The sequence below is a fragment of the Haemaphysalis longicornis genome, unplaced genomic scaffold (assembly GCF_048455015.1).
Source record: "Haemaphysalis longicornis isolate Haplotype H1 unplaced genomic scaffold, Haemaphysalis longicornis Haplotype H1 scaffold_10, whole genome shotgun sequence".
Lineage (NCBI taxonomy): Eukaryota > Metazoa > Arthropoda > Arachnida > Ixodida > Ixodidae > Haemaphysalis > Haemaphysalis longicornis.
In genome coordinates, this window is record NW_027526204.1 from 76,045,975 (window position 1) to 76,600,942 (window position 554,968).

The window sequence follows — 554,968 nt, forward strand, 5'->3', positions numbered from 1 at the left end:
GCGGGGTGAAGTGATGAATTACTGATAACGTTTTGTGCACCAGAGTAAGTGTAGGAACGTGTCGATAAAGCCGTAAGGGACGTAGCCCAGTAATTTGACAGATGAATTAGCTTCGTGCAAAGCGGCAACCGAAGGTTTTGGGTCAAGCATGTTAATGAATTGATTTAAGGCACCTGCTTTCTGCGTGTGTCCGCGGGAGTTCCAACGAAGGATGGTCATAATACCAGACTGGGCCCGGCCATCTGAAGGGATGCGGTGATGAAGCTGTAGGGAGTGCGATAGTAGGGGAAGCTTCGGGTGTGGGCTCTAATGGGCCCTTTACAAGACGCTTCTTGACGTGTCGTTCCTAGTTCGTAGATTGCTGTGGTGTATTTTTCGGCCGTGTTGTTTTCCTGTCGGAGCAAAGTGCGATTCGAACGTAGTGACTAGAATTATTGCTGTAGAAACTGATTTTCTTGGCGTATGTTTTGAAGTTCTTGGGTGATGGAAGTCGACCAACTAGCTAGTTAAGGAAACATGGCTTGAATCTGAGGTAGGGGTAGTGTTTGTGTTCCCGTCATTGGAGGAGAGAGAGAGAGGCGCCTGTATTGTGAGTGGATTTGGTTTCTTGCATTTTTATTGGCTGTTGCTTGTGTTTGCTCAAGTATATATAAGTGAGCCCGGAATGACCCGAATAACGTCTTTTGTGGCTCAAGTAGTTGAGACAGATGTTTTCACTCCAGAGAAGAACTGCGGTTTTTGGGTATAGTTGGGGGCGCCGGAGGGGCAGTTTGGGCATGAGCTGTGGGAGAGAGCCGTTGGGCCCAGATTACTTGTTTGGGCTCGTTCTGGTCTTGTGGGGGGTTTGTCGACTTGCTTCGGGGCTGGTTTCGATTATCTTCAGCTGCGTCGACTCTCAGGCTTGATCTTGATTGTCTCTGCTTCCGGCTCTACACTACACGTTGGGATAGCTGGAGCTCCTTCTCCCACCCCTGCTTGGAATTGCCGACCGGTCCCGCCGCCCACGGCTTGGAGTCTGGTCTCGAATGTACTCCGTCTGTAGCTGCCGCTGTCTGCCTGATGACGTACGGCATCGTGTAAATGTTCGTTTTACAAACGCTCCGAGCGGAATAACTTTACCGGACAAGCCCTTGCTCGAACCTGAAAGTTATAGACAAAATTATTGATACATTTAGATGGGACAGAAAACAGCACTAGTCCAGAACTTTGTGAATAACTATAGAAATATACATTATACAAAAACTAGGCGGCACTGTCCCGTTCTTTTTAGAGGAGGTGACAGGAAACCGAGCTCTTAAGAAGGCTGGGTTCTAGAAGAGGGTACAGCAGGCTCGGAGTTCTTGTTTGATACGTTTGGAGAGTGCTGTCTGTTGACTTTAAATATCAAAGTTACACTCCGCAGTTTTCAATGGTTCAGGCATCCCTCTGCCGATTCTGAGGACACGGGAGCAACACGGCCAGCGTCGGAAGGTTTTTTGTAGGATTGGGAAAACGAAAACGTCTATGTGTCGATATTTCGACGCACTGTAAATGTTGTTTGGTGCTGCAAAATATTTCGAAGCCGCCTACTAAGGGGTGCCTCGTAGGTCACATTTATACGTAGTGTCTTTAACACCAACATATGATTCAATGTTATTAAATGGAGCTTCACCGTTGTAGCCCTTACTGGGAGCGCAAATACCGCGACACGTGCTATCCTTGAGGGTGCCCTCACCTTTATAATAAAAAAAGAACAACTGAATTCGTTTCACGTCTATGTTGCTTGGAATGTTGCGTTATATATATATATATATATATATAGGGAGTAGTAGAACTTTGAAGATGGTAGAGAACACAAGAGAAGAAAAACTTCGAACAAGGTAAAAGCACGATTGTGGCCTACGTTTCAGCAAAGAGAACTTGCTTTCCTCAGGGCGCTGAGGAAAGCAAGTTCTCTTTGCTGAAACGTAGGCCACAATCGTGCTTTTACCTTGTTCGAAGTTTTTCTTCTCTTATATATATATATATATATATATATATATATATATATATATATACGCAACAAAAAAGTTGGTCTGCAGTTTTTATACTACTCTATCCCACATTTTCGCGGAGTGCCGACAATGGTTCGCGCTGCGGGCATGCAGTCACAGCAGTCAGTATATTTTCAGCCCCAATCTGAACCCACCAATTCTAGAAATCTTGCGGTCGTTGCCAACTCACGAAGAGTGCTGGGGGAAAGATTAGCACAAGTGTCCGATAGCTGGAGGGGCAAAAAGTGGAACATCGTGCCTTATATCTACTATTTGCGCTGATAACGCGATAGCAATAAAGATAAACACAACTGTCCGACAGCTGAAGGGGCGAAATTGGAACATGGTGCCTTATATTTACCATTTGCACTGATAACGCGATAGCAATAGCGAGACAGGAATGTTTCGTGTCTGAAAACATGTACGGGTACCAAAAACGCCCATTAAAAAACATGCCTCAAATAGTGAGATATTCTTACAAAAAGATATTCCTACAAGGAAAATGACGGAGTCATGTCCATCAGGGGTCGAGCTGTACATTTTGCACATACCCACAGGTGTGCTGGTAACGTATTGGAAATAAATATCTTGTTGCGGCCCCGGGAGTGACCAGAAAACTAATGCAACTTTCCGCAGCATCCAAAATTTTTCGACATCTTGCTGTCAACCTCTCAGGAAACGACTGCTCCACAACTATTCTGCTGTGAAGGGGTATGGTTATTGGGAAACAGCGCGTTAAAAATAGTACCCCGAAGAAAAGAACCAGATAGGACGAGTAATGACTATCAACTGAGACTTATTCGAATGAAGAAACATTTACACATAAAAATTCAATTATGCGCATGCGCTATGGTAAGAATGCTTGAGCGGGCGAGGAATAGCAAGCTTACAGGGTGCCTCGGCCTTCTTAAAGACTCGTTGTGTTGCCGAACAATTCGTAAAGCCCATTACCTAGCCTTCGTCGTGTATTTTCAAGAAATCCTCCACATTCCCTTGAGGCACAAGCAAGAACCCATTGTCTGACACGTATTGCAAATCAAGACAACTCCAACTTTCCACAAGCTGTAACGACTAATATGGCCTGAATCACAAATGAAGCACCGCAGATATTGCCGCTAGGATTCCCACCCTGGACTCTGTCGCTGCCGCGAATAAAAATAATTTCCCTCTCAATGAATGGAATAAAAAAGAGCATGCCTTACGATGGCCTACATATGATTCGTTCATATATTACCACATTTTACTGTGGAACGAGTGACATTTTTACATAAGAATCGGCAGCATCTTCGGATGGTTTGAGCAATTTTTGCAATCAGCTGACAAAGCACGGTCATATCGGCTGATGCGACCAACTTCGTCGAATTCGGCTGTGTTTTGTGAAATCAAAGAAGGCATCCAATCAATTCTTCGACTGCTGCTGACATGGGGGACCATGTTCCCCGCTTCAAAAGTAGCTCTTCAAAGCCTGAAGTGCACTAGTAGCTTCAGTTTTCACAATCATGTCCACCAAACGTTAATTATCCGGTTCATCTCGCGTACTTCACTTGCCGTCGTGTGACACTTCAGTGACTCCCAGGCCACACGAGTATCATGGGAAACCATGGGTAACGTCTCTTCCATAAACAACTGCTTCTTTCTCATTTGCGTACCAGTATAAAATAAGGCACCCGATATCCAACTAAAATATACTGCATTGAAATACACAACCTTATGTAAATATCAGACTTAGCGTACTTTCCGCTTTAAGTTATACATAATTTTTCTTAACTGCTGTTTCCTTGTGCCAATTATTTTCCTCCATGTTTAGAATTAGGTATTCTTTTTTCCTTAAATTCTGTTGCTTTCTTAATTGCACCTTGCACCGTTCCTATTAACTAATGGCTTCATGCCTTAAATGTTGAAGAAACTGATGACATGACGCTACAAAATCTGGGGCCATATATACGAGCATAACTGAATTGCGTTAAGAAGATGTCGATACACAAGCTGTGCCCCCCTAAAAAATTCTCCGAAAGATTCGGCATACGACCAATGTGTCCATATTATTTGTTGGGACAGAAACGCGTTTTTCAAAGGCAGTTGAAACCAATTTCGATAAAGACGCAACATGCTGCTTTACCTCATGGTAACGAACTCAGCTCCGATTCTAGAGAACCGGGTTCGCTGTTTATACGAACTCTAATGTACGCCGTGTTCTTCTGCAGCTAGTTGAATTACCATATCGTCGTAATTCTTCATACGCACCCGCCGTGGAGGATCAGTGGGTATGCCGGAGTGCGGCTGAACCCAAGGAGGCGGGCTCGATGGCAGCTGCTTTTCTGATGGAGACGAAAAGCAAAACCGCGCGTGTGTTCGTGATTGCGGCGGACGTTTAAGATTTCGAGGTAGTCAGTTTTAATGCCGAGCGCTCCACTGCGGAGCGCCTCATCGCCTGTGTAGCTTTGGCGCGTTAAACCCATCAGTCAATCAATCAATCAATCAATCAATCAATCAATCAATCAATCAATCAATGAATCAATGAATGAATCAATCAATAAACCAACCAAAAAATTCGGCATGCGCACTTTTGGTAAATGCTGATATTTTGTTTGTAGTTATTATTGGGTAAAACCACCTGTAACTCAGACGAATACGAAGAAAGTGTACCACAAGGACAGCCACTGGTTTGTACCACAAGGACAGCCGCTGGGTTTTTTTTGTACCACAAGGACAGCTGCTGGTTTTTTTTTGTACCACAAGGAGAACCCCTGGTTTTTTGTACCACAAGGACAGCCGCTGTTTACGGCACACTTTCTTCGTCTTCGTCTGCGTTAGCGCTGGTTTTATCCAAGAATGACTTTCCAACTATCCCAGCTTGCAAATCATCTTGCAGTTATTACTCTAGTTTAGATACATCGTTTTTGCGAACAATGGGGCACCTATTCGCCACGCGTTAAAATACGCTGTAGCGGACGGAGCCTCCATGAATTTAATTAACAGAGATCACAGCTTATTTGAACTAAATAACAGTATACCCACTTTGGAGGTGCCCTCAAAGAAGTAATCAAAGGTGGCAAGACAATAGCATTGAAATGTAGCAGTGATCTTGGTGCCTAAAGCGCTTTCCTGTTTGTAATATCTGATCAACAAAATATCCTCTTGTAATCCCGCTTTTAACATTAAGCCTAATTCTATTGCGCCAAAGGAATTGGCTGTCTTTCAGCATTCCCAAAAAGACTGCGCTCGACGTCTGCGGCCGTACTGGACAATACTGCGGCCCAGTGTTCGGTTGTTGATGTCGGATTCCAGGGGAGTGTCTGCGGAACGGATATCAGCATGCGACATTGTGTGGGTAGCTTTTCTTGTCTTGGCAGCATATAAGGAATATCGTGCGTGTATGGATACACATCCAGGGGACAGTGTGTATGATGATATGAGGAGCCTGTCTCCAGTAGACTACATTTTACTACATCCTCTTTGGTTAGGTTTGTTTGCTAAGGCTTTAAGAGCGGGGTGAGACACTGGCGTTACAGTGCAGGCTTGCCAAAAGCGGCATGCTAATCAGTACGTGGACTGCGCAGTTGGAGTGGTCTACCGCATTCCTCTGACATGCGGCAAAGAGTACATCGGTCAGACGGGAAGATGCGTAAATGACCGTGCAAGGGAACATTATCTTTCGCTAACAAACGCAAAGGGGGCACACTTGCCAACCCACTGTAGTGAGTGTAGTAACAAAAAAAAATGCACCTTATTGTTTCAGGAGACTAAGATTGTAGGCAGAAGCCGTGATAAGAAAGCACGAGAAATAATGGAGGCTTATCATATCGGAAGAATGGGTGACAAGTGTGGTAGCGACACTTCGGTATGTTTGCGTGGCAAAGAGCAAGCGTTTTTAGATCTTTTAAAAACGTGATAATGGGCTTCGTTGACTCTTATACTTCGATGCTTTCTGCAAAATAAACACAGTTGTAAGTGAGCGGTAGTCCCGTCTGGTCTTTCTGTGTCTTTGTCGAATTTTCGCGCTCAAATTTCCACTTGAAAACATGAACCAACTAGCCCAACAGCAAGTTTTACTAAGTTACAGTACATCCTCGCAAGTAAGAGGGACTCCGACTAAAACTGCAGACTTTTCTCCTGCAGTGTAAGGCCCGAATAGTCATAGCGCGAAGTGACGCCCGCATTGGCCCTTTCCGCCCCGAACGCTGTGCCCTGTTGTCCAGGTAACCGACCGTGTGGGGAGTTGTCTGGGTGAGGGTTTTCGCACAATTTGAGGAAGTGTTTTCGACACAGGGGATTTGCTGAAGCTGGTAAAAGCAGGCTGCATGAGATTTGTGCACAATTGTTAAGTGTCTGCCGCTCGTGCTTTGCCTGATAAGGATGGGTATTTATTTTTCCACCGCTTCTGACTTGTTTTCCGCGTACTGTCTCGTGTCCTCACAGGTAGCGTTCATGACCACGACTTTACGCTGAAGTACCTGTCGGTTCCGGTTTATTGGAGCTTTAAGGATTCTAGCATGTTGTTTGAGAGAGAAGTTCAAGTAGAGCGACGGGTATCTGAAATGACATATTGATATGGGGGCATTTCGTGCACCCGCGCTACACCAGGGCTACGCGCTCGCCGGTATTGGGGGTCTACGGGGGAATTTAGGCATACCGGGAAACTTTGCATGCACCGAAGTCCCAACGGACAGATATTTGTGTTCTCTTGTTTTTGGCTTCGTCAGAAAAATTGCCTCCGCGACTGAAATCGACAGTACGCCCTCTGATTCAGAAGTCAACCGCCTTAGCCACTAAACATGTTTCTCTTCTCTCTTATACACCGTTCTGGGAACAGTGCTTCATTTGCTCAAAGAAAACTCGAAGAAAATATAAAATATTTTAAATATTTGTTTCAAAAATATTTTTAAATATTTACTACAATATAAGTTTAGAAATACACAGAAAAGACGGCAGCTTTAGAGAAGGTTGTCCGTGTTGTAGAAGTTTACAGGTTAGTTTTATTCATTCTGAAAACTGCATGTTATCCTACGCAAAAATACGCTGTTCCTGTAAAGGCATCGATGCCCACATTAGGTTTGCAGACAGGCTGGTCGTGGCACCATAATCCCACAATAGGGGTTGCGTTGTAAATACTCACTTAAGATAGTTTTCCGACATTTGTAATGCACCTACACGGGTTCTTGAGCCCTCCCGTAGGCACCAAAGCACACCCAAAAACCATACTACCCCGGCCTGTCATTCGTCGCATGTTGTGTGCCTCAGCTTCCTGACGTAGCGACATACTTTGTTGTCCCTTTTCTTGTCTACATTGCCCAGGCTTATTCAATAACTTGGCAGTACCACTTTATCAAAGTAGGGCCTATATTGTCCGTGTCTATACTTCCAAGCAATGTGTAGCATTCCGTGGGTGCAGTTAGTAAATAGGGGTCTTCGGAAAACGGGACGGCCGCACAGGGCCCGGTCAAACGAGTCATAAAGGGAGGACCGATGCAAATATTGACCAAGTACAACCCAACGTCGGTGGTGGCCAAGCGTATTGGCACGTCGATGCAGTCATTGTTACCTTATAAACCGAAAAGGTACAAAGGTACGTGAGGTACGGGTCAACGCTCTACCAGTGTAGCAGGTACAGAAAACAAATCGAGGTTTGCAGACGCCGCTGCAAGGTGGGCCATCGTAGTGACGTATGTCGGACACCGAACGCAAGAGTCTGCCTGGCGTCCGGCGCCAGTAACCCAAGAGACGATCAGAAATGTGTCTCCAAGTGCAAGCTATGCAACAAGAGCAACTCCACGGGAGACAACCTGTAGAGCAAGATTAAAGATCCCGTTCGTGTTTCGAAGGCGATAATGGGACAGAAGAAACCACGCCACGCATCGCGAAGCGCATCACTCCAAGCGTCGCGAAGTGCATCCCGCCGCCGTGCATGACGAAGTGCGTGACGACGACCGACGTTACATCCCCGTGAATTCTCCCGGAGCGCGGTCAAAAACCACGAGAAGGAGTGGGCTGCGCTGACGCCACGAAGGGAGAGAACAAGATCGCTATGAACGTGTCCAAGTACGCCGGCATCCAATGCTGCAATAAATGAGAGTATCCACTTGACTAAAGCTTGGGATTGGGCTAGTTGGTTTGACATCTCAGTGGGAAAAAACTGAGAGTATCCAAGGAGGAAATGTCGAAAAAACTGGCAGAAATGGAAAAGAAGCCGTGGAGCCTACAAATGCAGTTATAGCAGCAGGACCAGCAGCAACAACAGCAGAAACATAAAACGTGGTCAAACACCGTGACGGTAGAAACCACTTCGGCAGCATAGCAGCCACCTTACGCACCAGTAGCAACCAAGTCAGCAGAAGGAGCAACTGCAGCAAAAACAAGTAGACCAGCATCCATAGCAACAAGCAACGGCAATGGCAATCGCTAGAAAGAAAAATGATGAAGAAGCACAAAAGAAGGTAGAGAGAGAGATGAAACTTTATTTAAAGCGACCCATGTCCAGGATGCCCTAAAATGGGGTTCTGGTGGGCCTGGAATGCGTTCAGGCGGGTATTCCGAAGGTGTCAGGGCCCCGCACGTGGGCCTAGCTAGGCGAGACGAGGCAAAAGGATGGGGCGAAGATCAGGTGGTGGAGGAGGTATTCTACGACTATAGAATGTGGGATGGTAAAGGGTGTTGATGAAGAAATGAGGTGATCGCCTAGCGCAAGGACAAGTCCACTAAGTGTGTGTAACGTCTGGATAGACACCAGACACCCGACAGTGGGGCGTGACATCTCCGGTCATTATATAGTGAAGAATTCAGTCACAAGGGAGGGAGAGAGAGAGAGAGAGAGAGACAACCTTTAATAGAAAAGGATGACCACTGGTCACGATGGGGAAAGGAATGGGGAGGGAGGGTAAGATAAAATAAACAAATTAGAGTCTCAGCCTGGCGGATGTAAGTGGTTTCGCAGCGCGTAAGATCAGAAATGGGAGGAGGAAGATTGCGGGCGGAACTGCGAAGTACCTTCGGCTATTGCCTCCGAGCCTTGCGATGGGTGGTGCGTTCTTCTTTAGGGCTGTAGACCTAGGGCCAGGGTTGACGGTCGGTCGAGTTGCGATTCGCACTAGCAAGGGCACGAGCCCTTTCACTCCCTACAAATCCGTGGTTTCCGGGGGCCTATTATTCAAAGACGTGCAGGTGACTGTGGGCTGCCATATAGCATGTCAGCTCGCGATGAATGGCCAAGGTAAAGTGTTAATAGTGAATTTCCTGAGTGCACCTGGACTATCTGTTCGGGTGGTAATTTCTATTAAAACAAGTAGGGTTGCCGCGGGAACTTTTTGAGAGAATTCGGAAGCGTAAAGCATTGAGTTATAGAACGCATCAGACGCACCACCCAGGTTAAGCGATTCTTCAACCACACTCCGATTCAACTGGTTCTAGCGTGTTTATACCGGTCGATGCTCGGTCATCAGTTGTTTGGGTACACTTGTTGTACCCGCGAGAGCGAAGGCCACTGGCTTGATCTGTATGCGTGGCTACACGGATAATATCCACATCCGCGAAGTTAAGTTCGCATACCTAGAAAAAATATTACCTCCAATAAGCAAAGCATTCGGTGATTGTCATACGAAAGTGCGGCTTGGGAGCCGCACGTGCACGTGTATCCTCTTGATATAAAAGCGCCATTCTATACCAAAATGAAAAGAAAAGCTTACCCTGGAATTATCGGTTAGGCTTTCTCGCGGCACCGCGTGTATCCATGCATTCATCAGTTTTTCTTCCCTCGGGAACGTGAACACATGTACCTTCGTGCCCGCGGTGTAGCCGCTGCGGCATCGTCGTACACCGCACTTGCGCGGCATCTAAGCGTACTTACTTTGACATTGCCAAAATTTGCAGACGCGGAAACACTCACAGAAACACACAGAAAACAAGCGACTCGACGGCGAAGAGGCGCACGTGGAAAAAGACACGCTGGGGAATGCCGAATAGGCTGTACATGGGGGCACCCTGCAGCCTGACGTGTGATTCCGAGAAGTCGCGGTGACAAGAGGGGTGGAAAGGGCGCACCCGCACGGAGCCTTTCTTCCTTCCTAATCGGTATTCCTATGAACCCACCCTGAGCTGCCGAAAGAAAAAAAAAGAAAAACGTGCAAGGCTAGACACCATAGCCACTCCCGAGGCAGAAAGCTGAGGAGTGCCCCTTTGTTTATTTTGTGGGAGACGCCTTGCTTCTAAGACGTGTGTTTTAATTTATTTTTATGACCTCATATGAAACCTCCCAAGGCACGATGTGCCTTTGAAAATGAATTACGAAGTCATAGACGTTTTACAACCCGCGTTTTATCGATAGCAGGATCTTCAAAAAGGGACCGGCCGCGGCGCAGGTTATAGGAGACAGATCGATCGAAGGCAATCGAAACGTAAGGGGAAAGCGGATAGCCAAACAGTGTCAAGCGGCAAGATTACTAAGCTCTCAGAGAACACGATGTGGAAGAAAGCGTGTCACTGAATGAAGTAGAGAATAATGCCTTCGCATTACAGCCCTTAACAGAGGCCTAGGTTCTCTCGGGCTTTCGTGGGACCGTGCGTTGGTGGCGATGGCACTACGCTGAGGTCGTAATCGGTGATTTCATTGCAGATATTCCCGGGCTGAAAAGGGAAAGGGGCTAGGTGTTTCGTGTTGGATGAATTTGGACTTGTATGCTACACCGCTCCGGTCCAAACGCCCACACAGCGGCATTCCTGAATAGAGTCCATTTTATCCAGGGATTTGTGTAAAGTTGCGAGGATGGTGATTAATGTGCGTCACAGCGATAACAAAGGCAATGTGACCTTTGTTACCAAGTGACAAGAATATTTCAGTGCCTCTGTTTATCTACAATCGCATTGCGGGAATGCCTCAAATTTTGTTCCACGAAAGCATTGCATAGCTGAGTTAGCTAAAGCTCGCACCCAGCTGGCGTACACAAAAGTGCGCACACAGCTTGCGTCATTAACATCCGTGTCTGGAGAACACATGTCCCCTGCCAGCAGAACAGACCAGGCGCTGCCAACTCCTATTTGCTGCGGTGTGTTTCATTGCGCGCCCGCCACAAATCAAGCACGAAAGGCGTATGCATAAAAAGAAAACTAAGAATAACTGATACAGATCAATACCAAGCCATTAGAACCTTAGCACAACCCGAAAAATCTTTGTCTCGAGGGAGAGAGAGAGAGAAGCTCTTTCTTAATGGAGGAAAGGCAGAGAGGTTTGCCAACATGGATACGTCGACATGCTACTCTGCAGGAAGGGGAACGGGGAAAAGACAGATGAGTAGTAAAAAGAAGAGTAGTAGGTGAAAGAGGGGAACAAAAGAGAGGGTCATATAAAGGGACATGCGGCGTAGCATAGACTGACCGCTTAAGGGGGGCTATAAAGTCTCGGTGTCGCCAATATCTTCAAGATACCCAAATAAAGCATCCAGGACTTTCCGTTGAGATGACGGAGAATGCCATGGTCCAAGTAGCAGGCTCAGCGTAATTGGTCCAGGGTGAAGACATGTGATCCTTTGCTCTAACCGACTCCTTGCGTCAATGTAGGCGGAACACTCTAGCAGGACATGCTCGACGGTTTCGGGGGCGCCACAGTTGTGCGCAATGTGGGCTTGTACTTTGGCCTATGCGATGTAAGTAGGCATTAGTGAACGCCACATTAAGTCGCAGTCTATGAAACAGTGTTTCCCGCCGGCGAGGTAGTCGTTCTGGCAGCCTCAGTCTTATGTGTGGGTCAATTGAGTACAGAAAATCATGATGATGTTCCGGAAGGGTCCATAAGCGGTCTCTTTCTGCTAGAGCTAGGGCCTTGGTCATAGTTGAGGCATCATTTTTTGTAAAGAAAATCTTTCTTTTGTTTTTCATTTCTAGGCCCCTGCGTGCAGCCTCATCTGCTCTCTGATTTCCTAGGACACCACAGTGTCCAGGGAGCCACTGAAAGGTTACGCGATGGCCAGCAGCGTAAGCGAGATGGTGCAGGTATTTTACTTCGCGCTGGATGTGGTCGTGGATGCTGAAGCAGCTAGCACGTCGGAGGCTTTGTAGGGCGGCTTTCGAGTCTGTGAATATGGTCCAGTGTGTCGGTGGCTGAGGAAGTATGTACCGCATGGCTTCTTCAATTTCATAAAGTTCAGCTAGCGTGGACGAAGTCGCTCGCTCAAGCCGGCATGACAGTGATTTGTTAGCTGACGGAATAAAAACTCCTGAAGAACTGCGCTCAGATGTTGCCGATCCATCTGTAAAAATATGGGTCGTTGCGGAGTAAAATGTTTGAATATGGGCAAGTGTAACCTGAAGTAGGACAGTTTGGGACATGCGCTTTTTTGAATCAATTCCAGGTATAGAATGTTTTATGGTAACAGGTGACAAAGTCCATGGCGGAAAACCCAGTGGCATGGTCTGCGGTGCTTGATTTGGCACGGAAGCATCAATTGCCCTTATTGTTCGTCCAAAGCTTGAAGCGTCTTGATCCGCACTGCGAGTCAGCTAATACACTAATGCGTATAAGCTGTTTAGCAGTCCTTAGTAGCTGCCGAACACTGCATAGCTGTGAAGCCAATGACTCCACTTTGTCTATTCCCTTGAGACAATGGTACATTCCACCGAAGTTGCACCTGATATCCACGAACCGAAAGAAATCAATCAGGAACACCGTAACTGTGTCAACAAGTTCGTAGCATGAACGGATGTCTCCTTCAATAAACGGCGCTGATAATACGAGAACAAAAGTGTTTATCGTGTCCATGTCTGGATAGCGGCTCTACCGAATTTGGACATGTCTTCGTCACGCTGAAAGAAATCCACTATAAAAGTAAGTTTGCAGGAATTCGCTGCAAACACACATGGTTTAGAACTTCATAGTCGACATGCGTCCCGTCGGCTTGAAAGGGGTTTTATTTCGGTGCGCAGCAGTACTATCGTTGTACGTATGGCTCGGACCACACACGATTGCTTCATCGGGAACTCTACCTGGTAAGCAAATGCATCTTCTTCGTAAGCTTTCCGCAAAAATGCTTTTATGGTGACAGTTATGAATGCCTTAATAGACGCAAAGCTTTTTAGCTCTACCAACGAACGGTTCTTTTGTGGCATGCGGGACAACAATCTCCCAACGCGGCGGAGGCGGCGGCGGCGGGGGGGGGGGGGGGGGGGCAGTGGGGGGGGGTGGAGGGTTTTACTCACAGAGCACACTGTAGATGGCACGGCGAATTTACCCAGCGTTCCCCGCGCGGAAGTGCCTGCTCGCTGGCACTGGTGCCGGTGGTACGGCTTTGTCGTCTACTTCAGCGACAGTTGTTTTGGGCCTGTTTTGTGCGGCGTCGCGTCCATTGCGCGCTGCCTTCGCTCGGCTTCATTAACTTCTTCGACAGCAACTCCAGGGTAACCCGGACCCGATGAAATTACGGGGTCGTACTGAGAAACATGCGATAAAGATTGGGTTGCAGGGCGGGAAAACAAAATGTACAAACCACATACAGACATCTAAGCGCTAGAGAAGCGCTACCTTTAGCGTACTGCTTCCCACAAATGGGACTTCATTTTCTAAATTTCTGTATACCGATTCGGTTGTGTTTTAAGACGTAATACAAAAGGCGAAAGTAGCAACTGGTCCTGATAAATAGCGACTATAAAAGTTCCCACAGCTTTCACGCAACTCCTAATATTAGAAAAATAACTAGTTTAGATAGGTATAAATATGAATCACTAAGCTCACATGCAGAATTGCTTCACTGTCTGCACTTGTGTCGCGTGGTGGTGTAGGGCCCAGCTTGCACATGAGGGTGGCTAGGTTCCGCTGTCTCACCCTTCGAAAGAAGCTCCTCTCCGTTTTCTTTCTCCCGAGTCACGACAGGGGTACCACTGTGGACGCCGAAGCCGCTGCTGTGTTCGGGATGCCTCCCCCGCGTTTTCCATTTAACGGGCGGCTGAATTTATGGTTTCACTCTTTGTAGAGCCACGTGTGTGAATTCGAGTGACGTCACGTGGGCAATTGTTGTGGGTTCCGTTTAAAGCTTTGCTTGCCAACCACCTTTACAGCGTGGATTGTAGCCATTTTTTTAGGTGCTACATTTCGTCGTCTGTGTCCCTCTCCTTGTGGGAGCCCCCAGTACCATAGCGCATGCGCAAACCAGCGCAGGTGTGGTAGGCAAAATGCTTCTCCAGTTTCTTTGTTCCGGGGATAAGATCCCGGCCACAGTGATTCTGGAGGTGAAATCATGACCCCTAAGGCAATACCAATTCCCTTTTCTCCCACACTTTATGGCCAACGCTGTCAATCACGGCACGCAGTCTTATTTCTATAAGATGAATAGAACAACTATGTACATACATATAAGGATGCCCTGCGCAGCAAATGAAAGTGGGAAGCTAAAGACAAAACTGAGCATCACGTACTGTTGCATGCCATAGGCAACAGAAGAAATTAGGGCCCCATCTGTGAATATTACGACTAGTCGAGTTTCTTTTCCTACACTTTTTACATTGCCCTGGCATTCTGGAGTCATGTTTTACGATTCAAGCTAATAATTGTTGCATTTTTATTTGCTATTCGCAGCGACTTCTCGGATTACAGGGGGATGCATACACAAACACGAAACCAACAAAAGACACACTCACGAGAAGTACTGTTAAGGCGGTAGGCCACTAAATTTTTTTCTTAAGAAAGGACCTAAGGTTGGTATTACTGTTTTTTCAGAAGAAGCATGGTTTAAATAAACTTACCTTACCCAGCTGATTAGAGCAAAAATATTGAATATTTATTCTTGGCAGTGAATTCTTTGTGGAAAAATGGCTAAAAGTGTTAGTGACGCCAGCGTTGATAACTTACTAATGAAATGCTTAATTGAGTAACACTATGGTATTGGTGTAGCTAAATATCGGGGCTGTGCAGTCAAACAGGATGAATATTATACAATAACTAATAATGAAGCAATGTTTAGAAAAACAAAAAAGAAGGAAAAAAATCGCAATTTTAAAAAACCTATTTGCAAAATGAGCTTCGAATTCAAACGCATTGCATCATTTCATCTTATTTTATTCCAGCGCAAAGGTATGTATGTTGCAAATGAGCAAATAATATTTCGAATGTAGCCCGAAACAACCCATTCCCGTTGAAACCCGTCCCGCTTGAACCCATTACTGAAACGCCCTTTCCGTTTGGCGGTCCGTCCGTGTGCGCCCGTTCCCAAAACGCCCTTCCAGTTTGGACACTTTCTGTTTCAACCCTTTCCCAAAAACCCCTTCCCGCTTCACCCCGCTCCCAACAGGCCCGCCTCATATAGTTCAGATAAGTTTCTGAGCTCGCAGTGCGCTTTTAGGCCTCCAAAATTGTGCTGGGCGAGGTAGTGTAGGCTACTGAGTAATGACTACAACATATTTTACTCATTTCTTGCCTAAATATTTAGCGCGGTGACAAATTTTATTTTACCTTGACTCAAATTCTACTCTGTAGACAGCGCCACCGATACGTTTTCTTTCGAAGCTTTACCGATTATGGCTGCAGTATTCTCAAAACTACACTTTTTCGAACGTTTCATCTCAAAAGTGAAATATTCAAGCTACTTTAAAGAAAAGCAATGCTTTAAAAGGCTGCATTATTGGTGATTTGCTTTAGGACTAAATCATCAGATGTGGCTACTTGCGCCACCCCTGCCGCAATACGCACCCCAAACGGTGTGCTAAAACATGTCCTACTGTTTTCAGCGGCAAACGGAAACTCCGCTCCCGGTAACACGGTAAACGGTAAAGCAAACACGGTACCGATATGCTAAAACTCTCTATGCTTTTTCTTTTCCGCGTACTCCGTGTCCGGCTATGTATTATCTACAAAAAGTATACGCAAGAGAATACAGCTAGGGGTGTTCTTAACGCCCGTATTCAAAATGTGTGCGAACTATTTCCTTCAAGCAAAAATTTCATCTTACTTAAATGGCCATTTTTTTACAGACATTTGCATATAAAGTGACCGTCAACCACAGATTAAAGTGGATCGTACCACTGGCTTAGCCCATAATAGTTACCGCTTTTATAAAATACGTTTTCTATTTTGTTCTATTTTGTTAATTATCGTCCTTTCTTTTTTGTGTGTGTGTTGCATATAAGTGCATGTGCATGCGTATATGCAACCGTAGGGACTGGAACCATCACCGCTTCCGCGAGTACGCATGCGCGAAAAACGTTCCAGACTTTTCGACCAACGCAGAAGCCCGCGGAAGGGTGTGGTTTTAGTAGTAGTTGACCAACGCTGCACCGGGTTGGATTAACACAGCAACCTACGTGTTGTTTTTTTAATTGGCGCCGCGTATCATAACACGGACCATTGCAAAAAGGTTGCAGGTAAATAGGACGTCTGCATACATTGTTTTGTTATGGTTAAATACGTTTGGCGTAACTTCAATTTATTTTCAACTTATGGCAGACGCAAGTAATTTTTTACTTTCTGGTGCGTTGGACGTAGCTCAAAACATCATGTTAATATACAGTCGGATTAATTTCAAAAATCGCACACCTCGGTCCGAGTTACCCGAGTCGAAATTGGGTTCGTTATTGCGGGAAGGGGATAAATGGGAAAATACAAAACCGGAAGGGCGTTTTGTACCGGGTTGAAGCGCAGGGAACAAACGAGAAGGTTCAATTGGGAACGGGTTCAAATGGGAACAAGCGAAATGGGAAAGAGCGAAAAGAGAAGGTCGTTTTGCGCCGGGTTGAAACGAGAGCAATGAAATGGAATTGGGTTTAAATGGTAAGCGCCCAAAATTTCAGTTCGAAATAAACAGCCGGAAAAAGGTTTTGAAAGATTCCGTCGCATGAGCTAAAGAAAAATCTTGTTTGAAAAAAGAAACGCAAACAGAGTTTTCAAACCCACCAAAACATGTGCAAAACACCAAAAAGAGACTTAAAATGCACAAGGTTCATAGCTGGAGCCCTAGCGAGACGCATTAGAGTCTCCTTTAACTCGTGTAGATTGATTGTAGGGTTTAACGCGCCGACGCAACGGAGGCGATGAGGCGCGCCGTAATGGAGGGCTCCGGATTAATTTTGACGACCTGGGGATCTTTAACGTGCGCGGAAATCTTGTACACACGAGCGTTTCTGCTTTTCGCCTCCATCAGAAAAGCGGCCGCCGCGGCCGCGAATCGCACCCGCGACCTCGTGCTCAGCAGCGCAACGCCTTAGCCACTGAGCCACCGTGGCGGGTCGTTAACAAGTGTAGCTGCTCGTCTTTCCTTCCTGGCCTGTTCTGTTTCGTCATTTGACTTGCGCTGCGCATTCTAGATGCGCTGCTGATATCTGGCGATGCAACCTTTTGTCATGTAGTACTGTGGTTCAAAGACAGCCTTCCTGAGGAGTTTCCGGGGACTAACAGTGCCATTATTAGTGTGCCACTGCATCATTCAAGGCAAATAATAGTGTAGGCAAGGTTACGCAGATCTCCTTGGGAGCACGCTGCCTTGTGGCCCTTTCCCGAGTTAAAAATAATTACAAGCGCAAAACTGTTTTAGGTCATCAATTAAGCTTTCAGTTTTAAGGAAGTTTCTAGGGTATTTTGAATAATAAAAATGTTTACGATCTTCAGAAATTATGGGTTCCGAAATTTGGTGTTCTTACACCAAATTTCTCAAGCCATGAAAAGTGGTTTTAGTTTTGGGTGCAGTTTTGGAATATAAGGGCGTGGCATAGAAAAAGTACGGTAACTGTAAACCTAATCACGATAAGACAATAGTTCGTGTTGAAACATACTCTTGAATGCTTGGGTACACAGAAACCACCAAAAGCAAAAATCGATCTCGTGCAAAAAATTTAATTTTTCTGAGTGGCCTACCACCTTACAGGCCAGGTTCTGGGGTACAAAAAATAAGAAAGCAAACATTATATTATAATATAATTTTTATTACACTATTTTTTTGTATTATAGCTTTCATTGCTAGAAATTGCCAAAGTTATTATTATTATTCTGTTATGACTACCATTAGAGAGTCAGTGGCGATAACCTCTCTCAGCGGCACACTTCAATATTCTGATGGCCTTCTCGTACACATGGGACCGGGGATACTCAGGATGCCCGAGACTGATACAAGATATGAGAATGAATGTTTGTCCCTATGCTACTTTGTGCTGCAAACGCATGTGTTATCACAATATCTGTTGTGTCCGCAGCCTTGGGTGATTCCCTTATCTCAACCTAGAATCCTTGGCATTTTTATCTTTTAACCTTCTTGCTTGCGTCGGGGACGGTAATCCTGCACAGCACTCACCTTCCATACTGCGACAGGCTCATAGCGTCCCCGGGCATCGTGTGGTCTGACAGTTCAAGCAGCCGCACTATCGGCCATTATGCTACATCGTACCGCATGCTCGTTGGCTACAATGGTACCATGTCACGCATGCCACCTTGTGTGCGCTCTTACCTCAACCTGGGTATCCTGACATTTTAATTGGTTAGACTGCTTTCTTTGGTGGGAACTCTTCATTGTTAAGCGTATACCTCACCCAGTGCTAACCTTCAATATTTTTACAGGTACAATACGCTCGAATGCCTTTTCCATCCCCGTTTACTGGCCATATAATCCCCTCCCCAATGCTGAGAGTTTCGCCGAGGTAATTAATGTCGCTTTAAGGCCTTGATGCTGCCATGCCAAACAGTGACAACTATATTGCCTGGAACATGGTATTTCTTGATGATGAGAGGTTCATAACTTGAGTAGAAGGAATGAATTGTCATAATCTTGGCCGGAAAGGCTCCGGAATCGTGGCCAACCGGTCTACTACCATGACTCAAGGGGATGCCTTGGTTAGAAAAGTTTACAAAGCAAACAAAGTGTGGGTAGGTTTGGAATTTGCAGCACAGCTTACTCGGGACAGTTATATAGCCTTCTGTCGAAAGCTTGGTCCTTCTAGAGGTTACGAAGCACGTAGAACCGCAGCCGCAGTTGCGCGAGGAGTTTTGTGCAGGGGTTCTCGATGAAGGGAGATGTGTATTAAACGAAGACTTCCCAACACCTCGAAAAGCCAGTATGATTTCTTTAAAGACTATCGCGACGTTACTAAGGAGCTAAATGAAAGGTAAAGATGGTTAAACCTATCAAGGCAGAGATGAGTGCCGGAAAATATATTATGCAGAAGCAGATTCTTGATCTTAAACAAATTCATGAAGAACAAAATGATGTTGGACAACGTAAGGGAAAGGCAAACCTGAAAAATAATTAATTACCTGCTGAGATAAAAAATACTTTCTTGATGTCGTGAATAACCTGATGGAAAAGCAGGAAATGCGTAGCTTCTTCAATACGGATGTCGCGCCTGTGCGTTGTTGCAACCACAGTTATTTCTGACTACACAATAAAATATAATATACTGATTGGTTAGTTGGCTTATGGAACCTTGCCTAAAACAAAGTGATACGTGCTCTAGTGCTCAAATACGACAGCAGAAACTAACAATTACAGTTTTGCTTGGGCTAAAAAGGGAAAACTTTATGTAAACCACATGAAACAACATCAGTCATTTGCGTGAACTGCCAAGCAGACGTTGGAAAGATCACGTTTTCTAACCGTACTTCCCGTTGCACATTTCCTCGCGCGTCCAAATTTTACATTTTTTAATACCTTACACAGGCAGACTTTGGAAATCATCGTCGGACTTCTCAGCATTAACTCTGGAAACTTCAGGAAACATTGCAATGAATTCACAATAATAGCAGAAATGTTGCGTACCTTCGAAGCTGCTTTTTTAATTAAAGAAACTGACATGCCAGAGGTGCGCGCTGACATGTCAGTTCGTTCCTGCTAGTGCCCTCAATTCGCATGCAGATAGACAGGCCCAGATGGGGGAAGCGGAATTGCAGTTCTTACGAGGGACACTCGCGGAAGTCGATTATGTAACTCGCCGTCAGCTCATGCGGACTGCGTGGATTGTAAGCTCAATGACTGAGACCTAATTTAGTAACAATTACTAAAGCAATGTGGCTTAGTAGAACGCCTTTTTGTCGTAGAGCATTATATATAAATACTTCGTGACTTTAAAAAACTATGCTGGGAACCTATTTGTCTATTTGTCTATACTAGCATCGTAATACGTAGAGTTTACAATAAAAGGTCTTGTAGGGGAGCTAAAAATGTCCTCAAACTTAAAGGGACCCTGCAACACTTGCCATCGACTACGAGTAATGTATTTTGGGATAAAGTCTATTGTCCCAGAAATCTCCTCCCGCAAGAATTAGGAAAATCCGCTCACAATTAACGAAACTACGCGCGATGAGAAATCGCGCATAATCGTTCCCTCTCAACTCGACCACGGGCAACGCCACGAAAGCTGCGCGCTCTCTCCCGGAGAGGGGGGCGGCTCGCGGCGTTCTCTTCGGCGGCCTTCGATATATCAAATGCCGGGTAGTTTTCTCCTTTTCTCCGCAACGCGGAGGGGCCTATTTCCGGTCTGGTGCCATAAAAAAGCAGGCATGGGTGCCTGCTCGCAAGTGCGCGCTCGGGCTCGTAGGGCGTTTTTGAAGCAATAAACGTTTGTAGTCGAGTGGTCCCGTTGAAAGGGAAGTATTGAGCTCATCACTCAAACTCCGCGCGCACTCAAAACACAAAAGAAACGGCAAAACTGTGCCTACAGGTTCAGGCATAGAAGAGGTTCGTACACAGCAATGACGACGACGGAAATGGGAGAATCTACCCGCGAAGTTGACCAGTGACAGCCGATCAGGCAGCCATGGCCTATGTGACGTCCCTCAGGCCATGCATAATGAGGACAACTGAAGAGAGAGCGGTTTGTTTTTCCGCGTCTTTCACATCGATTTGCGCGCTCACCGCTTCAGTGCACGTGTAATATGTGGCTCAGGTATTCCTGGCAGTGTAATCTAAACGCTGCGCAGGTTTACTTGCACTGCTCAAAGAGTGTTGCAGGGTCCCTTTAATTCAAATTTATGGTTATTGCAACGTAAATCGCAAAAGACTATATAATAGCCTCAGTGCAGGCTTCAATAAACGCCGTTAATCAGAACTAACACTTTCATAACCGTCTGCGAATAATTCCGTGAGAACGTACACATTTTTGCAAATAGCCTAACCGCAGCATAATAAAAATGACACATATTACTATGACACGTAGTTACATTTAAACATTTTACTTGGCATTGCACGCTAGAAAAACCACTGGAACCACTGCACACATGCTTCCAGACATGGCCTACGTCATTCACAATTTGAAGCCAGAAAAAATAAAATAATCACTTTATTTGGGCAGCTCATTGCCAACAGCGTTAAGGAGGTCTAAATATTCTCCCAAAAATTAAAATAAAACGTGGAGGTTAAAATGAGCGGTATCATTGACAAGCGCACCGACGCTCTTCAGAGATTGAATTACTGGAGCCTGGAGATTAAAAGTTTTTTCGAAACTTCACACATGCTTTTAAGTTAAATAAATTTTTGGGGGGACTGCAATGGAATTATAGGAGTTACAAAATGCTGGTTCCTTTAAATGGAACAATGTTGTGTGTTGTCTTCAAAGCCTTTTTTAAAAATTGAACAAAAGCTTCAAGTGTGCAGTATTGGTCTGACATGCTAATTAAAACCCAGAAAAACGCGGGACAAAGAGAAGTACACCGGACAAGCGTTTACTAACCACTTGTTTTGTGTAGTTGTTCCCTCTGTCCCGCGTTTTTCTGCGCTTTTAGTTCGCATGTCTCCATACCAACTTGCCCACGTGTCGGTGCTCCTAAGTATAGGTCTCAGTTTGATGTTCTACTCTACTGTAAAAATGCAACTGAGTACTAGCTACTACTTGTTGTACCATCTAAAACCAGATATACCAGACTTCAGAGCTGGAACTGCTGTATACCACGCTCAGTTTCGTCTTTCTGGTCCCGATATAATAAAAAGAAAAAAGACTCTTTGCTATGAAAGAAACACGACTAAGAAAGGGAAGTTTGGGTAGCGTAAACACTAAACTCACGCAACAGATTTGTATTTAGCCCATTTTGCTTACTGGAAACTTCTATTTGTTGTCCGATTTATTTCGCCTGCTTCGTTTGTTTTGAAGAGCCTGCGTGCACAGAAGAAATAACTCGAACGTGCATGAAAAAACTGGCGACTTGCAAGGAGCCCACAGGAGAATGCGTTTGCGCCAGTCCGAATCACGAAATGATCGGTGCCACATGCAAAGGTAAACCGTGTTTGGCATTCGCCTGGAGTCCTAGTATAGTTACCAAAAACAACGTGTCCTTGCACACACTTTTTCACAATTTTATTCCGCAGTGTTTCAAATCCAGCTGGAGTATCAAATGGTGATTACCACAAAAATGGTGATTACTATAGCCAATGGCAATAGTAAAAAACGAGCATAACAATCAGTCCTTCAGCCTCGTCTGTATTAAAATTCTTCTGGCCCCGCATATACCCTAACTGACCACTTAAAAACCACTTATTATTTGAACAAATATAGCAACGAGCAATGTGTATATCAGAATGTTCGGACCTGCTGAAAACTACGCGAGAATTTAAAATAAAGTACTTTTGGTTTTATACATGAGTTTATATATGCTTTCATAAACCTATATATATACTTATAGCCTTTCCTCATGTAGTCCTTAATTATTTCTGCAAATTTATAACTCGGCTTGTTCAACTTTACCTGAGATGTCGAGCACTTGCTGAAGACGGAAAAAGGGCCAGGGTAGAAATTCAGCCAATTTTACCTTCAACTGCATGCAATTCCGACAGTGGGGAGCTGGGGATAAAACAAGCTTTTTAGCCTTATTGATAACAGGATTCACGCGCTACTAGACTTGATGTGCATAAACACATCGTATTCCCCTTCTAAGCCTTTAAATGATATCTGGAAACCCGCAGTATAAGTACAGGTTTTAATTTCGAAGACTGCTGCACACTTTTATCCCGAAAAATGGAAACTCGCACACTACTTCAACTATTGCACAAAGTTGTCTAGCTAGCAATTCCTAAAACAAAGCTGCCTTTAGAATTTTGTATTACTGTCGATGTTGACAATATGAACAGTTTATTGCAATGTTACACACTAAACGGCTAGAGAATGTATCTACCACCCTCTTTAATTTGAGTGCTAGAGATAAATCTTTATATAGTCCTCTGTTCAATGCAAAATTTTACTGGCGTGTTTGATGCACTTCGCTTCCTTTTTTTAAAAAATAACCAGCCTGCACTGCAGCAAGGAGACTAGAGTGCCTTCATAAAGCAGCGACATGCGCTGAGCCCAAGGGAGAATGCGTCTGCAAAGAAGGACATCTCATGATCAACGACACTTGCAAAGGTGATCAGCCATTACTGAAGCTCTGTAAAACGTTATTCAGTACACGGACAAACGTACGAATTTCTGGAATTTCGGTTAGCAGTGCGTTAAAGGCAGCTGAGCCACCCAACATTCACAGAAGCGAACGGACGCCTTCCTAATGAAAGTGCTAGGTGTTAGTGCCAGTTAATGATAGTGCTAAGTCTTAGCACTATCTTCAATGGTCTAAGTAAAACACGAGCTATAAAATCAATTTTCCAGACTCTAATTACTTCACTTTTGCAATATTGTGTTCATTTCAACATAAAGCGGAATGCAGCTTTAAATACTTGTACGAAATCGTGAAACGTGGAGTGCCTGTATAAGTTTAAATTTCATTGTTTACTGTAACAAGTGTTTTGATAACTATAAGCATAAATACTTTAAATACAGGTAAACCTCGTTCACAGCTATAACTACATTATACCATGCTTAATGTCGCATTTGTGATCACAATATATAATAAAATACATAGGTAGCACTGGCGTTGAGAGAAAAATACGGCGGGAGAACGTAGCTATCCATGCCCACAATCTAAGCATTTCTAATCTATCTGTACATAGCTCATGCTTTGCACAGAAAGTTTAAATGCCGTTTCTGATTTTCTTCGCTCTACTTTTATGGTGAAGAACCCGCCTGCAAAGAAGCAATAAACCAAACGTGCGCTAGCAAAGGGGCGCGTTGCCTAGAGCCCACCGGAGAGTGCGTGTGCATCAGTTCATTGCACGAAATGATTGGCGGAACATGCAAAGGTAAGCACAACAATTACACTTCGACTGCACATCTCATCATGTTACAAAGAAGTGATGTTTTGTCCCATTCAATATTACTTGAAGTTTATACCCCAAAGCTTGTCGCACTACTTGGATGTCGAACGCCTGCTGGAGCGAAAGATAATCACAAATGCTAATGAAACCAAAATGAAACTTGACCGTCTTGTTTTTCGACGTTCAATGGTGAAGCTAACAAACAATCTATAAAACTAGTCTGCGAGCGCCATTTCTCGGTGTTTGACCTCCACCAGCAATATTCTAATACACGAGCTGAATAATTGCTTTGAAAATTAAAACTAAACCTTGGACGTACAACATGTACATGTATGCATACAATCACCCTCTGTAACATGGTTTCCATAGGTCTTGTTTTACGCAGAGATTGATCATTTTATTTATGTTCCATTTATGATAATTCTCCATACCCATTCTGAGTTTTGCATTCTTGTTTAGGGTGAAAAAGACGAAACTTCTACTGGAAATTACAGATAAAAATGGGTAGAGTGTGTGTCAACAAGCAACCTAGATACGTGTGCTCAGAGTCACTTATGATACAGTTCTAACACTGCAGCGAAATCTCGAACGCGTGCGTTTTGAGCCCTTCACTTGTCATTGTTTTTCATAATCAACCAGCTTGCACGGCAGCAAGGAGAACGGAGTGCATGGGAAAAGGAGCGGCGTGCGCTGAGCCAAACGGAGACTGCGTCTGCAAAGAAGGAGAGCAGATGGTCAACGCCACATGCAAAGGTGGTTCGAAAATAACGTACCTTCCAGGAAAATGTGTGCATGGCTCCAGCTGCAGCTCTCGCCATAGCAATGCAGATTTCCTTGTAAATATATAAGCAGTGTGTTTTACGAGGGCGGATCTGTCCAGTAGCTGCTGAAGAAAATGGAGACGCAGTAATAGAAATGGAGCAAGTTCTGTCGTTCAACTATCTTCCATGACATTTGTGAATAATATGACCTAAAATCATTTGACTCAGGAACGTCTTATTGCAATTATTCTGCTACATCATCATCCTTTCGGAATAAAAGATGACCATTACCTTAGATATTCAAACAAAATCCCCAAACGTTAGATACCTGTATAGGTCTAAATTTTGTCGTTCAATCGAATGACCATTCAGAACTCTACCATTTTTTGGGCATATTTTCAAGCACATTACACCACGTTTCAAACCTAGCACAGCTGCACACTACCATGCCTTTGCAATCGTCATCCCTATATATAGTTATAAATACAGGATATCACTACTATGCTTAGGGAAGCACCGCTGGAGAGGGTATTTTATACGACTGCAAAGTAAGCCGCATGAATATATCTGCACTTATCCCATTATTTTGAAAATAAATCTTAAAGGCGTGCCTTTAAAGCTTTTCTTTTATTCTTTTATAATCAAGAAATCGCCTGCACAGCGGAAGTGAATGAAACGTGCGCGAGCAAAGGTGCGACATGCAAGGAGCCCACCGGAGAGTGCGTCTGCATCAGCCCATCCCAGGGAATGAGCGGCGGCACATGCAAAGGTAAACAGCAGGAACGTCAGCTGGGTTGGACATGTAGTTACATCCCTATCCCAAAGCTGTTCCCCGTATTCAATATGTTGCGGATGTTCTACCCAGTGCGTTACGAAACGTTTCTGCAGCGTATGTTGAAGGTCGAGCTAAGAAATTCAGCCTGAGTGACTTTGAACTATCCTAAATGCTGATAGTAAAAAGCGGTCAATGAAGTAGCCCACCAGCCCCATTTCTTTCGCAACTCCTTTGCAACGAAACATACGCCGCTAGACACGATCCAATAAATGCTTTAAAAACTGGAACGACATCTGTGAAAGCAAAACGCAAAGTATCATGGCCTGCGGCAAACTTTTTCACCATAACTTGCCTCTTATACAGGAATGTCAAAACATTACACTAGGTTTCAGATTTGAAAATTATCCGCAAAAATGCGGAATCAGGCCTCTGATCCATGTCAGTACAGAAATATACCCAAATAGTACGGAGCTGTTAGTTTAACTATGGACAGAGAACCTAATAACTCGCCCCCTAAAACGGTGTGATAAAAGCAGAAAAGTGCTAAAAAGTGAAAAAGCGACAACAGGAATAAAAAGCCTGACAAATTTTGCTAATAAAAGTGATATTTGCTTGATAAAACTGAATAGAAAGAAGTGTTGCTTAAAACATCTTGAAGGCGTGTGCCTGGTGCCAATAAATTTTCTCTGTCTCTTTGTAATTGCCAACCAGGCTGCACACCTGCTAAAAAGAAGGAGTGCCTTAAAAAAGGAGCGACATGCAATGAGCCCAATGGGGACTGCGTCTGTGAAGCAGGAGAGATGATCAACGGGACATGCAAAGGTGATTTGCCACCACAGCAGCTTACTCGAAAAACTTATGAAAGCCACCAACAACGGGTCTTGCCCATACCATTAGCACTTCTGGAGGTTGGTCAGCAGTATGTTCGGCGAAAGCCGAACGTACGCCTGAGTGTTGGAAACCGCGGCATTGCTGACTGTGAAAAAAGGTAAAATCCGTTGGTCAACCCCTAAACATAATATTTATTGGGCATTTCATGATCCGTGTGTTGTGCAAGCGGACTAATTGTGTAAATATTGGGATGTAATACTGAAATGTGCAGGCTATGTGCAGGTGCCAGTTAAATGATTTCTGTAACCACAAAATATCAAGTTTTAATCGAAGCATTCCCTTTTATAGCTAAGAGCAACGTATACATTGTTGAGTGTTGCATTTACAGTCGAGTTCTGTAAAGAAGCTTATGGCACTGCTACGCAGAGACAAATTGTGCCAGAAAAACGCATTTATCCACGCCTTTAAGCTGCATGCTCTTAAACCATCTTTACAAAATCGGTATTTTTACAGGCGGTCCTGTAAATACTGTGAACTTTTACATTTTAAATGTTTACATATACTCATCATGAACAGTGACATCATGTTTTGCGTAGCGCTATATAAAATTGATATTTTATCATGTATATGGCCATCACTATTATGGAGTGTACTGCGACGTTCTACTCTTACTTCTCTATTTTGTTATTTTTTTCCATCTTTTTTGGTCTCTTAAATCACTGTATTCACCCCCATCTGAAGTAGCTACCCTACATCAGTGAGGCTGATCTCTTCAATTTTCATTAAAGTTTCTCCCTTTGTCCCTCTTTTCTTCTGCCACCATTTTGTACTAAAATTTTATAGCCGTGAGCTTGATGTAGTTCGCTTGCTTAGTTTTTATTCCGACTAAGCGGAAGATATTTATGGGACGTTTATGACACAGGGAAACCGAGAAATACGTTAACAGTCCACACTCGATATTTTTTGCTTTTTTAAAATGATGCGCTGCTCTATCCAATATTGTATGAAATTTGAAAAAATAAATTGCTGAATAATATGGAGCCAAAATTCATAATATTGGTTAATGCGAACTTATCTCGGATAAAGCCATCCAAGAGAACAATATTTTCAGATAGAATTCTAGAATTTATATTCCGAAAACAGCGCTGTGTTCTGTACTCATCTCGGCGCCAGCGCAACATCGGCGGTGCGCAGTTATAAGGTGGTCGGCCCGTCCAGACTCGCGCTAGCGTACGCGTCTCTCCCTATTTAAGTCCTCAACCACCAACCTTTTCGGTGGCGGATAGCGTCGTGTGAACAGTTTATGTGGTGGATGCTTCAGGCTTGGACTTCAGCGGTAGGTCTTTACTGTCATGGCAACACGTGCCGTACGCTCGAGTAGGTGACGAAGATGGTGAAGAAGGACGAAAGTCGTGATTGTGAAGAAAATCCAAAAGAGAGAGGTGGTGTGAACTAAGTTCGGTTATTTCGAAGTGTTTTGTGGTCCCTGTATACACCGTAATAATGGGAGTCCACTGTATTGAGTATGTGGTTTAGTGGTGCGAGGTAGCTTCTGGCTTCAAGAGCTGGGACGATGGCAGTACGACTGACCAGGAGTGTTTTGACTTCCTAGTCCAAGCTTCTCAACGGATCATTCTACGGCGCACCACTACATGAATATGGTAAGCGATCTCAGGGCACGCCCACATAGCGTGTATGAGACTGGTCCTGTCAGAATCAAGAAGTTCATTCAGTGAAGGATATTGAACGGAATAGATGTAGGAGACTATTACCCGGCAGATCAAGGTATCGGATTACATGAGACTACCTAGGTGTTCCAGATGACTGCTAATCCCTGAATAGGTGGGAGGATAATGGAGGCGAGCGAGGTGACACTGCCTGGCAATGTCATAACAGCTGATTATTCGGTTTCTAGTAATATCCCGGCTGCTGAGGTGTGAGACTAGAAGTGGAAGACGTAGTGAGTACTCCACCACAGTGGTGAGGAGGCTCATTCGCTCCCATGCCAGTCTGCACCTGCGCGCAAATGAGCTCTACCTGAGAGATCTGGGGAGTTTTGCAGAGGGTTTTACACGGCTCGAATGTCGAGAAAAAAATTAAAACCGCTGTTTTCGAATATATCACCGAAATTGCTGGGGCATGCCCGCTTCCTAGCGCGGTCGGTATGCAGCCCACTCTACAGCCTCTGGTAGGGTGGTCAGGACTCTAAGAGAGGTGACAGAGGCTATTCCACCCGTGAATTGTGGGGACCGCGTAGCCATTTCGGCAGGCAGGTTAAATCAGCTGCCCCTGTTTAATGGAGTACCGGTCGAATAACGACCTTCTTGTGTGAGAGTGCTCGCTTCTGCTTCTTGGGTGCGCTGTTGTTATCGCTGTGCATGCTCCGTGGGAGGGGACAAACCGGGAGATACCCATGGGTTTCCCCTGGGATGGGTTTCGTGGGTCGCAGATATATGCCGTTCATATGGCTGAACGAACCAGTGTATTCTCTCTAGAAAAATCACTGGAAATTCGGCGAAACTGGTCGACATTATGTTCATAAAATGGGGCCTAACCCGTATTGTGGGTGCCTATGGGGTCAACGTTTGCCGAGAGTGCGTTCAGGGGAATTTTCTGTGCAGCATATTCTGCTGTCCTTATAAGGCCATCTCCGCATTGGTGACCCGGTGTTATGGAAATAACTATGGGATCCAGCTGATCACAAATGTCCGTACGAATCGTATCTTCTCTTCTTCTTTGACTTTCTGATCATAGCTGCGAATTTGCTCGAGGATTATTTTTGTGTGATTGAAATAGATTCGTAATGGAGAAAGATATGCAGAGAGGTATGCTTCGCTTGCTTTTTATTAGCAGCCATTGCGCATTGAGTATAGGTGCCTCTAGTTTTGAGTACCGTCTATAGAAAATGCAAAGTCCTGGGCGATTTTTATCCCAATTCACGTGTTAGAATAAATAATTCTGATGTGGTCGGAGAGAACCGAAGGCATCCCAGAATAGCTTCGCGCGCCACGGTTTGCACGCCTCAATTGACAGCATTCTCCATGTGTTCGTCCTAACCACCAGTTCGATATAGCAGCGTGTTGTACGCAGATATCCTGCAGCGAAATGGGAAATCGTTTCCAATCCTCTGGGTACACTACCACTGCCCCGATAATGAGTAGGCCCAGTAGTATTCTACTTGCGGTATTCCGATAAAAAGGAACAGTGGAAGCTGATTTAACTGGTCAATTTGGAGAAGCACAGGGCGTGCCGTAACTGAATGCATGCACATAGTGTAATGCTGCATCCCAAGGGACGTCGGTTGTAGGCAGTGCATGTAGACGGCAAGCAAGACCTGGTCGAAGGTTTCGTTATGCTTCGAGCCAGTACTGCTTCTGTGTATGGTTTCAATGAAGGAATTCGTAGGTATTGAGGCGAATGGAGGAGACCTTCCTTTGTAAACTACCCTAGAATAAAGAAACTAATTAAATGCAAAGGAGAATTTAGGTATAAAGTAGCGTCTGATTCGTAATGCGATGATTCGCTTCATGACTTCCCCGTATGTTTAAAGATACCAAGTGTGGTCTGAGGTGCTCACTTGTAACAGTTTTTTTTACATAGAGATTGAGGTTGTTTCACCGCAATTTCACGCGAGGACTAGATAGTGGAACTTATAAGAGTAGTTATAATCGTTCGTGAGAGCTGAGATTTAGGGGTCTTGCACCATTGGAACACTGTGTTGGCCCGGCACTTCATTCCCTCCGGCGCTGTGTCGAGCAGAAAGAAGGAACAGAGTTGCAAAATTCTGGTTTCATGCAATTGCGGTACAGTGTTGTCCCTGTCGCAAAGGGAACATTTGGGTGTCATTATTGAAGACAGGGAGCACGCTTTACCTTCATGTATTGCTACCCGCGAATCTTGCGTGACCATTGCAAGCCAATGTCACAGCTCGTTCTTGGCAAAAGGGATGTCTAAAATTACTTGAAAGAGAGAGATAGAGAGAGAGCTAGAACGATCTCTGATGAAGTCTGCCATAATTAGCCCGGCTAACTTGCTGCGCCAGATGGGGACGGGAGAAAAATACCCGAGGTTCCTTTTAGTTGTTTACAGATTTGACGGCACTGACATTGGGCAGTGAGGGTGTAGTACCATTAAATCTGAAAATTTGGACAGTCTACGTAAAGCTTTGTTTTTATGGTGTTTTCGTTTTCCCCGTCTGCGTTTGATAAGCGGTAGGCAGGTCACAGAATGTCTAGGTGGGTCATTTGGTTATACAGTCGGGGAGCGTCTTGCGATGCTTTAGCCACGACGTGAACTAGCTTTACGATAAGCTATGAGACACAACATGTACACGACACAGGCCTGTATGTTGTGGGATCTTGTGAATCCTTGCTAGGCCAAAGGGCGACCGGAATACGAATTCATCCTGCTTTAGTCTGAAATATCGCTATTGTGGGAAATAGAAAACCAGCGGTATTACCAGTTTTACAGCCTTGTCTCCCGCGCAATTCCTCTGTCTTTACATAAACGCCACGGAACAACGTTGTAACATTGAAACGATGTCTGAGAATGCGTAATTGCTCCATTTGCTTGAGTTTAAGGGCCTGCTGTAACAACTATTTTGCCTCACCTGCTATATGTGAGTTTAACATACGTCATGGCTGTTCAATTCTTAAAATTCTCAATAACCACGCCAAATTTTCCATCTTTCATCAGGGTCTGTGTGGAAATGTACAAAAACTTTATGAATATGTAGAACCTCACGAACCCACAGGCAGATTTCTTGAGCCAACTATTGAAAGTAGTGTGAACGCCGCGTGCATGCCTACTTGTAATGTGTTGTCGAATGCTCCACAGAAATGTGTGCCCCTCTCTGCGCATGTTACATTTTTGCAGGCCTCAGGGTTTCGCAGCATTCATAGTACGGGCACAGATGCCTTGCGACTGACTAGCCTGGTATTCGAGTTCGAAGTAATCATTTGATTTATTTGTATACGTTTCTACAAGTCGCGGTGCACCGTCACACCTTCTGGTGAAGCGTAGGCCGATATAACTTCCGCGGAATGTTAGCATGTATCGCTTAGCTAAAATAGCGTTTCTCTGAGTTTTTCAACGGCAACTCAAATTGGCCACATGGCGTCAAGTAAGTAGTCTCTACTGCGTACTTGTTGACGACGTACATCATACCTTCAGGTTAAGTCTAACATTATCTGTTTACCAGTAACATTTTTTAGCCCTCTAGTTCACTCCTACAGCGGGCAAGCAACGTCGTACTCATCGTACGTCAACATGTGGGTAGCGACTGACGACGGTAGAGATAAAAACAGCGTCATGCCCAACACGTAGAACCGTCGAATGCCCGCGTCACCTGCGCACCTACTGCGCATTACCATTTTCCGAAGAATATTATAAACCGGAAAATACCGAAAGCTTCATAGAAGAAGCTTTACGAACACGCTTAGACTAATATCGACTGTGCAGATAGAGACGGGGTAGTCGTTATTTGACACTAGAGCGGCTGGAGGACGCAGCTCTAACCACACAAAATGTGGTGTCAGAGTCAGTGTGAACATACTCCAGTGTTAGACGCAATGTTTCAAGGGTGCGCGCTGCTTGAACTGCACTTCTATTTTTTTTCTAATAAACAACCAGCTTGTACGGAAGCAAAGAGGATGGCATGCCTCGAAAAAGGGGCGACCTGCGTCGAGCCCAACGCAGAGTGTGTTTGCAAAGCCGGAGAGCAGATGATCAACGACATTTGCCAAGGTAATCCGCTACAATGTCTCTTCTCAAAGTTTATGCATGCCACGAAACTACAACCTTGCTTTGAAGGCCAGAGTTTCTGGATATTCGGTAAGCAGCGCGTTAATTGTGCGCTGCCTGTCGAGCATTTGGTGACATGAGATGACACCTCAGAAATGGAAATCTGGCTGCGTAATATCTACGCTATGTTCGAGGCTAACTGCAGAAAAATGTTTCTGTTGTCTGGATACCTAGAAAACTCTTTTTTATAATATCCTGGTCACCTTTTTTTTGCTAAATAAAACGTTACCCCGCTAAGGCGCGCTTTTTGCCGCTTCGCCACAGGTGTATCTGTGCTAGCGCTTATTCAGTGAAACATGGCAAATGAAAACGAATAGACACGCGATCTCTTTTAGGTGCACCCCAAGGGTTAACAAGTACCTGGTGTGGCCGCAGAATGCCAGCAGTCACTTTCTGCTCAAAACGCGCAGCCAGAAAAGACGCCGGAGTAGCGGATCTCACGGCACGAAGACGCTCCTCGAACACAGGAGTTCATTAGCTTGTAACTTCGGTACAAAGAAGAAGATGCCACATGTTTTTCACCAGTATTCTTTACCCTCTTGAGAATTCTCTATTTTCAATTTTGGAGGAAATCGAGACCGGGCTTTATATTGATTTTTAAAGTTACGCATTTTTAGAAAAAGCCCAGTATTGAATCTTTTTGCCTATATTTACATTTTTTCTGTACAACCGATATTTTACCGATAGATTTACGAATATCTGGTTGACATTACCTATCGCTGAGAAGTTGGTCACAAGTACACGTATGGAGATAGGGGATTCGATGTTAGCGAGAACCTAGAGTCTGTCGTGGCTTCAGAATTTTTTTCAATTTTTATTGTTCACAGCAGAACGCAAAACGTGCCTTGACCTGTTTGTCATATCGGGGTTGTTTTTGTTTTGAAATAAATTTCAGTCACCCCTAAAGTTGGAAAAAACTGCAGCAGCCAAAAATCGCGCGTCACCTGCACCACATTTGCAAATTTTGTTCTCGCAAAGTATACGCAATAAAAACGGATTGGAGTTTTAAGGTATTATCTGGCTTGTGCATAACTAATATAAATGTGGAAAAAACAACAAAAAAATTGCGTGTACAGGCATGATCCTTCTCTCGTGGAATCACTCTGTACACCATGCTGATTTTCACTTTTCTGATAAGGATCTATATTTAAAATACAACATTACCGTTCTTCGCTCTGGACTGCCAAACATAAGACAATAAATTTCTCGCCGCCTGAAAGCTACGTACTCATATTCTATCAGCAAATAAAATGTTTAAGCCATAGCGCTGACGTACATCGTTTGCTCTTTTTGTAATCAAGCTCCGGCCTGCACCGAAGAAATGCAGAAAACGTGTATGAGGAAGTGGGCAACTTGCAAGGAGCCCACTGGAGAGTGCGTCTGCGTCAGCTCAATTCAACAAATGATTGGAGGCACATGCCGAGGTAAATAGCAATGAGAACTGCTAAAAGGGCGTCTTAAAATGTTACCAACAATCATTGTTCTACCACGTCCAATATATAAGAATTTTTATGGAGTGTCCTCTAGCACGGATAAAATATCCTAAATTTCTTGAGCGAAGATAATGTCCGGAATAATTAAGTGAACAGCACAACTCCACAATTTTTTAACTTCCCGAAGTAAACACCAGCGATAACACCTCTTCGTAAATTTCATGTGAATTTCATTTCCTCCGGAAGCGTACATAATGGGCATGACACTGTAAAAGAAACGTTTTCAAAGTCGGCATCAATTCTTGCAGACCGGTATGCAAGGGTGTAGTCTAAATTTCGGCCCCTCACGTGAGTCATCGCATAACTCCCTTCCAATGCACGAATTTAAAAGAATTCATGCCGCCTTTTGTAGCTCGGAATTCTCCATGGCCGTACTGACTTTCGCATTTATTGGTAATCTCGACGGTGTAAGACAAAGGTTGTACTGTAATGAAGAACCCAAATTTGGCTAGAGATTGCCTCTAAAACCCCGTAAAGCTACGCGCTCGAATTCATTAGCCATATAAAGGGCAGGTTGCTATGAGTTTTCAAAGGCCTGGGTATGTGGCACTTAGTTTTCCTTTTTTTTCTATAAATAACCAGCTTGCACGACGGAAAAAAGAATCGAGTGCCTTGAAAAGGGAGGGCTATGCATTGAGCCTAATGGAAAATGTTCCTGCAAAGAAGGAGAGCAGATGATCGACGACACATGCAAAGGTGATTATCCATTACGGCATCTCTTGTGGAAACTTGCGCACGCCAAATCCAATGGATCTTGCACTCTCTATCAGCTTTTATAGAAACTCTGCCAGTAGTCCCCTTAACGTGATTTGACTGCTCTAACAATTGCTGAAGCGAGTGGACATCTCTGCAATAAAAACCGCGTTGTTTCGTCCTTGTACTTCGCTTAAAGTTATTTCGAGAAACGAGCTGTATTACCTTTTGACTAGCTCTGTATTATTACAGCTTAATGGCCGTTTATTATGCTTTGAAGCATACGAGGGGAACAATGCTTACAGATTTGAAGAAAATCTTGAAACGTGCAGTCCCTCGATAGCGATACATTTGGGGCATAACTGGAACATTCATTCAGTAAATTTGCTTTGGAAGATTTATTGAAAGAAAACGTCACCCCGTTCGGCAGCTGAACCATCACCAATGTCATAATGAATTTGGCAATTCTTCTCCATGTCTAAACTAATTGACATTTTTCTGTTATGTATATGAAAACATGTCTAAAGGAAAATCTGTAACCATACATATTCTGCGCGTTCCTAATGTAACCTAATATATACCGAGGTTTGGACCTAATCTCCACAAACAAACTTCTTTTCTGTAATAAAGCGCCGGCTTGCACAGAAGAGTTCAATCAGACGTGCTTGAGCAAAGGGGCAAAATGCCAGGAGCCCTCAGGAGAATGTGTCTGCCTCAGTTCATTTCAGGAAATGATCGGCGGCATTTGCAAAGGTAAGCAACCTTGTTTCACATTGTGTTGGTAACTAGACATGTGTCCAACTCGTAATGTTTTTCTCACAATCAATATTTCTTGACAATCAATTTCACAATGCCTTAAATTCCTACGTAAACGTTGAACGTTTGCTGGAGGCAACGATAACTATCGGAATGGAAATCTAGCCTGTATTACTTGGTACTATCATCAATAGTGACTACGAAACAGAAGTGGCAAAGCCATTCTAGGCACTACTTCTCTCCTTCTTACGGCGCGAGTACAATTCACACCGTTGAATACATGTAAATTTGAGGGCATCCTGTAAAAGTTCCCTCCATACGTGTCCTCTTATATGGGAACCATAAAATACATTACACCTCCTTTCACGGCCAATATATTTTTTTCGGGATGAGAATCACAATCACTGGTCACGGTAAATGTCGAAATGAATTAAAATTCTACCGCAAAGTACTGTTTACAAATGGCAAAAAAAAGCATCGGCCACCGCGTTCAATCTGATATGTGGGAGTTTCTGTGTGTACAGTCCGCCGTTTGATGAGAAATTTAAGGGGGTGTAAATGTTGTGTTTCCCTTCTCTCTTTCCCAATCAACAAACAGCCTGCACGGCAGCGAAAAGAGTGGAATGTATTAAAAAAGGAGCGGCGTGCGTTGAGCCCGAAGGAGAGTGCGTCTGCATACCAGGAGAGCACATGGTTGAGGACACTTGCACAGGTGATTAGCCATTATGGCAGTTTTGTACAAAATTTATGCATGCCACGAGCTACCGTTTCTCTTACAATTCCAATCGTATTTTCGGGACATTCCAGCAGTAGCTAGCGTAATGATAGCTGACCTGTGGAGAATTTTTTGAAGCAAGTGTTGATGTCAGTAATAAACATTTAGCGGCTGCGGCGGCCACTTTTCTGATGGAGGCGAAAAGCAAAAACGCCCGTGTGTACGAGATTTCGGCGCACGTTAAAGATCCCCAGGTGGTCAAAATTAATCCGGAGCCCTCCACTACGGCGCGCCTCGTCGCCTGCGTTGCGTCGGCGCGTTAAACCCTAAAATCAACCAATAAACATTTAGCCCGTTCTAGCACTATCTTCCATCCTAACTGGAAAAACAAGCAAACAAGTGGGTCCGCTATCGTCCGCCGTACTTCTGCCATTTTGTATTTATAGCACCCTACATGCGGGTAATGTTTAATGGTTTCAAAGTTTGAAAGATAACTGACACATAAGTTGCTGGGCTGGTTCGTCATCCTGTTATTTTAAACCAAATTCAGTGACGTTTCAGAGCTGAAGCTACAGGCTCATATTTACACTGGTCGCATTTAAGAGCGGAATTCATAGTACAAAATACGTACACTCTACCACTCCGTAGAGTCGCTAACAGCTGCGTAATGTACGTACCAGCGCGTGATAGCCAGGGTATCCTAATCTATCGGTACACACAAGTTGTTTTATAGCGAAATCTCAAATGGGTGTATGTGATAGATTTCCATTACTTATTTTATATTCAAGAACTGGCCTGCACGGAAGACAAAACTCAACTGTGCGCCGAAAATGCTGTGACATGCCCAAAGCCTACCGGAGAACGCGTCTGACATAGTTCATTTCACAAAACCATCGGCGGGGCGTGCAAAAGTGCGCCGCTGGTTATGAGAACACTTCTGGAAATTTAGATATGTCTGAAGGGAGTAATTGTGCCCGTATATTCTTTTCTGCGGAGAATTCGTTACGCAGCGCATTTATCTCGAACCCAGCTAGCACAAAAACGTTACTAGGCGTATATGCTGCGTTTATCCCAGATGAAAAGTATGGCCACAAAACAACTCGGAAAAGACGCGCGTCGTCGCGAGAACATCTCATATCTCTGCTAATATCCTGGCCGGTTCAAGCTTATCTGGACCATCAAAATCCGGTTTAGCAAACGTCGAGAACAATATGCTTTCTAATGGGGATTATACAGGACATGGAAAATTTGTTTTCAATGAATTACTGCATCGGTGTATAAAACGGAGGAAAAATCCCGGTTTCAAAATTGTCGTAGGGATATCATTAAAATGCCTCATTCGCTTGTTATTGCTGCATGTAGGTAGCCTTATAAACCAGCATTCCGCATATTTTGCTCCCGCTGTACACGATATTGGCGAACAAATTAACGGAAACAGTGCAGTGTGCGACAAAACACAACGCACGGCACGCCATCCTTGCGTTACACAATCTTCTGAATAATAGAAATGCAATCATCGAAACATTTTATTAAATTCAGGGAAACGCACCTGCAAACACTAGAGTGTATGATTTACAGTTTGATTAGGATTCACTTCTGCTCATTCCGATTGTCTCGCATCGCTCGGTCGCTAGCCTGGCAACAGAGACAAATTCATTAGTGCGCGCCTCTGAGAAGCAGAAATGAAAAAAAAAGAGCAGATTCAGCACGCTGCGGATCGACAACACTAGAACTTACACCTGCATATTAACACCTTCGAAAAGCTTCCAAAACGTTCTGGAACCTCAGCCAGCAAACTTCAATGATGCATATATATATATATATATATATATATATATATATATATATATATATATATATATATATATATATATATATATATATATATATATATATATATATATATATATATATATATATATATATATATATATATATAATACATATCTATATATATATATATATATATATAACACATTAACACATGCACAAACATGCATACATACATACATACATGCTTCTAGGGCTCCTGTTCTCCTGTAATGAGGATTCCAAGAAAAAAATGGCACATATAAAAGTAAGCCGTCCACGTCCCCGCAATTGCAGTCTGCGATTCGTCACAGTAAAAGTTGAACTGAAAATGTTGAGGCAGCTCTAAACAAATGATAACTGGTAATGGCATTGCTAATGGAAATTCAGGGTGTGGGGGGCATGCAGCGATCAGTATCACCTCTGCCCCCCCTCCACGCCCCCCGGGAAACACACTAGGGGGTGCTCTGGCCCTCGAGAACCCCCCGCATCCTCCGCCTATGGCTGCACACGACACAGAAGGTGTGAAACCAAAGTGAAATAAAAATATACAAAGCAGCGCCGCTGGGCCCCAAAACATCGGATTTCCGACAAGCGCGCGCCGGAAGCGCATGCGCAGTATGTTATCCACCGACCTCCGCCAGTAGCCTCGTCCATTTTTGAATGTCTGTTGGCACCCCCCGTGTATATATGATGTGTAGCGCGGCAGTTCGCTCTTTCCTACCGTTACTTGTCGAGACAGGCCAACTGACGCGCCCCGCTGTGTATGAAATGTGAGGTGCCCACACTGCCTGCTAGCGCGAACCGGGCCCGCCGCCGCCGGTGAAACGTGGGCGTACGTTCTTCACCACCGGAGGCGTTTGCACGACAATAGGCACTCGTCATTTATATAACACGGTCTTATGAAGACGAGATGGTCGTGATATCCTTAAAAACTCCCTTGTCGCTCTAAGCTCGCATCGGTAAAGTTTACATCGAGGGTGCCACGTCTACGATTTTATTGCTAAGGCGCGACTCTTGCATAAGCGCCAGCCGCCCTATTTTTAAACGGGTCTCTAGAACCTCGCGCATAGCTCCACGTTGGAACAAAACTTCAAATGTCAACAAAGCACTTTTTTTAAACGTTTTCCAAACAATTTTTCCAAGCACTTTTTTCTCAAACGTCAGCCAAACACTTTTTTTAAGGAAGACCCGCACAAAGCCAGTGAATTGTGTAGCGTAAAGGAGAGAAAAAAGCTTGAAAGACACCGTTACTCGAAACAAAAAAAAATGCGCCTCACGTCAGAACAGCCGCGAAAAATGCCAGGATTAGTATCGATGACGCATATACCTTTCCCAAAAAGTCAGACAGCAAGCACGTCAAACACTGCAAGAAATGAGGCCTACTGATTTTGCTGCGAAGGAAAAGTAATGGCCAATGACGTTTCCCGACTTTTTCCCTCTGAAGGAACGCTTCCGACGGAAAAAGGCGGGAAAATGTGTGCGCAAAAAAACGAGCATGAAAATATAGAAGTCAACCCTGCAACAATTTTAAGCGTGAAATATTTTTCACCCACGACATTCCCGTGGAGCCGCTGGTTTTCCCTTGAGCGAAAACGCGCCAATTCAAAAAACGCCTTTTTGGCGAATCATCGGGACCGAAAAAATCCGCTCCGTTTCTTACGTCGAAAACGTGAATACAACAGCACTCAGACAATACAGGAATTGAAAAAGTGCGCTTATTGGACGAATTTCTATGCAGAAATTGATCTTTCACCCCGCAATCATATTAGGAGCCTCTAAGTTGGTCGAAAATCTGTTTCGCCCCATGCATCTGCCACATCGGCGTTTTAAAGATATTTTGGGCTACTTTCTTCGAACAATTTGTCGAAGCTTCCACTCTGTCGCGCAATGCTTGAACAATAGCGAAGCTGGGGGATTTCTTTCTATGTTAGAAACGAAAGACACACCACCACGCATTGCATTATGTTTGAAATTTACATATTTCGTCATCGCCTTTCACTACATGTGGAAGTAGTATTCATCGCTATATCCAGCTACATCGTCGTCTTCCTCATGCATGACTGTCGGAACAGGATCGTTTTGTCCGCTAGCTTTCACATTTCTCCCAATATGAAACGCGTCAGCAAGCACTAGAACAGGTGGCAACGGGCTTCGCGAACTGGGCATCTGTAGCGCAAGCTGTCATGTGCTCCACCCTTGACGCGCGAACGCACGTGAACTCTTTTCTTGGTATTTTGGTGAGTGCCACGCACAAGCCTGCTGCTCCCAGAAATACCTTAATAGCCTTACAATAGGTCCAGCAACAACAGGTACCAGCGAAGACACCTCGGCCTCGCCGGGGCATGTTGTGCGACCTCGAACCGACTGCCCGCACCTAGCGTTCGCACTTCGCAAAAAATCTTCTCGCCAACGACCCCACTGTCCGCCATTCCGGGGCCACGTTGGCCCTATTTTCCCGTGTTTTCCCTGCCTGGCTGACGTAGCCTTGGCGAAATAAATCTACCTTCGCGCGTTGGAATTCCTCGTCTCCACCACAATACCCCCTTTAGAGCCCCGAAGCACGCAAGAATGAGGCCCTTAAAAAAACGTGATGACTAATATTGGGGAGTTAAGGAAGGAGCGACCAAAAGTGGCGGTCTTTTGCGAATAAGCAACGATTTCGTCCCTCCAAACAAAGTGAGTGCCGCTCCAGTGTTTGTGACACTCTTCCCCCTTAAGGAATATTATACCATTAAACTCTAAACAAAACAAACGACAGGCCGCCACACAAACGAAACGCTCTGAACAGACTACTTTCCAGACAAACATCACGAAAAAAATCTGTGAGGAGAATTAATGTGTCTTTCACCGCAACGTCTGGCCGAATTGTTGAAACGCATGGTCTTACTAGCACCCTTTCCATCAGCTGTACTGCACAGGCTCACGCGCCATCACACTGCACACGCCATTGCGCGAGATTTTGGCTCGCCGTTAGTGCTTGCCAGTGACGCACACTAGATTTGCTGACATAAAAGCAACGCCAATCGAGAAACAAAACAACAGACTTCGTTCTCAAGGAAAACAAGAGAACAACGCGTCATACTCCAAATCCCGTTTTATGTTTTTAAAGGATAGACGCATCATTACACGCCCACAGACAGGACTCATCCTACACTAAATCTTTATTCGGGTACCTAAAGGATGCCCGCAGCATTACTCCCACAAGGAAAAGACCGTATAACCAATAATCCGGAGCCCTCCACTACGGCGCGCCTCATCGCCTGCGTTGCGTCGGCGCGTTAAACACTACAATCAATCAACCGTATAACCAATTATGCAAAATGTTTCCGACCATGAGAAACACTCTAGCCACGACCACCTGTCCCTACATGCTCACGCAAATTCTAGGCAAGCAGTTTGGTGACCAGTCCCTGGAGGGGCAAAAAGCGATAATCGCGTGGACGTTTCCCGAAGCTCATGTGTGGCGGCGTGGCAAGCACCAAAGGTCTACATAGCCGCTTTTCCCTTCCTCGCCCGGGGGAGTCTCAGCTACGAAAGCGCTGGCGTCGACGTACCTCGTGTGTAGCGAACATCGCTCTCTCACCGTCTCTAGCAACTGATCGTGCGAACCTTCGGTTGGCTGAATACCGCTGAAAACAATCACCTCGCCACTACGAGGAATGCTTAGGATCACAGCCCACTGCACTCGACGACCACCGAAAGCGAACTCAAAGTTCCGCGGACACGATTCCACGTCGTAGCGTTGCCGTGAAAACGCGGCATGAGCTAGAGTGGGCTCTTATCGCTCGTACCCACAGCTGAACACACCTCAGTTACTAGGCCTGAGTAATGAATCTCACGTGTGCGACGCTTCCACAATCATTATCTGTTTTCGAACTTCTTATCTGCGCGGCACGCCCTTTGCTCAGGAGCTTTGGCTGAAACACTTTCCAAATTTTCTGGGCCTCACGCGCGCTTCGTTCGTGCTTCGGCTCAAACTCTCTTTGACTTATCTTCTTTTCTCGGTCTCTTCCCTCGATCTGCCACTAAAAATCTCCTTGGCTGCTTATCTGTGCCTGCTGTTGTAAGTAGTTCTCTTCCTTTGGCTCTCTAGTTCTATCTCTGCCTTCTCCCTTTGTTTTTTTACTTTGATCTCTTCGGAAAGTTTTCGCAACTTATCTTCATATTCTCCTCTGTATATCTGCCTTTTCCATTTCCAGCACATGTATGTCACCCCTGACATCTCGCCCGAGCTCCTCTCCCCATTCTTCATATCTACTACCTTATTTTTGTCGCTGGCCTGTTGCCCCGCTTCCTCAAATTCATCATCCCTCCCCTGGCGACACCAACCACTTCGCTATCCTATCATAAGAGCAAGTGCGATCTCTTCAAGTCAAACGATCGTCCCACGGCGAGCAATCTGTCCACCTTCGCGTGTGCCATTCGGTCAAAACAAGCACGCGAATCGGTGGCTGCTCTCAGGCCCCTGCAACCCCAATAAATGGCCGACCAGTCCTGTCGTAGACGCCACTTATTGTCACAGTCCCTTGCTCGCTCTCGCGAAACAAAAGGTGTGACAGTAGTGATTTATGGTTTTATCAGGGTTGTCGTCCCTAGCACATGCTCGTATGCCGAAGTCGCTGGAGGTGGAGAGGCCCACACGTACCTCAAGTTCGGTTAAACAGGAGCACGTTTATATGAATACATAGGACCACACTACACGAGGGCCGGGCAGAATTATAGACCAAAAATGCACGCACACAAGCATTCGTGCGCGCAGGCAATAAAGCTGGGACACGATACAACTGGCGGACTTGCGCGGTGCGCAGCTCCCGCGGTGCGCACCTAACGCACGGCGTTAAATACAGTTACAACAGAAATACAACAAATACGGGAAGGGGGTACAATGAAAAAAAAAGTGCTCTATGAGGAAATCCACATGCTAAGCGTATCCGTGGCTAGCCTTAACCGCAAATCTAACAACAGGCCCCAGCGAAGAACGTCGGCCTTTCAGGGGCACATACCACGATCTGCAAACGACTGCCCAGAGCTACTTCTCGCGCTTCCTTAAAAGAGTACTGGCCGTAAATTTCTCGATTTAGCTTTTGATGCTGTAAGGAATGCCTATTGGCCCAGTAATTAGGCAAATCGAACCAGAAGAAGTCAGCCGACAGCATATATAAAATTATAATGCATTTATTCCAATCAGTTTCAAGCCCGGTCGCCGCACGCAAAATGGCCGTTCACAAGGAGGCCGAACGGCGTTACGTTACGGTGTTGTCGCCGCAAAAACTACTGTTGCGAATGGAAATTAAAAACCCGTGACTTCAGGCACGTTTGCCGCATCGTCTGTTAAGATTGCGCATGTTCCGCACTCGGCCGTCAGTCGATATGTCGTCGGAACCCTCAGACGCGGGTAAGTCACTGCCACTCGAGTTTTGTATTATAGCTTCGGCTCTAAATGGGGCAGACCACGGCCGCGACAGCTTGTCCCCGCTATTCCCAATCAATGTGATCGCAAAAAAGAAGTTCCACATGCGAGATAGTAGATGTTAGTGTGGCAAAAGATTGTGTTAGGTATTGTTAACAGCGCTGATTTTCAAAGCGGCGATCAGATATGCCGCAGTGGTAAGCCTACGCTCACCGGCGCGGAGATTCGACGGCGGCGTTGGACGGTCAGACCGGGCCTTGCGCCGAATGGTGTGGCGAGCGGCAGATGAATTCCGCTACCTGCGGGGAAAAACAAAATCTGGCCACGGCTGGTGTTTTGGTCACCAAATGCTCACATCCGAGATGGGCACAATAGTGTGGGGAAAAGTTGTGTTAGGAGTTGTCATTCCCAGTTGCACCCATAGCGGCAGTCACATATCTGCGCGATGCTAAGCCTACAGTTACCATCACCCGAGCCTACCCGAACAATACAAGATGGTTGCGGGCTGTTGGGGGACGCCCCTGTCCTAAAACTGGGAACACTTTGCGTTTGAGTTTTCCTAACTTTGGGAGGCCCCCAACGCCGGGCTTCCCTATTCTAAAACTGCCGAATCGTTTCCACTCCGCTTGTAGTGCAGCTCCTCCGTCAACTTCGGGCGCTGGAGGCCGCAGTCGTCAGAGTTGTGCAGCGAGCACATCTCTGATGACTGCATGAACTGCTCGCCGACTTCGGCGACCAGTTCATGCAGCCGCGGCCGCGCACGAACTCAGACCACGTTTTGCGCTGCACGTCGCCACGTGGAAAATATAGCATCTTGGCGCCGTCTGTTCATTTGCTCAGACAGGTTTCCACTGAGCAGTACTTCGCATTCCATGAGCTCGCCGCAGCAGAACCTTAGCGAGCACGGCGACGCGAACAGGCCGCTCAGCCAAGACAACACACAGTTTTTGGCATCAGTGCAGGGGAACACGATGCACCGGCCACAAACTGAAGAGCAAAGACGTAGAACACTCAAAGTGGGCGAAGTTTACAAGCTTTGCTCACAGACGCATCACGGTTATCCCACGCACGCCTCGTGCAGAAACTAGACCACCGACAACAGCAGCGCTGGCTATCATTTCAGGTTCCGAAAACAACTATATGACGTCACCCTTTACCGGCTAGAAAATGCGGAAGACATTTCGTCACACCGATAGCGATTTCCCTAGTGCTGCGAATTGGTGGTCGGGATAATGAACGTGACTTTTCCATGTGATTTCTGCCTCTATCTGCTGCAAAAAGTTGTGTGAAGCGTCTTTACAAATTAGTGAAGCCAATTATATCGTGTTTCGGCATATAATTTTGATGTGAGTATTCATTTGAAAAACCTCGCCCCGACGAGCGGCTGCGTGGACCCCAGTGGCGTGTTTTTCCTTGCCTTGCTGACGTCGCCTTCCCGAAACCAAGCTGTTTGTTTCGGGAAGGCGACTTGAAAGCGATGACAAAGAAAAAAAAAGAGACTCTGAAAAAGGCTGGATGTCTAATGTGTCGGAGGAGAGGAAGGAGTGGCCAAAAGTGGCCGTCTCCGCCTTGGAAGCCACGACAGCACCCAAGCAAAAAAAATAAACTAATGGACTGGCCAGTCTTTTGTGGTTATATTTGTGCTGTAACTTTCAAGTGACTTAAGAAATATTACGGCTTTTTGAGCGCTCGTTACCTCAATATTTCAATTCATGTGTAACGTTATTAGCCGCCTAACTTGGTGATGACTTTGTAGTGCCACTTATCGCAGATTCAGTTGTCTTGTTTTACATTGTCTATTTAAGGTGATCTGCGAACTAAATTTATGATGACTTCCCTCTTCCTTTCACCACAGATTCTGACGAGGACGACTGACCGAAAGGTGTTGCAAGAAGTTGGGTTCTCGAGGTCACGGCTCAATCAGCCGCAATAAAATTATATTTACTTGACTGGAGCACGGCAGATGACTGGAGCTTGCACTGGTTGCTGTAATGTCTGCGGTTCATAAAGGCGACTGATAATTATGAAGTGTGTTTTCGTGCTCTCAGTTTTTTTCAATACTGGGCATTGCTTTACTCTTCTCGCCGAATTCGTTGGAGTATCGTGAGAATTCTTTGACGTAGTGTTAACGGCTCATTTGTACAAATGCTGAACACTCGATATTTCGAATTGCAAGTAAAAGATTGTTAGAGTTCTTCCAGAATATTACCTTGCGGCGTTAAAACGATGCACGCACAGGCGTTCAAAACCTGAGCGCGTGTACTACGTCTTTCAGAAATCGTGGAATGGCAGTGCTACAGTGGCTAGAAGGGGAGGTATCGGCATCGGCTCGGTCGAGCCGTGTTCGGCGGCGCGTTGGTATTTCATGCCGTCGCGCATCGGTGATCTCTAGCCGCACCGAATATCGTAAAGCGAGAGATTTAAAATACTTTTATTTCCCGAATGTTTATGTATACAAACGGACCTCTGATTCACAGAGCTGGAAAGCAAGGGTTTTTTTTCAAAAATGTCATAACTCTCACTCTAATAAATTCTCTTAAAATCAAACTACATCACATTATAGTTGCAATATGCCACGAAAGCACGAAAGCATGAAAGCACGGAGGAACGAAAGCACGAAAGCACGAAACAACTTTACACACTGTTTTTGACATGAGGCAGGCCCAGCCCTGACCAAGCTTAATCGAGCGCTATTATTTAAAGACATTTTGCGGCAAGCAAGACTAGCAAACTGACATGCGGACTAGCGTATAAAAAACTCAGGATATTTTTAACATTAGCACGCTTTATGAACAAGCTTCCTGAGTCATGACATGAATCCTACAAATGAATATGCGAGGCTGGATGTACCCAGTCCATCTCTGTGTCCTTGCCCTCTTCGAATACTCCGAGGGGCGAGCTTCAACAAAAAACACTAGGTGAAGTTCTCGACTACATGTATTTTCTAGGGATCTTGTGTTTCCCATGCCAGTGGGTGGGTATCGTCAGGGTAGTGGTTTCTTTGTTAGTGGTGACATTAAACCGGTTTTTAAACACGGTTCGTGGAAGAAAAACCATAACACTTAATCCGCACTTCTCACAGTGTAGTCTATAGTAACTTGAAAATGTTACCTCAAGTGGAACAGTTGTTGCGTGTAGAATAAAATAACAGGGAAAATATTTCGACTAATACTGTCCTGAAAAAATAAGGCAGAGGTACCATTGCGGGCTATACCAAATTGCGTGCGGATGGCGATCAGTTGCAAGCTACAATGCATGCAGCGGTGGTTTGTCTTTGTGCCTTTTTCCGTTTGACGTACCTGTTTGTCCGCCAACTAGCGAGCCCTGGATACAGATTTCTTATATTTCCAGAACTGAGACCTAGTTAGCATGCTTACTGTGTTACAACTGCCTGGAAAAGTTTATTAAAAATTTTGCGTATGCGTATAGTGTTTTTGGCGTTCGTCACGCTGTCAACACAAATACCCAGTTTTAGTGGCTTTTGTGTCTAGCATAATTATGGAGGACGTACACACTCCACGAAAACGTTGTACCGTCATATGCGTATATATACATGTTCGAGAATTAGAACATGGGGCTGTAGTGTTCAGCTACAGGGTCCACACACAGCGAACGCCATACCCTCTGTCCTTAATTACTGGCTGGTGTAGAGAACCTCGGAAAAGGGTGTAATCAGGTAAGGACTATAGCAGAGGATGCAGGTAGTTTATGGTTCGTGAGAGACCACCCGTAAAACTTTAAGCTGTGAACGCCTAACATTCATTTTGAATACGAGTATGAACACACCCCGGATAACAGGAAAAGAGAGCTTCTAACTACATTTTCTGTGTATGTCTCTGGATGTTTCGGGTATTTTAGCACTTGTGTTCAAAATATAATCATAGCAACTAGCCGAACAGGGTTATTATGGCAACGGTTATTACTACATCTCTGCAAATTAAGAGCAGCTTGTGCGTGCGTTAGGTAAACTCTAGTGCATTCTACAGGATCGAGCATAGGAGTCCGTGAGGTTTGAAGCTGAAGGTTTCACGGGGTTTGATAGCAGGAATATTCTGTGGTCTTGGGTGCATCCAGAAAAAAAGTAGCCTGATTCAGTTTTCATATTTTGCCAAAAATGCCAAAGAACGAGGCAAAGAATTTGGCAGGATTGTTGACACGGCCGCGGCAATAGTGATCAAGATCATTTAGACGCGAAAGCTAAAGGTAGCGTAGTGTCACCAGATAAGATAAAGACTACCGTCACTGAAGCACGCCAGTGAGCAACGGTGGCCATTTTGGTGTTTAGTAGTGCTGCCATATTGCCGCGTGGCGGACTCACTGATAACTTTAACGAGGTCATTTGTAAACAACACTGCCGAAGACGCAGCAACACCGCATATTGAGACCCATACCTACAGCTGAAATCCTGCGAAGCGCGTTTTTTTAATCGCGTTCGGAATGATGCAAGTCGCGAAGAGCCGCACAGCTGGGAGGACAAGCTGAGCCAACCATGGTGGATCGACATCAAACGCAGAAACAAAATGGCGGTGCCCATTAACGGTCGCTGCATAAACAAACGTGAAATGAAGCGAACTGACCAATTATCCCCGCAGTTGAACGGGACAATAGGGGAAAAGAGTGGCGATACTATGTAACCCTGTCTAGTGAAACTGAGGTAAACCAAGCGTATGTACCAACTGGGGGCTGTCGACAACTTTTACGGGGGATGCCCTTTCTGAGATGTGTAAGGAAAGTACACAGTTTGCGGCCATGTTTGGAGAATTTAGCGGAACAGTGTGAGAGATGAAGTTCAATAAAAGTACAGTTGGAATCTTGGGAATATATTTTGGGATTTACCGAAGCGATTTACTAGTTGGATTTCCGGAAAACACAGGACTCCGTGAATGAATACGCTCTTCCGTAGAACACAAATACGAAATGATCATGGAAAAAGCCCAAAGGTGCAACAAATATAAACCACAATTATTAAGAATGCCCACCGAGGTGTTGTGCAAGATGTGTATGTGCTAACGCTGGTCAAAGCCCGCAATCACATCATGGCAACGTATCGACGAAGGCGTGATATGAAATTGAAAGAACGAAATTAGCTTAAAGACGACCAAATTATCGCCAGTTAGGAAAAGTGGCCGGAGCTTGACATAACGCTTCAGTTAAACCTTGTTGCATTCAGCGTAGAATATGAAGGTGTTGTTGTGACATTTACCTAGAGTATAAATATAATACCAGAGTCAGGTGCCGCCAGAGGAGGTCGAAAATAAAGAAACGAAGCTTGAAAGGTACCTGAAAGAACAAAAATTTGCGTAAAACCCGCAAATCTCAAGATCGGAAGGGTTAATCGACTTCGCAGAGTAGATGAAGTTGATTTTAAAAAGCCGGGTGGTGATATTGATGTTTAAATTGAGGCAAATACCCAGGAATCTTTAAAAATGAGAATAATTTGCAACAAAAAGACTCCAACTGGTAGACACTGTATTCGGAAGTGACAACGGGTTTAAATACAGCGATAGATACATTCAAAATTCGAAAAGGCACTAAGTTACACTGTAAGCTAGCAAGAGTAGGCGAAGTGCGGCTACACAAAATACTAGCTGATTTTTTATTTTTAACAATAACTATACAAGAGCTGGAAGTGATGCCTAATAGTATGAAGAGAGAGAGAGACTGCAGTAAGTGATAGAATAACCATTGGCCGTGAAAGGTGGAGATGTCGTTGCCCTATCAAAAATGGCACAATTATTCTTATGATACCCCCAACCAGATCTCGCTTGTCTCTCTTTACAAGTTTTAAAGGACGTTCTCCGTGATGGCATTGTCGATACCTGATACTTCTAACAACCGAGGGAACCGGCGGGTCTTGTGAAAGGCTACTGAACAATCCCTGAATGAAAGATATGTGCCCCTGTTACATTTATAATGAAGAACTACCAGGTGCAAAAAATAAATAAGTGATGCGTGCACTGCCGCTAACGTGACGTGAGGAGAGCGCGGAGACTACCATGGCTGCAAACAAGGGCTGCATTGGCTAAAGGAAACATGTAAAGGTAAGAAGCGATTACGTCAGCTCGTTTGTACAATTGCATGCCATGACTCACGCAAGAGACACACAGAAGTCGCCTTGGGTAGGCTGCGGATAGGGCACACCCATGCAACGCACTCGTATCTGCTAACGGGATCTTCTAGACCCTAGTGCAGCAGGTGCGGAGAGGCCCTATCCGTAGTGCACATACTAATCACATGCAAGGCACTTCACACAACACCACACAAACACTTCAGAGAACTCTACAGACAACATATTCCCCTACATCCATCGTTTTTTCTAGGTGACGAAGCCATTGTTTCCGTGAAACGTGTGTTTGAGTATTTGTCAGAAGTCAAGTTTTTAAACCTCATTTCTTATCGCGCATCATGAAATCTGGCCCTATACACCAGCCATGCTCATTGTCGTTTTGTGATTTTACATTTGTTTTTGCTGATTTTACTTAGTGTTTAAGGTATCACCTCTCATATACGACTATTGCTTTGGCGCTCTTTACCCCAGTTGGCCTTGCGCCATAACCATCAAACCATCATCATCATCATGAACGACTCCTCTTGCCTTGTTGACGTTTGCGAAAGGATAGGCTAGCGGGCACTGAGAAGTTGAGCATCTTGTGAAGAGAACGAAAAGATGATGATTTCAGGGTTTAACGCGCCGACGCAACGCAGGCGATGAGGCGCGCCGTAGTGGACGGCGACGGATTAATTTTGACCACCAGGGGATCTTTAACGTGCGCCGAAATTTCGCACACACGGGCGTTTTTGCTTTTCGCCTCCATCAGAAAAGCGGCCGCCGCGGCCAAGAGTCGAACTCGCGACCTGGTGCTCAGCAGCGAAGCGTCTTAGCCACTGAGCCACCACGGCGGGTTAGACGACGAAAGTCCTGGAACAGAAATCTCGACATTTCTTTTGCAGCATCTTCCAGGGTAATGCAGCAACCGAACAGCGATTTAGCTGTATGTGCAATGGAGTTTTAAAACACATCTCGATGTTTTCATTTTTCCTTGCTTTTGGTGAATCGCATGTGGTGCAATTGTGATAGCTAAAATAACAAAATTTTCAACTGAGTCTTGGTATGTAGACTAACTGTATAATCTCAACGGGAGCCTTTCCTCCACAATAAGCCTGATTGCTTTGCCGTCACCCATGTATAATAAATTAATTACAGCAGGTTTGAGACTTCGAACGGCTACAAAACAATACAACATTCTGCGTTTCTGGTTCTGACGAAGTTTGAGGGACAAATTATGAACGAATACATATACGGAATAAGAAAGCCTAGGCATCTGGAATTGGGGCTTACTGATTCGCATAGCAATAGCGTTGGAATACTTGTGAGACTGAACTTGGGAGCGATAATGCCCCTTCTGACTGCTTGTTATTCTTTGCGTGCAACAGCCAGCGGCGAAACGCCGAGTTTACGGGTACAGTCGGCTAAATGAAGTTCCGGCTATCTGGTGCCGTGGGAGAAAATTGCACGATAATTTGAACAGCTTTTTCCGAACCGCCAGAACCACCTTTGCAAAGTTCCTCAAATCGTTCGTAGCTGTTCACTCCTCCGTGTGGGTACCCTCAAATTATAATGGAGGTTAAACTTAACACAGCAATGGCAGCTTAAAACATTCATTTGCGAACAGATCGTCCTTTTCCGTCAAAGGAAACATGGAACGGTTTTTATTAGTGTTATCCCTCAGTTAAAGCGAGATATCAAGTAAACCTTCAGTGTCGTTGTCAAAATGTCTTGGTAGCTAATAATATTCTACAGTCTCCCGCTATGGCGCGCAACATTTAGCAGTTGTAGCTTGAGAGCACAAAGCTGAAGAATCTCGAAATTATTTGTTTTTTAGAAAACTATTACTGGCATTTTTACCCTATTATAAACAAACGTCCCGTTCGTGCACCAATATTCCTATGAGCTAGCAGAAGTGGCGCGGTTCATGCATGCCCACATCGTTTGTGCAGAAGAAACTTTGGGCCCAACTGAGGCAAAAATGAAAGGGAAGCATTGCTGCTCCAGTGAAAAGTGTTCATGAGCTTGCTCTTACATCCTGCAAGTTTAAAACGGCCGCATTCCGATTGAAAAAAGCAAAAGAGTGGCTGTCCGTACGAAAGTTTCTCGGTAAACCTCGTCTTGTTTAATTGGAAAAAAGAAGGGAAAAGTTGCTGCCACACCAAGAATTCCGTAGCCAGTCTTCTGGCCCCTTTTGCACGCACGGAATAAATTTTGATGCATGAGCCTTAACCTTTGCAGACGCAAAACTGTTGCCGTGTCAAAAAATAAATTGTACCAATAACACAAATTTTTTTCACCGCATCATTTCACTAGGCACCTAAATATACTAACCTTCCTTCTACTGTAGGAGGACGCGAATTAAACTAGGTACAAAAAAAACTGCCTCTCACTGCATGTCGCTTTTCACTTTAAAACGCGAACCTCGGCCAGAAACCACTAGCTTATTTGCAGTTAAACTCAAGTCCAAGAATGCATTCATGAACAGTGGGTTAAATGAGTGCCACCACGCGTGGAAGCTCTATTTGTATTTTCTGTACTCAAAGGCCGCCCTCACCATACGCAAGAACACCGGAGGTGCTTCAAATGCCTTCGCATACGAACTTCGTGACACACGCATACGACGAGGGGCCTTGGCATATGTCCAGTGATCGTATGCCCACGATTCGCGGTGGATTATTTCTTTCTTAGGTTTCCAACATAGTGCTACTCTTATCGCTGCAGCTAAATGAACAGTAACAAGTTGAGCTAGGGCGTAACTGTCCTTGAATGCAACAAATACAGCCATATTTTTTACGCTGGAAGTAAACCAAGATGCATGGAGATATCAGTTCTAAGAAGGGAGGAAAACCAAGTTAAGGCCTAAACTGATGCTTGGCTGGACACAACGCCGATGCAGTATAATAGAGATATGTGTACTCGAACTGCTCGCATTGATTTGTTGTCTACATGAACGTAACGATTTCAGTGAGCATCAAAAAGGCCCCAACACGTTGAAGGACAACACGGTAAAACCTGCCATTGTGTGGCCGAGAGTTGAAACCGACGTTAGAGAAAATATAAAAATTGGGTCTATAGTATTGAAAGTCAGCGTGGACGCTCGTAAAGACTAAAATATCTACACGGAGTTACCAACAATAAGAATCGCAGTGGTTAGGTCAATGTCTTGTGTCAAGAGGAGTTAAAATAAACTTTTATTTTGGGTAAATGGAATTTGTTGCAGTCGTTTACACACACGAGGCGTTAATTTTCCAGGATGTCCTGGATCCATGCAACCGGGCTCGTCCTGGAGATCAGCTGAACTAGATTTTCCGGCAGCAGCCGTAATGCTGGCCCTCCACTGCACTTGGCCGATAAGGAACGGTCCGATCCGGTCAGCTAGACAATGAACGTATTGTACGTCGGGTTGAAGATGAGTCGTAAAAATGGCGATGGCTGGCATTCTCAGAGGCGGTTGCAGGAGGTGTCAGGATATGAGCAGTAGGCACCTAATAATTTGTGCAGAATAGGGTATATTTGTAAAGGCTATTGTTGGCGGCTTTGTTGAAGTGATGGCTTCGTGCAGAGTGACACGAGACGTAAGCCGAGAGTATTTGCGGCGGCTGGAGGCTGGGCGTGAGCCTATAGTTAGGGGGCGAGAGGGTACTCTTACTAATAGGTTGCAGATCGCTGAATGCCTGGCATGTTTGTTTTGTTGCGTTAGCCTAGGAGTGCCCGAGGAAACAAGACGACACCACCGGCAGCGAAGCCGAAGACGCGCCGCATCCGCGCAGCGGCGTCGGGAGAGTGAAAGCTAACTTTGAGCGGCACAAGCGGGCCTCGCGCAACCATTCTTCGCCCTCTAGGCGAACACTCGCTGTACCCCGCTCGGAGTGGCAGCAATAAACCCATGTTTCTTCACATCTGGTGACTCAGAAAATGAACTTATCGCGCCGCAGTGGTCGATCACGAAGCCACCGCTCTTGGCCAGCAAGTTGAACAACTCTAACAGCAACTCCAAGGCCAGCAAGAACTGATCCGAACCCAAGAACACCAACATCAGAAACAACAGCAGTGCATCCAAAACAAGCTGCACTCGCCCGATGATTCTGCACGGCCCCGCTCTGTTCTCCAAACCTCGCTCCAGTGGCCGCTGTCAGCGCCTGTACCGCTACTCCTGCGGCTGGCGCTAATAAGGGCGTGTGTCGTGTCACCGTCAAACTTCCACCTTTTTGGCCAGACACAACTGAAGTTTGGTTCACACAAGTCGAGGCTCAGTTTTCCCCGATGCATAACACAGGACCGGAAGCGCTGCAATTATATCGTCGCCCACTTCGACCCACGCTACGCGACTGAGCTCCGTGACATAGTCGCTATTCTTCCGGCCGACAACAGTTACCTGCGTTTGGAGGCGGATCTTATTCGATGGCTTTCCCTTTCGGAAGACGAGAAATTGCGTCAACTCTTTGAGCACGAAGAGCTCGGTGAACGCAAGCCATCACAGTTTCTGCTCAATATGCACACTCTTGCGTAACAATGCGGGTCGATGACTCCATCCTCCGAAACCTGTGGATTTAGCGCCTACCATCGCACGCACAAGCCACCCTCCAGGTTCAGCCGACTCTACCGCTGGACCAACTCGCAGAGATCGCAGACCGGGTCGCCGAATTAAGTCTGCACATTCGCTGCAACTCTCCGTCCATACCGTCGACGCCCCACATCCCAGCCCCGAGCTCGTGCGTCGTATCGAAGACATCACCCGTCAGCTAAACTCTATTCAAAACACCTGGATCAACGGCCACAGTCGCACCCCCGCAGCCATTCATAAAGCCCTAAACGCAACGCCGACTCATCGCGGCCCATTGACAACGGCCGCTGGTACTACCATTGTTGCTTCGGCGATAGGGCCCGGAAATGTGAACTACCATGTTCAGAAAAACGGCACGAAAACAGCAACGGCAGCCAGTAGAGACTGCCACAAGCTGCCAAGACGGAGGCCGTCGCATTTTTGTCAACGACCAAGTGACGAAGCGGCGGTTCCTAATCGACTGCGGTTACGACATCTGCTGCTAACCGCCAGCCTTTCTTCGTGTCAAACGCCTGTTCACGTCCTTCGATCTTAGTGTCGTAAATAGTCGAGCATTAGGACCTGCGGCTCGCTCCGCTTAGCATCAAGCCTAAAAACCTACCGCACGAATTTCCTTGGAATTTCCTCATCGCCAACGTACCAGAGCCAATTCATGGATCGAACTTTCGGCGTACTACAATCCCCTACCGGGCTGTGTACACGACCGACTTATCGACGGCACAACAGGCCTCTCTTGACTAGGTTACCGTACGATCACAAAAACCTAGCATCAATGTGCTGGCCGTTAAAAAACAATCGCTGTACCACGACCTTCTCGCAGAATTTCCAAACCTGACACACTTCAGCGGACGTCCTGGAGAGGTACGCCACAGAACCGTAAACTACATTTGTACCATGGCCGGCCCTCCTGTTTCCTGCCGCACACGTCGCCTAGCTCCAGACCGCCTGCGAACTTCCCAGGAGGAGTTTGAAGCCATGCTCCGCGAAGGCACCGCCCGCCGGTCGTAGCGACCATACGCCTCACCGTATCATCTCGTACTCAAAAAAAGAACGACTGGCGCCCTTGTGGAGATTATCGCACCCTGAACGACCGTAGTATGCCTGACAGGTGCCCTGTTCGTCACATACAGGACTTTGCTCACCGCTTACACGCCAGTACCGTTTTCTCTGTCATTGACCTCGTAAAGGCTTACACGCAAATTTCTGGAAACCGGGATGACGTCCCGAATACCGCCATGATCACCCCCTTCGGATTGCTCGAGTTCTCTTTCATGTGTTTTGGCCTCCGGAACGCGGGACAAACCTTCCAACGCTTTATCGAGGAGGTTGCCCCTGGCCTATACTTCTGCTTCTTCTATCTAGACGAAATTCTCGTCTTCTTTCACAACGAAGAGGACCACTGCCAGCACCTCCGCCAATTTTTCCACCGCCAGGACGACCACGGCTTGCTCATCAACCTCCAGAAGAGCACTCTTGGCGCCCACGTCGTCACCGTACTCGGCCATCAAATCTCTTCGAATGGGAAAAGACCCCTCCCTGACCGTATCCTGGCCGTAAAAAACTACCCGCTGCTTAACATCGCAAAAGATTTCGGCATTTTTTTGGCATTCTCAACTTCTGCAGGCGTTTCGTGCCTAAAGCGGCAATATATCAGGCCCTCCTTCCCGACGCGTTGGCCGGCCTACGAGGACGTCAGTCTGTCACTTGGACCCCCACTTAAACAGTCTTTCGAATACTGCAAAGCTGCCATCTGTAACCTCAATTTGCTGTCTCATTCAAAGCCATATGCTCTCTTGCGACTGTTGCCTGACGCTTCTAGTACCGCGGTTGGTGCCTCCCTCAGGCACAGCTTGGACAACAACTGGTGCCCGCTGGCGTTATTTTCCAAGAAATTCTCCAGCCCAAAGACACCCTCGTCTTCTGGCAGCTCCGCCGATACTACTTCGGCCCCTGCGGGGACGAACACTGGGTGTGCAAAAAAAAGAAAAAGCAAACTTCCTGGTAGTGCATCCTTTGTGCATGCTTACAGAATATTTTCAATTTGTACACTAATAACTGTTTTTTTCCCATTGTACTCTAAAATTACATTTTTTTCAAGAACAAAACAGGGCAGCAGTGGCTACACCAAAACATGGGAGGCGAATGCGAAAACTGCAAACTGCCATGTAGACATGGTAAAGGCGCACTAGACGGGGACACAAAAAAAGGCAGTGACACGGGACAAGCGCTAATTTAACGCTCGGCCCGTGTCACTGTCTTTTCTTGTGTCCTCGTCTAGTGCGCCTTTTACCATGTCGAAGTCGTATCACCAACTAGCCCAAAATTCTCCGTTGAATAGTCTTCTTTCTAGTACAATGGGCCCTCTTCTTCCAAACTATATGTGTCACAACCCATCAGTAACGTCAGCGTCTTTGGTCAACCTGGTTGCCATGACTGCGTGTCGTGCTCATGCGGTAACCTTCTGCATCAAAAATTAAAAAAAAATAGCGCTCCTCCCGTGTCACTGTCTTTTCTTGTGTCCCCGTCTAGTGCGCATTTTACCATGTCGAAGTCGTATCACCAACTAGCCCAAATGTCTGCGTTGCAATCCAGAGTTGCCGTGTAGATCGGCGGAACGCCTTCCAGTACGAAGGGCATGTGAACTGGCAAAGGTCATTTGACCAAAAAGTCCTTTCATGCGGTCGTGTAGCACAAGTATAGCACCTGAATTTACTTTACACCAGATTTATGTAAACCTGATTATCTTGCGCGTGATTCGGGCATATCTTCACAAACTCACTCATGAGTGCACTCATACGGCTGCGCTCACCACTCACGAGGGAGAAGTGAGTGAGCCTCACCATCGCTTCGGCCCGGTGGGTGTGAGCGCCCCTCGCGACGGGCCCCGCTCGCCATTCTTGAGTGCGAGTTCCACTCCAGGCGAGCCTCGCTCAGCACTCGCGAGTGAGAGCGCCACTCGCGGTGAGCCCCGCTCAGCACTCGCGAGTGAGAGCGCCACTCGCGGTGAGCCCCGCTCAGCACTCGCGAGTGCAGGCGCCACTCGCGGAAAGCCCCACTAACCTCTCGAAAGTGCAAGTTCCACTAGTGGCGAGCTCCGCTCACCACTCATGAGTGGCGACTTCCACTCGCGGCGAGCTCCGCTCACCCGTCATGAGTGGCGAGTGTGCTCGCGCTTCCGCGATGTGCGGGGCTTACCGGGGTGACCAGCACTCGCTGTTGGCATTCGTCGCAGGAGCCGCTCGCTGTGGTAATTGCTGCTGGCCATTGCCTTAACCTCTGGAATATGTCGTCCCCGCACTACTGTTACGGGGAACCGTGGAATCAGCTCGCCGTTGTCGTATCGATTTAGTTATACGATTTGAATGGACGTGTGACGCCATTATGCACTGATACTCTTCACTGCCATGACTCATTTAAGCTTTTGTTCTCACTCTCGGCGAATGATGTTTATGGCTCGTAGCGGTTTGTGTTGTAATTGGCGTTGGTAACGTTGTCACAACAAAGCCAATGCCCTTTACTACCACTGAGTGCAGCGATGGAAGCATTAGGAAGCACTGCGGCATAGTTTCATAGATTCCTGGTGTACATAATTGTCGGGCTTGCTACAGCTGTGAATAGGCTGTTCTCGAGCTCAAATTGTGAGTGACCGTACTAGTTTGAAAAGGCTTTGCAAATTTTTAGGCGTTCGTGTATCATGATGGCGAAACGGTTTAGATGGGCGAATTGCGTGTAGTTGAAGAAGTTGCCCATTTTCGAGGCCTTGGCGGATAAACATATCAGTATTTGTCATTACTAGTTACGGGGTGTTCAGCTATGGTACTTCGCTTTAACGGGAACCTGGCATCACACATCCTTCTACGGCAGTTACAGTGCTTGCCTTCATGCATGTGATTTGCTGCTGTGCCTGTTTGACGCACCTCTGAGCTACACCGCTGCTGTTTCATTGCAAAATTCACCGAAAGTTTTACATTGTGTAATGTGCATGAATGTTGCACTGATTCATGTACGGTTATGTGCTTACATTTCGCAACGTGCAGCAAAAGAAGTAGCTCGCCTTCACAAGGTTCTAACATTGTACTTGCCATAGGACCCGCCGACCGCACCACTTCGTTCAGTTCCCTGTCTCTTGCCGAAGTTTGCGTATCCGTTCATGCAGGTTCACAAGAATCGTACGTTATGTATGACTCGACATTCGCCCTATCGAATCGCGGAGTTCGAATAGATACTGTTGCATGCACTTTGTGTAATATATATTTCATATCTTCAGATCTCGAAAGATCAAGACCCATTTTGGCGTTATAGGGACCAGAGAAGACAAAATAACTAATCTTTTGCGAAACAATTACCAGTCAACAAGGTATCTGGAACCACCAAGCTAGCTTACAAAGCCGCACAATTTGAAACTACTAATTTCTGCCTGCCCAAATCCGCTACACCCACTGAACTTCACTACAAAGCAGTGACACATTGAAATCCACTGATGAGCATTTCATAATCCGCTAAAAAATCCGCTAGCCGCTAGGCCCGCAATTTTCCCGCTAAACAAACTCAAAATACACCGTATTTAGAGGGAAAACCGCTAAAGCGGCAACGCTGCGAGGCTTACGGCTGGTGTGGCACATGCCAATCCCTCATTCATAATTTTATTTTTGCTGCCTTGGTTTTCATTTGCTGGAACCCCCGCGGCCCCGAAGCAACAGGTTGGTCGACAGGTTGGTGCCGCATTCCCGCGAGATGGCTCCCTTGTCGGCTTACAAGCTACAAGACGTGCCTGGTACGGAGGATCGGTGGAGAGGGCCAAGCAGAATTGTCGTTTCCTGTTTCATGCGCAAGCACTTTATAATCGTAGCTCCAAGGCTTCGCAGCATCATTTTGCGGTGAGAAACAGCGTGGCTTCGGATACGCGACGTTCGTATCTCAGCCGCCCCCTTTTTCCCCCCTGCTACTCGATGCTATTCCTCGCCTGCTAAGCCTAGCGCCTGCCACTGATACGGCGGTCTGCCATCGGCGCCTCAGACAGTTTTACAGAGAAAGCTATGCCTACAAAATCCTATCGAGGCAGGAAGAGCCGACGCAGGGGCGCAGCCGGCCAGACGCGCTTGCGCCACTAGAAGTTCACTTTTAGACGCGCTGCGGCAGGCTGGGTGGATTCAGTTACTCCAGATTCCTTGTATGCGTTCTATTTTTCGTCGCCGCTGCTCCCTTTGAAGGTATACCGACGAAGTCACCGCCACAGACTAATTAAAGAAACATGCCTCCGGAAAAAAACCTTTCCCGAGGTTGGAATCGAACCTGGGTAAACCGCGATATGAAGCCGACGTCTATTCGATTGTTACATTCCGACACTGTTGAATCAGTTTGGATTTTAAAATGTGACTTTGGCTCAGGTTGCATTGGAGAAAGCTTCGTGTTTTAATTCTCGCAATACAGCGGTTTTTCTTTTTTTGTTCAGTTGAATCAAGTTGTCTGGACTTAATGATTGCGGTGGGGGATGCCTCATATGTGAAGCTTCTGTCTTAAAAACACCGTTTTTTTCCGCTGCACGTAACGGTGTCATTGTGGTGTAGGTGTCAATAGGGCCGCATTTAAGGTCTCCACAAAATGGAACAATTCGTGTGGTTAACGAACGAAGTGAAGTTAAATTCCTCCGCTGTGAAGACACAAAGCGAGTTGGAATGCGAATTAGCAGTGGTTGTGAGTGAGCAATAGTAGGAGATGGGAGTAGCGAGTGCGTATCAGTGGTTGGATGTGAGTGGCGAGTGCGAGTGCCAGGGAGTGCAAGTGGCGAATGTGAGTGGTGAGCGTGAGCGTCAGTGAGTACGAGTGGTGGGGACGAGTGGTGAGCGTCAGCGGGAGTGATTGCGAGTACTGAGGCCCGGGTGGCGCGCATGAGTGCGAGTTAGTGCTAGTTGTGAGAGCGGAGTGGTGAGCGTGAGCGCGAGTGAGTGCGAGTGGTGGGGACAAGTGGCTAGCGTGAGCGCGATAGTGAGAGCGTAGTGTTGGGAGTGTGAGTGCGGGTGAGTGCGTTAGGAAAAATATACTTTTTTTAGTGTGTGTGAGTGAGTGGCACCCAGTTTTGCCGAGCTATAAATTCGTGTGCAATGCACTTCGGCGTATTGCACCCGCCGAAGGGGCCGGGAAAGCGATTTGAGGGATAAAGTGATCACCTTAGTGCTTAGCACTGAGGTGAGCACTGGGTGCTCACCTCAGGTGAATGCTCAGTTGTCTGAAAAAATAACAATTCCGCCAATCACCATACAACTCCAAAAATTATCACGCGCAAGGTACGCAAAAATTGGAGTTTCGCCTAACGTCGTTTTTGAGCTATGCCACCGGTCGAGTAAGAAAATATGGGAACGTAGAAGGTTGTGAAAATCTTGAAGCATTTATATAATACAATGCATTCACTGATTTATTGTCTTCAAACAGAGTCCGTGAATGCTGTTTTCCATATTGAGCGCTGTAGGGCCCATTGTTGTGGTACTTTTCTATCGTTTGAAAATACGTATTATTTCATAGCAGATCATGAGTGTCGATTTACAATGCTGCTCTGCAAGGGTCGATGTACTCAAAAGGCTGGAGTTTTGCTCCGAGCTTTGCATCGTGCAATTCATATAACGTTGGTCAAACGTCCATGTCGGGTTTTAAACTGGAAGTGTGGAAACTCTTGAGCAGAGCGCTACCTCAAGGTGGCTTCTCCATCCTTTCTGTCATTACAGATTACTTTCCTCGCGAGGTATGCTACCCACCATTTTTGGCGTAGTAAGGAACAGCTGTTAAACAAAAGAGGAATGCTCTCGTTAGCATCAACTCAGAGTTCACCATCCCAGGGCGGCTCTTTTGCGCTGAACCTACTGTAAAATTATTCCTCTTACGTATTGACTCCCGAGGATGACACGCGAGATTTAGAGAGGCCAAACTTGGGGCAACTGCTGCCACTTTTGCGGAATTGTAAAGAATTGAATAACGCCGAGAGAGCTGTGAGTTTCTTTAACTCTTATGCTGCCCTGGACATCCCACGCTGGATACAAGCAACAACGAGGCAGTGTGGTTTTAAGTTCCCGTCTCACTTTTTTTTCGCGCATTGTGGTCAAAGCTTCGGTGCCGGGTAGCAGTTACAGAAATATTTGTGCCCTTGTCTGCAGCTTCACATTAAAAGCCTTGCCCTTTTGCACCATGACACGCTCACGGTGTCGGTATGAGAATGCTACTCCTTAGTGCATTGACGCCTCGCAGATACCAGAATTGTGTGGGAAAAAGAAACGTTACAAAAATAGAGGCGCCGCTGGGAAAATACCTTTCTGAAGTGGTGTGCTTATCAGCTGACCCGGATTCAAACGTTGATAAAAGGAGTAAGGCGAATACTCCGCACGTCGGCACTTTTGTGCGTTTATTGACGGCAAACAGAGTGAGGGGAACCTTCGCTACTACAATTTGGTGCTTCTGATACGAGAGCGCGCATTCAAGCTTTAACAATAATATATGGTTGCCAAAAAGCACTACACACATTTGATTCCGCTGAAGGAACTTTTTCTATTGATGTGAAACGTATGTAACACGAGAAAGAGATAAAATATCAAGCGTTTGAACTTTATCCGCACGGCTGATAGCGTGAGTGGCCCCACATACTTGTTCGATGACCGGAATAAGTGCTCAAGAAAACACTTTATCTATATGGTCGATTTTAGGTTGAATACCTTCGTTACACACTGACGCAGTTTCTCGGGCGAGGCGCAAGTCGAGGGCATAAACAATGTTGCAAGAATCGAGTGGGTGAGCAGACGTCGTTCAGAACTTGACAAGACAGTATGATGTCTGCCGACCGCTGGAAACGCATTTTATTGCCCTGTGCTGTGGTGGTTGCAATAGTGTTGATGTATGCATGGCTTGGATTGAAGCTCTTGGCCGCGGATCGTCCACAACAGTTGTCGCCTTGCCGATCGACAGACGCGGGTAAGCACATAGAGCGTGTTTACAGGTTTTCCCAAGTTATATTTTTCTTTGAGTTTTATTCGACAATGCCCTGTCTCCCAACGACGGCAGTAAAATCCTGTAGCAGGAGACACACGCGAGCTACTTAAAGGCCAAACAACCTTTGCTTTTCTCTTCTGCGTAAGAATTGCTTTTACTTCACTCTTGCACTTCGGAAGAAATCGTTCAGGACGCACGTATGTTCTACCGTTCACTCGGGCGGTGACAAAAGCTGGTCAACTAGAGATAGGGGAAAAATGAGGTTGTGTGAATATCAAATTTTTCGAACACGAATCCAATACGAATATCTAGCTTCGAATATCGAATAATTAAGCGGGGACTTGGCTTTTGAAATCAACTTTTTATTTCTGTGTGGATTTTGATGAAAATTGGCATAGCAACTGGAAATGCTTCCGTGATACACCATAAAAACGCGAGAGAATTATTTTGTAAACTTTTTATTTGTGAATTTTTTTTTTCTGTTGAGCTTGCACCGACCTTGAGCTGCCTTTAAAGAATGATTGAAAACTTTTTCGAAAAACTTTGCATTCCGAAATGACTCAAGGAGGTCGTGAAAGTCTTAGATTTTTTTTTACAGCACAATGTTTTTTTAGTTTTCAGTTTTTCAGAGGTGAATGTACGACAGTCATATAGACCATGAACGACTATTTGAATAAAAAATTTACAATACGTGATGCTGAAAAACCAAGCGTTTCACGACCTGAACTGTTCATCAAGGAATGCAACGCAAGAATAGAGTCAAAATATTCCAAGTAGACAAGAAGAAACCCCTGGAGCAAGCGGCGCAGGTTGCAAAAAAACTGTTTTAAGAAAAAGGCTTCCTAAGTTCCTACATAGGTCTCATTCACCAAAAGTCGCTAAGGTTGTAGCCTTCCATGCTCTTTTAAACACGGGGCTTCTGGAATGCCTTGTGTTGAAATTGGAGTGCATTTTGCAACTTTTAAAACATCAGTTTCAACTTTTGCAACTCATAAAACATCAGTTTCAGCTCCTCTATGAAGAGTAAATAGCCCAGTCTGTGGACCAAACGGGGGGGGGGGGGAAGATGGCTTTCAATGCAAAGTAGGTTAGCTGGGTGCCTGTATTCCACTCGACAACTTCCCTCTGCAGTGTTGATAGCATGGCAACAAGTGAGGCACTCTTTTTATACTTAAATGTGAGAACTGAGTTTTGACTTCTTTTATACTTATACCCTTGCCTGTAGCAGCAACTTCATACTCGTACGTGCAGGAGTTCATTGCCAAAAGTTTCCATCCTACAAGGATACCAATGAGCTGGAAGCTTGGTATAATATTCTGCATAACTTGAACTCCAATACATGCACGTTTTTTTAGCGCTCTTGAAATACAAGGCATCCAATATTTCTTGCAGCACAGCCCATGTGCACCAAACTATAGATGTATGCATTGCTGTTATTATTTTTCCCTAAAAATTAAATTTGTTATTCCAAACTAAGACCTGTCTGCATGGTTACTCGAAGTGCACGCGAAACATTGCCCAAGAAAGCGATATGGCTTGCCCGCATCGCTGCGGACGTATATTCCAACATGTCATACTGTGATTATCCCTGACATGGCCAGTCAGGTCGCTCTTAAGACCAAATATAACGTCACAGGCATTAATTGCAACTACTGGCATTCAATCGTACCCGGTGGCGCAGTCAGGCGAGGCTCCAACGCGCAGCGGCTACGCCATGCGCACTGTAGGTTTTTACGTGTCGGCCATTTCTTTTCCAAGGCTAGCAAGCCAACTGTAAAACATAGCAATAACTAGGCGTGTAAGCATCGCAAATCAGAGTAAAAGTTCACTTCGCGAACCGCTATCACAAGCGCGCGCACCGCGTTTCACCCTCAGTGGTAAAGTCACGCGCACCACGAATCGTTCGATGGCCTCTGCCTTTCAAGCTTTCCGTAATCTTGTGTGTGACCTCAGGCGTTCCCATCGCGATAGTGTCCGTGTTGAATACCACAGACGATAAAATGACTGAACAGAAGCTTGGCCGAGCGAAGCATCGAAAATAAACCCAGACACGCGCACTAGGCATTTTAGCCAGTCGCAATCCTGCATTTTTCCGCAGCCATGCCCAATCAGGAGGCTCTTTCTTTGTCCGCCGTTTGTGAGTATGCGAATGAACAAGATAAAAGAGATAACCGGGGCCGCAAAGAGGATCGCTCCGCCGATCCAATGGTACCTAAATGACCGCGCCCGGTGGCACCTCTGCGGAGATACAGCGCTTTAAAAATTTGCGTTTTTGCGCTGACATTTTGTCCCCGCGGCTGCCAAAAGTATTTTTATTCCACTTTGTAGTGGTTTTCGATGGAAAACTTTGCAAACGCACAGGATAGAAAACGTAGAAGCTAAATACGTGGCTTTCAAAAAACAATCTCTTGGTCATTTGTCCGAAGTTGAAAGCCGCGCCCCTCCCTTAGACTAACCAATCCAAATATTTGATAATATCCAATTATTTGAACCTTTTTGAATATTTGAAATATTTCCAATACATAACTTTTGAAGCAAATACGAATATCACATAATTAATATTCAAGCATTATTTGACATTTTGCAATATTTGCACACCCCTAGGGAAAAACTAAGCAACAAAAACGTTATTTGCTCAAGCCTCACGTCATTGTCCCGCAGTGAGTTGCGAAAACCTCTATATAGCGTGAGTGCGGAATTTTTCAAAGAGAACGAAAAAATATTAATAACTGGAGGTATAGAAGACACCCGCCCTTCGCCAATGTTTTTTCGGCATCAACATTACGGCGAAAGTTCATCTGGCCAAGTTTTCTTCCGCAGTATTGCAACTACAAGATGTAATGCGGCCCGCAAAAACCTGTTTTTATTGACTGTGGGAATAAACCCACCGAAGCTACAGTGAAGCGATGAGGTGCCGTATGAGAGGACTCTGGATTAACTTTGACCACCTGGGGCTCTTAAAATGCGGCAAGATGTTGACACACAGTCGTCCTAGCGTATCTCCGTCATTATAAAAGTTGCCAGCGTGGCGTGGTCGAAGCTGCCTCCATCAGCTCAGCAGCACAACGCCATAGTCACTGAGCCGCTGTGATGGGTAACATTTGCACCAATAAAACGTTAGCTAGGCCCACAGTGAGTCACGCGGAGTCGGCCTCAGGCTGTTTTAACCATCTTTAACGACGTAAATGAAGGTGGTCCAATATCCCATGCACGCTTGCTGTTGGGACGAGGTTTAGGACCTTCACAGTGTTCTTAGCTGCTTAATTCCTCAACAAACTAGCTTACCAGCAGCGAATATTTTAGAGAGGAAAAAAATGATTTAAATCATTGTGGGCCCTCTTGTGCAAAAAACATTTGAGGGAGCCCAAAACAAGATCATCATATGCTAGGCCAAAGGCAGTCGTTTTAGTGAAGTAGGGAAACGTTGTTCTCGCAGGCAAAAAGCTCTAAAGGTGTATGTTTGAAAGATTCACACTTCCAGTTGGAAACAATTACTTTTACTCTAGAAACAGTTTGAAAAATGCGCATCAATCTTCGTACAATAAATCTTCAAACACACATAAATACCCTGCTCTTAATCGGCTCACTGCGCAAAAAATGGCATTTTATAACAAACGCTAAACTGATCACCCAGAGTGGAACAAAGAGGAATTACTTCTGAGGTCTCGCTGTGTGTTTTGATGGTGTTCGTTCATCCGTTCTCCATCTCCTTCAATCCGGTATTTATTTTGTCACATCCCTGTAGCGCTAATACAGATGTAAGAATCCAAACAGCAAAAAGAAACAAAGAATGTGGTCGAGTTACAAGTCCTGACTCACAAAGTCCGTCTCGGATTAGAAAAGACGTATAAAACACCGCTCAGGTGAGGACAAAGAATGAAAAAAATTCACAATATTGCTTTGCATCGTCACAGAAACAACAGATACACGGCACATACAAGGCACATGCATTGGACACTTCAAGCAGCATACTAAAATACGACAATACTCAAAGACAAAGTACAAAATACAAAAAGTGGGGCTTTGACACGTAAGAAAATTGCAGGTATTTTGTTAACATAACAACGCAGCCATATGACTAGTATCAGCCTATTGTCGCAATAGAAAAATACTGAACTTGAAGCAGTTATTGAAAGCTAGTGGGAGAAAAATGTGCGTATTATGGCGGAGGCGTGCTTATGCGGTCATGGAGGCTAGAAATAGTCATCTGTGTTATATGCACCTGGCTGTGAAAAACTTGAAAAAGGAATTTGAATAATCTAGTTCTCACCTCAAGTAGTGCTGCATCCGCTATATTACATAACTCTGTTTGGGAACAGATGTGGCGACACCTTTTCGATACAAACGTGGAAGCTACCGCTATATTAATCCAAGTTTATAAGAGCTCAGCAAGATTTCTTCACGGGCTAGTTGGTCTGATACTTGGATTGGTATTTGGCAGCAGCGATGCCGCGCGTGACATTATGACAGCCTTTTTGGTAAAGAGTGCGCACAGTTGCGTGAATGATACGTCCTTGGCTCTATATAAAAGGGAGTCAGATTTGTAAGTCGTGCTTCTAGGGTGCGATGATGGAACATGTTTTCTAGGCGTTTTGCATATGTATGTTCACCGCATCCGCAAATGTTTTGTATATGTGGGGGCGTAAGCCTTTGAATAAATCAATGGTTAGTTGAGTTCGTCCTGTTGTCTTCCCTATGTGTGGCGTCCTTCTGCGGAATCCTCATTGCTTTGCATTTATAAGAGCTGCAGCCTTTATGGGTGTATGCCACACAATTTTAGCATATTGAATATTTAGTGCAACAGATATTTTTTCAAGAAAGACATTTCATTCCAGCGGCTGTTTGGTTAGGTTCCGCCTCAAACACCCAGAGTGGTTTATGTGATATTGTGCCCAATATCGCTGTGTGCGTATGCTAATGTAAATCTCATTTTGAATTACATCCAATTATTTCTGCGATAAACGGCTTGAAGCTTCGTTTCAACAATTTATTAGAAGTATATCAGGGTGTGCTTTCAGGCCAGATTAGATACACTTACCAACTTTTTGGAATTTCGATTCATTTGTCAGTCCACTCTTTTTATGTTTTTGTAGACTTTGGCTATGCCTCCTTGTTCTTTTCTCTATTGCATGTTATCATATATGACTTAGGCATCGGCAAACAAGCGCGAAACACTTGTGATTTTGGTTTGCATATTCTTGATAAATACTAGAAATACAAACGCTTCTAGGGCCTTAGTCTGTGGTTGTCCAGACTATACCAGATAGGCTAAGAACCGAGAGTTTCAATCTGAACACGCAGATCTCCACTCTTAAATTAAGACAGGAATCAGGTTCTCAATGCAGCAGTTTTGTATCTGGTTCATTTGATTTAATAGCTACCAATGACATATTTTTACAAATGCCCTGACAAAGCCTAGGTACACTGCGTCAGACTGGGGACGTGAATTTAGCATTTAGGAATTTATTATCTCAAAGCATAGAGGGGAATATTGCCTAGGACAGTTACCACCTGTAACAGCAAAAAACGTTACACCATCTTCCCGTAGGGGAGCCCTGAGTAGTATGCGAAGCAGCCATAGTGTAGACTGAAGTTCCCATTAGTTTTCAGTTCGTCGTTTCCGTTCACGTTCAGCTTCCCGTGCCTTCGATGTATCAGAAGCTTCTTGACGTAGTTTGAATGAGTGAAGGACCTTAGGCGCGTTCGTAGCACATGCTCCCGTGTCGGTTTGTAACTCAATGGGAAGAGCGCCACGTACCTCCCATTGCAGCCAGAGAGTCGTGGGATCGAAACCGGGCGCCGTCTAACGATTTCTTTTGATAGTGGACTGCGCTGACGTCATCCCAAACGCTGAGGGGGCTGAATAGACGCGCATGCGCAGTATAGTGCGGACGGCGGACAACGACAACAAGAGAGGGAGGGACACAGCCCGAGCATGAGATGCTTCGTATCTAAAAGTATTTTGTGGCTAATAAGCTTTCTGTGCCTACCCCAAGCAGCGAAAATATTAAACCAAGTGTATAAAACAGGTATATTAGTCCTTTTTGGTAAAATGACAAGTCATGACCCCGCTACAAAGGGGAAACCAACAGCAATCATCATCATCGGGAAAGGTCACGCACAATTTCGAAAAGTTGAGTGCAGTTAAGCTAGCAGCATGAATGCACCCTTCTGAATGAAATAGCGCAGAACTTGTTTACTATCGCGTAGCGTTGTCAAGTAGGTTTTTTAAATGTGAGGTGTTTACAGCCAAATATGGCTACAGGTAGCAGAAGATGTTTGAATATTTTTTTTTCTAAGTTTTCGTTTGATTGTTTCCGCCGGTTATGTGAACGAATACCATTATAGGGATGAAGAGCCTTTGTCTTTTCAGAACTGTGGAAACAGGGCATTTAAATCAATCAAATTTCAAACTTTTAAGAATTGCCATATCAACACAGTTGAAATAAATTTTATTTTTGTTAGCACAAGAAAAATGAAGTGTCTGCTCTATCCATGGCTGTTGAAAAAACTAGCACAAATCTTTCTGAGAGCTCACGAACATTTACTGGTTAACGTTATACGGGGGTTAACAAGATTTACCCTCTGTGAATTAAGCTGTAAGCTAAAGATATAGGCACGCTATAATAAAATAACCTATAAGCAAAATCTTTAATTAGTGACAGGCTCTAAGTGTGGACCTTGCTTTTAGATGATTTTTGACCTGAATGGCAAACGAGATTCTCTAATCTTGGGCGCAGTTTGGAGAAAATCGACCTCAGCAGCTTGAGACCAATCGTTTAGAGCTTTTAAGCCTATTGCTGGTTCTTGTGAGAAGGTGTCTGTAATAAGTGTTCCTACAACGTTTCTTTGCATACTACTTGAAATCACAATATTCGTAAAAGCGCGAAGGTTACGGCTAGTTGGTAATTCACGATCTACAAAGCGCGAACAAAGCTGTCTGAATGACAGGCTGCAGGAGCATGATAATAATGTTCGGCGTGGTTTGGAGGTGAATGTCAGCCGGCATTGTCGTTCGTGTGACCAAGCAGGTTGCACGCCACTGTTTGACAAGGGTCGTGTTGTCAGCCGTCATGGTCACGTACTTACCCGAGAGGTTGTCGAGGCAGTTGGGATGATAAGCCAAGGAGATAAGTGCACAAGTGCCTCGTCCATTCTATTGTAAAAAATGAGATCACTAATTTGCGCACCCAGTCGTGACCTTTCCAAGGGATGATCGTTTTGCCTTTTTATTCCTTGTTACTTGTTTCGATGGCTGTCGACAGCGGGTTTTAATCTGTTTTGTACAGGTGGCTGTTTTGCAGCTGCGGTACCTGCCATGTCATTGCGCTGGAATGTATATTTATGTGTGTGTCTCCTTTGATTCAAATTAGTTGAAAGTCAGCGCTTGTTTGCCGTCCTCTTCTCGTCCCTGGGCTTTTTTCGCGCTGTCTAGCTCACAATTTTCTGTTTGTTAAACGTACCCTCATTGTGTCTCTGACGAGATATCTTGTCCTCGGCAGTGCCAATCTGAAATTGCAACTTCGAACAGAACGTATTAAAAATTGTGCGTATGAAACGTACCCAAACGTAAAGTTAAGCGCGAATCTACGCCACGTAAGAAAATGCGAAGGTTTCTGAAACATGCAGCTCCGAACTAGATTTTTTGTGTGTATTGGGTGTAAACTGCTAGCAATTCGAACCACATAGCATCAGGTCTACTGATCCATAAGCAAAAACTTATGTTACACGGAAACCTCATTGTAACAAAGTGAAAGGGGAGCCGTAACTGTTTCATTGTATTCATTATTTTATTCTATAAATTCTGACAGTTTACAGCTATAGATGTTCAGCTGAGAGCATACCTATAAGCATGCAAACAAAGAAACTGTATCACGGCCCACTGTACCGCTACACGATGACGCATGTGACGGAAATTGAATAGAAGACAAATGCTTTGCTTGCTATATGAGCACGCTGTATTATATTGTCCTCTAGACATAGCTAGCAAAAAGTTCATGATGCTCGTTTATATGGAGCATCCCTAGAACATCACTCCCTTTGCAGCGGCGGCCATAGCATTGATGCCAGTTTAATCGCCGCCATGGGCGCCTCAGAAATGACGTGCGAACATGTGTGCATGGGAGTCTACGGCGTCTTGGTCGTAGCTTGCGTTGGTTTGTCCGGTCGATCGGCATGGGCGTGCGCAGGGGGTTCAAAAGGGGCACTTGCTCCCAAACCACACCAGCACTTGCTCCCGGTGCCTTCCCTCCTTTCTCTCCTCACGAAGCTTGTCCCTCAAACTAACATCCTCCCGACGACCATGTCGTTTGGCTCGCCCGTAGTGACCGTGTTGACATCGGCGCTGTCGCTCTGCGCGGATGGTTGAGCGGGAGCATGGCTCGCTCGCCCGCACTGGCCTGGCTGCGCATGGCCGTGAGATAGACAGACGATTCTTGAAACAGTCGCGCCGAGCGAGTGTCGAACTCCGAAACATACTTTAAGTACCGTTGTCGCGGTTTCTTTGGAGGAGGGGAGACTAATGTAATTCGTTATATGCATTGACAGGTCAATTTTACTTTGTTACAACGTTGTTTAAAAAGCATGCTTGTCTACAGAAATTTTAATGTAAATTTTCTTTTCTCCGTTACTTACATTATTTCCATATATCCCGTTAAGCTATAACGAGGTTGGCATGTAGTTACTTTTTATTACGTACTCCTGGTTTAGAAAGTGGTGGTCTCTCTATCTCAGAATATGCACAACCCTAGCATTGCACAGGTCATGCACTCATGCACACTACAAGGAGCCACCGTGGGTTCAATCTAGCTCAGCGCGCTCACGATACTGTAACGCCATCGCACCAACTCAACCCCCCATCTATTGAGCAGGTGATGTAGGGGGAGATAAAGGAATATGGTCAGGTTACCGAGAGAAGACGTTTATTTCACGCCAACCTCCCAGCTACATGATTTACAGTACCGGGACGTATACGGCCCTTTTGGTGAAAGGGGCAATAAGGCGCACCGCGCAAGTGTGCGGGTAGTCGCTGCGCAGAGCCAGTGGGCTCTTCAGCCAGGGCAAATCCGGCATCGCCGTGCTGACATCGGCTCGCAACGGCGAGGAAGACGCGGTCCGCTCGCTCACGGGCGCGTATTGCACGGTGTAACCGTCATCGCCCATCCACGCCGTACAATTAGGCGTCCGGTGGGAGTAACAGGAGCAACCTAAGGCATGAGCCAGCAGCCAGATGGGCGGGCGGGCTTTCGCCGGCCTGAATTGCGGCAGGACGGTAGATAAAGCATAGCGTACGTCCGGAGCCCTGCTAGCGTCTCCCCGAACGGGCCCCCGCGCAAAGCACGCGTTCGCGTTCCGCCGGCGAGGGGTTTCAGAAATCGTTCAAGCAGGCCAGTGAGGTGAGGTTAGCCCCGCTACCAGGGCGGAGCGCCTGCTGCGGGACAGTGTTTTTGTCGCGCAACGGCCGCTGGCGCGTTCACCTCATCAAGGAATTTGAAACGTTTCGCTCGGCCTCACGCTGTGGCGCCGAGGCGAGCTGACCCTTCAGAAGGAGAGAGGGGAAAGCGCCGCGCTGACGGCACCAAACGAGCGTTCGCCCTACGGCAGGGGATCCAGGATCCCCACAAAGTCCGAGCAGGATTTTGCTTTTTTCCCGAAGAGTATTTTTTTTTTGCCTGGCTGTACAGCCTCAAGGTGCGATCTGCCGACGTTTGCTTCTGAGCTCCGCGAATGTTTCAATGTTTTGTGGTTTTGTACTGATGATTATTGATGATTGCTACTGGTCTCCCCTTTGTAGCGGGGTGATGACGTGTCATCTTATCAAAAAGGACTAATATACCTATGTTTTATACTCTTGGTTTAGCACTAGCGCTACTTTGGGCAGGCACAACGAAGGTATTAGGCACAAAATATTTTTTTCCTTTTACAGGTGGTAACTGTCCTATGTAATATTCCCCTATCTGCTTTTCGGCCTCAAGCATTGTAATCTTCTTTTCGTCGCCTCGACCGCCTTGAAGTTAACTTCCTCTGTGCTACCCTTAAATCCTAGGGCTTCTGGAAGCCAAATATGATCCTCATGTAGATTTGGATAGACACCCTCGCATTCTACCACTGTGTGCCGCATTAGTTCAGTTTCTTTTCCGCAGCCCACGCATACCCCATCATTTTGTGAATACTTCCCCACAAAGCTCTTAGTTCGCAAGCAACCTGCTCTAGCCTCAAAAAGCAAAGCACTGCTGTGGGAATTATCGTAGAAATTTTCCTTTCTGTTGTTTAATTTCTCAGCTCTGAACACCTCTTACGACGTTTTACTACCATTTTTTCTCTCCATTTATTCCTATCTATCTACCTTGTCTCGGTTTCAGTTACCTTGGCTGTTTTCGATTCTCCACTGTTCTTTCAGTATTTCATCGTTAGCCTTCTAGTCTTCCTTAACCACTGTGTGTCCACACCTTCCAAGTATAGGTACCTAAAAACCTTGGCTGCCCACCTACGTTGATCCATTGTTCTCAACCTCCTCTCAAAGCATATTTAACTCTGCGCTTCTCGAAGTTAAAACGATGCCTAGCCCTTATCTCCTTGCACTGGCTCCGTTAGTTGTTTTTCCATGGGCGCCTAAGGCCAAACGGCCTACCGTACTCCGGTTTACTTCAAGGCCTGATAGAACGTCCTATTTTAAGCAGACTACAGCATTCGCGAATTTGAGACCCGGGATCATTACTCGTTTCCACATTCCTGTCACTACTTCATATTTGTTAAACGCCCACAGAGCACTATGCTTCATTATAGCTGCGTTTCGCTTTCCCTTGCACTTAAGTTTCTCCTCGTGAGTTCCTAAGTATTTATCGCCTTCAATTATCTGCAATTCCAAATATTTATATTCCTTCACTCTGGGTTACTCGCAATGCTGGACAGGCAGTGCGTAAGGGGGACGCTAGTAGGTTTGCAAACAATAATTATCGATTTTTCGACGCTAAAATTTAACCCTAGGTCGGTGGCTTACTCGCCACTAATATTTATGAGCCGTTGGATATCGGCCTGGGTGTCAGCTAGAAGAACAATGTCGTCTGCGTATAACATTCCCGGAACGCTATGTTGTACCACTTCGCCTTGCAGCATATGCGTTAGCTTAAACCCTACTTGAATTTCTTCCAGTTTCTTTTCTAACGCTGCCATGTAAAGCATAAACAGCAGTGGGCTCAAAGGGCATCCAGGTTTCAGTCCCATATGGGTGTTGACCTGCTGGGCGCATTTCTCTCCTTCCCATGTCAGGTGCCCTCTATTATGCTTGTCGATGGCTATAAGTGACTGTATTAACTCATCATCTAATCTCTGGAGTTTCAGCAATCTCCACAGCAGTTCTCTGTTTACGTTGTCATATGCCCATTTCATGTCCTAGAAGGTAATCCATAATGGTCCATTCCGCGCTTTCGCAATTTCAATGCATTGCGTTATCACGAACAAATTATCATCCAATCGCCTGTCTTGTCTCAATCCTTTCAGCAGTTCCCCAAGGATTTCATTTTCTTCCATTCATGCTTGAATTTCGGATTTTATTGCCTGCATTACGAAATTATATACCACTGACGTTACCTCGAGTGGTCTGTGTGAACCAATACTGGACGTGTTGCCTCTGCCTTTATATATTAAATTCATCCTACTTCATAGCCAGTCCTCCGGTATTTGTTTGGTTTGTATCACCTTTTCGATTGCCCTCATAAACGATGCCTTACTTTGAGGTCCAAGCAGGTTTATCAGTTGTGTTGGTATTCAGTCCGTGTGCACAGCAGTCTGGGCGGGGGCAGTTGCTGTGAATGGGTTGCGTTTTGGGCTGCATTTCTGTGTCGATGGAGGGCTGCTCTTGTAAAATGTGGATATTACGAAACGTCTTCATGTGGTATGCACAACAGAACCAGGGGCCTATGCGTTGGCAGGTCTGTGCTAATCCAAAGGAGAGGAACGTCTGAGCCAACACGGAAGCGAAGACAAGCGTGCGAGAAAATAAATAACAGGGAGCGTCCTCGCTTTAGAAGCTGTACAAATTCCGCGCGTGGCTAAGGAGGAATGACAAATTATAAAACGATATGTGTAACCCGACATTTCGTTCTCTACAGTCTTTTCTTGTGAAAGTTTCAAACCATATTGGCGAATAAAAATTAAAAAAAAACGAACTACATTTGTATTGAAATGAACATTCTTTTGAAGTTACCGGCCAAGAACGCGGAGTGTTTGTGTTGAAACCGTTCGGTCGTCGAGCTACGGACGCCGGTGGGAATCTGGGTAGATGCAGCTACCTTGAAACGAATATGGTTCAGAAATTCCAAATTTGGGTCCAATTGATGACTTATTGTTTGAGTGCAAGGAGGTCAGGGACATGCTCTGGTAACAATATCTCGCAGCAAGTCACACCTGTGCCTTGTATATTCGCTGAGTTTCCGAGTCGAAAAGTAATGGCAAATTTTAGCTGCTTGTTTTAGCTCGAGGTAAGCAAAGTGTAATCCCATCGAAACAGTTAGTGTTTCTTGGGTTACCATGCTTTAGTTTGAATAATTGAAGCCTTACAAAAACGTTGCCGGTCCGGGCAAATTATATTTTGAGCTGGATAGTTCCTACCAAACCAGAAACCTCAATTCGCTGACATGGTGTGTTCTTTGCAGTGTTAGTTATTGTGGCCCAAAATTTATGAAACTACCAGTTACATATATGCGATATAACAGCTTGGCAAGCTCATTCTTGTCCCAGTACCATCGACACTTAACTTTTGCTGCACAAACAAGCAGGTTGTTGCCTTATAAACAAGCACAGAATGTTGTCGCGTGCCCAGCTTTTAATTTTCTGAATTTGTGTGTTGTGCAACAATCAACTCCATCACTAGGAGCGTATAAAGACACCCTAATGCAAAGTATAACTGTACTTACAAATGCTCAAACAACATGACCCAAAAGAGAAGAGGGCAGAAACACGGCGATGACCAAAAATTGATTTTTATTGCATTGACCAGCTGTTTTTGTAGAAAGCTATAAAATAAACGCAAAAAAATAAATAGAAGAAAACACAAATTCAGCAAATAATACATGAGAGATCAATGTATTGGCCATGTCGTTGAGAGGTCATTGTATTACCAGCGAAGTCATTGGTACAATGGACTTCGCTTGTACAGGCTTCCAAATTTTTAATAATATAGCGGGAGCGACGACCGATCGGCATGTCACCGCTTTATCACGGTGTTCACCGGCAAAATAGGCGAGGGTACGCGCACGCGCAAAGAACTATCTGTTGTGGGAGCGTCGTCTGCTCCGCTGTTCTTCTCAGGGCAACACACCCCCTGTTTTTCTGCTCTTACAAGGCCGTTTCACTACCGCCAAAGGTAGCTAAGCAGCTTGGGGCAAAAAGTCATTCAGATGCAGCGGCAGGGGGTGTAGAACTCGAAAGAAAACAGCATAGCAGACGACACTCATACAGCAGATATCCCTAAGCGCGTGTGCGTAATCTTGCCTATTTCGCTGCTGAGCATCGTGATAACGCGCTGACATGCCGGTCGGTCGTCGCTCCCGCTATATTAATAAACAATTGGGAGGCTGTACGTTGGGCGCAGAGCTAACCGACATTCGCAGCAAGAAGTACAATATGTACGGAGATTTTTCCATCTCAGATTGCGCAAGAGCTAATTAGTAACGACGAGCCTGACTTTCAAACGAGCAACGTAGCACGCCCTAGCATGAAATTGAACAGCGCAGGGACGGGACTAAGAGTAGAGGCGAAAAACACGGGCGCTGACTAACAACTGCTTATTTTTGGAAAGAAAGAACATTTATACGGGCACAAACATAGGCATGGTTATCAGCGAACGGATTACAGAACGCGGTAAGGCATGGCAAATAGACAGGGAAGCTCTTATCCAGCATGCGCGCGAAGATATGGGCGAAACGTGGGCTCCTCTTATCCGGCAAGACACGCCAGGTCCTTATCTAGCAAAGCCACCGACGGTAAGCTGACTCATGACGATCCTCTGCTGTGAATGAGGAATGCCTCGCATATTTCACGTATATTTCACGCATATTTCACGCACGGCGTAAGTCATAACCTGAAGAAGATCGTCGGCCGCTTTGGTGTGGATCTCCTTTTTTTCAGCGCCCAACAAGCTGCGAGGGCTTTGCAAGAGAGTCAACCAGGAGGAAGCACGCAAGCACTGCACTAAGAGCCACGCCACGCCCTTCGTCCAATGCGAAGAAGGGGTCGTCTATGAAATACCGCTGTCTCGTAAAAAGTCGCACATAGGCCAGACGGGACGGTGTCTCAATGACAGGCTGCGCGAACATGCCAACTCGCTGAAAACGGGAACAGGCAGCATGTTTGTCCAGCATGTGAAAACTTGCAAGTCGTGCATTCCTGATTTGGAAGCCTGCCATGTCCTGAAAAGGTATAGAGGCCAGCGCACACGTGAAATATGCGAGGCATTCCTCATTCACAGCAGATGATCGCCATGCGTCAGCACACCATCGGTGGCTTTGCTGGATAAGGAACTCGCATATCTTGCCGGATAAGAGGAGCCCATGTTTCGCCCATATCTTCGCGCGCATGCTGGATAAGAGCTTCCCTGCCTGTTTGTCGTGCCCTACCGCGTTCTGGAATCCGTTCTCTGATAACCATGCTAATTTTTGTACCCGTAAAAATGTTCTTTCTTTCCAAAAATAAACAGTCAGCGCCCGTGTTTGTCGCCTCTACTCTTAGTCCCGTCCCTGCACTGTTCAATTTTATGCAATGAACCAACTAGCCCAGTTACAAACCTTCCTACGCCCTAGCAGTCTTTCATTAACAGGGTGGGGATTTCAACGCCAAGAAAGAGGTAAACTGAAGGGGTGCTTCCGCATTGATCCCCTAGATTTTAGTGTGGTGTCCCCTATTATTTCCCGCTCAATTATGTTTCGTTCTGTTCGATCAAAGCACTCTGGTTTAGGAGTGGCTAACTTTTGCTATCGCAATCACCACAATGAAGGCCTAGATGACGCTTAACGTTTTCTAAACGTCGTAGGGGTACTTACTCAGTCTTACATAAAACGTGGACAACATTGGTTGACGTAATGCACACCACAGAATAGGAAGGCGGTATATACAACTTTTCCGGCGTGGGCAACAAACTTATTATGATGTTTTGTGGTACAAGTCCGCTGCGTCATTGAACCTTATTTCACTTTTTGGTGCCTTTGCGAGTTTTAGGGTGGTGAAAATACCTGCTTCACAATTATGCTAGCTTCTGCTGTTTTCACGCAATTAGAAATTCTTCGCAAGCATGCTATAGGTGCATCTATGACAGCCCAGCAATGCGCTCTGTTTTTTTGGTTGGTGTGCTTAGGCTCATCCTTATGCTTTTTTTTTTCGTTCGTTCATTCAACATTGACTCGTACCGCTTCCCGAACCCTGATCGGGTACGTCCCCGCAAATGGCTTTTTATTTGGACTTCAAAATTTGTGTGAACAAAATGGGGCAGGTATTACCTGCCCCATTGCCAAGACAAGTATTTTGGATTGATTTGATTGATTGATTGATTGTAGGGTTTAACGCGCCGACGCAACGCAGGCGGTGAGGCGCGCCGTAGTGGAGGGCTCCGGATTAATTTTGACGACCTTGGGATCTTTATCGTGCGCCGAAATCTCATACACACGGGCGTTTTTGCTTTTCGCCTCCATCAGAAAAGCGGCCGCCGCGGCCGGGAATCGAACCTTCGACCTCGTGCTCAGCAGCGCAACGCCTTAGCCACTGAGCCACCGCGGCGGGTATTCTTTTTTAGGGGCGAAGCTCCTTAAGGCGTGGGTCTGTCCATCCTTGACGTATGCATGTAGCCACCTCTAGTTTAGTTCTTGGATTGTTTACTAGATGGCGGTACTTGTATATGATGAAAAGATGCGCTTGGATTGTTTACTACATGGCGTGGCTACCTCTAGTTTAGTTCTTGGATTGTTTACTAGATGGCGGGGAGCGTTGTAATAAAATCCGTTCGCTGTTGGCGCGCGCTTGGAGTCGCCCGATGGATAAGGCTGCAGATGTGCGAGCCCGCGAGGCAGAAGCGCTCCGTGAAGCTGCGCGACGCCGCCGCCAAGATCCTGCCGTACGAGAGCGGGAGGCCGAAGCGTGTCGTCTGGCTGCACGACGACGCCGCCAAGATCCCAGCGTTCGAGAACTAGAGGCCCAAGCGTCACGGCAACGGCGCGAGGACACTGCGGTACGCGAAGCGGCACGGCTGCGGCGCGAAGAGGATCTCCAAAACGTCAGAGAACGGGAAGCGGCGAGAAAGCGCGCGTATCGGCAGGCAGACCCCGATGCAGTGAGAGCTCGTGAGGCGTCTGCAAAACGCATCAGGCGAGCTCAGCCCCAAGGTGCCGACGCGCTGTTTAAGCGAGACTTTCTAGACGTTACGTTCGGACACAGATGTAGTGGGCGAACTTTCACTGAAGAGTCACGGTTTTACCGATGATTTCCCTTCAGGAGCTTCGCCCACTCATCATCATTCACCCCGTGGATATGCTGTGAATTTTTTTTTTGATTGCTATTTCGGTAGTTTGTGTGAGCTCACGCGTGAGGTAAAACTGGGTTTCCTAGGAGCCGGTGGCTCAAATATATACACACTTTCCTGGCTTTTGAGGAGTCAAGAGCAGCGGAAACATGCACGCGTAAAACGTGCTCCTGACCTGAGCGATTACAAACAGGAAACCTAGCGTACTTTTTCCACCTCAAATGACAAAACATAATCGTAAATGAAACGGACTTTTTTTCCACGCGAGAACCACGTAGGCTGCTGTATTGATTCCTGTATCACACCGAACTTGAGCGACTCAATTTACAGCGGAACCGTTCAAATTTTTAGTTCCCCTGTAGAGCTTTACAAAAAAAACTATCATCATCGTCGAAGTGGAGAGGATTAAAATGACAGGCCAAGAAGGGTGAGGAAAGTGGCAAGCAGGAAAGAAGCCCACGACCAGGTGTTGAAAATTACCCCACCTTACCGCGAGGGGAACCCTGTGGAGGTGCGACGCATCTTGCGGGTTCACTTGGTGTTTCCGTTGGGTTGATTCTCTAATTGCGTGAAACGTGTGAGGAACGCGTATGATGTATTCTTTATTTAACACGCGGTGTAACGTTAACGATGACGGCCTTGTGGTCGCTGAAGCGTACGGGTAATGGATCGTGAAGTAACGGGACCACCGTGCAATTTGCCGCGAAGAACAAGTCTATGCACGTGCCCGAAATAGGAATGCCAGTGCTGGAACTACCGCGGCTAGGACGCAACGTGGCGCGGCTATGACGCAACACAACCCAACACAATCCCCTTTAATCCAATCCAAATCCAATCCAATCTAAGCCAAGCCAAGCCAACCCAATCGAATCCAATTCAATGCCCCTCACGAGAGAGTGTTCGCTATCGGGGAGGAGAGGGGGTGAGCGGCGGAGAGCGCAGCTCGCGCGGCGAGGACAATGGGGGAGGGGTGTGGACGGACAACAATAACGCCGTATGGAGGGACAGGGCCAGTGAATGAGATGCAGTCGCATCTAAAATGCGTACCTCAAGAACAAAAGGAGTTCCCAGGAATTGAAAGCGGGACATTTACGCTGTGAAATCGGCAGCCTATCCACTGCGCCAGCAAAAAGACTGAGCGGTATCGGGCTAGCAGCGGCGGGGAATAGTAATATGCGCAGCCAATGGAGAAGAAAAAAAAGGTTGCTTTGCCACGCCGTGCGGAACAATTACAAAAAACAAAAAGGCCAGTTTTCACTCCGCTCCGACCGAAGTCCACAAAGACGCGAGTGGCCACGGCATAGGTGCTCTACTGGTTCAGAAGCACGCTGGCGTTGAACGAGTAATAGTTAACGCCAGTTGCCTTTTATCAACCTCCGAGCGCAACTTTTCAATCACCGAACGCGAATTCCTGGGTCTTGTATGCACCGGGAGCGAATTCCGCCCATATATATACGGACGGCCTTTTTTCCGCGGTATCAGACCACAATGACCTATGCTGGCTGGCTTCCTTGAAAGATCCTACAGGCCATCTTGGCCACTGGGCTTTGCGCCTTCAGGAGTATGACAACTCCATGGCCTACAAATCTGGCATGCTCCACAGCAACGCCGACTGCCTCTCACGTCAAGCAGTCGACCAACCTGACAGCTGAACACGACATCGATTCTTGCGTCCTTGCACAATCTGACTTTATGAACATCGCCGACCACGAGCGCCGCAACCAACCATTGCGGTCGATCATTGACCGACTCACCAACATGCCGTCAGACCCGGCATTAAACGTATTTTTGCTCCGCGACGACATGCTATTCCGCCGGAACTTTCACCAGATGGCCCTGCCGAGCTTCTCGTTGTTCCTGAGCAACTCCGGCCTGACATCCTCAACCAGCTGCACGACGAGCTAACAGCTGGTCACCTTGGTAAAGCTCGAAGGTATGACCATGTCTGTAAGCGCTTTTATTGGCCTGGACTGTACCGATCAGTCCTTAGCTACGTCACGGCGTGTGACCTGTGCCAGCGCCGGAAAAGCCCTTCTTTTTGCCCAGCCGGATCGCTCCAACCAATATAGATTCCTTCCGAACCTTTCCTTCGTGTAGGTTTGGACCTACTCGGTCCTTTTCCTATGCCCCATTCAGGAAATCGCTGGATTGCCGTTGCGACCGACTACGCCACCCTTTACGCTATTACGCGTGCCCTTCCCTCCAGTTGTGCCACAAACATTGCTGCTTTCCTGCTTCACGACGTTTTCCTACACCACGGTGCTCCTCGTCAGGCCCTCACCGACTGTGGCCGGTATTTCCTGTCTCGGGTTGTTGAAGACCTCCTCCGCTATTGTTGCACAAAGCTAAAGCTAACCACCGCCTACCATCCTCAGACTAATGAATTGACTGAAAGATCGATCAAGACCATCACCGACTTGCTCGCAATGTACCTTTCGGTGGATCACCTGGATTGGGACGTCACTTTGCCTAATGTTACGTTCGCATATGATTCATCCCGCCATGACACCGCCGGCTATTTTGCATTTTCTCTTCTCTACGACCGTGAACCCACTCTTCCATTGGATACCCTCCTTCCTGATGCGACACCTCTGGCTACAGAATATGCACGTGATGCCGTCGCTCACGCTTATGTGGCCCGCCAGGTTGTCCGTGCCAACCTCTCGGCTTCCCAGTTCACTCAGAAGCACCGCTATGACCGGCGACATCGCACCGCCCATTTTACGCCCGGCTCCTTGGTCCTTGTCAGTACCCCATGCCGCCGAATTGGACTCTCGGAAAAACTTCTGCCTCCTTTCAAACGCCCCTATAACATTAAGCGCATGGTCACACCGGTCACCTACGAAATCGTTCTCGCTGCTTCGTCCTCACCATCACTGGACCCTGCAGCTTAACTAGTCCACGTCGGCCGCCTCAAGCCCTATTTGTCATCGGCGCCACCTGCTCCCTGAGCCTAATTTCAAATGTGCACCGAGACGGTGCTTACCCCGCTGGAGGGGGGTCATGCTACATAACCCCCGGAACACATCGCATTGGACTGGATTCCCTGGAGGTCAATCCATCGTACACTTCATATGAGGGTACATGCCTCATCAGTGGGCGCGCACGGCAAGCAGGAAGACGAGGAAGAGATCACCTAGAAACGGACTGGCACGAGCTGCATTGGATGCCTTCGCCTTAGTCTCTTGGCTTTCAGCTGTAAATATCTTTAAATAGATTGCTTATTCACATCTGCCTCGTAACAATATGTTTGTCCCTGCACTACATCAGGTGTCCAATGCCCAATTTTAAAAAAGCCTGTAAAAAAGCAGTGTGCAAATCTGTTGCCCCTGTGGGCACTGTGATAGGGGTGATGAAAACAATTCTGTTGTAAAAGGTGATTCTGATATGTGCCTTCATGGAAAATTTGTATTATGAAGCACCATTAGTTATGATTAATTTGCGTGTGGTCGCAGAGTTCAAATTGACAAAACACCGCTGATACTAAGTGACATTTTCTGAGGGGAACCAACGGCCGAAACTATTTTAGATGAGACTGTAACGAGGGAAGAAAAACATGAATGGTGGGTGTGTCGAAAAAAGGAAACAAAATGGCATCGCAGTTTGACACCACCTCCACCCAAAAAGGTGCGCTAGGTGTCAGCACTCAACCTGAAATCCTGAAATCCATACACGGAAAAATCCGGGTCTATCAAACGCGGGGGTATGTTATGTTGTGTTTGTGCTTCCCTATGCCAGAAGTACCGCGATCACATTGTGATAAACGATGTGAAAAAGCCTAGCACACATATTTGCTCACCTACCAAAGCTGCTATCGACACACAAAAGTCACCAAGAACAATTACCTCCACAGAGAGTGAACGCCTTTTCTTGAGTTAAAGCACAACAGCTGAAACTTTTTATACTGATAAGATTACAACGAGGGCGGAAACGCCAGCGTGGACGAGCGTATCCGGTACAAAACATAATAAGCGCAGATGTTTAGCACTACCACGGCCTCAAACGGTACGCTAGTTATCCGCATATAACCGGAATTCAAATCTCTTGGCAGAAATATTGCTATTTTTGTATACCGGGTGTATATACATGTTTTTCGCTACACCGCATCTACACCTTTGTGAAAAAAGGATGTCGAAACACAGTAGTGGGCCTACCTGCTGTCCTTACTGATGCTTCAGGGGCCTTGTGAGAGTGGTGTGGCTAGCAATCCTGACTAGATGATGTGACTCTTAAACGTGAGTTTGCCAAAACTAAGAATTTTGAGGCACAATTGGTTACAAACGAACTTGCGTTACGGTCGCATCAAATAAAGTGAGAAAGCCAAAGAAATAATTAGGAAAAATGCCAACCGCCGATTCTGGACACCATTTACGAAAGGGAAGCACAGCAGCGAAAACTGTTTACATTTAGAAAAAACGAGAGCGGGAACACCACACAGCGAAGCTTGTCCCGCATTGAACATAAAATCAGAGTCCAGTTTAACACTACCGCTGCACCGAAGCTATGGTAAGTTTCAGTATTCAGCCAGCATTCAATTCTGTAGACTGAGATATCCCCATTTCAGGTACATGAAGCATTTCATGTTGCGCTTGTGCCCCGCGCCACACGACCATACCCAACACCACATGGCTCTAAAAAGTTGGAGAAGGGGTGTGACTCAGAATGGCTTCGACTACAGATTCTGAGGTGCAATCTGTGATTGTAGAATGGCTGAGAATCCTGACGAGAAAATGTGAAGCCGATACGCGCTTTTGCAACAAATACAATTCCTTTCAGAGACACTGGACGCCGTTTTCTGAATGAAAGTGATGCCATTTGGAGTGAAACCATAACAAAAGAAACTTCTTTTGCAGATGAGACTACGATTAGGCTCGAAACGCCACCGTGCGCGAGCGTGGAAAGAAGAGCCGAAGCTGAGCCGTTTGACACTACTTCCACCACAAAAGGTACCCAAGGTATGAGTGTTCAACCTGAATTCTGTACACGGAAATATCCCGCCTTCTCATATGTGGGGCTATTTCATAATGTGTTTGTGCTTCCGCAAGTCAACAGCGTCACAATCTCATTATGACAAGGTTGTCCAGAAACGCTTGTGGACATACTTGTTCCCCTACGGACGGTGCTGTTGCTGTTGTGAGAGGGGTGTTTTGTACTCTGCTTAAAGACAATGTGAATCCAAGACATGCTTTTCCAGAAGCTGAGCTTATTGAGCCATAATTCTGAAGAATGTAATTTGAAGCTTGTAATTTGAATCGAAGAATGAAGCACTGCGAAAACAACGAAATTCACCAAGAATAATTTCTTCCACAGATAGTGTACGTCATTACTTGTGTGGAAGCACATCAGCTGAAATTTTCTTACTGGTGAGATTACAACGATTACGGAAACGCTTGAGTGGACGAGCGTCTCCAGGGAAGAACATAAAGAAACGTTGAAGTTTTACAACCCCTCCTTCCGAGAAGGCACGCTAGTTATCCGAATATCACCAGAATTTAGTTTTCTAGGCAGTATTATTGGTATTTTTGATACGTCGGGTATTTTTAAATGTGTTTCTCCGTACACATAATCAGCAGCCCAGCTACATCTTTAAGAAAAAAGGATGCGGAAAAGCCGTGCGCAGACTTGCTGAACCTAAATATGCGGCCGTGGGTCCTGTGAGAGTGGTCTGGCGAACAATCCTGACTAGAAAATGTGAATCTGAAACGCGATATTAAAAAACAAAGCTTTTTAAAGAACAATTACCTACACAGTTACTTGCTTAATGGTCGCATCAAATTGAACAGAGAAAACAAAAAAGTAATTAGGAAAAATGTCTCCCTCCGGTTCAGGACACCAGTTCCGAAGTGGAAGCATAATAGCGGAAAGTTTGTTTACAGTTCGGAAAAAACGAAGGCGGGAACACCACACAGAGAAGACTTTCCCGAAGATAACACAAAATCACAGAGCAATTTAGCACTACTGGTGCACCAAAAGACCCGATAGGTATCTGCTCTGCATTCAACCAAAAGTCAATTCGTAAGGCTCAAATATACTGAATTCCTGAGGCATTTCACACTGCGCTTGTGGCCCGCGCCACGTCACCAGACCCGACACCCCATTGCTTTGAAAATGTGGAGGAAGAGTGTGTCGCAGAATTGCTGCCACTAAAGATTTTGAGCTGGCCTCTTTGAGGATGGTGTTGCTGACAATTCTGACAGGAAAATCTTAATCTGCTCCGTCATTTTGCAGACAATGATTTACTTGAGGCACCAACAGTAAGAAAGTAACTTGGTGAACGCACGGAGCGATTAGTACTGAGAAAACAAAGGAATTCATCAAATACAATTGCTTTCGAAGACACCAAACGCCATTTTCTTTGTGATAGAATAACAGCTAAAACTGTTTTTATAGATGATACTGCAACTGGCGCGGAAATGCCAGCGTGGGAGAGTGTGTCCAGAAGACCAGAGCACTTTCACACTACCTCCACCCCGAAAGGTACGTTAGGAATCAGCATTCAATCAGAATTCTGTAGCCGCAAATATCATATATAATCACACGCCGCGATATTTCAATTTGTGTGTGCGCTTCCGCGACATCAGCATCGCCGCCATTCCATTGTGAAGAAGGATATGAAAAAGAGTAACATAGAAGATCGCTGCCCAGCAGGTGCTACCTTAGAGAATGGGGCAGTAGAGATACCTAAAATCCCCTTTTGACCATCTTAACTTGATAGGTGCTTTTGGAAAAACTAACTTTTTCAGGAATATTTTGTAAAAAGTAACGTGCGGGGTGCTTGTGTCCATTAGAACAAAAAATAGAAAGAAATTCATCAAAAGCAATGCTCGCTATTGATACTAGATGCAATTTCCTGAGTTGACGAATAACAGTTGAATCCTCTCCTTAAAGATCTGACTACCACGAAGGCGGAAACACCAGAGCGGAAGAGCGTGTCCAGAAAAGAACATAAAACATCCGAGCCGTTCGACACTACTTTCGCCCCTGAAGGTACCCTTCATATCAGCATTCAAGCAGAATTCAATTCTGTATCCAGATCTGCCTGGACTTCTGATACGCCGGGATATTTCGCATTGAGTTTGCGCCCCACGCCACATCCGCTGCTCCGCACCCAAATGATAATAATGAATGTGAAAAAGAGTAGAATATGGAATCGCCACCCCTTCGCAATCTGCAGTGGACGCTTTGAAAGTGATGTTGCTTGTCCTCCGCTTGTGGCTGAGTGATTATTACAAGTGCGTTTGGAGAACTGGATTTTTGAGACCGTAACATAACGATCTAAAATTCGGGACGCTCGCAGCGAAGATGACAGAGAAAACAAAGGAATGCAACAAGAACAACTTCTTTCATACATAATGGAACCGATTTTGTAAGTAAAATCTTAACAGCTAAAACTTTCGTTAGAGATCGCACTACAAGTGAAGCGGAAACACCAGAGTGGACGAGCGTGTTCAGAGTAGAAGTTCAAACACCCCAGCTGTTGGACAGTACTTCCGCCCTAAATGGTACGCTAGGTATCAGCATTCAGCAAGAATACTGTAGCCGAAAATACCATGACCTATATTACGCTGCGATATTTGACATTGTGGTTGCACTTAAACCACATCGGCAGCGCCACTACCCAATTGTGAAAAATCATGTGAAAAAAAGTAGCTCACAGATATGCTCCTCCTTCCAGAGGCGCAGTGGGCGTGGTAATAATTGCGTTTCTTACACTCCTCTTCAGACAATGTGAATCGGACACGTGCTTTCGGAGAAACTAAGTTTCGAGGCAAAAGGAGCGAAAAAGTAACTTCTGTGAAGCTTGCAGAGATTACCGCTGAGAAAAGAAAGGAATGCATCAAACGCAATTTCTGTGGAAGACTCTGACGCCATTTTCGAAGTGGAACCATAGCAGCTGAAAGTTATTTTACAGATGAGACTACAATTAGGCTGGAAACCCCAGAGTGGGCGAGTGTGCCCAGAATAGCTGAGCCGTTTCACACTACGTCCGCCCGAAAAGGTAGGCAAGGTATCGGCGCACAAGCGGTATTCTGTACACAGAAATTACCGACCTTCTTCTATGCAGGGCTCTTTCATTATGTGTTTGTTTTAATGCACGTCAACAGCGTGAAAATGTGAAAAAGTTGTGAAAAACGTTTTCGCACAATCTTGCACCCCTGCATATGCTGGTGTTTACGCTGTCAGAGGGGTGTTTTGTACTCCGCTTTAGACAATATAAATAGAATGCATGCTTTTCAGAAACTATGCTTATTGAGCCAAAATAAATTAGAATGCAACATGTGAGAAGCCAACATCGAGTATCACTGCGGAAAAAGCGAAATTCACCAGGAACAATTTCTTCCACATCTAGTGAACATCATTTCTTGAATGCAAGCACAACAGCTGAAGCTTTTATTACTGATGCGATCAGAACAAGGTCGCAGATGCTAAAAAACGTGCATCTACAGAACAGAACATAAACGGACCGAGATGTTTAACAACACCTCAGTCCGAAAAGGCGTGCTAGTTATCCACACAACAGCAGAATTCAATTTTCTAGGCAGAAATATCGGTATTTTTGTTGTCTCGGGTGTATTTAAACGTTTTTCTCCGTGCTTACCATCAGCAGCACAGCCACACCATTCTGAAAAAATGATGTATAAAAGTAGCAGCGCGCAGTCTTGGTACAGTTGCAGATGCTCCAATGGGATCTGTCAGAGTGGTCATGCTAACATAAGTGACTAGAAAATGCGAATCTGAAACGGGATATTGCTAAACCAGGACATTTTGAGGCACAATTAGCAATAAAGGAACAAGCGTGACGGTCGCACCAAATAAAACAGAGAACAAAATAAATGATCAGGAAAAATTTGTTCCGAGGATTCAAGACACCATTTTCGGAGTGTGAGCTTAACAGCTGAAATTTTGTTTACAGTTCTGAAAAAACTAGGGCGGCAACACCACATCTACAAGACTCTCCCGCCTATAGCATAAAATCACACACCACTTTACCAGTCCTGGTGCACCAAATTGTAGGTTAGGTTTCTGCTTTCAACTGAACCAGAAGACAATTCGGTAGAATGAAAAATACGGAATTCCAGAAGCATTTCACACTGCGCATGTGCCCTGCGCCAAGTCACCAGACCCGCCACCCCATTGCTTCAAAAAATGCAAAGAAAGGGTGTGACGCAGCATTCTTGGTGGTACAGAAGGTGAGGTGGACTGTGAGGATGGTGTTTCTGGCAATGCTAAGGGGAAAATGTTAATCTGAATAGTTAGTTTGCACAAAATGAGTTATTTCAGGCACAAATTCTGAGAAAGTAACTTGGGCGTTGCACGGAGCGATTAGCACTGAGAGAACAAAGGAATTCCTCAAATACAATTGTTTCCAAGATACGAAACGCCCTTTTCTAAATGAAAGTATAACAGCTAAAACTGTTTTTACAGATGATACTGCAACTGGGGCGGAAACTGCAGCGTGGGTGAGTGTGTCCAGAAGACCAGAGCGCTTTGACACTACCTTCACCCCGAAAGGTAAGTTAGGAATCAGCATTCAATCAGAATTCTGTAGCTGCAAATATCGTGTATAATCACACGCCACGGTATTTCAATTTGTGTGTGCGCTTCCGCGACTTCAGAATCGCAGCCATACTATTGTGAAGAGGTAATTGGAGAATAATGGGAGAGGCCTTTGCCCTGCAGTGGGCATAGATAGGCTGGTGATGATGATATTGTGAAGAAGGATGTGAAACAGAGTTGCACGGACAATCGCTGCCCCAGCAGGTGCAACCTTAGGGAATGGGGCAGTGGAGATTCTCAAAATCCGATTTTGACCATGTGAAGTTGATAGGTGCTTTTGCAGAAACTGCGTTTTTGTCTCTCAATTAGTAAAAAATACCTTGCGTGGTGCTTGTGTAAATAGGAAAAAAACTAGAAAGAAATCTAAGAGCAATGCTCGCTATTGATACTAGATGCGATTTCCTGAGTAGACGAATAACAGTTGAAACTCTCCTTATAGATCTGACTTCAACGAAGGCGGAAATAACAGAGCGGAAGAGCGTGTCCGCCAAAGAACATAAAACATCCGAGCCTTTCGAGACGACTACTTTCGCCCCTAAAGGTACGCCCTCATATCAGCATTGAAGCAGAAGTCAATCCTGTATCAAGAAGTCCCTAGACTTCTGATACATCGGGGTATTTCATATTGCGTTTTCGCCCCGAACCACATCACCAGCGTCGCACCCACGTTACAATAATGAATGTGGAAAGGAGTAAAACGTAGAACTACTGCCCCTATACACGCTGCAGTCGACGCTTCGAAAGTGATATTGCTTGTCTTCCGCTCGTTACTAAGTGATTCTTATACATGCGTTTGCAGAAATAGGTGTTTGAGGCAGTGACATTAAGAATGTAACATTCGGGATACTGGCAGAAAATAACACAAAGGAAACAAAGCAATGGAACAAAAGAAATTTCTTCGACAGATAATGGAACCCGTTTTGTAAGTATAAGCATAACAGCTAAAACTTTAGTTACAGATCACACTACAAGTAGGGCGGAAACACCACAGTGGACGAGCGTGTCCAGAGGAGAAGTACAAACAGCAAAGCTGTTTGACACTAATTCCGCCCCAAGAGGTATGCTAGGTACCGCCATTGAACCTTAAATATCCTAAAATATCCTACGCGGTGATATTTCATATTGTGATTGTGCCTAAACGCCATCGCAGTGTCACCAGACAATTGTGAAAAATGATGTGAAAACAAAAATTAGCACAGAGATAAGCTGCTGCTTCCGATGCTGCTGTGACGCGGTGGTCATGGCATTTCTTAAACTCCTCTTGAGGCAATGTGAATCCGATATATGTTTCTGAGAAACTAAGTTTTGAAGCACAAAGAGCGAGAAAGTAACTCTTTCGCGCTCGCAGAGAGAACCGCTGAGAAAACGCAGGATTGCATAAAGTACAGTTTCTTTTGCAGACCCTGGACGCCATTTTCAGAGTGGAACCCTAACAGCGCAAATTTCTTTGCAGATGAGACTAGAAGTAGGGTGGAAACGCCATCGTGGACGAGAGAATCCGGAAGAGCTGAGCCGTTTCACATTACTTCGGCCCCAAAAGGTACACAAGGTATGATGAGTGCTCCACCTGAATCCTGTAAACGGCCATATCCCGCCTTCTCATATGCGTGGCTACTTCATAATGTGTTTGTGCTTCCGCGCATAAGCAGTTCCACCATTACAGTGCCAAAAAGGTGTGAAAATAGTCGTGCGCACATACTTGCTCCTTTACTGATGATGCTGTTGATACTGTGAGAGGGGTGTTTTGTACTCTGCATGAGACCATGTGAAGCGAATACATGTGTTTGCAGAAACTTAGTTTATTGAGCCATGATTTTTAAGATGAAAATCTGTGTGAGCCTCACACCGATTAGCACTGCGAAAACAACGAAATTCACCAGGAATAATTTCTTCTGCAGATGTTGTACGTCATTACTTAGGTGGAAGCACATCAGCTGAACGTTTGTTACTGATGAAATTAGGACTACGGAAATGCTAGAGCAGACGAGCGTTTCGAGGAGAGAACAGAAACCAATCGAGATGTTTAAGAACACCACCGTACCAAAAGTCACGGTAGTTATACGCATATATTTAGAATTTTATTCTCTAGACAGAACATTCGGTATTTTTGATACTACGTGTATTTTTAAATGTGTTTCTTCGTGGACATCATCAGCAGCGCAGCTATACCATTGTGAAAGACAGATGTGAAAAGCTTTCAGAACGCAGTCTTTCGGTACCTGCAGATAAGGTCACGCGCCGTGTGAGATTGGTGGGGCGAACAATATCAGTAACATAGTAACTTGCGTGACGGTCGCATCAAATACAACGGAGAAAACCAAATAAATCATTAAGAAAAATGTCTTCCGCCAATACAAGACACCATTTCCGGAGTGTAAGCATAACAGCGGAAACTTCCTTTACTGTTCAGAAAAAAGGAAGGTGGGAACAGAACACGGGCAAGCCTTTCCGTTGTTAATAAAAAATCAGAGCAGTGCCGCTCTATTACTGCACCAAATGGTATGCTAATTATGTGTTCTTTATTCAACCATAACTCAATTCGGTAGCCTGAAATATCCGGGATTGCGGAAGCATTTCACATTGCGCTTGTGCACCCCGCCTGGTTACCCGACCCGACACAAAATTGCCTAAAAAATGTGGAGAAAGTGTGTGACTCAGAATCGCTCCCGCTAGAGATGGTGAGGCAGACTCTGTGCGAGTGATGTTGCTGACAATCCTGACTTCGCTATCTGAATTTGAGACGTGATTTTGCAGATAGTGAGATGTTTGAGGTACACATAGCGAGAATGTAACTTGCGTGATGCGCGGAGTGATTAGGACTGACGAAACAAAGGAATCTATGAAATACACTTGCTTTTGCAGATACTGGGCGCCAGTTTTGTAATAAAAGCATAATAGCTTAAACTGTCTATACAGATGATGCCACAACTAGGGCGGGAACGCCAGCGGGGGCCAGTGTGTCAAGAAGAGCAGAGCAGTTTGACAGTACCTCCGGCCCAAAAGGTATGCAACTGTCAGCATTGAAGCAGAATTTTGGAGCTGGAAATTGCCTAAACAAACACACTCCGGGGTATTTGACATTGTGTTCACTCATACGCCAAGTCCGCCTCTCCGCTATGCCATTGTAAAGAAGGATGTGAAAAAGTGGCACTGTGATCGCTGCCCCTACAGTCGCTGCCTTGAAGGCTAGGACAGTGGACATACTAAAAACATACTTCTCACAATACGAATTTGTAGGTGCTTATGCAGGAATTACTTTTTTGTGGAAGAAAGTAACTTCCGTGGTGCTCGTATCAATTAGAACAAAAAACAAAGTAATCCATGAAGAGCACTGCTTTCCATTGATACTACATGCGTTTCCTGAGTGGACGAATAACAGTGGAAATTCTTCTTATAGATCTGACTACAACAACGGAGGAAATACCAGAGCGCACGAGCTTGTCCACAAGAGAACATAAAACAGACGAACAGTTTGAGAGTACTTTCGCCAGTAAAGGTAAACTTCCTTTCATTATTCAAGTAGAATTCAATTCTGCATGAGGTGCTTAAAATTCTAATACGTCGGGGTATTTGACATTGGCTTTGCGGCCCACACCACATCACGGCTGCGCCACCCCAGCTTGCAAAAAGTGAAGTGGAAAAGAGTAGACGGCAGAATTGGGATTCTTTTTATGCTGCAGTGGATGCTATGAAAGCGATGTTGCTTACATTCCGCTTCTAACAAAAAGATTCCGATGTGTGTGTTTTCAGAAGCGACGTTTTTCAGGCCCGAAACGTCAGAAAGTAACAATCGCGACGCTCACAGCAATTACCACAAAAAACGAAGCATTGCAATAATAAATGGAACCCATTAAATGGAACCCATTTTGGGAGTGAAAGCGTAACCGCTAAAACTTTCGTTACAGGTAACACAATAAGTATGGCAGAAACAACAGAGTCTACGACTGCGCCCGGAAGAGAATTTAAAACAGAAGAGCCGTTTGACACCACTTCCATGCCAAAAGGTACGCTAGGTATCAGCATTTACTATAATACTGTAGCGTAAATATCCTAACTTAACCTACCCCGGGATGTTTCACATTGTGTTTGCGCTTAAGCCCCACGGCAGTGTCAGCAGCCACTTGTTAAAATGATATGAAACAAAGCACGCGCATATGTTGCTCCTTCCATTGCTGCAGTGGACACGGTGATAATGGTGTTTCTAACACTCCTCTAGAGACATTCTGAATCCCGTACGTGCTTTTGCAGAAACTATGTTTTTAGGCACAAAGAGTGAGAAAGTAACTTCTGTGAACCTCACAGTGATTACTGCTGAGAAAAACGAATGCATCAAACGCAATTTCTTTCGCATATCCGGGATGACATTTTCGGAGTCAAGCCATAACAGCAGTCTCTTTCTTTACAGATGCGACAACAATTACGGTGGAAATGCCAGCCTCGGCGAGCGTGTCAAGAGCTCAGCCGTTTCACACTAATTCCGCCCCACAAGGTCCGCAAGGTATCAGCGCTCTTCCTGAATTCTGTACACCAAAATATCCGCCCTCCACATATATGGGGCTATTTCATAATGTGCTTATGCTTCCGCATCTCGGCAGTGCCGGTATTCCATTCTGAAAAAGTTGTGGCAAAAGTCTTGCACACATACTTGCTCCCGTACCGATGCTGCCGTTGATGCTGTGAGAGGGGTGTTTCGTACTCGCTTGAGACAATGGTAGTCGAATACACGCTTTTCCAGAAACTAAGCTTATTGATCCATAATTAGTAACAATGTAATTTGCGGCAACCTCACACCGATTAGCACTGCGAAAAATACGACATTCTCCAAGAAAACTTTCTTTCAGAGATAGTAAACGTCATTTCTTGATTGGAAGGAGAACAGGGGAACTTTTCTTACTGATCAAATTACAATGACTACAGAAATTCTAGAGTGGACGAGCGTCTCCAGGGGAGAACACAAACCCATCGAGATGTTCCACAACACCTCGGTCCCAAAAGGCACGCTAGTTATCCGTACATGACCACATTTCAATTCTCTCTGCATAAATATTGGTATTTTTAAAACGTCAGGTATTTTTAAATGTGTTTCTCTGTGTATATCATCTGCAGCAAAGCAACAAAATTGTGAATAAAGGACGGGAAAAAGCAGAAGCGCGCAGTCTCGCTGTCCCTACAGGTGCTGCCATGGGCCATGTGAGAGTGCTGTGGCGTACAATCCTGATTAGAAAAGGCGAATATGAAACAAGATATTGCTAAAACTAAGCATTCTGAGACACAATTAGTAACAAAGTAACTTGCGTGAAGGTCGCACCAAATAAAACTGAGAAAACCAAACAAATCATTAGGAAAAATGTCTTCCGCCAATACGAGACACCATTTCCGGAATTGATGCATATAAGCGGAAACTTTGTTTTTTCTTCGCAAAATACGAAGACGGAAAACTCACTCACAAGCCTTTGCTTGTGGGTGCGTCACCACCCCTCATGTAAATCCCTACCCATTCAGGTCTTCGAGGTATTTGTAAATAAATAAAAAAATAAAATCAGAGTGCTGATTAAAACTACTGGTGCACCAAAATGTACGCTAGGTATCTGCTCTGCATTCAACCAGAAGTCAATTCGGTAGCCTGGAATATAAGGAATTCTTGAAGCAACTCCCACGGCGCTTGTGCCCCGCGCCACGTCACCTGACCCGACACCTTATTGCTTAAACAAGTACTGGCAAGGATTGTGACGCGGAATTTCTGCCGCTACAGATGGTGAGGTGGATTCTGCGAGAATATTCCTGACAATCCTGGCGTGAAAATAAGAATCTGATACGTGACTTTACAGAAAATGAGTTATGTGACGCAAAAATAATTAAAAAGTAAAGTGCGTGAGGCGCTAAGCGATTAGCACTGAGAACACAAAGTAATTTATCAAATACAACTGCTTTTGCATATACGAGACGCCATTTCCTGAGTGAAGGCATAACAGCTAAAACTGCTTCTACAGATAATACTGCAGCTGGGGCGGAAACGCCAGCGGGGGCGAGTTCATCAAGAGCAGAGACGTTTCACACTACCTCCATCCCAAAAGGTACGCTAGGTATCAGCATTCAACCGCAATTCCGTAGCCGCAAATATCCTGCCTAAATATACGCCGCAATATTTCACTTTGTGTGAGTGCTTCCGCAACGTCAGCATCGCCACCATACCATTGAGAAGACGCATGTCAAAAAGACGATTGTTGCGCCAACGATCGCTGACGGATGATGACTGCACAAACAGGTGCTGCCTTTGAGACTGTGACATTGGAGACACCTAAAATCGCCTTCTCACAATCTAAACTTGATAGGTGTTTTTGCAGAAACTAACTTTTAAAGCACAATTAGTAAAAAAGTAACTTGCGTGGTACTCGTATGAGTTAAAACAAAAACGAAGGAACCCAAGAAGAGCAATGCTTTCCATTGATACTAGATGCGATTGCCTCAGTGGACGAACAACAGTTGAAACTCTCCTTATAAATACGACTACTATGATGGCGGAAACACCAGAGGGGATGAACATGTCCAGAGAAGAACATTTAACTGGCGAGCCTTTTGAGACTACTTTCACATCTGAAGGCACGCCCTCGCATAAGCATTCAATAAGAATTCAATTCTGTGTCCCGAAGTGCCTGGACCTCTGACACGTCGGCGTATTTCATATTGGTTTGCGCCCCGCACCACATTACCACCTCCACCCACACATTACAAAAACGACTATGGAAAGGAGTAAAACGTAGCATCACCGCCCCTGTGCATGCTGCTGTCGACGCTTCGAAACTGATGTTGCTTGTCCTCCGCATGTGACAAAGTGATTGTTATACGTGCGTTGGCAGAAGTAGGTTTTTAAGGCACCAAAACTCAGAAAGTAACATTCGCGACGCTCGAACCGTATAACCCCGAGAATAAAAAGGAATGCAACAAGAACAATTTCTTTCACAGATACTGGAACTCGCCTTGTGAGTGAAAGCATAACAGCAAAAAATTGTTACAGATACCACTACAAGTACGGCAGAAACACCAGAGTGGAAGAGCGTTTCTGGAAGACAAGTTGAAGCAGCAGAGCAGTTTGACACTACTTCCACCCCAAATGGTATGCTATGTATCATCATTCTACCAAAATACTATAGCCGGAAATATCCTGACTTACTCAACGCTGGGATAGTTCACTTTGTCGTTGTACCTAAATCAGATCGCCAGCCCCAGAACAATACTGTGAAAAATTATGTGAAAAAAAACGAGCACACAGATACGCTGCTCCTTCCAATGCAGCAGTTGATGCCCTGATAATGACGTTTCTTACACTCCTCTTGAGACAATGTGAAATGTGAATCCGATACGTTTTTTTGTATAAACATTGTTTTGAGGCACAAAGCGTGAGAAGGTACCTTCTGTGAAGCTCGCAGGGAGAACCACTGAGAAAACAAAAGAATGCATCACATACAATTTTTTCGCATACCCGGGACGCCATTTTCGGAGTGTAACTATACCAGCAGAAACTTTCTAAAGATGAGACTACAAATAGGGTGAAAGCGCCAGCGTGGGCGAGTGTGTCCAAAACATCTAAGCCATTTCACACTACTTCCGCCCCATAATCTGTTTGTGCTTCTACACTTCAGCAGTGCCGGTATCCCATTGTAAAAAAAAGTTGTGGCAAAAGTCTTGCGCACATACGTGCTCCCGTACCGATGCTGCTGTTGATGCTGTCGGACGGGTGTTTTGTACTCGCTTGAGACAATGTGAATCGAATACATGCTTTTCCAGAAACTAAGTGTATTGATTCATAATTAGTAACAATGTAATTTCCGTTAGCCTCACCCCGATTAGCACTGCGAAAACAATGAAAATCACCAAGAACAATTTCTTCCATAGATAGTGAATGTCATTTTTACTGGAAGTTGAACACCTGAACTTTTCTTACTGATGAGATTACGACTACGGAAATGCTAGAGTGGGCGAGCGTCTCTAGGGGAGAACAAAAACCCACCGGGATGCTCAACAACACCTCCGTCCCAAAAGGCACGCTAGTTATCCCCATCTACCCGAATTGAAATCTCTGGGCAGAAGTATTAGTATTTTTGATACGTCGGGTATTTTAAATGTGTTTCTCCATACACAACATAAGCAGCCCAGCCACACCATTGTCAAAAAAGGATGTGGAAAAGCAGAAGCGCGCAGTCTCACTTTCCCTACAGATGTGGCCGTGGGCCCTGTGAGAGTGGTGGGGCGAACAATCCTCAGAAGATAACGAGAATCCGAAGCAGGATATTGCTAAAACTAAGCATTTTCAGACACAATTAGTAACAAAGTAACTTGCGTGAAGGTCGCACCAAATAAAACTGAGAAAACCAAACAAATCATTAGGAAAAGTGTCTTCCGCCGATACAAGACACCATTTCCGGAATTGAAGCATATAAGCGGAAACTTTGTTTACAGTTCAGAAAAAATGACGGCGGGAACTCCACAAGGGCAAGCCTTTGCCACAGAACCAACATAAAATCAGAGTGCTGTTTAAATATACTGGTGCACCAAATGGTACTCTAGGTATCTGCTCTGCATTCATTCAGAACTCAATTAGGTAGCGTGAAATATAGAAAATTTCTGAAGCGATTCACACGGTGCTTGTGCCCCACGCCAAGTCACCTAAACCGGCACCCCATTGCTTACAAAAACTACGGATAAAGGTTGTGATGAAGAATTTCTACTGCTACAGATGGTGAGGTGGACTCTGTGAGATTGGTGTTGCTGACACTCCTGGCGTGAAAATGTGAATCTGATGCGTGATTTTGCAGAAAATGAGTTTTTTGAGCAAACATAATGAGAACGTAACGTTCCTGGGGCACGGAGCGATTAGCACTGCGAAACCAGGAAAATTTATCAAATAAAATGGCTTTCATAGATACAGGACGCCGATTTGTTAGTGAAAGCATAACAGATAAACTGTTTTTACAGATGATACCGCAACCGGGACGCAAGCGCCAGCGGGAGCGAGTGTGTCAAGAAGAGCAGAGCTGTTTGACACCACCTCCAACACAAATGGTACTCTAGATATCAGCATTCAACCAGAATTTTGAAGTTTCAAATGACTTAAGTACTCATATTACGGGTAATTGACATTGTGTTGGCGCTTGAGCCAGTTACGGATCGCCGCCATGCCATTGTGAAGACGAATCTGAAAAAGTAGCAAGGAATACCGCTGCCCTGAAAGCTGGGACAGTGGAGATACTAAAAACTCGCTTTTGGACATGCGAATTGAGTAGGTGTTTCTGTAGAAACTACGTTTTTGAGGCACAAGTATTAAAGAAAAGGAAGATCAAACTAATGCGTACGACTTGAATGTAGCGAAGCTGTACGCCACAGTAGCGTTGTTACCCTGTTTCTGCCTCACGGCATTGTCTTAGCATCACCGCAAAACGACAACCCACAGATGGATGTTCGTCTTCCTCTATCGCACACGGTTCAGCGCCGCTCGTGGCCTTCGTTCGTGCTGCGCGCTTATCGTGGCGGCCTCTTCGGCTTCCTCCTCCACGTCCCGCGCACCCGTCTCTCGCACGTCTCCTTTCCCTCCTCTCGTAACTCCTTCCTGACGCCTATCTCACTCCGTTACCGGCCGTTGGTGCGAGCGGGCGCTTGCAGAAGGGAGTGTGGTCTGACCTCTAGCACTCAAGGGCAAAACTGGTCACCCCGCGAAGACTGCCATGGGTAGCGTTCTATAGTATGCGCTACAAAAGTGATTTGCGTCGTGCTCCTATCAATCAGAACAAAAATACAAAGGAATTCATCATGAGCAATGCTTGCAATTGGCAATAGATGGAATTTTGGGAGTAGACGAATAAAGTTCGAACTTTTTTCATAGATCTGACTACAACGACGGTGGAAACGCCAGAGGAAATGAGCGTGTCCAGAAAATAACAAAAAAACCCCGAGCCGTGTGAGACTACTTTCGCCCATTGAAGTACACTTCCTTTTAAAATTCAAGTAGAATTCAATTCTGTAGCCAGAAGTGAGTGAAAATTTGACACGTCGGGGTATTTCACATTGGCTTTGCGCCCCCACCACACATCATCGCTCCACCTCCCCACTTTGCAAAAAGGGATTTGGAAAAGTGTAGAACGCAGAATGGGGACCATTTCAATGCTCCAGTGGAAGCTTCGAAAGCAATGTTGCTTACACTCCGCTTCTGTCAAAATGATTCTGATACGCGTGTTTTCAGAAACAAAGTTTTTGAGGCCCACAAAGTCAGAAAGCAACATTCGGGACACTCCCAGCGATTATCACGAACACAAACTCAGTGCAAACACCTCAATCTCTTCCACACATAATGAAACCCATTTTGGAAGGGAAAGCATAGCCGCTAGAACTAACTTCCGTTACAGATCACACAACAAGTAGGGCCGAAACACTAGAGTGGACGAGCGCGTGCAGACGAGAATTTGGAACAGCAGAGCTGTTTGACACCAGTTCCACGCCACAAGGTAGGCTAGGTATAAGCATTTTACTATAGTACTGTAGCCTTAAATATCCTGAGTTAACCCACGCCGGGATAATTCACATTGTGTTTGCGCTTAAGCCCCATCGGCAGCGTCGCCACCCACTTGAGAAAAATGATGTGAAACAAAGTAGCACATACATATGCTGCTCCTTCCAATGCTGCAGTGGACAAGGTGATAATGGCGTTTCTTACACTCCTAAGAGACGATGTGAATCCCATACGTGATTTTGCATAAACTAAGTTTTGAGGCAAAAAGAGTGAGAAGGTAACTACTGTGAAGTTCACGGTGATTACCGCTGAGAAAAACGCATGCATCACATACAATTTCTTTCGCAGACCCGGGATGTCATTATCGGAGTCAACGCGTAACAGCAGTCTCTCGATGATGATGATGGTTGGATGTTTATGGCGCAAGGCCAACTGGGGCAAAGAGCGCAAAAACAATAGTCATATATGAGGGGTGAAACCTTAAAAACTAAGTAAAGTCAGCAAAAACAAAAGTGAAATTACATAAACGACAATGAGCATGGCTGGTGTATAGGGCCAGATTTCATGATGCGTGATAGAAAATGAGGTTTAAAAATTTGACGTCTAACAAATACTCAAACACACGTTTCACAGAAACAATGGCATCGTCACCTAGAAAAAACGATGGATGTAGGGGAATATGTTGTCTGTAGAGTTCTCTGAAGTGTTTGTGTCGTGTTGTGTGAAGTGCCTTGCATGTGATTAGTATGTGCACTACGGATAGGGCCTCTCCGCACCTGCTGCACTGGGGTCTAGAAGATCCCGTCAGCAGATACGAGTGCGTCGCATGGGTGTACCCTATCCGTAGCCTACCCAAGGCGACTTGATTGATTGATTGATTGATTGATTGTAGGGGTTAATGCGCCGACGCAACGCAGGCGATGAGGCGCGCCGTAGCGGAGGGCTCCGGATTAATTTTGACCACCTGGGGATCTTTAACGTGCGCCGAAATCTCGTACACACGGGCGTTTTTGCTTTTCGCCTCCATCAGAAAAGCGGCCGCCCCGACCCAAGGCGACTTCCGTGTGTCTGTTGTGTGAGTCAGCTGTGTACCATCCCAAGCGTGGCTTTATTACATGTAGTTTGTTGTCTGTCTGTTCGTCCCAGTGTGTTTGCCATGTTCTGCGCAGGTGTTGTCTTATGTGTGGCTTGAGGTCTGTGTAAGGTAGTGTTGTTATGTCTACTGTGTTTCGGAGTGCAGCATTGGCGGCCATTTCATCCGCCAGTTCATTTCCGCCGATGCCAGAGTGGCCTGGCACCCAACACACAGTCACCTCAAGGTTTGAAGAATATGCCAGCACAATTGATTTCACGACAAATTTAACTACATGGTTTTTCGAGGACTCTCCGGATGACAATGTACGGACGATACTCAGAACAGCAGTCTCTTTCTTTACAGATGAGACCACAAATAAGGTGAAAACGCCACCATGGGCGAGTGTGTCAAGAGCTGAGCCGCTTCACACTACTTCTGCCCCACAACGTTCGCAAGGTATCACCGCTCTTCTGAATTTTGTACGCTAAAATATCCGGCCCTCTCATAAGTGGAGCTATTTCATAAAGTTTCTGTTCTTCCGCACGTCAGCAGTGCCGACATCCGATTGTGAAAAAGTTGTGGCAAAAGTCTTGCTCACATACTTGCTCCCCTACCGATGCTGTTGTTGATGCTGCGAGAGGGGTGTTTTGTACTCGCTTAAGACATTGTGAATCGAATACACGCTTTTCCAGAAACTAAGCTTGTTCATCCCTAATTAGTAAGAATGTAATTTCCGTGAACCTGACACCGATTAGCGCTACTAGAGTGGACAACTTAGAATAGAAACGCTAGAGTGGACAAGCACCTATAGGTGAGAACATAAAGCGACAGAGATGTTTAACAACACCTCGTTCCCAAAAGGCGCGCAAGTTATCCGCATATAACCGCAATTCTATTCTCTAGGCAGAAATATTGGTATTTTTGATACGTCGGGTATTTGTAAATGTGTTTCATAATGCATATTATCAGCAGCCTAGCCATACCATTGTGAAAACAGGATGTGGAAAAGCAGAAGCACTCAGTCTTGCTGTCCCTTCAGATAAGGCCACGGGCCCTGTGAAAGTGGTGTGGCGAACAATACTGACTAGAAAATGCGAATCTGAAACAGGGTACTGCTAAAACTAAGCATTTTGAGACACAACTAGTAACAAAGTCACATGCGTGGCGGTCGCACCAAATAAAACTGAGAAAACCAAACAAATTATTGATAGAAAAGTCTTCCGCCAATACTAGACACCATTTCCCGAATTGAAGCATATAAGCGGAAAATTTGTTTACAGTTCAGAAAAAACGAAGGCGGGAACGCAACACGGACAAGCCTTTGCCGCAGAACCAATCTGAAATCAGAGTGCTGCTTAAACCTACTGGTGCACCAAATGTTACGCTAGGTATCTCCTCTCAATAGAACCAGAAGAAGATTCGGTAGCCTGGACAATCAGGAATTACTGAAGCCTTTCACACTGCGCTTGTGCCCCGCGCCATGTCACCAGACGTGGCAACCCGATGCTTCAAAAATGGGAACAAAGGGTGTGACGCAGAATTGCTGCCACTACAGATGGTGAGGTAAACTCTGAGGATGGTGTTTCTGACAATCCTGAGGGGAAAATGCTAATCTGATACGTGATTTCGCAGAAACTGAGTTATTTGAGCGACAAATAAAGAGAAAGTAACGTGGGTGAGGCTCGGAGCAATTAGCACTGAACACTAAAAGGAATTCATCAAATACAACTGCTTTGGCAGATACCAGACGCCATTTCCTGAGTGAAGGCATAACAGCCAAAACTGTTTCGACAGATGGTACTGCGTCTGGGGCGGAAGCACCTGCGGTGGCGAATTTGTCAAGAGCAGAGCCATTTGACTCTACTTCCACACTAAAAGGTAAACTACGTATCAGCATTCAACAACAATTCTGTAGCCACAAACATCCTGACTAATCATAGGCAGCAATATTTCACTTTGTGTGTGCGTTTCCGCGATGTCAGAATCGCCGCTACACCATTGAGAAGAAGCATGTCAAAAAGACGATCGTTGGTCCAATGATCGCTGACGGGCGATGGCTGCCGCAACACGTGCTGCCTTCAAGACTGTGACAATGGAGACGCTTATAATCACCGTTTGAAAATTTAAACTTGATACGTGCTTTTGTAGAAACTAACTTTTTGAGGCACAATTAGTAAAAAAAGTAACTTGCGTGGTGCTAGTAAGAATTAGAACAAAAAACAAAGACACCCATCAAGAGCAATACTTTCCATTGTTACTAGATGCGATTTTCTCAGTGGGAAAATAAGATTTGAAACTGTCCTTATAGATATGACTACAATGATGGCGCAGACACCTGAGCGGATGAGTGTGTCCAGAAAAGAACATAGAACAGCCTAGCCGTTTCAGACTACTTTTGCCTCTAAAGCTAAGCCCTCGTATAAGCATTCAAGGAGAATTCAGTTCTGTTTCCTGAAGTGCCTAGACCTCTGATACGTCGGGGTTTTTGACATTGTATTTTCGCCCCGCATGACATCCCCAGATTCTCAGCCACATTACAATAATGGCTGTGGAAAGGAGGGGAACATAGCATCACCGCTCCTATGCATGCTGCAGTTCAAGCTTTGAAAGTGATGTTGCTTGTCCTCCGCTTGTGACTAAGTGATTCTTATACGAGTGGTTGCAGAACTGGGTTTTTGAGGTACGAACACCCAGAAAGTAACATTCGGGTGCTATAACACTAAGCACAAACGAATGGAAGCAGAACAATTTCTTCCGCAGATAATGAAACCCATTTTGTAAGTGAAAGCGTAGCGGCTAAAACTTTCGTTACAGACCGGACTACAAGTGGGGCAGAAACACAACAGTGGACGAGCATTTCTAGAAGAGAAGTTGAAACAGCAGAACAGTTCGACAGTACTTCCTCCCCAAATGGTACGCTATGTACCATCATTTAACCATAGTACTGAAGCCGGAAATATTCTGACTTATACAACGCGGGGATAGCTCAGTTTATCGTTGTACTTAAACGAGACCTCCAGCGCGACCACCCAACTGTGAAAAAATTATGTGAAAAAAAAGGTGCACAAAGATATGCTAATCCTTCTAATGCTGCAGTTGATGCGCTGGTAATGGCGTTTCTTACACTCCTCTTGAGACAATGTGAATCCGATACATGCTTTTGTAGAAACAATGTTTTGTTGCACAAAGAGTGAGAAACTAACTTCTGTGAAGCTCGCAGGGATTAGCGCTGAAAAACCAAAGGAATGCATCAAATACAGTTTTTTTTGCCCACCCTCTACGCCATTTTCTTAGTGGAACCATAACCGCAGAAACTTTCTTTAAGGACGAAACTACAATTAGGGTGGAACCGCCAGCGTGGGCGAGTGTGTCCAGAACATCTGAGCCACTTCACACTACTTGCGCCCCAAAAAGTACGCAAGGTATCAACAGTCAACCTGAATTGTGTACACAGAAGGAACCGGCCTTGTCATATGCAGGGCTCTTTCATGGAGTGTTTGTGCTTCCCCACGTCAGCAGTTCCACCATCAGATTGTGAACAAGTTGTGGAAACAGTCTTGCGTACACACTTGCTCCCCTACCGATGCTGCTGTTGATGCCGGGAGAGGGTTTTTTTTGTGCTCTGATTAAGGCAATACGAATCGAGTGCATGCTTATGGAGACACTGTGTTTATTGAGCCAAAACTGGTAAGAACGTAATTTGCCTGAAGCGCACATTAATTAGCACTGAGACTAAACACGAAATTCACCAAGACCAATTTCTTCCAGACATTGTGAATGTGATTTCTTGAATTCAAGCATAACAGCTGAAACGTTCCTTACTGATGAGACTGAAACAAGTGCGGAAACGCCAGAGTAAACGAGCGTCTGCAGGAGAGAACATAAAACAACCACTCTATTTACCACTAACTCGAGCCCAAAAGACTTCCCAGTTGTCCGCAAGAAACCAGAATTCAATTATCCAGACAAAAACATCGGTAAATTATACATCAGTATTTTTAAATGTATTTCTTCCTGACGAACTTCAGTAGCCCAGCTACACCATTGCGAAAAAAGATGTGCAAACACAGTGGTGCGGAGACATTCTGCCCCTACAGAAATGGTGCAGTGATCGCTCTGATGGCGTATGGCTAACAATCCGGAGTAGAAATGTGAATATAAAACACGATTTCACTGACACCAATTATTTTAAGGCAAACTTGTTAACAAAGTAAGTTGAGTGATGGTCGCATAAAATAGAACTGAGAAAACCACAAAATTTATTAGGAGAAATGTCTTTTGTTAATACTAGACGCTATTTCCAGAGTGGAAACATAACAGCGGAAGCTTTGTCTACACTTCAGAAAAAACGAGGGCGGGAAAACCACATAGACAAGACTTTCTCGCAGATAACACAAAATCACAGAGCAGTTTACCACTACTGGTACGCCAAATGGTACGCTAGGTATTTGCTCTACATTCAACCAGATGTCAATCTGATAGCCTGAAATATCTGCAATTGTTGAAGCATTTCACATCGTACTTGTGCCCTGTACGACGTCACCAGACCCGAAACATATTGACTAAAAAAAATGTGGAGGAAGGGTGAACTGCAGAATTTCTGCCGCGAGAGGTGGTGAGGTAGATTCTGTGAGAGTGGTGTTGCTGACAATCATGACGTGAAAATGTGAATTTGATACGTATTTTGCAGAAAATTAGTTATTTGAGACACAAATTATGAGAAAGTAACTTGCGTAACGCGTGGAGTGATCACCACTGAGAAAACAAAGGGATGTAGCAAATATAAATTCTTCCTCAGATACAGGATCTCAATTTCTGAGTGAAACTATAACCGCTAAAACTTTCTTTACAGATGAGACTACAACGAGGATGGAAACGCTAGCATTGGCGGGTGTGTCCAGAAGAGCCGAGCGGATTCACACTACTTCCGCCCCAACAGGTACTGTAGGTATATGCATTCAACCAGAATACTTTACCCGGAAATATCCTGACTGGCCATACGTGGGATATTTTACATTGTGTTTGCGCTTCCGCCACACTATAGCAGCGCCACACCATTGTAAAAAAGGGTGTGAGACGGTGTACAACGAATGATCGCTCACCTACAGATCCTGCCTTGTAGGCTGCAAGAGGGGAGGGGCTTAGAGTCCCGTTTTGACTATGTAAAGTTCCTACGTGCTTTTGCAGAAGCTACGTTGTTAAGGCACAATCAGTAAAAAGCAAATTTCATGGTGCTGTTACTAGCTAGCACAGAGAACCAAAGATATCCACCAAGAGTTAAGCTTTCCATTGATACTGGAAACCATTTCCTGTGTGGACGAATAACAGTGGAAGCTTTCCTTCTAGATGTGAATACAATGACGGCAGAAACACCAGAGTTGGTGAGCGTGTCCAGAAGAGAATATAACACTGCCGAGCTGTTTGAGACTACTTTCACCCCTAAAGGTATGCTTGGTAATACCATTCAACCAGAATTCAACTATGTAGCCAAAGATGCGTGGAATTCGAATACTACGGGACATTTCACATGAGGCTTGCGCTCCAAAACCACATCACCAGGTCCGCCACCCACATTGAAGAAAGGAATGTGGAAAAGTGTAGAACGCGAATTGGTGCCGCTACCCATGCTGGTGTCGACGCTTTGAAAGTGATGTTGATCACACTTCTCTTGTGACAAGGGTGATTTGTAATTGTAAAGTAAAGTGACAAAACGTACGTTCGCATAAACGGAGTTATTTTGGCACTAAAAGTCAAAAAGTAACTTTTGGAACGCTCTCAGAGAGTAGCACTCAGAGAAAAAATGAATGGAACAAGAATACCTTCTTCCACAGATACTGGAACCCATTTTGTAAGTGGAAGCATAACAACTGAAACTTTCTTTACAGATCAGGCTTCAAGTAGGTCGGAAACACCAGAGGGTACGACCATTTCCAGGAGAGATCTTGCAGAGCTGTTCGCAACTACTTCTGCCCCAGAAGGTATGCTAGGCATCAGCATTCAGCTGTACTTCTGTGGCCGGAAATGTCCTGACAACTCAAATGCGGGGGTATTGCCCATTGGATTTCTGTTTCTGCCGTGTCGTAGCGCCGCAATGCCATTGTAAAAAAGGATGTGAAAAGTAGTAGCACGCAGGATCGCTGTCCCTACAGATTCTGCCTTGGAGGCTGCGGGAGTGCTGATGTTTAATATCTGGTTTTGACAATGTGAATATCATACGTGCTTTTGTTAAAAATATTTTAGGCACTTTTTGTTAAAAATAACTTCCGTGGCGCTCGCCTCAATTACAATAGAGACGGCAAAGGAATTCATCAAGAGCAATGCTTTCCACGAATTATCTATGCGAGTTCCTGAGTGTAAGAATAACAGTTGAAACCCTCCTTACTGATGGGACAACTAGGGCGGAAACAATAGAGCGGATGAGAGTGTTCGGAAAAGAACATAATACAACCGAGCTGATTTAGACTGCTTTCTTCCCTAAATGTGGTCTTGCTATCCGCATTTCACCAAAATTCCATTCTGTAGCAGGAAATACCTTGACTTCTGATACGTTGCTATATTTAAAATTGGGATTTCGCACCACACCCAGTCACCAGCTCCTCCCTCCCCCCACATTGCAGAGTGGAATGCGTAAAAGAGTAGAACACCGAATTTCGGCTCCTCTACATGCTGGAGTAGGCGCTATGAAAGCGAAAGTGATCTTGCCTAAACTCCGGTAGCGATAATTTGAATCTGATACTTTGATTTGCAGAAACAGAGTTAGTGAGGCACAAACTGTAATAACGTACCTTTCGGGATGCTCGGAGTGATTAGCACTGAGATAACGAAGAAATGCACAAAGAACAATTTTTTCCACAGAAAATGGAACACTTTTTCAAACTGGAAGCTTAACACCTGAAACATTCATTACAGCTCACACTACATGTAGGGCTTAAGCACCAGCATGGAAGAGCGTGTCTGGAAGAGAACTTAAAACAGCAGAACAATTTAACACTACTTCCACCCCAAAAGCTTCACTAGGTATCAGTATTCAATTATAGTACTGTAGCCGGAATATCTAGACTTATCATACGTAGCGATATTTCCCTTTGTATTTGCGCTTAAGCCACATCAGCAACGTCACCATCCTATTCCGAAATCTGATGTGGAAAAAAGTGGCACACATATAAGCTGCTGCTTCCGATTCTGCAGTCGACGCAGGGAGAGTGGAGTTTCTTACACTCTGCTTGATACAATGTGAAGCTGATAGGTGCCATAGCACAAACTAAGTTTTCAGTAGAAATAGTAAAAACGAAACTTGCGTGACGCTCGCAGCGATTACCACTGAAAAATATTTTTTCCTCAGATACTGGAGCCCATTTTCTGAGTAGAACCATAACAGCTGAAACTTTCTTTACAGATGAGAGTACAACAGGGGTCGAAACGCCAACACGGGCGAGTGTGTCCAGAAGATCCGAGCCGTTTGACTCTACTTCCGCGCCAACAGGTACGTTAGGTATCTGCATTCACCAGAATACTGTAGGCGGAAATATCATGACTCCCCATACGCAGGGACATCTCACCTTGTGTTTGCGCTTCCGCCACATCGCAGCGGCGCACACCATTGTTAAAATGTATGTGAAAAAGGGTAGCACACAGGATCGCAGCCCCTACAGATGCTTTAATGGAGGCTTGGAAAGTGGTCATACCTGAAATACGCTTTTGACAATGTGAATCTGATACATGTTTCTGCAGAAACTAGTGAAACAGCGCGATGGCTGGGTAGCGAGCGCCCAATGACAGTAGTAGTCGGAGTGCTTCGATTAAACCAAGTTTAACAATGCGCAGAATTGTTAAGGAAAGTAGGCAGTGTGTTCGGATGATGTGAAGGATTGTGTTATGGAATGAGCTTAGTGCAGTTTGTTCTTGTTATAGTTTTTTGGGGTGCGGAGGGAAGATGGATAATGAGAGAAGTATTTTTTATTGGTGAGATTTGCTCCTACCTAAAGAGAGCCTTGTTACTCCAACATTAGAGTATACTGAAGATACAGCGGCTGCCGTAATAACACGACGAAGTTAGAAGAATTATATTTGAAAAGGCAACGGCTGAGGGATTCTAAGTGCGCAAAGTAAACATCTTACTTCGGGCAATTGTCTGGGTGCGTTTTTCTATTGGCTGATGCTTTGAAAGGTGACCCCTAGAGTAGTATGTAAATTGTTCTTGGTAGACCGGGTCATAAAGGCGCAGGATTGTTGACGAGAATAGCTCCTGCCTGTCAGTGAGAAATAGCATGGACCGCCAAGGTTATACCAGTTGCCAGAAATAGGACAACTTACTTATCAGTTTCGTTGTAATACCTAACCTCGTAACCCAACGTTCTATTTTTATTGTATCCTAGATGAAGTAGTGTATCCAAGAACTTCGTCCGGAATGCTTTGGAAAAGTGAACGGAGTGGTGGAAACTGTTTGTGTAGGCGACCTCTTCAACTCAAAGTGTTAATAATTTCCAGAGTTTCAGATATACCAGCTGCAACTCATTTTAAAGGTTGTCAACCCGCGAAGAAAACGTCAAAGCTGCAAACTGATTCTACAAATGAACGTGCACCAACAGCGATACGTGTTACTATTGGTGCCCTGAGGGGTACGAAGTATTCAGTTTGGTTCCAGCTACTAAAAAGGCAGAAGCTTAGAATAGAGCGATAGGTTTTGACGTTAGCCCCATGAAAAGTGCAATTTTCCGAGATTTATTAAATCTCATCTGCTATTACTTCATTATGCACTCCAGTAGTTGCAAGAATTTTACCTTCCGCAAAGCATTATTTTCATACACCGCAGATATGATTAGCAAACTCTGAGAAGGCTAAACCTTCACAGTTAAGATTAAAACAGGACTGCCTCTAAGGCGGAGATGTCTCTCAGCCCTCCGCACCCGTACAAAACTACTCCCAACACACTGTTTTTGCTGACGCATCTCGTTTTAAATGCAGAGCATTTCAGTAACTCACGATGTCACCCGCGTTTACGTCCTTCGTAGTCCGCACCGTCGTTGTCCGCACCCCTCCCCCTACACTATATATAAAAAAATAGTATCCGGCGCCTGGTTTCGATCCCTCGACCCTGCGGGCGGAACGCAATGTACATGGTGCACTACCCACTGCGCCACAAAGCCGACACAGAATTGAACGCTACGAACGCGCCTTATATCCTTGACTCATTCAAACTACGTCAAGAAGCTGTTGATACAACGCATTCACTACCACCAACTCCTCAAACACTAAACGTTAACGCAATACACCCACCCCCTATGCGACGCATTTACTCGAGTCGCCCTCGCGGGGAGATTTTATTTTCTACTTCAACACTGCCAGTTCCTCCTTGTGTTCTTTGCTGTTGTCAATTGTACAAGCGTACTTTAACATCTGCTTTTTTCACATAAAATATGACCCGTATTGGAGTCCACTGGCTAAGGCATTTTGCTAGAGAGCCAAAGGATGCGAATTCAATCCCGGCCGCAATTTATGCTTTTCTGATGGAAGCAAAAAGCGAAAACACCCATGTGGCAAGATGTCTGCGCATGTTAGGCACCCCACGTGGCCAAAGTTGATTCGGAGTGTTCATCTACGGCGCGCCTTGGATCCAAGGTTCAGCTTCGCACTGTAAATGTGCACGGTAAAAATGTGCTTAGTTAAGGAGGCTGACTTCCCTGATTAGCAGAACTTCTCTTATTTCCGCGAGTACTGCCTTTGACAGTGTGTACTTTGGGCGTAGCCTGAGGTAAATGCGCTAGTGGCTTCTATATTCCAGATTAGCTTTTTGTGAGAATGCACACTTGAGGGGTTTTCTACTTGCAAGTGATCCTCACTGCGCAAGCGAAATGCATTGTTTACTATTCCTGCTAGGGTAGAGAACGCAGGAAACTGAAAATGTAGCAATAATGGGTTTTATATACCCAAAATTAGCTTCAGCGACCGGCAAGAAAATGACACAAAAATTATCCAGGCTACATATCCGGATGATCACCATACAAATTATGCCCACTTCTTCTACTTTTGTATATATTATGCCGATGGACTTGTTTGCCATTATTGGGGTAGCCAAAGTGAAGCCCATGAAACCAAATTGAAGCCGAAAAAAACCTGAAGCGAATCAGCTGCTCCTTGAGTGCTATGCAGACGAGCTCTTCGCGTATGGCAGCACAATAAGGTATTAGTTCTTTCTTGTGATCTGGCAACATGGTCGCACTGGTAATTCTGTACCCGTGATAATGAGAAGCAGGAAAGCAGGATGGAAATGGGGATCTTGCCGCAACACAATGCTCACAAAGAACAAGAAAAAATGCCAGAAAGCACACATTCTTCATAGGATGTCAGAAGAGTACCTTAGAATAATACAGCTAGTCGCCTGCATTCCACGTGACCGCTCCTCGCTTCATTACCCGTACATTCCTCGTTCTACCGCAACTTGGCAGCTGTTCACTGCAATATAGCATGGTTGCGTGAGTGGGAATGGCAGTTGTGATCCTGGCTGTGCCTTTCAAGCACCGTACCATAGAGGTGACATCGCTGATTCTCACAATAGCAAGCTGCCATGACAGTGTCATACAAAATTTGTGTGGTTTTTGCTTGTTGGCAGGACAGAGAGCTCTGTAGTTGCCTGCGCTGTGCCCCAGGACCTTACATTGCGGCGTAAAGACTGCAAAAGGTTTTTCCCAACAGGCCTACGCGTCTTAGCGTCGTACCAGCCGGGTGCGCGTGATAACGCTAAAAAAGATTGGCACTGAGTCGACAATAATGACAGAAAATCAGGTCACCCTAGTTTATTAAACATTATACCAGAGCAACGCATTATTTAAAAAAGAGACGGCAAATAAAGGCTCCTACGATGTCATTATTTTTTTGCATTATGTAGGTTGCCGTCAATTAAGGACCAGCTGCAAGCTGAGCTCAAAGGAGCTTGCCCTCTTTATAGTAGAATATTTTGTGATGTATTCGTGTTGTAATTAACAACGTTCTACCAAGTGTCGTTGTGGTGCAGGTGTTAAAATGTAGCTCACGAAGTTTTATGCCATAATCGGTTCTTCCCTTCGTGCTTGTCTAAAGTACTATGTACGCCTTCGTTCAAGAATGCGAAAGAACTCGTTTTAACTACTTCTATGTGTCCCTCAAAAGGGTACTTCACAGGTTTTGCGGCCGCCTTTAGCACTTTGAATTGAAAGTTAGAGTCCAGCTATCTGTTTTCTTTTTCTTGTCTTCTGTGTGCTTTGTGTAGAAATTATTTTGCAGTGGAAGGTTAGGTATGTGAAGCAGGATGGAGAAATGTATTCTGTATGCCAACATATGTCTACCACATTGGTCATTAGCCTTTAGACATATTCCAGATCGTCCCTTCGGCTTTAACCTCTTCTGTCTGTCCTGTTTCATTCGAATTCGTACATAAATAGGAGAACAAAAATTACGTTTATTGCCCTTACAACCTTCAATGAAACAAAACGTCACTAACCGGGACACAATTGCCATAGACCATAACGAGTACTTGCGGATGTTTGTCACGCACATCGTGATTTCCCATTATAGCCCAATCAGTATTTACATAAAATGTGATCCTGATCTACTTCCCGTCAAGAGAGAAAGTGGGCATTATTCCTCTTCTGGCATTACAAGAATCAGTCGGAGAAATCAAACTGCATTTTCTTCGCAGCAGCGAGTTTAACGCAAACACTTGCTCACAGAGGCGAAGTGGTTAAAACAAGGCACTAGTATTTTTTTCAGTGAGTGAAACTGCACAGCACCTGATTCTTTTTAACTGTAGGGCCATAGTAAATTTTTAGTGTACTTAGGGTTAATCACCAATAGCAGCTTACTACTTGATCTTGCACATAATTTACGAGCATGCCGTACACGTGGTATGCCCTTCTACAGCAGGAACGGGAAAACGTGAAGACAAAGTCTGCAAGCTGCCTGGGTGCGTGCGCTCCAGTCGTGCACCTCCAGCCGGTTTGCGAGTCGACGACATGCCCCAGTTTGTGATACTGACGTTTGACGACGCGGTTAACGCCCTCAACATGGCCTTATACCGGGAAATTTTGGGTAACTCGACAAGGAAGAACAAGCGGAATGGATGCGGCATCACAGCCACGTTTTTTGTGTCTGGGGACTACCTCGACTATCGAGCCGTGAATGAGCTACACTCCTGGGGAAATGAGATTGCTCTGCATCCGATCAGGTAAACGCCTATACCCATAAGTTTCATATCAATTATTCGTTTTGCCATCATAATGTGGGCGATAAGAGGACTAGAACTTGATTGATTGTTGATATTGCACCACGTATGCGACACTAGCTCTTAATAAGAAATGAAACCGCAATGAGTAAACAATTTTAATGAGAACTGCCAAGGAACTGAGGCTCTTGTTGACTGTTTCGGTGAGGTGGCAGCTTAATAAACGTTTACATAAGATAAAGCCACGGCGTCTCCCAAGGTAACAATGAGTACTCGTATCTTCGTTGATTACACACTTGCATCTCCCGTGATCTTTTGAGTGTGCCGTGTGTCAGAATTGTTGTTAATCTTAAGCCAGTTATTGAATTCGAAGTTCACATTTGGCAACCGTGGAATTTCAACGAGCCACTTAATTCATACAATGGAAAGAGTGTCAAACGTGGGGTTCTATTTACATTTGAAGGTACTCTTTCGGGGGTTTGTGATAAGAAGACGTGCATTTATATCTTGCAGAGATTCTATTAAGAGTTTGTTTCGGAGTCAATGCTGTTTCTCCCTTCATCTTTAGGTTGCTTGTTTGTATCCAACCCCCACTTTTCATTTCGAGACACTCTGCTTGTTCGCCACATTTCATTTTTGTTTGAATTAATGGTATAACTTCTGCAAAAATGGAGGCGAATGCATAATCTCTTCATAAAACTCAGGCAATTCGGAACACACTGGCGTTCATATATAGGAATATTCGTAATGGCACACTGCGTTTTAGGACTACAGCCACCCAAACTGTCGCTGGACACGTAAATATCCTTATGTGCTTAACAATAATACACAAGTGACGTGCCAACAAACCCTTTTTGGATATCAGATTACTGCCACCGTAGACAGCTATATTGTATGAATGAAAGCTAGTTTGTTTGCCACAATTATAATTATGCATGTTATCATTTTTGTAAGGCGGCATACTTGGCTGGATGCCTTGTTGTGACTGCGTCTGCAATTATTCTGTTACATTGTTTGCCTACAACAGGTCGATATCCCCGGGTGTATTAGCACTTTGTTTACGCAATCGCCACTGCAGAACGACTTCATCGGATTATTTTTGCACTGCTTTGTTTTGTCGTATCCGTCCTGAAGCGTTCATATGTAGAACGTATCGGAATAGAAAAGTTTTATTTTTTTTCTGGCACAGCACCCCTATAAAAACAAGAATTTCTGCTCAGAACATGTGGTTCTGGTATTTTACAGCACTTGTATCTCTGCACAACCGACAGAAACGCCAAATCACGGTCAGCAGTAATTCCGAAAATATGGACTATAGTGAAAACTTCCTGAGAACAAAAGGTCCCGTATTTTGGGGCTAATTAGGACAGAAACACAAGAACTCTGTAAAACAATTTTATTCTAACTAATCACACGAGTCATTTGTTCTTGAAAATCGGTTACATCTGGGTGCGTAATACTCGGTATGAAATCCATATTCCAATCATTATGTATTTACAAAATATTTCACTAGGAATGTCGCGCCCTCCCGGCCCGCCACCTGCTTAGCTGTAATCTTTCATAGTGGAACTCATGAAACACAAGTGTAAAAGCTAGCATAATGCCGGAATAAATGGGAAAGAATCTAAATGTTGTACTGTCTCGGAAAGCGTTATTTGCACCGCAATTGGTGCGACAAGCCAGTGCGTGAGATGAGATGGCGTAAATGATGAGGCGGACGAGGCAGCACTTTCAGGCCTGGTGAGAAGCTCGCATCAGCGTTAGCGCTACTTTTTGAGGTGCTCATTTGAGGCGAAGTGCATACCACGAGTCGAGTAGTAGTAGTGCCATTACACCACGACTTTCTTAAGCAGCGAAAGAACATTTTCCTCGAAAACAAGCGACATTTGCAGTGTTATACCAAGTGAAGCTGCTGGACGCTTTCTGAATGAATTTGCACTTTTTTCTGCCCCAACAACATTACTGGCGCACATGCCTAGCAATGACACAGGGCCATATTTCCGGGACACTTCAACCATAATATCTGCGTAAAAGGCGCGGGATTTCGTCTCTTTGCTTCGGTTTCCTTGGCCGGTTTACTCTAAGGTATCAAAGTGCCTCCTTGCCCTCACGTCAGTACAACACGTATTCACGTTGAAAGCCGTAGCGCCTTCATCATTATTTAGAAGAGGTTAAGAAATACCACTTGGGCATTTCCATGAATCCCAGCGGCAGGTGACTGACGACGCATAACCGCAAAAAGAAAGCCCTCCCTAATTGCGAGGATGGCCGTGAGGGCAAAACATGTGGCTATGTTTCGCATAATTGATGACATACAGGATAGAAAAACAAACCAGAATACTCGTGGTTTGTGATACATCAACTTAAATGAAATCACCTACCGACGCCATTTAGTTGTGTAGAAGGGGTACAAAGTCTGCAGCAAGTGGCCACTGTAATTACTCTGTTTTCCAATTCTGCATTTAAAGGCTCAGAACACAGAGCACACAATTTATTATGTCTTCTTTACACCGTGATTAGAGGGGTTTCCACATGACCTCTTGCGGATATATACAGAATCACTTGACGGAAAGCTCAATGTCAGCTACAGGGCTGGAACATGTCATGTAATTAGCCAGGATATAACACAAGATTCTCAGATACATCTAGCTATGCCGAAGTGCGTTTACACTTTTTTAGGCATCCATGGTTACTTCGATGGTTAGATTTGTAAAAATATTGGGTGGGTGGGCAGGTTGCACTCTTCAACTCTTACGAAGCAATTCAGAACATGTATCTTTCCCTAAAAAAATGTTCTGCCATAGCTCCACTGGATCTACGGTATCTGCAGCACCGAGTAAGGTCATCTGTTCACGTTTCGCAGCCGCCGCACGGACTTGTCTTACTGGCGGTCGATAAACGTCACCCAGTGGGAGAGGGAAGTGCTGGACCAGCGTGCAATGCTCGTGGCCTTCGCCAACGTTCCAGCTTCTGACGTCACCGGATTCAGGGGACCATTCCTCTTTACCGGTGGAGACCAGGGATTCAGCATGCTGCACAAGCACTTTCGGTGGGTCGATTTGGAAAATATAACGTGACAGATTGCCATATACCTTAAAGGTAAAGTGACCCCATTTTAGCGCACGGAGTGCGCCGGTTACAATACACCTTTAAACTATAGCTTATCGGTAGCGGTGCACAGGACCAGCTCTCACGCGTCAAATGGGAGCGTACTAACGGTTACCATGCCATTGAGATTTTGTCCGGGTAAAGGAAACATTCCTGAAACACGGCACTTAAAGCTCCGTTGCATGCGGATGGCAGATTTCTTAGAGGGCGGGCGAATCATTTATGATATCTGTAGTCAGCTGAGAACCCGCTAATAAAAATGCCAAAACTGCTTCACAAACAAAGGAAATGCAAGCAATTTTCATGTTTTAAGGCAGTTGTTTACAGAAAAGATGCCCACATGCACACTTTAGGAGCAAATCTTGCCATCCATTGAGGCTTATGCCTAGATCTAGAACATAATCGGAAACAACGTGCGAATGCTGTTTTGCTTATTTTTCTCTAGTGCTGCACGACCGACGTATTCATGACTCCATAACGTACAAGCCTATTGCATACCAACTTTTGTTTCTTCAAAACCTATTTTATGGGTCTGAATGTCCTTCCCAAGTGAACGAAGAGTAGTCTTTCCATAAACGCTTAAATATCATAGTGAGAAACAATTTTGAACTTAATTGTATTTTGAACTTATAAAGTGATTTAGGCAGCCCTGACAACGTATTTTCGCAAAGTCGTAGTTGACAAGCAAGGCACATTGCAATAATTTAAAACCGTCTTGTCGAGGCGGCGGTCGGCTGCGGGCAAGTACCTTAGTTATTCAATGAAGACCGCTGGGATCTGCGTTATTCTTGTACATCCTGCGTGGCCTATTTAAGCCGGCTGGCCTAACGTCTTTCAGGGGTACGTGAAGCAGCAGCGAGAAGGTTTTCCGTCTATCATCGTTTTCTTGGATGGCAACTACGTCGCGTATTTGTGCGACGCAGCGGAGACGAGCATCTTTGTTGCCTTGAGTCCGAGTGGCTCCGAGGGCCCCCGTGACACCGGCGTCTAATTTTCAGGGGTAATTATCGAATTAGTGCTTGCGAAGCGTGGGCGCGTTCAGATAAATGGAGTTGCGCTCGCGGTGAGGTCATTTTAAGGATCACCAATTATGAATAGAGAAAGGCGCGCCACCGTGTCTGGCGCAGTTGTAAAATAGTCCAAGGTACGCCGAGAGTTTTTGATTCGTTATTGCTCTACAGTGTTGCCACGACGACGGAGATGGGTGACGGGGGTTTGACAGCTCTTTGCTATGCGGGCACCGTGTTGGCAAAGGCCGGGCTTTCTTCGGCGTCTGGCATAATTTAGGTGCGTGTCGTATAGGCAATGCTTTATTGAGGCTAGCTGAAAGTCGATGGCCAGAGCTCAGGGTCATTTTTAGTTGACTGGGTTTCCGTAGTAGCGTGCTTTTAATTTGGTGATTACCTTATTGTTGATGAGTGCGAGTGTGGATCACGAGATTGTTGTATACAAACGTTTGGTTTTATTGCCGTGGCCAATGAGAGCCCTAGAGGGTGTTAGTAGGCCGTCTTGCTCCCTCTTGGGACACGGTGTTGGAGGCGTGGTTTGTGTGTTATAAATTTTAATTGTTCAGTGTTTTGGGGGTTGATCTAGGGGAGATCGAGACGAGGGTTAGTTGACCGAACAAGAGAAAACGAGGGCAGATGCCGGAGGCCGTCGTGAAGTAAATATGCTTAGTTACGGTTGTTTATGTATTCCTCTGTTTCTATATAAATTTTCCACATTTTTTAATGGGACTGTCTGGAAGTGTTGCCGCATGTCTTCACCCGTAAGTTAAAAATAGTTAACCCCCGGTTCTACACAGCCATTGCATACTTCTTCGAGATCGAACCGAACATGCTATCATACCGGCACGCCGAAACCAGTCTCTAAGGTATTGTCGAATGAATAAGCGACACTTAATCTGATATAAAAACAAGGCGGGGCATATTTTCACTTTCAATCGCATCCTGGGACGACTCAGGTATAAGCCGTAGCTGCGGTACCAAGCTGTTCAATTTGGTGGTGTTATGATTCCAATCAAAGGGAAAAGAGAGAACCAAGACGATGTCCGCTGGGAGTAGCACACGTTAGAGAGGCTCCACCCTAATCCAAATGAACCAATTTTGGTTTGAAACCCTTTTACGCGGTGGTAGTATGTGACCAAGACAGTAACGGTAACGTGAACCTAGTAGCTTTATCTGGCTCAGTGGAGCTTATCCTCACCGGTTTGCACGCTTACGCCTGACACTCTGCCTTCTTTTGTTGATCGGCACAAGGAAATGCCAGATTACGGGATAACAAGATTAAATAGTCCCTGTTAAAATTTGCACCACCCAGCCACCCCCTTGTAAAATCGCATTGAAGAGAAAACCAAGAATTGGTTGCACATCCAGGTGGACATTGTTGACTACATTTCTCAGCCTTTCCCTTCTACATCAAGTCTGTTTAAAACCGTCTTTCCTACAACACAATAAATCCTTCCGGGGAGACATTTTTTCAGGCTCAATAAAAACGGTGTGATAGCGAGGGAGGCACTAGAGCATTTCAATAAATGCCTCCAGGATAATTATAGTATACTTATAAATTGTATTATATCGAACCCATTAAGCCAGTTTGGGTACTACGCACAGGTGCTCTTTGACGAGATATTTTTCAACGGGAAATGTGATGCGACTGTTGCCACAATGAAATCTCCAAAATACTTTTAACAAATACATCATCTGTAACACCCAATGGACCGCTATTCAGCAACCTCCTTTAAACAGAGCTTCACTACTATTTACCAATGCACTGCTAGGAAGATTGTTGTAGGGGAGCAAAAATGTCTTGAGTCAAAATAATAAAGCACAACCGACTTTTGTTATTCGCATTTTTCAATGCGGTCAATGTGAACCACACCAATAGTTCGTGCGGCCTGCGTCATGGATGTCCGCCAGATTTCATGGCATAGGTAAGAGGTCAACATCATGGCCCCCTCCTGGGATTCCTTCTGAATCAGGAGCGTATCTCTATATACAATTTTCTTTGTGCTAAATAGCAAACTGACGCAATCAAAAAGCGTGATAGATGGACAGATTAATTTTCTCTTTGAATCAACACATATTTAAATTGCATCAAAAATTTACTCCACATGCACTAGTTGGTGACGGTCCCCTTATTGTTCATGCAGGTACGACAGCACGCTTGTTCACCAGCGGCTCCGACGGGAGCGCCCGTTCTACCCGTACACCATGAACTTCGGCTTCCGTCAAAGCTGCAACGTGTGGCCTTGTCCCGAAGGCTCCTACCCGGGACTCTGGGTGCTGCCCATCAACGTGCTGTTCCCAAAGCCATCGGAGGGAGACCTGCCATGTGCTATGGCCGACGCCTGCCTGCCCTCTCCGGTCACCGCCAACGACACCTTCGACTATCTCAAGTAGGCACATATAATAGAGAGGAACAATACACGCTACGATGGACATTGTTGGTAATCTTCACCATTTATACGTTTCTGATAATGGGTCAGCAACGTACCAAAGGAGTCATTTTCTACTGGTATGTATAAATCTAAAGCATCCGCATATAGTCATTATACTATCAGTCACAGGACCGTCAGAACCACTGCGCCCATTTGCTGTGAACAGATGGCGGAAATGGGAATCGACCCTACTCCAGGGTATATACCATCCCACAAAACAGACGATTGTCTTTTCGCAAATTCGCCTAATGGATAAAAAGGGACTTGAGGCATGCTGGACCAGATGTTCTTTTCCACCCGAGGCACGCGATTGGGTTTTACTGAAGACCGGAACGGTGTGGTATCTTTAATAGTACTTTAGGTAGGCGCCCATAACTGCAAATAAACCGAAGCTAATTCAGGGTGCTGAAAGTAAGATGTGACCTTCGGAAGATGTAACAAACGCAGCAGGGTTTTTGACACGCAATCCTTGTATGTAGGTTAAGCAATTGTCTTATTACTATGAAAGAGCTCCCGATATTCTAGCTTCTTACTCACTTCCCTAATATTAATACCTTTTGCCTAACAGCATTCCTCCCTAAACATATACCGGTGTAAAGAACGCATTTTATCAGCGCCGCAATCCTTATTATCGCCACGATAGTCATTTTCATCATCCTAATGGTCATTATTATCACCCTGATAGCCTTCGGAACTTCTGAATGTGCACTTCTGAACGAAGTCCCCACTCAGGCATTTCTAAGCTGCCCTCTTCGAGCCCATTCGCTATCATGGAATACTCTTATTTCTTCCATACACCGCAATATTGGATGCGAAGTACCGTTAGTTCCGTCCTAGCGTAGCCGCCTCAACGTTGCCATCCTCCCGTCAGCTCTGCACTTTCTTTTCCCAGTACATAATGCGGCCATTTTACGATCTGTACGTCTTCCATTCGAATCTGCTTGTTAGAAGCGGCGAAGTGCGGCGTCCGTCGTCATTACGTTAGATTCACCGAAGTTTATTTTGAAGTATTTAGTAACACCCCAATGCGTAACCTAATACAAGCACTAGGTTTTAGTGCTTACAATTGTTTACTTCCATGGTTATACCATGGTTTATTATTCGTGATGGCTTGAAAATTAGGCGCAGCATACAACTACTTTCGAAACATTTTTTCTACCCATTTCCGGTAGAAATAAGTCATCCACGAAAGTTAGTTACATCCATGTATTCAAGCATTTAGGTATTTAAACTAAAGGTGGTTGACTTTGAATGTCAAGCCGTCCTTTCGATTTCTTCATAATTTTCGAGGTATTATTAATGGAGCATTTTTTGTAGAGTCACATTCAAACGTCTTACGATACTCCAATATTGTACAAGAAACCGCATTCTTGACTTTTCCTAACTAAGGCTTCCGAATCCCCCTCTAGACCGGCTTTTTATACTTTTAATGTTTTGGAGAACTGGCATGCCTTTGATTCCCTTCATGATAACCTTATTTTCGCCGTCGCTACAAAAAATAACCTTGCGCTTGCCTTCATTCTACGTACCTTTCAATAAAAGTTGGTATTCTGAGGTATCTCCATGTTTACAATGTTGTCACTATGCTAATACCTAATATCCTGGGGCGATACTTGAGTAGAAGAGAGTCAGCTGAAGTCCACTTAGAACTTCCGTGGTTCACATTTAGTGAACTTGAGTGACCGGGCTGTGAACTTCCTGTGAGCGCGTGTGCACGTCACATTCGCGTCACAAGTTTTATTTCCAGGTCCACAACCTAGCTTGGTTTACAGGACCTTCCAGGGACATTGTGGTATTACTAACAAAGTGGTCTTGCGTTTATACTCATTGTGATATTCGACATTTTTCGGCGCTGTCTTCACGCAAGAAACGCTGGTGATTGGTCCTACCATGTTACCTGATGCTTAAGCATTAATCGCCAAGTTAATTCCCTTCGCTGTAAATATTTGTAATTTCACATGGGGCGACGTTTAAGTTCCAGTCGCGGCCTGCATATATTCTGGGATTCTTGTGTCCTTCTAATGCACGTAGCCCAAAAGGGGCGTCTCGTTCAGTTGCTCTATACACGCTGCGCAGAGGTACGTGGCCTTGGTCGTTGGTTCATGCGAAGATCGCGGCACAATACTGCACAAGAGAGGCCAGATCCTGTTCTAATAAAATACAGCAGTTGGCGCTCCAAGGAACCATTCTAGTATTGTTGTTCGTGCCTAGTGGCACCTCATGTGTACTGCGGGTGGTCTTTTGCAACAAATGACTCCTTAAGTTTGTGTGTGGTATCGACCTAGAGAGTCCCTCAAGGTCTCTTTTTAGGTACTAGTCGACACAAAAGACGCCCTGTTGTCGCTTAGAAACAGGACTATTGCTAGGACCACCGCAATCAAATTAGTGGGCACACCCTAAGAACAATACACTCTGGCATTTACACTGTGCACGAAGTACATTGAAGTATAGAAATGAAATACCCAGTACATGGCATTCATAATGGTTACATCAGGTACACAGCAAGAAACAACGGTGATCAGGGGCTGCCGAAAGGGGGTGGGGGGATTAGGGTGCTCAACCACCCCACAGCATCGCTGTTTTCAAAAATAACGAGCTCAGCCACATGTGATCTAGGCCTTATTAAATTAATCACGGATGAAATGCACCGCCCCCCCCCCCCCCCCCACACACACACACGCACACGAAAACAACAAACTGGAGTAGTACAAAGCGCAGGGCTCAGTACGACTGAGTTATTTTTCTAGGGCTTCCAAACCATCTGCAATTGGTAAAGGCAGAGTACCTTAAGGCGTTTAGTTGTCAGGATTATTCGGCGGTCGTTTCGTACAGGGACCGCACGCACCCCTGCTGGCAGCACCACCGCTGAGAAGGCACACCGCATCCACACGCGCCGCAAACCATGGCAATGTTTGATCGGCCGTGGTATGTAAATGCTCCAGTCGTTTTGTGTGCCCCGCACTTATCAGGCTGCACTCTTTCTCCTCATAACTAAGTGATACATCGTAGAATCCCCGTAAACATTCACCGCTTGCCTTTCATTGAGGGTATTTTTTTCTGTTATTGCCACGAATAACTCTAGCCGCGGCTGATAACCGCACCCCCGTACTATTGCCTTAGCGCAGCGTCATGTTTGCTTCCATTTTAATTTCCCTTTCTGCTTCTTTCCAAACACGTTTTACTATTTTATGTAGCAAAGAAGAAACCAGCGGCAAGAACACGCAGGACAAGAGAAGGAGGGACACAAACACAACGCTGGACTACCAACTGATTTAATCGGGAAAAAACGATACACTTATATGCAAAACCACGCGCACGCGCACACCTTGACAGCATGAAGAGACAACTTTATACAGCTAGGAAGTGAAATTCTTTATCTGTTAGAACCACCGAATGAACGCTGACACATGTCTCCTTGTTTTTTCTTATAAAAAACGCGTCAAGTAACTCACGCTCACGTCTTGATGTGCGCCTCCCCACAGTTACGGCATGGTGAAATTTTGGAACACAATTCTGGCAGCTTTTTGCATGTAAAGCTAAATTGCTACCCGTGCCCGAACTCAAAGTTGCTCGGTGCTGCCTCAATCTTTCATTAATGCACCCGCCCGTTTGTCCCTCCTTCTCTTGTCCTGCGTGTTCTTGCCGCTGGTTTCTTCTTTGCTACATTATGAACCAACAAGCCCAGCATTTCACTCTCTTATACTATTTTATCTACAGGAGCTCCGAAGCAACAAGTTGCTACTGCCCTATCTGTAACAGAAACAAAAAAAGTGTGAATGGATGTAAACATGTGTCTTTAAGAGCATACAATTGCTTGATCTGTTGCTCAGTTGCTGAATAACTGAATGCGGCGAGCAAATGAAAAGTGAATATCGAAGTGAAAGCACAATAATGCTGTCCTTCAGGAGATGTGGTACGCATTTACTTGCAAGAACGTCGACGCGTTGGAGAAAGAAAAATGGCAGAAATATAAAAAGACGGGTTGCGCCATGCATCACTGAAAAAGGAGAATAAAACAAATATTGTCACTGGTTGCAAATAAAAGACGAAACCCCGACCTTACAAAGACCGCTTTTTTGAGCGGGTTTCAGAGAATACAGTGAATTTCTTTCTCGCAGATCACGCGGGAACAGAAAATGAAAAGGAAATGCCCACAGGCAACAATACAAAGATTTCTTTTCGATTCCAGGCTGTGCACAATATAGTGGAAGTTTAAAAGCCGGTGGTTAAAGCGCGTCTACCATACAGCTGGTCAGACATAATGAGTCCTTAAGAACGGCGAGTGTTGGGCACAAAATGGTACATTTTGTTTTATCAATGATCTTTCACTTTTATTTTCTCCCTCGCCCTCTCAGCAAGGTTGGTCTCTTTGGAACACTTGATTGCGTTTTTTCTCATAGAAACCCAGTTGGCACCGAATAAGAGAGTGAAATTGTAGGCGACTGTAAACATGGGAAAGCTTCCTTCCTTTTTCAATAAAGAGCCTTCCCTTTCTTTCTCAGCCGTCGTAACCGCAAAGTGGGAGAGGCAGCCTATAGCAGCTAAAACTGTACCACTATAGAGCGAAATCTGTTCAGTAATGTTGTAAACACCATCACAAGCAATTTCTGTGGGTGTAAATTGCGCAGCGTGCTCCTCGACAATTTACGCAGGCTGCACGGCGTCATTTCAAGGCTGGTTATGTTCTCAGCGTCCATGATGGCGGCCTGTACTTGTTACACGACCTGAATATCCGTTGAATTTTAGCACCGCATCGCATTAGAGAATGACGTCTGCTACATGGGTGGTGTCAGTGGCGTTAAAATGCTCTTTGCACCGAGGCGGATACTTACACCCATAGCCGAAATATCCCTCTTCTAGCTTGGGAATCGCCCGCTTGAATTTCATGAGCTGTCTCCGTCACTGTGTAAACAGAGCTAGGAATGTTTTTGTTGTTGTACCCGGAATGACAGCCCTGGACAGAACACAGCATTTGTCACAGCTCTTTACATGCAATACTTATATCGCGTAAGGTTAACCAGCACAAAATGCTAAATTCACTCCAAATTGACAACGTACCCACCGCTCTGGCCGGCAATACGCCTCTCGAGAAGTGCCAGCAAGCAGACGGTGGCGCCACACGTGGAAGCAAAAGGAAGGTTATGAAGCTCTCCCATAAAGATAGAGAGCAGTTTCATAGTAATAATCATCATCACCACCCTATCTTCGCCCACTGCAAGGCAAAGACCTATCCCATTAATCTCCAATTACCCCGGTCCTGTGCTAACTGCGACCAATTGATCCCCGCAAACTTCTTGATCTCATCTGCCCATCTTTCTGCCGCCCCATGAAACGCTTGCTTCTCTACGGATTCACTCTGTCACCCTTAATAACCAACGGCATTCGCACTACATGCCCTGCCCACACCAGTTTTTTCGTAATTTCTTCTAATATGTCCTTAACACGCGTTTGTTCCCTGACCCACTCCGCTCTCGCCCCTTAATGTTACGCCTATCATCTTCCGTTCCATTGCGCGCTGAATCGTCCTCAATATATGTTGAACCCTCTCAATGAGCCTCCAAGTTTCTGCCCCGTAGGAGAGTACCAGAAAGATGCAGCTGTCATGCACTTTCTTCTTAAGGGACAATGGTAGGCTGCCATTCATTAACTGAAAATGCCTGCCGAATTCACTCCACCCCATTCTTATCCTTCGAATTGTCTCTCCGTCATGGTTGGGATCCGGGGTCACACCTTGGCCTAAGTAGATATATTCGCTTACTACTTCAACGGCCTCGCAGTTTATTGAGGGATAAAGCATTGAAAGAATCTGCTAATGTTACCTTATTACCAATTCGCTTTGTTTCGTTTCTTCTTTCAACTTGTTACTGCCATATTACCACGGCTACCGTTTTGCTATTCCTGTAGGGAGGAGAAAATAGTTTTCTTCCCATAGATTTTTTCAAGATGTCGATTTTATTGCGTCTCGTTGTTCTTGCCTTCGCTGTTTGAGTGTCTTGCAGACAGTACGGTAGCTTTAACGTTACAAAAAATATAATACATTAATTATTTAGGCGACACCTACCTTAAGTGCTCTATCTGCAAAAAACCTCCGTAGTTACTGTTCTTGCACATTTGTCCTGTACATAGAATGGCCACTGCTGTAAACAGTAAAAAAATAAAAACAAGTCCGTTTTATTAAGCGAAAGACAGTCCAAACGCGAAGCGTTTCCCTATGCAAACCTGAGCTAAGTGAAAACCAAAAGTCCAAGCTGCTTCGACCGTATCGAAATGCTGCAATCAGATATACGTCGGCTTCGCAACGCGGCAGACCCCGGTTCGAATCCAATCATGGGAAGCATTATTTTCATGAGGCGTTTGATGTGTCTTCGCTTACCTTCAGAATTGTTTTGTTAAATCTATTGTGCAGAGTGCGGTTTCCTGCAGTCCGTATTGGCGCGTCATCCAACGCAATCAGTAAACCCGAGGAACATCCGCTTTAAATCACACTTCAGTTTGTGTGGCAATTCAAGCCTGGTATCTGCAGCAGAATCCCAGTGCATTACACCTGCACAAGTTACCCGCGGTGGAGGAAAAGTTAGACAAGTACGTTCCGCGTGAGAAGTGGACATTGCGGGATCTGGCTTGAGCAGGTGGAGGCCAGCCACCCAGACCCCTGGCTTCTACGGACGCTGTGGCACATGTAACCAGACTGCCTATTGAAGTAATTCGCGCCGGAAGGCGACGAAATGAAAGCGAAGAGGCTCAAACGCAGTTAAAGAGTCGTTGATAAATATGACAGGCTTTCGCCTGCACGGAAGGCATTCAGACTTAGGTACGCAGGGAAATTTTTACATTGACTAGGATATTTGAAGTGAGTAAACTGGTTTTACGTAAAATACATGGTGTTTGATTCCAGATTTAGTTCGAAAAGTCAGGGCCGAAATTGGTGACAAAAAGCTCCCAGTTTGGTTATCTGAAAAACGCACTTCGGTTTCCAGAACCGCGAAATCAGCATCATCGCCATCATCATCACCAATTACAACATCATCACCATCTATCGCCCTGAGCCGCCCCACCTTCAAAACACTTTCCGAAGCATCTGATGGTGATTCTAGCTTACCATGATAGAGGACCAGGAGTAGCGTTAGTCGCGGCCAGTCACACAATTCACTTTGCAGGCTGTAACCGAACATCTCGCCCTTTTCCAAAAAGATAGAAACGTGGCGCCTCAGTATAGTGCAGGCTGCATTCGAAAAGGCGAATTATTATACAGCACTAAAAATCGCCGTGCATTGAAGCACGCGCTACACATGTTCACATTTACCTAATCAGAGCTAAAATTGTCTTCCCACTTTTTCTGCGGTAAGCCTAACCGTCACCACAACTTTTATTGTATACTTTTGTGCAGGTCCAACTTCGAAGAATTCTACACCACCAACCGGGCCCCCTTCCCTGTCTTTCTCCATGAGGCATACCTGCGACACACGGAGCGGAAGGCGGGCTACCTGCGCTTTGTCGACTGGCTGCTGGAAAAGGATGACGTGTACTTGGTGACAGCTTCGGAGGTTTTACGTTTCATGGAGAACCCAAAACCTCTTAGTGACTACGAGAAGCGCCCATGCACGGGACGTAGCGGCCGTGGCAGCACCACCTGTCCCAGGCCAACGACATGCTCGTACAAGACCACGCCACCAGGGGGAGAGCGCTATATTAGGACTTGCTCCGGATGCCCCAAAAATTACCCATGGGTGAACAACCCCTTGGGAAATTGAAATAAAAATGTCTTGGCAAAAGTTGTTTAATGTGTTTCTCTTACATTTGAATGTTAATGGTGAAGCGTATGCGCTTTTATAGAAGCATGAAGTAGGGAGTTTCAAAGCACGAATCAAACATTTTGTATGCATCTGCACCTCTTTCTTTTTTTACAAAAATATTGCCGACCGTAAATGCGGTCAAGATGGACTGTGAGTATTACCGGCTACTAAAAAATTTACAGTCGCTATACATGTCACAAATTTCAAACGATATAGCGCGGTTAACTGTTCGGCAGCGTGTGTTTGCCAGACTTTAGATTGGTTTGTGCTTTCAAATTTTAGTGCCTTTTTTAGTCTTCTTGAGGCTGTAATGTCGTCGTACTTATTTTACTTTATAGCCCTTTATTTTCTCTGTCAATATTCCTGAACGTATTGTCCAATACTATAAAAAAGTACGCAGAAAGAGTGAATGTGTGCGGTAACCCTTGTTTTGGTAGTTTTCCAGCCGCGTATATTTGCTATTGCCACTGGCTTAATGTGTAAAATGGAGCAAAATTGAGGGAAATTTTCCTTGTCCTGTTTAAAACGGCAGTAAATGTGAAAATAGCATAACCGCAAACGGAGAGGTAGAAATAATCTGTCTTTTAAACTAATCTAGCGAATTAACTCATTCCTCGTGATTGCGGAGGCAGGGAGGAAAACGCAATTATCAAGGCACCGAAGAACTCTTTAGGATGTGGTGCATCCTGGATCAACAGTCTAATTGCTTATCGTGTCTTCGCATTATCGGCATCATTGTTACTCTTTCGCTTATGTTTATTCTTGCTTGTGCTACTGTTGGTGACAGCCTTCCCAAGTGACACTTGCTAGTCCTATACTTCGGTTTTACTTGACATAGCCGCAAACGTGAGTCGCATCACACCTCAACCAATGTCAAGCTCATTTTAAATCGAGCTTGGCGTACCGAGTGCCGAGGGCAGAGCGCAAGGCACAACGTTGGGCGTGACGGATGTTCTCCGTAGATGCCTCGTGATGGCGCTGCTCGCGTCAGGAAAGAGATGGCTGGAGTGTTGGGGGAAAAATAGCCCTAAAGAGGTGAGTATGGAGGACAAGCAATTAAAAAGGAGCAAAAATAGGCAGAGGTAATCAAACGTGTTAATTTAGATCCGTGGGGGTGAGGAGAAAGATATGGAAGTGCCGTGAAGTGTTAATTACAACAACTGTTCAGACGAGCCAGACCAGTGACGGCATGGAACAAAGAACGTTTAATGAAGAAGTAGAAGTAGCACGCGCTCGCGCGAAGGAGCAGTCTTCTTGCTCTTGGTCTTCGAGCGCCTTCATGATGGTATTTTACAAGCTCCCGCTCGGCCCACTTGAATCGCACTGCGCTCTGGCGGGTCATTTGAAGCAGCCCTCCAAGGGATAGATGTGATTCGCCCATCTTCGGAGAAGTTCTTTGTTTCCCGTCTGAAGGAGGCAAGCCCTTGTCACTCCGCCGCGTCCAGGGTAGGTTTTCTCTATTCAGCACATTTTCCAAAAACAACTACTTATAAGGGAGTACAGGGGGAGGCAAGCGGCAGGTCGCATAATTTTTAAGGCGCAGAAAAAAATATTTCAAAAAAAATTCGTGCCAATCTACACTCTGCAGGTGGTTTGAAAGTGAAGATGTAAACGACACCCACAATAATTACCCATGCAATGTCACTTGAAATCACACACGTGGCTCTAAGAAGGTTGAAACCAGAGGCAATGAGAAGCCCTTAACCACGTCCTTTAATATTTGAACGAGATATTTTTTCTAAGAAAGAATCAATGCATGATTCACGAACGGTGGTTGGTTAAGTTTATTGGTGAAGCACATGAGTGAAAACTCTTTTTCTATAAAATTAAAGGAAATACTATTTCTATAAACTTCTCGTCCGCCTCTGCCGCCTATCTCGCCACCTCCACCGGCGGCGGTGGAGATGTAGGAGAAGTGAGACGGAGAGAAGTGAGCTTCCTGTGAGGGAGGTGCAATGCGTTGGTGTGAGCTTCTTTTAGCTTTTATGACTCCTACAGTATGCGTAAGGGTTGGACGCGGCCGCTACACGTGCTGTTGGCGGAGCGCAAAGCGCTGCGAGATGTCTAAACGAAGGAATAAACAGGCATATGTGCTCGGTAAGTGCACCGTCTGTCGTCGTCTCCGCGTGGGCTTGTAGCCCAACCCAATCGGTGAGACACCGGGCTCTTGCTCCGTTTCTCTATTTTTTTTCAGGTTCGTTTCCTGGCGCTGCCAGTAACTTCTTTTATTTGTTTGCAGTATTTTTCTGTTGACACCAATGGTCGTGACAGAACCCTTGGAGGGTAGAGGTAAAACGCTTCGCGTTAAAATAGGCAAATCGGTCGTTGACAACCGATACCCCGATCAAAAATGAGAAGTACAAGAATCGTCATCAAACGCGTACACGCGTTCGCATCGCCAACCCGGCAGTAGATTTTGCGAGGAGGTATATTGGGTTCAACCTGATTAGCTACATTTGTATTAATTCTGTAGACATTACTCAGCTAGCATTCGCCTCTAACATCTGTAAACAAAGGACACATATTTAGTAGCTAGTTGCACCAATATTAAAACACTGCCATTGAGCTGTAGCGAGGTTGCGGGTTAGTGCCTCCGTTGCTTTACGCTGTCTCTTGGTCCGCTTCCGCTGTGTACGTAATTTACTCAGTTTTCTTTTCAACTCAATTACTTCTCCTTATTCACTCTGCACAGCCTGCCATTTTGTCTGGCAATCACCAGTTTCAGCAGCGAATGTTCAACCTGCAATGTCAAATAGGCCTTTTGCATTACTAACACGGAGATGCTTTGACCCGAGTTTCAGAAGGCAGTAAATGTCATGTTAAGAAGTCTTATTGTTTGATTGTTGTCGCACTCACCACGCCCTCTTGCTCTGCTCGCTCATCGAGTCGTTTGCTCCTACTGACTGTATCCTGCAGTGGCTCGTATCATGGTCAATGGGCCTCAACACGACGTATGCTCTCGGTGGATAGGGCTTTTACCACCACAGTTGCTATACGACTTTCTTGCTATTGGCATCCGATGGCGCCTAGAACATGCGTTATATTTTTCTCACAATGTTTGCAATGCACTGGATGCCCTATATTAACCTTTTCCTGCTCGACGGCGCATGGTAAGCTATTAAGACTGTACCTGGTTTTTGACACCTTCTCGGTTATAATTTTAGTAGATGTATTTGTGGCTAACGTATACGGCCGTGTAATATAAATTATTTCGGGTGCACGCCTGGGGCAGAACGGCTACAATAGCCAAGGGTGGCCTGGAAACAATCATCAGTATTTGGCCTTAAGAAAATACCCTCAGGGATAGGTTTGCGTTGGATTGAAGTTCCAGGCCGGAATGGCATGACTTTAGGGCCTGCGTGCAGGGTGCCTGATCTGGGAGCCAGCTGAAGCAGTCCCCTGCCCTGCCTCGTCTCCTTCACACGGCGGAAGCTGGCCGGAATACACCCTGCGGCCGACCTCCTCCTCGAAAGGGAGCCCGAAGCTACCCCATGGCGGTTTTCCTCCCAGACTCCAGGCCTGCCATACTGCGGCGACACGAGTCCTATCAGCGTACTATACAAAGCGCGAACCGGGAAACTCCCTCGTGACCAAGACGGGCAAGGGGGCCTTCCGAGACTGCGACATGTGGCCCTACCTACTGCGGGGCCACGGAGGCATCGAGGGATTGAGGACGCCGATGCCTTGGCCAGGAATTCCGAACAGCAGGGCGCTCCAGACGTTTGGGAAGTCATAGCCCTCGACGAGGCCCGAACTCTTCTGGTCTTCATGATGCAGACGATGCACCCCAAAACCCAATCCCGTAAGTTGCCTGGCGTTGCGGCCGCGGCATGAACACATCACGAGTGGAACCCGCTGCATGCTACTCCACATGAGGGTCGACTGCTGCAACGTGGCGGAACGCCTGCACGGGTATAGGCGCACACTTATGTGGCAAAGCAAAAAGCTTCACTCGAGCACTTTGTGTGTCAACACAGAGAAGTGGATCATACAAAATTACGGGGTGCTGTCGTGATGGCATCCGGTATTTTTGTTCCCACAGCTTACGATATGTTTTACACTTATTATCCCATGTCTTCATAAATAACAGGTGGTGCCTACGGCTGTACCCTCAAGTAGATTGCGGCGCCATTTTACGGGACGTTTGGGGTTGGCGGATCACCGTATATTGTTCCGGCGAGAACAGTCAATAGCGTTATGTGTCATTTAGTCGAAACAACCCATTTTCGAGGGTTTAACGCAGCCACGCTACATCTGTGCTAGGAGGCCGGGAGTATTGAATGCCTACGGAATAAATTAAACAAACTGGAGGTCGTTCCGGTGGCCAATGTATCGACGGTCCCACGTTTCTGTCTTTTGCTTTAGTGTGAACAACGTCCGCCTCGAACGGGATCGAAATCACGTCTTCGGGTCGACCGCCTGAGCCCCTCAGCAGTCCACCGCCAGAGCTACTGACCATGTTTGTCTTAATATGTATACAATATTCTGGAAACAGTGCTTGACTTGCACAAAGAAAATTTGAAAGCGAAAGAATTGTTTGAGTTTTACTCCTCCAGTATGTCTCTAAGTAGATCTTAATAGTAAATTCTAAGAAAGCTGTCGGTGTTACAGAAGTTTACAAGTGATTCGTACGTTTTTGAATGCTACAAGTCATCGTGCGAAGAATAGCATGGTTCAGGAAAGGCACCTATGCCCACATTCGGTTTGCACTCACAGTGGCTGTGGCGCCTTCAACGAACAACACGGGTGCAATGGCAATTACGTACCGATGATATTCTTATCTTTTGTTTGTAATTTATGTACACTGCTGTTTAAACCCTCCCGTAGATATACCCAAAGCAACCCAAGCATGGCCTCCACATTTTACACATATGGGTGTCCAGCTTTCTTGATGTAGACCGACATTTGGTCGTGCGTTTTTTGATTTGCACTCACAATGTTTATTGACAATTCTTGCGGCATTCCGTTGTCTGAATGCGGTGTGTGTGTGTGTGTGTGTGTGTGTGTGTGTGTGTGTGTGTGTGTGTGTGTGTGTGTGTGTGTGTGTGTGTGTGTGTGTGTGTGTGTGTGCGTGTGTGTGCGTGTGTGTTGTGCGTGCGTGTGCGTGTACGTGCGTCCGCGTGGGTGCGTGCCTGCGTGTGTGTGTGTGGTGTGTGTGCGTGCGTGTGCGTGTGTCTGTGTGTGTCCGTGCGTGCTTTTGTTTGTGCCCGTGCGTGTGTTCGTGCGAGTGTGCGTGTGTGTGTGTGTGTTAAAGCGGAGTTATAACTGGCCACGCTTCCATACATTTTAGGCGAAGCTGATATGGTTAGAGTCCCATCTATTTTTCATGCCCGAAGGTGAGAACTCCAGAAACACTAGGTGCCTAGTAAGTGTGTGGCGTTCATACGCGTATTTGTAACACGAACGTGGGTTCTATTAAAATGCGGTCGCCACCAAAGCTGCACATTGTTAAAATCACGACTACGACTTGAATGTGGGCGTCTCATCATTCAGATATGTATTTTGATCAGATTACTTGCCAATAGTCACCACTTTCTCGACCACCAGGGTTGAAATAACAGGGTGTGGGTGTATTTATGTCTTTCTTAGGGAAACCTCCTTCCACGCTCCAGTTAAATAAACTCAGCTCATTCCTTTCCCTGATTTTATGTGTCTTGTCAGTGTAGCATGCTCAAAAGCTTCGTTACTCGCCCACCATGACAAATTAATATGCCTCCTTTTTTCATGCCCTGAAATCATATAACCATGTATTTAAAGCGCCAGTCGTTCTATAGAGCCAGGCGTACGTTTGTGCGCATTTTTAACCGGGAGTTGTTGCGCATTGGGAGTTGCGCATTTTTAACTTTTAAGCGGGAGTTGTTGTATATGGCGACGCATTCTACAACCCGTGTTTCAACCTCCGCAATGTGCTGTTAAGAAATACGGCAGCAGTGTAACGCGTAGGAGACAGACCAAAACCATTGAAAGCTTACGGGGGAATCGAATCTCAAAGCAGATCATACAAAGGTCAACAGTACCAAGCTCCCACAAAACGGCATGCGTTGGGTAGCAATGTTCCTTTGTGCTTCAAGTGGATAATATTTTTTTGTATACTCCACCCGTACAAGTGCTTACGTTCCCGTGTACTCTCCTGGACCACGGGTGAGTTGGAATGGCGCTGCCGCTATGGTCGTTTTCGCTGATCATTGTAAATGTTTCGAGAGCAAAGAGGCAAATGGTTAGACTTTTTGTATTAGGATGATGGTTGGATGTTTATGGCGCACGGTTAACTAGGGCAAAGATTCCCAAAGCAATGGTTATGTATGACAGGTGAAGATCTAAACTCTAAAATCGCTCAACAAAATCAAAATTAAAATCAGCAAAAGACAATGAGAATTGCTTGTTTAAAGACCAGGGTGCGATTGTGCAGTGCATGAAATTAGGTGCAAAAACTACTCGTGATAGGAAATCAGGTGTAAAATTTTGATTGGACTAAGAAACTAGAATGTGCGCTGTAGAGAAATCATGGTATCATCCGCTAAAAACAGTGCTGGGTGTGGTGGGATGCGTTTTGTGCATAGTTGTGGGAAATGTTTGCGTTTTATTGTGGGGAATAATTAGAATGAATTACGGATAGGCCCTCCCCACACCTGATACACAAGGGTCTTGGAGATCCAGTGGGTAGATGGGAGTGTGTCGAGTGTGTGTGCCCTATCCGCAATCTAGGTGGGGCAACTCCGACGAATCGGTTGTGTGAATCAGCAGTGTATCGTCCTAAGTGTGGTTTTACTATGTGTAACTCGTCTGTCTGTTTAATCCCGTCGGCGTACCATGTTTTGCGAAGGTGTTGTCTTATGTGTGGCTTGAGGTAAGTATAGGGTAATATTGTTGTATGAACACGCCTACATATTTTTCGTTGTATTACTATATTTTTTTCCTTTGCTGTGTACAGGCGTTGCCAAGTTGTCTTATGTTAGTAATTGTTGCTTGTATTGTACTATTCATGTACCTCTCCCCTCAGCAATGCTCCTGGGCACATGAGGGTATCTTGAATAAATAAATAAATAAAGATTGTGCTTTACGATCAATAAAATGCCGTATGCTTCTGCTGCGATGATAGCGGTGTGTACGCTCATGTTTCTGCTAGAATTAGTTGAGACCATGAGCGACACACGACACCATAGTTTAGGTTATCGAGGCATCACTGTAAAATTCAGCACATTTATGCTTACCCTGCTGCGACTAGAAGTTCTGCAGAATCCCAGTTCTCGGAACACTGTTTTTATCTATTTTTTTAAATGATACATCACATGACATAGGCTGAATGCCATGGTGGTAAAATGCTACTAATTGCTAATGTGTACAAGTCTAGAAAGGAGATGGTGAGAGCCGGTGCCTCCTCTCTCACTCTGTGTGAAAAAGGCAGAGAAACAGATGAACGATTTACAAAAAGTTTGGACAGGAATGTATCTTCAACAGCAGGCCTAAACGGATGACAATTTATTCAAGAGATCTTAAAAGCGTATAGTAAATCTATGTATATTGGTTGATGTTCTAGGCACCATTTGTTGCATTGCACGTATAGGCTGTGCGCTGGGCTAATACAAAAAGGACCCTAGGCAAGGCGAAGCCCTACGTGCACCACTGGATTAAGCATCTTCAGTGCTGTTTTCCTGGCCGACCCGTACACAACGAGCGATACAAGCTAGGCAGCGTCGCCACGGGAAGCGTTAATCACTGTGCTACACTCTTGCAGCGGCATGGCCTCTGGGATAGGAGCCTGCGCAACGAAGCACGCCATCGAAATCGGACACGTGCCGACAGCCAGGGGTGGACACCCGTAGGATCCAGATAGACTACGAGGCATCGACTGGCTACGTCAGAGGTTTCTGCGCCTGCACCCAAAAAGACAACTGGCGACAGGCGACTACAAAATTAGCAGGTCGGACCGGAGGCCAGCAGAACAACGAGCGATCCAAGCTAGGCGGCGTCGCTACGGGCGGTTGTGGAGCGCTGTTTTTTGAAATAAGAAATCTTGGATCGCTCGTTGTTGGAATGGAGGAGAAAGTACCACGGTCGATAAAAGAGCTTCTAAAATATGTTGTCGAAGCGAACGCGGCTCCCAAAAAAGAAATGGATGAAGCGAACGCCAGCTTAAAAAAGAACTTGATGACGTAGTGGATGGTGTGCCAAACATGAACCAGACTTTTGAGGAAGTGCGCAAAACCAAAGAGGAACTTAACTCGCTGAAAAAAGAGCACACTGCATTCAAAGCAGAAGAGGAAGAGCTTGAGCCGTACGTCATCGACAGAAATGACGCAGCTGAAACAGTTTACTAGGAAGCAAACCAATAAGTAAAGGGCATGCCACAGGAACAACAGGAATCGCTAAGAGGAATCATTCAGACAATAGCAGAAAAAGTTGAGGTGCAGTTGGAACCGTCCGACATAGACCTCGTTCACCGCGTGCCAACGAAAGAACCGACCAACACTAACGTAATTGTTAGATTTGTGTCGCGGTCAGCGAGAGATAAGCTGCTTCAGGCCGCTAAGAAGAAAAGGCTGACGACTAGCGATTTTGGTCATATAGTCCATTATATACTAAAGAGAACCTACGTCCTGAATACAAAGCTCTGCTTGGCAAGGCCATCATCAAAACAAAGAAAAAGAAGCGGAAGTTCGTATGGGTTGCCGAATCGAAAATACTAGCCAGGAAGACGGAAAATTCCGGCGTAGTTCTGGCCGACTCTGGCTGACTTAGCCAAAATAGTATGAATATTCCCTGTAACCTAAATAGAAAATCGACACAGCTATGGCGAGCGCTGGCTGCGAAACTTTAAGCCTTCTTCATTTTAATGCTACAAGCCTCAACAAAAATATTGATTTTTTAATAACCTTAGTCTCTAGACTTACATTTGATTGCAGTATAATAGCAATATCGGAGACATGCTTAAAATAAAGGGAATTTATTAACATACCAAATTATAATTTACTCTCGCTACAAAGAAAAATTGACTCAAGAGGTGGTGGTGTTGCACTTTACTCGTCCACTGCAATAATATTGAAACAACTGAAGGATATAAGGGAAACGCAATCTGAATATGAGATGTTGTTTGTAGAGCTTGGTACGAAAATTACGATTCGTGTGATCTACAGGCCACCTGGCTCTGGAAGGCAGGCTTTTTTAAAACATTTTGAAGATCTATCACTTTGCTACCACGAATAAAAAGTGATCATATGCGGTGATTTCAACATCAACATAGCAGATCCATCTAGCACTGATTACCTTAACTTGCTTTGCTCATATAGTTTTCAAAACCTCATTACATGCCCTACTGGGTAACGGAAGTGTCTTCCTCGGTCATTGATCACATTTTTTCTAATTTCTGTTCAATCTCAGTAGAAGCGGGCGTCATTGCTGAAAATGTCACTGACCATTATCCTACCATATTATTGCTCCAAATACTCACCCTTCGAACATTAAAATACTCCATATCAAGCACAACGATGGGACTATGAAGGGACAAAACAGTAATACAAAAGAAAAGCTTTAACGAAGATCTTGGTAACGAGGATCTGGATAACGATGTTAACCTAACGTACGAATGTTTTTCTGCAAACGTACGATCAAGCTGCATTAAGTCAAACTGCAACTCTCGCAGATCATTGAACCTCTCAACGCCCATCGGTCCCTGGATGACAAATAACATACTTAAAGTGATTAAAAAGATAGATTACTGGCTTAATAAAATGAAGCAACACAAAGGCAATGATTATTGTAAAGAACAATACAGAACTATGCGTAACTTTTCGCTGTCTCTAATACGAAAACGGAAAAGAGATTACTACAAAAAACTTATACCGAAAAACAATGGCAACTCCAAACAAATATGGCGTATCATAAACTCTGTTATAAAGCCTTCACAAAAGCTCAGCATACTCCCTGATTTGAGTATCCTGATTTGTGACCAAGCTACAGTTGCTGCGAAATTCAATGACTTCTTTATTAACTTAAGTAGCACCCTAAAACATACATGCAGTAATGAACCGGCCCCCCAACTAACGCCACCGATTAATAATAGCTTCGCATTCAGAGAGATAAACACCACAGAAATAATCGCTAAGACCAGACAGATGCAGTCAAAAAAAGCAATGGGTCTTTATGAAATACCAATAACCCTGTTGAAAGCTAACATTGACATTTTGTGTTCACACTAGAAAAATTTCTAAATCTTTTTACGCTGGATTTTACCCCGAGCAGCTACGAATTGTGAGAGTTGTGCCTATATTCAAAGGAGAGAACCCCAACTCTGTAGAAAACTACCGTCCTATAAAATTCTTATCGTGCGTTAATATCTTGTTTGAAAAGCTAATAGCGACGAGAGTAATGGCATTCGTTGAAAAGTATGAAATCTTAACAACAAATCCACATGGTTTCTGCAAAAATTACTCATCCACAGCGGCAGTTAATGCAGTAACAGATGTAATTAACCAAGCCCTAGATAACAACCAGATTGCATTAGGCATATTCCTTGATATTCCACGAAGGCCCTCCAGCAAGTCGCCTTCAGTTTCATTAGGTAGGTCAAAATCGAAGACCACGCCCTGGGAGCTATTTATGGTGCGGTGGGGCGTCACTCGAATGGCCAGATCGGCGATGAGGGTTAGAGGAAAAGTTTATCGGCCTCATCCTGGATACTGACCTCGAAAAGGATTGTACCCGTTCGATGTTTTTTGGCTTTATACGATTCTCCAGTGATACTTCCAAGAAATTTTGAAACAAGAAATAGAAATTGTGAAGCAAGAGGTGTTGATTGGTGGACCGATTCCATCACCATGAAGCGAGGGCAGTTGTTCCGTTTAGGAGGACTCATGTTAGGAAGTGCTGGGAAAGAAACGTTACTGCGGCCTCTCTTTGCGGGGGCCGATCAGGTTTGGGGAGGGGTTTAGAAAATACCATAAGCTATAGTATTAAAGCAGGGGACCTGGGTATTTTCTCCTCTAACTGTACCCAGATACTCAGAGAGATCACGAAGCTCCCTAACTTGTAAGCAGCCAAGGAGCCCACCTGCCGGAGGTTGACCATGGCTCCGACGGCCACCGTTTGTGGTTTCTGCCCTTCACCTTATAACTCCTAGCCAGGGCAGGATACAGCATGGGTAGGGGGGCTCAGGGTCCGCGGTGTCGCCAATACCATCACCAAGATTACTGAAGGTGCCCCAGGCGGGGAGAGTTTTCGTATTAGATGTTTTGGATTTTGATGCTAAACCAATCAGGGCCCAACCGTCGATCCTGTGGCATACCTGCGTCAGTTATACATTGTTCAAAAATATGTGTGGATGCCATTAGGCGGATCAGTGTGCATCATATCGCTGACAGGGCCATTGCGACCGCCGTTCCTACGTTACAGTTATTTTACAGCCCCGCTGGTCATCCACATTCGCATGGCAGAAAGGCTTTGAAATCTTTTAAACACTACTACATTACATGAATGAGTTTGCTAAAGCTCTTACCAGCTGGCCCCCGTGAAAGGCGTCCGCTCAAGTAAGCACACCACTTGCGTCAACCAAGAGCCCTGTCCTAAAAGCACGCGCCCCCTTCCACCGGAACTGACGACTCTCAACTGCTGCTCATTTCAATGAGTTGCAAAGTGGTTGCATGGGAAGCGAAATACGGAAAGCGCGCCCATCAGAAATAAAACAATCAAGACCTGAACGAGAACAATACGAAGCCACTCGAACCTAAACACCTTCCGAATAAATATCTTTTCCGCATCGACTCTGTAATTAGTTTTGTACGCGTTTGGCCCTAAAAATTGGCTGTCCAGCACTGAATTGCTATGAAGCCAACGACTGCCCGCTCTAGGCTCAGTTCACACAACGTGGATTCAACCGTGGCTGTCCCTCATTATCTAAAGCGAGAAACAGATAATTCACCAACAAGTAGTTTTGTCAGAAGGATATAGAAATGACGGCCCCCTCGTTATTAAACGGCCGAGATAATGAGCGAACAAAGCTGTTTATTGAGTCATTGTGTGGAACGCGGGTCTCCTTAATTTGTATTTGACACGCCTCGTGGTGCTGTGATGCTAAAAATTCGGTTTAACAGCGACTTCGCCGGAATAGACTGCAGCGCTCGACGTTTAGGGCGTCATGATGAACAAGTGGCGTTTGGCAGGCGGCCTGTGGATTTTGTTTTGCTGCGTGGTAGTGTTGTTCTTTTACGGATTTATGGCACCAAACGCGTTTGCGTCTCGGAAACCTCTACCGGGTAAGCAAATACAGTTTATGTGAATTTTTTCTCCGCAATATACGGCGAAAGCTTTAAATTGCTTAGTTTAGGCCTACTTTCTTGGTTTGTGCGTCGATCCCAATCCGCAAGTCGTTACGTCAAATAACGCTTCCGCAGCCCAGTATTGATCTGATGGGCAAAATTATTTCGGTAGTTCTGCAGTTTTTGCCGGCGAGCACGCGCAAGTCTCATTAAGTAGGCTGGTAATCATGCCCACAAGGGCCGCATTGTTTTATTTTTTTCACAAAAGCTTTTTCAAACATCGTGCATTATCAGAGAGTTATAGAAGATCGCAAAAACGGTTCGGATACGGTTCCGTCTACCGTCTGGGCGCCACCGCGCATGCGAAGAACCCTACTGTGAACCAGAGCGACTTGTCAGGACAGTACTGACACGTACAGTGTCCCGTCGCTCCACAGCGGACGGCCGCTTTTGAAACGTTTGCTAGACGTACGCTCGGCTTACGCCTACTGGTTCTAAAGAAAGGGACTGTGTACCTGAGATCGTTTGACGAAAATGAGGCGTCAATAAGGGAAGCCCGCGGAATTCTTATAGCTCAAGCTTCAAGCAAAACACGGTTCTGACCCAACTGCCGTGGCTTGTGACGGCGAGACAGGCATGTACGCAAGCTTAGTTTGTGTTAAATAAAGGCGATCCGGTCACACAACTAAATTAGACGGCAACATGGGGCCCGTCAGCAAATCGGCGAGTGAAGTACAGGCGGTATCACTGCGACGGCCTCTCAAATACTGCGAAAAATGGAAGCAGCCAGGTTTAGGTAGTGAGAGCCCAACTACACAGGGTGTATTTTTCCCACAGGCGCCATCTGTTGAAGTGGATGAGAGGAACAAAGTCCGCTTGATGTCCTCGTAGTTGCTCGTTCGAATTATACGGGGGACGTCGTGTTTTTTATACTGTCTTTAGCGCTTTGAAGATCTGAAAACTAATATTTCAGTGCGAGAAACGCCCGGGCTCACGAAGAATTTCCAAACGACGTACAACCAAAGCGGGAAGCTCCTTAACGGGGTCGGTTTACTGAACTCCGCCGTTGATCCAGGGCATAGAGGTTCAATTCGTCACACTGAGAGCAATCCAGCAGCGACGCGGCTAGAGTGCGTGCCTCCACTTCATGTAGTTCAGTCCAACGAACATACGGCGTCCTGCCTCGGCAGATTTCTCGCGGTGCGCACTCTATCGTGAAAGTTCGCTCCTTGTATTCTGGCCTTCCCTGCAACGAAGCGGCATCGCGCAACCAATGTGCTTGCCTTGGATAGGCTCTGCTTAGTGCGCCCATCGTAGCAGTCAAAATAAGCCCTTAGTACGCGCGGCGTGCCTTAAAGTGGTTTAAAACTTTCCAAGTTTACAAATATCCACTTTTTGAATAGGAATATCTGCCATTACTGCGATAAAATACTTTCTGCTACTTTACTCGGCGCGTTAACCCAATTTCCCGCCTAACCGTCGTGGTGGCTTAGGGACTAAAGCGTGGTGCTGCTGAGCACAATGCCGCGGGTTCGATTCCGGCCGCGGCGGCCGCTTTTATGATGGAGGCGAAACGCAAAAACACCCGTGTGTTGGAGATTTAGGCGCACGTTGAATATCCCCAAGCGGTCAAAAATCATCCGGGGCCCTCCACTCGGGCGCGCCTCATCGCCTGCGTTGCGTCCGCGCTTAACACTACAAAAAAGGCCGCGGGTTTGATTCCAGGACGCGGATGCGGCTTTTCTGAAGGAGGCGAAAGCAAAAACGCCCGTGTGTTTGGACATTTCAGGTCACGTTACAGATCCCCAGGTGGTCAAAAGTATCCGGAGCTCTCCACTACGACGTGTCTCATCGCCTGACTAGCGTCGGTGCGCTACGTGTCAAATCCACAATAGCCGTCAGATAATGAAGTGCAGTTGACAGAGTACAAATGAGTCTGCTTAATGAGCTGTTGGTTTCGCGCGAGCGGGTTAATCCCACTCGTCTTACTCTTTTCAATGATGTCAAGGTGCAAAGTTTTTTTCATTTTTACTACACTTTTAGAGATGGTGGTATCGCGCTCCGTAGTCCTACCCCATTAGTAGAAACGATTGCCCACTTCAAAAACGCCCCATTTTGTACAACCCTGGAAGACTTCTCCATAGCCGCCGCTGCCGTTGAATACGCTGTCAAAGCCGAATCCCCTGCCACGACAATCTTCATGTTTAGTGACTCGCAGGAAGCGGTACAAAATATTTCTCGATACACCACACACCCATAGGCCTCTGACACCCTAAACGGCGCCCTTTGCGCCAGGCGTCCCCACAAGATTACGCTGGTATGAGTCCCCGGCCACGCCAACTTGGACGGCAATGCTCGTGCACACGCGCTTACCCGAGTACTCTCCCTGGATCCATCTAAGTTGTTGCCAATTGTGTACCACCCTGGCACTCATAAGATTTCATAACATCAGGCACACCGACAGCCTCTCTGAGCGCTAAGCGCAAGGAGGCAGTGTTTCCCGGTCTCCGACCTCACCCTCTGCCGTTAAGCCGCATCTGTGGTCAGAAAGGGAGGAAGTAATACATTTTTTTTCTTCCGTCGGAGTGAGGTATTGGGGGTGGAGGAGGCCCACAGGGCCTCCGTGACCACCTCCGGCCTGGGAGGTGGTCAGGACTTGGCCTGACTCCCCCGGGTCGCGCCACGTCTGCTCCCAGAGGTGAGGGGACGGAAGGGGGTGTGTGAGTCTGCGGTGCATTCGCAGAGTGAATGGTGGTGAGTGTCGAGTGCCGCGCAGGCTGGACAAGTAGGGTCAGTAAAGAGGTGTGGATGACTGTGTATCAGTTGTGTTCTGTGTGGGAAGGTACGTGTTTGTAGGATGCGCAGCATGTGGCCTACCTCCGGAAAGAAGTGTGGGTGCGGGAGGTGGGTACCGGCGGCGGAGAAGGCGGTAGTGCAGGGCAATACCCCTGTATTGCAGGAAAGAGGTTGGCTTGCCTGCAGGGGCATCCCGTGTAGGCGTAGTGAAAATGGCGACCCGGTGAATTAGTTCCCGAGCACGTACGTACACCACTTCATTAGCGCCTGGGCCTGTGTGGGCTGCTGTCCACAGCAGGGACGCGATGTCGGATGGGGGATTTTCGGAGAGCATTTGCAATGCCATGGGAGTGATGTTACCATGAATAAAATCGCGGGGGGCCTGCTGAGGGTCAAAGAGGACGAATTCGGGGGTGGGGTGCAAGGTGAGCGCGAGGGCAATGGCTGCCTCCTCCGCCATGGTTGTGTTGCTAGTTAGGATGGTAGCCGCCGGGAGGTTTTGGCGGTGTGTGTTGGTCAACAACAGCTACACAGTGTGAAGATTTGTGAGGGAAGGGGTGGCATCAGTGTATTGTGTGCATGGTGATGGTGGGTATAGTTTGGCGTGGCGGCATAGAAATTTGGGTGCATGTGGCGAGGAATCGGGCGGATTCGGATACTGTTACAGATGTGAGGTGGAATGGGGTGGGGGGGGGATTGCGACTGTGGGGGGATTGCGACTGTGGGTAGTAGTACGTTTATAGAGTTGAGAATGTAGTGCCCTGTAGAAGAGGTCGTGAGGCGCTGAGTTGGGAGAGGTGGTGGTCGTCTAGGTGTTGCCGTATGGTGTAGTGTATGCCGAGGTCGAGTAAGCGACGCGTTGGTGCGTATGGAGGAAGCAGGAGTGCATGCCTATACGCCTTCCGGAGGAGGGCATCAAGTTCAGGAGAGCACAAAGCTCCTCTCTTACCACTCCATCGCGTAGCCACTACATACATGGCCTCCTCTCGCGTCCCACTTGCCCTACACGCAACTGCCCTGACTACCCATCAGTACGACACCTTTACGGGGAGAGCCATCTGCCAGACCTACCACCCTACCACCAAACCTGCGTTCCCGCGTCGCTTCCTGGGAGGCTGGTTGAATCCGGGTCCTGGCGTGGATGTCACATCGACGCAAGAACTTTTGGTGACCGACTGCCTTCGTGTTAGTGCGGACCTCTGGGAGTTCTACGGACCAGCCGTCTCCTAATAAAGAGACGGTGGCAAGAAGGCCCGGGCTAGGTCTGTTTGATAGTAAAGTTTCTCTCTCTATATCTCTTGGCGCATTACACCGAATATCAATCAATCACCTCGAACAATTCGACGGCAGCCGGTGCCCCCAGACATGGTTGGGTATGCGGTCCGGTAGCATGTCGGGTAGATACCGTTGGCTATAGCTCTTAAAACTTTACTTCCCGGAACGGTCCAGTACCTGGTACCTCCTACGGTACCGGAACTATTTTTCCTATCTGCTATAACTGTTTATTGCACGCGGTGCTATTATCAAGAACTGAATGCCACAACTTCGCGCATTCAATAAATGGGTTGCTTAGAAGATGGATGGACGGTGTGAAAGGCGAAAGTGATCATATTAAACATAGGTAATTAGTACCCCCTAGTAAACATAATTTGTACGTAATACTCACCACTCATCATAGTAGTCACTTCCCATCTGGCGTAGCAAGCCCTGTCCCAAGCAGGGCTGACCTAACAAGTTCACATCGAAGAGCATTCTCCTTCTCTCGCTGTTTCGTCATTACAACTAACAGAATCTCTTTTCAGAGATTTCTTACCAAGCCTACACGATTATGGAATACGTTTTGACGATTCCCGCTAATTATCGTATATGTGCAGCAACGGCGTATAATTTGTTTTGTTTGGACATCCGTCGCGGAAACGTCCCCAGGAAGGGAGGGAGCAGGTTTAAGGTCACTCCTTTGTCGTTGTGAATTATGTATTGTAGGTTTAACTTTCGAAATGCGAGTGTTTTTTTATTTCAAAGAAATAAAATGATCCAGGTAGGACAATGATGTAGGTAGGATAATGGTTAGCGACATTTTCCGCAATAACGCCCGCTTCTGTTGAGCCCGGACAAAAATTAGACAGCATGTGGTCGATGATTGAGGAAGAGACGTCAGTCCCTCTAGTAGGGTGTGTAATGTGGTTTTCAAAGCCGTATGAGGAGAGCGAGTTTTGATAATCAGTGCTTGAAAAAAATTTGTATTAATGTTAAAATCACCGCAAATGATCACCTTTGTGTTCATAGTAGCAAAGTGATGCAATATTTCTTCAAACCTTTTTAGAAAAACCTCTATTCGAGAGCCAGGTGGCCTCTAGATCACCCCGGTAGTAATCTCTGCATCGAGCTCTACAAACATCATTACATATTAAATTTTTGTTTCTGTTATGTCATTTAGTTCTTTAAATTTTATTTTAGTAGACAAGTAAAGTGCAACACCACCTCCTCTCGAATCGGTTGTTCCAGGTAGGGGTAGGAAATTATAATTAGGCATGTTGATAAATTCTTTTTTTTCTACCATATTTTGTTATGGCTATTATGTATGCATTGAAACGTGAGCCCAGACCCTAAGGTTACTAAATATTCAAAATTTTTGTTCAGGCTTCTAGCATTGCAATGAAGAAGGTTTAAAGTGCTGCAGCTAATGTTCGCCATAGCTGTTGTCTGTTTGCCGTTAACGCTAAATGGGTTTTGATCCTATTTTGGCTAAGTCGGCCCGAGTGGCAATGTGAACTACACTGGAGTTTTCCGTATTCTTGGTGAGTATCTTAGATTCAGCCACCCATACGAACTTCCACTTCTTTTCTTTTTTTGGCGATGGCTATGCCGAGCAGAGCTTTATATTCGGGACAGAGGTTCTCCTCCACGTATATCGGACATGTTTCGGCGAAACCAATATTGCTAGTCGTTAGTCTTTTCTTCCCTGCGGCCTGCAGTAGCTTATCTCTCGCTGATCGTGACCCAAACCTAACAATTATGTTAGTCTTGGTCGGCTCTTTCGTAGGAACGCGGTGAACTACGTCTATGTCCGACGGGTACAGTAAATTAAAAACGAGAGATTGTTATGTCCGAAAAAAAAAGAAACAACAGAAGAGTAAGGTAAACGGAAAATTTAGCATGTCTTCCTAAAGAAAGTTGAGAGGAGCGCGGAGGCTATAGGTTGTATTCACTGGCGAGGCACGCATGCAGACGACCGTGTGAGTGCGCCGTCACTGGTTACATCGGGCTCCGCTGGATGGCGGTACCTGTCCGTGCTAAGCACGTGACTTGTGTTGGACGTTCCAAACTCTACCCCACTGAACTTAAAGTAAAGCCTCGACTCCAGTGTGAGTGCTATTAATGACACCTCTATTGACGCCATCGCTGAGGATCGGGCTGAAACGGAGCAGACGACGCACGCCGGTGTTTTTGTTTCTCCGGCGTGCGGGGCGCAGAAGCACAAGCCGCGTCATGTCCGTGGCCGTTTCCAGCGTTGCCAAGCAAAGAAATTGAGAGCTAAACTATTCAGTGAATACCACCAACATCCCACTTTCGCTGAAAGGGCGTCCATTCGATCGTCAAACCTTCAACGAACCAAATCGAGACGAAGAACGAACCCATGAGAAGATTTTTCGCACACTAAGTAAACGCGTCTACAAGCGTTCTAAATGTATACCGATAAGCGGTTTATGAGATAAAGGTATACTAGTGTATTCCTTCATGATCGGCTGGCGTGTATTGTCTTATCTATAACTGTTACTTTTACATGCGACTGCGTCTCATTCACTCGCCTTGTCCCTGCATCCGGCGTCGTTGTCGGCGCCCGCCCCTCCCTCATTCTCTTCGCCGCGTGAGCTGCGCTTTCCGCCGCTCACCCCCTCTCCTCTCCGATAGCGAACACTCTCTCGCGAGCGGCATTAGATTGGATTCGAATGGATTGAATTTGGATTGGACAGGATTAAAGTGGATTGTGTTCGATTGTGTCCCGTCATAGCCGCGGCAGACGCACTGGCGCCGGCGCGTCCCCTCACCGTTATGCGCGCTAGAAAACGCGGTGCCTGCGCCGCTCCGCTGCATCGTTCCAGCGCCGTTCCACCGCTGTCCAACGCTGCAACGTGAACTCCCTATGCGTCGCATCTACACAAGGGTTCCCGCCAGGGGAGGTGGCAGTTTTGTTTCTTTCGTCCGCGCGACCAAGAGGTGTGTTGACAGCGGCGCGACGATTTCTGTAACCCAACCGGCTGGCGGCGCGAAAATGCCGGAGTCGGAACGCAGTGATATCCGCCTGTGTTCGTTTCGGTGTTGTCGTCGCGTATTTAGCCAAGTGCGGAGGCAAAGCCGATTGCAGAATCTAGGTATTCGCACGAAGAGCAAGCGTTTTTTTGTTGCACGGACCTTTTTACTATTGTATTTGCTAATACGGACTGTGTGTGAAACCCACATTAACCATCAAATAATGAAGTGTAGTTGACAGAGTACAAACGAGTCTGTTTAATGAGCTTTTGGTCTTGCGCGAGCGAGTGAATCCCACCCGTGTTACTCATGTCAAGGATGTCAAGGTGCCAAGTACATGCACCCACGTCTGCACACCCTTAACAGCCAACTCGATTTTTACTTGGGTTCGTACTCAATCATCATCCCACTCAAACGTGCATTCAACTGCATACAAATACAAGTGATTCCACTCCCCACTCAGCAGTCATACACATGCCTCCTCAAGACTACGAAACATGAATGTAACTGCACATTGCCAAGAATGCGTTATGAAATGTCAGAGTCGTGTTCCCGGTGCAATTCCTCTGTCCTTAACGAACAGTCTGCAATGCAGAGAATAATATAAAATGGATTGAAAAGGGAGTGATTTGCAATGAGTCTACAGACGCGTGTGTCTCCACAACAGGAGCACAATAAACGATCCTAGCAATCAGCTGCCCAAGTTACTCCTTAAAAATTTGTTCCTTCTGTCAACAATAGATCACGCCCTCAAAATCGGCATTACGTTTAGCGAAAGAGGACCTGTCCAGAATTTCCTGAAGCGAGCGGACCCCTCAGCAGAGGTCTGCACAACGGAAAGAACTCACTCAAACTCAATTACATTTTTTTCTTCGCGCTGTACTCATACTCAGACTAAACAATCCCGTCTTTACACAAACTCACTGCTACTCACACAAAACATAAACATTTAGAATTGTACGCACTTATCTTAAAGCTTGTTAGTCGTCACATGTGCTCACACTCATCCTGTGCTCTCTCGTAACAATTTCTACTCACTTGTAATCGTACTCAATCTGTTTTCCCGAGTAGTACACAATCTGTACTCATAAGCGCTCGTTCTCATTTTGTACACTCTCGTATACGCACTCAACTTGCACTTACTCGCACCCGTACTCAATCTGTACTAACATTTATTAGTATTCAAATGTGTTTTTATCTCATTTGTTCTTCCACTAAACCACTTGCATTCATATGCGAGCGCCTCACGTGCTCGTAACCAATACTGGGCTTTCGGGTTGTAAAGCAGACGTTTATTTGATGAGCTTTTCCGATACGATCAAAGCAGCTTGGATTTTGAGCTTTGACTTTAACTCAGGTTGCATTGCAGAAAACTGCGCGTTTTACCATCTTTGTCTTAACGCAGGGGCTCTGAATTTTTACCTCTCTCTCTTCGCCTGTCACTAAACCATGAGCTGACTGCACCCTGATTCTGAGATGTGTTCGGTCATCTAAGACAAAAAACTCAAACCTCAAACAACATCATAATGACTGTGATAATAATCGTTGCCATTATTTTTATAGCGGCAAGCGCCCCTCCTAGAGTATTTTGTATTGTCTATTAAACAATTGGTTAGGTAATAGCGCGTAGTAATTGCACAATTTTTTGTCACAATTCTCCAGTTCGAATAGAGCGTGTCAATTCCCCTAATGCCGACGTTTTCTATGCAGTTCATTAGATGCACAGCTTAAAGGACTGCACTGTTGCACAGGTATCTCTTTTCCTTTTTTATGAGACGCTGTGTTTCGCTTTAGCTCGTTTGTGTTCTGAAAAATTTCATAACAACCCTTGAATTTAATAATAACGCGCGCTGCATATTCGGACGAGGAACGGGAACAGTAAAAACACGAATCAAACGATGGTGCGCAAACTAGCAACTCGTTTATTGAAAGCTGTATGGTTATTTATAAGCATGCGATGGTGAGTACATTCATAGGTTGAACATGATATCTTCGTGTGAGTGCGCTAATGTGGCATTGGACTTTTCTTTCATTATTTTTATCTTTTTTTCTATTAGGGCTATTGTGAGCAAGTCTCTAAACAAGCCTTTGTTAACAATACTTCATTCAGGAAGAATGCGGCAGTGAGGGACACGCAGAAAACAGTGTGATTAGAAGATTAGGCAGTTTTGTATCACCGTTCAAAATTCAATATCGACTGAACAAGTTAAACCTGCAGCGAAACCAAGCGTAAACATATTTATATTTATCCTCAAAGGGCCATAGTAGGCTGTTGATGATGATACGGATAATCATAATAATGATGAGCCTAAATATTGTATACAGCCATAAAGGCTCATTTTCGCCCACAACGCTTGTTTGAATTCGTAAGAGAGGGAGGGCGTCTACATGTCATTCTTCTACACTGATGGTACACACTTCCTTTAACAAAATATTCGACAGTTGCAACGTGCCGTCATGGATCCACTCGAACTGCGACAACGTGGTTAAAAAGGCAGAGGGGCAATGCCACCGATAAAACAGCAGTCATCACGCGTGGCTTTTTTTGCACTGAAACTGGTACGTAATGCCATGAGCGCTGCATATTTGGACAACGGACGGGGACAGTGAAACGACAAATCAAACGATGGTCCTAAAACTATCAACTGCTTTATTGAAAGCTGTATGGTTATTTATAAGCACGCCGTCTGGTAATATGGCACCTGCTGTCGACACCGGGCTCAGCGCAGACATGGCCAAGCAGTACAGCACACAAATCGCTATCGCTCGCATTTTCGCGATTGGCTACGCTCTATTAAAGTTGCTCCAGGGAATCCTGGCCGTCCTTTTGTTGTTTGCTGTGCAAACGGCGATGTTCGCACAACCACCCTCAACGCTGCTCCACTGGCACTGTTGGCACGCTCGTGATTATATCGCACTTGTGGCTTATTTTCTGACTCCTCCGCATCATATAACAGTCAAACCCGACTATAACAAACCCGCAACACGAATTATGCTATATATCGAACAAAAATATATAAGTTACGGAAATACACGCGAAACATATTCCTCATAACGAACTTCACATCGGATATATAGAACTCGGCATGCCTAGTATGGCCGCCAAAATGCATCGTCTCGGAGTGGCGATTGAGATGTTGATTGGCCATGACCACTGCGCAAAGGCCGCGACTGAGACATTGCGCCTCGTATGGAGGGACATGACGCCCGACACTTTCCGTAACTGTTACCCACGCGAGGGACTCACGACGGAACCCGCCCAGTCAGTGAGTACGGACCAAGACGGCAGCTCGCCAACCTTCCCGATGCTGTGCCCAAAGGAGCGTCCTTCGAATTTCATGAGTGTTGACGACGACATTGCCGTCACTGTATGCCCCTCGGACGCGGCCAGCGTCATCAGCACCGTCGTAATGCTGATAAAAAGCACCGAGGAGGCAAATGATTTCACGAGTGAAAACCGTACGACGCTTACTGAAGTGCTTTCGGCAGTGGATGTCCTCCGTCAATATTTCTTCGACATTCAAGGACACGGACTCAAACTGGTGCCAACAGCGTCGCGTGCAAAGAGTACTGTGCTAGTTGACGCTGCCAAAATGAAAGGGAAAGCAAAAATCACCGCGTTTTTATGAAAGTAGGCAGTTTTCTTTCTTTCTTTCTTTCTTTCTTTCTTTCTTTGTTTCTTTCCGTACAGAAAGGGTAGCAGAGGCAAAAGGCTTGGACCCTGACTAGGGCCCATGCTCCGGTGGCAGGCAGCGTGCGGGCACAGTATATTATATTGCACACTTGCAGTCGAGCGTACAAAATAAAAAACAAAAAACAAAAACAAAATAGGGCTACAGACTACAGAGAGTACATTTGCAGTCGTGCTCCTCGAACGCTCAATGCGCGACTACTTTGCACACACACACAAAAAAAAGAATACAGAACCAAATTTTCACACTGGATATGGTATCAAAACACTCGTGTTTTTTTTCGTGCAGTGAAGGAGTGAACGAACAACAAAATACACCCGAAACAGAGACTTACTTCAGCATAGATATCTACAATGCAACAACACAACAAAAGGACGAACAACAAAATACACCCGAAACATACACTTACTTCCGCATATATATGTACAATTTCGCTGCAACATTTTATTTTATGCTTGGGTAAATTTTAGCTATACGCAATTAACTGCTCTAAAAGGACATTTTTAATCTGTGTTTTTGACAACCGTTGGCGAAAATTAATCTGTTTCTGAACTTTGTTCAACAAGGAGGGGATTTGATAACCTGTGTGTTGCCGGCCATAGTTTGTTCTTGCAGATGGCATTGGTCTATGTAGTCTACGCAAGTTATGTTCTGTGGTGGTTACAGGGCTGGAAGTATTGTATAACTTGTTGTCTCTAATGTACTGAAGTAATTTGTAGCAGTATATTTGATTTGCCTTAAGAAGTGAATGCTTTAGAAAGAGTTCATGAGTAGGTAGGTATTCAGGCCTGCCGTAGTAATTTTCGGATATTCTTAATACCATCTTCTGCAACAATAGCAATTTATTATAGTTCTGCGTAGTAGTTGTGCCCCATACTAAAGCGCAGTAGGAAAGCTTAGAGAAACATAACGAATAATAGAGCGTCTTTTTTAACCATACCGGTATGATATCTCGAATTTTATATAAACAGCCCACCGTTTTGATCAGTTCAGCGGTTAATTTACACACATGTGTTTTCCATGACCGATTATTTTCAAACCAGACACCTAAATATTTCTGCGCTTTGGATTGTTTGAGTCTGTTGTTTCGATAGGTCAAATGTATAGTATAATTCAGTGGTTTATTAATCGGTGTGAACACCACATAATTGGTTTTACTTATGTTTAATTGTAACTTATTGATATGTAGCCAGTGCGATAGAAGGTGCAAGTAGTGATTAACCCTAGTTTCCAATTGAGGCAAGGCCATATCCGTAAAGAATATATTGGTGTCGTCGGCATACATTATTATTTTGGGTGAATCAGGTATCGTCGGTAGATCATTTATATATAAATTAAATAGCATTGGTCCGAGTATCGATCCCTGCGGAACACCATTTATTATTCGAAGTTTAGCTGAGGGTATACCATTTACTAGCACATACTGATACCGATTTGCTAAGTAGTTGCGAAACAAATCAAGGGGAACACCACGAATACCGATACTCTCAAGTTTTCTTAGAAGGATTTGGTGGTTTACCGAATCAAACGCTTTTCGTAGATCAAGCAACTGACCAATAGTGTACAGTCTACATTCAATGTTTTCAATGATCTCGTTTTTAATGTCCAGGAATGCCATTTTAGATGACCGATTTTTCCTAAACCCATACTGCGCATCGCAAATAATATTATATGTATCCAAAAAATTTTGTAACCGCGTATTTAGAATTTTTTCAAATACTTTGGAAAGCACAGGCAGCACCGATATTGGCCGGTAATTATTCGCAGTATAATCATTTCCACCTTTATGAATTGGTGTAACCCTCGCTATTTTTAGTTCATCGGGAAATATTCCAGTGTCGATCATCTTATTACCAATATTAGACAGAACATAACTGATTAGATCACTAACGTATTTCAAAGGGGCTACCTGGATGTCATCGAACCCAGCAGCAGTATTAGGTTTGAGGTCGTTTATAATATTCGCTATTTCCTCCGGTGTGGTGTGAAAGAGAAAAAAGGAATTCCTCACATTTGGGCTTGGCAAGGACAGTGTGCCATCCACAGGGGGAGCTGGCAAAGTATATTAAGGCGTTAAGCCAGAAAGTATCTTTATTATTTGCAATAAATCAACTGTTTTGTGAATGGTAATGACATACTTTATTTTGTTCGTTTCTGCATGCGGGGACGGCAAGGGGATTTTCGCGTATTGCGAACTCGTAATAATAACCTCGTTATAGGCGGGTTCGGCTATATCGACCAATTGGATATGTCGAACTAATCGTGGCGTATATTTCAGTTCGCTATAACTGGGTTTGACTGTATTGAGGCAGGAAATGAAGGAGAAAAAATTTTTGCCGTCGAAGAAAAAAATGCACTTTATTTGACCTCAAACACGACTCGGCGGAGTTTTACGTAATCCTTTTACGTAGTTGACGCTGGACTTAAAGCATCCGAAAATGTATGCGGCTGTCAATACATCGTTCCAGTGAACAGTTCTAGCTCGTAAATTTCATTCTACAAAAACTAGTCCGAATGAAGTTATACGAAAGTTGACTGCTCCGACGAGTCGGCATTAGACGGGACCTTTACCTCAGGCGTCCTCTTAGATAGTTATTGATCGCAGTGCAAATACGATAGCATGAAGATACTGGTGCCGAATCCGTTCAAGGAGCCTCGCCAGGTTCATAAAAACCACAGTAAAAACTGGCTTGTAGCAGCCCCCTTTCTGTCTGCTAAGGTAACTCTATAATAATTTCAAGTTTCATAAGTCTAATTTTCACAAAAAATTATGTTTTATCGCGGGCTAAAATCACCTTGTGTAGTTTCTTGCGCTCATTGCATTAATACCTGCATAAAATTAGAAAAAATGTCAAGTCGTTGTTGTATATCCTGCACCTGAATCGTGTAAGTGTACCAAAATCAGAAATAATACAAAGTGGAAGCGTCACCTTCACAGGATGCATTCATATCATCGATAAATATAGAGTGCCGCAATTTTTATTGGTCTTGATAATTTTGAACCAGTTAATAAATGCTCCAAAGCAAGATGTACTGTGTTTGAACTGACCACTGAACCGTGTGATATTGTTTTTTGTTATGTGGAATTTATAGGAAATATACGAACCGCCCCAAAGTTCGCACACACACCGGCACAACGGTCACGATTAATTGCTATGTTCTATTCGGTGGGGGTCCTTTGCGAAGCTCTAAGTGGTATAACAAGGTGGGATGTGAACAACTGCGGGATTCGGTGAATCGGCATGATTGGCTGTGGCAGCTGAATAGCATATAAGATTTACTTTAATGTAATGGGAAGCCTATTTTATTAGGGGACAAGTTCTCCCTTCAGCAGGAGCATGTCTTGCAAAACAGGTAGCATAGTCCTTGCACCATCGTGGGCCAAAAAAAAACCACGTTGGTTGGCCATTTTGTCCGGACGAATCTACTAATGTTTTTTTTCCGCTCGGAGCTTGGGATCAGGACAAATTATTCACCAGGCTCAAACTTCTAAGTCTAGCAGTTTCTGTAAAAAAAGCCAAATGAGTGCAACTGGGTCTGTTCTTCGCAGTCAAGTCGCACAAACCAGGCATCCCGTTCAGGGCCATCATGTCTGAACATATAGTTTCGGGGTTCTAACCGACGGATTTTCAGTAACTGAGCCTTGGCGACCTATTTTTTTGTCCTGTTCTCAGCAGCTGGTTGCGTTTCTGGTAATGTAAAACCCTTGTTTGAAATATAAAAATAGAAAATAGAAATAGAAATAGAAATAGAAACAAAAAAATAGAAAAATAGGCTTTGCTTCCATTGTTGAGTTAGACGATTTGTTCTACAGCTTTGGCACATGCACAGCTCATGCAATACATGCCAATCATGCAATTACTGCCCTCGACGATGAAGCAGCTTTTCCGTTCACTGTGTAATTTGGGTTGATGGATTCCTTGAATTGTTAGGCTTTTACCAGCGGTCTACATTCGTTGAATGGGAAGGCAACGTGCGGATTGAAAATTTCTGAGTTTGTATCGAATCTAAAATGGCACCGGTTTCAGGTGATATTATCTTGAGTTACGTGGACAGGTCACTCGACCGTGTACGTGTAGGTTTGGCTCTAAACGTATGCAAATGTGTTGATGTCTACACTGTTTTCTGCAGGAGAACGGACACGATGCGTCCCGTGATTGACATCTTGAATTTGTTTAAGCAGTACGAGATGGGGCTGAGGTTCACTACGGAATTTTCCACTTATAAGGCAATTAGGCTATGGTTGGGAGTTCCGCCCGAGGATGGCAATTTTTTTCTTATCCTGCAATTCTATGATAGTTAAGAACAGTATAGCCGTGAATTTCTTCATGTCCCTCTTGAGAAAGTCATGCCCGCACCCAGTGACGTCGAGCTTTTCATATGACGTGACTCGCCTAAAGCACGCAGGATTTGCTGATGACGTGTTGGTTCCGGCGATGCACCAGGTTGAGGTGCACCACGTTTAGGTGCACAATGGCGGTGCACCCCGTTTATACCTACAGAGGAACAGGCAGAGGTAGACACAGAGTGGGGTTAATTCCATCTTTCGCATATTAAGAACAGAACTTGCGTTCCTGCCTCGTGTGTCCTTCCTTAAGAAGCAATTCAGCCATCTTAAAGATAGCATCCACTGAATAGGTGGTGACATTTCTTGGCTTCATAAAGATCTGTTATCCTGCTATCGACCTGTAACGCCAGTGAGGAACGTTGGCTATTGTGGCGGATGTGTGATTGCAGATTTCTTCAATATTGTTGTTGTTCGAACACGTTGGTTCTTGTTTTATGTCTTTGTGAGTGTGTGCGATGAGCTGGAAGCGTGCACTGTGTTGAAATGTTTCGCTTTTTCTGTTTCTTGTTTCATTGAAACTCAGTTGTTAGTAAGCTCTCGTCCTGTGTAGTTGCTCTCTTTGTCAGACGTTTTTCTGCGCTTTTAGTAACTATTACATAAGAACTAATAAGTAGGCTGTGATCCCAATGCACCTACAGCCCGCTAAGTGCGACCGCGTAGCGCCATAGCAGCCTGTTATACGAGTCTCACTGTTTTCAGAGACAGGGCGTTGCTCGGCAGTGTTGCCCTAACTACGCAGCCTAGTTCCTCCGGCGCTGATGTATCCAAGCGAGAAGCAGTCGCACAAGAGCAAGCGATAGTGCAATGCATGCAATACTGGATGGCCGCGCATGCGCTGTACGCGGTCTCGACCGCAGGAACCACGCAACCAGATGGCCCAGCGGTTATTTTTGGTCGCCACTTCCCTGAGCCGCAAACTTAAGCTCGTGACAATACAACAACGGTTTTATGCTTGTTGTTGTGATAACAGAAATATAATTGGCCTCGCAAGAGTGCGAGAATTCATGTGTGTGTGCACGCGTGTCTCTGTCTCCCCGTGTGCTGCCGCGACATTGTGATTATTTATACCGAAACAAACAGCGGAAATGACCCCTGAAGCAAGCGGATGTGATTCCTCCATCTTCCGTGGTATGTATGAAACAAAGGAAAACGGCTGCGGGACCACTGCAATAACGCTGCTCAAATTGCCGCTTCCTGATATTTATATTTTCGTTGGGATCCTATTATAATGTTTTCGCACAATAAAACTTGCCCAATGGGGCAACCTGAACTGAGGTGTGGTTCGAGACGTTAGCTCATGCCTAGAGCAGTAGCTTCAGCTTGCTAAGAACAGAGCAAGCGCAATAGCTTTAACTCAATAGAATATATGTAGTACTCCCAAGGGCGAAAAGAAAACAATATCGAAAATGAGATTACAAAAGAGGGAAGGATAAAAAACTCAGAGAAGCTTGCGCTTACGCCCATAAATTGTATGGCGAAGTTGTTGCAGGTGAGCATTGCCACACACATAGGTTGCAGCATCATGGCTTATTTGCACAGCTATGATGCGAGTCATCTTTGTCATATATGCACCGAAGAGGCCTTTGTCTTCTCCAACTTGCACTAAGATCAGCCGGGCTTGTACTCTGCGAAGCTTCCACAAAGATATGCCGGGCTTGAACCAGAGTGAATCTGCAGGATTTCTTTAAACGTGAACACTGAAAAACACACCACCACACATTTGTACAAGCTCAAAATTGTTTATTTGCATGTTCCGTCGTTGGCTCGCTGCTTATAACTTTCGTCGTAGTAGTCATCACCTTATGCATCGGTATCTTCGTGTTCTTCATGCCTCATGCCAAAATTACATGCGCGGTAGCGCTTGACGACCGTAATGGAGTATTTTTTTTACTGCGCGAACCGCTGCGCGAAATCCACTGCGCGAACCGGGGACTCGGCGATCCCCAGGAGGCACGCGCTCACGAGCGGTCGGCATTTTCTCGCTCATAGCAGTTTTGTCAGTTTTTTGGCTCAATCCACTGCGCGGCGTGGGGGTGTTAGGTGGTCGCGCAGCGTAAGCGCTCACTAGCCCTCTGCATTTTCTTGGTATTCTGTCCTGCAACCCCGATTTTACAGCTCGTAAAACAGGTCCGCTGGTAAACACAACTAAGACAAACAGGCTCCCGCAGATTTCCTGACCTGTCTGATAAAGCGGTAGAAGAAGTTTTTTCCCACATTGGTGTTGGCTACTATTGTGTAGCGACTACATAAATCTGATACGCATTGTCCCCAAAATCAAACGTTTTGAGCAGAATATGAAACATAGTAATTATATTGACGTCCTCTCAGTATAGCACGGCATAGATTAGGCAAAGTTTTTTCTGCAGAAGCTGGGTATCATATTACAGCAGAATTGCTCCTTACAGAGGACATTACAGCCACATCGGAAACGTCTGACCCAGGCAGCACAGGACTGTTCGGCCTAAAACAGGCCGGTGTACTTTGGCCGGCGATTTTCTGTACGGCCGTTTTCCGGCAGCCATGTTCGGCCCATGTCCAAATGTGGGCCTTTTGGCCGTATACGGCCGTACTCCCATGGCTGTCCAACGGCCAGTGTCCGCCGGCCAGTCGACCGGCTTCCGGTCATACGGCCAGATTCCAGCCGTAGCGTTCCGGCCATTCCAAAGCTACCCGTGTACGGCCGAAGTACGGCCGCCGGAGGACAGCCGAGATGCGGTCGTCGGACTCCAGCCAGACTAAAGCTGCCGGAAATACGGCCGTGCTACGGGCATTGGAGTTCAGCCACAGTACGTTAACTGTACTGAGGCATGTCGCGCAAGCAGATGACTCATTCGCGCAGTGCAGAAGCAGCACAAACCCAGCATTTCGGGTTCAATGCACCCACATCAAAGTGCACTCGCGCGCAACCACCAGCCGTCAAGCATTCAGCGCAGCCTTGCTTAATTACGAGCCTCAGTTGACAGCAAAATTCATTTATTAAACAGTGCTCACAAATTGTCGTTCCTTTAATTGATGTGCCTCTTGTACTGCCGAACACAGAAAATATTCAGTTCTTTGTAGAGCTTGAATAGATGTATTGTCCAGGTCCTGATATCCTCTGTGGGGCGGCTTACCTGTAATAAACGGGCAAAGAGGAGGGGGGGGGGGACGGAGGGCGCATACTTTAGTGGGTTGAATTTCAGAGAGATAAGTTGCGCCGCTTTTAGCCAATTTCTTTTAGGGCAATATTCCAGAACACTTTCATGCTATGACTACATAAACTATTTTTATAACAGTTGCTTGACCCATTTTGATGTATATAAAACCGGCGTGAATGCCTTTACGAAGCGTTTTGGCTCTCAACAAAACACTCAGGAGCATTTAATATAAGTCCTTCACAAAAAAGTATGTCCAGTTTTTGCCCATTTTTCTTGCAAAGACATTTTCTACTCCATCAACTTTTCTGATGATCTTCCGCAGGGCTGATCCTAAGAAGGAGCGAACAGGTACTTTCATTTTCAATCTATTTTAATATTGTTTTCATGAGTATACGTCCACACCACTTATTAGTCCAAAAGAACTTAATTTTCTTCTAATGTCATACTACGTTCAAAAACTTCTAGACGCGTTGCGAATGACGCCCTGCTTCAGGTGGCTGCAGTTGTATCCCTCTGTGTTCACGCAAGGAAAGGCGTAAAATTAGAGTTACATAATTTGTTTCAAACCAATAACATAGCAATTGTAGCATGCATACAGGAAATCTTGCATACTGCACCGAATAGGGCAATAAATATTTTATTGGTCAAGGTTGAATGCGTAGGGTTCTCTACCCGTCGGAGGTAAACTTGCGCCTCTGGAAGTTTATTTATTTATTTATTTATTTATTTATTTATTTATTTATTTTTATTTGTTTATTTATTTGTTTATTTATTTATTTATTGTTTTATATTTTTATTTATTTATTTATTGGATGCCTGCTTGCCTTTTCATGCATTACAGAAGGGAGATACATAATACTAAGGAATAAATATGAGACAAAATAACAAAATAATTCTACAAAGCGTGCTGAAAATCGTCAATATAAAGAGTTAATGCAATCATACGTGGAAGATAATTACACTGAAGTATTGATGTAAAATAAAATGAACCGCGCAAGGCGTCACCTTTAAAGAAAAGTTAATAATTTGCTTTAAGCTAGCGGTCCCACTTTGCGATATGTAGAATGGCGCTTGGATATACTTCTCCCCTTCTACTCCAGTTTTCGAATGATAGATATTACGAAAAGCGTTCAACCTGTGGTTTCGTCTGTGATCTTTCACGCCCTCCCATTTCAGTTTACTTTTACTTTCTCTCATGCTAAGTTGAGCGTGCCAATTACCTAATACGAATCGCACTGATATATTCTGTATCTATTCGAGCGTATCAACCAGCTCTTTGGTGTAGGGATCCACGAAAACACATCCGTACTCCAAAATTGAGCGCACATGAGTGAAATACGGTTGTTCTTTTCAGTTAGATGGATGTTCACTGAAATTTCATCTCAGAAAGCCAAAAACATATGCAGCCGTAACTTTTATGGTGTGAACCTGCCTATTTAACTTCTAACCACTCCCTAAATAAACTCCTAGGTATTTATATTCCTCGGCCGTTGTCACAGCAGCATAATTTACGGTATACGTATTCAATTGGGTGGAAGGTTTTCTTGTAAAGGTGCCGTTAATACACTGTTTAACATCCAAAAACATTTCTGAATCAGCACACCAGTATGTTATTAAAGTCGAATAAAGCTGCAGGTATACGGAATCACGTTCATTCACTATAGTCCTGTAAACTGCACAGTACTTTTGAACAAAGCTATAGGGCCAATAGCAATAACAATGCAAAAACCGATTCATTCAGTTCATAGGATAAAATGTACTACGCAGAGGGTGATATGGAACACCATCATTTTCTTTTTTGCAGTCCAAGAATATACAGTCAACCACTTTAAGCTTATCTATTGCAAGAGCAAAATCGCGCGTGAACTCAACAATCTGCGTTGAAAATCCTGACAAAATCCGTGTTTGCTAGGATGCTGGCGAGTATGTTTAACCCAATGAGTCATATCCCAAGAGTAGCTAAGCTCACCTTCAAACATCGGAACTGAATTAACAGCTAGGCTTCGTCAGTGACAAGGCTCTGTTTTTATCGCAAATTTAAAATAATTTTTTTTCTAATTAGGCAGTCGTAAAATCCCATGAAGTAACATAGTGCAGGGCATGAAGTTGATCCTACCTATTCACGAGCGAGTCTCTTCTACGTTTATCACCAACAACATAGTGCAACATTGCTTGTCGCAGTTTCATTGTAAGCAGAATAACTTGCGCTTTTGCTCGCACTTGCCTTTCTTTGGTGGGTAGTCCGTCACATGGTGGCGGTTTAGCTCCTGCGTGGTGGCCGCTTGCTCGACGCCCTTGAAGGCCAGTTATTTTGGTGAACCATCTCCATCTCGGATCGGACATCTCTGCCGGGTCGATGTCTCCAATGCTCTCCATTTTTTGGGGGGTGAATAGCCTCGAGCTGATGCGTCGACGAAGCCGGCGGCAGAGGCGTGGTAGCGGCGATGACTGGCGAGGCCTAGCTCACCCGTCGGTGTGGCACAGTCTTCTTGTGGCAATAAATGACATTTCGATGGCCTAAAAGGTTCCCTGCTAATGTCCAGTGAGTCCTTGCACCTTGCCCGTTCACCGAGAACACTCATACTGTTTGACAAACGATGTTCGTTCATTTAAAACGTAGAAACATGGAGCCGATGAAAAACGCGTCCCCGTCGTTCGGCTTCCTAACGGCTTTTTCTCCCCCCAGAAAAAAACCGGTCGGTCTCCTTCCAAACACGTCTGTGCATGAATTCTCGGCGCCCAGGCGCGTGCCGTTGTTCGGCTGTATGCCGTTTGCCGAAAAAATGACGTATAACCAGATACCTTACGTAGGCCGGTCTCCTCTTGAACACCGGTTGCCAAATATTCTGTAGCCATTCGCTTGCCGTAATTCGGCCGAGGACAGCTAACCGAATGAAAAACGTATATTCTGGGGCCGTACGTCGGCCGGTATCCTTCATAACACTGGTTGCCTGAAGAAAACGAATTCTCTACCGCCGAACGCGCGGTTCACCTTTGAAACAACGAATGCACGGCAGCCGCGCTCCGGCCGGTCGCCTTTCGAACACCAACTGCCGCAAGAATACGCATATTCTGTGGCCGGTCGCTTGCCGTGCTTCGGCCGATTACCGCTTCCCGAAGAAAAAACGGATGCCCTAAGGCCGTACTTCGGCCGTTCTCTTTCTCAACATCGGCAGCCGTAATAGAACTGAATATCTGGCAGCCGGTTAGCTGCCATTGTGCGTCCGTACACGGGCGGACGGAAAAATACCGAAGCGCTGGTTGCCGAATGTTGGCCGTTCAACGCATGATCAGTGGCTGCCAGAACCTGGATGCTGGCCGGACATGCCAGAAAGCGGCCATAGACGGGCCGGTCTTGGGGCACACTTTCTGTGCCGCCTGGGGAGTGGCCGACCTTGTCCACAAGAAAACACAGAAAAGATATGTTTGTCACAACTGCTGCTCCTGGAGGTATAGAAATACTTGGAATAGATTAAGGCATCTCAAATCGTTTTTGTCACCAGCAACGCAAACGTACGGTAAAAACGAATCAGAGAAAGAGTTGCACGCACATTTTCAGCCTGATCTGGTTCCGCAGTAGACGCTCATTCCTCTCAGGGTGGTACTGTCTGAAATTATGTTGTGACCATGTCAATCTCACCCGAGTTTTTTCTTGACACCATGTTTTTTAAGGCAAACTATCCAACAGTAAATTTAGCCAATTTCGCGCCACTTAGAACACTACACCTTATACCAAATTCCTTCCGTAAATCTAGACATCATTTCCAGAGTAGTAGGTACAACAGTTTATTTTGTTCCTTGCAGAGGACCCCCAAAACAGTCTGGAAAGTACAGAATGGTCAACTGGGTCCACCAGACAACAAGAAACACCTGCGGTTGTCACAACTGCTTCTACAACAGGTACGGAAGATATCGGGATTGATTGGGGTATTTCGAATCGTCTTCGCGTCTCATGTCACGGCACCAGCTCTACTGCCGCATGGTGAACCATGATTCAGAAAATAAGTAGCACGTAGATCTTCTGCTCCATCTGATTCCGCAGTAGACGCTTTTTTGCCTGAGGGTGGTGCTGCCTAAAAGTATGTTGTGACCATGTTAATCTCACTCGCGTTTTTTTCTTGAAAATATGTTTTCAAGGTAACATATCAAAAAGGAAATTTAGCCAGATTTTCGCACCACTCAGCTCAGTATCCCTTAATCCTAATCTGGTACGCAAATCTAGACATTATTTGTCCTGATTAGGAGCTATAATTGCTTATTCGTTCTTTACAGAGGACACCAAAACCACTGTGGAAACAACAGAATGGGCGACCGGGTCTACCAGACAACACAAAACACCTACAATAGTCACAACTGCTGTCCCAACAGGTACGGAGATTATCGGCCTTCAGTGGGGTATTTCAAATTGTCTTCGCGCCTAATGTCACGGCACCAGCTCTACTGCCGCATGGTGAACCATGATTCAGAAAATAAGTAGAACGTAGATCTTCTGCTCCATCTGATTCCGCAGTAGACGCTTTTTTCCCTGAGGGTGGTGCTGCCTAAAATTATGTTGTAACCTTGTTATTCTCACCTTCGTTTTTTCTTTAAATCATGTTTTTTAAGGTAAAATATCAAAAAGGAAATTTAGCCAACGTTTCGCACAACTCAGCTCAGTATGCCTTAAGCCTAATCTCTTACGCAAATCTAGACATTATTTTTCCCGATTAGCAGCTATAATTGCTTATTCGTTATTTACAGAGGACACCAAAACCACTGCGGAAACAACAGAGTGGCCGACCGCGTCTACCAGACAACCCAAAACACCTATAATTGTCACAACTGCTATCCCAACTGGTACGGAAGATATCGGAATTTATTGGGGTATTTCAAATTTTCTTCGCGCCCAATGTCACGGCACCAGCTCTCCTACCGCATGGTGAAACATTATTCGGAAAATAAGTAGCACGTAGATCTTCTGCTCTAGCTGATTTCGCAGTAGGCGCTCTTTTCGCTCAGTATGGTGCTGCCTAAAATTATGTTTTGGCCATGTTAATCTCACTCGCGTTTTTTCTTGAAATTATCTTTTTTAATATAAACTATCCAACGGTAAATTTAGCCACTTTCGCATCATTTATTCAGTATGGCTTAAGCCCAATCCCATCCGCAAATCTAGACATCATGTCTCGAGTAACAGGCATAATTGTTCATTCCTTTTTTGCAGAAGGTACTAAAACCACTGTGGAAACAACCGAATGGCCGGCCGGGTCTACGATACCTCACAAAACACCCATGGTCGTCACAACTACTGTCCAAACTGGTACGGAAGATATCGGAATTTAGTGGGGTATTTGAAATGTCTTCGTGCCCAATGTCACGGCACCGGCACGGCACGGCACCCCGCATGATGAAACAATGTTCCGAAAAAAAGTTGCCCGCAGATTTCCAGCCCCCTATGACAATGCAGTAGCCGCTCTCTTCTGTCTGAGTGGGGTTGCTTACAATCATGTTGTGACCATGTCAATAGGACGCGTGTTTACGCATAAATTACTTCTTTGACGCAAAATTTTCAACATCGTAACTTTAGTGATGATCGCAGCACTTAGCACTAATGCAGGCATCGGTTTAAAGCTTCCCAACCGACGACTCAGCATGCACTAATCGGTTAATTATTCGATTAATCGGTTGCGTTAGTATAGAAAACTATTAAGAATTTTATTAATAATATTAAAAACAGTAAAAGTAATATCAATACGCTCCTGGCTGTTCACTTACATTTCAGATAAGGTAAGCTGAGCATCATTATTATGACGTGCATGCGGGTGGTACGCCTAATAAAGTAGTAGTTTGACGCGTGGGTACATGGTTGGCGATGTTTAAAAGTGTTGGACCAGAACACGGACGAAGACATGAAGAAGACGAGAGATACAAAGTTGCCAGTTAGAGCTCTGTGGAATCGTCTTTATGTTTGGGCGTTTGTCACCGCGTTCATCATCAGTACTATTCCTTCAACCAGGAAAATCGGAAGCCGCCGTTATTATAAGGAACGCCTATTAGTCACGTCTTACTTATGTCAAAGTGAGTTTATACAACGGTAAGTCAGACGACATGAGTTCCCGCTGATGGTTTTTTCTACCGTGTATCAGTAGCATTTTCATATTATTTACATATTAGTTGCATTAGTAGCCTTATTAGTAGCATTTTCCGTACGTGTTGAAAACTAGCTTTCAGTTTTAATCAATATTACAATCTCTGAGTATTGTTGGTTTATTTATTCTGGCCTTTCATGTACCGCAGCTGCACAAGGGTTACGCGCCACATCGTAGCGGACGGCTCTGGATTTATAATATTCATTTGGGGATATTTACGTATACCAAAATATTAGGACGGGGCCATTTTGGCTTTTCATCTCCATCTGAAAAACAGGCACCGTGGCCAGGATTGCACCCGAATGCTGAGGCTCAGTAGCAGATTATACGCATACTAGAATCGTTTTCTGTTGTGACGTAGGGCGGGTTATTTCAACCCAAATATTATCGTAGCGACGCTTGCGTTGCACTCAATTTCAACATCGCACACAAGTTTTATTTTGCTGAAAGGACGTCACCTGATTAAGCGGGTAAAAATATCAATCGCGACAAAACAATGCCCGATTATTCGTAAAGTTAATCGATAAGTCTGCCGCCCTTTCTTAGCACAAGGTTGATTATGAACAAACGCTTTCACAGAAAATAGACATCTATCCGCGGGTAGAAGGTATAATTGCTGAAACGTTCATTGAAAAGAACACTGCAAGCAAGGGGGAAACAACAGAGTTGCAGACCCGCGTGCACCAAAAAACCCATAACGGATATGTTTGTCACAACGGCTGCCCCAAAAGGTGCACACAGAATCGGAATTTTTTATCGTATTCGCGACTGCGTTTGTGTGCATTGCAACGTCACAAGCACCGCTACGACATGGTAAAAAACAATTGAAAGAAATGTTGCACGCATATGTTCCGCCCCTACTGATACCGTGGTAGACGCTTTTTTGTGGCAGCGTGGTGTTACTTGCAATTTTATTCTGACCATGTGCATCTGATACGGCCTTTCACGAAGCTATTTTAAGGCACAATATCCAAAGCAGTATCTTTAGTGATGGTCGCACCACACAGCACGTGATGACCTAAGCATACTGCCTTACGCAGAAACTAGACATGTGCGTCGGTTGGAGATATAACAGCTCATTTGTCAGTTACAGAGGACACTACAATTACACCGGAAACAACAGAGTGGCCGAGCGTGTCCGCAAGAAAACCCCAAACAGATCATTTTGTCACCACTGCACCCACAACCGGCCCTCAAGGTATCGGCATTGATTCGGGATTTTCAAATTGTGGTTGTGCTCACTGCCCCGTAACCAGCACCGCTACCGCATGAAAAAACTTTATGAAAAGAACTGCCACTGCTAGCATTAGTGATGGATGGCTGGAGAAACAGCAAAGCTGCAGGATCCTCTCCCTTCGTTGGAAACCTGGCTGTTGAACCTCACATGTATTTTTAAACTTTCCGGCGGAGGTTCCTCATGACTGGAAGGCCAGAATTGTTTTGTTTGCAGGCTTTCACATGCCTCCCAAAGCGGACTGCGTTTGGACACTCGAACTCACGGCAACCGGCTTCACAAACTCTGAGTCTGTAGCGTGAACTCGACGTCTGTGCTCACCACTTCAGGCGGGAGCAGACGTGAACTTGCGAGGAGAACAGCACGCAATCTATGACGCCATGGACGTAACCGCACTGAAGGCGGTTTCATAACCCCAGGAACGCAGGCTGTATTACGACCACGGAAAGATTTTTTCCCTGGTTTCTCCGTTACTGTTTCATACGGCGGCAGACATCTAATTCTTTTCTGGTGTGCTCATTTAAGGCAGATCGGTCATTAATTTCTTTTTTCTTTTAAATCAACTTCCAACGTCCCAACCCATATGTCCATTTGCTCCTTGTGTCGGAATGAGGTGGCCTGGGAAGGGGAGATATACTGGCTTTTTCACGCTATGGGGAACTAAACTTTTTTTAAGGTTTATCTATTTCTTCTGCTCCAAAATTCCCCTATTTGAAGCTAACAATTCTAAGAATTCTTAACAGGCTTTTTTTTCCTTGTAGGCATTGCGCGCTGCACTCCCACACAACCTTTAAACTCCGGAGCTGTCTTAGCTTTTATCTGTACCTTGGAGCCTTACCAGGAAACAATCACCATCGGCAAAGTGGAGAGGGTGAAAATGCTAGGCCAAGAAGTGTGAGGGAACAAGGCGTGCAGGCAAGGAGTCCACGAGCAGGCTTTGGGAATACTCCCTTCAAGAAATAAATGCGATTAAGGAGGTCCCGAGAATCGAACCAGGACCTTCACGCCATGATACCAGAAACTTAGCCATCGGGCCACCCCTAAATCCCGAGGGGCACGGGGTTAGCAGCGGCAGGGTAAAAACATGTGCACCCAATTAGAAAGAAAAAGATGTTGTTGCAACGCAGTTTGCCCCACCTAGAGGCAAATAGGTCAGGCAGGCATTTGCAGAAGTGTTCGAGCTAAATGGGTTAATATTGACGAACGAAAACGTAATCATACCACACAAATTAGGCGGCCATAGAGTACAAAAACCATTCTCTCTCGCCTTCTCAGGCCGTCTTATTACAAGACGGAAAGGTAAATGCGCACACGGGTTTTGGAGGTGGTAAATAAATAATAAAAGAGCAAAGAAAGCGGTATCCAAACTCCCCAAATTAAGCACAACAAAAAACACATAAAATAGCGCCACCTCATGATGAAAAAAAGACAGCCCACGAGGAAAAACGTTTCCCTGGTCGGAATCTAACCTGAGTCTCTCGCATTATGAAACCGGCTCTATGCGATTGTATTCGTTGCATGCTTCCTCGCGGGCTGTTCTCTTCGCGAGTTCACGTGCGTTCACGACTTATGTGGGGAACACAAATGCCGAGTACGCGATAATGAGTCCGAGTGCGCTGAGCTGGCTAACGAGGGTTCCAGGGCGTGCTAACGCGTTTTACTTGCGGGGAGCTGTAAAACCTACGCCGAAAATAATACGGGACTGCCAGTCACAGAGATCTTTCAGTGGCAATTCAGTAAATCAATGTAGGTGCCTCATACGGGTCTTCAATGAAGGAAGAAGGGTCGCCAGCTTTCTTTTTTGGATGCCTTGCACCCCTAGTACAATCTGCTCCAATTTGTTTTTTTTTTTCGATTGCTTGCACATGTTATTGCTCTCCGCTGCTGCTAACCCCGTACCCATTGGGTCTTTAGGATCATCCAGTCGTTAGGCTGCCGCTTTCACAGCGTAAAGTTCTAGGAGTTCATTGCTGGGTTCTCCCTAAACCCATTTATTTCCTGAGGCGCGCGCCCCCGACACTTGCTCACGAGATCCTCGTCTCCTCACCACTTCCCCACAGACTTCGTTTACTGCATTTTTCACCCTCTCCTCTTCGCCGATGATTATAGTTCTCTGGTAACGCTCCACGGCAGGACTGAAAGCTTCAACAGCTCCGATGTTGAGAGAGTTGCACACGGATTATCTGCCACTACTGATGATGCAGTAGACGCTGTCACCTGAAAAAGTGGTGTCAGGTGACAGCAGTCATGTTGTGAATTGAAGCCGGAACTTTAGACTAAAAAAATCAAGGTTCTAGGCGCGTATATTAGGCACTAAAATTTGCCAATTAGGCATGTATAAGTACCAAATACTGTCGTTAGGACCATACATAGGACCATAGTCTATTTTTCATGTAGTTCGGTGTAATCACTGATAGGAGCTTACAACTTTTATCTTGCACTTAAGTTATGTGCGTGTTATAAACGTGGTGTGCCCTGTTACATCAGGAACGGGAACATGCGACGACAAAGTCTGCAAGTTGCCTCGCTGCGCGTGCGTCAGTGATGCACCCCCAGCCGGATTGCGAGTCGACGAGATGCCGCAGTTCGTGATGCTGACGTTCGACGATGCCGTGACCCTCCTCAATATGGCCTTCTACAGGGAACTCTTGAATACATCAAGCAGGAAAAACAAGCAGAATGGATGCAGGATCGCCGCCACTTTCTTCGTGTCTGGGGAGTACCTCGATTATGAAGCCGTCAACCAGCTACACTCCTGGGGCAACGAGATAGCCCTGCATTCCATAAGGTGAGTTACTAGGCTGAACACTTTCATTTTATAGATCCATTTCGCAATCACAATGCTGCTGGTAGGAGGCCTGGAATTGGAGGGAAGGTTGTCGATTAAAATAACTTTGCGAAGCTGGGTATTAGTGATAGAAGAGACATTGATCAATTAGTAAGTTCCATAAGAATTGGGAGGCCAACATTGTTTTTCGAGAGAGAGATAATAAACATTTTTATTGGGATACATTGCTGATGGGTGGTGAGAGCACTAACACTGGGGGGTGGACTGTCGGGCGTCCCCTACTCTCAGGTGCCATGGTTCTTGCTGGCTCCTCTTGCACTCTACCAGCGTGTGGGGCCTCGATTGGTCTGAGCTTTGCAGCGGTCAACCTACTGCTTGTACGTGGAGAATTGGCTTTGAGGAATGGGGACTGTTGGCATCCCACACCAGTTGGTACAGGGTGCCGGATTTTTGCATTTGAATATTTGTTCAAGACATAGAATACCTATGGTGGCATACAATACGATCAAATACTATTACTTATGCCGCAATTAACGAATAACTTTTTATCGAGTTTTTGAATACAAAATATGCTTTTGCCGCATAGGAATGTTTAGGTTCGTGGGATTAGTTTCTCAATGTGACATGACAAAAGGGAGCATTACATTTACGTCTGGTTCAATATGGGCTGTAGGATCACAAGACCTGCATTCAATTATTGCAAGGCTTTTATTTAGAGCGTGATTTGGTACAAATGCCGTTTTGCCCCTTGTGGTGATGTGGCCGGCTGGTACACAACCGCAATTTTTTTGCCGGGAAACACTGAGATTATGCCACATGGTGTTTTCAAATTCACCGATTGGTATATATTCTCGAAAATGGGAGGCCGACAGATAATTTTCGCAGAAAAATAAGTGTAGTTGGTAACACAGGTGATCACATAAAAGAATATTTTTAATAGCGCAGTGCCTTCGATGGGTACGGTCGCCCATCGAAGGACGTGGGACACGTAAAATGATGTGTGCTTACCAATAATACATTTCTCGGTGACTAACAAGCTGTCGAGGCTATCAGATTAATGCCACCGCCGAGATTTGTATGGTTTCGAATAAAACTGAGTTCGTCGTAACGATGTTTAATATATATGTTGTAATTTCGGGCTGGTGGCATATTTCTGCAGGGTGCCCTTCCGGGACTGTGTCTGTTTTTATTTTCTTACACTGCTTGTCTACAGCACGCCCTATCCCCGGTGCCTCAGCACTTCGCTCATGCAATGGAAACTACAGAGCGTCTTGTTCGGCATATTGTTGCCCATACCTTGGTCAGGAGTAATAAAGAAGCAATAAAGGTTGTCGTATCCTGCGCCCTCCATATTTTTTGCTGTGCTCTATCATGGTTGCGCGAATAAAACGGAAGTGGCAAAGCTAGTTTAGTGCCAGAGCAGATTCCAGAACTAATCAAAGTTTTGTACTCTCTCGGAAAGCGGCATTTTCAGCATAACTTGTGCGACCAGCCAGTGCGTGCGTTTAGATGACGTAAACAATGAGGCCAATTAGACAGCTCTTGCAAGAATGCTGAGAAACTGGCCTAAACAATAGAGCCACTTTTTCAAATGCTTTTATCAGGAAAGGTAAATCCCGAGCAGACGACTTGTACGGGGTAGTGCAATAACGTTACAACTTTCTTGTGGAGCGAAGAAAACGTTCCCCCCAAAACGCACGTAAAATTCCAATTTCTAGTCGCACTGTAGCTGCACCACCCTTTCTGAAAGCCGGTGCGCTATTTTTCTGCCCCAATTGCATTCTTTCCGCACGCGCCTCGCAATAACACATGGTCATAATCTCAGGACACTTATATTATATAATATCTGCGTAAAAGGAGCAGCATTTGGTTGTTTTGCTTGTTTTTCTTGCTAGTTTGCTCCGACGTGTCACTGTGCCTACCTGCCCACATTTCACTACAACACTCGCCCACCGTGACAGCCGTAGCACCATAATCAATAGTTTTTCGGGCTAAGAACCTCGCAGACCTTAGGTTTTGGCTAGTTCGGATCGGTGATCTATGACTTGAGGTAGCGCAATAAGCAAACAAGCACAGAAAGAGGTGACGAGCACAAGTGCTTAAGCTCATCACATCTGTCTGTGCTTGTTTATTTATTGCGCCGCGTTGGGCAATTGATATATGTACTCCAACTTGGGCAATGCCATTGCTCACGGCACCTGAGTACTCTCTCCGCATGACCATAAAATGCAGGCCCTGCCTGATTGCCGTGATGGTCGTAGCGGCAAAGATGTATAAAACTTTTGCGTAGATGTGGTAAAAAGGAAACAATGAAAACCAGCTAGAGTTATTCCGACTGGTGAGAAATCAACTTCTATGAAATCAGCCACCAAGGTATTTTAGTAGTACAGAATAGGGTATAAAGTGGGTAGCAAGGTGCCACTGTAACCACGCAGTTTTCGAGTGATGCGATGAAGTGCTCTGCACCCAAAGTCACGTTCTAATATCCCCCAGTTTTCAGAATGATTAAATGAAGTTTGATATGACCACTTGCAGAACTTTACAGAAACACTTGACGCGGACGTAAATGTCAGTTAGAGCCCTGGGACATAATAGGCTGCATTAGCAAGGCTATAAATAAAGACTCTACACTAAAATTATTTCTAAAAACGTCCCTTGAGATTTCTTTTCTTCATGGTTACTTCGATGCAGCGATTCGTCTAAATTTCTGGACAGGCATGTTGCATTGTTACACCCTCACCAAACGGTGAAAAATATATATCTCCCCCGAGAATATCCTCACTCAATGTGCCGAAAGATAAGTATTAGTAAGAACGTTTTTGTTAACCTTTTGCAGCCATAGGACAGACTCGTCTTACTGGCGGACCATCAACAGCACCCAGTGGGAGCGGGAGGTCCTGGACCAGCGGTACATGCTCACGGCATTCGCCAACGTTCCAGAATCCGACGTCATTGGTTTCAGGGGACCGTTCCTGTTCACAGGCGGAGACCAGGGATTCAGAATGCTGTACAAGCACCTTCGGTGGGTGTATTTGTAAAACAATAACACAAAACATGGTTTTCTACTTCACTAGTGAACTGGCTCCATTAATGCGCCCGGTGTTCATCCAGTAACATTGCACGCGCACACTACAGAGTTTTTGTTGCGGATTACTGGGGAACTTCTTATGAGTACTCAAGGTCTTACTATAACCCACAGCACGATTAAGCCTTCTTTCGGATGAAGAAAGCAACCCTGGAACAGAGACAATGAAAGCTCTATTACTTCGGTGTCAGCCTATTTCTGAGATGGCAGGTAGACCACACCAGAGATTTGGAGTCAGTGGCGAACTGGATAAAATGTTATGTGCGAAATATTGAACGAAAATGTACTTAGAAATAAAGCTATTCGATACCTGGCACAGATATACATTTCGAAATATTTGAAGTTCGCGGATTCAAAATAGTTCTGAGGCATGTGACAATTGAAGGTTAACTGGAGGCATGCACGTTTGGGTTGGCTTTTTTTGCACCATGCCGAAACTAAAAAAAAAACGCCTAAAGGCTCACCTCTATGTAGCCAAATGTCGGCGAAGATGCGGCGAACGACGCCCGGCGGCGTTCATTGCGCCCCGGCGTCGGAAAAACGGTTCTTCGCCAACGGTCTCGCTGGCTAGATGTCGGACGCGCGGCGGCGAACGCCACCGCAAGCGTCGAAGCGTATTTTGAAGCTACAGCCAATCACAGCTTTCTATTTCCTGTTTGCGAATAGCGCCTGCGCCTTCGCAGCCAAAAAGCAGACGCTCCTTTCACCCCTTTTTACGTGTACTCCTCTTTCTCGTGAACACCAGTGTCCAGAAAACTGCCAGAAAAGTGCCACGGTAGCGCGGTGGGTAAAAGTGTAGCCGAAATCGAACAGTTGATGACTTGCAGTGACGTTCAGCGCACAAACCGTAAAAGTAGCTGCAAATCTACCAACTAAGCGCACTACACTGGCACCCGAACAGTTTAACTCATTGTTGCTATTTTGTAACGTGTTTGTGCTGACTATGACGCCAATTGGAAAAAAACATCACCATAGCATTAAAAAAAATAGATGTTACTTAGGTCGCTTATATCAAGGTTTACTAGTTACTAGTAAATAGTTACTTTACTTTGAAGACAATTTAAAATCAGGGATATGTTCATGCGGATCTTGTTTTGGATTGACATCTGCCAACATTGATGCAAGCAGCTCTCTGGACGACGGCGTTCACCGCTTCTTCTTGCATGGATGTTGTTGGGTCGGCGAAAACCACGCGGCGCGTTGATCCTCGGCGGCCGCCGCGCGAATGTAGCCGTCGAATTTGGCTGCATGGAGGTTAGCCTTAGCACGTGTGAGCGTTGCCTGCTACAAGTTTATTATTACAGCGGGTGTAGCCAGAAGTGGTGTTTTGGTGTTAGAAAACCCGGCGAAATTTTCTGAGCGCTGTATCTCCGCCTCGCCCTCCTGTCGGCCTTTTTTTTTCTCCGAAGATAGTTACACACCGCTCCGATATATTAAAACATAAAAACAAACCTAAGGAGAGTGCGGGTTTGTTGGTTGTGTGCAGTAGGGCCGTGTTTACTCTTCATTCAGTGCACTCAACAAGAACGAAACAAATCGCTGTCACCGAACGCGAAGCAGCTGACCCAAAACGCTCGGTCTCTCATTTTTCTTTGACCCAAACTAGCGAACGACAGCTCGTACAGCTAATCCATATAGGTTCGACGGCTGCCATTCAGTTTCATCGTGACTGTGTCAAAAAATTGCAATCGCATCCCGCACATGGACATAGCCGGACGAGAAGGTCAACAACCACTTCACGCGGCGTACACAGCGTATTCATTGCGTACGCTGGCCCTGAAGACATGGCCGTGTTAAAAACCAAAAAAAACTTCGTTACTGGAGGGCTGTTAGGGCAATGATGTGCCCAGTTCACGGCCAAACAGTTCTTATGCGTAATTACGAAGTCGCCGTCTCTCCGTAACAGCCTCAGGGTGATCTGCTCTGTTGCCCACCACGTAGTGCGGGAAGTGCCACGAGGGCGCTCCCAATGTTTTATTGCACGCTGCTCATAGACTCACCAGATTTGAAAAAAAGATGGAGATAATTTAGCCTCAACGTAACACGCATTGAAGAGACACTGAAGTGTAATTTGTCAAGCTTCTGTTTTTGCTTGCATGGCATTTACTGGTTCAAATAAGCACACTTTACGCCTTTTATCCGGTCAATAAGGCGATATTTATTTTATAAAGTCCGAGAGAAGAACACTACCACGCCTGGTCTGCGGCAACCGCACCAAATAAAGCCGTTACGTCAAGAGTAAAATTCGAACCAGTTTCGGTTTCGGTTTTGTGAAAGAACATGGTTGGCATCCGACGTTATTGTTGGCCGGGATTCTCGATATCTGAGTAATACGCATACCGCTCTTCTGCCATATTTTGGACTGCAAACTCCGTCAGACAAGCTTACCAGCGCGGCTTGCAATCGTAACGATCACTTCTCGAGGCGTACGCAGTGTATGAACGCCCTGGGCGTCACTGGAGCTGTTCAAAGGCGATGCGCCTTTCGCCAGCCTTGTAGCTCGCCCGGCTAGCGCATATTTTGAAACAAACTTTAAAAGGGGTGTAAAGCGGGCCATTTGGTACATAATGCTTAAAAAGAAACAGAGCGCTTAAGACCGGACAAAGGTTAGACTAGACTGGCGCAGCGCTGCGTGTGTCTAGTTTCGCCTTTGTCCTGTCTTTAGCGCTATTTTTCTCTTTAAGGATATTGTACCAGGCATGTTCGCACATTGTCGAGGCTCGACTCATTCGGGGCTGTAGCCGCAAGGAGTCGGTGCTTACGGCAACACCACTCCAACAAGAACTCGCCAGCGCGTCAGTATAAGTGTACACGCATTCTGCGAACTCGTTCGCGGAGCGATGAACGTTACAGCGCAAGAATGGAAAATTCATTGTCAAAAACGCTGCCCAAAAACACATTAATCAATTTCAAAAAAAGAAAATTGGGCTTTGGTGGTTCCAACATAACAATTGCATAAGTCGCCTTAGCGCTCCACACCACTCGTCCACACGCCAGTCCTGGAAGAGGCGGAAGTATAAAGTATATATTCTATAGCCTGTTTATATTTTTATTTGCTTTTAGCATTTCAAGCAGCTTAGATGACTATTTTTTGAATACGCTTGTGCAGTAAGCGGCCCCCAAATTCGGACAAATGTCTCATCTCAAGCGACTGCAGAAAACCGTTCGCAAATGTGGGGTCATGCTGCTGATCACTGTGCAATGTCACCCACCGAAACCTTGCTCCTGCACCTTGCTTTTACGCTTTACTATAAAATGTTCGGTTGATTTTAATTCCTTAGTACAAATATTATCGTCGCTGACTCTTCTCCTGCCTTTATTGGCCTTTTAGATTAGAATTACAAATTTCTACTAACGTACCAGTCAGCGAAGCGTCAGATGTGCGCTTTAGTGGAGCTACCGGGACATACAGCTTCATACAGTCTACGAACTAACAAACTAAACGCACATTCTTTCAGGCAAAAAACATACCATGGCTTAGTTTCAAATGAGCGAACAAATTGCGACGCCCCGCTGGCGCCCCGACTTCTAAACGCTGGGCCGACTTAGGGTCGGCGAGCCGTACAGTATCGCAGTCAAGCAAAGCCATCTTGTTTTTACGTCATAATTACGGTCATTGAAATCAGCAAGGGGGCAATGAGTACACCGAAAAGGGGACAGCGCTTCTGAATTGATTTTACTACTTAATAAACGCAGCGAGAAGGGTCGGAAAATGGCCAGAGACTCCAGAATACAATTTGCGCTAGTAATCACGCAATGTTTACAAATCGCATTAATGTCCTCTTAGAGTGGCCACAACCTAATCGAAATCAACATATTTCTTCTAACAACCTTCTTCCCACTCTAGTCAGGGTGGCAGCGAGTGACCTAATGAGCGAAGGCTAAGTCAATCTAGTGGGTTCAAGCGGCTGAGTAAGTTTCACCCTTACAGGTTGGCACTCTTCGGCTTGACACTACATACTTTTGGTTCTGGGCACGAGGAAAACCAGATTTGGCGTTAGACCTTCAATACGTTTCTTGTCGGAATCACCAGCTGTCAGCTAGCCCTGTATAAAATTGTGCTCCAGGGAATACGAATCTTGCCTGACACTTTCTAGTGCAGTTGTCCACTACATTTGTAAGGCCTTCCGCTCTACCCCAAGCCGTTTAAAACTACCTTTGCTACCAGACCATAACCTCCTCTACCGAGACTTTTTTCCGGGCACAACTAAAATGGTCTGATACCAACGAGGGCAATATTGCCTTTGAACGGTTGTCTTTAGAATACATGTATACTTATAAAGAGCCTGATACGGAGCCCATGAGTCGGTCTGGATACCATACACAGATACTTTGATGAGATGACATTTTTCTACGGGTAATAGACGAAGCCTGATTGATTGATTGCAGGGATTAACGCGCCAACGCAACGCAGGCGATGAGGCTCGCCGTAGTGGAGGGCTTCGGATTAATTTTGACCACCTGGGGATCTTTAACTTGCGCCGAAATCTCGTACACACGGGCGTTTTTTGCTTTTCGCCTCCATCAGAAAAGCGGCCGCTGCGGCCGGGTATATGAAGCCTGTTGCCACACTAGAATATCCAAAAAAGCTTCCAATAGATACCCCGATAGCAGGATTTACGTCGAATTCCTTTAAACACAGCTTTAAGAGTATATCGCCGTAACAAAATTACGGAATCAAAATATCGAGGCACTGCCGACTTTTTATTCGCATTTTCCTATGTGGTAGAACTGCGACATTCAAAGCGTTAGATACAACAGTTTGATTTTGTTTCGTTGAATCTACATAGAGATAAAAAAAAGTATAAAGTAATTTCGCAACACGCAGAAGTTGATGATTATCTGGGTATTCGGTATGCAGGTACGACAGCACCCTTGTCCACCAACGTGTCCGAGGAGAGCGCCCATTCTACCCGTACACCATGGACTTCGGATTCCGACGAAGCTGCAACGTGTGGCCGTGTCCCGCAGACTCCTACCCGGGACTCTGGGTCCTGCCCTTGAACGTACTCTTCCCGAAGGCCTCCGAGGGATACCTGCCATGCGCAATGGCCGACGCCTGCCTGCCCCTGCCGCACACCGCCACCGACACCTTCAACTATCTCAGGTACGCATATGTAATAGCGAGGAACAATACAGGTTACGACGGACTTTCTTTGCAATCGTTACCTGGGTCAAGTTTATAATAATGCCACGGACACATAGCAGTCAGGCCAATCGCTAGTGTTGTCCATAAATATCAAACTCTTGCTTATAGTAATTATACTCCGAGTCACACAATAGTCGTAACCAAAGTGCCACTTTGCTCAACCCAGTGTAATAAACATGTAATGACTGTATTCTAGGGAATTTCATCCAGGATAACCGATGCTGCTCTGTCCCGCTGATTGGCGTGTTAGAGTGGGTCCTGGAAAGGACAAAAACAGACGCGAGTCATACTGGGACAGCCATAACCTTCCACCTGAGAAATGGGTTGCGGGTTTTTTGCCTGTCTGGGACACGGTGATATTTTCACAAACACTGCAGTTACAGCACCCCCAACTCCAACTGCCCAGGCGCTCATACGGGATGCTAAAAGTAACGTGCCGCATTCGGCACATGAAACAAACGATCGATCGATCAATCGATTGTGGGGTTTAACGCGCCGACGCAACGCAGGCGATGAGGCGCGCCGTAGTGGAGGGCTCCGGATTAATTTTGACCACCTGGAGATCTTTATCGTGCGCCGAAATCTCGTACACACCGGCGTTTTTGCTTTTCGCCTCCATCAGAAAAGCGACCGCCGCGGCCGGGAATCGAACCCGCGACCTCGTGCTCAGCAGCGCAACGCCTTAGCCACTGAGCCACCGCGGCGGGTCACATGAAACAAACATAGCGGTGTTTTTGACATCACCAAATTTATCAGTAGGTAAAGCGAGTTTCCCAAAATATCGAATACAACCCCTGCTATGCCAGCTACTTCCTCACTTCCTTAATACCAATACATTTGGACTAAAGGCAAGCCTCTCTGAAGAGATATGTTTATACAGAGCACCATCACCGGCACAATTATTACAAGCGCCATAGTAGGCAAGACCACCAGCGCCATCGTCATAATCCTATGAGAGTGTTTGTCTGCCCGCCACAGCGAAATCCCCGCCAAGACCCTAGAATTTGTACTAGTTTTTCATTGCGCTCTCTGAGCTGATTTATTTTCCCAGAACGTTCTTATTTTTTCCACACATCGCATCACAGCCGTCTTGCACTTTAGTTCCCACCTTAGGTAGCCGTTCTGTGTTTACGCCTTGTCACAAATTGTGTGCGCTAAACGCCCAGCTCCATTCACGCCTAGGGTGTGTCTTCCACAAGTATGTGCCTTCCACCCAAATGCGCCTGTTAACAGTGAGTAAGGGGGATTCTTGTCATCCTTCTTTCTTCGGCTGGTTTGGCTCATCTAATATTTTTTCGACGTATTTAGCGGCATTTAAAACAAAAATTTGATACCCGACGCATGGTGTGCTTTTTTTTTTGAATTAGAGAGATTTATAACAGCTAAATATTTCAGATGGTTTGCCAAAGTGTCCCGACATATACCTGAGTTCGCCCATTTTTTTCGAGTCATTTGATTGAGAACTGACTCGTCCAGGAAAATTAGTTTCATGCATGTCTTCAAGCTGATATTTATCTATAGACTAAAGGTGAGGAACATTGAATTATAAGGCATCCTTTTTTTCTTTTTTTCGTAATTATTTTTCCCTTTGCGACACAGCTGTGGGGGTAAAGATTCAGGAGCATGTTTTGTGGGAGTCTTGCGCAAATTTTGAAACAGGTAAATATTCGGCATCCTTGACGTTCCCTAACTACCATTTCGAATCACCCTCTTAGTAGACTTTTTAATATTATGGAGAGGTGGCATCTATGTCTTTGTCTCATTCCCTTCGCAACAACTAACTTGTTGCTGTTCTACGAAAGATATCCTTGCGCTTGCCTCCCTTGCACGTGCCCTCCAAACAAGTTGGTGTTCCGTGGTGTGTGAATGCCTCCGATGCTGCGACGTTTATTAGCTTTGCAGATTTCTATACCATGTTTTAAATCCACGCAGCTTGTTTGCTCTATGAAAATCTAGGTTAACACTATGCAGCCGTTACCTTCGTGAGTACCTCGTGTAAAAACGATTAGGCTGAAGTCCACCAGGAATTCCCGCGGTTCACCTTTATTACCTAGAATCGGCGAGCTGTGAAGGTGTTGCGAGCAAGGGGTCTCCCGAGATTCTCTGGTTTTAATCGTATCCAGACAAATATCGACTGAATTTTCTTTCGAACTCCACACCTTTTTTTTTACAGCAGCTACAGTGAAACAATTTGTGGCCCTCCCAGCGCTGTGTTGCCTGTTTTACTCATTATGCCATCGACCATTTTTTCGTGCCGTGGGCTTGCAATAAAAAACCTTTTATTTGCCCTACCAAGTTAATAACGCTTTAGCATTATTTGGAAAGTTAATTTCCCTCGCTGGACATCGTTCTATTTTCAGCGTGGCGAGGTTTAAGTTCCACTCGGGGCCTGCGAAGCCCTGGGATTATTAGCACACTCTGTTTTACATGGACCGAATCGGCTTCTGTATAGTTCAATTGCTCTCTAGCGGCCGCCGGAGGTAACGTTGGCTTGGTCGTCCGTGTATGGGAAGGCTGCGGCAGAGTCTTGCTTAAAGGTGGCTGGATTCTACACTAATGAGCGACAACAGTCGGTATCTGAAGGTACCATCCTGGTATTGTCGCTCGTACTTAGTGTAACCTCATGTGTACTCCGCGTGTATTTTTATGATCAAATCACTCAAAATATATGTATGTGGTAGAGACCTTCAGAGTTTTTGAGGAAGTCGCCTCAGTTATAACTCAACAAAAAAGACCCCACATTCCCTCGTAGAATCATAAACGTCGCAGCCACCCTCGAAATAAAAAGGCGAAACTTCTTCGCTAGCAATACGCCCCCACATCCACCTGCGCAGAAACTATAATAAAATATACAATATAAACATTGACTGCATGCAGTGCTTAACGATGACATGAAGTATAACGCAAAAAAAATGGACAGTAACGCATTATTTTAGCGAAGAACAAAAAACAGCGTAACTTGAGGACAATCACCCAATTACCACGGCGCGCTGCCACGCAGACATCTTACCTTTTGCAAATAAAAATAAATGTGGAACCTAAATATTTTGCCAGCTATTTTGAGAATGTTTCATTGCCCTACACGTTTAAAAGTCCCAATGAATCCCACTTCATTTTACGATTGTTTGAAATGATGGTTTGATGGTGGAAACGGTTTGCCAGCACATGGTTGCCCGCCATCCTGCCTCTAACTTGTCTATTTTGAGCAGAAGAAAAATAGTCGATTTTAAATATAAAACCGGAGCATTCAATTAAATTTCATGCAACGCTTCGGGCTACGCGAGATAGCGCTGGGCGATCACCGCGAACCGTGGTTCCGTAACGACGGTCAGCTGTGCAATTTCTGTGAATCTCGCGATCGAGCGGTACGCATGTTTTCGTTTCTAAATGGTCAGTTCACTCTTGCTCTCCTGCTTTTGTAGGACGCCGAGCTCTAAGTCATGATTATTTTCTTCACGCGTACGCAGGTCAATCTTTGAAGAATTCTACACCACCAACCGAGCTCCCTTCCCTGTGTTTCTTCACGAGGCGTACCTGCAGCTCCCCGAGCGCAAAGAGGGCTACCTGCGGTTCGTCGACTGGCTGCTGCAAAAGGATGACGTGTACTTGGTGACCGCCTCCGAGGTCTTGCGCTTCATGGAGGACCCGGAACCTCTTAGTGACTACGGGAAGCGGGCATGCACGGGGCGTAGCGACAGTGGCGCGAGCACCTGTCCTAAGCCGACAACGTGCTCGTACATGAACACGCCACCAGGAGGAGAGCGCTATATGAGGACTTGCTCCATGTGTCCGAAAAATTACCCATGGGTGAACAACCCCTTGGGAAATTAAATTAATAATGCCGAGGAACATTTCACTTTGTACATTTCACCTTACATCTTGAAAGTAAGATTGGAGCACACGTGCTGGTACGGAAGTATACATTCTGAAATTTGAAAATGCGAATAAATAAAAAACGTGTTTATTCCTCCATCATAGGCATCGGTAAAACACGAAACAGAAATGTGCAGCGAAATCTGCAGCTAAGGGAGTATGATCTGCGGGTGGGCGGCTGTCTTGTGTGGGTACTTGGCGAGCGACGTCTTGCTGGCGGGTCACTGCGGCAAAGGTGCGACCACCTCGGTCCTGCTCCGTGGCGTATACGGGAGACGTTAGCCTGGCGACGAACGCAGATGCTTGTACGCGGGAGGCAGAATTGGTAGCTTGGGCCGCGGACGCGTTGCCCTCCATCCTACCATTTCTCTGCCCGCTGCCCGATTAGGGCGCCAGCTGTCGGCTCTTGTTAGCGCCATGATGCGCTACTTCGCTTCACCTCTCCTAGACGGCAGCACCATCCGCGTCAATGCAACTTTTTCTGTTGTTTATCCTGTGTTTGTTGTACGTATTCGATGTCAGAGAAATCTTTGTGTATCCCGGCATAAAACACTTGCGTGTTAAAAAAATTTAATACATTTACGCGTGTTTATGTTCCTTACAAAAATCAAGGCTCCTTTTTTAAGCGAAACTTGGTTAAAGTGCGATGCTTTCTACAATGCAACTTGAGACAATCTAAAAGTCCGAAATCCAAACTGCTTCAATGGGGTAAGAGCGGCGCAGTGGGATAGACGTCGGCTTTATAGTGGGATGGACGATTGTTCGATTCCAACCAAGGGACGCATTTTCTCGTGGCGGTTCTTGTGCCTTCGCTTAACATCATCATCGTTTCGGGAAACCAAGTTTGTAAATATGACTTTTTTTTCAGAGCATAATAATGCGGCATCGAACACCACCAGTTGCGCGTACAAAACCTCGCTTCAAAAAATGTTGCCGGTAATCAATGTGGTCAACCCTGACTAGTGGTCTTACAGGCAACAAAAAAGGGTTACATTGGTTAGCTGATGTCGCACATTTCGAGCAAAACAGCACAGTCAGTTGTTAGGCAACGGATGTTCTCTCAAATTTGAATATCGCACCGAGGCAGTAGGTAAGATGGAGAGGCATGTCTTCTTGCGATAACATACTGCTAGACCCGGTTTTTTGGGCATTTTCTTCTCTGCTATATCGTGTATTGTTCCCGTAGTGTCGTTACAATTGCAATATTAATATAATGATGACGTATTTATCCATGGTGGAGTTATGGTTCATTGTTCACTCCGTACTTCTAGAATGGCTTGTCGGGCTGTTCCCGCAGTGAGCGGCAGCAACAGAAGGCATCTGCATTATTACACGTAAATCCATGCCGTTAACCACACATGGAAAACCAACGCAACTCGTACAAGAAGCAGGTCAAGACCGGTCGTCACAGATAAATGATTTAAAGTGTCTTTTTCCCTGTACACAGAATATATTATCAGGAAGTGAATTGAATTGGGCGGGGCGATAATATTTTCTAACAAAGCCGCCTAATCAGGAGAAGCATCTCGGTATCAAGAAGTATACATGGTTTCGTAATGTTCTAGCTGTTTCATGAGGAGGAGGAATAAACATTCATTTACACTCTATGAGTTCTGTTGTGGGAGGCCTCCTTATGCCAGGAAGCCTTGGTCCTTGGCTGCCCGGCGGGCCCTGTCCACCAGTCGTTGCTGGTCTTGAGGGCGTGAGCTGGTCAGTTCGTCCTCCCACTGCTCCAGTGTTGGGTTTGGTAGGGGGGTTAATGATGGTGATTGTCGGCACTCCCAGACCATAAGGTAGAGAGTGTTGCATGTGGGGCAGTGTTGACAAGTCAATGTGTATGTTGTTCTGTAGATGGCATGGAGTAGTGTTCCGTGGGGGTAGGTGTTATTTTGCAGCTGTCTGAGTGTAATGGCCTCCTCTATTGTCATCTTGGGGTGTGGTGGGGGATACATGCGGCGCTGCAGTCTGTAATGGGCAAGGACATCCGTGTATCACCTTGGAATGTCATCGCTGGAGGTCCTCAATCCGTCTGCCAACGAGGGGAAGGCCCGGAAGGTATTCTCGCGGGCAGCGGCGTGGACCGCTTCATTCCCCTCGAGGGATGCGTGGCCTGGGGTGCAGACTATGTGGTGTTTGGAAAGGGGGCTTTGTAGAGTGTTCAGGATGCGTATGGCTTGACCAGAAACACGACCTAATTGGTAATTTCGACAGGCGGTTGTGGAGTCTGTGATGACAGTGAGGTAGTCTGAGCCCGTGATAGCCGTGAGGGCGATGGCGATTTCCTCTGCAGGCTCTGCTTCCGGAATTGGAATTGTAGCCCACGGGAGTTCTGTGCCATGGTTGTTAACAACGCTGTGGCATGCGCAGACTTTCGGAGGTACTGGGAAGCATCTGTTAGCGGATCGCTGGTTTATTGTCTCCGTAGGATTTTCTGAAGGTGATGACCTGGACTGTTCTTCGGTATGCATTGAATACCGGATGCATATTTGGGGGGAGGGGAGCAACGGTGATAAGTTATGGTAGAGCGACGGGGATGCGCTGTTTACTATATGATGTCTCCTGTGCATCGTAGTCAAAGCAACGTAGCGTATGACGAGCCGTTTGGTGAATTTGAGTTTTTCGAGTTGGCTGGTTTTGTGAGCTTCAGCAAGTTCAGGTGTTGTGCAGTGCAAGTGAATTCTTGCCGCCTTGGCGGTTTTTCAAACGGTGATGAAACCGTTGGGGGGTACCGGTATACAGCTTCAATTTAACAGTCTTTTGTCTTTGAAGGAGGACGCTCTCTATCGCGAGGCGTAAATGAGTGTCCCGGTGTTTTTATTTAGTATGCGTTACGAAGCTCTCCAGCGTGAGGGGTAAACGAGTGTGCCGGTGTTGTTTTAGTACGTGTTATGTTCTAGCGCGAGACGTAAACGAGCTTACCGGTGTTTTAGTACCGCGACTACATGAGACGATGATTATGACGATAACGATTACGAAGACGACGACAGGAGAGGCCAACAGCCCCAGGCCCGGAGGGGCATCGCTCCTAAAAAATCACTGCCCCAAAAATAAGTAGAATACACAGCCTGTAAAAATCGCTTGTTGAAGGAAGCAAGGGTAAGGCTGAAAAGAAAGTTCTATCATTTCAAATTTTGCTATAAATGTGACACGGCGCAGTATGGTTTTCAAAGTAGAGTGGATCTTTAAACGCCTCTTAATCCAACAGTGACAGTAAAAAGTAATCGCGCATCTGAACATTTTGCACTGTAAGAATACATTTTCGGATTGCAATATCAGGAAATACAAGTAGAATGATGCAAGAAAACGGGTAAATCAAGCGAAAGTTCTGTCTGCGGATCAAGAAAACATGAAATTTTGGTTTCTTCCGTATTTACCCTGATAAAGTTCACATCAAACCAATTCCTGACAGAATGAACATCATTTTGAAGAACACCAAGTGCTTAACAGCAGGCGGGGCGTGCCGACAGGAGAACACTAGCGGGGGCTTATTGAAATATGCGAGTATCTGCCACTACAGAAAGCAAATCTTTTGTATTGAAATCAATAAAGGAAGCGATAAAATGGAACCTTGCGGCATGCTCAATTTAAAGAATAAATTCCACCCAGACCACACAAGGAAAACCTGAGTCCTGCTTTTGAAGTAGGCTCATAACAATGCAATAAAAGTACCTCGCAACCCAAGAAGATTGGTTTTTCTGGCAAGATATCATCGTGTACGGAAGTAATGAGCTTGGCTTACGTTAAGGATGGGGGCGCATGAAACCTCGTTAGGCGGAATACAGCATATATAAGAAGTCTTCTAAACATGTAGTTGTGCACTTCCCGGAGTGACGACGTATGATAGTCTTTTTGGGGCTACTTGAACCCAGAAATTTTGGTCTGTCTGTATGTCGTTTGTCTCTCTCTCTCTGCCTCGATTCAGCCACCCAGCCAAAGGGAAGCGAGGTCTGCGCAATAGTCTAATATACCCACAGCGAAATCTACGAACGGCTGCGTGCTATCCATAGGCGCGCTGAGCGGAAGGCTCGCCGTACAAAAGAATTAGAGGATCTGAGGCAGGCTCGCAAAGCTCAAAGACTTGTGAGACGCTACTTGGAAAAGTTAAGTCGACAACGGTGGCGCGATTTCTGCACTAAATTAGATGTGCACCAGCCTCTCTCCCGGATATGGCGGGTCCTAAAGGGCATGCGGAAAGACAGCCAGCAGCTACATCCATTCAGCGAGCTGTCATTACACGAGGGAATTTCCCAGAAAGAAGCGGCTGAAGGGTATTGTAGGCTCCTGTCTACGATTTCTACGCCTCAAGTGTCTCCTCAGCGTGTTCCTGACGCAGTGCCACCAACCTCTCTGCCCGCCCTGGACCTTCCATTTTCGAAAGGCAAGTTGAACGCGGCCATCTCAAATGTGAAAAAACGGTCTTCTCCAGGTTACGACGGCATAACATATGAAGCAGTTTCCCACCTCTCTCATCACTCGCGCTTACGCCTTTTGGAGTATTACAACGCAACCTGGCTGCGTGGTACTGTACCTGCAGAATGGAAAACAGCCAAAATTACAGCCATCTTAAAACCCGGAAAACAACCAACTCGATACGAATCTTTTCGTCCCATAGCCCTACCAAGCTGTAAGGAAAACTTATGGAAAAAATGATCTTTAAAAGAATGAACTGGTACATCGAAAGCAGGAAGCTTTATGCGCCTGAGATGAATGGCTTCCGTCAAAACCGGTCTGCCATCGATAGCTTCCTTGCTCTTGTTGCGTCACTAGAACAAGAATTACACCGCGGGCACATACCAACTGTGGTCTTTTTGGACATAAAGGCGGCGTTTGGTTCGATTTTTCATACAGCCATTCTTGAGTCCCTTGCTGGTATTGGTTTTGGTGGGTGGCTGTGTGCATGGGTATCAAGCTACCTGGAACGACGAGACCTTTTTATGAGTACACCGGAAGGCCCTACTTCGTGTCACATTATAGAGAAAGGACTACCGCAAGGCGCAGTTTTGAGCCCTCTGCTGTTCAACATTGTGCTAATCAACTTAAAGCGTGCCCTGGCTCTTGGCATGAAATTAACAATTTGCGGCGATGACATTTGCATTTGGAGTGCAGCAAGGTCTCGTCGCCATACACAAAAGAGGCTCCAGAAAGCTCTAAAAAAATATATGACTACCTTGCGCCCAAGGGTCTCCGTCTATCGCCCGAAAAAAGCGTAGCCATGGCATTTACCCGCAAGCGCATGACTCAATTCCCGTTAATCCTTGGGGGTCATCGACTGCATTAGGTGGGCACCCAAATATACCTAGGGATAACTCTGGACAGGAACCTCTCGTGGGCCCCTGAGGTCCACAGACTACGTACTCGAGTTTCTGCAGTGTCGCAAGTTATTGGGTACCTTGCTGGCAGTCGCTGGAGCAGTGACTGTCGATCGATGGTGCTGCTCTGCAAGGCTTATGTCGATGGCTTGCTACGTTACAGCCTACCAGTTTTACAGCGGCTCTCGACTTCAAGCAAAAAGCAGCTTCACGGGGCAAGAAATAATTGTCTGCGCGCCTGTCTTGGTCTGCCTAAGGGCACTTCGTTCACTGGTACAGTTGTGGAGGCTGGTTGCTTGCCCTTGGATGTTCTCCGGCTGCAGGAAACAGTTCGAATATACCTGAGGCATCTGTTGCACTCACAAACCAATGTCTTGGCCCGTAATGTACAGCGCAACGAAAATTCCAGCTTCGCAGAAGTGATAAACTCTATAAACGTTTCTGTACCCCCTCAAGCACGACAAACCATGCCGTCTGATTTCCCTCCCTGGACTCTCTCACCCCTTTGCATAAACATTAGCATACCTGGTCTCAACTCCAAGAAAACTCTGCCACAATTTTGCCTCTTACAACTCGCGCTTGCCCACATCCATGCCCGATATTCACATATGGCCCACATTTTTACTGACGGCTCAACTACGCCTCACGGTAGTTCTTCCGGCGTCTTCATTTCGACGACCGGCAAAGCCTTGTCCTACAGCCTGGAACGAACAACCTCATCCACGTCTGCCGAGCTCCATGCACTTAAACAAGCCCTGCGCTACATTCTTCGTCAGCCACCAGCCGAATGGGCTATATTCACGGACTCGAAGGCGGCATTGCAAACCTTACGGCGCGCCAGCTTCTTCAGCCTTCACGAGCATGTATCCCGTGACGTCACGTACCTGCACCATCTCGCCTACGTCGCCGGTAACCGAGTGACCCTACAATGGATGCCTGCACATTGCGGCATTCTCGGCAACGAGAAAGCGGATGAGTCAGCTCGCAGAGTCCTACAGCTGCGAAATGCAAGAAATATTTTTTTCACAAAACACGAGGCCGCGGTGCTAGCGAAGGAGCTTGCCTTAGAGGAGCGAAACCGCCTCTGGTCTTGTCCTAAAACTCGGCACCCTTTCCTGCACCATAGAGGCCCTGGACTCAGAATGAGGCTACCAGAGCGGATTCCACGCAAGCTTGAAACCCTTTACCACCGGTTGCGTCTAAACGCAGTGCTCACGAACTCTTACCGCCATCGCCTCGGTCTGACTGCAAACCCGTATTGCGATAATTATGGATTGCCCGAAACAGTAGAGCGCGTCCGGCTAGAGTGTCCGGCATACATCCAAGAAAGAAATCACCTCGCAGAGAAGATTGAGTGCCTCCACAACGCATCTATATCTTTGAAAGGTCTCCTTGGACCCTGGCCCTCTCTATCGTCTCAGAGAAAAGTGTTGGTTGCTTTATTTGACTATTTACACGGAATCGGCCTCGCAGAGACAATTTAGAACTTTATGAGTGAGATCGTGTGGATTTTTAAGTCACCACGCAAAGCTTCGTGGTCACTTTTTCTTTTAATCTCTTCTTTTCCCCTCTTTCTTCTGCCCTGCTTCTTTTAGGGCCTTTACTCCCTTCTCTCCATCCCTGCAGAGTAGCATGCAGGCGGGAACATGCCGGTAAACCTCTCTGCTTTCATCTAATAAAGAGCTCTTTCTTTCTCTGAACCTCTAAGTCCGGTTTATTTGTTCATACTTTTTCAAACAAGACATTACGCAAATATGCGACCGAAAATTTATACAAAATGGAAAATAACAGTGTTCCTTTAAAAAATCATGGATGCTTGATTTTTTCAAAATGAAATACTATATCTAATGCAGAAAAAAAATCACACTGTCGCCTGGTGTCGCCCGTGCCACTATAGCTTCTGGCGGCATTTTAAGAAATCAAGCGGCAACAGTTACGAAATGTTCCACCAGATAGGTTCCACGTTCTGCTCGGAACGCACGTGGAGTACGGCAACGCGATTCTATAAACGTTAAAGCAACGCGCCTGGATTCACGACCTTCTCGGCCGTGCGGCAGCGCTGGTATGGAGGCACCCGGCCTTGAGCAGGGGAACGCAGGAAATTTAAATTATTTAAGCAAACCTGTGGCGTCTTTACCTTGGGAGGACCGCGACGCAAGAGCGACATGAGAGGTCAACGGGAAAGCGAACGGAGGCATTTACTTGGCAAACGTCGACAGACTATTGTCTTTTATCAACATTTGCGAAGAAAGGAGCAGATACGCGGCCAATTTTTGTTCTTGGGATAAGACCTCGAATGTTTCAAGCAAACTGATCTTGGTGATAAAAATTTGTCTAAGAATCGCGGGGACGGTAGGTAAAATGAAAATGTGACTGTAGTTCTCAAATTTTTAAATGAGACTGCTTCGTGTAGGAATTAAAAACTGCTCTACGAGAGCAGTTTTTAATTCCTTACGATTTTTCTACAAAACTAGTTATTGTTTGCAGAAGTAATCCTTGGTCTATAAAGCTATTTAACGTTGGAGAAGTACTTCTTCAAGCACAAAACATACACGCTGCAAATCTTGAGCGCGAACATTATCAAGATTGCTTGAGCGTATTCTACCATGTCAGAAAGACAGAAGCAGGAAAATAGGTAAGTGTTTTAAATTTCTATCGTATGTTTTCGGACTTTTCAGGCATCAATATTTGGTATTGCGGTTGGCTTAACCTCTCAAATAAAAAAAAAAGGGTGCTTTTCATTGAAAAAAAGATAAATATAAAGAAAAAAGAAATCGCTTCATATGAAGAGATAGCAACGCTCTATCTCTTAAACTAGGCTGGACGAGGAATTCTGCTTTCTTGATTGCGGAAGGCATGGAAGAAAGAAGAAATTACATGGACACCGACGAACTCTTTATGATGTAATAAAACCGGAATCGATACTGTCCAATTGTTGAACGTGCTGTATTATTATAATATCGTCATTTTATCTTCCGCGTATTGTTATTATTTCCCGGTGTTACTATAACTGAAAGCTTAGACCAATGACCCTTGTTAGGCGCATCCTACGCATAACGCTATGTAGTCACATCGCTGGCCCTACGAGTCGCCAAGCCCAATCAAACTCATTTTACGTCATGCAGCGTGTACCGATTTACGACGGTACAGCTCTAAGCATACATAACGTTGGGCGTAGCGCAAGTTCTCCGTGGATGATTCTTGCTTGATGGCGCTCCTCGCGTAAGCAAAGAGGCGGCTGCCGCGGTGCTGGAACAAATGTAGGGAAGAGATGCGGGTGGACGTGAATAAAATACACAGGAATGAGACAAGGGGGGAGGTGGTGCATGGATGTCAGCAGGATTTTATCTTAAGGGAGGCAAACCCAATGTATGGCGATGGCAGAGGAAGAGGGCGTGAGGGAGGGGGCAAGTGGTGGGGTGGCTTGGGGCAAGAGCCTCTTTTGCGTCCTTGAGCCGACGCCCATAGGGGGGATGGGGTACAAAAGAAAAAAAGGAAAGGCCAGGATTAGGTGAATTGGCACCGCCCGGAAAGGAGTGAAGAAATATGGAAGAAGGAACTCGATAAAATTTCTTTGGGCTAGAACAAATTTATTTTCTAAAATTAATGCCCTTCCACTCTTGGAAAGAGGATGACCTGCGAGGCTGGCACAGCCCACAAAGTTCAAGAAACAAAATACGTTTTTTTTATTTTGCGATTGTGCGCACTTCCTAGCCATTTAGCTGATTGAAGGTGAGAAGAGCCCCAGCGTTACTGTGTCGGGCAAACCTGGAGCTGTCTGTTTCACTGCCGCATCTTAGGCATCTTTATGTTTCGGTAACACAGTGACCGAATGAGATAGATTACTGAGAAGACAGCGGATAGATCGAATTAGGCCGCTTGATATCCGTGTTAAACCACCCGCCAGAAAAACACACATGTTTTCAGTCTTGACATGAAAATTAAGGCTGCACGTTACAAGTTTATGGCGTGATCACAGGAAAAGATGACCGCGACCCTCCTTTGTATGACGCATAACAGCAACTAATCTCAACGGCTGATAATTGCGGAGCGCACCGATGTCGCCGATTCACACATTCGTCAAACTCAACTTCCATCAGCGCAGTGGTCCCTTTGCTTTGTTACTTTTCTCTTGCGTTCGATCATGTGACTGAGCAGCTTACTAGGAGGAGTGCTGACAAATATCATGCATTGGGTTCTCTTTGTCATGGAGAGGCGGCTTGTACTGCCCTCTTATGTTGGCGTGTTACGCCAAGCAAGTAATTTTTATTTTATTGCCAAACATAAATGCAAACTACGACACGTTATTTGCACGCTCCGTGATCGCTGACTTGAGAACAGTCTAAACTATTGCATATTTCGGTACAAAACATGCTCTAAACTGCGTCGTGCAAAACTGCGCCTGCTGCAAATTCACGGATATTTTACGGTGCCGAGGGTCGGTAAAATTTTGTGCTCTATTTCACGGTGACAGCAGCCGCCATTTTCGAGCTGTTACGTAACATTGCGTCACTTTTACGCAGACTGAAGTAGCCAATGTGTGACGTGAGTTCCCGCCAGCTGTTTAAAGACGTCACGCCTTCTCAGACGAGCACAAAGAGTGCGCGACATACAAGCAAGAGTACGTTGTCATGTCTGCTGTATTTGCCCTCGTTTTTCATTGCCGGCCCGGAATTATGCGTTGAAGTAAAGAGAAATCAGGCAAACTCTAGAACTGGTGCCCGTAAACGTCATAAAACGTCAAAATGACGACAACAAACACAACTATTTTGTCAACGGGAAGAACCAAAACTGAAAACCAATCAAGAAAGACTTCCGCGAAATTCCCAATTCACTGTGAATTTGCGCAGTCGAGAATAGTGCCCTCGGTCAAGTGTCATTTGAGGAGGCAACAGCGGCGGTGGTTTTTGGTTGTTTTTACTCTCATTTGCGCTTCCGTTGATTCTCCGCAATCCCCTGACAATGCCGTTTTAAGCCAATTGTGCAACTGGCGAAAGAGGCATCGCTGGTGGCCGGGGCAATAATAGTTGGGAAACAGGGGTAGGCGATGGCGGAGAAGAACGCAGGTGTGTTGCGTCTGGCCATACGAGCGCAGTCACCGGTGTAGCGACGTGGCCTTGCTCCGTCCGCTATCGACGCGACGCAGAGCAGAGCGATGAATTCCTCGAGCCGACGAAAAGTGGAAGCAACATTTATATACAGTATGTACAATGGTAACAATAGCGTTACATGGCTCGCACAAAGGCGACAGCACCTCTCCGCTCAATGCGTCCGAAAAGTGCCGCGCTCGCTCTGCCTCTGGAACCCCCAGGAGTCCGTTGTAGCCGCCAGAGGTTTGAATCGTTCCAATCAGGACTCTCGCTGGCAGAAATTTGAAATCCGACAAATGGAGGCGAAGCGGTTGCGTCAGCCGATCCGCCCCGACGGGAAAAAGGAAGGCGACGCCGTCGCCATCTCAGCGAAGCTCCTCCAAGCAAGTAGCGACATGCCGGTTGCCGGTCGTTCCCCAGATGCATGATTCGGCCGAGCCGCCACGACGGAAAAGGAGAGGCGACTCTGCAGCGTGTAAGTTTGGGCCCGTCGGCCGCGGGTGGTTTGGTCTGGTTTGTTCTAGGCGTGAATCAGCCCCGCTGACGGCCCGTCACCCCATGAAACGAATTTGGGCCAGGCGCTCTGGCACAACAGGAGCGGCGCCGAGTAAAGTGGCTTCACCACAACGAACACTCTGGGAGGGCTAGACATATATTGCTTCGCAGTAAAAGAAACAAGCTTTTAATTCAGTTTTTACGGTGAGCCATTCTGTCTGCGAATGGCCGGTTTCAACGCTGGGCGTCTCCCTACAAAGTAAACTAACGCCTAGTTTGCTTCGTAGTAAAATAAGCGGACATTTTAAGTACTTGTAAGACTACAAAGTGTTTACGGAGGTTCTTACCTGAGTGCCAGAAGGCAGGAAACGTCATTTTAACAAGTGGTTTAATCGAAATATTGTCACATTCACCACGTATTCTGGCTTCACCTGCTCCTCCTGGCGTCTGCTCCGCTTGCTTGCATCATGCATTGGCTCGTATCGTGGTGCATGGGCCACACCTTGTCGTATTTTCTCGTTAGATAGGACTTTCACCACCAGTGTTGCTATACGACTCTGTTGCGACTGGTTTCCGATGGTGGCTAGAACCTGCGTTATTTCCTCCACCCCATTGGCAATGCGCGGGATGGCCTCCCCAAATCTTTTCTTCCTATTTTACAGCTTCCAAGGCTGTAATGTTAGTAGATGTGTTTGTTGGTAATATATGCGTGCGTGTAATGTTCATCAAAACATGGGCAGGCTTGAGGCAGAATGGCTATAATGACCAAGGGCGGCTTGAAAACAATCGTCAGTCCGTTGATTTAGGGAAAGGCTGTCGAGGGATAGCTTTGCGTTGGACTGAAGACCCACATGGTAATGCTATCACTTAGGAGCTGCGTCCGTGGCACCTGGGCTAAGAGCCAGCACGAACTAGCGCCTGTCCTTCCTCTCCTTTTAGACACAGGCAGAACCGGTCGTGCATCTGGCGGCCGGCCTCCTCCGCGAGAGGGGGCATAGGGCCCCCCCAGCTTGGTCATCCTCACGGAACGCAGACCTACTCTCCGACGGCTGGACGTGTCCCGTCAACCCACCAACAGCAGCATCAACCAAAAGCTCTCTCTTGCGTCCAAGCTACGCACGTTAGCCTCCCGAGGCTGCGACCTGTCTGCGGGGCCACTGCGGCATCCAGGGAAACGAGGACGGCGTGGCTTGACAAGAGGGGCCGACCAGCAGGGAAGCTGTAGCCCGGCTGGAGTCGGACAACTGCGTCTCGGCTGACCTGCGGTGGCCGTACTTCTGCCGTACACGGGTGTCTATGGGATAGCCGCCGCACTACAGCTGTAGTCTGGCCGTATTAACGTATAAGCCCGTCGACTGGCCGACAGAGACTGGCCGTTGATTAGCCACGGGAGTGCGGCCGTGGACTGCCAAAAGGCCCACATTTGGAAGCAGCCCGAACACGTCGGCCGGAAAAAGGCTGTTTAGAGAATCACTGTTCAAACTACGTCGGATTGAGTAATGCCGAACAGTCGTGTGCTGCCTGGGGCCCGGCCTTACCCGCAGACAGGTATGTCGACTTAGGCATGTGGGTTGATTTGCAATAAAAACATCTCCTTTTCTTTTTCTTCTGGATATAAATGAGAATGAATTATTTGCTCCAGTACTCTAAAGCCACGGCGTCTCGATGGAAGCCTTTCTAGCGAGGGGCCGTGCTAACGCCATCAGCGGCACTGCACCCAAAGAGACATTGAACCTGTCGTCACTTGAGTCGCCGTATCTTATCGCGCCTGAGCGGTATCTATATGTTTTCTATGCCCTCTCTAACGGTACGTCGCCTGGCCAACGACACCCTGAAATTCATTCCGCGACCTACAGAGTACGGCCACAACTGCTACCGTAAATGAAAGGCCAAAAGTACTATACTATGAATCAGCTGAGCCAAAAATTTCGAAAATTGAGTCGTTCCCCGTTAGATAATCGGCTGAAAGGATTACCCTAAGTAAAATTCACGTCCTTGCTGTTTTTTTGTGAAAGCAATGCTTTTTCAAAGGGGCATGCAACAGGTTTCGAAGAAAAGTAGACATGCTTGTTCAGCATCGTCTTGACGTACCCGTCCTGACACCGCATTTTATTTTCACGTTATGGTTGATTAAATTTATCTACGCAATTCTTCTGCATACGCATTTTGGTAAATTATTACATTCTGTTCTTTTTTTACTCTTGACAACAGCAGAAATTTTAGGTGCGCCTTTTTTTTAATAATGGCGCGCTTTGTGGTTTTGCGTTGAAATACGCTAAAACAGACATAGCCTCTGTACCCTGGCTTACCGTTGATTACAGCTGTTTTTAACTAGATAGTGGTATCCCCGCTTTGGAGGTACCTTCAGGCAAGTAATGCAATGTGGCGAAAGAATGCTAGTGATATGTAGCAGCGATCTTGTCGCCTGAAGCGTTTTGCTTTACGCAACATCTGATTAACAAAATTTTCGCCGCTATTAAACGTCCCACCTTGTAATGTGACCATAGGTCGCAAAGGTACCAAATCGCACAGGTAACAAATCTTCCTTCTATTCGTTTCATGCTCACCGTTGTTTGCGAGAGCTGTACGGGTGGTGCAAGTAAACCCCTTGCCTGCGAGGTAACATTAACCCGAATTTTAGTGCACTAAACGGATTGGCTGTCTGTCACCACACTCGAGAATACTGCGCTCGATTCTTCGGCCGCACTCGTCAACACGGCTTCCCAGGGTGCGGTGGCGCATACGTACACGGGGAGTGCTGAGGCCCGGATAGCGCAGGCGAAATAGTATTCGTATCTCTTTTTTTGATAACACGTGGGGTACTTTGTGGGGTTATAGATCTATTCCCAGGGTGTAGTGTCGTTGATAATAAGTAGAATTTGTCTGCACTAGGTTAAATGTTAGTGTATGTTCCTTGGTTAGCATTGTGTGCTGAGGGGGGCGTAGGCTAAAACACGTGCATTGCAGGATATCCCGGTAGGTCAGAGTTACTGGGACGAAAACTGTAGACCGGTCAAGAGCGTTGGAGCACCCGTACGAGTGTAGCTTACAGAGTGACGCGTGTGTATGTCCTAATCAAACAGTAAGCTGCACCTTGTTGTTCGGAGTATAGAGCCTATGGGGAGACGTCTGAGTGAGGATGTGTCCAGTATTTGATGGAAAGATAGTGGTCAACGACCTGACTGTTAGGTCACGGGCCCGGCCTAGTATTTGATGACGGATATCAGACAGGCAGCCATTGCTGAGGATGCGATAAGGAGCATGAGCTTAAGATACTATTGTGAATTGTTTCGAGCGCAAGGTTTTTGTGATAGGGTCGGGTATTTCGGCCTCCACTGCTTCTAACAGGTAATCCGTTTATTGTCTCATGCCCTCATAGATAACGGTGATGACCATGGCTGCAAGCTCACGCAGCTCGTGGCGTCGGTGCACAGGACGATCATGGTTTGTGGATACCTGTATATAGTTTTGTCGATACCTGCCGGTAGCACGACCGGTTGCTGAGCAAAAAAAATAAAATTTGGGAACTTTTACCCATCCTCCCTGCATATGGGCAAAGATACCAGGGATAGTAGAGGTCTACGAATTCAGACAAACTTGAGATCTGAGATCCTTGCATGGACCGAAGTCTCGACAGACGCACGTTTTTTTTTTCTCTTTCTTCGTTGAGAAAAATGGCCACCTAGCGGGGATCGGAATCAGGTCTATGGTTCAGCAGTCGGCAGTCTTAGGCACTAACGAATCTTTTCTTTACATGCATACAACCATCTGTGAACAGTGTTTTATTTGCTCGAAGAGAACTCGGCATGGAAAAAAATGTTTCCAAGTCTTGTTCAATATTAGTTTCGAAACACATGTAAACAATCAACTTCTAAAAACGCTGCCTGACATGCAGAAGTTTCCATGTAGTTTGATGGTTTTTGAATCCTAAAAATGATCCGGCGAGACAATACTTTGCTTAAGAGAAGGCATATATCTCCACACCAGACTTGTACTTACGCTGAACGTGGTGACTTCTAGCAAAAACACAGGTACAAAGGTAAATGCTTGCCGGCGATATTTTATACTGGGGGGAATTGGATTACACCGTGTTTTTTAAACACTCTCGTAGAAAACAAGGCACACCCTAACCCTGAAAACCACGGTCTCTACATTTTCAGCATATGGGTACCCAGCCTTCTGATCGAGCCAGACACTTCACTGTGCGGTTGTTTGTCCGCATTCTCGCGGTTTATTGAAAAGTTTGTCATCATACCAATGTCAATACTTCAAAGCACCGAATGACATTACCTTGTATCAACAACGCGAATAAGTTCTCTCTGGAAAAGCGGCCTATTACAAGTAAAACGAGCGCTTTTATTTTATGCGTGTGCGTGTGCGTGTATGTGTGTGCGTGCGTGTTGGTCTGTGGGTATTCGTGCATGTGTAAATGCATTTGAGCGTGTGTGTTTTTATAGGGTAGTGAAATCAGGGAACGGTTCAATACATTTGAACTCAAGCTTATATGGCTAAGCAACCATGTATTTCTCATGTAATAAAACAATAGCTACTAATGCTCTACGTGTCTTGGAAGTTTGGGGCGTTCATATCGCAGCGTTGTAACACGAACGTCGACGCTGAATCTTGTGTATATCACCGCTTGGATACACATTTTGACAAGATTATTGTCATAAGTCACCATTCTGAGAAACAGACGTGTTGAAGTACAAGAGAGCTAGAGCGGAGAAAGATAGCCTTTATTGCAGCAGGAACACGCTAGGTCAAGTGGGGGAAGTGTGAGCAGAAGGCGGAGCATTGGTGTATAAGGGCTTTTCTTAGGAATCGGCTTATTCCGCGCTCCAGATAAATAAAATCATATCATCTCATTCCTTTCATTGATTGTATGCGTCACGTCGATGTAGCATGCTGAAAAGCTTTGTTGCGCATCCACCGTCCCAAATTAGAACGGTTCATTATGTTTAACGCAAAGCAGGATACCTCTACCAGCCAAGAAAAGTTTCGCGTCGGCGTCAGCAGAAAACTATAAGCAAACTGAAAGAAATTACTGGTACAGCCAGAAATCTAACCTGGGCCCGAATTGAGAAACAGAGCGAATGCCCGTCGTCTTCCCGATCAAAATTCGTGCACACGAGGAGACGGGGAGACAAACGGTGCACCCATAGAGCACAGCGGCGAGTCTACTACCTGCCCTCATTCAAAGCCTCGTGTTAAGTGAAAACCACGTAATGAAATAAAATGGGTTCCCGTCTTTTGGTTAGGCGGTGGACGGAACAGCGTCTGGGGAGGAGGAGGGCTAGAAGAACGCTCCTTGGCGCCGTGGACTCATGAAACAAGAGTGAGGAAAGGCAGCGAGAATGATGATGCCATAGTCGCGCGTTCCGCTCTCCTCGTTACCATCCACCAGACGGTCCTCTCCGTTTCCATTCTGTCGTCACTGCAGCGTTCGTTCACTCGGTCGGACGCAGCCGTTTTTGGTGCAGAGATCCAGGTCAGCGGCTTCGACCAGTCAGATCCCGGAATGCGAACCCCACCTAGTAAGTCATCATCATCGCCAGCCTATATACGCCCACTCCACGGCAAAGGCCACTCCCATTAATCTCCAATTGTCCCCGTCCTGTGCTACCTGCGACCAACGTTGACGCCTACGGACTGATACCGTGAACGTGACTTGCACTCTGGCGGCACCGTGCCGTGCCGCACGCAGTTTGCCGACGTCGGCAGCCGCTGGAAACCTGGGGCCGAATTCTGTAAAACCACGGGGCATCGCTTTGAAGTGACGGAGTAGCGCCATGCAAATGCATGTGTTCTGGGGACGGCGCCGTCGCTTTGAGGAGCTGTGCAAGGAGTGTGAGCCTGAAAAAAGCACTGTGGCAAGCGCCAAGTGAAATAGCTGAGCACTGCGGCGAGGGCGCGAAGCGACAAGTGAAACGACGGGGGCCAGTGCTCGGCTATGTCGCTTGGCCGTTGCCACAGTCCTTTTCCCATGCTCACAGTCCTTGCACAGCTCCTCATAGCGACGGCCCCGACTCCAGAACACATGCATTTGCATGGCGCTGCCCCGAACGGCGCGTTTTCTTTTCCGCAGAGCAAATGGACCTGACAGCCGCTTCTGTCGTGCCGCAGAGTGCAAAGTATAGTGAACTAGAATACTTGGGTATTCTAGTTCACTATAGTGCAAAGGCTATTGTGCGATAGAGAGTGGGATGACGCGCTGCTCACGTGCTCGCCAACCTGTTCCCGCTTCTCCACCGCCGCTTCCGCGAGCGGGCGCCGTCTCGGCAAGAATGCATTTCGAGCACGGTGTTTTCGCCGAAGAGCTGCTCAGAAAACCGGGGGGAGGTCTCTCGCTCGAGAGCGCTCCGTGCGGCGAGTTGGTGTTGCCTTCACCGACGGCGCGGTGCTGCGTCGCTGGCGGCAGTCGGCCGGTCGGCACGGCGAGTTGGACAAAGTGTGCACGTAACTTTAGCGGGAACCAGAACACTTTCCCAAAGCACGGTCCAAGCTACGAAATCTGCCTCTTGCGTTCAACAAGCTGAGCTCGTTGCAGCACAACTCTCTGCCGTACACGCCACGGAGCACGAGTGGAAATGGTCGCACCCCGTGGTCGCCCTTTTCCGAAGCGGCCCGCCAGCAGGACTTCGCTCCGCAAGCACATCCACAAAACTTTCGCCAACCCTAAAATCATGCTCCTTTAGCTGCCGGTTTTCACTTTCCTCTTGTACCGATTCCTATGACAGAGGAATCAATCCCAGTTTTTTTAGCGACCTCACATCAGATCACTTCGTATTTAAAACGGGAGGCATTCCAGAGAGCGAGGCGTTGGTTCCTGTGCCTTTCTTTTAATGCACTGACATGAACAGTACGAAGGCTACGTTTCCTTGAAGGGGTGGCGTTTTACAGGACGAAGCAATTTGCAACACGCGTTTTAACCTCAGCACGCTCTGCACAGGAAAACGAACCAGTAGTAGGTGCAGGAGGTAAATCGAAGCCATTGGAAGCTTAAAGGGGCACTGACACAAAAATTTTGCATCTTGTTTTTTTTTGTTGCGATAAGTAGCTAGTGACCTACTTATAACCTGTAGAAACCTCATTTGCTTCAGCGTGCGACGGTTGTTTTATTAGAGGCATTTTCAATGCGGCCAGTCGCAGTTTCGGTTTCAGCGAGTGCCGCGAAACGATGGATTTTGTGGATTTTGTGTGAACAAAGCTGACCACGTGACCGTCGGAGGGATATCACAGAGCAGAGCCGCCGTAGCACTGTCGAATCCGCATCGACGGCAGTTTCTGCGAATGCCCCCACGTACTGATCTCGTGAGGCGCTTAATTAAAAAGCGACCGTGGATGTGACGCAGGCGCTGCGAGTGCAAATGCTACCGCGCCTAAAGAACGACGCGCGACGCTCGAGACGGTGGGTGGCAAGACGCGCGCTGGGAGCAGCCGGCCGGTCTGCCTACAGGTCCGCCTACAGATGTGTTCGGCTTAGCACTGCGGCGGATATTCGAGTGCCGCTCTCGTAAGCGGTGCAGATGACAATTTTTAATGCAACCCGCCATCGCATCATTAACTTCTTTCTCATGTAAGCCACCATGGTCGGGACTTGAGGACAATTTCGTGCAGCGGTAACAAGCTATCACTCGAGCTACCTGCGCCGGCCTGGGCAACTTCGCGGCCGTGGCCGCCGCCTGCACAGCGACCGTGCGGCTAGCTCAGTGAGCTTTTCGTGCCTCCGGCGCGTTTTCGCATCCAATGGTAATAAACAGTAATAGAAACAGAGTGCCTGAAATCGCTGTAGAACTTTGGTAGCGGCCAGCTGCCCGATTAGCTGATGAAATCACGGCGCCTCCGCCGCCAACGATCGGGTCGTTCGTTCTCGAGAGCAGAAGCTCCGCCCTCCGGCCCTCCGATTGGAGCGGCGAGCCGGCGAAAAACGCCGGCAGTGCGGAAGCGGCAAACACAAACTCGTGACGTGTTGGATGTGGTTTATTTACACAATATCCTCGGGATGTCGATTGCGTGTGGTCCTCTGCTGGCTGCTCGATTGCGTTTCGCACACTTTAAAATTGATTTTAAATATATTCTAGGCTGTATTCGCCGCTGATATTTTGCAGATGATGTATATGTGTTCCCACCAATCTATCTCCGAAGTTATCTCGCCTTCAAAATTTTGTGTCAGTGCCCCTTTAAGGCTGACGCGGATCTCAAATAAACTAGTGAGGAAGCTGCAGAGCACTAACCCTGAGCGTGGCTGTGTTGGGACAAAAACGGCAATTGTTTAGGCTTTTTGTGTTGGAAGGATTTGGCGTTGGATGCTACACCGTTTCGAACCCTACTGTCCACCCGGTGGCATACCTGCATCGTTTGGGCATTATCCGAAAATGTGTTTGGAATTACGTGAGGCCGATCAGTGTACACCGTAGCTACAGAGGGGAATTTCGTCGGCCGTTACTAAGTTGCAGTAATTTTACATTCCCGTTGGTCGTCAACATTCCAACGACAGAAAGGTCTAACGTATTTTTAAGACGATTGCATTACTTAGATGAGTTAGCCAAAGTTCACACCAGTTGCCCCGCGAAACTCATTCACACAAGCGGAATACATTCCGCTTGCTGTAACAAAAGCCATGTCCAAAAGCACTTCTACCCTGCAACCAGAACTGCCAGCTCTCGACTCCTACATGCTCGGATGAGTTTCACAGCGCCTGCTTGGGTAATGGAACACAAACAGCGCGTGCTTCAGAAATAAAACAAAACAAGCATGCACCCCTCCGTCTAACGACGAGGATGATTGAACGCGAAGCTTTTTACTGATGGAATATTTTGTCGGCCAATCGCACGTGGCCAGTATGTGCTTATTAGAGATGCGCACCACTTTACTGAATACAAACCACAACGGCCGGGTGGGCTCTGCGTAGGCCTAACGTTTGGGTTTGGGATTTATGGCGCTAACCCGTACCTGCTGCTGGGCGTTGAGTTAGCAATTTCAACAGTAGAGCTGCTGTACAAGGCGTGAGTTTGCCGTTGAAGAAAAAATACAAAGAAAATTCGGAGCGTTTGTGAGCGTGTGCCTCACGGCGACCGCGGAGCATTTCTAGCACGCGCACTGGTTTATCAAAAAAAAAAAACTGCCACGAACCACGAGGAGCGAGAAAATGCCGAGCACTCGTCCTCCGAGCCCTCGCTCACACAGTGGCTTTAGCAAAAATACCCAGCGCTGTCGTCAGGGGCTTACCGTGCATGTAACGCTTTGAATGATAGACACGACGATACCGATGCATATGGCGGTTCTCACTAATACCTCAAATTCAAACTTATACAAATGCGTGGTGATATGTCCTTCAGTGCTCACGCATAAAGAAATCCTGCCGCTTTGCACGGATCGGGCCTTGCACGATTCAGTGCAAGCTTCGACAGCTCAGCCGGTGGATGTCTACAATGCTAAAGAGGACTTTACATCCAACACTAGCCGCGAAGAAGACGATGAACTCTTCGCTGCATATGACGAAAATTTCTGGCACAGCAACCATAAAAATAATCAATGCAACGGAATCTTTACTATGTGTCCGGCAATCCTCCCCTACAAGAGCTTCGCCATTGAAGTTTTCTGCGTCAGTGCAATCTTCGCAGAATTTTTTTTATTGGGTGACGAATTGAAAGGTTATACGCTCTCCTCTTTTTAATTTTTGATAACGACCTTCCCTCAAGTGTTACATCTTCCATGCGTCTTTTTGCAGACGATTAAGACATTTACCGCCGTATAAGTGGCACCTCGGATCAACTTGCCCTCCAAAATGATATAAACGTAACTGAAAATCGGTGCTCTGTATGGATGATGAAACTTAATATATCTAAATGTAAATTTATGCAAGTTTTCCGTAAGCGTTCTAACATAAATTATACTTATACACTGAAGTCTAACCATCTCGCTCTAGCAGAATCACCCCGATACCTGGGTGTACTTATCAACAGCAAACTAACATGGACTGACCATATCGCACAGCCTAAGGCGGATGCCTCCAAAACATTAGGTTTCACCAGAAGGTCCCCGTCCTGCTCACCGGCCTCGGTTCGTAAACTCGCCTACGAAGGCTGCGTCCATAGTAAACTCGAATATGATTCTCCAATTTGAAATCCACGCCAATCTTGTTTAACCGACGCCCTTGAAGCCATTCAGAATCGCGCCGCCACATTCATAATCTCCCAGCACAATTTCCGCACAAGTGTTACTACTATAAAATTATCACTGTCCCTCAACTCCCTGGATCTTAGACGAGAAATACCACGCCATTGTTTGTTTCGCAAACTGTATTTCAATTTTGCTTTTTTACATGGCTCCTTGCTTCTTCCACGAATTCGAACTTCGCGCCGTCTCTTCAATTCTTTGAGTGTTCAAAATTTAAAAGGTTCAACAACGCTTTCAACAAATCTTTTCTTACCTTAGCAATTGAGGATTGAAATCGGCTTTCAAATGCAATAGCCAATGAGGGTAATACTCTAAAGTTTCAAACCTTACTCGAAACTCATTTGACAACCACACCGTCGTAATTTCTGTGTATTATTTGTGTAACGATTTGGTTTATTCACATGTTTATGCCGCTTTGAATCATGCTATTAGTTGTATGACGAGTTTTGTTATTATTATTATTACCCTGTAATTCCACTTTTTCAATTGTATCCTACTTTATGTTCTTGGTCTGCAATTGCCTTTTGTGTATGCCTGTTCGACCCCCCCCCCCTTATGTAATACCCCGTCAGGGGCCCTTAAGGGTAAGTAAATGATGATGATGATGTGACATTAGGCCTAACGTCCTAAACCTGAAGTTAGACCTAACGTCTTGACGCTACCACCTTTACACTACGCAGAGCAACGCCATTCTTCTCTTGACGGACTATTTTGTTGTCTCAGGTTTCCAAACCAGTTATAACCTTTCGAAATGGAGCCATCGTAGAGACACCGGCTTCAATACGTGAGAGACGCCCGTTCTATTCCGGCCACGAGAAGTGTTTTAACAGCGGATCTCTTTGTAGGATATCGTTATTTTTCCGGTTCGCACTTAAAGGTACCGAGAAAATTCCCAGCTCACGAGAGCGCGCGCCTTGCGACGACCAACAAGCAGTTAAAGAAACCAAAAAAATGCCGAGCGCTCTTGTGTGCGTTCCACGCGACGACCACCCAGCTACTCCGACGCACGTTTGGCAAGCAGAGCATACCCGTTTAGGGAGATTGGCGAGGATCGACGATCACAAAACTCTAGCGCTCGTCATAATCGCGGCAACACTTTCGCTATTGCCGTAGCACCGCTCTCAAGTCACTCGCTCGTTATGGCTCAGCCCACAGTATAAGGCTGTGCGTTCGTCATTCACATGCTCTAAAATGTATTTTAATTGTCCATTTTAGAAGTGCGCAGGATCATTCACAGGGATAGGTGGCCCATGGGCTGTCCGCAGACTGATTAGGAGGCCACTTCCCTCGAGCATCGTCACGCTAGAGATCTAAACGGAAAAGAGTGCAGAGAGCCAACACGAGTACATGATTGATACATTCCGTATGAGTTACCCTAAAAGTAGGGGACCTACTACGGTTCGCGGAACTTGCATCGATCTCGCCCTTGCAAACTTCGACACTTCTAAAATCTATCAACTGTGACAGACACGGCTGGTCTACACAGCAATCACAAGCCACTACTACTGAATCTTGAGAGAAGGCTGACGTGTATAAGTACTGTTAAAGTACACAACACGACGTTGTACTTGCAACATCGCCTCCACCCCCACCACCACCACCAATGGAAGTGGTCACCGAGGAATAAGAAGACTTAGTTGATGTCTTCACTGGAGATGAAGAGCACTCAACTACACTCGATGATGAGAATTAAAGCATCTCCAACTGAACGGAGTCACTGAAAAGCGCTAATGAATACCTAACGTTTAGTTTCCAGTCATTACAACGTAAGCGTTACTGTTACCTTCTCTATACAAAACACTTAGGAAGTAAAGGTCATTGCGGCAGCGAACAAGAAACAAATCAGCTGCAATCGTGGATATAAAATGTACGTGATGGTCATGAAGGCTGCGTAACTCTTCGCTACCTTCGAGTCTTACGCGTAAGGGTGGGCTTCCTTGCATTTTTGCTGTTCCCTTCCCCCCCCCCCCCCGATAATTCATCATCGTCGTCAGCGAAAGTTGGCTTTCCAGGGGGCATGCACCTATAACGGTAGCAGTGACGGATATCTGAACACGGAGCCACTCGAGTTTAAACAAAGAGCAAAGAAATATCTTTTTTATCAAGACCACGTCAATAAATGCGGTGTTTAGAAATCATCAATGCCCGCCCAGCACTGCATAGCTTCGAAGCAAATTATTGAACCTTGTCTGCTCACTTCAGACGACGTGAATTCCACTGTTTTGTTAACTACTATCTTCGGCGAGAAATAGACAATTCGCGAACGTCCAGTAGCGTCAACAAAGTGTGAGAAATCACTGCCACCACATTATTGAACGGCCGAGATAATAAGCGAACAAAGCTGTTTATCGGGTTCATGTCTGGCAAACCGCTGTGTTCGATTTCGAGACGTCTTAGCGGTGCTTGATTGTTAGACGCTCCGTGTAAATCAGCCTCGCCGGACTCGATTGCAGTGCTCAACGTTTAGAGCTTAATGATGAACAACTGGTGTATCGTCAGGTGTCTGTGGATTTTACTTCCTTGCGGAGTTGTATTCTGCTTTTACGGATGGCTGGGACCAACGCGTTTGCATTTTGAAAACCTCTACCGGGTAAGCAAATACAGCTTCTGTGAAAATTTTACTCCGCAATGCCTCTACCACGACACGTGGAAACAACTTAATTTAGAGGCTACTTTTCCTCTCCATGCGTCCATTCCTGTGTGGGTGTCGTAAAGTCCAATAGCGCATGCGGAGCCCAGCACTCATGCGATAGGAATAATGTTTTTTTTTTTCAGTTCTGTAAGTTCTAGAGGTGAGATAATCACAAAGGCAAGACAACGTTCATTTACTTTAAACAAAAGCTATTTTGAACACTGCAAAGTACTGCACGCCGTGTTATTTCAGAGAACTCAATACAGAAAGCACGGGGCATACAAGGATGCGTTGCACGGTTGGTAAAAGTGAACGGTTCAAACACATGCAATCAGGAAGACATCTCTGGTAATTAGGTCTACTGTAACTATTTTTCCGGCACTTGTTACCATGCCTTGGTATTTTGAATTCGGGTTGATGGTTTAAGCCAATTGTCACAGACGTCCAGACAGGGCGCTCAATTTATTGTTTGGCCATCCGCTTTGGCGGCCGCTTCCCCCGGACGGCCACTTTGGTCACTGCTTCCTCGTTTGCAACACGTTGAAATATCCTGTTTTTGTCTAAGCTGCTTTTTTTCTGTCGTACCCCCGGCAAAGAGGTGTCTCTACGGCGCCGCGACCATTACGGTCACCGAAATTATTACGCTTATAATTATACGCTTACGCTTATAATGGTTTAAATTATATTAAACCATTACGCTCACCCAGCCACCTAAAATCTGGAAAAAGGTGGAATTGGGGAGGGAGTCATAGCCACCCGTGTTGCTTTCTGTCCACTCGTCGGGGATTTCGAGAAAGTCCGAAGAAACAGCGCAGATCAGTTTATAGGTATGCGCGACATGAGCAAGTCGTTTTTTTTGCACGGGCTTTCTTTACTACTGAACTACTGAACCTGCTGAAAGATGCTATGCGTAAAATTTACAATGACCATCTGATAATGGCGTTTAGTTGACTGATTATGAATGAGTGAGTTAAATGAACCTTTGGTTTCACGCGAGCGAGTTAATACCACCCGTCGTTCTGTTGTAAAGGATTTCAAAAAGGCAAGTACATGTACTCACGCATGTACAACCTCCAAAGCATACCGTTTTAACAGCAAAGCTGTTGAGCAATGGTGTCCGCAGTTGACAATACCAAGAAAAGGCCCAGCGCTCATGCGGGCTTGCCTCGAGCGCACCTTCGTCAAGGCAAGCCCATAAACTTACGGAGATTAACCAACATTGGTCACAAAAATGTCAAGTGTCGGCAGTATTCATTACTTGTGATCACCGGGTTAGTTGTCACTGCCAAGGGGTCTTTACGTGCGCCGAAATCTCGACACAGGCGTTTTCCCTTTTTGCCTCTACCGGAAAATCAGAAGCCGCGGCAAGCAATCGACCCCGCATCCTTCGGCTCAGCAGAACAAGCTGGCGGTGCAATATAGGTTGCGGTAGGTATGCTGTTAAAGGATGAGGATATGGGTAGTATTTAGCCTCGAGCTGATGAAATGTGACCGCCTCGGCTCAAGAATGGTGGGGTGGGTACCGGATACTGCTGAGTGTCGGGTACGTAGTGAGAGAGGATGTCCGCATTGGGATACAATAAGATTTGAGAGGGCCTTGGTCACGCCTTGGATATCTGCGCAAATGGCCCGGAGTCATGATACTGGGCCGTGGCATGTCTAACTCCGTTGGTGATGAATGACGTGTGTACAGGGGTAGAAACGAACGCGTGTTCAGGGGTAGTAGTGGTAGAAACGCTTGTACAGGGGTAGAACACGTTGGGCAGCTACCGGCTGTTATTAAGGATCCCGAAGGTGACGGGTGGTATTAGGCCGAGCAGGTAGTTGCGACATGCGAGGGGCCAGTCCAGGATGGTTGTGTAGTATCCGATATTTTTTTAACAGCGAAGCTGTTGTTACTGACCGTAAGTTCGGGGTTCATGTCCCAGAGTAATGAACTGTAGTGGGACCCCTTGTTATTGATTGCATACACAGAAATAGCTTAATTGCAGCTGCTAGCAGGAATGATACCTAATTTTAATTACCTATCTTATACAAAGAAGAGAAAGATTAGTCATATTTTTACTCCAACACAGGAACACCCATACCTCAGGTTCTCGTTATTGGGTATTGGGGATGCACATTCAAGCGAATGGTCTCAACACCAAAACCATCCGCCTCCTCGATGTGCATACCACCCAGGTCGGTCGCATGCTCACACGGGTAGCAATCGGTGACATGCAATAACTGAAAAGTCTTTACTTCGCATGGTACAAGCCTTCATGCTCTCCAAGCTAACATATTCCACCCCCTATATGCAACTGACTCATCTTGAAATGGAAAAAAGTTATAATATTCTGGGCCGTACATACAAGCAGGTGCTACGCATTCCCGGAACGGCACCTACCCGCCGCCTCCTGGAGCTGTGCATCCATAATACAGCTGATCAACTCATTGAGGCTCAGCGCACTTCTCACATTCACCGTCTCGCACGCACGCACACCTACGGGCAGAAAAATCCTACAAAGGCTAGGCCGTATGGTCCTATTTGAACACCCTTCTGCGCAACCCATGCCTGCGTTTATACAAGCCTTGTTAAAAGCGCCCCCTCTCCCCAAGAACATGGAAGCGGGCTCCCAAGACGGTCGGCGCCGGGCACGAACAAGATACCCCACATGCCTCCGCAAGAACCATCAGCATGCCTGGTATACGGACACCTTCCCGTATAAAAGGACGCCCCGCTTTCTGCGCTGCCATATCTAGCTTTCCGAATGAGCAGGAAATCGCATTCACCTTGCCCCATGGCGACATCATGGACGCAGAAGGTTCTACAGATCGGTCGCGGTTCCTCACCTGGAATCGTCGTCACTGACTCCCAGACCGCCCTGCGAAACATTACCAACGGCAAGTGCAGCCCTCAAGCGGCTAGCATTCTACGCACCATCCCTGAGACTCCGCTCTTACCTCTAATACGTCTCCTTTGGACCCCGCCCACTCGGGCCTGGAGGGGAACGAGGTGCCTTATGAGCTGGACTGCGAGCTCCCCAACCAGGTGTCCGATCATCCTGTCACTCCTCCTCTCCCAGCACCCCTCCTTAGTTTTCAAGATATCCTGACTAACTACAAGGACACTAGATGCATTAATCCAGACCCGCACTACTCACTCAGTGGACACCAAGCGACCGTACCACGACAAATCCAGACGAACACCCTCCCTTCGCCCGCAATGTACAGCAGAATATATCCTACCTTATACCGCCGGATCTGTCCTTCCTACGGAGACTGGGCCAACATACAACACATATTATGGCAGGGCCCCACTATGCAGGCCAACAATTTTATTTGCGTCGAATCAAGCTGGGAGGCCGCGCTGATCAGTCCCAAGTAGGACATCCAGACGGCTCTCCTGGCTCTGGCGATCCGTGCGGATCCTCCGGGGCTTGAGCGAGGCACGCCACCGCATTCACCTCATTCATGAACGGCCCGGCCATAGACGCCGCCGCCGGGTCCAAGCTGGACTCGGCTGCCGACCGTCTGAGAAATTATCGGGCCACTAAATGAGGTCTTCTCTCTCTCTCTCTCTCTCTCTCTCTCTCTCTCTCTCTCTCTCTCTCTCTCTCTCTCTCTCTCTCTCTCTCTCTCTCATAGCGTGCGCTCCAGGGTTCGTTCATAGAAGAGCCGTTCGTCGTGTCGTCGTGCGCATTCGCTCAGTATTATAGAAGGACCTTTCACGCGGAATATCGTCGGGCCACCTGCTCGGAACGAGAACGCCAACTGATAGCGTGCACATCTCGGTTCGTCGTGGAAAAGCCGCTGCTCCCCGTATCATCGTGTGCATGCGCTCAGTATCGGTTCTTCGGCTCGTCGTTGCCTCCTAAAAACATTGCTGACGTCCCCACGCATATTACTTCTTCGACACGAACGACGACGACGACGACTAACACTATAAAAAACAAATACTGAAACCTAATTATGTGTGTCAATTATAACCCGCAGCTTTGCCTGTCAAGTCTTGCACGTTAGAGCAAGCTTCCCGAATTTCTCGCTTCTATAGCTGCTAGTGCGATAGCGATTACTCAGGCGGTGTCGGCACGGGTGCTGCATGTTGCTGCGGCCTTTGGGCTCTTGCCCTGGGTGTAAATGCAAGTGGGGGGGTGTGCTTTGTTGTACTGGCAGTGCGGAATGCTTTTTTTATGATGGGGGCTACACAAACGTGCTGCAGGATGTGGCGAAAGATTCGTTGTCGGTAGCCATATTTGGGTTGCATTTCATAATTCCATCTTCAACCAAAACTCTCAAAATTTAGCTTGAATACCAGTGTGGTACCGGCCCTTATCAAACATTCTCCGGACTTTTCGTATTATGTGCAGCACACCAGTGGACGAATGATTTAAAGTGGCTATGAGGTAAAGCACAGCCGTCATTCATTCAATGGGCTCCTTCATCCCAATACCAATGGGGCCAGTTCCAAAGCAAACTTCTAAAAACGGATCTAGATATAACAACAGATAAACAGGTGGCTAGTCCTCAGCCTCTTTATACTACCAAAGAGTTGCTTGTGCCACTGAAGGCCACTGATAATGACACCGTCAAGAAAAACCGTTCTGCTATTGTAGCAGGAGCACTGGGTGCACTGGAATGCGTTACATGAACGGGAAAGCCAGTTCGTAAAATTTTCTCTGTTTATATTATTGCCTCTTTGACGTTCCTCTTCACATCGTGTACCAAAAAATTTCAGAGCATTTCGAGACTTTGTCATTTCTTCCGTTAAAACATTCCTTTCGGGGCTAAAGTTGAGTTGACTGATTTATGTAGGGCTAGTTACTTGAAATAATCAAGGTTCTATGTTTATTGCCCCGTTTAACAATCTGAAGAAAACTGAAAGCGTGCAGCACCTGTTTACGGCTAAATTGTATGCTTTCCTTTAAATCATTGTGATATGTTAAAACACATGTTAAACATGTTAACATAAAAGGTATGTTAAAACACATTAAACCACACTGTAGTACTCCAACTGTACTGTTTCATTTGGGGTTTCGCCTTTCACTTCGGGATCCATAGTAAAATAACTACCAGCATACTCCCCTGCAAATTTTGCCAAATGGCGGTAGTCTTCGTGAGGTTGAGCAGCTTCGCGTGGACCTTGAAGGGCCGTTCTGCGCAAGTGCGGGGAGCATTGGATTGGGTTGGATTAGATTGGATTAAATTAGATTGTATTAGATTGGATTCGATATCCAATCCTAATGGAGTATGGGAGTGTAGAAAATTTGGTCTGCACATTTACCGGTCTGTGCATTCCAGACAAGGGACATCATAGCCGCGGCAGACGCACTGGCGCCGGCCCATGCCTACCTGTGCGCCTCCGTTGCGCAGTAGCCAAGTCTGACACTGCGCCGGAGCCGCTTGATAGCCGTTTCGCATAGCTCCTGGAGGGCCGTGCTGCGCATGCGCGAGGAGCAGTGACTGGACTGGACTGGACAGGACTGGATTGGATTAGATTTGATTGCACTGGATTAGATTGAACTGGATTGGATTGGAAATTTTTTAGCAACAGTAAGCATGATATTCAGCTAATCCTAGACAACCAGGAAACCTAAGAATAACCAGCTGAACCTTACCTCACGCTACGTATATCCAGACATAGCCCAGCTAAGCGACTGTTTTTTTATTTTTTTTTTATTATTTATTTATTTATTTATTTATTTATTTATTTATTTATTTATTTATACCTTAAGGGCCAAGAGGGCATTACATAAAGCGGGTTTCATACAGCAATCTATGACAACAGCAAATATTTTAAAGACGATAGTCTTTCTTGGGCTACTTAAACACAGAAATTTTGGTCTGTCTGTATGTCCGTCTGTCTGTCCGTCTCTCTGTCTGTCTGTCTGTAACTCGATTCAGACACCCGGCCAAAGTAAAATGCTTACTGAGCAATAGTCTTATATACTCACAGCCAAATGTAAACGTCTAAGCCCGGTTTATATGTTTACACTTGTCAACTTTTTTGAACAAGAACAAAATATTACGCAAATATAAGACAGGAAATTAGTACGCAAGGAATACTTATAGTGTTCCTTTATTTAAAAATTCCTGGATGCTTGGTTTTTTAATAGCAAATCATATTCTACATCTACTGCAGAAAACCGCCGCCTCCTGGCGGCATATGAAAAATCACGGGGCAACAGCAACGAAAGGTTCCACTAGCTAGGTTAAACGTTCTCCTTGGAACGCACGTGGAGCACGGCAACGCGTTTCTATAAACCTTGAAGTCGGCCGCCTCGAGGAACCCCGCCCGTAGCAGTGAAACGCGGTAAATTCAAATCGCCTCGAGCAAACCTTTAGTGTGTTTACCTTGGGATTAGAGCGACGGAACAGGGACAGCAAGAAAGGTGAGCGGGAAAGCGAAGGGGGGCATTTCCTTGGCAAATGTCTACAAAGTCTATCGTGTTTTGACGACATTCGAACGAAAGGAACAGGTACGCGGCCAATTTTTTAACAAGAAAACAAGACCAGAAAACATGCGGAGGATACACAGTCGGTCAACCAAAATAAGCAAGAAAGAACACAGCAACGTTTTTACAAGTGATCACATTGAAATAGTTGCACGTCACCTTATACCGCAGCAAAAAATGGCAATGATTAAGATTGTCTATCAGATTCAAGGAACGCAAATAATGCTGCCTGGAAAGTTGATGCTGTGTGCGTTACATTGCTACCAGGCAGAACATTCCATTCGTTGTTCGACAAAACAATGGGTGGGTATTGGTGTTTCTTTGTGCGAGAAAATATGGGTTCTATTTTATGATCATGGTCGGTGCGTGTGGAAATGTATAAAGCAGGGTGAATGAACGTATGCCGGAACGGCGAATCGCTGTGGTATAATTTGTGGAAGAAAGATAAGCGGAAATATTTTCTGCGCATGGAAAGAGGTAAGAGATTTAAACTTTTCTCGATAAGGACACACTTTCATAGCAAGGATAACATGTCAAAATAAACTGCGCGGCCTTGTTTTGAACAGATTCGAGTGTATTACTAGTGATTGCTGTGTGAGGATGCCATAATATATGAAAGCATATTCTAGGGTTGGTCGGATGACAGTATTGTATGCGTGAAGTTTAGTGTCCTTGTTCGCAGGTTTCAGGCAGCGCTTAAGAAGACCAAGTTTCCGTAATGCTTTCACGTTAATGTATTCTACGTGGCTAGTCCAGGTTAGATCAAAGTGGAATAAAATAAAATAAAATAAAATAAATGGAACTGTTTCTATTACCAAGTTGTTGATGACATACTCTCCCTGACCATCATGAAACCTAAAAGTTACAGGTACATCTAGGTTAAGGTGATAAAATCTATGGCGCGATAGCCTCACCTTCGTGTCGAGAGAACGTTCGCAGTTTCTCTATTTACCATTTCTATTTTGGAAGCACTGAATTTCAGTGGGGAGCGGTAGACTAGCCGCGACGGTTTTTTATCTTTATAGTACAGGAAATGCAGAGGCCGTCTTCGCTTGTGTGGCTGAAGGTGTGGGCGTGAAAATTTTGGGCTGCAGGCGCTGGTTTATTTGAGTGGAAATGTGAAAGTGCCAGTGTTTAAAAGTGCTGAGTGTTTATCCTCGTGGCCTGAATACACGCTTTGGTTTAGTAAACAGACGCACACGCACTCGAGTGCTCGCGCGCACGCACACACGCACCCAAATGAACACACACAAACACACACACACACACACACACACACATGCACATACACAAACGCGCGTGCGCACGGACACATGTAAGCACAAATGCTCCGGCACAAGTCCACACACGCCCGCACAAGCACACGCACTAACACACACACACAGAGTTATATAGTTCCGCTAGACGGATCGTGAAGGACAGGCTCCTATTTAAGCTTCTTTTCTGTCCCTGTGTGAAGGAGGGTATAAAAATCACAGCGATGGCCACTCTGGTTCACGGCTACAATTGTTGCCTAGTACTTTCGGCGCATACGAAGTTCTCATATCTTTGCAACATTCCTCCAAAGAATCTAGTCCTGGCTTGTGGCCTGTCCTTGCGTAGGTTTCTATCTATGTTTTTTGGTAGGGAAGATTTTATAGAGTGTAGCTGAATAGGTGATATAGCCATGATCGCGTTAAGTCATATTTTATATGAATGTGTGCAGATGTCTCTTAAAATAGGCGGTTCAAATTTTTTATCATACTTTGCTTTTAATAGTAGGGTGGCATTTTTCCAAAGCTATTTATCAAACGCACTCCAGAGACCTTTGCAGCGGTCTTAATAGCCGGGGGGTTTCGGGCTTCCCTGTATGCTGCCCTAATATTGGTCTTAATATTTGGCCTTCTTCAGTGCGAGCAAGTTTCTGGTACGGCAGGCTGTGCGATATCCGGTCCATCATCAACATGTGCACATATTTTGTCGCTTCTCCTTCATGCATTCCTGCTCTAACCATTATACAATATTTAACAAATGGTCAAACATTTTCGGTATTTTGGCAACTTTGAGGTCCACTCTGCCTCTTCGCTGTAGGGTCATGCCAAGGATTTTTACGTGAATGTCCTCTGGGATCAAATGCTGACCTAGATTAAGGTTTTTTGTTCTTCATCGTTTCCTGAGAGAGCTTGCCGCGGTGACAGGCTAGCGAAATTGGAAACGTTATTTATATTCGTGTTATTAAACACAATATAATCGGCTATCCTTTTCATTGGGACACATTTTAGTTCGCTTCTGGTGATATTACAGGTTATCTTTGGCTTCTGATAGTCTTGCTTTATTGTTAGGCCCCGTTTTTTGGATAGGTGACACAGGGTTGGCGCAGGCATTATTTTAAGTCATCTGAGTCACGCTTTGCCGGCAGCATAAGTTGCAGGTGCGGCTAGCAACCATGTGTGCTGATTGTGCAACTACACACGACATGTAGAAAGAATTTCAATGCGCAGGCGCGGCGCCTGCTTAAATCACATATCTTTTTTTTTTTGCTCGGCCGTTGTACTATTTTCCTCCTTTCCACAATATACGTGCCGCTGCTCTGTATTCTCGATTCTATTGAGCCCTCGTACCTCGAAGCCTCAATGCACCGATGACGTAATTTCGAGGACGCTTGAAGAGCACGGCCGATAGTGGACGGCTGGCAGCTACGGCAAAATCGAAAAATGAGTCTAATAATGCTATCGCGTTAATAATCATAGCACCTACCTGCTACTGCCCTTCCAGAAGTGTCTACTAGAAAGATGGAGAGATCAGAGTTGCCAACGGCATACCTCGCCGAACATTCGTCAAGAGAACCGCCAGGTATTGGCAATTAACCGCAATTCAGTCTTGTGGCCACAAAAGATTTCACGTCTTAAATGTGGGCGAAACAAACTGTGTTGTGTATCGTCACCTATGCTTAGGGCGTCACGTCTGAGGAAATGACGATTTAGAAAAAAGAGTACCTCACATTTCCCGACCGCAACGATATCAGAGTGCGGCTGTTGCCCATCAAAATAGGGTAGCGTAGAATCGCGCGATGACAGAGCGCACATCATGTAGCATTTTGCAGAAACCGGGCTTTATGAGCTAAAATATACACGAAAGTAGCTAGTTAGCGTCCAAATAATTTAACGCTTCAAAATAGTAGCGGAAGCTGGAAAACAATGAATTATGCTAAAACTAACCATAACATTAACGGTAACACCTAACTGCAACTGCCCTTAAATAGTCAATAAAAAGCGGGAAAAAGAGAAGTGGCCAACCGCAAGACCCACACACCGTAGAAAAGCAATCTGTTTTCACTATTGAAGCCCCAGTCATCAACAGGTAACGGCATTGAATCACAATTCACTCTGGTAGCCATAAATGTCTGAAGCTCTTAATCATTGGGAAACCACTGCATTGTTGCGTATTGTCACCTACACGTTGGGCGTCACACCACATCCAATGAAGATTTGGAAAAAATGTTTCGAACAGATCTCATGTCCGTAACAATAACAGTGCGCAGGCTGTCGCCAACGGAATTGGTGTGCCTGCTAATGCCGTAAACAGCAAGTGCATAGCGAAATAATTGTGCAGAAACGGGACTTTTTAGTTCGAATATATACGATAGTAGCTCAATAGGGGTTACAATACTTTGGTTGAAAGTAGCCGTGGCAGCTCAAGGGCTGCCTATTCCACTGAAAATGAGCGTAACAATAAAAACACTGAACGGCTACTATCCTTGCAGAAGTGTCTACTCGCAAGACGGATAGATAAGAGGGCACAAGGGCATATCCCAGAGACCATTTGACAAGACAGCCGTCATTTACTACTGAAGACACAAGCATACCTCCAGGTATTGGCATTCCTCCACAATTATGTGTGGTAGCCGCAAAAGTCTAAATGGCTTAAGTATGCGAAAAGTCAAACTGTGTTGATGTGAAATTGGCACCTAGCTTGGCGTACCGCGCCACAGCGAAAATGACAATGAAAAAGTTTTACCCAGATTTCCTGTCGATAACAATGCCGGAGTGCCGGTTGTGGCCAGAAAAAGTCGTGGTTCGGAGTTCCCAAAGTGACAAAGTGAATATGACAGAGATTTTTTCATAAACCAGGCTTTTTGATCTAAAATATTTATAAAGTAATTAGAAGGGCATCCTCATCATTTAGGGCTTGGAAGTCCCAGGGGCAGCTTAAGAACTATCTACAGGACTGAAACTACCCACAACAATAACAGTAATACCTAACGGCAAACGGTATACGGAGGCATCTACAAGAGGGACGGCAATCATCAGAGTGGCCAAACGCATACCCCAATGACCCTACAAACATACAGCCGTTTTTCACTACTGAAGCCCCAAGAATATTACCCAGCTACTGGCATTGAACCAAAACTCAGTATGGTATCTGCAAATGTCCGAACCTCTAAAAGGTGAAGGGAAACCAAAATCTGTTAGTAGGTATTGTCACCTACAGCTGCGGTGCCGATACAGAGAAAATAAAAATTTAAACAAGTGTGACCAATATTTCCTTTCTGTCACGTGGGTCTTGAAAACCTTTTACAACCGCATTTTTCGTACTCAGCGAAAGAGTGGCAAACTAAGCGTCACCGAAATGAGAGATAGGGTTAATCGCTGAGTATACGCTGAAATGTTTAAGCCTTTTGTGACTTATACAACATGCAGTAGTTCATGACGATCATCATATTCGGTTTGCAGGTACAGCATGGTTGTTCACAAATGTGTCCGTGAGGAATAGCCATTCTACCCGTACACTATGGACGTTGCCTTCCGACGAAGCTGCAACGTGTGTCCCTGTCCCCAGGGATCCTACCCAGAACTCTAGGTGCTGCCCCTCAACATCTTCTTACCGAAGCCCGCAGACAGAGACAGGCCTTGCGCAATAAAAGATGCTTGCCCGTCGCAGCCAGCCACCACCGAGGACACCTTCGAATACCTCAAGTAAGCATATATCATAACAAGGGGCCATAAGGGTCACTACCGGCTTTTCTTGCAATTTTGAACACGCATATTTTTCTATTATTGCCTTCGCATTGTAGCACCATGCATATAATTAATTGATTATTTGATTGATTATTAGGCTTTACTCACCGACGCTACAAAGTCGATAAGGCGCGCCGTAGTGGAGGGCCCCGGATTAATTTTGACCACACGGGATCTTTAACGTGCGCCGAAATGTGATAGTCGAAAATTGATTTGTCACGCTTAGGGGTAAAGGACATCACCTTGCACTCCGTTATGTTTAGGGATATTAACCATTTGTTATACCAGTCCGAAATTATGTTCAAGCTTTTTTGAAGAGAGAGGTGATCATCAGTGCTACAGGTTGAATGGTAGATAATGCAGTCATCGGCAAAAAATGGGATGGGAGATGACATATCATCGGGCATGCCATTTATGTATATTGAAAAGCGCAAGGAGCCAAGAACGCTTCCCTGTGGAATATCGGAGGTTACATAAAATGATTGGGATATGAAATCATTAACTGCTGTAAACTCTTGTCGTAGTGAAAGAAAGTTTCGAAGCCAATAAATAGTGAATCAATCTAATCAAAGAACAGACACTTCAGAAATTATGCGGATTTGAGGTACGCGGTAAAACGCTTTCGAAAAAATGCCGAACTATACAGTCAGTTTCCTGGTTATTATCCATATTATTATGTACTTCAAAAATTCAAATATTTGTGTCTCACATGATAGATATTTCCTGAAACCATTTTGGTTAGAAAAAAACCGTTGAAATCAAGATGATTGTAAACGTGAGTATAGCGATAATGTGCTAAATCATGTCGCAATATATAACGTTGCTGATATCGGGTGGTAGTTATATCAGCAATGCTGAGTTTCCGCTTTGATAATAGGTAGGACCTTCGCCAATATCCAGTCGTCTGGAAGCAATCCAGAATATAATTCTCTATGAATGTGTGTGAGATGTGACGCTCGTGTTGACGATGACGACGACGACCACGACGTGGCGGGAACGTACCCACAGAGTGCTCGTGGCGCCAGTGAGGCCTGCGGGGGTTCTCTTAGTGTGGTTCCGCCGAGAAGAAAGAAGTGACAAGCCACACGATGGGCTGACTTATGCCAATAGAAAGTGGCCACAAGAACAGCTAGGGAGGCCTGGCGAAAACAGAGGAGAACGCCGGGAGGAGTGCACGGAGCAGGTTTGAAGCGCGCGACGTCCAGGTTGAAGACTCGAACCTCGTCGGCTTATCGTGACCCCAGCTCGAGAGGGGTCTACCTGCCACCTCGGCATCCTGGAGCCGATGTGCGACTGCTGACTCGTGGAGGCGCTCAACCTTGGATTACTCCATCCTTGGACGAACCCAACGTTCATCTTAAACGAACAAAAAACACACGGACGCAGAAAACACAAAAAGCGCTAGTTCCACCTGAATTATTGAAGCAGGGTGAAATATATACCAGAAAAAGACAAGAGATACCGAAAAGGTTAAGGTTATACAAAGCTTAGTACAACGAAATCACTTGGCACTGTCCAACACATGTCAGTCATTACCACGACGAGTTCTTTTTTAAAAAACTCTGCCTTCTTATCCGACACGACTACCGATGTTGTACTGACACACTTGAAATCGCCTAGTTGCTTTTCAGCTGCCTCCACTATCTCACGCGTGCGCTGATCAGAGTCATGAAACAATATCACAGAGTTTCGAAAGTACGGCTGACACTGGGGGCATTCACCTCAGTGAGTTGACAGGTTCCCATCCTGTCTTTTGTGTACGTCATTTTGATGTTCGCATAACCTGGAGTTGACACACCGTGCTGTCTGACCTACATACACCCTTTCGCAGGCCAACGGAGCACGGTACACAACCCCTCTATCGCATTCTACGTACTTGTTTTGGTGCCCAACGCTATAGCCAGTATTTTCTTTTGTACAGGACATATATCTCAGTAAAGCCTCGCGAGCTTGATTGGGGAGACATTACAAGGTGAACGCCAGTGTTTATATGCCTCTTGAGTGGTTATTGCCTGCCGTAGGGGCGTTTGGTTTAAGAATATGTTTTTGTGCCGTTTTCAAGCACCCTAGCCTAATTATCGGCACTGTTGTAGGCCCCTGTCGCCACAGAATACCTGAAAAGAACCTGCGAGAGAGCTCCCCTCACCACAATGTGATAAAGAATTTTACTGGAACCGGAGATGGTGCTTTTCAGAATTTTGAAAATAATGTTACCCACGCCAGAAGATGCCGATAGTCTTAGATCGATAAGCAGAGGGCTGGCACCTTCCTCAGTAATTTCAGTAGGTTCCTTGTACGGCCAGTAATATTCAGGGAAAAAAGGGAGGGTAAAATAATCTTCGTAGTGTAATACCGATGAAAAGAATGAATTTAAAGGTAGAGTAGTTCGCTTTGCGGTAGTGTCTTGTGATCATCATCATGCAAAGATATCTTGTTATTGTTATGATCAGGGGATAATCCCGCGCCAACTAGGGAAATTGTTCTATGCTGCGCTTCAGTAGCTAAAGCGTAGCCCTGGTGATTTCTATAACGCTGGTTCTACTCTAGCTGCGGCGGAAGGTTTTATGGAGGAGTTTGGAAAAGAAGACGCCTGTGTGCCGATATTTCGGCGCAAGTCGACCATTTCTAAGTGGCTACATTTATTCCTAAGCCGTCTACTAAACCGCTCCACGTAGTTCAGATGTACATTGGAATCTCGATAAACGGAAATCGCTTAAAGAGAACTGCCGCTTCAACAGAACAGTAGCCTGTAAGTTGGGCGATAACGCAGGTTCAACTCCAGATACGGCGGAAGGTTTTATAGAGGAGTTTGCAAAAAAAAGACGCCTATGTGTCGATATTTCGGCGCAAGCTGAACATTCCTAAGTGGCTGCATTTATTCCAAAGCCGTCCACTAAACCACTCCACGTCGCTCAGATGTACAGTGCAATCTCGATAAACGGAAATCGCTTAAAGAGAACTGCCGCTTAAACGGAACAGCAGTCTGTAAGTTGGTTGGTTTTGTACTTAGATGACGTAAAAAAACTCTCGGTAATCGAAACTAAAATCTCCGCGTCATTGTGTAAACGGAACCAGACATGGAATTTCTTGTAAAACCCATTGTCATGAGAATCAGCTTTTTATGGTTCCGGCTGTTTCGTTTTTTTTTACTCTGTTTTTTTCGTCTCGTTGACCTCATAAACTTCGTCTCGTTAGTGATCAGCCGTGTTATCGTAAAGAATGCAGCATAGCAGCTCCTGTTCCAGTCCTTCGGTCTCGATTCAAGATGCCAAGGTTTCAGGGCTCCGCTCCTGCCGGCTCATTCGTGCTATCGTGGTGCTATTCCCGCTTCATTACCGCGTTGCCCCCTTCTAAATTCGGTGGCTCCTAAGCCCTCCCGAATTTGAGGCCTCTAGGCTCCGTGAAGATGCAATTCATCATCATCATCATCATCACCAGCCTATCCACGCCCACTGCAGGGCAAAGGCCTCTCCCATTATTCTCCAATTATCTCGGTCCTGTGCCAACTGTGACCAATTTATCCCCGCAAACTTCTTGATCTCATCTGCCCGTCTAACTTTCTGCCGCCCCCTGCAAAGCTTGCTTTCTCTAGGGATCCACTCTGTTACCCTTAATGACCAGCGGTTATCTTGCCTTCGCATTACATGCCCTGCCCACATCCATTTCTTCTTCTTAATTTCTACTAATATGTCTTTAACACCAGTTTGCTCCCTGACCCACTCCGCTCTCTTCTTGTCCCTTAATGTTACAGCTATCATTTTCCGCTCCATTGCCCGCTGAGTAGTTCTCAATTTAAGTTGAACCCTCTTAGTGAGCCTCCAAGTTTCAATTGAAGATGCAATTGTAAGGACTCAAAGAAACATAATTGATGCATTTTGTAGTCTACAGTGACTCAATGTTGCCAACTAAACTGTGTGAATGCTGTGCCGAAACCTCTTGTAGTTTTCGTGCTTTCTGAAAAACTATCAGCTGCATTCACCTTATAGTGCTCAGAGCTCCATGAGATGGTATTAAGAGTGTGTACGCACACAAAGTTGCACTTTTACGCTGATATCTCGGTAAACAGAACTCCTGTTAATCGGAAGTAATTTTTGCGGTCCCTTGAAGTTCCGTTTACTGAGAGTGTACTGTATATCAAGCACCTAACACCAAAATATCTGAACCGAAATGATAAAATGGCCCTTCGCACTTATAGCACTGCTTTCGAGCACAAAGGTCGGATACGCGAGCTATCCTTGAGAACCCCATCCCCAACATATTGAACTGGAGGAAAAATAGCATCTCTCTGGGCTCTCTGAACCCGTTTCGCCTATATGGTGCTCGGGATACTGCGGTACATATAATCGTAACATCAAATCTGCTCTGGTGTTTTTAGTACTCTCTCTCGCATTTTCCTGCAATGCAGTTAAAGTGCCGCCTTTCGGTATGCGTTCACACCAACCAGGATTTTTTCGGTTCCTAATCTGAGCTTACCACCCCTGCAAACCGTGCCGTCGTTGTCAGCTCATGAAGAACGCTCTAGGGCGTCAGGTATGTCTCCAACCAGAAAAGATTAACAAAAGTGTCCGATAACTGGAGGGAAGGAATAGCAACAATTTGCCTTGCTTTTATCGCTCGCGCATTATGTGATAGGGTGAGCGCACAAGTAATGTTCAGTCTTTCATAGCTTGTATATGCGTCAAAAACCAGTCTGCCATGACACGCCCCTCCAGTAGTCATCTCATCATCACAAGAAATAGCAAGGCAAGACATCCTTCCATCTTCAGAAGCCGACCGGTACATTGCGTACTGGCCCGCGGGTATCTTGTTTATACATTGCACAGAAAACTCTCCCGGTCCCGAAAGTGACATCAATCCAAGTTTCCACCGCATCCAAAATTACTCGGTGTCTTGCCGGCACCCACGTGGGAAACGATTGTTTCACCACTGTTCTGCTGTCAAGGTGTACGGTAATGGCGTGCTACGCTGGAGCCTCCTACCACTGAAGCATATTTTCCCAACAAGCAAAATTGATCTTTAAGCGGCGAGGAATAATTAGCTCAGAAAGTACCTCGGCCTTTGGAATGACTCGTCAATTTTTCGGGTGATTCCGGTAGCAGGTTGCCTGCCCTTGGATGTTCTACGACTTTGGAAATCATTCTGCATTCGTTTGAAGCACGTGTTCCATCAAAGAACGACATTCTGGCAAGTTTCGCAGATCAAGACGGCCATTTCAGCTAACCACAAGCAATAAGAACTATTAATGAGTGTATTCAAGCATACGCCACGAACACACTGCAGTTAGGCTTCCCCTTTAAACTGTATCACTCCTCTAGGTAAGATAATTCGTATTGGATGAACTAGAGTAAACATGCGGTGGCCTGAATGAGGCCTTCACTAGGCAGCACTCGCCCGCAAAAAAAAAAAAAAACATTTAGTCTGCGACCACTGATATTTTTGCAGGTATATAGGCAGCACCAGAATGGCTTCCGCAGTATTTTTTTATATATCAGCTAAACAGCTCTGCTCTGCACAACCAGCTTTGGCTAATCTTTAGGGCTCGAGCTACGGCGAGATATAACTAGTGCCTTGGACTAAGTACAGCATGACATTACCAGGAAAACAAACTTTTTCTCTATTGAAATAAAAGCCAATTCACCCCTTTTATTTCACCAGCTGATAAAGCAAAAAGTGGTCGACTTCGTTCTCGTCAACTGAAATTCGGGAAATGAAAGACGTCATTCGATGTACCTTTCGCCAGCCGCCAACACTGTGCCCCATCTCCTCAAATTCAAACACGGCCTCTCAGAGACCGCAACGTGGTAGCTGCTTCAGCTTTCACAGACGTGTCAAGCGCGTCAATTGTGCCCCATACGGCATGCGTCCGTGGCTCCCGTGCCACTTATAAGTCGCCGAACGCCAAACTCGTGAAACCAGAAAGCAGTTCAGGCTGCCTACGGCGGCCTACGTTAGAGAAACAAAAAGATTTCCTTCCGAAAAAAATGACGCAAGAGCTAAACCGACGCAATATACTGTGACAAAACAAAACCATAGAAATTCCTTCAAGAGTACCACGCGGCTTCCTTTATGTATAGTAAACACCCACACATGAGAATGAGGCTACCAGAACTACTACCCCGCCCCCCGGATACTGCGCCTTACACCAAGGTCTCGAAACGTTTAGGCCCATATCCTAATACTTGTGGCTGAAATGAAGTTGTCGAACGTTCATTACTTACAATGTTTTCTTACGGCCAGCCAAGGTTCCGTTTTTTACAAAGGAGTAAAGGTATTTAACCTGGACCTTTATACTAATCCTGGTACCTGAACCACGGCCCGCTGCCTCCCCTTATCGCAGTATCCTCTCCAAAGTATACACACACCTCCAAAACATTTGGATCGCACGACAATGTAACCGCATTCTTGGCGCGTACACTCAACCGTATGCTGAATAGCCTGGAAGAAAACTGAATTTGATTTTTATTGTTTGTTGTTTTTTCTCACTTATATTGTTACTACACTTGCAGCCTATTTCCCCCCCCTCCCCCCCTCCCCTTGCCCGCACACTGGCATGTCCGCGGTGTCATGTCGGTAAATTTGCAATAAAGACCTCCCTCACTTTCATTTCTCTGAAAATAAAGAGAGTTGCGTTCTGATATTGCGGTCTGTCACGCAATACCGCTCTAAGCGTTTTACTTGCTCCGGTACTCCAAAGATAGCAGCGTCACTGCCCTCAAAGAAACATTGAACCTTTCGTCGCTTGAGTCATCGTATTTTATCTCACCGGAGCCCTATCTATATGTTTTTCTATGCCCTTTCTAACAGTACGCCGTAACGCCAACGACTCCCTGAAACTCATACCACGTCAACCAAGTACGTCAATAAATACGACCGTAAATGTAAGGCAGTAAATACTACTATCAATGAGGTGAGCCAAAAATGTCGATCCCGCCGCGGTTCCCCCATAGATAATGGCTGAAAGGAATTCCCGAATATAATTCACGTCCACGCTGTTGGTTGTGAAAGCAAGGCTTCTTCAAAGGGACATGGAACACATGGAACAAGTTTCGAAGGAAAGCAGACATGCTTGTCTCGGATCCTCATAACGTACTCAGCTCCGACTTTTTATAACCGGGATCGGTTCCTATAAAATTTTATATATCGCATTCTATTTTTAGGCGTAATTTTGCATACGCATTTTGGTAAATTTTGACATATTTTTTTGTTTTTACTCTTGACAGCAGCAGCAAATTTAGGTGCGCCTTTTTTTAACAGTGGTGAGCTTTTTCGTTTTGCATTGAAGTACGCTGTACCAGACAGAGCCACTATGCCGTGGCTACCGTTTATTAAAGCTCATTTTAACTAAATATTTGTATCCCCACTTTGGCGGTACCTTCAGACAAGTAATGCAAGGAGGCAACAGAATTCCAGTGATATGTAGCAGCGATTTTGTTGCCTGAAGTATTTTTTCGTACGCAATATCTGCTTCGCTAATTTTTCGCTGGTGTATAAACATCCTGCCTCGTAACGTAACCATATGACACGCAAGAACAATGTCTTACCTCTATTCGTTTTATGCTGAGCGGTAGGCGCGAGACCTGTACTGGTAGGACAAGTAATCCCCTATCTTCCGAGGTAATATTAACCCTAACTATTGTGCAGCAAACGGTGTGGCTGTCTGTCAGCACTGTCGACAAGACTGCGCTCGATTCTGTGGTCGCACTGGACAATGCGGCTTGGAAGGGTGCTGTGGTGCACACGTTCACGAGGAGTGCTGCTGCATAGACAGGCGCATATGAAATAGTATTCGTAGCTTTTTTTCTGCCACATGGGGGGAATATTGTGGGTCTACAGATTTACCGAGGTTTAGCCAGGTTTACAGGTTTACCCAGGGTATTGTGTGTATGATGACGATACAGGTAATTTTTCTGCCGTAGGCTCTATTTCAGTGCGTCCTCTTTAGTTTGGTATATGTGTGGCGGGCAGTTCAGTGCATCCTCTTTAGCATGACGAAGAAGTATTGAAACTGCTGTTGACACCAAATCATTTTGGGATTCTGGCATTTTTACGCGCTGAAACTGCAGGAGTGCACAAAACAGCGCCGAGAACGCGGCCGCGCGGCCTATCCCACCTCGTTGGCGAAATGCTTTTATTTCAAAGAATTCTTTCCGTTCATCCTACACGACTACCGAGAGCATAATTACTTTATCGCATCGTACAATAAAGGGTCGTCCTAAACGCGCACTATCGCCCAAATGGGCCGAAGAGCTTACGCGTACCGTAAAATCTTACTTGAGCAGTGTAAAGCGCCGAAGCTTTGAAGTGGCAATGCCAGCCCTTTTAGAGAATATGGCGAAATTCGTCCAACTGCGGTTGTTTATTCTTCCCAAAGACGTCAGTCAAGTTTCTGTATTTCGCCTGCATCAGAAATGCTATGTTTATAGCAAGAAACACAGCCCGCGCTGTTTTGCTGCGTAGCGAAAGGCGTCTGCCGCTGTACGCGCGAGGGGCAGGTCCGAAACTAAACTAAGACTACCTATGCGATAATTGAATGGCTAAGGCAGTGCACTGCCACCTACTCGACGCGAAAATGGTCAGTGAAATGCCCCTGCCATTTCTACCATTAATCTCATCTGTTACGCCGAAGCCGAAGGGGCTGAGCGGTTTTATATCTCACGAAAACACTGGGATGAACACGCAGAGATAAAAGGATTACGCAACTCTAAACTCGGATTGGCTGATGTCAGTTGACAATCAGTGCAGTCTACGTGGCAAAGGGACTGAGTGGACCCCAAAGCTCACCGCTGATCATTGTTGTGTCAGAGAAAATTATACAGCTTTACCACCATTTTATGTGGCACGAAAATATACACCGGCTGGAAAGTGGTCCTCAGATGGTATGTGCTACGTCTGTGTCAATGCTTCTTTAGATACACATGAAAGATGTCGCCATTGGTAGCCTCAATTAGTTCTAACTAAATCTGGAACTCTGGTCACTTGGTTCGTCTATACATTTTGAGAAAAACCAGCACATAAATGAGGAGAAAGAACTCAAAACACGAAAGCTCGTCTTTGTGTTTTCACTCTTCGTTCTTGGCTTTGCACGGTTGATGTAAAAATGTGGAGGAGCCTAAATAATTATATCCATGGACACTGCCAGTTCCAGACTTTTGATTCCATGAAAGTTTACTGAGCAGGGAGCTCAGTCGAAAAACATACGTGTAACACCCACTCAGCGAAAGAATGCAAAAGGTGCCCGTTTCGTGTGCGGGGTGAAGAATCCCATGTGGTTCTAATTTGGAGCCTTCTATTTTAGTGTCCATTGTTGCCCATGTGTACTTTCAACATCAGAGTACAAACTATGTATTTTTGTCCCACTGAAGCCAATATAGCCATTGTGCGCCACATACCAATTTATTACTACAAGCCGCCTTTGTGGGTAGAAAAAAATACAATGCACTAGAAATTGCCTTTATCAGAAACTTGCCATCGAAAAAGCACTTTGACATTTAACTCGGCGTAGTACGAATTCTATATGACATGCTCAAAACAATGCTACGCACCGATTCAGTCCCCAGATTGCAATATTTTATCTGCACTGGGGATTGCCCGCCGCCAATGCCGAAGTTGAACAGGCTCCAACGGAGCTATAAGAATATAGCACTTGACCTGGACAACTCTGGTAGACCGATCTACAGTTGATTACAAAGCACTTTTGACACATTATCGCGTCTAATCAACTCCTGCGCCCGGCTCGATTTCGAAAATGGGCCACAGCAATGATCAACACGTCACAGCCACCAAGCTCATAGGCCGCAACATCCACTCATCGCGTCGGCCCGCTCAAGCAAGTGTGCTTGCAAAGCGATCACTGAAGCTGGTCTCAAATTGCGACCCAAAATGCTACACAGGGTGCCAAACCGCAACGTGGAAGCTGAAACATAATGTCTACTCCTCGCGGTACTCTATGTCCGCAGAAAACACAAAAAAGCAGTGCAAATGACACGGAAACACAAGCGCACCACGCAACCACCGCAGCTGCGCACGCCACTACAAAGCCATCGCCTGCCCAGAGGGTGCCCCGATGCCATCGTCGCCGTAAAGGGTGGAAAAACCCGTTGGATGGTCCTGTGCCCCCGCTATTGGGTCAAAGTGCTCAACGCATTGTTCTTGTCGCTTCCCACAAGACGCAGCAACGCGAAACAGATAAAATGATTCAAACTTCGCCAGTGAACCGCGGGGCCGCGAAAATTTTAGCGCGGTTTTGATACAATGTCTTCTAGCGGTGGCGAGCGAGGGACCCAAAATGGCTCCGCCAGCGTGTACGTGTCTCCACCCTGTACGGCGGACACGCGTGAATCGAGGCACCCGACCGATGATGATGTTGATTGATAGTGGTATCTTCTTTATAGCGGGGTGATGACCCGTCATCTTACCAAAAAACGAAAAAGAGATTGGTATACCCATGTTTTACACTCTTCCTTTAATACTAACGCTGCTCGTATGGCAGGCACGAAAAAAGTTCTTAGGTACAAAATACTTTTTTCTGTTACAGGTGGTAGTTGGCCTAGGCAATATTCCCGTCTCTTCTTTTCGTGCACCAGCATTCTAATCTTCTTTTCGTCGCCTCGACTGCTTTGAAGTTACTTCGTCTGTGCTAACCTTAAATCCTAGGGCTTCTGAAAGCCGAAGATTTTTCTCTAGATTTGGATGGATACCCTCGCATTCTGACCAGCTCCTCATTCGCTGCGCCCCATAGCCGCTTCGGTGGGCGCATGTACTAGAGGCGCGAACACGACCTGTCGCGTTCTCCGCCCCGGCGCCCAGCCAGAGTCAACCTCTAAATTACTACTCCGCAACACCGTGGTTGCGGGGTGGTAGAGAGGGGCTTGAACCCTAGCGTTGTGGGATATTCTAGTAGGTCAGAGGGACTGGCACAATGACGGCTGAGTGGTCACTTGCGTTGAAGAGCATGAATTGCCGTAGTTGGAAGCGACGCGTGCGTCTGTACTTTTCGCCCAGGAAGCGGCGTTGTCTTGTCCAGAGTATAGAGACCTGTGGTAGTTGCCTCGGCGATGAGGGCGTTCTCGCTATTTGGTAGGAGTATTCGGAGGAGGATTTCCAACATACGCGAATTGCTGAAGCTGCGACCAGCTGCATGAAATTCCGAAGCTATTGTAAATTGTCTGGAAAGTGGGGTTTACGTGAAAGGGTCGGGTATTTCAATCTCCACTGCTTCTGACATCTTTTCCAGTTATTGTATAATATCCTCATAGATAATGGTGAAGACAATTATTGTAATTTTAAGTAGCTAGCACAATGCCGATGCATGCGATGTTTCTGGTTTGCGAATTACTCTACGTTTTGGAGAGAACTGAAAATAGCGCGAAGGGTCGCTGAGGGGAAAAATTGAAATCAGGGTGGTCTAACACCTCCAAGCTTTATCTGGACTATGAGGCCGGCGGTATTGGAGGTATAGGCATTATTGTAAACAACCTGTAAGTCTTCGCGTCTATCCTGGTCTATACAGAAGCACGTTTCTGTCGCTTTCTTCAGTAAGAAGAATGGCAGGCCGCCCGAGATCGAAACCACGTCCTATGGCTTAGCATTGTACCGGCTTAGCAACTGACCATGTTTGTCTTAAAGGGTGTACAGCATTATGTCAACAGTGTTTGATTTGCTCGAAGAGAAGTCGAAGAGAAAAATGTGTTGGAGGGGCGAAGCCCCTTATGGGCTAGGGTTTCCGGCGTCTCATGTCGTCGTCGTAAATGTCGTCTCATGTGGTTACGGTACTGAAACACCGGGAAAGTCGTTCACGCCTCACGCAAGAACGTAACGCGCACTAAAAAAACACCGGGACACTCAGTAACGCCTCCCGCTAGAGAGCTCCGTGATTCAAATACAACAGACCTTTACAGAAAAGGTGTATGTATACCTATGTCCCCAATGGTTTCATCTCCGAGCCAGCAATGCACGTATACACTGAGGGCTTCGCCCCTCCCCAGGTTTCACGTTGTGAAGATGGTCCCGGATTTTTTTGCAAGGCTTCACTATTAGTTTCGAAACCTAAGTAAACAAGGAACTTCTCAGAATTCTGTCGGTGCTGTAGACGTCTCCGGGTCATTCGATTGTTTTTGAATCCAACAATTTATCATTCATGGAAATAATTTTTTAAGGGGAGGGATCTGTGTTCACATAACATTTGCACTCGCACTGACCGTGGCACCTTCAGCCAACAATGCGGTTAGAAGGGTAAGTACTTACTTGCAATATTTCTTTTCAATTACTCGTAGTTTATCCAAATGCACTTATCGTATTCTTGCTGGCAACAAGGCAGCACACGTACAATCTCACACCAACGGCCTCTACATTAACTTCAAATAAGGTACCCAATCTTCTGAGGTACCCACAGACTTCATTGTGCGTTTGCCTGTCTGCATTCCCGTGATTTATTCAAACGTTTGGTGGCATTTGTTCATCAGGGCTAAGGTTTGTGCCATATTGTATTGTTCCAAACGTATTGTGCCAAAGCCAATACTTAAAAGGAACGTGTGACATCCCGGGTCGCAGTTAGGCGAATACATTCTTGGAAAAGCGGCTAAACGCAGGCGAAACAAGCGCTCTGGTGCGTCTGTATTTGTGTTCGTGTGTGTGTGTGTGTGTGTGTGTGTGTGTGTGTGTGTGTGTGTGTGTGTGTGTGTGTGTGTGTGTGTGTGTGTGTGTGTGCGCGCGCACGTGTTCTTGCGTGGGTGTGTTTTTTTAAAAGGGAAGTTATGATATGCTAGGATTCAATACATTTTATGCGAAGTTTATATGGCTAGGGTTGCATGTTTTTTTCATGTCCGAAAAGAACTCCTGGAGGTAAAGATGTCTTGGAAGTGTTAAGCGTTCTTAGCGCACCGTCGAGATGCGAACGTAGGTTCTACACTCTTAACAAAAGTGCTATAAAAAGGTTGTATACGGATGTATTTACTACCTCATTCCGAACTTTACTACCCTCAGAACGGTAAGTACGTCCTCCTACGATGTATGGAACCTAAATGCTACCGTTCCCATTCATGACCGTGCACTTAGCAACGGCTGCTTGTTTGATACTGACATTCAGTGATAGTAACAAAATCCCATGAAATATTGAACATAATAACTGCAGCACTTTTCCCACTCTAAAGCACGATAAAAACGATTAAAAAGTTTTTTTTTTTCAAATTCACATGAAGAATGGTTTATAATCACATTAAAACGCAAATTTCTAAAATTATCGCTAAAATATTACGTTTTTGCGACAGGCCCACTGACTCTATTAGTGGACTTTCCAATGCTAACTATAAAATCAAGAACAGCCGATGTTTTTTTAAGCTAGCTAAGTTATTCTCGCTCTCGTTGTGCATCCCGTTGCTTTTCTTGCCCAATTTATTTGTGGTCTAAGTGTGATATGTGCGTGGTCAATGCTGCGCACTCAGCCCATCCACGTTGTCATGCGTAGCTTCTGCTAGGCTATGAATTGCCAGTTAGTAAAAGCACTGGGTACCTAGTGGATATTGTAACACGCAACTGGTAAGTGTTCTGTTAGTAAGTGCCACGACCTTTTTTAAGGGTGTATTAGTAGGCTGGCCCCACTAATGTTGTGCAACGTAAAACACCCCAAGAAGCTGAATGTTATAGGTCTGATCACCTGGATTGGCATTTAAACTAGAATATTTATCAATATTTCATTTTTTCAGAATCCGTGTGTTGAACTCAATGTGTGTGGGTGTATATGGGCCTTTTTTAGGGATGACCGCCTTCCAAGCTCAAGAAAAGTGGAGTTAGCTCATGTTAGCTTTCCCCGATTTTATGTGTCACGTCGATGTAGTGTGATAAAAACTTCGTTGCCCATCCACTGGCTCAAATTAGAACCGATGCTTCTTTTTTCACGCCCTCACATCAAATTGCCTGGTATTTAAAGTGCGAGGCACTCCACCAAGTTAGGCGTTCGTTCGTGTGCATTTCTTTTAATTCTCTCACATTAACAATCCCAAGTCTACGTGACCTTGAAGCGACAGGCGTTTTATACGCTAGCTATTCGACAACACGCGTTTGAAACCCAGCATGCACTGTAAAGGTAAACGGCAGCGGTGCAACGTGGAGGAGATAGACCGAAGTCATTGAAAGCGAAAACGAAAGCGGATCTAAAACCAATCAAGCATGTGAAGCGGCCCAAGTACAAAGGCCCCAGAAAACGCACGAGTACAGCAATGCGCCTCTTTGGTTTAATTGTACTTTACTGCTCGCGTAAAGTAATTCTTAAAAATGCTTAGGTTCTCATCAAATGTCCTCGGACGCTCTGTTAGATTGGATGATGCGACCGCCATGGTCGTTTTCAGTGGTTTTATTGCTCATGTTGGAAGGATTTGCCATTCATTGCTACACCGATACGGACGCCATTGTTCACTCTGTGGCATGCATGCTTCGGTTCACCATTTACCGAACATGTGTTTGTAGTTGAGAGGAGGCAGTTCAGCCTGCATCATAGTGATAACAGGGTCATGTAGATCGTCGTTACAAAATGACACTTGACAACACCGCTGTTCATCCAAAATCGCGTGGCAGAAAAGCTTAAAAATTTTTGAATACCGCAGCCCTGCTGTGATGAGTTTGCTGAAGCTCACACCACCTGGCCCCCGAAAAAGGCGTCCACATAAATGAGCACAGCAGTTGCGTCAACAAAAGTGTTTCCAAGAGCACGTGTCCCCAGCCACCACAACTCACGACTCTCAACTCTTACTTGCTCCGATGAGTTTCCCAGCACTGCGTGGGAAACGAAACACCAACAGAGCGAGCTTGAGAAATCAAACAAAAAATCGGAACCACAACAATGCAAAGTTACTCGAACCTTAACACAGACCTGACAAATATCCCTTTTTTTTGACACCCTAATTTAATGCGCCGTTTAGCAACCCTAAATGGCTGCACTGCCCTCTATAGCTTGGAAGCAAATGACGACACGTTGTGAGCTCAATTCAAATGACAGAAATTTCACTGTTTTGGTAACTGCTATCTAAGGCGAGAAACAGATAATTTGCGAACGTCTAGGCTGATTAAAATGTGGCAATACTCACAAATATTATTGAACGACGTACACAATACGCTAACAAAGCTGTTTATCAGGTCCATTTCTGGAGAGCGGCTTTCTGCGATTTCGACAGGCTTTCGTCGTGCTGATACGCCATAGGTTCCGTGTCCAAGCGACCTCCCCAGGATCAATTGCAGCGCTCGACGTTTCGACCTTCATGATGAACAACTGGCGTCTCGTAAGCTGTCTGTGGATTTTGTTTTGTTTCGGAGTGGTGTTGTGCTTTTACGGATGGCTGGGACCGAGCGCGATGGCACTTTGGATACTTCCACGGGGTAAGCAAATGCAGCTTCAACGATAATGTTCCTCCGCAATGCCTCAACCGCCACACATGGGTATAGCTTAATTTAGAGGCTACTTTTCCTGTCTATGGGTCCATCCTTGAGTGGGAGTCGTAAAGTCCAATAGCGCATTCGCATCCCAGCATTCCTGTTTTACGAAGAATGCTTTTGTCAGTTCTGTCGTTTTAGGGAGGTGGGGGGGGGGTCAGGAAGCCTATGGCAGAATGATTCAGGTGAAGGGCAAGACATATTTCATTTTCTTTTCAGAAAAACTATTTCCAACAGTGCGAAAAACTGCATGCAGTGTTATTTCTGATCACTCACTACCACAATCACGATGCGTACAACGATGCGTTGTACGGTTGATAAAAGTGAACATTTGAAACCAGTGCAATCAGGAAAACATCTTTAATACAACTACTCGAGTTGTTTTTCCGACAGTTCTGACTATGCGTCGGCATTTTGGAATGCGTGTTGACGATTCAAGGTAATCGCCAGGGCGCTTAATTTATTGTTTGGGCATCCGCTATTGCAGCTGCCTCACCCGGGTGGCCACTTTGGCCGCTCTTTCCTCGTTTGCAACACGTTCAAGCGTCCTGTATTTTTTTTATGCTGCATTTTTTCCTTCGTCTCCCCGACGAAGAGGTGTTGACGGCGTCGCGACCCTTTCGCGCACCCAGCCAGCTGACAGCCGGGAAATGCGGCAATTCGGGAAGGAATCATAGCCGTCCGTGTTCCTTTCGGTCCACTCGTCGGAGCTTTCGAGAAAGTACGAAAGGAAAGCGGAGTTAACTCTCTAGTTTTTCGCGAGGTGAGGAAGTCGTTTTTTTAAAGCGGATTTTTGCTATTTATTTTGCTGAAATATGCTTTGTGTAAAATCGACAATGACCACCTGATACTGGCGTCCAGTTGCCTGACTACAGACGAGTCAGTTTAATGAGCTTTATGTTTCACACGAGCGAGTTAATCGTACTCGTCTTTCTTTTGCAAAGGATGCCAACGTGGCAATTACATGCACTCAATTATGTACATACTTGACAGCTTGCTCACATTTTATCTTGGTTTGCAGTCACTCAGCATCGCACTCATGCATGAGTTTATGTACCTACGAGTACAGATGATTGCACTCCCCAGCGAGCGGTAGAACTTATGCCGCCTCGAGGCAACGCTCCTGAATTTAACCGTATACAGCCGAGACTGCGTTGTCAAATCTCAAATGCGTGCGTCTTTGCACTTCCCTTTACCTAACAAACAACCAGCCTGCAATGCAAGGAAGAAAACAAAATGCATTCAAAAGGAGGCGACATGCATTCAGCCCAAACGAGAGTGCTCCGGGATGCGAGGAGAGCTGACGTTACAGGACGCGCGCAAAGCTGGTAGGATGTAGTGGTAGCTCTTAAGAGCATTGGTTGCTCCCGCCAGCAATCACTTATGCCCTAGAAGTCAGCATTTTGTTTGGCGAGATAGGACCTCTGCAGTATTTGCTGCAGCAAATTGAGACATCCTTGACAAACATAGAGAGAATACGCAGCTTTATTCAAGTGCTCACTGGCGTATAATTTTCAGGGAACCAGCCTTGTAAGGCGTTTCTCTAGCCTGCTATGACCGAGTCCTTCGTGGCTGTTCGTTCTCTCTCTATGAGCATGTTGTGGGTTTAGAGGTCCGGGCTGGTCAGCCTGTCCAACCACTGGTCATGCGTAGGACGGGAATTGGGTAAATCTTATCGTGAATGTTGGTATTTTCGAACCGGATATTGCAAGATGACATGCTTCGGGCAGGCATGGCAAGCGGTTTATCGATTGCGTGATTGTGGGGTTCAACACGCAGAAGATACATCTGGGCTGTGAGGCGCGCCACGTGAATCTGCCGCACCTCTCAGGAGCACGTTAGAGACCTGAGGGTCTCTAACGTGCTTCAACATCTTGACACACGGGCGTTATTGCTTTCCAACCAGAAAGCCAGCAGCCACGGCAAGGAACCTAACCCGCATCATTGCGCTTAGAAGCACAAGCTGGAGATGCGGTAGGTATGGTGTACTATATATATGGTGCAAGAGGTTGAGATACGACTAGTATTTACCCTGGATCCAGAGAAATGTGGCCACGTCGGCGCAGGAAGGACTGGCGTTGTGGGAGAGAATATGCGCATTAAGGTAATATAGGAACTGAGATGGTCTTGGCCATCTCATGGATCTCCGCTCAAATGGCCAGGAATCATGGTAATGGGCAGTGGCGTGTGACGCCTCATCCCGGCAGAGGGACGCGTGTCCAGTAGTCTAAACTGTATAGATGTCGGTCAGCTGCGGGCTGTTTAAGGATCTCAAAAGCGAAGAGTGCTATACGGCCGAACACGCACTTGAGACATGCGAGGGGGCACTCCAAGTTGGCTGTAAAGTATTCGTTGCTCTTAGTGGCCGCTAGGGCGATAGCGACTACTGCGGTGGTGTGTAGGTGGGTGGGGACATTGCGGTGGCCATTAGGTTATTGTCCTTGTAATCAAAGGCAGCGGAGTGGTGTGCTTTGTTGTATTGGTGGGGCGGCATATTTGTTAAGATGGGGGCTGAACAAATTTGCTGCTGGATGCCGTGGAAGATGAAATTGCCTTAGTCATATTTGGGTGGCACTTTTTAATTACATCCTAAATTACAACTATCAAAATCTACCCCTCATATCAGTACAGTACCGGCTTTTATAAACATTGTTCCGCAATTTTATACCTGTTCGCAGCACACCAATGGCATAATCATTTAAATAGGCTAATTACGAAAATACAACCGCACTTCATTCAATAGGCTGCTTCGTCCGAATACCAATGGTGCCAGTTTCAATGCACACTTCTCGCGACTGAGACAGATATAACAGAGAAATCAGTGGCTACTCTGCAGCCTCTGTATTTCAAGGACTTGTTTGTGTGCTTGAAGGCCACCGATAATGGCATCGCGAAGAAAAAATGGTCCTGCTATTGCCGCGGCGACTCGGAATGCGTTCGAATGCGTTAGTTGAACGCGAATGCGCAGTTAAAAAAATATATCCAGTTTTTAGTATATCCTTCTTTACGTTCGTCTTCATGTCATGCGGCGAAAAAATTTAGAAACATTGCAACGCTTTTCTATATTTCGAATAAAAATATCTTTTCGAACTAAACTGGAGCAGACTGATTTTTCGAGGGCTAGTTACTTCAACTAAACAAGGTTCTCTGTTGTCCCTGTGGCCATTTTGAACGCCTTTGAGAAATATTCAAGCGTGCAGGGCCTGTTTACATCTCAATTTTAAAATTTCCGGTAAATTATTGGAAGAACTAGATGCTTGTACTGCTATATGAAACATTACACGGCGCCCCAGTGCTCTAATGGAACTGTTCTATTTGAAGTTCTGCCTTTTTGTTCTGTATATGTAGTAAAAAACTGGCCGCGTATCTGCTAACCTCGCTGCAGATTTGTCAAAAAACGATAGTCTTCAGGTTCTTCGCAATACCCCAGAGAAGCAACTGTCCTTACCAAGTTGTCTGCAAGCAGAACGATCAGATAAGAGTCGGTAAGCGCATACCCCGCTCACTCATACGACAACAGAGGCGTTTTAACTGCTGAAGCCTAGCATACCGCGTGGTATTGGCATTGAGCCACAATTTAGTGTGGTCGACGCAAATGTGTGACTCATAATTAAAGTTATGACAAACTTTTGTTTTTGCGTATTGTCACCAAAGCCTGGGGTGCTGTGATACAGCGAATAACAATTTCGTAACGGGGGTTGATTGTAGGGTTTTACGCGCCGACGCAATGCAGGCGATGAGGCGAGCCACAGTGGAGGGCTCCGGATTAATTTTGACCACCTGGGGATCTTTAACGTGCACCTTAATCTCGCACATACGGGCGTTTGTTGCTTTTCGCCTCCTTTAGAAAAGCGGCCGCCAATTTCATAACGATACCCGAGAGCCGGCTGTAGCCCGCCAAAGTGTTGTGGCTTAGCATGCCGTGATGGCCAATCGCATATCACACATCATTTTGCAGAAACCAGGCATTTTTATGCAAAATATTATGTAGATTGAGACGTGTGCGTATCATTTGTCGCATGTATATCCCAAGGGCCGCTAATTAACAATGTATTGCACTGAGACTAAACATAAATTTAACAATAACTCCTAACTGCTAGAGTCCTTGTAGAGGTGTCTACTAGCACGACGGAGCGGTCACCGAAACTCCACGTGCATACTCCATATACAGTACACGACGGACCAGTTTTACTACTGAAGACCCAACTATCCCTTTAGGTATTTGCACTGAACCATAATTAAGTCGGCTAGATGCAAAATCTAAGGGTAAATACAAATTCTGGCACTGTGCATCTCACACCGGTTTGTTGCAGAGGCGGATTTTTTAGGTACATATATACCAACGTAGCTTGAGGAGCATTCGCATCCCTTATTGCTAAGAAGTTGTTGAGGCGTCGGCGGAAGAATATATTCCCATGGCACTAAGACTAACAATAACATCTAACTGCAACTTTCCTTACAGAGGAGTTGACAGGCAAGACGGAGAGGTCAGAGAGTCCAAGGGCCTACCCGATAAACCATCCAACAAGGGAGCCCTTATTTACTACTGAAGACGCACGCATACCGCAAGGTAAATTCATTGAATAACCATTTTGATAACTCCAAATTGTAATGCCCTAATTATGGGCAGAACCAAATTCAGGTACCGTGCATCTCGTACAGCTTTTGGGAAAACGAACTTTTGAGCGTGAATATATACAAACGTAGTTTCAAGACCGTTCACATTATTTAGTGCTTGAAAGTTGCAGCCACGTTCAAAAAAGAATATATTTTACTGACACTAATAATACCAATAACGATAACAGCTAACGGCAACTGTCCTTCCAGAGATGTCCACAAGCAAGACGAAGAGGTCAGAGAGCCCAAGGGAATACCTCACAGACCATCCGACAAGACAGCGGTCGCTTACTACTAAAGACCCAAGCATCCTGCGAGGTACTTGCACAGAAGGACAATTACGTCTGCTAGGCGCAAAAGTCTAATGCCTTAAACATGGCTGAAACCAAATTCCGGTACACTGCATGTCATACAGGTTTTAGCAAAAACTGGGTATTTTTAGCTTAATATGCACAAACGCAGCTTCAAGAGCGTTCACATCATTCAGTGTTTGGAAAACGTTTTGCTGAGCTAGTTGGTACATGCCTAAAGAAAAAAACTCCCCCACCTCCCCGAAGGGGATCGTGCGTAAATGCGAATGCATTGGGTGCACAGATGAGTGCGCTGCGGCAAGCAGTCACGGAGAGAGGCGCGCGCTCCACTGCATTTATATATATTTTTCCGAGCGCAGCGAGCGGAGAGAGGGTACGCGGAGAGGAGAGAGAGACCCGCGCTCGCATCGCGGAGCTCTCTCCGCCGAGCTCCGCGAAGCGAGCGCCCTCACACGCCCCAGCGCGCTCCTCCTCTCCACTCACTCTCCGCTACTCCGCCCGAGCTCCGCAATGCGAGCGCCCTCACACGCCGAGCGCGCTCCTCCTCTCCCCTTGCCCTCCGCTACTCCCGCCCGAGCTACCATGTGCTCCGGTTGCTAGGCGCGCCACAGCTGTTGCTAGGCGCACGCCGGCCAACGCACGACAACCCCCGACTAAAAATGCATTCGAATTTAAAAGAAAGCGTGGCGCAAACTAGACGTGGACGAAGAAAACAAGGTAACACAGGTACACGTGCCTGTATCTGTCTTACCTTGTTTTCTTCGTCCAGGTCTAGTTTGCGCCACGCTTTCTTCTTTCTTTAAGTGTTTGGAAGTTTCAATGGCGTCTGATCAAGAGCGTATTCCACGGCAATATTAATAACAATCACAACAGCTAACTGCAACTGTCCTTCCAGAGGTGTCCCCTAGCAAGACGGAGAGAACAATGTGGCCAACAGCATACCGAACAGATCATCCGACAACAGTGGCATTATCTGCGGACCCAAGCATCCCGCCAGGTACTCACATTGAACCGCAATTCAGTCTGGTAGCATAAGCAGTCTAATGCCTAAACATGGCTGAAACGAAATCCTGGTACACTGCATATTGTGCAGGTTTCTGCAGAAATAGGTTTTTTTAGCGTAAACATATACGAACGTGCATTTTAAGAAGTCGAGGAGTGGTGGGAACTCTGTCTAGGTGTAAAAACGTTTGTCTAATATTTCACTTCTCTTTAAAGCATTGAACCACTCTTCCCAGTAGTGGCTCATGGTGTGCAAAGCGAGAAGCGAAATACTCATCGTGGGAGTTAGATACTGCCTTCGAGGTGGAGTGCCTGAACCCTGTATACGAATTATAATACCGTCTTCAAGGCGTCGTTCCGACGCTTCTTTCAAGAGTGAATAACGCTATTGGCTGGGGCGTTATAGGATAATGTATGTTGGAAAATGTGATCTGGTTGAGAAGACGAAGACATCGAAGCCACCTCACAGGCAACGAGGCTCGTGGCACCATCTTCTTCCTCTACCGAATTACCCCTCGAAGGTCGCATTAAACCACTGTCCTCTAACATACGTCTGCTTCCTGGTATTCAACAATTTGGTGCCGTGACCAGGATGGAAGGATTACACCGTTGAAGACCCCAACCGATGAAGCAGACCCATCGAAGAGGACGCACTGGCCAAGAACGATGCATTGCCCCAGCACCTGCCAGCGCGGCATCTCCGCGTACCGGGTACCATCATGGACCGTCTCAAAAGGAAGCGTGGTGCTCTGCGTGCCTCAACTACACGTATCATCAACGAAATGAAGGCCGCAATGGAGACTACCCCGCTACCGACGGGTGAGCTGGCGGAACAGCTAAATATGCTCAAGTTAAAACAGACTCCTTTAAACGATATCGACAAAGAAATAGAGGGCCACGTCCCCGATGAGGAATTAGACGATGAGTTGGAAGCCGTAGAACAGTACCGTGACTCTATCGCACGCATGATTTTTCGCGCTTAAAAGAATCTTGCAAACGCGTGCCCTTTAACGGCGAGTAGTGCAATACAGGCTCAAACCTCACACCAAGAACGAGTTCAGGTTAGACTGCCCAAGCTTGAAATCCACCCTTTTCATGGAGAATTTATTCAGTGGCCTGCATTTTGGGACCAGTTTGAATCGACGATACATAAGAACTCATCACTAGCCAACGTTGACAAGCTAAAGTACCTGCGCAGTTATTTGAAGGGGAAAGCGGAAGGCGTAATCAACGGATTACCAACAACCAACGAGAGCTACCCCATGGCCATCGAACTGCTACAGCAGCGGTTTGGAAACGAAACCCTTTTAATCAACGAACATATAAGAAAATTGCTGAACCTTCCTAAAGTGTCCTCCTGCGACGACTTGAACGGCCTCCAGACGCTCCATGAACGTATACAGACTAACGTCAGATGGCTTGAGAATCATGGTGTACACATTCAGTCCTACGGGATAATGTTGAAGACAGCGGTATTGCAGAAGATGCCCTTTGAACTCGTCCTCAAATTCAACCAGCTAACGTTAAAGCAAACGTCAACACGAGGACCCCGAGTGGAATGGCCTGACGAAGTCTCAGAGCTACTTGACCTATTGAACCTTGAAATAGCAAGTCGGGAGATGGCTTCAATGATGACGGGATCAGACGCATCTGCCAAAATAGAACCAACCAGGAACGAAGTCAAGGACAGCATTCAAGGTTCTTCTTCCACGCTAACGATCAAGATATCCCGCCATAGATGTCTTTTTTGTGAATCTGACGAACACCGCACAGACGACTGCCCGGCTGAGCTTCCGTTAGAAGAAAAGAAAGCCAAATTGCGAAAACGGGGATGTTGCTGTCGCTGCGCCAGGCCCTACCACCGCGCCAAGGAGTGCAAGAATGCAAGAAAGCTTTCATGTCGGCATTGCAATGGACGTCATGTTACGTCCTTGTGCGATCCAACCTGGAAAGGCCCATCAGAAACACTGACGAGACTGTGTCCAGCCCTACAGACGAACCAGAGGCATCCCAGAAAACGGTTATTTGTGGACACTGCAAGAAGACGCGAAATTTATGTCGCCAGACATCGAATTAGGAACAGCGACAACCTTGCACGTGGCAAATGAAGAGCGAGTTTCCATGCCGAAACCATTTCGGGAGCTCGACCACCGAAGACTCCGAGATAAGCGAAAACATTCCGAAGGAGATTATGAGGACTTGACAGCCTTCACTGCAATCACGTTTAAAAGGAGTGATCGTTACCTGGTTGAATTGCATAGGAGACCAACTCGTCATATGGCCGGGCATGACGAAAACACCGATGACATAAGCCATTTCGAACACGGCGAACATATCGACGAGAAAGGTGCAACGTTTCGACGCCTAACTCGACGAGGAAGGAATGCTGAGGACAGCAGGGCTTCTTTAGCTAAGGAACGTCACCGGAATGAGCGTGCTTGCCGAATTGAACAGGGATTTTTTGCCCGTTACCCAACTGCTTCCCTCGTTAGTTTATGCCCAGCTTTAGCGCTTGAATCTTCGTCAAGAGAAACCTTTTGTGCGCGATGGAAACATCGAGGGCATGGATTGAGCAGTCGATGGAACAGATTGCGTACGCGTGAACACTTGCACAAGTGGCCCGCCACCCATATGACTCCAAGAAATGTTTCAGTTCCTCTCGACCTTGAAGACACCGCGCTTGTTGAACAGAAACGCGCACATCGACAAGCATCGACGAGTGACTCAGGAAGAGATGGAAAAGTTCGCGTACGTGAAGTTCGCATGCCTGCCGGAACCATTTCTAGTCGACCGATTTAGCTATAAAACTCCGACTTACCCGCAAAGAGCTCATTCCAGACCCAAGCAATTATTCAACTAGATCCATAATATTTGGCCGGCCGGAGCCTGTTGGAAATTGTGATCTGGTTGAGAAGACGAAGACATCGAAGCCACCTCACAGGCAACGAGGCTCGTGGCACCATCTTCTTCCTCTACCGAATTACCCCTCGAAGGTCGCATTAAACCACTGTCCTCTAACATACGTCTGCTTCCTGGTATTCAACAATGTAGAAGGATACTACTACATCCTCTTGAAAATATTTCCTTTATGCCCCAATAGCGTTCTGCTATTTCCCGCGAGCCAGCATTTTTCCGCTCCACCTGCTACCATCCCCACCCTCCCCAAGACGACGCTGCAGACGTTTTCAAACAAACAGCAATGCACGGTATTCAAACATAGTGAAGAAGGATAAACGAAATCATACTTTAGTTTCCAAAAAAATATCACAACAATCGGTTAGTTCTGCACTTTCACACAAAAAGGCATTTATTGGGAATTAAAATATTGCAGCATAAAAACGGCTCCAACTTCACTTCCAATACAAAAGGAGACCAAGCTCCTGTTTAGGACACATTCGAGAAAAATTCACAAATATAACGCAGCAAAGCAACCGGCAACACTGAAACTAGAAACATTAAATTAGGACAATAAAAATGGCATTACACCAACAAGCAAAAGATACAGAGATTAGCACAAAAAGCTGCAGTAAAAATTCGGCAGTGGAAGAATAGTTAACGGTATTAAATTAGAACAAAATGGCCTTCTGCACATTAGAAAGTGCTCCACACAGACGGAGACGCGAGCTCTTATTTAGGACACATTAAAAAACATTCACAATTAAATCTTGGAAAGAAAATTCTGGGAAGAAGGACAATCCAGTTTGGAATACTCAAGGAGATAAAGATGGCATCAATACAAATATTATAAAACGACATTGACACAAAAAATTGCAACAAATATATTTTGGTAGGGCAATACGAAAAAGCATGAGATGTTCTTACTCGGTTTTTTAGTAGTGGCAGTTCTAAAGCGCAAGTTGAGCTAGGAATATAAAAAAAAGCATCACGCAAACAAAGAGCAGAGACCAGACGACAATCGGCATAGCAGACGACAGCCGAGCGTCTTGGAGATGTGATGCCTGCGATGAACATATAATATAGCCTGGCCGCAAACACACTGCGCATGCATGTGATTTTTCCCGGAACGCCGGCAGGCTGCTCCATCGTACGGAATTACACCCTCTTCCGTGTTCACCCCAACTGTAATCAAGATAGTACAGCATCTGCCTACACAGTGCGTTCAAAACCCACTAGTGCTTGTATGCTTACGTGTTCACAGGTAGCATTATTTAGCCCTTGTCGTTACCGGTGTGAAAACATTGCACAATATTTAGTACAGATAAATATTTTGTAAGGTAATAACCCCTGATTAATTTACATTGGGGTTTCTCGGCGTCAGCTGACTGTACTGCCCATAATACGTTCGCAAGTTCGTGTGGATAAGTTGTTAGTGGGTCGCATGGCTACTGTTTTCTCCATTCGCGAGTATGCTTCTGTTGCCTATACGCTGCTGATCGCAACATTTGATGAGAACATATAGGCCCGTTATTCCACGTTCCGAACGCTCTAACATTAAAGGGGTAAACACACGCAGCGACGTCGACAAGCAATAAGGAAGACGTAGCTGAGTGAGTGCAACAAACATATTTTTTTTTATTTATTTATTGCGCCCTCAGGGTAAAAATACATTGTAGAGAGGAGGGGCAATAAAAATCAAGAAGGAAACTACACAAGCACAAGAATACTTCGAAAACAACATTGGTGGTGAAGATCACGTTCGTAGGAGCTATTTTGACTAGATTACATGTCAGTGCACAGTTGACCCGTAAACAACAACAACAAAAAAGACTTGGCATTCAAGTAGAATCCTCTGTACTTCATACACCAACGCGAAACACTTTCCAAGTGTAGAGAAAACAAAGCAGTGGCTAATCCTTCACTAACAGCGTGTAAAAAGAAAAAAAAGAAAGAAAAATGTAGTGCGGGCGACAGCGAGAAGCGAAAAAAATTAATGCATTGCAGTCAAGGCCGTCATCCTTCGTCGCTCATCGCTACCACTCACTTGTGGGCTGCTTCCGGGGGGCAAAAAGCCCGCCACGGCTACGGCCTGTTCCTCGCCGCTGTGGCCACTGCCGGTAGCCGATTGGAAAATTTCCTCGCTTGTCTGTGTCGTTCACAATACTTGTTTGCGGTACCAATTTAGTTGCGTTTGTAGCGTGGCTCACTGCCATAGATGCTGTAGTCACCCACTACGGTGCGCAGAGTACGCCTCAAAAATTTCCGTTTCCGTTTATTGTGCCCACCATCGAAACACCTGTCTGGACAGCATATCAAGCTGATGCTGTACGCACCACAGTAACTAAAAGCTTTGTAATTTAATCATACACGTCCGCCTATCACTAAACCTATCGTACACAATTATGTGGAGCTGTGAAGGAACACACAGTCACTGAACGGCAGCCACTGTAAACCTAGCCGCCTAGCCAAGATTACAGGATAGCACTGCCGGAGCTGCCAATATTCGCGCGACTAGGCTTCTTACCTGCGAAAGCTTTCGTCCAGCAAAAACATCGGGCTGGAATTCCAACACTTCAAAGAACAAAGCGATTGAAATGTTGCAAGAATTGATGCTGTTTTGCACACGGGAACAAAAGTCACCCTTCGAATATACGCCGCGGTCAAAATGAGTCATGGAAACGTTACGACTAATCGCTTACGCGGACGGAAGTTAGAGAGCAATTCTGACAATTGTGCTTCGTTAACTGCATAAGACAAAACGAGATTAACTACTCACTTACCTCTACTTTTCGACAGCATTTCTTTGTCCGGTGGATAAATCCATGGCCGTCATAGTAGCGAAAGATCCGAACTGTAAGGCGCGCATGGCGCAAATGCGCTCCTGCTAATACCGCGCCCATCTCTCCACAGTACAAGTAGAGCTGGTTTCGGCGTCCTCACCGCCATGGCTCTCATGTTCGTCCGAAAGAAAAACTAGTTCCACCCACGCATGTGCACACGCACGAATATGTCGGCTTACTGCTGTGTTCATGATGTAGCGCTGACGCAGAGGCATGCAAGCAGTTGGGGAGCACGCGTCCTGCTGAGTCGAATCACGTATGACGATAAGGGCAAGTCCAACATCACTTGTTGCATAAAGCACCTGCGCTCACTCCACCTCATGCGTAACACATTGTGTTACGCATGATGTGGGGCTGCACTCGCTGGGGCTGCACTCGCCCCACACGAGAAGAGTAAGTCGTTAGTTTTACTCTTCCTCGTCATGTGGAGCGAGCACTGCATCTAACTCCCGGCACGTTTAGAGGGAAGTGCGTGAACGCTCACAATCACAAGAGTAGAATAACTGTTGAACTCTTCAAGTACTACCCCTGTTTCTTAGAGTGTAGCTTCAGGAGCGTTCTCATCACTTAGCGCTTGGACGTTGCATGATCGTCTAAATAAGAATGTATTTCGCGCTCACTAATAATAACATTACGACAACAGCAAACTGACCCTGTCCTTCCAGAGGTGTCCACTAGCAAGATGGAGAGCTCTGAGAGTGCAAGGGCACACCCCACAGACCATCCGACAAGAGAGCCGTCTTTTACTACAGAACATACCAGAATCCTGCCAGGTATAGGCATTGAACAACCGTCAAGTCATCCGGAAGCACAATCTAATGCCTAAACATAGTAAACCCAAATATTCAACCTGTGCATCTCACAGGTTTTTGCAGAAGACGGGTGTTTTTAGTTTTAAATATATAAAGTCTAGTTAGAGCAGCGTTTACGTCCTTTGTGGCTTGGAAGTTTGGGGGGTGTTTGAAGAGGAATGTATTCTGCGGACACTAATAATACCAATAACGACTACAGCAAACATTGCCTGTCCTTCCAGAGCTGTCCACAAGCAAGACGAGGTGGTCAGAGAGTCCAAGCACACACCCCACAGACTATCCGACAAGAGACCCGTATTTCACTAGGGAAGACCCAAGCATCACGCCAGGTATTGCCATTTCACAACAATTCCTTGCCAAACACCTAATTTCTGAAATACAAGAAAAACCAAATGGTGGTGTTGTGCATTTCATGCAGGTTTTCGCAGAAACCGGTTTTTTTAGCCTTAATAAATAAAAAACGTAGCTTCTAGAGCGTTAACATCATTTAGTTTTTTTAGTTGCCGAGACGTCTGAAGAAGAATGTTCCCCCCCAAGACTATTTTTAACATTATGACAACAGCGAATTCCAACTGTTCTTCCAGAGATGTCCACAAGCAAAACGGAGAGTCCACGAGGGCCAAAGGCATACCCCACAGAGCATCCGATGACAGTGCCGTTTTCAACTTCTAGAGACCCAAGCATCCAGCCAGGTACTGGCTCTGAACCTCATTTTATTCTGGAAGCCGCAAATGTCTAATTCCTTAAACACAATTAAACCAAATTGCGGCACTGTGCATGTAATACAGGTTTTCTTAGCAACCGGTTTTTTTGTGCGTTATTATACAAACGTAGCTTCTGGAGCGTTCACATAATTTATTGCTTGAATGTTGCAGGGGCGTCTGTAAAAGAATGTATTCCGTCGACAACATTATTAACAATAACAACAATAGCGAATTGCAACTGTTCTTTCAGAAGTGTCCACCAGCATGACGGAGAGATCAGTCTGGACCAGCAGATACCCCAGAGACCATTCGAAAACAGTGCCGTTTTCAACTTCGGAAAACCCAATCATCCCGCAAGGTACTGCACTGAACATCATTCCAGCCTGGTAGCCATAACCGTCTAATGCCTTAAAAAATTCCGCGTTGTGCATGATCTAAAGCGTGAACCGCATGGAGCGTTTTCTGCTCGCGAAAACGCCCCGCGCACGGCACAGGCGCGCTGCCGCTGCCGTAGAGCCACCCGCACGCTGCGCGCGGCGCGGCAAGCGGCGGAAACATGGCGGCGGCTTCGGCCGCGAAGTGGCGTCAGGAGCTCGAGCGACCGCTTCTGAGCGCTCTCTAAAATGCCACTCAAGACACGCACGAAGTTGCTTGAGCGATAAAGGAGCTTATAATGTGTGTGAAAACGGTACTCTAAAACATCATCCGCGCCGCTACTGAATGCGCCCAAGCAATATTTCCCCGGGGTGGTAAGCCTAAAGATCACCGGCGGAGCCAGCCGGCTGTCTCGAGTGCTTTGAAACCGCCGCCATGAGGCGCGCGCCTCCCCATTGGCGCAAGTCGCCAGGCTCCTCCCACTGCTGCGCGCGACGCGCGTCAAAATCTAGCAAGGCAGATGCTGCCGCGGGCGCGGAATCGTCGACGCGGGCGTCGAAAAAACGCTCGCGCAACGCCGACACGCGCAAATCGCGTGAAAAAACGCTCCATGCGGTTCACGCTTTAAAGTTTTTCCACAAACCAGATTTTTTGAGCGTTATTGTACGCAGAGGTAGCTTCAGGGCAGCTCACTTCATTTATTACTCGGAAATTGCAAAGACGTTTCAGGAACAATGTATTCCGCGGGCAGTAATAATCAATCAATCAATCAATCAATCAATCAATCAATCAATCATTTATTTAACGTGCCCAGGAACAACCGAGAGGTCTTGATGCTGGCGCACAAAAAAAAAGAAACAAAAACTAAGAATAACACAATAGAACAAGATGACTGTTCAGAAGAAAACTATCAGAGATACAATGCGCACAGAAATATTAGGATGACAGGACAAAAGTAGATTAACACAGTATGAGAAATAGCTAATGATAATGACGAAAAGTCAGATAATATACATACATACATACATACATAGATACATACAACAATGCGCCAGATAAACTAAAAGAGAAGGATAGAGCAAATTGCACATGTGCTGCTATCTTATAACGGTAGAAACCTTGGAGGAAAACGATGACTGTGACCCATCAAAAACATCAAGGTCAAGAAAATAAAAATTATAAAGACTTTGTATCCTGTTGAGGGTTGAGTGCTGAGAGAGGCGGCTAGTTACAAGAAACGGCCTGCTCTCTCTTGTTTGCTTCCGCGGAATCCGAAAATTAATACTATTGAGCAGTATAGGACAGGATATAGTACCGTGAACGAGCTTGAAAAGAAAGAAGAGATCGGCGCGATTTCGCCGGCAGCGAAGTGAAGGCAGTGACAATAGTTCAATGGTGTTAGAATACGAGCCAGAGTCATTTTTAGCGAAGCGATGGTTGTAAACGCTTAGAAATTTTTTCTGGACACGCTCAACTACGTTACTTAAGGAATTAGAGATGCCATTCCAGATCACAGATGCATACTCAAGTTGAGGAAGACATATTGCGGTGTACAATTTGCGGAGTGGCATAGGAGAATTGAATTCTCTCGATATTCTACAAACACAGCCGAGAGAAAGAAGATCCCGCATAGCAACACGCTTAGTATGAGCTGAAAAATGCAAGGTGCTATCAAAGAGAACGCCGAGATCATTGATCTCACAAACCCTACATAAAGACACAGAATTGACAGAGTATAAAAAAGATACGCTAGATGATTTGCGAGTGAAACTCATGACTTTTGTCTTTGAAATATTGAGAGAAAGGTTATTGTTTTTACACCATTCTGAAAAAGAACACAAATCAGACGGCAACAAGCGACAGTCGTTAAATGAATGAATTTCCCTAAATATCTTTATATCATCTGCATACAAAAGGAAAGAAGAATTGCGAATGGCAGAAGAAACGTCGTTAACATACATTAAAAAGAGGGGTGGGCCTAATACCGAACCCTGAGGTACACCACTGGTCACTTTGTAAAAGGAGGACGTTTGGCCATTGACGGCAACATAACATGATCTGTCACGAAGGTAGCTATGCAATAGATTCACAACAGCGGTGTCAACATCAAAATGAGCAAGTTTAACCATAAGCATTGAGTGACTGACTACATCGAACGCTTTGCTGAGGTCACAGTAAATGGTGTCGACCTGTCCTCTCTGGAATACAGGTGTAGATATTTGCGTCATGAAACTGGCAAGATTAGTGACGGTTGAGCGGCCAGGGACAAATCCATGTTGATTATTATTCAATGCGTTTTTCACATTAAAAGACAGTATGTGGTGAAGGGCCAGCTCAAAAATCTTTGACATGGCACAGAGAAGAGAAATCGGTCGATAATTCGAGACATCAGTTTTAGAGCCAGACTTAAATACTGGAAAAACACGAGCAATTTTCCACATGCTAGGAAATGTGGAAGTAATCAGACAGTTATTAAATATGCTAGTCAGTACTGGGACCAATATACTGCAATAAGCTTTTAGTATGGCTGAGGGGATACCATCTGGACCACATGATAAGGATGGTTTCAAGCGCTTAATGCATTCGCTGATGAGATTTTCATCTAGCGACAGAGCATTGGGTGTGTTGATTTCCAAGTGTTGTTCGATAGTAGTGCTAGAGTCAGAGGCTTTATAAACGGAAGAGAACTGCGTGGCAAAACAGTCAGCGACGGCTTGTAGTTCTGTTCCATTGGAGTCCAGTAGTATTAAAGGCTCTTCACTTTTGTTAGACCGTTTGCGTACATACTTCCAGAACTCAGCCGGCCTGTCAGAGGCGCTTTTTTCTAAGTGTGCAATATATGTACTGTGATCCCGTTTATATAGGCGTTTACAAAGAGTTCGAAAGCATCGGAAATCTTCCTTGCGCTCGAGAGATGGAGTGCTTTTAAGCTTTCTGTGTGCGCGATATTTATGCTTTAGAGCACTTATAAGTTCAGACGAGAACCAGGGGGGATATTTATGGAGTTTAGGAGTATATTGTGGAATATATTTGCGCATACTGCTTAAGATAAGTTCCGTAAGCTGATCTACTTGGTCATCAACATTGGTTTTTTCAGTTACCATAGACCAGTCAATGGAGGATAAGTCATGGTGTAAGCCAACGTAGTCACCTTTTTTGAAAGCAAATCTGGGCGATTTGTTGATGTTATTTTGAAAGCTCTGTTTTTCCCCTGACAGAGAGAGTGTTAGTTTAAGTGGTGGGTGAAATTTATCGGGACGAACAAGAAAAACGTCAGAGAGTGACACTTCAATAGGCTGATTGTTCGAAATACACAGATCTAATATGTTACCGCAAGGATTGGCAATAGAATTATGTTGTTGAAGGGAATTAAAAGCAAGAAAATCTAATAGCAGGCCGCACTTATTATCTATGTATTGATGGTAATGAGAATATTTAAGTGTTCTCCAGTCGATACCAGGGGTATTAAAATCACCAATAACAAATAATAGTAATAATAATAATAATACCGACAACAGCTACCTGCAACTGTCCTTCCAGAGGTGTCAACCTGGAAGACTAAAACATCAGGGTCGCCAACGGCATACCCCCCAAATCATCGGAAACCAGTTGCGCTTTCAACTACTGAACACGCCAGCATTCAGCCAGGTACTGGCAGTGAACCCAAATTCGGTTTGCTAGACGCAAAAGTGTAATGCCCTAAACATCAGTAGAAGCACATCGTTGTATCATATGGGTTTTTGCATAAACCAGGGTTTTTACCTGAAATGTATACAGAGCAGATTGACGACAGTTGGCATCGTTTAGTGCTCAGAAGTTTCAGGGCCGTCTAAGGACTAATGTGTCCCGGACACTAATCATAACAATACAAATGAAGCTGCCCTTCCAGAGGTTTCGACTAGAAATACGGAGAGATCATCGCGGCCAACGGCATGTCCCACAGACCTTCCGACAACAGTGACATTTTCAACTTCTGAAGACCCAAGCATCCCGCCAGGTACTGGCACTAAACCTCAAATCCGTCTGGTAGCCGCACAATTCGTGCCTTAAACATACGTAAAACCAACTTTCGCCACTACGCATGTTATACAGGTTTTTGCACACACGGGTTTTTTTAGTTAAATTTATTCAAACGTAGCTTCAGCACCGTTCCCATCATTTATTGTTTGGAAGTTGCAGGGGCATCTGACGAAGACTTTATTCCACGGACACTATTAATAAAAATAACAAGAACACCTAAATGCAATTGCCCTTGCAGAGGTCGCCCCTAGCAAGACGGAGAGATCAGGGCGGCCAATGGCATACCCCACTGACCATTCAACAACAGTGCAGGTCTCAATTACTAGAGACCCAAGCATCCCGCCAGGTACTGGCAGTGAACCCCAGTTCAGTCTGGTAGCCGCAAAATTGTAATGCCTTAAGCATAAGTAAAGCCACTGTCTCTCAATGTTTTTCTGATGACAAAACTCGGGCTATAGTTTGATACAGGAGCAAAAGCTGCCACAAGGGTCACTATTGCCAGGCAGGGGACATTCCTTGACCGCGCCACCCGCACGAAAAGCGCACCGGTGGAGGTGTTGCCATTTCGAGGCAGTTGTTAACCACGCAAAGAAAAATGGGCTATCGCTAATATTTATTTTCACATAGAGTCGGGTCTCTGTCTCTCTGTAGTGTCCGGAGTAATTACCGACTAAAGAATTCATCGTACTAGCGAACATTAAGACATGGACAAAGCTAAAGAGGAGAAGAAACACACGTTAGAACTTGAACTAAGTTTAAATCAGAAACAGGAAAACACCAAGGAGTTCATGATATTTGAAGGAGTTATGATAAAAATGCAGCGAAAACAAACAAAACGTACTGTATCGCTCATATCGAAGACCACATTGCAGCGCCTGCCCATGACTTAAATTAAACCCACACGTGCGAACAACCCCACCCTCAACCACCTTCCCCTCTCCAAGGAATTGAATTCCTTTGCCGACAGCGCCAAGGACGGTGTACTGACGCTGCTTTCCGCTTCTCTGCCTATCAATTAATCCTCACTTGGTCTGTTTGGGAGCAGGACCTGTACACGATGCGTGGCTGGCAGAAATCTGTAGTCGTAACGTAAGTCTCAGAGACAACCATTCGGCTGCGAACGCGCAGACGTGGGTGGCCACCTGGCTGATGATTGCCGTAAGTGCATGTGTTGCACTTCAGGTGGCGCAGTTTGGCGACCTAAAGAGTGTTGAAGGACTCTGGTAAAACCGAATTCCCTGATTGGGCATGTTACGCAGTTTTTGGTAGAAACCGGGTTTTCTTGAGACTGAATATATAAAAACATAGCTTCAGGACCGTTCACATCATTTAGTGCTGGTAAGTTTAAGGAATGCCTGAAGAAGAATATATTCCTCGGACACTTTTATTAACAATAACGATAACAACTAACTGCAACTGTCAATTCGGAGCTGTTCACTAACAAGATGAAGAGATCACGGTGGCCCAATGGCATACCCCACTGACCATTCGATGACAGAGCCGTTTTCAACTTCTGAAAACCCAAGCACCCCCCGAGGTACTGGGACTAAACCTTAACTGAGTCTTTTACCCGCAAAAACCTAATGCGTTAAACGTAAGTAAAACCAAATTCTGGCAATGTGCATGGTATACAAGTTTTTGCAGAAACCGGGGTTTTCTTGAGCATGATTATATAAAAACGTAACTTCAGGACCGTTCAATTCATTTATTTTTTGTTTGAAGTTGCAGGGGCGTCTGAAGAAAAATGCATTCTGCGGACACAAATAATAATAATAAAGAGACAGCTAACTGCAACTGTCGTTTCAGAGGTGTCCACTAGTAAGACGGGGAGATCAAGGTGGCCATCGGCCCGCCCCACAGAGCATCCGACAACAGTGCCGTTTTCAACTACTGAAGACCGAAGCACCCCGCCAGGTACTGGCTCTGAACCCCAATTTTGTCTGGTAGCCGAAAACGTCTACTCCCTTAAACATAGGTAAAATTAAACTCCGGTGTTATGCATATCATACAGGTGTTTCTAAAAACTGGGGTTTTTGAACTCCGGTATATAAACAAGTAGCTTCAAAAGCATTCCCATCATTTTTTGCTTGGAAATTGCAGGGCGTGTGAAGATTAATGTATTCCGCGGACACCAAATATAGCAATAACAATAACACGTAGCTGCAACCCGCCGTGGTGGCTCAGTGGCTAAGGCGTTGCGCTGCTGAGCACGAGGTCGTGCGTTCGATTCCCGGCAGCGGCGGCCACTTTTCTGGTGGAGGCCAAAAGCAAAAATGTCCGTGTATGCGACATTTCGGCGCACGTTAAAGATCCGGAGGTGGTTAAAATTAATCCGGGGCCCTGCAATACGGTGCACCTCATCGCCTGCGTTGCGTCTGCACGTTAAACCGTGCAATCAATTAACACGTAGCTGCAACTGCCCCTTCGGAGGTGTCCTGTTGCAAGACGAACAGGTCTGACTAGCCGAGGGCTTTTCCCGACAGACTATTCGCCAAGATAGCCGTTTTACAGCAAAGAGCGCTGCCTCTACCAGCCAACGCTTTCCTCATGGCGTCCGCTACCTCTACCACGCGCACACCCCACTGACTATCCGACAAGAGACCCGTATTTTGCTAGGGAAGACCCAAGCATCACGCCAGGTATTGCCATTACACAACAATTCCTTGTCATACACCTAATTGCTGAAACATGGGTAAAACCAAATGGCGGAGTTGTGCATGTCATAAGGTTCTCGCGGAAACGGGGTTTTTCCAGCCTTCATATCTAAAAACGTAGATTCTAGAGCATTAACATCATTTAGATTTTTGAAGTTGCATAGGCGTCTGAAGAAAATGTACCCCACGAACAATATTTATAACATTGTTAACAACAGCGAATTGCAACTGTTCTTCCAGAGATATCCACTAGCAAAACGAAGAGACCACGGGGGCCAAAGAAATACCCCACACAGCATCCGACGACAGTGCCGTTTTCAACTTCTAAAGAACCAAGCATCCCGCCATATACTGGCTCTGAACCACAATTCGTTTTTGTGGCCGCAAATGTCTAATTCCCTAAACACAATTCAAGCAAATTGCGGCACTGTGAATGTAATACAGGTTTTCTTAGAAACCGAGTTTTTTGTGCATTAATATACAAGCGTAGCTTCTGGAGCGTTCACATAATTTATTGCTTGAAAGTTGAAAGGAAGTCTGTAAAATAATGTATTCCGTACACAATATTATTAGCAATAACGATATTACCGCATTGCAACTGTTCTTTCAGAAGTGTCCACAAGCACGATGGAGAGACCAGGCTGGGCAAGCACATACCCCACAGGCCATCCGAACACAGTGCCGTTTTCAACTTCTGAAAACCCAAGCATCCCGCAAGGTACTGCACTGAACAACATCTCAGTCTGGTAGCCATAAACGTCTAATGCCTTAAAAGTAGGGAAAATAAAATTCCGCCCGGTGCACGCTCTAAACGTTTTTTGCAGAAACCGGGTTTTTTGAGCGCCGATGTATGCATAGGTAACTTCAGGTCCGCTCACTTCATTCATTACTTGTAAATCGCAACGACGTTGAAGGAGCAATCCATTCCACGGGCAAAAACAATAATAATAACGACAACAGCTACCTGCAACGGTGCTTCCAGAGGTGTCAACTAGTAAGACAGAAACATGAGGATCGCCAACGGCATACCCCCGACATCATCCAACACCAGTGCCGCTTTTAGCTACTTAACACGCCAGCATTCCGCCAGATAATGGCAGTGAACCCAAATTCGGTTTGGTAGCCGAAAAGTGTAATGCTTTAAACGTTAGCAAAGGCACATTGTTGTACCGCGCACGTCATATTGGTTTTTGCATAAACCAGGGTTTCTACCTCAAATCTATACAACGCAGATTGACGAGAGTTGACATCGTTTAGTGCTCGGAAGTTGCAGGACCGTCTAAGGAATAATGTGTTCCGGGCACTAATCATAACAATAACAATAACATCTAAATGAACCTGTCCTTCCAGAGGTTTCGACTAGAAAGACGGAGAGATCATCGCGGCCAACGGCATATTCCCCAGACCTTCCGACAACAGTGGCATTTTCAACTTCTGAAGACCCAAGCATCCCGCAAGGTACTGTCACTAAACCTCAAATCACTCCGGTAGCCGCAAAATTCATGGCTTAGAAATACGTAAAATCAAATTCTGGTAAAACGCATGTTATACAGGTTTTTGCACAAATGGGGTTTTTGAGCTAAATTTATACAAACGTAGCTTCAGGACCGTGTCCGCCATTTAATGTTTGGAAGTTGCAGTGGCGTTTGACGAAGATTTTATTGCACGGACATAATTAACAAAAATAACAAGAACACCTAACTGCAACTGTCCTTGCAGAGGTCTCCACTAGCAAGACGGAGAGATCAGGGCGGCTAATGGTATACCCCACAGACCATTCGACAACAGTGCCTGTCTCAACTATTGGATACCCAAGCATCCCGGCACATAGTGGCAGTGAACCCCAGTTCAGTCTGGTAGCCGCAAAATTGTAATACCTTAAGCACAAGTAAAACCACTGCCTCGCAATGCTTTTCTGATCACAAAACTCGGGCTGTAGTTTATACAGGAACAAAAGCTGCCGCAAAGGTCGCCGCTGCCAGGGAAGGAGCATTCCTGGCCCGCGCCACCCGCACGAAAAGCGCACAGCTGAAGTTGCTGCCAATTGGATGCAGTTGTTAACAGCGCAAAAAATAGCGTGCTATCACTAATATTTATTTTCACATACAGTTGGGTCTCTGCCTCTCTGTAGTGTCAAGAGTAATTACTGACTAAAGAATTCATTGTACTAGCGAACATTAAGACAGGGACAAAGCTAAAGAGGGGAAGAAACACACGCAAGAACTTCAACTCAGTTTATACATCAGAAACAGGAAAACACCAAGACGTACATGATATTTGAAGGATTTATCATAGCAATGCAGCGAAAACAAACAAAACGTACATCAAAGGCCACATTACAGCGATGGCCCATGACGTAAATTAAACCCACACGTGCCAACAGCCCCATTCTCAACCACCTTCCCCTCTCCAAAGAATTGAATTCATTTGCGGACAGCGCCAAGGGCGGTGTATTGACGCTGCTTTCCGCTTCTCTGCCTATCAATAAATCCTCACTCGGTCTGTTTGGGAGCACGAACTGTACACGATGCGTGCCTGGCATTAATCTGTAGTCATAATGTAAGTCTCAGAGAGGACCATTCGGCTGCGAACGCGCAGACGGGGGTGGCCACCTGGCTGATGATTGCCGTAGGTGCATGTGCTACACTCCAGGAGGCGCAGTTTGGCGACCTAAAGAGTATTGAGGGACTCTGGTAAAACCAAATTCCCTGATTGGGCATGTTACACAGTTTTTGGTAGAAACCGGGTTTTCTTGAGACTGTGTATACAAAAGCATACCTCCAGGACCGTTCAAATCATTTAGTGCTTGTAAGCTTAAGGAGAGCCTGAAGAAGAATATCTTCCTCGGACACTTTTATTTACAATAACCATAACAGCTAACTGCAACTGTAAATTCGCAGCCGTTCACTAGCAATACAAAGAGATCACGGTGGCCAAGGGCATACCCCGCTCACCATGCGACGGCAGTGCCGTTTTCAACTTCTGGAGACCCAAGCATCCCGTGAGGCACTGGGACTAAACCTCAACTGAGTCTGGTAGGCGCAAACGCCTAATACCTTAAACATAAGTAAAACCAAATTTTGGCACTATTCATGGTATACCCGTTTTTGCAGACACCAGGGTTTTCTTGAGCCTGATTATATGAAACGTAACTTCAGGGCGGTTCACATCATTTATTGCTTGTGTTTGGCCGGGGCGTCTAAAGAAGAATGTATTACGCGGGCACTAATGATAAGAATAAGGACAACAGCTAACTGCAACTGTCGTTCCAGAGGCGTCCACTGTCAAGATGGAGAGACCAAGTTGGCCAACGGCACAGCCTACAGAGCATCCGACAACAGTGCCGTTTTCAACTACTGAATACCGAAGCATCCTGCCAGGTACTGGCTCTGAACACCAATTTTGTCTATAAGCCGCAAACGTCTAATGCATTAAATATAAGTAAATCTCCGGTGCAATGCACTTCACACAGGTACTTATAAAAACCGGGGTTCTGAACACCGGTATATAAACAAGTAGCTTCGAAAGCAGTCACATAGTTTTGTTCTTGGAAGTTGCAGGGCGTCTGAAGAAGAATGTATTCCGTGGACAATAATTATAACAATAACAATAACCTCAAGCTTCAGCCCGCCGTGGTGGCTCAGCATGAGGTCACGGGCTCGATTCTTGGCAGCGGCGGCAGCTTTTCTGATGGAGGCGAAAAGCAAAAACGTCCGTGTGTGCGAGATGTCGGCGCACGTTAACGATCCCCAGGTGGTAAAAATTATTCCGGAGCCCTCCCCTACGATGCCCCTTATCGCCTGCGTTGCGTCTGCGCATTAAACCCTACACTCAATCAATCAATGAACACGTAGTTGCAACTGCCCATTTGGAGGTGTCCTGTAGCAAGACGAAGAGGTCAGAGGAGCCAAGCGCTTTTACCGATAGACTATTCTATAAGAGAGCCGTTTTAAAGCACATTTCTACCTCTACCAGCAAGTGCTTTTCTCGTGGCGCGTGGCACAAGAAACGGATGTAGCCCGAAACAACCAAGTCCCGCTTGAACCCGTACCCGTTTGAATCCGTACCGTTTAAACCCATACCCAAAACGCCCTTCCCATATTTCCGATTTTTTGATTTTTCGAAAATATTTGTTACCGTTTCTGAAAATGGTCCCCAAATCCGTATCCAAGCGACGGGCCATGCAATACAGTAAAAATTGTGGTTGAACCCTCTGTCAAAGGAATCGGTAAAAAACGAAAGTTAAAGGTGCCGTCACAGGAGCAGTCGAATGTTAAAGGAACCTCCTTAATGTTCGGAAAGTTCGCGAGCCTGACCCCGCCAGACGAAGTGATGCCGACGTGCAAAAAAAAAAAAAATAACCGACCTATTCTGGGACAAAAAAACAAAAATGACATGCACAGAAACAGCATGCAGAAATAGCCATTGTTCTCCTCCGCACGGAACATTGCTCTGGAGCACCTCGTTACCGTTGATAGCGATTTGCAAAAAAAAATATTTCTCCAATGATTTCCCGTCTGTATTGATTCCAAATTGCGAGGTCTCGCCCGCCACAGTTGAGTAGCATGTTCGGATAACGAAGGGCATAGAAAATAGGATTTCGGAGTAACAGGGCCTTTCGAGCTAAAATATTTCAGAAAGTTCCTAGATGCGGGTGCGCACCGTTTATCCTTCGGAAGTTGCGAGAAAAGCTGAACAACAACCTCTTCCAGTAAAAATAATCACACTAACAATATTAACGCCTATCAACGACTGTTCTTACAGAGGGGAGTACAAGCGGGACCGAAAGGTCAAAGTTGTCAAGCCCTTACCATTGAGACCTGATGACAATACAGCCGTTTTTAACTACTGAAGCCCCAGGTATACTACCAGGTGCAGGGATTTACTCAAGGTTCAATCCAGTAGACGGAAATATCTGAATGGCTTAAACATGGGGCAACCAAATTGCATTGTTGTGTATTGCCGTTTAGACAGGGACGCCACGGCACAGCAAATACAATTTTGAGATGAGTTTCATGCAGATTTTCTTCCGTGGATATACCAGAGCTCCAGCCGTCAAACGTGAAAGTGGTGGGGATGAGTATATCGGTATAAGCAAGTGCACCATAATATGAATGGTTTTGCAGAATCCGTGCAATTTGAGCTAATATATATGACAAAGTAACTGGCGCGGTATAAGCATCATTCAGAACTTGGAAGTCGCAGGACAAGCTGAAGAACAATTTGTTACATTGAGGGGCACCATAGATATAACAATAACACTTGATTGCAACTATTCCTACTGAGGCGTCTACAAGATGGACGGAGAGATCAGAGTGGCCAAGCCCATACCACACAGACCATACGACAAAAGAGTACTTTTTAACTTCTGAAGGCGAAATTCTCCAACCGGGTATTGGCAGCCAGGTATTGGCACCAAGATTTACTTTTCGTAACGGTACCAAGTGCCGGCTGTCACCCCGCAAAGTGGTGTGGCATAGAATATCGTGATGTACAAGTGATCTCGTACAGGTGTTTAGAAGAGACGCGATTTTGGAGCTAAAACGTATACCAAACTAGGTAAATAGACGTTGATATCATTTAGCTTTCGTAAGTCGCACGGCAAGCTAGAGAACAAACTATTCGATTATATCTAACCATAGCAATAGCAACAACACGTAACTAAAACTGCCCTTACAGAGGTGTCTGCTAGCAAGGCTGAGACATCAGAGTGGCCAAGGGCACACCCGACGGACCATACAACAAGAGAACCGTTTTTCACTACTGAAGACGCAAAAATCCCACCAGGTATTGGCATAAAACCCCAATTAGGGCTGGTAGCCGGAGCAGAACAGTTTGGTGTTAGGACTGTGGGTGCATACCCTGAAGAACGGTGGAACCCAGCCTTGAAGACGGGTGCACGAGGAGATAGTACAACACAGACGATGGGACTAGCAACCGTTTTATGAAACAAACTTCGAAGGAAAAACAAGGTTAGTGCATGCGCCGTAAGAACTAAACTGATGAGGCCAGCTTATGATGCAATTCAATATCGGTTATTTTTCAAATATCCAGCTTTTCCTGACACCATTAGTAATGGCACACAAACTATAGGTATCGGTGAAATATCAGTTTGCTGCAAAACAAAAAATAGGATTGCCGTTGCACCTGCAGTCAAAAAGCGGGGGGAGCCTGAATACCATAAGATTTTATTGTGCAGCATCCTTCTGAATACAGTTCTTTGTTTTAAATGACTATTATCTCTGGAATAATTTGTTCTACGTTGCTTGTAATCTTGGCATTATTGTTTGTATATATCTGGAAATATTTCGCATTGTTTATTGTGTATGCTATCCTATTTCTGGTTCGCTTTTTAGGCTAGTTCTTAGGCTTTTTAAAATAAACTTTTGTAGATACGACTGGGCGTTCGACACCTTCATACGTCTGGCTGTGGTTGATGAGGTAAAAGCACCTTCCCCCCGCTTACGCGGCAATAACGAGGTGCATATTAAACTTGAAGTTTAATCTCCTAACCCTACAAGCTGTGTAGACCAGCTAAATTTTGAAGTTTCTGAAAATTCATAACATTCACCGAAAGCTACGTCGGTTATGTATATTCGGCCTGCGCTAAAGTATTGTCCGTGCACAAATACGTATGTGAATTCCCTTGATTGGTCGCCTTCTTGACGCCTGTGACAGAATGTGTTTCAGGCTTCCACGCACTTATATTTGCAGTGCTTCATTGAAACGCTTACATGCTTGGGAAAGCACGTATCATCCAGGTTGCCTTTACGATCTTTAATGAATGCTTGCTTATCCGGTAACGATTGCCATAGGTCTTAACTTGCGTGCCTATGTGCGCCGTATTATGTCATGCTGCATCGTGATTGCACAGTATCGCCGAAACAGTATTGGCATGCAAAAGTGATCATGATCCTGTTCCACTTCATTGCGAGTGAAAGTATTCCAAGATTTGCCTTTACGGACTGCTCTAAGCTATTGAATTTTGATTTTTCATCAAAACAGATAGTTTTACTCACAACCCTTCAGGATGACGCTGAACGTTTTTGACGAAGTTCTAGGGATATTTTTTCAAGCGAGCAAAAGATGTGTTGTACCTGATTCATGTCATCTAAGGGACCCCACTTATTTCTAGACGTAACATAGGTAGAAGTTCAGAACTCGCGCCTTGCACACAGGTTATTTTCGTGCGTAAACGTGGCCCGTCCTGTTACATAAGGAACTGGAGAATGCAACGACAAATTCTGCAAGCGGCCGCAGTGCGTGTGCGCAAGTGACACACCTCCGTCGGGCCTGCGAGTGGACGAGATGCCCCAGTTCGTGATGCTCACTTTCAACGGTGCGGTCAATGCCCTCAACATGGCATTCTACCGGGAGCTCTTGGAAAATTCAAAACGAATGAACAAGCAGAACGGATGCGCTATAGCAGCCACTTTTTTCGTGTGTGGGGATTACCTCGACTACGAAGCCGTCAACCAGCTACACTCCTGGGGAAATGAGATTGCCCTGCACACCATCAGGTGAGTGCCTGGGCCAAAGAGGTCTATATCAAAGACTGATTTTCCAATTGTGGTGTTGGCAATAAGAAACGTTGTAGAGTACACTGAGTCTGCGCAGCTAGGGCTGATTTATCAGCAAAACCACGATCCAAATAAAATTTCAGTAAGGACCGCGAAGCGAACGAGACGCTTGGCATTTTTACTTCGAAGTGGTAGCATAAAGGAACATAACACCCGGATAGGCCGTAACATCACCATGGGTAAAAATGAGTATTTGCGTCTTCATTTATTAGGAAGATTAACGCCCCAGATATAACATGCATGCAGTCTGCAGGAAGGGTTTTTAATTTTGAAGCACGAAGCTAGATTGTTGTACTCCCATTTGCAGGTTAACGCTGGGGATTTGTGGCGATAAAACGCGGGTTATTTCTTGCACCGTTTTTATTCAGACTTCATTTGGAAGTCAATGCTGTTTTGCAATTTGTAATGAGGTTGGCTCTTCATATCCAACCACTCTTTTTCTTCGAGACATTTCGCTTGTTCCCCGCTATGTATTCTTAGTTTCAGAGGTGCAATAACTAGTAAAAAAATAAAAAAAGCAGGTTGTAATATTCAAAAACGTAATGGCAGCTACAGAATATCTTCATCAGCTTGTTATTGCACAACTTCCCGGCGGTTGCCGAAGGGAGAGCGTAAAATAGTTTGTCCCATTTTGTGCCCCCACGCTGCACAGCCTCCTCGGCTCCCATTTTTCATGGTGATACAATAAGTGCGGAAACTCTGGTAAAGTGACAGTGTGTATATCAGAATTTTTTACCTAGATATCTCAGCAATTTTTTTCCTGGGCAAACCAGAATTCACCGCATAACTTATGCGACCAGCGAGTCAGTGCGTGAGCTGAGACGGCGTAAATAAGGCGGCAGAGTCAAGCGTGCTGCAAAATTCACTTGAGCAACCGAATTAGTGTTCAGAATGATACCCACAAGGAAAGGAAAGCCCGGGCTGTGAAAACGTACTTCCCAATGGGACCACATCATGAGAATATTCTTGCCTAATCCAGAAATTTAAGCGTTCCCCCACTGTCTCAAAACCGCACGGAGTTTGTTTTTCCGCAATGGAAGTCACAGTGATGGTGAGCAAGCGCTTCTGAAAGTGCGCGTAAAATTATAGAAAAAGCTCACATTACTCGCAGTGTTCCTTGCGTCACAATTACCTTGAGCCGCCGGAATATAAGTGTGGCGGGTGTGAAGTCGCGCCACATCATCCTCTTCCGAAATTTTTGCAGCTTCGGTCTCTCGGAGGCTCGCTGCCGAGGTACCACGTCATTATGCGATGGTTTGAGGACTGTTTCGCGGGATCTTGGCAGTGCAGTGTCGCCGTGAATGGCGTGCCGGCTGGGCCGTCCGTGGGCGCGCTTAAGCGCAAGTGACAGGCTGAATCCAATCAGCCACTAGACATAGCTTCGAGATAGGCTGCGAACTTTCAAGCAAAGGCAAACTTTCCTTTTTCAATACTGAAGCAAGAGGGCGGGGCAGATGCATGCGCCGTCTTTGTTTGCAGTAGGTAAACACTAATGGACACACCGTTATTGTTAGAATAAAGATAACATTCATAAAAATTGTAACTATGCTTTTTAAAGTCAAAGCCAAGCTGCCGTTCGCTCGTAAAAAGCAGTTGCAAAGGTTGAAACATGGCCCATTATATTGACTTATCGCTTCAAATTCTGCCTTGGTGTACTAACCAAAGCGTAATGCTCTTACCTCGACAGTAGAGCTTTCATAAATAAGCACAGCTCATTCTCTCATTCTCTTTAATTCTGTGTTTAGAGGTGAAGCCCCATAGGGACTCGGGCTGCCAGCGTCTCCTGTATCGTCGGCTCCTGTCGTCGCAGTCTCGTGTAGTCACCGTACTGAAACAGCGGAGGAATCGTTTGCCCAGAGCGTAAGGGCTACTAAAAGAAAGATGTATAATGGATAAAGCTTGTTCAAACTAAACTAACACAATTTAACTATTTGTCTAACGCTCAACATCCCCCAGCACTCATGAAGCACAAGCAGAAGCGGTTTTTACACGGGTTAGAATTGGCGCCACATTCAAGTACCCACCGGTTCTCGAAGCTGGGCCCGATAGGGTCGGGGGTCGTTCGAAGCAAGAAAAGACGTACCTCCCTAGTGCCCGGGGTTCGTTCATCACCGAGGACGAGCGTCCAGGGCGAGGAGCAGGCACTGCAACACGCTCACGTTAACCCGGTCCCTACCACCAAACTGGGGCAGATGGGGCATGCAAATAGCTTTATTCCGGTTTAACGCAAAAGCCGGCGCCACCGCCGCAACAAACGCGCATTTGCCCCTCCAATGGGCGCTTCTCCGGCGCGAAATCAGCGCGCGCTGTGTTGCAACAGAGAGACTTACGATCTTTGAATGCACTTATGCACTGAGTCCTTCGCACCTCCCCAGGTTCTACGTTAGGGGAGATGGCCTGTTTTTCCTCAATTTACATGACGTAGGTACCGCCGTACCAACTTGCCTTACTTTATTATGTTATACCTTTTGCAGCGTTCCAGGCCTAGTACAGCACTGTGTAGTGTACAGCGGTTAGAAAAATTTCAGCTCGGGCATAAGAATTGCTCAGAACGACACAAAAGTGTCTCCGCATGACACTTGCTATAAAATCACTTAACCGAAAGATCAATGCCAGCTATGGGGACACCGACTGGGACGTGTAAGTTACATAAGCCAGGTTATACAGCTAGGCTCTGTGGTGAAGTTAGCTACACCAAATTTTGTTGGCAGTGTTGTGCCCATCGATAGTTACTTCGAAGCAGAGATGTGTGAAAATCTTAAGATGGCCAGGTTGCTGTGTTATACCTTTCGCAAGTGATCTGAAAAGGTCTCCTTCGCTCAAACAAATTTTACCAATTGCTGCATTAGATATAGGGTGTAGACAATACCTGAAAGGACACTTTCTGTTCTTCTTTTGCAGCCACCAGAGAGATTCGTCGTATTGGCAGACTATCAATAGTACCCAGTGGAAGCGGGAGGTCCTGGACCAGCGGGCCATGCTGACGGCTTTCGCTAATGTGCCAGCATCCGACGTCATAGGCTTCAGGGGACCGTTCCTCTTCACCGGCGGAGACGAGGGATTCATGATGCTCTACAAGCACCTCCGGTTTGTGAATTCACTAAAATATACCTTCACATATGGCTGTGCGCATCACCGTAGTTGAGCGCCAACCTTCAGAATTTTCTTAAACATGAAAGGGGAAATTTGTCAATACTTTTCCAGCCTCTCCCCTGACTCTTTACCAAGCTGTTCAAAATTGCCTTCACTACTTCGCAACATGCTCTTCTCCGGAAACATTGTTTCCACGCATTATGACAGTAGGCTGACACCATAGTATAAATGTTTTGGGGCTTTTCATTAAGTAGCCACCACAAGACAACATAGAACACTAAGTAGCGCCCTATGCAAAGCCCCTAAATTCGGCTGAATACTACGTATTAGAGAACGAACGGGACGCCGACGCGATCTATGGCTAAGCCGTACCGTGCTTATTCGCCACATCCCCCCACTACCCGATGCTGGCGATAGTAAGCTGTTACTCACACTGGCCGTGTTCCTCTTCAATAAATTAATAACATACCCCCTCCCAACCCCAACATTTTTGCTAGTGGTGGAAAGGAGGTTCAGAACAGCTTGTTCAAGGTTTCCCGTAGGTGAGTACTCCGATGTCATTCCCTTGAAAATGAGAGGTGGTAGACGGTTTCTGCTTTACGATACATTGATACTCCGAAGCGCGATGCATTCTTCATGCTGCCGTCTTGGATAGGACAGGGCGGGGAGTTTTGCTTGAATCTGACTTTCTTCTGAATGATACCATGAAGTTAGTCTTCGAGCGACCATGGATAATTCGTATTCGTGATGCAGCCTGAAAATTCTGGTCAGTGGCTTGTCGCCTCTCTCTCCTCGCCTTCAACATTCCTTTCTGTATGATAGCTGGGTGCTTCCTTCTTGCGTTTGCATCATTGCCGTGGGTTTGGTTTTGCTTTCTTATTGTTGAGCAGAGGCATCACATTTCCGTGCTTGTCCTTTGATGATCCAAGATTTTTAAACGAGCCACTAGTTTTGTAACGTCGGTGCACAAGTGAATGTATTGCTGTAGTTCCACGCGGGACCCTTATTTGGTTGGTTCTACCATCGTCTTTATCTGAGTGTTGTTCATGAGCGATGGCTTATTCGGCTTGGCGCCAGATCATCCGTGTGTTGGATGGTATTGCCATATCTTCAGCGGAATCCCATGGTGGCGGTTCCTTTGTCGTGCGCGGTCCTCATGCCAGTTCTGGCAGTCTGGTTCGCCGACGACGTTGCAAATGTAGGGGGCTGTGCTACACCGTCCTCTTTTCAACAGAAGACGACGAACCGAGCTTTCGAAGGCCGCCCTTGTTGCGCAGTTGCGAAGGGGTGTGTTGCACTGGCCTCGTCCTTTCTCTTGGACGCGCCATTTCTGGGAGGCCATGGTTTGTGCCGACGTGGAGACAAAAGTTTCGTCGTGGGGCCGGACTTCCTCAAAGTTGCCTCAAACATTCATTCCTTTATCGAAAACTTAGTGCGACTAATAGTGTATGAGTGATCCTCGGCTTCGGCTGAGTCCTTTACAAAGCTGTAAAACTGAAGAACGCTCTGAATCTGCCCGTTTAGCTTTCGAATTTCGACCTGGCTTTGTTCTACCATACGGCACCAATCAATAAGCGTACATACATTCTATGGTGACGAATGACACACGGGAACATTGAATTTGCTAGTACAGTTATGTCAACCCAGAGGCAGCTCCGCGGACCTGTTTTTGGAACCTGCCTGTTATAAGAACTAGGGGGCACAGCAAAGCAAAGTTCAGAGTTTTCTGATGCCCATTTTTCCTTTCCAGTTTCTAGGAGGGGGGTTTGGGTCCTGCGCCCAGCCATGGCAGGCACCGTTCAAAAGTGTGTCCTCCTAAATATGAACACGCGACGTATTCGAGGCCACGTATTACTTTGACGGCGTTGAGCCTTGTAGGCCGTTTGTCCTTTCTTCCCGGGTTTCACGGCACCAGGAATTTATGTGACGAAAAGGATGGCCAGACCAGGCGTGCGGCTATCGAGATGCCAGCGGAACGACTGTCGCGTTATCTGCGCTGGTGGAGTGAGCTTCCACTGGCTGCACTTGTGGCGCACTTTTTTCTTTTATTTGTAACACATCCCCGTGGCCCTCAAGGTCATCAGGAGCTTGCTCCAAGAAAACACATCCGCTGCACTGGACGCTGTATCTCATGTCCCGATGACACGCGAAGAGAGTGCGAGCGCACAATTTTGTCACGTCCAAGAAAGAGCTGCAGAAGCCGCCCGAGGTACCAGAAGGCCAGGGGCGAATCATCCTGTACATGCACTACGTCTCCCCACTTGAGGTATGGAGGGCGAAGGCCAGCTCTCCTCGTGAGCAGATTGAAGCAACAGAATTACTCTCGTTTCCATCGACGGCAAAGACATTCTGCTACGACTTGGCGGTAATGAGCTCGTTTCCGCAGCTCGCTGCGCTGCAAGTGGACACTGGTTTTGGAAGGCCGAGTTGTTGTGCCAGGCACGTGTTGCTTTTGCCCAGCCAGACGTGCACTGGGGCCAGCAGGCATGGCTCAGCCGCGTCTACAAAGAGGTACGTAAGCGATCCGCTACCTCGACCTTTTAAGGCGTCATCTGCCGCTGTTCAGCTGTCAGGTGAGTGCTGCCGACGATTCGAGGCAGCGTTTTCTTGGTGAGCCGGATCAAAGATCCCACCAAGCACCCCACCCCACGGAGCTCATTGGACGTTGAGTTGCCAAGAGACGTTGTGGCTGCGGCAAAAATAACCGACGGCGTCTTCACAAAACAAACAGAGAAAGCATCTGAATTGATGGTAGGCTACGGCGTTATCCGAGTAAATTGTTGATGGAATGCCACGGCAGCAATAAACCGTCTGATGGCTCACAAGAAGCTCGATGACGTCATCTGTGACGTGAGCTCAAGGTGGATGGCTCGTGTCACGCCACGGCAGAATACGGCGACGTATACCTTTGTTTCTGTGGGATTCTTACTCTGGCATAACAACGGTGCGCAGACGTGTACACCGACAATGCCGAAAGGACTGGCTTCAGTGATACCATCTCATGGTAGAGGCGCACCTGGAACTGTTGCTGGTGTGAGTCACTGTCGACGACAAAACAAGCAGCCATGTCGCACTCTCTTCACCTCCTGACGACCCTTTAGAATCCAAAATCAGTCTCTCAGTTTAGTGATAGTGCTGTCAATACCCGAGTGCACACGGCGTTGATGCATGGCAGTTATTAGTACCCGGGAAAAATCATGGCGGCCCGGCAGGAGGACGGTGTCACGGGTGTCAACCGATTACCCTAACTGTTGCAGACGTCCATGAACGACCAGGATTGCATCATCGTCCAGGAACGGACGTAGTAAAATGAGACGAGTTGCTGTTCCGACACGCTGACCACGTGACAAACTCCTATATCCTCGGGGAACGCTTCGTTCTGCGTAAACCGGAGCCACCAGCGTTCTGCTTTGAGCACTTTATCTCTGGACAGTGGTACTTCTGCTGAAGGCTTCAGCTTTTGCACATTTACGAGGATCCGATTAATCCATGCGGCCACCTCAAGAAAGATTGATTACAGACTATACGGGTAAATGCTCAGCAAAGGCTCTGCTAGTATTGTTTCTAGTGTGCATGAGTCTGTTTGAATGGTGGTTCGCCGACATCCACAACTCGTTCTCTGTCTGTTGGCTAATTCTGTGAGGGCCCTGCGAGCCAAAGTGTGCCATGCGACCACATTTCTGTGGATACGACAGTCGATGCGGCAAGACCCCAAGAAATCAAATCGTCTTGAGCGTCCTCGCTGCGACAATGCGCCCAAGTCCCTCAGCCTTGCGTGAGGCGCTGTATCTTGGCCATGCGATTTCACACGAATGGTAGCCATCGGCTACCCCCCTCTCTATATCCAACACCTGGTGATTTTTAATGGGTCCAGAAGAAAGATAAGCTTCTAATCGGTACTGTATCCGCTCGAGCAAGTCGAATAGGGGGTCGCTATCAAACTGGCGAGAAGTTCAGGGCTTGCGAGAGATGTGGTTTGGATCTGAGCGATTGGACTTCATCTGGGTAGTAGATTCATTTCCCGTTTCCCAATTTACTCTGTCGACGACTAGACATAGCCTGTAGTTCAATAAGGCTTTCATATACAAACAACTGAAGCGGTAGATTCTCGTGTGCCTTGTCTTCCATCGTAAAGTTATGGCGCGGCACGCCAATCCATTTTATATAACTGAGCTCGCCGCATCAGCTGTTCCAGGCTTTCAGTAAAGCTGTCAGCAGTTGTGAATCCCGCGGACACTGTAGCGTTCATAAGTCTTGGAAGATCATCTTTACGGAAACGGTGAAAGGGGCCAGAATTTTTAGGATCGTAGGGCCGCGTGAACAAATGGGGCCTTTTCCTGTTTGTCGCAGGCCTTGTAGACACAAATGTGGTGACTGAGCACTGAGGACCATTCGGTCGTCGGAGTGGCGCCATTGCGTACAAAGCATTTCCATGATACAAGGTTGACCTTCACTTTGGAAAGCCACGCTGTCTTCATTGAACTGGTCTCGCAGGGAGAAAAGGTTGGAAGCCCACTTCCTCTCGTCCATACGACGCCCGCCAAAATGGGTATGGATTCGGCCTAGGCCCGCTAGGCTGGCTCAGCGCTGCTGGCCCCGACGACCAAGTCATCTACGCAAAACCCATCGACTAGCTTGGCTACCGTGTCTGTACACTGCTCACGGGATTCGTTTAATTGTTGCAGCGTTGACTAGGTGTTGCAGCGAATAGGAATAGGCTAGATGTGGCTTTTGTCATGCGCCAGTGAACTATCGGAAGAAAACGGTCTTGCTTATTGGGAAGCTGCTCCACTCAGAAGAATATCACCACATTCTGATCTTCCTCTCTAATAACCATTTGCAGCTATGCTTTCGTTATTTCTGCAAAGAGAGCGACGCGGTAGCACCGGAACTCAATAAGCAACTTCAGTAATTGTGCGTGGAATTTCCGGCCTTTCAATAGCAAGCTCTTCAAGGATTGATGACTGGGAAGGTGGGACGGCGCGTTGAAAACAACTTTAAGCTTCGTCGTCAGTGCATCGCGATGCACGGCACTATGGCTTGGCATACAGTATTATGTGTTCGGCTTGCCATATTCCTTGTCACCGGTCATTCATTACGCATGGCCCTCATCGAAATATTAGCGGCGGTTGTCGTATTCCTTCGGCAAATCTGCCTAACCGCTGTAGCGTTTGACCTGCATGAACAGGGTCTGCTCTGCAAGCCGATAATTGTCGTCAGGGGCGTCAAGCCCTCTCTTCAAGAAAAAGGGGCGTTTTATACCAGTCGTTTACTTTGCAGATCCCATGTTCGATATGGTGGAAGGCGGGGTCATTGTACTCTACGTTTGCCGATGTTTCTTGTACGCCTTGTAGGTTTTTCTCAATGCCGATTGCTTCCAGACGCCACATTGACGATGAGTCGACATCTGCGGTTGCATCTTCAAGGGGCGCACGCCCAAGAGATAAGAGCGCGCTCGACCGAGCGGTCGAAGGGCTTGGGCACTTCTATAGTTCAGCCTAGAACTCTCTCCACTGCTGCGAGAGAGGGAGTAATTCGAAAAATTCGCCCCTTGGCCTCCTTGCATTATGCCTCCGACCAGGTCAGCACTCTAACCTGACACTCCTGAAGTGTGTTCTTCGCACCACCGTCCCGAAGATGACAGCACTTGACGCTCTGCTCCGGATCCCGTTGGTCCCGACCCTTGACTTGCAGACACATGAACACATATCCGCGACCAGAAGCAAGCCTTGCACGAGCTTGACAACCATATACAGCGAGCCTCACGGACGATGAATATAACGCTGACGTTTTGGACGTGGTAGAGTAAGACGAGCGCATCTGCACCCTTAGAAGGCGCACGCATTCCACACGAGCCCAGGCCATAACGTCATCGCAGCTGTGTCCGGTGAGCCTTTTATGAGCCTAGTTATCGGGGCTTGAGTGGGTGTTCCTCACTTAACGCAGGGAACTCGCTCCTACGCCCACCGAAGCTCCTAATACCAATGCTTTCGGGTGACCAATGGGTCTGGCAAAGGTTCTGGGACAATATGATGCACGCATTCCCTCAACACCAACCTTGCTACGCGCGAGAAGTTTAAGTACTTACTCTTGTAGTTGACCGGTACCGCCAGGGACATGATTGCCTTGCCGACGACAACCATTACGTCGCCATCAAGGTTATCAAAAACCGATTCCGGCATAAGGATCATCTAGTGGACGACAACCTACACAAATTGCTTCCTCTGGAGCCATTACAGCGCTCTTCTGATGTCTGCAATGTTTGGGTCATCTGCGACATGGTGACGCTTCGCATAAACGCCTTAGAGGGCCTGTGGATCTTCCGGACCAGTAATCAGTCGTGCTCGATCGCGTCCAGCTATGACTCTTGCCGTACGACCCGGGCCTCCCGTGCCGGCAAAGGCTGAAGAAGGTGGAGCACGGCACATCTGACATATCCGCGACCCCTTCCGCCCGGTCAAAAAAAGTAAAAATAAACCTGGCCTTTATCCGTAGTCCAGATAAAATTCGAGAGATAGAGTTTGTCCGAACTTTCTGTTCTGTCGCCTGTCGTCACCTCCCCGAATCAATCTTCCAACCGCGATGACTCTCTGCGATCAATCTTCGTTTTCGGGGTTACCCAGGTGTCACATTTGCAACGCTCGGCACCATGTCCTCACCTAGCATACAGCAACAATATCGCCCGAAAAGAAGCAAAAGCGTGTGGTAGACAAGCCCTTGCTAAGGCAGTAGAGGTCAATGAAGTGTTTTGTCTGCGGCCTTGACCACGTCAGCCCCTGAGGACGCTGTGCGACATCCAATACCCTACAGGAACGTCCGAGCCTGTCAGCAGAAAGCCAGATCCCAGCCGGAGTGATTGGGTGACTTTCGAGACAGCCAACGCAGGAACGTCTGAATTAACCACTGTTGCAGGACCCATGCCAGTATTCATGCAGACGGGCCATGCATGTGGCCTCGGGACAACCCGGCAGCTGCTCGTTAGCTTCTTGATAGACACTGGAGGTCAGCGTAATTTCATCCGACGTGATGTGTCCCCCGCACTCGCTTGTCCTGTCGATGGTAGTATTATAAAGTGATCCCAACAGGATCATTCTACATTCTACTTTCGGTGAACAACGCGACGTTGTGACGTAGCCCAGACGTAGCTTCCGCTACTTCAGAGCCCTCATCATGATCGATCTCACGCGAAGCATGCGGGGAGGAAGTGCACAGGAAATTAAAAATCGGGGGTGCCCAATCATCACAATTTCAATAGCGGCGTCCTTTTTGTAGCGGGGTGATGACGTGTCATCTTACCAAAAAACTAATGTACCTTAGTTTTACACTCTTCGTGTAATACTAGCGCTGCTCTTAGGGCAGGCACAAAAACGTATTAGGCACAGAACACTGATTTATTTACTGTTGCAGGTAGTGGCTGCCCTAGGCAATATTCCCCTCATTGTTTGTCCTCCACCAGCATTCTAATCTTCTCTTCGTCACCTCGACAACCTTGAAGTGACTTCCTCGTTTCTACCCTTCAATCCTAGGGCTCTGCAAGCCGAATATTTCCCTCATGTAGATTTGGATGGATACCCTCGCAATGTAACACTATGTGCCGCATAGTTTCTGTTGCGTTTCCGCAGACCACGCATACCCCATCACTTCCCCACAAAGGAGCACTCTATTATATTTATAAATTGCTATAAGGAGGTGTATTAACTCGTCATCTAATCCCTGGAGTTTCAGCCTTCTCCCCAGCAGGGCTCTGTTTACGTGGTCATATGTCCTTTTAATGTCTAGGAACGCAATCCATAATGGTCTATTCAGTGCTTTCGCATTTCCAGTGCACTGTGTTATCACGAACACCATATCATTCAATCGCCTGTCTTGTCAAAATTCATTCTCGCGTTCTTCACGGATTTCATTTTCTTCCATCGATGCTTGAATTTCTGATTTTATCACCTGAATTACGAATCTATAGGCCTCCTGCGCTGGCGTTTTGGCGACATGCAGTGCCCCTAGCGGCCGACGCCTCTGGGTAGTACAAAAGCAGACGACCCTCGCTGCTATCCATGTGTTTTGAATTACAAGCCAGAGTGAAAGTTGGTTGTGGCGCTTTGTGGCGTGTTTAAATGACTGCACACTGTATAAAATAGCCCTTAAGGTAGTTGCAGAGGCTAAACAAAATAATATCCGCTAAAAGAAGCCAATTTGTCGGCTTTGTTTTGAGTGAGATGTCGCGGTGGTCGCGGCGTGGGACAGTATCGCCAGGTCGGGTGGTTTAACTGTTTGACGACAGTTACAGTTTGTTCTTCTTGCGTGCGGTCGACAAAGGAAAGTTCACGAGTAGCATAAACACGGAACACTGCTCATCTTATATCGTGAGGTAACTGCAAAAGGTTGCTTCATCGGGAGCATTCCGTTCAGCCCCACTCCATTTCGGGTAGCGCCATGTATAGACGACCGGAGCGCCCCCTTGGGATGGAAGTGGCGACATCTGTCGAAGTTAACCCAAAATGCAGTTTTCGGTTAACACCGTGGCCTTCCTCCATTTACCAGTCCTGGACGGTCCGTGGGCAGTGCGAGGCTGTGGCCAGACCGGAATTTTCTCTTTGGAATACATCGGAAAATTGAGCACCGGTTGGCATCTCGGCCAGTTCGGGGACGATCCGTGACTGATAATTGAGGAGGCCCTGTCTTAACGAATTGATTACTTTCTCCTTCATGTGACCGATGGCGTAGGCGGCCCTCACAGTGCCAGCAGAGGGTGTGAAAATAATATCGATTCTCCGTTGGCTAGGGATCAAGCCAAGGACTCCGGCGTTGCGAGTCTGGCGTCTAAGCCATTGCTCCAAAGAGACCGGCTTTTGGTTTTATGCGAGGAGTTGGAGGTGATGTTTGGGATGCGCCGTTCCCACAGACGCTGCCGTTGTTAGACTGCACAGCATGCTTGGAAATTAGGGGCTAATTCGAAAGTTGCGGGGTGGCATTCCGGACACAAATCACTGTTCAGCGCAGCTGTGCATGCCGGGAGATCAGCGGGTAATTGGAAAGTTACAGACACATGTCACTGTTTACAGCAGCATCAGAGCTGCACGCCGGGACATAAGCAGGTAATTTGAAACTGCACAGCTTGAGTTGTGACGACGCTGCTGACACGGGGTCTTGTTTACTCATCGTTGCTACGGGTGCGGGAATGAGTCGTCCATGTATTTTACAGGTTGAGAAACAGAAAACGAGGTCGATATCCTTGAGATTGGCTTAAGCGGCAGCCGGCGGTAAACTGTTGATGACCGAACCTTAAAGAATGCACAAAATGCAATCACCTAGCGTAGGATGTAAGTCAGTTTGTGACGCCGACAGAGGTCATTTACAGAGATAGCGCCGTCGTCGCGGATTAAATTTGCGTCAGTTTGTTTTCAAATTCCTCAACGTCCGTTTTTCCCGGGAACACTTTGGGCAAGTTACGCATCAAACTGGCGCACACGCCGCACTTTCACGATGACTGGGATATGGCGCTGGACAAATTATCGTTGCCTTTCACAATTCTAAACATAATACGGGGAATTGATGTTGTCAATTTACTGAAAGCCGAAGATAAGGGCGAGGTTTCAGCCGAGGAAGAGCTGACGCTCGCGCAAACAGACAGTTTTTGAGCCTCTGAACGGTGCGCTCTATAGACGGACTGGACAAAGTGCCTCACTTTCAAACTGGATCGTTTCGCACTTGCCGTGAAGCACGGCGTAGCCATAAAATTTTCCGAAAACATTGCAAAGCTGTTGGGAGTGCAAAAACGTTTTCATGGAGGCGATATAGTAATAAATAATAGTCGGCAATCTCGCTATTCCTTCCCTCGAGATGCTGGAAAAGTAACCACACATTGTCTTGTAATGAGTCATGTGAACTTTTCCGTTCGCACCGGATACTGCAAATCGGCCTCTGCGTTAGTGAGCGTCATGAATGGCGCGTGTCTAGCGACAGCGCAGGGCAAGCTTCTCAACTACACCCCGTACACAAAGTCGGTAAGCATAGAGATCTTTGTCGATGGATGCGTCTTAGTGGTTTCATTTCCACAGACAGCAGATTGAATTACCGGCAGCACCGGATTTCTCACGACTGAACTTTCTGAATTTTGGCATGTCCAGATGAAATATATCACAAAGTTTTGCGGCCCGCGCTTTCAGACGCCAAATTGTTACAAATATGGCGATGCCATTGGCACTTGGAAACACAAAAAAAAGAAATGCTCTTTTACTGGAGAGCCGGGAATATTTGCAAATTTCTGGAGATCAAAAGCTTTTTTCGCTAAGCTCTAACCTAGTGACTGCGATGCACTAAGGTGCCAGATTTAACAGTTTTCATCAAATCATTTTGCCCTTTCCCTTGTGCGACATGGTGATAGAATTCTCCCCAGCTCACTAGCAACGATTGCCATCAGTGACAAACTAGCTAAAGTGAAGTATTATGCTTTCGTTTATACTTTACAAACAGAAGCGGATAGGAAGAATGCTTAATTTGGCACTCATGAAGCATACGGGAGGCCTTCATTCCATTAAGAGACTGGAATATTTCGGCTGAAAAAGAGTAGCGGCTTAATAGCATCAGGGTAAAAAAACTGTCTCGTGAATCAGACGCTAGGCACAACGCCTGAAAGCTCCTCCAGGGCCACCACTTTTGCCATCAGGACCGCCACCGCCTATAACGGCAGTCTTGTTTCATTGATGCCCGGTATAGGTTACCGCAATACCATGTCGGGGCACGTTTTAACACGAAAGTGTTTTATTCCCGGATACACTAAGATTTCACATACCTCATATCCGTCACGGAAGTGACGCCAGTAGAACGAAGCAAGCGGCCTGTAAAGGGTAAACCCCTGCACACAGGGTCTTCCTGCGGGAACGCAACCTATAGTACAAAACACTAGGTTATACTTATGGTTGTTCCTTTTCTGTGTTTAAATTTTAACACAAAAGCTTTATGCCGGAGTACACCAAGATTTCACTGACGTCGTATCCGTCACGAAAATGACTCCAGGGGCCGAGTTCTCTAAAAAACGGGCGTCGCTTTGAAACGACGGGGTAGCGCCATTGAAATGTATGTGTTCTGGGGTTGGGGCCGCCGCTTTGAGGTGGGCAGCGTGAAGATGAGCTGCAAGAAAAGCACTGTGGCAAGGACGCCAAGCGACAAGTGAAATGACGGAGGTCAGTGGGTGTCGCTTCGCGTCCTTGCCACAGTGCTTTTCTTGCAGCTCCTACTTCACGCTGCCCACCTCAAAGCGGCGGCCCCAACCCCAGAACACATACATTTCAATGGCGCTACCCCGCGGTTTCAAAGCGACGGCCCGCCGTTTTGGAGAATTGGCCCCCAGTACACCATTCCTGAAGCGACCCGTTAGTAACACGTCGCTCGCGAAGCACACCAACAAGCCAGCCGCCAACCGGCAATTCATGCTCAGCTGCAGATTTCGCTCCACATTTCACCTTAGTATTTTTTCGGGTATTTCGGATATCCGCACCTTAACACTACATCGCTTTGGTGAAACCTTTTTGGCACTCCTAACACCTTCGCAAGGTTTTAAGAAAATAAAAAGGCTACGCCGAGCTTTACGATAAGTGGTAAACGGTCTCGATTTCAAGAGACGCAATCCGTTTGTGCAGTCAGTCTGGAGAGCGCAGCGTTCAGCGGTTAAAGAACTGACTGGTTTGCCGCGAGAGTAAGGTCTTGTTCGACTGAAAGTTCGCTTTTATCGTCGGTTTTCAGTATTCTGACAACATTCATTCCCCACTATACGTTTGGCCTTGGAGAAACGCACGGGCAATTCGGCCAGCGCTACATCCCAATCAACGTGAAAATGCAGCGTCTGCGCCAGCTTGATGCGGAACTTGCTCAAAAGGTTGTTGCGATAGACAGCCATAGAAGAATTCGAAAAGAAACTGGGGGAACAATTCATCCGTCATGACTACGCTATCTCCATAAATAACATTCGTCGATGGCACAAGGTAACTTACATCCTACGCTAAGTGATCGCGTTTTGTGCATTCCTTACGTTCGGCCATCTCATGTCTACCACCGACTCCCGCTTGAGCAAATCGCAAGCGTATATATATCCCGTTTTCTGTTTCTGAACGTGTGTAAAACAAGGGCAGCTCATTTCCCGGCCCATCGCGACGATGGTTAAACAAGAACCCGTGCATGCAACCCCGTCGAATCCCAAGATTGGTGGCTTCAAATTACACGCTTATCTCCCGGCACGTAGTGCTACTGCTGCTTTAAACCGTTCCTTGTGTCTCCAATTTTGGAATTACCCGTTCATCTCCGGGCATGGACTGGACTGGACTGGATCTTGAGAGTCTCTGTAAATCATGAAATGTGTCCCAAAATATGCCCGCAACTTTCGAATTATACGCTCATATCCCAGCATGCCACGCGGTCTAACAACAGCAGCGCCCGTGGCAACGGCGCAGCTCAAACATCCCCTCCAAATCATTGCGTACGAACATCCTGCGTCTGCGGAGCAATAGCTTAGACACCAGACTCGCAACGGGAAAGTCCCTGGCCTGGTCCCTGGCCAGCTTAGAAGCGATCTTTCAACAGCCTCTGTTCGGGCTGAGCAGACAGCTTACGTCATCCGTCGCGTGAACGGGTAAGTGATTAATTTGGTAACACAGTGCAATCAAAAACTGCCTCTCGGCGACACATGGGACACATGGCGACACTGGCATCCAAGGGGGGCGCTCCGGTCGGCGAGCTCCTCCAACTCGTTCGTAGATGGCGCCGCCCGAAACTTATGACCATGATTGGCCACGACCGGATTTCAACTTTCCCGCGCACTCCCCGCCATGCAGCGCGCGATATGAATGATGATGACTGCTGTGACGTTGTGGAATCTGCATCATATCTACGTCACAATGTCACGTGGTTCTCCTGAAGTAAAATGATTCCGCTGAGATCCCTTTACACTACTGGCGGTGTCAAACGCCTCACCATTCCAACGTTCGGATACACTCGCCCAAGCCCCCTTGTTACGTGCAACCGGTATTCCGTAAGGTCTAATAGTAAGCATGATAGCCAGCACGGCAGAATCGAGGCTCTCGGAGCCCTCAACAACGGCACCGCAACAAGCCAGCCCGGCAGCGAAGGAATCGATCAGGCGATGGCTGCTGAGTGTCAAATTGTAGCTGATGCCTGGCTTGCGGCCACGTTACAGGTACCGCCTCGTTTCACGCCACGGGACGTATGTCTTGGATTTGTCCCTCCCTCAGAGCCGTGGAGACGTTTCAGGGTGGTCTGTACAAATGTCCCACTTGAAAACCCAAGCCATTGGATCGCTCACTCGAGCACGCCCCCTTTATCTCTCCGGGAAGCGCCCCCGGAAGACACCGCCGCAGGCGTTGAACCATCATCCTTGCGGGGCACGGAAGCCATTGGTATAAAGGGCCCACCGAGAAACTTCGGATTCAACGAACCGCCGTCCACTCTATTGACCATAGACTTCGCAACACATATGCACTGATGTTTTGCTTCGACGTCATTTTTTGGTTGCTACAACTATTTTGTTTCCAAAGTATAACATCCTAACAACCTTTCAAATGAATGTGTACATAAAGCCCCATGTTGCCGCGTTATTGCTACACCCTGAGGGCATTTAACCACAGAAAGTTCAGGAAAATAATAATTACAGAAACATGTGTACTTTTACTTCCGGGTGATATCGCTTTATTCATGAAAACGCCTAAAGAAAATGCCAAACCAGCAAAACATTAGTGGCCCCGAGGACACACCGTGGCGCCACCTACGAGTGACGTCACTTGTAGGAAGCGTCGTTATGCTGTCGTCTGCTAGAACACATTTCCTGTGCTCATGCGACCGCACGTTTTTTGTTGTGGCCCCCATGTGCCCCATTCCTCGCGGTTTTGATGCAAATTACAGAAGAAAGTTGTGTGCAGACCAAATAACCCGGGCAAGCAGTCAACGGCTCGCTTGTTCTCGACGAGACCGCCGCGGCTGGGTAGTTGCTACCATCGCCACCGACAGCTCGTCCGCAGCCAGCTAACGCCAAGGACCATACAATTGGTGCCAAGAAAAGTACACTGTTAATTCATTATGAAATACTTGCGACGTGACATGTACGCGACTGTGTGTGCAAGAAAATAGACCTTGCAACAGAGACAGAAACGCGCCACTCAGTTGCCATCTCACCACGCGTACTGCGCGCATTGTGTGTTAAATGTATGACTACGTGATACCGATGAGCGGATTGCTTCGCCGCACAGGCATAAAAGTGCTGGTACGATCTGCACTTCGGCTTAAGCAGTGCCTATTTGCCCTCCAATGTTTTTTTTATATTCATGCCCTGATTTGATTAACCATTTTTTTTTCGCGACGACTTGTCCGCAATGTACGAATGGTATTAACGCGAGTTTTTAAGGCCTTCGAACGGGTTTAGACTTGGCTATGTTTATTTTTAATTAAGAACTTTGCAACACGGGATTTTGCCTGTTTACAATGAGCCTGCGCCTTTCTCTAGCATCAAGTACGAGAACTCACGACTGCTCACAGAAGGCATAGTAGCGTACGAGGCGAAACACGCCGTGGTGTAATGGGGAGTTTAAGAATAGGGGAACCAAGCGTTGGAGGCCCCCAAGAAGTTCGTCGAACCCAAAGCAACACGCTTTCGCGCGGCGAGTTTTAGAAGAGGGTCTTCTGCAACAGCTAACTCGCCGCCGTTTTCGGATGCGCGGAGTTCCATGTTGGGAACTTTAGGCTTAGCGTCGCGGCAGATATTTCATCGCCGCTATCGTAAGAGTCGCGAATGACACTCGCTAACACAACTTTTCACGACACTGTCACCCCTTTTCTCATTTGTGAAAGTTTGTATCCGTGGTGACTGCCATTTAAGCCATAGATAATCAAGGTACCTGCCACGGCCTCGGCCGATTTTTGCGCGCAGGTATCGCCACCCTTCAGCCGCTTGCCGCACCGTGCGCGAACGGGCCGGCGGCGTGGGGCCCGATATCCGCGGCCGGTCGCCGTAGATCGCGGCAGAATTTGAGCATCGCCTTGAAAATCGCAGCTGATGACACTACGCATCACAATTTTTCACCACACTAACATCCACTTTCACGAATGTGGACCTCCTTTTCCGCGATCAGTTTGATTTTAAAAAGCACCAACAAGGTGTTGCTGTCGCGACGTACGTCGGTTCGAGCTGCCGGCGCCCTGCAGTCACGGCGGACGTGTGTTCGGAGTGTTTATGCGAGCAGTAAACGCTCCATGATTTCCTCCTTCACCTATTTCTTGAGAACGACAACCGAAATCTACAAATTTAGCTCAGTGATCGTCGTAGCCGAGCTAAATATTGTTCGGGGAAACGAGCCGCAGCTTAAGCTTGCATTGGGTTCGGTCGCACACGTCCGCATACACCACGATACTCAAGCAGTTTGCGGGCAGCCTGCCACGGTTATAAAGTCCCCATGAAAGCAAACTACTCTTCACGCACTGATAATGAACTTCAAACACCGAAAATTAGCACGGAAATGCACTTAGAAAGCGCGACCTAAACGAAATGTCATGCGTGGCAAGCCAACAACGCAGCAAGGTAGGAACGGGGATCCTACAAGTGATGTCAAAACGATCGCAGCGCCGGCTTCTCCAGTGGTGGCCCTCGCGGCCAAAAGAACGTATCATATATGAGACCGTGGCCTCTTTTGGTTTGGTTGTCTTTGCCGGCTCCATCTTGTGGCTTATGATATGCGACAAAGCAGATGCGAGGCTTGTTCAGGCAGAGAGTTACATGGCTTTCCGCGCACACTTGTTAATTGTGCTATCGCTTACTACACAGCTCCTGCGTCTAAGTCATTCGCTCGGTCTAAGTGAAAGATGCCCTACCCTCTCTTTGAACGCCAACCTGAGCTCGCTGGGCCGGACCTTTTGCTTATTCACAGTAGGCGAAGGCAGACTGGTTGGCCGTCCTCTTGGCGCTTTTTCTGGTTTTTTATAGGATTCACCTTAAGAGACCTGATGCTGCCTGTGGACATTCAACACAATCACGGGGCAAATGAAGACAAGGTAGTATATAAGACAAGGGTAAAAGTGTCTGCAGCGAATGGTGTTCTTGTACAGCGAAATGCTCGTCAATTCCACCGTAGAAATGTTGTACACAACACATTTGCAGGGCGTGGGACGTCAACCAGGCTTTTGACCCAGCGGTCACAACGTTTCTCTTCTTGCACAGGCTGTTTTTGTGACTTTTTTGAGCAATTCATTTCGCCGTGTGTTGTCTCCACGGTAATATAACGCTATAACTGACCCAAAGAAGTCATCTACTATTTTACCATTATCGGTTTTCTCGGAGAAGCCAGTGGCGGCGGAGGCTATGATCTTCACTGCGAATTTCAGAGAAGTCATTAAAATCGCTGACATCGTCACCGGCGACGATGCATCCAATATGTTCCTAACTGTAGGACCTAAAAAAGATAAACAAAGAATAGCACACAGTAAAGCGTTTAGGGTTAAAAGCTTTATTAGAAAAGGAATCTAAAGCGATACGAAATTTGAGTCATCAATGAATACCCACTGTATCAAATTAGGATATACGAAAATGTGAAGCAACGTTGAAAAGCGGGCGGGAATAAGAAAACGACAACAAAAAAATTGTTACAGTGCCACGACTTTTTTCTGCGAAGAAAATGGCCATGTTTAGCACGAAAGACAGAAATACTGACTTGTTTTTCAAGTAAAATGATGTTGGCGGGATGCCACTGCGCGGGCTGTAGGGTGCGGCCATTTTTGTCGATCCTGAACTTCTCGTATGAAAAAACTCAGGCAGAGTATCAAAAACGACAGTGATTGCTTTGGTCTTAGCTAATGACATTTATTGTTACTGTCTGGCTTCTAAAGCACCGCGTAGTAAATTTGATACCCTTGACTACTATAAGCGAATGCATAGCTGAAAAGACGTTGTGATGGAGGCAGTAAAGAGTCTGATGTCCAGGTAGGTATGCCTTGACAACTTTTATTATTCACATTTTCTTACGTAGCGAAAATAGGGCATACCAAGCGTTACCTACATAGATATGTTACCGACAGACAGTTGAGTATACGCAGACGTGCTTAAACATATAGAAATTTATGTAACATGCTTTAGTTCATGGGGATCCTCATATTCGGCATGCAGGTACGACAGCACGCTTGTCCACCCACGTGTCCGAGCGGAGCTGCCAGTCTACCCGTACACCATGGACTTTGGATTCCGAAGAAGCTGCAACGTGTTGCCCTGTCCCCAGGGCTCCTACCCAGGACTCTGGGAAGTGCCCATTAACGTGTTCTTCCCGACGCCATCAACGGGAGACGTGCCGTGCGCAGTGGCGGAGGGTTGCCTGCCGCAGCCAGTCACCGCCAACGACACATTCGAATACTTCAAGTAAGTGTATATCATAGCAAGGAGCAATAAAGGTCGCTGCCGAATTTCTGTGCAATTTGGAAGGCGACAATTTTTAATAATGTCTTGGCAACGTAGCACAGAAAATCTGTTCTGTAGTGGTATCTGTAGGTTTAAGACTTGCGCGAACAGGCAATATATATATACCCGGAGTGACGGGAGAGTCGTAACCGCTCTTCCACTGTGTTGTAAGCTCTGCGTTCCTGGGCTCCATTCGCTCAATTTTCTTGTCTTTTGCTTAACTTTATTTCGAGTTTTTTCCTTGCACTACATTGCGTGCCATTTTTATTCAACTTTTGTTTTCTCTCTATTGCTGCTTTCCCGATTTCTCACATTCACTTCACTGCATTGTAATCATCCCCATCTGGCGTAGCAAGCACTGCCGCTAGCAGAGCTGACCTCTCCAGCCCACATTAAAGAGCTCTCTCTCTCTCTCTCAGTGATCGAAATTTGTATCAGCCGTGTTCCAAGAAATTTTGTCCGAGAAAATTTATTGTGGTCTTACCCACGGATTGGCATGGATTGTGGCTCGCGAAAGACACAAGAAGGAATTTGAAGCATGCTGGACAAGCCATGCTCTTCTACCCGAGGAGCGGGTCGTGGTCTGTCTGCCTGTCTGGAGTTGTGTGATTTTTTACAAACACTGCAGTTAATTAGCCCAGAACTGCGGCTGCACAGCTACTCAACAAGGATACTTAAAGTAAGGAACCACCTTGGGGATAAACAACAAATGCAGCAGGGGTTTTGACATCGTCCAACACATACGCAAAGCATGCAATTCTCCTATATTATGACATACAAATTTCGCTATTCCAGCTGTTTCCGCCCATTCCTAACACAAAAGAACGTTGCATTTTTTATTTCAAATAGAAGCCAGGTCAACTTCCCACAAACACAATGGCTACAGCAGGCCTTCTTAAAACTATATCAGCTCCAAATTTACCATCACCGCTATAACAGCCATCGCCGTCAGTGTTATCGTTATCATCATAATCATCATCCTTACTAGTTTGCTTTTCTGCTGAACGAAGACTCCTTCCATACCTTCGACTTTGCATGCCCTTCTTGTCATTTCCCCAGAGTGTTATTTCTTCCATACAACGTATTATGCACCGGCATATTCATTACGTTTCGTCTGTCGGTCGCTCTTTGTTGGCCAGGTCATTTCCCGGTCGTCTGTTGTCCGAATTAGAAGCCCGGCCTAAGGCCCACTTAGTTGTGAGATCGTTATATCTCCCACCCTATGTTCTTGTTAACAATCCCCAAAGGCAGCTTCTGTCATCATTCTTTCCTCCGCTTGCTGGGTCGACCTAAGCCTTTTTCGAGGTGTTACGTTGCGCGCAAAGGTTTTGTTTAGAAATAATTGGCAGTTGTATGCAGAGACTATTTATTTTTTTTCAGTTCAGAGATAGCCAGTGGCTAATTATTTCAGATGACCTGGTAAAAGCGCAGTATCGTGCTGCAAATTTTCTAACATAATTTTTTGTCGCCGTCTGAAATAAAGGTGGCTTTTTCAGAAGAGCTCTCTTCATTCTTCATTCGAGCGTATATTTCTACACATTACAAGTTAGGCTTTCTTATTTTAACCCGTCCTTCAGATATCCTTATATTTGTCTTGAAGCCGGCGGCGTACCTTTTGAAAGGACAGTTCAAGCATTCTTAGTAGGAATGTCACCGGCAGATCGATATTCTATATTCGCCTGTATGCTTGACTTTTCCTAATCATGTTTTCCCACGGCCCCTCTAAGGAAGCTTTAAATGCTTTTGATTGTAGGGTTTAACGCGCCGACGCAACGCAGACGGTGCAAAGGCGCGCCGTAGTGGAGGGCTCCGGATTAATTTTCACCACGTGGGCATCTTTAGGGTGCGCCGAAGTCTCGTACACACGGGCGGTTTTGCTTTTTGCCTCCATCAGGAAAGCGGCCGCCACGGCCGGGAATCGAACCCGCGACTTCGTGCTCAGCAGCGGAACGCCTTAGCCACTGAACCACCGCGGCGGGTTTTAAATGATTTTCAAGGGGTAGACTGTCTCGTCTGATTTCCGTCATCAATTTGACCTTTTTATCTTTTTGCAACGGCTAATCTTCCGCTTTCCACCCTTGCATAGATTGATATTCCGGGATATTAATTACCTCCCCTGTAACAGCAGCAACCGCGTTAAAGGCCTTATAGTTACGTGTAACTGCCTTGTCAAGTCATTTGTAATACCCCGCATGTTTTTTTACGCCTAATTAGTGGCGCGACTGCTACTATTTTCGGATAGCGTCTCCTAAATCCAGGCTGTTAGCATTGTACCTGGAACTCTCGGGTGCGACTGTGCGGTTTATTGCAAGCTCAGTGGAAACATTGTCTTCAAGAGAGTATGCACAAAACCACCAGGCATTCACTTGGCTCACGTTTATTTAGCTGAACTCACTGGGTTAATGAGAAGGTATCGCTAGAGCGAATTTTGCTCCAATAACGCCGGTCCCTGCTTGGGATTCCAACCACAGACAGAAACTCAGTTTTGTTTCGAAATCAGTAACTTAACATTGCCTAGAGGCGCTACCGTTAACCATTTGGTGTCCCTCCAGGCATTGTCGTGCGTTTTTGGCTCATTGTACTTTCGGCCATTTTAAAGACGATAGTTTTTCTTGGGCTGCTTAAACCCAGAAATTTTGGTCTGTCTGTATGTCTGTCCGTCTGTCTGTCTGTGACTCGATTCAGCCACCCGGGCAACATAAAACCATGCCTGCGCAATAGTCTTATATAGTCACAGCTAAATCCACCTGTCTAAGTCCGGTGTAATGTTCATACTTGTCAACATTGTTGAAGAAGAACAAGACATTACGTAAATATAAGACAAGAAATTAATACAGAAGTGATATTTGCAGGGTTCCTTTATTAAAAATCAAACATGCTTGACTTTTGCGAAATTAAATACTTCATCAACTGTAGAAAAAAATTCACACCGCCGTCGAATGCTGTCGCCCGCGCCACTATAGCTTCTGGCGCCATTTTAAGAAATCAACCGGCAACAGTTGCGAAAGGTTCCACTAGATAGGTTCCACGTTCTGATTGCAACGCACGTGGAGCAGGGAAACGCGGTTCTATAAACGTTGAAGCAGGGCGCCTCGATTCACGCGCGTCTTCGCCGTACGGCAGCGTTGGCATCGGGACACCCGGTTTGGAGCAGTGGAACGCGGGAAATTTAAAATGATTTAAGCAAACCTTTGGCGTCTTTACCTTGGGAGGAGCGCGACGCAAGAGGAACAACATGAGAGGTGAGCGGGAAAGCGAAGGGAGGTATTTACTTGGCAAAAGTCGATAAAGGCTATCGTCTTTCGACGACATTTGCAACGAAAGGAGCAGATACCCGGCCAATTTTTTTGGTCCCTGCAGCATGCAAGCGTCACCTGTTGTTTGTCGTGCGAGCCGAATTAATGCTTAAGCATTATTTGCCCGTTTAAGTTGAACTTTTTCAAAATAGTTCTAGCTTTAAGCGTAGGAAGACTTACGTACCAGTGGCAGCCTCTCACAACCCAGGGATCCCTTTCCCTGCTGCTGTAGCATGACCCAATCGGCTAGTTTCTAGTTAGCGCCTTTGGTTGTATTCACAATGTTCAGAAATGGCACAACATGAAGGTCTCCACAAATAACGCCCTATTTTATGGCAAAACAGAAGCACAGTAACTGCGGCCAGCCTTGCAAATAAGTTGCACGGGACCGTCGCCTGCCAATCTCCACCTAACCTGTTCATTGAACACAAAAGAAAACCGAAGCACATAGAGCAAAATGATTGTGGTAAATAAAATAAAATGGAATGCTTGAAGCAACGACGAATTGCGCCCAGCTTTTCAGCGAGAACAAAGGCTGCATGAACGACGGCGACACGCGCAATTTCAGCGATTTTTGCCATCGGGTGCTACCCATGTTCACTCTTCAAAATCCCCATTTAACTCTTTCCACTCCTTGTCGGTAGTAAGCCGCACTTTATCTCCTGGTTGTTTTCTTTACGCGTACGCAGGTCAAACTTCGACCAATTCTACACCACCAACCGGGCCCCCTTCCCTGTCTTTCTCCATGAGGGGTACCTGCGGCACCCCGAACGCAAGGCGGGCTACCTGCGGTTCGTCGACTGGCTGGTGGAAAAGGATGACGTACACTTGGTGACCGTTTCCGAGGTCCTGCGTTTTATGGAGAGCCCGAAACGTCTTAGTGACTATCAGAAGCGCCCATGCACGGGACGTAACGACCGTTGCACGAGCACCTGTCCCAGGCCAATGACGTGCTCCTACAAGAACACACCACCAGGGGGAGAGCGCTATATGAGGACTTGCTCCGTGTGTCCCAAAAATTACCCATGGGTGAAAAACCCGTTGGGGAATTGAATAATTGTTGTCGTAAAACAAGTGGTTTCGCATGTGTCCCCTTACATCTGAAATCTAATATTGAGGCGTCCGCGGTGACATGGTAGCAGGCACTCTGAAATTTGAAAGTGTGAGTCAAATTAATAAAATGTATTTAACATAATTATGCTTGTTGGTTGTCTTTGTGAAAATCACAGTCCCTTCCTCGAGATAAAGAAGATTAAAACGCGATGCTGTCTCTCGTGCAACCTGAGTCAAAGGCCAAAATCTCAACTGCTTCGGCCGTGTCGAGATAGAGCAGTCGATATCCTTGCCTTCATGAAGCGATGCACCCAGATTTGATTCCAACTACGGGAACCCTTTTTTTGAGGAGCTTCTTGTGCCTTCCGCGATCCTCATTAACGTCTTCTGAAACATACAGTGTTAATTTGGGTTATGTAGCATTAGGCATTATGTAGCAACATCGCATGCCATTTGTGAGGCACCGAAAAATTTCTTTTATAAATACTGCCGGCCATAAAGGCGGCCACGCCGGGCAGGGGGCTTTACGTGCAACTAAAAATTATAATGGAGAGCCCTTGTCTCACATTTTAGGCCATATAGCACAATCTCTCACATTTTAGGCAATATAGCACGATCTACTGTCGAGCAACGTATTCCTTCCCAAATTTTGATGCACTTGCACTTGCCACAATTTTAGTGTATTCGCTTGTTTGTTCGTCAGTGTAATGTACTCGTTCTGTCATTTAGTTTGAGCGTATCTTCCCATGCAATAGGAAATTATTAAAACGTGTGGACGTATTGGATTTGCCTATGTTTTGTCACTTTTCCAGCCGTCAATATTTGGTATTAACGTTGGGATAATATATCTAATTGAAAGCAATTGCTGTTAAAATTGCGTTTGTAGTTTGAATTGGCAGAAAGTTAGAATAGCATTGCATCGTATGGAAAGACAATAATAAACTATTTTTAGACTAACCCGGAAAATAGAATTCTCTATTTTGATGGCGAAGTTTAGGGTGGGAAGAATTTATAAGGGCACAAGATATTCTCCATGATATAGTGTATCTGGAACCTCTTGGTGCTCTTTGTGCTTTTTGCCCTTTCTGGCCTTGCACCATTACCCAAAAGCTACAATCATCACCACCGAATCCGGAGCCAAAAGTGTTCAAATGCTGTATGTTTCTTCCCATTAGCATCATTGTTATTTCTCTTTCGCGTATGTTTCTTGCTTGTACTACTGTGGCCAATGGCCTTCGCCAATGACCCATCCTAGGCCTATGCCTAGGCCTGACGTTAAATAGCAGTAACAGTGTTTCTTACAACATGTCAATGAAATACAAACTCATTGTACGTCATGCGGCGTGTACCGAGTTACGACGGTAGAGTTCAGAGCATAACGTTACGCGTAGGGGGAGCACTCAGTCGATGCCGCATGATGGTGCCCCTCACATCACGAAGGAGGCGGCTGGAGGGGTATTGAAAGAAAAGTAGGGGAAGACGAGGACGAAGCAGGAGTAATCACACATGATGATTTAAAACAGCTGAAAGGGGGGAAAGAAAAAAAGGTATGCCAGGGCAGGAAATTATTAATTACAAACACGAGAATGGAGTGAAGAAAGAGGGAATAAGCAAGTAAAAAAAATGTTTATGGGCAGAGTAAGTACTATAAATACTATAAAAAAATCGGTTGTTGTAAACTGACGCTCCGATACAGAAGAGAGAGTCTGTAGCCATCACCATTACCAAAGAAGTGCTCGAGTTCGCGCGCCAACCCTGGAGTACATATGGCCCTCCCCTAACGGCAACTTGTGTAATAAATTTGCATTACTTACTCGTCTAGCATTTATCTCTGATATTCGTCAAGCCGAAGGCCACAAGCTTAGTAGCCAGTTCCACGAATATTCAAACAGTACCATGCCATTGATCTCGAGTGACATATAGGTTGCGTGCTCCTGTCGCATGACGCCGTCCATTGATCCCCTTCCCATGTGGTTTGAAGTTCATCCGTGTTTTTTGAACTCAATTACTTCTCTCCATTCACTTGGCGCAGACGGCTACTTTGTCAGGTGATAACTGGTTTCTACGGCAGATTTTCTACTAGTAAGCCAACTAACGTAATTGCATTAAGAGATATGAGAGGCTTCGGCCCAAGTCTGGGAAAGTAGGAAACGTGATTTTAACCATTCTTATTCTCTGAATGTTGTATAGCTTACAAAATTCTCTGGCATTACCCGCTAATCGTGTCGTCTGCTCCGTTTGATCGTATCATGCATTGGCTCGCAACACGGTCTGGGGTCCCGACCACAATGTATGCTCTCAGTGGGTGGGCATTTCACCACCGTTGTTGGTATACGACTCTGTTGCCATTCGCACTCGATGGCAGCTAGAACCCTCATAATTACCTGCACACTCTTTTCAATGCAGGGGATTGCTACTACTAATTTTTTCATGCTCACCAACTGATGTAAGACTATTTAAACTATACCGGCTATATTTATAGCTTCTAAGGTTATAATTTGGTAGATATATTTGTTGTTATATTATACGTTCGTATAATGTTAGAACGGCTAGAATGACGAAGGGTAGCTTGGAAACATTCAAGAGTCTTTCGCTTAAAGGAAAAGCCCTCGAGGGATGGCGGTGGACTAGAGTGAATTCCCAGACAGCAATGCAGTCACGTTAGAGGCCGCGTGCATGGTGACTGAGCTGGAAGCCAGCCGGAGCTGGCGCCTGTCCTACCCCTCCGGTGACCGCATTCCTTCTCAACAGGGGGCCCCAGGGCCACCCTGTGACGGTCATGTTCAAGGACACCAGGGCTGCCCTGCCGAGCCTGCACGCGGACGACCAGATTACCAGCATCCGCGGCTATCCGGGGCGCTTCCTTGCGACCAAGCTACTCACGCTGGCCTCCCGAGGCTGGGACCTGCGGCTCCGATAGCTGCCTGGCCACGGCGTCATCACGGGCAACGAGGGCGCTGACGTCCTTCCCAGGGAGGCTCTCCAGCAAGGCGCCCTACTCTCCCGTGACGTCACGGCCATCGACGACGCCCGCAATGCACTAGTCCGAATGGTGGAGCTTGTGCACCACACGCCACAGGGTTGTCAGTGACCTGGTGCGTCCGCCGCTGTATGCCGCTATCAGCAGGGACACCCGCTTTCTGCTACGCCACACGCGCCTAGAGTTCTGCACCGTCGCGGAGCGCCTGCGCCAGTACGGGCGTGAAGACAGTCCCGCATATGCGGACTGCCGTAAACAGAGACCCTGGAGCAATATACCCTGCTTCTGCCCCCCCCCCCCCCACGCGCCGCCTAGTGAAAGTTTTGCAGTTCTAGGATTCTCCAGAGAGCGCTCCAGCGTGAAGTCTTTCCGTGCGCCGGCGGGGAGGACCGACCTTTCTCCAGCAAGCCTGCCGCCACTAACGAAAAGTGTTCGCCGAGCTGCTCCCCTACCTTGAGGCAAGCGGCCACAAGCAGCGGCTGTAGCCCGTATCTACGTTCTACCGACTGTGGCTCTCGCCTTACTTAGTCCCATCTTTTATACTTTCTCTTCTTTATCTCAATCTTTTTAACCCTCTGCCTTATCCCTTTATTCCCACTCAATGCCACTTTCCGTACTGGGTTTTAATAAGGTGACCTCCCTGGGGAGCTCAATGAAATCACCACTGCACTTCGCTTCCTTTTACTTTCGTAAACCACCGCAACATCACATTAAGAACACTTCCCAGTCGTTGCCGGTAAACAAAGCATACTTTACAGGATAACTGCAAACTGGGTGAGCTGGGAATGATCCATTTTGCAAAAGATCAGTGCGCAATAAAATGAAAAAAAATGGTATAAATAGACCAGATTAGCCCTTAATTGCGACTGAAGGTCATCCGCACAAATAATGCAAACACATAGGTGGGAAAGAAAAATGCACTAGTGCACCACTTTGCGCATGACAAACATACAAAGTGCGCGGTCCTGTGGGGTTCTCCCCGGAGCAACTGATAGTAATCCCAACTGTTTAGAAGAAAGGCCTCTCGCGGAGTGTAGAAAAAGGCCTGCATTTTCTGTTGATTCTGTGGTGCCTCTCTGCCAGCTCCGCCGTACAGAGTGGAGACACCCATTCAACGTTCCTGCGTCTCCGAGGGCGCCATTGTGGGTCAAAGTGCTCAACGCATCGAGTTAATAAGGGTCGGCTGCGAGGATTAGTGCAAGAATATTTCTAGTAAGGTTTCCTTGCGTAGGTGGTTCTTTCACAGTGAACTACGTGGCCGTTCAGCTGTTTCGCATGCGCAGTAAAAAAAGCCCGAATGACCGGCCGTGGCATTCAGCCATGCAGCAGCTCGACAACAAAACAGCTTAGTTGTTTTTGCCTCCCAAAAGAGCCAGCCACACGACTTAAATAGAAAAATTGAAACTGTCATGACCGGGCGCTGCGGTTTGTCGTCTCTTTTCCAAGTGCCCGTTTTAAGTACGTTATAATCAAGATGTTCGAAATGCAATACCAACTAGCCCCGTTGGCCCTTATTCTACATGACAGGGCATGCAGGTGCCCAGCTGCATGCCGGAGCAAGCCAATCGTCGAGCCACAATCTTGATGACGAGTGTTGCTTTATTGCGCGGAGCGATGATCTACTCTTGCGAGTAGCACGTGTCATTCGGCTCGGCGCCTACTATCTGTCGTTGGTAAAACGATGAACACCAACAAACGATAATAGCACAATAATAACAGGATCTTCGCCAGTAAACTGCATCCGAGCAAAAATTATTCGCGCCGTTTTGTGTTCGCGGCAAGCGAGTGAAATAAAATGGCGGCACCAACGAATACGTCTTCCCACCCTGTGCTGCGGAAACATGCGTACATCTAGATACCCTAGTTGTTACCTTTGATAAGTGCCCCCTGCTATCTTTGAATGGTGACATTACTCTTCTGGGTGGTTCAGTGGCTAAGGCGTAGCACTGCCGAATCCGAGGATGACAGTTGAACCCCAATAGCGGCGGGAGGTTTTATGAAAGAGTAGGAAAACTAAAACACCTGGGTGTTTATTAATGGGCACAGGTTAACAGTTACGAGGTCATTACAAGTATTCCGAGGTCTTCTACTAATGGACGCCTAGTAGTTCAGATGTAGACTCAATGCGTAAAACGCGACACTTTGCAGCAAAATAAACAGTTTTGCACTTGTAGCAGTGCTTGGGAGATTAAAGATTCAATGTCCCAGCTATTCTTCAGCACACTTTCTCCCTTTTAGTGAAACAACGAAACAATTACAGCTGTCTGGGCTCTGTGAATTCATTTTACCTCTATCTTGCTCGAACTGCAGCTGAGTAGATATCCGCGAAAACAAAGCTGGTCGGCTGTTTTTGAATAATCTATCTTCTATTATAGCGCAGTGCAGTCAGAGTTTAGTAGCTGGGCGTGCGGTTACAGCAATCAGTATTTTTTCGGCTGCCATTCTGTCCCCACCAATCCTCTCAACTTTGCGGTCATTGTCAACTCACGAAGAGCTCTGTGTGTACTCAGGTATGTCTCACTTGGGCAAAGATTAGCAGGAGTGCCCGAAAACTGGAGTGGCGAAAGAGTAACACCCTCCCGTATCTTTACCCTTTGCGGTGATAACGGTAGAGCGACAGCGTGCAGGAAGGTTCCGCGCCTCAAAGGGTGTATGGGTGACAGATAGCAGCACATGACTCAACGCACCTTGAAAAGTCATCTTATCCTCACAAAAAACGCACGGAGGGGCATTTTTTGTGATCAGTGGGTGACCTGTATAGTGCGTGCGGACTCAAAGGTACTTTGGTAACATACTGCTCAGAAATCTCAACGGCCCTAAAAGTTACCATTATGCAAGTTTACACAGGATCCAAAATTATTCGATATCTTCGTTGAACCCACCTGGGGAAGAACTACTGCGCCACTGTTCTGCTGCCCAGGCGTATTTCGATGCCGTATTAACCAACAGCAACTTCATCCTAAAAGCAGAATTTCTTGGGGAAGTGGAGAGGAATAACTACCTCAGAAATTGCCTCGGCCTTTGGAAAGACTTATCCTGTCCTAGGACTGTTGCTGAAGCTTTTGCATAATCTTGAACGTGTTACGCCTACAGGAAATACTCCGCATTCATTTGATGCACATGTTGAATACGAGAACCACTGTCCTCGCACGTTTCGTACATCAAGATAACAGTAGCAGCTGCACACAAGCAATAAATATTACCTATGGCGAAATTGCAAAGTAACCAATATGGCCAATGCCACTGGGCTTCCCGGCTTGGACAGTCTCGCTTGTCCAAACAAAAGCATTCATACCTCCATGGACTTGAATAAAAATTCGCATGACCGAAATAGGGCGACATCAGCCGACACTTGCTCGCCTTACAAAATTTTAATCCACAACGGCCGATATGTTTGCAGCATTCGTGCTCAATTTCTCGAGATTTTTTATTCATAAGCTGACCAGCTCAGTCCTGAAGACTAGCTTGATGATTTGTTGGATGTTTACGGCGCGAGGTCAACTGGGGCAAAGACCACCAAAATAGTGGTTATCCATGAGGGATAAAGATCACAGCACTAAAATCGTCCAACAAGAACGAAAGTAAAATCAGTAAACGCAATGAGGGTGGCTGGTGTAAAAGGCCAGGCTGTGTTCAGGCCAGGCCCAAAAATTTTACTTCTGCTAAATATTTTAAAAAAACGCTTGACAGAACACATGGGATCATCGGACAGCAAAAACGCTGGCTGTAGTCAGATGTGTAGTCGGTATAGTTGTGGGAAGTGTTTCTGTCGTGTTGTTTGAAGTGCCTTGCATGGAATGAGTGTGCAAACTTCAGATAGGGCCTCTCCCCACCTACTACAGAGAGGTCTTGGAGACCCCGTGAGCCGATACGAATCTGTTGCTTGTTTGTGACCTATCCGTAGCCTAGCCAAGTCCATATCTGCGTAACTGTTGTGGGTGTCATTGGTGTATGGTCCCAAGTGTGGCTTTATTATGTGTAATTTGTTGTCTGTCTGTTCACTCCAGTGTGTTTGCCAGGTCTTTTGAAGTTTTTCTGATATGTGGCTTCATGTCGGTGTAGAATACTAATGTTATATCAACTGTTGTAATAACTGAAGCAGCAGCGGCAATTTGATCTGCGGTCTCGTTCCCTGTGGTCCCAGAGCATCCTGGCCCCCAGCACATGGTCACACTGAATCCTAACGCATACGAAGACATAATGTTATAATGAGAAAATTCACTACATTGTTTTTAAACTATTTTTGTAATAACAATGTTCACACAACATTTAAGAAATCAGTATAAATAATGGACTGTGGAATTTTAGTTCTGGATATGGTTCACGAAAGTATACGGTAAGCCTCTGCCATGGAGATACTAGTATATACATTTATAAATTTACTACCGTTAAAGTTGGGTCCGCGCGCAGCAGACGACACAGTGGTGGCAGTTTTGGAGGCATCGGTATGGAATTCTGCAGACTGATATTTGTGCTGAAGAGACAAGAAATACTGCAGGATCACACTTCTCGGCAACCATTTTTTGTCGATATGTGTAAAAGATACGTCACATGATATTGAACAGATTCCACGCGGCTATAGAACTAATCAAACGCTTTTATGGTGTCTAAAAAAATACAGAGAGTTCTGATGCTTCCTCTCTAGCTCTGTATGAGGAGGAAGAAGAAATAGATAAGCGGCTTAAGAGAAGCTGCTATATGGATGCATCATAAAAGACTGACGTAAAGGGACCATTAGGCATTGATGAGAGTTTAAAACCATAAAGAATGTGAATTCAGTTTCGCTGAATTTCTAGACTCTACATGTTACATTCTATAAAGATGCTTTCAATTAGCCTAGTACAGAGAGCGCCGCATGCATGGCGAAGCCCTAGGTGCGGCACTGAGTCCGGAATTTTTTAGGGTGTTTTAGTCGTTCTCCCATTCACAACACTTCCACAGTCCAGCCGGGGTCCTACCAGAGAATTATAAAGACGTTGAAGGATTTCTTTGCCAGCACCGTAGAATTTGTGTGAGGACTTTAAGAATGTTCATTGCATTTAGGCATTTCTATTTGAGCTGCTTCAAGGGAGGGATAAAAGGCAGTTTGCTATCAAATATTAAGCCAAAAAGCTTCTGTTCCCCCTTGACAGGCACTACTACACCATTACACAGATCCGCAGGAACCTCGCATTTCCGGGAAAACACAATACATGTACTGTTTTCAGGGTTCACTTTAAAATGGTTTGCGGGCGGTGCCCAGCCAGCAAGGCAGTTCATCCCAAGCTGGACTTGGCGTTCACAAATTGAGAACTTCTAGAACTTAAAAGATATTTGAACGTCATCTAGATGTGTACAGCGGGAAATGGTTGGTGACAATGCCTTCCAGAGCGAATTTATGTTAACAATAAATAGGGTGCAGCTCAACACACCGCCTTGAGGAACGCCATTTTCCTGCACATATACATTGCAAAGTGCACTGTCAGTCCTCACTCAAAAGGTTTTTTCCGTCATTTAGATAGTGAGGGTGTTCAGCAAGTTGTCCTAAACATCAAATGACTTGAGGTCACTCAAGACGCCGTACCACCAGGCCATGTCGTAAGCCTTTTTCATATCACTGAAGACTGTTATGAAAAACTCGTTATTGATGAAAGCATCTTTCACATAGTACTCCAACACAATCATTTGATCGTTAGGGGATCTCACCGTCCAGAAGCCACCTTGGCAGCTCTCGAGAAGACCATCCTACTCTAAGAAGTGCATGAGTCTCCTATTGATCACCTTTTCGAGAAGCTTCCACAGACAGTTTCTAAGGGCAATGCGACGATAACTTGAGGGCGGAAGAAGGGTCGTTTCCTTCTTTCAGGAACGCTACTACAACGACCTCCCACCAAGACATTGGAAGCTGCCCCAAAAGCCATACCTTATTGTGTAAATTAGGGAGTGTTTCAAGTGTCTACGTTTAACTGTTGAATCATAGTGCAAGTAATGTGTGCGCCTGTGTAATATGTTTGTTTAGTGTGCTGAACTGGACACCTGATGTGAGTGTTGTGCGACTGTGTTAGCCTGGTCTTCCAGTGCACCATCGGTTGTAGTAACCAGGGGAATGCTGTGTGCTTGTTGTCCTTTGAGTTTTCCTATACGTGTCCAGACTTTGTGAGTGTCGGTTTACGAGATAATAGAAATGAGCAAGCTGCGTGAACTCTTGCTTTTTGTCTGACGGCGCATGCGTTTCCAGAGTGCTTTTACCTGTTTGAAAAATACAAAGTTATTCGACGTAGGGTGGATAACTGGTGACGGACACCCCACGCCTTCTTCTGGGCCTCTCCTGCTCGCCTGCAATCCTCGTTCCACCAGGGCCTCCTTGGGTTGCGCGAGGAACCGGAGGCCTGGAAAATGGACTTTCTGGCAGCATCGAGGATGTGCACCGGGAGGATTTGGTTTGCCTGTTCAACTTGTACGTGGCTTATGGATGTGTTATGTAGTTTAAATGTCGCTACAAACGTATTCCAGTTTGCCCTTGCTTCATTGAACCTATTATGGGAAGGTCGACTGCTTGGGCCTTTTCTGTATATGTTAGTGAGGTAGGGAAATGGTCACTATCATACGGGTCCATGCCGACACTCCACTCAAGATGTGGAAAGAGAACTGCACAACCAATAGCCAAATCAAGGTGCGAATAAGTGTGGTGTCCTATATTATAGTACGTTGGCTACTTCTTATTGAAAACCGTGCTCCCTAGGATGTTAGAAATATTTCAATCAGGTGACCTCGGGCATCCGGGTGGCAGCAGCTCCAACAAGCGTTACCCGCATACAGGTCGCCTATGACAACGAACTGTTCGGGTAGCTGATTTACCAGGCCCTCAAAATTTGACCTTGAGAAATGGCATTCAGGAGGGATATATAGAGAGAGCATAGTGTTATAAGCCTATTGAAGATTATAGTTCGAACGGCAACAGCCTTAAGGATAGTCTGTAGTTGGGTAGTGTGGCACGCCAAGGAGTTTCGGGCAATGATGCCCACAGCACCTGAGGATGTACCATCACCCCCGTGTACTTCCTAAATACCATGCAACCATTCAAGCAATTTTTGTAAGTTCGGAGTTTAAATTGCTTTCTTGGAGACACATCACACTTAGCTGCTTGGAATGCAAAAAATCGTAGGCATCATCAAGAATTTCAAGAAGTCCTCTGCAGTTCCATTGCATGATATTTTGTCTTTCCGCTATTTACGTTTATAGCAACTTGAAAAAAGGTACGTGTTTATGTATGGTAATTCGGGGCTGGAACTCTTTGAGGGGGTTTTGCATCTTCTGTATTGACCAGGGTGCCGCTGCCCGTTCATTTGCTGCGATGGCAGAAACGGCAGAAGCGACTCGACGTACATCTCGTCATCCCATGTCATGTGGGTGCCCACCGGACCTGGCCCCCTGGACTTCGCATCCTCTCGGGTTTTGTTTGCCTGTGCTGCCAGTTCCGAGGGCGTGGAGAGTGCCTTACGTGGCACAGACAGTGCGGCGTGGGAGGAGGTCGCTGCTGGTCACTTCACGTCCATCCTCTTAGCGCCCTCAAGTGGTTTGGGGGCCAGGAAGACAGAGACAAGAGCAGAGCTGCATTGGCCCCATTGGTGCTGGTTGTAACCGCAACTGGTACCTCCTTGGCAGGTGACGGAGTAACAGGTTGGGGTGCCAGTGGAAACCAATCTGCGGTCGAGAATGGGGCCAGGTCAGTCTCGCTGACTTGGGTCACCATGGAAACCACACACCACTCCGCCCCACACCCTCCGACGAGCTTCGTAAGCGTGCCATCCTAGGGGGAAAGAGGCGAACCTCTTTTCTGCCTATGGAGAGTTGACGTTTTCTCTCACCTTTATGTTTATTATCTTCTTTTACTAGCTTGAACTTTGCACAAGTCCGGGAGTAGGCCGCCTGCGGGCCCTGAAAGTAAATGCAGAGGAGTGGTGAGCCACAACTATCTGTGGGGCGGTCATGTTGGGCGCGCTTGGCACAGGTTACTTGGTCCCGACACTGGTTAGTACCATGCTCAAATAGCTGCCACTTGAAACAGCGCGGCGGACTCGGGATCTACGCTTGGGCGGACCACCGGATGAAACCGGCATTGATGTGTTCCTGAAGAGTGGAACGGTCAAATTTAAGGATGATATGTCTAGTGGGTACTATGTTATTATCTCTTCTTATGCTTGGCTTTAGCTTTCAGTTAGCTTTAACGAATTTATTAAGAAAAAAGTGATGTACCTGCACCATCTCACATACATCACCGGTTTTGCTGTACACCCCACTGCCATCCAGGACACTGGTATCTTGGGAAACGACAAAGCGAATGAGGCTACATACAGAGGCCATGAAATAAGTGGTGTAAGGTTGGTTTTCTTCAGAAAATAAAGGACGCCTAATCTGCTACTAACGCACTTGGTGGGATTTAACGGAGCCATTAATCATTTCTCCCCGAGAATCATTATGTTTTTTTACGTAGTAAGACCCATACATGCCAATGATGGTACCAGAACGACTACTCTGTGTTCTTGGGAGTGCCGCTTTTGAAAGGCCTACAAACTCTTGCATAAATTGTAACTTGCATCTTATATCGTAACAGCTGTAGCTTGCAATAAAGTGTCGAACATTCACTGCTTTACAATGCACACCTTACTTCGAACCAAAGGGCCGTTCAGGCAAAAAAAAATAAAGATATCCACCCTGGACCATTTAAACTAAACCGGGTACATTGCCCATGGCCCTCACTCCTCCCTAAACGCAGTATGCTCTATCAGGTATATACACGCCTCCAGAACATTGACGTAGCAACGACAAAGTAGTCATTGTCTCCACGCATATAGCCAATCTTTCATGGAATTACCTGAAAGAGAACTGTCCTTGATTCTATTGTTCATTGTTTTTAACAATACCCCTATTGTTGCTACATTTTCTGCATTTTATTCTTTGCCCCCCTTCTAAGCAGACTAGTATGTCGGCGTACTCACGTCGGCAAAGATATCTCCGTTTTGCTCTGTAGTAAACACGCCTCTCTGTTTCTCTTTTTTTGAAAATAATTTCGAAAAAATCTAATGCACCCTGTGGGTCTTATCTGCCACTAGCAATCTAAATGTATGACGTCCACTGCACTAAAAGAAACATTGAACCTGTCGTCATATGAGTCATGGTGTCCTATCGCGCCTGAGCAGAATCCACATTTTCTTGCACCGCCAGTTGTAATGGAAGAACCTCAAGTAGCCGACACACCTAATTTCGGAGCTCTTCAATGTAGGCGGTTGCGCTCCGATTCTAAAAACGGCCTGCCACTGGACCCCCCTGAACAGTGGATCGTGCGTACGGTGGCGCCACCGCGGCCACCGCACGTACTATAAAAAAAACACTAAATATACAAACTGACAATTTGATGTTAACCTTTATTTGAAAGGTGCATATCTCTTTATTTTTGTACTTTCGTAAGTTCTTCATTGCTTTTTAGCTCCGGTTCTTATATCGCGATTGTTTCTGCGTTTGCACAACTGCCTCGACTGATTGGCGTTTGTGCGGGCACTCCGGCGGAACTTCGGTCCGATCTGAAATACTAAATCTGCAGTTGTCGTTCGGCCTACAGCCCACTCTATGCCAAAACTAAGCCAGTACCTTATCTACTGGCTCCAAATAATCCTTTCAAGCTTGCGTAGAACCGTCGAAACGAATTTGTTGCTCTTTTTTGTTCTCGGAAGACCGCAGATGACGGGCAGCAGACGACAATGCGCAAGCGACAACGCATCTCGGTGCCCACACAGTCGCAATTTTTTTACTACTCCTGCTCCGAATACATATAAAACCCCTGTAAGGTTGAACACATTGGGCTCCTTCGGCGGAATGAATTTCCGTAACTAGCCAAATACCATTTTTCGCCCAGTTTGCCAAGCGGCGAAGCAGGTTGTATAGTTTATTTCGTCACCAACGTATGGCGCCACTGTACGGAAAACCCAAAACATTTGACCAATCGTAGGGCCGCTTTTTGATGCATGGGGCCTATGGGGAGTTTCACAATTCCTATATCAAGTACCTCTGCCTAATTCAACTGCAGTCAACCACAGTGTGGCCATACATGCGATCGTATATGTAGGGACGTAATTACGACCATGAATGAACTGCGGCAAAAGTGGTGATGGCCGATCCTTTCCCCCCTGGATAATTGTCTGAAACAGTTATGGTTGATGTCCATCCTGTTTGTTCTGAAAGAAATGGTTTTTCAAAAGGACACGAAACCGGTTTCGAATAAAAGTCTACATGCTTCTTTAGCACCGCAACGTACCCAGCTCCGACTCTGCTTAACCGGGCTACGTTCCTATACAACCTAATAGACCCCGTGTTCTTTTCAAGCTAGTTGATTGAGTTTATCGATGTAATATTACATGCGCACGTTGTAAATTTTGACATCGTTCGTGGTTTTACCATTCACAACTACGGCAATTTGAGATACCTCGTTCCCCAAGACAATCGTGTGCTTATTGATTTCGCGTTAAAATACCCCGTAGAAGTAAGGGCCTCTACGCCGTGGCTTAACCTATAATAACAGCGGAGCTGTTGTTACTGGCCCTTAGTTTGTGGTTCCTGCGTGCCGAAAACCCTCCGCGAGGAACGGTATCGCACAGGCGTCATGCAGATGTCGCAATACTCACTCGACATAGAAAATACACGTGATAGCGGCCGCCGACACTCGAGAGGAGCGTGCGCATGCGCTCATGCAACATTGATTGATTGACAATATCTTTATTCAAAAGAAAAGAAAAAAGAGGGAGGAAGATCTCGAGCGCAGCGTCTTAGCCCTTCTCAGCATGGCGCGGCAACGATAATTGGCATGGCCGATGATGAAGCTGCGATCCGAAAGGCAGGGCGTAGTAATATTTTAATGAGCTCGGTTCTGGTAAATCCATACATTCGGGTGTATATTTACGCGGATGATATTGCTTTTTTCTCTTCGTACAGAGATATATACACATTGTATATCTCTGTATATACACACGTTGTATACACAGGCGGTCTTTGTACAATCTCTGCTTGGCCCAGTAAATGTGGCCATCTTGTCGGCTCCAGTACTTGACAGAGTGTCGCCCTTACATATTTCTTTTGGTGAAATCTTTCCCTCTAACGCGAAATTACTTCCTCTGAACCTTTTAACAGGCATCCAACAGGATCATCAGAATGGTTTCCCATTCCACGCCATTGTTGCAACCGATGCTTCTATCCGGAAGGAGAAGGCATGCGTAGGCATTTTTTCTCCCGGTCTAGATTGGGCCTTTTCCCTCCGGCTGCCTAACTTTACTACATCTTTCCACGCAGAATTTCTCGCAATAGTCTTGCCCCTTCGTAAGCTTGGTTCCTCGAAACGACAGGCAACAATTCTCACGGATTCATTTTCTGCTTGTTCTGCCCTTACTTCTTCAACTTCATGCCCCCTACGTCGAGTCCTTGCTTCTTTATCGCCTTCCTCCCTTCGTGAACTTCATTTGGTCTGGGTACCTGGACATGCAGGTATCTGGCTTAACGAATCGGCAGATGCTCTGGCGGGAATCGCATTGGGCGGTCCAGTAGTGGAGGCTCTGCCACCCATTTCCCTCATAACTTCGGCTCGCTTCCGTAGGCTGTGCTTACTTCAAAGTCTGCCTGATTCTGCTTACAACGACTCGGAGCTCGAGCACCTCCGGTACTCATGGAAGTGCAGCATAAGCCAGTCGCGAGCTTGTGAATTCACCCTCACTAGCTTTCGCTGTCGCGTGCGAAATTTCAATTATTACTTGAGCAGCTCTAATTTGGCCCTGTCGCCTTTATGCGCCTTTTCCAAAGAACAAGAAACAATCAACCATTTATTCTTCTCCTGCCGACGGTTCTCCTCAATAAGAGGAAGATGCTTAGAAAGTACATGCAGCCGGCTAAACCTCCAGGTGTCTACTACAGTTATTTTGTCATTCGGGGCGAAGGAACTGGGATTCTGCCACGGGGATCTTTGCAGTGCGTTGCACTCATTCATCCTGGAATCAGGCCGTCTGCCGTGCTAGACATCATTTTGCCCTACTGGTATCCCTTGTCAAGGATATGCCCGCCCAGCTCACTGCTTCGTCTGTACCACTTTCTTCGTGTTTCTTACTTCCAATTTTATTAAATGGTGTTCGTTTTTACCTTTTTTCCTTTCTTTCTCTAATCTCCTTACTTTTATTTATCTACTCATCTACTGCTAATCCATCCTAATATTTAAATATTTTTCTTTCCCTGCAAAAATTACCTAATTTCTTTCGGTAAGGCGCCCATTTCCTGGCCAATCCCCCTGAGTGGGAACGCGCCATTTCACTGGAACCGCTATCACGACTGAAACGAACTACTATGTGTCTGTCAATGCTCTATACCAGCTTCGCGATTCAAGTCTTGCGCATGAGTGCAACCTTCCCTGGATATTTTGCAGCCTATTTTATCGAAAACTCGTGTACCCACTTTGGCAGTACCTTTGGAAAAGTAATCCACCCGCCATGGTGGCTCAGTGGCTAAGGCGTTGCGCTGCTGAGCACGAGGTCGCGGGTTCGATTCCCGGCCGTGACGGCTGCTTTTCTGATGGAGGCGGAAAGCAAGAACCCCCGTGTGAACAAGATTTCGGCGCACGTTAAAGATCCCCAGGTGGTCAAAAGTAATCCGGAGCCCACCACTACGGCGCGCCTCATCGCCTGCGTGGCGTCGGCGCGTTAAACCCTACAATCAATCAATCAATCAAGTAATCCAAGGGGGCCATAAAATGGTAGTGAAACGTGGCAGTGGTCGTGTTGCTTGACGCGTTTGATTGATTGCAACATCTAACAAAAATTTTGCAGGCATGTAAACATGCCGCCTTCTAATGTAAGCATGTGATAATGCGGAACCCAGTCTTACCTCTATTTGTTTTATGACCAGCGTTAGCTGCGAGAGCTGTATCGGTGGCACAATTACAACCCTGTGCTCCTAAGCTAAACTTACCCCAATTGTAGTACCCCAAAATCATTGGCTGTTTCTGAGCACTCTCAACTATACCATGCTTGACTTCGGCGGCCGCCCTGGACGACACGGGTTCCCAGGGGGCGGTTATGTTTATAGGTTCGCCAGGGGTGTGTGCTCAAAGAGACGCATGTGAAACAGTATTCTGGCTCTTTTTATGGCCGCACACGGATAATATTGGGAGTGAACTGATATATATACTGGGGTAGGATGAATATGCGGACAATTTGTCTTCATTACGCTCCATTTAGTGCATCTTCTTTGGTTAGGTTTTGTGTGTCATGAGGTACAAGAGGTACTTTGGATTGGTCACCAGCAGTAGAGATTTCGACCAGTTGTAAATCAGAGCGACGCGCGCGTCCCCTTTTTGTCTAGAAAGCTGTGTTCTGATGTCCCGATTATAAACGCTGTGGGGAGTTGTCTGGGTGAGGATTTTGTCAGAATTTTTTGGGCACTTCCCGGCATCCGGGACTTCCTTGAAGACCTTGCAGGCTAAACGAGATTCCGATACTATTGTGCAGTGTCTGGGACGTGGGGTTGGCCTGATATGTCCGATATTCCTGTTTGCACTTCTACTGAGATATTATCTGCTGCTGCTACTGACCTATTATCACATATCCTCTCAAGAAATGCTGCTGACCGACTGTGCAGTGCTCAGCGATTGAGACGCGATACTCGGAGCGCGTGGCTGCCGGAGCTTCTGGCGCCACAGGTGAGCGCTTGCGAAAGCGAGCTGACGCATTGGGGTATACGGTGAGGGTGAGAGCGCTGGTGACGCATGCTGACTGCATCCGGGAGACAGCCCTTCAGTGTGTGGTTCTTGGCGGTGCCGTAGGGGTGCTACATGCAATGGCTTCAAAACGCTGCGCCTGCGTGCCGTGCCGCACCGTGCGAAGCGGTGCGAGCTGGCACCGAGCGCGGTATGAAGAATCCGAAGGCGCATTTATCGCGATGTGTTATCGTGGCGCGCATGGCACACAAGCGCAGCGTTTTGTAGCCATTGAATGTAGCACCCCAATGGCACCGCCAAGAACCACACACTGAAGGGCTGTCTCCTGGATCCAGTCAGCATGCGTCACGAGCGCTCTCACCCATACCATATACCCCAATGCGTAAGATCGCTTTCGCAAGCGCCTACCTGGGGCGCAACAAGCACCGGCAGCCACGCGCTCCGAGTACCGCGTTTCAAGCCACCCCACCCACGCTTCCGTTTAACCCACCCACGCTTCCGCTGGGCCATGACCCAGCGGTGCTGGAAGTCTAGGGGTAAATTGAAATATGCTAGGTATCTTTGCACGCGCAGAGATCTCGACAAACCGATGTTTTGCTCTCTCTCTCTCTCTCTCTCTCTCTCTCTCTCTCTCTCTCTCTCTCTCTCTCTCTCTCTCTCTCTCTCTCTCTCTCTCTCTCTCTCTCGCTCTCTCTGTCTCTCTCTCTCTCTCTCTCTCTGTGCGTGCGTGCGTGCGTGCGCGTGTGCGTGTGCGTGTGCGTGTGTGTGTGTGTGTGTGTGTGTGTGCGTGCGTGCGTGCGTGCGTGCGTGTGCGTGTGCGTGTGTGTGTGTGTTGTGTGTGTGTGTGTGTGTGTGTGTTGTGTGTGTGTGTGTGTGTGTGTGTGTGTGTGTGTGTGTGTGTGTGTGTGTGTGTGTGTGTGTGTGTGTGTGTGTGTGTTTTCTTCGTGAGAAAACTGGCCGCTGCGACCGCAAACAAAACAAGGCCGTATCGCTCAACCCGTGGCCGTGTTTCTTTGAGCTGCGCAACATCCTGCGTATAGCGTATGGTTTTTTCGACGAAATTTGTTTTAAACACTTTTTAGTAATGTCTTTAAAATAAGTTAATCAAATACACACAAAAACGAAATCTTATGAGAAGGCGGTCGGGCTATAGAAGTTTACATGTTACTTATATTCATTTTGAATCTTACAGGTTATGAAACTCAAAATTGCACTGTTCCCAGAAAGGCATCTGTATCCACATATGTTTTCTGCTGGCACTGGCCGTTGGACCGTTACTCTTCTCCGGACGCTAGCCGAGTCACGTTGCCAGAGACAACCCAGCGCAGCATGAATGGTAGGGCGCGGGTTTAGTCGGCTTCCGATGAGCTGAGCGGCCGCACCCGTCACGGCCGCCCCCGCCGCAGAACGGCTTAAAATGGAGCCTTTTGCGCAGCGCCGACATCGGGCCCGACGGATCACGCGATGCGCTTCGAGGGGTGTGTCGCCGGGGGTGTGTATCCGGTCATAAGGTGACCTTGCGCGTCCTCGGTGAAATCGCTGAACGAAAATAGTAAAGCTGTGCTTTAAAATACGGAATGTGCAGAAGTACGGCGAGAAGGTATCAACACCAGCACTTCATCAGTACTGTAGCGCCATTTATGAGAGTGGGCGATAAAGAAGAAAAGCAAACACTCGTGCTTCATCAGTACTGCAGCGCTCTCTATGAAAGTTGACGATAAACAAGATATTCAAACGGGCGTTTGTTAGATGGGAGGAGCCCTGCACAGCAGGCTACATTTAGTTTGAAGGCCTGCTCTTAATACGTCATTGTCGAAGTCACGAAAACACACGATTTAGAAAAAGAGTTGCAATTTGCTTTAAATATTTTATTTTTCATTGAACAAAGCATCGTTTTCTGCCGAACAAGCGCTTAGGACCTTATAAAAATTTAAATCTTTCGTATACGTTTCATCACATCGATCTGTATGTCGAGTTGATTAGTTAATAATAGGCACCATTTTCTACGTAAGTACAGCCAAGTCGAAAGTATGTGAGTGTATGTATCTTTCTTAGGGATGCCTGCTACCAATCATCATCATCATAATCATCATTATCATGAGCCTGCTCACGTGCCCTGCAGGACGAAGGCCTCTCCCATTGACCTAAAACCACTCCTGTCCCGCGCTTATCGAGCACACAGCGTAGCCCCGAAGTTCCGTATTTCATCCCTCCATCGTGTTATCGGCCTTACCCTTCTTCTAACCCGCCGCGGTGGCTCAGTGGCTAAGGCGTTGCGCTGCTGAGCACGAGGTTGCGGGTTCGATTCCCGGCCGCGGCGGTCGCTTTTCGGATGGAGGCGAAAAGCAAAAACGCCCGTGTGTACGAGATTTCGGCGCACGTTAAAGATCCCCAGGTGGTCGAAATTAATCCGGAGCCCTCCACTACGGCGCGCCTCATCGCCTGCGTTGCTTCGGCGCGTTAAACCCTACAATCAATCAATCAATCAATCAACCCTTCTTCTAAACCCATTTCTTCGTATCCACCCTGTAATCCTAATTGTCTACCGATGGTCGGTTTGTCTCAATACATGGCGATATTAAGTCCATTTTTTTCTTTGTTTGAACTATGATATCGTCCACTCTACTTTGTTCTCTTATCCGGGTAGCTCGTTTCTTGTCCCTGAGTGTTATTCCTAACATTTTTCGGTCCCTGGTCCACTGAGCCGACCTAAGTTCGCACTCTATTTGTTTAGTTAGGCGCGTAGTTTCAGCTCCGTATATCATTTTTGGCAGTATGCACTGGTTGTGAATTTTTCTTTTGAGTAACAGAAGCAGCTTACTTTTTATTATTTCGTACCACTTTCCGAGTGTTCCCCAGCCTATGCCTATTCTGCGCCGGATTTCTCTCTCATAGTTGGGGTCAGCACTAACCATCTGTCCGAGTTAGTTATATTCGGTTACTTACTCTAGCGTTTCGTTTCCTAAGCTGAAAAAGATGTTTCTGGCATGCTTATTCCTCGTTCCTTCAGATTTACTCATATTTATTCATTTATATTTACATTCAGAATTATTCACATTCATTTTGAGTCCCACGGCCGGGCTTTCTGACTGTTGTTCCTCAAGCATTCCTTGCATGTGTTCTGCAGTCGCACTCAGCAATACTATGTCGTTCGCAAACCTCGAATGGCTCAACTATTCTCCTTATATCCTTACTCCTATGTTTTCCGCAGTCAAGCTTTCTACAAGCTGTTTACAAGCTATTTACATGCTGTTTACGAAAGTTATAGTTAGGCGCTTAGATGACATCCTGGATTCCCATCAACCCAGAGAGCCGGCCGGGTTTAGTAAAGGGTACTCAACGATGTATAACATCCACGTCGTCAACCAAGTGATAGAAAACTCCGCTTAGTACACTAAACCCCTTTACGTGGCATTTATAGATTAAGAGATAGTGTTTGATTCTGCACTCACTGCAGCCGTTCTGAAAGCACTACAAGACCAGGGAATAGAGGAAACTTACATAAGCCTTCTAAAAGACATATATAAGGGATGCACAGCCAGGATGACCCTCCACATGCAAAGCGATAAATTTCCGATCCGTAAGGAAGCAAGTCAAGGAGATACCATCTCTCCAAAACTATTCACATCATGTTTGGAGGGGTATTTAGAAAGCTTGCCTGCTACCAATGCTCATGAGAAATAAAAGTTTCTGGCATCTTTCACCTATTTTCTGTGTCATCTCTACTCCCTTTTATAAAACATAAAGAGCCATTCCATTCTGTGCAGTTGAATGATCAGAGGAATTTTTGGCACCTGATGTATCCGGATAAAGCGAAAAATTAAGAACATTTTTTTTTAATTTCTTCTGAGCGTTTCAGGCGCTCATCTCTACGAAAGTGGTTTGCACTTCAAACAATATTCAGAAATGTCACAGCAGCTATACGTATACACTTTGTTTGGCCGAACATGACCGAACCAATTTTGTCAAGCGAAACTCGGCTTTAAGGCGGCAGCGCACACCCAACGTATACAGAACGGCACGGAAAGGCAAAACACAGACGGTGCGAGTCGCACTCTTCGAAGGAGGGGTGAACGGGAAGTAAGCTTTGATTTAGACAGCACGTCCTTGTATCATTTTCTAATGGCACTTGCCATTACCTTTTCTCACTATACCCTTCCCCATATCAGTTTTCTTTGTACGTAAAAGTCATTATAAGCTTTAAGTATGGAAGTTCACGAAGTGCTGACTTGATATCCGCTAAGCTTTGCCTTACTTTTTCCCTATCCCCCTTTCTACACCCTCTGCTTCGAACGAACGAGAGACCGCAAGCTTGCACTTTGGAAGCCATAGCAGCCACGACTTGGTTATGTCCGCGGCGGAAGCGTCGTCCGTCGGTGGCGCTTCCGTCGGAGAGCCGAAATCCATAAGGTGTCTGTTGACTACGGCTGAGCTAGAATGTAAGACGTTTTCAGGGTTAGTACCTGGAGCGATAGGCTTCGCGTAAAAGATGTTCTGTTCGTTCACATTCACAGAGTAGAATGGCTCATAATTCTTCCACGAATTGTCGTTAAGCACGATGGCTTTCAAAAGCGAGACGAACGTGTGTGTTAATTTTTTTCATGTCCTCAGGTGAAAAGACCCAAGGGTTCATGTGCCGTTCAGCGACAAGCGTTCCACTGCGCGATATATTTTACAACTGGCCCCTTAACCACAAAAACCACATAAAGGGACGAAGTTTCTTTTATTCAAAACATTTGCTGATACACTATGCTCTCAGCGCTTGCCCTGTTGCAAACATGCCTTATTCACGAATAAATTAACATTTAAAGCCTAATTTTCAATTCTCCCGTAAATCGGTTAAATCGCATTGTTTTTGACGTCGACAATCAGGGATTCTGGTCAGCGCCCTAAAGCTAAGCATAGTATGTTCACTAGTCCTGCTGCCTTATCACAGATGGCGCGGAAATACCACTTAAGTCACAGTGAGCGTTCCCGCTTTGCTTCCCACTGCCCTTTTATAACTGCCGTATTTTTTATTACGATTGATAATAATCGTTTTGTAAAACATAAGCTATGTTTTGACAAACACGATCACGTAAGTGGTCGTGCCGCTTATGTCAGCTGGCCAGTATTGTGTCAGGCGAAGTCCAACGCATTCGACGGCTGTGTTAGGCATTGTCAGCCGACAAAGTGCCGCACTAACTTCTTCGATGTTTACGTGTTCGTTCGTAACCGTCATTGATTACTTCACCATTCTTAATACTACAAAAAGAATATGAATTAAATTTAGGCACAACTAGCTTGTTCGGCAAGCTGATAGGCACTGACGAACTTGCGTTTTGTCGTGCCAGCCTCAGCGAATTGCAGAGCTGCCCATAATACGCCATAGGTTCTATTGCGGGAAATGTATAGTGGGTCACATGGGCATTCGCTTTTTTCCGAATTATAAAACTTATATAAATGAAGTTTCCGTTAAAAGGGGTGTCAGTGTTATTCTAACGAGGGCAGTCTTTGAATGAGCGAATATTGCATTCTGCCTGCATGGCCCCTTTAAGGGGGACTGGCCGCAGCCCACTCTGCAGGCGACCGATAAAATCCGCTCAAAAGCATGGGGGAACACCATAGCAAAACAGTGACAAACGTCAAGATTATCAAGCCCTCGCAAAACGCGATGTTGAAAAAAGAAGGCCAGTGATTTAAATAGACGTTATTGCCTTCTCTTTACAGCTTCTAAGAAAAGATTACATTCCCTCGGGCTGTCCTTGGACAGAGGGTTATATGCGATGGCACTACTCTAGAGTTGTATTCGCTGATTTGATTCTGGATGTCTCGGGACTGAAGAGGCAAAGGGACTAATCTTGTGTTGGATGGCACACCAATCCAGATCCCGTTATGCACCCAGCGGCATACCTGCATCGATTCGAAAGTATCCACGAATATGTAAGCACTTGAGAGGAGGCCGATCAGTGTACATTATAGCGACAACAGAGACGTTAGGACCATTGTTACTCAATGAAAATGATTTTACAACCCCGCTGTTCATCCCCATTCGCGCGGAGAAAACGGCTGACATATTTTAACATCAAAACATTAGTTGGCTCATGTCGTCAAACCTCGAACACAGTAGGCATCCTGAAAAGGCGTCCACACAACAGTGAACACCGCTTGCGTCTACAAAAGCCGTGTGCGAAAAGCACGCATCCCCTCACACCACAGCTGACCACGCGTTCTCAACTCCTATAAGCTTCCAGGCGTTCCATAGCGCTTCATCGAAAACAAAACACGAAGAGCGTGTACGTCATAAATAAAACAAGAACTAAGAAAGAACAACGCAAAGCCTTTAGAATTGTCACACAAACCGCGCAAGCATCTCTTTCGTTTGGACACCGTAATTTGAATGCGGTGTTTAACAGTCAATGTGTAAACCCAGCATTGCATAGGTCAGGAGCTAACGACTCTTCCTTGTGCGTCTGTCGGACAACGGTGCATTGCACCGTGGTTGCACCTGATATCTAAGTCTAGAAAGATAAAATTCACGAAGAGCATAGTTTTGTCAACAAGTTTGCCAAATTCAAGGCTACCCCCTGGAATAAACGGCGTAGATAATGCGCGAACAATGGTGTTTTATCAAGTCCATGTGTGGAGAGCGGCTTTGTTCGAATTCCAGAAGTTTTCATCATTCCTTGCTCACAGAAATCTCGTATAAAAGCGAGCTCGCAGGACCCACTTGCCCGTACACTGCGCTTAGGACTTCATTACTCAACATTCTCGTCGTCGGTAGCCAAAAGTCTAGTCAACATGTATTTCGTCAGCCGGAATAGGATTTTATTTCAGTGCGTAGCAGTATTGTGCTTGTACGGATGGCAAGAAGCAAACGTAATGGCGTCAACGGCAACTTCACCTGGTAAGCAAATACACCTTCTGTGTAAATTGTCTTTCGCAATGCCTTTACCATGACTGCTGGGAATAGGTTACTCTGCGGGCTACCTTTCCCCCGCGTGCGTCTATCCCCGTGTGGGAAAATTGAAGTACAATAGAACATGCGCATCACAGCACCCATCTGATACGCAGAATGCTTGTACCAGTTCTGTTGTTTCCGGAGGCGAACCCATACAACTCTGATTCTAGAGTGAGAATCATAACCACAGTTTTAAGGCTAATTTCATTTCTTTCTCCCACAAAAGCTATTTGCAACACTCCAAATTACGGCCGGCACTGTTATTGTAGAGAAGTATGTACGTACAAGTCTGTGTTGCACAGTTGGTGGAAGGTCAGAGCCAAAGGCGAACATTAATATTTAAAACAGCGCCCATTAGGGCCACTTATCTGTTCATTAGAACTCGTTTAATTTCGTTTCGGACGCTTCATACTGTGTTTTAGAACACTGGAATAATTGTTGCCTATCCACGGTAATATAAGACGAAGCTTTGTATGCCTGACTGATGCTGATGTCGGCCCCGAAACGCACTGCCGATAAAGCAATCTTCTGTGATGATGATGATGATGATGATGATGATGATTGCTGATGAAGTGAAAGGTGGTTCAAACGAGAAGCTTTTTCTGGTGGAAAGCCAATCTCTTCAAAGCCCAAAATTAATATCAAAATCGAAATCGTTAACCCGCCTTACTGATTGGGTTACCACAAAAGCACATCAAGCGCCTCAAGAAGTAAAAAAAAAATTGGCCTACCGTTGCAAATATCGAGAAGAAACGACAGCCTTTGTCAAAATTTGCCAAGTAAATGGCTCCTTTCGCTTTTCCGCTCACCTCCCATATTGTTCCTCTTGCGTCGCCCTCCTCCCAAGGTAACCGCGCTAAAGGTTTGCTCAAGTCAATTTAAGTTTACCGCGTTGAAATGCTACAGGTTGAGTGCTTCGATGCCAGCGCTGCCGTAGGGCGGGGACACGCGTGAATTGAGGCACCTTACTACAATGTTTATAGAACCGCGTTGCCCTAGTCCAGGTGCGTTCCAAGCAGAACATGGAACCTATCTAGTCGAACCTTTCGTAACTATTGTGGCTTGATTTCTTAAAATGCCGCCAGAAGCTATAGTGGCGCAGGCGACCGCAGGAGACAGTGTGAACTTTTTTTTCTGCAGTGAATGTATTATTAATTTCGCAAAATACAAGAATCTATGAATTTTTTACAAAGGAACACTGTAAATATCCCTCGTATATCAATTTTCGGGCTTTTATTTGCGTAATGTCTTGTTTTTGTTCAACAATGTTGACAAGTATGAACATATAAACTTGGACTTAGACGTTTAGGTTTGGATGTGAGTATATAAGACTATTGCGCTGACTTCGTTTCACTTTGGCCGGGTGGCTGAATCGAGTCACAGACAGACAGACAGACAGACATACAGACAGACCAAAATTTCTGGGTTTAAGTAGCCCAAGAAAGACTATCGTCTTTAAAAACGCTTCGGGTGGTCGCAGTCGAATCTTGGTTTCTCACGCTATAAACCTGACGTGTATTCGGCAGCACCATTACAACAACTAGAATATGTTGGGATTTTGGACTTTGACTCAGGTTGTATGAGAAAAAGCTTCGCGTTTTACCTTTCTCTTAAGAAATGGGTTTTAATTTTTTTATCAATATATCATTATCGATATTTATGATAATTTTTCGGTGGGCTAGTCAACCGAACATGCACCAACCCACGTGATATTAAGGAACCACAGCCATAACACACGCGGACGGCACATGAATTTATAGTAGCTTGATAACACACAGTACACAAAAAACAGAAAAAAACTCGTCTATATGTTGCAGCCGACGGCAACGCGCAGTCCAGTACACTGATAAGCGCAACCTAGCGTGATGGGGCGACACGGCGCAGCACTGGCCGGTTCGTTTTGGTCAACGAGTTTCACGGGCTGGTGCGGGGTTTCGGCGTTGACCAGGCCTCGGCTTTGGTATTTGGTTATGGAACCCGCGGTCAGTAGATGCCGAGTTTGGTCGCGGTTAAGGGCCCAACGACCGCAACCGGATCCCGCGCCCTACCTGACGCTGCCGCTTTGATCTCGTGGGCAAGCTATGGTAGAGGAGGTTCAGGTAGGGGTAGAACTTAGCCCGTTGCCGGCAGGAGATATCGCTTCGGCTCAGGAAAGCTGCGGGTGGGAGGAGGATACTGTTGATGCTCGGGTATTAAGTGGGAGAGAATGTACGCATGGCGATGGAATGATAAATGAGAGGTTCTGGGCCATTTCCTTGATCTCTTCGCAAATGACTAAGAGTTGGGATGCTGGCCCATGCGTATGACGCCTCATTCCTGCTGATGTGTGCGTGTGCTGCGGTACAAAGTGTGTAGACATCGGGAACCTGTTGGTTGTTTGTAGGGATCGTGAAGCCGAGTGCCCCGAAGGCATTTGAGACATGCCCATGGCGAAACTGTGATGTCTAAGACGTATTCGTTTTTTTTTTTTGGTGGGGGGGGGCTGCTAAAGCGATAGCGATTACTCAGGTGGTGAGTGCACAGGTGGTGCATGTCGCGGCGGGCGTGATATGATTGCTCTGGTGGCCGATATCGGGGCGGGGGTAAGGGGGGTGATGGCATGGTCCGATTAATACTTCTGTTTTTTTTCTGTATTGGTCACGGCGACTACCCGTGCTCGTGCTTTGCTGATGTTTCCGCCATATTTCTATGGCGTGGTCTACGTGAATATGTTGCTGGTTGTAAAGGGAGATGCGTTTCCGGTAGTCCTGTTTGGGTGGCCTTTACTTATTATATATTCAGTGCGAACTATCAAATTAATCTAGCTGTAGAACGAACTGGCCAGCCCCTTAAATATCGCATTTTCACCCGTACGTTTGTGTATGTTGGAGCACACAAGTGGATCAATGCTTTAAAGTGGCTATGAAGGAAAATACAGCACGGTTATCTTAAGGGGCTGCTTTGTCTCAATAACAATGGTGCCAGTTTCAGTATAATGTTGCAGAATTTAGCAAGATATAAAAGAGGGGTTATTTCGCAGCTGCTGTTCCGTCACTTCCTAACCCGGACTGGTCTGTGCTATTGATGGGAGCTTATAATAACACTGCCGAGAAAAAATATTCTGCGATTGTAGTGATGACTATATGTGCGTTCAATTGCTTTACTTGAATGCGAATCAGCTTTTGATTAACTTATTACTCGGTTTTTAGTATTTCCCTTTTTACGTACCTCCTAACGTTTTGCAGTCAAAAATTACGCATTTCAACCCTTCGTATCATAAAAGTGTTATCAAATGTCTTTTCGCGATAACATTGCGGTGTGACTGGCTTACCTAGGTCAAGTCATTTCCAGTACACAATACTGTACGTTGTTGCTATACTTACCTTTAACAATTCGAAAATACGTTTCGTACACTACCGCTATGGGTCTAAATTTAGTGATTTGTGACATTATATTGGATAACTACACTGGCGGAAGTAAAACGTTTAGCCGTTATAGCAACGTACGTAATTGTCATTTGTCAAACAGAATTTTGCAAACCCAGTAAATATAAAAAAACAGAAAAAAGAAAAACCACAAAAACGGTGTGTTGAAATCAAATGTATGCATCATACCCATCTCCAAAAACCAAAGATTAAATAAAAATCCCGAAAATGAAGTTTGTAAGAGAAATATATATAGCTAGAAAGATTAAACCACGTAGCGCCTTCCATTTCCACCAAAATCCATAACTACCGGAAGTAAGAAATTTAAAAAGACCCTGAAACAGTTCTTTCAACTTTTTTTTTAGATCTTAAAGGATTGCAGAATGTAGTCAACCAACACATCCAGTACATAAGTAAAGGGGTCGCAAAGTACCTCAGCTAAAAATTACTGTTCTATGACAATCAGATAACACGAAAACTTCGTCAAAAGTTATTTCTACCTTTCCCGTTCATGGCATTCTTCGACCGCTGGAATTAATGATATACAACCGTGAAGCGGCTATCAGCCGGCTTGCCTCCATTTTCAGCAATGAACGCATTTTATGGCCACTTAAAGTCAAACACACAATATCGAAGCAGAAACGCAAGCCGTATCTGCTGCCACGAGCAAATCCCGCTGTGCCGCTTCGTGCTGGCGATAGCTGTAGCTTTTGCAGTGTTTCCAGACGCAAAGAAAAAAGTGAAAGTGTTCGTTCATGGTGCTGCAGAGTCCCTTTAAGTGTCATACTAGCCTAAATAAAGATAATTATTCGAACAAAAGTTTGAAAAGCAAAGAATAAAAAGACTAAAAGAAAACAATTAAACATTTTTCATGAGAGCAAAAAATATCGCGCCATCTCCACTAATGCGGAAATTGGGGAGGGGCGAAACATGCAGTGTTCGCGGGTGTTTCCCGCAGAAAAATCGCTGCTAATGGGCACTAAGCGACAGAATACAATTTTGTTTTAGCTAGATCCATATTTACATTTATTCTATGCAATGAGCAGTCATGTAGCCAATCCCAGTCAATATTCATAATGAATTTATTGGGTTATTATCCCTCGTCCTAGTTCTTCTTGGATTAATAAGGCTCCGGCGCCTCCAAATCGTAGATCATGCCAAGTTAAGGTAGTGGTATACAGTTTTGCTTCAGAAGTGTTGTGTGTTTGAAGAACGAAGCACCCTAGCGCGTGGTGTTGGGAAAAGTGTCCCGACGTGTGCAGTGCTCCTGCCCGCCCGGTCGAAAGTACCGTCTACGCTGCCGTTTTCGGAGTAAAAGGAATTTGAAACTTCTTTTTGTGCGAGAGTCTCATGTGCCTTGTACAACTGTACGCGTTGTAGAATCGAGCCTGAACCAAGTGCAGGGCGGAAAAAAAAACAAGTATTCAGAATGAATGTGGTGAATAATTGGTCGTGGTGGGCGAAAAAAAAATGACAGCCTGGTAGTGCTGTTGCTAAAGCCAGCACACGGGACAAGTGCGTCGGAGCGATAAGCACAAGAGGCACTGCGTACGAGGGGTGGGTGAGAAATGCCCCGTAAGCGATTTTTGAGGCCGGAGAAAAGTGTGCAAACAGGGCCGACTGAGAGTCAAGTTCACCAGAGAAAGAGACGAGATGATCACAACTTCTCGAAAATTTTGCAGCGGATCTTCTTTCGATTTTCGTTGCGAATACGACAACTGCCCAATGATTTACAAAAGTCATATAGAAAAATGTTTATAGCCAACGCTATACTCCCCACAATCTATGATTATCAAGTTCTTTGTTTATTTCTTCCGTCCCAGCCCCGCCATCTGCTTTACCCAGGAACGCAGCAAATGTGCAGTTGTGCTGATGTCACTTTTCGAATGAGACTGCATCCATATTGCTAGTGACTGCGGAAGAAAAGGATAGAAATATCTTTCAGCACACACTGTCTTATCGCATCAATCCACTAGACCAAATCCCAAGTTGTCTTTAAGTCGTTTTTTTTTTTTTGTCGTACTAACACATATCTGCCCTGCTACACTTCCAGCTCCAAAATGCGACGACAAAGTCTGCAAGCTGCCGACGTGCGCGTGCGCAAGCGAAAAGCCTCCGGCCGGTCTGCGGGTAGAAGAGATGCCCCAGTTTGTGACACTGACGTTTGACGGTGCGGTCAACGTCAACAACATGCCCTTCTACCGGGAACTTTTGAAAGACTCGGGAAGGAAGAACAAGCAAAATAAATGCGGCATCAAAGCAACTTTCTTTCTGACCGGGGAGTACCTTGACTACGAAGCTGTCAACGAGCTTTACCGCTTGGACAATGAGATTGCTGTAAAGTCCATCAGGTAAGCACATTGGTGAGAGAGTTTCATTCCACTGACTGGTTTGGCAGCCGTAGTACTGGTGATAATCGAAAGGAGGGAGGCGACCCGTTATGCTGCATTGAGTATCCAAAACACGTTCTTAATGACACAAGAAATTCTACCGAGAAACAATTTGTATAAAGACCGCGTCTATGAGAGTATTCTAAAAGCGTTCAGTAAACGCGCCATAACAGATCCTAGGATCAATTATGCCTCAGCAAACCAATCACATGATATATATATATATATATATATATATATATATATATATATATATATATATATATATATATATATATATATATATATATATATATATATATATATATATATATATAAATATATATATATATATATATATATATATATATCGCAGGACAACATTTCTTGGACACCGGCAAGTCGTAGAAAAAAAAAGAAAGGCACACGTCGAAAAAGGAAAAGGTTTAACGTTTCTGCCGAGGGACCGGCCTCCGTCAGAAAAATCTGACAAAGGCCGGTCCCTCGGCCGAAACGTTAAAACGTTAAACCTTTTCCTTATTCGACGTGTGTCTTTCTTTTTATTGCTATATATATATATATATATATATATATATATATATAAATATATATATATATATATATATATATATATATATATATTTATATATATATATATATATATATTTATATATATATATATATATATATATATATATATTGGTGGAATAAGCGAGAGGAGAGGCAGAGAAGAATGTGAGAGAACAATCAACCGACGCTCCGTCAAAGCAACCAGGATGGGGGAATTCGGAGATTTACTATATAAAGTCCAATAACCAACGAACCACTGGCAAGCGAACGAACCCAATTTTTTTATGATCGTTAGTCTGGTAGTAACGCGATATCTAATTTGTGTATGGTAAAAGGGTGTGATTTTGGTTCACTCGCTACTAACACGAGCAATGCATGGCTTTCCCTAGGCTGCAATCATCGTCGTACGTCGAAGGAGGGGTGCATTTGTTTTTGAGGAGTATAGCTTGCCCATGTGGCCTTGAAATCTAAATTGTTTATATTGTGCCGGAACGGCGCCATATAATATACTACGGCTTCATACGCAAGAAACTGGGGTTCGGTTCCCATTACGGGAAACGATTTAATTTTTCTGCACTTTACCTGCGATCATTACATCGTCAGAGAAAGTTGGCTTTCTTGTAGTGGGTTTTACGTGGACTACAGGCGACATCAGCGATAAGCTGAAAGCTTTGCTTTAAAAACACAAAAAGCTCGGCCTGACCATTTTGGCAGTTGGGTATCGGCTGGAATATTTATTCCGGGAACAGCCCGAACGAACTCAGCTGCAAGCGACGATGATGATGCGCCGCAGAGGAAGGGGACGAAATGTTCAGCTGTCCTAGAGATTGATTATGCGGAGGATATTGGGATGACAAACAGGATTCTTCGCACTCCGCCACTTCTTGCTCAGAGCATTTTCGTTTGGAGACTGCCTCATGTCCGCTGATGAATTTAACGTGACGAATTCCAGGTGTTTTAAAGCGAAGCTTTAAGTTCTCCCTCATGTCGTATGTTGTGCAATCAAAACGTACTTCAGAAAGCCGACCTTCTCTGACGATGATGATAATTGTGGGTGAAAAGAAGAAACATTAAAACGCTTCCTGCGGTCGCAATCGCTACTGTGTGCCTGCCGATATTAAGCCGAGCCAATCTGATCGCGCTATTCCTGCGCGCTAGAAGCAGTTCGCATTTGAGGGGAATCCAGCATTGATATGCAAAATTAGGCATAAAATGCACCCCTTGCTTTAGCCAAGACGATGGTTGATCTCCAAGGAAAGCTGTGGAGAGGGCGTATTGGTGAAGCACATGAGAGCACAATCGCGGTAAAATAAACTGTCCCGATAAAAAACGGGCATTCGTCTAAGACGCACACACTCTTACGTTGTACTTTCCACCAATGCATTCTTGGTGGGTTCGTATAGCAAAAAAACTGCGCGATTTTGGACGGCCACAAAAAGGGACGGAACACAGGACAGGCGCAATCCTGTGTTCCCGCCCTTTTTGTGGCCGTCCAAAATCGCGCAGTTTTTTTTACTTCGCGTTGAAGAAGCACCAACTCGCCCACCAACAAGTTCTTCTAAACTACACGGGTTCGTATAGTGTTGTACGTGATTTTGGAAAGTTTCGCGTTTGCCCATAGTAGTCGTTTCTACAAAGGCGTAGACTATTTTGAGTCATTATTCTAGTTTTTTTTACTGTAATGCTTTCAGTATCTCGCATGTTTAAAGGCTATTGTCAAACGCGAGTGTTGTCTTGACTTTCCCACGTTCTGCTGCGTAGTTTCTTCGGCCACAAAGATAGGGCATATGCTTTTCAGGTGTCTTGTTAAAGTTTATGCAAAATTTTTGGTTCGGTAAAAGTGGCGTCCTCAAGAGACCTATGAAAATTTGTGTTTAATTTTGAGAGGGTACTGAGCTTGTTGTTATGGGAGTGGGTGTTTTTTTTTATATCTGACAATTATTCCAAGTGGATCACAACCTTGGGAAAACTACATTTTCAAAAAAAGAAGGCCAGTCTTGAGAACCCGAAGAATAAATTTTGCAAGAGTAGAATGGGTCCCGCGAAAAGCGATTTGGATGCGAGTGTCGCCCCGTCTGGAACCATCGTCTGCGTTATTCTACGTTACCCATCCCAGGCGCTATAGTTCCATCCAGTAAGGTACTCTTCTCCGTAATTAGAAAGGGTTGGCGGAATGAGGGCCTTTTGAATGAAGGCTCGTAAGCAATTTAAATTGAATATTTACGACGCAGCTGATATTTTGAATGCGCGTGTTATTTTTGGGTAGTGTCTAATAAACAAAATTGTAGCTCCAGCTGCCAACGGTGTGGTTAACATTTGTTCCACAGTTAGCCAAGCGCGTTTGCATCCCTTCGTGTGCGTTTGAAATCTTTCTGGCGCCTAAACATTACACAACGTCTTTATGGCCTATTTTTGCCTCAAACTTGCTCTCAAGCAAAGTAAGAGCACATCCCTAATTTTACGTTTCTCCTTTCTCCTTCTTAGTCGCATAATTGTTCCTATATTATCGGCCGCTCCAAAAGCAAATTACTGTGAAAGGGGATATGGTGTCCGGCTAGACACAAAGCCACGAACTAAAAGTTTCTTATATGCCAACAAGCCCCATTTTGGAGCTGCTTATGGTACGAACAGCAAGACGAATAAGTAACGTAACATCAATGGGTGTTGTCGCTAAATATGCAGCAGGACGGCCACAGGAAACCCCCATTATTCGGGATTACATGCAATAAAATTATCGGATAAAGTCAAGTGCGAGCAGTTAAAATTTGTACGGGAGTACGCCCATACCATAAGTGTGCTACAGCACCCACTGCAACGGAATGCCATCCCGCTGCATATTTGCTTGCTTGCAGGGCTCTTTATTGAGAGTCCTAGCTCACGTCACTGCATGGGCGTGTGCACGTTTTAAAGCGGAGGTCTTTGTAGCTAGGATTCCGTGGATTTTACGCGTCCGAAAAAAGTCCAGCAGCAGAAGACATTCTCCTCTTTATTGCCCGTATTGAAACACTGCTTATAATACGACAACTGTTACACACTTTACTTGACACTGCTCTGCTTACCGATCCATAGCCCCGATTCTCCTGACACGCCTACCCAATCCAAACAAAAACACGCACGACACTTTAGGCCACTATTTCGTCGCTGCGCACGGGTGGTTGGCTCTCGACAATAGTTTCGCAACGTTAGTTTACCCGGGGCCCACCACCCCAATCTGATCATTCGTGAACTCATTCATTCTCACCAGAATCTACAAGTGAACATCGCAGCCTGGCCATATTTTAGATGCGACTGCATCTCATTCACTCGCCTTGTCCATGCAGCGTCGTCGGCGTTGTTGTCGTCCGCCCTTCCCCATACACTATAAAAAAAATAATGTTTAGCGGCGCCCGGTTTCGATCCCACGACCCTGTGGGCGGAACGCGAGGTACATGGTGCTCTTCGCACTGCACCCCAAAACCGAAACAGAATCAAACGCTACGAACGCGCCTTATATCCTTGACTCATTCAAACTACGTCAAGATGCTACTGATACAATGCATGATGGGGTAACGATTAACACTTGCAATAAAAGAGAAGAAGCTCCAGCAACAATGATGGAGTAAAGGTCGTTGCGACAGCGAAGCCCCAAGCATACCACATAGAGAGATTGACCAAGATTAGCCAATAAAACATAATAATAATAATCATAAAACATAATAATCATACGCGTTCCCGACCCGTTTCACGTGATTTCAGAATCAATCCAACGGAAACACCAAGTGAACCCCACGATGCGTCGCATATACACATGGTTCCCCTCGCGGGGAGGTGGGCGCAATTTTTTCATTTCTCTCTTGTGCCCCTTACATCCTCTGGAAATTGAAACAACTAACTTACTCCTTCCAAAATTCGATGCAAAAGCACGAGGTGCTTTTGTGCCTGTGTTTATTAATAGTATTTCACTCAAGGAATCCCTGTGAGTGCGCTTTTTTTAAAGGGTGGAGCGTTTTATAGCAAGAGCCGTGTATGTGTGCACGTACTTGGTTGTTTCCCTTGCTTGTTTCACTCAACTTGCAGTAACTCTAAACTTGCCGTTACCCATGTTGAATATGCCGTTTATTCTCCCGTGGTGGTGGGGAGGGTGCGTATCCGTACTGCCCGACGCTAGAGCCGTAGAAAATTTCCTAGCGTGCGGAACTAAGGCGTCATGCCCCGATTGTCCACCAAGAGCTGATAAGTCTACCCCCTGCTTCGATACCATCAATTGAGATATAATGACGTCCAAGATCGGTACTCGGGTAGTCTAAGCCTAACTTCCGTCATGATTTCGTAGTTTTATTCAAACTGTTGTACGCTCAGCTTCGTTGGTAATTTACCTTAACAGAGTGGAATTTCCCACCATTCTAAGCAACACATAACACTACTGCCGAAGCCTTAGCCACCACTTACAGCCTCGGCGCCAACTCATTTACATCTTTACTTTCGTCGACGCGGAAACGACTTTTGTGTGTACTCTTGATATCAAGCCTCATCACGTTTCTTGTTTTCCTTCAACAAGTCACCCTACCAACTATTGCAATGTCAGTGCTCCCTGATGCGTGATGAGATGCTTCCATCCTGCAATATTACACAGCTGGCCGATGCCTGGCTGTCTTTTTCTTTATTGCAGCTATGGCCGTGTGTGGAGCTATATCCACCTTTTGTGGAACAACATATAACATAAAAATAATACGGACGTTTCCTCTCACCTTTCACAGTCAACGAACCGACCCGAATTACTGGCTGAGCATAAATAGCACCCAGTGGGAGCAGGAGGTCATGGGCCAGCGTACCATGCTTGAAGCCTTCGCCAATGTGCCGACCTCTGACGTCAACGGATTCAGGGGTCCTTTTCTGAGGACTGGTGGAGATGAAGGATTCAAGATGCTGCACAAGTACTCTCTGTGAGTAAATTAAGCAGAAGCTTGCTTGAAGAAATAGTTATATTCCCAGATTTCAAGTGCACTTTATTACAGTACATGTCATTCCTTCGGCTTCACTGAATAAAGGCAGTGTAGCTTATCACGAGTAGTGTGACGTTGCAGTATTTGTTTTTCAGATGCATGCGTGTTACCTGCGCCAAGCTACTGAGCATTCCTCCCAAAAAAGAGAACATTGCTGGAGCCTTGCACTTCTGCTTAGGGAACAGTGAGGAACTGCATAGATGTGTGCAGAACTTTCCTCAAACAACGGGCAAACCTAATCTGATCTAGCCAATGAAAATGCTGACGTAGTCGTTGCATTTATTATACTCGCGCAAACTAAGAAACACATATGGGTGGTCTCACTTAAAGGTATTTTTTCACAAATCAATATGCAGGGTGCCACGAACGAGTAGTAGCAGCGAAGGTAACGATGTTTACTACACGGAGATAACATGTTAACTCTCTTAAATACTTTATTTGCTACATTTCATCTAGGAAACGGTAAGTGGTTATCGATAATCACCATTCAACATACACTGAGATAACTTGTGTTGTAACTCATGGATCAGTTGTAGGTCCTATTTTGTTTTCACTTGATGCGAGCGATCTCTGATACTCAACGCACAACTCCACAATACTAATGTATGTAGATGACCCCACTATATTATTTTGCGGTGATTCCCTCGCTTTCCTACGGAATACTATAATAACTGAAATGTCTAGTATCTAGTCGTCGTTTCGGAAACGTCAATTAGGCCTAAACGCGTACAAAACTAAATATGTCGTATTTCATTCACGCTGAAAGGTAATGAGTGTTACTTCTTTAAGTTTAACGAAACGTTGAGCCAATTTACAGTGCAACCTCCCTTTATTATATGGGTAGTGTATTTGATTCACACCAGAACTGTAAAGATGGAATCCAAAATGTGTGTAAAAAATTTGCGTTTAGAAGTTTCACGTTAACCAAACAGGCGACAATGTTCCCATGCGATTTATTATCAGTTTTATATATCGCGTTATTTCAGTGCCACATTTATTGTACAGAAGCCAGGGGCCGTATCTATGAAACATATTTTACGCCATTCAATTGATTACAACGACGAACAATAAAAATAAAACACTTTCAGCATTCAACCGTCCTGTCAATACAACTTTACAGGAGTTGGGTGCACTTTCTTTTTAAACTTTTTGGGAGTACCAAATATCTCTTTTAGTAAGCACCAGAGTAAACCACTGCTTTTCTGTACCGTTAGCTCTACGTTCTACTCCGATTCGGAGCCCTAGTCAGGCATGCAACCAATGCCACCTTCAGCTTGCCGATATGTCATAACGTCCATGGCGAAAGGCTTATTGAATTCTACGGTGCCAAACTGTGGCATGATATCCCAACTGAAGTAGTAACTCCGAGGTACTTCAAATTTTTTTGCAAGATGTTCGACTTAGCTAAAGTCAACGTTGTTTAATGATGTGATTGTACCCCTTAAGCACGGGTAAACGGCTCTCTGTATTCTCGTGTTTTTTGCTTTTTTGTTTTCTTTTCGTTCGTTTTCTTTATTTTTGAACCCTCGTCGATACGTGTGACTCATTTTTGTGTAGTTTTTCATTGAATCGGAAACTAGCCGCCAGTATATCAGTCCAAATAGCCTGTAAACATTTTTCTCGGCCCCGTGTTGATAAAGCGGTCGATTGATTGATTGATTGATTGATTGATTGATTGATTGATTGATTGATTGATTGATTGATTGATTGATTGATTGATTGATTGATTGATTGATTGATTGATTGATTGATTGATTGATTGATTGATTTGGAGGTGAGGGGCAGGTCATCTGCACTCTCTTTAAGATCACAAGTCCTGTTTTACCTATCTATATCAAGTGCCCTATTGCATATGTTTTGATAAATATGAGTTGCCTAGAGGAGTATTCCTTCGCGATAACTGCGAAAGGCAGTAAATGTTTTAGGAGTTCTCGTCGAAAAACAATCGAAAGAGAAATTTACGTTTGCTACTTGGCACGAAATCAATTCATCCCGGCCGCGGCGGCCGCTTTTCTGGAGGCGAAAAGCAAAAACGCCCGTGTGTACGAGATTTCGGCGCACGATAAAGATCCCCAGGTGGTCAAAATTAATCCGGAGCCCTCCACTACGGCGCGCCTCATCGCCTGCGTTGCGTCGGCGCTTTAAACCCCACAATCAATCATCAGAAATCAATTCATAAAGCGTGAGCACAAAAAAAAGAAATTACTCAACGTCGATGCAGCCAGTAACAACAAAGTTCGACAACCAGTGCTGGCTCATCATCATTGTAAAGGGTGCTAACATAGAAAAACTAAAGACAGGTTAAACAACAGTCGTAACTCGCTCATCGACAAACTCGACTTGCGTTGTCTGTAACTAGGAGTGATGGGAAACTGAACGAATATACGAATCTTCGTTCAATTTCCCATCACTCCCACCAGTTTTCCATCACTTCGTTCAATTTCCCATCAACGCAGCGCCAAATAGCGGTTAACAGCGGGAGAATCCTTACGGAAGTAAAGGTATTTTTTCTCCTAAAATGGCTTCTCGCATCCCTTATCAACGAAACACTATGCGTTTCCTGGAACGAGAGGTGCGTAAAGCAGGCAAGCCGAATTGGAACACAGAGCTCAGCAAGTGTTGGTTTTGATCTGAATCACCCTCTTATGATCGCAGCTCTGGGCCATAAAACAACACAGTAGCGGTATAAAACTTTTACACAATGCTGTTTGACCTTGGAACCTCCTGAAGAGCCTGTCCTGAAGAAGTATTGGTTTCAGCTAAATGTGAACAAATTGTGTAATTGCCAGTTGATGAGGATCCTCAAAAACGCATTGCAGGTACGACAGCACGCTTGTCCACCCGCGGGTCCGCGGGGAGCCCCCCGTCTACCCGTACACCATGAACTACGGCTTCCGACGGCCCTGCAACGTGCCGCCCTGCCCCGTGCGCTCCTACCCAGGACTATGGGTGCTCCCACTGAACGTGTTCTTCCAAAAGGCTGCAGGGAAGGACGTTCCCTGCGCAGTGGCCGACGCCTGTTTGCCGCCGCCGGAGACAGCCAATGACACCTTCAACTACCTCAAGTACGCATGCGTAGTAGGGAAGGGGACCGAGTAGATATCATTTGCTAGTTTTGTTACAATAGCTAGCATGCAGGCATATGCTTGTAAAAATATCTCTTCCGAACGGACACATGAACCATTTTTCTAGCAGGTTGTATAGGTACAAACTCGCGTGCACACAGGAAAAATACTAAGAGCCGCACCCAACTATGGGAACCACAGAACCATTTTCTATTACCAGTTTATGAGTTGGAGTACAGCCTACTCTTCGTAAATGGGTCGTTATGCAGCTGCTGCGGCCGTTCCCAATATTTGGCATTTTGGGTGGTTCAGCAACGGACGCTAGGAAACGGGAGACATACCAGACCAGCATACTTTTGACTTATAGAACAGGTGGAATAATGCCTGTTATGTTTGGATTACGGAAATTATGCTTCCAATAAGACACAACAGGTAATAAAGCGTACTAGTGCGGGATTGTGGGTACATTCTGATATCAGACAAAAGCGCTCGAACAAGACAGATGCAGTGACAGACTGGGTTCTGAGTAACAACGACGAGTTGATTTCGCTGATTCAAAATGTACGTCCTCAAAAAAGAAACACAAAGCAGTAAAGGAGAAGTTGAAGATAACGACGTTTAAGACGAACTTTTATCTACACTGAGGGAAGATGCGGTAGGACAAAGGTCATTATTCGACAAATCCGTGTTTTTGTTGTAGTACGTCAACATATGGCATGCTGACATATGATTCTTGTCCCTTGTGAAATAATTGAGCTTCGAACATCTGTCGGGCACGTTGTTCTTTGTATTCTTGAAGCACATGTGTCTGGTCATATTTGCGCATGCACTGGGATATCTCAATCGATGAACGATATTTTCGCAGCTGTTCAATTGATTTAATTATCAGTGCGTTTAGAATCTCGTTATCCTTATCTTCACATCTGCCCTTCTGTTTTTCTTTCTGACAGTAGATGTTCCGCCACGGCGAAATAAAGCCGTCGTTGTTAGTCAGCTCAACGTCTGTCACTTCGTTTGTACCGTCCGAACGGTTTCGTCCAATATCAGACACACCGAACCATGCAGACTGGGAGGGTGGTATCGCGTAACAACATGTACAAAACAAAACGAGCTTCTTGGTATGCATTTTAGTTCTGTAGACAAATTGCTGTCGTAAAGACAAGTACGCTCAGTTTGTTAGTACGTTACTATACCTTCTTACGTACAGTGCTCTAAAAACTGCTCGTTTTCTTCCCCCTTGCGCAGGTCAAACTTCGACGAATTCTACACTACCAATCGGGCCCCCTTCCCTCTCTTTCTTGACCAAGGGTATCTGAAACACCCCGAGCGCAAGGCGGGCTATCTGCAGTTTCTCGACTGGCTGCTGCAAAAGGATGACGTATACTTGGTGACGGCTTCTGAGGTCCTGAGTTTCATGAAGAACCCCGAGCCGCTCACTGCTTATGCCAAGCGCACTTGCACTAACCGCAGCAACAGCGGATCCAGCAACTGCCTTACGCCGAATGGGTGCACGTACAAAAACACTCCAGCCGGAGGCGAGCGCTTCATGAAGACCTGCTCGAAGTGTCCTAAAAACTACCCCTGGGTGAACAACCCGCTCGGAAATTGACTTTAAATGTCACGACTCGAGATGTTTCATGTCTTTTGAGTTATATTTATTATCTAGTATTGGAAGCACGTTGCCCTATGAACGTATAAATTTAAAAATTTCAGAATGTGCAGCCAATTTTGAAAGCGCGACGCCCGGACAAAACAAACGTTCGCACGCACACATACGCATCATGCATATAGGTATACAATTACAAGAATACATATAAATATATTGCAGCTACCCGCCATGGTGGCTTATTGTCTACGGCGTTGCGTTGCTCTGCCCGAGGACGCCAGATCGATTACCGGATCTTGGGGAACAGCGCGAACTAACAGGGACACAAAAAGAAAAAAGTGGACAGGACTAGCGCTGACTTTCAACTCCGGACTCTTCGACTGACTTTCAACTGACTTTCAACTGACTGTCAACCGGACTCTTGCCTGACGGAGGCGAAAAGCGAGCACGACCCTGTCTAGATTTCGGTGTCTATATAGGTTCCCCAGGGTATATTATAATCTGTGTGCCTCCAATACGTCGTGCCAAAAGGCACCGCTGTAGATTTGGTTCGTTAAACCCGGAAATATCCCTAAAATGATTCCACCTGCCTCACCTATCTCAATACCTTTCACCTCTTGTTACTCGGAATGCTGCAGGATTAATGTGCGTAACCACAAAGCTGGTCCGGTTTAAAAATATTCCACCTCGCATGTTGGCACAATGCACTCCAAATTTGCCGCTGGGAATTCGGTCACACCAATCTGTGTACCTTCAGCTACCTGTCTGAACCTGATGGTCCTCGAAATCTCGCGGGCGGTCAACTCAAGAAGGGCGCTGTGGGGACTTAGGTACAGAGACAACAGGAACATATTAGCCGCAGTGTCCGATAACTGCAGCGGCACAATATCAACGACCTGCCCTATTTTTCCGAGTGCGCCGATAACGGGATAACGAGAGGGCACCACAAGTGTTCTGTGTGAAATAGCATGAATGGCTGCCACAAAGCCGCCCATCATAAAACGCGCCACCTATTGTCACGTCACCCCTACGCGTTCGGGCTCCATAAAAGGGTGAACTAATTTTACTAACGCGTTGGTTTGTTTTGAACGGTCAATAAACAAATCTTCTGTTTCCCTATCTCTGTCTCTCTCTTTCTGTCTCAAAGCCAATAAACGCGTAAAAGTGGCTGCGTTCTTAAACACTTTTACTATACTTAGCGTTCCCGTGGGTACTCTGAAAAAGTGGTACGTAAAGGTTCACGCAGAAGTAAACGGAGCACGAGAGCACTGGCCGAATTACATCGCTGCGCCACGTCCATGAACGGCTTGTAGTTCTGTCGGTGCATTCAAAGTGCCCCCGCACGCCTATCAGATAATATTTATCGTTCTTCGGCGGGCGTGCCCGACTGGGTGTAACTGTTTTCAAGGCAGGAGAGAGCGAAGGCTCTCCAAAAGAAATATGGTAAGATAGAAGGCACCCTGTACACACATACTGCATTGCATCAAGGACATAAAAGAAAATTTGTGATATGTGTAGTCGTGGACAATACGGCATCAATTGTGATAGCCTCTATAGTTGTGACCAAGTATCCGCCGATTGTACAGGGGGTGGCAGTAGCCCTCTCCATGGCCACCGGAAAGGAAAAAGCAATAAAGCGATCCGAAATCAGCAATCCTAAACTATTCATGAGGTTACGTCTTGGCTACCACATACAATATTATTACAGACATAAAACAAGACCCCCAAGCAAAAACCGAATTACTATGGACTCCAGACGGCTCCGCATTGCCTGGCAATGAAGTCGCACATGAGGCTGCTTGAGATCTAGTTTACCGAGCGCCCCAACCTCCTGCGGACAGACTGATAGAAGAAACAGTGGATGACAGAGACCCACTCACAACGGATACATAAATCTTGTACCACTCTAGATGCAGCAGGAAAAAGTATCCAGAGGCACACGACAATCTCAATAGATCACAGGGCATCGCTTGGCGACAAATACAGACAGGAATTGTCCCTAATACCCTTTCGTATAGCTACTACTACCGCGGGACAGTCAGCAACCTATGCAAAGCATGCGGCCAAAGGGCAGACCTCAAACACATAATATGGGCATGCACAGGCAAGCAAAAAAAAGACACAAAAGAATAAATATCAGATATTTATTCAGAAAGCTCAAAGTAAAATATGCTTTGAGATGAGGTTGAGGGTAATGGATCAACGAAGGTGGGCAGCTAAGGTTTTTAGGTACCTATAGTTGAAAAGCGTGGACACGCATTGGTTAAGAAAGACTAGAAGGCTAACGATGAAATATGGAAAGAACAGTTGGGAATCCAAACCAGCCAAGGTAACCAAAAAAGAGGCAAGGCAGATTAAAACGAATAAACGGAGGGAATAAATGGATGCTAAAACGTCGTTAGAGATGTACAGGGCTCAGAAGATGAACATCGTAAAGGAAAATTTCTACGATAATTCCCAGGGCAGAGCTTTGCTTTTTGAGGCTAGAGAAGGTTGCCTGCTAAACTAAGAGTTTTGTGAGGAAGTATTCACAAAATGATGGGGTATGCGTGGTCTGCGGAAAAGGAACAGAAACTAGGAGCACATAGTGTTAGAATGTGAGGGTATCCATCCAAATCTACATGAACGGAATATTGGGCTTCCAGAGGCCCTAGGATTTAAGGGTATCACAGAGGAAGTTAACTTCGAGGCTGTCGAGGGGACAAAAAGAAGATTAGAATGCTGGTGGACGAAAAGCAGAGAGGGTAATATTGCCTAGGACAGTTACCACCTGTAACAGGGAAAAGAAAGTATTTCGGGCCTAATATGCTTTAGTGCCTGCCCTAAGCAGCGCTAGTATTAAACCAAGAGTGTAAAACATGGTTATATTAGTACTTCTTGGTAAGATGACATGTCATCACCCCGCTTCAAAGGGGAAACCAATAGGAATCATCATCATCATCATCATTTATTGAGGAGCGATGGGAGACGGCGCTGCTCAGCTCCAAAGAACTATTGCAGCAGCTGCTGGTAAGCTGATGTCCTTCGCCTTAACGCAGCCCTCATCACTTCCAGGATACTTTAGCATTTGTCATAGCAAACTCTCAAGAAATCTCAACTCCAAGGAATACAAGCGCTTTTAAGAAAGGCCGATAAGATCGGACTCAAGGTGCCCACGTATACCTCAACAAAGGCGCTGAACACACCAGCACAACAAATTCTTTGGAGGAACTGCTTAACGCGCACAAAATCGATCGGCTACAACGTCTGCGAAACACGGAACTGGGCATAAGCATCCTTCACAACCTTGAATACGACACCAGCCAATATGGGGGAAGCACTTACGGACAACTGAAGCCTTACATACGGGGCAAAATCTGCAGTGCTCCTCGACCCCGCAATAATTCATGCGGAGAGGAACAAAGAAAGACGAACCCTTCGTGTTAAGGCCATCCTTAAGCAGATCGACCAGACCGAGCCACAACCCGAACTCTACTACACTGACGCCATCCTCCTAGATGGGACGGGTGTCACCATCGTCGTAGACAGAAGTCATACCCTCATCACAGCAGGCACAGAACTTGACCTCAACGCAACCGCCGATATGGAGACAAGGGCAATCGCGCGTGCTATGGAGAATTTTTGCCATTCTGTGCCAGGCACTGGTGCAGTGTACATCTACGACGACTCTCAGGCTGCATGCCAACCACTTCTCTGCAACCGATTGCACAGAAATATCGCTCACATACTCAACAAGGTCCTCGCTTCAGGTCACCCTCATAAAAAATCCTGTTGTGTTTTTGATGTATTTCTGTAGAGTGTTGTCTTCCTCTTGTATAGAGATTTTGTAGAGTTCGTGAAGATTTTTTTTTGACGAGCTCTTGACGTGTTTCAACAAGTATTTGGCCACAGAGTTTCTGTAGAGAGTTTGACGATTGATTTTCTGTAGAACTTCTGATGTATTTTTGCAGCCTTTTTAAGTAGATTTATGTGTACTTCTTGATGCACTTCTATGGCTTTTATGATGACATCTTATGTACTTCATGACGTATTCTTACGGTGCTTCTTCATTTGTTTCTGCGTACTTCCTGACGTGTTCTTGCCATTTTTGTAAAGCGTTTCTTGAACTATGTGAATATTTTAGGTAAGCAAATTGATACATAATTACACATTTTACGCTTTGCTGCAAGTAAGTGTTATTGGGGAAAATACGGGCATTTTTGGCAGTCACAAGATGTAAATCGGCAGCATTGATAGTCACACATAAATTTAGTCAGACAGCGACAGCTAGCTGAAAGGCCAGCCAGTCAAAGCTGCTAAATATATATAAGCAGAGACAAAACTCAGCGACTCACGATCGATTTAATTTTGAGACAGCACTATGCAGCTGACGGACCGACAGCCTTGATTTCCTGCCTGTGACACTACGGACAAGAGGGTCGCCTTGATTACCTGCTGTGGCACGGCAAACTTGGCACATGTGCAGGCTGGAAAGAAAGAAAAAGCAAGCTGATATAAGATTACAACATGTCAAAAGTGAAATTTTGTTTAAAATATCCTTTTTTTGCTAAAGTTATATTTTTCGTTTGACTCTCTACGATGCTGATATTACACCATTTTTAATTTCCTTAAATGCTAATTTGATGATAAATTCTTGAAAGAATACACTAATTCTCATTTGAACACTTGTGTCATTGCTTGAATTTTTTAAAGTTGCATGTGTGCTAAATTATTTTTACATGAAGCGTACCAGCAGTGGTAGTAATTCAAAAGATTTTGATCACATATACATGATCTCAGTATAAAAAGCCACCTGATGTCACTAGACGTTCGGCACCAGCAAAAGTGACTGAAGGCTAATAAATTTTATCTGAATCCCCAGAATGACAGGTTACCAGCCAAAAAAAGCTATGCAATAAAAGCACCAATGACGAGTTCACTTATGAATAATGTTTGGACACCTAAATAGCTTGTGTGCCTGTATACACAGGACACCTATGCGGTTGTCATTCTTATTCTCTGCCTATGTCCGTTGTCATGTGTTGTGCAGTTGTAAGTAGCTGGCACACATGAGAAGCCCAACAATATGTTTTAGGCAATATAGATGTCCACAGGACCACTGCTACAAGGGAGGCTCACTAACTGTAAAAAGTAGTGATTATTATTTTGTTGTAAGCAGCTATTATGCAGCTTCGATGTCTGCTCTCTATCAATTACCATCAGCTATTTCGCAATGCCTTTTCAATGCCTCGAATTTTTTTCGCTTTCAAATTCATTCATTGCTGAGACGTGCGAAGGAAAGTTTGATCCCCGCTTAAGCGGGTGAACATGTGGATCCCCCGCTTATTCCTTTGATAGACGAGAAAAATCCAAAATACTATCCACATTAAAACCACTGTTCTGAACGATGTGCAGGAAACAAGTTGCCGTAATTGATGGACAATTTATGGTCAGATGTCAGCTATTTTGAATGCATAGTATTCTATGGCTAGCAACACGTAGTGTTGTACGGCTTCGAGCAAATTTTCATTCATGGTTTTTTACCACAGCAGCTTTTTCCACTGCAACAAACCACTAATGCCCTGATGGACATTCCATAATAGTTAGCCTGAAGACGAAATACATTTAAGCAAAACTCTTCCAACCTACTACCATTGGTTGCGTGGTTCATGTCAACACTGCTTAGTATGCTGGCAAGGCGGCCTTGGACAGACATAAGGAAAAACGCAAATGCACAAAGAAAAGTTACAGAGCTTCCTTAAATATGTTCCGTTCGTTTCAACGAAAAAATTAATGCAGGTTTAAAAACTGTTGAAAGGAGGAGAGACTAAGCGGCACAGAAAACGACCTGCCTTGTGCTGCCGTAAAGAGTGCCAAATACAACAAAAATAAAACAAAGGATGCTGTCCGTGTGGGGAGACGTGAGCCAAAGCAGAGCAAAAATAAGCAACGGGGTGAACTATTTTGTCATGAGCAGCGCCAACAAACCAAAATGTACAACTGTAGTAATGTTGGTAAATATTCAGCTCCACAGTGCAAAACATACAAAATAAAGGGACAAGAAAACACGGGAAAGGCTCTGCAGTTGCACAAAAATATGCCGCCAACAGATGCACAAAAAACAAAATTTAACCCGATGAAAGCCTCGGGCATTATTGGGTTGTTTCTCTCATTTTTTGTATGCATGCTGGGTATACATTTTTGTGCAACTCCTCCAATAAGTTTATTTTAGTTGACATTCCGAGCTTGTCCCATGTTTTCTTTTCCCTCTGTCGTGTCGGTTTTGTGCTGAGGATATAGACATGTACAATTGCAAGAAACGCAATGAGGATGAATAAACTACAATTGTTACACACTACGTGAAAGTCCCTAACAAGGAGTTCTGTCCAAATTTTTTTAAATAAGCATTGAACCAAACATTTCAAAGCTGGAGCTACACTAACAGCTTACTGTGTATGAAGAGATCTGTCAAGAAAGTTTGAACAGCAACAGGTACGGATAATCCATGTTGTCATATTTATAGCTTTAATAGCAGCAAAAAAGACAACAAAAATTTTTTGAGTAATTTTTCAAGTTTCAAATGTCCCTATCAACGTGCACAGCTACGGATAAGTCGTCACCTGACAATTACCACCAACCAAACTTCGCACGCCCACAGAATAGTCATCAGGCACAAATATGTATCTGAAATATTTCCTTTCCTTTACTGTTCATGCTCTTATTGGAGCAGCCAAATGTACACTGGCACTAAATATTGAGTAGAAAGTGTTTACAATTTACATTAAATACAGTAGTCAAATCCCGTCAACCCTAATAAACAGAGCAAAAAATCCTTCAAGTAAATTTTGCAAAAAGCCATAACTTGCTTGAAAAAGTTTTCTAGCAAAAGAATATGTTACCAGGAAAATTGCCGTTTGTAAAACATGAAAAAAAACAGCATGAAAATTGGACCTAAGCTCACAATTGCAAAAACACAGGACAGGAACAAGTGCTAATTCTCAGCTGTTCATCAACACAAAGAATGTATATATGCACCGAAATATCGCACTGGTGCCCAAATGCTTCTATAATGCCATTCATTCGAACAGGCAACGCCTCTTCCAGACATCCCTATGTGGATCCAAAAGAAAATATTGTGTGTAAGGTGTTGAACCAAGGATTATTTTTCTCTCTTTGCGTCACACAATTCCTTAATAATATAGCCAACGAAATGGGCACTGACCACTTGCGACAGGTAAAATTGCGATTTGGCCCACTTGCCCCCCATTTCCTCCCCGTTGTGGGGCGTGCATTCGTGACCAGCAATTAAGTGGGGCTAGGATTTTATGGCAAAGCAGATACCAACCAGCCCACAAGGTCATTAAAGCTTTTATGAAGGGATGCTCAGCAGGGCACTACTGTTACGTTGAATCGGTCTGAAGTTTTTTCGTGCATATTTAAGTTTTTTTTATCATTACGCGCACCTGCTTCGGTTGACGAGAGGGATGATCTGCATTTATAAATCCAACTTGGGGGTTCTACGCGCTGAAGCTATAGCTGGTCTTGAGGGGTGCAGTAGTGAATTACCGCCACTTTGTTTTTTTTTTCTTTCATTCGAAAATTGGCTGCTGTGGCCAAAAGAACCTCTCGAAATGGTTGGCATCATTCGAGGTTCAGCAGCACATCTGCGTCACCACAAAAGTTCAGTATATACATACATTTATTGTGCAATAAACAAATAAGAGTCAGCTCGTACCTTGTGCTGTTTAGATTGTAAATCTACATCAAGCATTCGCAGTGCTACGTTGTGTCGGCAAAATTCTAATCTGCAAAAATAGTCACCAAAAACGGCGCTGGTGTAAGACTGCTTAAACACCTTCTAAAGAGTCCCTAGCGAAAAAATGATGACTTGAGATTACTGAAATTTCGTTGTGCATGTCAGAGCAAGACGAAGTCCATAAAAACCATAAAACAAACGTGTTTACCCACTTTTGCATAGACTGCCAAACAGTCGGCGATGCCCGATGAGGAAACAGCCTCGGTACTTGAAGTAGGCCGCACCAATAAGTCATTTTGAATGCAAGTTGCACCAGTCAGCTGCCTGCAACATACAAGTTATTACCAAACGACAGGCCAGACACCAGAATCATACTCTGCCTTAAACCAGCGAAATCCCAAATGCTGCGTTACTCTGATCACCAAGGTGTGTTGCACACTAAAATTCATTAAGCTGGAAATTCCGTAAGTGACAGAAATTTAACAGCCATTATTGAATAGTTTTACTTGGTTCTGAATGGTTAATTTACGTTTGCGATGCTACAGTAAGAGTACGAAGCGCAACCAGCGCTACTCATACTACTGTACCAGTTACGACATGCGTGTAGTTCTGACGTTACAAATAAATTCGGGTTCCATACACTTTGTGCATTCCAACAGTTCACGCCCAAATTGAGCGTTCAAAAAGAATAATCATTCAATCGAAACGCGAAAAAAACATCCAGATGGCATTTTAATATAATGCTGTACGCTCGGAAATAACTCGATTTATTATTTTATTCTAATGCTGCACGCACGGCAATAATTCAATTTATTGTGCATGTTTTTTAACTGAAAACTATTATGACGAAAAAAAACGGCATCTCTGAAACGAAATAAAAACAAAGAGCACATAATATCACGCTAAAAGTACACGATGTGCGTGTAATGCATACACGCACCTACATTCGCACAGGCACATAGTATATTCGTACACGCACATATATTCGCACTCTCCTGCTTCCCTTATTTCACTTCATATCAAAACATTCGGCTAGCTAAACAGAACAGGACAGACACACTTCACCGAACACAGGGCTAGAAATTGCGCGAGAATTGATTGTTTACACACGCAGCAGCCAGGTACAAAGGTCTACCGACAGATCTGCGGAACGCAGAAAGCGAGTCACTGAAGTCGTTAGGGCTAATCGCTTACGCGGACCGCAGTTTGATAGCAACTCTGCTACGATAAATACATATGACAAGAAAACAAAGTTCACTAGTACTCACCTTCACTGCTTCGCAGTATTTCTTCGTCCGGTAGATAAAACCACGGTAGTCAAATCACCGAAACAACGAAAGTGAAGACGTGCACGCCCGTGCACGCCCGTCCGTCACCGGCCAGTAGCACGCGCACCGATACGGAGTGCAGATAGGACGGTCGGGCTCGCCGCGCAGCACTTTCTTGTCTCATGTTCGTCCGGGGGAAAAACTAGTTCCTGAAGTGACACCCGCCTTGATAAAAACGCGTTGCGAAATAGATGCCCAAGTTATTGGTAAATACAGATATTAGTTGCCAATTATATAAAATAAAAGCTTGAGCATGGTTTTTTTTTAAGAAAACCGCAATTGTACCGACAGTTACAGCAATTTCAGGGTCTATGGTGGAAATACAGCTGGCGTGGGGTTGCGGCGCCGTAATTTTACGGTTTGTTCTGAGGCCGCAACCACTTGCAGCGTATTTTCCGCTCTTTCGGCGTTGACATCGCCCCGCGGTGACGGCGTCGGTGGAATTCACGGCGACGCGAGCTTACGCGGAAGTTACGCCGACGTCTATGCTCGCCAGATATCAGCGTCAACGCAGCACCAGAATGCATACAAAAGCAGGCGTCATCGTCCGGATTCCATGTCCATCTGCTGGTTTGGGGTCATTCCTTTCGCAGAAAACAATCAATTTCTTTTTAACCTGCGGTAATCGGTGCCTTGAGGCAAATTACAAGCTACTGTATTTCTATTCGAAAGTGCGCATTCCTTCGTGGCTAGCCTAGCTTGGCTTTCATCAGGGCGATCGGGGGTTCGGGATAGCTTTTTGTGAGTTAAATACGGGAGCTCTGGCTACATCGCTTGTAGTGTTAGCATGATGGGCATGTCTGCAAGATCGGTGCGTAACGAACAAAGTTTATCAACACCCGCCGCGGTAGCTCAGTGGCTAAGGCGTTGCGCTGCTGAGCACGAGGTCGCGGGTTCGATTCCCGGCCGCGGCGGCCGCTTTTCTGATGGAGGCGAAAAGCAAAAACGCCAGTGTGTACGAGATTTCGGCGCACGATAAAGATCCCCAGGTGGTCAAAATTAATCCGGAGCCCTCCACTACGGCGCGCCTCATCGCCTGCGTTGCGTCGGCGCGTTAAACCCCACAATCAATCAAAGTTTATCAACGCCAGAAATCTAGCACGGCATTCAATTTCATACGCGTCTACCGTAGCTTCCATAAGGGGACCGATGAAGCGCGATAGCTTTTCTTGGCTCAAATAAGGGAGGTTTGGTTACATCACTCACAGTATTAGCAAAATTGGCTTCGCCTCCAAGATCGGTGCGGAAGAAAAAAGCGTTAACACTGCTGAAATTTGTCAAATACGACCAAAACGAATCACCCGGCAATATTCGTTGGCAGCCTTTGTTAGGGTTCCAAATTCTTGCGTCAACGCGTAAACAAGTTCCCAGGTCCAGACGGGATTATCTCAGAATTTTACATGACTTTTCAAGAAGGTTTAAGTCCGATACTCGCTTCAGTTTTCGAGTACACAATGCACAAAAAGCTACTTACTCCTTCCATGCGAAATAGCCACCTGGTCCTCCGGCCGAAAACACCACAGTACGGTTCAATTCCAAGCACATCCAATTTCCGCCCGATTTCCCTTTTGTCGTCAGACTACAAAATCCTGTCTCGGATACTGGCTCATGTACTCGAAACGGCTCTTAGTACGGTGGTGGGCCAACACCAGACTTGCGGTTTCAAAGGGCGAACAATAAATTCCAACCTTCACTGGATGAGGACCGCTTGTGAGGCCGGAGAGCTAAGGTTAGCACCACTGGCTGTGCTACAGCTCGACCTTAGGAAGGCATTCGACAGGGTACAATGGCCTTTCCTGTTCACACTCCTCAGGCATTGCGGAGTACGAGACACCATGATGGAGTGGATCCAGATATGCTACACTCAAATCACGATGAGCATAATCGTTAATGGGCAAGTAGGAACCCCCATCATGGTACAAAACTCTGTCCGCCAAGGCTGTCCAATGTCTCCACTACTTTTTGCTCTTTACCTGGAGCCGCTGTGTCGCATGGTTGCTGTGTCCACCAAAATCCAAGGACTCGTTAAGGGCGGACGGGAACTCCGAGTGTTGGCATATGCTGACGACGTTGCCCATATCTGCACAACAGCTGCCCAAGCCGAAGAAGTACTTCTACTGGCACATCAGTTCTGCGGTTTCTCCGGGGCAGAACTGAACCCTGAAAAATCCTAGGGAGCCTGGTTGGGGTGCTGGGAAAGAAAGCTGCGCAAGTGCTTCAACATGCGGTGGTCGGACAGCGTTGAGAAATATCTAGGGGTAAAGATCGGAGTGCGCCAGGCGGTGGCGCCTCGATGGAAATCAAAAGTTGACGCGGCGGAATGGAAGCTTCACCCCTGGAGGAACCGTAACATATCCATTGACGCAGGGTCCCTCTTGTGCAACATGGCAGCCTACACCGCAATTATGTACGCAGCGCGCATTACCACCATCGATGTCGGCTCGATACAGAGGCTACACAGGTCGCGGGCAGTTTTCGTTTGGCGGTCGCAATACGAGCCCGTGCGTCGCACCAATCTCTTCTGGAGCGTGGAGGGGGGTGGCATTGGACTGATAAACGCAGAACTGAAGCTCGTAGTCCAGCGCTTCCTTTTCTTCCGCGACCAGGTCGACCCGTTTGTTCAGGCGGCCATTCTATGCCTAGGCTCCTTTCACTTGCGGTCGTGGCTTGCCACATCAGCGCCTGTCGATCACGGCTCTCGCATCACCGGGTTCTACAGGGAGATAGCGAGCGTGGTGGTTTCACTTCAGACGTGTTTTTCTTGGGAATACCTGCTCGCTGTGAAGCTGCGAAAGTTATACTGGGGCCTAGTTGCTCAGACACTGCCACCACCCCTGTACCGTCAGCCACCAGTCCCTCAGGGTGGAGGCGATGTGCTCAAGCGAGTCAGGCAATCCCCCATCCCAGTCGGCACAAAAGATTTTTTCTTCCGTTTCCACGCGGCAGTGTTGCCAGTCATGGCGCGTCAGCAGGAGCGGGGCTTCTTCCTCCCCTGGGGCGCCGGATGCCTCCTGTGTGGCAAACCGGAAACCGCAGAACATGCATTCCTTGACTGCAACACGGCGATGTATTTCTGGCACGAAATACAAGCGTGCTTCAGAACATCGTGGAACGTCACTTGGCCGGGCCTCAAGTTCCTGTGCGTGGACACAGAGCACCGCGCTTTCCGTGATTGTGTCCTTGCCATCGGACCGCTAGGCACCAAAAGCACCCAAGCGGCCTTCCAATTATGACCTGTAAACTATTCCCTCGTGCGTGAATCACCCTTGTGATGTAGCTATACACTTGTGGTCATTCTCTTTCCTCCATTCTCCTGAATTAATCAATAACTGTGCAATATCTTTTGTCGGAATGCGGACTATAGTGTACGTGTAAGCACTTCAAAGGAATGTGTGGCGTTCCCGACAATAGTCACGCCAACAAGCACCCTCCGGAAGAGGGCTTATAGGAGGAAATGCCACCGCCTTTCTCTGGGTCGATGTAGACATTCGCGTGCGTGTGCGCAAGGTTACGTGTATTGACATGGGTGGGCATATGTAGGTGTAATATATCTGGGTGTGTGAGTACGTGCGCGCTTGCTTATGCGTGTGCGTGCGTGCGTGCGTGCGTGCGAGTGTGTGTGTCTGTGTACGTGTGTGTGCGTGCGTGAGGGCGTGCGTGCGTGCGTGCGCGCGTGTGTGGGGGAGGGTATAGTTATAGGCTTTGATTTAGGATTTTACATTTTAATCGCCGGCCATTTGGCTTGGATCGTGTGTATGTTTATCAAAAACAAGAACTCCCGACGTATCACGTGGTTTTGAAGAGTTAGGCGTTCTATATCAGCAGGCGTCGGAACATGGTCTTATAGGTGCGTGTGCTGCTAACTTGTTCCCGTCACCAAAGCCGCGCGCTCTTCAAAACATGACTTGGACCAAAATCCTATACGTTTCTTCACATCCATCTGCATGGTGAGTTGATTAGTTATTAATAGGCACCATTTTCTACGTAAGTACAGCCACGTAGAAGGTATGTGAGTGTATGTATCTTTCTTAGGGATGCCTGCTACCAATCATCATCATCATGAGCCTGCTCATGTGCCCTGCAGGACGAAGGCCTCTCCCATTGACCTAAGACCAGTCCTGTCCCGCGCTTATCGAGCACACAGCGTAGCCCCGAAGTTCCGTATTTCATCCTTCCATCGTGTTATCGGCCTTACCCTTCTTCCATTTTTTTTCTTTGTTTGAACTATGATATCGTCCACTCTACTTTGTTCTCTTATCCGGGTAGCTCGTTTCTTGTACCTTAGTGTTGATATTAACATTTTTTTCCCTGGCCCTCTGAGCCTAAGTTCGCAATCTAGTTGTTTAGTGAGGCACGTAGTTCCAGCTCCGTATATTATTACTGTAAATATGCACTGGTTGTAGATTTTTGTTTTGAGTGACGAAGGTAGCTTACTTTTCAAACGAACGTTAGTGCTTTCCCAGTGCTCCCCAGCCCATGCCTATTCTGAGCTGGATTTCTCTCTCATGGTTGGGGTTAGCACTAACCATCTGTCCGAGATATTTATATTCTGTTACTTCCTCTAGCGTTTCGTTTCCGAAGCTGAAAAAGACGTTCTTGGCATGCTTATTCCTCCTTCCTTCAGATTTATTCATATTTATTCGTTTATATTCCCATTCAGAATTATTCACATTTATTTTGAGCCCCACGGCCGTGCTTTCTGACTGTAGTTCCTCAAGCATTCTTTGCATGTGTTCTGCAGTCGCACTCAGCAAGACTATGTCGTTCGCAAACATCGAATGGCTCAAGTATTCTCCTTATTTCCTTACTCCTATGTTTTCCGCAGCCAAGCTTTCTACCAGCTGTTTACAAGCTGTTTACATGCTGTTTACGAAAGTTATAGTGAGCCGCTTAGGTGAGAGCCTGGATTCCCATCAACCCAGAGAGCCGGCCGGGTATAGTAAAGGGTACTCAACGATGTATAACATCCACGTCGTCAACGAAGTGATAGAAAACTCCGCTTAGTACACTAAACCCCTTTACGTGGCATTTATAGATTACGAGATAGTGTTTGGTTCTGCACTCACCGCAGCCGTTGTGAAAGCACTACAAGACCATGGAATAGAGGAAACCTACATAAGCCTTCTAAAAGAATATTAGGCACGGGCAAGATGACCCTCCACATGCAAAGCGATAAATTTCCGATCCGTAAGGGAGTAAGACAGGGAGATACCATCTCTCCAAAACTATTCACACCATGTTTGGAGGGGTATTTAGGAAGCTTGCCTGCTACCAATGCTCATGAGAAATAAAAGTTTCTGGCATCTTTCACCTATTTTCTGTGTCATCTCTACTCCGTTTTATAAAACATTAGGAGCCATTCCATTCTGTGCAGTTGAATGATCAGAGGAATTTTTGGCACCCGATGTATCCGGATATAGCGAAACATTAGGAACATTTTTTTTAATTTCTTCTGAGCGTTTCAGGCGCTCATCTCTACGGAAGTGGTTTCCACTTCGAGCAATATTCAGAAATGCCACAGCAGCTATACGTATACACTTTGTTTGGCCGAACATGACCAAACCAATTTTTCCAAGCGAAACTCGGCTTTAAGGCATCAGCGCACACCCAACGTGCACAGAACGACACGGAAAGGCAAAACACAGACGCTGCGAGTCACAGCCTTCGCAGGAGGGGTGAACGGGCAGTACACTTTCATTTAGCCAGCACGTCCTTGTATAATTTACTGGTGGCGCTTGTCATTACCCTTTCTCACTATCGCCCTCCCCATATCCGTTCTTTTTGTACGTAAAAGTTATTATAAGCTTTAAGTACGTAAGTTCACGAAGTGGTGACTTGATATCTGCTGAGCTTTGCCTTACTTTTACCCTTTCCCCCTTTCTACACCCTCTGTTTGGAACGAACGAGAGACCACAAGCTTGCACTGTAGAAGCCGTAGCAGCCACGACTTAGTTATGTCCGCGGCCGAAGCGTCGTCGATGGCGCTTCCGTTGGCGTCCCGAAATCACATGAGGTGTCTGCTTGACTACGGCTGAGCTAGAATGTAAGGGGATTGCTACAAGAAGTTTGCAGGGTTAGTACCTACAGCGATAGGCTTCGCGTAAAAGATGTTCTGTTCGTTCACATTCACAGAGTAGAATGGCTCATAATTTTTCCACGCCTTGCCGTTAATCGCGATGGCTTTCAAGAGCGAGACGAACGTGTGTGTTAATTGTTTTCCATATCCTCAGATTAAAAGTCCCAAGGATCCATGTGCCGTTCAGCGGCAGGCGTTCCACTGCGCGATATATTTTACAACTGGACCTTTAACCACAACAAGCACACTAAAGGACTAAAGGGACAACGCTTCCTTTATTCAAAAGATTTGGTGATATAGTGCGATCTCAGGGCTTGTCCTGCAGCAAACATGCCTTATTCAGGAATAAATTAACATTTAAAGCATAGTTTTCTATTCTCCCGTAAATTGGCTAAATCACATGTGTTTTGACGTCGACAATCAGGGATCCTGGTCAAAGCCTTAAAACTAAGCATAGTATGCTCACTAGTCCTGCTGCCTTATAACAGATGGCGCGGAAATACCACTTAAAGTCCCAGTGAGCGTTCCCGCTTTCCTTCTGACCGCACTTCCATAACTGCCGTATTTTTATTACGGTGGATATTAATCGTTTCGTAAAACATAAGCTATGTTTTGACAAACACGATCACGTAAGTGGTCGTGGTGATTATGTCAGCTGGCCAATGTTGTGCCAGACGAAGTCCAACGCATTCGGCGGCTGTGTTAGGCAGTGTCCACCGACAAAGTGCCCCACTAATTTCTTCGATATTTGCGTGTTCGTTCGTAACCTTCATTGATTACTCCACCATTCTTAATGCTACAAAAAGAACATGAATTAAATGTAGGCACAACTATCTTGTTCGGCAAGCTGATAGGCCCTGCCTAACTTGCGTTTTCTCGTGCCAGCCTCAGCGAATTGCAGAGCTGCCCATATTACGCCATATGTTCTATTGCAGGAAATGTGCTAGTGGGTCACATGGGCATTCGCTTTTTTCCGAAATATAAAACTTATATAAATGAAGTTTGCGTTAAAAGGTGTGTCAGTGTTATTATAACGAGGGCAGTCTTTGAATGAGCGAATATTGCGTTCTGCTTGCATGGCCCCTTTAAGGGGGACTGGCTGCAGCCCACTCTGCAGGCGACCGATAAAATCCGCTCAAAAGCACGGGGGAACCCTATAGCAAAACAGTGACAAGCGTCAAGATTATCAAGCCCTCGCAAAACGCGATGTTCAAAAAAGAGTGCCAGCGATTTAAATAGACGTTATTGCCTTCTCTTTACAGCGTCTAAGAAAAGTTTACATCCCCTCGGTCGGTCCTGGGGCAAAGGGTTACATGCGGTGACACTGCTTAAAAGTTGTATTCGGAGATTTTAGTGTGGATGTCTCGGGACTGAAGAGACGAATGGGTTACGCAGGTCGTGTTGGATGGTACACCGATGCAAATTCCGTTGTCCACCCAGCGGCATACGGGCATCGGTTACAAAGTATCCTCGAATGTGTATGCACTTGAGAGGAGGCCGATCAGCGTACATCATAGCGACAACAGAGACCTTGCGACAATTGTTACTAAGTGACAATGATTTTACAGCCCCGCTGGACATCCCCATTCGCACGGCGGAAAACACCTGACATATTTTAACATCAAAGCATTAGTTGGCTCATGTCCTCAAATCTCGAACACAGCAGGCGTCCTGAAAAGGCGTCCACACAACAGTGAACACCGCTTGCGTCTACAAAAGCCGTGTGCGAAAAGCACGCATCCCCTCACACCAGAGCTGACCATGCGTTCTCAACTTCTATTAGCTTCCAGGCGTTCCATAGCGCTTCAGCGGAAACAAAACACGAAGTGCGTGTACGTCATAAATAAAACAAGAACTAAGAAAGAACAACGCAAAGCCTTTAGAATTGTCACACAAACCGCGCAAACATCTCTTTGGTTTGGACACCGTAAGTTGAATGCGGTGGTTAGCAGTCAATGCGTCAACCCAGCATTGCATAGGTCAGGAGCCAACGACTGTTCCTTGTGCTTCCGTCAGACAACGGTGCATTGCACCGTAGTTGCACCTGCTATCTAAGGCGAGAAAGATAAAATTCACGAACAGAATAGTTTTGTCAACAAGTTTGCGGAATTCAAGACCCCTCCATGGAACACACGGCGGAGATAATGCGCGAACAAAGGCGTGTTATCAAGTTCATGTATGAAGAGCGGCTTTGTTCGAATTCCAGAAGTTTTCATCATTCCTTGCTCACAGAAATCTCGTATAAAAGGGAGCTCGCAGGACCCACTTGCCAGTACACTGCGCTTAGGACTTCATTACTCAACATTCTCGTCGTCGGTAGTCAAAATTCTAGTCAACATGTATCTCATCAGCCGGAATGGGATTTTATTTCAGTGCGTAGCAGTAGTGTGCCTGTACGGATGGCAAGAAGCAAACGTGATGGCGTCAACGGCAACTTCACCTGGTAAGCAAATACACCGTCTGTGTAAATTGTCCTTCGCAATGCCTTTAACATGACTGCTGGGAATAGATTACTCTGCGGGCTAACTTTCCCCCGCGTGCGTCTATCCCCGTGTGGGAAAATTGAAGTACGATAGAGCATGCGCATCCCAGCACCCATCTGATGCGCAGAATGCTTGTACCAGTTCTGTTGTTTCCGGAGGCGAACCCATACAACTCTGATTCTAGAGTGAGAATCATAACCACAGTTTTAAGGCTAATTTCATTTCTTTCTCCCACAAAAGCTATTTGCAACACTTCAAATTACGGCCGGCACTGTTATTGTAGAGAAGTATGTACGTACAAGTTTGTGTTGCACAGTTGGTGGAAAGTCAGAGCCAAAGGCGAACATTAATATTTAAAACAGCGCCCATTACGGCCACTTATCTGTTCATTAGAACTTGTTTAATTTCGTTTCCGACGCTTCCTTCTATGCTTTGGAAAACTGAAATAATTGTCGACTATCCACGGTAATATAAGACGAAGCTTTCTATGTCTGACTGATGACGATGTCGGCCCCGAAACGTACTGCCGGTAAACCAATCTTCTGTGATGATGATGATGATGATGATTGCTGATGAAGTGAAAGGTGGTTCAAACGAGAAGCGTTTTCTGGTGGAAAGCCAATGTCTTCAAAGTCCGAAATCTATATCAAAATCGAAATTGTTTCGCCGAAAACGCACTTCAGAAAACGCGCCATACTGATTGGGTTACCACAAAAGCACATCAAGCGCCTCAAGAAGTAAAAAAAAAAAACGAAATTGGCCTACCGTTGCAAATATCGAGAAGAAACGACAGCCTTTGTCAAAATTTGCCAAGTAAATGGCTCCTTTCGCTTTTCCGCTTACCTCCCATGTTGTTCTTCTTGCGTGGCGCTCGTCCCAAGGTAAACGCGTTAAAGGTATGCTCAAGTCGATTTAAGTTTACAGCGTTCCAATGCTATAGGCCGGGTGCTTCGACGCCAGCGCTGCCGTACGGCGGGGACGCGCGTGAATTGAGGCACCTTACTACAATGTTTATAGAACCGCGTTGCCCTAATCCACGTGCGTTGCAAGCAGAACATGAAACCTATCTAGTGAACCTTTCGTAACTGTTGCGGCTTGATTTCTTAAAATTCCGCCAGAAGCTATAGTGGCGCGGGCGACAGCCGGCGACAGTGTGATTTTTTTTTCTGCAGTGGATGTATTATTTTATTTGGCAAAAATCAAGCATGATTTTTTTTATAAAGGAACACTGTAAGTATCCCTCGTGTATCAATTTTCGGGTTTATATTTGCGTAATGTCTTGTTTTTGGTCAGCAATGTTGCCAAGTATGAGCATATGAACTGGACTTAGACGTTTAGGTTTGGCTGTGAGTATATAAGACTATTGCGCAGACTTCGTTTGAATTTGGCCGGGTGGCTGAATCGAATCACAGACAGACAGACAGACATACAGAAAAACCAAAAGTTCTGGGTTTAAGTAGCCCAAGAAAGAATATCGTCTTTGAAAACGCTTCGGGTGGTCCCAATCGGATCTTGGTATCTCACGCTATAAAGCTGACGTGTATTCGGCAGCACCATTAGGACAACTAGAATATGTTGGGATTTTGTACTTTGACTAAGGTCGTATGAGAAAAAGCGTCGCGTTTGAACTTTCTCATTATCAATAATTTTATTACAGGTATTTATGACAATTTTTCGGCGGCCTAGTCAACCGAACATGCACCCACACACGTGATATTAGGGAACCACCGCCGTAACACACGCTGATGGCACATGAATTTATGGTAGCGGGATAACACACACTACACAAATAGCAGAAAAAAACTCATGTATTTGTTGCACCGGACGGCAACGCGCAGTCCAGTCCACTGATAGGCGCAACCTAGCCTGATGGGGCGACACGGCGCAGCACTGGCCGGTTCGTTTTGGTCGGCCAGTTTCACGGGCTCGTGCGGGGTTGCTTCGGCGTCAAGCAGGCGTCGGCTCTGCTATTTGGTTATGGATCCCGCGTTCCGTCGATGCCGGGTTTTGTCGCGGTTGTGGGTGCAACGACCGCAACCGAATCCCACGGCCTACCTGACGCTGCCGCTTTGATCTCATGGACAAGCTATGGTAGAGGAGGTTCAGGTACGGGTAGAACTTAGCCTGTTGGCGGCAGGAGAGATCGCTTCGGCTCAGGAAAGCTGCGGGTGGGGTGGAGGATACTGTTGATGCTCGGGTATGTAGTGGGAGAGAATCTACGCATGTCGATGGAATGATAACTGAGAGGTTCTGGGCCATTTCTTGAATCTCTTCGCAAATGGCTAAGAGTTCTAATGCTGGGCCGTGCGTATGACGCCTCATTCCTGCTGATGTGCGCGTGTGCTGCGGTAAAAAAGTGTGTAGACATGGGGAACCTGTTGGTTGTTTGTAGGGATCGTGAAGCCGAGTGCCCCGAAGGCATTTGAGACATGCCCGTGGCGAAACTGTGATGTCTCAGACATATTCGTTTTTTTTTTGGGGGGGGGGGGGGGCTGATAAAGCGATAGCGATTACGCCGGTGGTGAGTGCACAGGTGGTGCATGTCGCGGCGGGCGTGATATGATTGCTCTGGTGGGCGATATCGGGGCGTTGGTAGGGGGGGGTGATGGCATGGTCCGATTAATAGTTCTGTTTTTTTTTCTGTATTGGTCAGGGCGACTGCCCGTGCTCGTGCTTTGCTGATGTTTCCGCCATATTTGTTTGGCGTGGTCTACGTGAATCTGTTGCCGGATGTAAAGGGAGATGCGTTGCCGGTAGTCCTGTATGGGTGGCCTTTACTTTTTATATATTCAGTGCGAACTCTAAAAATCTAGCTGTAAAACCAACTGGCCAGCCCCCTAAATATCGCATTTTCCCCCGTAGGTTTCTCTATGTTGGATCAATGCTTTAAAGTGGCTATGAAGGAAAATACAGGAACGGTTATTTTAAGGAACTGCTTTGCCTCAATAACAATGGTGCCAGTTTTAGTATAATGTTGCAGAATTTTGCAAGATATAAAAGAGGGGTTATTTCGCCGCTGCTGTTCAGTCACTGCCTAACCCGGACTGGTCTGTGCTATTGACGGGAGCTGATAATAACACTGCCGAGAAAAAATATTCTCCAATTGTATTGATGACTATATGTGCGTTCAATTGCATTACTTGAACGAGAATCAGCTTTTAACTAACTTAATAGTCGGTTTTTAATATTTCCCCTTTTACGTTACTCCTAACGTCTTGCATTGAAAAAACAAGCATTTCAACGCTTCTTATCCTGAAAGTGTTATAAAATGTCTTTCCGCGATAACATTCCGGTGACTGCCTTACCTACGACTAGTCATTTCCAGTAAACAATACTGTACCTTGTTGCTAGGGTTACCCTTAACAATTTGGAAAAAGTTTCGTGCAGTACCGCTAAGGGTCTACATTTAGTGATTTGTGACACATTATTTGGATAACTACACTGGCGGAATTAAAACGTTAAGACGTTACAATAACGTACGTGGTAGTCATTTGTCAAACACAATTTTGCAAATCCAGGAAATATAAAAAATAGAACAAAGAAAAACCACAAAAACAGTGTGTAGAAATCAAAAGTATGCATCGCACACATCTTTAAAAACCAATCATTAAGCAAAAATACCGCAAACTCAAGTTTGCAAAAGAAATATAAATAGCTCGAATGATTAAACCAAGTAGCGCCTTCCATTTCCACGGAAATGCATACCTCGCGGAAGTAACAAATTTAAAAAAACCCTAAAACAGTTGTTTCACCTCTTTTTAAATCTTAAAGGATTGCAGAATGTAGTCAACCAACATATCAAATACATACGTAAGGGGGTCCCAAAGTACCTCAGCTAAAAATTACTGTTCTTTGACAATCAGATAACACACGGAAACTTCGTCAAAAGATTTTTCTATCTTTCGCGGTTATGACATTCTTCGACCGCTGGAATTAATGACATACAACAGTGAAGCGGCTATCGGCCGGCTTGCCTTCATTTGCAGCAATGAACGCATTTTCCGGCCACTTTAATGTGAAAGACACAATATCAAAGCAGAAACGCAAGCCGTATCTGCTGCGAAGAGCAAACAGTGCTGTGCCGCTCCGTGCTGGCGACAGCCGTAGGTTTTGTAATGTTTCCAGACGCAGAGAAAAAAGTGAAAGTGTTTGTCCGAGGTGCTGCAGAGTCCTTTTAAGTGTCATAGTAACCTAAATAAAGATAATTATTCGAACAACATTTTGAAAACTAAAGAATAAAAAACTAAAAGTGAAAAAATTTATAAATTCTCCAACTAAAGCAAAACTATATCGGGCCATCTCCACTAATGTAGAACTTGGGGAGGGGCGAAGCATGCAGTGTGCGCCGGTGTTTCCCACAGAAAGATTACTGCTAATTGGCAATAAGAGACAGAATACAATTTTGTTTCAGCTAGATTTATGTTTTCATTTATTCTATACAATCAGCAATTACGTAGCAAATTCAAGTAAATATTCATAATGAATTTATTGGGTTATTCTAATTCTCCTGAGGTTGATGAGGCTCCGGCGCCTCCAAATCGTAGATCGTGCCAAGTTAAAATAGTGGTATACAGTTTTGCTTCAGAAGTGTTGTGTATTTAAAGAACGAAGCGCCCTAGCGCGTGGCCTTGTGAAAAGAGTGTCCCGACGTGTGCAGCGCTCCTGCGCGCACGGTCGAAAGATCCGTCTACGCTCCCGTTTTCGGAGTAAAAGGAATTTCAAACTTCTTTTTGTGCGAGATTCTCATGTGCCTTGTACAACTGTACGCGTTGTAGAATTGAGTCTGCAGCAATTGCAGGACGGTAAAAAACGGACTATTAGGAATGAGGGTGGTGAATTATCGATCCTGGTTGGCGAAAAAGAAAATGACAGACTGGTAGTGCTGCTGCTAAAGCCAGCACGTGTGACACCTGTGTCAGAGCGATAAGCACAAGAGGCACTGTGTACGAGGGGCGGGTGAGAAATGCCCCATTAAGGAAATCTAAAGCCGGAGAAAAGTGTGCAGACAGGGATGGCTGAGAGTCAAGTTCACAAGAGAAAGACACGAGATGATCACGCCTTCTCAAAAATCTTGCAATCGATCTTCCTTCAATTTTTGTTAGGAATACGACCACTGCTTAGTGATTTATAAAAGTCATATAGAAAAATGTTTATAGCAAACGTTATAATCACCACCATCTATGATTCTCCAGTTACTCCATTTTCCATCCACGCCCCGCCGTCTGCTTTTTTCACGAACGCGGGAAAACGTGCAGTTGTGCTTCTGTCACTTTCCGAATGACATTGCGCCCATATTGCTAAGGACTGCGCAAGAAAAGCATTTAAATATCCTTCGGCACACTCTATCTTATCGCATCACTCCGCGAGACCAAATATCAAATTGTTTTTTGAGTCGTTTTTTTTTTTTTGTCGCATTAACACATATCTGCCCTGCTACACTTCCAGCTCCAAAATGCGACGACAAAGTCTGCAAGCTGCCCACCTGCGCCTGCGCAAGCGAAAAGCCTCCGGCCGGTCTGCGGGTAGAAGAGATGCCCCAGTTTGTGACACTGACGTTCGACGGTGCGGTCAACGTCAACAACATGCCCTTCTACAGGGAACTTTTGAAAGACTCGGGAAGGAAGAACAAGCAAAACCAATGTGCCATCAAAGCAACTTTCTTTCTGACCGGGGAGTACCTTGACTACGAAGCTGTCAACGAGCTTCACCGTTGGGACAATGAGATTGCTGTAAAGTCTATCAGGTAAGCACATTGGTGAGAGAGTTTTATTCCACTGACAGGTTTGGCAGCCGCAGTACTGGTGATAATCGAAAGGAGGGAGGCGACCCTTTATGTTGCATTGACTATCCGAAACGCGTTCTTAATGACACAAGAAATTTCACCAAGAAAACTGCGAGAGTATCATAAAAGCGTTGAGTAAACTTGCGGCGTACTTGCGCCATAATAGATCCGAGGATCAAATATGCCGCAGCAACCCAATGACATGATATATATATATATATATATATATATATATATATATATATATATATATATATATATATATATATATATATATGTGTGTGTGTGTGTTTGTGTGTGTGTGTATGTATATCCGTGGAATAAGCGAGAAGAGTGGCAGAGAATAATGTTAGAAAAAACCAACCCACGCAAAGCGACTAGGCTAGGGGAAGTTTGGATTACTCGCTACTGACAGGAGCAATCCATCGCTTTCCATAGTGTTCAATCATCGTCGTACGTCGCAGGAGGGGTGCATTTGTTTTCGTAGAATATAGCTTGTCCATGCGGCCTTCAAATCGAACCTGTTTCTATTGTGCCGGAACGGCGCCATATGATGGACTACGGCTTTATACGCACGGAACTGGTGTTCAGTTATCATTACGGGAAACGATTTCATGTTTCTCCACTTCACCTACGATCATTACATCGTCAGAGACAGTTGGCTTTCCTGTAGCGGGTTTTACGAGGACTACAGGAGACATCAGCGATAGGCTGAAAGCTTCGCTTTAAAAGCACAAAAATCTCGGCCTGACCATTTGGCAGTTGGGTATCGGCCGGATTATTTATTCCGGACACAGCCCGAACGAGCTGAGCAGCAAGCAACTATGATGATGGGTCGCAGAGGAAGAGAAAGAACTGTTCAGCTGTCCTAGAGATTGATTTTTCGGAAAATATTGGAATGACAGACAGGATTCCTCGCACTCCGCCAGTTCTTGCTCGAAGCATTTTCGTTTGGAGACTGCCTCATGTCTGCTGATGTATTTAACATGACGAATTCCAGGTTTTTTAAAGCGAAGCTTTGAAGTTATCGCTCATGTCGTATGTTCTCCAATCCAAACGCACTGCAGAAAGCCGACCTTCTCTGACGATGATGATGATCCTGGGTGAAGAGAAGAAACATTAAAACGCTTCCTGAGGCCGCAATCGCACCTGTGTGCCTGCCGATATGAAGCCGAGCCAATCTAATCGCGCTATTCCTGCGCACTAGAAGCAGTTCGGATTTGAGGGGAATCCTGCATTGACATGCAAAATTAGACAGAAAATGCACCCCTTTCTTTAGCCAAGACGATGGTTGATCACCAAGGAAAGCTGTGGAGTGGCCGCTTTGGTGAAGCACTTGAGAGCATAATCGCGGTAAAATATACTGTCCCGATAAAAAACTGGCGTTCGCCTAAGAAGCACACAATCTTACGTTATACTTTCCACCAATCTATTCTTGGTTGGTTCGTATAGTGTTGCAGTTGAGTTTGGAGAGTTTCGCGTTTGCCCATAGTAGTCGTTTCTACAAATGCGTAGACTATTGTTCATTCATTATTCTAGTTTTTCACTGTACTTCCCTGAGCATTTCGCATGTTTACACGCTATTTCTTGTCAAACGTGAGTGTTGTCTTGACTTTCTCACGTTCTGCTGCGTAGTTCTCTTCGGCAACAACGCACACGGCATATGCTTTTGACGTGTTTTGTTAAAGTTTATGAAAAATTTTGGGTTCGGTAAAAGTGGCGTACTGAAGAGACCCATGAAAATGTATTTGTATAATTTTGAGAGGGTACTGAGCTTGTTGTTATGGGTGTTTTTAAATCTGAGAATTATTTGAAATGGACGACAAACTTGGGAAGTCTACGTTTTCAAAAACGGAAGGGCAGTCTTGAGAACGAGAAGATTAACTTTGGCCAAAGTAGAACGGGCCCCGCGAAAAGCGATTCCTTCTGCCGTTGTGGTGGGGAGGGTGCGTACAGTCCGTATTTCCCGACGCTTGGGGCGTAGAAAATTTCCTAGTGTGCGGAACTCCTGAAGACTCTGCTTAAAACTGTCGCGCCTCGATTGTCCACGAAGAGCTCATACGTCTACCCGCAGATTCGATATCATCGATTGAAATATGACGTCCAAGATCGGTATTCAGGTAGTCTAAGCCCAACTTCCGTCACGATTTCGTAGTTTTATTCAAACTGTTGTAAGCTCAGCTTCGCTGGTCATTTACCTTAACAGAGTGGAATTTCCCACCATTTTAGGCAACACTTAACACTACTGCGGAAGCCTTAGCCACCACTCGGCGCCAACTCATTTACACCTTTTCTTTTGTCGACACGGGAACGACTTTTGTGTGTACTCTTGATATCAAGCCTCATCACGTTTCTTTTTTTCCTTCAACAAGTCACCCCACCAACTATTGCAATGTCAGTGCTCCGTTATGCTTGATGAGATGTTTCCATCCTGCAATATTACATAGCTAGCCGATGCCTGGCCCTCTTTTCTTTTATTGCAACTATGGCCGTGTGTGGAGCAATATCCACCTTTTGTGGAACAACTTATAACATAAAAATAAACGGACGTTTAATCTCACCTTTCACAGTCAACGAACCGACCCGAATTACTGGCTGAGCATAAACAGCACCCAGTGGGCGCAGGAGGTCGTGGGCCAGCGTACCATGCTTAAAGCCTTCGCCAATGTGCCCACCTCTGACGTGAATGGATTCAGGGGTCCCTTCCTGAGGACTGGTGGAGATGAAGGATTCAAGATGCTGCACAAGAACTCTCTGTGAGTACATTAAGCAGAAACTTGCGTGAAGAAATAGTTATATTCCCAGATTTCAAGTGCTCGTTAGTACAATACATGTCTATCATTCGGCTTCACTGAATATACGCAGTGTAGCTTACTACGGTTTGTGTGACGTCGCACTATCTGTTAGTCAACTACGTGCCCGTTACCTCCGCAAAGCTACTGAGCATTCCCCCCGAAAAAGAGAACATTGCTGGAGCTTTGGACTTCTGCTTAGGGAGAAGTGAGCAATTGCATGGATGTGCGGAGAAGTTTCCTCAAACAACGGGCAAACCTAATCTGATCTATCCAATAAAAACGCTGGCGTAATGAGTGATACTTCTTTAAGTTTAACAAAACGTTGAGCCAATTTACAGTGTAACCTCCCTTTATTATATGGGTAGTGTATTTGATTCACACCAGCACTGTAAAGATCAAATCCAAAATGTGTGCAAAAAATTTGCATTTAGAAGTTTCACGTTATTCAAACAGGCGACATTGTTCCCATGAAATTTATTACCACTCGTACTTCACATTATGTAAGTTCCACATTTATTGTACTGAAGCCAGACGGCGTACCTGTGAAACATATTTTACACCGTTCTATTGATTAAAACGAAGAGGAATAAAAATATTACATTTTCAGCATTGAACCGTCCTGTCGATACAATTTTACAGGATTTGGGGTTACTTTCTTTTTCAACTGTTAGGGAGTACAAAATATCTCTTTTTGTAAACACCATCGTAAAATACAGCTTCACTGTACAGTTATCTCCTTGTTCTACTCCCATTCCGAGCCCTAGTCAGGCATGCAACCAATGCCACCTTTAACTTGCCGATATGTCATAACGTCCATGGCGAAAGGCTTATTGAATTCTAGGGTGCCAAACTCTGACATGATATCCCATTTGAAGTAGTAACTGCGAGATACTTCAAATTTTTTTGCAAGTGGCTCGACTTAGCTGAAGAAAACTTTGTTTAATGATGCCATTGTACCCCTTGTGCACGGTTAAACGGCTGTGTGTCTTCTCAAGTTTGTTTGCTCTTTTTTTGGTACCTTTTCTTTATTTTTGACCCCTGGTTGATACCTGTGACTCATTATTTTGTGTAGTTTTGTATTTAATCGGAAGCTAGCCGCCTGTGTATCGGTTCAAATAGCCTGTAAACATTTTTCCTAGTCCAGTGTTGATAAAGCTCTCGATTGATTGATTGATTGATATATTTATTTATTGATTGATTGATTAATTGATTGATTGATTGATTGATTGATTGATTGATTGATTGATTGATTGATTGATTGATTGATTGATTGATTGATTGATTGATTGATTGATTTGGAGGTGAGGGGCAGGTCATCTGCACTCTCTTTAAGATCAGAAGCCCTGTTTTACCTATCTGTATCAAGTGCACTAATGAATATGTTTTGATAAAGACGAGTTGCCGACAGGAGTATTCCTCCGCGATAACTGCGAAAGGCAGTAAATATTTTAGGAGTTTTTGTCGAAAAACAATCGAAAGAAAAATTTCTGTTTGCTACTTGGGCACGAAATCAATTCATAAAGCGTGAGCACAAAAAAAATGAAATTACTCAACGTCAATGCAGCCAGTCACAACAAAGTTCGACCATCAGTGCTGGCCCCTCAGCATTGTGAGGGGCGCTAACATAGAGAAACTAAAGACATGTTAAACAACAGTCGTAACTCGCTCATCGACAAACTCGACTTGCGTTGACTGTAACTAGGAGTGATGGGAAACTGAACGACGATGTGTATGTAAGAACGCAGTTCCAAATAGCGGTTAAGAGCGGGAGAGGCCTTACGGAAGTAAAAGTATTTTTTCTCCTAAAATGGCTTCTCGCATCCCTTATCAACGAAACATTATGCGTTTCCTAGAACGAGAGGTGCGTAAACCAGGCAAGCCGAATTGGAACACAGAGCAAATTGTGTATTTGCCAGTTGATGACGATCCTCATAAACGGCTTGCAGGTACGACAGCACGCTTGTCCACCCGCGGGTCCGAGGGGAGCCCCCCGTCTACCCGTACACCATGGACTACGGCTTCCGACGGCCCTGCAACGTGTCGCCCTGCCCCGTGCGCTCCTACCCAGGACTATGGGTGCTCCCCCTGAACGTGTTTTTCCAAAAGGCTGCAGGGAAGGACCTTCCGTGCGCAGTGGCCGACGCCTGTTTGCCGCAGCCGGAGACAGCCAATGACACCTTCAACTACCTCAAGTACGCATGCGTAGTAGGGAAGGGGACCGAGTAGATATCATATGCTAGTTTTGTCGCAATAGCTTGCATGCAGGCACATGCTTCTAAAAATATATCTTCCGGAACGGACAACATGAACCATTTTTTTAGCCGGATGTGTACGTACAAACTCGCGTGCACACACGAAAATTACTAAGAGCCGCAGCCAACTATGGGAACCACAGAACCATTTTCTATTACCAGTTTATGAGTTGGAGTAAAGCCTACTCTTCGTAAATGGGTCGCTATGCAGCTGATGCGGCCTTTCTCAATATTTGGCATTTTGGGTGGTTCAGCAACGGACGCTAGGAGACGGTAGACATACCAGACCAGCATACTTGTGATTTATAGAACAGGTGGAATAATGCCTCTTATGTTTTGATTACTGAAATTCTGCTTCCAATAACACACAACTAGTAATAAAGCGTACTAGTCCGGGATTGATTGATTTGATTGATTGTGGGGTTTAACGCGCCGACGCAACGCAGGCGATGAGGCGCGCCGTAGTGGAGGGCTCCGGATTAATTTTGACCACCTGGGGATCTTTATCGTGCGCCGAAATCTCGTACACACGGGCGTTTTTGCTTTTCGCCTCCATCAGAAAAGCGGCCGCCGCGGCCGGGAATCGAACCCAAGACCTCGTGCTCAGCAGCGCAACGCCTTAGCCACTGAGCCACCGCGGCGGGTGGATTGTGGGTACATTCTGATATCAGACAACAGCGCTCGAAGAAGACAGATGCAGTGACAGACTGGGTTCTGAGTAACAACGACGAGTTGATTTCGCTGATTCAAAATGTACGTCCTCAAAAAAGAAACACAAAGCAGTAAAGGAGAAGTTGAAGATAACGACGTTTAAAGGAGCCATGAAGAGAAAATGCAAGTTGATTTTATTCGAAAGATTTCGGGTTTTATAGTGCCCCCAGCGCTTGTCCGGATACAAACGGTGCTTTATTCACTGAGAAATTAAACAATTTAGGTTAAAATTTTGATTTTCCCGCTCAATGATGCGTTTTCGTGGTCCCAAGTGACATCACAGGAACCGACCGCTCTGCAGCCTAGATTACCTTCATTCACGCATCCGCCGTACAGGGCAGAGACACGTAACGCTGGCGCCGCCATGTTCGGTTGCTCGCTCGCCGCCGAAGCAAGTCATTGTGTCAAAACCGCGCTAAAATTATCGCCGCAACGCGGTTTACTGAAGAAGTTTGAATCATATTGTCTGTTTCGCGTTGCTAGGTCTCGTGGGAAACGAAAAGAATAACGCGTTGAGCCCGTTGGCCCAATTGCGGCGGCGCGGGACCGTTCAAAGGTTGTCTCCACCCTGTACAGCGGTGTTGGTTTGTTCCCGCGTTTCTTTACGTTCCGTAACCTAGATGGCGCCACCATACCGTGGCAAGCGCTTGGTTTGTTTTTGCCCGCATTTAAACCTGGCTTGTTTTTGTTCTGGGAGAAAATTTTCGTTCCCTGAAACAGTGCTCGCTCGACTAATGGGGTCACGTAAGACACCGTTGCTTGCGTCAATCGGCCAGTGTCGTCTGAGACAACCCCAAGCCCCGTAGAGCTGTGCAGCTAAACCAAAGCATGCTGTGCGCAGTACGAACAGCAGAACGCATCAGAACTTCTATGTTTACATGTGCTTTCGTAACTTCCACTGTTTGTCCCATCATTCTTATTGCTTTGTAAAGAATGTGCCCTAACTTTAAGCGCAAATCGCTCGTTCGTCTAGTTTGTAAGCTCTACCTAATTTGCGTCTGCTTCTGCCAGCCTCCGCCAATCGCAGAGCTTAGCTCATGTGACATCACAGGTTCTGTTGCGGGAAATGAGCTGGTGGGTCGCATGACAATTCCCGTTTTTCCTCATTATGTAGCTTATTTAAGCGAAGTTTACGTTAAAAGGGGTGTCAGTATGATTCTAACGAGACAATCTTTTGAATGAACCAAACTTGTGTTTTCTCTTCATGGCTCCTTTAAGACAAACTTTTATCTACACTGAGGGAAGATGCGGTAGGACTAAGGTCATTATTCGACAAATCCGTGTTTCTGTTGCAGTACGTCAACATATGGCATGCTGACATATGATTCCTGTCCATTGTGAAATATTTGAGCTTCGAAGATCATTCGGGCACGTTGTTCTTTGTATTCTTGAAGCACAGGTGTCTGGTCATATTTGCGCATGCATATCTCAATCGATGAACGATATTTTCGCGCACGTTCACTTTATGTAGATATAAGTGCGTTTTGAATCTCGTTATCTTTACCTTCACATTTGCCCTTTTGTTTTTGTTTTTTCTGACAGTAGATGTTCCGCCACGGCGAAATAAAGCCGTTGTTGTTAGTCAGCGCAACGTCTGTCACTTCGTTTGTACCGTCCAAACGCTTTTGTCTAACATCAGACACACCGAACCATGCAGAGCGGGAGGGTGGTATCGCGTAACAACATGTACAAAACAAAACGAGCTTCTTGGTATGCATTTTAGTCCTGTAGACAAATTGCTGTCGTAAAGATAAGTACGCTCAGTTTGTTAGTACGTCGCTATACCTTCTTACGTACAGTGCTCTAAAAAATGCTTGTTTTCTTCCCCCTTACGCAGGTCTAACTTCGACGAATTCTACACTACCAATCGGGCCCCCTTCCCTCTCTTCCTTCACCAGGGGTATCTGAAACACCCCGAGCGCAAGGCGGGCTACCTGCAGTTTCTCGACTGGCTGCTGCAAAAGGATGACGTATACTTGGTGACGGCTTCTGAGGTCCTGCGTTTCATGAAGAACCCCGAACCGCTCAGTGATTACGCCAAGCGCACTTGTGGTAACCGCAGTAACAGTGGACCCAGCAACTGCCTTAAGCCGAATGGGTGCACGTACAAAAACACTCCAACCGGATACGAGCGCTTCATGAAGACCTGCTCGAAGTGTCCTAAAAACTACCCCTGGGTGAACAACCCGCTCGGAAATTGATTTAAAATGTCATGAATCGAGATGTTTCATGTCTTTCGAGTTATATTTAATATCTAGTATTGGAAGCACGTTGCCCTATGAACGTATAAATTTAAAAATTTCAGAATGTGGAGCCAATTCTGAAAGCGCGACGCACGGACAAAGCAAACGTTCGCACGCACACATACACATCATGCATGTAGGTATACAATTACAAGAATACATATAAATATAGTATTGCAGCTACCCGCCATGGTGGCTTATTGTCTACGGCGTTGCGTTGCTCTGCCCAAGGACGCCAGATCGATTACCAGCCTCTTGTCTGAAAGAAGGCGAAAAGCGAAAACGCCCCTGTCTAGATTTATGGTGTCTATATAGGCTCCCCAGGGTATATTATAATCTGTGTGCCTCCAATACGTCGCACCAAAAGGCACAGCTGTAGATTTGGTTCGTTAAACTCGGAAATATCCCTAAAATGATTCCACTTGCCTCACCTATCTCAATACCTTTCACCTCTTGTTACTCGGAATGCTGAAGGATTATTATGCGTAACCACAAAGCTGGTCCAGTTTAAAAATATTCCACCTCGCATGTTGGCACAAAGCAGTCCAATTTTGCCGCTCGGAATTCGGTCACACGATTCTGTGTACCTTCAGCTACCTGGCTGAACCTGATGGTCCTCGAAATCTCGCGGGCGGTCAGCTCAAGAAGGGCGCTGTGGGGACTTAGGTACAGAGACAACAGGAACATATTAGCAGCAGTGTCCGATAACTGCAGCGGCAGAATATCAACGACCTGCCCTATTTTTCCGAGTGCGCCTATAACGGAATAACGAGAGGGCACCACAAGTGTTCTGTGTGAAATAGCATGAATGGCTGCCACAAAGCCGCCCATCATAAAACGCGCCATTTATTGTCACGTCATCCCCACACTTTCGGGCAGCATTATTAAGTGAATTAATTTTACTAACGCGTTGGTTTGTTTTGAACGGTCAATAAAAATAGTTTCTGTTTCCCTATCTCTGTCTCTCTCTTTCTATCTCTAAGCCAATAAATGCGTACAAGTGGCTATGTTCGTAAACTTTTTTACCATACTTAGCGTTCCTGTGGGTAGTCTGAAAAAGTGGTACGTACAGGTCCACGCAGAAGTAAATGGAGCATGAGAGCAGCGGCCGAATTGCATCGCTGCCCCACGTCCACGAAGGGCTTCCAGTTCTGTCGGTCCGTTCGGACTGCCCCCGCGCCCCTATTAGATAATATTTATCGTTGTTCGGCGGGCGTGCCCGACTGGGCGTAACTGTTTTCAAGGCATGAGAGAGCGAAGGCTAGAAGGCACCCTGTACACAGATACTGCACTGCATCAAGAACGTAAAATAAAATTGGTGATATGTGTAGTCATGGACAATACTGGATCTATTGTGACAACCTATACGGTTCTGACCAAGTATGCGCAGATTATACAGGAGGCGGCAATAGCCATCTCCATGGCCACCGGAAAGGCAAAAGCAATATTTAGTGATTCGAAAATAGCAATTCTAAACTATTTACGACGTTACGTCTCGACTACCACATACAATATTATTAGAGACATAAAACAAGACGTCCAAGCAAAAACCGTATTACTATGGACTCCAGCGGACTCCGGCATTCCTGGCAAGGAAGTCGCACATGAGGCTTCTTGAGATCTAGTCTACCAAGCACCCCAACCCCCTACGGACACACTGCTAGATGAAACAGCGGATGACAGAGACCCACTCACAACGTATAGAGAAATCTTGTACCACTATAGATGAAGCCGGACAAGATATCCAGAGGCGCACGACAATCTGAGTAGATCACAGGCCATCGCTGGGCGACAAATACAGACAAGAATTTTACTTTTGTACAGCTACTACTACCGCGGCACAGTCAGCAACCTATGCAAAGCATGCGGCCAAAGGGCAGACCTCAAACACATAATATGGGCATGCACAGTAGATCACAGGCCATCGCTGGGCGACAAATACAGACAAGAATTTTACTTTCGTACAGGTACTACTACCGCGGCACAGTCAGCAACCTATGTAAAGCGTGCGGTCAAAGGGCAGACCTCAAACACATAATATGGGCATGCACAGGTAAGCAAAAAAAAAGACACAAGAGAATAAATATCTTTAATGAGGAACGATGGGAGACGGCGCTGCTCAGCTCCGAAGAACTATTACAGCAGCTGCTGGTAAGCTGATGTCCTTCGCCTTAACGCAGCTCTCATCACTTCCAGGATACTTTAGCATTTGCCATACCAAACTCTCAAGAAATCTCAACTCACCAGCGTACAGGCGCTTTTAAGAAAGGCCGATAAGATCGGACTCAAGGTGCCCGCGTATACCTCAACAAAGGCGCTGGAAGGCACCAGCACAACAAATTCTATGGAGGAACTGCTTAACGCACACAAAATCAATCAGCCACAACGTCTGCGAAACACGGCACAGGGCATAAGCATCTTTCACAACCTAGGATACGACACCAGCCAATATGGGGGAAGCACTTACGTACAACTGAAGCCTTACATACGGGGCAAAATCTGCAGTGCTCCTCGACCCCGCAATAATGCATGCGGAGAGGAACAAAGAAAGACGAACCCTTCGTGTTAAGGCCATCCTTTAGCAGATCGACCAGACCGAGCCACAACCCGAACTCTACTACACTGACGCCAGCCTCCTAGATGGGACGGGTGTCACCGTTGTCGTAGACAGAAGTCATACCCTCATCACAGCAGGCACAGACCTTGACCTCAACGCAACCGCCGATATGGAAACAAGGGCAATCGCGCGTGCTATGGAAAATTTTTGCCATTCTGTGCCAGACCCCTGTGCAGTGTACATCTACAACGACTCTCAGGCTGCATGCCGGCCACTCCTCTGCATCCGATTGCACAGAAATACCGCTCACATACTCAACAAGGTCCTCGCTTCAGGTCAGAAGTGCTACAAGGTAATCTGGGTACCTGGGCAAGAAAGCATGCCAGGAAATGAGAGCGCACACGCACTCGCCCGAGGGTTTAGCCACCGGCCGCCTGAGCATGCACCTCCACATTCAAAGGAACGTAGGACGCAACCAGGACCTCTAGAACAAGTTGACACCAGAGACCTTCTACGTACAGCCTGTCAAAGCAGACAAAAGCACCCAACACCACACATAACACTCACTCGCCAGTAATCCGCTGTACTAAGTCAAATTCAGACAAACATGCTACCTACTCTACACCTAACACACCAATTACAATGATTACCGGGCACCCCCAAGTGTCCTAACCGCGGGGAATACCTAACATTTATCACACTGTCTGGACATGTACACAGAACCCTAACTTTACGCCATACCCAATCCTACCCCCACTTCATGGGAAAGGAGGCTGGCCGACTCAAGCGCGGAATTGCAAAGGACACAGGTTGAACGCCCATAGAAGGCCCAGTCGGTTATCCCGGGAGCTCCGGACTAGGGTATCCTTGTGAAAATGAAGATATTTGTTTTCTTCTTCTAATGATACAAGAAGCCTGAAGAAGCCGCCAGAGGTGAAGGACTCCTGTCCGCCGACTGAAAAGAAGCGCATGGCAATCCCACTGCTTGCTCGTCAGACTTTCAGGAAAAAAATAAAGCTGTTGCTGTCTCTCTCTCTCTCGCTCGCTCTCTCTCGTAACTGTTTCCAAACGGTAGCGCTGGGCTATAGAGGGGCCTTTGTTGCATTGCCGCTCGCATCCATCAGCGGTGGCTCTATTTGTCGTTGTTGGGCTGCAAGAAGCTGCTCGCACACGAATGCGTTCCTTGTTGCAAGCTTTAAAGTGCAACATTGCCGAAGTACTGTGCAAGGTGGCATAGTATTTCCTGGCATTCCAGTTTCCCCTAGCATGCCTTTGCGATATAGTACATATTGATGGGACGAAAAATTGCCCGTCGCTCTATCGAAAGCAAAGTCAGAGGTTAAATCACTACGCACATTCTTGTTAGTCAGGAAAAGGATATTCCCTTTCTAACAGTGTTCGTGTTTGGGATTCAGTTCCATGTGTTTGCTTTTACTCAGTTTAGGTCTGTTCAGGCCAAAAAAAAAAACAGAACGCCAGAGGCTCCTGGTGATTGAAGTTTCTCCGTGTACAGAACGTTTTGTGGAATATATAAACGCGCAGCCCTTGTATGATGGCGGGCTTCATGGGCTACATGTTTTATTGTTAAATTTAAGCAATTTTATTTTTACTAACGAGCCCCTTACATTACGTAACAAAAGGTTATGGCTTTCACACCTATGCCTCAATTATGATGGTTGGTAAGGTAGGCAAGCGATTGTCCGGCTAATACTTCGAGACGCGCTTATACGCACTGGACACTGAAGTTTGCGCGCGACTGCAGCGCCGCCGCTCGCCGCCGCTTAGCAACTCTGGCTCGGTGGATGTCGCGACCGGCCATTCAGCGCAAGTAAAAACACGCGCGCTGCGTGCGGTTCGATGCTGTGTGGCGCAAGTTTTTTTTTTTTTTTAAGAAACATAGTTATAATGGCAAGTTGCAGTGTCCGAAAGGATCAAAATGCTGCACGAAAGAATCAGTGGTAGCGCCACTACTGCTGCGTGAAGGACTGCCACAATCGCGAAAGGCAGCCTGCCATCGTTCTGTACAGGTTTCTCGGGCAGCCGTTCTGCAGCATCAACATATACCGTGTCCGAGGAGGAAGGAAGTGTTGGGCATGGTATCGTGCTCGCGCCAGGCGACGGTTTGTGTGGTAGGTGGGGTGCATCTTTCTGGGGATAGGGAGGTGATAAAGAACCTCTCGGTATTCTGGAGGGATTAGGAGGGGTTGGGAGTGGTGGATGGGTGGGTCAATTTTGAGGGAGAATAGGATGGTTCTGCCGGTTTGGGTTAGGGCAAGGAGGGATAGTTGACACCCCAACCCCCTCTACATCAGCCACCATCCGCGCTGCCCGTCCCCATGAGGCGGAGGAAGCTGCAATTGCCCAGGCCCCCACCCTCCACCCCACCCCTAGCCTGATATTAACGGATTCACAAACAGGCGTTAGAAATTCCTCCAGGGGCATCATTTCGCCCCTAACCCACAAAATGCTCTGCTCCCACCGCCCACCTGACCGCACCATCTCCCTTTTGTGGACTCCTGGCCATATGGGCTTTGGCGGCGCGGAGAAGGCAGACGAGGCAGCCCGAGCTTTGATACCCCGGACCCCTCAGCAGAGCCCCCTCCTCGCTTCGCATCTCCCTCCTCACCTAGAGCCACTGCTCACCTTCCGCGAAATCACCCTCCATCACAGGCTTTCACGCACAACCCTTCCACCACCTCACCCCTCCTTATCCCCCGTGCAATCATCCCTCTGGAGACAGATCCAAACCCATTCCCTCCCCACTCGATCCATCCTCACCCACATATCGCCGTCCCTCTTTCCCACCCCCGCTTGTCCACACTGCGAGGACTACGAAGACACCCCCACGCCATCTAGCACTGCCCCGCCCTGCTTAATCTTCCACTACCCAACCCCCCGACTCCTGGCTGTCTGCCCTCGCGCGCTCGGACGCCCTGTCCCAGTGCACCCTGTTCGACAGGGCTCGGGCCTATAAAGCTGCGCTTCCGCGGCTCCACCGTCCGTGCTAAGCCTGGCCCGGAATAAAACGTGTTTGTCTCTCTCTGTCTCTCTCTTGGGCAGCCGTGGAGAATAAGTGTCGCAAGGAGTGGGTTTTAGCAGTAAGAAAGCACTGACGATTTTGTCAGTGGAAGGAGTAAAATCATGAGTATGGTGACTGTTTATCCGCAGCGCAAACACGAAGGGCCGTAAAACTAAAGCGTTTGCGTTCAGTGTTCCATACACATCACACACTGCGATGAATCGCATGCTGTCGTAGTATTTACATAATACAAGGTATTACGGCCTCCGCCACTATTGTTTTATAAACAGTAACCTTTCTTTTAGCGACATTCACGGTACCAAATTGATGCCCAAAGGCGGCACAAGAATATGTTCAAGCAATTCGTCAAAAGAACTGTTAAGACGGTCAATACGCATCCCGCTTACTGACCTACTTTGTACCCCGAAGTGTACAGAGTTCGGTCACGCGTTCCATGCGAGAGCGTGGCAAGCTATCAAACAAAGGCAAGGGCGGATTCACTCGCGCTGCTTCTTTAATTCGTTTTGCGTACTCTGAAAGTTGAGGTTATTATTGTTTAAGCAGAGGGTGGAGAGGAGGAGTATATACTTTTTTGGAGAATTCTGAACGGCCTGAACACACTGTATCACAATTCTAGTACAGTTCCTCAGTGCAGCTCCTCATCTCAGTGCAGTTCCTCAAATATTTTGATTCAACCAGCGGACAAAGGCCTGCCGCATAGGTTCGCACTTATGGCGCCCCAAGGTGAAATTAGCAAGAGGTAATTGGATGTCTCCACGGTGGCGCTCACACTCCTCTTAGCACAAAGCCCTCTCTGCTTTATTTGGGCGATTCGTGACGAATCAATCGCTACTAAAAAGTAGCCGTACCCTCATCCCTTCCAGTCACAATTTATCGTTTCCCTAAGAAAGGACTCCATTGAAATTTCTCTTTGCTCTTTTAAACCGAAGCTTTCTACCAGTAACAGCCAACAGTTCCTTCGTGGCGTTTACGACAAGAAACTTCCAACGCAGCTGAGGAGGGCAATGGCGGTTTCCACTCACGGAGCACAGTGTACCCAGCGTTCCCCGCCCGCAAGCGTCTCGTCACACTGGCTGGCGCGTCGGCGAGACGGCTTTGTCGTTTGCTTTAGCAGCGGTGATTCTGGGCCTGTTTTGGCTCAGCTTCGTATTCATTGCCCGCTTTCTTCGCACGGCTTGATTAACTAGTTCGACAGCACCTCCTGGGTAACCCAGACCCGACGGACTTATAAGGACCCGGAAAAGCCTTTTGTAAAAGTTACAAAAGGCCTTAATGTCGCGTAGTACCAATATAGCGATGCAATGCCGTTGGAAGTATTGATCTACATTCAGTATTAGCTGCGCCAGAAGCAATTAAGTGCACCTCACCCCCTTGCCGATCGATTCTTCCTCCCTCTCTGCTTCTTTCAAAGCAGCTGGAAACACTGGGAATAGCCATGTGACATCGCGACGTTCGACTTCGTTCTCCTCTAGCTACATTCCTGCGCCTAGGCACGCGTCAATCGCTGCAGACCCGCCTTTGTTTCGGGATCGCTCAGGAAGGAGGAAGAGCAGCCGGAAGCCAATGGCAGTGAAGTTGCCGGTGACCGACGATCGGCCGAATCAGGGGGGCGCCTCGCCGTTGCGTCAGCCGCGATCGCCGTTGCGCCAGCCGCGGTCGGCGTTGCGTCAGCCGCGGTCGGCACACTGCGGCGGCGCGCTCATCAGCTGAGGAAGGGGATATTGAAAAATTGTGTACAAATTATCCGTACAACGTATGGGGCTCACAATGGGCTCAAAAATTCCCTGTTATGTGTTCTACCACCTGAATGCATTTGATTGCCACCTTCACCAAGCTTTTCTGGGACCCTTTAAGTGGTCGTATGGCAAAGGTTTGGTTTGGTCGTAAGGATTGGTTGCAGGGCAGGACAACAAAATGCAGAGACCACATACAGGCAAATGGCCGCTAGAGAAACGCTTCCTTTTTGGCACTGCTTGCCATGAATGGGAGTCCGTTTTCTAAATTCGTGAATACCAATTGACTTGTGTTTTAAAAAGTATTACAAAAGGCGAAAGACGCAGCTGGTTGTGATAAATACGAATTATAAATGTTTCCTCAACTTTCCCGCCATTCTCAAACTTCCTAAACTAAGTAGTTTAAATCGGTATAAATGGGAATCACTAAGCTCACACGCCGAATTGTTTCTGTGTATGCGCTCGTGTCAAGCCGTGGTGCAGCCCCGCGCTGCACATCACAAAAGCTAGGTTCCACTGTCTCACCCTTCCAAAGGCGCTACTCTTCGTTTTTTTTTTCTGCCTAGGCAGTAGCAGAGTCCGTCAATGCTTTTCTGCCAGTAGGCACGGCCATATACCACAGCGGCGGTGTCCGCGTTTCTAGCGCGGCCGTGGCCGACGCTGCCGCGTTCGGGGCACCAACCCCCCAAAATATTGGTAACGGCTGGCAGAATTCCTGGTTTACTCTTTGTAGAGCCACGTGTGTGAATTCAAGTGATGTCCCTTGTGCAGTTGTTGTGGGTGTCGTTTAAAGCTTTGCTTTCCAGCAAACTTCACAACGTTGATTTGAGCCCCTTTTTTTAGAAGCGGAGCTGTTTAGGCTTGCGCTTGGTGCGGTGGCGGTAGCAAAGCGAAAAAAAGGTAGGAAGAACAACAACTGCGACGATGCAACGGGTGGCTCACCGTAGATATTGTATCATAACAGTGAAGCCGGCTTTCTCGAGTGCTCGAGTGTGAGCACAAAAGCATATGCCCATGCACAAACCTTACTATACCATCTTAGGGGTGAGAGTCTTTCTTGGGCTGCTAAAACGCTAAAAATTGGCACAGCCTGCAGAAGTCGTTAAATGCTGGAGAAGCAACGGAGCTGGTAATCGACCTAGCTACTTCCCCTTCCGGTTTCACTGTCAATATTGGGGACCGACCGGAACGGTTTTGTAAAGCCCGGCTAAACATGGCCTGACCCCTCAACGCCTAGCCTAGCCTAGCAAGGACATTGCTGAACCTAACAAAAGATAGCAAAGCCTAGCAACACCTAGCAAAACTAAGTAAAACCAGGAAAAGCTAGGTCGAACCCCGGCTTCATAGTTTTTCCAGCCTCGCACCACTGGTGCCGTCTGCGTCAGTTTTTTTTTTAGTTTTTTCTTTACCACTGTTCGCACTACAACTACTGCTTCCTTTGTCTCCCTCTTCTACGAGGCCTGGCATATCGGCGAGGTCTAGTTGGCAATCATACCTGCGCATTCCTCAGTGGAGGCATCTAGAAATAAATAATAAGGAATCCAATACCGCGCGACCCGTTTTATTCTCTTCCAGTACTGCGTCACTATCGGCGCCACTTCACTAGAGATAACATTGAACCTGTCGCCCTTGAAACAGGTCATATGGCTCCTCGCTTCTACCTTTTCATAGTTATTTGAATCACTGTTCGTGATATAGGGCCCCACTTTATCATGAATCAATGGCCACACTTCTTCAACAAGAAATTCCTTTTTACTCGACTAGGTAACAAGGTAAAATAACACACCGGGGAGCATATTTGTGCGGTAGTTGAAACAAAAACGTTCCGTAATAGACTAAGCACACGCATGTCGGTATTTAAATGCACTGTCACTGCCGCATTCCAGATCAAATGAGCTAATTGCTCTTTCACTATGCTGTCATTATTCTTCCATGGTTACAATGGGCACTTGCGATTTATTGTTTAAAGTGTGTTTATCCGTTTATTGTATAGTGTACGCTCCCTCTTAAGTAGAAGATAGCACTTCTAAGCTTCAAGAAAAAATTCATTGCCATGACGTGAAATGTACTGCCACAATGAGGACCATGACTGGATTCGCGCAAAACGACCTTGATATGAGAAAGGTTGAAAGGTCTTGCCTGAGTATACTTCGTGCGCATGCAGCATTTCAGAACAGAAATGCTTTTTGCAGTCGGACCTGAACACACCTTCAAATGAAATGCAACGTGCTAGTCTGACATTGTGGTAAAACTTTGGGGATTCTAGTCTGGGGACACGGGCTTTGCTCCCTCACGAACTCCAATAAGAATCCTTTTTTTTCCAGCTAGTTTCGTTACTTTATTGAAGGCAAGTCAATGCGCACTTTGACACAAAATGTTGACCTTTTGTACGTGATTCCGAACCTCTATAGTTTGCGCCATTACCTGTAATAGGAAACGACAACACTGTTTTTTTTATCGCGCAACGGGGTGCCGATCGATTTGGGAATAAAATATGCAGCAGCAGTCAGATAAAGTACGCCGTGTCTGAGCATTGATTACAGATAATTCTGCCAGAATATTGGTACACTCAGCCATCTCTAAATACAACTAATGCTACTTGACCAAAGCAATGTAGGAACAGGTCAGACCGATGCTGTGGCCAGAATGATTTTATTTTAAGCCACGAATGATCAACGAAGGTTTCACCGGTATTTCAACGGGCTGCCTTGGAATGTAAGCAGGTGGTGCATCGGTAGCCAAACTTACCTCCATCGGTTTTATGCGGAGCGTTACGCGCAATTTTAAAAAGGAAGGCAATTTCAGTTGAAAGAAAAATTGGAGCAAAAGTGGCAGCCAAAATTGAGTCGTATGACATACAACTATCCCTTATTTTAGTACCCCCACAGGCATGACTATTCCAGCGTTTTTTGCAAGGCTGCATGGGGCAGGTATGAACAACATGAATGTCCAGTGCTCCGTCGTCGATTTGGGGTTCGCGAGGTCTGCCTGAGTGTGGCGAAGTGAGGGACAGGCGCATGTAAAATGGCATAGATAGCGTTTTGTCGGTAGCATAAGGAGAATACGGTGAGCATACGGGTTATGTAGTGTGTAAGTTAATGATCTAAGTTGACGGTGATACAGAGACTGTCAAAAGTAGGCTGTATTTTAGTGTATCCTAATTAGCTGGGTTTATTTCCGGCGAGTGAGAAAGGTGGGGGAACAATTAATTAGCGGTGTACGAGGATGTACCGCAGATCAGAGAACTGGGGTGGGAATAGTGGGCTCATCACTCTGATAAGGGGGCCTAAATAGTCTAATTTAGGAGTGAAGCACGTGCTCATCTGGATGCTCTGCTTTCGTTGCGGAACCATATCCGTACTGACTTTAAGGGAATTTTGACCAGTAGCGACCGGCTCTTGATTTCAGAATCTTGCGACGTGACGAAGCTGAAGGCTAACTTGGAGAACCTGCAACAAATCAGAAGTGATCTAATCGAATTGGATTCTGATATATTTAACCTAGTTGAAGACGAAATTGAGCAGGAGGTAGAGGAGGTGGATAGATACACCCTCTGCTGCTTCAGAGCAAATGCTTACCTCCAACATTGGTTACAGTGCCTAAAAAACAAGCAGCCTTTAGACATCAAATCTACATCGTTTTCCGAAATGACCGTCTTCCTCAACACCCCGAGAGAGTTCTTATACTCGTTCGTCGAAAACATGCCCAGTCACCACAACGGGGATGGCGACAACTTGTCATCAAGCATGGAGCTTGGGGAAACAGAAACGCCTCCTATCGAACCGAACGTAGCACAAGCTCCTGGAGAAACACGCATTGAGCAGCCTTCTCTGGACTTTGAGTACATCTGTGTTCCAGACTTCATGAAGGGCGAATCCTTCCCGCAACTTCCCGAAACCTCGCTAGATGCAATCGACGAAGTGTGGGAGGTCGCACCAGTACGTCAGCATGAGTCTTTGCATCAAATTAGAGTTGAAAAGCCTGAGCAACCACAGCTCATCGCTGCTGATCAACATGAGGCAATAGCGACGCCTGATCGAACAAAGGCAGCATCGCTTTTTCCGTTGACGTTCATCGCGGAAATAACGTCGTCCGAATCGGAGAGAACCGACAAGAAAACAGGGGCAGCTATTGGCATGCGTGAGACCGATGGGTGAGCGTCATCCAACTCAGGCCACAAGAATTATTCCCAAACCGCCAACCCATTGAAAGTGGTCCAAGGCCGTATCTGGAATTCGTTCACGACAGACACTGGACACGCGGTGTGGTTCTGAGGCACATCACGTTGGCGACGGTCGGCGCTTCTGAGATTGAGACGCCGGCTTCAGCACCGCTGGAAGCGGAAGAGGTGCCCCGACTTGACGACGGCATGAAAGGATCTACATTACGGACTGAAAACCACAAGCTAGGACTGAGAATTCATTACTTGTCTATTGGTGATCTCGCGGGCGGGAGAAAAAGAAGCCGTTGTGAGCCGTTTCGACCTGAGGAAGAATTTAGCTACCTCTCCTCTACAACGCAGAGTATCAGCAGAGCCACGGGTTTGATCGAGCCGCGGGGCACCTGAGAAAAGTGCGAACTAGCGGCAGGTTCATTGGCATCGTGTGGTTGGTGCCTCAACTCTCCAGCGGCAGACGTGTGAACTGCGGCGGCGGGAGGATGTTGAATCCCCTCCATGGGGTATGTGCTGTCAGCATCCCTATCATCATCATCGTGTACATAATCCTGTCATTAAAGGTCAGAACCCCGTTTTCGGTCAGCCATGACACCGAACCCTGCTGCCCGTCTTCTCTTGCCTTAACATTTTGGTGTGTGGAGGATCCAAGAGGGAAGGCAGACCCAGACACCCGTTCTCGTAAGGCGATGGAACATACTCTGAGCGAGGCAGTGGGTGAAGCTTCGTCTTCTTCTTTACCCCAGCTATCGCCCTCTCCCTGCGCCCATATCATTTATTTACAACACACTCCCCCCCGGCCAGAAAGGCAAAGACTGGCTTTCAAGCTGAGCCTTCTAATGCGGCGCCTGGATATTGTCGCAATGATCAGGCGAAAATAAATGATGTCGGACTGTTCGCACGGGCGGTGCTTGGAGCGATGATTCGCATCTGATGCCGCGTCCCGCAGTTGCTGTGATGTTCCCGGTGCATCAGGATCACCCGCTTCGCACCGTAGGTCTTGGGGTAGCCGCCGGGGTCGTAAGGGACTCCGATGAGTCGTTGTAGCTCGATGTGCGTCTTGATGAAGAGGACGTTTTTGAAGCTGCAGTGGTTGGTCGGTGTGCAAATGACAGCGGCTGCGACAAACCAAACGAGTCTAGCATAAATATTGTTCGTGGGCTGACCACAATCTCTGGTTCTCAATCTGTGGAGTCGAAGTGACGGTGATTCTGCACTGTGCCGTATTGGACACTATCGGGGGAGGTGCCAGATTCGAAAGCGGTATGCCAGCCGGAGCTTCAAAACTTGCGAAGGAATAGATCTGGGCAGGCATCTGCGGACGCGGTGAAATGTCTGGTGTCTAGCTGGTACGCGGTCGCAGCTATCCACAGTACGGCGCAAGGCGTGGGTACTCATCTTCCTTCGGGATTGTCGGCGTCGATTCACCTCCTCCCGTCGCGATTTCAAATGGGCCATTTCCTGACCTTTAGGAGCATCGTCTAAGTGCATTCTGAGGGTGGCGTCGCCAGGTGACAACAACTTGAGCACGCAAGGAAGCCCGCTGTGTTTGCTCTCCCCAGGATCACTGAGTTCCTTGATCTGTTTCGTACGCGGATATGCCTCACGAGAAGGTATGAAGGCACGGCCATCGGTTGTAGAAGAGGACGGCAGGAACGCGTATGCCTTATCGTCACCCTGTGCCTCATTTCTGTTGCTCGAAAGCAGCATGCTCTCACTGTCGGGGAATACGGCGAGGATGGTAGTTTGAGGGCAGATCGGGAGAGTCAATTGACGCTGGGTGTGGTCCTCTGCTTTCACTGTACACGGTTTCGTTACAGGAGTCTCACCGTGAGTGGCGTTGACAGCAGAGTCACCAGGCCCCATCCAAATGGACGAACGTATGTTGGCTGCGTCTTCGTCGTGCATGGAGTGCTCGGGCTGTTGTTGGAGCGTCTCTGGCTGAACCGTCGGAAGAGAGACAAAGTGGGTGTTTTCCGGTACGTTGGGAACACCCATGTGCTCTCGATTGTCACTCCTCCAGGTGGTTCGGACGTAGCCACCGGCGGCTGAATTCACAGCGGCTTTGCCGACCGGGTGGAGCAGCACGCGCGTTTGACACGAGCGCATTTTATCGTCAAAATGCTGGGATACGGCAACGTCTTCCTTTAGCTCGTCTCCGGTCAGGTTTCCTTGAATTGCAGCGTCGAAGGCCCGTATCTCGCTCGGCGTGTCGTGGAAGTGGTAAATGTTCGCGGTAAGGTCGGTCATGTGCGGAGCCGGGTCCTGGAGAAGGGCGTCGATTGCCGTAATGAGCCCTGTGATTTTCTCTCGCAGGAGCCTGCGGCGTAGCTTCAGGCGTTCCAATGGAAGGGGTGGCGTAGAAAAACGAGGGTCGGCTTGGGCACGAGCCATGATGGGCAGCGGTCGAGGGCAAGGCCTCCCGGAACAAGTGGCGCGAAGGTTGCAGGCCTCGCGAGCCTCGCAGCCGCTGCGCCTCCAAAGTCAGGTCCACTCGTGCCTCGAATCCCGGGTTTCACGGCACCAGTGTGTGGAGGATCCAAGAGGGAAGGCAGACCCAGACACCCGTTCTCGTAAGGCGATGGAACATACTCTGAGCGAGGCAGTGGGTGAAGCTTCGTCTTCTTCTTTACCCCAGCTATCGCCCTCTCCCTGCGCCCATATCATTTATTTACAACAGTGGGCTCATCACTCTGATAAGGGGGCCTAAATAGTCTAATTTAGGAGTGAAGCACGTGCTCATCTTTTTCGTGCAGTAAGCTACATGTCCTAAAGTTCGATTTTAGAGACTGTGGGCAGTTGTCTGGGAGAGGGCTTGGTCAGCATTTGATGAAGAGTTACAGAGAGGTGGACATTGCTAACGCTGTGACACCCTGCGTGAGATTGGGACACTCTTCTGAAGTGCCGGTGGCACGAGGTTTGCGTGATTGGGGCCGGTATTTTCGTCTCCACTGCTGCTGACTTGTTTTTCACCTATTACATTGCGTCCCAATAGGCAACGCCTATGGCTGTAGGTGGCGCCTCTAGGCAGCGCAAAACGCCTGTGTACGCGGTGTACAAATTCCATCATGTTATTTTGGTGAGACTGTGAATAGCCCTGCCGTTAACTGAAACAAGAGATTTAAATTTGAGTCGTTTAACGTGCCCGCGCTGCACCTCCGATATGATACCTGCGGCATTGGAGGTCAACTGATTAGTCAAAACAACATGGGGTTCTTGCGTCGACCGAAGTTTGACAGAGAGACGTTTCTGTGTTTTGCTTCGACAGAAAAATGCCCGCCGTGGCGACGATCAAAACTACGTCTTACAGATCATCAGTCTAGAAATTATTTAAATATTTCGCTTCAGGAGGATTTTTTCAATATCTGCTTCAATACACCTTTAAGCGGAGGAAACTCCAGCGTTTCCAAAAGCTGTCTCAGTTGTACCAGTTTACAGCTTATAATTATGCTTTTAGAATCATACATGTTAACCTACAACAAAATACGACGTGTCAAAAATACGTCTACGTCCACATTCCGCTTTCACTTGTACTGACCATGCACCTCCGAACAGCAACAGTAAACATCGATTTGTATTTCTTTCTCTATGAAGTTAAAGACAATGGGAAAAGGAAGGAGATGGCAATTACTTACCTGCGATATTTATTCTTTCAGTTATTTGTAATTTCTCTGCACGGGTTTTTAAACTCGTACCTTCGTAGAATAGCACACCTCAAAGCCACGCAACCACAGCGCTACCTGATGTAGGAAGACACTTCGTCATGCGTGTTTCTCCAGCATTGCCGTAGTTTGTCCACTAGCTTGCCGGAATTCCGTCCCCACAATGTGGCATACAGTGTCTATGTCAATACTTCAAAGAAATATGTGGCATTCTCCTGTATCGGTTACGTGTTCCAGGGCTGCGTGTGGAATGCGGTGGACGTTCGCGGGTGCTGGAGCATGTTTGCGTGCGCTCACATGTGCATTTGTGCACGTGCGTGCTTGCGTGCATGCGAGTATACGTGTGTACGTGCTTAGGCTTATGTGACAATGTGTTTAAGACAGAGTTACATTAGGCCAAGCTTTCGCACATCATGAAACTTACTTTGTGGCTAGTGTGCCATGCATTTGAACAGCGCATTGAAAGCTTTCTCGCTCAAAATCTGAATTCTCTGGAACGTAGTAGTATCATTGCAAGAAAGTGATATTTCTCAGGAAGCAGGTAGTTGACTTGGGCTTTAAAATATTTTCCAGAACTCCTACTAGTTCTTGCGTAACCAACTGTCAATATTTACCGGCTGTACATTTCAAAGGGATAGTTTCCGTGGCTCTGGAACGCAGTAGATGTAAGCGTAAAATGGGAAACTCCGCACAGAGCAAGATTTTTCTCTCAGTATTAGCAGTGGCAAAATTCTTTAAAAAACGCGAAAAAACTCTAGAGTAATTTCTTCTCAGAGAATTCCGATGAGCCGGAAAGCTGCACCTGAGCGCTGTTTAAGCTTGAGTTCGGTCCGGTGGCATCAGCAAGCAAAATACCTACACAAAAAATGGCCGCGCGTTTGCTCCTTTAGTTGCAACCGTGGACAAAAGACGATAGTCTTTGTCGACATTTTCCAAGTAAATGTCCCCCTTTGTCTGGCCGCTCTCCTCTCATGTTGTTCCTGTACCGTCGCGCTCCCCCCAAGGTAAACACAATGAATGTTTGCTCCACTCCATTTAAATATACCTCGTTCCACTGCTACAGGCCGGATTCCTCGATGCCAGCGTTGCACTACTGCGGAGACACGCACGAATCTTGGCGCCTTACTTCAACGTTTATAGAACCAGGTCACCCTACTCCACGAGCGTTCAAAGCAGAGCCTGTAACCTATTTAGTGGAACCATTCGTTGATGTTGCCGTGTGATTTTTCAAATGCCGTCAGGAGCGCGGACAACAGCAGGCGACGGTTTTCTGCAGTAGATTTAGTATATAATTTGCTATCCCCAAAACCTAGCATCCACGAATTTCAATAAAGGAGGAGGAGGAGGAGATAACCTTTATTACATTAGGAAGACACTAGGTCAAGTGAGGGAAGTGGGAGTAGAGGGTGGGATATTCGAGGCTTGGGACATCTTGAAAATAAACGGTTCAAGTTGAAGCTGGTTGGCTCCTTACGAAGGCGGAAATAAAGGAACACTGAAAATATCACTTATGCATTGCTGTTCCGCCTTACGTTTACTTAGTGTCTTGATTTTATTCAACAATGTTGACAAGTATGAACATTGACATGACTTAGACGTTTAGATTTGGGTGGGAGTATATAAGACTAATGCGCCATTTTGTTTCACTTTGGCACGGTGGCTGAATAGAGTCACAGACATACATACGGACAGAAAGGCTATCGTCTTTAAAACTCCTCAGTGCGAGCCACAAGGCAGGAACACCGGGCCGAGCCTGGAATATCTTCGCGCAGCTGTGTAGGCGGAGGAAGCCTTGCCTTATAGGACGTCACTGCAAGGACGCGGCAACTTCGTATCGCCGCGTCGGTGACACACCGCCTTGTGATCCCGCGGCGAGGACATTGTGTGCGTACCCACAAAACAAGGGTGCGCCGTAGAAGTATGTAACTCCCGAGAAAGAAGAAACGCAGCGGAAGGACGTCGTGCCGCTGCTCGAGAACATATCAGACAGCTACTATCGAGCCCCGAGTATCGCGCCGAAGCTGCCGCACCGATACGGCAGCGAAGAGCACAAGACCTCGAGTACCGCGCACGTGCGTGTAGTACAAGCGTTATCGCAGGCTATGTTGACCCCCTGTTCCGCTGAACCTCCACCCTTCCACCACTAGTGCATGCTCCTCCAATTTTTTAATGCGTAGCATTCTTTGCCGAGTACCGCCACTTCTAGGACCGTTGCATTTCTGAAAAAAATGCAAATATCGCTGAAGTTCCACCTGTAATCGCTATAATAGCGTAAACGGAGATAGCTGGTTTAACGAAACTTTAAAAAAAATAAAAACAGAAGAAAAATGCAAAAAAAGAATTAGGAAAAATGTCGAACCGTGTAACACACTGCATTTCCACAACAATGCAGATTTCGGTAAAGTTCCGAATCTTAGCTTTGTAATAACGTCAACGTAGATATATCGTCGGAGGAAATTTTGAAAAAGTAAAAAAGAAGAAAAATATTTAAGAATTCCGGAAAATGGCAAAACGTATAAAGCATGGCAGTTCCACAATAATCCAGATTCGCGAAAGTTTCACCTCTACTCGTTCTAACAGCGTAAATGAATATTACCGGCCCCACAAAATTTTTAAAAAGTAAAAATATAAGAAAACTTCGAAATAACCACGGAAAACGGCGAACCGTGTAACGCCCTAAATTTCCACATTAAACAAGATTTCGCGACATTTTCACGTGTAATTGTTATAATAGCGTAATTTGATATAATTAGTCGGACAGGCTTTAGAAAAAACAAAAACAAGATTGTCTGGAAAGGACTCACACTCGAGACAGGCGGCATAACAATGCTACGCATTAGTAGATAATTCTCCGAATTTCTACAGAATTTTTTTTCATTCCCTAAAGCAAGCACTCTCGAGGCTCCATGTGTCTCTAAACCGCGATGCGTTCTGTAGCACGAGGCGTTTAGGAACATCCCGGTCTCTTTGCTACTAGAACGTGGCCACCACAAAAATCGCACGCCGTCCAGACGAATGACTTCGACCCACGGGTATACGTTCGGGTTTGGCAACACCCTGCGGCATACCTGAATGGATTCAAGATTACCCAGGGATGTGTATGCAGTTGCGAGGATGGCGATCACTTTACGTCAAAGCGGCAACAGCACCATTGCCACCATTTTCACTTGGAGACAATGATTTTACAGAAGCACAAGGCGTCCACATTCGCATTGCGGAAAGGCCCTAAATTTTAAAAAAGACAAAAGCATTACTTGGCTGAGTTAGCGCGAGCTGGCAACAAGGTGGCGGGTGCAAAGCATCTATACAGGTGCACAATCAGCTAGCAGACACAGAAGCCGTGTCCGAGAAGCACGTGACCCCTCCCGCCATAACTGACGCCGCACTCTCAACTACTGCATGCTGCATGCTGCGACGCGTTTTATAGGACTTGAGTCAGAAATTAAACACGCATAGCGTGCTCGTCAGCAATAAAACAAAAATTAAAGCCATCCTACTCAATGTGAGAGCTGTGGGAACTGCAGAGCAGTGATTCCCAATAATGAGGTGTTCAACTACAGTTCAAATTTCCAATGCAGTTCAAAAAAACCCAGTGCAGTTCAAATTTCCCGCTTTTGCAGTGCTCGCGCACCCACTGCCTGCAACTGAGCCATCGGAAGTTCTGTTGCCTTTATGCTTGCTTTTTGTGCCGCACGTGCCGGCGTTACACTGCCACTTTTTTCGCTTATCAGCCGAAATACCTCTTCTAACGGACTCCTTCGAAGCACATCATGAACTTCGCAAATCACTATCCCTGAACCCGCTCGGCAACTGTATACACTTACACAAAGAACTCCTCAAAAGCCACAACATGCACATCAGAATTGACTGGATTCCAGGCCACGGAGAGGCCGGCCCAGGGAACCTGTCCACCCACGAAGCGCCACAGCAGTTTCTTTATGCTTCCACTGGTTCCCCTCTCAACCTCCTCACCCACTCCTACAGCCCGCTTACTCTTCCGTCTAAAGAAAAGCAAAATACAATGTTACCAACAGGTTACACCCCCGGGTATCTTGCCAACATTGTCTCCTGCAGCAGGTCCGAAGGAGTCTTCATCGACAAGCTATTCGCAGACGCCACCTACACACTCCACATTACCCAGAAATGGGCAGAATACCCCAACATAGACCCACGATGCCCCCACTGCAACACTGAAGCCAAATCAGACCTTTACCACCTAGTGTGAACGTATCGCACGGAGAGCCTAACAAACATTAATCCCAATTCCCTGCAACATGAAGCACATACTGGATTGGACTCATCTTGATTACGAACAATTTCCCCTTTTGCAGTTAAGAGTGGTGTGGCGCGCGTAGTCTAACTGGGGCCTACCATGGTGAAGACTTTCTGGCCCCCATAACAAGAATCCCCTCTTTGAATACGGACCTGGATTAGTAATCCCCTTCCTTCCATCCCTCTCTCCGCCGTACAGAATACGCCCTCCCTGCTCCAAGAAAAGATTAAATTCAAGATTCAAAGGTACAAATATTGAAAAAAAGAAACCAACGAGCGTTCCAAACTAAATGAATCCGGGTGGTGCCGCTTAGTTACGTATACTTTGCCTGAAATGTACCTACAGTTTTCTTTTTGCTAAACAACGGGGAGATGTACGACAAGCGCCAGCAGTTCACAAGTTTCGAGCTCTATTGACTACATAAACCACTTGGCTTTCGAAGTCTCTGGGTTTAGTCGCAAAGACAGCAGCCACGACAGAACGCCATGTGGGTCTACTTGGGTCAAGTAGCGAGCTACGACGCCACGGCGAGCCCCAAAAGTGCTGAGGCAGAACAATATGAAGCCACTCGAACCTGCCCACAAACCGAACAAACATCTATTTCGTCTCAACACAGTAATTCGCATGCGCATTTAGCAGTCCTACGTTGCTGCTTATCAATGCATAGCTCGAAAGCCATTGACTGCATCTTGTGTGCTCAGTCTGATGACCTGAATTGCACTGGGGTTCCATTTGATATCAAAGTCCACAAACATAATGCAAAAAGGCTGCAGTTTATTGAGGAAGTTGTAAGAATTTCTGGCACACCGCATTGTCAAACGGCCGAGATAAGGCGCGAACAAAGGTGTTTATCGGGTTAATGTCTGGAGAGCGGCTTTATTTGATTTTTCAGGTCTTCTTCACAATTTTTCACGTCAGAAACGTAATATAAAAGCGAGCTCACCGGACTCAATTGCTAGCGGACGACGCTTACAATTTCATTAGTCAACACCATGCGTCTCATCTCCCGCAGCGGGATTTTATTTCAGTGCGTGGCAGTTTTCTGCCTGTACGGATGGCAGGAAGCAAAAGCGATGACGTCCTCGGGAACTCCATCTGGTAAGCAAATATACCTTCTGCGTAAAAAGTCCTTTGCTATGTCTTTACCGCGATTGCGGAGGGTGGGTTATTTTATGGGCTACTTTTCTTCCCCGTGCATCTATCCCCGTGGGGGAGTAGTTAACCACAACAGCGCTAGCGCAGCACAGCAAGATGTGAGTGGAATATTGTTGTTGGCACTTCGGTAGTATCGGGGAATGAGCCCACGCCACCCAGAATGTAGAGCGAGACTCACAAGCAAATGGGAAAAATGCATTTCACTTTATTTTCACAGAAGGTATTCCTAACGCTGAGAAGTATTGCATGCAGTGTAATTTCTGAAAACTGAATACAAGTATGGACAAACAAGTATGCGGCGCACACTAGATGAAAGAAGGCAGCCAAAGACCAAACTGAACATCGAACACAGAGGCAATTAGGACCACCCCTTTGGGTATTTGAACTAACCGGGTGTTATTTTTTTTCTGACATTTCGTACCATCCTTCGCATACTGGAATAATGTTTGACGATCGAAGCTAATATTAGAGCGAAGCTTTTTACACCACACTAACGGCGATGTTGCCTCAAAACGGACGGGACTGAAGGTAACTTTCGCTTACGCTGATTATGATTGTGGTTGAAGTGAATATACCCTGATGCATTATCTTTTCTAAAGCCGAAAGCGAAATTTTTTCAAGGTCTGTAGTCAAACCACAAAATCCAAACCCTCACGCCCAAAACGCGCTTCTTACGGCCAACTTACACAATGGGCTTCCCCAAAGGGACATCGAGCACATCAAGAAAAAAAACGCTTTCGAGGAAGGAACCGATCCTGGGAACCTCGCGTTTTTAAGCTAAGGTCGATTCGATTGCCAAATTCCGTCAATGCAGAACAATTTTGAAGTTTGACTAAGTTTACATGAGAATAAAAGCGCGTGTTAACCATCGTTGTCTTAAGAAAGGGGCCTTGATTTCGCGAAATTTTTGATATTATAGTGATAATTAGTGATGTTTAGAGCTTATTAGTGATTAGTAAAACGTTTTATGGCCGGCGATTGAACAGATCATGCACGCCCATACGGCGTGTTAAAGAAGGAACGTCTCGTTGAACGTTGAAATAATGAACGTCTCGTTCAATATTTCTCTTACCATTTCGGTGGACGGCCGCATCGAAGGGCAGACAGAGATACAGAGATACTAAACATTCGGGTTCAGGAAGCCCTTACACCAAACTTTTTTACACCCTTATCGTCTACTAAAGGTGTAGTATAAGTGGAGTAAAGGTGTCGGGAGATAGTTTGTTAGTTTCCAACGTCCTTAACCTGTAGCTTTACACCCTTTTTGTGCGGCGAAAAGGGGTCTTGACTGACAGCAAAACCCTCGCCTGAATTTGTAGGTAGCACACCCCTTTTCTGTAGCAAACAGAGTGTTGACCGACTGCAACACCCGTGACTTTCTCTAGGGTATTAGAAGGTGTAAAATGGGTGTTCAGATGCAAAAGAAACAGCGGGTGGGGGGGTACACTTAGCTTCTTCCGGTTATGCTGCGTTTTGAACCCTCTGCTTAATGCTCATCTGCAATAAACGAGATATAAATCCGGTCAGTGATATCTGTATTTAAGGAGAATCTTTCCTCATGTATCCCCATTGAAGCACCCAAGCTTTTAATGCGAAATTATTGGCACAGCCAATCGATTCCGCAACAGCTCAAAAACGAGCTCCGCACTGGTTACTGTCCTTGCCGTCAATCCCGCCATAGCACGAAACCAGATGCGGGTGTTCGGGCCCAGAGTAGAGTAAGAGGAGGCTTGTGTGTGTCTCTCGGTGCCGGCATCGGTATTGGTGTTGTCATTTAGGCCCCTTCTGGCATTACACTAATTGCTTACGCTCTGCGAACCTCATCATTACGCTACAATATTTCAAAGGGTTCTTAGAACGTGCACGACATATATAGGAGGGAAAAGTAGAGAGATGTCCTGTGCTTCGGCAGGAAGATTCGAGGAAGATTCGAGGAAGGGAAAGCCGGTGCACAAGGGAAGGGGGTGTTTGTGGCCTGTGACATTTTGAAGGCGGACAGGTCGAGCAAAAACAGGTGGGCTTCTTACTGTAAATTTGGTAGTGCGCTGAAACAACTTTCACCATAACTCGCTTAGTGTGCGGGTATTTTTGATAATGTTGCATTATGTTTTCGAGCAGCAAGCACTTTTTTCAACGATGGGTATACATTTATAATAGGCGTCTCATACTGAAGAATAAAATTGATACACTTCTACGTAGAAAAGAACCCTGCGAGAAAATGCATTTATCACAGCCTGAGAATGACGCCCCTCCAATAGATCTCTACGGTGCCAATGTTTCGTGCCAAAAGATTTAACCGATGTATCTGATGTACTTTGGTCGCTTCTTTTATAATCAAGAACCGGACTGCAAAGAAGAATAAATGTAATGCGCAACAGTAAAGTCGTGACTCGCACAAGCCCACGGGAGTATGCGTCTGCGTCAGTTGTTTTTTAGAACATGATCAGCGGCACATGCACAGATAGAAAGCCTTAATGACATCTCCATGTTACGAACGAGTAGTGATGGGCATCCTCGATTGACCAGTGCAGGACGGTCCGCGGGCAGTCCGAAGACTGCCCTCCGACAGGTACTTCCATGGGAATACATGGGAAAATCGAGCGCCGGAGTGTGTCGCGGAGAGTCCGCGGATGAACCGGGACAGATAATCGAGGACGCCCGATACGCCGTTCCGATCTTTCTGCAGGAGTGCACGCAGTGCTTAAAGTATAGCTAGGATGTCCAAAATCTGTTAAAACGAGTGAAAATGACTGCAATGTAAATTCAAATTAGATTTACTCTGAATTATCTTCAGTGTTGTGGTACCCAACAAGCGATAAAAACAACTTACCAGTTTGTTTTCAATAAGTGCGTTAAAAACTGAACTTTCCTCAGAAAGCTGTCACACCGATGTCTTAACTACATATCTTGCTGTATATGTTGCTCCCATGACTGGCCTTTTACACACAAATTTTAAACAAACTACCCACGTTTCATACTTTAAACTTCCCTATACCCTGGATGGTCTTACAACCATAGACCAGAGTCAAAACTAAAAGACACAAAAATTAACCACAATGCTGAGCCTAAAACTTCTGCTTCTGGCCATAACTTGCCCTCTCTGAGTCAACTTCCAAATAACATATACGTTCGATGAGGAATTTTGAAGACTTGTGCCTAAGCTAAGCTGTTCTTCGTCGAACAACTTGTGCCTAAGCTGTTCTTCGTCGACGATTCTATGGGACGGAATGCGGTAACACGGCCACAGCAATGCATAACTTAGCGATGGGAAGAGCGAGAGCCAAATACACTGCAGTAAGTTTACAATGCTCGACCGAGATGCTATATTAGCAAAGCCTTTGCAAACTGCTAACTCTGGCGGCAACGCTTGTACTTGTGAATATTGTTGAGCAAGAGGAAAAAAATAAGAACAGTTGACGCATGACATCAAGATAATGGTATAGTTGGATTTTTTAAAATAAATGTGCATAGCGCGCCGCCCCTGTTGGCAGTGTTCCAAGTTCAAAAGCAAAAACAGGTTTCATTAGAATGCGATGGCAGCTCCGCTGGTCCCATCGGCGATCGCGACGTTAGGCCAGTGGAAATGGGCTCGTTTTTCTTATTAATACTCACCCTGCAGAACAAAAAAGAGAATAGAGTGCCTTGAAAAATGAGCGACATCACCGAGGCAAAACGGGCGCTTTGCAAAGCAGAGCTTGCCTCCATCACATTCGTTCGTCAGAGTTGCCGCCATCAACATGCCCCCTTTGTGGGGACCTCGACCCACTAAGTCCCTCCTTAAGAGATGGCCCCCAAGACCCCCTCCCTTAGTCACAAGCAGCGGGCATTGAATGGAGGCGTTGGGTAGCTATGACTACCTTATACTGGAATTTCCGGTGGAAAGAGAGACCGAAATTGCCTTCATGTTTGGCCCAGTGGCCATCGGGCTTCTCTGACCACTGGCTTGAGTAAAGATTCAGAGCGCAGCTCTTAGCGTCCGCTCCAGTCGTATCGCGTCATTTTTTGCCGTCGGCCTTGTTGCAACCGAACGAACGAAGAGGACAGTGAGATAGAGTGAGCAGGAAAGCGGGGAAACAAAATCATGGGCAAAGTGTGAGGGGTAGTGGGCATGCATAGTGTCACTAGATAAGGTTATCCAGTGACACTAGGCATGCCAAGGCCGAGCAAGACTTGCTTCTCCGCGGCGACCCACTACGAGGTAACGCCAGAGTAGCGGGCGGAGTCGTGTGTTCGCCGATAACGCGATCACATCTTGAGACTAAGGAAGTGCTTAGTCTGCAGCTGCAGCTAAACGAGCTTCCCAGGCAGCGCTCAGCGCTGCCGGCGCCAGAATCCCAAAGTGCGCGTCACCGTAACAGCAGCAATTGGCCTGCGCCCTCTGCAGTCCGCGGTGCACTCCAATTTCGCAGTTTGGAGCATCGTAATATAGGGCCAATTTTTTTGTCTCTGTCTCTTCGGATGTCACTAAATGCATGAGCCTTGAGCGCTCCTTGATTCTGACATGCATTCGATCAACTAGATTGACTGGCTAAAAATCTATACCATCGTGATGAACATCGTCACAATACTTTTTATGCCCTTAAGTGTCCCTCCAAGGTTATTTTAAAATGTCTACTACCCTGACAGGTTACAGCATTGCCTGTGGTAACTGCATAAAATTTCTACACTACTGTGAAATGTTTCTATAACCCGTCAATTTCCTAAAGTAGGCGTTTTAATGTGTGCAGAGAGCAAGTCGAGCGGCTCAGAGAACTGCATCGTTACATAGCTTTTTTTTCGGACAGGACCTGGTTAAACCCAATTATCAATATTTTGGAAAATTTGCCTGAAGAATTTCTTATTGATGAAGAACACGTCACTCGGGGACAGACAACGAGGCTATTAAAATATCGGCTGCAGTTTTGTATTAGCTTTGAAAATGCAGTATCAGAATCGTAGTGACAACAATTAAGAACGTGCTGCGAAATTAAGCTTACACGTATTGAATTTCATCGCTCCACCTAAAATACCATATGCAGCAACAGAAGAATCAATTCGTGCGAAAGGTCGGAATGAAGTTACGCGCATTTTCCCAGACGACATAACCTACAGCATTAAATTATCTTACAGGTTCCACTTCAGCTGAAACCACAACAATGAAATTGCAAATCGGCACCACTACCGAAAACAGCACAACTACGTTGCCTGGCACTCCTGGGACAGCTAATGGTACGCACAACTTTGGTTTTCTGCATGTTCATTGGTAACCGTGAAAGAATTGTCCTCGGTGGATAAGGGGAATGCCACAATTTCTGCACATATATGTCAGTCGCTCCGCGTTCTGCCACGGTATTTCGATTAATCACACCGAAAAAAAAGTCTGGAAACGATCCCTACCTTTCCGGGTGTGGCTGCTTTATGTGCCGTGGTGTATTCGAGCAAAAAAATGCGCGAAATAAAATATCGCTATTTTAAACAAGTTCACGCATCATCTTGCGTTGCTCCAGGCTGAGCTTTATTGTTGCAGAGTTTAAACAATGTTTTTTATAAGTAAGCGCCGTTATCGCTGCAAGTAGGATCATCTTGAGCGGCTTCAGCGAGCGTCTCAATGGCACTTCCCAAATCGCCGTTTCTTGCGAATAGTGTTTCTAAAGTATACTGATTATTATTATTGTTACTGATATTTTTATTAACCCCTTGAGCCCTGGATTTTTTTTTGTTTGCAATAAAAAACTTCTTTCTGTGTGCTTTTTAAACTTTTCGGAGCTGTGAGCCTAGAAACAAAAAATTGAGCTTGTGCTACAAGTAATTAGCCATATACTGGCTTGATATTTAATTTTACCATCAGATAATTAAAGTTTTTGTATAAACAGCAAAATTATGTTTTTGCTTGCTTTCGTAACCTTGGAAAAGTACTGGTTCCTCATACAAAAAATAAAGCTGGTAGTGCATGTATTTTTTTAAATTTACAACCATTTCATTAGACTAGGATTTTGATCCTTCCGGTCACCCTGACGTCCGTCGTGTCTTCACTGCAACGCCTTCCTTTTTCTTGCCCTCACCTCTAGAAGCAAATACAAGAATAGTGGTATCTATCAGAAGAGGCATCCTTGAAGAACTGTTTCCCAAAAAACTGGCTCTTCTGGTTTTTTTCTCGACGTGCTATGGGAAATTAGTGTAATGTTCTCAAAAGAGGGCACCAGGGTGAGCTTTGTTCAATGTAATGGTCATTATCACTGTAAGCAGGATCACTTCGAGCGGCTTCTGGGACCACCGAAATGGCCCTGCCCCAATTGCGGTTTGTTGTAAACGGTGTTTATAAAGGATATTTTATTAATGGTTTTATTTATATCTACCTTATTAAGAAAGGTGTTCTTCTCATAATGTAATTTTAGGACAAAATTTGCTCAATATCGCCGCCTGAAATGTGCTATGGTTAGGGAAATGTGCTGAAGAATTCAAGAATTCTATTAGCATGCTAAGTATCGAAGTAGCAACGTACGTCATCAAAAATCTAATGTACATTGTGTTCAAACGGGTGAAACAAAAAAAAAAACAGGATGAAGAACACGAAGGAAAGGCGGAAAGATCAAAATGATGGCTGTGAGAGGACGCATTCACACTACGCGATGTCTACACGAGCAATTTGAGCACGCTGATACAAACTTAGGAAATCACCTTAACGCTAACAGCGTAAATTTAGGGCTAACAAGGCCAGATAGTTGAGCTTCAAGAAGTGCCATAGATAAAGAAAGAACGACGCAATCAGGAATGGATGAGGACGATGGTATTTAGAGGACACAATTACACGAAAGGGCACGTTTTTTCTTTTGGTGCTGGTTCCACTGCGGTTAACTCTAAAGCGCCTAGATCAACGAGAGCTGTGAAAGTTGTCCCCCACAAATGTACACATCAGAACTTGAACGTGGGCGGGAACAGAAAAAAATTATTACTCTGAGAAATAATGGACGCAGCGGGTGCAGCTAAAACAACCCCATGCCGACAACACTGCAAGCACCCAGATTCGAAAAATGAATACCTGACATATATCGATCTGATGAAAAAAGACACTGGCAGACGAGAAGATGACAATCACGATAGACGTGCTACTACACCTAGATAATCGGAGAGCTTTAAGTAAAAAATTATGTTATCGCGTTCTGCTATCATGCGGAAACAACCTTATGTCCCATTGTGAATTTTCCACCTGACGGAATGTTCCTCAATATATATCCTGGTCCTGTTCAGATACATTCTACCCGCTTTGGTGAAATCCGGAGCGACGGTTTAGTCGTTAGAGAGCTCCGCTTCTCCGCACGTGATCCTTGTTTTGTTTACACCGCTTTTTCCAGAGTGAAAGAAATTCAAAGGGTGTGTTTGTACGAGATTCTGTTGCCCACTGTAGAGTTGGACGTGTTGTAGAATACAGACTACAGCCAGTGCAGGGCGGCAAACGAATGAAACATCGACATGAAGGTGACGAAATTTCTATCCTGGTGCGCGAAAAGATAATGAACGACATGCTGACAGTCCCACTGCTAAAGCTAGACGACTGAATTACTGAGCCGGATAGAAAGCTAAGAACAATCCACCCGGTGTACGAATGACGGGTGAGAAACAAACCGTTCCGGGATTCTGAAGGCCGAGCAAAGTGTACGTTGACGACAGAATGGCACGATACAAAAACACTTTCCTGAACGCGTGCAACGAATCTTCTTTCAAATATTCTATGCCACACCGATGACGACCGTCCCGTCACAAAAATGCACTAAAGAAAAGCCAACGTTACACACGCGGTTCACAAAACTATGATTATGACAAGCAAAGACACACCAAATACGTAAAAAAACGTTTCCGGAGGTCGGAATGGAACGTGGGTCCCTCGCATTATGAATACGACGTCATTCTGATTGCGTCGTTTGTACACGGTTGAAGTAGTAATATTTAAAGCGAAGCTTTCTTGGTATCATTTATAGCGACCGTCCCGTCCCCAAACTCTGTGAACCCCAAGGACCCCAACAACTGCGAATGAATCCCCCACGAGAAAGAACCATCATTATCGTTAGAAAAAGAGGCACTTCTGTTTGTTGTTATGAACAGTTTAATTACCGTTTATTTATTTATTGAGGTCACAAGGAAAAATATTTTTAGAAAACGAATATACCCAGCTCCATTCATGATTCTCAAATTCCCTATCCTTGACCTCACTCGATACCCGTCGTCTGCAGCATCTAGCAAAGGGGTAAAACGTACACTCGTAGTTTTTTCATACTTGTCGTACTTTTGTCATACTCGTACTTTTGTTCATTAGTACTGGTGGCAAAGATTCCGCATAAAATCTACGTAGACATCTGCGTGCACGAGTCAGCCGCTGACATGTGCGCAGTTCACGTGATCGAATAAGAAACCACGACGCGCACTTCATACGAATATGCCTAGTGCGGTCTTCCTATGTTTTTTCGAACTAGCTATGTCCCACCCAGCGCTCTCCTTCGTATCCATATTAACTTCGCAAATTAATAACCTTCACGGTTTTCGGCTAGGAGAGAGAGAGGGGGAGATGTAAACATCTTTAATGGGCAAGTAAGGCCAGCCAGGCTGGGCCCCCGACTTGCTACACCGAATGGGGGTGAAGGTGGGATGAAAATATATGAAAAGAACTCTCACTAACACATCAATACTTAAACACACACATGCACATGAAACGCACACGCACAATCAGGCGACATAGTCATTTGTGTGAGAGTTCATAGCTCACTCACAAGTCCAGTGCTCCGAAGGAACGTTAAGAGCGCTTTTGTTGCGTGACTTGCCATGCCGGTTATGAGCCAGGGCCCAAGGAGGTGCCTCGAAGAGATCTAGGCGGTCGCGGGAAGGCCCAAAGAAAGCTTACCCGTGGTACGCTCAAGTTTGTAGCGAGGACATTTGCACAGAACATGTTTCAGGTCCTCGCGAACTGTACAGGTAGGGCACAGAGGTGCGGTTGCCTGGCGAACTTAAAAAAGGAAATGCTTAGTGTAAGCCACATTGAGTCGATAATTGCATATAGGTTATGGTAGTTATGACGAATAAAAGGATTGAAATATCTTTTTTTATCTTCGGCTGTCATACCTAACCACCTCTCGAGAGCAACTCACAAGTTGTCTTTGAGTCGTGTTTTGGTCGCATTCAAACATGCCTTCCCTGCTCCACTTCAAGCTTCAGAATGCAACGACAAAATCTGCAAGCGTCCTCGTTGCGTCTGCGAAAGCGAAGAGCCTCCCGCCGGTCTGCAAGCGAAAGAGATGCCCCAGTTCGTGACGCTGACGTTCGACGGTGCGGTCAACGCCGGCAACATGGCCTTCTACCGGGAACTATTGATCAGCTCGGGAAGGAAGAACAAGCAAGATAAATGCGGCATCAAAGCAACTTTCTTCGTTTCCGCTGAATACCTCGACTACGAAGCCGTCAACGAGCTACACTCCTGGGGCAATGAGATCGCTGTGAAGTCTATTAGGTAAGCGCAATTCGCTAACCAGAATTTGTAGTCGCGGCAGTGGTGATAAGGAGAAGAGGATGACTCATGATTTTTAGCAGCATTTACACACTACTGCCAAGGCCTACCCTCCTAAAGAGGGCATCAGGGCACACGCATCTACACCATAATAATTTCGTAAGAACGTGAGCAGCTTTTGTGTGTACCTTTCTTTGAAACACTCATAAGGTTTTTTTTTATTTTCTCCAACAAGTCCCCCGGCCACCTATTCCAATGTCAGTACTACAAATGCTTGACGAGATACTTTTATTATACGGTATTGCACACGTTGCCCGACTGCCACCTTTTTGTTAATTTGGTGCGCTGTTAAAAGATGTGGGGAGTCGACTCAAGTGAGCAAACACCCCACCGAATTTACAGGGAACAGGTTACGAAGGGGGTGGCCGTCTGATCTGCGGCTTTCGCCGACCAGAGCGGTAAGAATGACTCAGAGCCTTGAACGGAACAACAAAAGAAAGACATTTTTGGACAGGAAAAAAACCGTACAAGCACGAGGACATGAACGTAAACGGGTGGTAACTTAGAATAAATACCAATGCGGGAAACCGTTCAAAATTAGACAGTATGATACAATCAGGAGCGTTAACAAATAGATACTACGAAGTAGAGCAGTTAACTAAAAATAAAAGGAACAGTTCTATGCATATGAGATACAGAGTCTCGCAATATTCATGGACCGGGCCGGATGATGCACCGCTGTCGGAGGCGATTCGGCTACCTGGGAAGCGTGGCTTCGTTGTAGGCCAGGCCGTTCGAGAAGATCACGGAGGTTCGAGGCCCGGGAGTACGTTGGAGTCCTCCAGGGCGCGGGTCGCCGAGGGTGTGGTGCACAAACTGGCAGATGCCGTTGTGACAATCACGACGTCCAAACGTAGCTGATTAGCTTAGGCGCGGCTTCTCTTTTTATAACTGTGCCGGCGCGGAGAGAGAGGGCACAACACACAACGCGCCCGCCGTCGTCGAGCTAACAACTGGCCTCTTTCTCCCTTCGGGAATCATCGGTGCGCCTTAGCACTGGCAAAGCTACGCTCGCCCCCTCGAAAGTGCTCGAAGCTTCGACGAAACCCGAGCGGCAGAGCTTTTATTTTGGTATTTTTTTCTTGCCGCCAAGCCGGCGAGTGGTCGGGTTACCGCCACTTTGTTCGAGAGAGTTCCAGTGTTTTCTCGGGGGGAATAGAACCGAACTGAATGAATCGGACGACTGTAACCAGAATTAGGCGCTGTAGAATATTATGAAAAGACTATACGGTACATGTAGACGTCGTACGCTCGAATTTCAGACACCGAACCTGACACATTCTGCTCCTTTATTGCAGCTACGGTCGTAAATGCAACCGCATTTACATTGAGGGTAACACCATATACCATAAAAGTGCGAACGACGTTTTGCCTCATTTCTTTCACAGCCACCGACCAGACCTATCGTACTGGCAGAACCTCACCAGCACCATGTGGGAACGGGAGGTCCTTGACCAGCGGACCATGCTGACGGCCTTCGCCAAAGTGCCAGCCTCTAACGTCACCGGTTTCAGGGGACCGTTCCTCTACACTGGTGGGGACAAAGGATTCAGCATGCTGCACAGGAACTTCCGGTTGGTGCATGAGAACAAAACTCGCTAGCAAAAAATATATTGCGAGGTTTAAATGCTCGCAGTGCACTACATGTCATTCAATTGGTACTCCTAAACATGGCCTTGTACTTTCTGAAGTGTTGTGTATCGTCGCAGCGCCCTAGTCACCCAAGGGCCTACCTATTATTTGGAAAAAGCTATAGTGAGCCTCTCCCCGACAAGGAAAGCATTGAGAGTGCCGTGAACCTTCGGTTTTAATTGCATGGGCGCAATCATATGTTTCGTCAAGGAACAGGCAAACCTTACCTAATCTATATACTGAGAAGAAGGCATATCTAGTCGTTGTATATAAAATACTGCATAAATTCAGACATACGTATGTATCTCCAAATTTCTGAAACGTATTTTACGAAATGAAACTAGAGTGTGCCCAATACAAATAAAAGTAGAGACAACGGTGTTTGCAATCCGAAAATAATATAGAAGTGTCAAAGGTAGCTCATTTGTCACTGTCTTCATGATCACGTGCTCTGTTTTACCTATCTTTTACAAGCGCTCCGAGTATTGCGTTTTCACGAAGATTTTTATTTCTCCGAGATACCTACCTAAGGCGCTGCAACGTTCAGGGTTTTTTTTTTTAAAGAGTGGAAAGTAAAGATAAATTACCGAATGCTATTTGTACAAGAAACTCACGATGCAAGTAATCCAAATAATCAAGCCCCTCAACGACATTGTACGTAGCCAGTAACTAAGAGTTACAAGAACCAGTGAGGGCACCTCATCATTATGAGGAGCACCACCATAGTGCACTTGAAGAGAAGTTAAACAAAAGCAAGAACCCGCTCTTCCTCAAACTCTAGTCGATTTGCCTCTAACTCGAAGTGATAGGAAACTCCCCTAGGCTGTATATGTGGCCGCGCAGCTCCAGAGGACAGTTAAGGACAGATCAATCCTTATTAAAAGTGAACCCATTTTTTCCTCCTAAACAAGCTTCTCGCATCACTAATCACCGAAACAGTGCGCGTTTCGCGGATCGAGGGTGGGGGACAACAGGTTAGAAGAGTTGGAACAACGGAGCTCAGTTTTAAGGATTGGCTTTCTTACAAATTACTATAATCCTGTTATCGTGGCTTCGGCAGATCAACTCCAATGCAGCGGCGTAAAATATTTACGCAATCCTAGTTGACCTTAACTCCTCCTGATGAGCCTGGTGAGAAGACATGTTGTGATGGGCTTATCTTGAAACATTGTGCATCCGCTAATTCCTGACGATCTTCATGCATGGCATGCAGGTACGACAGCTCGCTCGTCCACCAACGGGTCCGAGGAGAGCGCCCACTTTACCCGTACACCATGAACTTCGGCTTCCGACGCAGCTGCACCGTGGAACCGTGTCCCAAGGGCACCTACTCAGGACTCTGGGTGCTGCCCATGAACGTGTTCTTCCCAGAGGCCGCAGGGAATGTTTTCCCATGCGCGATGGCCGACGCCTGTGTACCGCAGCCGGAGACAGCCAATGACACCTTCACCTACCTCAAGTACGCACGCGTAGTAGGGAAGGGCACCTAGTAGACGTTATATGCGAGTTTTGTCGCAACAAATAGCATGTACGCACAACCATGCATGCATAAGCTTTTAAAAGTTTCTTCTCCGGAACGGACCACATGACCCATTTTTCTAGAACAATGGTTAGGTAGAAACTCGCGTGCACACAGGAAAAATACTAAGGGCCGCAGTAAATATAGGAACCACAGTGCCATTTTCTATTACCAGTTTATGAGTTCGAGTCGAGCTTACGCTTCGTAAATGAGTCGCTATGTGGCTGCTGCGGCCTTCCACAATAATTGTGATTTGGCGTGGTTTGGCAACGGACACAAGGGAACGGGAGGCATACCAAACCAGACGTACTTCTAAAACAGGTGGCATACCGCCTGGTTTGTATCCATTACTGCAATTCTGCCTTCAATAACAGATACAACTACTAAGTGCGGGCTTGTGGGTACATGCTGACATTATACAACAGCGCTCGGACAAGACAGAATCAGTGACATACTGGGCGCTGAGTAACAACGACGAGTTGGTTTCGCAGAGACAAAAGGTATGCCCTAAAAAAGAAACACAAAGCAGTAAATGAGAAGATAAAGATAACGACGTTAAAGACAAACTTTTATCTACACTGAGGTAAGACGCGCTATGATGGAGGTCATTATACGACATGTGTGTGCTTTCTTCTAGCAACTGAATATATGGCGCGCTCACATACGAGTCTTGTCGCTTTTGAAATACGTGAGCTTCGATCTTTCACGCGCACGGTTCTTTGTATTCTTGAAGCACACGTGTCAATCGATGACTGATATTTTCGCGCATGTTCACTCAGGGAAGATATTAGTCGGTTTTGAATCTCGTTATCTTTATCTCCACATTTGCCCTTTTGTTTTTCTTCCCGAGGGTATATGATCCGCCACAGCAAAGTAAAACCGTTGGTGTTAGTTACCGCACCATCTGTGAACTTCTTCTCCCACTCCAAGCACTGTTGTCTTATATGAGAAACCGAACCATGCAGATCGGGGGGTGGTATCGCGTTAACAACATGTACCAAACAAAGCGAGCTTCTTGGTATGTATTTAAGTTCTGTAGAAAAATTTGGGTCGTAAAGATAAGTACGCTAATTTTGTTAGTACGTCGCTATACCTTGATACGAACTGTGCTCTAAGAATTGCTTGTTTTCTGCCCGTTTACGCAGGTCAAACTTCGACGCATTCTACACTACCAATCGGGCCCCCTTCCCTATCTTTCTTCACGAGGCGTATCTGCGACACCCCGAGCGCAAGGCGGGCTACCTGCAGTTTGTCGACTGGCTGCTGCAAAAGGATGACGTATACTTCGTGACGGCGTCCGAGGTCCTACGTTTCATGGAGGACCCAAAGCCACTCAGTGCTTACGCCAAGCGCACTTGTACGGAACGCAGCAACCGTGGACCGAGCACCTGTCCCGCGCCGAATGGATGCACGTACAAAAACACTCCAGCCGGAGGCGAGCGCTTCATGAAGACCTGCTCAGAGTGTCCCGAAAACTACCCGTGGGTGAACAACCCGCTCGGAAATTGATTTAAATGTCATGACTAGCGTTGTTTCATGTCTTTCGCGTTATATTTAAAATCTAATATTGGAAGTACGTTTCCGTGTGAACGTATAAAATCAAAAATTTCAGATTGCGGAACTAATTTTGAAACCGCGAAGCATGAAGCACGCACACATACACATCATGCATGTAAGTGTCAAGTGCATGAATAAATATAAACATATTGCAGCAACGCGCCACGGTGGTTTATTGTCTAAGGCGTTGCGCTGATCAGCCCAAGGGCGCCAGATCGATTGCCGGCCTAGGTAGCCTCTTGTCTGATTTAGGCGAAAAGCGAACACGCTCGTGTCTTGATTTCGGCGCCCATTTAGGGTCGCCAGGTAAATCATAATCTGTATACCTTATTACGTCGTCCCAAATCGCAAGGGTGCAGATTGTGTGCCTTAAACCCGCTAATGTCCCTAAAATGATTACAACTGCCTCAGCTATCTGAATACATTTCATCTCTTGTTACTCAGAATACAGCAGGACGAATTCGCGCAACCCCAAAGCTAAACCAGTTTCAGAATATTCCACCTCGCATGTTGGCGCAATGCAGTTCAAATTTTGCCTCTGGGAATTCGGTCCCACCAGTCTGCGTACCATCGGCTATCAGTCTGAATCCGATGGTCCTCGAAATCTCGCGGGCGCTGTCAGCTCGAGAAGGGCGCTGTGAGGACTTAGGTAGAGAGGCAACAGGAAAAGATTAGCAGAAGTGTCCGATAACTGGAGCAGCAGAATAGCATCGCCCTGACCTATTTTACCGAGTGCGCTGACAACGGGATAACGAGAGGGCACCACAAGTGTTCTGTGTGAAATAGCATGAATGACTGCCACAAAGCAGCCCATCATAAAGCGCGCCATTTATTGTCACGTAATCCCTACGCTTTGGGCTTCATAAAAAAGTAGAGGAATTTTGGTAACGCGTTGGCGTGTTTTGAAAGCTCAATAAAACTCTTTTCTGTCTCCCTCTGTCTGTCTGTCTCTGTCTCTCTCTAAGCCAATACATGCGTAACCCTGGCAGCATTCGTAAATCGTTTTACCAAACGCGGCGTTGCTGCGGGTACTCTAGAAAAGTGGTACGTAAAGATACGCCTAGAAGTAAAGAGAGCACAGGAGCAGTGGGCGAATTGCATCGCTGCGCCGCGTAGGAGCGCCGTCGGGACCCAAAAAGCGGCGTTATGTCCACGATCGGCTTGTGGTTCTGTCGGTGCGTTCGCATTGCTCCCACTCCGCTATCAGATAAGAATTAACGTTGCTCAGCGGACGTGACCGACTGGGCGTAACTGTTCGCAGCACAGGAGAGAGAGAAGGCTCTCCACAAGAAATATGATAAGCTAGAAGGCACTCTGCACAAAGATACTGCACTGCATCAAGGACACAAAAGAAAATCTGTGATATGTGTAGTCATGGACAATACGATATGTATTGTGACAGCCTGCATGGTTACCACCAAATACCCGCAGGTCGGAGAGGCGGCAATAGCCCTCGCCATGGCCACCGGAAAGGCAGAAAGAATAATTAGCGATTCGAAAACAACAATCCCAAACTTTCTATGAGGCTACCCCTCGACATTATTAGAGACATAACACGAAACGCCGAAACCAAATCCGAATCCAAATCCGAAGGCAACTCCTACCGTACCACACCTTTGCGTACAACGCGGTTATCCAGGAAATCACACAGGTTACACCGTTCGTGCTTGTCTACGGAAGACGGCCGACTATGATTCATGACACCATGCTTCCCCTGGTGAAAGAAGATGACCCCAACGCCGACGTCCAAGGATACCTTCAGCGTGCTGAGGAGGCCCGCCAGCTCGCTGGAGTTCGCACAACAGACCAGCAGCTGGTGGCTTTCAGACGCTACAACCTCCGACGCCGAGACGCCGAGTACCGCCCAGAGGATCATGTGTGGGTTTGGACTGTCATCCGACGACGTGGACTCAGTGAGAAACTTCTACGAAGGTATTTCGGACCCTACCGGATTCTACAACGGGTTGGCAACCTTACCTACGAGGTGATCCCCGATGTTGATCCCGGAACATCATGACGACGCACGCGTCCTGGAGTCGTCCACGTGGTTCGCTCAAAACCTTTTTCCGCACGATGACGGAATTCTATTTTTTATTTGTTCAGGACTGTCGCTTGTGTTAGCATCGTGTCGATGCCCCCTTAGAGGGGGGGCCAATGCCGAGAACCATGCATTGGGTTCGTTTATTTGTGTTTTGCTTTTGCCGCCCGGCTGCGCCGGCCTCTGTTATCGCTGTTGTCTCTGTGCCAAGGGCGGCGCTTGTTCCGTTCGTTTTTTCTATGCCGCATGTGTTATCTCTTCTGAAAGGGAGAGCGTTACGAACGAATGTGAACAGCCTAGAATAATCTTCGTAGGTCTACAGTGTTCTCGGTACAATTGGACTATTCCAGAAACCCTCGCGCCGAGTGATAAATTCCTGCTGAGCAGATTCCGCGGCATTCTAATCGCCGAAACCAGTCTACGCACGTCCCTTTGTTGACTGCTGTTTCGCCGCCAGTGTATTCTTTGAGTTGTTAGGGGAGCACAAGTTCGCTCCAATAAACTTGTTTTTTTCTTCAAGACAGCTGCGTCGTCTTTGGCAACGTGAATATATGGACTCCAGCGCACACCGAAATGCCTGGAAATAAAGTCGCACATGAGGCTGCTCGAGCTGTAGTCTACCGTTTCCCCCAACCCCCGTGCGGACACACTTCCAGCTAAAACAGTGAATGACAGAGACCCACTCACAACATATAGAGAAATATTGTACCGCTATAGATGCAGCACGAAAAAGTATCTACAGGCACACGACTATCTGAATAAATCCCAGGCCATCCATTGGCAACAGATATAGACAGGAACTTTCCCTAACCCACATTTGTATAGCCACTACAACCGCAGGACAGTCAACTATCTCTGCAACATGAGGCGAAATTGCAGACCTCAAACACATAATACTGGCACCCACAGGAAACAAAAAGACCCAAAGAATAAATATTTTTAATGAGTAGCAATGGGAGACGGCGCTGCTCAGCTCCGAAGAACTACTACAGCAACTACTGATGCATGAAGCTGAAGAAGCCGCCAGAGGTCAAGGACTCCTGGCCGACGACTGAAAAGAGAGAGAAGAGAGAAGAAACTTTATTGAAGAGTCGTTCGTTGCGAAATCCACATTGGACGGAGGTGGTTCCCTGTTCGCGGGAATCCATATGCTGCTCTCGCCGCCCGGCCCCTGGTGACCAGTAGTAGCTGATCCTCCAGGGCGGGGCTGGTCAGCAAGATCCTCTATCTCTCGTTAAAGGGTAGAGTGGGGTTGGTGGGGCGAGACTCGGGTAAGGGGGGCGGGTGCTTCGGGCTAAACCTACACTCTCCTATCATGTGCTGGAGTGTGCCTAGTTTTTTACATATTGGGCAAGCTTCTTCGAATTGGTTTGGGAACATGCAGTTGAGTAGACGGGGGTGCGGAAAGGACTCTGTCGGGATTTGCGGTATATAGTTTGCTGTTCCTTCGTGAGTGCTGCGTGTGGTGCTGGTAGCGTCCTCCTGTCGTGCCTGTAATTAGTGGTTATTTCCCTGTAGGTAAGCAATGGTTGGTTTTTTGCCTCTACTGCGGACGGGGCCCGGTAAGTCAGTGCTCGGGCCTGCTGGTGGGCAAACTCGTTACCCTCCACCGCAGAATGGGCCGGTACCCACACTACTTCTACGGTTTCCTTCGGAGGTTTTTTCTCCTTGAGCGCTCGGAGGGCCAATCGGGACACCCAACCGCACTGAAAGCTTCTGTAGGCTCGCTGGGAATCAGTGACCACCTTGGTCTTGTCCGGTAGAGTAAGGGCCAGAGCAATCGCCAGCTCCTCTGCCTCTTCAATGCTCTGAACTACTGCGTATGCACACGTCAGCAGCTCTTTCGTGGTTGTCACCGTTGCTTTTGACCGGTTCGTACCGTCATTCATGGAGGCGTCCGTGAAAATAGCCCCTTCTTCTTTTGCCAGAAGCCTGTTGAGAGCACGAGCTCTTGCCTCCCGCCTGCCGCCATGGTACGCTGGGTTCATGTTCTTGGGAATGGGGTTGGATTTGATGGCTTCCAGCCATTCATCTGGCAGCTGGTCTCTGTCCTCAGATAGCGTCGCCTTCCAGCCGATTTTCTGCAAGATGCGTCTGCCCGCTTTTGTTTGGCTCAGCCTTTGTTTCTGATTGGCGAGAAGGGCCTCAATGAGCTCGTCGACAGAGTTATGCAAGCCCATTTCCAAGAGTGTGTATGCAGACGCGCTCATAGGAACTCCAATAGCTTGCTTGACGGCTTTGCGGATGATGACGTCCAGCACCTGTGTGTCCGCTTTGTTCAGGAGGAGGTAAGGTACTACATATGTTATTCTGGTTACCACAAAGGCTTGGACGAGCCTAAGTGTGTCCCTCTCCTTGAGGCCTCGGGTTCTTGACGCCACCCGTCGGAGCATATGAAGGATTTTTTTCCGACGTGCGCTTTAGTTTTGCAACGGGTATAGATGCCCTGTTGTCGGCCTGGCTGACTAATCCGAGAATTTTTGTGCTGCGGCGTGGGAGGATGTCTTCGCCCTCTAGGCTGACTTTTATGTCCTCTTTTTGTTTCTTAGGCGCCCTTGGCCGGATGATCACCAGTGCTGATTTAGCTGGGAAGCATCGAAGACCACACCCTTTCGCGAATTTTTCCACAACATCTGCGGCTGCCTGCAGCGTGTCTTGGATCCATCCTAAAGAGCCTGCTTTCGTCGTCCAGAGCGAGATATCATCGGCATACAGCGCATGCCCCAATCCTTCGATCGCTCCGAGCGCCTTTGGCAGGCCCAGGAGCGCCATTTGAACAAAAGGGGAGACGGATCCCTGGGAGGGGGTCCACTGGCTACTCAGTTTCACAGGAGGGGATACCTCTTCTCCCACTTTGATTCTCGCCTGGCGGTCAGTCAAGAAGTCCCGTACATAATTGTATACACGTTCTCCGCATCCGGTGCCCTGGAGGTTCGATAGGACGCTGGCGTGAGAGACGTTATCAAATGCGCCCTTCAGGTCAAGCGCCAAAATGGCTCTGAGCGAATGTCTCGTGGCCTGCTTCATGACCTCCTCTTTTATTTGTAGCAACACGTCCTGCGTTCCGCGGCGCTTTCGGAATCCAAACATGGTATCCGGCACCTGATTGGTGTTTTCTAGATGGTTTTGCAGCCTATTTAGCACCATCCGCTCCATCACTTTACCCACACAAGACGTGAGGGAAATGGGCCTTAGATTGTCAATGTGCGGGGACTTTCCGGGCTTCGGTATGAACCTGATCTCCGCCTCCTTCAATCGCATCAGTAGGTTGCCGCTCATTCAGGCCTCGTTCATGTGCCGCAAGAGATCCTTCCTGGCTCTGTCGCTCAAGTTTTTAAGCAGCCTATACGTGACGGTATCTGGACCCGGGGCACTATTCTGACGGCTCTTGGCAATTGACACCTTAAGCTCAAAGTCGGTGAACGGTCTGTCCAGCGTCTCGTTGGGTGCTCCCCGATAAGATCCTGGTCGCTGTACACTCCTGTCCGTCTTGAGGTATTTGTCTCTAAGATCCCCAAAGAGCCTCTTAACATCACCATTATAATTGTTCAACGTTCTCGTCATATTTCTGTTTATCTCACCCTTGCTTGTCACTGGATCATTAAGGTGTCTAAGGAGCTGCCACGTCTTGCGAGCCGGTAGAGTTCCCTGACGTTCGTCGCACAGGCTGAGCCAGCTCTTCCTGGATAGCTCCGCAGCGTATTTCGCAGCGTGTTTGTTGACTTCCTGGATTTTCTTGAGGAGCTTTCTATTGTGTCGCTGCCGCTTCCAGCGTTTGGTGAGGCTGCGCCGAGCTTGCCAGAGATGTGCCAGTTTTGCGTCCACACGTGGGGTTTGGTTTGTGGTTGCAATTCTCTCGGTGTGTTTTTCCACCAAGGCGATTTGCTCCTCTTCCCAGTGCTTGTAGGGCTTGCTCTCCGTCGTTGTCTCTTCTACCCCCTCCTCCTGTTCCTTCCTAAGGTTGTCCCAGTTCGTTATTCCTGCTATTCCGAATTTCGCCCAGGGGCAGTGCAATCCAACTCCTTGCCCTTCTGGCTTTATGGGAAAATAATTAAGTTGTTTCTCTCTTTCTATCTCGTACTTGTTTTCAAACGGAAGCGCTAAGCTAAAGAGGGGCGTTGGTTGCATTGCCGTTTACATCCATCAGCGGCGCCTGAATTCATTGCGGTTGGGCTGCAAGAAGCTGCTCGAGCACGAATGGGGTTTTTGTTGCGTGCTATAAAGGGCAACATCGCCGAAGTGCTGTGCACGGGCGGCATAGTATTGCCTGACAGTCCAGTTTCCCCTAGTATGCTTTTGCAAAATAGTACACGTTAAGGGAACAAAAAAATGGCCATGGCTTTATAGAAATCAAATTCAGAAGATAAATCCCTACGGAAATTTTTGTTACTCCTAAAAAGTATTCCCCTTTTTGTCATTGTTTTTAATCGGGGTTGAGTCCCATGTGTTTGCTTTTACTCCGTTCAGGTCCATTCAGGCGAAAAAAAAATACGAAATGCCCTTGGTGATGAAATTTATTTCGTGATAAAGAACGTTTTTTTTAATGTATAAACTTGCAGTCCTGTATTAGAGCCGGTTCCATAGGCAGCGTGTTTTATTTTTAAATTTCAGCAATTTTATTTTTACTAACGAGCACCTGATAATACGTGATAAAAGGTTATTGCTTTCAATTCAGGCCACTCTCAGTTATGATCTATGGTAAGAAAGGTAAACTATGGACCTGCTAATGCTTCGAGGCGGGCCGTCAATAAAAGAGGTTCTCGGGCAACACTTGCCGCCGGCGCACAGGACTTCGACAATGTTGCACTGTATAGCGCGCAACAAGGAACGAGTTTGTGCGCGTGCAGCTTCTTCCCGCTCAACAGCGACGGATTCCGTCGCCGCTGATGGCTGCGAGTGGCAATGCCACCAACGCCCCTCTATAGCCTAGCGCTATCCTTTGAAAACTGTTACGGCCAGTGGGACACGCCGGCAGAGCAACGATAATACATATCGGACAGGGGAGCCGGGCATTGCGAACCCAGGAGCGCCGTCAGTTCCTGACGGCGCTCCTACGCGGCGCAGCGATTCAATTTCGCAACTGGCCCCATGCTGCGTGTACTTCTGCGCGGGCATGCACGTCCTAAGTACTGGGCATGGCTTCACCAGCGGAAGACTGGGCACGGCTTCACCAGCGGAATGCGGTTCGCTAACCCATTTGTCTTCGTTCTGCAGTTCTGCCTCATCCACCTGTACCCCGCCAGCAATGGCGATACTGGATGGCTGAGGATCAACGAAACGGCGCTAATCTTGAAGACGGTCCCACACGTGGCGGGCCTGCTGAATGGAATCAGTCCACGCAAGACGACATCGGCGCATCTCGGTGCGCAGAATCAACTGGCAGCGCCCCCTTCCAGACCACCTATAAAAGACAGCCTCACTGATGCGACGGCCACTGAGCACGGCTTCACCAGCGGAATGCGGTTCGCTAACCCATTTGTCTTCGTTCTGCAGTTCTGCCTCATCCACCTGTACCCCGCCAGCAATGGCGATACTGGATGGCTGAGGATCAACGAAACGGCGCTAATCTTGAAGACGGTCCCACACGTGGCGGGCCTGCTGAATGGAATCAGTCCACGCAAGACGACATCGGCGCATCTCGGTGCGCAGAATCAACTGGCAGCGCCCCCTTCCAGGCCACCTATAAAAGACAGCCTCACTGATGCGACGGCCACTGGGCACGGCTTCACCAGCGGAATGCGGTTCGCTAACCCATTTGTCTTCGTTCTGAAGGTGAGCAGAAACTATGGTAAATGCTTTCGCTCAAGTGACCGCTTCTTGTTGGTGTTGCCGTGCCCACGGCTGCTTAGCATGGCGTTAGATAGCACGGAGTTTCTTAAAAAACTGTTATTGTTGGGAGGAGACATTGAAACTAACCCAGGCCCCACCCTTGAAGAAGTTTTTAACCAACTAAAGGACATTGCAAGCGACATTAAAGAAATAAAAGAAAAGCGGCTAGTAGACATAGATAACAAACTTGACGCTCTGTCAGTCCTTGAAGTAGAGCTAGGGCACTGCAAAACGCAACTTAATTCAATGACTAGGGTAATACAAACATTAGAAAAAAGAATAGACGATCTTGAGAATAGGAGCAGAAGATCCAATCTAATCGTATACGGATTGCCGGAAGCACAATCTGAGACAAGTGAAACCCTCGCACAAGCCGTGAACAATGACGTCATACAGGATAAACTCAAACTACAACCGATTGCGATCGAGCACATCCACCGGCTAGGTAAACCTGCTCCCAATAAAACCAGACCAGTTATCTTCAAACTTGTAGATTCGCGTCAGAAGGAAGCCATATTAAAGAATGGAAAGCACCTAAAGGGCACCGATTACGCCATTGGCGAAGATTTTTGTCGCAAAACTCGCGAAATTAGAAAAAAGCTTTGGGACAGTGCGAAATCGAACCGAGACAAAAAGGAAAAAGTGGCGCTGGCTTTCGAGAAGCTGTACATAAATGACTGCGCGTTCGTTTGGGATGAGGAGAAAGAAGAAAGGGTGCCTCTGAACAAACCAAAAAACTACGAAATACCAACTCGGCCAAACACGCGGAGTATCAAACAAAACAAAAAATAACATTGCTAAACGTGAACGCCAGAAGCGTCGTGAATAAAGTGCAGCCACTTGAAGACCTGTTGCTACTTCATGAACCAGATATTGTAGCAATCACAGAAACCTGGCTCTCATCAGATATACTCGACCATGAATTCACTCCCCCTAACTATTCTGTCATCCGAAAAGACAGACCATCTCGAGGCGGAGGCGTCGCGTTGTTAATTCGACGTTCCATTTCATACACACTACTGCCAGACGTTCCGGACACAGAAGCGGTTTTCTGCAAAATTTTGTGCAATAGCACAAGCATAGTGGCGGGTTGCGTTTATCGTAGTCCATCTTCTGGTTCGGAATGCATAGTTTCCATCCACAATTTTCTTCAGCAGCATGTCCATAGCTCTGCAGTCGTGATAATGGGTGATTTTAACCTTGCTGATATAAACTGGAGTACCATGCACCACACCTCACAGGGTTCAGAGGATTTATTCGATTTAATGTTGAATTTTAACCTCCATCAAATTGTTTCATGCCCAACTCGTGTTCAAGGAACAGCCACAAGTGTACTAGATTTAATACTTATTAGTAGTCACCTTAGCCATATGGACACTCAAGTTGATGTTGTAGAGGGCATTTCAGACCACAGAGTGCCTATTTGCCGGTTAACACTTGATCACAGATTACACCTACAATCAACAGTAAACCATGTTCCAGACTTCAGTAAAGCAGACGACGGCAGCGTACTAACTTATTTAGCTCATGAATTTTACGAGTTTGTGGAATTGAACTGTGATCCTGCCACAACTGTAAATGACCTCTGGCTAAGGTTCAAGCGCACTGTTCTGCACTGCATGAATAAATTTATTCCATTGCGGCCTACACGGCCGCAAAGACATAACCCCTGGATCACAAAAGAAATTCTACACGCAAAGAGGAAAGTCAAACGACTTCGGAAAGCGGTAAAACAACAGTGCTGCAGTGCGAATACATCAAAACTAAAAATAGCTATTTCACACTTTAAGGCCAAAACAAAGCAAGCAAAACAACATTACTTTAAAGTAACGCTACCGTCATTCATTACTGGTAACCCACAAAGGTTCTGGAAGCATTTCAGCCCTAGAAAAAACAACAGTCCTGAACTTTCATTGCAACAGAAAACGGCAAAGTCCAATATGTACAACAACTTTTTCCATTCCGTTTTTACAAAAGATGACGGGAAAATTCCACAGCTTGCACATATGGATAATACTGTAATCAGCCCTCTAGATGTAACTGATGAAGGAATATTTTGCCTTTTGCTCGGACTAGACCCCAAAAAATCTTCCGGGCCAGATGACGTTCCCAATCCCTTTCTTAAGCGATATGCCGAATGGTGCAGCAAATACCTTGGTATGATTTTCCGCAAATCTCTCGCCCTAGCAAAACTTCCAGACGACTGGAAAAAAGCTAAAATCACACCGATTCCCAAAGCAGGAAATAGCGATAACCCTTCAAACTTTAGGCCAATATCTTTAACCAGCACGTCATGCAAAATATTGGAACATATAATCTTGAAACACTTAACCGTTTTTTTAGAGACTAAGGGCGTTTTGTCATCTTGCCAGCACGGGTTTCGCAGCGGATTATCGACTATCACGCAACTAACAGAAGTTGTTCATGATTTAGCATTATCTATTAACAATTGCACGCAAACGGATATCATACTACTAGACTTTGCTAAAGCATTTGATTCCGTATGTCACAATAAATTAATTGCAAAACTTCGAAGTATTATTGGAGATGGAATATTAACAGATTGGGTTAAGGACTTCTTAACTAACCGTTCGCAATATGTCCTGTATGACCAAGTACCATCAGAAACCTTGCCTGTTACGTCCGGAGTACCACAAGGCTCCGTTTTGGGGCCTTTGTTATTTCTTGTTTTTATTAACGATATCACAGACAGTATCTCTTGCAACATTAGGCTCTTCGCCGATGACTGCATTATTTACAAAGAAATTACAAGTCATGCAGATCACCTTGCACTAAGCGATTCTTTACACCATCTTTCCAACTGGTGCGACATGTGGCAAATGTCGATTAACCCCAAAAAAACAGTGTGCATGACGATAACCCGAAAAAAAGAAGCTATGCAGTATGACTACAGCATTAGAGGCACCAGGCTTGAAAAAGTGAATGAACACAAATATTTAGGCGTCACGATTACGTCAAACCTCAGATGGGATGCGCACATCTCTAATATTACTTCAGTTGCTCTGCGCAAGCTCTTTTATCTTCGCAGATGCCTTCGGTTGGCCCCTCACTCAACCAAGCTTTTAGCCTATACTACTTACGTAAGACCGGTATTAGAATATGCTAACACAGTATGGTTTCCCTATACAGTCACTAACATTCAAAAGCTAGAAAATGTACAGAGGAAGGCAGCAAGGTTCATCTGCAACAAATATAAGCGCACTGATTCTCCCACAAATATGTTAGCAAGCTCTGGCCTCCAAACACTTGCGATTAGAGCAAAACAAGCGCGCCTTAAATTTCTTTTTCAGCTACTTCACAACCATTATAAAATTGACCCATCATTGTATATTCGTCCATCAGACTCCCGCGTTACCAGGCACAAACATTCACACACACTGAAAGAGTACTCCTACCGCAATGACACATTCAAGCACTCCTTTTTTCCACTTGCAATAAGGGAATGGAACTGTTTAGATCCCTCCTTAACTAATGCGACATCGGTATCTGACTTTGCACCAAAATTAGAAAATATGTTCTGTTAATGTGGCAACACTCGCATCCCCAGCGGCATTGCGCCACCAGTGAAAGCGTATTTGTGGAGTATATAAGTGTTAACTGGGGTGTTTGCAAGTTTGGTATTATTTGCCTGTGTACCACTGGATTTCATGCACAATTGCTCTTCTTTTTGGTGTTGGTTTCTTTGTCTTAAGTTAAAAAGCGTGACTTGATTATGCTTTTTCTTATGAGTGTGTTCATGTTGTAAGTTTTCAAGTGTGTTGTTCAAGAATTTCAGCTCCGTATTCTTCCTATCTAATTAAAAGTAAGCAAATTTGTATATTTTTCGCTCTTATGACTGTCATTTCACTACATTCCTGTTTCTGTTTTCTGCGCTGATATTTATTTATGTACCACCTGCATGGAGCATCTGTATGCCCACCTGCTATGGTCTCGGAATGAGACTGGCAGTATTGAAAATAAATAAATAAAAATATAAAAATAAGTAGCACGTTCTACTCGCAGAGCGCGATTGGCAAAAGAAAATATTCATAGCGTGAAAGCCTCGCGTTCAACCATAAAGGCTTTCTGCTCACCTCACGGATTCTGGGAATAGGGAACCACTCCCACTTCAGAAAGCTCAAATAAACGTCTCTCTCTCTCTCTCTCTCTCTCTCTCTCTCTCTCTCTCTCTCTCTCTCTCTCGCTATATGAGGGGGTGTTATATTTGCTTTATTAAAAAGTACATGGACGGTTCATTTTAAAGACGCTGCTAGTGTTTGTTGGGATGAGATGGCAAATGAAATTTTGTCACATTAGGTATGCAAAAGGCGGAGCCATGAAGGAAATAACAGCTCTTCGCGGCAGACACGGTGCCGCCATGTCGCGGTAGCCATGGGAAGCAATTGCGTGTGCTTCCAAGGGCCAGTCCGAGAAGGCGACAACGTGGATCCGGCGGTCGCTTCGGTGGTGTGCTGGGCGTAACGGCGCAACATCACGCGGTTTTCCGTCCTTTAATGACCATGGCAGTGGTCCTGAAGTGGCTGCTGTAGACGCGAAGGTATGCCCAAAAAACGCAAAGCTACGACGACTTCTCTACCAGGGGCGGGAAAAGACTTTCTTTTTCGACGACATTTGCAGCGAAGAAAGCAGACACGCAGCCATTTTTTCTCTCCACTTTCTCGCGAGTGTTCCGTAGCCATCAATGTAAACAAGACATCTCTAAGAATTTTATTCTGAATATGGCCGCAAGGACTACTCTATAACTGCACCGAGTTTCATTTACTTGTCGAAATTATTCAAGAAGGAAGTAGTAAATGCTAGAGAATTCGTGCCTGCTGTCAAAAAATTGCCATCCACAGCTGGGGCATGCTTACGAAAAATGGCTGTCCCACCGGTTTTTATGAAAGCTACCCCAAAACAAATAACAGTGGAAATCGGTTTGCATGTCCTGGGATTTTACGTAAACCCGGGTTTGCATGATGCACTTGTCATTTTCTTGCAAAGTTCCCGCAGAAATAATGCATCAAACACCTCGGTTATCCGACGTGATTTCATGCCTTACCCACGATAAGAGACGACCCGAGCAAAGCACGCTGCTGACCGGCGGACGAAATGAAAATGTTGCGGACCTGTTCCGGAGACCTTGACTCTTCTTAATCGGGTAATTGGGGTCATATCTTTCTTCTCCGTGTCACCCTTTGTTTGCTCATTAGAACACCTTGATGGTAGCGTGCTTAAACACGGACACTAGAGAAAGAGACGACAAACCACAGCGCTGACTCACAACTGATTTTTATTACAACAGACACACATTTAAATACTTCAACCTAAACCTATGTGACCACACATCATGCATACGCCACAATCCAGGGTTATTTATTAAAACGTGACAGGCATGAACAAACTGTGTGGATGAAGGCGCGTGTTTTATATTTATGTTCCAGAGTGATTAAAAATTCAAACTCACTCTCATGCAACTTACGGACGGCACACTAAAGCACCACACCCCCCTTTTTTCTTATATTATATGCCTGAATAATCTAGCGTGTCAACTTGTCCCTGTGCACAGATAATATAACTGTTTCCTAGAAATCAGGCTCACATTTGCGCTTGGAAACGTGTTGTGTCACGTGCGAGTAGGTGTCCCCTCCTAAAGACCGCTTATATTCTAACAACCTTATGTTCTAACAATAAGGAAGCATTGGTTTAGAATAATACATCTCATCCAAATGCTCCCACGCCGCGATCCCACACCATTCCTCCTTCTGGCAGATGACTCACGATAATACGAAGGCCCTAATCATTGCACAGTCCACTGCTTCTTTCTTCTCTTCTCTTTCTGCCCATTTCTGGCAGCCCGGACATGGGCCACCTTAAATAAAGTTTGCTCTCTCTCTCTCTCTCCTTCTGCAAGAGGTATGAGGTAGCCCGGGCGTGCCCTCTCTCCTTCTCTTTATTTATCTCTCTCTCTTAGGAAGAGAATACGCACTCCTACAAATTGACAACCGTAATGACGAAATTCCGTGAATTTTGCCGTCAGCAGCCTTTCCGTGCTTCGATCACTACATTTGGTACCAGCTGATGATTTGAGCGAAAATTAGAAAATCAGGTATGGAAGAAGACATTTTTTCCACCCGAAGGTGCAACCAACTCTCTCCACGAGTACTTGTATTTATACTTTTGTAGCCGTATTGAGAAAATGAAAGTTCCATCGAGCAGCTTGCAAAGAAGGATATCAAGAACTGAAATTGGTTCTGAGGAACGTGTTTCACTATCATTCTTACCAACGCCATCAACCAATCGCCGTACAAAAAAACCTATTTTCCCAAACGCGTTTAACGGTGGTATGGTACATCTTTGTTAGCACTATTTACTTCAAAACAAACATTTCGCTGAATATTGCTGTAACGAAAGCAAAACTACATAATTGAACTTATCTGTGTTTCCTTCGTTAAAAGTAATCATGTCATTCGTTTTTATATATACCAAAATATAACAGCAACATCTAGGTTACCAAAAGTGTCGTTCATAGGAGATACAGCAAAATAAAAGATCTGAGCCCTACAGGCTCCCGACAGGGCCGTCAAGACGATTGTTGTGCCGCACTATATAACTTTTAAAGGCGGGGAATTTCTTAGGGTCATATTCCGAGTCCCTCCTCCACTCCATTTGCTCCCTCCACTCGGCTGAGGGGAGGATTCCATAATGCTTATGCATGTCGAAATCGCTTTCAGGGATCTCCTTCACTGCAGGCTCGAGTGGAGTAAGGACTCAGAATACCAGGGTTAGGCTCGCCTGGTCCTCCATCGTTGATGGCAGCGCCGTCCACACGCTCACTGCGCATGTGCAACTCTCATCCTTACACCCACTATAAAAAAGAGAAATAGTTAGCGGCGCCCGGTTTCGATCCCACGACTCTCTCGCCGCAACGGGAGGTACGCGGTGCTCTTCCCACTACGCTACAAATCCGGGACGGGAGCAAGTGCTACGAACGCGCCTTATGTCCTTGACGCATTCAAACTACGTCAAGAAGCTACTGATACAACGAAGGCACGCGAAGCTGAACGTCAACGGAAACGACGAACTGAAAACTTTAGAGGGGGATGCTGAATTTCCCGTGGGAAAGCTGTGGTGGGAAGCGCCACGCGCCTTGCAGCTCAACCAGCCCCGTCCGCAGCGCCTTTGGTGCTGATTGTGGCGATACCCCAAGGGATTGGCCAACCAAAGAATCCATCACGAGATAGGTTCGCGTTCAACTACCGTCGTCATCTTCCTGTAGGGGAACCGCCGAAGAAGAAGAAGAACGAGAAGACAAAGCTGCGAAGAGGAGGGCGTGTACATTGCTCTCAGCCGGTGCACCAATGTCAACAACCTTTACCTCACCAAAGCTGACGGAGACTACCGATTCTACCACAGAGACAACATCGACAAGAACATGATGGACGAGTTTCGGCGCCTCGAGAACCACCGCCTACTCACCGTAACACAACAACACTTGCGTGCCTTTGCCACCGGTGTGGACCCGGACGCGGAATTCCCTCTGGCGCTAGTAAAAACCAGATCACTCAACATAACGGCAACACAATGGAACCACAAGGAACCGCCACGATGCTTCGCAGCCTCATCAGGGTTCCCCACGGGAAGATGATGTAATTTTTAAGTGCGAATGCACTTCTTAAGCGAGCCTGAAGCGTCCGCCGCCGTCCGCATTCCGCCGCCGTCCGCATAGCAACAGAAGCGGGTGCGCGCGCTCCTCTTCTTCCTTGGCAACGGGGGGAGATGGGCGCGCGCTGCCTGGCCACTGACATGGCACATGCCCACGTGGGGGATTGCCCAGGAATCTCCTCGTCTTCCTTGGCAACGGGGGGAGATGGGCGCGCGCTGCCTGGCCGCTGACATGGCACATAGCCACGTGGGGGATTGGCCAGGAATCGGGCGTGACAAGGGCTAATGCACCCGCTTAAAGGAGTACTGACACGAAATTTCAAAGCTGAGATCTGCTCTAGCAATCAAGTACAACGACAACACAAATGTGTGTCTGTGCATGGCACATACCCACGTGGGGGATTGGCCAGGAATCGGGTGTGAGAAGGGCTAATGCACCCGCCTAAAGGAGTACTGACACGAAATTTCAAAGCTGAGATCCGCTCTAGCAATCAAGTTCAACGACAACACAAACAGGTGTCTGTGAATAAGTGCATCTTTCTTTCTTTGTAGTTGTGTGTGTGTGTGATCTCTCTTTCGCGAACATTACCGAACCGCGCAAATTCAACTCCTGCATTCGCACTTTCACATCCTTCCCCTCGGGGAAATGCGGGGAATTTTTTGTTTACTTTACCACACACAAGATTGGTTGGTCAAGCAGTTATATTGTGGCGGATGACTCACTGAAGCTGTGGCAGTTTCGTTGGGTTACACATATTGATGAAACAAAATACGATTGGCTGCAATGTGCAGTACTTAGCACGGCAGGGAACCTCGGCGTCACGCCGGAGGTGCTGTCCACGTGATTGATTGGCTGCTGGAGGATTATGATCGCACTCGACACGACCCACTTCCGGTCTCCCGCGTTTCTGCTGCTGGCCAGGCCCCATCGCTATCTCCGTAGCTCCAATGCAGCGCCTATGCCATGCTCGATGCACGGGGCGCCGACTAAGCCGAACATTCCGCCTTTTGAAGAGCAATAAAAACTATTACAGCCTTAATTCCAGTTCAAGCACTGCATAAAACGCTGTTGCGCTTCCCGCCCTGGACTTTGTCACTTATCCTGATAAAATCCTTCATACGTAGAACTTACACAAAAAAAGCGCATGCTTGGAGGTGTCCTGCTTTCGATGACACTTGACCGCATTACAGATTTTACTCTGCTTGACTGACATTCTCGCAGATGGACCGGCAGCATCTGAAAGCAGCTCCTCAAATATTTTTATTCAACCAGCGGACAAAGCCCTCCCGCATTGGCTTGCACTTATGGTGCCCCAACGTGCAATTAGCAGCAGATATTTGGATGTCTCCATGGTGGCGCTCACACCCCTCTTAGCGCAAAGCCCTCTCCGCTTTATATGAGTACTTCGTGACAAATTAGCCGCTACTACAATGTAGCCATCCCCCTCAGCCCATCCAAACACAATTTATCGATTTCCTGAGAACGGACTCTAAGGAATTTTTTTCTTTGCTGTTTTAAAGCAAAGCTTTCTACCTCTAACAGCCAACGGCTCCTTCATGGCGTTCTCAGCAAGAAACTCCCAGCGCGGCTGAGGAGGGGAATGGCGGTTTTCACTCGCAAGCACAGTGTGGATGGCGCGGCGAATGGGTACCCAGCGTTCCCCGCCCGCAAGCGGCTGGTCACACTGGCGGGCGCGTCCGCTGTACGCCTTTGTCGTCTGCTTTAGCGGTGGTTGTTTACCGCCTTTTAAATGCAGAGTATTTCCGTAACTCACGATGTTAGCCGCGTTGACGTCCGTAGTCCGCACCGTCATTGTCCCTACTATATAAAAAAAAAAACTCTCCGGCGCCCGGTTTCGATCCCTCGACCCTGCGGGCGGAACGCAATGTACATGGTGCTCTACCCACTGCGCCACAAAGCCGACACAGAATGGGACGCTACGAACGCGCCTTTTATCGTTGACTCATTCAAATTACTGCTGACGAGCGCTCTCTCGTGAGCAGTTGCCACAAGTGCAACAACATTAACGTAACGCAAACTACTTAATGTCGTGCGACCCCGGAAATGCTCTGCATTTGATCGTGCCCCTTAGCGAGGGGGATGTTTCACTGCGTCTTCTCTCGGTCGCGGGACCCGTCGCGCCATCTGGCGGAGGCGCGGCACAACTCGTAGCACTTTGAAAATATGCGGCGCCAGCCAGCTGTGTGTGTGCGTGCCGCACTTGTACAAATGGCGAGTGCATTGGCTGTCCACAGAGCAAAGCATTCGTCCAAGTAAGCCGCTGCAGTCAGTCGGTCAGTCAGTAAGTTAGTTATTTAGTTAACAACTTTTTTTCTTCAGTCCGCCGTACACTATTTTCTCTGCCGAACTCGCAAACCACTGAACCGGAGACGTGGGTGAGGTCAATCATGTACACTGGAACTGGTTGTAATGAGCATCGATGGCGTTTTCACGCTGCGTAGTGTCCCTGCCAGTTTTGCGCGTAAAAACTCTCTCAGCAATGTACTAAGCTTCTGTTGCCAGCTGTACAGCCTACACTACCAATTGCCATTATAATTTTGTTGCCACCTTCTCTTACTAAAGCAACTGAATGCGTGTATATCAATATATTTTGGAGCAGCTTCGCGTCCACTGCCCGCTTCCTTCGCACGGCTCGATTAACTCATTCGAAAGCACCTGCTCAGTAATTCGGACCCGACGGAATGTAGTGGTCGTACGGCAAAGATACGTTACGAATTGGTTTGCAGGGCGGGAAAACAAAATGTAGAGACCACATACTGACATCTGACCGCTGAAGAAACGGTACCTTTTGCGCACTGCTTGCCACAAATGGGTAGGACTACACTTTATAAATTGGTGAATGCTAATCCGGTTGAGTTTAAAGCGCTGTTGCACAATCGAAATGAGCAACTGGTTCTGATAAATAGCGATTTTAAAAGTTCTCTCAGAATTTTCGCAATTCTGAAACTTGCTAAATTAACTAGTTTAAATCGGTATAACTGGGAATCACTAAGCTCACATGCCGAGTTCTTTCGGTGTCTGCGCGTGTGCCGCGCGGTGGTGTAGGACCGAGCTAACAAATCAGGCTAGTTTCTGCGGTCTCACCCTTCGAAAGACGCTACTCTCCGTTTTGTTTTTGCTTTTTCGACGACGCACGGCCGGACTACAGTGCCGGCAGCCGCCACTCTAGCCTGGCCGTGGCCGACGCTGCTGCGTTCGGAACGCCGCCCCCGTAAATTTCACGTAAGCGCTAGCAGAATATCTCGTTTTACTCTTTGTAGTGCCACCTGATTCAAGTGACGTCCCATATATATTTGTCTTGGGTGTTGTAAATCTCGCGATGGGATGCGCTATTCAATCATCATCATCATCACCATGTAGATAGACCGTGTCAGTAAAGTTATCATCCCCACTAAGGGCAGCCATGGCCCAGGTCTCGCTTCTGCCGTTCTTCCGTTAATATTTCTGGTACCGTTAAGCCCGGGAGAATGAACAAGTGCGACGATGGAGACCACCTACGTCCTCCCCGGCTTGAGGTTCCTAGTACCCCGCGATTTCGACTGTTGTAACGCTGATCAGCCCCGCCCTCAGCCGGAGGTTGGCATGGCTGGCCCTGACCGCCCACCTACGACTGACCGGAACCTTCAACGGGACGCAGATGCGCGCCGTCACGTCCAGGGTACCATGCCTGGGAGCAACTGTACGTCCCACGAGTACCAAGCTGTTGACGACTTGGACGCCCTGCGTTGGTTGAGAAAGGTTGTTCGCGCTGCAGTTACAAGGCTGCTTAAGGCATCGACCGCGCTCCGGCAAGCTCCCTCACCATCGGCGTTGGACTTGGAGTTGGCTATCAATGAGCTGGAACATAAGGACGCCGAACTCAACAAGATGAACGATATGGTAGGTGAGCTGCTGGAAGGAGACGAGCTCGAACACGATTGCTACGACATTTTGCACTACCAGGATAGGATATGCGGGGCCCTCAGTAGGCTTCGATCGACTTTGAACGATCTGCGGGCAGCCGGCATTACGTTTACCGGAAAAGGAACTTCTTGAACGAAACTCACACAGCGCGCAAAACAACAGGGCGAAAGACGGAGGGATGTACAACACAAGGGAACTTCACACCGTCCACACGACCTCTCCCACGTTGGCTCAGACACGTCGACTTCGCCAGTTCTACTGCCGATGATGCAGGTTTCAACTTTCAACGGTGAGCCACGTGGGTGCAAGGGGTATCGGTGCCGTGTCCAGACGACGGCCCACAGCCACGTTCCAGATATTGACAAGGTGAGAGCCAGCACCGAGGTAGCATCGAGCGTTCCAGCGAAAAAAAACTGTGAAGAACGCGAGGCCATGCAAGCCGCATACAAGGACAATTCAGCTGCTTCCGTCCAAGTACACGACAGAGCACGTGACGTAAACGACGTGAACGAAAGGATAGAGCCACTACCGCCACTACCGTATCTTTTTTCCCGACTTCATCAAGGGTGAACCGTTACCGGACATTCGTGAAAGCCGGCTAGCACCAATCGTAGACGTGGTCCGGGAGGTTGCATCCAAACGCACATATGCGTCTTTCTGGGTACCTGAAGACACGAAGCTTTGCTGACAACTTCTCGTCCTTGTGCCAGGCCTGGTAGAGAATCAGAAGAACATCATTGGGAGCTGACACCTATCAGGCAAATGCGCTCATCAGGAACAGATTTAGAGGATAAAAACCACGGGAGGCTCAAAACCGATCTAAGAACACGGCTCGGCTGTCTTTGCAAGAGCTACGCACCACCAAGACTGTGACAGTTGCGCGACAACGCCTTTCGGGAAATGGCTGCAAGACTATGGAATATCAAACCATTCAAAAGGCTGGGTACAGAGTTTTGTGGACGTCCACTTCGCTTTGGCGACGCCAGGCTGTGCTCAAGGCTGCACGAAGGCGCATGCACTGCTGGAGACAAAAGAGGACAGCATCTCCCGACAGCTCTTTCAGGATGAATCTTATGGACCGGAAGCCAACGTTTTAGGATTGTGGGCGTATTCACCGTCCCAGCGATTTTCTCGCGTGCGGGAGAGAGATGCGACCAGCCCTTGAAACGGTAAAACGGAAGATCGCAGTGACGTCCTCGGGTGACTTTTATAAAATATAGCAGGCTGTCTTTTGACACCGTCTCGCTCTTCTCGCAAGACGCATGAGCGGAGTCCACGGGTCACCAAGAAAAGCAGCGCTGCCGCGAGGCTCAGGAAGAACAGTGACCTGCGTGGTTACAACCAACGGGTAAACTATTTGCGCTCAAGCTGGACCGCGACTCAGCGTAGGCGAGTTCGAAACGAACCAGGAGCAGCGCATCAACTCGCAACGGAAGGAGGAGTTCAAGGCGCCCACTCAACGGGGATCTTTGAGCGAGCACCGTACCATAAGAAACATGTTAGGGAATACCGCAGGAACGAGATGAATGTGCGGCGCCATCTGAAGCCCTCTAACTGCCACAGAATTCGGGTTTCGCTGCAGTGATTGTGCCGGAACATGAATATACGATGCGTGTACTCTTAAAGGCAGACGTGAACGTTGCGCGCGCGGGAGTGTGTTGAATCTCCCGATGAGTATGCGCTATTCAATCATCATCATCATCACTATGTAGATAGACCGTGTCACTAAAGATGTCATCCCTTCTGAGCGCAGCCATGGCCCAGGTCTCCCTTCTCTCGTTCTTCCGTTAATAGGCGTCGCTGAGACCTTTCCTTTCCAAGCGACTTCACAGTGTGGATTTGAGGCAATTTGTTTAAAATCAGAGCTGTTTAGGCTTGAGCTTATCGCGGTGGCGGTAGCAAAGGGAAAAAAAGATAGGAAGAACAACGACTGCGACGATGCAACGGGTGCCTCACCGTAGATATTGTATTAAAACAGTGAAGCCGGCTTTTTCGCGCGCTCGAGTATGAGCGCAATAGCATACGCGCGTTCGCACACCTCACTATACCATTTTACGGGTGAGAGTCTTTTTTGGCCTACTACAACGCGAACCATTGGCGCAGCTTGCACAAGTTTTTCAAGGCTGGAGAAACAACGCAGCTGGTAGTCGACCTAGCTACTTCCCCTTCCGGATTCGCTGTCAACATTGGTTGAAGGACTCTGATATTGGGGAGCGACCGGAACGGCCTTGTAAAGCCCGGCTAAACATGGCCTGACCCTTCAACGCATAGCCTAGCCTAGCAAAAACATTGCTAAACCTAACAAAACATAACAAAGCCTAACAAAGCCTAGCAAAATTTAGTAAAACCGGGAGAAGCTAGGTCGACCCCCCTGCGCCGCAGTTTCTCCAGGCTACCATCACTGGTGCCTTCTGCGTCATTTTTTTTTCATTTTTTCTTTACCACTGTTCGCACAAAAACTATGCTTCCTTTGTCTCCCTCTTCTACGAGGCCTGCCATGGCAGCGAGCTCTTGTTGGCAAGCATATCTGCGCATTCCTCAGTGGAGGTGTCTAAAAAGAAATAGAAAAGAATCCAATATCGCGCGACCCGTTTTATGCGCTACCAGTACAGCGTCGATATCGGCGCCACTGCACTACAGATAATATTGAACCGGTCGGCCCTTGAATCAGGTCATATGACTTCGCACTTCGACCTTGTCCTAGTTATTTTAATCATCATTCGTGATATAGGGCGTGACTATATCACAAATGGAGATTAAAATAACTAGGACAAGGTAGAAGCGAGAAGCCATACGACGTGATTGAAGGCGCGAGAGGTTCAATATTCTCTGTTGTGCTGTTCCTTGATTCAATTCCTTGACTCAGTTCCTTGATCAGTCATACCATTTGACTCAATTCCTTGAATCAGGTCGCTTGGCTTCTCGCTGCTACCTTGTCCTAGTGTTTCTTAATCACCATTCATGATGTAGGGCCCTACTATATCACGAATGAATGGCCGCACTTCTTCAACAAGAAATTCTTTCTCACTCAGCTATGCATCAATATATACTGACACACCCTCAGCACATACGTGCGGTAGCTTAAAAAACGTTCCGCAATAAACTAAGCAAACGCATGTCGGTATCCAGTGGAATGCGCTGTCACTACCGCATTCCAAATAAATATGATTAATTGTTATTCCCCTGTGCTGTCAATATTCTTCCAGGATTACAATGGGCACTCGCGATTTCTTGTTTAAAATCTGTTGATCTGTTTGTTGTACCTTGTACGCTCCCTCTTAAGTAGTAGGTGGGACTTCTAAGCTTCAAGAAAGATATTCATTGCCATGACGTGAAATGTACTCTTACAATGAGGACCATGAGTGGGTTCGCGCAAAACGACCTTGATATGAGAAAGGTTGAAAGGTCTTGCCTGACTATATTTCGTGTGCATGCTGTAGTTCAGAACAGAAATGCTCTTTGCTTTGGGTCCTTAAAACACCTTCAAAGGAATTGAAACGTGCTAGTCTACCATCGTGGTAAAGTTTTCGGGTTTCTACTCTGGGGACAAGGGCTCGGTTCCCTCACGAACTTCAATGAGCATGCTTTTTTTACAACTAATTTGGCTACTTTATTGAAGTCACGTCAATGCCACTTTGACACAAAATGTTGACCTTTAGTACGTGATTCCGAATCTCTACAGTTCTCGCCATTATCTATAATAGGAAACGACAGCACTGTTTTTTTTTCGCGCAATGGGGCGCTGATCGATTTGGGAATAAAATATGCCGAAGCAGTCAGGTCAAGCAAGCCGTGTTTGAGAATTGATTACAGATAATTTTAACAAAATACTAGTACACTCAGCCATCTCTCTATATAATTAATGCTACTTGACTAAAACAATGTAGGAACAGGTAAGACTGATGCTGTGGACAGAATAATTTTATTTTATGCTTCGAATGATCAACGAAGTTTTCGCGGGTATTTAAGCAGGTCGCCTTACAATGTAATCATGTGGTGCAACCGTACCCACGCTTACCTGTTTTGCTTTTATGGGCAGTGTTCCGCTCAGTTTTAAGACAGCAAAGCTATTTCAGTTGAAAACGAAAAAGGAGCAAACGTTGAGGCCAAATATAAGTCGTCTGAGGTAAAACGGTGCCCTATTTTAGTGTCTCTATAGGTTTGACTTGCTACTTTCGCCTTTAGTAATACATCTTTACCTTTTAACACACAGCCGAATTGGTATTCACAAATTTAGAAAATGGATTCCCATTCGTGGCAAGCAGTGCGCAAGAGGTAGCTCTTCTCTAGCGCCCAGATGTGTGTATGTGGTCTCTACATTTTGTTTTCACGCCCTGCTAACCAATCCTTAACGTATGTTTGCCGTACGACCACTTAATTCCGTCGGGTGCGGGTTACCCTCGATGTGCTGTCGAACAAGTTAACCCAGCCGTGCGAACGCACCGAGCAATCAGATGCGAAACTGCACCAAAACAGGCCTGAAACAACCGCCACCAAAGCAGACGACAAAGCGGTACCACCGACGCCTCCGCCGACGAGACGGCACTTCCGCGCGGGGAACGCTGGGTAAATTTGCAGAGCCATCTCTAGTGTGCTCTGTGAGTGAAACCCTTCGCCTCCCATCCATCCCCCCGCCGCCGCCTCCGACGCGTTGGGAGTTTGTTGTTCCGCACGCCACGAAAGAACCGTTGGCTGGTACAGCTAGAATGCTTTGCTTCAATAACTCCTCAGTGCGAGCCACAGGGCAGGAACGCCGCGCCGAGCCTCGCATAACTGCCCGCAGCTGCGTAGGCGGATCAACCCTCGCCTACCTAGGACGTCACTGCGCCGACGGAGCAACTTGGTATCGCCGCATCGGTGACACACCCCGCCTTGTGACCCCACGCCGAGGACATCGTTTAGACTTCAACAAAACATGGGTGAGCCGAGGAAGTATGTAACTCCCGAGGAAGAAGAAGCGCAGCTCGAACGGCATCGTGTCGCTGCTCGAGAACACATGGGACAGCTAAAATCTAGCCCCTAGTATCGTGCCCAATTGCTGCCGCACCAAAACGGCAGCGAAGAGCATCAGACCCCGAGTACCGCACACGTGTGTGAAGTTCAAGAGTAATCGCGGGCTGGATCAAACCCCGGCTACGCTGTATCTCCACCCTTCCACCACTAGCGCATGTTTCGCCATTTTTTTCCTGTCGTAAAGCAAGCACTCTCGAGGCTCCATGCGTCTTTAAACAGTGATGCCTTCTGTAGTACGAGGCGTTTAGGAACGTCCCGGTATCTTTGCTACTATCACGCGGCCACCAACAAAGTCGCACGCCGTCCAAAGGAATGACTTGGACCCCCGTCTATACGTTCGCGTTTAGCACACCCTGCGGCATAACTGAATGGATTCGAGATTATCCAGGGATGTGCATGCAGTTTCGAGGATGGCGATCACTTTACGTCAAGGCGGCAACTGCGCCATTGCCACCATTTTTACTTAAAGACAATGATTTTACCGCAGCGCTGGGCACAGAGGTCGGCGAACTGACTCATGAGTCCACTCACTCAGACTCATTTGGACTCAAACTCACGCGTGAGTTTGAGTTTGAGTGAGCGCAAGGCTAGTGTAGCATGGTGAGTTTGAGCTTGAGTGAGTTTGAGCCGAGTGAGCCCGACTGAGTTTGAGTCCGATTGACTTTGAGTGCGCCGAAGGCCTAGTGAATTCTGAGTCCATTTTGAGTTCTGAGTACAACCCGCCGCGCTGGCTCAGTGGCTAAGACGTTGCGCTGCTGAGCACGAGGTCGCGGGTTCGATTCCTGGCCGCGGCGGCCGCTTTTCTGATGGAGGCGAAAAGCAAAAACGCCCGTGTGTACGAGATTTCGGCGCACGATAAAGATCCCCAGGTGGTCAAGATTAACCCGGAGCCCTACACTGCGGTGCGCCTCATCGCCTGCGTTGCGTCGGCGCGTTAAACCCCACAATAAATCAATCAATCCATCAATCAATCAATCAGTTCTGAGTACATTTTGAGTTTGAGTTCATTTCGAGTTCTGAGTCTATTTTGAGTTTCAGTTCATTTTGAGTTCTGAGTACATTTTGAGTTTTGAGTCCAAGTGAGTTCTGAGTTTTGCGCTCAATGTGAGTTTGAGTTTGAGTGAGCGCAGATTTGCTGCTCAGCATTGAGTCTGAGTTTGAGTGAGTGGTGATTCGAAAAAAAATTGTGAGTGAGTTTGAGTGAGCCACCACAACATTGCCGAGGTATGGCTAGGCATACACATTAGCATTGCGGAAACGCCCTAATTTCTTTAAAAAACAAAAGCATTACTTGGCTGAGTTAGTGCGAGCTAGCAAACAGCTGATGGGCGCTTAGGATCCAGACAAGTCCGCAGTCAGCTTGCACCCACAGAAGCCGTGTTTGAGAAGCGCGTGATCCCTGCCGCCATATCTGACACCTCGCTCTCGATTACTACATGCTGCGACGCGTTCTATAAGTCTTGCGTCAGAAAATAAACCCGCATTACGTACGCGTCAGCAATAAAACAAAAAATTAAAGCCATTTCACTCAATGTGAAAGCTGCCGGAAATGCGGAGCAGTTATTCGCTATAATGTGCTCTAGCGCCGTCATCCGCTTACTGCTACGGCCCAATGCAATTCAAATTGTGAAAGCTGTCGGAATTGCAGAGCAGTTATTCGCCATAATGGCCTGTAGCACCGTTATCCGCTCACTGCTGCTACTCAATGCAATTCAAATTTCTCGCCTTCGCCGTGCTCGCGCGCCCCCTGCCTGAGACTGCGCCAAAGGGAGTCCGGTTTTTTGTGCTTGCTTTTTTGTCTCGCTCGTGCCGCCGTGGCACTGCCACTGTTTTCGCTTACTATCGTGAAAACCAACCGAACGACTGTTCCTAACTAAATGAACGCGGCCGCTGCCGCTTAATTACGTATATTTTGACTAAAGTGTACCTACATTTTTCTTTGCGCTAAACAACGGGGAGATGTATGACAAGCGCCAGCTGTTCACAAGTTTCGAACGCTTTTGACTAAACAAACCGCGAGTCGTTCGAAGCCTCGGGGTGACGCCGCGACGACAGCCCATACGACGGAACGCCGTGTGGCTCTAGTTTGGTCCAGCGAGCGAACTACTACGAAAACGCGAGCCCCTAAAGTGCTTTAAACTTCAAATTACTGAAGCAGAACAATCCGCAGCCACTGGAACTAGCCCACAAACTGAACAAATATCTCTTGCGACTCAACACCGTAAGGCGCAAGCGGCGTTGAGCAGTCCTACGTTCCTGCTTATCACTCTATAGCTCAAAAGCCCATGACATCATCTTGTGTGCTCAATTCCCTTGACCTGAATTGCACTGGGGTTCCGCTGATATTATATTCCAGAATCAGATAATTCAAAAAGGGTGCAGTTGAAACGAGGATGTTGTAAGAATTACGGGTGTACCGCATTGTTAGGCGGCCGAGATAATACGCGAACAAAGGGGTTTATCGGGTGCATGTCTGGTAAGCGGCTTTGTTTGATTTTTCAAGTCTTCCTTTCAATATCTGACGTCAGAAATGTAATATAAAAGCGAGCTCGCAGGACTCAATTGCTAGTGGACGACGCTTACAATTTTCTTAGCCAACACCATGCGTCTCATCTGCCGCAACGGGATTTTATTTCAGTGCGTGACAGTATTGTGCCTGTACGGATGGCTGGAAGCAAAAGCGGTGGCGTCGTCGGAAACTCCATCTGGTAAGCAAATATACCTTCTGTGTAAAATGTCCTTTGCTATGTCTTTGCCGCGATTCCGGGGAATAGGTTATTTTATGGGATACTTTTCTTCCCCGTGCGTGTATCCCTGTGCGGAAGTAGTTAAGCCCAATAGCGCTGGCGAAGCCCAGCACAGATGTGATAGGAATATTGTTGTTGCCATTTCTTCAGTTTCGGAGTGCGAGCCCACGGTACCCTGAATGTAGAGTGAGACCCATAAACAAATGGGCAAAATTACCTTAATTTACCCACCGCGGTTGCTCAATGGCTAAGGCGTTGCGCTGCTGGCACGAGGTCGCGGGTTCGATTCCCGGCCGCGGTGGCCGCTTTTCTGATGGAGGCGAAAAGCAAAAACGCCCGTGTGTACGAGATTTCGGCGCACGTTAAAGATCCCCAGGTGGTCAAAATTTATGCGGAGCCCTCCACTACGGCGCGCCTCATCGCCTGCGTTGCGTCGGCGCGTTAAACCCTACAATCAATCAATAAATCAAGATTACCTTAATTTTTTCCCAGCAGCTATTCTGAACCGTGCAAAGAATTGCATGCAGTGTCATTTCTGAGTACCGAATACAAGTATGTACCAACAAGATGCGTCGCACAGGAGACAATAGAGCGTAACCAAAGAACAAACCTAACATTGAAAACAGACGCAATTAGGATTACCTCTTTAGTTATTAGGAGTAGTCTTGCTTTTTCCGACACTTCTTACCATGCCTTCGCCTACTGGAATAATTTTTGACGATCCAAGCTAATATTATACCGAAGCTTTTTTTACCTCACCAATGGCAACGTTGCCTCAAAATGGACTGCAGGGAAGGTAAATGTCGCTTACGCTGATGATGATTGTGGGTGAAGTGAAAGATCCTTGAAACATTATCTTCTCTGGTCGAAAGCCAATGCCTTCAAGGTCCTAAGTCAAACCTCAAAATCTAAATCCTCCCGCACAAAACGCAATGCTCAAAGGCCAACTTACACAATGGACTTCCCCAAAAGCAGATCGAGCACGTCAAGAAAAAAAAACGCTTTCTGTGGTAGGAACCGACACTGGGGCCCTCGCGTTTTAGAACCAACGTCGATTCGATTGCCCCATTCCGACAAGGCCGAACAATTCTGAAAGTTGAATAAGGTTGCATGAGAAAAAAAATGGTGTTTTAAGAAAGGGGCTTGCATTTCTTGAAATGTGGAATAATATTAGTGGTATTTGTAATAATTTTCTGACCGGCTAGTGAACGGATCACGCACGCCCATACGGGGTGTTATAGAAGGACATCCTAAGCACGCGCTGTCGGAACATGCTTTTAAGGCAGCGGGAGAAATCACAGCACAGAAAAACAGCAAAACGTACGTGTACAGCGTTCCACCGGACTGCAACACACAGTCCATTACATTGATGGGAGCAAGCGTAGCATGGTGAGGAGACACCGCGCACCACTGGCCACTTTGTTCATGTCCGCAGGTTTGAGGTGCTGCTGCGGGGTTGCTTCGAAGTGGAGCAGGTGTCGGCTCTGCTCTTTGGTTATGGAACACGTACTTGACTTTGTTCTGTCCCTCACCTACTTCTCATGCGCTTCCCCTCCCTCTCGGTACTCGCACGATTAACGAACAGGGAATTTAGTAGATTCTGTTTTTCCACGTTCCACTGTTCGCGCCATCCACTAGAATGTTTTGCTACTGCTGAACTTATAACACAGCCACGAGGTCCAGGTTCGAGTGAGCGTTTAGGTATATTGGGGCAAAATATTGCTTTCTCGTGTATTTTTTTTTTTACTCGCTATCGCAAATATCAAGCACATGTTTATTTTCAATAAAAATAAAAGTGTGAGTACCAGTTGTGCATTGTTGGTGTGACTCAAATATGCCTAATGTATCTATTTCTTTGACAATGTCCGTAAGAATAAACCATGTTTCCAAATTAAGTATATCAGAAAGGGTTCGGCTATATAAACGTCTCGTTCATTATTTCTCTTAACTTTTCGGTGAACGGCTGCATCGAGGGGCAGACAGAAAGACAGACCAAAACATTCGGATTCAAGAAGTCCATACACCAAACGCTTTTACACTCTTCTCGTATACAGAAGGTGTAATGTAAGTGGAATAAGAGCGTCGGGAAGATATTACGTCTTTTTTGCTAGTTTCCAACACCATAACTTGTAGCTTTATACGCTCTTTGTGTGGAAAAAAGGGGTCTTGACCGACTGCAGAACTCGCCTGAATTTGTAGCATCACACCTTTAGTTTGAGGAAATGACGAGTGGTACATGCGAAGATAGAAAGCCTTAACGACGCCCCGCCCGGACATGTAGTCACGTTACGAATGAGTAATGATACCTCGCTTCCGGTATTTCTACAAAAGTTACACGCAGTGCTTACTATAGAGCTAGGATGTTGAGAATTTGTTGAACCGAGTGATAATGACTGCAATGAAAGTTCAAATTTTATTTGCGCTGAATTGTCTTCACTGTTGTAGCAACAAACGAGTGATAAAACAATTTACCAGTTTAGTTTCTATAACATTTGCCCACCCCTGTATGTTCTACATGAAACGATCGAATAATAGCGTTAAAAACTAAACTCAATGTTGAAACTTGCAACGCTGTTATGCCTTAACTACAGAGATTGCTCCTATGGCTAGCCGCTTACATATAAATTTTCTATAAATAATTGCAGATTTGATACCTTAAAATTTCCTATACTCAGGCTAATATTACAATCATAGACCAGAGTCAACACTAAATAGACAAACATTACCTGTAATGCTGAGCCTAACACGTCTGCTACTGGCCTAAATTTTTCCTCACAGAGTCAGTGTCCAAATAACAAATAACAAATAACAAACAAACCACAACAATAAAATGGCCAAGCAACGCCACTACCGAAGGTAGCACAACATCGCCTGGCACTCCTGGCACAACTCGTGGTACGCAAAACTTTGGTTTTATGCTTGTTCTGTAGTAGCCGTGAAAGAATTGACCTCGGAGGAGTAGAGGAATCTTACAGTGTGTGCACCTGTATCAGGGTCTGCCAGCGCTCTGTCAGAGAATTTTGTATAATGACACCGAAAGAAAAAGACTGGAAAATATATCTGACCCTTCCAGATGTGAATGCTTTATGTGCTGCCATGCAGTCTAGCAAAAATGCGGAATAAACGAGTTTACACACAAGCTTGCCTTGCTCCATGCTGAGCATTATCGTTGTAGTGTTTGATCAAAGTTTTTTTAAAGGTAACAGCCATTACCGCTGCAAGTAGGATCATCTCGAGCGTCTTCTGTGACCACCTCAATTGCACTGCCCAAATCAGCGTTGTTAGGAATAGCGTTTTTAAAGTCTACTTCATTATTTCTGTTATTCATATTTATAATATTATAAAATGCCTTCTTTATCATATTGTTACTTCAGGAAAACGTGCTCGATAGCACAGATTGAAACGTACTATGCTTATGAAAATGTGCTTAAGCCTACAGGCTATATATGGGCATGCTAATTACCGAAGTAGCAACGTACGTTTACGCAAATCAAATGTACATAGTGCTCGTACGGGTAAAAAAGAAAACAGGACGAAGAACACGAAGGAAAGACAGAAAGATAAAAACGATGGCCGTAACAGGACGCAATCCCATTACTCGATGTCTACACGAGCAATTTTAGCCCGCTAATACAAATTTAAGAAATCACCTTAATGCTAACAGCGTAAATGTATGTCTCACCAGGCAAGATAGTTGAACTCCACAAAGGTCTATAGAGAACAAAAAACGACGCAATCAAGAATTTATCACGCCAATGGTATTAAGAGGACACCCTAACCTGAAAGGGCATGTTTTTGATTCTATGACGCTCCGATGACGAGCATCCCACCACAGACATGCACTACAGGAAAGCCAACGTTACGCCATCGATTCACAAAACGAGAATGGCGAGCAAAGGCACATCAAATACATAAAAAAAACGTTTCCGGAGTTCGGAATCGAACGTGGGTCCTTCGCGTTATGAAGACGACGTCTTTCTGATTGGGTCGTTCCTACACGGACGAAGCAGTATTATTTAAAGCGAAGCTTTCTTGTTTTCATTTATAGGGACCGTCCCGTCCCCAAACTCTGTGAACCCCAAGAACCCCAACAACTGCGAACGAATCCCCCACGAGAAAGAAGAGCCTCTCAACCATCGTTGTCGTTAGACAAAGAGGCACTTCTGTTGATTTTTATGAGCAGATTAATCACCATATATTATTTTATTGGTCATAAGGAAAAATGTTTTTCGGGAACTATTATACTCAGCTCCACTCACGATTCTCCAGTTTCTTATCCTTGACTTCCTCCGATACCCGTCGTCTGCAGCTCCTGGAGCAAGGGAGAAAAAGTACACTCGTACTTCTCCCAATTTCCTTCGAATGTGCGCAAAGACTTCGCATTGAATCGATGTAGACGTATGCGTGCCACGCGTCAGCCAATGACATGAGCGCGGTTCAGGTCATCCAATAAGAAACCACGACGGCCCATCACACGATTATTCCTGGTGAGATCTTTCCATGTTCTTTCGAACTAGCGATGTCCCACGATGGGCTCCCCTTCGTACGTATATTAAATTCGCCATTTATTAACCTTTACGGTTTTCGACTTGGACAATGCTCATATAGCTTATGGAAGTCAGGACGAATGGAAGGATTGAAATATCGTTCGGCACACACTGTCATATCACACAACTCCTCGAGAGCAACTCCCAAGTTGTCTTTGAGTCGTTTTTTGGTCGCATTAAAACATGCGTGCCCTGCTACACTTCCATCTCCAGAATGCGACAACAAAACCTGCAAGCGTCCTCGGTGTGCCTGCGAAAGCGAAGAGCCTCCCGCCGGTCTGCGAGCGAAAGAGATGCCTCAGTTCGTAACACTGACGTTCGATGGTGCGGTCAACGCCGGCAACATGGACTTCTACCGGGAACTATTGATCAGCTCGGGTAGGAAGAACAAGCAAGACAAATGCGGGATCAAAGCAACTTTCTTCGTTTCTGCTGAATACCTAGACTACGAAGCCGTCAACGAGCTACACTCCTGGGGAAATGAGATCGCTGTGAAGTCTATTAGGTAAGCGCATTTAACTAATCTGAATTTGTAGTCGCAGTAGTGGTCATCAGTGGAATACGGAAGGCGTGGGTTGTGTTTCTTTTGGTTCGAGAAACGGGTCCTTAACAAAAGCAAAACTTTGACCAAAGAAAAATTAAGACCACGTAAACCAAGCGATTTCAAAAGTTTTTAGTAAATTTGCGTTGTGATTCCGGAACATCAGACATTCCCCCGCAACCCAATGACTTCAAATGAATATATTAGTGTTACAAGGGAAAAGAGAAAGAGAGAGAAATGTTATCGAAAGGAAAAATAACAGGGACACCTAAATCTAATTATCTCGAACAAAAGCAGACTATGCAAACAGTGTTTATTGAAAGTTTGCCTTTGCCAGGGACTTCGCGGCCCCTCGTATAGCTACATCTACTGGATGATTTAACCTTTGAAATCAACATTTCGCTTGCGCTGAAGAGCTAAACAGGCAGCCTAGACGTCATCCCCTACATGGGGACACTGAAGAACCGAGCGCCCGAAAAGCAGCCTGCACGACAGCGCTTTCGTGAGCATACATCATGCGCTCTGTAGTCTTCCTTCGGTAAACTCAGACATACCAGTGTTTCATATATCAGTTTTTTTTACCTAGTGTGTTATGAATTTTGCACTTCCGATAAAAAATCAGCGGGAGCTAGAAATTTTCTGCTTTAGTGCTCAAATGGCAACACTGATACAGTGTACCAAATCTGATAGACCTTGCTTGGCAGTTCTTTGTTTCCTTATTCATCTACCCCATCCTTATTAACGCGGTCCCCGATCTAAACGAGACACGTACTCGACACGCCTCGGCTAGTACTTCTTCCTGGCTGCCCTTGGGCGCTTCGCTCTCGGGAGAGGCCTCGGCATGGTAGTTTAGCCCAGGCCTACAACTGCTATCTCTGCAGCCAGGAAGTGATTATACCTCACCGGGCTCTTCAAGTCAACCACGCAGCCTGACCACCTCTCCCTCCCCCTTTCACTCCTTTCGGCCCATGTGCCCTCCTTGTGATATAATAAAGAACTTTCGCTCACTCGCCCGATAATTTGATGCAAAAGCACGAGGCGCTTTTGTGTACGCGTTTTTTTTTTGTTGGTCTTCTGGGTGACGAAGTTTATTCGTTTGCTCAGTTGTTTGACCTTTTCTTTCACAGTGAACTTGCTATAACTCTACCATTTGTCGTTCTCCGTTTTGAATTTCCCTTGTTTTTTACGGGTTAATGGGGGAAGGCGGGTACAGGCCGGAACTCCAAGTTTGCGGGGCGCGGAGAGAGCCTTTGCTTAAAAGAGGCAGTGCCTAGATTCTCCACAAGAAATTAATACGTCTAATCCAAGACTCAAGGCCATCTACCGAGATAGAATGACGTCAAGGAACTGGTAGTAGGGTAGTAAGAGCACGACGTCTGTGAAGAGTTCATGCTTTAACTTAAGCTTCTGTGCCTTCTGCCTCGCTGTCATTTAGCTTTACAGAGGGGGATCACTCATGATTTTTAGCAGCATTAAAACGCTTCTGAAAAGCCTACCCTCTAAACTTAAGACATCAGAGCTCACGCATTTACACCGTAGTACTTTGTAAAAGCGTGAGCGACTTTTGTGTGCACATTTCTTTAAAACACTCTTAATGGTTTTTTGTTTTTGTTTTTTCTCTACAACATGTCACCCTGCCAACTATTTCAATGTCAGTTCTCCAAATGCATGAGGCGATACTAATATTATAGCGTATTACACAGTTGCCCGACCCTGACACATTCTGCTCCTTTATTGCGGCTACGGTCGTACATGCAACCACATTAACATTGAGGGTAACAACATATGTACCATAAAACTGCTAACGACGTCTGGCCTCATTTCGTTCACAGCCACCGACCAGACCTATCGTACTGGCAGACCATCAACAGCACCATGTGGGAACGGGAGGTCCTTGACCAGCGGATCATGCTTGAAGTCTTTGCCAACGTGCCAGCCTCTAACGTCACCGGTTTCAGGGGACCGTTACTCTACACTGGTGGAGACAAAGGATTCAGAATGCTACACAAGTACTTCCGGTTGGTGCATGAGAAAACTCAGTTTTCAAAAGTTATATTGCGGGATTTAAAGTGCTCTCGGTGCACTACATGCCATTCATTTGGTACCAATGAACATGCCCCGTGTACTTCCTGAAGTGTTGTGTATCGTTGCAGCGCCTATTAGTCACCCAAGTGCTGTTTACCTGGAAAAAGCTATAGTGAGCATCTTTGCTGACAAAAGAAGCCTTGCGAGTACCGTGACCTATGGGTTTATATTGCACGGGCGCAATAAGAAGTTTCTTCAAGGAACAGGCAAACTTTACCTAATCTATCCACTGAGAAGAAGGCATATCTAGTCGTTGCTTATAAAATACTGCCTAAATTCAGACATACCTAGGAATGTCCGCAATTCTGAAACGTATTTTACGAAATGAAATTGGAGTGTGCCCAATACAAATAAAAGTAAAGAAAACGCTGTTTGCAATCGTAAAATTAGAGGAATTGGAGGTAGCTAATTTGTACCGGTCTTCAAGATCGCATGCTTAGTTTTACCTATCTTTGACAGGCGCTCAGAGTGTTGTGTTTTCACGAATATAAGTTCGTATTGTTGTGAGATCCCTTCTTAAGGCGGTGCAATGTTCAGGAGGTTTTTTGAGAAAGAGTCAAAAGTAAAGATAAATTACCGGGTGCTATTTGTACGCTAAACTGGTTGATGATGCCAGAGCACCAAATATTCAAGCCCCTCAACGACATTGCACGTAGCCAGTAACTAAGAGTTACGAGAACCAGTGAGGGTACCCCATCATTATGAGGAGCGCCACCACAGAGCACTTGACGAGAAGTTATACAAAAGCAACAACCCGCTCTTCCTCAAATTCGAGTCGATTTGCCTCTAACTCGAAGTGAAAGAAAACTCCCCTAGGCTGTATATGTTGCCGCGCAGCTCAAAAGGATAGTTATTATTAACCCTTATTAAAGTGAACCCATTTTTTTCTCCCGAGCAAGCTTCTCGCATCACTTATCCCCCAAACAGTGCGTGTTTCCGGAAGCAAGGGTGGCGGAAAACAGGTTAGCAGAGATTGAATAACACAACTCAGACCTAAGGATTGGCTTTCTTTTGAACTACCCTCTTCCTGTTGTCGTGGCTTTCGGCCATAAACTCCAACGCAGCAGCATCAAAATTTTACGCAATCCTAGTTGATCCTGATGAGCCTGGCCAGAAGACGTGTTGTGATAGGCTAATCTTGAAAAATTGTGCATCCGCTACTTCCTGACGATCTTCACACATGGTGTGCAGGTACGACAGCTCGCTCGTCCACCAACGGGTCCGAGGAGAGCACCCAGTTTACCCGTACACCATGAACTTCGGCTTCCGACGCAGCTGCACCGTGGAGCCGTGTCCCAAGGGCACCTACCCAGGACTCTGGGTGCTACCCATGAACGTGTTCTTCGCAGAGGGAGCAGGGGATGTCTTCCCATGCGCGATGGCCGACGCCTGTATACCGCAGCCGGAGACAGCCAATGACACCTTCAACTACCTCAGGTACGTATATCTAGTAAAGAAAGGGACGTAGTAGACGTTATATGCCAGTTGTCTCGCTATATTTAGCTTGCGTGCATAAGCTTATGAAAATGAGTCCTCCGGAACGACCACATGACACATTTCTCTTTCAAGACGTAACGGTAGAAACTTCCGGGCACATTCAAAGTTACTTGGAGCCGCAGTACAGTTGCAACAACAGACTTAGCTTTCTGGTATTAGTTCACGAGATTTGAATCCATCTTACGGTTTGGTGCTGGGTCGCTGTGCACCTGGTGCGGCCTTTTTCAATAATTGGGATATAAAGTCGTTCGACAATGGGTACTATAGGGAACGCGAGGCATACCAGAAGCCCCAGTCGCTGACTTTTAGAGCAGGTGGAATACTGCCAATTCGGGCCATTACTGCAATTCTCCCTTCAGCAACAGCCACACATCAACCCATATATTCACATGGTGGTATTACGCCGGTAACATGCAGGAAATCACGCGACCTTTTAGATATATATGTTAGGCCTGCAGAAAATTTTGTTCCGAATAGATAAGCAGGGTAATTTGATAAATCCGCTCGCTATAAGTTCCTTAAAGTCTGCTACGAGAATCGTATGAACTTTTGCTGTTTTCTTCACTCGTACGCAGGTCAAACTTCGAAGAATTCTACAACACCAATCGGGCCCCCTTTCCTGTCTTTCTTCACGAGGGGTATCTGAAACACCCCGAGCGCAAGGCAGGCTACTTGCAGTTTGTGGACTGGCTGCTGCAAAAAGATGACGTGTACTTGGTGACGTCCTCCGATGTCCTGCGTTTTATGGAGGACCCAAAGCCGCTGAGTGATTACGCCAGGCGCACTTGTACAAGCCGCACCTTCCATAGACCGAGCACATGTCCCTTGCCGACTACGTGCTCGTACAAGATCACGCCTCTAGGAGGAGAGCGCTACATGAGGACCTGTTCTACATGCCCGGACAACTACCCGTGGGTGAACAACCCCAGGGGATACTGAAATAAAAATGTCGTATGAAGATTTATATGTTTCACCTTTCATTTGAAAGATGATACTGGAACTTACGGTGCGATATGAACGTATAAAATCAAGTTTCAAAACGTCCAACCAGAATTTTGAACGCGCGGAGCAAATACAAAACAACGTACGCACGCACACACACCATGCATGCATCTATCGTATATATATATATATTGAGAGACAGAGCTCCGAGATGCTGAAGGACCACTTTTAATTAGGCTCCCGAGCACAGGCCACCGAAAGACGGAACTGTCCGGGGATGATGAGGGTTATACACAGATGACAGTGGCGATGGGTTTGGATGGGTAGAAGGGACAGAGGGATTGACCCGCCGTGTTCCACACTGAATATAACAATGTCATGTCGCTTCCACGCATAAATATCACAACAGTACACCCCCAATTCCCACACATTTCCCCCCGCTGCTGAAGGCGGCCGCCTGGCCGTACGGGGTTAGAGCTGGCGACGGGTGAACGGTTTTAACCGTGAAACGTGCACTATTTCAGTTCCACGGCGCCGACGGTCCGGTGAAGTGTCCACTGGAGACACGCGATAATTAACTGGTGAGGTCGGTTCGATTATAACGTAGGGGCCCAGGTAGCGGTGAAGAAACTTTTCGCAGAGTCCTGGAGTACGAACAGGGGTCCAAAGAAGAACTTCGTCTCCTTTGGAGAATTGAACGGAGCGGTGTGATGAGTCGTACCGGGCTTTCCGTTCTTGCTGGCTGGATTCGGTGCGGTCTCTGGCCACACGTCGACAGTGAGCGATCCGTTGGGTGAACTGATCGTGAAAAGGCGAAATGGCGGGGATCGGAGCCGAGAAAAAGGCGGTGTCCAGAGCAAAAGAGGGGGGACGGCCGTAAACAAGAAAGAAGGGCGAGTAACCGGCGGTGCACTGGACAGCTGAATTATATGCGAACGTCACGAAAGGTAGGATGATGTCCCAGTTGCGGTGGTCCGGGCTGACGTACATCGAGATCATGTCGGACAGAGTGCGGTGGAAACGCTCGGTGAGCCCGTTCGTCTGGGGATGGTAACTAGAAGTCGTTTTATGGACGGTGTCGGCAGCCGAAGAGGAGACAAAGGAGGAAACGGGACGAAGAGGAGACAAAGCGCGCTGGAAGGGCGAAGGGGAACGACGGCGAGAGGGCCGGGAGTCCCGCGGAAGGTCCCTGGTGTCAGGAGGCGGTGATCGGCGGCAAGGAGATGATGAATACGCATGCTGACGAGGAGAGTAGCTGTAGTAGTCCCGCTCGTAAGGGGCGTAGCCGCGCCTCTCGTCTTGCTGCCGTCGACGGCAAAATCGAGAAATGTGCCCCCGGATGCCGCAGTAGTAGCAGACAGGCCGGTCATCTATAGGACGCGGTGCTCGCCACGTTGAACGAAAAAACGGTAAAGCGGAAGGCGTAGAAATGGCATTCAAGTGGCCGTGAGGAGTTGGAGGTGCAATGTGCTCTGTGGACACAGGTTGCCTTGAAGCAGCTTCCGAGTATGTAGGCACGTGAAGTAAAGCAGACTGGCTGGGCTGCGGAACGGTTGTCACGGCTGCGAGCTCCTCTCTAATTATGTCACGCAGCCCTTGTCCGTGGACGTCATTGACCAGACTGCTGTGATGACAGGGTGCATCGCGCTGCTGTAACTCTTCGCGAATGATGGAACGAATCAAAGAACGCAGCTCTGTACTCTCCGAAGAGCCGATGCTCCAGGGATCGGGTGGGAGTCGGATAGCCTGAAGTTGGTCAAGGCGCTGACAAATGCTTCGCACATCGGCAATGGTAGAGGGATTTTAGATCGCCATAGCGTTCAAAGCAAAAGAGGAGACCCCTTTAATGATGTACCGCACCTTGTCCGTTTCGGGCATATCTTTATCAACTCGACGGCACAGCGCGAGGACATCCTCAATGTAGGAAGCATATGTCTCCTCCGCGTGCTGCACCCGAGCGTCAAGTTTCTTCTTGGCTGCCAAGCGACCAGACGATGTACCGAATACCTTGCGTAACTCTTGGGTGAAACCTGACCAATCATTGAAGGTGTCCCGATTGTTGAAGAACCACGTCTTCGCTACTTCAGTTAGGGAAAAAGCAACTATGCGGAGTTTGAACGTGTCATCCCACCGGTTGTACGAACTCACTCGATTGAAGTGGTCGAGCCATTCTTCCACATCCCCGCCCCGTAGGCCAGCGAAGTCCGGAGGATCACGCTGGGGAGTGGTGATAGTGAAGGCAGGCTGAGCAGGAGCTGCTGCGTTGGAAGCACCACGGCTGCTTTCCTGCTGCATCGGGATGTCTGCCTCCGGCAGTCGCCGACCTGATCGAAGCTCCAGCGGTGTAACCGAGGGAGGTAAACGGAGGAATCGAGCGCACCCTCCACCACTTGAGAGACAGAGCTCCGAGATGCTGAAGGACCACTTTTAATTAGGCTCCCGAGCACAGGCCACCGAAAGACGGAACTGTCCGGGGATGATGATGGTTATACACAGATGACAGTGGTGATGGGTTTGGATGGGTAGAAGGGACAGAGGGATTGACCCGCCGTGTTCCACACTGGATATAACAATGTCATGTCGCTTCCACGCATAAATATCACAGCAGTACATATATATATATATATATATATATATATACAGAAAGAAATGCCGGCAGTCTACCGGTAGACTGCTACCGGTAGACCGGTAGACCGGTAGACCGGTAGTAAAGAAATGCCGGTAGACTGCCGGCATTTCTTTCTGTATTTCATAACGAGCCCCTCATTTCCAAACTTATATATATATATATATATATATATATATATATATATATATATATATATATATATATATATATATATATATATATATATATATATATATATATATATATATATATATATATATATATATATATATATATATATATAAGTAGAATTTTTTTCAGACAAGAAAGATACAAGTTGCATGGGGGGGGGGCTGGTGTAAATGCATAGAAGGCCTGACAAAGCGCCGGTTCACCCGCTTACACACGCACAAATCACCATTCATACATGAACATTGATTGCGTAAGGAAGAAAATAGTAAAAAAGAAAACATACATCGCAATTGAGTAAGAGAAATGTCATGCCGTTGGACACTGAACACAAGTACATTGAAAATTGGTACTTAAAAATTAAATGGATATCCTATTTACAGGTATCGCATGTAAAAATTGAATGAATGTCTTATACACAGGTATCACATAAATAAGAAGAAACAAGTACAGTACGCTCGAGTTGCATAGTCTGGCATGAGGAATTCAGAGTGTGTGGATTTAGTTTTGGATTTGTAAATGGTAGGCATGAATATTTTTAAATACTTGAATAGAAGGGCTTTCCCAAATTTATATTATTAAGGCAGGGTGTTCATTCAGGATATCTGGAATTTAGTATATAAACTTTTGTGCACCATAGTTGGTGCGAAGCTTATCTTTCTTGTACATGATATGCCGTAAATTGTGGCTGTGGTCTTTCACGGCAAACTTCCTTAAAAATTAGGTAGGGTTACATTTAACGACGTGGTGCGTGACCATAGCTATTTTTTACGTCGGATATAGTTAATTCTTCACAGTTCGTTTTTGGAAAAGTTGCGCTGTATGTGAACGAAAGGGCACCAGTTCAATTAAACAGAGAGCTTTTTTGTAACAAATAGAGATATCTGAAGTTCGTTTTTGTCGTTGCCCCCATGTAAGAAGGCAGTAGTGTAGGTGCGAGTTTATTGTTTCGTAGTAAATTTGCTTTTTTAACCATACCGGTATTAAGTGACGCAGCGTACAGAGCATGTCAATTGCCCGGGCAATGATTTTTCGTAAGTGGTTGATGTGAAGGGACCAGTCTAAATATTTGTGAAAGAAGACACCAAGAAATTTGTGTGATGTAACACGATCAATTTGTTGTCCCTCAAAGCTAATATTATTTTCGCTGCTATATGTCTTATTGTGGGGCCTAAATACCATATAATTTCTTTTTTGGCGTTTAAGTTTAATTTCGCTTAGCCAACTAGATATATTATTTATCCACTGATTGGCCTGCGACTTAAGGACGTCGATATCTGGTCCAGAGAAAAATACATCGGTGTCGTCTGCAAACAAAATAATGTCTGGTGTTAGAGGTATGTTTACTATGTCATTAATGTATATAATGAAGAGTAGAGGGCCTTGAATTGACCTTCGCGGAACTCCACATGGGATTTCACCGAAGTGAGATGTCGCATTGTCAACTTTAGTGTATTGTATACGGTTTTCTAATAACTTTTCACGATGTCTAAGGCAAGTCCTCTAACACCGTATCTGGAGAGTTTGATCAGCAAAATGTCATGCTTGACAGAGTCAAAGGCTTTTTTGAAGTCGAGAAATCACCCAACAGTAACAAGCTTATTTTATATGTTGTCAGTTATATTATCCTAAATATTCAGTAACGCCATTTCATTGGATTTTCTCTTTTGCAAGCCATATTGATTTTTATAATAATGTTCTTCTTCTGAAAGAAGTGAGTATGTCGCGAGTTTATTATTTCTTCAAACCCCTTGAAAACATAAATAAAACAGAGGTTGGCCTCAATTACCAATATCGTTTTTATCTCCTCCTTTAAAAATGATGTTACCCTTGCAATTTTAAGATGGTTGGGGAATGTTCCTGAGCTTCAACTAAGATTGCATATGTGCGACAGAGGTAAATAGATAACCTGAGCGACTGCTTTAAGAGGTGCTGCCTTTATTTCGTATACACCGAAAGCACTACCATTCTTAAGTATATTTAACAGGCCCTACATCTCTTGCGCTGTAGTAGGAGACATAAAAATTGACGAGTTCGAATAATTAATATAGGATGCACAGCTAACACGATTAGTCGATGAAGAGACGCAAAAACCTGCCTTTAGAAAATAATCATTAAATTTGTTCGCCAGGAAAGTGCCCGAATATGGTACGCGCTCAATTACTATCTCAGATATTCCTACTCTCTCGCTCTTGTTCTGTAGTGCATTTACGCAATTTCAGACTTTTCTTGAATGGTTAGAGATACTGAAAAACTTATTCTCATAATACAAGTTACGTGCGTGTTTAATATCACATGTCAAATTATTTATATTTTTTGTACTCAACTAATTGACCTAGGTTCTTATTTCAATAAAGGATGCGAATAGTCTGTCTCGTCTTTTTATTCTCCTGAATAAAGAGGCCTGAATTAACAGTTTTCTAGGTTTTTTGCGCTTTTTCATCGTTTCTAGGGGAAACGCATTATCATATAGTTCTTTAAATATTTAAAAAAATGTCATAGGAAAGAGTGGGATCATGCGTCTGCATTGCTGAGTCCCAGCTGGCTTCCTCAAGTAAATGCTTAAAAAAATCGATATTTTGAGCAGATATTCTTCTAAGTAGAATAGATGCGTAGTGTGTATATTTGCTGTGCTGGGTTATGTAGGGTCAAAAATAGAAAAAATGGCATGTAATCACTTATGTCTGATATTAGCACTCCAGTTATGGGTAGGTCAATTTTAATTAAAATTCGTAAAACATAAGTCTAGCAACGTTACGGACGTACTTGTTGCCCTCGTTAGTACTTCAATATATTTCGACAGCCAAAAGAAAAAAAAAGTAGCTTTTGAACAGAGGACTCTGCCGAGAGCAAATTCCTTTTAAAATCCCCCGTTACGATGGTAGGTACACCAACGCATGCACAGTACACTAGCATACGCTCAAGAAATTCTATAGTAGAACCATTTGGAGGCCTGTAGAGCACTACCAACATTGTGTTCAAACACTTTTATTTCTTCAAACGCTATATATATATATATATATATATATATATCGCACCAGACCGGTATTCTGGAGGTCGTGGGTTCGGATCCCACCTGGCGGGCATTTTTTCTTCACTTTCTTTCTTTCTTTCCAAATTCTTAATCTGTTTCAATGATCTACCACATCCTCCCCTTTGCTTTCCGAGGTTTTCGCGACTGCCAACCCTTATTTCTGTGTTATATATATATATTTATATATATATATATATATATATATATATAAATATATATAGCGAATCAGAATAGGAAATGAGGGGCTCGTAGAAATAACACAGACATAAGGGTTGGCAGTCAAGAAAACCTCGGAAAGCAACGGGGAGGTTGTGGTAGGTCATTGAAACAGATAAAGAATTTGGAAAGAAAGAAAGAAAGCGAAGAAAAAATGCCCGCCAGGTGGGATCCGAACCCACGACCTCCAGAATACCGGTCTCTTTCTTTCTTTCCAAATTCTTTATCTGTTTCAATGACCTACCACAACCTCCCCTTTGCTTTCCGAGGTTTTCTTGACTGCCAACCCGTATGTCTGTGTTATATATATATATATATATATATATACATACAGTCCAACACGCATATATATCGAACACGGGTATATCAAATTATTGTCTATATCGAACTCGTAAATTCTCCCCTTGAAAATTCTGTGTAAAAGTATAGGAATTCGTACGTCTATATCGAACCGTAATCATAGGTTCATGGATCACAAGGGATTAAATGTTGCTGAGTGGTGGTCCCCGGGGAACGCGGTCTCCTTCCCAAGGACAAATCGCATTGTCGAGCCGCATAAGGCTAATAAAGTCTGTATTTGGAGATTTTGTGCGAGTTCCGATGGGAAAGTGAAGCGTAGGACTAATGAACGATGTGATAAAAGTTATGATGTCACCAATTTTAATAGAGGATATGCATGTTAGTTTTCCGTAACTTTCATTATACGAAGCGTCGCTGACCGAAACTTATAAATGAATTGAGACAAGATTCCGGAACCTCGCGGCTGTGGTGGGTTTTGGAAGCGGATTCTGAAATTGTTGCTTTAAAATGTTCGAATGCATGACCAGGAACCTTCGCATATCTTGACAGGGGGCAAATAAGGACAAATTTTTGCATGAGAGCGGTGATTATTAAACCGTATTCGAAAAGGCGTTTCCGTTTGGCCACCCGGGGCGGTGGCTCAGTGGCACGGCCTCCTCGATCGGCTGCCGGCGGAGCGCCGTTGCTCGGGCCGTCCCAATCGCCCGGAGAGAGCGTAATTCCGAAGGGGCTGTTTCGCCGTTTTCCGCCGCACCGCGGCGCGCGGAGCCGATGGTTGAAACTAAAGCCGGGTATGCTGCAACGCTTCTCGAAATGCATTTCGTCAACTTTCGCGCTTCGTATCGCAATAAAAAGAAAGCATAGCTGATGGTATGGATGCAAAGCGACTCATAGAACCTGATAATAATGAATTTATTTCACCTACGATTGCAGCTGCGCGACTCCTTTAACATGTGCTTCATGACGCCTTCGACACACGGACGATATTCCCTACTACCAATGAAAAATTTCCGGTGCCTAAATAACGTTCGGTTCACTAAAACCTGATTATTTTTCAGGTATTTCTTATCCAGGCTTATGTACTTCATATAATCAGCATGGTCAATGCAGTTCAGTAGAGCGCGGGGCGCGATCGCGTCATACGCACGAGGGATGGCTGCGCTCTTATCTGGCCTTCGAATTAATGCCTGTTGGGTGGAAGCACCCGTCATATTTTTAGGATTAGCACGTTTAAAGAGTATTAAGTTGAGCGATAGCCTCAAAGAAATGGCAATCTGTTCTACACATGTGCGTTAGGCAAGTTACAGTTTCAATTTCAGTCACATCAAATAAAACAACTTGAAGCCAAATGCACCTCGATTTTATTGTATTCTAAACCTACTTTGGTGACCACAGGCAAGCCCAATTTTTCATATTTTGCACCCAAGACTAAAGACATTTAAATTTTCAATTACTGATTTCGAAGCCCATCCATGTGTAAAGCAATGATAATAGGTTTCATGTTTGCCATGGACATGTACATTTTAGAGTGACCGCGCACAACCTGCATAAAACTCCTCGTAAGATTTTCTGCGTTTTGGGGGGGCAACCGAATGCTTGTAATGCTGCTTTCTTTATATCTTGACAGTGTGTCTTTTGTTTAGAGAAAACTGCATAAAGAAGGAATAACACCATCGTAAACGCGCGCTAATTGTTAGCTGAGTTGCACGCCGCAAAAAGCGAATACAAATTGAAATCTTGTAAAATAAAAAAGGCATGTGTGTAAGAATATAATCGATAGGCTACATAACAGGTGTTCCTTGAACGAGGTATTAAGCAAAAATATACAAATGTTCAACTTCTAAAAATAACTGGCAAAATCAAACACGGCGCGAATATAAAAATGCAACCACTGCGCTCGATTGTGGTCCATAACTCACCCTATGCGGATATAAAAATATAACTGCTGTTCCAACAAGCAAGCACCCGATAATTCTGAATTCTGTAGCCGAGAAGTTTCCGCACCCAAATATCCGTGCACCTGAATGTCCGCACGAAAACGTCCTGCACTGATCAAGCGCATCAATCACAGCGCGATTAACTTTTCAGTGATGTTCCTCGAAGCTGCTGAGACAAGCGGACTTCATGACCCGGTAGTTCGGTTTGTCAGCGCAACAGGTGCTGGTCAACAGGAGGTGCTGGTCGCACCGAACCGCATCGAAAAGCGCTTCCAGGCGGAAGAGCCCCGAGTTGGTCGTTTACCATATATACTGACAGTAGAGAGGCGGTGGCAAGTCTCTGTGGCAACGTAGTCATTGGATCCACAAGCCACCTCATTAAGATAATCGCGAAGAGATTTCGCACAACGAAATACATTACTGTGCGGGTGGACAGGGTGCCGGTACACGCGGGTGGCTTCCTAAATGAGGCAGCCCACGCGTGGGTGAGCGACGTAGCAATTACCGCTCGGACCCATCGGGCCACGACACAGCACGCCATGACCCAGACCCTGCGGACGACCGAGCCGATGCCAAGCAAGAGAGCAGGCGGTAGGACGGTGCCGCTGGACCCCATGACCCATGACCACTGCTAGAAGGACTTCCATGGTGGCCTAAGGCCTGGTACACAAAATAAGAGGCAGGCCTGCTCTTGTGGAGAATGTGCTCGCAAAGTGCGAGCATACGTACCTCGACGCTCAGGAGAGTTTAGAGAACCACCCGAGAACTCCAGGGAGACGACCATCGCAACGTGCTCTTCGTGTCACGCGCATGTCGCGCATGCTGTGGGAGTGCTCGGGGCTTGCTAGGGGAAAAGAGCCCATCGTGAGGAGGTGATTTTGCGGGTTGAAACAAGCGAAGACGACGAAGTGCGTGCCGAGATTGGGAGAAAGGACGTGGCAAAAGAGGAGGAGAAAAAGTTGGCAGCACTGGAGGCAGGAAGGAGCAGGTGGTTCCAGAAGCGCTTGGCTGGGGTAGAACGGCTGGGAGATCTCCTTCACGGAGCCGCACATTCCTCCTCGAAGCTCTCGGCTGGGTGTCAACGCTCAGGAGATCTTCGCGCCGGGCTACGCCGGGTCTCTTCCACTCAAGACCGGCCACGGAGCACCCGGGCCGAGTCTGATGTGTTGTTCATTGGACGCAACACCGGCATCTACAAGCGCACCGAGCCCTGCGCACCAAGCCAGCTCATCGGCGGAGACCCACACGTGAGCGCAAACAATCTGGAGTGGGAATGTTTCATGGGACTTTTTGCCATAGGACTGTTGTTTTTGGATTAGCTTCATTTTCATTGGTATGCCTTACTTTCTAATTTGTCCCGTCAATATACGTTGTGCTTGTCCGACGCATACAGCCTTGTCCTTGTAACCGGGACAGATGGACACCTCCTCGAACTAAAAACAACCTGCTTCAGAACCACCTTCCGCCGAACATGAAAACCCTCCAGGAGTTCGCATCGCCTCCTCGGGGCCGGACTCAATTAAAGGAAACTGTCATGCCCCTCTGGACTTTCGAAAGTACCACGGGGATACACAGGAGGATGTACACGTCCTCGCCTCCTTTACCACCTTACATATCCCTGACTAGACGTTCAGCCCCCTCTTCCAAATAAAGAATTAAAATGATAACACCCTCCTCATCACCTGAACTCCCATACCCTCCCATACCCTCAAACGTGCGTCAATAAACGTTTCCTGCTGCTATAAGTACTACTAACCTAAAACAACGGAACCTTTTAAATGTATATCGGCTGCACCTCGAGGCATTTCGTCAAAGTGTGTAATCCATCAGCCACCTCCCAGAACTATACGCCTGCAATCCTGCTGTCTACACGAAGATTCCGCGGAATATACGACCTGGAGCGGCGGCTCCAGTCGTGATCAAGTTACTAGAAGACGCAACATCAGGATCTATTCCCATTCGACATTTTGAAGCAGGGGAAGAAGCAGTCATTGCCCTCGATATGGTACCGGCATTCACTACAATCAACACGTCAGTCTCAGACAATTATCCTATATTAGGCAACAGGGCCGTCTTCAACCCAAGCAGTGGATATCCACCATGCATTCACTGCCGACAAACTTTCAGACGCCTGGATTGGACACCAGCCCACCCTGCTCTTCCGAGGAATTAACTAGGTCAGGAGGATAATGCGGTGATCGGTCTGACCTTGGTGATTATCTTGAGCTAGAAAATATCACGAGGGGAGTTGCAGGCTTACCACCTAACAAAAAATAACACCTTATAAACTGGGCCGCTTGAATTCTGCAGGCACACACCTATCCTTAAACGAATGGAAATCTGTTGCATGGCGGAACGCATGATGTAGCACTTTTCCACATGCCGACCTGGTTCACCACAGCGTTCCTGAAGAATTGCCCTCACCTCCATCCCCATGATGTGGACTTGCCTCAAAATCCTTCCAAATTACCCGCGCGCATAGTCATCACTAGCACTGAGCGCCATTTTACTCAGCCACCTAGCACCAATACAAGAACAAGTAATCAATCTGGCGGAAAACGCCGCCGCGGCCCTTTGATTCCTTGCTGCCATCTGACGGGAATTGGTAAAAGAACATCTCCGGAGATTCAACCCTTTCTATACTCAGCAACTGCGAAGAAATTAGCCTGCACTACCGACTTCATTCATATCGGCCGAACTTCACGAAATCAAAGAAGCCATTCGATACACTGGTCACAAGCCGCCGACGCGGTAAACCATTTTCTTTGATTCAAACCCAGTTCCTCACAACTTGAAATGCCGTAGCTTCATCACTTTTTATGGGCACATCCAGCCCGAAGTGAATTATTTGCGACATCTCGCATGCGGCGTTAGTAATCCCGTAACACTTTAGTGACTCCCACGTCACAGTGTTATCTCGGGAAAACGGAAAGCTCGTGAGCCTTGCCGCAGAGGTTTAGAAAGGAGAAACGGCAGGAAGATTTTCTTCAGAGCAAGTGACGACGCAGCAATGACCAACGCACTTGCTGTAACTTAGTATCGGAGGTCGGCGGATTCACTTATGAGTCCACTCGCTCAGACTCATTTGGGCCCAAACTTATGCGTGAGTTCGAGTTCCAGTGAGCGTGAGGTTGGTGTGGCATTGTGAGTTTCCACCCGACTGAGTTTGAGTACGCCTTCGAGTGAGTTCTGAGTACATTTTGAGCTCTGAGTTCATTTTGAGTTTTGAGTTCATTTTGAGTATTCAGTCCATTTGAGTTCTGAGCACGAGTAATTTCTTAGTTTTGCGTTTATTGTGAGCTTGAGCTTATTATGGAAGAGTAGAGGAGTTGCTCAGCAGCGTACCTGCTTAGGACGAGTGAGAGGGGAGTTCAAAAATAAAGTTCTGAGTGAGTAGAGCCGGTCCAATTTTACCTACGTACGCTAGAGTTTCTGTATAGTTTGTTAGTTGTATATTCCGCTAAGACGATGAGATTTTTTTCTGTAGTCCATTTTTTGTTTCCAGCGAGATACGATTGTGCTAGGGCTGCAGGCCCCGAGATTACGCATGTGCGTTCGTATGTCGTAAGTTAACTCCGTTGCTTCACTTGCGTGATTGTTGCGCAAGTGTTTCCATCAGATAGGAGGCGGCTATGGTTGGCTGTTACGTGTCATGAGTTGCTTTGGACTCTGAATTCAAATTACGTGTAGGTACAGCGATCTGCACGATGGGTTTGGGGCCTCAAACGTTTCTTGTAGAATATTCACGACCTTCAACACTTGTTCTCTGCCACGTTCTAGGGGATCGTCGTGTGGCTGGTAATCGACTGGTGACCTCATAAAAAGGGCTATCTTGCCTTTTCATTCTAATCGAACCTCTAAGAAGGTAGGAGAGGGGACTGGGAAAGAACACGGCAGCACTTGCTTATTGGCTGTTCGCCTGCTTCTGTGCACGGCTAATCATATGCAAGGGTCAAAGAGGAAAAGGTTAGTTACAGGGGGGGAGAGGGGGCAGCGCCCGTCCCTTCCACTGTTTCAAATGAGGTGTGAACTGAGACATCCGGGCGACGCACATCTAGATAGAATAATTACCGCTTCATGATATGGTCATGGTGATGAGTAATATATAGGGTGAAAATAAAAATTCATGCCGCTAGGGCATGTAAGGTATGAAAGTAAAAGTCCTGATTAAGGGAATCATGCAGGGTAAATAAAATTGCTTCCTCGGTAGTCAGATCAGATAGTCATAATGAGTCATAGAGTGGGTTAAAATTCAAGATGACGCCAGGACGTGTGGAGAATTTAATAAAGGTCTATACGAGGGAAATCACGTGGAACAAAAACGTTGTTCATATCATGAGATAGTCATGGTTAGTCAAAGATTGGGTTTATATTTAAATTGATAGCAATTGAATGTGTTTGGTATAAAATTATTGGTCTCGATGAGGGAAATCATGTGGCACAAATACAAGAATTCTTCCTGGTTATAGTCATGAAATGGTCATGGAGAGTGATATATCGGGTTAAAATTCAAATTGATGCCGCCAGGGCGTCTGGGTGTCAAATTAGAGGTCTCGATGGGGTGAACACCATACGGCAAACAAAAAATGCTCCCTGCCTAAATTCGTTGCATAGCCAGGGAAAGACATGAATTGGCTAAAAGTTCGAAATGACGCCGCTAGGGTGTGTGCGATATCAAATTTAAGGCCTCGATGAGAGCAATCTCGTTTGACAAATAAAGAAATGTTTCGTTCATATAATTATGAGATAGTTACGATGAATCGTAAACGGGTTAAAATTTAAGGTGATGCTTCTAAAGCATGTGTGGTATGAAATGATTCAGCAGCATCCCCTTTTACTGTACCTCAATCTATGACTCACCATGACTACCTCAAAATTATAACCACTAAACATTTCTTTATTTGTCCAACGTGATTCCCGTAATTGAAACCTTCGATGTGGGGTATCAAATTGAAGGTTTCAATTAGGGCAACCACGCGGGACATATAAATCATGCGTCGTGGCTATAGTTACGATAGTCATGATTACTAAGATTAGGTTAAAATTGCAAATGATGCTGCAAACGAGCCAACCATTATCATTCCACGCAAATATCATTATCATACCGCGCAAATACCTTAGGCCTCGTCAGGCCCCGATAACGCTGGGGTCACTTTCAGGAGCGTAGCCTGGTCTCCCTCGTCTTCCTCGACCTCCTGCTAACGCTTGCCTCTTTTTCTTCTTCTTCTCTTCTCTGTGTTCATCTAAATATTCGCACGCTTCGTAGTTTTTTTTTTTGCCCACATCCCTTCTGGGAGGTTGCTCATGACAGGGGTTCAAAAATGCATCATGCCGCGTTCATTGTGGCATGGTGCGCACTGCGCATTGTCAAGCCTAGGAGTCAGATAACTGAAGATACTGTCAAAGAGGCCGCCTATCGTGCCTGCTGTTAGTGGCGGGTGCTTTTTCTTTGTGGCGGCATTGCTGCGACGTGGTCTCCAGTGGGCGTTGTCGCGGGCTGTTTAGCCTTTTCTAGGGTCCTTGAGACGGGAAGTTCTGTCAGAACCTGTAAGAAGACGTTTTTGTTTCATTTGAGCAGATGTATTTTCTTAGAAAGTTGTCACGGGCTTTTGTTTCTGTACAGTACAGGCCAGTAGCCCTAACATTCAAACTAATGTGACATAGCTGATTCTTCTTTGTAACATGTATTCCAATTCTTTGTGTACATAGCTACATACGTGGTTGTATAGTTATGCAATAGCGTTACCCTAATGCACATTTTTATTGTGATTATGCTGACCATTTCCAGTCACTGGGTATAGCGGTAGTAATTGTACATGGATGTTCTGTGTCCTGTCTTTGTAGTGCAATCATTTGTCTGTATTGCAAAACAAACATTTCAAACAGACAACTATTGACAAACATACAAACAGACAGACGAAAACTTTGAGGTTTATTAGCCCAAGAAGAAATACTGTCTTTAAAACAACGTACCCAGAACAACCCCAGTGCACTCGACCCAAAACCGGAACCAAAAGGTATTTTCTAGGGTCTGCACGGTGATTCAAAGTTGACGTTTATCTCTCTCAAGTGGCTGCCCCACGCAGCATACTTCAAAAGCCAATGACAAAAGCCAAGGACAATGGTGCGTTCAACCGTGGTTGCACTTATGTCTAAAAGGAGGCGCCGATAACTCGGAACCATCGTAGTATTTTGCAACAAGGTAATAGCATTATTCTCCCCCCCTCAAAGTTATACATCAAACGGCTGATATAATGGGCGAACAAAGACATTTGTGTGGTCGATGCAATCGCCGCGTATTATCTTACATCCGATAGCACTGGCCTCTGCGCCCGCTCGTGCGGGTAAGGGAAAGAGACGAGGAGAGGGGAAAGGGCACCCGGAAAAATTTGAATAGATAACGCTGGCTCCGCATTCCGCGAATGCGGCGCGAGGAAGCGACTGGCAGCGGGGAAGCCCGTGTTCCTGAGGGTTTTATGTTCTCTGCGCAGGGAGCAAGTGGAGTCTAAACAGCACGCTGGCAAAAGTGAGCGTTTTTGCTGTGCCAACTGTGAATGTGCACCTGAAGGTCGAGGTAGACCACATGGTTACGAGACCTACGATCTTTCAAGGTGACGTTTCTCATGACGTCCATCGTAAGAAAACGTGCAGTTGACAATGGCAGTGTTAAAGCAAATGTACTAAGCTCTACATTACGTCCATTGATACCTATGTATGTGATCTGCTAATTTTATTTGCGCACACAGTCCCCAGTGGTGAACACGTCAAGACCAATTCACAACCTTGTCGTCTTCGTTGAAGTTTTATGAAGATAAGAAGGAGACGTTTCCGAACTGGACTCACTAGACGCGAATGCACGCAATAACGTGTAGTATTTCCTCAAAGCCATAGTGTTTACTATTCCATACTCTATATATGAATTTGCTCGTACAATTGGCAACGATTGTTTTAAACTATAAAACCATACTCCACGATGAACATACAAACCATTTTACACCGTAATCCTTAACAAACACGTGCAAGTGTTGCAGGATTATTGCAAACATTTTTCTTTCCAACACCCTTTTATACAATGTCTTAATCGGGAAAACAATCCACAGTAACACTCTTAAACGCCCTCAGTTTTTTTGGGGTATTTAAGAGTGTACAAAAGGGGTTTAATACCTTATAGTAACGCCTTCCTTTTTCGCACATAACAATTACAGCAATTTTTTAATTGTACATTGCAACGAACAAGGTTTTTCAGATCGGTGTGTAAATTTGTATATCAAAAGATTCATTAGCAGGCTTCCAGAATCTGTGTTAAAATGTTTGATTGTTGCAACCATGCCACCGATTGTGGGAAATGATTTGCATTTGCTGGTTACAAAATCCAATAAAGCCGACGTGCGTGTAAATCAGTACAAGTGTTTGCTCGCCTTCCACGCTCGTATGTTGGTTTGGGTACCTACATTATTCGTGGTTAAGGAGTTAAAGCTGGTGTGTGTGTTCAATGTGGCAGTAATTCAGAGTAGCAATGTAAACTACCACACGCCTCAAAAGTGAGTATATGCACACCCTAAAATTTCGCATAATCATTTCTGTACAAAAGGTATTCATGGGCCTTAAAAAGGGTTTGCCATTGGACAAGATATTTACACACTTATTTTCCAATAAGCGTTAACATAGTTTAGTTTGAGGGTATGACGAAATAGATAAAGCCGTCGGTGCTCTTTACCGCTTTCTCACAGGAACGTGCTCGGCCGAGTCAGGGGTGCAGAAAATACCACCGCCAAGACGTAAAATTGGGCAATTGTAGCCATGCTTCTAGTTTCGTTAGATCGCATTCATCATCATCATCATCATCACCACCAGCCTATCTACGCCCACTGCAGGGCAAAGGCCTCTCCCATTATTTTCCAATTACCTCGGTCCTGTGCCAACTGTGACCAATTTATCCCCGCAAACTTCTTGATCTCATCTGCCCATCTAACTTTCTGCCGCCCCCTGCAACGCTTGCCTTCTCTAGGGATCCACTCTGTTGCCCTTAATGACCAGCGGTTATCTTGCCTTCGCATTACATGCCCTGCCCACGTCCATTTCTTCTTCTTAATTTCTACTAATATGTCTTTAACCCCAGTTTGCTCCCTGACCCACTCCGCTCTATTCTTGTCCCTTAATGTTACACCTATCATTTTCCGCTCCATTGCCCGCTGAGTCGTTCTCAATTTAAGTTGAACCCTCTTAGTGAGCCTCCAAGTTTCTGCCCCCTCGGTGAGTACCGGTAAGATGCAGCTGTCATACACTTTCTTCTTCAGCGACAATGGTAGGTTGCTATTCATTATCTGAGAATGTCTGCCGTATGCACCCCACCCCATTCTGATCCTTCGAATTATCTCTGCCTCATGGTTTGGATCTGGGATCACAACTTGGCCTAAGTAGATATATTCGCTTACCACTTCCACTGCCTCGCCACCTATGTCAAACCGCTGTGCTGTCCCGAGGTTATTGATCATTACTTTAGTTTTCTGCATATTAATTTTCAGTCCCACGGTTCTACTCTGTTCGCCCAGTGCGGAAAGCATGCTTTGCAATTCGTCCCCCGAGTTACTTAGCAAGGCAACGTCATCAGCAAATCTGAGGTTACTGAGGTATTCACCATTAACCCTTACTCTGTTCCCAATCCAACGTTCTAAATACTTCTTGTAAGCATGCTGTGAATAACATTGGAGAGATTGTGTCTCCTTGTCTGACACCCTTCCTTATAGGTATATTACTGCTCTCCCTATGGAGGATGATGGTAGCTGTAGACCCATTGTAGATATCCTCTAGAATTCTTATATCATCATCCTCATCATCACCAGCCTATCTACGCCCACTGCAGGGCAAAGGCCTCTCCCATTATTCTCCAATTGCCTCGGTCCTGTGCCAACTGTGACCAATTTATCCCCGCAAACTTCTTTATCTCATCTGCCCATCTAACTTTCTGCCGCCCCCTGCAACGCTTGCCTTCTCTAGGGATCCACTCTGTTACCCTTAATGACCAGCGGTTATCTTGCCTTCGCATTACATGTCCTGCCCACGTCCATTTCTTCTTCTAAATTTCTACTAATATGTCTTTAACACCAGTTTGCTCCCTGACCCACTCCGCTCTCTTCCTGTCCTATATATAGCCTTCATAGATAATGAGAAAGCATTTGACTCGGTCGCAACCCTAGCAGTCATTCAGGCATTACGGAACCAGGGGATAGATGAGCATTATGTAAGAATACTAGAGGATATCTACAATGGGTCTACAGCTACGATCATCCTCCATAGGGAGAGCAGTAAAATACCTATAAGAAAGGGTGTCAGACAAGGAGACACAGTCTCTCCAATGCTATTCACAGCATGTTTACAAGAAGTATTCAGAACGTTGGATTGGGAACAGGTGGGAGTAAGTGTTAATGGAGAATACCTCAGTAACCTCAGATTTGCTGATGACGTTGCCTTGCTAAGCAACTCGGGGGACGAATTGCAAAGCATGCTTTCCGCACTGGGCGAACAGAGTAGAACCGTGGGACTGAAAATTAATATGCAGAAAACTAAAGTAATGATCAATAACCTCGGGACAGCACAGCGGTTTGACATAAGTGGCGAGGCAGTGGAAGTGGTAAGCGAATATATCTACTTAGGCCAAGTTGTGACCCCAGATCCAAACCATGAGGCCGAGATAATTATAAGGATCAGAATGGGGTGGGGTGGATATGGCAGACATTCTCAGATAATGAATAGCAGCCTACCATTGTCGCTGAAGAAGAAAGTGTATGACAGCTGCATCTTACCGGTACTCCCCTACGGGGCAGAAACTTGGAGGCTCACTAAGAGGGTTCAAATTAAATTGAGAACGACTCAGCGGGCAATGGAGTATTCTTATATAATGCTCATCTACCCCCTTGTTCCCTAATGCCTGGATGACTGCTAGGGTTTCGACCGAGTCAAATGCTTTCTCATAATCTATGAAGGCTATATATAGGGGTTCAGTATACTCAGCGCACTTCTCTATCACCTGATTGATCGTGTGAATATGGTCCATTGTTGAATAACCTTTACGGAACCCTGCTTGTTCTTTAGTTTGACTGAAATCTAAGCTTGCAGATATTCGGTTAGCGATTACCTTGTAAATACCTTGTAGACGACTGACAGTAAGCTGATCGGCCTGTAATTTTTCAAGTCCTTCATGTCGCCTTTCTTATGGATTAGGATGATGTTCGCGTTCTTCCAAGATCCCGGTACCATTGCGGTCATTAGGCATTGCGTATACAGGTTGGCCAGTTTTTCAAGTACAATTTCTCCGCCATCCTTCAAGAGGTCTGCTGTTATCTGATCCTCACCAGGTGATTTGCCTCCTTTCATTTCTTTCAAAGCCTTCCTTACTTCTTCGGTCGTTACTGGTGGGATGTCTATCTCCTCTGAACTACTGTCTCGTTCGGTATTAACCTGTATGTCCCTGCTACTGTACAGATCCCTATAGAACTCCTCGGCCACTGTGACTATTTTATCCCTATTTGTGATGACATTGCCTTGCTTATCCTTAAGTGCATACATCTGATTTTTCCCCACGCCAAGACGTGTCTTCACTGCTTTCAGGCTATCTCCGTTCTTTACAGCGTATTCGATCCTCTCCATATTATACTTCCGTATGTCAGCTGTCTTGCGCTTATTGATTAACTTCGAGAGCTCGGCTAGTTCTATTCTGTCAGCTGCGGTAGAGATTCTCATGGTTTGCCGTTTTCTGATTAGATCTTTCGTCTCCTGTGAGAGTTTACCAGTATCCTGTCTAGCCATAGTGCCCCTGACTTCTACTGCACACTCCGTGATAATGCGTGTAAGGTTGTCGCTGGCTTCCTGTGCTGTAAGCTCGGCTTGCTCGTTAAGGGCGGAATATCGGTTCTGCAGCGCGATCCTGAATTCTACTGCTTTACGTCTTACTGTTAGCTCATTTATCTGCTTCTTTCGTACAAGCTTGTTACGTTCCCTCCTCAAATCTAGCCTAATTCGAGATCTTACCATACGGTGATCACTACACCTTACCCTTCCGAGCACTTCCACATCCTGCACGACGCCAGGGTCATCGCATAATATGAAGTCTATTTCATTTTTGTGCTCCCCATTCGTGCTCCTCCAGGTCCACTTCCGACTCTCCCGTGTACAGAAGAAGGTATTCATTATGCGTAGGTTATTCCGTTTTGCAAGCTCAACTACTAGGTCCCCCCTGCTATTTCTACAGCCCAGACCATAGTTCCCAACTGCCTTGTCTCCAGCCCGATTCTTGCCTACGTTAGCATTGAAGTCCACGATAACTACGGTATACTGTGTTTTTACTTTACCCATTGCCGATTCCATATCTTCATAGAAGCGTTCCACTGCTTGGTCGTCGTGGCTGGATGTGGGCGCGTAGCCCTGCACCACCTTGAGCTTGTACCTCTTATGGAGCCTAATTACAGGACCTGCTGCCCTTTCGTTATTGCTATAGTATTCGTCTATGTTGCCAGCTATGCTTTTATTGACTAGAAATCCCAATCCCAGTTCTCTTCTGTCCTCTAGACCACGGTAATATAGGACGTGTCCATTTTTCAGCACCGTAAAGGCTTCGCCTGCCCTCCTAACCTCGCCAAGCCCTATTACATCCCATTTAATGCCCTCTAATTCCTCGAACAACACCTCTAGACTTGCTTCGCTAGATAAGGTTCGCGCGTTAAACGTTGCCAGGTTCAGATTCCATTGGCGGCCTGTCCGCATTACGTTGATGCAAATCTGCAGTTGACACAAGTAATATCCCGTTCCTCGTATTTCGGCTACTATGACCCTTCTAACATCCCTTGCGCAAAATGTACGACCGTTTCTTTATTTCTTACTGATCCTCGGTAATAAAAAAGCATTTAAAGACTGGACTCAAGTTAATTAAGTTTCAAAAGACTAGGTGATTTTATATGTGGCTGTACGCAGTTGTATGCAGACTTTTTGAAGTTGTATGCAGTCTTTTAAAATTGTAATGGCGGCTTCAAACGGGAAAGCTAACGTTTTATGGTATGCTATAAGTAGGGTTCTGCGTTTTTGGATAAATCCGAAAAACACTTGCCGGTAAAAATTTTGCCAATTCGGATTTGTCCAAAAAACTCCGAATTCAGTGACCGCCGCCAGTGAAAACCAGACCACCCTTTATCTTTCCTTGGCATCCTCGAACAACTTTTCCTATTCTATTTTCATGTTTCCACTTTTATTCATTCCACTCATTCTTCACAAAGGGAGTCGCTTTAGACCCTTATCATGAAAAACAAGATCTCTCCAAAAACAATAGTCGAACCAAAGTCAAACACTTCTCACCTTCCCTGCGACTCCACTTCGGGCCTTTTTCCCGGGTATGTTCTTTTCCTAGAATTTTATTCGCTCTTTTCTGACCTCATTTCGCTAACGATTGAACGTTTGAGTAGGCGCAAAGGAACAAGGACGAACGAAATGGACGGGACACGGCGCTACTATCAACTCGTTTATTTCTACTGTGACGTCCGATTTTATACGGGAGGGTACACTGCGAACACCTGCGTTAAAAAAGGCACTTTAGGAAGAAAAAAACTAGTGATTGGATAAGAATTTCAGTACTTTCTTTGTCAGGGTTATGGAAGCTGTGCTAACGCATTTGTCTTTCAAAAAAACAATCTGGTAGGCTTCGATGATTTCTCTTGTTAGCTGATCCTCGTGTCGGCCTAAAATGCTGTTCTTATCAAAATGTGGCCTACAAATGTGGCCAACAATGGACCGACGCCTCAGTGACGAGTTTTGGCGAGTAAGTCGACTGCATGCTCGACATTGTTCACGAAGAGAAGCGCTTGTACGCTGTTAACAGCTTTCATGAGTACTACGGTGCTGTAGCCGAGAAACGGATTCAGACCGTCCAACAAAATATTGCGGACGACTTGCAATACCCCAGCGATTCGTGCTGGTATTGGGTACAGGTCGTCAACCCGAAAGTGAAGGCAGAACTACCTTGCATGTTCGAGATCTACAAGCACTTGTTTACACTGGTCGTGCAGCGAGGGCATGATATTACCCAGCTAGAGATTTCCTGGCGTATCAGGCCTACGTTTTGAAGGAAATTGTGGAGCCGCTGCAGTTTTGGCGGATGCATGCACGAGATTGGCCCACTCTTTCACGTTGGGTACTGGATTTGTTGGGCCGAAATAGCATCGATCGAATGTCGAAATTGCATTCTCAGTGTTTCGCGTGGTCAGTCCGAAAGAGGGTGCTGCGGTGACAGACACTAGCATTGAAAAATACTACAAGAAGTTGTAAATAGATATTCCCATGAATGTTGCAAATATTTACTCTGCAATAAAATGTCTGTGCTGTTTGATTTCTTTTATTGTTGTACATCATCGCACAAGGCATCATCGCACAACACCCAGTGTTTGATCCCCTCCCTTTTTTGCTAACCAACGAAAAGCCTGAACGGATGCGAAGTAACTGGAGTGCCTCCACAAAGATGCGACATGCGCAGAGACCAAAGGGACGTGTATCTACAAAGCGGGAGAGTAAATGCTCAAGGACACCAGCAAATATGAACATCCCATGGGGCAGCTTTTCTCAATTTATATAAACGCTACTAACAGCCCGCGTTTTTTTTTCACAATTCAACAGCTTTTCTAAACACTCGGTCAGCAGTTTGTTTCGCGTGACGTTATCGGAAAAAAAAGATGCTGAAACGAGCGAACCCCCCAGTAATGTAAAATGATAAATTTTGTCCTTGAACTACCCCCCGGGTTATTAGTAAACCGAGGAGACATCAGACTATTTATAGAGTATTAATGGTCGCAAACCTTCCATCACATTGTGCTTCAGTCTACATAAGGGTAACGCCTTGAATGATCTGAACAAATATTTTAACTATATGGGCTTTACAAGTCTCAATTTGGCTGTCTGTTGTAACAATTACCCCGCCAATTGACTTCTTCCGCGGATATTTTAAACGAAATTTCACCGCGTTTTTTTTTCAGACAAGCACTGACAGTTGCCGCACAAAATGGCGAGTGGTTCCAAAAACTAAATGAGCCTTATTGGTTTGAAGAAAAAGGTGCCCTTATTCAAGTATGCCTTGAGCTCGGTCCGCATCGACAGCCCCACTGATCAGGTGATGCGTATGTGGAGGTAGCTGGTCAAGGCTCTCTCCATAACATCTGCGGTGGGGGGGAGGTGATGTTGTCTACGGTAGACACGTCAGAGTACCCAATGAGTGTTTAAGGGTCGCTGTTGGTGGTCTATCGTGATGCCAAGCGCTTTCAAGTGTTCTCGGGTGATCGGAAAGCTTCTACACGCCTGCTTGCCGCCTGTGAGGAGTGAGCGTCGTTTCAGGACATTGCGACAGGTATTGCCACTTCCTCGGCTTGCAGCTGCTTTTTTCGGCGATTCAGATCACACAACGGTGTTTCTTATTTAAAACGACAGTGGCTACTGTAGCTGCTCTTTCGAGGTGGGATGCCGGATCTTTCTAGGCGGCAGACGGTTTATCTCAATATATCTTAAAGATGGTCCGTGCTCGAACATCTATACAATCTTCTTAGTTCACTGGGTGCATATCGCGGAGCCACAGAGGCACATGTATATCAACTTGGATAAAGTGCGGTAGGCTTTTATTCAGGAGGGCGTGGTGACTGAATAAGCTCGGAAGTGTTAGTAGTGAGAGGATGAGCCCACTCGTTTGCCTTACTCCACATCATGTACATTGGCTAAATAGGTGCGCTGCTAGCTGTGGAAGCAACGTTGCGGAAGCGTTTCTGCGGAGGTTCTTCACTGCCGGTGTGTGGCTTTTTTTGTGCACTTTCCGAATAATAGGGTTAACTGTCGTGAACTCTAGGGAATTGCAAAGAGTTTAAAGGGACAGACAACCGATTTTTGTCGAGTATATATTCTCTATCCCAAATGAAAGGGCAACACTAAAAGCACCTTGACGAGACACGGCTTTGCTGATAACGCCCTAGACCGTTTTAAATCGAAATTTTTTATCTGCGAGCCGTATGTGTCCCTCCCAAAAATGGTGCTGGCAACCATGACAATAGAGTATCTCGGCAACATACTTTTGTCTGTATGCGAAATGAACAACGATATTTAAAAACTTGTCACCAGCTAAAAAAGTTTGTATCGCAGGCTTTCCTGTTCCGTTGTGTGTTTTAATGCAACGGTCTATTGTGCACGAATGCGCCATCTGTTGGGATAGACGATAGGTAGAATCTGGCTTCACGTTGTGGAGGTGGGAAGTTCGATTCTCACCAGGCGCGACGTTTTTTTTTTACGCTGCCGTTGGCGTATTTGGAAACTGAAATCCAATATTTTGGCAGAACAAACGCCTCTGACGCAGGCAGAATCGTCAAAGCTTCTTTACTGGGTCTGTTTACTGAACACTGCCGTTGATTCTGGGCATGGTCGCTCAGTTAACCACACCGAGAGCAACCCACCGGCGGCGGGCGGCGTGTTTTTAGAATTTTCAAAATAATGTTTAGAAATACATATACAATTTAACCTTGTACAAATACTTCTGGTAAAAGGTATTCAATACGTATATCAACGTTTCAGCAGTTACAGTAGCTGCTAGGTTTGCAGGTCACATGTCAGGGCCACATATTGTAGTGCCGAGTTTCGACTCTACGAACCGCCACCCATCCGATTTCACGAAGTTTGCTGCAAAATAAAATTATTTCCGCCGATTTGTTTAGATATTGGTTGTGGTTACCGGGCTGTATAAAACGCTGGCTTTCATTGGAACTAGAGAAAATATACGTTACAAAAATCGGTTGTCTGTCCCTTTAACGAATAGGATGCGGTTCTTCTAAAAGGGCCTGGAAAAAACGAAGCCATTCCGCTATTTTTGATAGTTCCAAGTTTGGTGGCAGGTCATCGAATCATACGGGTAACATGATCGATTGTGGTTGGGAGATTGTTTAGGAAGAGGTGTTTTGTGCGTTCCAGCAAATCTCACGCTCGTAAGTGTCACGCTCAGAGATGGGGTGAAGATCTAGCCCTCAATGTCTAGTCTAATGGTGGGCTCACGGGGAAGGCGTTGTTGTTGGATTAATACCAGTAGTAACTCAGTTGTCTGAGGACACAGATGCTTCCAGGTAGTTTCGTATAATCAGTACCCACATACGGAGCTTCTACCAAGCGATGGTCTAATGCACTAATTGTCCCGGTGTACTGGTCGTACTGGTGGTATGGTGGTATCCGCAGCATAGAGGCCGTGCCGGATCTCCGGGATGATGTCGGTGAGCGTCGAGAGGCATGTTTGGGTAATAGATCGAAAATAGTGAAAGGTAATGAAGACCGTTCTGGTGCACCCCGCCAGGGGGAGAAGAATGGTTCCTTGCTTGGTCTGCTAGCTTTGACATGGCTTTCTTTTCTGACATAACTCCACACCCTGTATCCTCATACGAGTGTTTAGCCTGTATATACCTGCCGATTGTTTAGCATTGCGAAACGCCCCTTCCCGATCAAATGTGATTGTAGAAATGCGGGATTAACAAGATGGCAGGCGCCTTACCGGCTTTTGAAATGGGAGTACGATAACCTGCGTTGAGAGGCTCGTGCCAAAACCCACCATCACTGGCTGAATTTTACCAGTATTCCCGATAAAATTTTCGCGCGTTGAGAAGGACGACCTCCGAGACTTTTCCCACGCAAGAATTAAGAGTGAGTTTTAGGTTCTCAATGGCTAGTGGGTTGCTTTGTTTCAATGTGAATAGAAGCTTCGTTACCTTTTTTTTCCTTGAGCAGGGCGCGCACCTGACAACAATTTTGCGTGGGGACTAAAAGTAGATCCTCGCATTCCTAGGTTCGAGAAGCGGTCCATCTCCACCTGTCTGCAGTGATTATTCAGGGGCGAACTGTACGTCTTCCAGCTTCCCAGTAGTTTGGTTACAGAATCCTGGGAACGTCTTATTCTCCGAACCGGCCAGTGTTACGTTGTACACGGTAGCTTTTTCCCCACGAACGGTTCATATTATATACCTGTCCAAATATGGCCGACGTATATCACATGTATCCAAAGCTGAGAAAGGGGGGTGGGTTCATCACTGGTAGGTGACATTCTACTCTCTCCTACTTGGATAGCGTTTTGTCAGGCCGGAAGAAGTGCCGGATTTTCGAACGTTGGTGTGGTAGAGCGTTGTGAAGGTTAGACGGTCTCAAACTGATTTCGTCACACTCCGGGGCCGGGTGCGGACAGTCATCGTTGGGGCATACCCATGCTTCCGTTGTTCTCCTTAAGGGAGCGGTGTCCTGGTGTCCGGATTGTCGAGGTTGAGGCATTTCATTTATTGTGCGTTTGTTTCGTATTTGATGCGCGATTTCGAATAGATGGCCATTGTATGAAGTATAGACATACGGTATGCGAGTCGAATAATATCAAGTCATCGTTTTTTTAGTCGGAAGCGAGAGCTAGCGTTATTGCTAATGTCTCCGCTGATAGCGTGTTTTTCTCGCATCCTTTGCGACGCCCTCATACGTAACACTAATAAAAGCTGCTGGTTTTGACACATTGGATATTTTTATTTAAACAATTTGTTTTTGAAATCCAAGGAAGGAGCCATGGCGCATATCTGCGGCACTTGAGAGGTATTCAAAAGCCGGAGTTCGAAAGCGAATTCAAGCCAAGAGCAAATTTCTTAAAGAGTGGGTTTTACTAGAGTGAAGGAACCCAAAGAAAAAAAGAAATTTGAGAACCCTGTCTGGCGAGGAGATGTTTGGCAAGTTATTGACGAAGTCTGTGCACTTTGTAAAAAATAAAACACTCAATAATGCATCTAGCTGAAGCATACAAGTACTAACGCCAGAAAACAAGTCCTTTCATGGAAGGCAACGCTGTTCATGTCAGGTCTCTATCCTCCCCTCACTTACCGTTGCACGGGCCAAGTCGTCTTCAAACCACCATGGCGTTGGATGGTGTTCATACTTTGTCCCTAATCTCTGCGACTACGGTACTTTTTGCCATCAGAATACAATTCACCTACATTGGTTTCTAAATACTGTTGTAGGCAAACCTCACAACGCAGCAGGCCACCAAATGGAAGCCATCCCCTGAACCACGTGACACTCTCCACGGTCCACGGTTTGTCAGGTTAGAAGGTTTCAAACATTGGCCTCTTCAAACTCTGGTGGAGGGTGCGGGGAGTCGTCGCTCGGGCTAACCCGTGCTCCCGTTGTTTACCTCCAGGGAGCTGTGTCCTCGTGTCCGGGTTGTCCAGGTGGAGGTACTTCACTCAATGTGCGTTTGGTTCGTATTTGATGCCAGATTTGGAATAGGTGGCCGTTGCCTAAAGTATGCGAGTCATATAATATTATCAAGTCATCGGTTTTCGATGCGGAAGTGATAGCTAGTGCTATTGCTAATTTCTCTGCTGCTCGCGTGTTTTTTACGCAGCCTTTGCGGCACGCCCTCGTGCACGTTTAGCCTGTTACTTGCTGCCAACATTGGCTTCGCAGGTTCATGTCGTGGGAAGAATTCCTGCAATGTCAGCATCAATACTGCAAAAAAAATTAGTGTCGTTTTGAGGTCATAGCTTCGCGAACGTTTCTCAGGATAGAGAGAGACAGAGAGAGAGGGAATGCCTTTAATGAAAGTTGAAAAGGTCAGCCTAACTAATGGTAAGGCTTGCTACTCCAGATGGTATGAATTCAGTGAGGGGACAGCAAGAAATAGAGAGAAAAAGGAAAGAAAAGAAAGAAAGGGGAGTACGAGGGGAAATGCACACATATACAAAATGTGCATGCTCAGAGGGTTCACAGAACCTATTCTAGCCATGTTTGCGCAAGAAAGGTAAGCAGTGTTTTTGTACCCAGCACTGCCTCCTCACGAGTTCACCAGGGTCCAAGCAAGTGTGAGGGTTCTAGAGGACATCCGCGTCGTAGTCGCACAAGTGCTTTCAATGCTGTTGCCCGCTGACTGGCATATCGCGATCAGTAGCTTAAAATGTGCCTGATATTGTCTGTAGTAGAGCACACTGTACACTATGGCGACTCTACCCGGCCCAGCTTAAACAAGAAGCTTCGGGTGCATGCAACATGAAGTCGCAGCCGGTGTCGCACGCCTTCAGTGCGCTTTGCCAGACCCCGTGGATACGGGAAATCGCACTTAGGGTCTATAGCTTGAAGAGGCGCATAACTGCTCAGAGGATCCTGCCAAGCCGGCAGCTGGAGTTGCCATCCTAGGTCGGTTGCAGCTGCTTTCCTATCCTCGTTGGAAAACGGGATTCCAACGGTGACCGCACCGGAGATCTTGTTGCCCGTTATAAGTGGCTCATCGCATGCGAAGGGAATTTCTGCGCGTGCGTGTGCGCGGAAGAATACATGTGTGTGCGGATGCATGAGTTTGCTGATGCGTGAGGACGTGTTTTAGTGGGTGCTTTTTTGTTATTCGGATAAGATGGGTTCAGATAGTATTATCCGTGCTGGGCGTGAACGGAAGCTCTATGAGGAAAGTGCAAAGTTCCTGGTCGCCACTATTCCTCGAAGCATTCGACTTCCACGCTGGATTTGGGAAGTTAAACAAGATGATTTCACACATGTTTTTATCTTTGTTATCAATTTCTCTTTCCCAAAAGAACGGATTGTGCTGAAAATGAGCACCCCGGGAACGATATAAAGCTACATGAACCCGAACCGACAATTCTGCGGTTTCACAGGAATGTTTTCAATAGCCGCTTGTCACCCTTTAGTGGCTGCGTTGCAATCCATAGCTTTTAACCTAATGTCAGCACTTCTTCTGTACAGTTTAGACAATGGTGTGTTGCCGCGTTTCTGCAATACACTATTTTCAGGCGAGAAACCGCCAAGTCAGGAAAACGTTTTGAGTCAACAAGGATATGGAAATCGCAGACGCAACCTCTATTTTTGGACCGAGACAACCCATGGGAAAAAAAGAGGTAATCTCGCCAATATCTTGGAAAAACGTTTGGCATGACTTTGACTGATATCCACCGCGCTCTGACGAGTTGAGTATAAAACACAGGTCACAGTAATAGATTGCCATTGCACGAAGTCAAAAACTTCGAGAGACAACACCATGCGTCTCGTGGGCTGCACAGAACTTTTGTTTCAGTGTGCTGTAGTACTGTCGCTGCACGGATGGCTTGGACCAAAGGCGATGACGTTCGACCTTTTCCAAGTGGGGTCGTCGTATGGAAATGCACAGGGTAAGAAAGAAATCGTTTGCATATTACGTGTGATTTGTGATGCTTTAAAGCCATACCCTTTGATAGGTGCTTGTGGCGGCTAGTGTTCAGGGACCGTGTCCATTGCCGAGTGGGAGTCAGATGCCGTCGCAGCTCACTCTCATATGAGCACAGAACTGAAAAACAAAATGGTTTGCTTTGTTTGATAGCTCTGCGCAGCACACGGAGGTTCACCGGCTTTTACAGCGAAATCTTAACTAGTAGGCCATGAGTCATATTCTCAAAGACGATAGTCCTGCATGAGCTACCCAAACCCCCGATGGTTGGTGTGTACTTCTGTTTGTCTGTCTGCAGGTATGCACGTCTGTCCTTTGAATAAACCATAAACCCACAGGTCGAAACTCCTAAAATTCTGAAACGGGTTTAATAACGCAAAATTGTTCCAAACCTGTTCATCTAGATGCATACTTCCTACTTGTCAACACGGTGGGGAAAAAGAAAGCACTAGGCATATTTGAGACCAAACTAATAAATACCAGTACCTTGCATCTAATACTAGCATCTACTACAGAGGGCAACACCCTTGTCTATAACACAGGTTTCGTACTTATAGCCTTATCTTGCCTCGGCTGAAAACGATTTGAAGAACGCTATTTTGTCATTCTGAAGTTTTGACCATATACTTTGACCTCAACGTTTTTTGTGACAAGTTTGAGTCCACAGCTTTGAGAGGTAAAAAGTTGAAGCTGAACTCAGTGTTATAGATAAAGGTGTTGCGCACTGTACCAGTAATAAATACTCGTACTAGCACTGTTCTTCTAGTTTAACATTGATGTGTGCTTGAGGTTTGCGAAAGCAAGCAAGAATACGCTTTGGCAACACTATTCTAACCAAAAAATACAAAGAAAAAGCCCGCGCCTGTGCATAGAGCTCGCGGTGGCACTCCGAGTTTAACAGTAAAGAAAGGTTTGAATAGATGGCGCCCGGTCTGTGGGATGCGAGAAAATTGAATTGACTTGAGAAACGCTCCACTGTGCTTATCGTGTGAGGAGCAAGTGGTTGGCAGAGGAGACGGGAGAGGCGTTTACGTGGCCGGTTCAAGAGAAGACTATCGTCTTTCAACGAACTTCGCCGCAACGTGAAGATATTCGCGGCCGTCTTTTTCACACGGGGTATTTACAGCACGGAGAATAAGTGTAGGAGGTTCTATTTACTACTAGGTGTGACTGAACACAATTAGGCACGCGTTGAATATTATGTGGCAGAAAGAAGAAAATCTTGAACGTCTTAAACACTCTAGTGATTCCACAAAGAGCCAAATATGAACTTTTTTTTGTGCAGTAACTTTACCCCTTATTTTTGTACTTCATTTCAGACCAATAATTATTGATTTTATTTTAAGTGCCCGTCCTGTGACAATATTGTTACGGGGATAAGCAGGCGAGTAAGAGGCGAAGTAGGGCTTATTCGCAGTACTGGCGGTGGTTCACTGGAGAGCATGCAGCAAACATCGATTCCGCCCAAAAGAAGCGCTTCGTTCCCTTCTTCATCGGCCGTGCAGCTGGCGGGGAGGATTTTCCCGTGCAGTGAAGCAGTCCTGACATTTTGTGTAACATTTCCCACTCCGCAGACGAAACCCCCAGGGAGATTCATTCAGCTGCGCGCGGGTTGTATTTTTTAAGGCGTGCCACATGCACAAGCTGAGTCTTGCTTGCCCGGCGTCCGGTCGCAGTGAGACGTGAAATCACGTAGGCGACATCGCTGACACGATCCACAACAACAAATGGGCCAGTGTAACTGGACAAAAACTTGGTACACAAACCGCGTTTCCTTAAAGGTGTCCATAGCAACACCAGATCACCTTTACAAAATGCAATACTGCGGTAGCGAGCGTCGTATCGGTCCTTAGAACGGCCCTGCGAGGACATTGTACGTTGACGAGCTAATTGGCGGGATTCTTCAGCCAGGCAAAGGGTTTTGGCAATGGATGCCTCGTTGTGCAAGGAAAATGGTAGAATGGTGTCGATAGGCGTCCTAGCTGAGCGGGCATAAACGAGGTAGAAGGGACTGTAGCCGGTGGTTTCGTGCTGGGCGGTGTTGTAAGCGTAGGTGATGAATGGTACTATTTCATCCCAGTTTCTATGGTCGGAGGAGATGTACATCGAGATCATGTTGATGAGGGTGCGATTTGTGCGTTCAACCAATGGTACGGGGTAGCATGCCGGAACTGCGAAGTACAAAGCCGAAGTAATTCCTCCACAACATCCGCAATAAATTGGCGGCCACGATCACTGATAAGCGCACGAGGGGCGCCGTGGCGAAGAATAAGGGCATGCAGCATGAATACAGACACAGACGTTGCTGAAGCACTTGGAACAGCTGCGGTTTCCGCATAACGCGTCAGATAGTCAACACAGACTATAATTCAGCGGTTGCCGCGAGGCTTTCGTGGAAGTGGGCCTACAAGGTCAACCCCAACCTGCTCGAAAGGAGCAGTGGGTGGTTGCACAGGATGAAGCAGACCGGCAGGTATGGCAGCAGGACGCTTGGGACGCTGGCATTCTGTACAAGTGCCGACGTATTTTTCAGTCGTGCGCCGCATGTTGGGCCAGTAAAAGCGCTCTTGGGCGCGTTGTAATGTCCTAGCGCCACCAAGGTGTCCAGACATCAAATCATTGTGCATAGCGCGCAGTACGCAAGAGCGCAGACTCTGTGGTACAACCAAAAGAAACCGCGCACCAGATGTTCCGTAGTTTGCCTTGTAAAGCAGGCCGTCCCAAAGAGGAAAGCGATTAGAAGGGGCGGATGCACGAGCACCGGCGAAGAATGGGGCCAGCTTGGGATCGTTCTGTTGCTCTCGTCGAAAGGTTTCAAAGTTGGGAAATTCCCCAGATACTGGTGCGAGATAGTCGTCGAATTTTTTGGCGTCGCACGCAGTCGTTGAAAGTGGTAGCCGGGGAAGGCAATCAGCGTCGGTGTGACGGCGGCCGCTTTTGTAGGATATAACGAAGTCGTATTCTTGGAGTCTGAGAGACCAGCGGGCGAGTTGCCCGGATGGATCACGTAGTCCAACCAACAGAGAATGATGATCCGTGACAATCGTAAAAGGTCGTCCGTAAATGTAATAGCGAAACTTCTGCACAGCGAAGATAACCGCCAAACATTCCTGCTCGGTCACAGTATAGTTTCTTTCTGACTTGCTGAGTGTACGGCTGACATAGGCGATGACATGTTGGGCTCCGTGATGCCTCTGCACGAGTATTGCTCCGAGGCCGATGCTGCTGGCATCCGTATGCACTTCGGTCGAAGCCGATGGGTCGAAGTGGCGAAGTATTGGGCCAGAAGTGAGCAAAAACGCAAGTTCGGAAAATGAGTCCTCGCACTCTGGCGTCCATTTGAAAGGCACATTCTTGCGCAAAAGATAGGACAGAGGAGCAGCCAGCTCTGAAAATTTAGGCACGAACCCGCGGAAATAGGAGCATAGCCCCAAAAAACTTCGAAGGTCACGCACCGACTGGGGCGGCTTGAAATGGCTTACGGCTGCGATTTTCTCCAGGTCAGGCCTAACGCCATGTTTGTCAACTAGTTGGCCCAAAACTAGTGCTTGGCGCTCACCGAAGTGGCACTTTTTCGAATTCAACACAAGACCGGCCTTTCCTAGGTAGTTCAGGCAGTGTCAAGGCGTGTGTTATGCTCTTCAAAAGTACGGCCGAAAATTACAACATCGTCGAGGTAGTACAAGCAAATCTCCCACTTCAAGCCTCGCAGAATTGTGTCCCTGAACCTCTCAAATGTAGGAGGAGCATTACAGAGGCCGAACGGCATGACGTTGAATTCGAAGAGTCCGTCGGGGGTAACAAAAGCCGTTTTCTCTTTGTGGGCTGGATCTATCGGAATTTGCACGTAACCAGATCTTAGGTCGACTGACGAAAAACACGAAGCAGAGTGCAGGCAGTCGATGACGTCGTCTATTCGTGGTAGTGGGTAGACGTCCGTCTTTGTGATTGCGTTCAGGCGCCTGTAATCAACACAAAATCGCCAAGAGCTACCTTCTTCTTTACGAGAATCACAGGTGCTGCCCACGGACAAGCTGATTCCTGCACAACATCCTTTTCAGCATTTTGTTGACCTGGTCCGCAATAATCCTTCTCTCGCTCGGAGAAACCCCGTAAGGTTTCTGTCGCACTGGCCGGGAGGTTCCGGTATCGATGGTGTGTCGCGAGCGGCACGACGGAATGTCGATCTTGCGTCTCTTTGCGAGAAGTCAAACACCGATGCATGTCTGCAGAGTACACGAGCTAGTGCCTCCCTCTCGGTAGAAGAAAGACCTTTGCTTATCATTTGCCAGAATGGTCCGTCGAGGGTAGCCGAGCTCCCACCAGAATCACAATTTTCTTTGGTCACTGCTGCCAGGGATACTCTCACATCTTTTTCAAACGCCGCTAGTTTCATTCCCCGCGGCAAAACAGTACCAGCCGCTGAGCAGTTAACGGCCCATAAAAGACTGCGCCTACCGTTTACCGAAATCAAACAATGCGGTAACAAAACATCTTTCTTGATGCAGTTTGATGCAATGGGCTCAGCTATAGCGCAAAAGGTAGGCTCACCAACACCGCGGGCCAACACGGGAACAAGAGACGCTGAGCGGGCTGGCAGAAGCGTGTCTTCGGATACAATCAGAACGCGTTCTTCGTAGAGAGAAGGCTCCTCCGCGAGTACTGAATGGAACATGCTGTTTATGGAGAGCTCGCCCGTCGCACAGTCCACCACAGCGCCCCATTCACGGAGGAAGTCGATACCGAGAATAACATCATGTGTGGACCTCGGAAGCACTGCAAATTCAGCCTGTAAGTGTTTGCCGGCTAGGAAAACGTCAACCGCACAAATACGGATGGGGCATAATGACTCGCCCAGAACACCTCGAAATATGGCACCATGGTCCCAGCTGAACATCCCTTTAGGCCCAATACGCTCCTTAAAAACACTACTCATAACGGAAACTGTTGTTCAAGTGTCAACTGAAGCCATCGTCTGTACACCATCAATAAACACTTCCACTTTGTTCTTGACCATAAAGACGGGCAGAGGTATGTTTCCTAGAGACTGTCCGGCGACCTCACCCCCATCGGCCGCGCCGGCTAGTTTCCCGGCGGAGGTGACAAGGGGTGCCGCCGAGGCGACGGAGTTTTGCATTGGCGTAGGGGCGGTGGCGTCAAACTCATGTCGGAGGCGGGAGAGCCGTTGCGGGGACCATTAAGATGCTGGTTGTTGCCAGTGGGTGGAAATGATGGCGACCAACGGTTGCCACGGGTATAATTACTACCCCTAGGCCAGGTAAACCGCGGGCCCGCGCTTGATCCAGGGCTGCGACGCCGGCAAAACCGCGAGATATGACCGGCGACCCCACATCGGTAACAAACAGGTGGCTCGGGAGGAGAGTCGAACCTCCTGGATGGGAATTGGCGACGGGAAGGGCTTGCATGCCGATACTCGTCCGGGTGGTAGGCGTCCTGTGGGCGATGGAAACGGCCTCGTGATTGATAGCAGCGATCTCGTGTTGGGTTAGTATACATGTCACCTCGCCGGTCGTCAACGAAGTCGGCCACGCTGACAGATGGTCGTAACGATTCCACGTGCGTCGTATAAAAGTAGAAATTCGGAGGTGCCTCGTGCCGTGAGTCACTGTTGTGATATGGGGTCCAGGGACAGGCAACGTCACTGTGTCGGAGCAGCTCTTCTCGGACTATTTGCCGTATGGTCGACGCAAGGTCGACAGACGAGTTGACGTCCACGCTGGCGACCGTTGTGACGTTGGGTAGTCGACCAAACTTTGGCGTTATCCGACGCATCTTGAGCGCTTCAAACCTGCGACAGTGTTGTATTACGTCAGAGATGGTGTTCAGGTTGTCATTACTGATGAGAAAATTAAAAACGTCTTCCGCAATGTCCTTAAGTATATGCCCAACTCTGTCGTCCTCCGGCATCCTAGCGTCTACGACCCGGCACAACTTCAGTATCTCCTCTATGTAGGTCGTGCATGTTTCTCCGGGAACTTGCGCTCTCTGAAGGAGTGTCTGCTCGGCCTTCTTTTTCGCTTCCGCATCACCAAAGGCCTTTCCTCGACGCATCCGTCCCATGGGGTCAACTTTTCCTCGTGGTTTTCAAACCACGTCAACGCTGTATTGTCCAAGGAGAAAACGACGTTCGCAAGCCAATCCGCAGCGTTCCAGCGGTTGTACTTGCTAAGTGGTTCGTAATGGGTGAGCCATTCGTCGACATCTTCTTCCGGTTTCCCTTCAAACTTCCGCGGTTCTCGTTGTTGCTGCCAGCCGTTGGGAGGTGTCGCCGAAGAGTTGCCTTGAGTCGGGGGGGCCATGTCTTCTCGGACGGGTGAGAGGCCAGCTACGCGACGGCTTCGACGAAGATTCAGTGACGCCTTTGTCCGCTGGGACTACCCCGCACCACCACCAAGACTCTTATGGGGATAAGCAGGTGAGTAAGAGGCGAAGTAGGGTTTATTCACAGTACTGCCGGTGGTTCACTGGAGAGCGTGCAGCAACATCGATTCCGCCCAAAAGAAGCGCTTCGTTCCCTTCTTCATCGGCCGTGCAGCTGGCGGGGAGGATTTGCCCGTACAGTGAAGCAGTCGTGACATTTTGTGTAACAATATCAGTAAATATGGAGCTCAAATGCCAGACTAAGCTCGAGCCACTTTTGCAATAAAATCCCTTGAGAGTATTTATCATTTGACATGAGTGCGATCAGGATCAACGTGACAATTGGCCCAGCTTGCCTGTAGAATGCGTGTGCAAATTCGTACAATGAGTATACGTCACACATTTTCATGTGTGAGCATGATTAATGCATTGACAGAACTACAGTCAAACCCGGCTATAACGAACCCGGATAGAGCGAATTATGCTATATATCGAACAAAAATATTTTAGTTACAGAAATACATGGAGAAAATATTCCTTATAACGAAGTTCACATCCGATATATCGAACTCTGCGCGCCCAGAATGGCTGCCGAAATGCATGGTCTCGAAGCGGCTATGGAGATGTGGATTGGTTACGACCACGCAGCAAGAGCCGCGACTGAGACATTGCGCCTCGCACGGAGTGACGTGATGCCCGACACTTTCCGCAACTGTTTCCGATGCGCGAGACTCATGACGGAACCCGCCCAGTCAGTGAGTGCGGACCAAGACAGCAGCATCGGTGAACTGTGGGAAGAGCTCGCCAGCGTTCCCGATGATGTTGCGAGTGAAAGCCGTCCGACGCTTACAATGAAGCGCTTTGGGCAGTCGATGTGCTCCGCCAATGCTTTTTTAGATTTTGGAGGACGTGGACTCGAACTGGTACAAACAATGTTTCGTGTAGAGAATGATATGGTAGTTGAAGCCGCCAAAATGAAAGTGAAAACAATAATCACCGCTTTTTTGCAAAGTAGGCAGCTAAGGCGAAAAGCAGCTTTATTATTTGCAATAAATGGATTATTTTGTGTATGGTAATGGCTAATTTACTGTGTTCGTTTCTGCATGCGGGGATGCCGGAGTCGGGAGGGAGGGGGTGGCTCCCGCGGATTGCGAACTCGTGAAATAGGTTCGTTAAAGCGGGTTCGGCTATATCGAACTATTGAATATATCGAACTAATCGCACTGCATATTGCAGTTCGCTATAAACGGGTTTGACTGTAATTCATATACCGAAACCAAGACAACGAAACAACGTTCTGAGAACACTGGGTGGCTTTCCTCTCGCATAGGTACTTTATGACGACTTTTAACAAGTGTCACAATAGGACTTACGTCGTCAACGCATGCCGTTAGAAGGCAGAGTTGGTGCTCCAGCGTCTCTGATTCCGGGCAGTCACACATGTAGGGGAGTCCTTGCGTCCGTGTCGGTGCAGGCGTTCCACCACATTGCAGCAGTCGAGCGCAGGCAAGGCAACGGTCGCGGCGCCAGGCCACTCACAACCGGAGGTTCTGGGTGCATTGTCTGCACCATGCGAGCCGGTACGGTGCGGTGCTCGTCGAGGGCTCCGGCCAGCACTGCACCGGGAACGGGTGGCGAGCCGAGTCGTGGAAGCGTAGCTAGTCGCTGCTTCCGTGCGCAGAGTTGCTCCGTTCCGGCGATGAGACGCCAGTTGCGAAACTTAAAAATTGTTTAATGCATGGCTACGTGCAGAACATGGCTATGGCTACGTGCAGCATGGCTACGTGCAGAATGGCTACGTGCAGCAGACAAGGCTGCGACAAAGAGGCGAATGTCAATTCTCAATCCGGCAGGGTAGCACTGCGATGCTTTATTACTGACGCACTGGCTTCGTTGCTTGCAAGGCTGCGACAAAAAGGCGAATGTCGATTCTGAATCCGGCAGAGTAACACTTTGGTGCTATATTGTTGACGAACTGGCTTCGATGCTTGCACGTGCGGGAATTTGGGGAGCAAGCCATAACGGTGAAAGTTCTGTACACGGCACCGCAAAGAGATTTGTTGGGTGTCAAACAAAATATCCGCAGAACAACCACCCTGCCCGTAGAAATCGCGGGTTCTATGCTGGCACACGCCGGCGAGTGCATGCGGAGGCCGTATCCTGAGGCTGAGGGAAACAACCAATTTTTCTTCAAGTACAACACGGCAGTACCCTCAACGCGTTGCCTCTTGTGCATCAACATAGAAGTACTAAAGAAACCAAGGGTTTGCCTGTCAGGCTCAACATCAAGATGATATTCTCTTGCATAATTCAGACAATGGACTCTACTAAGTTGCGAATACGTATTCTGGACATTTTTTCCCACTACTCCTCTAATATATATTCAGTATTCGTTAAACGCCTATGTTTTGTTTCTCTTAGAGGCGGTTTCTAGTGCAAGAAATTTGGTTATGCTTGGTCATATGAAGTGCAGTATTCTGGCTGCGCATTTGAAGACCGAAGTGGGATGCGCAATATGCGTTGCACTTTTATAAGACCGGCGCCACAGTTGCCGTTAGACACGTCTGGCATACGTGCGGTTCTCACTGAAAAAAAAATTGTCTTGCAGCGCTTCTTTGGATTCCCTTTATCCCCAAATACTCTGCTGCCGGCAGTGTTCGTATCGTATAATATACATAGTGCGATGTGAAAGTACAATTGGTTACTTCATTTCGCCTCAGGATTATCAGACACGGTATTTGAAATAAAAACATCAAATGTAACGTTAATGTAACGACACGTTAAAATGTTCCAAGAGTAACTGGAACGCGTTCAGTTCTCATTAAAAAAACTCGTAACGGGAACTTGTTCCGAAATTGGGAAGTAACGAGGTACAATCTTTCGTTCCTGTTTTAGAGGAACGTGTACAACACTGGTTGAAAGCTAATGTTTGAAAATGAAAGAGTCGGGAAAGACATGGGGAAGAAAAGGGAAGGTATACGCTCCCAAACTGAAACTACGGTACGTATTTCTAACTTTTACACCACTGATTTGGATCAACGTGGAAAGGATCAACTACTTCACCGTGTAATGGACTCTAAAATGGCTACGGATCGTTTCTATCATCAATCCTAATCATTACGGCTTCAATCTGCCGATGCATAGCCACGGTTTAATGAGAAATCGCTACGGCATCGGTTTGGTCAACATCCTTCATTGCAAGTGATGATGATGATGATTTTCCCAACTTGTAATCGTAGTTTATATTTTATGCTCTTTTTTAATGACCAACCAGCCTGCTCGAGGGAAAAAGAGGAAGGGTGCAATAGACTCGGGGGGATTTGCCAGGAACCCACAGGACGCTGCGTCTGCCCTCCTGGGCTACACATGGTCTACGGCAGATGCAAAGGTAAGCAGGCCTGAACCTGATAAAATATGTGTTCCAAATTTAACAGGATGCAAAGTTGGCCGAGTTGGTGTGGACTCATCTTGAAAACAGGCGCGGAAAGACGTTGACCAAGAAAATAAATACGAAGGATGGCGCTTATAGCAACTGCCAACATTTATTAAGAAGCAAATATATAGGGCAACCAACCGACATAACCAAACTGATTAAGACTTATACAGGGGTTATCAATAAAAATTACCCCAGTTATAAAAATACAACCTCTAATGTGCTATCACCGCACGTGTCGTTCCAGAAGCGCCAACTCTGCGTCTTGCAGACTGACTGAAGGATGACTCATGCAGATCGACCTCTCCCGACTGATATTCCAAGCTCCCATAATCTCTCTATGTGTCCTGTCCCTGTGCCTAAACAACAGGGTTGTTTTTTCGAAATTGGGTTTAAACACCCCTGTACCTGGCACTTTTTCAGTGCGAAGATAGGTGCGTGGAAGGCCTGCCCAACAGCGAACTGTAATACTCCCGTAACCGTATATTCAGGCATCTTCCTGTTAGTCCGGAGACCGAAGTGGAAAGCGCCATATGTGTTGCACTTTTATAAGACCGGCGCCTCAGTTGCCGTTAGACACGTGTGGCATACGTGCGGTTCTCACTGAAAAAAATTCGTCTTGCAGCGCTTCTTTGAATTCTTTTTATCCCCAAATACTCTGCTGCCGGCACTGTTCATATTCAAATAATATACGTAGTTCGATTCGAGTGTTCAATTGCTTACTTCATTTCACCTCAGGATTATCAGACACGGTATTTAAATTAAAAGGATCAAATGTAACGTTAATGTAACGACACGTTCCAATGTTCGAAGAGTAACTGGAACGCATTCCGTTCTCATTAAACAAACTCGTAACGGGAACTCGTTCCAAAATTGGGACGTAACGACGTACGATCTTTCGCTCCGGTTTTAGAGGAACGTGTACAACACTGGTTGAAAGCTAATGTTTGAAAACGAAAGAGTCGGGAGAGACATGGGGAAGAAAATGGAAGGTATACAAAGTTTCGCAGACGAGGTATAGGTTTGAGTACAGACAGTAGCAATCAGACAGAGTTGGGGAAATAGAGGAGGGTAGACGAAGACAATGTGAAGAGGCAGTCATGCAGTATCGAAGAGCGTGTAGGAGAAATATTGAAGCGGGAGTGGGGAAGGGTAGGTTTAAAAGGAAGAGGATTGGGTGATAGGTTGGCAGAGAAGCACCGGGACGGAAGTACTGATTCACGCGTAGCAAACGCACAAGTGTGTATGAGATTGTTGTTGAATGCAAGGATGGGGATGGAGATAAAAGCGCTATTGGTAGGCTTCTGTAACAGGAGAAGGCGCTAAAAGCAAAAATTTCAAAGCGCACAAATAGACGGGTACAAAGAGGAGGGACACACACACGCGCGTACTCGCAACTGCCGGTTTTGTTGAAAAACACAAATTTATACATGAACACAAAACAGATTAAACATTGAGCCGATTAGTGCTTGCTCCTTCCCGTGAAGAATAATGGATGATTTGCTTATACACTTGTCACTATGTTCCTTGATAAAGTATGCATCTACCAATTCTCTGAAAGTTTGATCAATATGCCGATAGAGCACCTCTGTGTCACCAAACAACGGGTGACACTTACACTTTTTGCAATGAGCAGGCAAATTGGCGCTTGTTGAATTTCTCACACTTGACGCATGCTCATTCAAACGAATGTTTAAACAGCGTCCAGTTTGGCCCACATACACAGACTTGCATGATAACGGGATTCTGTACACGACGCCAATTGCACAATGAACAAACGGCTGCGTGTGGATGACGCCACACTCGTTCCTTTTTTTCTTAGGCCGGTCCTTGCAACGGCGTTACTTTCATTCACTTCCTTTATTGTAAGTGATGATGACGATGTTGCCCTCATGGTGTTACTCTAGTGCACATCTTGGGCTCTTTTTAATCGCCAAACAGCTTGCTCAAGAGAAAGAAGGGAATGGTGCGATAGGATCGGAGCGACTTGTGAGGAGCCCACAGGTGTCTGCCACTGCCGTGATGGTCTACACATGGTCTACGGCACATGCGAAAGGCAAGCACGCGTGAGCCTCATAAAATACCTTTTTTCAATTGACTGATGCTTCACACAACAACGGTGCAACTCACCGATAAACACCGGGAGGCTGACACCCATCTGCTGCATATATGGGAAGCCCGCAGGGGACTGCTCAAACGGTGACAGGAACAAAAACACAACCGAACCTTCAAAAAATGGATCGCGAATATTACCTTGCAGGCTGTGCAGTATGCACTGACGCCCACAGTACAAAATTGGCGCTCCTTCTGCGACCAATTAAAGGGCACCCTCAGCACGAAGCGGACCTGGCACATCCTTCGCAAGCGCATCGGAGACAAGCCTACACGCACCACCACCACCCACCAAATAAATCGCCTCATCCGAAACAGCGATCGACCCCCCCCCCCCCCCGAGAACTCCTCCACTCTCTCCGTGACCACCTCTTTGGGCACCCGACAACCTACCCCATGCCCATTACTGTCCTATATTCAGGTCCCACATACGCCGCATTGGACAACCCAAGGAACTACACCAGGTTCTCAGCAAGCTTACTAGAAATACAACTCCTGGCCGCGACCGCATCACCAACAAGCTCTTTCGAAATCTCGATGACGAGGCCCAATAATCTGTACTGGATCTTTTTAACCACCACTGGCAAGCGGGCATGCTCCCTCCTGAATGGCGCCACGCCGACATTACTCTAATTCCCAAACTCAATGAGCAGATTGCACCCACTAACCTACGTCCCATATCCCTCACGTCATGTCTCAGAAAGCTGCTGGAACATATGGTACACGCAAGACTAACTGCCCATCTGGAAAATAATGTCCTTTTTCCGCACACCATGTTTGGCTTCCGTAACCACCTTTCCACACAAGACGTTCTTCTTCAGCTAAAAAACAGGTCTTAGATAACCTCAGAAAAATTCATCCCAGCGCAATCCTAGCTTTACATGTACGTGGTGCCTTTGACAACGTCACCCATACAGCCATCCTCAATAGGCTGAACACCGCACGATGTGTTCAACGCACCTTTGACTATGTACGGGTATTTTTAGCCGACTGAACTGCCACAATCCGACTCGGATCATTGATCTCCCCAACGTTCTCCACACCCCCCAAGGGAACCCCACAAGGTTCTGTTATTTCCCCCTTATTGTTGAATATCGCCCTTTTAAATCTGCCTAAGCAGCTTTCACTAACCTTCACCATGGTCACTACGCGGATGATCTTACCTTCTAGATCACCAAAGGATCATCCGGCGCCCAACAATCCCCTTTACAACAAGGGATGGACACCGTCCTCAACAACCTAACACCACGTGGTCTCACCTGTCACCATTCAAAATCAGCCCTTCTCGTCCTTCGGGCATGTACCCGTAGAAGACCTCCCGAACCGGCACCCCCAGGTCATGGTTCACCAGGAACCCGTCCCGCAAGTGAAGACATTATGAATACTGGGAGCAACCTTCCACGCAGACGGACCTCAAAGAGCACTACTACCCCAACTACACTCCACTACATCGCAACTCGTCCACCTCATCCGACGTATATGCATGCACAAACACGGTCTTAAAGAACAATACACGTGTCAACTTGTGCAAGCATTACTGCTCAGCAGGCTTACATATGGCACTCTGTATTCCCAACTCCGACCCCAAGAACACTCCAAATTGGATGCTCTCATCCGTCGAGCCTGCAAGATAGCCCTGGGACTACCGGCTTTCACTTCCACCTACAAGCTCCTTCAACTTGGCCCACATAATTCGCTCTCCGAACTCATAGAAGCGAAAACAACCAGCCAACTCTCTCGCCTTACGCTCAGCCCTACCGTCCGCACAGCCCTCCAGAATTTAGGCCGTCCTACACCAGAACCCCATGAACCACTACAGCCGATACCAACTCATATACGGGCCACCATCAAAGTCGCCCCAATTCCACAGCATATGCATCCCGAGTACAACAAAGGACGTCGCAACGCTCGTGCTCGCTACCTACATAAGAAGTACTACAACGGCACCCGCTACACCGACATCGCTCACTCACCTTCCGACTAAACCCTAGCGGTCACCGACACCAACGGCACCTTATACACTGTGGCCACTTGCCGCCACCTATCGCCATCTGCAGCGGAAGCTACGGCAATAGCCCTAGCAATGCATACCGCAACGTGCGACTACCTCACGATTATCACGGACTCGCAGCAAGCCTGTCGAAGATACCTCGTTGGAAGAATTCCTCTACCTGCCCTCAAGCTTCTACAAGCCGTAGTATCACCTCCTAACGTAACCATCGTCTGGACCCCACGTCACGCCTTCCTCCCCGGGAACGAAGCAGCCCACGCTGCAGTGTTCCAAAAAAAGGTAGAAATTGGGAAAGGCAAAGTAGGAATGAGTCAGGGTTGGTGAAAAAGAGTAGCGAAGACGCTAGAATGGGAAGAGGCAGTCATCAAGTATCGAAGAGCGAGTAGGCAAAATATTGAAGCGGGAGTGACCGAGATTAGGTGTAGTAGAGGACTGCAGGATAGCATGATAGAGAAGCACCGGTAAGGGAGGTTTGATTCTGGGGTAGTAAAGCTAGAAATATGGCAGAGATGGTTGTTGAATAGAGCAATAAAAAGAGGGGGAAGAGCACGATTGCTAGGCCACTGTGATAGGAGCAGGCGTGAGGTGGAAAAATTCAAAGAAAAGCTGACCATTCAACATGATTTGCAGTGAAACAAGTACATATCCAGCCATTCTTCATGCCATACTTTCTGCGCCGTTTCACGGCCTGAGGCTTTTACAATGGCAGCAAAATATCGCAACACTCACCACATGCGTAAGTGTAACTTTCAAAGCCTGTAGTAAAACTAACCCCAGAACTCTATTCTCACGGACCAAAATTAAGTCAAATTTTTTTCACGTTCCCAAGCTGAAACTACAGTACATCTTTCTAACTTTTACACCACTGATTTAGATCAACGGGAAAACGAGCAACTATTTCACCGTGTAATAGACTCTAAGATGGCTACGGGCCGTTTCCATCATCAATCCGAATCGTCGCGGCCTAAATCTGCGGATGCATAGCCAGGGTTTAATGAGAAATCGCTACGGCGTTGGTTTGGTCAACTTTCTTCATTGCAAGCGATGATAATGATGATTTTTTCAACTTGTAACCGTAGTTCATATCTCATGCTCTTTTTTAATGACCAACCAGCCTGCACGACAGAAAGAGAGGACAGGTGCAATAGACTCGGGGGGACTTGCCAGGAACCCACAGGACACTGCGTCTGCCCTCCTGGGCTACACATGGTCTACGGCAGATGCAAAGGTAAGCAGGCCTGAACCTGCTAAAATATTTGTTCAACGTTTAACAGGATGGAAAGTTCGGCGAGTTGGTGTTCATTCATCTTGAAAACAGGTGCGGGAAGACGTTAACCAAGAAAATAAATACGCAGGACGGTGCGCTACTAGCAACTGGCAACATTTATTAGGAAACAGAAATATATAGGGCAACCAACCGACATAACCCAACTGATTAGTACTTATAGAGAGATTATCAATAAAAATTACCCCAGACATAACAATACAACCTATATTGTGCTATCACCGCACGTGTCGTCCCAGAAACGCCAACTCTGCGTCTTGCAGACTTACTGAAGGATGACTCACGCACATCGACCCCTCCCGGCTGATATTCTAAGCTCCCATAATCTCCCTTTGTGTCCTGCCCTTTTGTCTAAACAGCACGGTTGTTTTTTTCGAAATTGGGTTTAAACCCAAGACAGGTGCGTGTAAGGCCTGCCCAACAGCCAACTGCGATATTTCTGTAACCGTATGTTCAGGCATCTTCCTGTTTGCCAGATGTAAGCCTTGCCACAAGCTAGCGACAGTCAATACACCACTTATTGTGTGCAAGTAACAAACTGCTTTCCGTGTTTGACGTGGCAGCCTTCTTCGTGCAGGCCCGGCGTATCGATGCTTCTGTCAACGGCAGTGCATATCTGGCCTACTTTTTTTCGCGGCAGAAAACAGAACGTTCGCGCCGTATCGGTGCCCACTCTCTTGATGTCATCATGAGATACCCAATGGGCATACGGGATTTTTTCCACTATTTTTCTTTCCTGCGGGGCGGGTTTCGAAACAACCGTGTCATTGGCTTGCTTGATGGCATGTTTGGATTTTTCGAACGTGGCGACAATATAGCTATCCGGAAACCCCACCTCCTTCAGACTTTTAACTTGGCAATCAAAACTAGTGCCCATCAAGTGCGCGCATGACTTCTCGAGAGGCAGGACACAAACGGAGATTATGGGAGCTTGGAATACCAGCCGGGAGGGGTCGATGTGCGTGCGTCATCCATCAGTCAGTCTGCGAGACGCAGAGTTGGCGTTTCTGGGACAACAAATGCGGTGATAGCACATTATATGTTATAATTTTTATATTTGGGGTACTTTTATTGATAATTTCTGTATAAGTATTAATCAGTTGGGTTATTTTGGTTGGTTGCCCTATATATTTGTTTCTTAATAAATGTTGCGAGTTCCTAGTAACTCGTCATCCTGTGCACTTCTTTTCTGTGTCAACGTCTTTCCGCGTCTGTTTTCAAGATTTGTTTAAATTTCCTGCTGTACCAAAGCGACGTAAGAAGTAGAAAAGTAAAGAAATGAACTTTCCGTTCACTGCATTTGATTAGTCTTACGCAAGTAATGAAGCCTTCAGGATATTTGTGTTAAGCAGGAACTGTTATGTGTTCCCATGAATCAAAAGTCACCTTAGTTACGAGCACCGGAAAACTTCGATATTCCCCGTGTGCAGATAACACATGGAATTCGAATGAAAGGATACCAAGTGAGGACAAAATAAAAAAACAACCGAGCGCCTGATAGTCAGTTTAACTCTGCTCCGATGTTGGCAATCCACAGACGTGACCTGTTTTACCGTGTCATGTATTCGGCGATGCATGGTTTCCTTCTGGTTCATTCAGTTATTTCCGTTTTTTAGCCAGTGTTCACTTGTTTTTTGCTACCACCCTCAATGATACAGCCTTTATAGCGTGTGCAATTTACAACTTCACCCCCTCCTTGGTTAAAAATGCCCATTATCTCGGAACGTTATTTAAAATCACGAGTAGGCCCTTCTTTTCATTCTCTATATTTGGTGTATTTCCGAATTTCTTGTACTGGTTCTCGGCGTATTCATCTACTTAGTTTTAGCTGGGTAGCAATACTGGAAGAATCAGCCCTTTTAACAGCAGCAGGGTATTTCTTCACAGCCTGAATTTGATACCATGCTGATGCGATGTATCAGGACATCGTCGTTTTACGATGCAAGACATATCTCGGTGCAATGGACTGTCTTTTAACCAAACTTTGGACATTTCTTCCCCGCGTCCGTGACTGTCACGACTTAAAGAACATCACTGGCTTTTTGAGGCTTGCTTGTTAACACGGAAGTAGAATATTATCGGGCCATTCGCAATGTACTTTCTTCTATTTAGTTGTGATGACGTGTTGCCGAAGCATCCTCATGATAATCAGTGATTCAGAATACACAAGCGCGGTACGTCATTGTCGCCATGCGAATTACCGCGACACGACAAGTAAAAATATCAATTGAAATAAATACAAAGGAATTAGAAAGAAGACACCGCTTTTGCGGCAGTGGTAATGAAATAAAAGTCTTGAATTCGTTGACGTACACTCCTGCAATTGTAAAAAAAAAAGCAGTGTGAGGCCAAGGCTAGTCTGCTTCCGCTATCTACAGTGCCTGGTGGATGCGGAACTTACATCTTACGGGGTGCCATTAAAACATCGTAGTTTGAATGTGACAAGTCGTGCGCCGGCGTTGCACAAGAGCAAAGCTACCTGACGCGATTGTGAGTTTCTCGCTCCAGCGGCCAGGTCTAGAGTTCGAACTTCAGATTGTGAATTTCTCCGGCCGCAGTAGGCCTGGTTCGGCTTGCGTACACCAGCGACTTTAAGTCTTCTACTTCATTACCACTGCCGCGAGAACGGTGAGTGGTAATCTCAAGTCCGGGGAGACTGATCTCTTGGAGCTTATACCTTTTTGTTTATTTCAATTGATTAATTAGTTGTCCTGCTCGCAGTAATTCCGGGGATGTCGTTTCGGTGTCATATGCGTTCCTTCAAGTACTCAGCTTTGCTAGGTAACGTTTTCAGAAAAAAAGCAGGATATTGAACTTCCTCTCACTTGCTCCGGAAATGTCCAAGAAATGATTACAAGAAAACATAGATCAATTTAAAAACACGTTACGTTACAGTAGCTGGCTCCAGTTAACGCAAAATAAATCGGGCCTTGAACCATTCCACGCCAGCCATGAATGACTGGCCCACACAATTCAAGGAAGACAACGTACAGGCGGAGAAGGGTTTCCATGTTTCCATTTTTGTTGTGAGTTGCTCTCTAAGGTAGGGTTCCTTTGGGCGTATACATACCCCGCTTGGTCAGGTAGTAGCAAGCTAGCCGCAGAGCGAACCGCCAATTTGCAGGGTATGTTTTTTTACCCTGTAACTTGTCTTTTCATCAAAAAATAATTTTGGCTCCTAGCGCGTACAATTATTTTATATTGGCTTTAATCGTGCCATTGATTTGCTGGAGCGGGTATTGTTCCCCACTTTCATTTTTCCTTTCTTTGTTCGTGGGAAGGGGGATTATGGGGCTACACGTAATTTTACAATGTTAAGAAGGCTACACACAAAGCTTCTTACGTGATTGTGCAGCGGAATTCAATCATTCTAGCATCATCAAGCTTTGTATCACAGGAGGGGTGAACGTACTTTGCTTCCTTTAATCAAAATACGCGTTTGATGTTAACTCAAATGTAATAGCCTCAGACGTACTCATAACCTAGTTAAAGTTCAGTTCAATCTTTATTCTATATTCGCTTGTCTTTTTTTACCACCATCTTATTATTCTTTTACCAACTCCTCACATCACCTCCACGTACATTGTGGCTTTAATTAAACCTCAGACCTTCACCAAAAGGATAGGGAGAGAATGCAGAGAGACTAAGCTAGCTTTGCCCTTCAGTAAACATTAGTTTGCTGAGGGGCAAAGAGCCTTAAATTCAGGACTTTTGTAACCTTTCAACAATGTGTCATTTGGAATTTCATCTGAGCTTTTTTAAACTATTACGGTGTGTCTATATTTAGCACGTGCCCTAATGTAGTGGTCGTTTCATAAGGCGGCTTTTTCCGCATTTCACACAAATCTCTACACGTATACCTAAAGCAAGCTTGTGTAAATAAATGACCTATACATGCGCCCCTTAAGAAGGTGCTGTGTGTCGCAACTGATAACTATCATTGTTGGTCCTTTCCTTGCGAAGTTAGCCGTCTCTGCCTCCGTTTGCTCCTCTGAAAGCTTTATTATGCTTTTTAGGCTTCCTGTGTTTGAATGGAAGACTTGTGCACTGTGTACATACTGCGTTTCGAACTTTTCACCCTTTATTTCTCTTGGCACCTGTTTGCGTGCATTCATGTTTCGATGCATCTAGTTAGAATATGAAACTGTGGTTCCGTGACATAAAATGTTCTACAGCGTATAGCGTACCTGCACCGTCTCATAGTCCGGTTTTAATGCACTTATCTAGAAGCTAATTTTGCGCGTTTTATTGTTCGAACTGTTCCGCAGCAAAAATGAGTTTCCATTTCTAAAGTGTGAAGGGAAGCCAGGCTCAAGGCCTTGAGAATAGCATACAGCAAGTGTGACCCAACAAGATATGTCGATGCTGCGAAATACCCAAAAGGGTCAAGCGGGCACTACCGGCAGAGTGTGATTAAATATGAATGAGATGACTTGTGCATTGAAACGGATGGCACTAACTCTACGGAGGAGACACTAGTCGCGCTTACCACCGCCACAATACCAGACACGCAAGAACGGGTCACCAGCATGACCCACTCGCACGCCGCCTGTCGGTATTTTCAAAGGGCTCGCATTTAAGCGATGGCACTAGCGGTACTACCGAATGCTTCAAAAGCGTGAATAAATCCGTCAGACATCTATATCGTATCGACACCGGAGCTCAAGTCCTTCGAGGGTAACAAAGCTGCAGATGCCGTAGCCAGAGGCCACTCACGGCGGGCTTCAACACGGATTGGCGCTCACAACTTGGCCACCCGCCACCGAAACACAGCAGGGACATACTATAGCGTTACAAACTCTCCCAGAAGGTACTCACCGCCCCTTCGCAATCGGTGTTGATGAGATGTGTGCTCTGGTTATCAGCTTGTACTGTGCGGAAAAGTCTTGCCCAGTCAGCTGGTTTAATTACAGCTCGCACTTTCCGCTGGGTTAGAAGTGAATTGCGGGTATTGTTCGCTTTACTACCTCGAATGCTCTACCAAACCATGTAACCAAGATCTCCGAAGGCACAGTACCCGTATACATCTGCATTCAGGGGTCTGCTACAAGTTTTAACGATAATTAGCTGCCTATACTGCTATGCATACCATCTTGCATCACAGTTCTGAGCGGGAGCTACTTCATATCTGGCTGAGTTTCTCATTTCCGTTAAGAATGTATTATAAAAAAACCGATACTAATGTTGTACAGAGGAATACGCCTGTAAGTACCATATTTGTACGGGCTGGAATCTCCCCGCCCTTAATCGCTATGCGCAACCTATTGGTGTGTTTTATTTATTTCGATTCCTTTTTTTCCATTGAAGAATTGGCCTGCACTGAAGAAATGAATAGAGCGTGCATTAGCAAATCGGCGTTTTGCAAAGAGCCCACAGGAGACTGCGCCTGCGTCAACCCACACCACGAAATGATCGGTGGCATCTGCAAAGGTAAAAAGGCTTTCTTCGCGTATGGCGGGATATTTAGACTCGTTAGCAACGGGTTCTTGCGCCGGCAAACTGAATATTTTTAGAAATTTATTGCACAAATCTTTACGCTCAATTGGACATCTCGATCATTTATTGAAACGGAGGATAAGTATCTGAATACTTGCATCCAGCCTTATAACCATAATCACTCATTATCAGACTGCATTCAGCCAGTTTATTTTCAACTACACACCACGCCAATGGCCAAAAACGCGCGACAAACAACTCTTCCTCCCCCATTTGTATCACAGTTCCCACGCCATTGCGAAGCTGTGTACGAACCTATTGTTATTGCGTTTTGCACATTAAAATGAAATCTTCAACCCGAGAAGGGCGGTGTGACTCCACAATTCAGAGCCGCCTATAAAGGTTAACAGCGCAATGCCTTTATTAAACATGTATTCCATGTATGTTGCGAATGTTTCGTGCGTAAACATTTTCTGAAACCATGCTGATTGATTGTGGGGTTTAACGCGCCGACGCAACGCAGGCGATGAGGCGCGCCGTAGCGGAAGGCTCCGGATTAATTTTGACCACCTGGGGATCTTTATCGTGCGCCGAAATCTCGTACACACGGGCGTTTTTGCTTTTCGCCTCCATCAGAAAAGCGGCCGCCGCGGCCGGGAATCGAACCCGCGACCTCGTGCTCAGCAGCGCAACGCCTTAGCCACTGAGCCACCGCGGCGGGTCGTGAAACCATGCTGACTCTACCCTTCTTGAAAAGGATCAACGTTCAAAGGGACAAATATTATATATCAACGTTTACCTTAATTCGGCTACGGAATACATCTACCGAAGCTTTATTTCGTGAACTAAAAGTCAATATCACCGACATTGCCTAGACAGCATATTTTGCCAAAAGATGGTACCATCGGAATGTGTGCCCATTCCCGCATTGTCGTTATTTCCCAGAAGACGTACCGGCGGTCCCTCATTGTAGTCGTTTCACGCGTCTACGAAAAATATTTCTGCATCAACTCCTTTCAGAAACGGATCCCCTTCACCCTCCATAATCCAGCCCATATTCTGATTCCATATTCCCAAAATCTATGTACGACATTCATTTGCTGAGGGCACAAGAAAATTATGGCATAAACCCTGGTCTGGTGAGATTAGTGTAACAACGTGAGGGTTCGAGCTAGTTGGTACTCCATAGTGAAAATTTAAAGCGCAACAAATTTAGACAAAACACGAATGACACAAGGACAAGCGTGCTTGTCCTTGTGTCATTCGTCTTTTGTCTAAATTTGTTGCGCTTTAAATTTTCACTATAGAGATTAGTGTAGTCAGGGGAAACTTCCAGTCCCTAGAAGAGCGCAAAAACATGGACGCAACGAAACATTTGTGCACACACAGACATTCGATTGCTTGACTAAGAACATCGACTACCTGCCCATTCCCCATCCACGGGTTCTGGGCCTCCCCGTCTCCCAGTGATGGCTTCAATTAATTAATCAATATAGCATAGTATCTACGGAAGCTTTAATTGGCACGTGTGGTACAGTAAGTCTCTTTTTTTATCCCCAACTAGCCTGCACGGCCGCGAAGAGAATGGAGTGCCTCGACAAGGGGGCGACATGCTCTGAACCCAAGGGAGAGTGCATCTGCAAATCAGAAGAGCAGATGATCAACGGCACATGCAAAGGTGATCAGTTGCTGAGGCAGCTACTGAGACAACTTGTGGATGTCACTGACAATCTTTTTATCCCCTACAATCAGCTTCTGTGGACTTTAAAAGAGCAGTGGCGTTAACAAGGACAGAATCTTCGAAAATTTGACGAAAGGAATTGACACCAGAATAAATAAAATCGAGCCTTTTATTCCCTGCACTAGCTTCAACACACACTTCAAATAAACCAGTAATAAATCCAGTTCGCGAACGCATGTGTAACCTTTTCTTTGCGCAAGTTGTAATCGTTGCAGCATACAAGCGTATGCTTACGCATTCGAACAAATTTTTTAAACGTGCATTGGCTCTATAGCTGTAAATTTGGAAGTGCGCTGTAAACTTATCCCGGTGATGAGCTTGTTTTCCGGCTACTTTAAACCATATTATACCAGGAACAAGCCCTCTTTCCCTTGAGGCGTTTCGAAATTCATGCAGGATACTGTACAAATAGGAAAATTGCATTAATGTGCAGAAAAAAACTAGCACTGCTTCCGAATGTCTTTATCCCCACCAGAAAGCAACCCGTTCTAACCTACCTATCAAGTTCCAATGCTTTCTACCTAAATTTCCAACCGTCTTTCTAATGTTCTTCATTTTCTCATTTTTTGATAAAGAACTGGTTTGCACAGAAGAAATAAAGCGAACTTGTACGAGCCAAGGAGCAACTTGTAACGAGACAACAGGAGACTGCGTATGCATCAGCTCATTTCAGGAAATGATCAGCGGCACGTGCAAAGGTAAACAAACACAATAACAGCTTTAATTGACATTTCGTCATGTTGAAAAGAGTAAGAGTAACGTTTCATCATATTGAATATTGTTACGTAGTTCCTCGTAGTTCCTCAAATTTGTTACGTAGTTTCTCAAATGAATGATGATGATGATGGTTGGGTTTTTATGGCGCAAGGCCGACTAAGGGCAATGAGCGCCAGAGAAATCCTCAACTGAAGCTGGGATGTAACAAGACGATTCAGTCATTGGAGCGGAAATAACTAGAGCTGTTTTTTTCTCGATAATTTTAAATTTATAATGTTACAAATGAGCGATAAAACGAGTTGACGATCGTCAATTGTGTAGGCATTTCCCTGCCAATACACCTACTCTACTCATCAGCATATAATGAATCAGGCGCGTAGCCAGGGTCATGTACGGTGTTAGAACACCCCTCGAAATTTTCCGAGCAATAAATTTTGCTCTTCCCCTTCCTTTCACCCTTTTTTTTCTGTGCTATTTACACCTCATCTGTATACACTATGATGCAAAAACAACCATTAGAAGGGTATGGGTTTATTAAAGACAAAAATGAGCAACATTTTGTTGGGCCGCGGATTTTTGTCTGATTTTTTTATTTTTTCTACCAGCGCCGTATACCAACCCTCGAAAAGTATTTCTGGCTACGTCACTGCAATAAATGCTTTTAAACTGAACGACATGTTCATGTAATACCAATACGACCTAATTTTAGAGCCCGCTCTAAATGTTCCTAAAATGACTCGCGATACGCACATTAAATAAATAACTTCAGATTTCATAGCCCAGAATACATAGAATTCTAAGCTCATTTACCACGCTGATATTCTCGCTTATGACGAGGGTCAACATTTAAGGACGCGAAATTTGTACTGAAATTTTGATCCGGCAGGCGACTAGGAAGGGTACCTACCGCCGGCTTAAACTTGCACTTTCAAATTCAATGATCGTATACCCGAGACAGACGCACCATTCAAGTTCATTTAATTTCTTCCTGAAGTGATTACTTTAGAGTTATTCAGCCTAGTACAGTGGATCTCCACATAGATAATATTGAGGATGGAAGTTTGTTGCTGTGTTCTTAGTTTTAGGCTAAGAACATAGAGTTACTGAGTTTAAGACCCATCGAAACTACCACATGGAAATGTTCGAGCAGTACCTTTGGCAAATTAATTCTAAAGAAATGTTCATAGCTCTGGAATACTTTAAGAGTGCTTCTATCCAAATCACCTACTTGATATGTACAAAACATGGTGATCTTGCGGTGAATTACTAGATTCCTGAACGGTTTACTACGTTAGCAGGAAAGCTGGGGAAGGTTTGATGCAAAATTTTGTAGGCGCATGTCTGGGGCAGTAAGCTTCATTTTTTCTCGTATCAACAAACAGCTTGCACGGGAGCAAAGACGTTGGAGTGCCTCAAAAAAGGAGCGACATGCACTGAGCCCAACGGGACGTGTGTCTGCGAAGCGGGAGAGCAGATGGTCGACGACACATGTGAAGGTGAACAGCCGCTCCTACAGCCCTTTCGGAAACATATCGATGCCACCGACAGCCAGTATTTTCTTTCGCCACCAATGAGCTTTTCCGGACATTAGGTCATTAGTGTATTTAACGCGACGTAAACTGACCAATACGTGCTGAGGTCAGCGGACCTCCAAGTAATAGGAATTGAGAAATTTCGTCTTTGCAATGTATTCTGCACAGCATTTGGAGACGAACGAGCTATAAGACTATTTACCAGCCCTGATTGTCCCAAGCCTTAAACCACATTGTTTTTTTTTTCAGTCAACAAGCGGCTAATATTTTCAGGGTTTTGAACAACATCTTCAGAAGTATTGCCTGTAAGGGTGTAAATTTGTGGTCTCCTGCAACAGTGACACCTCTAACGTCGCTCTTTACAAGCATATTTTAAACTAAATTTTTCCGCGTCTTTTCGCACCAACTACTATGCAGCAACGTCCCTTTCATATTTAAGATCACAATATAGGATTAAAAATACCGCAGATCGCAGTGCCAAGCAGCGGAAACCACATCTAGAGAACGTTTTATCCCCGCATCAAAGCTAAGCGTTTCATGGTTATATTCAATAACCATAAAACGCCCAAGCCTAATATTGCTATGTTATGTGTATGAAGACACTCACTCAAGAGCTTTTTCCTTCTTTTAGGTAAGCTTAGAAGATTGGGCATTGGTTGTATGCTTGAGGTCGTCACACAAGATACATTAATATTGTTGCCAGGTTGCATTAGGTCGCAATTAATCTATTTAATAGCACCTTAAACAAAATCTCAACTAAAGCAAAACAGAGACTAAACGGGTGTCATGCAAAACATGCAGTGCCATCCTGGGTTTGTAGTAACTATATGTTTCCATACTTACAAACACAAAAAAGTAGTGCAAGTGTTCATTAGTATCACCGCAGGGCTCTTTGCCTTTAAAATTCCATGCCCCCCTCTGTCACAATGAGAAAAAAGAAAAATAATGTGGGGAACTGGCTTGCTCCAGAAGAAGCCATGGCATGTTTAAAGCTTTAAATCTGATAAAGAGACAGCGCTAGAAGTCAAAGTTTTTTGGAAGAAAAACCAATTGGTATATAAAAAATATTTTGCAGTTGAGAAGAGCAGAAGAACAAAATAAACTGGTACAAATAGAGGCAGCATAATGAAATGAGAGACAGAGGCAGCATAAACAAAACAAGTGCAATTCTAAGAGTTAGTTTGGCACAAGAGCCTGCCAGAAAGGAGCAGCTCCACTTCAGGAAAAAATAAATATTGTGCACACTATTTACATCATGCACGTAGCAAATCAGCCATATTTCACTTGCAGACACAGCGCAACGGAAACAATCAAATCAATTCTCGTCTTGAAGAAGCATATTGAAGTGCATAAGAGGAAAAACGCACATAGATTCTGTAGGGCGTTACCAGCGTGTAGCATCCTTCGTTCGCCAATTTTGTCGGTTTTCTGGTTGTTTTTATGCCGTTTCTTCTTTTTTCCTCTGGGGTTGTCCTTGAAGTTTCCGTTCCCATGCCGTTTTTTTTTATTTTGTCCTCCATTTTCTGTCCTTTGTCTTATACCAGTCCTTTCTTTCCCTTTTAGACAGTTCTTCTCATTCTTTCCTTGAGTAACCTCCCTACCTTTCTTCTACTGTTTCCCCCTTTCCTTCAACTCGCCCACCAGGTCATCTTAGACTCGCTCTTAGCATTACAAAATTCCCTAAAGGCCTGGTGGGAGAATTCGTTGAGCATGGCTTGTAGATATGGGCCCGTTGCCTTTTTTGTATTTTGTTTAGCTTGTCCTCGGAGCTAAAGAGTAATGTTTAATGCGTGGTGTACGTATGAAAAGTAATGCAGTGATGTATGTGTACAGGAGTTTATAGGGTTCAGCTTGCACAGATAACTTCTCATATCTCAAACATGACCTGCTGAAGAATGGGAGGGCAGGGCTGTCAATATCAAATCTGTCTTTGTTTTGTTGCCGGAACTGCAACAAAGAATATGTTCTGCGGTGTTAAGTACATGATTCATAGGGGCTAATGGCATCATCATGCCCGCATTATATTTGATGATACTAACAATGCTGGTGACTTCAACCAGAATGAGCATAAGCCGAAACTTTCATAATCAGCTACAGAATTACTGGCACCCTGCTCTGGTAATGCAACTTCGTCATCGTTCTTGTTGCTGTGAGCACGCTGGAACAGAAGCTTGCAAATTCAACAGGGTCTGGCACGGCATCTCTGTGGTCACCGGTTTGACGTTGACCTAAATAGGAAGGCTGTGCTACACGTATCGGACTGCGAGGCGGGTGCTTTACTATTCCTTCCTTCTGACGGATGTATACAGCTGAAGAACGTCTCCAGGTGGTCCTGGCAGAACCTATACGCGCAGATGTAATTGTCGCAAATAAAAAAATCAGTTTAATTTATTGTCAGCTATCCTAATGACTGCTACATGCAATGCATATTAGGTATGAATACTCGACACTAGTGAATGATGATTGTTCCATGGTAAGCAATTAGATTCATCTTCTGTAGTTAATATTTGGCAGCTGTTTCAAAATTAACCACTATGATTTATCTGATGCGGTACAATAACTAATTTATATGTACACTCAAATTCATTCACTTGTGAAAGGAGACTTACATCCTTGGTCGGCTTCCCCTTGCACAAATACACGAGAGGGCCATCGCGACTTGAGAATCCACGTATCTACGGTAGCGCAAGAGGCTTCGAAGGGGGGTTTCTATAGACAGACTGAGATTTCTGGCCAAAACTGCAGGCACTTCAGGCAAAACCGTGCGCGAGCGGAAACGGCCGTTTCCTTTCATTAGTGAAGGCGCACATGGAAGGACAAAATATTTTTGTTAACCACCAACGAGGCTGGTGCCCAGACATCAGCGCCTAAAGCTCGCATGAATGAATTTTACTCCGCGCCTCCTCCTGCGTGCAGATATACATACGTGAGTCATATAAGAGTTGAAGCTCAAATAGACGTACAGCAATGTAACTTCGCTGATTCATCGAGCATCGGTAATGTGTCATGCAAATCCTCAACAGGAGTGCATACAGGCGCACTATATCTTACCTTTAAAAATGCTGGATTGCGTGTTTCAGTGATCAAAGCAGCATGCATCAATCGAAAACTTCCACCTTTCTACAACGGCTTGTCCTCCTCTTGAAAACCATTTTACTGTGCGAAAAATTATTGTTACTATTAATATTATTTGGCGCTTGTTTCATTTCTCACTCAAACAAAACAGTGTTTAGTGAGAGTATAACAGCACACGTGAACAAGAACCTAGTTTTACGCTAGACATCGTAAAATCTTTCGGACGGTTGTTTGTTTTTAATTTACGAATCATATACACCCAAAGGGAGCCGACCTGCACAATGTCTCACGCAACATGACATGACTGGCTGACGGCGATTTCAAATCGGCAGCAATCACTCACAGGCATGTAGGGAATGATATCCTTGAAGATAGGCGGCGGCGGCTTTATTCGTATCATCAGCAGTGTGCGGGCTGCAGCATGAGCGCACGGGGGTAGATAAGATAGTTTTCGCAAGCGTCGAAGTGACACGGTAGACGACGCCATGGTGTGCTAGTGGGAAGCTTTAAAAATTACGTCCACATGACGCACGCTCCTCACACAATACCGGAATTGAATTTCGCCCCTCAGCACCATTTGTTGTCGCTTAATATTTCTGTTATTTTTGTTCATCAAACATTATTGCGTTGAAAGAACGTTCAAAAACATACAATACGTAGTAAATGTACTCCTACGTTTAGTTTAGGGCGTTTGATTTAGGCCTGATCTGCGCAAAATTGTTAACGGTATTTTCAACTACTGGTCTGGAAACAACAGCGTGGCATCATGGCGGCACTCGTGCTTAGACACTTTGGAGGGCCAGCTTTACCCGCCAGGTTGGAGAGGACGCTGTACAGTTCCGTGAAAAACACGACACTCGGCGCACTAGTCGCACAACCTTCTCCGCATGCTGGTTAAGCCTAGCTAAGGTTAAGCCTAGCTAAGCTGGTTAAGCCTAGCTGGTTAAGCCTAGCTAAGGTTAAGCCTAGCTAAGCTGGTTAAGCCTAGCTGGTTAAGCCTAGCTAAGGTTAAGCCTAGCTAAGCTGGTTAAGCCTAGCTGGTTAAGCCTAGCTAAGGTGCACCGGCCGAGCTGAAGTGTACAGGAGTAGAAATTGTCACTGTTGCAGTCTAGACGCCATACCATCGTCGACCGCACGGCCACGCGCCAGTCCGCCAGAAAACGTTGGAGTATAAATGCGTATTTAATCTTTCCGCACCTGCCCCATGATTTTGCCCCCAAATTTCAAAGACGTGTTTCTGATGTTTGCTTGTTCTGTTCTCGTTAAGAACCGGTGTGCACGGAAGAAATGAAGAAAACATGTATCAGCAAAGGGGCTACTTGCAAGGAGCCAACAGGAGATTGTGTGTGCCTCAGTTCGTTTCAGAAAATGGTCGACGGCACATGCAAAGGTAATGAATTAGCCGCGTACCTGCTTGCTTGACTGGAAGTGGCGTCGAAAAATTATACTTTCCTGACGTCCCTGACACGCAACTCCCTCTCTGCTCTCCTCTCCCACCCCTCCTGCTCTTCCCTTCCTCTTCGTTCCTCTCGTAAAGAAGTAAATGAAGGTTTGTTCAGTGCAATAATTTTGCTACTTTCGCCGTGTTCTCACCCCACCATTAGCTACAGTAGTGAACTTTTAAGTACAGAGCACTTTAGGAGCTCGCCTGGTCGTCCTAGCTCACTCGCTTGACCCAAGTATATTGAGCATCAAGGCAATGTCCCGGGGTAACGCTGTTGTTCGCGGCGTACCCAAGAGGCTTCGAATGCCAAGCGGTTTATATAGTCACAAGCGTTAGAACCTCGTCAAACGCTGGCGCTTGTCATACGCCTTCCCGTTTTTTAGCACAAAGAAAACTATAGGTACATTACAAGCAAACCATACGCGCCTAAACGGCAGAACCCGTGTTCATTGAGTTAAATACACTCTTGAGGTTGGTTTTTACTATAGTAAACGCAAAATGTGACAGTGCAACGCCGGCACGTGCGAGGAGAAAAGCACAAAGAGAACAGAACTCCCACTGGCGCCGTTTCAGGCAGGGGGTGCGCGAGCACTCCAAAGGCGGGAAACTTGGATTGCATGGGGTGGTAACAGTAAGCGGATAACGGCGGTACAGCCCATTATGGTGAATCGCGGCTCTGCACTTCCGACAGCTTTCACATTGAGTGGAACGGCTTTAATTTTTTCTTTACTAATTTGCTTCTTGTTCTGCTTCGAACAGTCTGTGTGCCGGAGTTGTGTTCTCTGTCTTCTTGCTTTTGCTTCGGACAATTTGGAGACTATGGGCGAAACATTTACCGCGAGTTTTTACTTGCTCTCTTAAAAACCTACCCTATGTATATCCTTAACTAAATGAACGCGGGAACTCTCACTTATGTACAGGCATGTTGCCTCGAAATTGTCTCAGATTTCGTTTCGTTTAGAAATGGCGGCATGTATGACTTTCCAGCAGTTTCATTAGTCTGGAGAGGTTTTGTCTATGATACGAACTACTTCGCCTTTTTTCACGAAACTTGAATCAAATGACACCAGTGCACAGAGACAGCCCCAGTTTTGAACCTCGAATTAACACGGAAGAGAAAGAGGTCTTTAAAACCGTTAAAGCTTAGCTGACCACCTCGTCGTGCTAGAAACGGGTTACGTTAAACCTGGTTTTATTTTGGAATAAATTTTTTACGCAGTAACTTCAACTGCCTCTGATACGCTGAACGCCTTCTGAAACCGACCGTTTTATACATTATGGCTGTCAGAAATTGGGTATATGTAATTCTGACGCTAAATTACAACGAGCCATAAATCCCGTCTGTCAGATCTATATCTATTGGATTTCCTCAAATACCAAGCATAAACCGCTTGACACCTTTAAATATTTGCTTTGAAATTTGGAAAGGAATGTTAAAACCGAAATGCGCGGATAAGTTGAAATAATTTAAAAAGTTGCTTCATAACTCGTCTCTTATGCAGAAATGTCAAATGTATACAAGGACGTTTCAGAACCGAAAATTATCTTTATGAATGGTACGTTTTCGGGTCAATGGTGGAAGATACGAAGATTGTCGTGAAATCTAAACCCTCATAACTACTAAGGAACGTATCGATTGCCGCGTAAAATCTGCGCTTTAAAAGTCTATTTGCATGTCCCCAATTATTGATGATAAATAGTAAAGGCTTGTGTGTGGTGCAATTTACTTCTTTTTTCTACACAACAACCAGCGTGCACGGAAGGAAAGAAACTGGAGTGCCTCGGAAAACGAGCAACATGCGCTGAGCCCAAGGGAGAGTGTGTCTGCAAAGCAGAAGAGGAGATGATCCACGGCACATGCAAAGGTGAACAGACACCTTCAGCAGCTCTCCAGAAAATTTAGCACGCCAGCAGGAATAGCTCTTTCTCTCACAGTTAGCATCACTGGATGCTCGGTCAGCACTGAGCGTAACGGGGGCCAACTTGGCCATGATTTCCTGAAAGGGGTGGAAATCTGAGCCTAAGAAATCGAGGAATTTTGACGTACCACTGTCGCACATCGCCAACAGTAAAATGAGCTCTAGATGAGCTAAATAGAATTACCTACACCGCGCCGCCTTTCGCATCTTTCGTCAGCGTGAATGTAGAAAGTACGAAAATTGTAGTGCTATGCAGAGTATCAGTAAATTGACAGACAGTTTTGCTCAGCCAACTACAAAATATCGCGCTAGGAAGCATGCATTTCTGCCAGTAAAACGTTTGCCAATAGCGCGAAGCGCGTACATAGGCAAATCTATGGATATGTGATAACTGCTACTTTTCCTAGCTACCCAGGACATGGAGTAGGGGCACATATTTCTTTTTCCCCACACTCGTAGTGTTTGTTGCAAATTTGATTGATTGTTGATTGATTGATTGATTGATTGATTGATTGATTGATTGATTGATTGATTGATTGATTGATTGATTGATTGATTGATTGATTGATTGATTGATTGATTGATTGATTGATTGATTGATTGATTGATTGATTGATTGATTTCATGGCTCCGTGCACCCCCAGGGTGCGTCGGAATGAATCCGTAAATAGGGGAGCGCTCACAAAAAGGGCACTACGAAACAGCCTTCACAATACAAGCTTCGTGAAACAGGCTTTAACAACTCTCTAACCTGGAATAGGTAGAAAAAGGGGCCCCTCGCCTTATAACGGCTTGGGAATGTATTTAGCACCTACCAATCGTGCGTGCTACACTTCACTAGGGTAAATATAAAATAGCGTTTGATGTGTACTTTCATAGGAGTGCATCTACTGTCATTCGCTTTTTTTTTCTCGTGACCAATCAGCCTGCACTGCGTTAAAGAGAATCGAGTGCCTGGAAAAGGGGGCGATATGCGCTGAGCCCAATGGAACGTGCGTCTGCAAAGCCGGAGAGCGTATGATTAACGACGAATGCAAAGGTAAGCAGCGGTTGTGGCAGCTCTACGGTACACTTTTATGCAAGCTACCAACACCTGCGCATTCCCTCAAAATCAAATTTTTTGGACATTCAATCAATATTTCTGTTAACGCGAAGTGACTCTTCGAAAAATTGCTTAAGGAATTGGACAAGCCAGTAACGGAGCTCGAACTATTTCATCATTCTATACTGCCCTAAATGTGAACTGTGAAGAAAATAGGCATTGAAACCCGTCTGTGATGCCCCCATTTAACAAAATTCTTTAGTGTTTTCATAATCGTAAGCACAATACAACCGTATAATGCGTCAAGGATTCGAACAAAATTTTTAATCGTATATCGCCTGTATATCGCCTGTATAGGTGGAAGAATGGTTGCTTGTTTTCTGGTATTTTAAACCGCAGCGACATTTCCTAGCTCGAAGCAATTTATTAAGCAGCGCTTCTTTGTTCTCATGAGGATCTCATGGGAACACCAAAAAATTGAGGTACTATTCAGAGACCAATACAGGTAAAGAATGCGTCTTTCACCACCGGAAAGATACCCGCGATCATCCTATCTGTATACAGCCGATGTCGATGTCTTTTGTCGATTAATCTCAAGAGTGGACTGTGATGTATTTCGCTTGCTTCTTTTGTTATGAAGAGTTGGCCTGCACAGAAGAAATAAAGGAAGCGTGCATGAAAAAATCGGCTATTTGCAAGGAGCCCACTGGAGAGTGCGTCTGCCTCCATCCATTTCAGCAAATGATGGATGGAACATGCAAAGGTAAACAGCGGAGAGAACGTGCGCCTGGACTACCACGAGTGACGTTCCCTCACCTTCAATAACGCCCAGAGTTTAAGAAATATTTTTTGTGGCTGTATAAGCAGTACGCTTAGCTTTGGCTCCGATATCAAAAAATTGTTGAAGCTAAATAGCCATATTCGTGCCTGATCAACCAGATTTAATTTCGCTATGCTGAAGTCAGAAACGAGCGAGGAAACAAAATCGCCTTCCTCCCATTGCTCAAGTTCTTTCTCATTTCACATACGATGCATGACACGATACATTTAACGCCTTCAAAACAGCAACAAAATTTTGAAACGCGATGTTCCCCTGTAAATATTAGGAACTACTTTAAAATGCTTCCTTATAACTTACTCCCCAGTGAAACATTTATTATACATTACGCCATTTTTCATAGCTCACAATTCTCTGTAACCCCACGCAGTTTCGCAAAGTGTCGGTGTTGAAACACAAAATCTGTAATACAATTGCGAGCAGGGGCGTTGGCAGGAGGGTATTTGGGTGTCAGAACACCCACTGAAATTTCTGCATTCAGAAAAATGACTACGATATTGTTTGGGCGTTTGCCGCAGTCTGTCTTTATGTTTATATTTTCATTTTTGTGACCGCGTATACCACCTCCGAAATATATTTCGGGCTACGCCACTGACGGCGAACTGTCTGTCGGTTAAGGAATGGATCTACAAACAGCCACAATATGCGCGCTAAGCCAATCTGTATACAGCGCCATATTTGACACGAAATATAAATGCGTGAGGTTTCTATATTTCACTTCTTTTTTTCTTATGAACAACCAGCTTGCACCGCAAGTAAAAGAATGGAGTGCCTTCAGAAAGGAGCGACGTGCCTTGAGCCAAACGGAAAGTGCGTCTGCAAAGCTGGAGGGCAGATGATAAACGGCACATGCAAAGGTAAACAGATTTTATGACAATTCTTCTGAAAACCTATGCATGCCACCTACAAGTGTGCGCTTTCCCATAATCCTATTTTCTGGACCATCATGAACCCCTATCCAAAGCTTTCCGAAGCAAGGAAATGCATCAGTGATGGAGATCGCGATTTTTTAAGCACGATCCTTCTGGCGATTTTCATATAACCAGTGAAGAATCCAGTTATCCAGCGCACCTTTATTCCGTTTATTCCGTAATGTCATAACCGTTGCAGCCTACAAGCATGTCATTGCGTTAGAGATCTGAAGAAAACTCTTAAAACCTGCGGTCTCTCTGTACGTCCTAATTTGATTGTGCGCTGTAAGAATGACGCCGATAATTCAATTCCTAAACGAATATTTCCATCCAAATTACACCACGCTTCAGACGTGAAACGAATCTATACCTTGCTGAGTTTCGCATTTCTGATCAGGATTTCTGATAAAAAAAATTCCCCGCATTTCCCCGAGGGGAAGAATGTGAAAGTGCGAATGCACGAGTTGAATTTGCGCGGTTCGGTAATGTTCGCGAAAGAGAGATCACACACACACACACAACTACCAAGAAAGAAAGATGCATTTATTCACAGACACCTATTTGTGTTGTCGTTGTACTTGATTGCTAGAGCGGATCTCAGCTTTGAAATTTCGTGTCAGTACTCCTTTAAGCGGGTGCATTAGCCCTTCTCACGCCCGATTCCTGGCCAATCCCCCACGTGGGTATGTGCCATGTCAGCGGCCAGGCAGCGCGCGCCCATCTCCCCCTGTTGCCAAGGAAGACGAGGAGATTCCTGGCCAATCCCCCACGTGGGTATGTGCCATGTCAGCGGCCAGGCAGCGCGCGCCCATCTCCCCCCGTTGCCAAGGAAGACGAGGAGCGCGCGCACCTGCAGCTGTTGCTATGCGGACGGCGGCGGACGCTTCAGGCTCGCTTAAGAAGTGCATTCGCACTTAATACGGATTCTACTGTCATAGAGACATAAACACGGCTAGACATGTATTTATCACCTCCTGGAAGCCACGCGCTGCTATACAATCTGTATATAGCCCGGGTTTGGCACCAAAATTTCGTAGACGCGTCTCGTATGTACTTTTGTTGCTTTTTTTTTATGAAGAACCGGTCTGCACGGAAGAAATAAAGGAAGAATGCAGAAAAAAATGGGCGACTTGCACGGAGCCAAAAGGAGAGTGCGTCTGCGTCAGTTCACTTCACCAAATGATCGGCGGCACATGCAAAGGTAAACCCCAGCGACGAGAGCTTGAGTGGACATGAGCTAGCTAGTGTGTGGTTAGTTCAGCGGAGATGTCAAAATTCGCTGACACTAATGGTAACGACAGTAATAGGCATACAAGCAGAATTAGTTTGTATGATATCAATTGTTGATGGTAAAATCGAGCCTAAGACCCGTTCGCCAGCCATAATTCTTACGAAAATCCTCCGCCACTACATAGCCGTTTTGGCACCACAGAATCAATGCTTTATGATTGGAACAAAATTATGGAGATAAGACGCCTGAGTTAGGGTAATTGTCGGGGCCTACTAAAATTATCCCCATAACTTTTCTTTTATTAAGCAATTTGAAATAAGTTACTGCACTTTTCATTGTTCAAAATTCTGGAACTCGTGCAGAGTTTCGGCTTTCGTATCATAATCAGCAAATAAAGATGCCAAACTTTTCCGGCAATGTAACAGAGTAAAGCGGCCCATGAATGGTTTTACTGCCTTCATAAGCGTGCGCACTCCAAGAACATGCGTGACTAACAGTTTTTGACGAATGAAATACTAAAGTGTGTTTCGATTTTGCACTGCATGTCCCTTTTTTCTAATTAATCAATAGCGTGCACGGAAGCGAAGAAAGTGAATTGCCTGGAAAAAGGAGCCACGTGCTCTGAGTTCAAAGGAGAGTGTGTCTGCAAGGCAGGACAGCAGATGATCGACGACACATGCAAAGGTGATTAGATTTCGCGGCGCCTCCTCAATACATTTATGTAGGCCACCAATTACTAGTTTTATCCTCGCCGCAAACGACGTTTCCGTATATTCCTTGAGAAGCAGTTACTAATTATATCGACAAAATTATCCCCGCTGAATGCTATATGTGAAAACACAGCTGCAAAACGAGATGGCAAATATCTTGACCTATTATGTTCGCTGTCGTGTGAAAGTGGAATCATTCTTTGATAGTGTATCAACCTTCGCCTAAAAGCTCATCGCTTTGGGCTGATCTGCAGGTAGCCGAAGAGCTCAGGATAAATCTCCGACGAGGCGTTTCTAATACGCTTCAACTACTACTTCAATAATTAACTAGGCTGCACTGAAAATGCAATGGAAGATTGCAATAAAAATGCGGCGGCTTCCCATAAACCTCACGGATTAATTGAGTGCGAGAAATGGCCAATGGCGGTCAAAACTACATAAAAACCACCTGCAAGATCTGATGCCACCATTTGTAAAATAATGCATGCCGCTGACGACTTAGCGCGCTTCACAACTAAACCAATTTGTTCAGCAGTGGGTTCAGCGTCACCTGAGCATTGAAAATTTTTTGTCATGTAAGTAGGATATCAAGAACCGAAATTCAGCCATTTGTTTTATTCATTATTTTTTTATTGCTAACCGCCATACACGAGCTTTAAAAAGTTTGCCAGCCCCCAATTCGCCCACTTCACGCTCTAGTTTTTTTTTCTCGCTGCACTACACAATCTGATCATTATATTAAAGCGTTGAAAATAAATCTTCAAGCAGGCTCTACCTGCATTAGTACCAACCGAATTGGTTGCTTTAACAATTATTCTTATAACTTGTTTTTTGAAAGAACACTTTTAAACCAAACCGCACCTACCTTCAGCGCTCACACTACTTTGTCGACTTGCTTTGTTTGGCATTTCGAATAGGAACAAGGTTTATTTCAATTTGATTATGTCAAATACGAAAAGCGTCCATTTTCTTTTGCCCGGGGGTTTCCCCGTTTGTCATTGGCGAATTTATTTAAAAAGCTCTGTGAAATTGTTTGGCAGATCTTTTATATTTGTCACGTAAGTACTCCAACGTGTTTTTGATGGCGATAACTTGCTAATTTCTGGTTGACATTCTAGTGCATGACTAGCTGCTCCCATGACTTGTTTTGCGTTGTTTATATGCATAAGTTCGTACGTGTGTTTTTGGTACTAACAGCAAACTAATGTGTGTTCACGTCTGCTCTCTCTTGCACAGACATTGCCTAGAACTGCTGTCCACATGGGGAGTCAAGAAGATAAATTCTCTGGTCCGCCAGAATAAAACGTTCCTTCAGTAGACTCGGGTTGGCGCTTGTTGCTGTAATCTTTGTTCTCAAATGAAATCGATATAAAAATTACATATAGAATACTGCTAGGGTGATTCTCTATACGAAGTATTGGTTTTCTTCTACGGGATAATTCACAAAAATTCTTTGGGACCGCCTTGAACTTCTTTGACTTGCTGGTAAGCAGTTGTGACAGTTACTTAAGCGACAAACTTGAACCACTAATGAAGGGTCTTGGTGACATGAGGGCGCCAAACCATCCAGCTGGCCATGCTTTAGGAAACCGGAAGTGTGCGCAGCCTACAGAACCCAAGTATCCACTACAGACTTGTGTACTTCCCGAGCCTGAAATAGCACAATGAGAGTGCTAACAAAACATGGCGGTGGTGCCTTTATGTACCATATTGCAGAAAAATGTACATCGTCCTACCTTGCGGCTCTAAAATTTCGCAGGTGACAGGTTTCAGTGTGCTAATAAAAGATGCATATCACATTGATACAATATTTTCGACTGTCTCGAGAGAATGGTAACAGCGATAATACCTGCAACGAAACCACCATATCTGACTTCTTTTTTGTCGCATCTGCTGGCTGAGACATAGCACCTTCCTGTAGGCTCAATGTGTGTATACGATTTATCACTGTTAATTTAAAGGGAAACAAGCAGGTAAGGCAAATCAAACTACCCGCGTCTCTGCATATCAAAAGCACACAAAACTACCGATAGTTGGTGCATGAAATGGCGAGTAGCTCAAAAAATAAAAAAAGAAGGGGTAATTAGGTTCAACAGGAAGGTGTGCATATTTGGCTCTGTGCGCGAATGGAACTACGGACCACCCGAACGCTAGACCAGCATGTGTCCCCAATTACACAACAGCGACGCGACCCTACTGCAGTTTACTAGAAATTCTACAGTGACCTGAGTGGTGACCTCTCCCATTGTTCCGCCGAGTAGACTTTCGCGCTTAAAATAAAACTGGTCTAGCGGCCGCGCTGCTGTCCCCTACCACAGAACAGCCGCCGCATCACGGCACCAGCTTCCAGCCTGTGCGCGGCAAGATTTTCCCTGTACACTCAGGTGTTTGCACTTGGGCAGCTAATTTAAAAAGGAGACGCAGATCGTCAGAAAGCCGCTTGCGGGAATTTTATACTAGTACGACTTGGATTACAATTATCGATTTATCCACCTGCCTTCAACGCCACGATACTATTGCATTTCTTGATGCGTGTTCAGGGAACGTTCTTGATATATGTTGACGGACGGGAACCGAGAAAGTAAAGAAATAGCGGTGGGGCGACTGCTCTAGGCGGAAAAAGTTTCGTTTTTTAACTGTCCTGCTTCGAACGAAAATATCAAAATCCTTTTAACACAAAACTGTTCTATCTCGCCGGCATCATATCCGTCACGGAAATGAAATAGCCAGAAAAAGTTCCAATGATGAAGCCTCTCGCCGAAACGGAAGGTACACAGCGCTTTGCCAAATGCGTTATGGATTCAAGCGCAAGTAGGTCTACTAACGGACGGCCACCAGGGGGCCATTCGGAGTAAGACGTGCCTCGCATGGGCTCCGCACCAAATCCTTTCTTGGTGGCGTAGTTTGCTCTTACCCTCGAATTTCGGTGTGTGTGAAATCTCCTAGCACACCCCGCCGAAGATCTATCAAGCCTCAACTGCCTCACCCCAGCGGTTGCACCGTGGGAACGCTGCAATGTCTACATCGACGCGGCGCCTCGGCTAAGCCTAACGCCTGTTCGATTTCATCGACTCCCCCCCTGCGACGCTGTCGGCTTGTCGGGACAGCCAAGGCCCGGTTCCTCCCGATGACTATGGACGCCGTCACAGTGCAAGGTGAGGACATCTCGCCTACGGACATTACTCCCGAAAAGGGCTGGTTGGAATGCTACCGGCGCCGCGGCAATCGGGCCCTGGAATCCTTTCGTGAATCTACCCCTTCTAACAACCAGGTCAACACGCCTGCTGGTCGCGCTCTCTCACGCACGCTCCCACGCCTGCCTCCTCTCCCCCGAGAGCACATCAAGATTATTTTTCGGCCCCACGGTGGCATGAACGTCGCCCGAACGGGCTCCGCCAACCTTCGAGACGCCATTCTTACCGCTGCTAATATCTCTGCGGCCGAAGCATCGACAGACATCTTCCGCCTCAACTCCGAAAAGAACATTCTCGTGCTGAGTACGCCCAGTATAACCAGGGCAGGCCAGTACAATGCTATCACGGCAATTCACATCGACTCGCAGGACTTCCAGCTGTCTCCTTATGTCGCCACCCCCGAAGGTACCTCTAAAGGAGTCATACACGGAATACCCGCCTACGATACGCCGGAAGCAATCACAGCCAGTATCGTCACACCAGCCAACCCCAAAGCCCTCCAGGCGCGCCGCATGGGCACAACCAGCACCGCCATAATCGTCTTCGACGGCTACAAGGTACCTCCATACATTTATTACCGTGGTGCCGAATACAGGTGCTACATCCATCGTCAGAAGATGGAGGCATGCCTCGTCTGTGGTGACAAGGGACACCGCGCCGACGTTTGCCCACGTCCCAACCCTACGCGCTGCAGGAGGTGTGGGGACCATCTTGTCGACTCCTCCCACACGTGTGAACCAAAATTCGCCCTGTGCGGCGGCGCACATCCTCTGGGAGATCGTTCGTGCAAGCAACGCTTCAAGGCGACACCTCCCCGTGGAAAGACCACCAGCCTCCACAAACAATGGCGAGAAGATAGCGCTGCACTGTCATCACCGCCAGAAGTCACTACCAAGTATCCACCTACTTCCCATGAACAGCACCCAACTGCCTCCCAAGAGCGACGTGCCTCTTTAGCTTCTGCAGCAGCCACACCACGAGACACCACCCAAGAGAAGAAAAAGGCATCGTCCCGACCTTCCAAGTGGGTAAACTGGGCAGCAGCGGCGGCCTCCAACTCATCTTCCCCATCGAATGAATTATTTGAGTTAAAGCAGTTACTTAATCAGGTTCTCGAAGAAAATGAGAAACTCAGAGCCGAGATCAAACAGCTCAAAACATCTCCCCCCACCATCCAGCGAATTCGATGACTCAGCAGTCATGGACAGTGATAACCCGCCTTCTCTTCACTCAACCCCTCCTAACCCTCCCCAAATTGGTTCTTCTACACCCTACATCACCAAGCAAGATTTAGAGAATTATATTCAAAAAATCACAGAAACTATCACCTCCAAGCTCGCTACAGAATATGAACCGTTCTTCAACCTTGTGACGAAACTGACCTCCCAGGTAACTGCATTGGAAGAGCGGTTATTGACAGTAGAGTCACGCCCTAGCACCAAAAAAGCTTCCAAGCCTTACGACAGGCCGTCCACCTCCCAAATAACTGATCATGGCAACTGCTAGTTATACCGTTTGGCAGTGGAATTGTCGTGGGTACCGACGTAAGCGCGGCAACTTGCAACAAACCATTGATAATCGAATTCTAGGTCCACCTCCAGATGTATTGTGCCTTCAGGAGACAGGTGTCGTGGCCAAACTATCGGGATATAAATCCTTCCCCGACTCACATCCCATTCCTACAGAAACAACTATTTTGGTTCATCGCAATATCCCTGCTGTACAACACACTCTCGAAAGCGAGATAGACCACGTTTTTGTGGAAATCATACCCCCCAGAAAAGACGCCCTCAGTCTCTTTATTCTCAACGTTTACAGCAGCCCTCGCTTTCATAGGCATCGTTTTCATTCTCTCTTCAAAAAGGCTGCTCTTGTTTCACGGAAAAACCCAATCGTCATAACAGGTGACTTTAATGCACACCATGCAGCGTGGGGCTACAGAAAGAGCACTATCAAAGGCCGATCATTATGGGAAGCAGCACAACAAGAACAACTTACCCTCCTCACAGATCCCGCATACCCAACCAGGCTGGTCAACAGTGTTAGCGTAGACACTACCCCAGACCTAACCTTCAGCAGATATGTCAACCCCCAAGCCCGGTGGGTAAACACGCAACAGGATCTAGGCAGTGACCACAAAATACTGCACATCAAAGTCCCCCTTAAGCACATGTCCCGGCAGGTGAAATCTGCCACCATCGTTGATTGGGACGCCTTTAGACATGCCGAACAATCTCCTCGTCTCACTAAGGACACTCTTTCCGAGTGGGAGGACGGTCTGCTCAATCGCGTTAAATCGGCCACACGTGAATTAGAAATCGATGCGGACCTTCCCCAGCCAGATTCACGCCTCGCTCATATGTGGCAAGCTAAAACTAGCATGCAAAAACGCCTCTCTTAACAGAAACACAACCGGAACCTCCGAAGAAGGATCGCTCGACTCAATCAAGAAATAGAAAATTACTCTTTTAAACTTGTGGCTCAAAACTGGGAGGCCACATGCGAGTTTATTGACGCCAATTTCAATTCGAAAAAAACTTGGAACATCCTCCGTCATCTAATTGATCCCAGTACCACTAAAACAGCTCAATCCCAATCCATACAATACCTAATTCACAATTTTGAAGGATCAGAGCAGGACCTTCTGAACTACATCACTAAGAAATATGTCCAACAGAGTCCACCCATTCAACACCCCTCATACAGAGGCAACTCGAACGACGAATTGGATGCCCCCATAACTGAGGCCGAGGTAAATGCGGCCATACAGCGGCTGAACTCCAGATCGGCCCCCGGACCAGATCTGATAACAAATAAAATGTTGCGTAACCTAGACGATTTATCAGTGGAGGATGTCACACGACTCTTCAACGAATGCTGGGAGTCTGGTTCTATCCCGGAACGGTGGCGTACTGCCAAAACGATCCTAATTCCTAAACCCGGCAAACCACCACACGTAGATCACCTTCGCCCCATATCATTGACATCGTGTTTGGGTAAACTCTTCGAACATGTTATCTTTTCCAGATTAACTAGTTTTGCCGAACGGACACATCTCTTTCCGCCCTCCATGTTTGGCTTTCGCCCTAACTTGTCCACCCAGGATGTTATGCTCCAACTCCAGCACCATATTATTGACCCGGCTTTTGCCCCTGTGCGGACAACCAAGGCTATCCTCGGCTTGGACCTTACACGAGCATTCGACACCATCTCCCATTCGGCGATTCTCGCGGGTATAATGAACTCACATTTGGGAGAGCGGACGTACAACTATATTCGTTCTTTTCTATCGGACAGAACGCTCACTCTGCACCTGGGTCCCATTAAAACGTCCTCAATCAGTTTGGGAAGCACTGGCACTCCCCAGGGCTCGGTCCTGTCACCCTTTCTTTTCAATATCGCTATGAAAGACCTTCCTCCTTTACTATCGACCCTACCGGACCTCCACCATTCCCTTTATGCAGATGACATCACTCTTTGGATCTCCAAGGGTTCGGACGGACACATTCAGGACACCCTTCAAACAGCTACCCAAATGATCGAAACATACACATCTAGCCGCGGCCTCTCCTGTTCTCCACAAAAGTCCGAGTTTTTCCTCTTTCGGCCCAACTCACATGACCCCCCCAACATCTCGATTACCACCCAATCTGGCAACATCATACCTACCGTCGATGCCATCAGGGTCCTTGGTTTGCGCCTCCATAGCAAGGGACACAACCTAGACACTATCCGAGAACTTGAACGTGGGGTATACCAAACTGCGAGACTAATATCTCGAATAGCTTCAAAGCACAAGGGTGTCAAGGAGGGCAACCTCATTCGACTCATACAAGCCTTTGTCCTGTCCCGAATAGCGTACTCGACCCCCTTCCTAACCATGAAGCTAAGTGAACGAATAAAAATTGACGGCTTGATACGCAAATGTTTTAGGGTAGCCCTCGGACTCCCTCCAAAAACCTCCAACGACCGCCTCCTTGCACTGGGTGTCCACAACTCCCTTGACGAGATTGTTGAGGCGCAACGCACCGCCCAATTAGAAAGACTCACTAAGAGTCACACCGGTCGGCACTTGCTAGCTTCCTTAGGCCTTTCACCACCCACCTCCAACCATCAGCAATTGGTAGACATTCCCCCTTCCATCCGCCAGAGGCTCCGAATCAAACCTCTTCCGCGAACTATGCATCCCGTACACAATGAGGATCGCAGACTGAATCGCGCGAGAGCCCTTGAAAAAGCGTACCCTCCAGGCTCCCCCACGCTATACACAGATGTAGCAACCTATCCTACCAGAGCGGCTGCTGTAGCCACAGTGGTTGACTCGAAACAAGTCCAGCACGCTTCCGCCTCCTTATCTACGACATCCCCCACGGCGGGAGAAGAGATCGCCATCGCGTTGGCTATGACCCACAGTCCCCAGCTTCAAACAACTATAATCAGTGACTCTAAATCAGCCATCCTAAATTTCCTTTACGCAAGAGTTTCCCCAGCAACTTTATCAGTCCTGCTGAAGGCACAGAACATTCGATCGCGTTCTTTCACTCTCGTCTGGGCTCCCGCCCATACCGCGCTACCTGGAAACTCAGCGGCCCACGAAGCTGCTCGAGCTTTGGTCTACCGAGGGCTCGATGGCGCCGCCAATGATAGTGAGATATTCACTCTACGAGACAGGCTGCACACATACGGGGACATCCTCGCCCATTACCGCTTGGAGCGTGCCATTTTTCCACCTCCTCACCCATCTCTATCCCGATCCTTGGCGGTCATATATCGGCAGCTCCAGACCCGCTCCTTCCCCACCCCTGCCATCATGTCAGCGATCTTTCCCGACACCTACATAGACGAATGTCCATATTGTTCGGTCCATCACGCATCGTTATCCCATATCATATGGGCCTGTGATAGCATCCCACTATCTAGGCACCGATCCCATCCCATTCTCCTTACTATCACCAGCGAGGCGCGCTGGGAGGCCGCCCTGCGTGACCCAAACCCCCAAATTCAAGAAGACCTGGCCCGCTTGGCCGAAGGCACCGGACCCCTGCCGAAAAGGGGCCCTGCTGCCCGACGGACGACGGAGAAAACGTCGCCGGCCTAATCGCCCCAGCTGTGGCCAAATAAAGTTCAGTCTGTCTGTCTGTCTGTCTACTAACGCGCCTATATAGTTTCCACTACTTGTTTTATTCAGATGGTGCTGCCATCTACAAGAGGCGAAGCGACGTAGTTCATCATGACGCTAATGAACGCCGACAGTTGGCGCCTCGTTGCCAGCTTCTTCGTGTACGTGGGACGCGGGTGAATTGAGGCACCATCCACCACCTACTGCTTTCGGTTTCGGTTTCGGTTCGGTTTCGTTCGCACGGTTTTCAATGGGCTGTGGTTTCAGTCGGATTTACGCAATGTTCCGGCGCCTGCGATCTAGTGTCTAACATTGATGCGTCAACGGTTCAATACCGACGTAATATAAATGGAGATGTGCAAGTTCATATGGATGTACAATAAACATTTGACTGCTCCTGTAAAGGCACATTTCACTTTCGTGTTTTAGCGATTCCTATGAAGGGGCATCGATCACATTTTTTCAGGGGTATTTCTACGCTTTTAAGCTTGTACTGCAGTTAGACGGTTTTCTTTTTTGAATTCACTCAATAAAAATGCACAGAATTCATTATCCATAGCGTTGCGTCTTCGACGGCGCGACCGGCGCATGTGTGCCTCGCGAGGAGAAAGTTACAGGGGGGTTTAACCGGGCACCTTTTTTAAACTGGCACTTTTTAAAATCACGTGATTAGACATAATGCGGCTAAAATTTCTAGTGTACACACGCTGAAACCTGTCCTATCAGTTATTAGGAAATTATTTTAAATATAATACCTCGAAGTGACTATATTTTTATATAAAATCTAGAAATATTAACTGTAAAAAAACCGCCATCTCCACAAAGTGAATGATTATGAGTGAGGCGAAGCTTCAATGCTTATCGGTAAAAAAGTGAAATATTCGCCCACACATCATATAAAGACTCGGCACGTTGTTATAGGGGTGATTTTATATACTCTTATATACACGATGTTTATTATTTACATATCGATGCAATTATGTGCACTTATATATACACAAGATGTAATCATTTACATATCGACGCCGCGGTGTTGGACCGGAGCACGTGCTGTACATGGCCATGAAGGTCATGTGCCACAACGTTTCCGAGAAGACTATGACGTTCTGCATCAACGCTACCACCAATGCATTCACGCGGCAGGATTTCGAAACTGGCGGACGAGCGTTCTTGGGCAGCGTTCTTGGGCATTCTTAAACATTGAGCGTTCTTGAGCATTCTTGGATAGAGCCCCCATTAAATTCCCCGCCCGACGCCCCGCCGCGCTAGGCGGCGTTACCGACTAGAAAAAATCATCACTTTTGGGACACATCATGTACATGCTTGTAATAGTACTCTCACAGTACAAATGAATAAACTTTGTGTTTATTTTATTCAACTCCTATTTGGTATTCAACCAGGTCGGAAGTTATACGAATATTGGATTGTTTCTAAGATGATTTTATAAATAAAAATCTTCGGGACAAGAAAAAAAACTTCCGCCAATCCATCCTGTGAATTTGGTTGGAAAGCAAAGCTGTAACCAGCACCCACAACGATTTCCCATGCGACGTCCCTTAAGTTTACTCACGTGAAATGCATTTACCCACACCCTTAATTACTTTGTATGCGGCCGATGGGATGTTGGCGCAGGGCCTACATTTATTTACCATTGCGTTGTGGCGACAACATGGGCCCGAGAATCAGGGAGCGCCCGTGGAGTGCGGCCGAACAGCGCGGAGGCCATGATGTTCTCTGCTGCGCCATCCTCTCTAAACGTGATCATAGGGCGCGGCCGTTGGTGATGATGCCGCCACAGGGCTGCCCCCCTAGCGTGCAGTGCGTGATGAAATAGTGGGGTAGTTAAATGCGCGCGAAAAATGAATGAAAAGGCGGCAGAAAGAGCTATACATAAACTGAAAAATATCAACTTGGCGTAAAACAGCCAGACGAGGTGCAGCACTATGTACATATGTGCGTCCGTGGTCACAAAATGTTCGGTGGGCAGTCCAAGGTCAAACCATAGGAATGGAAAGAAGGACAGTCCAGGTCGGCGTTGAGGGAGCGTCCGCGGGAGCTAGTAGCTTCGGGAGATCTACACTGGGAGTTTCGTTGCGGTCGCAGGCGGAAGCGAGCTGACTGCCGTGCAGGAGCAATTGAATATGGTGGCCAGCGAGGTAGGGCGCCCGCGAAACACGGCACACTCATCCGGGCGCGTAGCTTGCATAGGCGGCGGCGGTGCGGCCGGTCCAAAGTCAGTAATGGCAAAGCTAGCGGGGTCGTTGAGAGCGCATCATACCGCAACCTGTGACAAGCGTCGCCCGAGCGCTGGGTGCGGCATGCTGTCAACAGTCGAGGCGCTTTTCTTGGGTGAGCGATCCCTGTATTTAGCAAAGTACGCAAGACACGTTGATGGGCGCGTGCTGTGAAGGTCACCCGTCGCCTTCGACGTGTGATGGGGCGCGCCGTGATCAGCCCCCGCAATGCTCCTGACAGCCCATCAGCGGCTTTGGGGGTTCGCTGATAGTGGTGAGCACAGGTTAGCGTAACGCGCGGCGCTTGTTTTCCAGGCTGAACACTCATCAGCGCTACCGCAGCATGGGGAATGGTGGGCATCATAATGAGCGTCTCCCCGGCGGCGCTCTGCAATCCCTGTAGTGTGCTACACTTGTCCTCTAACTGAGAAGTGGCGAGAGGAAACGATAAGATATCTTGGGACGACTTCAGTGAAGTGGTCGCTGCAGCTACCTCGCAGGCAGGGGCAATGCGTGGGACAACAACATTTTTGACAGGCACTTCAAGACGTGTGTCCGAGCATGGTGTGCCGGGTGCCAAGGTCTCGCCAATGTCCAAAGAAGACGTTTCCCTGAAAGGAGGCAAATGCGGTTGCCTTAGAGCCCAGCCTGGTGGTTCAGTAAGGTGCGGAGGCAGCGCAGGTGCGGTGGTGGGTATACTGCAGTAGAGGTGGGGGGTACAGTCTCCGCTGCACGCTACCGCATCGCTGTGGCCCGTGAGGCATGACGGGGCCATCGTTGTCGTGGCATCGTTGCTGCATTGCAACGCTGTAGCTGTAAGCGGGTTGGTGCTAGGCAGGAGGACCGTTACATCAGTGTGGCAAGGCTCAATGGCTGGCGAGGGTGGTTTGTGGAAACGACCGGAGCGCGCAAGGAGAAAGGCCATGAGCTCGTCGTAAGGCCGTGCTCCAGGTTCCGGCAAGCTGGAGGCCAGGCTGGAAGGCAGCAGCTCGCGGATCAGGAAGTAACATGACACCATAGAGGTCGAAGAAACACTCCATCTGGCAAAACCACACCTTGGGGTTCTTGGAGAAAAACGACGAGCGAGCTGGCAAAGCCGCCGTACTATGCGAGAGTGTCAGCTTGCCGGGAGTCCAGTGGTTGGGGGCAGCGAGCGTGGAGGGGGTCAAGGTGGACGACCGACATTCACTGAAGCCGGGTGGTGATGCAACATAGCGCCGTGCTCCGGCCATACGCTCGTCGCAAGGACACTGGGAAGATTTCGGGCGGTTTAACGCACTTCCCGTTCCAAAGCTTGGCGTGGCGTGCGAGGAGGCAGCGGGGTGGAGTGATGCCGAGTCATTAAGGCAAGCAGGGCTCGTGCCGACATGCGCCATGAAGAGGATCTCAAGGTCGTCGTAGGGTTGCTCACTGTATTCGATGATGTCTATGCGCAGGTCTTTTGGAAGTAACGCTGTGGCAATGCGGTACCGCTCAGCCTGCGTGTCGCTACGCCGTAGCTCAAAGTGCGTCGCCATGTCACGGAACCAGGCTTCAGGTTGCTCGAAGGCCGGGTAGGGGGGCAGATTGTAGACGAAGCGGGGCTCCATGCTGCCGATGTCCGGGTCACCATTTATGTAGGCGGCCGATGAGACGGTGCGGCACGGCCTACATTTATTTACAGTTGTGTTCTGGAGACAACATGGGCCCGAGAATCAGGAAGCGCCCATGGAGTGCGGCCGAACAGCGCGGAGGCCATGATGTTCTCTGCTGAGTCATCATCTCCAATCATGATGATGATAGGGCGCGGTCGTTGGCGATGATGATGTCGCCACAACTTCAAAGAGATATTCTTGGAAAGGTTAAATCATGATGCATGAACGGTGGTTGGTTGAGTTGCACTGGTGTAGCACATCCGTGGAAACGTTTTTATAAATTTAAGAAAGTTCAAACCCGGTGTTACACGATCTCACTTCTCCGTCTCTGGCGTCGCGGACGGAGGCGACGAGACAAAGGTAGATTAAGACAAAGGTAGGGTCTGTCTTTGAAGGCCCTGAACGAGACAAGCGAGTGACTGTCCTCGTGCAGCTAAATAACAAGGGGGTAAAAAATTTTCTCCCACCTCCCCTCGCGGGAACCCCTGTGTAGATGCGACGCATAGGGGGTTCTGTTGTTGTTTCCGTTAGGTTGCTGTGCCGTGAACCCCCTGCCGCGGCTATGACGCAACGTGGCGCGGCTATGACGCAACACAATCCAACACAATCCACTTTAATCCAATCCAATTCAAGCCAAGCCAATCTAAAACGCAGGCTTGTTAGTGGCATATTCGTTACTCTTCATGGAAGCGTGAGAGGGTGTCCAGATGAGCTGAATGGAACCGTTTGGGGAGTGGGATTTTAGCACACGCAGTGCACGTCGGGACACCCAACCCTACTGGTAATTCCGGTAGGTAGGCCTGTTGGAAATGGGTTGCTGCCTTCCGAACCCCGGGTTGAGTGAGACCAAGGTGATGGCTGCCTCTTCTGCTGCCATCATGTCTTGGGTCTTCAATGAGGCACACGCAAAGAGGTTGGTTCTGGAGGTAGCCACGATGATGGAGTACTACTGCCCTCGATGTTGGGAGGCGTCAGATTAGATAACTGCATGATCCCCACAGACGGTGGTGTTGAGCGGTTGAGCCCATGCTTGTCGGCGACCCTTGTTGTGTGAGGGGTTCACATTTCTAAACAAAGGGAGCATTTTTAGTTCTTGTCGCCACGTGTGCGGGAGTACATCAAGCGGAGTGACATTCTGTGCTGCCCAGCCAATCTGGTGACGGATGCGGTAACCCACTGCAGTTCTGCTCATTCGGAGCTTCAGGTTAGGAAGATGGCCCTTTATCAGCTCTTCCACCGTGTTGTTGAGCCCCGTTCTAAGCAGCCTCTCTGTGGATGCACTCAGGGGAAGACGAATGCCCTCCTCAACCTTCTTTCTAATCATTATATAAAGCATCTTTATGTCCTCCTTGCCGAGAAGACAGGGGGTTGACGTAAGTGGTTCTCAAGCTGACAAAAGCTTCAATTTATCGAAAGGTATCGGATTCCTTAAAGCCTCGCCTCTTGATGGCAACACGCCTGATCATGTGTATGATTTCATTGATGATGTGTTTTAGGTGCTGCAACAATACGTCACTCTTCATGTTAGCCTGGACATGTAGGCCCAGGATCTCGATGCTGGGGCTTGGAGTGATGACCTGGCCATCAAAGAGTATTTGAATGTGTTCCTTGATGTGCCGTTTTGCATGAGGGTGGACGACAAGGAGCTGTGCTTTTTTACGTGAACACTGGAGGCCACAGGCTTTAGCACATTGGCGTACTAGAAGTGAGATGCCACGCGTTGGTGTGAGTTTCCTTTATATAACTCCTAGCACACGCGCAAGGCACGCACAGGGCCGCTAGACTTGCCGTGGACGGAGCGCACAGCGGCGCGTGAGGTCGAATGAAGCTATCACGTGGCATTCAGCGAGAATGCAGGTGGTAAACTCGTAGATGTGCTTGGTGAGTTCACCACCAGTCTTCCCTGTCCCCGCGTGGGCTCGTAGCTAAATCGGTAAGACAACGGGCTCTCGCTTGGTTACGCTCTATTAGTTCCAGGTTCGGTTCCTGGCGGTTCCACTGAATTCTTTTGTTTGTTCGCGAGAGTTTTCTGTTGACACCAACGGTCGCGAAAGAAGCCTTGGGGAGCAGAGGTATAAAGCTTCGCTTCATAATGCGCTGTAGTGTGTCAGCTCCTTCGCAGACCGTTAACACACTGTGTTTACACAAAAAAAATTCTTCATGGGACACGTTTGTCCAAGCTTTATCGCACCATTTGTTTATACATTTTTCGAGTGCTACCTGCACGAAGTTCGCGCCGCAGTTTCACGTAGTCGCGTTTGACGCATTATTTCTTCAACTGGCGATGGTTGTCGCCCAGGCAATCGTCGTTCACGACCACTAGCGTCTTCTGGCACTACGGGAGCTGTGCGTATATATCCATTAACCGACGGCCGACTCAGGTGGGTGCTCCTTTTTGGCGCGCTTACCATCTGTTCAAGTACTTGCTACTGCAAAGTCTTGTTTCTCCTCACAATAGGTATAATAGCGAAGTATACGAAATTTCCCAAAGTTACTTTGAACTAAATTCTCTTTTGTTCTGTTTGCACTGACGGATAATTCAGGAGAGGCTGCGATGGAACAGAGAGCACATGACGGCTTTTTCGCTCAATGAGCCTTATATTGCTTTCGCCTTGATAAGGTTGAGTTTTCAAGATTGTGTGTTACGGTCGGGTACAGTTGCTACATTTATGACACTGAAATTCAATTATGTGCAAATTTCTGGCCTGTGATAAACATGTACAGGTGATGAGCTAGATCCATAAAACTGCGCATACTGTCAAGACATAGCGTGAATGTGACATTGTTAGTGGAATCGACATTTGCAAACCTGCATTCACGTAATTTTTACTGCAGGATAAAAAAATTGAGGCTCAGCAGGTAACGGCATTAAAGGTCTGCACTTATAATTTTGCAGCTCCCAAACAGTACACTACTTGCGACCAGAACTTTGCCTTCTTGTAGCTCTTTGGATCTCTCTCACATAAAAAATCACTAGGCAACAAAATTACTACTCGATGTAGTTTCTTAATCTATTCCCTACGAAATGCAAGCTTCCCGAAACCAGATTTCCCTATAGTGACGTGGAGGTACAGACGACTGGAACGAGCTGGAAAGCTGCGCTTGAAAAGTATGGTCGACATGACAGTTCCAGAGCCGCGAGGGTTTGCTTTGATTTCTCCTAAAACAGTTTTTGTTGAGCAGTGCCACGGTTTCGCTGGATAAAGCTCCCAAGACAAGGTGGTTCTGTCCTTGTTGGAACTGTCATGTCGACCATACTTTTCACCCGTAGCTTAACAGTTCGTTCCACTTGTCTACACCTCCACATCACTAAGTCTGGTTTTGTGAAGCTTGCACTGGCTTCCTAACCCCGTCAAGCTGTACCAACAGCTTTCTCTCGAAGACTATCGACATTGTAGTATGTTGAAAAAAATAAATTTGAATTTGAATTTGCAAAAAAGAACTTGACAATAGTTCATCGCAGATAAGAACGGGTGCATCGAATTATTTGATATATAGGTCTATTTTTACCACACTAAACTGTTCAAGTCTTCATTGTTTGCTGTACCAGCAAACAGCTTTATTTCGTGTAAGGCATTTCCAAGTGCAGAACGGTCCCTTTTTCTCGTCTGCCTCACTCGTACCATCAGAACACGATTATCGGCTGATTATGCTGGCAGTTCTTCAAACATCACTGTACGTCAACAAAAAAAGTGGTTATTCAGATGCAACCCTTTTTAAAATTATATTGGTAAAGAAAAAACAAAAACACAAGGCCGAAGACAATTCAGCTCATGGGGCATCCCTAGCTCTCCATTGTTTTTATACTCACTTAAAAACTTGTAAACGTAAAGCTGGCATACATCCACAGATCAGTTTGGTTCGCGCAACTTTACTCCATCACCTCCCGAAGCAACAGATCCAGATCATATCGACTTTTACGCATTACGGGTGCAGTGTTGTACACATGAAAAGTTTTTTTCTTATGCCGTCAATCCCGCAAAAAATTACGCCCTCCTCCCCTCGCCGGAACCCTGGTGTGATGCGACGCTGAGGGGGGTTCAAGCGCAAACGGAGAGCAACCGTCAACCGAAAGGCCGCCGGAGAGCGGCACACCGGTTATATGCGCAGCGCGCCCGAAGGAGAGGAGACCGCGGAGAGAGAGAGTACTGCACATGTGCAGCCCCGCGCGCAACGCCGCCCACCGGCGGAGAGCGCGCTCGGCCGCACACCCGCAGATATTGAGAGTGTTCACTCTCACCTGGGCACGCGCCGGCGCCAGTGCGTCTGCCGCGGCTATGACGCAACACAATCCAACACAATCCACTTTAATCCAATCCAATACAAATCCAATCCAAGCCAAGCCTATCCAATCCAATCCAATGCCCCTCGCCAGAGAGTGTTCGCTATCGGAGAGGAGAGGGGGTGAGCGGAAAAGAGTGCGGACGCCGACGACGACGGACGCACGCAGGAAGGACAGGGCCGCCGACAAGAGATGCTCTCAGCGTCACATCTAAAAAAATCCTGCCATCTCTACGTAGTGAATGATGATGAGTGGGGCGAAGCTCCAATGCTTAACGGTAAAACCGTGAAACATTCGCCCACACATCATATAAAGACTGGACACGTTGTTATATGGGTGATTGTATACACTTGCGGTCGCCTCTCTGACTAGCGCGCGCGCCTGAGTATGAAGTTGAGCAACGGAGACGCAGGAGTGCAGGTGCATCGTCTCCTGTAAAATACAGGAGGCGATGGCAGGTGTGTGCCGCGCCGCCTTGAGCGGTGGCGCGCCATCTAGCGGGCGACCTATGAACTATTGCACAGCTGCTCCTCTAGCGGTCGCCTCGAGAACTAGTGGACACGGCGCACCGAGGGACTTGCCCCGAGCAAGAGGAGCTTTGCCCCTAAAATACTCAGCCCACCTGGAGCGAGAGGAAATGATACGGCCCATGACCTCACGCGAGAAATGACACTACATCTACATCTACGCCTGGCCCTCCGCAAACTTCCCCCTCCTTACCGACACCTCTCTATAGAGCAGGCCCACCACTACCGTGCCTTGGAAAGGAACACCTTTAGCACCCTAAAAGAGTCAGTCGCTACTCCATTCAAATTACCTCCCATAGCTGTTCCTTGTCTGGAGCGGACGGCACCGTGTTCCACATGGTTACTGGATTCCCTCCCACCCTCTCCCTAAACCGCATCCTTACAGCTCTCCCGAGCTCTGGAGGTGCGCCCTGTCCAGCTCATGCCTGTCCGACCAGCTTCGACTGGTGGAGCGGGCTGTAGCGGCTGCCAAGGTACGTAGGTTCCTGGTCAGCGGACTCCACCTCCCGAAGACACCATGCGAATTTGGTACACAGAAGAGATGTTTATCCTCTCCCCTGTTTTGAGAGCAAAGTGACATTGGCGTGTTTCCCTGTTACGGGCTGTCTTTCACTCTCCCAAATCAAGTCACGTGTCATGCACTCTACTTCAGCCTTACCGTTTCCAATTCACCGTTTGATGGATTTTGTGAAGCGGGTACGTTATTCCCTCCGTGCTCCCAAATCTGGGCCAATCATCCATGTGGGTATAGGCCAGAAGCAAGAAGCAACGACAAACACAACTTTTCTTGCCCCACTCCATTGCACTCTGCGGGATACATAAGTAGCTCATGTGGCTGCTAATTTGAAGAGGGGGAGGAAGAGCATGATTAAACAAATTCAACACTGAGCTTTTGGTGTATTTGATAGTTCCTGGGCCTGTCCGGAATATGCTCCGTGTGCTGGACTATCTTTGGCTCGGATATGTCATCTGACGGCGCATCATCATGGCCATCATGATCCTCACCCTCGCTTTCAGCCGCAGGATCGAGAAGAAGAAGAAGAAGATGGCGAATGATGAGACGGCGTCCACTAGGGCGATCTTGCGTTACTCGTCGTTCACAACTGACCTCGAGGCGCCGGTCTTCTTCGGCACTAGCAGAGCGTCACCCCAAGAGCCGAGAAAAGCAGACGAAGTGCTCCTGGGCGTCGTCCGCCTCGTGAGTCTTTACTGGTCGGACCACGCTGTAGTTACGGGCTAGGCCTAAATCTGTTCCGCTAACTACACAGCAAGAAGTGTGGCTGTAAGATTTTTCTGAAATAGCAATGGATCACCTTTTTTGAAACGTTTGTTTTGGGCATACATGAAGGAGAATGAGGTTATTAAGGGGAAACTTTATTAGGCGAATATCAAGATGTTCGCTTCAAGGATGAAGTCTAGCAGGGTACGGTGATGGGTCCCCTGTATTCATGTGGTGTAGGCGGATGCGTCGCATCCTCGTAGGACGCAGTGCTAAGTATACGACCACAACAAACGGTGAAGGTCGGCTAGTGCATCGCTGCGGTGCCAATCTAGGCTACCAGGGGCTTTGAAGAAGAATTTCGGAGGTGAAGCCATTGGCGGGTCACGATGAGAGTTAAGGCCATCCCCACCCAAATAAGTGCTGCGTCCTGGGCACGGTTAACACCCGCTGCGAGGGTGGAAGCACAGGGTGCAATTAGTCCACGTGTGCGGCTATGGAGGTGCTCCTCCTGGTCAATAGGGATTCCTGAATCTCGACAATCCGCGATTATTCATTCGATTGTCTTATATGAAGGACAGTCTGGTGGAAAGAAACACCCGCTGGCAGGGTGGAATCAAAGGGTGAAATTAGACCACGTGTGCGTCTATGGAAGTGCTCCTCCTGGTCAATAGGGACCCCTGAATCTCGACAATCCGCGATAATTCATTCGGTTGTCTTATATGAAGGACGGTCTGGTGGAAAGATGATGCATTAACGCCTGCAAGCACCGCAACGCCCAGCACACCGAAATCCACGCCGTGTAGAAAATTTGTGCACACGGCCGCAATGTCTCTGTACTAAAAATGAATGATGACTCTGTTAACGCCGCGATTGCGCTGCTACGTCAACGGCCACAAGAAACGTTGCTTCTGTAAAACTGTTGCACGCCACCTGTCCATCTGAAGGGTGAAATCCATTACAAAAGCCCATCGGACGTCTGTGAAGGTTACTAATGTTGTCAGAACAATAAAGGGGCACCGAAGTGATTTGTTAGTATTGTGCATGCAGGTTAAATTCTGGAGTCCCTAGGCCCTGTTTCGACTGCGATGGCTGCGTCTACGGGAATTTATTTAGTAGAAACATTGTGATTCTTCCTTGCCTATTTCCTGTGGGTTTTAGGACGTGCACAGGCTTTCGAACTGGCTTCACTGCGGCTAGCGGATCAATACGGATGGTCGGAAATCGATGAAGAGGCGAAAACTGAGTCTATAGACATGATTTGTGCTGCTTCGAATGTGGATACATTGTGTAAGTTTGAAGAATTTATTAAGCTCCGTAACTGAAAATGGCTCCTCACTGTCATGTATGCGATCGGTATTTTGGTTTACGGCGATTCGCAAACTTCGCCTTGGTTGAGATCAAGTTCCGTATGCGCGTTCTAATGGCAAGATAGAAGAATTTCTAAGGTGAGTTAAAAGCCGGGGAAGGGAATAACGTAGTTCATCTAGGTTTAGCGAATTAAAAGCGACCGTGGCATTTCTGGCAAAGCGTAAAACCGAGGCACAAAAGGCTGTTTTGGCGCAGGTTGAACTCACAGTGTGCCATGCGAGCACACATTTGCGATCACTTTTCCTATCTGGCCCTAACTAATTAAGATGGCAAGTTGGGCTAGTTGGTGCAGATTACGATTAATGGTGAAAAACAGCGCAAGGAACACTGGGGAAAAAAGGAAGAGTGGACGACGCACAGCGCTGAACTCGCTGTATAAATATGTGTTTTCTTTCTAATAAACTTTCAATTGCGAGTTCAGCGCCGTGCGTCGTCCATTCTTCCTTTTTGTCCCTGTGTTCCTTGCGCTGTTTTTCACCATGAATCCTAACTAATTAACTATCTAAGTGCCCCTAACTAACTATCTAACGCAGTCGCTGTTGATCAGATATTTGTGGGGATGGGGGAAGCTCGCTGCCTGAGCGTTAATCTTGAAAATATCAGCTTAACAGCTCTGAATTCTGCCATTCAGCAAGTAGTCCTCCGCGTAGTATCCTTATTGTGTTCTCGTAGCACACTCGTACGAAGCTAGTGCGAGAGTACATTTCTGGGAATGTTCCAATCCTGGACGGATTTCTCCTTTTTTGCCGAATCGGCCGAGCGCCGACCTTGTGTCACGGGGCCTATGATGGTCCGGTGGGTCCTACAGATACGAAGCAGGCGAGCTCCAAAGGTGCGGCAGAAACGCCGCCCCATTAGGCTCGACTCGTTCCTTGCGCAGAATGCTATTGTGCATGGCAGTCCTGAGTGCCCTCGATGTTTCTTTAGGTCTTTGTGAAATAAAAAAATGACACATCTCCACGCCGTGAACGATGCCGAGTGTGCGAAACACTGGAACACAAGCTGTATATTGCCTGTGTGGTGAGCGTCATCGTCCGTCCGTGCTTATGCACTTTGGTTTTTAAATTATTTGAGGTACAGTAAATGCACTGTAAATGACAAGCGCCACACGAAAGACAATTCGCGTCCCAGTACTTCGCACCCTCAGCATCGTTCACGGCGTAGAGATGTGTGGTTTTATTGACCCGAATTGCGCTGAATTGACACGAATTATCGCGCATTAAAGGCATTAATGAATCGACAAACGTATGTGCAGTGTATATATATACAATATTTTATTGACGGTATCGCCGGTACGTTGTGACGAGTTCCGGGTTGCGTTTCCCCGTCACGGTCACGGCCTTGTGATTGTTGAATTGCATAGACCGTGGTTCTTCGAGCGGGGCTAGATTGCAGTTGCCAAAGACGAGGTCTATGCACGTTCCCCTGATGGTCGTCGGTTGATTCCGGAACACGTTTATATACGCATTTTACTGCAGCGTAGCTCGCTGTAGTCACTGTAGTTTCAACTGCAATTGCAACTGCTCTTTTTCCGCGAATTATCATTGTGGAAGTGTGGGAGTTGAAAACCCCAGGGGGAGGGGGATAAACAATAAGTTAGTTAAGGCTAGGGCAAATAAGAAGGATAACACAGGCAAGTCGGTTGGTGACAACCGACGTCCCGATACAAAGAAAGGGCTTATAATCATCATCATCACCCTCATCAACAGTATTCGCCGCTCTCGATAGATGGCTTACAATGCTGTGCGCAAGGACAACTCCAGACAACGGCACGGACATTGCGAGGTCCCAAAGTGGTTCGCACTTAATACTCCTTGAGAGACTAACCAAACGATGAAACGTAAGTACTTTTATTTAGCCGGTCGTAACACAGACATGACTAGAAGTTTGACAATTCCCCTTCACCGTCCCTTTAGCTTTCGTCCTCTTCTGTCAAAAATAGGCTGGAAGTAAAATAAATGGCTATATACGTCCATACTATATAAATATATATAGGCCTATATATGCATATATATTTATATTTCTATGTTTTTATGTATATATATATACATACATATATATATATATATATATATATATATATATATATATATATATATATATATATATATATATATATATATTTATATATATATATATATATATATATATATATATATATATATATATATATATATATATATATATATATATATATATATACATATATATATATATATATATATATATATATATATATATATATATAATGTAGAGAAAGATAAACTCACAAAGCGCGCAGAAATAGTATAACTAAAGAGTCGGATACACAGCAAGAACAACAGCAAACAAGGTTTACTTACGTAGCGGCAACGGTACTTGCCTTCATCAGAGTAAAGTTACATGATTTTGCTGTAAAGTTACAAAAAGTAACTTGCTGTAAAGTTGCCGCTACGTAAGTAAACCTTGTTTGTTATTGTTCTTGCTGTGTATCCGACTCTTTACTTATACTATATATATATATATATATATATATATATGTGTGTGTGTGTGTGTGTGTGTGTCTGTGTGTGTGTGTGTGTGTATGCCGTCATCATCATCAGCCTGTCTACGCCCACTCCAAGGCAAACGCCTCTCCAATATATCAACAATTATCCCCGTCCTGGGCTAACTGCAACCAATTTATACCTGCAAACATCTTTGTCTCATTTGCCCACCTTACTTTCTGCCGCCCCCTGCCGCCCTTGCCTTCTCTAGGGATTCACTCGTTACCCTTAAGGACGAATGGTTATCGTGCCTTCGCATTATATTCTCTGCCCATGTCCATTTCTTCTTAATTTCTGCTAATATGTCCTTAACACGGGTTTGTTCCCTGACCCACTCCGCTCTCTTCTTGTCCCTTAATGTTACACCTATCGTCTTCCGTTCCATTGCCCTCTCAGTCGTCCTCAATTTAGGTACACCCTTTTACTCAGCATCCAAGTTTCTGCCCCGTAGGTGAGTATCGGTAAGATGCAGCTGTTGTATACTTTCCTCTTCAGGAACAATGGCAGGCTGCCATTCATTATCTAAGAATGCCTGCTGAATGCACTCCACCTCATTCTTATCCTTGTCATTATCTCTTCCTCGTGGTTCGGATCCGGGGTCACTACTTGGCCTAACAAGATATATTTGCTTACCACTTCCACTGCCTCGCCCCCGATGTCAAACCGCTGTGCTGTCCCGAGACTATTTAGCATTACTTTAGTTTTTTGCATATTATTTTCTAGCCCACTATTCAACTATCCTTGTCCAGTGTGCTAATATTGCTTTGCTATTCGTAATCCCAGTTACTTAGCGAGGCAACGTCATCAGCAAGTCTGAGGCTACTTGGCTATTCTTGATTAGCCCTTATGCCCACCTGTTACCAATCTCATGTTAATACCTCTTGTAAACGTGCTCTGAATAACATTGGAGAGAAGGTGTCTCCTTGTCTGACCCCGTTTCTCATAGGTATTTTACTGCTCTCCTTGTGGAGGACTGTGGTAGCTGTGAACCCATTGTAGATATCCTCTAGTATTACGCAATTCTCGTATACACCCTGATTCCTCAACGTCTGAATGACTGCTGAGGTTTCGACCGAGTCAAATGTTTTCTCATAATATATGAAGGGTATATAAAGGGGTTGAGTATACTCGGCGCATTTCTCTTTCACCTCATTTATGGTGTGAATATGGTCTATTCTTGAATAGCCTTTACTAAACCCCCCTCGTTCATTAAGTTGACTGAAATCCAAGGTTACAGAAATTCTGCTAGCGATTACCTGCAAGGTAAATACTTTGTAGACGACTGACAGTATGCTGTTCGGCATGTTTTTTTCTCAATTCCTTCATGTTCCCTTTAATCGCGTTCTTCCACGTTTGCATACAATCGCGGTCATTAGGCATTGCGTATACAGGTTTGCCAGTTTTTCTAGTACAATTTCCCCGCCATCCTTCAAAAGGTTTGCGGTTCTTTGATGCTCACCAGGTGCTTTGCCCCCTTGCACTTCTTTTGATGCCTTCTTTACTTCTTATGTCGATACTGGTGAGATGTTTGCCGCCTCTGAGCTACTTCCTCGTTCACTTATATCCTGGATGTCGCGGCTACTGTACAGATCTCTAAACTATTCTTTGGCAGCTATAACTACTTTTGTGATGACATTGCCTTTAAGTCTAAGTGCATACATCTGCTTTTTCACACGCCTAGACGCCTCTTCGCTGCTTTGAGGCAGCCTCCGTTCTTTGCAACATGCTCAATCCTCTCCATATTACACTTCCGTGTGTCACCTGTCTTACACTTGCTTGCTTGCACACACACACACGCGCGCACACGCACGCACACGCACACGCACGCACGCACGCATGCACACGTACACCCATACACACACACACACCCACACGCGCACTACGCACGCACGCACGCACGTGAACATTGCAATCTTCGGTTTATCGAACCGTAATCCTGTAACCTTTGTAATCTTTTGTTTATGAACTGAATTTTTGAGGGGCTCACCTTAGCACGTGTTCATCTGATTATATATTTGTGTTTATGCGTACTAAAATCCGTTGCGAGGTGGCGCCGTCATGTGTCCTTTCTGGTGTCGTCCCGTTTCAAGCGCAACTTAAAGACGTATAAACAGACATCAACAAGCGCAACTGTCGATTTTACTGTCCTAAAAATTGGTCGCCAACTGTGTATGCTTATATATATATATATATATATATATATATATATATATATATATATATATATATATATATATATATATATATATATATATATATATATATATATATATATATATATATATATATATATATATATATATATATCGCATAAGTAAAGAGTCGGATACACAGCCAGAACAATAACCAATAATGTTTACTTACGTAGCGGCAACGGGACTTGCCTTCATCAGAGTACATTTACATGATTCTGCAGCAAAATCATGTAACTGCACTCTGATGAAGGCAAGTCCCGTTGCCGCTACGTAAGTAAACATTATTTGTTAATGTTCTTGCTGTGTATCCGACTCTTTACTTATGCTATTTCTGCGCGCTTTGTGAGTTTTATCTTTCTCCAGATTTATATATATACAATGTCACAGGCCTCATGTACTGCAAATGCCCCATAGCACCGTTTCGCAGATGGACGATGACGACGCAGTGGCTAACGCGTACCTCACGTGGTCTCTCTGTTCTGGCAGCCTTGTACATAATGTAAATTGTTCGGTATCATTCTCGACCATGATTCCTGTTATTTCTCTCCTGCCGACCCGTAAATATATAATATATATTTATTTATATATGTATATACATCGGTAACTTGATGGATAACTAAGAACGTTCCGTGACAAAGAATGTGGGCTGCGAATACCAGTTGGAAATATAGTTGAGGGCTTCTTCAATAGGCTTCTGATGCTGCTGTTGCTCATGGGAGTGATGATGACGAAATTAATGATTATGATATAGCAAAGAACTCCACATTTCCGGTAGAGCAAGAATGCTCACAACACGCTTTCTCTGCCTCCAAACACGGGGGAACCTCCCTCTCGGTTCTGCAGGTGGACAGAGAGATCAGTGCCGAGAAGCGCAGCCAGTACGAAAGATCCCGTGCGCGAGCCCGCGCCTGCGCCTCCGTCACTTCAGCGCTAGCCCTGCTGGCCAGCGTGCTGGTCATCGTGGCGGTGGTGCTGTACAAGGAGTCCCAAGGACCTCCCGAGTTGTGTGACTCCAGCGACTGCCTCCGCTTCGCCTTCCTCATAAACCGGGTCCTGGACCGTGACGTAAAGCCCTGCGATAGCTTCGGCCGCTTCGTCTGCAGCTCTGTGCGCGACTGGCAGCAGAGAAATGCGCCTCGCGGGCTCGCACCCCGTGACTACCTGCGTCACAGGTAAAGGGGCATCCTTGTGAAGTATTCCCAGTTATAGCGACCGGTTTTGCCAAGAGGAAGTAAATTTGGGTGGGGCCTCCTGACTCGGCGGTTCACTTGACATCACGTGAATCTTTAGTATAGTTGATAATCTCGTGAGACCGTTAAGGAAAACTATGAGTCGGGCGGATTGGGATTCGGAGAAAGAAGAAACATCACTGGAGAGATGCCACTCTTTCATCGTTGCGTACAATTCTATAGGCAATTAAACAGAGCACTTTCAGCCCAAGTAGAAGGACAACGTTGACGGTAGGGTCACCTGGAGGCTTGGGCACAGAAAGCCCGAGGAGATCGTAACGAGGTTGCCGTTTTTTTGGCCACATAGGAATCCATGGGGCCTGCTCGTTCTGAGCCTCGCCCACGTGGATCTCACTACCTGAACGGCCACCCCTATGCGTATTTGCCATGGTATTGCCTTTCAAAATGGCGTGCATACGACACTACCTATAGCTTCTTCACCGTGAGAGACTGCAAGGAATTAATCCTTGCTACATCTTTAAGAGCTCACCCATCGACGGACTCTAGGTAGTTCCCAACACGACTTTTCCTCATTCTATGACCGCGTTAACCCAAAGCTTTCGACATAGGCATCTTCTGTCATTCCGTTAAGGCATAGCTAACTCTTCGCGGGAAGCAGACGTGAAAAATCTTATTCCATGCACTGCCACGTTTTTGACACATATCGATACGACTATAGTGATGTTAAACACCCTGGCATTGAATCTGTGCGTGAAACCATGCTCGTTAAAAACCTATAGACACATTAAAGAGCTTTAGCATAGCCGCTAGCCTACGCTAACGCTACGGTGGCGGGTGCAGGGACCAGGCTAGGCTGGCGCGCATTGGTTCCGCGCTTGCTGGCGCCAAGGCCCCGTAGAATCCCCTCATTCGTTCTGGTGAGGGGCGACCTTCTTGCCATCCCCGCGCTCGCATGCACAGTCGGGTCCCGGTAACCCATCGCCATAGCGTTAGCGTACGTTAGACGCTATGCTAAAACTCTGTAGCAGCTTACTTCAGCGTTGCTAGAGACCTGGCACGCGTAGTTTAGTAACTGCCTACCACCTTTCATATCTCCCTCTTTCACAACCACTGACATCCACTCCACCTTTTCCAAATGAAAAATATTACGAATTAGTCAACCTTAAATGGGACGTCTCTAACAGGTGCCCATAAGAATATTTGCCGTACGACGTATTGCCTTCTCGTGAACAGCTTACTGCAATAGTTTTGTTTACTGTTTTTTATCGGTAGAACTGGCCACCCAACATTCAAAGCGTGCCGCCAGAAAAAATAATAAAAGCTAGAATATTAAATGACAATAACACTCCGTCCTTGTTACAAATATTCATAAAAATGGAAGCGCATTTCATCAGTCTTACTTCTCGTTTGCGCAGGTGGACGACCCATATTTTCAATGACCTGTCTAAGAAAGACAACGCCTATAAACTCGAAAATGCGAGCTTGGATCCATACGCTGCCGTTATCGATAACGCAAGGGCCATGCTTCGCTCCTGCATCGAAGCCGGAAATAACCTGGAGGCTTCCGAGAAGAACTTCGAGGTTCTGCGCCGTTTCCTGTCTGAGCGGAAGCTGTCCTGGCCTTTTCAGAAGCAGCGCGAAGATGTCCACCCACTGGACGTCCTCCTGGACCTTTCCATAAACTGGCAGATGCCGCTCTGGTTCAGCGTGAGCCTCGTGACTGCACCGAAGGCTGTGAGCGTACGCCTCTGACCACCCCTAACCCTTGCCGGAGGAATGCAATGAAATCCTGCCGTATAATTGCGATGTTGACTTTTTAAAGGTGCCACAAAGAAAATCTACTTTTTTTTCAGTTCGAAAATTAAGCCTCTGGAAGCTCAGTCAGCTCAGTTCAAATTAGGGAAGACGATTTCGGCCGAAAAAAAGCGAAATAAACATCGACAAACTTTCACCTTTCGCGCTACACTGACGTAATATGGGAAGAGGTGGCGTAAAAGAGCCCAAAAATTTTTTTAAATACCTATTGCTGTGTTATGTGTTAACTCACGTTAAAATTCAATAAGTGCTATCAAACAAGGCTCAGAGGCATGCGATTGCACAGACGTTTTTCTTGGCGGTGGCTTTATCGGCAGCTGGCGACCGCATGAAATATTTTCTATTGGCGGTGAGCGCGAACACAGGCGGCGCTGCGAAGCGCGCCTCCGTGACGTCAGCTAGGGATTCTCACATTTGTCGTCTGCTTCACTCAGGATCGCTCTCCCTGCTGTTTCTTTGCGCTCAATCAACGTCTCATGCTTGTCCGCACCATAATTGGCGTGTGGGTAACTTTTTATCATAATAATAGGCTTAAAATCACATACACTAGCTCATGGTGTCAATTAAAGTATAGTTTTGGATACCGCTACGGGAGAAACATTGCCGGCGCCACCCCATTCCTTGCGAAGCCGGTCCTGTGCGGAGCGCGAAGAGTCGGAGCTACGCGGCAGCTTCTCATGTAAGCATTCGAACAAAAGGAACAGTCAGCTGCTAATAACTGACAACAGCGAAAATGGAAGACCAAAACAAATTCTAGGCCTTCAGGGCTGTCGGCTTTGGCAGAAGGTATCACGATTCCCGGTAATCATATGTAAGGTAAAACAGTTTTTGCAACCTTGCCGAACGCTCGAACGCGTTTTGTCACATCACTTTACGTTTTCAAGGCATGAAAGTTTGCCGACATGCACTATAGACTGCAAAAACTGTAGGTTGAGTTCCAAATAACCCAGTGTGTATATACGCACCTGCTGATTCTATACCAGGCATTTAAGCAGTATGGAGGTTTATTGAGCAAAACGAGTCACGTCTTTGTTAAATTTATAATAACACATATATGTTTGTTAAGACCTGGAGGGATATTTCGGAACATTTTGCACAGCGATATCTTGCCGATATTCGGATATGCGTTATAGGAAAACTGCACTCAAGAGGAGGAGGAAAGTAAGGGGAGGAGGGGAAAACTTTGTTTAACAATTAAATTGATCTGGTTACTGGGCCGGGTCCTCAGTCCAGGACAAGAGAGTAGAAGTAATTTTCTTCAAATCACAGAACACCATCCCGAGTAGAATAGGATTTGTTCTTCGCGCCTGGAAGGGTTGAAAAGCAATAAAGAGCGACTTGGAATTCTTCTTCGGTTTCGAGTCTTGTAATATATGCCGATATACTATTTATTACGTTAGTTAGCGAGTATATCATTCCTTCAACACCGTAATCATGTCATCATTGTTCGAGTTGAGAGTCAGTTCGTTATGAAAGCGATATAATTACTGTAGAAATTCGGAGCACAAAAGCCGTCTTCGAGTACTGTGGACCACGTTGTTTAGGGCGCGATCGCGGTGGCGTAGCACAAACCTTCTCATTGTATTTGCATTGAATAAACAAAGCACGCTGCGGATATGCACCTTCTTGCACGCAGCCGTAATGAAAGCCAATTTGTGAGGGGAATGTATGCCATACAAAATGAAGGAAATATCCACACGAGCTTTGTGAGGCTCCCAAACATCCCGAAACCTACTAATCTGAAGTTGGTGTCGGCGCAGAAAAATTATTGCGTTGGGCAAAAAAAAAGCAAGAAACGTTAATCCGATACAAGACAACAACGAAAGAAACAGAAGAAAGCCGCTTTATTTCCTGCTGTGCGATGAGCGTGTAGAGGCCGCTGCTTGTTACGTAGTATTAAACTGTTGAGTCTTCATAGCAGCATCTCAAAAATACTGCAGGGAAGCCTACGCATTTTGAATACTTATCGAGAATGTCTGATCGTTGATCCTCGCGAATAAGCAAGAAAGGACGAGTTACACACGGTCTTCTGACCGATACTCTGAAGAAAGTTGTTCTCTATCTCTTCGTGTGTTGGAAACTTGTAGGGATACAGCTTCAAATTATTCAGATGCGTCAGAAGCTGGCAAAATAACTGAGTCGCTAGAAATACGCTTTTTAACGCACTACAGCAACGAAGCGGGCGATTTCTAGAGCCCAGGCACTGTTGCCCCTCACAAGCGGAGTGTAGCAGACGACAGCGGCGCGAATCCCTAAGCTGACGTCAAAGCCAGGGGGCGCCACTCAAAGGTCTCACCGCCAATGGCGTCATTTGAAGCGTTGCCCGAAAGTGGCAGAGGGGTCGTCACGGCTCGATTTGTTTTACAAAATCTCCATTAGTTGTTTAAAGTTTGTGGTAGAACTCGTATCGTATCATTGTTATCCCAACAGGAGTCTTTTTAATAAAAGACTTGTATTTTGCATTTCACCTTTATGGACCCTTGGAAGGGCAACATATGTGACTCCACAGAGATTTATACCTAGGTGTGGATCTGTCTTTTAGTGTTTCCGGGTGCATCCCCCCCCCTGTTTCATAGAGAAAAGTAAGAGCTGTAGCACATCGCTATTATACGATTTCCAAAGAAGACAAAACGTTCATTCTATGTACCTTACTTCGAATCAAGCCTTTTGTGAGACTACGCGTCTACGTAGGGGTGTGCGTGATTTCTGTACGAAAAGTAGCGTCCGCGAATAGCACCTGGCGGAATACGCTCACGTATGATTAGAGCAGGCAGTATCAGTTCGACCTGAAGTACCTTTTTGGCTTCACACTTTGGTGTAGCCCGAATGTCCTCATTACGGCGCGTTTCTCGCGCCCCGCAGACTCCGGCTATTCATATTGGATACAGCCGCGACAGTACCCGATGGTGGACGCCAGCCACGTACAGCCCCTTGGCGGTCTTCGAGGAAGAAGGCATCGCCGGCGCAGGGCGCTCCCCGTCCAACTCTTCTTCCTCGGCGTCCACCGGTGCTGCAAATATGGACGAAAGCGTATTTTACATGGACCACTACCTATTCAGCACCCTGTCCGAGTTGGCCGACAGCTACCTGTCCGGACTGTCGCCGCACGTGGGGACCTTGGGTGACATCGAGCTGCTGACGCCGCACCTGCCGACTTCCACGTGGCTTATGCTACTCAGAAAGCACTTGGGGACGACGACCAACGTCACACTGAGCACTCAGGTGAGGAGGAATTTTCGACACACTTTGGCGATGCGACGTCCACCCACTCCACTCCCGTAGCACCTGATAGAGACACGTATGACATGCACTGTCAATAGCAAGCCAGTTACCTCTAACATTAGCTTGGCCCCCGCGTCTGTGTTGCGCGGCTACTCGCTCCCTCCAGCCGGTACTTGTCGAGACATGCATCCTGATGCACCCCCGCGTGTATTAAGTGTGCGGTGCTCTCTTTGACTGCTCACGCAAACGGAGCCCGTCGCAGCTGATTAAACGTGCACATACTACGTCCTTCACCTGTAGTAAAGTTGACAGCAAGGGTGCCAGTGCGCTTACAATTTTGTGCTAAAAGGCGACTCTTGCACAAACGCTAGCAGTCATAGTTACAAACTTGCGGCCACCGACCAAAGGTTTATTAAAAGTGTAAAAAAGACGTTTCGGCTTCCGTACGGAAGCCTTGTTCACTGAGCCTTTGGTCGGTGACCACAAGTTTTATAACTATGAACCTTTTACCCGACCAGACAAGATTTCGTCAAACCTTAGATTTCGCTAGCAGTCATATTTTCAAAGGGGTCTCATGAATCCACGTTAGAACGAACCTTCAAATGTACTACAATTAAACCTGGATATAACGAATTTGACGAAAATTCCCAATTTGTCGTTACATCCAGGTATAAGTGACATGCAAGTTTCGAGTTAAAGCTCGCGTGAATGAAGCAGAAACTAAACCAAAATGCTAGACATCAGCGAGGGCGAACTACGTCTTAAGGATTTACTTTACAGAGAAAAACCGCATGATTTGCGCCTACTGGCTTGCCCACGAACTCAATCATTACATGGAACTCCAAAGAAGCACGTTCACTTGCCCCCTGTATTTACAAACATACCTTAAGTATATTTTGTGCCTTTTGAAAATTTCGAGTGAATTGCGCTTAAAGGGGGCCTTTTAGGGAACTTGGTGTTCTTTTCAGCCCTCAAAATTGTTGAGGGGGTTCTAGCTGGGACACTGTACCAGGCGGCGACGTTCTTCTTTCTCGCCGGGAAAGACAATATTTAAAATTGCTAGCTAGTCTTGAAACGACAAAACTTTTCGTTTTCTGGCAGCAGAACTTATCACTGACGAACTGACGCCACATATAGCGGCGGAGACTCGCGAGACTACTCGTCGACAGGCAGGCTTAGGCCCCTAACAGACACGGCATTGACAGTGGAAACGTGCCGCGGCTTCCGGTGCGGGCGGAGGTCGCTAAATTAGTGCATTTCTCCAGGTGATTTTGCAGAAAAAGCCAAATAACCAATTCTTCAGCACCGTAGCGAATTCGATACATCATGATTAACCGTCGTGACGCCTTTGGTCGCAAACACATGGGTGTTGATGGGGCTGGCAATGGGTAATTGAAATACTTCGCTTAATCCAGGAATTCGTTACACAGATGTTCGTTACATCCAGGATTAACTGTACGCTAATTTCTGCAAGGCGCAATCCCAGGACGTCAACCACAGAAGTGCTGCACAACGCCAAAGAATTGGGTAGCATAAAAGAGAGAAGTGCTTCAAAGGTAGCTGTACTCAAAACAAAAACAACTCCGCCTCACACCAGGTCAACCGCGAAACATGCCAGGATTACCATTGGTAACTCAAATACCTTCCCAAAGCCAGAAAGCGAGCACATCAAACGCTTCAAAAAATGAGCGGTACTGCAGTTAAAACTTTATGTAACGAAGTTGACGAAGTTTCGCAATTTTTTGTTACATCCAGGTTTTCGTTACAAGCAGGTTTCGAGTTAAGTTAAGGCTCGCGTGAATGAAGCAGGAACGAAACCAGAATGCTAGATATCAGTCAGGGTGAGCTCCACCCTTCAAGGACTTATTTCAGAGTAGAAAACTGCGTGAATCGCGCCTGCTGCTTTCGCACGAGCTTATGCACTACACGGTGCTCTAAAGTTGCAAGGGCCCTTTCCCCTGTATTCACAAGCGTAACTTAATTGTCACCTTTGCCTTTCCTAACTTTTTGTTTTCGAACTCGTTTCAAGAGCAAAACGTATTTGAAAAGGGCGCCTTTTCGCGAACTTGTTGCTCACTTCCGCACTCAAAATTGTTGAGAGGGTGGTAGCTCTGGAATAAGGTACCGTGCGGCGATGGCATTCACTTGCTTGTGATGAAAAGAAAAAAAAAGGTTTCGTTTTTTGGCAAGAGAACTCACCACAGACGAACCAACACCACAGATAGCAGTGGCATGGCTGCTCGATGAAAAGGAGTGCTAGTCCATCGAGCGGCCGTGGCAGTGGAGACGCGCGTTAAACGTAGACAGGCAGGCCCAGCACCTCCAAACTAAGTGTCCAACCGACACCGCACTCAGACGTGGGAACGAACTGCGTTTGCGGTGCAATCCAATGCAATCCAGAACTCGTTTCACCTGCACCGCGTGAACCAGTTCAGGCGGTGCCGCACTTCGCCGTTCGTTACAGCGGTGCAGCTCGCCGCACCGGAACCGCGCCGTTCGATTCACCGGTGGTGCCGACGGGTGCAGGACGGGTTCATGGCTTTGCCTGCACTCCCTGCATAGGAGGTGCAGAAGCAGACGAAAAATGTGCACGTCTGGTTCCGCCGATGGCGGAACCCGCTTCGCTTCGCTGTGAACTGGTTCAAGAGGTGCAGGCTGAATCGAATAGACCCACAGTCTCAGGCAGGGAGCGCGCGAGCACTGCGAAGACGGGTAATTTGAATTGCATGGGGTGGTAGCACTGGTCGGCGACTTTGGCTAGTTTCGGTTTCCGAAATTGTGGCGATCCTAGCGGCACGGTGCTGCGGCGTGGCCCTTCTCTTTCCCTCAGCGTTTCTTTCTTTCCACACCGTCAACACTTCCGCGCCTCCTCACGCATGCGCAACAGCTCACCGGCGCCAATATTTTTTTTTTCTTTCTCTCGGCGAGCACGGCGGGCCAGTTCGGTACGTGCGTGAGCGAGCCGGCGTGCGAAGGGTTGCGGGGGTTGCCTAAACGCCTCCACGGGCTGAAAGTTTCGCTGCATTATAAAATACATTCGAATGTATTCTAAATATGGGGCAGCGGAGGAAGGAGCGTTGGTGCAGCAACACAGGGCGGTACAGTTCGGCCAAGTTTCTCGCCTTCTCCACAGACGACAGGTAAGCAAATTAGCTTTGTACAAGTTATAGTGAATTCCTTAAAATCCAACCGATTGCACTCTTCTGTTTTTAAAATATTTCGCGCATGTAACGAGAAGTTAATGAGACATGTCACTCGTGTTGGAGTGGAAACTAATGTGCAAATATATCCCAGCTGTGCAGATACGCAAAGTTTTAGTAGAAGTAAACGCGTCTTTGGCACGCACACTCTTGCTCGCAAGATCAATTTGTGGTGGTATTGCCGTTTTTTGATTGCCTTACTAACTGCTGGAACGTCAATTCAGTATAGTTATCAAGGTATTTTTTGTTGTTTCGTGCAGCAGGTATGATTCTATGTTTGGGCCCCAAGTCGAGCTTCATTGGACGTTTCCTCCGGTGACTCTCCTCAATCCATCCAATGTCATCACGACGCACCTGCCCACAAAGAAGGCAAGCTCAACTGTACGCGCTTCTTGTCGTTCACGGCGTACTTTCTACCACAGCGATTGGTGGCGGGGAGGGGCTGCGCCCGAAGCATTTTTTCCTCCACCGTCTTGCTCCAAAACGTATATTTGCGGCGAAACTGCTGCCAAGCGTTGCTTTAGTGCTCCGAAAAATCTGACGTAACACCGCGGTGTTCAATGCAAGTCGATTTTCACATGAAGCAGTGGAAGGCCAAACCGAAGTACATGCGTTGTCTGCAGCCGCCATTGCAAGCGTTTCGCTCATAAAAAAAAAAAAAAAAATAAAACCAAGTAGCATTGCCGGCTTTGCTGCTCAATCTAAACTGCGCGCCCGCGCCTTGTCATCTTATCGCGAGTGGGTTTGGTGTTCCATAGTTCTGAAGTTAGAATGTTCATGCAGTATCGGACAGGATGAGATAAGAGGCGCTGCCCAGACACGAGCTAGAGGGTAGCGTGTAACAACTTGGCCGATATCTGCGGCTTACAATACAGGAAAGCATTTTTTTCTGGGTGTCTTCTCCCCCCCCTCTTCCCCGCCTTCCCTCCCACCCCCGGTGAGCAGAGTGTTAATTCACGCGCCATTAAAAGAAAGGACGGGTGCGTTCGATTTGTGTTCTGTGTTCTACGACGTGCACATGTTCGCGCATTGTTTTTGTACGTAGGTATAATCCAGCAATGAGTGTCTACAGTGCGGTCATTGTGTTGCAGCAGTTTTTTATGGCTGCATTTTGTTGGTGTGAAGATGATTTCTCGGAAGTGTATGCAGGTTAATGGGCGGGTCAACGCTCTGTTTCGGAGTTTGCGTTAACTCGCCCGAAAGGCAGGGCTTGAAGCATACGTGTGCGTGCTTTCTTTTAAGATATAGGTTCCCAATTATTGTGTCTCTGAACTGAAACGAATTTTTTTAACGTCTAAAGAACATTCCTGTCTCGATGAGAGCCCAAGAAATAAGTATACAATGAGTGGAACTTTCAAGTTCTTTTCTTCTCCCGTGTGTAGGGAATAGAACTGTGTAGGGAATAGAACTTTCGAAGTTCTTTCGTAATCAAGTATTGTGTACCTAAATGTGTATTCATGGCTGTAACTTTTGCGCAACTTTAGACGGAGACAGATAGAAAAAGGGACACGAAGACCTGTATCTGTCTCCGTCTAAAGTTGCGCAAAAGTTACAGCCATGAATTCAGAATACCAACTAGCCCGCCTAACCGTGTTATTGTAAATGTGTATGTAGCACGTTTTCTCCAATTATAATATGGTATGCCTAAATTTGCATATGTCATATTTTTGCTTAGTCCAATACTGTGTACATAAAATGTATGTGCAATATATAAGTGCAGTACATGTGTTTTCATGACTTCGAATCAAAGACGTCCTCATACGAATTTTGAATAAACGCAAAGCAAAAAGAATGTTTGTGTAACACTCCAATTAATATCGCCACAAAGACAACAATTCGACACCAGAAAACATACTATTACCTACATGTTTTCTTCGTTCAATTATTAAACACGTTACTGCACACATAAAAAAACGACGGGCGGCGGCCATTTCGAGTCATCGCCGCCGCTCGTCCAACTTTCGCGCCTGGTGCCATTGCCGAGCGGCCCATGAGGCAGTGACCGGCGGCAGGCGCGAAAGTTGGGCGAGCGACGGTTTCAGGAGCCGGCGCGCGGCGGCCCGGCCTGGCTGCCACGGGAAAAATGACGTCAGCAGCGTCCGCGACGTCACCAACCTCCTTTCTCCCCTCGCCACTCGTTGCCATGACGATAAGTACAACGTGTTTCAGACGCCACGTACTACTAGGGGAGTATTTGGCGCTGTTGTTGCGAATTACGCGGAACCACGGCGGATGCTAGAGAGGCCGCCCCGTGGTGGTAGCACCAAGCTGATAACCGCGGTACAGCCCTTTATCGCGAACCACTGCTTAGCCCTTCCGACAGCTTTCACATTGAGTGGAACGGCCTTAATTTTTCTCAAAGCTATGTGCGCATGCGCTGTAGCCCACCCTTTTGCACACGACTTGGAACTGGTGCCACTGTTTCTACCTCACAGTGGGAACTCCGTTCCAAAAAAGATTTTTTAGGGAAATCTTCGAGACCGAATTATTTGGTGCCGTTTCCTACGTCTAGAACATTACTAAAACATCGCTCCGATAAAACAGAAATTCAAAAGTGCGCCTTTTCGACAAATTTAAAGGCGAAAATAAATCAGTCTCTCCGCAACCGTATTACGGAAGCGTTTACTGACCGGCCAGTTGGTACATTATAACACTAAGAAAAACAGCGCAAACGACAGGACGAAGAAAAGGATGGCAAAACCACCACAGCGCCTGTGGTTTTGCCATCCCTTTTTTTGTCCTGTCGTTCGCGCTGTTTTTCTTTGTGTTACAATCGTATTTAGTGCGCCGAACTTGACCAAAATATTTGTCGGCAAATGCCTTTCCCAAATCGACGTTTTAAATAGAGAGAGAGGAAGCTATTCATTGAAAAACCAGAGAGTTTTACCGGCGTTTACAATCGCCTACATGCTTCTCTGCTGAGGATTGGACATGTAGAAAAGAAAGGACCTAGGAAAAGGTGGGCAGAAAAAAAACTGGGGTGCTTGACAAACTATTGTTTAGACTGCGTCACAGAATGGGGAATTTCTAAATGTGACCAATGTCCTCCAAATACATAAAACAAACTTTTCAGAGCCTGAAGAACCTTTCAGGATCACGTCCATGGTCCTAGGATAGTTTTCAGAGTAACAAACTTTTCAGAGCCTGAAGAACCTTTCAGGATCACGTCCATGGTCCTAGGATAGTTTTCAGAGTTACCGGCCCTTGTTCTTTGCTCTAAATATGTTCATAAACCAGGATCTTGGTGCCAAGAAGGCCAACATTCTAAAAAAATTGTTCAACTGTATGTACACAGGAACAGTTTTCACAGAATGGGTCGGTCGTCCGTCCAAGGCGCAAAAGGTAACTGTTCGTGTAAGCAGAGTACAGCCGTAGGCGATTATATAAATTTTCTAGGCTCCAAGTGGGCTGTATGGGAAGTCTTGATTTCAACTCCACTTCAAACACGTGCAGAAAGCTGTGGTCATTCGGTTGGTTACACCATAGTCGGTTTCTTTCAGTAACTGCAAAGCGACACGCCATGGTATAAGCATCTGTTTTGCAAAGAACACATTAGGAGATTTTCTGTGGTTAAGTGTTATTTGAAAGATTTCGTGTTTTATAGTGCCCCAATGCTTGTCCGAATGCAAACGATGCTTATTCACTAAGAAATTAATAAATTTAAGTTAAAATCTTTATTTTCTCGCTAAATCGTGCGTTTTTGTGGTCTGCAATGACATCACAGGGCTTTGTTTACCGTTAGTGAACCCAGATGGCGCCACCACATTGCGGCAAGCAGTTTTCTGCCTTTGGTTTGTTTGGTGCTCGCTCGACAACATGGGGCTCGCTCGACAAATACGGTCTCGTAAGACATCGTAGCTTGCGTCAATCGGCCAGTGTCGTCTGAAACATCCCCAAAGCCCCGCAGTACTGTGCAGCTAAAGCGAGCATAGTGCCCACAGTACCAACAGTAGTACGCATCGGTACTTCTATGTTTACATGTGCTTTCGTAACGTCCACTGTTTGTCCCACCATTCCTATGGCTTTAAAAAGAATGCACCTTAAAGGGGCCCTGAAAGGCATTTTGAGCACACTAAATGAACTAGCGCAATCGCTAGATTGGGTCGCCAACGTCACCTGTGCTAAGTATTACTCTTTTACGCGCAGCGGAAAGCTCACACTTTTGTTGCAAAGTTTGTCGCTTTTTTCTCACCCTTTCCTTCGTGTTTTTGGACGCCGCCATCTTCACATGTCTACATCATCGATTCCCAGATGTTCGTCATGAGCTAGACATCCCGCTATTGGGCGGCTTTTTCACGCACTTCCGGCAAAGAGATGAGTCGTCTGCTCAGCGTCGGCTCGCCGGCTGATCTGCCAGCGGAGTGCCGGAGTGCTTTGACATTTTACGACAAACGAAACAAGTGTAAACAAACGCTTAACCGTTTGTATTGAATGCAACACGGCCATAACACGACGTGGATTTTATCTTACGTGAGTACGTACCCTAAAGAAAGTCCCGTGGCACTTCTTTGGTGCAATCGCAGAGAACGCCCTGAGCCGAATGCCCGGGTTTGACGCGTACATTTTATTCGACTTCAAAACAATCCAGAGATGCGTTTCGAACGAACGCAATGTCACAACATGCGTTGCAAGTCTGAACCGCGATTGACAGACGATGAGTTGCCTCCTCCTGCCCGTCGTAAATACGGCACTCACCTCACACCCGGTTTGCGGGGACGAGCAGCAAGTCACAACTCTGGCGCGCAAGCGAGAAGGCTTTTAGCCAGGCACACTGCACATACCCCATGCGAGGTTGAGTGGTACGTCGTTCGAGAAAGATAATCCAGACCATGGGAAGCACTATCCCCCCGCAGAAGTACAATGTCGCATTTCATCGCGAAACGAACGCGTCCACAACACACAGGAGGCGATGCACACACACACACACAGCTTCGGTCGCTGCATTGGCTTAGCTGCAAGCTTCGTTCGGACAATCAGCGATGCTACGACGATACAGAGCTGCGTGAGGACGACGTGCTAACCACTTCACGTATTTAAAAACACAGGGGCAAAGAACTAGGTTCATCGGAAGCAAAAAATCTTTCCTCCATTAGAGTGCCTGAAATATACTGGCTAGTGTGCCGAGGGCGGGCTCCAGGCGGGCGCCGGGAGCGATGTATGCGGCCGTCTGCCGCTTGGGGCGCTGCCGTGCGGGAGTGTGCGCGTTCATCCGGCCCGAGCAGATCGCGCGGTTACCTCCGAGCTGCGTAGCAGACGGCAGCGGCAGAACTTTCCATTCCCGCTTGCGACGAAAGCGAGCGAAAGCGACGGGAATTCTGTCGCGCAACCAAAATTTGTCCCGACCATTCGACAAAAACGATCGCCGCGCGACAAAGCGACGGAATTCCTGCCGCTCTCACTCGCTTTCGTCGCAAGTGCGAACGGGCCTTTATGCGCAATCTCCGCCCCACATAAAACAAGCTCTTGCTTGTCGCCTGAGCATACGGTTGATATCTGACTACGTTACACTGTGTTTGCCAGTGTATTTAAGCGATGTCACTAGGTTTGAAACGTACGCGCTCGGCGTGCAGCTTTGTAAACGCAAGCGGTTTCACATACGCACGCTATTTTGCTGCTAATAGAGTTTTAGTACAGCGTTTGTGGCCTTTGCATACGCTAAACGCTAAATTTTTGCGTCCCGCTACGTGACACCGCGATGGGAGTTTTAGTAGAGCGTCTCATCAGTTTTGCGTAGCGACACACTAATGCATACGGCGCCATCTGTCAAATGTTTTCCGAAATGTCTCGCCGGCTGATCTGCTAGCGGAGTGCCGGAGTGTTTGGACATTTTACGAATATCCAAACAAGTGCAAGCAAACGCTTTCCCGTCAGTGTTGAATGCAACACATGGGTGCAGCTTGTCAGAACACGGGTTCTCGCTGATCGAGTGCAGCGTTGGTTTGCTCTTCGCCTTCACGTTCATCGCCGCTGATAAAGCGATCCGATCCGGCGCGTTTTGTGCACGGGTTCTGTGTCGGTTGAAAATGTCTTTTTTTCACATGCCGCCGGTAGTAGGAATTACAACCACCGCAAAATAACACCCGGCACCAGGGGGGCCACATCTGAGACCGCGCTTTTTGGATAAACAGTGCGCGGTGCACCAAAGGGAACGAGCGCACGATTCTCCCCACGCGGCTGCGAGTTCGCCGCCGATACCAACTGCAGCCCTGCAGCTACGTACACCGCGAAAGGGCAAGGCCAGGCCGCACACATGCGGCCAGGTCATTCGTTCGCCTTTCCAGCCTGTGTCCATGGTGTCTACAGAGATGAAAAAGCCGCAAGAGCTTGCCGGTAGCAGACGGCAGTCTGTGGGAGCGCAATAGCGGAAGTACGTCACCGCTGAGGAGCGGAGCATCATGGGAGCGGAGGCCAACAGCGAAGAAACAGTTGAAAGGAGGAGGAAATACGGCGCGACGATAATTCGCGGTTTTTGATTTACGATTTCTCAGCTAATACTCATCGCTTTAACAAAATTCTTGCAGGAGGAGATTGCTAATACATTGCTTTATTTGGTTACATGTACATCCATGCATCGGCGGAAGGCATTTCAGGACCCCTTTAAATTTAAAGGAGCCATGAAGAGAAAACAAAAGTTTGTTTTATTCGAAAGATTAGGTGTTTCATAGTACCCCAAGCGCCTTCCCGGAAGCAAATGATGCTTTATTCACTGAGAAATAAGGCAATTTAAGCCAAAATTTTAAATCTCCCGCTAAAATTGAACATTCCGTGACGTGTACAATGGCGTCATAGCGCCGGTCCATGAAACAGATACTTAGTATGTCGACTCCATATAGCACCCACACGCGGGAGTCGATCGAGACGGCGGCCATTTTAAAAATACTAGTAAAACCTAGTGCGCCCGCAGCCCTAGTCATGGAATCGCCTGATCCGGAGAACAAAACTCTCGCCGAGGAGCTCGGGCTTGCATTTAACAACCTCACACCACAAAAACGCTCAATGCTTCTAAGTGCACGAGCGGCAAGAGTTGTGGGATACGCGGTGGACGGGAAAGCGACCATTCCGCGATAGCCACAACAGACGAACGCCCAGCCGTCGGCCCCGCTACCTCGTCAGCCCCGTCGCGACGGACGAATATAGACTGGTACGTATGTGCCGTATTTTGATACCGGTTAATAATAGTTCAATTTCAGTAGCAGTATCACTTATGCCAGTTGGCCGGTGTCGTGTATGGAAAGCCGTTCTCGCGAGCTCTCTGCTTCGACCAGAAAGATACAAGCGTCAATGCGCGGTGTTTACGGCAATTTTTTCCCCAAGGTCAGAGCGATTTGACGAAGTCGGCGACGAGCGCCAGCATGTCCCAGGAGTGAGCTAACGTAAGGGTCCCTGCCGTAACTGAACAAACTGAAGTTTTCAGTGGTTGTAAACTGGAAACGAGCTCGTAACGACAGCAGCCAGCCAACACCATTCGAAACTTACGCGACGACTGGCACTATCTCGTCGCTTCTTGCTGTTCCTTACTCCCCTCGTTTCTATTTTTACCTTTGCTGGTTGGCGATATGACGGCCAACCTCCTGTGAAGGGATTACGATACGAAGCAAGGTCGCGGCTGTGCGTGCTGGAACGGTTCGTTGGCCCCGAAGAGCCTCGAACCCGAAAATTCGTCTGCGCGACGGCGAGATGTCGAGATCGGCCGGCGCTAGTTTCGTAAGCATTGTCGCACACGCTTGCGAGTTCGTTCGGACCTTTAACCGTTTACTCCACCGTTCTTTGTCATAAAAAGAATGTGCAGTATGTTTCACGGGCATTTAGCTCGCTATGCAAGCTGTAAGCCCTGCCTAACATGCGTTTGCTTTTGCCGGCCTCCGCCAATCGCAGAGCATTCCCAAGTGACATCACAGGTTCTGTTGCGGAAAATGAGCTGGTGGGTCGCATGGTCATTTCCTTTTTTCCTAATTATGTAGCTTATTTGAGCGAAGTTTGCGTTATAAGTGGTGTCGTTATGGTTCTAACGAGGCAATCTTTCGAATGAACCAAACTTGTGTTTTCTCTTCATGGCTCCTTTAAGCGCAAATAGCTCGTTCGGCAAGCTTATAAGCTCTGTCTAATTTGCGCTTGCTTTTGCCGCCATCCGCCAATCGCAGAGCTGTCTGGTATGGCATCATAGGTTCCATTGCGGGAAATGAGCTAGTGGGTCGCATGGCCATTCCCTTTTTTCCTAACTATGTGGCCTATTTGAGCGAAGTTTACATTAAAAGTGGTGTCAGTATAATTCTAACGAGGCAATCCTTTGAATGAACCAAACTTGTGTTTTCTCTTCATGACTCCTTTAAAGCCCTTATGGGCTGCTTCATCGGCTTTTTGTTATTCCATAATACCACTATAGACATGCATCCATTGCCATTTTATACTGTGTCCAGCAATGCAAGCTGCACTCTTAGATTTCTTGAATTAATTTTGATTGGCAATTAGATTTACGCAACACTGAGCCTCAATGCAGATGCGAGTTCATAGAGCGAAACCATAAAATGACTCATTGAACGGAAAATCCACCGTACAGCCTCTGTGGTACAGAAATGGCTCCTAATATGGCTGACGAAGCAAACGGAATATACGTGAAATAATTTACTTGAAACGTTCAGCTTAATCGAGCCCAGAGTCTCCAAAATTGCACACCAGCATGCTTCACTGACGCCACCAAGGTTTCATCTCTGTAGGGACTAAAATAGGACCTAGTGAATGCGTTGTGGTCTTCGACTTTAGGAAAACGTATTCATTTCGCACTCGAGTCACCTGGGGAGATCAAAGCGGCTGGGTTAATTTTCTGCTAATGGCCATAATTAGGTTGTCTTTTCATCCAATGTTAACCAATACAGACAACGAATAACCGCCTCGAGATGTTATTGAGAGGGAAGTATACGTACCCGAAATTTGTGTTGGACACTCTGAAGTTGCCTTTACGGCTACCGCTTCATGGTAGAACCCAACTGGCGCTGGGGTATCGCGTCTTGCTTCACCACAAGCGCTCATCTATCTCGTAGGTGTTGGTGGTGGATCGTCGGCTGCTCACCACGGTGGACTTCTTCATCTTCAAGTTCCCCTGGCAGGAGCTGCTGGGCCACGTGTCGCGATCCCTGGTCACAGCATTCGAAAACGTCGCCTACCCCGCGTCTGCTGGCAACAGAGTCACCGAGGGGAACAGATTCACTCCAGCACCAACCACCATGCTGAGGTGACACCCCACAGTACATCTACTACAGATGGAACGTTTAAAGATGATAGCCTCATTCAGGCTAGATAAAAGCAAAATTTTTAGTTACTCGCTGTATGCCGTCAGCCAGATGTGTTAATAGTGATCCTGCTCATACTGTGTTTATTGACCCGCCGGAAATTTACCGGTGGGTAATTAGTAATCAGTAGGGGCTGCGGAATGTGCGGGTCAGCCCCGCATTCCTGATCATGGCACAACTTGATAAACCATGGCTCTCAAGCCATTCACTTCCATGTTTTCTAATAACAAGAAAAATAAAGCAAAAAGCGGCTGAAATGGTCGAAAGCTCGAGGCTCAACACGAAAAAGTCAGTTTTCCCAGAACGTCTGAACCATGTACTAAAGCCACTTGTTGCTTAATTCACAATAACCTTGCTTCTTTTTGTTAATAATTTTGTACTTCCACATTACTATCGCAAACTGTTCCTCAAAATAGGAGTAAAGTATTTCCTTCCAGTAATTTTATTCACTATGTAGATTCGATCACACATAAGGGCCGTTGAGTGCCACGTAGAGAGTACGATAGCTTATTCCCAACCAAACAAATAATGAGTTTAAATGTTTCATTATGTACGATTTTGAAGTGGATAAAGAGATGTTACTAGAAATAATTGTAGCTTAGAGACTCAGTTGAAAAGGGCACCGTCAACCCCTCTGTTCAAACCTGTCCTTTTCAAATACCCAAATAAAACGCTGTTTGATTTGTATATAGAACAAAAAGTAAAATTAAAGCTGTCCACTCAAAACGAAATCTGTCGGAGAAGCAGAACAGCGATTCGCCAGAGGGCCTTTGACGCCGTTCTCTGCTCTTTGCAAGCACCCTTCACGCTCTTCCGCTCTCTTTCTCACTCCTCTCTTGATGAATTGAACAGAGGTTTGTTCAGTGCAATTCAACTTTCCTGCCTTCGCAGTGTTTCCACGCTTTCTCCTGGGACAGCTCACATCGTTTTCTGATCATTTGTGTCTCGTTCTGTCTGCAAAAGCACGAGCGGGAGTTCTCTTCTTTTTGTCCATGTAATCTCGAACGTGCTGGGCCCTATGCGCCATTTTTAACGCGTCTTTTTTCTTCAGCGGCCACTTTTTTCACTTACTACAGTAACAGCCAACCCAATGAGCATACCTTGGTGAACGGACGTGGGGCTGCCAGTTAATTACATATGTTTTGCCTCAAATGTTCGTGCAGTTTTCTCTGCGTTAAATAATGGGGACACGTATGGCTAGAGCAAGCGGATCCGGTTTCTTCAAAAGGCTCTGCATATATAAACCTCTTCTTCAAGTATCCTCAAGTTATGGCAGGAAAGCCGAATCGATGCACGGGCGGGTATTTTTTGAAGCCTCTGTTTCGGTGCGTGATGCCACGCGAGTCGATTGGTATGTAGGGTGGCAGCGGACGAGCTACGACAAGTCGGGCCCGTAAAGTGCTCGCCACTTAATCAACATAATCTATTAAATACGATAGTCTTTCTTGGGCTACTTGAACGGGAAAATTTTGGTCTTTGTATGTATGTATGTCTGTCTGTCTGTCACTCGATTTTTTTTCTTTATTGCCAATCTCAGACAGCAACACCAGCCACCAGGCACAATGACAAAGAAAAAAATGGCAGCATCTCCACTCTCTAGATTATGGCGAGGCTGCGGAGTACGGGGACTCGAAATGCCATCCAAGTCGCGCCCCGAGTGACATCCGATTTGCGCCCCGACCGTCATTCGACTTCAACCGTGAGTTGCACCTTGATTATTGCCCAAATGGAATTGCAACTCACGGCTCAAATTGAATTTCGCTTGATGGTGGTTTGCTCACGGATGTACGCGGACGGACATTGGGAGGTCCTAAGGTACTCCGCACCGTTACAGGCGAGGGAGCAAGCCGTTTGACTCTCGGGTACTAACTCACGGTCGTAGCTCAATATTGCCGGCTTTGACATTTCTACTGCACAACACACATCATGTCATGTAATGATCCGTCAACCCTATTTGGCTGACTACGCGGCTTTCAAACTTTCTAAGACACACTAAATCGTCAAGCACAGGCAACCACTCAGGGGGTCATCCTCAGCAAGAAACACCTCCCGTGTATACTGTACGCTTTCAAAAAAATTTTCCCTGACAGGCCGGGCATTTATATCCGCATTCCTCACCGCCATTCTCGTCCTCCATATACTATGAAGGCTGAGGAGCATGATCAAATGGGTACGATGACTGACACTAACTCTGTCTTGTCTACCAGACACAGGCTCGAATCCTGCCGGTGCCTGTGTGATTTGTTATGATTGCAAATGCTATGCGCACGGACGCGGACGGACATTGTGCGGTCGTAAGGTACTCCGCACCTAAAAAATCACAGTAATGGCACCCTGCCACCCAGGGTCGGTGTTATTTAAAATTCCTGAAGCGTAGTTAGTGGTTCAGTTTTCGACCACCACTCTGGTGGAGAGTTCTTCGCTCTCTAAATATCAACCCACTGTAACACACTTTTCCGAAAATTCTGCCGCGTTGGTCGCGCGTTTACATCACAATGAAGCCAAGCCATGCGCGATCGCCAACTGCTGTGCAGACCCAACAACATGACACCGTCAAATGGCACACCGTCCCCTCTATCAATGCACAAAAAAGTACGCCGTGTGGACTAAGTGGAAAATATTTCGGGAGTTACCTTTGGAGGACATTTCATAGGAACACTGTGGCCCAACAATGACCAAAGACGTACTCCACAGTTTTGCGTTGTTTACAAATAGGACAGTCCTGGCATTGAGAGCCCCTTTCTTTCATCCGAGTTGTGACTGAAAGTGTACCAGTGTGGAATTTAAAAAATAAAGACTTTGCCCCAGGTGACACTTTCATTCGCTTCACTCGTTTTAACACATCTTGTCCCAGACCATTGCTGTATAGAGCTCTATACAGTGGCACTGGGAATACTACGTCACATACATCTTTATATAATTTTTTTCCTAGTTACATTGGACAGATATTGCATTCAAAAACGGGTTGCCAAAGATCGGAATGACAAAACAATTACTTTAAACTATCCATGAACACCACCTCGCATGCAACTTTAAGAAACAACAAATTGTGGCAAAGCACGCCTTAACCGAACTTGCATTACAGTGCGCAGAAAAGGCTCCTGTACATCGCGCAAAAACAAAAATCGGTTCACGAGCTGCCGTACAAACAGGTGAGTCAGTCCTAAACCGCCATCACGGATTCTCCGAAACAACTTCGTCCTACTGCTCCTCTCCCACGTGGACCCCCACAAGAAAAACATGAAATACGTGATGTGGATATTCAAACGTGAACAATGCAGCACTTGCATAACAAACCAAAGCTTCGCCACAAAAAAAGATTACAAGTCGTAGCTCTCGCGAACACTGAGAGCTCAGTTGCTTTCACTTTTTCGGCCAGCCGGCCACAGTGAAACAAATGCTGTGCAATAGTCTTTCATAGTAAAAGTTAAATATAAACGCCTAAGTCCGGTTTTAATGTTCATACTTGTCAACATTGTTGAACAAGAACAAGGCATTATGCAAATATAAGGTAGAAAATCAATACATGAGTGTCATTGGCAGTGTTCCTTCATTACAAAATTTGCGGCTGCTTGCTCTTTTCGATAGCAAATAAAATACTGCATAAACTGTAGAAAACCGCCGCCAGCTGTTGCCCGCGCTACCTGGCGGAATTAAACAATAAAACGGCAACAGCAACAAAAGGTTCCACTACATCGGTTCCAGATTCCGCTTGGACCGCTCGTGGAGTAGGGCAACGTTGTTTTATAAACGTTGTAGTCGGATGCCTCGATTCACGCGCGTCTCCATCGTACCGAAGCACTGGCATCGAGGCACCCGACTTGGAGCAGTGGAACGCTGTAAATTCAAATTGACTTGATCAAACGTCTAGCGTATTATCTTGGGAGGAACGAGCAGGGAGAGGAGCCGCATGAGAGGTGAGCGGGAAAGAGAAGGTTGCATTTTATTGCCAGGAGCGCCAGTCGACTCTCTTCTTGTGTCGACATTTGCAACGGAAGGAGCAGATACGTGGCCAATTTCTTGTCTTTAGCACCCCTCTCCTTCAAAACAGTTTCGAAACCTCTCGTTAGCAGAAAAGACGTGTACGAGTGAAATAGTGAGTGTCAGCGGGACATTGAGGATGAAGACAATACAAAAAAGAGAGAGGAAGGGGAGGCAAACAAGAATACTTGGCAGGGGTAGCGGAGGGGTGGAGTCGGAATGGAATGGTAAAACCAAGGAGGAGGAATATGATTAAGTTCGTATGCTGTGAAGTGCGGTTTTAACTGCGGTTTACTGCGGTGAACTGCGGTTTACAATGAAGGAGGGGGAAGAGTGCTGAATATCTTTATAACACCGTCCTGTCACCTTGGCGTGCAGGTTCCGGTGCCAGTTGCAGGTGGAGTCCTCCTACCGGCTTCCACTGGCAGTGAACTTCCTACGCCGCCACAGACTGGCCGGGGAGGCCAAGAAAGTGCTTGACATACTGAACGGCGCAGTGCGCGAGGCCGTGGCCACCTTGGTTCGGCAAGGCGTGGCCAACCGGTGCGTATCTCCGCATGACGGTTACGTACGACCGTTAGGTGTATTCGCTGCAGCCGCGTTGTAGATCTGTTCCATATATCCCAGTTACGCTTGAGTTTCTGCGTGATGAGCTTAAAACGCAGATGCGTGTGATTACCTTCAAAATCGCTCATGGTACGAGTAATCATAGCATTCACGTTCTAGACGTTGCCCTGTCTCCGGTAGCTATGCTATCACGTGAACAAGAACCGGGAGGTTGCCGGAGGGCTGCCACTGTATTTTCGCTGTTCCTCGCTGCCCCGCTGTTCTGCTGCAGTAACGTTGAAGACTACAGCAACACAGTTGCGTGCAAGGCAGAGTAGAAATCTTGAACGGATGGTGGTGAGTGCATCACAAATATAAAGGGCGTGGTTTTCTCTGCTGCAGACTGAGTGTTAGGGCAGCAGCCAAGTGCCATCTAGAACCGTGTAAGAAGTTGCCTGACCAAAACTGACGCGGATTAGTGGTTTTTACTATTAAAGGGCCATTACGTTCCTTAAACGAGCCATGAAGAGAAAATACAACTTCGTGTAATTTGAAAGTACCAGGATTCCGTATCTTACTCAGCTCCATTACAGCCCCAAAAGATGTTTTTAACGACAAAAAGCAAGAAGTATTTAAAAGCATTCAAATTTGGCGCCACAGTGACGTGTTATGAGTAAGAATTACGTCATACAGGCCAACAATAAAACATAATTTTCAGTGCGTTAACTGCACGTTAGCATTCAAGTGATGCGGACAAATGGAGCTAGAGGCCCCATTACAGACGTGCAGTCATGTGTCGTCGCGACAGGTCAGTTGGGCGGCCGCCAATCGCACAAACAAGGTTCCGTGACGTCATACAAACGTTGCGGGAAATTGGCTAGGGGGTCGCGACTGCTTCACACGTTTTCTTTAATATCTCCGTTATTTGTTCGAAGATTGCGATGATATTGGTATCATTGTTATAGGGACTAAGCAGTCTTTTTTATAAACCCAACTTGTATTTTGTCTTCACGGCTCCTTTAATCATGGCACGCATTACAAAATAAAATAACTATCATCGGTGTTTTCTTATTTACGTTTACGTTTTACAAGATAGTAAAACTGACAGGGTATTTTCGGGGGATCAGTCCTTTAGTTAAACACGTAGTGCGTTCAATACAACATTATTTTCTCTTTGTGCTCAACATCACGCAAAGACAGGCTTTCAGCGAGCCGTGTGCGATAAAGCCCTGCAGACAAATATGAGCGTACCGTTACATCTGGTTTGGAGTTACTGTGAGAGTACCCGGAAAGCTGTGTGCACGGGTTACCCATAGGTCAGTTTCGAACATACCACGACACTATCCCCACCTCGCAGGAAGGGCGATGACATCCTGGCCATCAAGAGGTTGCAAGTTGTCCACATAGCCCTGTGGCCCAGTGAAGACGCCCTCGGCTTGTCCAAGGCGGAGCTTTCCCGCATGTTCCCGACCTTTCCCACCACGACGGCGGAGGAGCTTCCCAACAGTGGCACGTCTTCGCCACCTTGCTACCTCGAGCGACTCCTGGATGCGCGACGAGTGGCGCGGTCGCTGCTGGGCACCCCGACCTACCGGCACCTGACAGGCATCGAGGCTTCGACGGGCTGGGAAAGCTTCTTCGCCTACGACCCTTTCGCCAACGCCGTTTTCGTGTGGCCCGGCGCCCTGGCGGAGCCGTTCTTCTACCCGCACGGAAACACGGCCATGAACTACGGCGGCCTGGCTTCGGCGTTTGCCAGGCAGCTGGTCACTGTCATCGACATCGACAACGTCCGATTTCACCCAGAGTACGGACTTCTCCCAACCGTGCATCCCTTCGCCGCCTACCACTTTTTTGCTCTCTGTAAGACAAGATATTGTCCCAAGGTTTCCAATCGACTGCCTTGGTCGTCAGCCAGTTCTTGAAGACCTTGAGAGGCACCGTAAAAATTCATGATCCTTCCGTTATCATCAAAAGTCGTTGCAACGGACAAGTACCGTTTGCCGAGTTTATTTTTGGCTCCTGAACTTGACGTTGCCCATATACCGTGTTATTGTCTTCCCTTACTTCTAGACCCGTCTTTTAGTAACCCAGTTTCAGGCCCCTAAATCATCCCCTGGCAATTAGCATTGGTTGTATACCGATGCTTAACTGACAGAGGTATACTGTACATTATTTGAGTGCTCGCGGAATGCACTCCAGCCTATATATATATATCCTGCGCCAGCATTGCTTCTCGAGGTTGGGATCCGCCCTGACAGCCATTGTATTGTTATTCTAACTTATTAGGCATTTCATTACGTATACGCTGGAGAAGGGAAGATCGTAATTTATGGCTATTTGGGCTGAACATTCTGAGGTAAGGTACTACAGCATCTTTACGGGTATTTTGCGGACTTATTGAAGACGTCAACGTTGTCCGAAAATTGCAATAAACCCAAATATCCGCATTTAGTCCGTTTCCCAGTCTACCGCTAGTGCGCCCTTCTGAGTATTCCTTCCTAACTGGCTACGACCAATCCTGGCGGAACGATGTCCCGAGTCTCACATCCTGATCGGAAAGTTTTCACTCGTCTAGTCTTCACGTGCATCACTTGTGCATGGCCTCGAAGAGTCTTATGTGAGTTCTCTGTCTTCCTTGCTGATCATTACCCCGTATACTGTGGCTATATGTACAGACTCAAATGCTTTCTTTGAACTGTGCTATGGTCATCCAAAGTATTATACGCCGCAGATTTTTCACATAAATCATTATTGACGTAAATGTGATCAGTTATTGGATATCGTTCCCATCAATCTGTGGCGGTAACTTTGAAACCACAGGAATCAGTAAAATCCAGCCTGTAGGTATACATTGCTTATCTTATCATGAAGTATGCTCTTCCTACTCCGCATCTGGTCATTTCCACTTCAGTACACTCCACTCCAGTACAAACGGCTGTCACGTCCACTCCAGTACCCACAAGCTAAGATGACGTATGGATACATCACGATTGGATTTCACTGACCACTAGGATTTTCGAGGCTCTATGCTCCGGGTCGAAGGTGATCCTTCTGGTGTATGCGTGTCTAAATAAGTTCCCCTCGTCTCTAAGTGAATTTCGCTCATGTTATGCTTAAGCTTCCGGCAGCCGTGGGGGCTGCATTAGCTCAATGACGGAACGCGCGAGCCCCTGCCATAGCCTACAAATACAAATGCAATACTGCGTCAAACAGCCCTCGCCGTAACATTAAATTGCAGGTTGATTTGTAAGAGCACAGGACTTTCACTGAGATCAATCTCTTCACGATCCAATACTGCCATTGAGACTAAAAGGTTTGCTGGAAATGGATGACCTCATCATAATCCCGTGATTTGACGCAGGAGCGGCTGGTCAGTCCTCCACAAGGAGCGTCGCAACGTCACCGAAGCCGAATCGGTTGCTGATAAGCGGGCGTCCGGCATCGCTCACAACGCCTACGTCGGAGACCTCAAGTTCAATCTGGGCGACGGAACAGACAGTCGCCTCGTTTCTCTCGAGGAATTCTCGCCGCATCAGGTCTTCTTCCTCGCCTACTGCTACGGACTGTGCCAGCGTTTGCCCGAAGAGGGCCCCGAGAAGTGCACGAAGACCGTTGAGGGGTTCGAGCCCTTCAAGTCGGCGTTCGGGTGCTCGACCGATACCGATAGTCACAGGCGTGAACCTCCTGAGTACTTTTTATAGTAGAGTTCACTTTATTTACTCTCGATTGAATAGTTATTTTGCAATAAATGTTATTCGATACGACAGTGGTCTAGAAAAATGGTTGTAATGTGCTAAGTGTCATATTGCCTTAACTTTTTTACGATAGCTCAGGGTCATATTTCCCTCGGTTTTTCTGTCCCCCACAATGCTGATGGATATGCACATTACTCAAACTTTTTTACCATAGCTCGGGGTCATGTTTTCTCTCAGTCTTTCTGTTCCCCACAATGCTGACGGTTATATACATTGCCCAGTGTGCTCTTGTTCTCGCTCCAGATCTTACTCGTGCCGAGGAGGTTGCACTGAGGAAGAGTCTGGATGGGTAGCTTTGAAGTGGCATTAAGATAACATTTACAACTTTGTTTTACTTGAAAAAACTGTTTTTTGTTGCTCAATTAGCTTCATTAAAGACGTTTTTAACCTAAAGCGCAAGAGATTTTTAAAAACCTAAAAATTGCGGCTTCTTATGTGCAGGAGCGACGTCATATGGTTCAGCACTAAAATTCGGGAACCTTGCACTTACACGCAAAACTTGAAGGGCGAAGCTGTTCTAGGTGCGTGCATTGCGGCACGCACCGTTATGTTTAATCATCTTTGTTTATTCGCATAGTTACAGTATTAGTGATCGTCGTCATATGCATCCAAGAGGTCGTCGTCGTCTTCGCAGCGAATGGTGGGTGCCGTCATGCTCACCATTGTATACTACAACCAGCTCTTCGTCATCGACTTGAGGCAGCTGTGGCGGGATCTGCAAATCGACTCTAGAAGGACTGGCACACTCGTAGCCATGTCGCCGATTGTCCATAACGGCTTCAATTAATTCACCGGCCGCGGTGACCTCCCCCAAGCAGGGGGTCTTTTCAACTTTAGCATGAGCGCTAGAGTTTTTGTTTGCATGCGCGGTAGCGCTTAACGACAACACTGGAAGTTTTTTTTTTTAGGGGCGAAGCTCCTAAAGCCATGGGTCTGTCCATCCCTTGTGTCTCGTGGTACGTGACCGCCGCATGCTTTCGGAGATGTCGCAAAGTGGGCCGCGTTGCACGCGCAAGAACCGGCTGCAACCGGCAGCGCAAACTCGGCACCGGGAGCGCGAGCTTGTCTGTGTTCGCCAACGGAGGCGCGAGCGCACGTGCACTGCGAGGGGGAGATCACGCAAGAGATCACGCCACGAACGCAGGCAGTCGTTCTCGGAGATCGAACGAGACGCAAGGACCTTTGCTCGTTTCCTCTCGTCTTGTTCGGGCACAAGTTCGCCCTAAATAAAAGTTCTTTCTTTACCGTTGTGTCCCTCCTACGTGACAAATTGTGGTGGAGGTGCGGGGTAGTCCTCGATGGCGCGGGGTCGTTCACCAGGTCTGGGCCTGGGAGCATTGACCCCGAAAATAAATGTTGATTTGTACAATGTACGCACACAGTCTTACGTCTTTCTTAATGATGTAATGGGCGAACTTTCACGGGAGAGTTACGGTTACCGATGAGCTCCCCCTCTCGAGCTTCGCCCCACTTATCATCATTCATTCCGTGGATATGGCGTGATTTTTTTTTGCTAAAGCCACTTGGCGGGCACCTCGAGGCACGTGCTCCCAAGGGCTGCGCATTTTTGTGCTCCTGGGGTTTTTTGCCAGTATTTTTTTTTTGCTAAATTTACTGCACGTGTCGAGGACGCTCGGTGGTCAACGCGGGTGACGCGATGAGCCGCGATCGGCATTTTCTTGCCACAAAGAACTTACAGATTGTACAACAGCCCCGCTGTTAAATCAGGGTTACCAGTGCATTAACTGAATGATAGCGTTCAAATGATGCCATCAAACGGTTCTACAGGCCCCGCTACAGCCGTCCGGTAATGCGTCTTTGCGATTGGTTAGTTCGACGGCCGCCAATCACCCAAACAAGCTGCTGTGATGTCATAGAAAAGTTGCCGGAAAATAGGTAGGGAGTCGTCACAGCCTAAAGTGTTTTAAGAACTGCAATATTTGTTCGAAGTTTGCGATAAAATCAGTATCATTGTTAACGGGGCAAAGAAGTCTTCCTAATGAACTAAACTTGTTTTTTTTTAATAGCGAGAGATTGCCCTATGGCATGACAGGATTTAAAGATACCAGACTGCACCAGTTTCGTGCACAATTTCAAGAGGATACCGGTACTGGGGTCCCCATATCCAACGCGTAAGATCTGGGGGTCTCCTAGGATGGAGCCCTGTGCCTCGAACATGATAAATTCGGGCGTTTATGAGACCTGAGTAAGTCCACAGCAGGTGTTCAACGTCAGCTTCTGGCGCAGGAGTCACACACAAGGGGCAGATGTCCGCAAACTGGGTGTGATATCGGGCAGGCCAAGAATGAGTAACTGCTGGGGATAACGCCACCCCAACTCGAATGCTCCGCAGCAAGACCTCCTCCCAGCAAGCGAGCCCACTGGGGAGGTCAGTTCCACGCAGTGGAAGTAAAGCACGCGTGGCGCTGCGGAGGCTCTCTTTTTACACCAACAGCTAATTTACAGTAGTTACTGGAAGAAGTGGTAGTGGCTGTGCGAGGTCTCTTCGGTGGCAGGCGCGATCTTCCGAAGTGTGGGCAGGAAGCATGTCCCAGCGAACCCACAACACACGGACAGGGCATGGGTAGGTGTCCATAATCGCGTGAATACATGCAACCAGGCTTGTACACCGCGCAAAGCGACGTAAATCTCGAATCGCTGCCGTTGAGTTTGTGAAAACTTTCCGCTTCACCCCACTAGTCACTGTTGATTCAAGCGCCTGCAGACCACCCCGAATGGCAGTAAGGTCTGCTAGCAAGCTAGGCAGAGCACAGAGGGTCTCGTACGCGCAGCTTTGGTTCAATGCAGGGTAAGACGGACACGTCAAAGCCGTGGCGATGATGCAGTCGTATGCCCCTGCGTCCACGAAAGCCTGGACAACCGGTTGCATCGCAGGCGCCCTGTCAGGGACACGAAGGAGGGCGTCCGGGGGCTCATGAAGGCCAGAGTTACGGACATGAAGCCTTGTCAGAGGCTTGTTGTCCATCACCTGATGGTAGAAGCAGGGCGGCCTAGCGGCAGAAAAGGATGGCATCGTCTCGGGCGGCGGGCCCATGTACGCGGCGAGAGCTGCCACCTCTGGAACTAGCCCACGTATCAGCAGGCAGACGGAACGACGCTGACGAATGATTTCATCGAGCGTGTTTAATTGATCTTCTGCTTGCAGCTTCGTAATTAGCCTTAAGCGGAAAAGGCCATTGTTGGGGCGCATGGCTGTCATTTTAATAGCCTCAAGCCGATCCCAGTCCATTTGCGTCAGGTGATGGAACTGTGCCTGGTACTCGAGCCTTGGCTGTAGTACGGAACGCACTAGGAGGCGGGCAATCGTCAAGCAGGTGCCGCCAGACATCAGAGAGATGCAGCAAACAAGGTGGGGCAGTTTTCCGGCTTTCTTTCTAGCAGATCGTAGCCACTGAGCTTGTGACCCTGAGACCGATATCTCTAATCCCAGAACCCGAAGGTGTCGGGCAGTGGCAATGGCGGTACCATTCAGTTCCACGAAGATTGGCGATACTGCAAGGGAGCAACATCCCAAAGCGTTGATGACTGGAGGTTCAGCAGTCTTCTCTTGAGAAAGGGTGAGGCCCACATACTCACGCTATTTCTGGAAGTCTGTTAACGCTTGCTGGAGGCACTCGGATTGTCTTGGCAGGTCTGGATCTACTGTATATACAGTAATGCCATCTGCGTACATGAGAAAATACAGGTCTTGAATAGTGGCCAGGTGCCAGGCTACCGGCGACAAGACGATGTTAAAAAGTAGCGGAAACAGAACTTATCCTTATGGCACGCCGCGCACTGGTGTAAAGGAGGCAAAACGTCTAGCATTGATGCGTTCCAAGAACGGTTTTGTAGGAAGTGCCGGACAAAGACACAGACTTGGGGTGGGATACGGAGACCACTAGTACCTCTAAGATGGTAGCGGGAATAACATTGTCATACGCCTTGCATATGTACATAGCTAGCACAGTCCTCAGACGGCGAGAACGGCCTCCCACCAAAACTATAGATGACAGGTATTCCAAGTATCCTCAGTACCCAGATGAGGCTGAATCCGATTTACGCATGGCGATACTATTTAAAAATATCAAGTCACCACTGAAGACGTGTGGCAAGCATTTGCTCTAACAGCTTGCACAGCATAGATGTCAAGGCTATTCGGCGCAAGTTACGAAGTTCATGTGGTGGTTTCCCGGGCTTTGGAATGGGGACAATATCCACACGACGGCATGATTCAGGGAGTTTACTGGAGAGCCACGCCTGATTTAAGGAGTCCAGAATCATCGTGAGAACTGGGTCGTCAATGTTTTTGTACAACTTGTAAGCAGTGCCGTCGGGGCCAGGAGCAGTCCGTAGTTTAGCTTGAACGATCGCGGCCAAGACTTCAGCCATTGTAAACGGTGCGTGGATTCCCGAAATGGCTTCGTAAGTTGGCTGTAAGCCCACGCTGCTCGTTAGGAGCAACGGAATAGGCTTTGCCACTGACACAGCATCAAATGCCGGAAACGAGGCCCGGGCAACGTCACTTACGAATCATGCCGGATCCTTGTTGGATGCAATGCCAGCGCTGGGCTGCCTCGGCAGTCTTTTCTCGTGCCCTCTAGAAGCAGGGGTAAGGCGCGGGAGCTTCTGTCGGCTTTGTCGTCTGCTTTAGCGACAGTGGTGGGCCTGTTTTGGCACAGCTTCGCATCCATTGCACGCTTACATCACACGGCTTCATTAACTGGTACCACCTCCTGGGTGACCCTGACCCGACGGAATTGAGTGGTCGTACGGCAAAGATACGTCAAGGATTGGTTTGCAGGGCGGGAAAACAAAATTTTGAGTCAACTTACAGACATCTGGCAGCTAGAAAAACGGCACCTTTTGCGCACTGCTTGTCACAAATGGGACTGCGTTTTCTAAATTGCTGAATACCAATTCGGTTGTGTTTTAACAGGCACTACGAAAAACGAATGGAGCAACGGGTTCTGGTAAATAGCGATTATAAAAGTTCCCTCAGGGTTCTCGCAATTCTCAAACTTACGAAACTATTTAGTTTAAATCTGCGTAAATGGGAACCACTAAGCTTGTGTGCCGGATTGTTCGGTGTCTGCGCTTGTGTCGCGCGGTGCTGTAGCCCCGAGCTAGCACATCAAGATGGATAGGTTCCGCTGTCTCACCCTTCGAAACACGTTCCTTTCCGTTTTCTTTCTTCCGATGCAGTCCTGGATTACAGCCGCGCTACAAGTTCTTTACAACAAGTTCTCTACGTCGTTTATTGCACTGTTACTTTTCATCATGAATACGTACCAACTCGACCAACTTTCCATCATGAGTTCGTAATGTGCTGCTCCGAATTCTGTGGTTTTGATCGCGCTGAGTGCGAGTACGCATTCCTCATGGGCGGTGCTTGCGACGACGAGATTGTGTGAAATTTGCACTTGCAGTATTCATCATCATCATCATCACCAGCCTTACACGGTCGTAAACGTTTTGCAGAAGGATGTTCTGGGGGTGTCAGTGCAGTGTGTGAGTTTATGTGGGCCCAGGTGGCAACAGTAAAGTCCAGATAGTGGCCGACAGACGATTGTATAGTCTCTTGGGAATCCTAGTGGTAGGTTGCGAGAGAGTCAGTTGTCAGAGCTGGGAGTACCTTGCAAGGTGGAGGGTGGATGTTGTGGGTTGCCGTTGGGGCGTTGATGCAGGGTTCTTTCATCGTAATCGTAAGACTTCGATCCAGTTTTCGAGAAAGGGGGGGCGGGAGGTCGGCGGGGGTGGTTGCTATGTTAGTCGAAGTCCATGTCATCCACCGTAGGAACCAGTGCTGACAGTCCCGTTCGCGCCTGCCATCATGGCCCAGGGCTGGGATGGCGCGCATCTTGAGAGGCCAGGCCTCATTTGTAGGCCTAACTCTGGGGCGGGCGTAGAGAACTTGGCTTTGTGAGGTCTAGATGGTCCTGGTCGGTCGGCAAAGTGTTAAACGACGGCGTTGGACGCCAGGAATCCGTTGGTAGTCCAGTTGGAGTGGTCGATTGAGTTTATCCGCTGATATCCAGTCAAGAATCGAGGGCCCATAGGAGGCTGTTGCATTAACGTGTACCATCTAGTGGCGAATACTGCGCATATGGCTTTTTTATTTTAAATTACGCCACATCGAGAGTGAAGAGAGCTAATACATTTTTCTTTGTCTTTTTTTATTTTTACTGCGAGCTCGTCGAGATATCGAACAGGTTTTTTTACATAGCTAAACAATAGAAGTGTCTAAAACCGTTTTACAAGAGTATTTCATAACAGCCACCTGATACGGAGAATCAGGTTTATGGAAACCCACTTGGTTTTGGGAATTTCTCATTGACTATTTAGCCCGTTGATATATTCAATTAGTTTTGGCTGTAAAACATTCAAATGTTCACGACTTTGTCCTAACAAGCGTTAAAACAGGCGAATTCAGTTGGATGTTTTCACGTTCAAATACCGAGTACCATCTCTTGGTACTTTTCGTCATCGCGCGCCTCTCACCGGAGCCCACGTTATAGGTATTCATCAGGTAACACATCCCATGGCTACAGAGGGAAATAACTCATATTATCAAGGGACCTGTATAAGCTTGAGCTTGGTCCGTTGGCGTTAGAAAAAGATACCAAAAAATCTCTCCCCCGGCGAAAAGCGCGTGTGCCACGTGAGGATTTGCTGATGAACTGGACTCACGGCCATGGCCGCGTTCAGAGCACCTTCATTTCACTTCGTCTTCTCACTAATGATGGCGACAGTGTCCCAAGGTCATCGTACTCTTCTTTCTTTAGCATTCTATTGCCCGCGACAATGGTTCTTGCGCAGACATCCGCAGAACCCGGTGAGGAAACACCGCAAGAATAATGTATAAGGTCAGTTTAGCAACCTAGTCGGGATCTGCTGAGCCGATGTGTTTCAAATCGTGAGCTTCTTCCTTTCCAACGATGCTTTGATGAGTGGTGTCTTTCCGTATTCCCCGCTCTATTTAGCAAAGGTAACTAATGTTCCGCAAAACTGTTCCGGGCTCGGCGTTAAAAAAACTGGCTTTATTCGGTCGAGTTGCTTAGTGACGTCGGATTGACTAGGTTTTCTAGTGGTTAGGTCACCTCCCCAGACGAGAAAGAAAAGTAGAAGGTGTCGCTCTACTTAGGGAAAATGGCTGCCTTTTTTGTAGCGGAAAATGTCCTTGTAGTTTGTGTAGTAGTAGTAGTAGTAGTAAGTATTGTTGAATAAGGCGGACTTAGCCTTGCATAGCTGCCGGCAATTGCTCCGCCTAATCGTCCCCAATACCATATCAAATCTCTCAAAGTCATAACACATCACTTCGTCCTAAAATAACAGACACGCTATGTCACCACACCTCACTTAGTCCTGTGGACTGCAAGAATACAAGTAGGAGATGAGACACATATCTTCGCACAATCCAGTGGTCCCTAGGAAAAATAATGTCCTCCGATGTAGCATGGGGCACTCCTAACTCCTGGAGATCACGAAAAAAGTTCGTCCGCTCAGGGTTGGTTTTGGAGCAGTTCATAATGAAGTGATCAATGTCACCAGTCACACTGCACGAGGGGCACAAAGGGGATGAAACAATGTTGATTTTATGTAGCCAAGCTGGTGTACGGGCTGAGTCTGTTCTTACGCGGTGGAGCAGACAGGCTTCGGCTCTTTTCAGGCCCTTCGTCACGACTGGTTGATGTACTGGTCGCCACAGCTGCCTAAAGTGCTCGCGAACGGTCTGTTTCTGTATGCGTTGGAAATCGCACCGCGTTTGCACCGTCCTTGTAGAAGATAAGGCGTCCTTGGCTAAGCTGTCAGCATTTTCGTTTCCCGCTACACCGACGTGCGACGGGATCCACTGGAATTGCAGGGTGAAGCCTTCATGCTTAAGCCGCTTTAGTAGAAGTAGGGATCGCTGACAGGTCTTTTCAACAGGTATACCCCGCTGCAATAGGTGAAGGGCTGACTTTGAATCGCTGAATATTGTGACTTTTTGCCTTTCAAACGATGACAGTTGGCGCAACGCAGCTTCTATGGCAACACACTCACTCGCTGTAGATGAAACCAAAGGCGTCACCCTGGCAGCCCACGAAATATTCAAACTGGGTATGAAAAAAGCCGCCGCGCACACCCCACTTTTTGCGTCAACCGATCCATCAGTGTATATGTGCAGAGAGTCCCCGTATTCCAGTTTGTGTTCGCACCTCGAGTCTAGCCATCACATGTTGTCCTCTTGCCCTCTGCCTAAGCTTCAGCGTTCTGCCACGATTTGACCTGATGTTCACAGGGGCACCATTTAAACCCACAGTAGGCATAACGCAATGATCCTTCTCTTATCTCACTAGTTAGAGAAGCCCTGCTGGTAGTCTGCCCGATCTTTTTTTTCTGCCATGGTATCAACTGGAACTGTGACCACGGAGGGGCAGAAAATGCAATGTTGACGCCACATATAGACATACCTCAGTACTGTATAGTGCACTGCGTTCCTGAGAACTACATCCAAATAGTTCGTCCTCGCTGTAGAACGCACGCAAAACGAGGAGTGCTGTGTGAAAAATGATGATTTGGCCTGGATGCTTTTGAAGGCAACTCCAAGTTTCAAAGCATATTAACTATTCTAATTGCATGAACAGCTAACTGTTCCTTTCGTCAGTTCAGACTAGTTGCGAGTATTTGCGAAACAACCACGCCAAGGGCACGAGGGGGGACGTTTGGAGACATTTTTCCGTATCACACACCTACTTTGTTGCACCCTTTTTGGCCGAAAAGGGTGCAAAAATCTTGTCCTACGGCGCACACCTTGAAAATATGTTTTGGGTAAAAAAGGTGTAAGGATGAAAAAACGGTGCTCGAGTGAACGCCCTAAAAGGAGAGTGTAAGGTTGCTTAACACCCTAAAATAAGGGTGTCGGCAGCGCAGAAATGCGTGCCAATGTGGATTGGCTGAGAGTGCAGCATGACATACATATTCAACACGTACTAGTCACACTTGGACCACAAATGACTTGAGCAAAAAAACCAGTTGCATGCATGGGTGCAGCCAGTCCATACTTAGAAATAAAAGTGCTCTTCTTGCTTTTATACCCAGCAGAGGAAAGCCCTCCGATAGAGTAGCTGGGCATGTCGCAAAAACGAGATATTGGAGCGCTAATTTTGGAATTACGCATTTTATTGTGAATTATGCACATATACAAATCAGCATAAGGATTTGCAAAAAAAAAATTTAATCGCGAGGTAGTTATCACGCTCAATAAGTCAAGATATTTTATTAAATACCAAAAAATATTCCCCGCCATCTGAACATCCTTCAGAAGGGTGTTGAATATTTCAACACCTTTTTTTACAAGGGTGTAAAAGCTACAAATTAGGGTGTTGGAAACTAACCAAAAGGGTGTACAGAAAAACGGAGTAGGAAAACGGGCGTAAAAAAAGACCGCCAACTGAGTAAAGCGGTGTAAGAGGCTTCCAACTTTGGAGGTATTTTGTGCCTGTTTACACGGGTGGATTGAATATTTTCTGCAAGCGGGGGGATGTGTTGTACCTCACGGTATTTAAAGCAACATGAATTGGCACAATTTATCCACACTGAAGCTGTTTAAACTTCGTTTCGGTGACGTTAGCTAGTTTCGGTGACGTTAGCAAAAAATACCAAAAAAAGAACTGCACCGCCTGTAAAGGGTGCACCACCGCAGATAGAGTATTATAACAGTGAAGCCGACTTTCGAGCATGTTCCAGTGTGAGCTCAAGGGGCGCATGCGTATCCGCACCTCTTAATATACCATTTCAAAGGTAGTAGCGTATTGGGGATTCTAAAACGCAAAAAATGGTGCAGCTTGCATTGGGGGTGCAAAGCTGGAGAAACGGCAGAGCTGGTGGGGGTTTACCTAGCTTTTGTCCCCCTTAGATCCACTGTCAGTGTGGGGGGAAATACTGGAACAGCCTTGTAGAATCCGGCTAAACTTAGCCTCACCATTCAGCTCGTCGCCTAGCCTGGCCTTGAGAAACCTAACAAAACGTATCAAAGCTAGCACAATGTAACAAGCTTAGCAACACAGGACGAAGCAAGGTGAGGCCCCAGCTCCGCTGTTTTTATGCAACGGAACGCCTATTCTACAGCCTATCAACACTCTACAGAAAGCCCAGAGTGTTGCAGTCGGTCAACACCGTTCTCGCCAAAGAAATACGGTCTTTTTTTATTTAAAATTTGAATTGATGTTTCACCTGCCAAAGCTAAACTTGGGTACCTGATAGGAAAATTGGGTACCTTATATGGGTACCTTATAGGGTACCTTATAGGCGCACCTTATAGGAAAACATTTTAGGGGCTTTTGAACATTTCTTACGAGGTGGAGAGGAAGGTACGAGGGGATCTCTTGTTCTTTACACTGCAATTATAAATACATGCATGGCGTTAATCAATCAAAAGCATAACACCTTTTCCACACCCTTTCAACACCCTACGGAAAACCAAGGGTGTTGAAGTTGGTCAACAGCCCTTTTTCCAATGGAAAAAGTGTGCACAGCTACGAAAAGTGTGTTTAGAACCAAGATAAAGGGCGTAATGGTCTCCCAACACCTTTTTTCACCTGTCTTCCCATGTTTTGGCAAGAACGGCGTAACAAAGTTTAGTGGGCACGGCTCCGCATCACTTGCCCCCGCCCTCTCCCTCTCCAACGCCTCAACACTTGCCGATCCCTCAATGTTTGTCCACCTGTTGATTACGGCACGCAGGTACAAGAAGCACGCTGTAGTCTTCCGTCGGTGACGCCATTAATAGGATAGCGATAGGTGCGGTTTTCAGCCCATGCTATGTTTCATTGAACTAACGTTCTTTAAATTAAATTTAATTTAAAAAATACGCAAGCACTTTTTCAGACTGAATATAGCTCTTATCCGGCTTGGCCCTTAATTCCAGAAGAAAAATATTATTTTCACAAATCAGGTTATCAGAACACGTTTCTCAGCAATGCCGCTGTCGATGTCGCTGGCGGCATCGACAACATTACACAACCGCACAGTGAAACTGCACAGCGGACCCTAAGTCAAGACGCGAGTTAAAACAAACGGCGTTCGAAATTATCTCGTCGCCTATTCGCGCTAACACCGCCTTTCCACATTCATTGCAAGATGGCAGCCGTCAACTTCTCGTGTGGAAATGTGCGAAATAGTGCCGCACGCCTATGGAGACTGGGATGTGTGTTTGAGTGCAGAAGAAGCATAAATGGTTAAGATCGCGGCAGCATAGCGGGCGAGCAAAACTGAACGATTTTTGCGCTGCATCGCTTTAAGCCAAATCACGCCTGGCTGATTTCTTGTGTGGTTTTTCCGAAATCGTCGTTCAACTGCATTTTAAATCTGCTGGTTAGATCAATATTTTTCAGTCAGCCTTGATTCATCATCATCAGCAGCAGCAGCAGCCTGTCTACCCCTACTGCAGGGTAAAGGCCGCTTCCATAGACCTCCAAGTGTCGCGGTGCTGCGTCAACAGCGACTATTTTTTTCTGCAAACTTCTTGACCTCATCTTCCCACCTTACTTCCTTCCACCCCCTGCCACGCTTGCCTTCTCTACGGATCCACTCTACACTTAATGACCAACAGTTATCTTGCCTTCGCATTACGTGCCGTGCCCACACCCATTTCTTCTTACCTTCTAATATGTCCTTAACACGCCCTTGTTCCCTGCACACTCATATCTCTTCTTGTCCCTTAACGTTACACCTGTCATCTTCCGTTCTATTTCTCGCTTAGACATCTCAATTTAAGTTGAACCCTCTTAGCGAGCCTCCAAGTTTCTGCTCCGTAGGTGAGTACAGGTAAGATGCAGCGGTCATACAATTTCTTCTTCAGGGACAATGGTAGGCTGCTATTCATCATCCAAGAATGTCCGGCGAATGCACTCCGCCCATTTCTTATCCTTATGTCTGCCTCAAGGTTCGGATCCGGGTCCATTACCTGGCCTAAATAGATATTGTTACGACGCAGCAGGACACAGATGAGACGGACGATCAGATGGGGTGAAGCGATCTATTTACAGAATGTAACTGGCGGCCATAAGATAGCGCGCGCCAGGACACACCCACTTCTTCGTCTTCGTCGTCGCCTGCGTGGGCTCACGCAGTATGGGACATTGCCCGCCTATATGTGTCCCGTGGCAATACATTCGCTTACCACTTCCACTACCGCCCCAGCTATCTCAAACCGCTGTGCTCTCCCAAGGCTATTGAGCATTACTTTAGTTTTTCTGTATATTAATTTTCAGCCCCACGCTCCTACTCTGCTTGTCCAGTGCGATAATCATGCTTTGGAATTCATCCTCCGGCACTTTTCTGAATACTTTTGTAAACATCCTGTGAATAACATTGCAGAGATTGTGTCTTTTTATTTATTTATTTATTTATTTATTTATTCGTACTGCAATCCCCATTACAGAGATTTTAGCAGGGTGGTTACAGACATAATTTTTACAATGTTGGCACTCTAGAATGCATAAAACAAAACAAAAAAATAGAACATCAACATGTGAATAATCAGGTCAAATGTGCTGCAAACAACAATAAGGACGGCTCCATGACTTGGTTATTAGTTCATTCCACTGAGTTACGGTACGCGGGACAGCCTTTTTACGGTACGCGGGACACCCTTTTGTCTGACACCCTTCATTAAAGGTATTTTACTGCCCTCCTTGTGGAGGACGATGGTAGCTGTGGACTCACTGTAGTTCCACCCAGTCAAAAGCATGGGGGTTGAGTATACTTTGCGCATTTCTCTATCGCCTGATCGATCGTGTGAATATGTAGCCTTCACGATACCCTGCTTGTAAATTAGGTTAAAGTAAGTACCTTGTAGAAGACTGACAGTAAGCTGATGGGCCTGTAATTTTTCAAGTCCTTCATGCCACCTGTCTTATGGATTGCGGATGATGTTTGCGTTCTCCAGGTCCACCTTTATTTTTGACTAAGCGCTCCCTGATAGAGAATGTTTGATTGTCACATATGGGGTGGTGCGTGATTACCCCACCGCTAATTGCTGTCGCGCACAGCGATTTAGATACCGCACGCATCTTATGATTGCGCGCAGCCGCTGGGGAGAGCAAACAAGGGGAGAGCAACGTATAAAGGCACAACGACGAGAGGATTGCGAAAGAGAAGAGAGCAAAGTAAAAACTGGGCACCCTGCGGCGCGTGAATTTTTATCGGTCCACGCAAATATTTTTCCATAAGCGTTTATTTTGCCACAGAGCATATATAGGGTGGTATAAATTGATGACGAAAGGTGATTATGAGTGAACGATGATGGCGCCCACGTATCCATGCGGCGTATGCGGAGGCGTCGTCTACGCGGAAGCCGGTCGCCACAAGGTGCCGCAGTCTCGTCGGCGTCAAGGCAGGACTACACCAAGTGGTGGTCGACCATCGCGTCGCTGCCGTGGCAAACTGGGCAACCAGGGTTTGTAAAGGAATCTCGGTATTGAGGTCATTGGAGGGTCACGGCGTAAGTTAATGCCACCCCCACCTGAATCCTCCTAAGCGCAACCTCCTCTGGGCCACAATCGGCGCTCCCCTTTATTTTACTCCGTTCCCGGGGCCATGGCACAACTCAGAATGCCTTTCTTCCGTCCGTCGTCTTCTTAGGGAGGCCAGGCGATGAAAGCGGGCTTGAATCGGTCGGTAGCGGCGACGTCTTGGCGGCAGTTAATGTCTACGTAGACTGTCTATGGTTGCCGCTCGCCGTATGAGGAACGCGCATTGACTGGCTTTTGCTCCGCTATCCTTGGAATCCACAAGCAAGCTAGGTCGACCCCCAGTTTTGCTATTTCGCCACCCTCGCACCATTAGTGCAAGCTGCACCAATTTTTTTAATTATTCTATGGGCGCAGCAATGACTTAATCCCACCTCTGGTTTCTTGTTCCGTCAATTGTAGGCGGTATAAGTGCAACTTTTTATCAGTTTCAAGCTCCGTAAGATGCTATTTGGTGCCTATATTAGCGTAACAACACGCGCCTTCGCTCTTTTAGCCGAGACCACACTCCTAGTCTGGCAACCATAAGAGCGGAGCAAATTTCCTTGTACGCTAGCCGAAACGCTACGCGACACTGACCTTGCGTTAATGTTGCTAACTGATGCAGCGATATTCGTGGTCCGTGATCGTTGATGGAGAGAAGCAGTTCTCACAACCGTCGTCTACCCTTGGGAAGCCGTTGAAAGCGTCCTCAAACGCAGTGGTAAGTTGGAACAGGCGCACGTGAGTGGTACTCACAATGTGTCATCGGCGCCAGCGGCAGATCGCAGACGGCAGGGGAGAAACTACTCCGTGTTTCATAGGTGCGCAGTACCGAGAGCGCTACATGTTATAAGCTAAAGGGAGAAACTCGCTGTGCTCGGCATAAAATCTATTTTCTCCCATTTTGTACGGTTTTCTAACAGCGGAGCTCTTGAGCAAGCAAATGTCGAGCACTCGTGCACGCCTGCCTCGAGCGCATTTTCGTCGAGCTAAGCATACCCACTTACGGAGATTGGGTAGCATTGCCACAGAACTTAAGCATTCGCCATATCGCGGCAACATTTGCTCAGGACGAGAAAGAAGTCATAGCGTGTGTCGCCGTCCGCATGCGCTCTGTGCCGTTGAAGAGCCGCGACTTTAATGTCGAGCTCCTGTAGGGGATGATTGACTCCACATGGCGCCGGCCGCGGATAGTTCGCACGGCCCCGGAAGAAGGCGCGCTTTGAGAGAGAGAGAGAGAGAGAGAGAGAGAGAGAGAGA

At 46.2% G+C, this 554,968-nt stretch overlaps 9 protein-coding genes and 2 long non-coding RNA genes across 14 annotated transcripts; 10 read left to right on the top strand and 1 right to left on the bottom strand.

Annotated features, from left to right (window-relative positions):
- Positions 1–12,842: 12,842 nt before the first annotated feature.
- On the top strand, positions 12,843–45,136 carry LOC144157811 (uncharacterized). The gene is made up of 13 exons (XM_077688556.1): positions 12,843–12,983; positions 22,050–22,172; positions 23,181–23,294; positions 23,942–24,064; positions 24,719–24,832; positions 25,487–25,609; positions 26,327–26,437; positions 32,078–32,191; positions 33,550–33,672; positions 34,324–34,437; positions 35,065–35,187; positions 35,789–35,902; positions 44,983–45,136. Exons 1-13 carry the CDS (start codon positions 12,878–12,880, stop codon positions 45,000–45,002), a joined length of 1,422 nt encoding a protein of 473 aa, XP_077544682.1. The 5' UTR covers positions 12,843–12,877; the 3' UTR covers positions 45,003–45,136.
- A 16,004-nt stretch (positions 45,137–61,140) lies between these two features.
- Positions 61,141–85,913, top strand: LOC144159905 (uncharacterized). The gene is made up of 5 exons (XM_077691561.1): positions 61,141–61,693; positions 83,072–83,173; positions 84,609–84,695; positions 85,107–85,205; positions 85,894–85,913. The coding sequence occupies exons 1-5, from the start codon at positions 61,549–61,551 to the stop codon at positions 85,911–85,913; spliced, it is 453 nt and encodes a 150-aa protein (XP_077547687.1). The 5' UTR covers positions 61,141–61,548.
- Positions 85,914–87,646: 1,733 nt separating this feature from the next.
- Positions 87,647–281,886, top strand: LOC144158802 (chitin deacetylase 7-like). The gene is made up of 10 exons (XM_077689950.1): positions 87,647–87,731; positions 89,230–89,325; positions 104,205–104,291; positions 104,699–104,797; positions 105,238–105,330; positions 106,749–106,835; positions 111,248–111,551; positions 114,412–114,597; positions 277,238–277,483; positions 281,508–281,886. Exons 3-10 carry the CDS (start codon positions 104,222–104,224, stop codon positions 281,869–281,871), a joined length of 1,449 nt encoding a protein of 482 aa, XP_077546076.1. The 5' UTR covers positions 87,647–87,731; positions 89,230–89,325; positions 104,205–104,221; the 3' UTR covers positions 281,872–281,886.
- LOC144157812 (uncharacterized) lies at positions 91,189–92,271 on the top strand. The gene is made up of 3 exons (XR_013319873.1): positions 91,189–91,272; positions 91,682–91,780; positions 92,182–92,271. It is a non-coding gene; the product is annotated as an uncharacterized LOC144157812 (long non-coding RNA).
- LOC144158054 (chitin deacetylase 7-like) lies at positions 141,297–178,585 on the top strand. Its single transcript, XM_077688723.1, has 5 exons — positions 141,297–141,360; positions 166,213–166,513; positions 169,350–169,535; positions 174,460–174,705; positions 178,215–178,585. The coding sequence occupies exons 1-5, from the start codon at positions 141,297–141,299 to the stop codon at positions 178,576–178,578; spliced, it is 1,161 nt and encodes a 386-aa protein (XP_077544849.1). The 3' UTR covers positions 178,579–178,585.
- Positions 281,887–305,283: 23,397 nt separating the features above from the next.
- Positions 305,284–322,632, top strand: LOC144158804 (chitin deacetylase 7-like). Its single transcript, XM_077689952.1, has 5 exons — positions 305,284–305,463; positions 310,975–311,272; positions 316,597–316,782; positions 319,662–319,907; positions 321,153–322,632. Exons 1-5 carry the CDS (start codon positions 305,358–305,360, stop codon positions 321,514–321,516), a joined length of 1,200 nt encoding a protein of 399 aa, XP_077546078.1. The 5' UTR covers positions 305,284–305,357; the 3' UTR covers positions 321,517–322,632.
- A 3,205-nt stretch (positions 322,633–325,837) lies between these two features.
- On the bottom strand, positions 325,838–330,647 carry LOC144157813 (uncharacterized). Its single transcript, XR_013319874.1, has 3 exons — positions 330,517–330,647; positions 329,461–329,572; positions 325,838–325,979 (listed from the first exon to the last, which is right to left on the bottom strand). It is a non-coding gene; the product is annotated as an uncharacterized LOC144157813 (long non-coding RNA).
- An 8,236-nt stretch (positions 330,648–338,883) lies between these two features.
- LOC144158803 (chitin deacetylase 7-like) lies at positions 338,884–353,873 on the top strand. The gene is made up of 5 exons (XM_077689951.1): positions 338,884–339,095; positions 344,581–344,878; positions 347,488–347,673; positions 349,659–349,904; positions 352,513–353,873. The coding sequence occupies exons 1-5, from the start codon at positions 338,990–338,992 to the stop codon at positions 352,874–352,876; spliced, it is 1,200 nt and encodes a 399-aa protein (XP_077546077.1). The 5' UTR covers positions 338,884–338,989; the 3' UTR covers positions 352,877–353,873.
- Positions 353,874–373,298: 19,425 nt separating this feature from the next.
- On the top strand, positions 373,299–388,685 carry LOC144158805 (chitin deacetylase 7-like). Its single transcript, XM_077689953.1, has 6 exons — positions 373,299–373,455; positions 378,622–378,720; positions 382,690–382,987; positions 384,433–384,618; positions 385,890–386,135; positions 387,341–388,685. The coding sequence occupies exons 1-6, from the start codon at positions 373,350–373,352 to the stop codon at positions 387,702–387,704; spliced, it is 1,299 nt and encodes a 432-aa protein (XP_077546079.1). The 5' UTR covers positions 373,299–373,349; the 3' UTR covers positions 387,705–388,685.
- A 30,896-nt stretch (positions 388,686–419,581) lies between these two features.
- Positions 419,582–424,603, top strand: LOC144158806 (chitin deacetylase 7-like). The gene is made up of 4 exons (XM_077689954.1): positions 419,582–420,021; positions 421,890–422,075; positions 423,334–423,579; positions 424,215–424,603. The coding sequence occupies exons 1-4, from the start codon at positions 419,597–419,599 to the stop codon at positions 424,576–424,578; spliced, it is 1,221 nt and encodes a 406-aa protein (XP_077546080.1). The 5' UTR covers positions 419,582–419,596; the 3' UTR covers positions 424,579–424,603.
- Positions 424,604–452,882: 28,279 nt separating this feature from the next.
- On the top strand, positions 452,883–490,302 carry LOC144158807 (uncharacterized). 4 transcript variants are annotated; one of them, XM_077689955.1, is made up of 15 exons: positions 452,884–453,060; positions 462,751–462,864; positions 468,147–468,260; positions 473,625–473,747; positions 475,318–475,431; positions 476,070–476,192; positions 477,594–477,707; positions 482,086–482,208; positions 484,014–484,127; positions 485,107–485,220; positions 485,864–485,986; positions 486,805–486,918; positions 488,051–488,173; positions 488,774–488,887; positions 490,150–490,237. In XM_077689955.1, the coding sequence occupies exons 1-15, from the start codon at positions 452,931–452,933 to the stop codon at positions 490,158–490,160; spliced, it is 1,668 nt and encodes a 555-aa protein (XP_077546081.1). In that variant the 5' UTR covers positions 452,884–452,930; the 3' UTR covers positions 490,161–490,237. The 4 variants fall into 4 exon arrangements, with proteins under 4 accessions (XP_077546083.1, XP_077546081.1, XP_077546082.1 ...); XM_077689957.1 differs by lacking the exon at positions 486,805–486,918 and having other exon boundaries at positions 452,883–453,060; positions 490,150–490,302; XM_077689956.1 differs by lacking the exon at positions 468,147–468,260 and having other exon boundaries at positions 490,150–490,302.
- The last annotated feature ends 64,666 nt before the right edge of the window (positions 490,303–554,968 follow it).

Coding starts and splice junctions, on each gene's coding strand:
- LOC144157811 (XM_077688556.1), top strand. CDS start 12,878: ATGCGTCCCGTCGGCTTGAAAGGGGTTTTATTTCGGTGCGCAGCAGTA. Junction 12,984..22,049: donor TTCATCGGGAACTCTACCTG/GTAAGCAAATGC, acceptor TTTGTTTTGAAG/AGCCTGCGTGCACAGAAGAA. Junction 32,192..33,549: donor GATCAACGACATTTGCCAAG/GTAATCCGCTAC, acceptor TTTGTAATCAAG/CTCCGGCCTGCACCGAAGAA.
- LOC144159905 (XM_077691561.1), top strand. CDS start 61,549: ATGATGTCTGCCGACCGCTGGAAACGCATTTTATTGCCCTGTGCTGTG. Junction 83,174..84,608: donor CACCACAAAAGGTACCCAAG/GTATGAGTGTTC, acceptor CTGTTTTTATAG/ATGATACTGCAACTGGCGCG. Junction 84,696..85,106: donor CACTACCTCCACCCCGAAAG/GTACGTTAGGAA, acceptor CTCTCCTTAAAG/ATCTGACTACCACGAAGGCG.
- LOC144158802 (XM_077689950.1), top strand. CDS start 104,222: ATGGAAACGCTAGCATTGGCGGGTGTGTCCAGAAGAGCCGAGCGGATT. Junction 104,798..105,237: donor GACTACTTTCACCCCTAAAG/GTATGCTTGGTA, acceptor CTTTCTTTACAG/ATCAGGCTTCAAGTAGGTCG. Junction 114,598..277,237: donor ATGCTGCACAAGCACTTTCG/GTGGGTCGATTT, acceptor TTCGGCATGCAG/GTACGACAGCACGCTTGTCC.
- LOC144158054 (XM_077688723.1), top strand. CDS start 141,297: ATGAATAAAATCGCGGGGGGCCTGCTGAGGGTCAAAGAGGACGAATTC. Junction 166,514..169,349: donor ATAGCCCTGCATTCCATAAG/GTGAGTTACTAG, acceptor AACCTTTTGCAG/CCATAGGACAGACTCGTCTT. Junction 174,706..178,214: donor GACACCTTCAACTATCTCAG/GTACGCATATGT, acceptor ACGCGTACGCAG/GTCAATCTTTGAAGAATTCT.
- LOC144158804 (XM_077689952.1), top strand. CDS start 305,358: ATGTATTTCGTCAGCCGGAATAGGATTTTATTTCAGTGCGTAGCAGTA. Junction 311,273..316,596: donor ATTGCTGTAAAGTCCATCAG/GTAAGCACATTG, acceptor CACCTTTCACAG/TCAACGAACCGACCCGAATT. Junction 319,908..321,152: donor GACACCTTCAACTACCTCAA/GTACGCATGCGT, acceptor CCCCTTGCGCAG/GTCAAACTTCGACGAATTCT.
- LOC144158803 (XM_077689951.1), top strand. CDS start 338,990: ATGTATCTCATCAGCCGGAATGGGATTTTATTTCAGTGCGTAGCAGTA. Junction 339,096..344,580: donor GTCAACGGCAACTTCACCTG/GTAAGCAAATAC, acceptor CTACACTTCCAG/CTCCAAAATGCGACGACAAA. Junction 347,674..349,658: donor ATGCTGCACAAGAACTCTCT/GTGAGTACATTA, acceptor AACGGCTTGCAG/GTACGACAGCACGCTTGTCC.
- LOC144158805 (XM_077689953.1), top strand. CDS start 373,350: ATGCGTCTCATCTCCCGCAGCGGGATTTTATTTCAGTGCGTGGCAGTT. Junction 373,456..378,621: donor GTCCTCGGGAACTCCATCTG/GTAAGCAAATAT, acceptor ATTATCTTACAG/GTTCCACTTCAGCTGAAACC. Junction 382,988..384,432: donor ATCGCTGTGAAGTCTATTAG/GTAAGCGCAATT, acceptor TTTCTTTCACAG/CCACCGACCAGACCTATCGT.
- LOC144158806 (XM_077689954.1), top strand. CDS start 419,597: ATGGAAGGATTGAAATATCGTTCGGCACACACTGTCATATCACACAAC. Junction 420,022..421,889: donor ATCGCTGTGAAGTCTATTAG/GTAAGCGCATTT, acceptor TTTCGTTCACAG/CCACCGACCAGACCTATCGT. Junction 423,580..424,214: donor GACACCTTCAACTACCTCAG/GTACGTATATCT, acceptor ACTCGTACGCAG/GTCAAACTTCGAAGAATTCT.
- LOC144158807 (XM_077689955.1), top strand. CDS start 452,931: ATGCGTCTCGTGGGCTGCACAGAACTTTTGTTTCAGTGTGCTGTAGTA. Junction 473,748..475,317: donor GATCGGTGGCATCTGCAAAG/GTAAAAAGGCTT, acceptor ATCCCCAACTAG/CCTGCACGGCCGCGAAGAGA. Junction 485,987..486,804: donor GATGGATGGAACATGCAAAG/GTAAACAGCGGA, acceptor ATGAACAACCAG/CTTGCACCGCAAGTAAAAGA.